The following is a 497,980-nucleotide window of genomic DNA, read 5'->3' as shown; positions in this document are numbered from 1 at the left end:
AAAAAAAATAATTAAGGAGAATGGGAGATGATAATGAAAAACTTGCTAAACCAAAAAAAATTCTAAATTGAGACCAGATCCTTAAACTTTGCTTAACAAATATGTTATCTGTTGTCTTATTTGCTGAAAAAGAGTATGATCCAAGAAGAGAGATAATAGAGGAATTTTTTTACAGAATTAACTTCTAAGGAGACCCATGATGGGCAATCTTTACGATAAATATAATAGGACCAAAAAGTAATATTCCTTATATTGGCAGTCCAATAGTAAAACCTAAAATTGGGTAAGGCTAATCCACCCATCTCTTTATTTCTTTGTAGGTAAACTTTACATAAATGAGCTTGCTTATTATTCCAAATATAAGATGTTAAAATTGAATCTAAAGAATCAAAGTAGGTCTTAGGAATAAAAATAGGTAAAGCCTGAAAAAGATATAAAAATTTAGGAAGAATCTTCATTTTAATCAAATTAATTCGGCCAATTAGGGATAAAGAAAGAGGAGACCATTTAGAAAGCGTCTTTTTCACATAATTCAATAAGGGGTTTAAGTTTTCTTTAAATAAATTCTTGAAGTTTTTAGTCATTGTTACAGCTACTTGGAATGGAAGTTTGGCATTTGATGACATTAGGTCATTTAAAGGAAATAGCTCACTTTTATGTAAGTTCAGTTTATATCCTGAAAAAAAAAACTAAACTGGGAAATTAAAGAAAGAACCGTCGGTAAAGAAGTTAGTGTTAGAGATAAAAAGTAAAATATCATCAGCGTATAATGAAATTTTATGAATCATATCTTCCCTTTGTATACCAGAAATGTCCTTAGATTCTCAAAATGCTATTGCTAAGGGTTCTACAGCTAAAGCAAAATGTAAAGGACTAAGAGGGCAACCTTGTCTAGTTCCCCACTGTAATTTAAAGGGCTTAGAAAATTGAGAGTTAGTAATAACCTGAGCAGTAGGAGACAAGTAAATTAATTTAACCCAAAGAATAAAATTAGGCCCAAAATTAAACTTTTCTAAGGTCTTAAAAAGATAATTCCACTCAATCCTATCGAAGGCTTTTTCTGCATCTAAAGATAATATACACTCTGATATTTTTTTGGATGGTGAATATATCACATTCAATAACCGACGTATATTAAAATGTGAGTAATGATTTTTAATAAATCCTGTCTGGTCATGTGATATAATAGATGGTAAAATATTTTCAAGTCTTCGAGCTAAGATTTTGGATAAAATTTTTGCATCAACATTTAATAAAGAAATCGGTCTGTATGAAGAACATTCAGCTGGATTTTTATTTTTTTTAATAAGAGAAATAAAAGCTTCATAAAAAGATTGAGGCAGTTTACCCGATTTAAAGGACTCCGATAAAACAGAGGATAAATAAGGTGTAAATAACGTAATGAAAGTTTTATAAAACTCCCCAGGAAAGCCATCAGGTCCTGGGATCTTAACAGAATGTAAAGCACGTATAGCCTCAGCCACTTCTTCATTGGAAATAGGCTGATCTAACTGTATTAGGCTATCAGCAGACAATGTAGGAATGTTGATATTACTGAAAAAAGCATTCATATAGGTATCATCTGAAGAAGAATCAGACTGATACAACTTAAAGTAAAAGTCTTTAAATACGTTGTTAATTTCAGAATGGTCAGATATCTTAGTACCATTAAAAACCATTAATATCTTTTAAAATTTCTGTGATTTAATGATTAACTGTAAAAGATTTTAAGCAATTGGCTAATAAACTACCTGTTCTATCCCCGTGAATGTAAAATTGAGTTTTATCTCTCAACAGCTGTCGTTCAATTGGGTAAGTCAGCAGAAGATTATACTTGGATTGGATTTCAATCCGCTTATTATATATACTTGGATCTGGAGATAGGGCATACTTTCGATCAAGATCTTTTAATATCGCTGCTAGGTCAGACCTTTCTTTGTCAGCTTTTTTCTTTATATAGGTAGAGTAAGAGATAATTTCTCCACGAATATATGCTTTAAAAGTATCCCACACTATAGTACCAGCAGTATCTCCTTTGAAATTTTCTTTAAAGAAAAAATATGGTTTTCCAAAAACTTTAGAAAATTTTATCAGATAACAATGATAAGTTAAAATGCCAACTTCTATTTGATACAGAATAAACAGGTAATCTTAAAGCCAGAAGCACAGGTGCATGATCAGACAAAGCAATATCCTTATAATCACAGGATCGTACCAGTGGAAGCAAGTTTCTATCTATAAAAAGTAGTCAATCAGAGAGTACATATGATGAACCTGAGAGAAATATGAATATTCCTTTTCTTGGGGGTGCAAAAAAGCCACACGTCGAGAATACCACATTGAAATAGAAAAGATTTAAAAAGTAGGACTGATTTATTAGTGACAGGGGTTTTACTTGAAGAGCGGTCTAATATAGGGTCAAGCCAAAAATTAAAATATTTCTGGTTCAAATTTTTGAACTATCATATAATCTCTCACTGAATAGTGGAAACCATTGTTCTTATCAGTTTTCTTAATATCTTGAAAACCAAAAACACTTTAAGCCGTTAGCTTTGTATGAAAATACTATTCTAGTTTGTGAAATTTAAATGATTGCTGTATTTTCCCAGTTCTGACAAAACACAAACAGCTTGGAATGTTAACTGCCTCTATGCACAGATATTGAAAATTTACAGCACTTTTTTTCCCCTAGTCAGCATTGTACAGCACGGAAACAAGCCCATTTGGCCCACCTTCTCAATGCTGACCACTCATCACATCGGCCAACCTTTGTCCTGTCCTCTTTTTGTCTTGCCATTTTAGGTGGATATTTTTCAAATATAGAGTACATGCCACCCAGGCCACATGTTCCAGATTCCAACCACCGAGTGGGAAAAAAATCTTCCTAAAAGATCATTCAGAAAGAAGAATTTTCCCCTTACCTTAAACCCATGTTCTCTAGTTATTTTTCCAAACACCTCCATTACAGGAAAACATTTCCTATTACTTGTTTGTCTGTACACCACTTGTCATTTTGGGTATCACTATGAGGTCGTTACTTGGTCAAAACCTAACTCCTGCAGGTGGCTTTCACATTGATGTGAGATTTGCATACCTGAATGTTGCTTCCGAGAGTACTGAAAAAGCTATCGTGCTCTGTAACAGTTCAATTGTTGTTACAAAATGGCAGTAGGTCGATATTTAGATACCTGTCAATATGTTTGTATACTCATTTTAATAATAAATCTTACTAAACTGGCTGCCAGAAGGTAGTCATCTAAAAATTGCAGTCTGATGTTACGTATTCGGGCAACAATAATATAGATGAGTTAGGCAAAGGGGTTTTATAACGAATAACACGTTTATTAAACACTGATAACAAACCCCCTTCAAATGTAAACAAACCCAAACAATGGTCCGAGCTCAGCTGCTGACAGCTGGTCAGACAGTTCTTAATAGCTTTGCAGTCTCAAACAGTCTTTAAAGTAGTATTGAAAAAACCAGTTCTCCAAAGCGAATTGCCGAATGAAAACAGTATTTTAAAACGATATGCCGACAGTTCAAAAGCTCACAGTACTTTTAAAAGGAGAGACTTTTTAAAGCGATTTAAATTCTCTTCCACGTCGATGTCCTTCGATTCCCAGCGTCGAACTCCCACGTCGAATTTTATTAAATATAACAACTTAAAGTGACTGACCTCTCTTCCACACTATTCTCAAACCCTTTCTGGTCATCCCAGGGGTCAACAGCGAGAATAGTCAACGAAATCCTTCCGAATGAGGATCACACAAGGTCGAAGTCAATCCATCGAAAATCGATTCTTCTTGATCTCCAAACTTCACTCTCCATTAGCAAAGAAACCGTTGGCTCTGACCTTTTAAACTTTAGGCATTATATAAAACTTCATCTTTAACTAAACTGCGTCATCACATTAAATCACACAGTAACATGAAGTCATCTTGGCAAATCCAGCCACGAACTGCCCCACCTGACAGGGTGGGTCTCCCTTTTATACCCTGTAGAAAAAACCTGTCACATGACCTCTACTGGCGGGAAAATGACATCACTCCACCATTACCTCATGTCCAGTATAACTTCAACCCCAGTCACGTGACAAGGGTACCACTGTCATGTGTCACGGGTACGTAACACCTCCCTCCAAAAAAAAACATTTTTGGTCTATCAAGAACAAAAATTTTTAACAATTACTTACAAAAAAAACAAATGTATAAATCATATAACATACACAATATACAATACAGTAGGAGTGTTACAATAAAAAAAAAACCACTCCAAAAAAAACCATTGTACATTCAACATCGAGATAGACAATCAGCAACCACATTATCTTTACCTTTAATATGAGTTATCACAATATTGTACTCTTGTAACATCAAACTCCAATTTAACAATCTTCTGTTTTTGTTTTTCATCTTACTCAGAAAAACTAACGGATTATGATCAGTGTAAACAATAAGTGGTTTTTGAGTTGTACCAACATATACCTCAAAATATTCCAAAGCTAAAACAAGAGATAACAATTCTTTTTCTATTGTGGAATAGTTTCTTTGATGCTTATTAAATTTCTTAGAAAAGTAAGCTACCGGATGATCAACCTCATCACCCTCATTCTTTTGCATCAATACTGCTCCCGCAGCTTCATCACTAGCATCCACAGCTAATGAAAAAGGTTTTTCAAAGTCAGGTGCCTTAAGCACAGGTTGTTCACATATCATTGTTTTCAATTTTTCAAATGCTTCCTGACAAAACGCTGTCCACACAAACTTTACATTCTTCTGCAGAAGATTAGTTAATGGAAGGGCAACATTAGCAAAATTCTTACAAAATTTTCGATAATATCCTACCATTCCCCAAAAACCTTCTGAGAGTTTTTTTCCCCGTCGGAGTGGAAATTTCTAAAATTGCCTGAACTTTTGCCTGAACAGGAGCTACCTTACCTTGACCTACAACATAACCAAGGTAAGTCACAGTAGCGTGTCCAAATTCACTCTTGGCTAAATTAATAGTCAAGTTAGCTTTTGAAAGCTTTTCAAACAATTTCTCCACCGCAATAATGTGTGCTTCCCAAGTATCATTTCCTGTCACTAAATCATCAATATAAGCATTAGTATCTTTCAATCCCTGAATCACAGAATTAATCATCCTCTGAAAAGTACCTGGCGCATTCTTCATCCCAAATGGAAGAACATTATACTCATATAACCCAGATGGAGTTACAAATGCAGAAATCTCTCTACCTCTGTCCGTTAGTGGAACACACCAATACCCTTTCAATAAATCAATCTTTGTAAGGAACTTTGCTTTTCCAACCTTATCTACACAATCATCTACTCTAGGAATTGGATATGCATCTATTTTCGTTACAGCATTCACCTTCCTATAGTCCGTACAAAACCTAATACTACCATCAGGTTTTGGCACCATAACACATGGCGAACTCCAATTCGAGTTAGAATGTCTAATAATATCATTCTCTAACATGTATTCAATTTCTTTCTCAGCAAGTTCACATTTTTCCATGTTCATCCTATATGGATGTTGTTTAATAGGTTTGGCATCTCCAACATCTACATCATGTGAAGCTATAGTAGTCCTTCTCGGAACATCTGGAAACAAATCCTTATACTTAAAAATCAATTCCTTCATCTGTTGTTTCTGCTCTAGCTGTAAATGTGCTAATTTCTCATCCATATTTTCCAAAAGGATCGAATTAGGTAACCTAACAGAAACAATGTTAGATTTAGAATGAAAGTCAGATGAATCATCTATCATGTTCCCAGTTAAATCCAACTCATTCTCACTAACCACAACAGTCACAGTATCAGATTGTTTCTCAAAATATGGTTTAATCATATTTATGTGGCAAAGTTGTGTTGACCTTCTACGATCTGGAGTTTTTATTACGTAATCCACATCATTAACTCTAGACACAATTTCATGAGGTCCATGAAATCTAGCTTGTAAAGGATTTGTCTGCACTGGGAAAAAAACCAACACCTTATCTCCAGGCTTAAACATCCTCATCCTAGCTTCCTTATCATACCAAGTTTTCATTTTCTCCTGAGCCAACTTCAAATTTTCCTTGGCTAAGCTACAAGCTCTATGTAACCTGTCCTTAAATTTCAAAACATAGTCCAACAAATTAGTATGCACTTCCTTACTAATCCACTGTTCCTTCAATAAAGCTAAAGGTCCTCTAACTCTATGTCCAAACACAAGTTCAAATGGACTAAACCCTAAAGATTCCTGTACCGATTCCCTTACTGCAAATAAAAGTAAGTTTATACTCTCATCCCAGTCACTTTCATTCTCCACACAATATGTCCTAATCATATTCTTGAGAGTAGAATGAAACCTCTCCAAGGCACCTTGCGATTCTGGATGGTACGCAGACGAAGTAATTTGCTTAGCTCCCAATTTATAAACTATCTGTTGAAACAATCCAGACATAAAATTACTACCTTGATCAGTTTGTATTTCCTTAGGCAATCCAAAATAAGTAAAGAATTTTATAAGAGCCTTCGTCACAGTTTTAGCCTTTATATTCCTAAGTGGTACTGCCTCTGGAAACCTAGACGAAGTACACATGATAGTCAACAAATACTGATAACCAGTTTTTGTCTTTGGTAATGGACCAACACAATCTACAATAACTTTAGAAAACGGTTCACCAAATGCTGGAATAGGTCGTAATGGAGCTACTGGTGTAACCTGATTTGGTTTACCCACAATTTGACAAGTATGGCACGTCTTACAAAACATCGCCACATCTTTTCTTAAACCAGGCCAGTAAAAATGTTTTAAAATCTTGTCCACAGTTTTCCTTACCCCTTGATGTCCACCTAAAGGCACACTATGAGCTAAAGTCAAAATCTCATTCCGATAAACTTTAGGAACAACCACCTGGTAAACAACATTCCATTCCTCACTTGCAGGAATTGTAGGCGACCTCCACTTCCTCATCAACACTCCTTTTTCCAAATAATATCCTACTGACACCTTCTCAATTTCACTACCTAGTAAAGCTTGTTCCCTTAATTTTATAATCTCAGGATCTCTATTCTGCTCTGCTATCATCTCCTTCCGAGACAAAGATAAATCTTCATAGTCAGACTTACTCCCAGAATCTTGTTCAAACAACGAAGGTAAGAAAGTTTCTGACACATCCTCAAAACTCGAATCCTGAGTTGAACAGTCATGAGTAACAACCTCATTCTGCACATCAATTTTTTTAGCCATAGCTCTAGTCACAACACAGGAAGAATCTGTGTTAGAATTCACCTCAGGTACCTCTGATTCCATTGTCAAATGCACTTCAGGAAAAACTTGTCCACCTGCCAAATCATTACCTAACAATAAAGAAATACCCTTCACAGGTAAGCTATGCTGTAGTCCTACCTTAACAAATCCTGTAACTAACCCTGACTTTAAATTTACTTCATGTAAACGTACAGGCATAAAATCACTTCCAACACCTCTTATGTAATTTACCTCACCAGTATCACTCTCTTCATTAAACTTCAACACACTATCTAACATCAGTGATTGAGAAGCTCCAGTATCCCTAAGAATTTTTATTGGCACCAGAGTAGATCCTTCTTTCAAGGATACAAACCCTTCAGTTATAAAATGATCATATCCCTTTCTAACTTTGTCAGACTCTAACAAATCCTCATTTGTATTTACCAAACCCTGTAACTTTACAGGTGCTTTAGTATGTTGCACACAAGCATCTGTAACTGCTTCCTTCTCTTTCTTTTTCAATTTGAAACAGTTAGCTATTACATGGCCAGGCTTCTTACAATAGTTACAAATAAGACCAAACTGTCTTTTCTTCACAGGTTTTCCTTCCTCCTTACCTCTCTCATTAACCTCTAATTTAATTTCTGATTTACCTTGAGTCTCCATATTATTTTTCCTCTTGAAAATTCTACCCTGAGGAAATTTATTCTTATGGATTAAAACATACTCATCAGCTAATCTAGCACAGTCCTGCAATTTATCAGTATCCCTCTCATTTAAGTAGGTCCTTACTTCAACAGGAATGCTTCTTTTAAATTCCTCCATTAAAATCAGCTCTCTCAATGTCTTATAGTCCCCATTTACATTTTTAGAAGAAACCCATCTCTCAAAACACATAGCTTTATCATAGGCAAATTCCACATAAGTCTTTTCCACAGACTTTTTCAAACTCCTGAATCTTTCCCTGTACGCTTCTGGGACCAACTCATACGATTTGAGAATATTTTCTTTCACAATATCATAATCTAATGCTTGCGCAGCAGTTAAAGCTGTGTAAACGTGTCTTGCCTTGCCTTTGATTACACTCTGTAATAACACTGACCATTTATCTTTCGGCCACTCTGACATCCGAGCAATAGTTTCAAAATGTTGAAAATATCTCTCCACTTCTGTTTCACTAAATGGAGGGACCAATTTAATTTCTTGGCTAGCAACAAACGGTTTTTTAGAATCAGCAGACTGTTCTACAGACCTTAATTTCTCCATTGCATATTCAAAATCTCTTTTCTTCTGCTCAGATTCCAATTTACACCTTTCTAACATCATTTGTTCAATTTGCAACTGCATCTCCAGACTACTAATTGGAAACGATTCTAAAATCGATTCTTCAAAATGACCCGAAGCCACAAAATGTGATGCGATCTTTCTCTGTATTACAGCTTTTGAAGTAGTTGGCAAGATCCCTTTAAGATGCAACCGATTAGCAAGTTCAGAGACTTCAGTTTTTTTCGCCTTCACTAACAAATCCGCGACTGGCGAATCCAGAAACTCATCAATATTCATCGTTGCCGAATACCACTCACAAGCCAATCAAACAAAAAAAACCGAGCAATCCCCGTTACCAAAACACCGATTCAAAAATCAAAAAACTTATTAAAACACAAACAATTCAATCCCGGACGAGCCCCCATAATTATGTTACGTATTCGGGCAACAATAATATAGATGAGTTAGGCAAAGGGGTTTTATAACGAATAACACGTTTATTAAACACTGATAACAAACCCCCTTCAAATGTAAACAAACCCAAACAATGGTCCGAGCTCAGCTGCTGACAGCTGGTCAGACAGTTCTTAATAGCTTTGCAGTCTCAAACAGTCTTTAAAGTAGTATTGAAAAAACCAGTTCTCCAAAGCGAATTGCCGAATGAAAACAGTATTTTAAAACGATATGCCGACAGTTCAAAAGCTCACAGTACTTTTAAAAGGAGAGACTTTTTAAAGCGATTTAAATTCTCTTCCACGTCGATGTCCTTCGATTCCCAGCGTCGAACTCCCACGTCGAATTTTATTAAATATAACAACTTAAAGTGACTGACCTCTCTTCCACACTATTCTCAAACCCTTTCTGGTCATCCCAGGGGTCAACAGCGAGAATAGTCAACGAAATCCTTCCGAATGAGGATCACACAAGGTCGAAGTCAATCCATCGAAAATCGATTCTTCTTGATCTCCAAACTTCACTCTCCATTAGCAAAGAAACCGTTGGCTCTGACCTTTTAAACTTTAGGCATTATATAAAACTTCATCTTTAACTAAACTGCGTCATCACATTAAATCACACAGTAACATGAAGTCATCTTGGCAAATCCAGCCACGAACTGCCCCACCTGACAGGGTGGGTCTCCCTTTTATACCCTGTAGAAAAAACCTGTCACATGACCTCTACTGGCGGGAAAATGACATCACTCCACCATTACCTCATGTCCAGTATAACTTCAACCCCAGTCACGTGACAAGGGTACCACTGTCATGTGTCACGGGTACGTAACACTGATAATTAAATCATCAGGCGACCCATGTCTGAATCTAGACAGCACAGCAGCAAGAACAGTTTGCCTTGATCAACAACACTCAATTATGCATTCACGCTGGGATAGCAAAACCATCCATTGTTGCATCCTGGAATTGCTAAGTACTAATTTGTGATCCATCAAAGAGGGTCGTCCCAGTAGACTTTCTTCACATAATTATTGCATATGCTTCCTCAAGTTGCACAAAGTTACACATTTTAAGAATATAAATACCAAATGCATTAGAGGTTCTTCTTGCCCATCACTAAAATTACAGAGCCAACACATAACTTGAAGCATTTCATGATAGCTCCAAGGTCTATTATAGTTTTTCAGCAGAAATTCACAACTCAACCCCTACGCACTTTGAGATTAAAAGGTTAACCATGAACTTACCGAATGGTGGAGTATACGGAGGAACAAATTGCCTCCACATTGAATTATTACGATACTATTTACAATCTTGGGGATTGATTAAAAAGTGCTGTAAATTCCAACATCTGCGGATTTTCTCTTGTTTGTGAAGCGCTATAAATATTCTTCATCCATCTGCAAAAAAAGCCATTATGGACATACTATTTCTCACAATTTCTTACAAAGTAAAACGGGGCATTCGAGCCCAAGCCAACTCTCAATGCAATTCCATCGATTCTATTCCCTTTCGCATGCCTTATCAACTGCACTCTGTATTTGTTACCAGAAAACTTCAGCAGGAAAAAAAAAGTGGCTAATTAACTTATCAACCATGATTTTCTTTCTAATAATCAGAAATGTGTCCGTATTGTTGCCAATTTTTAAGAGAATATGCTCTTACTTTAATCATTCATTTGCAGTGTTCACTGAAGCTTCCGCAACTTGAAACAGGGAGAGACTTGCTAAATGAGTGTATTTGTGTCTGCCCTGCCCATGTGATGTCCGGCGTGCTGGAGCTTACGGTGCCAGCTAACAGCGCCGAGCCCCGCTTGCGCTTTGCAGTGTGAAGCACGCGTCACGGTGCCGGGCCCGGCGCTCAGTCTCACGGAATCGGAGCGCACAGCGGACACCACCACCAAATTGGAGAGAAACTGCGCTCCCTCTTGCGAGAAGATGGCGCCGTCGCGGTCCCGCACCCTGAGGAGGTGCCAGCGAGTCTTGTACTGGGTGCCTGTCCTCTTCATTGGGCTCATCGCCTGCTGGTCCTACTACGCCTATGTCATCCAGCTGTGTGTAGGTAAGCTGTACCAGGCAGAGCGCGTCTTGTCTCACTGGTATACCGAGAGCAGCCTCGACCAGCCAGACAGCTGCGCCCGACCCATTCTCAGGTGTCGCCCACCCCTAATCCTAGTCTGTCCCCACACCTTGCACTCCCACCCGCTCTCCCCTTATCTCACCTCATCTAGCGCTCTCCTCGAATGCTCGAGATTCTCTTGCCCGCTCTCCCTATGTTTCCCAGCCTCACCTTCTGCTTTCCCCGACTCTCCTACTCTGCGCCACAGACGCCGCTCTGTTCGCGTTCCTACCACTCCCCCGTTCCGTTCTAATTCCCCCGAGCCTCTCTCACCCTCTGTGGTCTCCCCAGCCTCTCGTTTTCCACGATGTTTTGTTTGTAAACAGGCAATGGCCATTTTGGGTGGTTGTGACCAGAGATCCCATAACCGATCACAAACGTGTGCAATTTGCATTCGGTGTCTGTGCAGAGTAAAACAAAGTCCCAATTAATGATGCAAGAGCGAGACACAAAGAACATTCTTTTAACTGTGTCGCTGTTACTGACACATGAAAGAAATCAACGAACAAAATCGGTGTTTTTTTCTGATTTTCGTTAATCACGTTTTAATATAGCTATCATGACAGTTTGGGTGGGGTAACGATGGAATTCTGGATAATGTAAAATTCCATACAGACATTCGTTTCGAATTAAACTAAATTGAAGAAGATACCAACGCAATATGTGGAGCTTCAATCTAAAGAAAAGAATACGGTCACTTGAAAGAAAACTCGGTGATAGTTGAGTGTCTGCTAATGCCGCATATGTTTCTTAGACAAAGCATAAACATGATTTTTACTTGGAAAACTGCATCTTAAAATGGTCAGGTTGGAATGGTGAATAAAATCGGTGCCTGTCTCATGATCAATTAGACTACATTTAGAGTGTCTCAGATACCAAGTGTCTCATCTAGAGTTAGAACCAGATGCCAAACCAACAATCATGCATTCTGTGTCTGCCAAGTTATATACTAACACATCTTTGTAGCAAATGCCTATTTTGTGACATGCAAGTTACATACACACTCCATATTATTATAGAAAATATATATACCCATTGTAAAATAACTTCTGAAATTAAATAGTTAATTTGGTACTCTATTTATGGTAGATGTTGTTTCACAGTAATGGCTGAGGTACAATGTTCATTTAATGTATCATAAAATGAGATGCTTATTAACTAAGAGTACTGTTGTATGTGTTTTGCTCTAAGATGGAATTCTCAATGAAATTAAACAAACTGTTGCCAATCCATAAGGGGCTCAACAGCATTTAAGGAAGAGTTGTATTAGTTTAAAAATGGTGTGATATCATGAAGCTGGTGATTTTATTGTTTATTTTCAGCATTTACATTTTAAATTTTTGTTTCTGAAGTGGCATGCTTCGCAGTTTTATTTTGGTGAATAAAACTAGGCCAGTTTGCAGATTCAGATTTACTCTAGCCCAAGTACTCAATTTATGAATAAATAATGTATCAGAAAAAAATGATATTTATGTGTGTATATTGAGTTTTGAATAAGGATCCAGAAACTTTTGTTCTGGATGATTTAGTGTTGTATAAAGGCTGGCACCCAAGGAGGTGTTGGTAGAATTGCACTGTTGCATTACATTGTTCCTGACATGCAGTTGTAGCAGCATCTTGTGGCTGAATCTATCACTGCAGAAATGCAGTACTAGGCAAAGTAGTAAATGCAGCTAGCCACTGCAGTCGGGTAATCTTTGAGCTTAATCCAAAATACATTAGATTTGAAATTTAACAAATAGCTCTATAACACAGGGTTTTTTCATCAAAAAGCTACAAATAGCATATGTAGTCTGTGATTTTTATGACCTCAGGGCATCTCATAATGTTTCATGGTAATAGTCTAGTCATTGCTACTGTGTTGTAAACATTGCAACCAGTTTGTATACGGCAAGGTTTAATATTCAGCATGTGTTGCACAGCAGTGTTGGTTGTCAGGTAAACGTTGACCAGGAGCTCGGGAAGGCTCCTGAGCTCATCATTCATTACTACCAAAGGATATTAAACGTCTATCAGAGAGGGCATACGTAATCTGGAAAAAGTGGCACTTTTCCAAGGAGTGCTGTACTGAAATGTCAGCCTAGGTTTGGCAATAACCAAGCAATACATTAAACTTCTGTTTGAGGCACAATAATGTCATTTATGATTTTGAGGAGATGTTTTGTGCAAGGAGCACTGAAGATGAATATATTTTTTATTGTAGTGTCATAAACACTGAGAAAAATTGTGGTATTCAAAGCAGAAAAAGAATCAGTGAATTATGAATACAACTTTTATAAAGCCTAAAATGGTTTGTTACATGTATTAAAAGTCCTGGATGAAAATTAATAACCATTTAGGACATTGCATGCTTGACCTTTTCCTAATAGTTATAGTAGATCAGGTCCATTACTTTTGGGTCAGACCTGCAATTGATTTCTTGCAGATTACAGGCATATAGAATTTTTTGCCAAGAGTTTCATCAAAATCAGATGATTAAAAAAAACTTCACAAATTGCAATCTCCACTAACGACAGGAGACCCTAGAGAATAATTAGGATGCTGTTACTACCAGCTGGTATCAAAACATTACAAATTTACAAGCGTGTGTTACATCTTGGTAGTTTACAAGCAAATCTTTTAACTCATACTTTTGTCTCTAGTAGATCATCAGTGACACTACTTGGAAAATTTTGAGACTTGGTATTAGAGTCAGTATAACAGTACAGAAATGAGCTGAAGTTCAAGTACATTTATTATCAAAGAATGTATAAATTATACAACCTTGAGATTTGCTTGCTCACAGGTTGCCACAAAGCAGAAACCCAAAAGAACCTAATTAAAGAAAAAGAAAGACCAACACTTGATGTGCAAGAGAAAAAAAAACACAAATCAGGAAAATAATTGAGTGAACAGCAGCATTACGAACCAAAATTGAGATTTCAGATCTGAACCCCGGAGTAGGCCCAAAGTCTTGTTTATCAGTTGATCGAATTAGCAGGCACAGAGCACAGCAGCCGGGGCAGTCTCATGGAGATGACCATCATGGAGAAAGAGCGAAATCAGCTCTTGTCCCGACTGATACCTATCCTTTCTGTCTATCTGAGCCGGCATTTAAATTGTCCAAACAACATATTGTACCTCACACTAGGACCCAGGCACTGCTGCAGTGAAAGGCTCCGGGCCTAGACCACGCTGCCCAGTGACTCACTCTGGGCCAAGGTTTCATCGCCCAGTCCGAAGCCATTCTCAAGCTCTTCAAATCAGCTCAGCGCCCATGGCGATCCGACCTCGCTCTGGGGCCAGCTGTACAGGCATTGGAACTCCATTTGCAATGATTCTGCAACAAACCATCTCTCCCAAACTCGCCTCGCCCCCGTCACTGTTTGCGGCGATAATTTAACATAATTTACCTTAGCAAAGGTATTTTTAGTTGGATTTCTTAAGCTTTTTGACTAGCGGGAAGCTGTTGCACACGTTTGGCCATGCCATCTTAACTGGAACTCTTTGCCCAACAGACCACAGCATCCTCCCTGCTAGTCCTGCTTGCCTGCATTCAGCCCAGAACCATGTCTCCTCCATGTTCCTATGTAAATGCCTCTTAAATGTTGCAGTTCTACACATCTCAAACTCTTTCTCTGGCAGCTTATCTCAGGCACTCGCTATTCTCTGTAAAGAAGCTGATTTTAAGGTCTCTTTTATATTTCTCCCTTCCTCTCTTGTATCTGTGCCCTTTCATATTGGACTCGCTAACCCTGAGGGAATAAAATAATGCTGTCCACTCTATCCATACCACTTTTTATATTTATTGAGGGATTCATTTATATCTAGCTCCTTAAGTACAGTGTATTTTTCATTACTTTTCCTTACCAAAGCCTCAATATTTCTTGTCAGCCAAGGTATCCTGAACTTGGTATGTCTACTCTTCACTCTTACAGGAATATGCTCCCTCTAGACTCTTGATAATAACCCTTTTAAAATCTTTCCACTTGCCAACTGTTCCTTTGCTTTTAAATAGTCATCCAGTCAACCCCAGCTAGATCCTGTCTAACGCCAAAATGTTGGCCCTGCTCCAGTTCAGGACTTTAACCTCTGGACCTGTTCTATTTTTTTGTATAACTATTTAAAAACTAAAATAAACTGTTGTGATACATAGATGCTGCTTTATTTAAACACGTCCAAAAGACTGTACATACTTTAGAAGAAAAGGATCAGCCATGATGGAATAGCAGAGCAGACTCAATGGGCCGAATGGCTTAATTCTGCTCCTCTGCCTTATGGTGTAAAAACAGAAAACTGGAAGGGCTTGGGTCAATTAGCATTTGTGGTGGCAAATGGTAAAAGTCGACATTTCAGCTTGAGGTTCTGCATCACAAGTGAAAGGAAACAGGAAAGATTGCCAGAGTATAATAATATGGTGATGAAGGGAGGGGAGGGGAAGAAGGCCTGGTAGGTGAAAGGGAGACCGATGAGGTGGGAATGATTGTACTGTTCTATGTTCTATAGACAGGTATATGGAGGAATTTAAGGTGGGGGGATATACTGGAGGCAGGGTTTAAGGGTTGGCACTACATTGTGGGCTGAAGGGCCTGTACTGTGCTGTACTATTCTGTGATGGGCAGATAGAATTGGGAGGAGTGAACAGAGGAAAAATAAAAGTAGGTTGGCAGGGGGTGTGGGAGGAGAGCACTGGGTGTTGGTTACCTGAAATGGGAAAATTCGATATTCATACAATTAGATTGTAAGCTACCCAAACTGAATAGGAAGTGTAGTTCTATTTTTGTTTGTCCTCGCTACAGTGTCAGCATTATACTGGCAACCTTTTATTCCTTCTCAATTCTGATACAGGGCCTCTGCCCAAAGAGTTGATCTGCATCTTTTTCCTCCACAGTTGCTGATTGACCTGCCAAATTCTTTCAGCATTCTGTGTTTGTTACAGTTTTCAGCATCTGCCCTCTCTCTCTGTTGTCTTCAAGTGCATGCACTTCCAAGTTACTAAAGAACTTATTAGATTGGTGATTGTTTTACTTTTTTTGTAACAAGATGAATGTGTGACAAATAAAAACTGAAAATGCTGTAGACATTCAGTGGGTTGGGCAGCATCTCCATGAAGAGAGACAGTTACTGTTTTAGGGCTGATGAAGGGTTGTGGATCAAGAATGTTAACTGCTTTTCTTTCCACAGATACTGCCTGAGCAGCTGAGTGTTGCCAACATTTTCTGTTTACATTTAAGATTTTCAACTCGTGTATTTATTGATTTTTCATTATCTGCAGCGAACTATAATGTTTGCCATGCAGGAGATTTGCATGGTAAACATTGGATTTGGTGTACCATAAATATGCTGTGTACCAGGGCAGTTCCTCATTTCAGCTGCTTTATGGGGATGGGGGTGGAACTCAAAGGTGAATAGCTACTCAACTGCAGAGCAGTAAATGATTTAAAATACAAGCTTTCTGACCATCTTGACAGAAAAGTGAATAAACATTTCCTTTCACTCATATCATTAATTTTATTCCAAGTTTCTCCCAGTCCAGGACTTGCAGGTACATCCCATACATTGTTCAATGGCCTATGTGAAGACTTTACCTTTTACTGTAAACTTTTCTGATGATACCTCTTGGAATATCCTGGTTTCTTAATCTTGGAAGAAACTAATTTATCTGGACTGGCTCTACCAGTATTTTTTCCATCTGACTGCTCAGCTGTAAATCATTTGAAAAGTTATTTAATAATTTAAGTCTTAGTATCTGAATTTCTATTTTAATTTCAAGATGAATCATCATGCACAGGAAACTTATTTGTTAGCATAAGAGAATACAATCTGTTGTTTTGCTGGACATTGTCAATGTTTGTTCCTTTTTATTTTCTCAATTAAGCTTGCTTTACAGTAATGGAGATTTGATCTGGCATGGACCTTGCCATCATTCATTGCTGTGAAATGGAGCATTTACTTGTTGCCATGGTTACAACTAATTCTGAATTCAGCTGTATTGCAGAGATTTTTTAAACCAGCTTGATCAGTGGGGAAGCAATGCTCATTAGTTTTGCATGAAATAAACTCTTATATCATATTCTTACCTTTATCTTTGCTTCGGTAAATCCTCATTCTCGTTGTCAGAAAAAAACAAAAGAGCTGTTTATTGACTTAAGGAAGTGGGTGATGATGCACATGTTCCTGCCTACATCAGTGGTGTGGAGATTGAGAAGGTTGATTACTCTAGCTGCCTCAGTAAATTATCAGAGACCCCACCCAAACCAGACAGTCTCTCTTTTCCCCTCTTCCATTGGTCAGAAGATACAAAAGCTTGAAAGCTTGCCCCACTAGAGTCACGGACAGCTTCTATCCCACTGTCTACCTTGTTATAATCTTTTACTGCACTGCACTTTCTCAGCAGCTGTAACAATTTATTCTGCATTGTTACTGTTTTACAATGCCTCAATGCACTGAGTAATGATTTGATCTTTATGGACAGTATGCACGGCAAGCTTTTCACTGTATCTCGTGCGTAGCAGACAATAGTAATAAACCAGAAAGCAAATGTACACTTCTAATGAGCTAATTTTAGTCCAGTATAGACCTCACCTTCAGCCTCTAAATTATAATTTGAAGTGTATGTATTACAACAAATATAATCATTCATTTCTAGAGATGGCTGAATCGTATTTAGCGCTCACAAGAGTCAGAATGTTTACTATTCTGTGAACATTGTAGAATGCAATGAGTTTTGCCTTTCCCCATCATCAGGCTTCAAATTGAATTCATGTTCATGGAAGACCAACTTGTGAAGAACTTTTGATTTCATTTTCACTGGGATCTAGACTCTCATCCTTGATTCTGTATGTCTATCTGTCCTTAGCTGCTCTTCTCAATCCCTTTTTGGCAAAGCTCTGTAATATGCACACATCAATTTCTGCTACTTAACTACTGTATATGCCATTTAGTTTCTGTTTGATTCTGTTTCTTTGAGGTGCCTTGGAAAATAATACATTCAATTTGCATAAAAATAAAACTCTTATGATTTATGCAAAAAGTGTTTTGCTATTTTGGATTACTGTGGAATAGTTTGAAGTATATCAGTACTTTTAATCCACCTGATTATCAGTTTAGATTTAAGTAAATCAGTTTGTTCCTTTACACAGCAATTTAGTTACACTAAACTAGTCCAAAGAGCAGCAAATGAATAGAATTAAAGTAAAAAGCTATTATTTTTGTTTGGTTGTAGAGATTCAATAATGATATGGTCTTAAAGTAGCTGTAGCCTAAATTTTCATTTCCAACACCACTTTGTGCTTGACTAATTTTGATTATTATATAAAACAACAATCTTTAGTCAATAATATTCAATTGCTTGGACTGGATTTTAAGCACAACTTAAGTCGAGCTGTTTATTGATTACAGTTCCGTTTTTAATATGATCATTCCCTCAGTGTTAATCACCAAGCTTCTGGGCATCTGTACTTCCCTCTGCAACTGGATCCTTGACTTCCTCATTGAAAGACCACAGTCCGTACAGATTGATAATAACATTTTCTCCTGTCAATGTAGGCACACCTGAAGGATACGTGCTTAACCTACTGCCCTACCATGACAGTGGATAAACACAGCTTAATGCCATCTATAAATTTGCAAATGAAACCAAAGTAGCAATCTCAGAGGGTGATGAGGAGATATGGAGGAGAGAGATAGACCAGGTGGCTGAATGGTATTGCACTTAACATCAGCAAGACCAGGGAATTGATTGTGAACTTCAGGAAAACACACCAGTCTTCAGAGTTGGAAAGGGTGAACAGCTTTAATTTCCTGGGTTCCAACGTCTTGAAGGATCTAACCTGGACCCAGGACATTGACGCAATCCTAAAGAAGGCTGCCAGCAGCTCCACTTTGTTAGAAATTTGAGGAGATTTGATACGTTACTAGAGACTTCCAAATTCCACACAGATGTACAGTAGGGTGTATTTTGATGTTTTGCATCATATTCTGGTACGGACACTTGAATGTACAGGATCGCAAGAGACTACATAGGTTGTAGACTCAACCACTCCATGAGTACAACCCTTCCCACCATAGAGGACATCTTCAAGAGGCGAAAGTTCAAGAAAGTGGCATCCATTGTTAAGAACTCTTACCATCTGGGACATGCTCTCTTCTTATTACTACCATCAGTGAGGTGGCACAGGAGCCTGAAGACCCTCACACAATGATCCTGAAACAGCTTCTTCCCCTCTACCTTCAGATTTCTGAATGATCCATGAATTCCATCTCATTGCTTGTGTTTTTTAGATTTATTTTATAATTAATAGTAACATTGTGTCTGCACTGTACTGCTGCCATAAAGCAACTAATTTCACATTATATAAGACTGTAATAATAAACCTGGTCTGATTCAGATTTGGAAAATTTCTGGCAAATAAGCAAATCCTAAAGTGTTTTTCTTTAAGTGTTGTATGTGCTTAACATTGGCAGTTGCCATGGAGATCCAGGTCATGTTATTCCAGCTAATGGGAGCGTAAAGAGATGAGTTGCATAGAAACTGAAGGGTTCAGTCACATGTCTATAAATCATTGTCAACTTTGTATTTAAAAGAAATGTCTGAAACTGAAGTAAATATACATGTGATTAACAGTAAAGCTTTGTAAGAAATTTGGAACAGTAATTACTTAAAATGTGCAGTTTGAAACATAGTTTTCTCAGGTATTTACAACTTGTAGTAAATGCCTCTATTACTCTGTGTGTGTATGTGTCATCATGCGTGACAAATGACATATACTGCTCTTTTATCGCATGGAGCTGAGTTTAGAAGTAGGGAAGGATTTTCACAATGGTGCTGTTTCTGAGGCCACACCTGGGGTATTCTGTACAGTACTAACCTCCTGATCTAGGAAAGGATATACTAACATTGGAGGCAGTCTTGAAAAGATTCACTAAGCTCATTGCTTGGATGAGAAGCTTTTTTAAAAAAAAAGATCTTTATTCTTCACTCACAGAGTGCTGAAAGTATGGAATGAGCTTCCAGCAGAAGTTGTGAATACGGGTTCGATTGCAAGGTTTAAGAGAAGTTTAGGTAAGTACATGGATGTGAGGGTATGAGGGTTATGGTCCGGTTGCAGGTCGATGGGACTAGGCAGAATAGCAACTTGGCATAGACTAGATGGGATGAAGGGCCTGTTTCTATGCTGCAGTGCTGTATGATTCCACAACTCTTTGGAATTCAGGAAGACGAGGAGTGATCTTACTGAACCACATAAGATCCTAAGGGGGCATGACAAGGTAGATGCAATGGGAGAGTTTTGAACAAGTGGACGTAGTTACAAGATGAGGGGGCAGTTGCCTAACACTGAGGTGCATAGGTATTTCCTCTTGCATATGTTCGTGGATCTCTGCATTTCTCCCTCCAGAGGGTTTTGAACATGGAAGAGACTTAAAGAGGTGTTAGGTAAGATACTGAATTGAGAACCATGGAGAGAAGAGAAGTTAAGCCCTGGGGCAGATCGTCGTTGATCATTTCAAGCAATGGGTAGGTTAGAGCGACCAAGTGGTTGACTTCTCTTATTTTCTGGTGTTCATACCATCCCGTGGTATGTACTGAACCAGGAGGTGAGGCTAGATTGAAAGAATCTTACCATAAAATGTAATTGTTACATCTAATGACATCTAATTTTGGGCACAATATTCATGCACCTCATTGTACATTATTATGATCCCTGTGGCACTTGATAAAGTGAATCACTTGGTTGAATGTATAGAGAAAGACAGATGGCATGCAATAAGCAGGTGAGAATAATGAAATGCTAATGTAACACCAGACCTCCCAATGTGCAAATCACACGGTACAAGTCACACACAGGAAATCCCCAAGTTTGATCAGTAGGTCAGACACTTCCCTGCACCCTCCGCCTCCCCCTATGTTATATAATGGACTCTACAAATATGTGTGGAGAGGAGTGGGTTATATTTTGTGTGACTCAGGAATGGAGTCACATGGTCTCCTGTAAGATGACAGTGACAAAGGTTTCCTTTTTCCAAATATTGGTTCTGTGTAGTGGCCCCACTAAACCTCTAGCACAACTTGGAGTAGAGCATTTGAATGCAAAGCCTCTGTCTCCATGGAGCAGGGTGTACAGTGCAGGTTTGGAAGACCCATCTCCAAGACTTTACGTGATGCAATGATTCTGTAGCTGTTGAAGGTGTAACGTAACCAGCTGCTAGGAATTTGGAAATTTAAAAAAAATCACTGTAGTTATATTACACCAGCCACAAGCCTGTGTGCAGGCTCCTGTGACTATGCGTGTGATGGTCACAGTGCCCTTCAATAGGGCCTCCAAATTATTGTGCATGGCATCTTAGATGGTTTGCAGCTTTCTTTCTTGATTTGATGGAGCCCTTCTTCTCAAAAATGAGGAAATTTCAGATCTGCCCCAGGTGTAAAAATAAAATATTGGGTGATGTGGATTTGCTGTGACACAGCCAGTGACCCAGCTGCAACCATGGCCTCCAGGATTTTGACATTCTCCATGTGATCACCGGCTGTGCCAGCCTCACGCGCCTAAACCATGGCTTGATTAGTTATTATCCTCTGTACATTTCAATTGTTGGAGAGAGAGAGAGAATTTTGAACTTGCCAGCTTTTCCTTTTTATGATGTCGATCCTTCGAAATTTTGTTGGTGGCCTCTTCTTTAGCTAAGCCGTTCCTCCGTGGTAAGGCCCACCAATTCCTAGGCAAATGGAAAAGGACGCACACGGGTCCCCCACCGGCTGTCGCTATTAAACGCTGTCACAGGATTTCTAGTGTTTCTCCTGGTGCATCTAAAGGGGTTGTTCCCCAGACCCTCTTTTATCCTTACTCACGGGGTCTCAGATGTCAATCAGGTTGGGATGATGCAATCCCTCAACCAGCCCACTCTGGTCATTCCCTGAGGGCTTCAATGAATAGTACAGTACTCAATACACAATTCTGTCTCCAAGAGACAATAGTCGTTATCAATGGTTCCGCCTTTCTGGGGGCCAGGACACATTCCAAACCCTTGTGGATTCTGCGTGTCTCTCTCTCATTTCCTGGGTCCCAGACCTGAATTAATAGTGATCTTGCGATTCTCAAAAAGGAGGGGGCTACTTTGTACCCTTCGGCCCCTCAGAATTGTGGCACATTCGTAACACCCCCTTTCTTTAAAGTGTTTTTATCATCGGTAAAAACAAAGTAATACAGAGTCTTACAGGATTTTAGAATCTAACACAATACGGAAGTTTTTTTTTCACTACAGAGTAATACAGTTATACATTCAATTCAGCATCTAAACAGTTAACGATTACATTGTCACTTCCTTTAGTATCTTAACATCTTGTACCTTACTAAAATCTTGTAGCATCAGACTCCAATTTAATAACCACCTATTTTTATTTCTTTCCTTCAGCAAACAAAAACTAAAGAGTTGTGATCTTAGCTTACGTGTATACTACAAAAGTTCATGCAAATACTAATCTTTATGTTACTTTCAAACTTAACAGTCAGTCTTCCATGGGGGTTGTCTTTATTATTCACATGCTTTGTCGAAATCCCTTAAAACCGGATCCTGCTATATAAAATGGCAGCCTGTCAACCCTCGCCCCTTTTCCAGTTAATTCCTACGTGGTGAGCTTGTACACCATGGCGAAATAGGCTTTCGCCCGCTCCTTTCATAGGAGTTATTTTATCAACAATATGATCCAACCTTAGACCATTTTCTGAATTTCCGCACAATTCTTTAAGTTTAAGCAAGTTGCTAGTTTTCTCTTCAGGACCCTTCATGCTATTAGTTCTCAATTTAAGATCTGAAAGCGATCCCTCTTTGTTCAGACAGCATTTCGAATTCTGCTTTTTCACACCACACTCTTGAATAACAATAGCGTGTGGGGCACCTTTACATTCCAAATCAACCTGTAATTGATTCGCAGGCACCGTGTTACCAAGCCATTGTCTCTGTAGCCTGGTTGCTGCTTCTGACATCAATCCAGACTTTAAAATTTCTTCATTCAACTTAGGAACTACACTTTTCCCTTTTTCTTCAATAATAAGATTCACATCACCACCCTTTATCTCCTCACTAACTTTTAACACACCTTCGAACACAAACAACTGGGAATTCTCACTTCCCACTATTACCAAGGTTAACCCTTTCTTCACTGAACCAAGTCCATCTGACCCACAAGGACTGCATTCCTTTTCAGCTGAATCAAATACCTCAGACTTTTTCTGAGCTCCATTACTAGGCTCAGTACCACGTGCATCCACATCTTGGACACACTCAAACAGGACATTTGCCTCTTCCAGGCTTTCAATACCCGTACCCTTTTCAAATTCTAAATTCCCCTGATCCTCCCAGCTACTCTCTGGGCAACTCACTTCCGGAGTAAACTCAACCCCGCGGGCTGAAACAACCTCATCTGCCAACCCAGCAGACTTCTTCAAGGTAATGGCATCCTTTTCATCTAGGACTGCCCTCATTTCATTATCGGGAACACCTTTAGAATTTTCCACTTCTTCAAACAGTTCTGCCAACCAGACAGATCATCCATGTCCAACTCTGGACCTTTTAACAGCCTTATCTGTTTCTCATCTTTACATTGTGCCTCTATAAATTTTCTCCTTGCTAAGGGCAGGACTACCTCCTCTCCCTTACTCTCTTTCACTTTACTACTCTCCGTTTTACCACCCTCTAAACCCTCGTGGTACAGGGTCGGTAAAAACGTCTCAGCCAAATCGATACTGGCCGGATTAAAACTGCTCTCGTTCTCAGCTGCCTTTCTCGACATGCTGCGAGTGATCGCGCATGCGGGATAGATCTTGGAATCTAGGGGCGGGACCTCAACACTTACAGGCTGGCTCGTCAGCTTCATTGCTGACCAAACCTTACCACCGGCTAAGTCGTTACCAAGAAGGACGTCCGCGTCAGTTCTCGGGAATTCTGTTCGCACCCCTATTTCAACTGGTCCAGAGACTAGCTCACAATTCATAATGACCCTATGCAAGGGCAACGTTTCCGTCCCCTTTCCTATTCCTTTCACAGCTACCATTCCCATCTGGCGACCAAAATCCAGTACCTTACTGCTAATTAATGACAGTTCAGCTCCCGTGTCTCTCCAGATCCACACTGGAACTGGTGTGTCTCCCTCTCTCACAGACACGGTTCCTTTTGACATACATTTCTCAGACCCTTCTCGTACTCTGTCTACCTGGGGCTCTCTCGTCGATTTACTGATTACCACAGCACATCCTATAGGGACTACTGCTTTCCATTTTCCTGTCTCCTTCCTCGGAGCAAGGCACCTAGATGCAATATGTCCCCCCTTTCCACAATTAAAACAGGTCAAGCCAGGAACTCTCCTGCTGTCTTGCCTCTCCTCCTCAATCTTACCACTAGCTCCCGGTGGGACCTCTGCCTCAGCCGGCGGGCTTTCTCTACCGATCCCACGGTCTCTCTGGTAACTTTTATTCGAGGAAAATTTTGTCTTGTGGGTTAGGGCATATTCATCTGCGAACCTAGCAAATTTGGAGATGGACTTTTTCGGCTTCTCATTCAAATACATCCGGATATCTTCCGAAACACAACCTTTAAATTCCTCAATCAGAATTAACTCACTGAGACGCAAAAAATCCTCTTCCACTATTTCTGCTGCACACCAACGATCCAAGAGCACACCCTTCTCATAGGCAAACTCGGTATACGTCTGATTCCACCCTTTCTTTAAATTTCTGAACTTTTGTCTATACGCTTCAGGTACCAATTCGTATGTCCGAAGAATGACCTCCTTTACTTTTTCATAATTCTCAGACTCTTCCTTGTCCATGGACAACGCCGCATATGCCCGTTGTGCCTTCCCTTTTAACACACTTTGTAACAACGCCACCCACTGCTCTTTGGGCCACTTCTGATTCACTGCCACCTTTTCAAAAAGCAAGAAATAACTATCAACATCCATCTCCTCGAACGGAGGTACTACCCTCAACTCCCGACTAACATTAAACCGCTCCTCTCGGTCTGACCCTTGAACTCCTCGCTCTTGCCTTAACTTCTCCATATCCAAGTCATGTTGCCTCTGTTTCTCCGCCTCCCTCTCCTTCTCGGCTCTTTCCTTTTCTTTCTCAGCTCTCTCCCTCTCTTTTTCAGCTGCTTTCAGCTGTTTTAACTGCACTTCATGCTCCCTTTGTTTTTCAGCTCTTTCCTGCTCCCTTTTCACCTCCAACTCCTTCAGCTGGAGCTTATGCTCCCTTTGCTCTCTCTCAGCTCTTTCTTTCTCTCTCTCAGCCCTTTCTTTTTCCTTCTCAGCTGCTTCAATTTAATTTCATGTTCCAACCTTAATTTCTCCAACTCTAACTGAGCCGTCCCACTAGCTGGTACCTTTTCAGGGATGTTTTCCAATACCTCAGCTGAAAACACATTCTTCACAATATAATACTGAGTTATGGCCCTCCGCACCTCCTGCTTTTTCATCGACAACCTCACCTCTGCGAGGTTTAGTCCTTTCGCAATATTTATCAATTCTGACTTTGTGGCCGCCTCTAGCACCTCCAGAGTCGGGTTTTCTCTAAATTCATCCACGTCCATCTTTGCTGGTTTCCCGTCTGGCTACCCGCGCAACCAGATCCAAGTTTGGACTTACAAGCCCAATTCATTGGCCCCCCAATTTGGTATCAAATCTCGAGACGCGAACCCCAAGTTGTTACGAACCCTGTAACTGGGTCACTTACCAGCAAAGATAGAGAGGTCCGTTGAAGTCTGATGGTACTATTTTTAACAGTATTTATTGGTAAAAATACACAAAAATAATATCAATGCAAACATACAGATAACATACGTCGTCAATACTAGATCTAAAAGTGCGGGTATAATAATAATCAATAAGAAATAAGCTCTATCATTGTCTAGGGGATAATAAATTGTCCGATGGAAATATAAAAGTCATTCAGTTCAGGCAGGCTTCCGCCTTTGGGGACCGCTGGGTTTTCAATTGTTGGAGAGAGAGAGAGAATTTTGAACTTGCCAGCTTTTCCTTTTTATGATGTCAATCCTTCAAAATTTCGTTGGTGGCCTCTTCTTTAGCTAAGCCGTTCTTCCGTGGTAAGGCCCGCCAATTCCTAGGCAAATGGAAAAGGACGCACGTGGGTCCCCCACCGGCTGTCGCTATTAAACGCTGTCACGGGATTTCTAGCATTTCTCCTGGTGCGTCTAAAGGGGTTGTTCCCCAGACCCTCTTTTATCCTTACTCACGGGGTCTCAGATGTCAATCAGGTTGGGATGATGCAATCCCTTAACCAGCCCACTCTGGTCATTCCCTGAGGGGTTCAATGAATAGTACAGTACTCAATACACAATTCTGTCTCCAAGAGACAATAGTCGTTATCAATGGTTCCGCCTTCCTGGGGGCCAGGACACATTCCAAACCCTTGTGGATTCTGCGTGTCTCTCTCTCATTTCCTGGGTCCCAGACCTGAATTAATAGTGATCTTGCGATTCTCAAAAAGGAGGGGGCTACTTTGTACCCTTCGGCCCCTCAGAGTTGTGGCACATTCGTAACAGTTAAATGGATCACTTTGAAGATTGCTTTACTATGCATTGAAACATCAATTAGAGGCTTATCATGTTACATTGTGATTGTTCAAGTAGCAACTGGTCAGTCAAATTCCGGTTATTTGGGCCATCGGTTAATCAGTGCAGCCATTAGTTGGGACAACTCTTAAAGAACAAAAAATAATTGTGAAAATTGCCGGTTCGCTTTGTTTATTTGGGACACTATGCTGCTTAATTGGGAAACCATAAAGCTGAACAAGTCTGAACTAGCATCACTTGTGGGAACTTGTGTAGCTGTTAAACTCTACTCCATGCTTAGAGCAACAGTTTTTAAATAGCGTCAGTTGCGTGTACTTGTGTTCAAAAGGCAGTGATATTTGTCACTGATAGTTGGCAAGGAATAAGCAGTAAGACAACTCAGAACTGTTTTGCTCACTGCGGTTTCAAGTAATGCAGCCAGGGGTGAAAATGAAACTATTTCACTATATCTGCCCATTATATACACTAGGTGTCTATGCCGATTTTCTTCATTGCATATCCTGGATGAATTCTTCTGTCGATAACTGTTAGGAGCTAATATACAGTTTTATAGTACCGTAGTACTGTTGGTTCTTTTCATTTAAATACGTAATTTGTTATTCAGTTTGTCTTTTTATACTTTTTTAACTATTTCCATAAAACTAGTCCCAATTAACCGAATCCACTGTGTGAGATGTGTGAAATTGATTAAACATCATTGATTCATCTAACATTACATTCAACAACATAAACCGGTATTGTTCAGATTTGTTTGAAGTTGGTTGTTCAGTGACGGAAAGGCTGCGTTGCAAGAGGTTATTTGGCAATGCATATTGGAAATTTGGGTCTAGGCTGTGCAGGACTTTCAAACTGGCTTGGCATCTTGGTTCCAATCTAATGATGAACCACAAATACATTTTCAACCATGTAATTCTCTCATGTGTCAGATAGTTAAACTGCTCCCATTTTCAAATGGAAGAGTAGTAGTACCCTGGAAGAGGGAGACACTAAAAGTGAATAGCAAAGCAGAAGACGGCAGTTTCCTTTGCACTGACTCTTTTGCGTTGTAACTGAGTGAAAGAAAATTCTGGTAGGATGTAATGGATAGTTGATCCAATGTTGCCTTTCTTTTACATCCTCCTAAACATTACTAGCTTGCTAGCTTTTGGTCGCATCTGGAAATTCCAGTTGGCAGACAGTTTTCCTCCACGGCACTGACTTATTGGGAAATTGTGTACTCGGCAGGTTACAGCAGTGGTTTGCCTTTGCCTTCTGCCAGCTGAGTTTGAAGAGATCACCACCTCTTGCAGTGGATGACCAGGATGTCTAAGTGCCTTGTCGTGCTCTTAGTGCTCCACCAACATCTGCTGGCCTGCCTCCTTGACCGTTGGACCATTAATCAGTCTCCTCCACTCAATCTGCCAGGGCCAGACTTCACACGCCGGAATAGGCAGATCCCCTACCTCACCGAGAGTCAAAGACCCATCGGCTACCCTCATCTGGTTTGGCCCGTCTTCCGAGACAGTTTACCGGGGTGTGGCCGCTGCACGTGTTAGCCACAGGTGAGAGCTGAGCGGCAGCTGGGGACCAAAGGTGGATGAGCTGCCCTGAAAAAGGGCAGGCAGGCCACTCCACCAGAGGTGCTACCCCTCCCTAGACACCCCATACACCCCATAAACATTACAGTAACCTTAAAATATGAATCTGAATATTTATTATGTTGAAATCAATAAAATGGATAAGGCCTTAGAAATATAAGACCCTAGAAATTGAATAGTGCCAGGAAAATCTCTGCCTTTTATCCAAATTTTGAGGTGCAGAGTTCTCATTATTAAAACTTAGACATTTAACAAAACTAAAATAATTATTTTCAGATCTCTGCTAGTTATTATACAAAGTAAAACTGATAAAGAAGATCTCTGTAACATAAGTTGCTTTTAGCTATAAGTGGAAGCTATCAGCAATATCTGGCATCTTCATGTCCTTCAAGCTTCTGGCATGAATGGTTGAACGGCCCTGGTCAAAGGACCTTGTGCGTGTGTTAAAGCAGTTGTGTTCCAAATAAAATGTGTGGGAAATAAAAAGCAGCAGATGCTCTAAGTCTTAAATAAAGCAGAACATTCCGAAAATATACAGGGTTATTTGTGTTTATTATGTTATTAGGGTAAAGACAGCCGTAGAATCATTAAGATCTGTCGCCTGATTGAGATCATGCAGAGCTGTACAGTCATCTGCCTGTAGTCTACAGAAATTACTCACCTAGGCGACTCAGGCAGCACCTTCCAAACAAATGACCTCTGACAATAAGGAGGACAAGGTTAGGTGGTGCAGAGTTTGGTTCCATTTGCAACTCAGCAAATGAAATTCGTCCATGCTCATCAGCAAGACCTCAAAAACATTCAGGCATGGGCTGGGAAGTGGCAAATACCATACATGCCACAAATGTATCAGACAGTGATTATCTCTGAATGAAATTCTATCTACCTGACGTACCGTCACTGAATGGCTGCAGGATGTCATATTTACAAAGAGGACAATTCAAACTGTGGAATAGAAGTTGGAAGTCGGGCAGCAGCTATCAAAAGAGAACAAGTCAATATTTTAGTTCAATGACCTTTCTTCAGAATTGTTGTGTATTCCTAACACTTACTGTTTTCTTGTTAGGTTCCTAGTATGCCCTACCTTGCCTTCAGATGGTTTTTATATTTTTCGTTTTAAATTTTAATATTATTCTCTCTTCACAGTTTCATAATCCATTATTACTTTCTGTGTTTAACTTGACTGTTCTTGTCATTTCTTCTCTGCGTTTTCTTTGATTCGTCCTGGGTCCAAAATTCTCCTCTGTTAGAATTTTGTCCCTTGACACTCCGTGTGTTGTCAGCAGTTTGTCCTTCCACAACTTGCATCATAAATAATCTTTGAGGTAAAGGAAAAGCTTCAAATGATGGGAGATCCATTGTTCCAGCAAACTCAAGATCAAATGTACAAGAACTAGGTTATGGTACATACATTTCATGCTGTTTTGACTTTTCCTAATTTATCTCTTTTATTTTTCTTTTTAGTATCGATGAAAAATATTGGAGAAAAGGGTAAGAAATTCATACACAATTGTTCATCAAAAAGGATTCAATGACTATCATAAAGTAATTCCAGAATTTACATAAAACCCTCAATGGAATGGGACAAGTTCAAGTCACAAACTTATTAAGCATTTATTGATTATACAGTCCTTTTAAGAAAAAGGAAGGTACATTGAAATCCCATGCAAACTCATTCCAGTTCCACAAGGCCGTGTTTAAGTTCAACTCAATTGCTCCCCTCCGCCTTTGTCACAACATTCACCTTCACCCCACCACCCTCTCCCCTGCCCCCTCCTCTGCTTTTTTTCCTCAAGATTTATATAGGTAATTATATCCATGAATTAATAAATGCATTTTCATGCATAGATAAACCTCGCTACAAAATAGGAAAGCCTTACTCGTATTATTCTACAGGCACATTTCCAGTTTCTTGGCATTTATATTTGGTTTTACTTTAACTATTGAACCAGTTGCAGGCCCAACAGCTCACACCTTTAATCAACTGTACAGGATTTCAGTAGATATTCTGTAGCTCTCAAAACAATCTTCTAATGGATTTAACATAAGTTTCCTAATAAAATTAAGGTCCATCTAGCTTAATGTGCTTGACGTGTGAGTAAGTACTATGGGGATTACATATAGTGAAGAATGTTCCTGCTATAACACAGAACAGAACAACAGGTTAGAAGGATGGGGCAGTCAGCCCTCAAGCCTGCTTCAGTGTTCAGTGAGGTCATGGCTGATCCACTCTTGCCCTGAGCACCACTCCTTTACCATTTCTTTTGGTTTCCTTGTGCTATAAATGCCTATCTGCCTGAATCTATTTATTGATTAGAGAGAGGGCATGTAAATAGAGGAAATGTGGATGAAATAAGTCCTAATATTGCTAAGAAATCTCCTAATTATTGGAAGATTTAACAGGTTTCCATAACTGTTAGTAATGTTGACTAATCAAGAAAATTTGGAGGCGAGTACCATTAATTCATAAGCTTGTGAGCATCAGGTAATACTTAATGGTTTGTAGCACAATTAAAGTTTGCCTAGAATGTAAAGATGTATTTATTTAATCTATAGTTGAAAAGATTTTATTTTATCTGGTATTATGGGAAAAAACTATTACTTGTGCATCACAATGGATTTAAACTTCATCTCCAGCTCATGTCATAATAGTACAGAAATAAAGTGCAATGTTTAACATCAGATGGATAATACAGCTTTTTTTGTGATCTCTTTTCTAGTTGTCTGTTTGGTATTTTACCATTTACTTTTCATCATGTTTGTTTGGTCGTACTGGAAAACCATCTTTACAAAGCCAATGAATCCGACAAAAGAGGTAAGCATGAATAGGGAATGTTGTTCATGTGACGCATTTTATGCATTGGTTCTGCAAATCTATCATCCCATTGTTGTACTTGTAGAACACACAGTATAACATAATAGGGGACCTTTGGCCCACAATGTTTTACCGTCTTTTTAACCTACTCCTCAATCAATCTAAACCTTTCCTTCGACTCAGCTCATAACCCTCTATTTTTCTTTTATCCATGTGCCTATCTTAGAGTCTTTTAAATGTTCCTAATGAATCAGCCTCCACCATCAGCCCTGGCAGTGCATTAAAGGGACTTTCAACTCTGAGTATAAAACAAAACCTACATCTGACATCTCCCGTACACTTTCCTCCACTCACCTTAAAAGGAAATCATCTGCTATGAACCAGTGCTGCCCAGGGGAAAAGGCACTAGCTGTCTACTCTATCTGTGCCTTTTATAATTTTATGCATCTTATCAAGTCACCTTTCATCCTTATTTGCTCCAAAGGGAAATGCTCTAGCTTACTCAACTGTTCATTATAAGACGTGCTCTCTAATCCATGCGGCATCCAGGTAAATTTCCTCTGCACCCTTCCTGTTATGAGGCCACCAGAACTGAACTCGATACTCCATGTGTGGTCTAAGCAGAGATTTATTGACTGCAACATTACCTAGAAACTCTTTAACTCAATCCCCAACTAATGAAAGCCAACACACCATATCCCTTCTTAACCACCTAATCTTTGAACTCCCTCTGTTCTTCTACGCTGCCAAGAATTCTAGCATTAACCATGTATTCTGCCTTCAAGATCAACCTTCCAAAGTGCTTCACTTCGCACTTCTTCAGATTGAACTCCATCTGGCGTTTCTCAGCCCAGTTCTGCATCTGGTCTGTTGTAACCTTTGATAATCCTCTACACTGTTCACAAAGCCACCAACATTTGTGTCATTTGCAAACATACTAATACATCCTTCCAGTTCCTCTTCCAAATCATTTATAAAAATCACAAAGAGCAGGGGTCCCAGAACAGATCCCTGTGGAACACTACTGGTCACTGATCTCCAGGTTGAATATCCCCCTCTGCCTTCTATAGGCAAGCTAGTTCTGAATCCACACTGCGAAGTTTTCATGGATCCCATGTCTCTTGATTTCTTGAAAGATCCTACCAAGGATCTCCTTTGCAACTGCCTTAGTAAAATCCATTTACACCACATTCACTGCTCTTCCTACATTATTTTTGTTACTTCAAATAATTCAATCAGGCTGATAAGGCATGGACGATCACGAGGAAATCTGCAGATGCTGGAAATTCAAACAACAACACACACAAAATGCTGGTGGAACACAGCAGGCCAGGCAGCATCTATAGGGAGAAGCGCTGTCGACGTTTCAGGCCGAGACCCTTCGTCAGGACTAACCGAAAGGAAAGATAGTAAGAGATTTGAAAGTAGTGGGGGGAGGGGGAAATGCGAAATGATAGGAGAAGACCGGAGGGGGTGGGATGAAGCTAAGAGCTGGAAAGGTGATTGGCGAAAGTGATACAGAGCTGGAGAAGGGAAAGGATCATGGGACGGGAGGCCTCAGGAGAAAGAAAGGGGGGGGAAGCACCAGAGGGAGATGGAGAACAGGCAAACAACTAAATATGTCAGGGATGGGGTAAGAAGGGAAGGAGGGGCATTAATGGAAATTAGAGAAGTCAATGTTCATGCCATCAGGTTGGAGGCTACCCAGCGGTATATATGGTGTTGTTCCTTCAACCTGAGTTTGGATTCATTTTGACAATAGAGGAGGCCATGGATAGACATATCAGAATGGGAATGGGACGTGGAATTAAAATGTGTGGCCACTGGAAGATCCTGCTTTTTCTGGCGGACCGAGCATAGGTGTTCAGCGAAACGGTCTCCCAGTCTGCGTCGGGTCTCACCAATATATAAAAGGCCACACCGGGAGCACCGAACGCAGTATACCACACCAGCCGACTCACAGGTGAAGTGTCGCCTCACCTGGAAGGACTGTCTGGGGCCCTGAATGGTGGTGAGGGAGGAATTGTAAGGGCAGGTGTAGCACTTGTTCTGTTTACAAGGATAAGTGCCAGGAGGGAGATCGGTGGGAAGAGATTGAGGGGGGGGGGGACAAATGGACAAGGGAGTCGTGTAGTGAGCGATCCCTGCGAAAAGCAGAAAGGGGGGGGGAGGGAAAAGAGATTTGAAAGTAGTGGGGGGAGGGGGAAATGCGAAATGATAGGAGAAGACCGGAGGGGGTGGGATGAAGCTAAGAGCTGGAAAGGTGATTGGCGAAAGTGATACAGAGCTGGAGAAGGGAAAGGATCATGGGACGGGAGGCCTCAGGAGAAAGAAAGGGGGGGGAAGCACCAGAGGGAGATGGAGAACAGGCAAACAACTAAATATGTCAGGACTAAACTAAATATAACTAAATATGTAAATACGTCCCCCCCCCCCCCCATCCCTTCACACCAATCTCCCTCCTGGCACTTATCCTTGTAAATTTCTGACACCTCCCTCCCCTTTCTTGATCTTTCTGTCTCCATCTCTGGAGACGGCTTATCTACTGATATCTACTATAAGCCTACAGACTCTCACAGCTACCTGGACTATTCCTCTTCCCACCCTGTCTCTTGAAAAATTGCTATCCCCTTCTCACAATTCCTCCGTCTCCGCCGCATCTGCTCTCAGGATGAGGCTTTTCTTTCCAGGACGAAGGAGATGTCTTCCTTTTTTAAACAAAGGGGCTTCCCTTCGTCCACCATCAACTCTGCTCTCAAACGCATCTCTCCCATTTCCCGCACATCTGCCCTCACCCCATCCACCCACCACCCCACTCGGGATAGGGTTCCCCTTGTCCTTACCTACCACCCCACCAGCCTCCAGGTCCAACATATAATTCTCCGTAACTTCCGCCACCTCCAACGGGATCCCACTACCGAACACATTTTTCCCTCCCCCCCTTTCTGCTTTTCGCAGGGATCGCTCCCTACGCGACTCCCTTGTCCACTCGTCCCCCCCATCCCTTCCCACTAATCTCCCTCCTGGCACTTATCCTTGTAAATGGAACAAGTGCTACACCTGCCCTTACATTTCCTCCCTCATCACCATTCAGGGCCCCAGACAGTCCTTCCAGGTGAGGCGACACTTCACCTGTGAGTCGGCTGGTGTGGTATACTGCGTCCGGTGCTCCCAGTGTGGCCTTTTATATATGGGTGAGACCCGACGCAGACTGGGAGACCGTTTCGCTGAACACCTATGCTCGGTCCGCCAGAAAAAGCAGGATCTCCCAGTGGCCACACATTTTAATTCCACGTCCCTTTCCCATTCTGATATGTCTATCCATGGCCTCCTCTATTGTCAAAATGAATCCAAACTCAGGTTGGAGGAACACCTTATATACCGGCTGGGTAGCCTCCAACCTGATGGCATGAACATTGACTTCTCTAACTTCTGTTAATGCCCCTCCTCCCCTTCTTAACCCATCCCTGACATATTTAGTTGTTTGCCTGCTCTTCATCTCCCTCTGGTGCTCCCCCCCCCCCCCCTCCTTTCTCCTGAGGCCTCCCGTCCCATGATCCTTTCCCTTCTCCAGCTCTGTATCACTTTCGCCAATCACCTTTCCAGCTCTTAGCTTCACCCCACCCCCTCCGGTCATCTCCTATCATTTCGCATTTCCCCCTTCCCCCACTACTTTCAAATCTCTTACTATCTTTCCTTTCGGTTAGTCCTGATGAAGGGTCTCGGCCCGAAACGTCGACAGCGCTTCTCCCTACAGATGTTGCCTGGCCTGCTGTGTTCTACCAGCATTTTGTGTGTGTTGTTGATAAGGCATGGCCTGCCTTTCACAAAGCCATGCTGACCATCCCATATCAGACAATGCTTCTCTAAATGTTTGTAAAATGTTCTCCAAATGTCCCTAAAATTCTTCTCCATTAGTTTGCCCACTACTCTCTAACTCCCAGAATGATCTCTGTTTGCCTTCTTGAAGAAAGAGACAACATTTTCCATCCTCCTGTGGCCAGTGATGACACTAAGATTATCTTTAATGCTCCAGCAATCACTTCACTCGCTTTTGTTGTAACCTGGGGTATATTGCATTCAGCCCCAGGGACTTACCTACCTTAATATTCTTCAAAAGCTACAACATTGCCTCTTTCTTAACCTTGCCATGTTCCAATCTATTCTACACTGCCCTCACATTTGTCAAGATCCCTCTCACTGGTGTACACTGAAACAAAGTATTCATTAAGGATCTCCCCTACCACTTACAACTACAGACCTTCTCATTTCCCCCTTTATTCCTCAGTGGGTCCTGCCCTCACCCTAGTCATCCTTTGTTTTTCATGTACTTGTAAAACCCTATGAGGTTTTTCTTAATCCTCCTCGCCAGTACCTTCTCATGTCCCCTCCTAGCTCTCCTAAGTCACATCTGAAGCTCCTGCCTGGCTACCTCATAACTCTCAAGAGCCCTATTTTTTTCTTTGCTTCATAAACATTAAGGTCTTGACTTTCTTGTCAATTGTAGTTCCTTCACCCTGCCATCATTTCCCAGTATCAATTGGACAAATCTGTCCAGAACCCTATGCAAGTGTTCCCCAAACACACCCCACATTTTACTGTGCATTTCCCTGAAAACAGCGGCTCCCAATTTATGCTCTGTAGTTCCTGCCTTTTACCCTCACAATTAGCCTACCCCTTTCCCATACCACCTGCTCCTTGTCCATTAGAGACAATGTTCCTTGGAGTTATGTTGTCCAAACAGCTGACATGGATCACCAACACCTTGCTGCTTGTAAAAAAAAAAGGCACAACAAAGACTCTTCTTCCTCAGAAAGCTGAAACAGGCCAAACTCCCACAAAAGCTGTTGCTTAACTTCTACAGAAGCACAATTGAAACCATCCTGACCAACAGCGTCACAGTGTGGTATGCCAGCTGCACAGCCGCTGAGCGACAAGACCTGCATCGCGTGGTGAAGACGGCCCAGCGAATTGTCAGGATGGAGCTCCCAGGACTGGACATCATCTATTCCAGCAGACTCTGGAGGAAAGCAATCAGCATAACCAGAGTCACCACACACCCCCGCCACTCCCTGTTTGACCTGCTGCTGTCCAGCAAAAGGTTCAGGACACTAAAAGCCAGAACAAATAGACTGAGGAACAGCTTCTACTCCAGAGCTGTGGCCTCCATCACACCACTCCCACAGAACAATGACTGAAACTGTGAGCACACATTTGCACACACAAGGATTCAAATACTTGCACTAACAGCACTTTGTGCATTACTGTGAAATTGTGGTGCTGCTGCAACTTATTTTCTGCTACTTATCTATTTAATACTGTTTTTTTATTGCTGTCTTGTTTTTATCTACTGCTTTATTTAATTGTCTGAGAGAAAGCTAAACAGAGTTTCATTGTACCATGTATAATGACAATAAAGATCATTCAATTCAATTGCTAAAAATCAGGGAGTTCACAGGCTTATGGTCACTATACTGTTTACATAATGAAAAGATACATATTTTGGTCTTTTGTGCATAATCTTTTTGCTGGATCCATTCTCTAATTCCAACCATATTATACCCATCGTTGCAATTTTTTCCATGAATCAACTCTAATCTATTAGTTTACTGTACAGCTAATTAGCATACACCAGGAATTGGTCTGGTACATTCCAAGGAGAACAATAGTGGAAGATTTCTGTCTGATGATGTCAGGGATTCTGTGAGTCTGGTGAAGGGTGGAATCTCACATTTCATTTGCACAGAACATGGCTCAGCCAATGAGGGAAAATCCCAAACCTGGAGATTCACACCCAATGGACATTATCAGCAGATAAAATTAAATGACAAAAGCTCTTCCTTACAAAGGGTTAGAAGAAGGAAGGGTCTGGATGACAATAGGATACTTAGTTTTAGGACTGAAAACCTGGTGACTCACGTGGCCATGTAATAATTTAGACTAGTCTCAGGTTACTGAAACTAACTCTCAGGTTAGTGGTGGTACTCAAGTTAAAGGATCTATTTCTGATATCTCAAACATAAGTAGCAGAGGTCTTCAGGGAAGGTCCAAACACCATGATGTAGCCCTCTAGATTTCTACTTCTGTATTTAAAGGCAACAAGAGATACCATAACATAAAATGTAGCCTTGCTCAGTGTGCACTCTGCCGATGAGGCAGCAAATGCTTTAAGATAGTGGTCGCCAACCCGTCGATCGCGATCGACTGGTCAATCTTTGAGACTTTCCCAGTAGATCCTGAAAAAAAAAAGAAAATTAAATACACACATACTGTTGAGAGATTGTTTCCGGGTTGCGGGGATTTAGTTCCGTTCTTTCTGCCCAGTGCGCATGCGTGTAGCTCCCCCGCACTACACAGTGTAATTCAATGGTCCCCAACCACTGGGCCACAAGGAAACGATACAAGTCAGCCACACCTTTCCTTATTCCCTGTCACGCCCACTGTTGAACTTGAATGCACGCGAGGTCATCAGTCGCCTAAACGCAGTGATACCCTTGCGCCAGGGATCACTGGTTGGCCTCGCGCGGCCAGCGGGAAGTGTTGTTGCTACTGGCCTGGAGCGCCAACAGATGGGAGCCACCTCTGAACCTGTTTACCACACTGAATGTTCGTGGGGAACCCAGTGCTAAAATATTCACAGATGACCTAATTCAGGCTCAGGGTTTCGTAAGTAGCAGAGCTGCTGTGATCTACTGAAACAAACTTTAGTCGGCCGATAGATCCTACATGGGGGTGAGGTGGGCGCGCGTCCTAACGCACTCCTCACTCGGTCGGTCGCTCTCTCCGGACTGCGACCACCGCGGCCCCAGCACGGGGACCTTTGGCCCTGACCTTGTCCTCTCACCCACTCACGACCAGCCGCACCTGGCCAAGGTGTCTGGGGGCGGGTGGGCGGGAGGCTGGGGTTCGGGCCCAGAGGCTGTCCAATGAGGCAATGAAGCCCTCAAAACTGCTTCGGTACCTTGAGTCCAAGCACCCTGAACTTAAAGACAAATCCGTTGAGTTTTGTGAGCGGAAAAACATGAGAAAGCGGGACAGAAGCTAGGTGCTGAGAGCCGCGAAAACTAAATTGCGGAATAGACTGGACATAAGGAATCTGCTTCGAGTATTGCTGTATTCCAGTCATGTTTAACACCCCCCCCCCACTCACCCCGTTGGCCGGTCCCACTGTATTTCCATTGTGTTTGACACCCCCCACCCCGTCGGCCGGTCCACAGTGCAAAAAAGGGTGGGTACCCCTGGTGTTTATACATTATTTCTACTACTGGGTTGCGGGGTTTCACTTCCAGTCTTTTCTGCCTCGGTGCGCATGTGTGTAACTAATCAATCTGGGATCGATCTCGCTTTTCACTAAGTCCGAGGTAAGGGATCTTGGGTTTAAAAAGGTTGGTGACCACTACTTTAAGACTTCAGATAATAATAAGTAGGTGTACAGAGAGAAATAGAAAGCTTCATGACACGATGCCATGCCAAAAACCAAAACAAAATAGCTGGTCATGGACTTCAGGAAGAGGGGGAGTGTAAATGCTCCTGTTTACACCAACAGTGCTGAGGTCAAGAGAGTTCTGAGCTATAAGTTCTACAGAGTGAACATCACCATTAGTGTGTCCTGGTCCAACTATGTTGACGCCACAGCCAAGAAAGCCTGCCAATGCCTCAATTTCCTTCGAAGGCTGAAGAAATTTATCATGTTTGCTTTCATCATTATCAATTTTTATTGACGTACCATAGAAAATATCATGTCCAGATACATCATAGCTTAGTGTGGCACCTGCTCTGCTCATGACTGCAAGAAACTTCAGGGAGGGTGGACACTACTCAGCAAATCAGGGGAAGTAGCCTCCCCTCCATGGGCTCTGTCTACGCTTCTCACTGCGACAGTAAATCTGCCAGCATAATCTTCTCTCTTCTCCCTCCTCCAGTTGAGAAGAAGATACAGTACTCTGAAAGCACGTACCACCAGGATCAAGGGCAGCTTCTTTCCCATTGTTATAAGACTATTGAATGCTTCCCTGGTATGATAAGGTGGATTCTTGATCTCACAGTCAATCTCATTGTGACCTGGTACCTTACTGTCTTTACTTTCTCTGTACCTTGAACTTTAATCTGCACTCCTGTTACTGTTCTACCTCCTTGCACTATTGTAATTAATTTATCTGTATGGACGATGAGAATGATAAGTTTTCACTGTACTTCGGTACATGTGACAGTAAAAAAAACAACTTACTGAAAAAATTCAGGGCCAGATTTAGTTTATTTGACAGAAAAAAAATGTAAAAAAATTTTCAAGTTGTCTATTGAGAATGCTTTTCTTAAATGTTGCGGGAGATCTTAATTTGTTTTTCATGTTTATAGGTTTAAAGCTCTTCTACAGCAAAAGAGGAGAATTGGACCATTGACCTTTAGAAACCTTTAGAAAAATATGCAACTTATTTCACTAAAGGATGACCATAAGCTTGATCAACCATGTTGGTTTTAGGACAGTCTTAAAAGGGAACAGAGAGGAAATGAGATTTCCAAAACTTCAGAATAGCATCTGAAATCACAACTATAAATGGAGGAGCAATTTCAGTCATTTAATTTTCACTCAATTAACTGCATTCCATCTCACTTTTTAATTAATTCTATACAACTCTTGTCAGTATTTAAACAATTATTTTTCCCTTTTTTGGTTGGGCTGGGCTAGCATTTGTGTTAGACATAGTGATGGTTGTACTTTGTTAATGTGGAACTTGTACTGTAGCTTTTACTCACCAACCATGCAATTCAGTGAATAAGTCAGCAGATTTTGTGTTGAATTCCCACAGAACATGTGAATTATAGGAATTAATCTTAGTTTTTCCATTGCTTTGCTTAAAATCATGATTCCTAACATTTTTAACTTTCATTTCGTGTATAAATGTATTATTATTTTAATATTTTCCTATTTTCATAACTTATATATTTTAGTTTAATGTACTTTGTATACTTCTTATGTTTAGTATGCTCTGTTTTTAATTTTATCCCTAGATTAATTGATACACAGAACAATACGGCACAAAGTTGCCCTTCAGCCCACAATGTCTGCGCCAAACAATGATGTCAATTTTAACTTACTCACTTGCCTGCATATTGTACATACCCCTTCATTCCATACCTGTTTATTTGTCCATCTGATTGCCTCTTAAACATTGTTGTTATATCTGCTTGCACCACCTCTCCTAAAAACACATTCCAGGTACCTACACTCTCTGTGTAGGGGTAAAGAAAATCTTGCCTTGTAAATTTTCTTTAAGCTTTCCCCTTCTCTTCTTAAAGCAATGCTTCCTAATTCTATTTTTTATAAAATGTTGTCCCTATTTTAGGATAATATTCCACATTTTACACTCTTTACTAAATCTCCTCTCTGGTGCACCTCAAGGATGCGTGCTTAGCTCTCTGCTCTACTTGTTCTATACCCACAGCTGTGTGGCTTGGCACAGCTCAAACAGCATCTATAAATTTGCCAATGACACTACTGTTGGCAGAATTTCAGACGGTGACGAGTTGATGTACAGGAGTGAGATAGATCAGCTGGTTGAGTGGTGTCAAAACAATAAACTTTCATTCAGCATCAGTAAGACCAAGGAATTGATTGTGGATTTCAGGAAGGAGAAGTCGAGGGAACACACATCAGTCCTCATCGAGGGATCAGCAGTGGAAAAGGTGAGCAGTTTCGAGATCCTGGGTATCAACATCTCCCCTGGCCCAACATACTGCAATTACAAAGAAGGCACAACAGTGGCTATATTTCATTAGGACTTGAGGAGACTTGTTTTATTACCAAAGACTCTTGCAAATTTCTACATATGTACTGTGGAGAGCATTCTAACTGCCTACATCACTATCTTGTCTGGAGGGGCCACTGCACAGGATCAGAAAAAGCTGCAGAAAAGTTGCAACTCAACCAGCTCCAGTATGATTACTAGCATCAACGACATCTTCAAAAAGCAATGACTCAAAAAGGCAGCATCCGTCATTAAGGATCCCTTTTACCCAGGACATGTTCTCTTCTCTTTGCTATCATCAAGGAGCAGGTACAGGAGCCTAAAGGCACACACTCAATGTTTGTGGAAGAGCTGCCTCCCCACTGCCATCAGATTTCTGAATGGACAATCAACCCGTGTATACTACCTCACTATTTCCTTCCCTCTTTTTCTGCACTACTTATTTATAAATTTAATTAGTTATTGTAATTTTTAGTTTCTTAATTATGTATTGCAATGTACTGCTGCCACAAAACAACACATTTCACAACATATGCTAGTGATATTAAGCCTGATTCTGAATATCCACTCACACTAAATACCCGGAGACACTTCCTGTACAGTTTTATCCACTGTGCTTCTGATCAAATCCTGACCCATTAGTGCCATTAAGTTGCATTTCCATTTGTTGCAGTCAATGACTCAGCTGCAGAATTTTTCTGTTCTCAACCATCTTTGAGCTGAAGAAAATATTTTTATATACTTTAAAACACTTTGATTTCTCTTGGCCATGATCAAATTAGCTTGTAATGCTTGAATTGAATCCAGCCCAAATGCTTTGCATTGTTTATAGTTGAATGCCCTGTCCCATTCCAATTTCTACTAGACTTTGTAATAATCTGAGGTACTTTGTTTTTCCTCAGAGGATTTATTGCCTATCCTTAAATATCCTCTGGACGTAATGGTGAGGTGCCTAGTAAAGCTACCCCTGATGTAAATAATATCGGAAGCAGCAATATTGAAGGATCTATAGACATAGCCAAACTTAGAATGAAGTCTGCAAATGATGGTGTACCCATGTGTTCATAGCTTTGAGAGGCAGTATTCTAGAATTCTTTGCATTTGTCCATGTGATCTCCAAATGCATATATTTTATTATTCTTAAATGCATATTATTTTATTATTATCCACAGTTCCACCTTTCGTACACAGATAGGGAACAAATAGAACGTGGGGATCGGGGTGAAGGTCAGCAGGAAGTCCTCAGACGAATGGCCAAGGAATTGCCCATCTATACAAGAACCTTATCTGGAGGTAAATAATAAATCTAGATGAACAGCTTTACTAAACATACTTGGGTCTTACGCACATTGTTATCTGAAATGCTGTCTGCTTATGGCCGGAAAGTATTTGGCTTTAAATAAATAAAGCCAGAAAAGGCTGGAAATTCTGCAGATCAAGCAGACTCGAGGAGTGCTTCAAGTCATTAATCTTTCATCAGAACTGGAAAAAGATGGATGTGAAAATTAAAAACAGACGCTGGAAATCTGAAATATAACAGATGCGTTAAGTACATAGCGGGTCTGGCAGTATCTTTGTAGAGCGACAGTTAACATTTCAGGTCTGTGATCTTTCAAAGGTAAGAGATATACTGATGTACAGTAGAGCAAGAGATGACCCTGCAGGATAGGGCGACATGGAGAAACAATAAAATGAAAAGACCGAACAAAGGAGTTAACTGCTTAAGCAGTAGTTCATGGTAATCAATAGGTCTAGATGCTGGGTAAATGACAATAGCAGATCATCCCTTACCTTTGTTTTCTAAAAAGTGGGATCAGTGGTTATGATTTGTTCAATGCACTATTGTGTCCCATAGGTTATAAAGTGAAATGTTTATCAGCTTCTGTGTATAATTGATGGAATAGTCTTGATGCTGAGAAGAGAGGTTTAGTGTTGGAGTAGGGAAAAAATGAAAATGGATTGCAGCCTTTAGTTCAGCGGTTACACTTGTCGCCTCCACATTCAAACTACGTCAAATGCAGTAAACTGAAATAGTACCATAAATCACTGTTTCATTATAATTATTTAGCCATAAGATAGTAAGAACACAAACAAAGTACAGGATTCGCAATCGCATTCCTTCCCTCACCCCACCTCCCCAAGACCTTCAACCAGATTATGGTTGATCCAGCCCTGACCTGAACATCGCTCTCCTGTTGTCTCGCCATACCCCTTGACTCCCTCGTAATCTAAATATCTGTCAATCACAACCTTTAATGTATTCGGTGACTCTGCCCCACGGTATCTGGAGGAGAAAATTCCAGAATGCATTCCTCTCCCCCCCTCATAAATGGGCAACTCGTTATTGTGAACACATGCCCCCCAATTCCCTATGCCCTCTGAAGGAGAAACAGCCCTAGAGTGTCCATCTCGTCAGTTCACCTGAGAATCCTACGTGTTTCGGTATTTAATCATACCCTGGGTGAGCCTTATACACACTGCTTCCAGTGTAAGTCTATAATTATTGAACTATGGAGGCCAAAATTGTACACTGTTCTGCAGGTGTGCACTCAAAGATCTCCTGCCCATATGGGAGGTGGGATAATGAGGGTGGAAAGGGGCTGGGAGAATGGGATAATAAGAGTTAGTTATGGTAGAAATTATGATTTTTATGTTTAATTTGATTGACATTAAATGCTAGATTTAAAATCTTACCAGCTGTAAAGAAATACAAAATACAATTATTTTGAATATTATGATGTTACTTTACTGGCTGGATATTCGAGGGATGGTGGAGGGAGTGGAAGAAATGAGCCATTATACAAGTGTAAAGATAATTATTAACTCAAGATATATTCACACTTGACATAAATCCTACTGCATAGATCACAACAACTTTTTGTTTTGTAGCCACCATGTGTTTCTGTATGCACTCATGAAATTCCTTCATCTATTTTAATGGAGACTAATGTATTTTAGTGAAGTTTTAATCCAGTTGATCAACTCAAAAAATTATTTTCTTAAGAAGTGAAAAATAAAATTAGTTTAATAAGTATTCACATGCTTTTATCAAGCAGTGTAATTTCAATGCCTTTTTCATAAGGATGATATTAAGGAAATGGAATAATATGACTGAACGTACCTACAGTATTGTCTTTGCCCAGATATTTGTTCCATATTTTTATATATAGCATTGTTTTCAAAGCAATTCGATACTGTGACAGATGTCAACTTGTGAAGCCAGATCGCTGTCACCACTGCTCAGTCTGTGACAAGTAAGCATTTATTCATTCGCCATAACACTATTGAAGGTTCAGTACTATGCAAAAGTCTTAGGCACATTTATATAGCCAGGGTGCCTAATACTTTTGCACAGTACTGTTGTAACTTCATGTATTGCATTGTACTGCTGCAAAAAAAAACCAAATTTCATGACATATGTAAATGATGATAAACCTGACTGGTTTATCATTTGTGGACTGAGTGGGTGGGGGGTAGTGAGAGGGAAATCCTGGTTATGCAAATTGGACAAATGGGCAAAGAAGTGGCAGATGTAATACAGTGTGGGAAATGTATGATAATGCATTTGGTAAAAGGAACAATAGTGCAGACTATTATCTAAATTGGGAGAAGGTTCAAATATCAGATGTGCAAGACTCCCAGAAAGTTAATTTAGAGGCAAATGCAATGTTGGCATTTATTTCAAGGGGAATAGAATATAAAAGCAAGGAAATAATGCTGAAAAACACAAAATGCTGGCAGAACTCAGCAGGCCAGATAGCATCTATGGGAGGAGGTAGTGAAATAATGCTGAGCCTTTTTTTATTTTTTTTTTAAATTAGTTTTTCAAAACATTTTACAAATTAAAAACCCCAAATCCCAATGAGGAGCATCAATACAGTGCAAAATGAAGCATACAATAACAATATGCTGCTTAGTGTCCTTCCCAAGCCCCACAACACAAGAAAAAAAACAACAACTCCAGACCGACCACAACACAATATAAAGAGTATAGGTCAGGACAGTCAAACTCCCAGACTGTGAATACACTTAGCAACAGAGGATAATAATGCCTACTACCAGAAAAAAAAGGGAGCTGAAAGCAAGGGACCGAAAAGAAGAGAAAAAAAAAAGAAAAAAAAACCCTAGTCAAGAGGAAGGTTATGAAAGTACTCGATAAAAGGTCCCCAGACCTTATGGAACTTTAGATCCGAATTAAGAACTGAATAATGAATCTTTTCGAGGTCCAAGCAGGCCATAATATCATTAAGCCATTGCACATGAGTGGGCGGGGCAACATCTCTCCATCTAAGGAGGATCAAGCGTCTAGCCAGGAGAGAGGCAAAGGATAGTATTCGGCATTTGGTTGGACCCAGACATAAATCTGTCTCGCCCCAAAAACCAAACAGAGCAATTAAGGGGTTTGGTTCTAGGTGCTGATTCAGAATACCCGATAATGTAGTGAAGACATCTTTCCAGAATTTCTCCAAGCTAGGACAGAGCCAGTACATATGGATGAGAGAGGCCACACCCCTCTTGCATTTATCACAGAGCGGACTAATGCCAGGGTAGAATCGAGATAGTTTAGATTTAGACATATGGGCTGTATGAACAATCTTAAACTGTAAAAGGCAATGGCGAGGACAAAGAGAGGTTGAGTTAACCGATTTGAGAACTGAGTCCCAGCTCTCCTCGGATAAGGAGATATTTAAATCCTGCTCCCAGGCCATTTAAATTTTATCCACAGGGGCCCGTCGTAAGGCTGCTAGTTTATCTCGGATAATTGATATTAAACCTTTACCTAGTGGATTAATGGAAAGAAATAGGTCCATAGCATTTTTCGCAGGCATTTCAGGAAAGTTAGGAATTAAAGGAGCAATAAAGTGTCGGATTTGGAGATATCTGAAAAAGTGAGCGTTAGGCAGGTTGAACTTAACAGAGAGCTGCTGAAAAGAAGCGAAGCGATTATCAATGAAGAGATCTTCAAAATGTCTAATGCCCTTCCTATACCAAACATGGAATGCTGAATCGTATGTAGTAGGTAAAAAAAAAGGTGATTATGTGCGACAGGGCTAGAAACGGAAAACCCCTGGAAACCATAGCATTTCCTGAACTGAGCCCATATACGCAAAGTGTGTCTAACCAGAGGATTAGCTATTGATCTGGGCAGACTGCTAGGGAGTGCAGAGCCAAGAAGTGCAGATATAGATAATTCTTTAGTGGAGCTCAACTCCATTGCCACCCAGTTAGGGCACTTGGGTTGACCGTGGAAGAAAGACCAGAAGGCAGCACAACGTATATTAGCTGCCCAGTAATATAAGCGAAAGTTAGGTAAAGCCATGCCACCCTCTTTTTTAGATTTTTGGAGGTGGATTTTATTAATTCTAGAGCGCTTATTCTGCCACAGATATGACAAAATAATAGAGTCTAAGGAATCAAAAAAAGATTTAGGAATAAAAATTGGGATAGATTGAAATAAGTATAAAAATTTGGGGAGAACATACATTTTAACAACATTAATACAACCTACCAAAGACATAGATAGAGGTGACCATTGTACCAGACTCTGTTTTATAGCATATGAAAGATTGACAAAGTTTTCACGAAAGAGATCTTTAAACTTCCTTGTGACTGTAATTCCAAGATAAGTAAATTGATTATGGACTACTTTAAAAGGGAGATCACGAAATATTAGTTCTTGTGCTTCTTTATTAATTGGGAAAAGTTCACTCTTATGTAAATTGAGTTTATAGCCAGAGATCTGGCTAAACTGGTCAAGAAGTGAAAACATTAGAGGTAAGGATGTAGACGGATTATGCTGAGCCTTTATAAGACACTGATCAGGCCACACGTAGAGTATTGTCAACAGTTTTGGGCCCCATATCTCAGAAAGGGTGTGTTGTCATTGGAGAGAGTCCAGAGGAGGTTCATGAGGATGATCATGGGAATGAAGGGGTTAACCTGTGAGGAGCATTTAGCAGCTTTCTGCTGGTACTCACTGGAATTTAGAAAAATGCGGGGGGAGGAGGGGAGAGGGGATCTCATTGAAACCTAACAAACTTTGAAAGGACTAGATAGGGTGGATGTGGAGAGGATGTTTCCTGTGGTGGGTGGATCCAGCGACCCTCTAGAACAGAGGTAAGGAGGAATTTTTTAACCAAACAGTAGTAAATTTGGGGAATGCTGGGCCACAGACTGCGGTGGAGGCCAAGTCCATACGTATATTTAAAGCAGAAGTTGATCGTTTTCTGATCGGGCATCAAAGGATATGGTGAGAAGACGTGTGTATGGGGTTGAATGGGATCCGGGATTAGTCATGAGGGAATGGCAGAGAATAATCGATAGGCTGAATGACCTAATTTTGCTCGTTTGTCTTATGGTCTTACGGTCTTATAGTTGGGAAAAGGAGAAGAGCAAGGGGAGGGAATAGGAAGCACCAGGGAGATATGCATTCTGTGATGATCAATAAATGAATTGTTTGGAATCAAATGACCTTGCCTGGTGTCTCGGGGCTGGGTGTGTCTACACCCGTGCCAACTGCCAGCCCTGGCACTCCTTCTCTGCCATTTGTCCCACATCCTCCTGCAGTCCAGATTTACAAACTCGCTCTCCACACCACATTGACAAATACTGTGCAGAAGTCTTGAGCAACCTAGCTATATACTCTATATGTGCCTATGATGCATAAGACCAAAATGACACAGGCCAGTGTAGTTATATTTTAATGTTTAGAGCCTTTTCCACTCATCACTGTTCAAGTTGGCTGATTTCTTTTTGGGAGAGGTTTGCCCACGTTAACCATTCTGGACTTTGGGTGACTCCAGTCATAGCAATATGTTAGCTCCTAATTATCCTCTGCAGAAATGTAGTGTACTAATCCCTGATTTTAATGGGGTTTTATCAAATCTTGCATTTCATTATATTCTGTATTTACAGGTGCATTTTGAAGATGGATCATCATTGTCCTTGGTATGTAAACTCTTACTATTTTTGTCAACTCATACTTGTTGCTTCATCAGATATCAAAGACTTTAGTGTGAATTATTATAAATGATTCCGAGTGGTCTCCCTCCCTTTCTACACTGCCATCAGAGCGTTCCACAATAAACCCTTGAATTCTTGCAAACCACCTTCCAATCTACAGTGTCAAAACTCCTTGATCATGTTGCTCCTTTCTTAATCTAGGCCTACTTTTCTGAATGAATCTATCCATTCAGCTTTATGAGCTTGCTGTGGCACAGAATTGGCTCGAATCAAGGTTATATTCTCTCATTCCACTCTAGTGTTTGTGTACAATGCCTGTCTCCATTGTTACAGCAGATAAGGCTGCACTTGCCTATTTCCTGACTCAAATACCCAGTTGTAAACAGAAATTGGACTTAAAAGATTTCATCATGACTGGATAGTGATTTCTGTAGTTCCCCTGGTTGTTCACCTACTTTTTATGCTTTATCTGAATGTCATCATTGAGACATAATACTAAATTACACATGTTCACAGATTAAACTCAGATTTATAACGTTGTTACCTTTCTCTATCCTTCTTGCTCTGTGTCTAATCCTGAGAAATTCTACGCACTTGTTAAATTCCATTCACCTGTACTGATTCTTACTCCCTGGAGACTCTTGACTCTTTTATGACTGAACAAGGTTGCTCAAACGTGTCAACCTATTTATACACTATGCTGAGCCTAGGATTTTGCAAGTGCAACAACCATACCAATTGGTAATGTGTCAGCGATTTATTGTGGTTTGCTTTGCAGATGCATTTAGTTCCCTGTTAAGGATTTCAGTGATGGTGGGCTTGAAACTTGTGGGCAAATGTTGCAGTGACATTTGAGTTTGCAATGTGGTTTAATGAATCTATGGTAGAGTCAACCATAGATTCCTTAGAGTGGAGGTCAGGGACGGGGATTGAAGGATCTGCATTCGAGAGAATTGCTGGTACTGCAAGATTGCGGGGGAAGTGGCAATGGCCAATTATTACTGTGCAGGAGGATTGCAGTGCAGGTGGTCAAGATTGGGAGGTTGATGGGAGGGCTTACCATCTCATTGCAGCAGGGAAGACTGGTCAATGTCAGCAAAAGGCTTGCTTGAAGGACCAGCAATATATTCCTGATCATCCTAGCTTATGTTTGTTAATCTAAATGTCTCTTATTGCAGGTTGACAAGTTTCCATTTCATTATCAGGTTTCCCATTACCATTAAATCATTTTCAGTAGCACTTCAGGAATCTGGATTAAATATTGTCATGAATTTCTCACTCTCTCACTACCAGAATAATCTCAAACAAGAGAAAACCTATAGATGCTGGAATTTCAAGCAAAACACACAAAATATTGGAGGAACTCAGCAGGCCAGGCAGCATCTCTGGAAAAGAGTACAGATTTCCTGCATTCGCAGATTTTCTCTTGTTTGTGAGTCATGATGAAGGGTTTTGGCTCGAAACAGTGACTGTTTACTCCTTTCCCTAAATATTGCCTGGCCTGCTGAGTTCCTCCAGCATTTTCTGTGTGTTACCAGAATAATCTCACAAGTTCAAAGTAATATTATTATTATTAAAGTACATAGATGTTACCATTTATTACCTTGGGATTCATTTTCTCTTAGGTATTTGCAGCAAAATAAAGAAATATAATAGAATTTATGAAAAACTATGCATAAAGATCAACAAACAACCAATGTGCTAAAGAAGACAAATTGTGCAAAAAACATTGAGAACATGAGTTGTAAAGTGTCTTTGAAAGTGAGTCTCTAGGTTGTAAAACTAGTTCAGAGTTGTGGTGCGGTCCACACCAGTTCAGGAGACTGATGGTTGAAGGGTAATAATTGTTCTTGAACTTTGTGGTGTGGGACTTGAGGCTTCTGTACTTCTGGCCCCATGGTAGCAGTGAGAAGAGAGCATGACCTAGGCGATGGGGTCCGTGATGATGCACGCTGCTTTCTTATGGCAGTGCTCCTTCTAGATGTGTTCGATTGTGGGGAGGGCTTTACCCGTGATGGACTGGCATTGTCTCTACCATTTTCTGTAGTCTATTCCATTCCGCTTCAGGCCATGATGCAGCCAGTTCGGATACTGTCTATAGCAGTTTGTCACATTTTCCTACACGGCAGCTGAGGTTGCCTTCTACAGTTTTTAATTTTTAACCTAACCTTAGCCTTTGTCTATATGTTATGAAGAAATTTGATATCCGCCTTCTCTCCTCCTGAGATACTGACATATCAGAGTTCCATATGCAAATATTTATCTTTGGGTACATATCACCTGTCCAGTAAAAGATATGTTGGTATTGTAACTAGAGCATACTGCTGAAATTTTACTTTGATGTCCTTGAACTATTATGCTACTTCATTGGAAAATAGGAAAAACTGATGCTTTACAAATGTCTAATGAATCCTTGCTTCATTAGTATATCCTAAATATGATGTTTTCAGTAATTCTAAGACAAAGGTGATAATAAGGATTGGTTTAGGGTTATTCAATGTGGTTGAGGACTTTCCAAAGTCTTTACTGAAGTTGCCATGACCACAAAGATAGGAATAATAGACTTATGATGAGATGAAACGCATGTTAGCCAATCATTAATCTGCCTCTCGCCTGTTTGTTTCTTTTGCATTTCAGTCAGTAACTCAATCTTAAGTAACTTCAGCATTCTGATTTTTTAAAATCAAAAATGATGCCATTTTTCTTGTTTCCAGGGTGAACAATTGCGTTGGTTTCTCCAACTACAAGTTTTTCTTCCTTTTCTTGGCTTACTCACTTCTTTATTGTGTATTTATCGCTGCTACTGATCTTCAATACTTTATCAAGTTTTGGCTGGTAAGTTTAACATACCTGTCTGTGTAGTTGTTGTAGTTCTTGAGTTAATGAAGAAATTTTTATGAGAATTAGCTGCCAGTACCATCTAAATGATCATCCAATTAAGTTTCAAGAGATAAAACTCAGGACATTTTGAAAGTCATTTATTTGTCAAAGCTAATGATGAATTGAATGTAACAACCAATGACTGAACCATGTTTAATTTTGAATAGAAATGTGTGTCTATCTATGTAAATTAAAACTAAGAGATTAAAGTTCTATTGAAATGTTGTGAGAATTTAGAGCTATATAGAAATCTGCTAATAATTTGCAAAATAATTATGGGTATAATTAGATTCCAAAAGCAAAGTTTTTTAACAGCACTAAAATAGCATCAGATAAAATCAGCAGTATTTTGTAACATTTGATTGGTTATTTTGCTATGCAGTAAATTGAAAATTCTTACACAGCCAACTTCCAGAAATAGCAATGAAAATGAAGGTCACTTTTATTTGATGACCTTCTGGGAGTTTTTAAATCACTTTTATTTGTATATAACAAATAAATGTGTGTGTGTGTGTGTATATATATATACACAGATGCACACACGCACATTAATTGAGGTATTCAATCAGATATGTCCTATGAGACTATAGTTTGCAGATAAATGATCCATAAAGGCAAAAATATTTAAGACTCCTATTCTAAAGCTGTGCCACTTTCCTTTCAGTGGATAAGTGGTAGGACAGGATTCAGTGCTGCAGGCCTTGCACTGTTTTAGTCCAACCTCTCTTCTTAAATTGGTCATCAGTTGGCATGCAGTTCAACTCACATTGGGATTTCTACTGTCAGAAAGAGTCATTCCCATAAAGGGTAAGATGATGGTACTACAGAACCCGGAAAGAGGAAGGGTCGTGCAATATTAATGAGTGTTATGTAAAACCGAGGCCTGGGATTTTGCTACCAGTTGTGCCTTTATGCAATTTTTGGTTGTAATGTTCTTCACTTCCCTGACAGCCCCTTATGCCTTACAGAATGAACACCTCCTACCACAATCACCATCAACTTTAAGTTTCAAGAATCAAATATCTTCCTCATTGTAATAATATGTAGTATTGAATATACTATGGACCTCAGGTCTACAACAGAGTTATCCATGCATCTAAAACTGGAAAAATTTAATTGCCTCCTCTTGAAATCCCATACTCTAGGAACAGCCTCTGTTATCCCCACCGTGTACCATCGCAGATGATCAGTTCAATTTCAGGGCTGCTTTCTGAATATCTGGCACTGATGAGCAAGATAAGATTAGAAATGTTTTTCAATGGCTTTTGAAAGAATGAAAATTTTCCAGTTGATAAATCTGAAGGAGTTCTCTTATGCTACTTTCAGTACAGCAAACTCCTTTAACTAATGGTGTCTCTGCCAATAGACAGAACTAGATATTTAGTACTCTTTTTTTTAAACTCTTTCTTTTGCCTGTTTGCATTGGAAATGACAAACCTTGTTACTGCCCATTTAATTAGAATTGAAAATAGAACAGTACAGCACAGTAAAGGCAGCTTCAGCCCATGATGGTGACCTTTTAATCTAATCCAACCCTTCCCTTCCATATAGCCCTCCATTTTTCTTTCATCTATGTGCCTATCTCTCTAAAATGGCCCACTACCCTGGCAGCATGTTTACACACCCACCAGATTCTGTGCAATGAAAGTCTACCTCTGACATCCCCCCTTGCACTTTCCTCCAATCATTTTAAACTTATGCACTTTTCTATTAGGCATTTCCTCCCTGCGGAAGATGTCTCTGACTGCCTATTCTATCAAGACCTCTTATCATCTTGTATACCTTTATCAAGTCACTTCTCGTCCTCTTTCGCTCCAAAGAGAAAAACTCCAGCAACTCAACCTATCCTCATAACACCTGCTCATTATACTCCATGACCCAGGCAGCATCTTGGTAAATCTTTGCACCCTCTCTAAAACCTCCACATTCTTCCTATAATAAGGCAAACAGAACTGATCACAATACCTCAAGTGTGGTCTAACCAGAGTTTTATAGAGTTGCAATATTACCTTGGGCTCTTCAACTCAATCCCCTGACTAATGAACAGCAGCATCACATTCACCTTCCTAACCACCCTATCAATTTGCAAGGTAACTCTGAGGGATCTATGGATGTGGACCCCAAAGCCCACCTGTTCCTCCACACTGCTAAAAATCCTACCATTAACTCTGGGCTCTGCCTTCAAGTTCAAGGTTTCAAAGTACATCACTCCACACTTTTTGGGATTGAACTCCATCTGCCAATTCTCAGCCCAGCTCTGCATCCTATCTGATTATTTCTTAATTTGCTTATTTAATTAATTCTACCTTTTTCTATTTTTATTGCTTTCTTCCATCTATTTTCACCACTTTTGATGCCATCCTACTGGATTATGCTTTTCGGCTTTCGCCTAAAGTTCATACTTGCTGATTCTTTCTAGAGAAATGCATAACATTGATGCAATAATAGAAATCATTAAGTAACACCATTTTAGCCAATGTACAGAATATTAAGGAAACTTGACTAGGAGGATTCAAAGTGGTGAAACATAAAACTCTGATTTTCTGAAATAAGTCAACTTGTTTCCTTCATGCAGTCTAATATTTCATTATCCCCATTTAGGTCATGTGAAAAGAAATTGAACTAGTCATGAATATATTAGGTGGTTCAGTTTGTATTTGTAGCTTATTGTATTGAGCTTTTTGGGGCCACATACAAATATAATTGTGCATTGGTATTGGCAGAGCACCTCACAAGAAAATTGATATATGATTTAACAAATAAAATTATATTCCTTTTAATATCTTGTTTCATAAAGGAGAGACATTAGACCAAAATAAACTTCATGTACTTTAAACTATATGAAAACTATTAAATATGATTTTTATGATTTCAGTTATATACTTTCTGTATGCATCACTGTGTAGAAAACAACAGTGAATGCAATTATTCTATCCCATCTCAGTTCAATACATTCTAAAATCAATATATGATAAGTAACTTTTGTTTATCATCTGTATAATTCATATGGAATTCTGTTCTTTTTAACAATACAACTCAAATTGGCTTATGTTCTGAATCATAATATGGCACATGGTTTAAAATGCCTTTATGGCTACAAAACAGATTTCCTATTCGTGACTTTGCCTTGATCTATTTCCAGCTGTCCTCCTACCTCTCACCTTCCACCTTACCCCTTTTAGACAGAAAAGAGCCAATGACATTATTTTAAAGATTAGGTATTTCTTTCCAGTGCCCTGTCCAATGGTTTTGCAGTCAACCAACAACTACGAATAAGTCATTGTAGATCATTGTCACATTGCTGTTGTGGAAGCTTGCTGTGCACAAATTGGCTGCTAATTTTCCTGCAGTATGACAATAATCACACTTCAAACACTATTTCTGTGACTGAAAAGCAGCCTGAGGTTGCAAAATGTGCTCTATAAACACAAGATTTTAAAAATATCAACATAAGACACTTTCTTTGGTTATTTCTTGATTTGTTTATTTCATTAATTCTAACTTGTTCTATTTTTATTGATTTCCTCCATCCACTTTCACCTCTTTTGACGACGTCCCACTTTTCAAGGATGGAGTTCTAATTAAGCGCCTGAAGGAATATTGGGTAGGAATCCAAACTCTTGATCGGCCCATTTCCCTGATGAAAGTTGATTAGTCATTTTACAACATTTTAATACCCTCCTCTTTTGATTTATAATGCTGCAGCATTCTTATTAGGGAGAAAATTCTTCTGCTTCTTTAGTAATGTTTAATTACTGTGATGTGGTAGTCATATTGTCACAGTGTCTTTAACTGTAAGCTGTTCTAACCCAAAACTATTTTTGTTTCTGCTGGCTTTAGTGTCACCTGCATGTGGTACTGTCATTTCCAAACACTTCACAGCTGGAGAACATGTGGGACTTATTAAAGAAGGTTATGCCACCTAGTGCTTCAGTTATCCTGAGGACCTCATTAACAATCTAAGCAAGCAATAAATCAGGTTGATTTGCAGTCTAAACATAACTACACAACAACCTATATTTGTAGTGCCTTTAGTATATACTAAGCATAACACAGTTCAAATCCTGACACCATATACAGTACTTTTTACAATTTCTACGCTTCAACGACAACAATCTGAAATTGAACAAAACTACTCAGAAACTTGATGTCATTGTAATTCTGTACTGAGCTTTACATCACCCATCCTTACTATTATTAGGAACTGGATATTTCTACTTTGGTAATACTGTCTTATTGACCGACTCTGCCTTTGCCTTAGTTCAACGTGAAACCATGCCTCTACAACCTCTGTACTCCAGGCCCTCAATAAATATGAGGCCGTCTACATCTAATTTCCATCTCCACTGTGCTTGGGGACTTAAACAACACTTCGATTGAAATTCTCCCCCTTGTTTTCAGATCTTTTCATAGCCTTTACCTTTCCTACTTCTGTACCTTCTAACAGAGCTACAACCTTTGGAAATAGCTTTACTCCTCCAATTTTGGTACTGAGCATCCGTGAATTGAAATGTTCCAATATAAACTTGCACAGAGTATTAAAAGAAAAGAGCAGGTTTAGGGCCTGAAGACCCTTTAAGAACATAAGAAACAGGAGCAGGAGTAGGCCATCTGGATTGTTGAATCTGCTCCCACCATTCAATAAGACCATGGCTGGTCCAGCCATGACTCATCTCCATTTACCTGCCTTTAATTCATAGCCCCTAATTCCCCTACTATGTAAAAATCTAAATGTGTCATAAATATATTTGATGAGATAGCCTCTGCTGCTTCTTTGTCAGAGAATTCCTCAGATTCACTACTGTCTAGGTAAACCATCTCTATCCTAAACCTACTCCTCTGAATCTAGTTTCTTAGTTTTAGTCTCACTTACCAGTGGAAACAAAATTCCTGCTTGAATCTTATCTATCCCCTTCATAATTTTATATCTTTCTATAAGATCCCTTCTCGTTCTTCTGAATTTTGATGAGTATAGTCCCAAGCAACTCAATCTCTCCATATAGCTAATCTCTCTTCTCTGGAATCAACCCAATAAACCTTCCACATATGGTCTCTAAAGCCAGTGTAACATCCCTGCTCATAAATTGAAACACTCTATCAGTGAAGGCCTTCTTGATAACCTCCTGCACCTGCAAACCAACTTTTTGTGATTCATGCACAAGTATTCCCAGTTCCCTCTGCACAACAGCATGCTACAATCTTTAACCATTTAAATAATAATCTGATCTTGTATTTTTTTTCTTTCCAAGTGGATAGTCATGTATATACCAATATTGTATTCCCTCTGCCAGACCCCTGCCCATTAACTGAACCAATCCATATCTCTTTGCAGACTCTCCGCAACCACTGCTCAGTTGGCTTTTCCACTCAATTTAGTGTCATCAGCAAACTTACATATGCTATACACAGTTTCCCCTTCCAAATCTTTAATGCTTATCATGAACAGTTGTGGCCCAGCACTGATTGCTGCAATACTCCGCTCCCCACTGATCGCCAACCAGAGCAACATCCACTAATTGCAGCTTTCTGCCTTCTAATGGTTAATCAATCCATGCCAGTACATTACCCGCAACTCCATGGCTCCTTGTGGATAAATCTTTTATGTGACACCTTATTGAACAACACCTGGAAATCCAAGTATACATCATCCACCCTTTGAGTATATTCCCCTGTTCAATCAGCTTATTTTATATTAGCCATTTTCCTACCCCACCTACAAGTTGCCTTAATAATTCTAGATTCCAGAAATCTATCCATCTGTCAGACTTGAATATACTCATCAACCAAACCATCACAGGCATCTGGGGTAGGGAATTCTAAAGATTGTAACACTATGAAGAGGCCTCTTCTCAACCCAGAACACACTGACTGAACCCTTGTCCTGAGATCTTGATCAGGATGCTCTAGCCAAGAGAAACTCTAGCTAAGGATCCTACTGTGCAATCCTCGGGAATTTTCAGTGGTTTGATGTCATCCCCTCTCCTTCTGAACTACTAACAATATGAATCTGTACCACTTCCTCTCTTCATAGGAGAGCCCTCGCATCTCAGCATTCAGTCTGGTCAACCTGCACAGAAGCCCATAAACAAGTATGCATTGTGGTGTCATAATCATAGTTTCCTGGGATAACATTACCAAAGCAATACATGTATGGTCTCATGAAGCCAAAGAGGTCTGATTTAGGGTTCCACGTTCAATCTGTACCATATTAGAACATAGAAAAGTACAGCACAGGGAATGGCCTTTTGGACCACCATGTCTGGGCCATTTGTAATTCCAATCTAAGCTAATCCAATCTATGTGCATATGATCCATATCCCCCTCTTCCATGCCTGTTCATGTATGTGACTGAATGTTCTTTAAACATTGCTTTTGTATCTGCTTCTACCACCTCTCATCAGCACTCTCTAGGCATGCACCATTCTCTATATTTTAAAAAAAACTTGCCCCGCTAGTCTTCTACATAGTCAAAAACATTTCCCGTCTCACCTTAAACCTATGCTTTGTCATATTTGGTATCCCCATTCTGGGGAAAAAGGCTTACTATCTATGACCTTCATAATGTTATGTAAGTCTACCACCTTGGCCTCTGACTCTCCATAAAGAACATTCCAAGTTTGTCTAACCTCATAGCTGATGCAGTCCAATCAAGACAGCATCCTGGTGAAACTCTTCTGCAACCTCTACAAAGTCTGCCCATCCTTCTTGTAGTTAGCCAACCAGAACTCAAATAACAGTCCAAATGGAGCCAAATCTAGAGCTGAAACATGACTTTCCAGTTTTAACACTCAATTCCCTGACCAATGAAGACATGCTTGCCATGTCTTCCTAACACACCACCGATTTGCGTTGTACTTCTTGCACCCCAAGGTTCCACCAAATATCAATGTACCTTAAAGTCTTGCCTTGTATACTTTTCCCTTGCATTTGATCTTCCAAAATGCCCCACACTTGTCTGGATTAAGCTCCCATCTGCCATTTCTCCACCCATATTTCCAGCTAATCTATATCCTGCTGTATCCTTTGACAACCTTGCTCACTATCCACAGCTTCACCAAATGTCATTTCACCTGCAAACTTACTAATCACCTACATTATAATTCAAATCATTAAAATATATTACAAGCAACTGAGGCCCCAACATAGATCCGTGAGGAACACCATTGATCATAGACCTCCAGTCAGAAAAACATCCCTCAACTACTACTGTCTGTCTTCATTGATGAAGCCAATTTTGTATCCACTTTATCAACTCACCATGAATTCCAGGTGACTTAATCTTCTGGACCTTGTAAAATGCCTTAGTAAAGTCCACATCGACATTCATAGCCCTACCCTCTTGTCACTTCCTCAATGAACTCAATTCACATCTGTGAGACAACCTCCCTCTAACATCCATGCTTTGATTCACAAGAGTCACAGCTGTCATTCTCTTGAATAAGAGACCCAATTCCTATTGAAGGTCCTTGATGTAAAGTGTAAAGATAGACTTGATTCTAGATTACAGATGCAGATTGACTGATTGCATTGCTCAAATATTGATACTAATTCCTTCTCCCTCAATAATTCTTCCCAACTGCTGCCCTTTCCTCAGGAGGCTAGGATATCTCCAGAAGGCAAATTTTTCTAAAACCATATGATTAAGTACATGGACAGGAGGGTTGGGAAGGGGCTATGTGCTAAGTGCAGGGAAATGGAACTAACTTAGTGGGAACCATGGTTGACACAGACATGTTGCGTGAAGAGCTATTTCTATGACTTTATAAGACATACGGCCCATTTTGGTCAAGCTGTGAATATAGTAGTTATTAACAGTTATAAATCATATTTGGTATAAACAACTGATTGGCCATATTTACTGTGAGTTTCCCTACATTAGACCTAACAGAATGTGAATTTAATGCATACATTCTCCTAGACCAGGGGATCCCATCTGGTTTTTTTTGCCATGGACCCCTACCATTAACCAACGGTTCCATGGACCCTAGGTTGTGAACCCCTATCTTAGACCAAGGTCTGTTATATTTGCATATATTTCCTTGACCTTTGTTTCTGAGTAGATAGAAAATTCAACACTGGTGGATGTAGCTCATCTGTGCCTGGCCCTGTAGCAAGACAACAAAAATATAATGCCTTAAAAATAATAAAACACTCTCTTCCAAAACAAATTGGCATTAATCCAGATAAAATTATACTGGGATTACAAAACTTTAGCATAATAATTTATGTCTGGAAATTTAGAAATTTAGCACTGGTATTTTTCAGCAACACATTTCTGTAAATCATTTTTTTTTAACATTTGAAACCATTTCTTGATCAAATAGTGCCAATCCAGAAATTTGACCTAGCATATCTGGTCATGGATCATCCAAACATATCTGGCACAATTTCTGTAACTCACTTCAGATGATACCATTTACCATACAATGCCTGTTGGGATGCCAGGAACGTCATCATTCATCAATATTTTGGAGATGTATCAAATTCCACTAAAGAATACTGAGGCAATTCTCACATAATATGACAAAAAAAGCTTCGGAGAAGTTGTTCCATCTGCCTTTGTTATATTTATATTAGCACAGTGACAGTCTTAGGTGAGTCACTGAACCCAATGATGTGGGAAGAGAAAGTAATGGAAATGGATGCATTAAGATTCCTTCAAAAGTGAATAATTTCAGTGCTGTATAGTCATTAACTAATTCAACACAACTATATAACCGTATAACGATTACAGCATGGAAACAGGCCATCTTGGCCATTCTAGTCCCTGCCGAATGCTTACTCTCACCTAGTCCCACTGGCCCGCACTGAGCCTATAACCCTCTATTCCTTTCCTGTCCATATACCTATCCAATTTTACTTTAAATGACAATACCAAACCTGCCTCTACCACTTCAAATGGAAGCTCGTTCCACACAGCTACAACTCTCTGAGTAAAGAAATTCCCCCTCGTGTTACCCTGAAACTTTTGCCCCCTAACTCTCAACTCATGTCCTCTTGTTTGAATCTCCCCTACTCTCAATGGAAAAATCCTATCTACGTCAACTCTATCTATCCCCCTCATAATTTTAAATACCTCGATCAAGTCCCCCCTCAACCTTCTACGCTCCAAAGAATAAAGACCTAACTTGTTCAACCTTTCACTGTAACTTAGGTGATGAAACCCAGGTAACATTCTAATAAAACTTCTCTCTATTTTGTTGACATCTTTCCTATAATTCGGTGACCAGAACTGTACACAATACTCCAAATTCGGCCTTACAAATGCCTTGTACAATTTTAACATTCCATCCCAACTCCTATACTCAATGCTCTGATTTATAAAGGCCAGCATACCAAAAGCTTTCTTCGCCAGCCTATCCACATGAGATTCCACCTTCAGTGAACTACGCACCATTATTCCTTGATCACTCTGTTCTACTGCATTCTGCAATGCCCTACTATTTACCATGTATGTCCTATTTGGATTATTCCTACCAAAATGTAGCACCTCACACTTATCAGTATTAAACTTCATCTGCCATCATTCAGCCCACTCTTCTAACTGGCCTAAATCTCTCTGCAAGCTTTGAAAACCTACTTCATTATCCACAACACCACCTACCTTAGTATCATCTGCATACTTACTAATCCAATTTACCACCCCATCATCCAGATCATTAATGTAAATGACAAACAACATTGGACTCAATACATTGGATACTCAATGTACCCTGAGGTACATCACTATTCACTGGCCTCCAACCTGACAAACAGTTATCCACCACTACTCTCTGGCATCTCCCATCCAGCCAGTGTTGAATCCATTTTATTACTTCAATATTAATACCTAATGATTGAACCATCCTAACTAACCTTCCGTGTGGAACCTTGTCAAAGGCCTTACTGAAGTCCATATAGACAACATCCACTGCTTTACCCTCGTCAACTTTCCTCATAACCTCTTCAAAAAATTCAATAAGATATGTCAAACATGACCTTCCATGCACAAATCCATGCTGACTGTTCCTATTCAGACCCCTCTCTATCCAGATAATTATGTTACTTTCCATTAATTTACCCACCAGTGACGTCAAACTGACAGGCCTATAATTGCTAGGTTTACTCTTAGAACCCTTTTTAAACAATGGAACCACATGAGCAATACGCCAATTTTCTGGCACCATCCCCGTTTCTAATGACATTTGAAATATTTCTGTCAGAGCCCCTGCTATTTCTACACTAACTTCCCTCAAGGTCCTAGGGAACATCCTGTCAGGACCTAGAGATTTATCCACTTTTATATTCCTTAAAAGCACCAGTACTTCCTCCTCTTTAATCAGCATAGTTTCCATAACTTCCCTACTTGTTTCCCTTACCTTACACAATTCAATATCCTTCTCCTTAGTGAATACCAAAGAAAAGAAATTGTTCAAAATCTCCCCCATCTCTTTCGGCTCCACACATAGCTGTGATTCTCTAAGGGACCAATTTTATCCCTCACTAACCTTTTGCTATTAATATAACTGTAGAAACTCTTTGGATTTATTTTCACCTTACTTGCCAAAACAACCTTGTATCTTTTAGCTTTTCTAATTTCTTTCTTAAGATTCTTCTTACATTCTTTATATTCCTCGAGCACCTCATTTACTCCATGATGCCTATATTTATTGTAGATATCTCTCTTTTTCTTAACCAAGTTTCCAATATCCCTTGAAAACCATGGCTCTCTCAAACTTTTAACCTTTCCTTTCAACCTAGCAGGAACATAAAGATTCTGTACCCTCAAAATTTTACCTTTAAATGACCTCCATTTCTCTATTACAGGGGTGTCAAACTCATTTTAGGTCACGGGCCAGATTGAGCAAAATGCAGCTTCATGCGGGCCGGATCAGTTGGACGCGTGCGAACTCAGCTTTCGTTGCCTCCATTTTTTCAGCCTGCTCTCATGTGTCTCAGTCTCTGCTATAACTACAAAGTGTTTCACTTTACAAATTCCGTTTCTTATGAAGAAGACTGCCGAGCAAGACTGCCGAATAAACACTAAAAACCCTGAAAACCTGGTACCTGAATAAACTCAGCATTAGCCATATCATACGCCATAGGCGCTTCGATTACTGGAGCCAGCTTTAATAGTAATTAGATATTATCTCGCGGGCCAAAGATAATTCCACCGCGGGCCGGATTTGGCCCGCGGGCCTTGAGTTTGACATATATGCTCTATTACATCCTTCCCATAAAATAAATTGTCCCAATCCACTCCTTCTAAATCCTTGTGTATCTCCTCAAGGTTAGCCTTTCTCCAATCAAAAATCTCAACCCTGGGTCCAGTCCTATCCTTCTCCATAATTATATTGAAACTAATGGTATTGTGATCACTGGACCCGAAGTGCTCCCCAACACATACCTCCGTCACCTGACCTATTTCATTCCCTAACAGAAGATCCAACACTGCCCTTTCTCTAGTCGGTACCTCTATGTATTGCTGCAAAAAACTATCCTGCACACATTTTACAAACTCCAAACCATTCATCCCTTTTACAGTATGGGCTTCCCAGTCTATGTGTGGAAAATTAAAATCTCCCAAAATCACAAAACTGTGCTTACTACAAATATCCACTATCTCCTTGCAAATTTGCTGCTCCAATTCTCGCTCCCCATTAGGTGGTCTATAATACACCCCTATAAGTGTTACTACACCTTTCCCATTCCTCAATTCCACCCAAATAGTCTCCCTAGATGAACCCTCTAATCTATCCTGCTAGAGCACCGCTGTAATATTTTCTCTGACAAGCAACGCAACGCCTCCCCCTCTTGTCCCTCCGATTCTATCACACCTGAAGCAACGAAATCCAGGAATATTTAGTTGCAAATCACACCCCTTCTGCAACCATGTTTCACTACTAGCTACAACATCATATTTCCAGGTATCAATCCACGCTCTAAGCTCATCCACCTTTCTTACAATGCTCCTAGCATTAAAATAAATGCATTTAAGAAATTCTCCACCTCCTCCTCTCTGTTTATCTCTAACAGTACAAAGAACTTTACTGTCTTCTTTTTCTTCCTTCTCCCATACATCTGTTCCTATACTCTGGTTCCCCTCCCCCCCATATCTAGTTTAAATCCACTGGAGCTTCTCTAGCAAACCTACCTGCAAGAATATTTGTCCCCCTCCAGTTCAGATGTAAACCGTCCTGCCGGAACAGGTCCCACCTTCCCTGGAAAACTGCCCAATTATCTATAAATCTGAAGCCCTCCCTCCAGCACCATGTCTTCAGCCACGTGTTGATCTGCACTATCTTACTATTTCTAAACCCACCTGCACGTGGCACTGGTAGCAATCCGGAGATTGCTATCCTGGAGGTCCTGTCCTTTAACTTGGCACCTAGCTCCCTAAACTCACCTTTCAGGACCTCCCCACTCTTCCTACCCACGTCATTGGTCCCTACATGGACCACGACATCCGGCTGCTCACCCTCCCTCTTGAGAATACTGAGAACTCGATCTGAGATATCGCGGACCCTGGCACCATGGAGGCAACAGACCATCCGGGATTCTCGATCTCTTCCATAGAACCTCCTATCTGTCCCCCTAACTTTCGAATCCCCTATCACTACTGCTCTCCTCTTTCCCCTCCTTCCCTTCTGAGCTGAGGGTCCAGTCTCGGTGCCAGAGATGCAACCACTGCAACTTGTCCCTGGTAGGTCGTCCCCACCAATAGTATCCAAAACGGTATACTTATTGTTGATGGGAACAGCCACAGGGGTGCTCTGCTCTTCCTGTCTATTCCCCTTCCCTATCCTGACAGTCACCCAACTACCTGTCTCCTGACTCCTAGGGGTGACTATCTCCCTGAAACTCCTGTCTATTTCTGCCTCTGCCTCCCGAATGATCTGAAGTTCATCCAGCTCCAGCTCCATTTCCCTAACACGGTTTGTCAGGAGCTGCAGCTGGATGCACCTTTTGCAGGTGTAGTCATCAGGGACAGCTGTGCTCGCCCTGACTTCCCACATACTGCAAACGGAGCACTGGACTGCCCTAGCTGCTGCCTCCATTACCTACTCCTAAGCTAATTAGATTAATTAAAGGAGCTTACCCGGCCTTACCTCACCTGGATTGAAGCTCGTACTCAGCCTATGCTCACTAAATTCTCCCACTGATCTCAGAGGCCGACCTTCACGCGCTTGCGCAGTCATGCCCCGTTCAACCTCGCCGAAGCCTGTTCTTGCCGAAGCCTGATTGAGCCAAAGCCATCCCACTCTGCCTCAGTCCGCTACGACGATGGCCACTGTATATGGCGGTCTTTCTTTTAAACCTTTGGCGCGCTGCGTCACACGCCTGCGCAGTCTAATCCCTTTGCTCCGATCAGTTAAAAAAAACAGCTTCTCTCTGAGCTTCTTTTACCTCTTCCCTCTTTGCCTCTTGCTTCGATTTAATAAACCAACTTACTAATTTCATTAACTCTGAAAAGAAAGAAGTTAAATCAAACTAAATTGTAACTTCTTAAAAGAACATTGGCAATAGTATGTTTCATCTCAGAGTTGTGGAAAGACAAACATGCTGTAATCATAGCAGTAGTGAGAATTAGGTTTGACCCCACGAGTTGCAGAGCTTCTGATTTTAGGCTTTTAAAAATGCAATTCCCCATATAGAGGGTGCCAGGAATGGACAGCCTAGGGCTGCTTGAAGGTTTACAACATTAGTCATGAACAAGACAATGTTGGGGAATAATCTAATTAAGCTGTCCCATTTTTGAAGGTTATTTGCATGTGATTATTGATGGAGAAATCGGAATTAGATTATAAGTTATTCATGAATGAAGGGAAGAGGCAGTTTTTAGAAACATACAAAACCTACAGCACAGTACAGGCCCTTCAGTCTGCAGTGCTGTGTCAAACATGTACTTTTTCTATGGGGAATAATAAAGGAAATTTGGAACCTTTTCATACTCGTCTTAAGAATACATCTGCTTGGTTAATTGAAATTTTCAAGAGCTTCAGTAGGTTTATTTTAAGTGTAGGTAATGTATGCTAATGGATGAAAGGCTAGGTGATTGTGGTTGAGGTACAGATAATCATAATACAGTAAAATGGCCAACTCCTCCTCCTGTATTCCCGTGGCGTAGAAAAGATATGCAAAGCAGATCAGTTTCTGCAATGTATAGTTGCAAAATTACATATAGAAAGTACAACCTTGTTTTCTGTGTTTCCGGCATATTGTTACCCTTTTCTTTCTTTCTCCCCTTCCCCAGAATGGCCTACCAGACACCCAAGCTAAGTTCCACATCATGTTCCTGTTCTTTGCAGCTGCCATGTTCTCCGTCAGCCTGTCCTCTCTGTTTGGCTACCATTGCTGGTTAGTCAGTAAGAACAGGTCTACATTAGGTAAGATGGAATTTCTCTACTAAATATTTGTTGATGTTGAATTTTTAAATAATTAGGTTGGAGCAAGATTGGACAATCTACAACAAAGAAAAATAAAATCTCTGTTTTTGGTGGTATTTTTGGACTTAAAATTTAATGGGTTGCAGAAATATTCTGCACAATAACGTATATCAGAGGTTTAGGGTGAGTGTGTCAAAGTCCACAGAGAAGACTAAATACATCAAAACTCCAGTTCCTAACCTGGTGTTTATCTCCTATTCTCTCCAGCCAGATTGCTAGTTCAACAAGCTCCTGTAGGTATCTGCAGTGAAATTAAAACAGGTCAATAAGGATGGGACATCATGAAGACCAGACATTCTCTATGCTACTGCACCTGCAAAATTCAAACAGGTACAGCACAGAGCCCAATAGAATTATCTCCACTCCCGTCCTTAGATTGGCCGTTATCCCAATATTCAGGCACTGTGAGAATAATAAAGTGAAAAACAAAAATAGTACTGAAGAAAATGTGAGATGGTACATGTACCTGGGCAGGTGTAGTTCAGGCAGCGTCCTGGTAAATGTCTTCTGCACCCTCTCTAAAGCCTTGAAATCCTTTCTGTTATGGGGTGACCAGAACTGAATGGAATACTCCAGATGCAGTCTAATAAATATCAACTAAGAAAGGCAAACGTACCATATGCCACCTTCACCACTCTATCAATTTGTACAAAGCCATTTGGCTAGATTAAACTCCATCTGCTATTTTCCACCCTTTATCTGAAACTGATCTATATCCCACTTTATTCTTTGCCGGTCAGTCATCTATGTTATCCACAACACCACCTATCTTCATATCATCCTCAAACTTACTAACCTATCTAGCTACATTTTCATCCAGGTCATTTATATCACAAACAGCAGAGGTCCCAGTACAGATCCCTGTGGAATACCACTAATTAAGACGCATTCGGTCTTCCAGCAAAACCTTCAGCAAGAATAAGCCCCTTCACCTACCACCCTCTGTTGGCTATGGACAAGCCATTTCTGAATCCAAATTGCCAAATCACCATTGACCAAATACATCTTCATTTTCTGGATGATCCTCCTATGAGGGACCTTGTCAAACACCTGAATAAAGTCCATGTAGACAACATCTACAACTCTACCTTCATCAATCATCCACATCACCTTGTCAAAAAAACTCAGTTAAGTTAGCAGACACGACTTGCCTCACACAAAGCTATGCCAGCTCTCCCTAATTAGGCCATGGTTTTCCAAATGCTCATAAATCTTATCTCAAAAAATTTCCTCCAGTAACTTCCTCACTGACGTGAGACTCACTGGTCTGTTGTTTCCAGGATTATCCCTGGTTCCTCTCTTGAACAATGGAACAGTATTAGCATCTTAACAGTCCTCTGGGACCTTGTCTGTGTCTAGAGAGGACATGAGGATGGTGGTGAAGGCCCCAGCAATCTCTTCACTTGCCTCTTTTATAACCTAAGGTATATCCCATCAGACCCTGGGGACTTAATCACCTATAAAGCTCTTTAAGAGACCCAACACAACTTGCTCCTTTACATCAAAATGCCCTAGCATATTAAGACTCTTGACACTGATCTGCCTATCTTCCACTTTCTTCTACTTGATTAATACATACATAGAGTACTCAACCACATCCAAGCAAGTGGTCCCACTCTTTCCCTAGTTGTCCTCTTGCTGCTGATGTATGCATAGAAAACCTTTGGACTGTCTTAAATCCTATTTGCCAAGGACTTTTCATGCCCCCTCCTGGCTTTCCTAATCTCCTTCTTGAGTTCTTTTCTGGCTTCTTTATAATCCCCAGGACTCTGTTTGATCCTAGCTTCCTAAGTTTTACATGCTTTTCCTTTCTCTTCTTGACTAAATTCATCACCTCCCTCAACATCCAGGTTCTCTTACGTTGCCTTCCTTGTCCTTCCTTCTGAGTAGAATCTACCTGTTTGCAGTTCGTCTTTAAACACCTTCCACATGTCGAGTGTGGACTTGCCCAAAAACAACAGTTCCCAATTAACTCTCCCGAGTTCTACCCTAATACTCCTGTAATTTGCCCTGCTTCAATTTAATACTCTCTCGCTAGGTCCATCCATACTTATCTATAGCTATCTTGAAAGTTAAGCATTTGTGCTCACTGTTCCCTAACTGCTCATCCACTGAAAGGTTGGACACCTGGCCAGGTTCATAACCCAACACCAGACTCAGTAGAACCCCTCCTCTTGTTGGACTCTCTATATATTGATTTAAGAAGCCCTCTTGGATGCACCTAGCAAATTCTGCCCCATCTAAACCACTTGCACTAAGAAGGTCCCAGTTTATATAAGGGAAGTTGAAGCCCCTCACGTCAACAACCCTGTTGTTTTTACACCTTTTCTTCATTTGTCTGCATATCTGTGCTTCAGTGTCCCAGTGGCTACTGGGGCTGAGGTCTGTAGTACAATACCATCAGACTGATTACACCCTTATAATTTTAGAGTTCTACCCATATAGGATTAGTGGATGAGCCTTCCATTCTGTCCCCTCTGAGTGCAGTTGTGATATTGTCCCTGATTAGTAATGCAACTCTCCCTCCCCCCTTTACCTCCCTCTCAATTTTTCCTAAAACATGAAAAACCCTGGGACATTAAGCACACATTCCTGTCCATCTCTCAACAAAGTCTCTGTAAGGGCCACAACATCAGAGTTCCATGTACTGATCCATGCTCCAAGTTCATCACATTTACCCATAACGCTCCTAGCATTAAAATACACTATCCTTCCTATGGTATCCCTTACTTTGCTCCTGCCTGATCTTACTGGCCCTGACATCTTCCATCCTTTGTGTCCCTCCACTTTATAACCTGTTGTTCTGGTTCCCATCCTCTGCTAAACTAGTTCAAACTCTCCTGAGTAGCACTAGTGAAGCTTCCAGCTAGGATATTGATTTCCCTCCAGTTTAGGTGCAACCTGTCCATCTTGTTCAGGTCACCCCTGCCCCAGAAGAGGTTCCAATGATGCAAGAACCTGAAACCCTGACCCCTGAACCAATTCCTCACCACTCATTCATCTGTACTATCAACCTATTCCTGCCCTGACTAGCATGTGACATGGAGAGTAATCCAGAGATTACAACTTTGGAGGCCCTGATTTTCAGCTTCCTTCCCAACTTCTATACTCTGCACAGGACCTCCTCCACCTTTCTACATATGTCATTAGTGCCAGTGTGCACCATGACCTCTGGCTGCTCAGACTCTCCCTTGACAATATCTGCAGCCGCTCTGAGATGTCCTGGACCCTAGCACCTGGGAGGGACAATCATCCTGGTATTTCTTTCTTGGCCACAGAATTTGCTGTCTGTCTCCTTAACCATTGAGTCTCCTATCACTATCACTACTACTCTGCCTGACTTTACCCTTCCCTGTTGAGCCTTAGAGCTGGACACAGTGCCACTGGCCCTGCTGTCGTGCTGTGCCCCAATAGGCCAACCTGTCCCCCACCCACAACAGTATCTGAAGGATACTTGTTCCACAGAGGAACCCTCCACTGACTGCTTACTCCCCATACTTCTGGTGGTCACCCATCTACTATCTGAAACCTGCACTCCGGGTGTGACCACCTCAGTAAAAGCTACCAAATCATAATGAATCTATCCTTGTGCAATCCTTAGCTGAACTTTCGGCAGATGCCTCCTACTCACGTGGAAAGGTCTCCTTATTCCTTCTTGGTGAAGTTGGCTGATTCAACCCAGTAATGTAGACCTGTTAGATGAAAATAAAAAAATAAACAATTTTTTTGCAGCACTATTTGATGTACACCTTTAAGACAACCATTTTTAAAAAGCATATGCTGTCATCCATACTCTTGTCATCAAAATCGGATGGATTTTTTTTTTCCAATTCATCTGAAACTTTGTTGCCTACATCCTGTTACACATTCCCACTCTCACTGTTCTTACCAATATTTCCAATAAAATTTACCAGTTTGTGATTTTAAATCCTTTCTTATCTCATCAATCATTAACTATAATTTTCTCCAACTATAAAGTTAATCTTCAGACTCTCTTTTCTTCTGTCTCTAATCTTTTGCACTTCTGCCTTTACTTGGCGAGTTACATTAATGAAAATTTCCCTCTTTTTCCCTTCTTAAAATTCCTTTGATCAGGTTTCCAATCTTTCACATAATACATTCCTGGGTACAATGTCTAATTTCTGATTGCCCTTCTAAAAAATGTTCTACATTAAAGCCGCTGTATAAATGCCAGCTTTTGTTATGTGAAAAATGAGAAATATTCTAATCTTTTGATACATTAGTGTTATTTTTAGTGTATTTCACAACACTGATCACACTGGTGTTGCATCTTCAGTGGTTTCAGCATTTACATATTTTCCAAATTCTCTTCCTTTTCCTGTTATTTTTTAAATGTCAGTGAATGAAAGGTTCTGGATTAAATACACATTTTCACATTTGAAATGTAAGTGTATCTTTTTTGTCACATTGAAACAGAACTTCCAACGTTGAATTCTGATGGAACACCCAAATCTAAGACAATTAGATAGTGTAATGCTTCATTTATTGACCTTGGCCGGAGTTGGCAGAGTTACTCTGTCAGTTGAAAATAGACATTGTAGCAATAATTGCATTTTGCTATGAAACATCGGTTGTCACGGACACCTCACAGGCTAATGATCATCTTGCATATATTTCATTCCAGAAACATTTGAGTAAAATAAGAATAGTATGATGTGCAAATGATCCGTGTTCAGAGTATGCTCACAGAATGTGCAGAGAACAACAAAAGATCTGCTATTTTCTAACTCAGGGAAAAAATGCAATGTCTTTGATTTTAATCTGTGGAGTGACTGCAGCCAAAATAGTAAGCTGTAAGAGACAACAGTAACATAGTGTGTCATAACATTGCAGTTCAAATACAGAGACCCAAGTTATTGATCTGGAGACACCAGTACAAACCTCATCATGGCAGCGGACAGTTTAAAATTGAGTAATTGAATAGATCTGGAATTAAAAGTGTAGTATCAGTAATCAGATTGCTGTAAAAACTCCAGTTCCTAAATACTAGAGAAAGACATCTGCCAACTTTACTTAAAATAGTAGCAGAAAATGCAAGCAGCACCAGTCAACAGTCATGGAATGAGAAATTGTAGTTAATATTTCTTGTCCAGTACCTTTCATCATCTCCTCCAGGTCTGATCTAAATGTTCCTCCAGGCCCACTGTAATGTGGCTGAATCAGAGGGTGGTTATGAAATCGCCGAACAAGCTGGTCAGTGTAGGATCAGATAAGTGCTGACACAGTCACTAACAATTATGATTTAGTGACAACCTTTAAATACCCTGGAGTTCTCTCCTCATCCCTCCCCCTTTGTTTTACCTGAAATACCCAAAGCCATTTAAAATCTACCTTGCCACCTGTGCATTCATTTTTCTTTCATTCTCCTTCGACAGCTACTCAGGTCTAACATGGAACATGGAACTATAAAATTAAAACAAAGTAAAACTGTGACTGGAAGACTAGATAATAAACTCTGTACTGCTTTACGCATCATTGATGATATAGCGATGAATTAAAATTTCACCACTCACCAGTGAGAGTAAGATAAGAATGATATGGCAGATGATTGTGTGGCTGAAGAATGGTGCAGGGGACAAGGTTTCAGATTTATGGATATTGGGATCTCTCCTGGGGTAGATGTGACCTGTACAAAAGGGATGGGTTACACATGATTTTGACAGGACCAATACCCTTGTGGGCTGGTTTGCTAGAGCTGATGGGAAGGGTTAAAACTAGGTTGGTCGGGGAATTCTAACCAGAGCGATAGGTCAGAGGATGGAGCATTTGGTGTAAAGTAGGTACATGGTGTGTGTAGAGATACTGTGAGGAAGAATATGCAGTGGATACAGCATGGATGGATTGAAACCTGTCTAATTTAATTCAAGAAGTATCAGGAACCAGGAGATGAACTTAGAGCACTCATCAGTATGTTGTTACGTACCCTGTAACTGGGTCACTTACCAGCAAAGATAGAGAGGTCCGTTGAAGTCTGATGATACTATTTTTAACAGTATTTATTGATAAAAATACACAAGAATAGCATTGATGTAAACATACAGATAATATACGTCGTCAATACTAAATCTAAAAGCGCGGGTATAATAATAATCAATAAGAAATAGCTCTATCGTTGTCTAGGGGATAATGTATTGTCCGATGGAAATATAAAAGTCACTCAAGTTCATTCAAGCTGCAGGCTGCAGCCTTTGGTTGGAGTCAAGAGAGAGAGTGTAAAACTTGCCCATTCCTTTTATGATGTCAATCCTTCGAGAGTCGTTGGGGCTGATTTCTCCTTTGTGTTAGCTAAAGCCGTTCTTCCGTGGCAAGGCCCACCAATTCCGAGGCAAATGGAAAGGACGCACGTGGACTTTCCACCGGCTTTCGCTATTACGCTGTTACAGGATTTCTAGTGTGTCTTCTGGTGCGTCTGAAGGGGCTGTTCCCCCAGACCCTCTTTTATCCTGACTCACAGGGTCTCAGATGTCAATCAGGGTGGAGGGATGCCTCCCCTCAACCAGCCCACTTTTGGTCATTCCCTGAGGGCTTCAAATAAATAGCTCTGTACTCAATACACAATTCCGTCTCCAAGAGACAATGGCCGTTTCCCGTAGCTTTGTATCGCCGAGGGGCCAAGACATTCCAAACGTCTCTCTCTCATTTCCTGGGTCTCCTGACCTGAATTAATAGCGATCTTGCGATTCTCAAAAAGGAGGGGGCACAGGCGTAACAATGTAAATCTATGACATTGTGGCTATTATAGAGACTTGGTTGTCACAAGGGCAAGAATTATTGTTGGATTTAGATGTTTAAAGAGGAAGGTAAAAGAGGTGGAGGAGTGGCAATGCTGATCAAGGATGGTATCATAGCTGCCAAAGGGAGAATGTCGTGGAGGGATCATCCACTGAGTCAGTGTGGGTAGAAGTCAGAAACCGGAAGGAAGCAATCTTTCTATTGGGAGTATTCTATATACCCCCCCCCCCCCCATAGCATCAGAAACATTGACGAACAGACCAAGAGGCAGATTTTGGAATGGTGTAAAACTAACAGTTGTTGTTATAGTGACTTCAACTTCCCTAATATTGATTGGTATTTCAATAGTGCAAGAGATTTAAACGGGGCCATATTTGTTAGATGTGTCCAGGAAGGATTCCTGACACAATATGTAGATAGGGCGACTAGAGGAGAGGCCATTCTGGATCCAGTACTAGGCAATAAACCTGATCAGCTGATAGATCTCTGGGTGGGTGAGCATTTTGGAGACAATGACCACAACTCACCGACCTTTACTATAGTTTTGCACAGGGATAGGTACAGAAGGTATTGAGAAATATTTACTTGGAGGAGATTGTATTATGTTATGAGGCAGGAGGTTGGGAGCATAAATTGGGAACAATTGGACTCTGGAAATGCACAATGGAAATTTGGAAGTTGTTAAGGACATGCTTGTATGGAGTTCTGGATAGGTTTCTCTCATTGAGGCAGGGAAAGGATGGTAGGATTAATAGAAACATAGTTGATAGGAGATGCGGAACACCTAGTCAAGAGGAAAGAGGAAACATACTTAAGGTTTAGTAAGCAAGGATCAGACAGGACTCTAGAGAGTTGTAAGATAACCAGGGAGGAGCTTAAGAAGGGACTTAAGAGAGGCATGAGAAGGCCTTGGTGAGTCAGATTAGGGAAAGCCCCAAAACATTCTACATGTACGTGAAGAACAGGGGGATGACTAGAGTGAGGGTAACACAATCAGGAATAAGAGGAAACATGCCTGGAGTCAGAGGAGGTAGAGGAGGTCCTTAATGAATACTTTGCTTCACTATTCACCAGCGAGAGGGATCTTGACAAATGTGAGGACAGGGTAATATGCTGAAACTTTGAGAGAGGGATATACCCCAGGTTACTTTGGGAACTGAGGGAAAAGATTACTGCACCTTTGGCAATGATTTCTGCATCTTCACTGGCCACAGGAGTAGTGCCAGAAGATTGGAGAGTGGCAAATGTTATTCCTTTGTTCAAGGAAGGTAACGGGTAATACTGGGAAATGAAGACCAGCGAATCTTGCATCAGTAATGAACAAACTATTGGAGAGGATTCTTAGAGACAGGATTTACAAGCATTTGAAGAAGAATAGTCTGATTAGGGATAGTCAACATGGTTTGTGAGGGGCAGGCTGTGCTTCACACTCCTGAATGAATTATTTGAGGAAGTGACAAAAATTGGTGAAGTTAGACCAGTGGATGTGATGTATATAGATTTTAGTAAGATGTTCATCATTGTTCCCTATGGTAGGCTCATTCATAAAGTGAGGTGGCACAGAGTCCAGTGAAATGTGGCTACGCGGGATTCAGTATGGGTTGGTGTATAGAAAGCAGAGTGTGGTAGCGGCTAGAGTATATTCCACATGGAGTTCAATGGTAAGTGGTGTTCCACAGTGATCTGTTCTAGGAACTCTGTTCTTTGTGATTTTTATAAATGACTTGGGTTAGGAAGTGAAAGGTCACATGAAGGGGTAAACATTTGAATGTCGAACTTGAAAGCAGGGTATGGGGTGAATGGCAGGTTTCCTAGCAGTGTGGAGAAACAGAAGGATCTTAAGGTCCACCTTTATAATTGCCACACAGTTGAAAGGGTAGTTCTGGTGCCTTGGCCTTCAGTAGTCGGGAGATTGAGTTCAAGGACTGCAAGGTGATGTTGCAGCTCTATAAAACTCTGGTTAGACCACACTTGGAATATTATGTTCATTTCTTGTCTCCTAATTATAGGAAGGATGAGACAGCTTTAGTGAGAGAGTGCAGAGGAGATTTACTAGTACGCTGCCTGAATTAGAGAGCATGTCTTGTGAGGATAAGTTGAGTGAGCCACGGCTTTCCTCTTTGGAGCGAAGGAGGATGAGAAGTGACTTGATAGAAGCATATAAGGTGATAAGTGGACAGTCATCTCCTTTTTCCAAGTGCATAAATGACTAATATGAGGGGGCATTATTTTAAAGTGATAGGACAAATGTATAGGGGTGATGTTAAAGGTAGTTTTTTTTATACAGAGAGTGGTGGGTGCATGGAACATGCTACCAGGGATGGTGGTAGAGGCAGATACAGTAAGGATATTTAAGAATCTCGTAGGCACAGATGAAAGGGCTATGTGGGAAGGAAGCATTAGACTGACTTCAGAGTAGGTTAAAAAATTAGCACAACACTTGTCGTCTGAAGGGCTGTACTGTGCTGTATTATCCTTAGTAAAATGGATAATAGACCCCTTCCTAACTACATTTCACTCATGATTTTCTTCAGTTTACTGACTCATTCTGCAGTTAAATATTCAGATGTACGTTTGCAAATATTCAGGTGTGAATTTCAAGTGATAAAGTTAAAATAATGGCTTACTTGTTTCAGAGGCGTTCAGAGCACCTGTATTCCGACATGGACCAGACAAGAATGGGTTTAGCTTGGGCTGCAGCAAGAATATGAAGCAGGTATTTGGTGATGAGAAGAAGTACTGGTTGCTGCCTGTCTTTACAAGGTAACTACTCATTATCCTGACTTCTCAAATCCTTAATACAATCTTGATTGTATAAAATTGAGTCTAGAATACTATACCAATAGCACTGGTATTTGTATATTATTGTCATGTGTACGAAGATACAGTGAAAAGTTTATCTTGCATACTATTTATACAGATTAAGTCATTACACAGTGCACTGAGCAAGAATAAGGTAAAATAATAACAACATAGAATAAAGTATAATAGCTACCAATAAGAGTGCAGGTTAAAGATTAAGTACAAAGATCATAATGAGGTAGATTGTGAGGCTAAGAAGCCATCATATCATACAAAAGGTCTGTTCAGGTGTCTGATAAGAGTGGAATAGAAGCTGCCTTTGTGCCAGGTGGTATGTGCTTTCAAGCTTTTGTATCTTCTGCCCAATGGGACAGAGAAGAGAGAATGTCTGCAGAGGGTGGAGTCTTTTCTTGTGCTGGCTGCTTTACTGGGGCAGTGAGAAGCATAGACAGTCCATAGAGGGGAGGGTGGTTCTTGTATTTTGTTCACAACTTCCTGCAGTTTCTTGTGGTCATGAGCAGAGCAGTTGCCACACCAAGCATCCAGACAAAATGCTTTCTATGGTGCAACAATAAAAATTTGATAGAGACAACAGATCTTACAAAAAACAGCAAGAAGGCATGGTCTCTCATACGCAAACTTGGAGGCGATCCCAAGAAAGCTGCCCAACATCCCAATGTGTCTGCTAACCAAGTTGCACACCAGTTGTTTCTAAATGGAAAAACCAACAAGAAACAATCAGGAGCACAACTAGATAGGAAGAAGTACAGTGATGACCCTGGCTTTACTGGACCATTCACCGTGAAGAGCTGGAAATTGGTATATCTAGTCTAAAACATGGGAAAGCAATTGGTCTTGACAACATAGCATCGGAGCAGATAAAGCATTTTGGACAGCAAGCAAAGAAATGGCTCCTACAATTGTTCAACCACTGTCTGGCAACACACAAGCTACCTAATATTTGGTGGAAGTCACATGTAATAGCACTATTAAAGCCCGGAAAAGATCCCTCAGATCCTAAGAGTTTTCGGCTAATCTCACTGCTTTGCCACATCAATAAGCTGTTTGAATGCCTGATACTCAATAGGATAACACCAGCTCTAGATGAGAAGATCATCCCAGAGTAAGCAGGTTTCCGCCCCGGCAAATCAACAACAAGCCAACTGGTCAACCTCACACAATATATCGAAGATAGTTTTGAGCAAGGGATGGTAACAGCTGCTGTTCTTGTAGACTTGTCAGCAGCTTACGATACAGTGAACCATAGGCGCCTCCTCAGCAAGATTCTGGAGATGACAAAAGATATTTACTGAACAGAGCTGTTAGAAAGCACGCTTCAGAATCGCCGGTTCTGTGTTGAACTAGGTAGAAGCACAGCAGGTGGCGAATTCAGAAGAATGGCCTTCCTCAGGGAAGTGGGCTTGCTCCGCTGCTGAACAACATCTAGGTGTAGTCACAGCTAGGCTGCCGGAAGCAAGTCGTTGGGTGACAGTCCGAGGGGGGAAAGCGAAGGAGAGTAGACAGGTAGTGCAGAGCACCCCTGTAGCCATTCCCATGAATAATAAGTTTACCATCCTGGATGCTGTTGGTGAGGACGACCGACCAGGTGTGAGCCACGGTGGCAGGGCCTCTGACACTGAGTCTGACCCTGTGGTGCAGAAGGGTGGGATGGAGAAGAGGAGAGCTGTCGTCATTGGAGTCTATAGTCAGGGGAGCAGATAGAAGATTTTGTGGACATGAGAAGGAAACCTTCATGGTTTGTTGCCTCCCGGGTGCCAGGGTCCGGGGATGTCTCTGACCGGGTGCATGACATCCTGGTACGAGAGGGAAAGCAACCAGAAGTCGTGATACATGTTGGTACCAACAACATAGGCAGGAAGAGGGATGAGGTCCTGAAGTATGAGTTTCGGGAACTAGGCAGAAGGGTGAGGAACAGGACCTCAAGGGTGGCGTTCTCAGGATTGCTGCCAGTACTATGTGATAGTGATGGTAAGAATTGGAGGAGATGGCAGCTGAATGTATGGCTGAGGAGTTGGTGCAAGGGGCAGGGTTTTAGATTTTTGGGCCATTGGGATCTCTTCTAGGGAAGGTGGGACCTGTACAGATTGGATGGGTTGCACCTGAACTCGAGGGGGAGCAATATCCTTGCTGATAGGTTTGCTAGCATGGTTCGGGAGGGTTTAAACTAATTTGCAAGGGGGATGGGACCCAGAGCAATAGAACAGTGAAAGAAGTGCATGGAGTAAAGCCAGATCTAACATATAGAGAGGCTTTGAGGAAAGAGAAGCAGAATAAAGGGTGTAAAGGTAGTAAGGTAGAAGGGTTAAAGTGTGTGTACTTCAATGCAAGAAGCATCAGGAACAAAGGTGATGAACTGAGAGCTTGGATACATACGTGGAATTACGATGTAGTGGCCATTACGTAGACTTGGCTGGCACCAGGTCAGGAATGAATTCTCAATATTCCTGGATTTCAGTGCTTTAAAAGGGATAGAGAGGGGGGAAAGGGGAGGAGGGGTGGCATTACTAGTCAGGGATACTATTAACAGCTGCAGAAAGGGTGAGTAATGTAGCAGGATCCTCTTTTGAGTCAGTATGGGTGGAAATCAGGAACAGGAAGGGAGCAGTTAACTCTACGGGGGGTATTCTATAGGCCCCCTGGTAGCAGCAGAGATACCGAGGAGCAGATTGGGGGGCAGATTTTGGAAAGGTGTAAAAATAACAGGGTTGTTATCATGGATGACTTTAACTTCCCTAATATTGATTGGCACTTGATTAGTTCCAAGGGTTTAGATGGGGCAGAGTTTGTTAAGTGTGTCCAGGATGGATTCCTGTCACAGTATGTTGACAGGCCGACTAGGGGGAAAGCCATACTAGATCTAGTATTCAGTAACGAACCGGGTCAGGTCACAGATCTGTCAGTGGGTGAGCATCTGGGGGACAGTGATCACTGCTCCCTGACCTTTAGCATTATCATGGAAAAGGATAGAATCAGAGAGGACAGGAAGAATTTTAATTGGGGGAAGGGCAAATTATGAGGCTATAAGGCTAGAACTTGCGGGTGTGAATTGGGATGATGTTTTTGCAGGGAAATGTACAATGGACATGTGGTTGATGTTTAAGGATCTCTCGCAGGATGTTAGGAATAAATTTGTCCCGGTGAGGAAGATAAAGAATGGTAGGGTGAAGGAACCATGGGTGACAAGTGAAGTAGAAAATCTAGTCAGGTGGAAAAAGGCAGCATACATGAGGTTTAGGAAGCAAGGATCAGATGGGTCTATTGAGGAATATAGGGTAGCAAGAAAGGAGCTTAAGAAGGGGCTGAGAAGAGCAAGAAGGGGGCATGAAAAGACCTTGTTGAGTAGGGTAAAGGAAAACCACAAGGCATTCTTCAATTATGTGAAGAACAAAAGGATGACAGGAATGAAGGTAGGACCGATTAGAGATAAAAGTGGGAAGATGTGCCTGGAGCCTGTGGAAGTGAGCGAGGTCCTCAGTGAATATTTCTCTTTGGTATTCACCACTGAGAGGGAACTTGATGACGGTGAGGACAATATGAGTGAGGTTGATGTTCCGGAGCATGTTGTTATTAAGGGAGAGGAGGTGTTGGAGTTGTTAAAATACATTAGGACGGATAAGTCCCCGGGGCCTGACGGAATATTCCCCAGGCTGCTCCATGAGGCCAGGGAAGAGATTGCTGAACCTCTGGCTAGGGTCTTTATGTCCTTGTTGTCCACGGGAATGGTACCGGAGGATTGGAGGGAGGCGAATGTTGTCCCCTTGTTCAAAAAAGGTAGTAGGGCTAGTCCAGGTAATTATAGACTAGTGAGCCTTGCGTCTGTGGTGGGAAAGCTGTTGGAAAAGATTCTTAGAGATGGGATCTATGGACATTTAGAGAATCATGGTCTGATCAGGGACAGTCAGCATGGCTTTGTGAAGGGGAGATTGTGTCTAACAAGCCTGATAGAGTTCTTTGAGGAGGTGACCAGGCATATAGATGAGGGTCGTGCTGTGGATGTGATCTACATGGATTTTAGTAAGGCATTTGACAAGGTTCCACACGGTAGGCTTATTCAGAAAGTCAGAAGGCATGGGATCCAGGGAAGTTTGGCCAAGTGGATTCAGAATTGGCTTGCCTGCAGAAAGCAGAGGGTTGTGGTGGAGGGAGTACATTCAAATTGGAGGGTTGTGACTAGTGGTGTCCCACAAGGATCTGTTCTGGGACCTCTACTTTTTGTGATTTTTATTAACGACCTGGATGTGGGGGTAGAAGGGTGGGTTGGCAAGTTTACAGATGACACAAAGGTTGGTGGTGTTGTAGATAGTGTAGAGGATTGTCAAAGATTGCAGAGAGACATTGATAGGATGCAGAAGTAGGCTGAGAAGTGGCAGATGGAGTTCAACCCGGAGAAGTGTGAGGTGGTACACTTTGGAAGGACAAACTCCAAGGCAGAGTACAAAGTAAATGGCAGGATACTTGGTAGTGTGGAGGAGCAGAGAGATTTGGGGGTACATGTCCACAGATCCCTGAAAGTTTCCTCACAGGTAGATAGGGTAGTTAAGAAAGCTTATGGGGTGTTAGCTTTCAGAAGTCGAGGGATAGAGTTTAAGAGTCGTGATGTAATGATGCAGCTCTATAAAACTCTAGTTAGGCCACACTTGGAGTACTGTGTCCAGTTCTGGTCATCTCACTATAGGAAGGATGTGGAAGCATTGGAAAGGGTACAGAGGAGATTTACCAGAATGCTGCCTGGTTTAGAGAGTATGGATTATGATCAGAGATTAAGAGAGCTAGGACTTTACTCTTTGGAGAGGAAGAGGATGAGAGGAGACATGATAGAGGTGTACAAGATATTAAGAGGAATAGACAGAGTGGACAGCCAGCACCTCTTCCCCAGGGCACCACTGCTCAGTACAAGAGGACATGGCTTTAAGGTAAGGGGAGAGAAGTTCAAGGGGTATATTAGAGGAAGGTTTTTCACAGAAAGTGGTTGGTGCGTGGAATGCACTACCTGAGTCAGTGGTGGAGGCAGATACACTAGTGAAGTTTAAGAGACTACTAGACAAGTATATGGAGGAATTTAAGGTGGGGGGTTATATGGGAGGCAGGGTTTGAGGGTTGGCACAACATTGTGGGCCAAAGGGCCTGTACTGTGCTGTACTATTTTATGTTCTATGTTCTATCTACACGAATGACCAACCTATAGATGATGTCACACACCGTTTTATATATGCTGATGACTTATGCATCACTGCCCAAAGCACTGATTTTAACCATGGAGAAAACACTTTCTGAGGCCTCGGAGGAACTAACATCCTACTATGAAGAAAACCACCTCCATGCAAACCCATCAAAGACACAAGTTTGTGCATTCCACCTCAGGAACCGTGAAGCCAAATGGCAGCTTAAAGTAACCTGGTGTGGAGCCACACTGACGCATTGCGAGCACCCTATCTACTTAGGAGTCACCCTTGACGGATGCCTCACTTTCAAGCACCACATCAATAAGACAAAGGCAAAGTGAGCGCACGAAACAACATCCTGAATAAGCTCACTAACACAAAATGGGGAGCAAGCTGGAAAACATTGCGAGCCAGTGCGCTTGCTCTTTGTTATTCCACTGCTGAATACGCCTGTCCTACATGGGAAAGATCTACTCATGCTAAGGAGATGGATGCCGTTCTGAATTCAAGCTGCCGACTTATCACAGGTTGTTTAAAACCAACAAACACCAACAGCTTATATATCCTGGTGCGTATTGCTACCCCTGATATAAGAAGAACGGTAGCCAGCAAGAAAGAATGACTCCGTCAAACATCAGATGAGAGGTACCCTCTACGTGGTCAAACACCCACACCCAGCCTCCTAAAGTCAAGGAAGAGCTTCATGAACAGTGTTGTTCCATTACAATCAACCCCATCTGAAGCCCACATCGCCTTGTGGAAAGACCAGCTCGCCAGTCTCAAACAACCCCCAACGATGGAAATTCCACCGGATGAAAGTCTTCCCCCAGGAGCTAATGGCAGCTGGGCAACCAGGAAGTGTCTTAACAGACTCAGGACTGATGTAGGTCGTTCAAAGGTGTCACTAAGCACATGGGGATATGCAACCAGCCCGACAACTTGTGAATGTGGAACTGAGCCACAAACTATGCAACATCTCCTGCGATGCCCATCGCTAGAGGAACCCTGTACTGTTGCAGGTCTTGCTGAATTCAACAACAAGGCGCAAAAATGTGTCCGGTTCTGGCTGGGCCATGTATGGACTGTCCGTGGACATGATGATGATAATAAGAAGAAGAAAAATTGGAGTAACGGGGACATGCTGAATTTTTTTAGCCTCCAAAGGAAGGTGAGGTGTTGGTGAGCTTTCTTAGCCATGACATCATCAAGGTTGAATCAGAACAGGCTGTTGGTGATGTTCACACCTAGGAACTTGAAGCTGTCAGCTCTCTCCACCTCAACACTGTTGATACAGACAGGAGAATTTGCATCGCCTGCTTTTCTGAAGTCATTGACCTGCTCTTTTTTTTTGTCATGACACCATGTCACTAAGCTCTCTATCTCCTTCCTTACTATTTGTAATGCAGCGTGCTAGTGTTCTCATCTGCAAACTTGTATACCAGAATCTGGCCATACCCTCATGAGTGTATGGGGAGTAGAGTAGGGGGCTGAGGATGCAATCTTGTGGAACACTAGATTTTAGAATAATTATGGCAGAAGTGTTGTTGCCTGTCCTTACTGATTGCAGACATGGTCAGGAAGTCAAGGATCCCATTGCATGTAGAGGCATTAACTGCCAGGGTCTGATGTATGTGACTTTATTGTCCAGATGTTCCAGATCTGAGTGTAGGGCCAGGGTGGTGGCACCAGCTGTAGACCTGTTGCAGAGTAGGCAAATTGTAGTGGGTCGAACTTGTCTGGAAAGATGGAGTTGAATCATGCCATGACTCACTTCTTGAAGCACTTCATGATAGTAGATGTTAGAGCACTGGACAGTTGTTATTAAAACACATTATGTTGTTATTTTTGGGTTCTGGGATGATAGTGGTCTTCTCAAAGTTGAGGGAACCACAGCTTGATGCACTGAAACTGATAATAATGATTAGAAACACAAAGAAATTCTGCAGAAACCCTATTATGATTTTGGTCCTGATGAAGGATCTGTCTGAAACATCAACTGTTTATTTCCCTTCATAGATGCTACCTGACTTACTGAGTTCCTCCAGCATTTTGTATGATCATAAGCTTTGTTTAATGGAAAACAAAGCTGATACAAGCTGGTGAGAATAGGAATACTGGGTGATTGAATTTGTTGTAGTAATTTGTCACATTGCGTTGTATTTGAACCAGCTGATATTTGTAGAAGGAAAGACCACTTTGTATTTCTGCATTTGGAAATGTCTTAGTCCTGAAGGTGGTCACAAATGCAAGGTCTCTGAGCTCCCCTGGAATATCTTCTTTTTCACAAATGTAGGAGATGGGGTCATTGCCTTAGTCCTCCACTACCATCACCTCCCAGAGAACTGCTTCCTGAATTACAGTGTAGATTCCGTTCATCTGTAGATAGAATGGACATGATTTCATCTTGTGTTATAGATCAAGCAAGTGGAGAATACTGTGGGAAGATGTGAAACTGTCAGTGTTTTTAGGAAAAATAACATATTATCTGATCTAAATAATACACAGCTGATTCACTGTTTTCAAGATGTCTTATTTAAGGAAGGGTTTTAAATGAGCCGATTGGCTATGAGAAAAGCTCGAATAGGCTAGGCTTGTGTCAACTGAGGCTTAGAATAGAGGTGCTGGATTTGATTGAATCTGAGTGGTCTTTTGACTGATTGAATGTGAGGAGAATCCAAAACCAGGGGTCACTGTTTAAGAATAAGTGGTCACCCATTTAAGATAGAAATTAGGCTGTTTTGTTCCTTTGTTGTGTTGAGTCTTTGGAACTCAAAGTGCGGTGGAAACAGAGTCTCTGAATGCTTTAAAGGTACAGGTACGTGGATTGTTATTAAGCAAATGGTTGAAAATTTCCCGTGGATAGATGAGAATTGGGGAATTAAGGTCTGATCAGCAGCTGTGCATTTATTAAGTGGCAGAACACACTTTGGGAGCTGGGTGACTAGCTGCTGCTCCTAATTTGTATGTTCTTATGTTTGTACGTTCAAGAGAAATGCAGGGTGCAGAATCAACCGCAGTACATGGCCCTTTGAAATTTCATCAAAACGTTAGACCCCCACACTGGAGGTCAAGTTCCAAGCGCTCTTCTCAAACTTGCCTGCATAAAGAAATCACCATCTTGTGTGTGTGATATGACCATAGCCCAAACTCTGTGTAGGCTAGTGTTGTTGAAGGGTTCTAAGTACATTTATCAGCAAAGTATGTAGATCCACTCTTGACAACCAGAGGCATGAGCCAGTGACCATTCCAAATGACATGCCACCAATCCACCAACCTGAGCATCAGATGGACGGAAGGCCCCCTACATGGAGGGAGGTGGAAAGTAAAGATAAACGAGCAAGATCAGCATCAGCATCAACACAATGGTGTTCCATATAAGCTCTATAAGAACACCCCCGGCGTCCTGAAATACCTCTGGAATCTAATGAAGGTGGCATGGGGAATGGAATTATACCCAAGGCATGGCAAAGGGCGGGAGGGATATTAATTCCCAAAGAGAAGAATTCCTCAACAATCAGTCAGTTCTGCCAGATCAGTCTCCTGAATGTGGAAGGAAAGATCTTCTTTGGTGTCGTGGCTCGAAGACTCTCAGCCTTTTTGCAGAGCAACAACTTTGTCGACACATCAGTGCAGAAAGCCAGAATATGTGGTTTCCCAGGATGTCTGGAACACTCAAATGTCATCTGGCACCAGATACAAACTGCCAAGAAAGACCTGCATGTGGTCTTCCTAGATCTTGCCAATGCTTTTGGGTCAGTACCTCACAAGACTCTGGGCAGCTTTCAACTTTTTCCAGGTTCCAGAGGGCATCACAAAGCTGGTCAAAGCGTACATCTAGGATCTGCAGTTCTGTGTCACAACACACAGTAACACCACCACATGGCAGCACCTTGAGATAGGCATAATGGTGGGTTGTACCATCTCTCCTCTGGCATTTATCATGGCAATGGAGCTCATTATCTGAGCATCAAAATGGGTGGTTGGAGGGAAACGCTTGAAGAATGGGCTGCATCATCCGCCAATCAGGGCGTATATGGATGACATGACCACAATAACAACAACAAAAGCATGCATCAAACGCCAGCTGGATAAACTCCAAGGGAACATCAAATGGGCATGAATGGAGATCAAACCCAGAAAATCTTGCAGTATCTCAATTGTCAAAGGTTGGCTAACCGACATAAGTTTTTGTATCAACGCTGAGCCAATACCAACTGTCCTGGAGAAACCAATCAAAAGCCTCGGACGTTGGTACAACACAGACCTCAGAGACACCGAGCAGGTGGAACAACTAAGGCAGGATACAATCAGTGGCCTCAAGCTAATCAACAACTCGGCTCTCCCAGGGAAGTTGCAGCTTTGGTGCTTTCAGCTTGGACTGCTGCCCCGACTTATGTGGCCAGTTACCGTCTATGAGGTCACTATGTCTCATGCAAATCGGCTGGAGAGGCTGGTGAACTCATAAGTGAGGAAGTGGCTTGGGTTACTGAGATGCCTTAGCAGCATAGGACTTTACGGGAACGGAGCCCTTTTGGTGGAGGAATACAAATGTGCCAAAGCAAGGCTGGAAATGACACTCAAAAAAATCTCGGGACCCAATCGTAAGAGGCGTTGCTCCTGCTCTAGCAACAGGGAGGAAGTGGACCCCAGCTGCAGCAGTACTGGACGCAGAAGCTGCCCTCCAACACATAGTTGGACATAGTGGGCGATGTCCAACAGGGCAGAGGAGGCTTTGGCCTTGGAGTAATGAAACCTACCTGGCAAACGGCTACAACTGAACACCGACACCTGGTGGTGGAAGAGGTGCGCCACCAAGAAGCAGCAGCCAGATGTGCCAAAGCAATATCCCAAACCAAGCGAGGCTACTGGATGAGGTGGGAGGGTGTTGAGCAGAGGAAAATCACTTGGAGTGAGCTGTGAAGCATGGAGTCAAATAGATTGAGCTTCATTATCAGAGCAACATATGATGTCCTGCCCTCTCCTACAAACCTAGATCTTTGACTGGGAGAGGGCCCAGCCTGTCCTCTGTGCACAGTTCTGGCATCCCTCAAGCACATCTCGGTTAGTTGCAAGCCCAGCCTAACACAAGGCAGATACACCTGGTGACACAACCAAGTGCTGAGGCGTTTGGCAGCTGAACTTGAGTAAGAGAGTAACCACCAACACCAGGCCTCTCAATGCCCAGACAACAATCCCACAATTATCATCCTTCATCCAGGAAGGAGAGAAACCGGGGGCTAACCCCTTGCCTCATGACTCATGCCCACTGAGTGCAGCTAGGGACTGGGAAATGCGTGTCGATTTAGGCCAGAAACTTACCTTCCCATCTGAAATTGCAACGACCAACCTGCGGCCTGACCTGTTCCTTTGGTTCAACTCCTGTCTTTGTCACTGAGTTGACGATCCCCTGAGAGGATGCTGTTGATGAGGTTTACGAACGGAAAAGGCTGCGATATGCCAACCTCGCACTTGAAGCAGAGGAGCGAGGCTGGAATGTAAAAGTGCGCCCAGTTGAGGTGGGGTGGGGTAGCCAGTTCCTCCGTAAGGCTGCTGAGGGAAGGAGGAGGGCAGGCCTATAGGAAGGCAATCAAAGCACTTGTTAATGCCACCGAAATGAGCAGTCACTGGCTGTGGCTGAAAAGAAGGGATGCTGTCTGGGCTGCCAAGTGACCATCTAGAGACTAACCATGTGACACACACCCAGGCCTGATCAGCCTGTCGTGGGCCTGCCTCGGCTGAGGGTGTCTTGTGATAAAAGGCCGAAACACCCAGTGATGTCGAGGTACACAACTGAAGATGTGTCGTAATGGTAGTAACATCATCGAGTGGTCATCTTTAAGAGCTACTTCTACTCAAGTCAAGTGCAGTGCAGAAATTTTAGGGATTGTAACATCCAGTCCTATTAATCAAACTGAATATCTGGAATAAAGCAGTGACCGCTGCAAAAGGGCAGCTGACAACCAGGGGAAGATCTGGTAACGGCCTGGGGAGACTTCTGACAAGAGGGAACAGACCCCATCGGGGCTGGCATGGGCCTGCTACTCATGCCAGCAGGATCCATCGCTGGACAGAGTATTAGATCCACCCATTTATTGCTACGAAAACTTCAGGACGAAGAATACCCCTTGAGTCTGCGAGAGCAGGGGGGAGCGGGGCAAGATGACTCACTGACAAACTACACGGCAACAGACCTGGGAATGGAAACAGACAACTAGCACGGCATTTGACAGAGCAGCAGCGCCGGTGGGACACAAACTACAATGCTGCATCTGTGGCTGGACAAAGATAACATCAGAGAAGGGGCTTAAGATCCACCAGGGCAGGAAAAGGTGCCTGAGGGAGCTCGGCGAGGGGCCTCGCTTTGACCCTGTTAGTGTCAAGGTTAATCAAGTACAACCTTGAGATTCAAATCCTTGGACAGCCACAGAACAAAGAAACCCAAAGTAACCCATTAAAACAAAAGAAGACTGCCGAACACCCAATGTGCAGAGAGAAAAATCTCAATGCAAGCAATGAATTGAAGTTCACGAAATTTAGGCCACAGAAGCCTGTTAATTGCAGACCACAGCCTCAATTCAGTGCAGAAACGAGTAACCTGCAGAGCAGTGAGCTGAACCAGCCTGTGGGCCAAATGCCCTGACCTAAATCATCCAAACCTCACTCTCAGACTTCGGCCCTGCCACCCTCTCTTCAGATTTTGCTAGTCATTCATTAAACAATAACTAATAATGCATCTGAGGTTATAAAGTAATACAACATGAAAACAGGCCTTTCAGCCCAACTGGTCCATACCATCCACAGCATCCTCCCAGTTGCCTACGTTCAGCTCAAAACCCTCCAAGCTCCTTCCCTTCATGTACCTATCCAAATGCTTCTTAAATGGTACTCACTTCCTCTGGCAGCTCATACTAAATACTCACTACTCTGTTTAAAGAGGTTTCCTCTCCGGTATCTTTGGAATCACTCCCCTTTTGTATCTATGCCCTCCAGTTTTGGACACCCTGGCCCTAGAGAAAAGACTATATACATACTCTTCATGACTGTATAAACTTCTACAAGATCACCTCTCATTCTTCTATGCACCAAGGAATAAAGATCCAGTGTGGCCAATCTCTTCCTGGAACTCTGGCCCAGCCAGCATCCTCATAAATCTCTTCTGCACTCTCTCCAGCTTGACAGTGTCCTTCCAATAACAAGGTGACCAAAACTGTATGCAACTATGTACAGATACATAAATGCAGATGAAAAGTACTATATCTCATTTACATTCAAGGTAAGGTTTGTCTCGTTACAACACTAAAGAGTTGCATTTTAGCAAAGAACTTTGTATCTCAAGTAGAAGTGATGCACATCGGATCCTGCCAAAGGGTCTCAGCCTGAAACGTCAACAGTACTTTTTTCTATAGATGCTGCCTGGCTTGCTGAGTTCTCCAGCATAACACCAATCTGTTAAGCTAGAGTGCCTACCAAGAGACATTGAAATTGTCCATTTCTAAAATAGTCCCTTTGTAAATTTTAGACACAAATTCCCATGTGCAAAAGTTCACACCTATTGTGCAAATTCTAATAATTCAGCCCAATAAGTTTTAAACTCACAATTTAAATCCAGTTTGGAAACCTTGTACCTTTGGAAACCAAGGGAAAGAGCAAGATGATTTCAAGCAGATAAATGATTTCCAGCATGCACATTCACAGTGTAAGATGTATTTGGAAACTAAAGGAGTGTAGCCTGTGATATTCTGCAAATTAATTTAAATGTTGCCGAAAACTGCGCTTACCATTTCACATGTGTGGTCTGAAGCTTGAAGCTCCACACTGGGTGTGTTAAAGCAGAAAAACATGTAGGTTTTGTTCATTGAAATGAAACACCAATCAGCATCAACTTGAAGAGAAAATCTGAGCTAACTGTTTCAGAGTTCAAAGTAAATTTATTATCAAAGTATATATATGTCACCATATACTACCCTGAGATTCATTTTCTTGCAGGCATTCACAGTAGGACAGAAATACAAAAAAAATCAATGAAAAACTGCGCAAAAAGACTGATAAACAACCAATGTGCAAAGAACACAAACTGTACAAATACAGATAAAACAATAATAATAATGATAAACAAATAGTAAATGAATTCTACTGAGAAAATGAGTTATAGAATCCTTGAAAGTGAGTTCGTAGGTTATTTAAGCATGCTGGTTCAGGAGCCTGATGGTTGAAGGGTAATTGATAACTGTTCCTGAACTTCGTGGTGTGGCACCTAAGACTCTTTTTCCTGCTCCCCCATAGCAGCAGTGAGCTGAGAGCATGGCCTTGGATGGTGGGTTTCCTTGACGATGGATGTTGCTTTCCTGCTATGGCGTTCCTTGTAAATGTGCTTATTGTGGGGGTGGGGGGGGGGTGGCTTTACCTGTACTGTACTGGTCTGTATCCATTATTTGTTGGTTTTTCTATTCTTGGACATTGGTGTTCCCATACCAGGTTGTGATGTAACCAGTCAGGATACTCGTGTATCTGTAGAAGTTTGTCATAGTTTTAAATAACATACCAACTCTGCAAAACTTCTAAGGGAATAGAGGCGCTGCCATGCCTTCTTTGTAAAAGCACTTATGTGCTGGTCCCAGGACAGATCGTGTTAACACTGAGGAATTTTAAGTTACTGACTCTCTCCTCCTCTGATTTTCTAATGAGGACTGCCTCATGGACCCCTGGTTTCCTCCTCTTGTAGTTTCTTTGGTTTTGCTAATGTTGAGTGAGAGCTGGTTGTTGTGACACCATTTAACCAGATTTTTAATATCATCCTAATTGCTAATTTGTCGCCACCTTTGATTCGGCCAACAGTGTTGTCAGCAAACTTAAATGTTGCATTAGAGCTGTATTAGTCAAACAGTAGTAAGTATAAAGCGGGTAGAGCAGGGGCTTAGCACACAGCCTTGTGGTACACCTATGCTGATGACGATCGTGGAGATGTCGTTGGCAATCCATGACTGAAGTCTGTAGATGAGAAAATCAAGGATTGTTGCTTGAGGTGTTGAGGCCCAGGTCTTGGAGCTTATTTATTAGCTTTTTGGGGATAATTATGTTGAATGCTGAGCTGTAGTCAATGAAGAGCATCTTGATATATACATCTTCACTGTCCAGATGTTCCAGGGCTGAGTGAAGAGCCAAAAAAAATGACATTGGCTGTTGACCTATTGTGATGGTAGACATATTGGAGCAGATCCAATTCACTCCTCAGATAGGAGTTGTTCTGTTTCATGACCAACCTCTCCAAGCCCTTCATTACAATGGATATAAATACTATTAGACGATAGTCTTTGAGACAGGCTGCCTGACTTGCTTGGGCACCAGTATGATTAAAGCTTGTTTGAAGCAGATGGGTACCTCAGACTGTCAAAACAAAAGGTTAAAGATGTCTGCGAACACTCCAGCCAGTTGATTAGCACTTATCTTCAGTACTCAGCTGGGTATATCATCTGGGACAGATGCATTCTGTGGGTACAATCTCCTGAACGGTACTCTCGTGTCTGCCCCCAAGCCTGAATTCATAGGGTCATCAGAGGCTGTTGGAGTTCTTGAAGGTACGTCCATGGTTCTCTAGAACTCTGCAGCAGAGCAATTATATCAGAAGCAAGAGATTCTGCAGATGCTGGAAATCTTGAGCAACACACTCAAAACACTGGAGCAGCTCAGCCAGGATCTTTTGAGGGAAATAAACGGTTGGCATTTCAAGCAGATTCCTGATATCCCAGTGAAAGGTCTTGGCCCAAAATGTTGACTGTTTATTCCCCTCAATAGATGCTTCCTGACTTGCTGAGTTCCTCCACCATTTTGTGTGTTGGAGCAATTATTTACTGTATGACAGTGCTCCCAGTAAAGTGCCTCACATACCAAACCATTGAAAAATTATATGCAGAAATTGGCTTTCCCATCTTCACTGCTTTTCTGGTTGAACAAGATCAAGCAACTTATCACATAGTGTTTAAACATAAGATGCTTTTTGTTGGTTGCAATTGGTGACAGGTAGGCTAACCTGCATTAGATATACTTGTTTACTAAAGGAAAAGCAAATGCTTATTTATATATTAAAGGATCAGTTAATTACATCAAAATATCAAGTTATTGTAGTTTAGCCAATCCTAAAACTAATTTAAATTACTGCAGGTCCTTTGTGAATAAATTATAATTTATTTTGAAGTATGTAATTTTTAAATGTAATTCCAGTTTAGGTGATGGCTGTTCCTTCCCAACATGTTTAGTGAATCAGGACCCAGAGCAACCCTCTACTCCATCTGGGCATAACTCAAATACTAAAAGGTATTTACTTAATTATTATTTGATTGTATGCATGAAGTTTTCCAAAATTGAATTTTTTTGCCAACTAGATGACTTCATTTGTAAGCATAAATAATTGTTGATCATTGCAGTTTTCAATTTTGATTGTAAGAACTGTTATTAAATATTTTATGTAGTTGCACTTTGATTGAAGCAGACGGGAATGTGTATTCTCTGTAAGATACAGTTCATGGCATGGTAATTGCAGTAGTGAGTGAGGTTTGCTGAGTGGTTGGAGTGAGATCGATTCGAGTTACCCACACAATGAACTAATCACTTAATCACTCATTTTGACAGTGTCGCTGAAGGCCATCCATTTCCTGCCAAACCTTTACGAGAGTCCCAGAATCACCTATTGGGTAGCAGCCAAACATGGTCAGAAGGAACTTCTGATGATGAGAAAGGCAAGCATGGTGAGTACTTAAAACCTTAAAATTTAGATAACTTGACAGTGTAACTGAATGACATATTAATTTAAATGAGACAATTGCAACCATTGTTAGTAGGAATTCAAATGATTTAATATGCACAGTCAGATACTTTTGTAATAGAGTGGATTTTGATTAATTGGGATACATCAGGACCAGTCATTTTGGCCCAATTAAGCAGCTGTCCAATAAGCTGAAGTTTCTTGGAATTAGTCAAAGTATAAAAAAAGACACTGAGTAACAAATTATGTATTTAAATGAAATGGAGAACAAATTAGAACACTATCGGGGAGACTATAAAACTGAGTATTAGTTCCTAATAGTTATCGAAGGAGGTATTCAACACTGCCATGTTCTTTTGATTGATTGTAAATGAACAAGTAAGCACAGACACCTAATGCAAATAATGGACTGCCTTCATACAATTCTATCGATGATTGCATCCTCCAAATCTTCATTTTCATTGTAACTTTCAAGATGATTGTCAATATCTTCAAATTCTTCATAGTTCCTAACTTGTTTCATTTTCACTGCTGGCTGTTTCTGACATCTCCAAGCTTGAATACTTGAAGCCACAGTGAACAAACAGTTCTGAATTGATTTACTGCTTATTTCTCACCAATTATCAGTGACAAAAATCACTGCTTTTTGAAGACAATCACACACAACTGACGCTAATTAAAAACTGTTCACTCTCAGCACAGTGTAGCATCCAGCAGCCACACAAGTACACACAACTGACACTTGTTAGAACCTGTTCGGCAACAATCTCCTGCCCCAATTAAATGGAACACTGAGTTCCAAATAAACAAAGGGAATCCCAGCTATTTTCTTGATTAGTTTTTGTTCTTTAAGTGTTGCCCCAATTAACTGATTGCCCAAATATCCAGAATCCACTGTACAAATTAAAATTATGACAGTTTATATCAGTACAAGGTCCCGCATGTGAGGTTAGTTAGGAAGATTCAGTCAAGGTTTACAAGGATGTTGCCGGGACTTGAGAAACTGAGTTACAGAGAAAATTTGAATAGGTTAGGACTTTATTCCCTGGAGTGTAGAAGAATGAGGGGAGATTTGATAGAGGTATATAAAATTATGATGGGTATAGATAGAGTGAATGCATGCAGGCGTTTTCCACCGAGGCTAGGGAGAAAAAAAACAGAGGTCATGGGTTAAGGGTGAAGGGGGAAAAGTTTAAAGGGAACATTAGGGGGAGGGCTTCTTCACACAGAGAGTGGTGTGAGTGTGGAATGAGCTGCCAGATGAAGTGGTAAATGCGGACTCACTTTTAACATTTAAGAAAAACTTGGACAGGTACATGGATGAGAGGTGTATGGAGGGATATGGGCCAGGTGCAGGTCAGTGGGACTAGGCAGAAAAATGGTTTGGCACAGCCAAGAAGGGCCAAAAGGCCTGTTTCTGTGCTGTAATGTTCTATGGTTCTATAGGACAGTAACTTTTGCAACTATAGGAATATAAAAATTACATATTAACACATTTATATTTTAAATTTTAGATAGGGTGTCTTTTAACATTGGAAGCTTTGAGAGAATGTTGCCTTAGTGAACTTACTAGTGAGTTATGATAGTATGTTGTAAACATTTTGTTTCAGATATAAACACAAAGAAACTTACATTGAGAAAAATCTACTTGCTACATGAAGTCTACAATTCTAAATTTGCAAAATGTTACTCTTGCCATTTGTGATCTTGAGCTGCCTGAAACACCGGAGAGAAATAAAATTAAGTAATGTAAAGTATCTCACTTCCTGGCTAACATCAGTTCAGCTCTATATTAATGGTCTGGATTGATGTTGCATCAATTATAATCCAAAGCAGTTTATTTTAAAAATCCATTATGGAGAGAAAAAGAGATTTTTTTCCCTAATGCCATCATACTAGACTTATGACTTGTGTAATGTATCCTTGTGTTTGCAACCTGAATTAAATTGATTGCATTTTCCCCATTTCCCTTCTACTTTCCATTGATTTAAAAACCTTCAGAGGAACCCGATTAAACTGTCCTTCCCTGAATTTTTCTCCTCTCCAGAATAACTAAGTTTATTTGTTGAATATTCCTTTCTAACTTTCCAAGGTCAGAAATCATCTTTGTCAAGTTTGCTTTCTAAAGCCCCTCCATCAGCCTAACGAATTTATCCTGCAGTGTTGACTTAGTTACAAACTTCAGACACCTGTCTCCACCAAGTACACCTTCTGAATTCTGAGGAAGAGACTACCAGATAGGCAGACAAGGAATGAGCTCAGAACTTTCTATGAAACATCCACAGTGATTTCAGAATCCCTGGCCCTTGATTGTTCAACATGAACAAAGAATATTTGGAATGGCATTAAGAGCATGAGACCCTTTGTTGGATACCTGTCTTAAAAGGCATGAACAGCATCCAAAAGGCTTCACCTGCTGAACCTATGTAAGAGTCTACAATCTGACATGGGCCTCATCATCCTACAGAGATGATATAGTATGCATTTCTGGGAAACACGTAAGAATAATGTTGAGTACCAGACAACTGACAAATGAGGGATAAAGGCTCACCAAGCTGATCTGTGCAAAAACCACTGTATAATTTTGAGACCAAAGTTGAGTTCATTATTTAATAATTTCCTTGGACTTCAGACTGCTTCACATATTTGTATTACAGGCTAAGGAATCACAGAAAATAATCTCTATCTGTAAATACAAATTGCATGACTAGCACGAAGATAACTGTTAATGTCAGTAACATTTTAGTTGTTTGTTAATTCATAGGTATGAGCAATCCTGTCATGGTCATGGAAAATGAGACCTAGCTATGTGTCAAGCAGCCTTTAACAGCTGGCAGTTGTAAGTAGACAAACATCTCATTCAAGATTCAGTATCATTTTTGTTATTCTTTAGTGCATGTGTTTAAAGGAGAATGAATTGATTGTTACTCTGAATCCACAAAAAAAACACAAGCTTAAAAAACAAAAAAATCTACAAAGAATATAAATATAAAATCAATCCTATAAAACAATATACAGGTGACTGTTACATATATAGACTGATTGTATATATGTGTGTGTATGTATGTATGTGTGTATGTATATATAAAATGCGACACTAGGTAATATGAGTGGTGGTGAGATGTGTTAATGGGTGGAGGTGTTGATCAGTCTGACAGCCAGTAACTTTTTTTTTTAAAGTCTAGTGGCCCTGGCGTGAATGCTATGTAGCCTCTTCTCCAATGGGTGTGGGACAAACAGTCCACAAGCATTTCCAATTTATGGTCTATATCTGTTGTAATATGAGGGATATCAGCATTTTAAGCTTCATATTACTATATCAGTTCCATTGAATTGTGAAGTTCTAGTCCAACGTAACTGAAAACTCTGAGTCTGCATATTGCAGGATCTGGAATTTAAATAGCTGACTGAAATTTTGTTTACTTAAAGTGCCTTCTCACAGAATCATCTTCCATTATAATTTATTTAGCTTGTAGGCCTTAATTTTGTCATAAACAAGAACCATTTAAAAATGCTTTATTAATCTGAGGGTAAATCCATTAAAATATTCTCCCAATTGCTTGCATCACTTTTGTCATAAGCAAGAGTCAGTTAAAAATTATTTATTAATCTATTAAAATATAGTGACCTATTTTTCATTAATGAATGGTCTGGGACTAGGAATATTGTATACGTTCTTTGGTTCTGGGACCAGAAAAATTATCTCTAACCCAACACAGCAAAATCTTCATTTTCATTCCTTCCCTCAGTTTCAATTCAGAGTAATATTTTTGGAGTTTAGAATATTGATTTCAATTTCATGTTAGAGTAGGGTAAGAAATGAATTGTTTCTTTTGTATTTAACATTATGGATTTTACACAATAGACAATAGGTGCAGAAATAGACCATTCGGCCCTTCGAGCCTGCACCGCCATTTTGAGATCATGGCTGATCAATTACTATCAATACCCAGTTCCTGCCTTGTCCCCATATCCCTTGATTCCCCTATCCATAAGATACCTATCTAGCTCCTTCTTGAAAGCATCCAGAGAATTGGCCCCCACTACCTTCCGAGGCAGTGCATTCCAGACCCCGACAACTCTCTGGGAGAAGAAGTTTTTCCTTAACTCTGTCCTAAATGACCTACCCCTTATTCTCAAACCATGCCCTCTGGTACTGGACTCTCCCAGCATCTGGAACATATTTCCTGCCTCTATCTTGTCCAATCCCTTAATAATCTTATATGTTTCAATCAGATCCCCTCTCAATCTCCTTAATTCCAGCGTGTACAAGCCCAGTCTCTCTAACCTCTCTGCGTAAGACAGTGCAGACATCCCAGGAAAGAGGGGCAGGAAAGAGCGAGTTCGAAAGGCAGGCAAGTAGCGTGGGCCAGGAGTTCACAAGTAAGTCTCACAATCCATGAAAAATCTGTTTCTGGACAAGGTAGAGTGTAACAGGCTTACCTGGTCTGTTGCTATGCCATGGATGTTGACATTTGGAGGATCCTCCAGGTCGCGAATCCATTTAGTTCTCACTGCAAGTCTGGATCAGGTCCTTCCATCTGTGGTTCCTTATTGCATCCAACCCAAACCTTTTGTATCTTAATGCAAGATTAGTGTCCCCAAGAGCAAAACATATTGGTGCACAACATGAGGCCACAAGTGCGAATTAGAACTTCCTGTATTTCCCTACTTCAGCAATCACTGCTCCTGAAATTAACAAATATACCAGAACTATTTAACAGAGAGTTGCCATAGCACTTTCACTAATGTGTAATGACAATCATCAGGTGTAACATCCCTTTTTTCGATAAGCTTGAATCGGGTAAGAACAAGAAATCAACAGATGTCCCAAATTTCTGTTTGACATTTATAAATTCCTAATAGTATAATCATTTACATGGACTGATTTCTCAGTTTACATATACTGTACAAGGTTTGCATCTGTTCGATGGGCTGGATTTTGAGAGAGAGAGAATTAAAAATGCAGCCACTTACCATCTTCAAAGGATTATTGAAGATTAGTACTAGACTTGATTTGCAAAGTTATCACATGAGGGTTATTAATGGGAAAATACTGTGGTCAAAACACTAAGCTCTTCCTGTCACTTGTTAATAAACAGCACTTTAATGAAACGTCCTTGGCTTGGGTGAAAATAGTTACAAGATCATGGTGCATTCCTTGATTTAGAAGAAGAAGCTGAGCACAACAGATTCAGCTACTATTTTTCTGTAATTTCACTACTTAAACTGGGTGATCTGTCTGAGAAAGCATTGAATTCACAATAAGCAGCAGATCCACTCTGCTAAATTATTGCTGAGCAATAAAGACAAGAAATTAACTCACTGTGATTATATGGAAATTTTAAGTCCATTTTATCTTTTTTATTTAGTTCTAGATGCAGCTGCTTATGGATGAAATCTAGGAAGAAATAGTTTCCAAGATCCCAACCTTCACCTGCCCGTCCATCCCTGTTTGATGTCTGTGCCTCTGTGGGATGTCCAAAGGAAATCTTCCTATGATTGACTGGATTTCCTGTTATCACAGCTTAACAAACAACTTAGTGATTCAGCCACCCGTAAATGTACACTGGGGAAATATAATTCTATTCTGAATGCATTTGCTTAACACGCTAAATCTTAATAGCAGCTTGGCATTGCAGTTATTATGAGATTAAGGAAAACGGTCTCTTGCCCTTTGAAACAATGCTAAAGTAATTCTGGTTTGACCACTGTTCATGCTATGGTACTGCCTGGATTTCCATATCAGATCATATGATATGTGCAAGGGCTCACTTGTCCCTTGGTGAATGGTCCCTTGGTACATGTGAAGGCATTTTGTGTTTAATGGGAATGACCTGTTTCCTTTAACTGTTAGTGTTAAAGGAGTTCATAAGAAGTATAGACCTCTAACAAAATTTTAGCAGGTGTCATACAAGGCAAAAATAGATGAGACATCATGAATATGCCTTTCATTAATGCACGTGGATTTCATTGTGGTTTTTTTTTGCTAAGGGGTGAAGAAAGTATATAATATTGTTCCCGAAATATCTGAGTCAGGTATTTTACTATCTTATTGAAAATAACTTACAGGAGTTATGGATTATCTGGCTAAGAAAGTGCTGAAGGAATATATTTTAATAGTAATTTAGACCTGCAGTATTCTGTACTGTGATCTGTTTCCAGTGATAAATTCTGCATGCCCCAACTGTGGCATTTAACCCATCGAACTTTGTTTATTTGGTAGGCAGAAGAAATTATCATGTGGCCTTTTTTGTGGTGCAGTTTCCCCTTACAAATGTTGAGTCAGCATGACTTCAGTGTGTATTGTTTTCAAATGGAATGCGTGCACCAAATAGAATTTCTGAATATTCACACATCATATTAGATAACAAAGTGCCATGAGCACAATCAATACAAAGGGACGCAAAGTACAGAAAATGCTTTGGTAAAGACCAATGAGAGAAAGCACAAACTGGTCCCCTTGTAGTGTGCAGTGCCTTTGATGAAAATCTGATCCATTGTTGTAATGTATTTGGAATCTAATTTTCAAGACACCCCCTTTTTAAACCAAATTTCAGTATGATTTCAGCTGGTGAAATTAAACATTTTTATTCCTGTTATTAAATCATACAGGAAAAAATATTCTAATAATTGGAGTGAGAAGTTTTCCCTGTGCAGTGAAAAGAGAAGAAAACTTAGTAAATTGCTTATTAAAAGTGAATGTTTTTCTGGGGCTGCTTTTAAACATGAGTAAATCAACTTGTACTGTTTAAATAATGAATATTTAGTTAGTCAACTATCCTAATGCAACATATTGTTTAATTTTTAAAAAATAGGAACAATTTTAAGGCCAGTAAGGTTTCAGAGTTGCAACTTCTCAAAATTCAAATTAATATATCTGTTGAAAAGGGGAGTGTTGTTGACACATTGTCCCTAGAATAAATACAGTAGCCAAATTAGTTTTCTAGCTGTAATTTATACCAAGGCATTTTAAAGAATATAGTTATTTCTGTGGAATATGTTTTGGGGTACTTTGATTAAATTTCTGGCACTAAAGCTCAAAAACAATTGGGAAGGTTAAGCAGAGAATGAAATTTCCATTAAGAAAGCCAGTGGCTTAAATAGACATAAAACACTACAGTATAGTACATGTTCTTCAGCCCATAATGTTTTGCCAATCTTATAAGCTATTCTAAGATCAATCTAACCCTTCTCTCTTACATAGCCCTCTATTTTCCTATCACCCATGTGCCATGATGTAAAGCAAAATCAAACTAGTAGATTTGGAAATCTGAAATAAAAGCAGAAAACAAGGGAAAAAGCTGCAGGTCAGACCTTTGTTCTATGGTTGTATGGTGCCTTTTATAAGGCATTTAAAAATATTCAAATTAATTCTTCTTTCAACATTTGGTTTGTCAATCTTGTTATATTCTTTGATGATTTATGCAGTAGAGGAATGCACAAATCAAAAGAAAATCCAGTATTAGTAACCAGATGATAGAAACGAGTGAAATAAAGTAACTTGAAGTTTAAACAAAGTTGAGGAAAATCCCAGTTTCTAAAGGTTTGCCTGCTTCTGTAAACATGCAAATCAAAACCCTAATGTCTATTTCACGCTGTTCTCCAAATTATTTACAAACTGGATGCAAATATATAGTGACATAACTATTAAAAAGAATTTCCTACAAAATGAGGCAAGAAATTTTGTATTTTTGTTTCCATGGAATCAAAAACAATTATCACTGGCCCGTTCTCTAAATGTGCAGTTTACCTCTTCCTAGTAATTTATTACAGGTAAGGTGGGTAACAAAAATAAGTGAGTTGTCCTTAACTGCTGAGCTGTAATGAAACTGTGACTACCAGTCATACTTTGCATCTGTTTATGGTCTGCATTATGCTTATCTTAACTACTGTAGAATTGCACAATCCCAAACACTCCACAACATGGAAATATCTAAGACAGGAGGAGATGATTCATCAATTTCCAAATGTAAATACAGCCAGATCCTACATATGGCAATGAAAAAGAACCCAAAATTCTGGTTTTGTTTTAGTGATGTTGTTTCAGGGAGAAATATTGGCCAAGATACAAAGAAAAACTTCACCTCCTTAATTTAGTGCCACATTGTTTTATAACTGCCTTATTCTGTCCCATCCAAGGACTACTGTACATCTGCTAGTATGGAAATCCGTCAACCGTATTGATGTGATCAAATCACTGGAGTAGGCCCTCTATGTAGGTCAGGGGTTTCCTTTATTTTTATGCCATGACAATTCATTGCTACTAAATTAGTAATTATAATCCCTACAAATTCAAAAATAATTGAGGCAACTATCTAATGGTAGGATTAAGACAAATCCATATGTCTTTAGATCCCCAGAGAACATGTTGGTATAAACCAATGCCATTAAGCAAAGAGGCTGTGGACCCCAGGTTAGGAACCCCTGATGTGGGTGAATGTCTTCCTAAGGGCTGCATTTTAACCTGGATCTCTTTAAAGAATAAATAATAATTTGATTGTCTTAAGTTGTTTGAATTTGCTACTATGCTGAGGTTTTTGATTTTATGGATCAACAAATAAAGCAGCAGGAGGGATAATTGTACAAATTTATTCATTATATTTGTGGCCACACCTGGAGTGTTGTATGCAGTACTATAGGAATGAGTGCACCGGAGAGGGTGCAGACGTGATTCAGCAGGATGTTGTTTGGGATGGAACAATTCAGTTTTGAGAGGGGAACTGCAGAAGATGTATTTGTTGGCCTTGGAGCAGAAGCTGAGTGAGAAAATGTGTCAAAAGTGTGCACAATTTTGAGGGGCATAGATAGGGTAAATAGTAGGAAACTTCTCCATTGCACAGGTTTTTAAAATTACAGGGCATAGGTTTAGTTAGGAGTAAGAGATTTAGAGGGGATCTAAGGAAGAGCATGCTGGATGGTGGTACTAAGGATTCTTACAATCAAATATCTAGATGAGCACACAAAACACCAAGGCCAGCAGTCTCAGACCAGGGCTGGTAATTGGAATAGTATAGATGGGTCCTTACAAGTCAGAGTGGGTGTGGTAGGTTGATGCACTTGTTTCTGGGCTGTACGACTCTGACACTTTTCTGCTTCCTTGTCACTAACCTCAGTTGAGGTGTGGCTGATACTGATGGTCCTTTGAAGGGCAACAATAAGAAAATAAATCTGTTTCTTGACTGGCTAAAAGTAGGAATTGAACAATATTTGTTTAACTACAATCATAAATAAAACTGCAAAACAGTGCATTTAAAATTTCCTAATTAAATTGGAGTTTGGCTTCCAAAATAATGGGTCTTAAAATGCAGTCATGTTAAAAATCAACTTGTATTAATAAAGTTATTTACTCGTGGTAGTTCTATTTTCTAAAACTTCTAGATGGATGGTATTACAAATATTTCATCCATGAAGTATGCATCAAATGGGTTGCAATAAGTTAGTCTGAGTAATGTCACAAGAAACTTACCAATAGCGAAGTAAGAACATTTCATCACAAATAGGCTTTGAGATTTTTACTTCAGTCAATAAAATGAGAAGCTGGTTTGTGCTTTAACCTGGCTTGGGATGAGTAGGACCCTGGTTATCCGTTTTAAAAATATAACAATTGCAAGTGAGGTCTTTGTACAAAAAGGACAAGAATAGAAAAAAAATACAAATATCTTACTTTGGTTTCTCATAGAACTAATGTATCTTATTTTGCAAAATATTGCTTAAAATAATTAAATATCAAATTACATTCTGTTTCATGGCGATCAGATAACTTTACACTATCCTGTCAGAGAATGCCATTCAAGATAACAATGATGGTAATGTAATAGTGATTATGATACAAAATTATTTTGTATGTATGATTTCAGGTCTTTTACATAGTTTCTGTTGAACAAATTCGTATCACTTAACATGAATTGCATTATTCCTTAACAAAGCTGTAATATTTTAAATGCCTTGGTTTCTCCAAAAGACAATTTGCAAGTTTGTAATGTTTTAATCGGTAAAAATGCAGACATTTTAACACATAACTTTGGGTGATAGATTCTAATGCATGAAATCAGGCATACATATACAAAATGTTCTTGCAAAAATCAATGTAATAATATATTCAGTAAAAAATTAAATCTTCTAAATAATCACCATTGGTCATATCCCACAGAGCCACTGAAATACAATGAATAGCACTACTTTGTACTCTTCACTGGAAACCTCTCATTACTAGGCCAGCCACAGTAGAATGAGATGCACAGCCCAATAGTACGAGCAACTCAGGCTTCACTATTTAAATACTATATAAGGTTTGCACTAAGTGCCCAAAGATAAATGTAGTTTGAATTCTGTGTCATGTTTCCTAACTGATGGATAGCATATTCTGCTGATTTGAAGAGCAATCAGTGATTAAATGTGATGTCATTACCCTCAGCGTCAAAACAGAAATACTATTAAGTAACCTATGTCCATTTATTTAAAGGTTTTCTATGGACAAGTTAAACCATTTATCCTGAACTCCTGCTACCTAATTGTTCTACTTAAAGATATCTTATTGAGCATTTTTTTCTTAAACAATATTTGATCAAATAATTAAAACAAAATTCCAAGACCATTAATATTCACCATATCATTGCCTTAATGTGATCCTCACACATACCAATGTTTTACTCCTATTTTAAGCTGTGTCTTAGTTAAGTAGAGTAACTATTAAACTATTTTAACACTTAAACCTATTGATTTGAAACAGTCACAAATTTATTTTGCTGGTTGAAATATATATATATTATTAAATAATTCGATAATAAAAGTGTTGCATTTTTACATGATGGTGATAGCCAAAGAGATTTTTTTTTTGGTACAAGCTAAAAGCAACATTTCAAAAAATAGAATATCTAAATTTCTGAAAATGGCTTATATTTTTAAATAAATGTTATCAAGTAAGGACAGCAATCACAGTAAATTGAACTGATCGATCCTAACTGCAAGAGCGATCTGCTTAAGTCTGAGAATAGGAAAATGGCCAGATTAGATAGATATTTGAATTTCCCTCCTTCAACTAGTATGGTAGTTACTGAAAAAACACAATTGATGTTAAAGAATTCTTATTTTAATACCTGCATTTTTCTGGTAATTTAATTTGTACAAGAGCTCTCTACTGGAAAGGGGAATAAAACAGAGTAGTAAAGACAAAATGAGCATGTTGGCATCCATTATTTTAGTCTCTTATTTAGGGGGATGCAAACAGCTTTGTTATTGTCAGGAATTTTGTACATAAATGAAGTGTTGCTCTGTTTTGATTGTTTTATGCAATCAGTGTAAGCTGTGGCATTTTGTTGTTAAAATGCATTTTAATGAAGTATTTTGTGTATGCATTTGTATTATTACAAAACGTATCATAGATGGGAGTTGATTTGCTGTCTGCCATGCTCTGTAATGCTGGAAACTACTCAACTAACATAAAGTTTGATTTGTTTGTGACCAAAGGGGTACATGTATTTATTTATGTACTTAAAAACAACGTAATATCCTTTCTTTAAAGCAAACTGCATTTTGCATTCTGTTAGAAATATCTTAATACTTTAGCTGCAAGATAAGGAATAATAAGAGACCCTAGTAATTATCACTTGTAGCAAATAACCTGAAAGTCGTTTCAAAATGATGCACCCCCTAAATTCTACCTGCTATTGTCCATTAAATACTGAATGTGATATTTCAGACTGCAAACCAAAGGTCTGAATCACCTCACAATCTTGACCCACTCTCTCGCCCCTTGCCTTCATGTCTTCAACACAAGAAATGTTAAGTTGACCACAGGGATTTATCTCCTAGATAAAAGTATCCACGAAATGCTACTCAAGTATATTGGTGTACAGAATGCCTCCTTGAAGGCATTTGTAATGAATGGCCTATTCAAATAAGCAATAATGCCACTGAATAAAAATTCAGTTCAGTTTAGATAATGCAGTTTGATTCATGAAACTTTGACTTATATCCTCACATTCAATTAGCTAATTCAGTATTGTGAAGATCATTGGGGTAGGTTAAATATGCATGCTGCACTTTTAAGAATACAAGCATCATGAGATAGTGATATTGAAACAACTACACATTAACAATATGTACAAGAGGCTCTCAGCAGAGGCCAGACTTCTCAGACGATGCAATGATTTCATAAAGCTACAAGAGAAACTTCCTTTGGGATGGCAAGTCTGCCCGCAGGATTTCCTAGTCAGCAGCACTGGGAAGCAAGTATCTATGATTATAACATAACCAAGAGTAGTGACTCATGAATGCACATCATTTACCAAGTCAACCACAACACCTAAGAATGCACTGTAATAAAATACTTTACCTTTGCAACCATCTTCCTTTAACTATACGGCATTACTGTTTTCCAATGGCATCCAAATAAATTAGGAGGAGGCTGCTCTTCTGAGACTATTCTGCCTTCTTTTTGGAACATTTGTAATTATTTTGTAGCACAGAGCAAGAAAGAAGCTATGAGAACTGATAAGTGCGGAGAAAATTACAGAATGGTTAGTATGCAGGATGAGGCCATTTACCTCGTATCTGCACTAATCACAATCAGAGCTATTTTTTTATTCCATCTGATACTTTATACATAACCCCAATTGTTCCAACCATGTATTTACCTAGTTCCCAGTGGAACCTCCCTCCACCACTACAGCAGGCAGTACATTCTAAATTCCAGCCACAGACCGCATGTTTCTTCTCATATCATTCTTCTCCCCTTTATATTGATCTGTGACCTCCAGTCCACAAGTCCTCAAAGGAAGCAATCCCGAACTATCCAAGGCCATTGTTAATTTAAATACGTGCATCAAATTTGCCCCTCAACACCTGGAACCATTACAGAGTGGCAATTTAAAACCAAATTGCATAGGAACAACTTCTTACAAGTGTGGAATTTTCTGGAATTCTCTTATCTACAGTTGTGGAGATAAAATCACTCTGGTCATTTAAAGAGGAAGTAGATGATGGAATTGAGAGATGAGGAATTGAGACAGATTAGCCATGATCATATTGAATGCAGGGCAGGATTGAGGGGCTGAATGGCTCCTGCTACTTTACATATTTTGTGACCATCGTTGAAACCTTAGCTGGACTCTTTCAAATCCTTCCTGAAAACAGTGATCAGAAAATTCAGCCTAACTTCCCTGCTTTTCACTCAATGCTTCTGTTGATAAAGTCCAGAATTATGTATGCTTAACTGTTAACAATACTATAGTTCGAACTGAAAGTAACATGCAACTTACCTATCAGATTAGGCGACAATGCAGCAGTTTCTCCAAGTATATAAAATTTTCTTGTGAATCACCCAAGTAGCAGCAACAATGACAGAAAGAATAAAATACCCCAAACAGAAATTTCATAAGGTTTATCAGAAGAATATTTTTAAAAATCTGTCCTACAGTAATCTCTTGATTGTTATACCTTAAACATCTGATACATTACATGTAGGGAGATTTGACCCAAAAAGTCAACTGTCCTTCTGCCATGCCATCAATTTATAAAAAATGTCTTAATTTATTCACTCCTCTACATTACTTTGGAAGCACCCTCTTCCTCAGTGAAGAGGCACGTGAAGTACTCAACTGTACTTCAACAACCCCCTTAGCCTTCTGTCCCTACTTCTCCAAGTACAAGTCTTTTACTACTACTAAGATGCATATTCATATTTGTTACCAGTTATATTTTCTCATACGGCTTTTACCCTTATTTATCAGTGCCCCTCATTTGAAATCAGCCTAATTCTACTGACTCTTGTCATATGCCTTTTTCTGCTTCATCTTCCTCCAGTTCTTACATCATCCATGGAGCTCAAAATAATCTTATTTTGACCCTCATAAAAGCAGAATGGTACACATCAAAACATTTTTCACCAAAGGTTGCTCACAGCTTTTTAAGAAAGCTTAAGAAAAAGGGGTTGAGATTTCATTGGAAGGTACACACAGTTTATAGAGACAACTATTCTTGGAAATACATTTTCAATTTTGAAGCAGACGTATATATCTGATGCAGAATGAGAGACAATACTATAGTTCAAACTGAAAGTAACATGCAACTTACCTATCAGATTAGGCGACAATGCAGCAGTTTCTCCAAGTATATAAAATTTTCTTGTGAATCACCCAAGTAGCAGTAACAATGACAGAAAGAATAAAATACCCCAAACAGAAATTTCATAATAAGGTTTATCAGAAGAATATTTTTAAAAATCTGTCCTACAGTAATCTCTTGATTGTTATACCTTAAACATCTGATACATTACATGTAGGGAGATTTGACCCAAAAAGTCGACTGTCCTTCTGCCTCCACAGATGCTGTTAAACTTCCAGCAGTTTTTTTTGTTTAAAGTATTACTTTTATTACTAGTTCCCATATAATTTCACTTTTGATTGCAGTTTACTGTGCTTTACACTCAAGCGGAAGAGAAAGTGGAAGATAAAGAACAAGCAACTGTTTTGCCAAACTTCTCGATACACGAAGTACATTTTGCTGGTTAAAATGGAAACAGCATTTTTAAAGTTCTAATTAACAATGTGAAAGGTAATCAAAATCTTGCACTATTAAAATCAAGCAACCATACCTTAAGTAAGAAACAAATCTGAAGCCTTTATTTACAAAAAGGTTTAAAAACAAATAATACCTTGTTTTTCCACATAATTGCTTTTAAAAAAGGTCCATTAAGTTACAGTTCTGTAACATAATGAAAGAACAGAACACAATTACATTGTAGTCACACTCGTCGGGAGATTTTGACCTTTTCCCAAGCTCTGAAATCTAATAATTGAATTTTGAAATATGCAATTGATGGTTCCAGACAAGTACCAACTATTCAGTAAAGGTCTTCCTCCACAGCTGCTCTAGAGGCATGCAGATACAATGCATAAGACTGAATAATATATTACATGGCATTTACAGCTCTTATATAATGTACTAAAGGTGTTGCATAGCAAGTCATGCTGCATCAAAACCAGCATCACTCTCAACTGATATACCTATGCAATGCTACTTATGGAATTGCAATACTGCAAAAAGACAGTATGCCTTTTCAAAGTTTTTCTTTTAAAAAAAACAGCTTTTTCATATAAAAGTAAAATGGTAAATAAAACAAATACTGAAGTGTTGAACTGTTATTAATTCTGGTTGAGTGGTAACATGCTTTGAAAGCCCTAACGTAGAATGACTATCAATGTTTTACAATTGTGTCTTTCCTTGCACCATACTGGTAGAGAAATAACTGTCTCTCTCTCTCTCCATTGAGGCTTGAACCCCTGTAGTCTAGCAACCCAAATTACAAAAAAGGTTTTTACCATTTCCCAACTACACCACTAGGTATGGTAATCATTCTGGGATAACCCCGTCTTCTTAATAATGTATGTTTCCTGCCACCAACTGATCCACAGAAATAATGCAACCATTAGCAAAATGAGGAGTTGAAGCCCAGTCCTCCATTTGGTTGGAAGAAAGGCCATCTGAACATAAAAACACTGGCTAAAATTGCTGTACTGTTACAAAATTGGAACTGGTCAGAGAAAACCTTGAAGTTAAAAATTTCATGCATGCTTGATAGTGCTTTTTTTCTGCAATAACTTTGGAGGAAGCCTAGCTTTGGTGTAACTGAAATGTTTCTGCACTGTTGTAATTATGGCTGCCACTGAGGAAGAAAATAGTTTTTGTAATAAAGTAGATCTTGAAAAAAATCTCAAAACATTCTTCTGTTGGAAAAAGGCAGTTCAGCCATAAACAACATCACATCATGTACATAATCTGACACAAATAACAGTGCCAAGTTGTGATACGTATAAATTTTGTTTTTTAGAAACTAAAATTAAACTGATTCAAGTTTTATTTTATTACAACAATGCAATTAGAATGTACAAACAGATGTAGTAGTTTTAGCACAATGGGTGTAAGATGCTGGTTTTGTTTCAGCTAGCTGCACTTCTGATATGCCAGACTGTGTATGGGTAACAGTCCCAGAAGAAAAAAAGATGATAAAAGGAAAAAATGTAAGGCAACACTTACAGATTTTGTTTTTGACTGCAGCAAATACAAGAGCTTCAGTAAAATTCTTTGTTACCACAAACCAGTAGTGGAGACGCTGTCACACTAAGCCAGCAGGCACAGAAAATCCACAAACAGTAACTTAATGGTGTGAATTAGTTCAAGTTTCTGAGCTTTATCTCATTTGTGAGAACAAGCAGCAAAATTCCCATAAAATAGAGGAACCAGTCACTCTCTAAAGTGCAAATTTGATGGTCCACAATCCTGAATAGCTAAAATTCCTGTTATCTTTTATTTTAAGTGCCACATATTAGATTGGAGCGACAAATAACCAGATGATACATTTTATATGCTTTCAGAAAGAAGAGAGGAAAATAACTGAAAATTCATTCAGGTGGTTATTTTCCCACTTTTTCAAGCAATTTGTGAAAAAAAATCCATACTATAAACAGCTGGGTGAATTATACTTACAATGAGTTTCTTTACCAAGGCCAAAATGCCCAAGATGTTGGCACAATACTAGTGAACTGAAAGAACAGGGAAAAGAAGAAAATCTGTAAGTCTGAGAAACTCAGACACAAGATAAAAAAAATCAGATCCAGTATATGTGGCCCAAAAAATTAATCTCCCCATTTCAGGTCAAGGCTGCTGTTTATTAGCTTCTTCTTCATATGCATTCCCTGTGCCATTCTGAACATATGATGAGCCGGAGCCAAGACCATACAGATGGCCACAATATTTGGCATCATCAATGTGATCCTCAAAGAACATCTGAAGGGAAAAGAGATAAGAAAGCTAATCAAAAATAGGAAAATTCTCTGCAGGAATAAAAGGTTCATCCAGACACAATACATCATTTAATATATTTTCATCTGGATGGTACTATGAATTAAAATTTGCTTTGAAAAATGCTTCTTCCAACATTAGAACATGCAGAATCTGTTCTTAAAAAAAAAACCTGCTGTGCAATTCCACCATGATTTAGGAATTTAAAATAGAATTGGTTTATTATTGTCACATGTACCAAGATACAGTGAAGAGCTTGTCTTGCACACTGTTCATTATACAATGCACAGAGGTAGAAAAAGGTAAAACAATAACAATGTAGAGTAAAGGGTAACATCTACAGAGAAAATGGCGTGCAGGTGAACACAAAGGTGCAAGGTCATAATGAAGGAGTTTAACTTAACTGTACTAGGAAACAATTTAATATAACATAGAATACTACAGCACATTACAGGCCCTTTGGCCCACAATGTTGTGCTGACCCTCAAACCCTGCCTCCCATATAACCCCCCACCTTAAATTCCTCCATATACCTGTCTAGTAGTCTCTTAAACTTCACTAGTGTATCTGCCTCCACCACTGACTCAGGCAGTGCATTCCACGCACCAACCACTCTCTGAGTAAAAAACCTTCCACTAATATCCCCCTTGAACTTTCCACCCCTTACCTTAAAGCAATGTCCTCTTGTACTGAGCAGTGGTGCCCTGGGGAAGAGGCGCTGGCTGTCCACTCTATCTATTCCTCTTAAAATCTTGTATACCTTTATCATGTCTCCTCTCATCCTCATCCTCTCCAAAGAGTAAAGCGCTAGCTCCCTTAATCTCTGATCATAATCCATACTCTCTAAACCAGGCAGCATCCTGGTAAATCTCCTCTGTACCCTTTCCAATGCTTCCACATCCTTCCTATAGTGAGACAACCAGAACTGGACACAGTACTCCAAGTGTGGCCTAACCAGAGTTTTATAGAGCTGCATCATTACATCACGACTCTTAAACTCTATCCCTCGACTTCTGAAAGCTAACACCCCATAAGCTTTCTTAACTACCCTATCTACCTGTGAGGAAACTTTCAGGGATCTATGGACAAGTACCCCCAGATCCCTCTGCTCCTCCACACTACCAAGTATCCTGCCATTTACTTTGTACTCTGCCTTGGAGTTTGTCCTTCCAAAGTGTACCACCTCACACTTCTCCGGGTTGAACTCCATCTGCCACTTCTCAGCCTACTTCTGCATCCTATCAATGTCTCTCTGCAATCTTTGACAATCCTCTACACTATCTACAACACCACCAACCTTTGTGTCATCTGTAAACTTGCCAACCCACCCTTCTACCCCCACATCCAGGTCATTAATAAAACTCACGAAAAGTAGATGTCCCAGAACAGATCCTTGTGGGACACCACTAGTCACAACCCTCCAATCTGAATGTATTCCCTCCACCACGACCCTCTGCCTTCTGCAGACAAGCCAATTCTGAATCCACCTGGCCAAACTTCCCTGGATTCCTTCTGACTTTCTGAATAAGCCTACCGTGTGGAACCTTGTCAAATGCCTTACTAAAATCCATGTAGATCACATCCACTGCATTACCTTCATCTATATGCCCGGTCACCTCCTTAAAGAACTCTATCAGGCTTGTTAGACACGATCTGCCCTTCACAAAGCCATGCTGACTGTCCCTGATCAGACCATGATTCTCTAAATGCCCATAGATCCTATCTCTAAGAATCTTTTCCAACAGCTTTCCCACCACAGAAGTAAAGCTCACTGGTCTATAATTACCCAGACTATCCCTACTACCTTTTTTGAACAAGGGGACAACATTCGCCTCCCTCCAATCCTCCGGTACCATTCCCGTGGACAATGAGGACATAAAGATCCTAGCCAGAGGCTCAGCAATCTCTTCCCTCGCCTCATGGAGCAGCCTGAGGAATATTACGTCAGGCCCCGGGGACTTAGCCGTCCTAATGTATTTTAACAACTCCAACACCTCCTTTCCCTTAATATTAACATGCTCCAGAACATCAACCTCACTCATATTGTCCTCACCGTCATCAAGTTCCCTCTCATTGGTGAATACCGAAGAGAAGTATTCATTGAGGACCTCACTCACTTCCACAACCTCCAGGCACATCTTACCACCTTTATCTCTAATCAGTCCTACCTTCACTCCTGTCATCCTTTTGTTCTTCACATAATTGAAGAATGCCTTGGGGTTTTCCCTTACCCTACTCGCCAAGGCCTTCTCATGCACCCTTCTTGCTCTTCTCAGCCCCTTCTTAAGATCCTCTCTTGCTACCCTATATTCCTCAGTAGACCCATCTGATCCTTGCTTCCTAAATCTCATGTATGCAGCCTTCTTCCACCTGACTAGATTTTCCACTTCACTTGTCACCCATGGTTCCTTCACCCTACCATTCTTCATCTTCCTCACCAGGACAAATTTATCCCTAACATCCTGCAAGAGATCCCTTAACATCGACCACATGTCCATAGTACATTTCCCTGCAAAAACATCATCCCAATTCACACCCGCAAGTTCTAGCCTTATGGCCTCATAATTTGCCCTTCCCCCAATTAAAAGTTTTCCTGTCCCCTCTGATTCTATCCTTTTCCATGACAATGCTAAAGGCCAGGGAGAGGTGATCACTGTCCCCCAGATGCTCACCCACAGAGATCTGTGACCTGACCCGGTTTGTTACCTAATACTAGATCTAGTCAGCCTGTCAACATACTGTGACAGGAATCCATCCTGGACACACTTAACAAACTCTGCCCCATCTAAACCCTTGGAACTAATCAGGTGCCAATCAATATTAGGGAAGTTAAAGTCACCCATGATAACAACCCTGTTATTTTTGCACCTTTCCAAAATCTGCCCCCCAATCTGCTCCTTGGTATCTCTGCTGCTACCAGGGGGCCTATAGAATTCCCCCAATAGAGTAACTGCTCCCTTCCTGTTCCTGACTTCCACCCATACTGACTCAAAAGAGGATCCTGCTACATTACCCACCCTTTCTGTAGCTGTAATAGTATCCCTAACCAGTAGTGCCACCCCTCCTCCCCTTTTCCTCCCTCTCTATCCCTTTTAAAGCACTGAAATCCAGGAATATTGAGAATCCATTCATGCCCTGGTGCCAGCCAAGTCTCCGTAATGGCCACTACATCATAATTCCACGTATGTATCCAAGCTCTCAGTTCATCACCTTTGTTCCTGATGCTTCTTGCATTGAAGTACACACACTTTAGCCCTTCTACCTTACTACCTTTACACCCTTTATTCTGTTTCTCTTTCCTCAAAGCCTCTCTATTTGTTAGATCTGGCTTTACTCCATGCACTTCTTTCACTGTTCTATTGCTCCGGGTCCCATCCCCCTTGCAAATTAGTTTAAATCCTCCCGAACCATGCTAGCAAACCTACCTGCAAGGATATTGCTCCCATCAGGTGCAACCCATCCAATCTGTACAGTCCCACCTTCCCCAGAAGAGATCCCAATGATCCAAAAATCTAAAACCCTGCCCCTTGCACCAACTCCTCAGCCACACATTCAACTGCCATCTCCTCCAATTCTTACCATCACTATCACGTAGCACTGGCAGCAATCCTGAGAACGCCACCCTTGAGGTCCTGTTCTTCAGCCTTCTGCCTAGTTCCCGAAACTCACACTTCAGGACCTCATCCCTCTTCCTGCCTATGTTGTTGGTCTCAACATGTATCACGACTTCTGGTTGCTTTCCCTCTCATACCAGGATGTCATGCACCCAGTCAGAGACATCCCGGACCCTGGCACCCGGGAGGCAACAAACTATGCGGGTTTCCTTCTCACGTCCACAAAATCTCCTGTCTGCTCCCCTGACTATAGTCTCCAATGACGACAGCTCTCCTCTTCTCCATCCCATCCTTCTGCACCACAGAGTCAGACTCAGTGCCAGAGGCCCTGCCACCGTGGCTCACTCCTGGTCAGTCGTCCCTGCCAACAGTATCCAGGATGGTATACTTATTATTCAGGGGAATGGCTACAGGGGTGCTCTGCACTACCTGTCTACTCTCTTTCACTTTCCCCCCTTGGACTGTCACCCAATGACCTGCTTCCTGCAGCCTAGGTGTGATTACCTCCCTGTAGCTCTCATCTAATGACTGCCTCATTCTCCCTTATGAGTCGAAGGTCATCCAGCTGCTGCTCCAGATTCCTCACACGGTCTTCAAGATCGCCCAACCGCATGCAATTCTGGCAGATGTGACTGTGGGAGAGGGGAGATCCCCCAAGACTGCCACATCTCACAGGAGAGGCACATGACTGTCTCAGGAGGCACTCTGAAGACCAACTGGGAACAGGCTCATCCTCCGCCTCTTCTCTTCGAAGCCTCTCGAGTCAAAGCCTCAAAGCTCCACTCCCTCACTGGCCACTTGTCATTTCATAACATCAGAGTAGAAGCTGTTCTTGAGCTTGGTGCAAGCGTTTCAGGTTTTTGTAATCTCTTCCCGATGAAAGAGATTAGAAGAGAGAATGTCCAGGGTGAGTGAAATCTTTGATTATGCTGGCTGATTTACTGAAGCAACAAGAAGTATACAGAGTTCATCATTGGGAGGCTGACTTCTATGACCTACTGAGCTGGGTCTACAACTCTGTGCAGTTTCTTGTGATCACGTGTAGAGTGAGCCAAACTATTATGTATTCAGTTAGGATAAATTCTACGGCATTGATAAAAATTGGTCATTGTTGACAAGGACATGACAAATTTTTTTAGCCTCCTGAAATAGATGGGTTGGTGAGCTTTCTTGGCTATGACACCTAAGTGATTGGACCTAGGCAGACTATTGGTGATGTTCCCTCCTAGGAACCTGAAGCTTTCAACCTCAGCACCGTTGATGTAACCCCTTTCTTAAGTCAAAGATCAGTCCTTTTGTTTAGCTGGCATTGAGGGAAACAATGTAGTCATAACACACTGCACTAATAAAACTACAATAATCCTAAAAACGAGTCACCAAGAACAGATTTTTGCTTAAGAAGCCCCAGAGGAGATATGGCAAATTTTAACTTCAAGACCGCAGAGCACTACAACGTTAACAAGATAAACATCTATCTCTCACACTCATCTAATTTAGAAATTTGTGGCAAGTTGTTGACATCTTTACTGAGGGCTCCTGCCACAAGGACTTGGTTGAAGATATGACAGGTACCTTACCTTAAAGATCATGATCATCATTGTCTTGAGGAAAAAACAAACTGCTGGAGGAACTTGGTGGGTCAAGCAGCATCTGTGGAAGCAAAGCGATGGTTGACTTTTCAGGTCAAGAGTTTCTCCAGCAGTTTGATTTTTGCTCCAGACTATAGCAACTACAGTATCATCTGTCAGCACAGTCTTGAGAACAACTACAGCTTATATTCTGTGGTGATAATCATGCTCACTTATTAAAGTAAAATTGGACCAGCTTACAATATAAGCAAAAGTGGTTAAATGTGTAAACTTTTCCATTGATTTCCACAAGTTTTGCTCCAAAGATAGTTTAGGGACTCAGCATTCACATAAGGGAGGCCATAAATTTCTAGAATGCACTAGTCATCTACTACAAATACTAGAATGTTTTCGATATGCATACCTCTCGCATTTTGAAGAAGGCCATTCCTGTTAAGAGTGAATCTGAACCTGCTTGATGCTGTGGCCCAATTCGCTCCAACTCCAATTGTTCAGCTACTTCCTGTAAACCACCCTGTACAAGCAAATCTCATTTAGACATACTATACAATGCATGCACTGTTTAAAATTACAAATGAGAACTGAAGTTATGGAGAGAAACAAATATAATGGTTTTAGCATGGAAATATTCTACCCAAAGCAAGATCAGTAATGGGCCACAAAGGATAACTCAGTAGCAACGAAGCCATCATCTACCTGAAACATTAACTCCTCATTTCTCTCCATCTGTGTTGCCTGGGCTGATGAGATTTTACTGAGCATTTTCAACTGCATATTAGTAAAATTCTTATAATTGCACCATGAATAGTTGACCTACTCCAAGCCATTTGAATCACATTGCATATTTTAAAAAAATTTATTAAGCAAATAAAGAATTTGAGGTCAAATTCACTACACAAAATGCATAAAAATTATTTTATAAAGTCTGATTGTCCTAAAAGTATCAGAATACAATTGATATTATTTGTATGATCTGTTGTACAACAAAATGCCCTGATATATTAGTGCTAACAATTTACTACAATAGCCACCATTATTGTTGCATTGGGTAACTGTGTTTCAGGAACACATTGTCTTCTAAAGTAGGAGACGTGCAGTTTCAATTTAATGATGCAGCTAAAACTTTGACATCAGCAGAATGCTAATTCCAAAATGTGCCAACTTTCCCTTGGTTGTAGGTTAATATTCCATTTGGAAGCACATTTTCTGATTGATAACAGTGCATTTATACTTTAGCTTTTCAGAACCAGCTCAATATTTATCAGCAAAGGTTTTGTGATTGAAAAAAAAAATTATTAAAGAATCATACAGGCGCTTCCAGCTAATCCATCCATGTCAACTAAGGTGTTTACCTGTGCAAACCATTTAAATGTTTGACCCATATTCTTCTTACACATTTTTATCCATGTAAATAAACAGTGCAAATAAACAAGGTTGTTAGCTTAAAAAAAAGATTAATATTGACTGCTGCCTACTTCCCTTCAAGATGTCATTAGATATGGTTATGTTTAGAATTTTTCTGGAATACATCAGCTTTCCAAAATCTGTTAATTTAAACTCATTTTATAATGCTCCCCAAGTGTTCAAACTTGTTAGAACATAGAACACAAGTCTTTAAGCATTGTGTTATGATTGCTGAAGCATTCTATGATGTGGCAAATCCAAACTTGCACTACTGTGATTAACCCTATCTTAATATGCACTGTAAGTGTTTAATAGCACTTAAATTCAGGGAAAAACACATTAACAGTCAAGGTCTTTGTGATGAATACAAACACAAAAGAACTTAACAAAGATTGGCCACGTATACTTCAAGGTATATATTTCTAAACATATTCTTCGTTAACCAGATTCTTCAAACACACTTCCCAACACACCAACTTTTCATAAACATGCAGGGACTATATTTTTTTATACCAAAAAAATCTTGACATGCAACAAAATTTTATGATTCACATTTTGGCTAAATTACAGAAATACCTTGAGATTTTTGCAGCTTTTCATGAGGTATTTCACATCATAAATTACAGGAAAGAACAACCTTAAGATCTCAAAGAAGTCTGGTTCTTCTTCAGGTAGGTTTGAATTGGTGAGTATTTTGATCAAGTAGCCAAAGTCATACCCACTGCAATGAAACCACATTTCAATTAGAAAACTTTGTCTTCAGTGTTAAAACATTTGACAATGTGTTAAGGGTACTGTACTCCACAAATATTCAGCTTCCTGATCTATGTCTAGGTATATTTCATGTATCACAAACAGCAATTATAAACATGGAAACTAACTGGATGTTTTCCTCTTAGAATGGCTCTTAAGTACCATCAAAATTTCAGAAGAGTCATCAGAAAACATTTCTTCACATCAGAGAGAAGTGTGGAATTCTCTTCCAGATAAAACATTAAATGCTATTTCAATTCAGTCTTTCAAATTAGTGATTGACATGTTACAAAATTAGATCAGTGGCATTGAATGTCGCAACAGATTTGAAGGACTGGATGACCCATTCCTATGCTTCTTAACACACCCAAAATAAACAACTAAGATATTTTAAACTTACATTCCCTCCAAGGAGGAAGACCCCCACCACAAAGAACACTAAGTATACTAAAGAATACTGGGAGTTTGGCTGCTTGGCCAATTTGATGGTGGACTATGACCACTGGACAAGCTGGATCCCTGAGTGTCTGTAACAAAGTGGTCAGGGTTCCTGTGCAAAAGTGGGAGCCAGAGAGGGGCGTTTTGGCTGTTAAGAGGCCATCATAAAACAGTACACAGGCAAATAAGGAATTTTAAACACAAGGTGGAGGCATTGAATCAGCTCTGCACAACCATGGCAGAGGCTGCCTCATTGCTGCAGTCCTGAGCTGAGGAGATGGAGGAACAGAATGTTGACATCACTTGCCACCTAGCAGGAAGCATCACAAAGAGCTTATTGGCAGCCAGACCCAGTGAAGTTCTGGGCTCCTATTTTACAAGGTGATGACCCGGATACCTGGGGTGTGGATATTTAGTTTAATGGTGGGAATCAGGAGGAGAGGGTAGAAAGTTGTCCTTTTCCCTATGCTGCCCCCGCCCCCAGCCCCCAAAAACATGGCCAGTTAGGGTTTCGACATCCACAGAAATATGGTCTGACCAATCTCCCTTTCCAAGCATCTTTCAGCCTGCAGAGTCTCCCAGCACCCTGGAATGTGTCATCCAGCTAGAGGAAGAAAGTGAGTGGAGGCCCAAAACAGTGACCACTTAACCCGTAACTAGGAATTACTCCAAAGAATTGGTGGAGTTGGGGGACTGGTACAGACAGAAATCAGGGGAAACATTAACGATGTGGTTGTTAAGGATGTAGGACATGGGGGAGGTGGAGTGATCTCATCCGACTGAGAAATGGGTGCCCTGGGAGGACAGTCATCAAACCATGGGGTAAACAATGCCCTACAATGGTTGCAGAGGAAGTCTTTGTTGGACAGAGTAATGGCCATGGTTAAGGTTAAGCATCCTACCCTGTTGGACTGGGATTTAAAATCTCAAAAAGAGTGGAACACAGTGGAGAAAGGGACTAAGGCTCTTCATTAGTTAGCCCTGATCACTGGGATTTATGAGGGTGGGGATGGCCCTCCAGAGGATCAGGAGTTTACCTCATCCATGGTACGGTACCTGGTAAAAATGGCAGCCCCACATCCGAAAAGAATAATACTGCCATCTATAGGGCCAGCAGAAGGAAGAACAGTAGGACTGGGTATTGGAACCTTGGAGAGGTTGGAACATGTAGGCAGGGCTTGGGTGAGGAAGATAGAAAAGCAGCATTGAGGTGGGTCCTGCCTGACCTGTACAGAGATGTATTTGGCCTTGCTTGAGACAGGCATTGTTAAGGAAAGGGTGGATGCGATGCCCACTGCTGCCTTGAATGCCTTATTGAAAGACTACTGCCAAAATAAAAAGGGAGAGCTGTAGGGGAGCAAGGAGACCCCTGCTGATTTTCCATCCAACATGAAGAAGGATCACTCCTTATAGCCCTCCCTTGAGGCACTGCAGGAAGCTCTCAGAGACCTGCAGAGTAGGACTCCAACAGCAGGTGGTGCCCTCTCACCTTGCTCCCATAGGAGCGTGGCCATGGCTCTCAGCACTGCTCAGTAACTCTTCGTCAGTTGGGAGACCAAAGGCCTTACATAACTATTGTGGTACACTGGGAAAAGGGAAATATACAGTGATGGACGGCACTAGTCCCAGGTGACCCCAACAGGGTTGAGAGCTCCCCAGGTGATGGTAGAAGGACTGCGGGGGTCACTCACTCCAGCCCAGGCAGTTACAGCAAGGGCAGCTGCCAGAACAAGCAGGATCTACTGTATGTCAGTGCTGGTCATGGGATTCCCTGAATGTGCTGAAAGGGAGGTCGCTGCACACCAATAGGGCCTTTTTGCTTTTGGGGTGGCTCAAGTGATGGTACTGACCTTCGTATTCCTGCCTTCCACCAAGGTGATGAGTAAAAAGCAGTACTGCATCCGGGCGGCACCAAAGAGATCAGGAATATAGTCCACGTACTGTTGAAGGAAGGGGGCTATTCAGCCAGCAAAATCCCCTACAATGGCCTGGTGTGGCTGGTGCAGAAAGGGGATGGAACATGGCAAATAACGAAGACTTTAGGCAATTGAATAAGCATGCCCCACGCCTCACAGCAGCTCTCCTGGATGTAGTGACATCTGTAGAGGCAATAGGGGGTAGGGATGGGAAGTACTGGTATGCTGTGTTGGATTTGACCAATGCTTTCTGTTCCATTCCCAAGTCTTGGATCCCAAAACCAGTTTGCCTTTATATGGGAAGGCAGAGTATACCTTTTAGAAACATAGAAAACCTACAGCACAATACAGGCCCTTCGGCCCACAAAGTTGTGCCGAACATGTCCCTACCTCAAAAATTGCTAGCCTATTACTAACCCTCCATTTTACTAAACTCCATGTACCTATCTAAAAGTCTTTTAAAAGACCCCATCGTATCCGCCTCCACCACAGTTGCCGGCAGCCCATTCCACGCACTCACCGCTCTCTGAGTAAAAAACTTACCCCTAACATTCTTCTGTACCAACTCCCCAGCACCTTAAACCTGTGTCCTCTTATGGCAACCATTTCAGCCTTGGGAAAAAGCCTCTGACTATCGACATGATCAATGCCTCTTCCACAGGGAAATGTGCACAATCAAACCTTGTGTCATGGCATTATATCTTAAGACCTACACAAGGGATCCAATCATTTCTGTGTCATAGATGATATCCTATTGCAGCAGACCTTGAAGAAGTGATGGGGAGCAACTAGACAAGGTGGCTACCTTCCTGAGAGAAAGGAAATAGCTGGTAAGCCCCTGGGGACGAATCCAGAGTGGTACGGGGGCAAGCCAGATTTGGCAAGTGGACTACACTGGACCTTTACCTATCCATAGTAAGAAGTGATATGTGTTGACTATGGTGGATACTTAATCCTGGGTATCGGTGGCAGTGCCCTACAGTCATGCTGATCAGAAACGTACAATTAAGGGTCTACATTATTTATACTCCACATATGGAATCCACTGGAAAATACAGTCAGACAATGGCTCGCATTTTGTGGGAACCAAGGTCCAAGAATAAGCTGCAGAGTCCAGGATAATGTGGATATTCCACAAACCTATTATCCACAGGCTGCAGGTCTGATCAAGCAGATAAATGAGCTGCCGAAACAGATTAAAGTTCAAAGTAAATTTACTGTCAAATTATCTATATATGTCACCATATACAACCTTGAGATCCATTTTCTTGCAGGCATACTCAATAAATCCATAATAGAATAACAAGGTCGTCAAGCCGAGGAGTGGTAGTGGGGACAAACTCCCACTACCTAAAAGTGCTCCTTGCAGCATGTGCCTCAAATAGCCTCTGACAACCAAGTCCAACTCCTGGCCTTCTCGTGTGGCTTAGTCTCTAAGTCCGACAGAACTGTTTCTACTGACAGTAGAAGGGGCAAAGGCGGGTCCTGGCACCTTAAAACCAGTGCTTCAGGTAGATGGAGCTCGTCAGCCTGGGAAGGCAGTCCATTTAAGAGAGGGAAAACTCTGATTTCAAACCTCCGCTGCCTTGTGGCCTTACCCACTTATGGGAAAGGCTTCGGAAGTAAACCATGAGGACAAATCCGGAGCTGGAGTCCCTAAGGCAGTCCGACATTGTCTTCAACCTCGCTCTGGCAACTCCTGCGATGACACTGGTGCCAAGTTGTATCGGTCCTTGCCCTTCCCTTGCACAACATCGGTGGCGTGGAGAGGGGAGACTTGCTGCTTGGGCAACTGCAGGTCTTCCATACAACCTTGCCCAGTCCTGCGTCCTGGAGAGGACAAGACTTTCCAGGCGCAGATCCATGGTCTCGCGATCAACGGATGCCAACATCATCATTGCAGAATAACAACCATAATAGAATGAAAGAAATTGTTAATACCAACATGCAGAGGTGGATGGGTTTCCTACAACAGGCAGTGGACAACTTGAACTCCAGACCTGCAAGTCAGGGAGGGGCCCTATCTCCCAATATTTGGCAGTGTCTGGCCTCCTAGAAGTAGAGCAGGTGGAATGGGAAGAGGAATCAGGGAAGGCACGGGTCCAACAACCAACTGGGCCGCCAGAGAGGGGAGAGATTGTGGCACAGGGGCCAGGCAACATGTGGTGGTTGGTGCTATCGGAAGTGGAATAGGGTGACTGAACACCTAACAATTAACCAGAAGGGAGTGATAGTACACTTCCCTACATTGCAGGAATGAGTACAACATTGTTGCTGCTCCTCACCACAACAGCAACAGTGATCTGAGCTAATACATTTTTCAGACTGTCTTACGAATATGCTTAGCATCTGAACAAAATCAAAATGCTGATGTGCTCCCAGATTCTAATTTAATCAGGCACGTGAGTGCTGTTCCCCATCCCTCTGAATAACACCAAGTACTAGGCAAGGAATTAATCCATCATGTAAGCTTGTCAGCTGAAACTGTTGATGAGACTGTAAAAGGGGAGATGCCCTTTCAGAGATAATTTCTGAAAAATAATTTCAGAGATGTTATGTACCAGCATATGACTGGAGTAAGACGAACGTATCAAAGCTGAGTGTAATACCGTGATCTGGGAATAGTTGCTATTGCCACTATGACAGCAGGTTCTGATGGGGAATAGTTCATGTACCTCTATGCACCTTAATAGTACAGAGCAGTCCAGCACAATGGTGAGGATATACTGTTTTAGGTCAGGTTTGTTCCCTTCATTGAATGGTACATTCTCAGTGTGCAGCTCCCAGGCTCTCACAGGCTGCTCTGGCTATGTTGTGACATATGTGTATCACATTGATGATCCGGCCAATCATCAACCCACAATATGAAACACCAGAAATGAGGTATCACACAGGCTGACTGGTTCTGGATGATAGTTTTTCCCCCATATGCTACTGATCAGTTATCAAGGACAGTCATCCTGATAGCATCAGACAGAACAGAATGCCATTGGATTATATCTGAGCAAAGGAAGAAAGCACCTGTGTAATAATAACTCAGTAGTGTTGTATGTACATCCCTGATTAGTCAGAGAATATAACAGATTTACTTCACTATATCCAATGGCCAGTAAATAAGATGCATAATGTAGGATATCTGTTCCATAACTATTATACCCCGGGAGTGAGATGATTGCTCTCTGGAGCGTCAGGAGCGCCAATTCAATAAGCAAACCAGTATCAGCAAACTCTCTTCAGACGACATCCCTAATCCCAAGGCTCTGATCAGTCTCAGACATCTCTGAATAATAACCACACCGACTGTGCATCTGATACAATATTCCTAGAACAGGAAATCTACTCCAAGCTACATCGTGGCAAGTGATTTCCAAGAGAAAAAAAATATTAAACTGCTTCACGCTTGCCTGTAGATTAAATCTGCTCTGGCTGAGAGTTTATTAAAGATGAAGCAAAGTATTGGAATAAGATTAAGAGGGATGCTGCAATGATACACCACTGTTCACACAAGGACTGAATGTCTTCAAGCCTTCTAGGAAAAAAATTCAACAGCCTCAGTAAATAGCAGATAAAGTACCAAGGATGGGAAGACCAAATCCAAGCAACAAGAGCTTAAAACAGTCCAACCTATCCATCTTATCAAGTTCATTCTACAGCAGATCTGAATTTACCACCTCAGAATGTAGTGAAAACAAATAACCTTCAATTCTCTAGTGTTTTCTGAATCATCTGCCCAATATTTAATCAAATTTATGCTTTTCTGAATAGAAATCTTTGTAAACCTAGATGAATTTGAACTCACCTGTGGAATGAAAGCCATTTGACACCTTCACATAATACTACACCAGATGTCATGAGAACTTCTGCAAAATACATTGTATCAATTCCTTCCTCCTCATGTTTTTTAAACTGGATACCAGAAGTTGTAAGAAGCTCTATTGAGTCTTGAGCATACATGTCCTCCCTAAAATAAACAGAAAACTTTTAAGCAGTGTCATATAATAAATACTATGTTGAATTATCAAAGTCATCCCATTTTTAAGCAAAGTTCCCAGTTAAAAATGTCACTATTTACAACCCCGAGATTCAGTTTCTTGCATGCATACTCAATTAAGTCCAAATTACCAAAATAGGATCAATGAAAGACCGCACCAGCAAGGCGGACAGCTAGTGTGCAAACAAAAACTACAAACCGCAAATACTAAAGAAAAAAAAAATAACAAATAAGTGATAAATATCGAGAACATGAGATGAAGAGTCCTTGAAAGTGAGTCCATAGGTTGTGTAAACAGTTCAATGACTGGGCAATTGAAGTTGAGTGAAGTTATCCCCTGTGGCTCAGGAGTTTTAGTTAAGAGGTAATATCTGTTCCGGAACCTAGTGGCGTGCACTCTGAGGCTCCTGTACTTTCTTCCTGATGGCAATAGTGAAAAGAGAGCATGTTCTGGGTGGTGGGAGTCCCTGCTGATGGTAGATGTGTTCAATGATGGGGAGAGCTTTACTCAAGATGGACTGGGCCATATTCACTATTTTTTTTTAGGATTTTCCGTTCAAGGGCATTGGTGTTTCCATACCAGGCAATGATGCAGCCAGTCAATATACGCTCCACCACACATCTATGGAAGTTTGTCAAAGTACTAGATGTAATGCCAAATCATCATAAACCTTGATAAAGATCCAAGGTACTTTAACATACTTAGTTTTAAATTAAGGTAATTACTTTTAATTTCTACCATAACTTTCATCTAATCATTTATTTTCTAGTAATTTAAGCAAATTTAACGTAACTTGACACTAGTCAAAATCTTGGCTTATGGTAGAATCTTGTCATACCCAAATAGCCGCAGGCACACTAACTATGGTCGATTATTTACTAATCTTAATGAAGTGAGACATGAGGCACTGGTTACCATATTTTTCACCACTGTCTAGTAAGATTCTCCATGATGCTCCATTCAGTAACATTTCCAACACAACTTTTAGCAGCAAACACTGAGAAAGCAAATCCTTCCCCAATTTTTATATATTCACTGAAAGACTTTACAAATGTAATGATCCTTAGAAATGGATTTTTGCATAAGGTCTTTAATGCATTTATCAAAGTAATTCACTTAATTCTTTATAAAATACAACAAAAGTGAATTTTTACACATTCACTTTTCCTCACTATAATGGCAGACGATTTGCATCCTTGATTAAACGAACATGCTGGTATGATTTATTTGTGTGCCTGAGAAGTGTAAACCAAAGAATTGCAATCTGCCTGCACTCATAGATGTATAATAACACATATATGAACGATTATATGCAAGCTCCCTTCAAGTGTGCACCAACAAGGTAACAGTGCATAACCATCATCTCCACAATGACCACAGTCCTACTTTTTTCCTCCAGTTTCTTCAATTCCTAATGCATAACATCTCAATTTCCATTTTTACAATAGTCACAAACTGATTCTATGATTTTTGCCCCATGATAAGTTTCCATCCAAGTTTGAGTCTCCCATCTATTTCTTGTTCATGACTTGACTATCAAATGTGGCAGTGGCAAGAACTAAACTAAACTTCATCCAAAATTGACATCTTTCTGCCTACCCCTAAACCTCCCTTCAGTCTTTGGTCAGTGAGTGACTAATGACGAATGTTTTGAAATCTATATTCTGTTATGTCATATTCTACTCAATGATATGTTAACCTTAAAAATGTTAATAACCATTCACAAGGACGAAACAATATTGTGCTTTCATCATAAGTAATTCTTTTTTTCTGTAAACTGGTCAACGTACAAAGTAATAGATCCTTCATTGTACTTACGTAAGATTAAACTTAAAGTTAAATTGCCATGTGGAGGTGCCTGGAGGGTACTCGCCCTGTTCATTTACAAATGTCAACCCCAACTGTATAATCTTCAGCAAATCCACATTACAGCGCAACAGCTGGTACTGATAGTCTGCATTGCTTCTGAATTCTCCAATCGGCCGTGCTACAACACCTGGGAATTCTGTGTCCTGGAAATAATTATTTAAAGTTAAAAATTAAATTTAAAGAGTCTAAATGGTTGTTAAAGTTTCAAAATCAATAAATAATCCTCCACCTAGAACCAGACACATATTTAAAAGTAGTCTACATTACACCTGAAGTTCTCTAAAGATACAAGTCAGTGCATTACATTTGACTGATCAAAAGAACAAATGTACAAGCTTCTTCTTTCCAACTTGGCTCCTTTTCAGCAACTTATCAGGAGATCCTGGCTTTAGCACATAAATATAGTATACATGGTTTAAAATTCTATAAATATATTCTGTATCGATTCATTTGTATATCTTTAGAAAGACTGCTTACTGAGATGAATGCCATAAAACATTACAAATCCAAAATAATTTTTCACTTGAGCAAAACTTTAATTTCATTCTTGACATCAACCAGAATTACTGGTTGGTAATTACAAACTGTCTCAGCAGCTGGACTTCTGGTAGTGAAAAATTGTTTCAGTTTTGATGAATTACCAATAGAACTAGCTGGTAAATACAGTTGAAAATTCATAAACATGAGAAATTCTGCAGATGCTGGAAATCCAAAGCAACACACACACAAAATGCTGGAGAAACTCAGCAGGTCAGGCAGCATCTATGCAAATGAATAAACAGTTAACATTTCAGGCCGAGATCTTTCTGCAGGACTGGAAAGGAAGAGAGAAGTCTCCAGGATAAAAAGATAGAGGGGGGGGTAGTAAGACTAAGTAGAAGATGACAGGTGAGGCCAGGTGGGAAGGAAAGGTAAAGAGCTAGAGAGGAAGGAATCTGATAGGAGAGAATAAACCATAGGAGAAACGGGAGGAGGGGACCCAGGGGGAAATGATAGGCAGGTGAGAAGAGGCAAGAGTACAGAACAGATGAGGAGGGAAGGCAGGTAGGAATTTATAAATGCAAAGTACACTGCAGATGCTGTGGTCAAATCAACACATACAAACAAGCTGGATGAACTCAGCAGATCAGGCAGCATCCATTAAAATGAGCAGTCAACGTTTCGGGCCGACACCCTTCGTCAGGACTGAAGACGGAGGGGGCAGGGGCCCCATAAAGAAGGTGGGGGGAGGGTGGAAAACCAATCAGAGGAAAGATCAAGGGGTGGGGGAGGGGAAGCAGGAAGGGGACAGGCAGGAGAGGTGAAGAAGGAATCTAAGGGGAAAGCACTATGGGTAGTAGAAGAGGGCAGAATCATAAGAGAGGTAATAGGCAGCTAGAAGAGAAGACAGAGTGAAAGTGGGATGGGGGAAGGGAGAGGGGGGGGGGGGAATTACCGGAAGTTGGAGAATTCGATGTTCATACCAAGGAGCTACCTAGACAGTATATGAGGCGTTGCTCCTCCAACCTGAGTTTGGCCTCATCATGGCAGTAGAGGAGGCCATGTATGGACATATCCGAATGGGAATGTGAAGCAGAGTTGAAGTGGGTGGCAACTGGGAGATCCTGTCTGTTGTGGCGGACAGAGCTCGACGAAGCAGTCCCCCAATCTGCATCGGGTCTCGCCAATGCAGAGGAGGCCACACCGGGAGCACCTGATGCAATAGATTACCCCAACAGACTCACAAGTGAACTGTTGCCTCACCCGGAAGGACTGTTTGGGGCCCTGAATGGTGGTAAGAGAGGAGGTGTGGGGACAGGTGTAGCACTTGCGCTTGCAGGGGTAAGTACCAGGTGGGAGATCTGTGGGGAGGGACGTGTGGACCAGGCAGTCACAGAGGGAACGATCCCTGTGAAAAGCAGAGAGGGGTAGAGAGGGAAAGATGTCCTTAGTGGTGGGGTCCTGTTGAAGGTGGCGGAAGTTGCGGAGGATAATATGCTGGATCCGGAGGCTGGTGGGGTGGTAGGAATTTATATATTTTTTTAAACAGAAAGAGAAGTCAAAATTCATCCCATCAGGTTGGAGGCTATCCAGATGGAATACAAGGTCTTGCACCTCCATCCTGAGGGTGGCCACATCTTGGCACAAGAGGAGGCCATGGACCGAGGTGCCAGAATGGGAATGGGAATTAAAATGTTTGGCCACTGGGAAGTTACGCGTTTGGTGGATGGAGCAGAGGTGCTCGACAAAGCAGTACCCCAATTTACGACAGGTGTCACCAATGTAGAGGAGGCTGCACTGGGAGCACTGGAATCAATTAGATGATCCTAGCAGATTTGCAGGTGAAGTGCTCCCTCACCTGGACTGTTTGGGGCTCTGAATGGAGGTGATGGAGGAGGTGAACGGGCAAGTGAATGGGCACTTCAGCTGCTTGCAGGAATAAGTGCTGAGGGAGGAATAGACAAGGGAATCATGGATGGATCGATCCCTGCAAAAAGCCAGGGTGGGGGAGAGATAAAGATATGTTTGGTGGTAGAATCCCTTTAGACATGGTGTAATGCAGAGTATGATGTGTTGGATGTGGAGGCTGATGGGGTGGTAAGGACAAGAGGCAACGGGAAAATGGGATGAGTGCAGAAGTTTAGGAAATGGAGAAGATGCGGGTGGAGGCAGCATCAATGATAAAGGGAGGGAAACCCCATTCTTTGAGAAAGGAGGATATCTTTCATGTCCTGGAAAGAAAAGCTGCATCCTGGGAACAGATGCAGTGGAGATGAAGGAACTGCATGAGATGAGAAAAGGGAATAGAATTTTTACAGATAACCGTGGGAATCAGTAGGTTTATCAAAGATTTTGGTCAACAGTTTGGCTCCAGAGATTGAGAAAGAGAAATGGATGAAGTGAACTTAAGGTTGGAAGTTGAAGCAAGGTTGATGATACAGTCGGCCCTCCTTATCCGCGGGGAATTGGTTCCGGGACCCCTCGCGGATGCTCAAGTCCCTTATTCAACCTGTCTTTATCCGGTGGACCTTAGGACCCAGTGGAACCCCAGACCTTATTTAACCTGTTTTAGAGCGGTGGACATTAGTACTGGGCGCTGGAGCTCTGAATGCGCAGTGTTTCTGCTCATGAAAATAATCACAACCATGATTGAAAATAAAGTGGAAATAATAAAGCGATTGGAAAGAGGTGAAACGCCATCGGTCATTGGAAAAGCGTTAGGCTAGGTCAGTCAACGATCAGAACAATTTTAAAGGATAAAGTGAGAAAGGCTCTGCCCCGATGGAAGCTACAATTATTACTAAGCAACGCACTGGTTTAATTATTAGGATTTGGGGTTTTGAGTTTTTGATCCTCCACATCAACCCGGCACGGTGGAGAGTGCACTAGGGAGTGATCTGTCCCGAATCCCAAGAACTTCCGTTCCTGAGCCCAGCGCTGAAACATACGTTTCTTAAGTGTTTTATATGCATAGAAAGGTAAAATACATACTATATACTAAGACAAACGTTTGACTAACTGACGCCAAATAATACCGGATGTACCAGTTCCGACTTACTTAGTAAGAGAACTTCCGATCTTTTTCGATTCCGATGCACGATAACCCACGCACATCCTCTGGTATACTACAAATCATCTCTAGATTAATTATAACACCTAATACAATGTAAATGCTATGTAAAATGGTTGTTAATACTGCATTGTTTAGGGAATAATGATAAGAAGAAAAAGTCTGTACATGCTCAAACAACAAGTGCTGGAAGAGCACTTCCAGGTTTTCGCGATTTGCGGTTGGTTGAATTCGCAGATGCGGAATCCACGGATAAGGAGGGCCGACTGTATTGACAAGTTCAGCATGGGTGCATGAATTAGCATGAATGTAGTTGTCAATGTAGTGGAGAAGGATTTGGGGAACACTACCAGGGGAGACTTGGAACATGGGTTGTTCTATGTAGAGAATGAAAAGTCAAGCATAGCTGGGACCCATGCAAGTACCAATGGCTGTCCCTCAAGTCTGGAGAAAGTGGGAAGAACCAAAGGAAAAATTGTTGAGGGCGAGGACCAATTCTACCATTCCGAGGAGAATAGTAGAGGAGGGGAACTGGTTGGTTCTTTTATTGAGAAGGAAACAGAGAGCTTTAAGGCCTACTTGATGGGGGATAATAGTATATAGGGACTGGAGATCAATGGTGAAAATGAGGCAGTCAGGGCCAGCGAATTGAAAGTTAGTGAGGAAATCAAGAGCAGAGAAGTGTTGTGGATGTAGGTAGAAAGGGACTGAATCACGGGGGATAGAAAAAAATGATTCATTTTCTGTCCTATTTATTCCTCTTAAGAATTGCTTTATAAAAAGGACATTTGACCACTACATCTATACTGCTCACCACTCACAACTTAAAAAATATAAAAGAGGAGAATTTTAAAGGGAGGATGATACAACAATGGCTAGTCAAAGGCAGCATAAAAGCAAAAGAGAGGACATAAGATAGCAACAATTAGTGTGAGGTTAGTAGATTGGGAAGCTTTTAAAACCAACAAAATGCAACTAAAAAAAGAGAAATTATGAAATATGAAGGTAAGTTAGCTAATAACATTAAAGAGGATACCTAAAGGATTTTTTTCAGATATATAAAGAGTAAAAGAGAAGCGAGAGTGGATATTGAACTGCTGGGAAATTAGACAGGAGAAGTAGCAATTAGGGATGAGGAAATGGCAGGCAAACTAAATAAGTATTTTGCTTCTGTCTTCACTGTAGAAGACAATTGCAGTATGACAGAAATACAACAGTGTAAAGGGATAGAAGTGAGTGGAGTTGTTATTACTTAGGAGAAGGTGCTTGAGAAGCTAAAAGGTCTGAAGGTAGATAAATCACTTGGACCAGATGGTGTATACCCCAGGGTTCTGAAAGTGGTGGCTAAAGAGATTGTGGAGGCATTAGTAATAATCATACAAGAATTACCGGATCCTGGAATGTTTCTGGAGGACTGGAAAACTGCAAATGTCACTCTCCACTTTAAGGGAGGGATGCAGAAGAAAGAACATTAGAGGCCAGTTAGCCTGACTTCAGTGGTTGGGAAGATGTTGGAGTCCATCCTTAAGGATGAGGTTTCAGGGTAGAGTTCTTGGAGGCACATAATAAAATAGGCCAAAGTCAGTATGGCTTCCTTTAGGGTAACCTTGCCTGACAAATTTGTTGGAATCGCTTGAGGAAATAACAAGCAACATAAACAGAGTCAGTGGATGATGTTTACTTGGATGTTCAAAAGGCCTTTGACAAGGTGCCACATGAGAATACCTAACAAGGTAAGTGCCCGCATATTACAGGAAAGTTATTAGCATGGATAGACTGGGCATACTTAAAGTGGAAGTTGATAAATTCTTGATTAGTCAGGGCATCAAAGGTTAAAAATAAAGGTTTGAGAGAGATAATAAATCAGACAAGAATGGTGGAGAACTTGATGGGCCAAATGGCCTAATTCTGCTTTATGTCTTATGGTCTTATAAATTACTTCGTATAACTAATACTTGAATCTACCAGTATAATAAGGCTAACCCAGAACACTCTTTTCAAAATCAGAGAAATAGACAATCAAACTTCCCTACCCTCACTTTCGGTGAACATGTGGAGCTGCCTATTTCCCTTTACATAATCCCACTCAAAAGTGAAATTCTCAAAAATAAATATACATGTTAAAATGACAAACAGCTGGTAAGCTACAATAATGTCATTTGGTGTTAATGAATTTTAAACTCTATGCAGCAAGAGTGGCAATTCTTGTTGCCCAACAGATTTTAAGCAGAACTTTTAAACTTTTGAAAGCCTCAAGAAACTGACTGGGATAAAATCAAGTTATAACAATAGGGAATAAGATGAGTCATGTGGCAATTACTACAAGGTCATGCACAAATGTGATTGCTTCAATCCAGTTTACACAATCTGCTTAACTATCAGCTGACAACTGCTCAAAAATGATTATCCAACAACTGTTGTCACAAGGCCATTCTTCATCCAATTTCACAGCAAACACCAGCTATTTTTAGATGTATCGTTAGCTGATGATCAAGTGGTGTTGGAGTTCTGATAAATAAATCTAATTAGCTTGTTGTCACCAGAGATAAAGGCTGACCTACTGTATTCAGTGACTTCACATTCCATTTTTCATTTCAGATTTACAAGTAATGGTAATTGTCTATTCTTTCTTAAAATCAGTCACTGACTGGGCAGAAAAAGATAACATTATTTATATTTAATTAAACAAAATCATAAATTAGAAAACTAAAACTGTATCAAAAGGACATGGGAAAATAAAACTATAAATGAGTTCTGATCAATAACAATCCTACCATTTAGATCACATCAGGCATTGTCAATCCCCTACCAAACTATTTCTTTTACTTGGGAAAATCAAAGTCACTCCCCAATCCCACAGGAGCCCCGAATGCCTACAAATTTTACTTGGTTCGTAACTACTCCCACCACCGGTTTCTCCAAGCTCAGTGAGATTCACTGTTTATTCCCTGATGTATTCATCACTGAACCATTTGTCACATCACTTTGTTTCCAGATCCCAAATGGCATTTTCCAGAATTATTTCCCCTAAGGTACCTTCTCCCTTCTTCAGTTAGCAATGGTCATCAACCTTCCTCAGAAACCAAATTGAAATGTTTCTATCTTTGCAAGCTATCCAAGCTTTGCAAGTTGTGGGCCCAGTTCTGGTCAGTGTCCATCTCTCTTTTAGCTCCCTACTAAAGTTACTATGATGTTGAGGTACATCCTTAGATGCGCTGGGATACACATCATCAGTGATTTAACCTGAGGTCATTGGGTGTTTTGGGTCTTTCAATATCAGACATGCTCGCCCAGGCGAGCCAACCAGGACTGATCAGGATCAGGCTTGTGTCGCAGTAACATTGGTCTGTGGGTCACAATTCTCAATCCACAGCCATCTGGAGGCCAGCTCAGCAGCCCCTGTGATGGTCCTGATGGCTCTTTTCTTTGCAGCCCCCATAATGCCAAGGAGAGAATAGGTTCTACACAGTGAGCAGCCAGCAAAACCTCTACAATCAGTTTTCTGCTCCTTTCAAACTGATGAGGTATCTCTAATCAAAATGAAAAGAACTCTTTGTTTGACAGCATCATGCTATGTTAAGCTAGTTATACTGCATAGTCTTCCACAAGATAGACCAAATGAGCATTTAAAAGGGCAGTAATAGAGAGACTTAAATAAACAAGCATATAATTCTATGTTAAACTGGAAAATACATTTAAAAAAACTTGGCTTTATTAATGGAGCAAAAGAGTGCAGAAGCAGGGATATTAAGCTGAACTTTTATAAAAGCACTGACTTGGCATCATAAAAATATTGTGTTCCTATCGTTGCACCAAAAATCAGCAGCATAACAAATTATGCATGATATTCTTGGAATTTTTTTTGGACAGACTATTGAAACAGAGCCACTTATACAAGTACTTTAGTCTTGAATTCCTTCATCTTTGCCATTCCAAATGCATTGATTTACACTGGGAAATTTAGTTGCTGAACCCATACCAGATTAGATCTGATCAATTGAGAGGAAATAAGTCCAGAACAGAAAGGCATGTTTCAGGTAATTTACATGTTTTGATTTGACGAGTTAACTTAAATATGTATAATTGATAACTTAAAAACAAATAATTTGAATACAATGGAGAATGTTAACTTTGATATATGACATTTAAAATGTATGCCTTTTTAGTGGTTTTTAATTTTTAAATATTTGTAAATACCATAAAGATTCAATGTCCTTTTTACAATTTTGTCAGCCACTAAGTGGGTGGTGTCGTTTAACAAGCTGCAAAGCATTTCTAGGTATGAGACAGCTGATTGACAGGAAGGTCATGTTCTGCATAGGGCTTCAGTGATCAAGAGTGGTTTTGTGGCCCAGTTGTTACAAATAACCTGGGAAGCAAAGGAAGATGAAAAATAACATGCAAGTATTCCTTGATTTATGAATTTTTCCTTTTACACCATCAAGATCTTGGGATGCGAGATGGCCTAGTTGATTGTTAGCACCAGGCTTTACAGTACCAGTGACCGGGGTTCAATTCCTGCCACTGCCTGTAATGAGTTTGGACATTCTCTCTGTGACCGCATGAGTTCTTCGGGGTGCTCTGGTTTCCTCCCACAGTCTAAAGATGTACCTGTTGATAGGTTAATTGGTCATTGTAAATTGTCCTGTGATTAGGCTACAATTAAACTGGGGATTGCCGGGCAGCACAGCTCGAGGGCCTGAAAGGGCCTACTGCACGCTGTATGTCAATAAATAAATAGATAGATAGATAAATAAATAGATTTGAGTTGATTTTTTAAAGATGCAAGTATTTAGATATTACAGTATGATCGATGCATGGACTTTAGTAAGGCATTTGACATGATATCACTTGAAAGACTGGTCCAAACTCATGGGATTCCTAGTAAATCTAGCTTGGTAATAAGAGATAGAAGGTGATGATAGAGAGTTGCTTTTGTGATAAGAACCCCTGACCAGTGGTGTACCACAAGGATTAGTGCTGGGACCCTTGCTGTTTGTTATATAGAGGGTCCAACTCAACAATAGAGCTCCTCTTAGGGAACAAGTAACTGAAGTGGCATTCAATGAGCACTTTGGCTCTAGTGACCATAATTTTATTAGCTTTAAGACAATGACAGAAAAGGATAGGTCAGGTCCACATGTTAGGGTCCTGCACTGGAGCAGGGTTGATTTTGGGGAAATTTGACAGGATCTAGCAAAGGTCAATTGGGTAAGCCTGTTTGAAGAGAAAGGAACAAATGACAAGCAGCAGAATTTTAAGATTGTGATACAAATGTCCAGGAGCAGCACATTCCTATTAAGAGTGAAAGATAAATCTGGCAAGCTTAGGGAACCTTGGCTGCCGAGAGATATTGAGCAATGACAAGATTAAGAATGCGCAAAAGAAGGAAATCTGGACGCAAAGCGAGAGTATGAGATGGATCTGGCAGGTAAAGTTGAAAGAAAATCCCAAGAGTTTCTATAGCCATATTAACAGAAGAAAGGTGGATAGAGAGGAGGTAGGTCTTTTGAGTGATCAGTAGGGCTATCTATCTCAGGCCTCAGGAGATGGTTGGAATTTTTAATAAATATTTCTACTCCATGTTTACTCAGTATTAAATCATGGAATACAAGTGGAAATGTTTTGGAGAAAGCTCCTATTACCAGGGAGAAGATATTTGCAGTCTTACACCAACCACATTAAGGTCGATAAATCCCCAGAGCCTGACAAAATGCCATGAACTTTGTGGGAGGCTACAAAGGAAACAACAGAGGCCCTCGCAAAGATATTTGATTCATCGTTGGAACTGGTGAAGTTCCCGAGGCTAGTAGATGGCTATTGTTATTTAAAAAGGACAGCAAGGACAAGCCAGGGAACTGTAGTTAACCTGACATCAGTGGTGGGGAAGTTACTGGAGGGGATTTTGGGGGACAGGATCTACCAGCATTTGGACAAACACAATCCAATTAGCAGGAGTCATCATGGCTTTCCACATGGAAAGTCATACTTGATTAACCTTTTAGCTTATTTGAAGAAGTAACCAAAAAGGTGAATGAGGATAGAACAGAGGATGGTGTCTATTTGGACTTTACCATAGCCTTCGTCAAAACCTCACAAAGGAAGGCTGGTCTGGAAGATTAGGACCCATGGAAATAAGGGAGCTAAGCTAGATTCAAAATTGGTTTGGAGGTAGGAAGAAGAGGGTGGCTGAAGGTTGTTTCTCAGAATGGAGGCTGGTGATTAGCACAGGGGTTAGTGTTGGAACCCTTGTTTTTCATTACTTACATGAATGATTTGGATGCAAATGCACAAGGCTTGATCAGTAACTTCACAGATGACACAAAATTAGAAATTATTATCAATAGTAAAGAAAGTTATCATATCCTGCTAATTGTTATATGGTTATATTATAGATTATAAGAGATCCTGATCAGTTAGGGAAGAGGGAGAGCAGTCCAAAATGTTTCAATAAACACGAGTGAGCTGATGCATTTTATGGTTTATAAAGTTAAACCAGTGTAGGAGTTACATAATGAATGGTAGTGCACTAGATCGTGTAATAGAACAGAGGGACTTAGTAGGACTAGGAGTACAATAGAGTACAAGGGCATGGTTCAGTGAAAGTAGTGTCACAGGTAAGAGAGGGTGGTGAACAAGATGTTTAGCATGCTGGCCTTTATCAGTTAGGGCACTGAGTTTTCGAACTGGGGCATTATACTGCAGCTGTTTAAGTCATTTGTGAGGCCACACTTGGGATAGAGTTAACTTATGATAGTAAAGATGTGGTTCATCTAGAAAGAGAGCAGAAAAGATCTAAGAGGTTGTTGTCAGAACTAAGATCCTGGCCGCACTGGTCTTTATTCCTTATAACACAAGAGAATGAGGAGCAACCTTATAGAAATGTTTAAAATGATGAGAGGCAAAGGCAAGGTGGATGGTTCAGTTCATCCCAGTTAATCCCAGGGTAGATGAGTCCAAAAACAATTTAGGGAAAGAGGGAAAGACTTGTAAAGGACCAAGAGGGCAACTTTTTTCTTTCAGAGGGTGGAGAGTTCAAGGAAAAAGCTGCCAGAAGAAGTGGTTCAGGCAGGTACAATACTATCACTTAAGAAGCACTTGGATAGATATATGAAGGGATATGGATGAAACAGATATGGGCCAAATGCAGGAAACTGGGTCTAGCGGAATGGGCACAGTGGTTGGCATGGATTCAATGAACCAAACCATATGCATCCATGTTGAATTGCCCAACATCTCTATATAAATTAACAGCTTTGATACATAAAGTATAGAGAGGCGAGAGTGGATATCAGACTGCTGGAAAGCAGTGCTGAAATGGTAGTAATGGAGGACAACAAAATGGCAGACGAACTGAATAAGTATTTTTATCTGTCTTCACTGTGGAAGACACTAGCCGTATGGTGAAAGTTCCAGGTGTCAGGGGCATGACATGTGTGAAGTTACCAAAACTAGAGAGAAGGCTCTTGGGAACCTAAAAGGTCAGAAGGTAGACACATCACCTGGACCAGATGGTGTACACCCCAGAGTTCTGAAAGAGGTGGCTAAAGAGATTGTGTATGTATTAGTAATGATCTTTCAAAAATCACTAGATTCTGGAATGGTTCCAGAAGACCAAAAAATTGCAAATGTCAGTACACTCTTCAAGAAGAGGGAGTGGAAAAAGAAACCATAGGCTCATTAGTCTGATCTCAGCGGTTAGGAAGATGTTGGGAGTCGATTATTAAGGATGAGGTCTCAGGGAACTTGGAGGCACATGATAAAATAGGCCATAGTCAGCATGGTTTACTCAAGAGAAAATCTTGCCTGAGATATCTGTAGGAATTCTTTGAAAAAGTAATAAGCAGGATAGATAAAGGAGAATTGCTCGAGGTTGTCTACTTGGATTTTCAGAAGGCCTCTGACAAGTTATCACACATGAGGCTGCTTTACAAGCTACAAGCCCATGGTATTACAGGAAAGATTCTGGCATGAATAAAGGAGTGGCTGATTGGCAGGAACAAAGTGTGCGCATAAAGGGAGCCTTTTCTGGCTGGCTGCTAGTGATGTTCCATGGGGGTCTGTGTTAGAACTGATTCCCGTCATATGATTTGGATGATGGAATTGATAGCTTTGTTGCAAAGTCTGCAGATGAAATGAAGATAGGTGGAGAGACAGGTACTTTTGAGGAAGTAGAGACGCTACAGAAGGACTTAGACAGATTAGGAGAATGGGCAAAGAAATGGAAGATGGAATACAGTGTTGTGAAGTGTATAGTCATGTACTTTGGTAGAAGAAATGAAAGGGGTGATTATTTTCTAAATGGAAGGAAAATACAAAACACTGAGGCACAAAGCAACTTGGAAGTCATTGTACAGGATTCCCTAAAGGTTAACTTGCAGGTTGAGTCTGTGGCGAGGAAAGCAAATGCAATGTTAGCATTCATTTCAAGAAGACTAGAATATAAATGTAAGGATGTAATGTTGAAACTTTATAAAGCACTGGTGAGACCTCACTTGGAGTACTGTGAGCAGGTTTGCCCCCCCCCCCCCCCCACTTATCTTAGAAAGGATGTACTGAAACTGGAGAAGGTTCCAAGGACGATCACAAAAATTATTCCAGGATTGAATGGCTTGTCATTGCAGAGCATCTGATGACAGTGGGCTTGTATTCACTAGAATTCAGATCAATGAGGGTGACCTCATTGAAACTTATTGAAATGGTGAAAGGCCTTCATGAGAGTGGACATGGAGAGGATGCTTCTTATGGTGGGAGAGTCTAAGATCAGAGGACACAGCCTCAGAATAGATGGGTGTCCTTTTAGAACAGAGATGAGGAGGAATTTCTTTAGCCAGAGTAGTGAATTTGTTGGAATTCTTTGCCACAGGCAGCTGTGGAGAGCAAGTCTTCATGTATATTTGATAGATTGATAGATTTTTGAAATGGCCAGGGCATGAAGGGACATGGGGAGAAGGTAGGAGACTGGGGCTGAGAGGAAAGTTGGATCAGCCATGATGAAATGGCAGAGCAGATGTTACAGGCCAAATAGCCTAATTCTGCTCCTATATCTGATGGTCTTATATATAGTGATGAAGAGGATATGCAGATGGCAGAAGCATCGGTAGGGCTGTTGATAGTGAAGTAGTCTCTGTCTACAGAGATATTATCAGCTGAAAAGGAGCAGAGCAATGGCACATGAAATTTACTGGTGCTGAATGTGAAGTGATGCATTTTGGGAGATCAAATAACACAGTAAATTGCTGGGCATTAGTGAGTATTGAGGAACATAAGGACTTGATACAACAGTCCCTGAGGTTTGTAGCACAGTGGAATGGTAAAGACATATGGGATGTCAGCCCTCTTTAGCTGCAGCATAGAATATAGTAACAGGAAATTCGTGGAAAGCTTGATAAAACAGTGGTGAACCTGTTTTACCATCTGGAATATTATGTGCATCTTTGGTCACCATGTTATAAAAAGGATGTGATTGCTCTGGAAATGGTATGTAGAGCAGATTCATCATGATAGTGACTGGAATGGAGTGCCATAATTATGATGAAAAATTGGATAGATTCAGTATGTTTTCCTTGGAGCAGAGAAGACTAAGGGAAGACCAAAGAGAGGCACGCAAAACTGCGAGAAACTTAGACAGAGTAAACAGAAGTAAACTTTTTCCTATCGCAAAGGTGTTTATAATCAGACATAGGTTTAGAATAAAGGACAAAAAATACAGAGGGAAATTTTTTCCCCCACTCAGGTGGATGGAGTTTTGAATGCATTCATGAGAGAATTGGAGATTAAAATTTCACAACTTTCAACAAGCATCTAAATGAGCACTTGAAGCACCAAGACACAGATGATTAATTACCACATGCTGGCAAAAGGGATCAGTATAGAAAGAACACTGAACAGAACAGCACAAAAACAGGCACTTCAGCTCACCATGTCTGTGTTAAGCATGACAGCAATATAACCTATGCTGCATATGGTCCATATCCCTTTGTTTTATGGCTGTTTATATGTCTAGCTAAATGCATCTTAAACTTTACTATCATACCTGCTTCTACCACCTCAACTGTGTAATTCATTTTAGGCTGCAAATCGACAGAGAAACTCTTCACAATTATAGATTGTCTAATGCTGCAGTTAATTTATGGTTGGTTAGTTTTTATTTAGTGATTCCATTCTAGATTTATCTATGTGCTTAGATTAAATTACAACTTGTCAGTCCTCACTCACCAGTCCTTACAGTCAAATCAATGTAGAAATAGAAATTATCACACCAGGGAGTTTAAATACCTTTGGTTTAGACAAAAGCTCACATAAATACGTCCTAAAATTACATTTACAAGGTACACAATCTGATTTAGCCAAATTCACATTGATAGTACAAAGCATTTTGAAACCACACTGAAAAAAATTAAAGCAGACTGACTTTCTTCGAAAGAACCAACCCCAAATGTAAGTTGCAATTCAACAAAACTTCAAATCAAAGATTTTTTTAGAATGCACCAGAAAATTACCTAAGGCTATTAATTCCATGATTTACTATAATGATAGCCTGAATTGTGTGGTAGTAAGACCTTAAGACCTGTACAGGAGCAGATTTAAGCCATTTTGTCCATCGTGTCTGCTCTGCCATTCCATCATGGCTGATTTATTATCCTTCTCAACCCCATCCTCCGGACTTCTCCCCATAATCTTTGATGCCCCAACCAATCAAGAGCCTATCAACCCCTTCCTTAAACATACCTAATGAACTGGCCTTCACAGCTATCGGTGGCAATTAATTCCACTGATTCACCACATTCTGGCTAAAGAAATTCCTTATCTTATTCTAATCTGAGGCTGTGCCCGCTGGTCCTCAACAACTCTACAGTAGGAAACATCCTCTCCATATCCACTCTATCGAGGACTTTCAATTTAGGCCTAATAGTAATAAAATTATTCATGTTTGCAGCACTACTCCAAGAAATTAACAATAATTTCAATATTTCTGCATAAAGTTTTATATATAAAAATCCAGAAATAACTTAATAATTCAATCCTCCAGCATAAACTTTATTTTTACATCCACAACAAAAATCAAGGAAAAAATCAACTGAACTAATGGTAATTCTAAATAATTATAAACTTTAGAAGTGATATTTTTTCTTGCTGCACAAGGTGCATGGTTAAAAATCAGCATCTTCCCAAGCTATAATAACTGCTTAGAGTGCCACGAGGCCTTAAAATAACTACACAAGTTATAGGAGGGTTCCATTCCTATGAACTGCTCATAACCCAAACAGTCTGCATGTTAGAAATGCTGCCCTGTACTGAGTTCCAACAAGACAAACAAGTCCCACAGACATGCAGCAGCTAGCAAATACAGTCTGTTGGTTTCCTAAACACTCACTCTGCACAGGATTCACATACATCCAGCATTCATAAACTGGGGAAAATCCTGTACTAAAATTCCCTCAGGTGACATACATCAAACAGAAATATGCCAATATTTAGGAAATATTAAGAACTGCATTTTTTTGCTACCTGGCATGTTTGTGAAACATCGATGTGAACAAACTCTCAATTAACTCTACAGACCAATAGATACTATGGATTCTTTTGAACTGACTGCAAAAGGCGACAGGTGCAGAAAAGAGGAAATTCTTGTTACAAAGTTGCTTAAGGTATATGAGAGTGATCTATAATAGTCTTCAGCTTTGCAGGAAATTCTGGATCTAAATACTACATAATCTAAATGTAAACCTTAAAAACTGAAACAAAACCAAGTATCTGATTTACCATTGCAACATAGTTGAATTTCCGAATTACTTGACGTATTCTCTTCATCTCTTCATCCAGGTTACAAGCCCAGACCTCACAGATTCTTTGGCTGTGATCCACTGTTGCTGCTGGCATGTTGCCAAGTTCAACTAGCCTTCATTAAAGCACTATTCTTTCAGGTCAGATAGTTGTATGTCAGGATGCCCAAATTTATTCTGTAACCTCCAGTTGCAAAAAACGCCTATGAAACAAAAAGGAAACAAATCTGAATGCATTAAAATGAAATAGGACTTCAGTAGTAGCACAAAATTTAAGTAATAACTTTAAATTTCTGTAATTCTTTGATCAGCATCGGGAAATAAATGTTGCTAAACATTTTCTAACTCGCGTCAGTCACATGCATGTCGTATGGCCATTAGACATTACATTGTGATTAGAGCGAACAGTTTTTAAATAGTGTGACTTGCATGTTTGCATTCAAAATGCAGTGATTTTTGTCACTGATAGCTGGCAAGTAAAAACCATTAAGACAATTCAGAACTGTTTTGCTCACTGGTTTCAAGCTTTCAGACTCGGAGATGTCAGAAACAGCTGGGAGTGAAAATGAGACAATTTCACTACTTCAACAAGTTAGGAATTATTAAAAATTTGAAGGTATCAACAACCATCTTAAATATTACAATGAAAAGGAAGAACTGGAAGATGCAATCATAGAAAACACTTTGAAGGACATCCATGATCTGCACTAGATGTCTGTGTTGACTTTGTTCATTTACAGTCAATTAAAATAATACATCAGCATACACTGAATGCATTCCTCCATCAATAACTATTCAGAACTAATACACAGTTTTTATAGTACTGTAGCAGTATTGGTAGTATTCTAATTTATTTGGTATTTCACTTAAATACATAATTTGTTACTCAGTTTATCTATTTTATAAAAAACACAAAATGCTGGCAGAACTCAGCAGGCCAGACAGCATCTATGGGAGGAGGTAGTGACGACGTTTCGGCCCGAAACCCTTCATCAGGAGTGTTTGATGAAGGGTTTCGGCCCGAAACGTCGTTATTACCTCCTCCCATAGATGCTGTCTGGCCTGCTGAGTTCTGCCAGCATTTTGTGTTTTTTATTCATTTCCAGCATCTGCAGGTTCAGTCGTGTTATCTATTTTATACATTTTTAACTATTTCCATGAAACTTTGCCTAATTGGGGCTGCTTAATTGGGCCAAAAGGTATTGTGCCAATTGACAGAATCCACAGTATTACAATGTAACCAGCATTATAAAAGTGGCTTAAAATGCTTATAGTGCAGTTCAGAGACAGGGGTAACAGATGGGTGGGGTGGGGTGGCTAACTAACTACTTGGAAGAAGAAAATTGTAAGATAGTGCAAAGTTTAGCACTTCAATAAGGAAGATTTTGGAAAAGGCGAATTGCAGGGTAGGTGATGACTGCAAATAAAACGGAGGAGCAACTTTCTGAAGACTTCCCTGGTATGGAAACAACAATGCCCTTGAAAGGAAAGTCCTACAAAAAATAGTGGATATGACACAGTCCATCACAGGTAAAGCCCTCCCCATCATTGAACACATCCACATGGAGTGCTGGTGCAGAAAAGCAGCATCAACACCCAGGCCATGCTCTCTTCTAGCTGCTGCCATCAGGAAGGTGGTACAAGAGCCTCAGGACCCACATCACTAGGTTTAGCAACCCTTCAGCCATCAGGCTCTTGAACCAGAGGGAATAACTTCACTCAACTTCACACACCGCATCACTGAGCTTTCCCACAACCCAAGGACTCATCTTCAAGGAATCTCCAGCTCATATTTTCAATATCTGTTGCTTATTTATTATTATTTCTTTTTTTCTCTTTTGTATTTTGCACCTCTGTTATTTGTCATATTCTGTCATACAGAATATCAATAACTGTAGCGCTTCTCTTCCTGATGAACTTAACATATTCTACGCAAGATTCGAACAGAAGAGGAGCGTCCCACCCCCTCTGGATGAACCGGACCTGGTGGCATCAAGATTCATCGTCACCGAGGAAGATGTTAGAAGAGCCTTTCTGAAGATAAATCCAAGGAAGGCGACAGGCCCAGATGGCATCCCGGGACGGGTTCTCCAGTCACTGTTCACCGTGCAAGTGAGCTAGCTGGAGTGTTTGCTGACATCTTAAACTGCTCCCTGCTTCAATCTAAGATCCCCTCGTGTTTTAAGAAGGCAATGATAATCCCAGTGCCGAAGAAAAGCAAGGTGGCATGCCTGAATGACCACTGACCTGCGGCTCTAACATCAATTGCTATGAAGTGCTTCGAGCAATTGGTTATGGCACACATCAACAATAACCTACTGGTCAACCTTGACGCTTTGCAATTCGCCTACTGGAGCAACAGGTCAACGGCAGATGCCATCTCTCTGGCACTACATACCTCCTTAGAACACCTGGAGAATAAAGACGCATATGTAAGGCTCCTTTTCATTGACTACAGCTCTGCCTTTAATACCATCATTCCAAATAAACTGATTCCTAAGCTCTGGAACCTGGGTCTCAACACTCAGATCTGCAGCTGGATCTTCAACTTCCTCACGGACAGGACCCAGGCTGTAAAAATAGGGGACAAGCTCTCCTCTACAATCACTCTGAGCACCGGTGCCCCACAAGGCTGTGTACTCAGCCCCCTACTGCACTCACTGTACACCCATAATTGTGCAGCCAAGTTTCCAACAAACTCAATATATAAGTTTGGTGATGACACCACAATTGTAGGCCCCATCTTGGGTAATGATGAGTCTGAGTACAGAGAGGAAATTAAGAACCTGGCGCATGGTGCAAAGACAATAACTTCAGCAAGATGAGGGAATTGGTTGTTGACTTCAGAAAGAGTAGCGGACTGCACGACCCCATCTACATCGGTGGTGTGCAGGTGGAACAGCTTTAAGTTCCTCGGGGTGAATAACCAAGCAGAGTCCACTGCCAAGAAGGCCCAACACCTTTTTTAACCAAGCTGATATTTGGCCTGTCCCCTAAAACCCTCAATAATTTTTATAGGTGCACCGTAGAAAGCATTCTTCCAGGGTGCATCACAACCTGGTATGGACGTTGTCCCGTCCAAAACCGAAAGAAGCTGCAGAAGCTCGTGAACCTAGCCCAGCACATCGCACAAACCAATCTTCCATCCATGGACTCACTTTACACCACATGCTGTCGGAGCAGTGCTGCCAAGATAATCAAGGACAAGACGTAGCCCGCCAACACACTTTTTGTCCCACTTCCCTCTGGGAGAAGGTTCAGGAGCTTGAAGATTCGTATGGCCAGATTTGGGAACACCTTCTTTCCAACTGTGATAAGACTGCTGAACAGATCCTGACCCGGATCTGGGCCGTACCTTCCAAATATCCCAACCTGACTTGCACTACCATACATTCCCTTTTCTATTTTCTAATTATGATTTATAATTTAAATTTTTATTATATTTACTTCGATTTGTACCTCAGGGAGCACGAAGCGCACAAACAAGTATCACTGTGATGATTGTACGCTCTAGTATCAATTGTTTGGTGACAATAAAGTATTTGTATTTGTAAACCTGTACCCTCTTGTGGTAGTCATTTCAGCCCAGGGAAAAAGCCTCTGACTATCCACACAACCAATGCCTCTCATCATCTTATACACCTCTATCAGGTCACCTCTCACCCTCCGTCACTCCAAGGAGAAAAGGCTGAGTTCACTCAACCTATTCTCATAAGGCATGCTCCCCAATCCAGGCAACATCCTTGTAAATCCCCTCTCCACCCTCTCTATGGCTTCCACATCCTTCCTGTAGTGAGGTGACCAGAACTGAGCACAGTATTCCAAGTGGGGTCTGACCAGGGTCCTATGCAGCTGCAACATTACCTCTCAGCTCCTAAATTCAATTCCACGATTAATGAAGGCCAATACACCGTATGCCTTCTTAACCACAGAGTCAACCTGCGCAGCTGCTTTGAGCTTCCTATGGACTCGGACCCCAAGATCCCTCTGATCCTCCACACTGCCAAGAGTCTTACCATTAATACTATATTCTGCCATCATATTTGACCTACCAAAATGAACCACTTCATACTTATCTGGGTTGAACTCCATCTGCCACTTCTCAGCCCAGTTTTGCATCCTATGTAACCCGCTGTAACCTCTGACAGTCCTCCAAACTATCCACAACACCTCCAACCTTTGTGTCATCAGCAAACTTTCTAACCCATCCCTCCACTTCCTCATCCAAGTCATTTATAAAAATCACGAAGAGTAAGGGTCACAGAACAGATCCCTGAGGCACACCACTGGTCACCAACCTCCATGCAAAATATGACCTGTCAACAACCACTCTTTGCCTTCTGTGGGCAAGCCAATTCTGGATCCACAAAGCAATGTCCCCTTGGATCCCATGCCTCCTTACTTCCTCAATAAGCTTTGCATGGGGTACCTTATCAAATGCCTTGCTGAAATCCATATACATCTACTGCTCTTCCTTCATCAATGTGTTTAGTCACATCCTCAAAAAATTCAATCAGGTTTGTAAGGCATGACTTGCCCTTGACAAAGCCATGCTAACTATTCCTAGTCATACATACCCCCCCAAATATTCATAAATCCTGCCTCTCAGGATCTTATCCATCAACTTACCAACCACTAAAGTAAGACCCACTGGTCTATAATTTCCTGGGCTACCTCTACTCCCTTTCTTGAATAAAGGAACAACATCCGCAACCCTCCAATCCTCCGGAACCTCTCCCGTCCCCATTGATGATGCAAGGATCCATCGCCAGAGGCTCAGCAATCTCCTCCCTCAACTCCCACAGTAGCCTGGAGTACATCTTATCCTGTCCCAGTGACTTATCCAACTTGATGCTTTCCAAAAGCTCCAGCACATCGCTCTTTCTTAATATCTACATGCTGAAGCTTTTCAGTCTGCTGCAAGTCATCACTAAGATCTTTTTCCATAGTGAATACTGAAGGAAAGTATTCATTAAGTACCTCTGCTATTTCCTCCGGTTCCAAACACACTTTCCCACTGTCACACTCGTTAAGTCCTATTCTTTCACGTATTATCATTTTGCTCTTCACATACTTGTAGAATGCCTTGGGGTTTTCCTTAATCCTGCCCACCAAGGCCTTCTCATGGCCCCTTCTGGCTCTCCTAATTTCCTTCTTAAGCTCCTTCCTGTTAGCCTTATAATCTTCTATATCTCTAACATTACCTTGCTCTCTCAACCTTTTGTAAGCTTTTCGTTTCTTCTTGACTAGATTTACTACAGCCTTTGTACACCATGGTTCCTGTACCCTACCATAACTTCCCTGTCTCATTGGAATGTACCTATGCAGAATTCCACATAAATATCCCCTGAACATTCGCCACATTTCTTCCGTACCTTTCCCTGAGAACATCTGTTCCCAATTTAAGCTTCCAAGTTCCTGCCTGAAAGCTTCATAATTCCCCTTACTCCAATTAAACACTTTCCTAACTTGTCTGTTCCTATCTCTCTCCAATGCTATTGTAAAGAAGATAGAATTATGATCACTATCTCCAAAATGCTCTTCAACTGAGAGATCTGACACCTGACCAGGTTAATTTCCCAATACCAAATCAAGTACAGTCTCTCCTCTTCTAGGCTTATCTACATATTGTGTCAAGAAACCTTCCTGAACACACCTAATATGCCTTTTATTCAGACAGAAACGTACAAAGTCCGTACTCTCCAAATTTCACTTTTGAAGGCCTCCCACTTACCAGGTACACTTTTGCTAGAAAACAACCAGTCTCAATCTACACTTGCCAGATCGTTTCTGTTACCATAAAAGTTGGCCCTTCTCCAATTTAGAACCTTAATCTGAATACCAGACCTATCCTTTTCCATAATTACCTTGAAACTAATGGCACTATAATCACTAGATGCCATGTGTTCCCCTTCTGTCAGCTGCCCTGTCTCATTCCCTGATAGGATATCTAGTATCACAGTCCCTTTGGGACTTCTGTGTCCTCATGTATGCCCTCTTCTCATTGCTACCATCAGGGAGGAAGTACAGGAGCCTGAAGACACACTCAATGATTCAGGAATAGTTTCTTTCCCTATGTCATCAGATTTCTGAATGGACATTGAACCCATGAACACTACCTCACTATTTTATGTTTTCTCTTTCTGCACTACTTAACACATAATTCTTTATGTAACTGACAGTTTTTATTATGGATTGCAATGTATTGCTAGTGCAAAACAACAAATTTCACAGCATATTGCCAGTGATATTAAACCTGATTCTGATTCTGGAAACTTCCTGAACACAAACTCTTTCCCATCCAGCCCTCTTGAAATATGGGAGTCCCAGATAATGTGGAAAGTTAAAATCATCTACTCTCACAAGCTCATGTTAAAAATATTTAAAAAGTTGGTGCCATGGATTTTTGTAGACCCAGACAACTTCTTCTACATCATCCACAAAACAGCTTATTCTTCCATTCTATGCCTTTCTTTTCAAGGTTGCTAGGATTCTGTCAGAGCCTATGATCTACAGTTCAAACTACGGTTCTCCACAAATTCCGTCTAGCGGAATTAGTTCTTACTCTCAATCATTTCTCCTTTGGCTCCTCCCACTTCCTGCAAACCAAGGGTGTAGCCATGGGCACCCATATGGGTCCCAGTTATGCCTGCCTTTTTGTTGGCTTTGTGGAACAGTCCATGTTCCAAGTCTATACCGGTATCCATCCCCCTCTTTTCCTTCGCTACATCGAAGACTGCATTAGCGCTGCCAATTGCACGCATGCTGAGCTCGTCGACTTCATTAACTTTACCTCCAACTTTCACCCTGCCCTCAAATTTACCTGGTTCATTTCCGACACCTCCCTCCCCTTTCTTGATCTTTCTGTCTCCATCTCTGGAGACGGCCTATCTACTGATATCTACTATAAGCCTACAGACTCTCACAGCTACCTGGACTATTCCTCTTCCCATCCGTCCCTTGCAAAAAGGCTATCCCCTTCTCACAATTCCTCCGTCTCCGCCGCATCTGCTCTCAGGATGAGGCTTTTCATTCCAGGACGAAGGAGGTGTCTTCCTTTTTTAAACAAAGGGGCTTCCCTTCGTCCACCATCAACTCTGCTCTCAAACGCATCTCTCCCATTTCCTGCACATCTGCCCTCACCCCATCCACCCGCCACCCCACTCGGGATAGGGTTCCCCTTGTCCTTACCTACCACCCCACCAGCCTCCAGGTCCAATGTATAATTCTCCATAACTTCCGCCACCTCCAATGTGATCCCACCACCAAACACATTTTTCCCTCCCCCCCTTTCTGCTTTTCGCAGGGATCGCTCCCTACATGACTCCCTAGTCCACTCGTCCCCCCCCATCCCTTCCCACCGATCTCCCTCCTGGCACTTATCCTTGTAAACAGAACAAGTGCTACACCTGCCCTTACACTTCCTCCCTCACCACCATTCAGGGCCCCAGACAGTCCTTCCAGGTGAGGCGACACTTCACCTGTGAGTCGGCTGGTGTGGTATACTGCGTCCAGTGCTCCCGGTGTGGCCTTTTATATATATTGATGAGACCCAACGCAGACTGGGAGACCGTTTCGCTGAACACCTATGCTCGGTCCGCCAGAAAAAGCAGGATCTCCCAGTGGCCACACATTTTAATTCCACATCCCATTCCCATTCTGATATGTCTATCCATGGTTTCCTCTATTGTCAAAATGAATCCAAACTCAGGTTGGAGGAACAACACCTTATATACTGGCTGGGTAGCCCCCAACCTGATGGCATGAACATTGACTTCCCTAACTTCTGTTAATGCCCCTCCTCCCCTTCTTACCCCATCCCTGACATATTTAGTTGTTTGCCTGTTCTCCATCTCCCTCTGGTGCTTCCCCCCCTTTCTTTCTCCTGAGGCCTCCTGTCCCATGATCCTTTCCCTTCTCCAGCTCTGTATCACTTTCGCCAATCACCTTTCCAGCTCTTAGCTTCATCCCACCCCCTCCCGTCTTCTCCTATCATTTTGCATTTCCCCCTCCCCCCACTACTTTCAAATCTCTTACTATCTTTCCTTTCAGTTAGTCCTGACGAAGGGTCTCGGCCCGAAATGTCGACAGCGCTTCTCCCTATAGATACTGCCTGGCCTGCTGTGTTCCACCAGCATTTTGTGTATGTTGTTGTTTGAATTTCCAGCATCTGCAGATTTCCTCGTGTGTGTTCTCCACAAATGGTGGTTCCTGGCACCGGCCGTGTGGCCTGGCAGTTCGATATTTCCTGCAGCAGCCTGGAAGACGTGTCTTCAGGGGCGGCACTGTGGGCAACCCAAATCCTCACCAATTTTGAAAGCTGGAACATCATGGGAGCCTGAAATATCGGGGGGGGTTTGTGTGTGTGTGTGTGTGCGTGTGCGTGTGTGCGTGCGCGTGCATGTCCTCTTTAACATCAGGAGGCTTCACGCAACCACAAAACTCCACAGAGAACGGGTCCTGGAGCTGCAGTATGCAGATGACTGTGCTCTTGTGGCCCATACACCGGAGGATCTTCAGACTGTCTTTATTGTGGCGGTGAGAGCGTACAGCAGGATGGGGTTGACCGTCAATACCACCAAGACAGAAGTGATTTGCCAATGGAGTATCTGTGTCCCACACACCCTACCTGCCTTCACTGTTGGTGATGAAAAGCTGTCAATAGTGCCATCTTTCAAATATCTGGGGAGCATTCTCTCTGAGGATAGCGGCATTGACAATGACATCCAGAGCTGCATTAAACAGGCATCAGCTGCCTTCGGGAGACTTCGACGCAGAGTCTTTCAGAACAGGAGCCTTCATCCCTCCACAAAGGTCGCCATATACCAAGCAGTCTGTGTCACCACCCTCCTTTATGGCTGTGAAGCTTGGGTAACCTACAGCCGTCACATCAAGTCCTTGGAGCATTTCTACATAAGCTGCCTTCAGCGCATCCTGGGAATTACCTGGCGTGAGCGGGTGCCTCACACTGAAATACTAGTAAAGACCAACTGCAGAAGTATAGAGGCCATGATCATCCAGCGTCAGTTGCAGTGGCTGGGGCATGTGATAAGGATGCCCGCATGTTGGCTCCCCTACAGAATGTTATACGGCCAGCTACATCACTGCTGCTGACTGTAACACTTGGTGACAGCTGTGTAGGGATGGGGTTCGTATTCTGGAGATGGAAAGAACAACCAGAAGACAGCAGAAGAGAGCCAGGAGAAATGCAGCCATGGTTGTCATCACTACCACATATACATGTCCCACCTGCAATAGAGCTTGTGGGTCCAGGATAGGACCGTGTAGTCATCAAAGATCTCACCGTTAAAGGAGTGGATGTCATCATCGGATTCTGATGGACAACTGAAGTATATACACACACACACACACACACAAACAAACACTATATACATATACACAGACACACACGCGCTCCCACTCTATCACATCTATAACAATGGAACCCAGAAAGTGAGCTGCCTGTCCTGCCCTTCCTGCAAGCAAGTCTCACTAATGGCTATAATGTCATAATTCCATATGCTGATCCATGCCCCAAGCTCACCTGCCTTTCCTACAATACTCCATGCACTGAAAGATACACAGCTCAAATCATTCGTCCCACCATTCTCATCCTTTCAATTCTTGACTTTGTATATGTAGGCTTAACAACATCTTTCTCCACAGCCACTCCACTATCCATTCTGGCATTCTGGCTCCCATCCTCCCCTGCAACTCTATTTTAAACTACTCCAGCCACCCCCCCCCCCACCCAGTACAGCAATAGCAAACCTTCCTGCGAGGCTATTAGCCCCCCTCCAGTTCTGGTGCAAACCATCCCTTCTGTATAGTTCCCACTTACCCTGCAAGCAGAGGTTCCCAAGCTGGGGAACACAGGCCCCTTGGCATAAAAAAGGTTGGGAACCCCTGCCTACAAGAGAGCCCAATGATCCAAAAGTCTGAAGCCTTCCATCCTGCACCATCTCCTTAGCCACGTGTTAAACTGTACGACCTTCCTATTTCTAGCCTCTCTAGCACATGACATGGGTAGCAATCCTGAGACCACAACCCTGGAGTTTGCCCTTTAACTTAGCACCTAACTTCCTGAACTCACTTTGTTGTACTTCATCACCCCTCCTACCCACATAATTGGCAATGGCAAAAAACATGACCTCTGGCTACACACCCTCCCACAAGAATACTGTGGACTTGATCTGAGATGTCCCTGACCCCAGCACCTGGAAGGTAATATACCATCTGGGGATCTCATTCTCATCCATAGAAACTCCTGTCTCCTAACCAATGAATCCCCTATGACTACAGCTCACCTCTTCTCCCCTCCCTCCCCTTTCTGAGTCACCTGACCACTGTAGCTTTCCTCTGCTACGTCATTTCTTCCCCCCCCCCCAAACAGTATCCAATGCTGTATACCTGTTTTTGAGAAGAATGGCCACAGGAGTATTCTGTACAGGCGGCCTATCCCCTTTTCACCTTCCTGACAGTCATTCATTTACCTGTGTCCTGCACCTTGGGTGTAACTACCTCCCCAGAATGTCCTGTCTAATAACCCCTCAGCTTCTCGAGTGTCCGGAATTCATCCAGCTCCAACTCCTTAACCACTGACCACAGCTGGAGCAACACAGTGGATTGTAGAAAGTAAAAAGGTCAGGAGTAGCAAAGTTTCCCAGTGGAAGATTTACGCAAGAGAAGAATTTTATATCAATAAACACAGTTTTGGATGGGATGAATTAATGAAGAGTGAACATTCCGAGGACAAGCAACAGTACAACATACAAATCAAACATGGTAAAGGATTGAGATCGGATCAGCTGCAAGTGGGCTTAAAAAAGATGAATGCAATCATTTTGTAGAGATTGAAGCAAGTCATCTTTGCAATGGATCCCCAACAACACTGAAAGCCCCTTCTTCACACTGACTAAAAGTATCACAGAATTCTCAAACCATCAAAGCAGGCATCCAGCAAGTCACTCTCCATAAAGCCCTGCAAATTGTTTCCCTTCATTCCATCAAATCCAAGCAAGAACAATTAGAGCTGTTCAATAAACGATGAGCTAGCAGGCATTATCAATAGCTTAGGAACAAAACCGCAGAAAAAAAATTTTTAGAAGTGATATCAAGTTCACCCAGAACAAATGTCTGAAGAAAAATATTTTTTAAAATATGTGCAATTCAGTGAGTAACCCTATCCACAAACTATCCAAATGGAATGGTAAAGTGTTAGCATTAAGTTCATTTGCAACTTGATTTAATATTCAGGTGTTGCAAACCAACCATGCTTGAAACAAAAACTTTGTATTTTAAGCATGGATGAATGAAATATATAATAAAGCTTTAAAATATAATCAACTTTCTAAGGGCACAATTGAGAGCATCCTGACTGGCTGTGTCACTGCCTGGTATGGGAACTGTACTTCACTCAGTCGCAGGACTCTGCAGAGAGTGGTGTAGACAACCCAGCGCATCTGTAGTTGTGAACTTCCCAGTATTCAGGACGTTTACAAAGACAGGTGTGTAAAAAGAGCTGGCAGGATCATTGGGGACCTAAATCACACCAACCCCAAACTGTTCCAGCTGCAACAATCCAGGAAATGGTACTGCAGCATAAAAGCCAGGACCAACAGGCTCTGGGACAGCTTCTGCCACTAGGCCATCAGACTGATTAATTCATGCTGATACAATTATATTTCTATATTATATTGACTGTCCTCTTGTACATACTATTTATTAAAACTACTATAAATTGCGCATTGCATATTTAGCGGAGACATAACGTAAAGATTTTCACTCATGTATATGACGGATCTAAGTAATAAAGTAAATTCAATTCAATTCAAAACAAAAATGTTTTTCTTGTACGGACACATCCCCAGAAATGTATTGGAGATGAGTACATACAAGAAAAACATTTCAGAAAACAATTATTACATATAGATTGCTGATTACTTTGTTACAGCAACAAAAACTGTAAAAAAGTTTCTATCATTTCAGTTTGAAATCATTTCTATATAATTAGTTTGCAGTTTACAAAGTGCCTGGAAGTACCAATAGGATATAAACAAGTTTAACCTCTTGATACAATAGTCAAAGAGCCAAACAACTTCCAAATTAGGTGAGAAATCAATAAATAATACAAACAAGTTGCAACAGTTATACGTGCACTTTACTTAATGCTACTCAATGGCGCAAGGAAAGCATTGCCATACACTACTGGACATGTTGCACACAAAATCTTCATTACAGGGCATTCTTCATTACAGAGCTGAATTTTATCCTTATCGTCATCAAACTGACTCGTGTAAATGAACTTTATTTAGATAACTGATCAACCCTCATTCACGCAAATTGTTTTTTTTTTTTGCTTTAGGTGTTGACAGTGGGTGCGTGATGTTTGAAAACTCAATCGGTGTAGCTTATTTTAAAAAGTACCTAGCACCCATTCTGCCTCGCTAAGTAAACTATTAACTTTGTTGTAAATTCGTGCCTAGTATACAGGAGTCATGTGTGTACCGGCGGAAACACACAGCACTTTTGATCTACTTGACTATATTTAATAACAGATTAGGGTTAAAAAAAATCAAGCTTTTAAAAGAGAAAATGCTTGTTATAAATTCAGAGATCCACTGTCTGGTGAAGGGGAAATTCGGTGTTTCTACTGGAACTGAGCACCACAAACAAAAAAACATACCAGAAACTCTACTGGTTGTGAACGCAAATTTATAATTTTTATAAAAGTTGTCATCCGTAGGACGTTGGCTTTACCTGCGTCAGACGGGAGCGGGCTCTAAGACCTCTTGAACCATTAAAATACGAGCCCGTCTCCTCACTGTCTCAGTACCTCGCTCGCATCCTCCATTACAGCCGCCGCGCACCCCTGACGTCACCGAATCGTGCGTACTAACCTTTCAACTCAGCAGGCTATTTTATTCAAAAACACGCAATTTCAAAAAGTTACCGTCCAAACGAGTATGAATTAGGTTTTTAAAATGCTGGTAAATCTGGAGGGATGTGGTGTGGTTCGGACGGGAGAGGGGTTGCGACGTAATGCCGGTCGGGGTGACGTAGTGCACATCTCTGCCCGTGTGGCGACGGCCGTTGGATCGCTCTCGCCCTCACAGCTGGCAAATGATCGGCCGTCTGGATTAATGCCCCCGACTCGGCTGCCCTGAACTCTCGGCAGCAATGAGCTGGATTTTCCCGGTGTCAAAGGGCGGCGGCGGCCACCTGCCGCCTCTCACTAACTTACAGCAACAGCGCCAGCGGCAGATCGAGTCGGTGAAGAGCTCGCACAGTGGGTGAGTGTGCAGAGCTGTTCGTCCACCTTGTCATAAAGTTGACATCGAGAATATCTCTGCAAACCTGCGTGTTGCGTCTTAATATTTCAAATGCTACAGGATGGTAATATACGGATGTGTTAATAAAGCGATCGAGCCGGGTCTGTCGCATCCCTGTAGATTATTTGGCTATGTATGATAAGAAAGGAATTCACCCTGGCTCTGCCGGCCTATTTATTTTTTTATCGGGGTAGAGTATTAATTCTAGGAAAGGTATCTTGTGTGTGTTTTGTAAGTATTGCTTCCATATTGATATTAGTTTATGAATGTCAATATGTTCCAAGATACATTGAAAAGCTTGTCTCGCATACTGGTTATGCAGATTAAATTATTACACGGGGCATTGAGCTAGGAATAGGTAAAACGATAATGCAGGAGAAAGTGTAAGCGCTACCAATAAAAAGTGCAGTGTAGGTAAACGGCAAAATGCAAGATCATAACAAGGTGGATTGTGAGACCAAGTGTCTCTTATCGTACGAGAGAGAGAGTGAGAAGTTTCAATTTCCTGGATGGCAAGATCTCTGGGGACCTAACCTGGGTCCAGCATTCTGACAAGCTGCATCACTGTCTGGTATGTGGGGGGAGGGGGACTACTGCACAGGACCGAAAGAAGCTGCAGAGGATCGTAGATTTAGTCAGCTCCATCTTGGGTACTAGCCTACAAAGTACACAGGACATCTTCAAGGAGCGGTGTCTCAGAAAGGCAGCGTCCATTAATAAAGACCCCCAACATGCCCTTTTCTCACTGTTGTCATCGGGTACGAGGTACAGAAGCCTGGGGGCACACACTCAGCGATTCAGGAACAGCTTCTTTCCCTCTGCCATCTGATTCCTAATTTGACATTGAACCCGTGACCACTACTTCACTTTTTAAATATATATTGTTTCTGTTTTTGCACGATTTTTAATGTATTCAATATACATTAAAATTGATTTACGTATTATTATTATTATTTTTCTTCTTCTATATTATGTATTGCATTGGACTGCTGCTGCTGCTAAGTTAACAAATTCACAACACATGCCGTGATAATAAACCTGATTCTGATTCTGAAGAGGTCCATTCAAGAGACTAATAACAGTGGAAAAGAAGTTGCACTTGAGCCTGGTGGGATGTGCTTTCATGTTTTTGTGTCTTCTGTTGGATGGGAGAGGGAAGAAGATACTGAAAACATCATCGGGGTCTCTCCATCTCTCCCCCCCCCCCCCCACCCTGCCCCCATTCAGGACATCTATCGGAAGCACTGCATATGCAGTCTCCCCAATATTGTCAAGACCCCTCCCATTATTCCCATAATCTCATTAACCTCCTGCGCCTGGCAGAAAATACTGCAGCATAAGAACCAGAACTGTCAGACTGGGTAACAGATTCTATCCACTACTCCTCCCCAGCTATTAGACTACTGCCTCCACTCCCGAATTCATAGACACACTCTCATTCCTACACTGGTTACTTTTCATCTTTTATTGCCGCTGTCACATATTTAAGCTATTTCTTGTTTTATTATAATAATGCCTGTAACCATATAACAATTACAGCACGGAAACAGGCCATCTCGGCCCTTCTAGTCCATGCCGAACGCTTACTCTCACCTAGTCCCACTGGCCTGCACTCAGCCCATAACCCTCCATTCCTTTCCTGTCCGTATACCTATCCAATGTTACTCTAAATGACAATACTGAACCTGCCTCTACCACTTCTACTGGAAGCTCATTCCACACGGCTACCACTCTCTGAGTAAAGACATTCCCCCTCGTGTTACCCTTAAACTTTTGCCCCCTAACTCTCAACTCATGTCTTCTTGTTTGAATCTCCCCTACTCTCAATGGAAAAAGCCTATCCACGTCAACTCTATCTATCCTCCTCATAAATTTAAATACCTCTATCAAGTCCCTCCTCAACCTTCTACGCTCCAAAGAATAAAGACCTAACTTGTTCAACCTTTCCCTGTAACTTAAGTGCTGAAACCCAGGTAAATCTTCTCTGTACTCTGTCTATTTTGTTGACATCTTTCCTGTAATTCGGTGACCAAAACTGTACACAATACTCCAAATTCGGCCTTACCAATGCCTTGTATAATTTTAACATTACATCCCAACTCCTATACTCAATGCTCTGATTTATAAAGGCCAGCATACCAAAAACTTTCTTCACCACCCTATCCACATGAGATTCCACCTTCAGGGAACTATGCACCATTATTCCTCGATCACTCTGTTCCACTGCATTCTTCAATGCCCTACCATTTACCATGTATGTCCTATTTGGATTATTCCTACCAAAATGTAGCACCTCACACTTATCAGCATTAAACTACATCTGCCATCGTTCAGCCCACTCTTCTAACTGGCCTAAATCTCTCTGCAAGCGTTGAAAACCTACTTCATTATCCCCAATGCCACCTACCTTAGTATCATCTGCATACTTACTAATCCAATTTACCACCCCATCATCCAGATCATGTAATATTTAATATATATTATAATATATAATATATCCCCCGTGCCATGCAGGGACTTGTGCTAATATTATTTTGTGACTATTTGTTGGATCGTAACTATATTATCGGTGGGTACCTTGGTCACGTAGGAATGATGTTTTGTTTAGCTGTATACATGTGTATGGCTAAATGGCAATAAACCTGAACGGGAAGTGAGATTGTCTGGAATGGGTAGGATCGTTGATTATGCTGGCTGCTTTACTGAGGCAACGAGAGGTATAGACAGATTCCTTAGACTGGTTTCAGTGATGTGCTGAGTTGTGTCCCCAATTCTCTGCAGTTTCTTATGGTAATGTGCAGAGCAGTTGCCATAGCTGTCAGTTATACAAAATGTACAGTACAACTTGTACCAATATAGAACAGAGTGTATCAGTAAAACACAAATTATGATAGCACATTGGCACAGTCACTAGAATTCATGTCCAGAGATCTGGATTCAGTCCTGACCTCCTGTGCTACTTAGAATTGGGGGAAGGAGAATATCATGAAGGGAATAGAGATAAAAATAGTGCTGATGGGTTAAAGGTCTGTTTCCATGCTGTATTTGGCAAACTTTCTTGTTAATTACATCAAGAAATCTAACATAAAAGAAGTAATTGCTCAATAATGTCAGATCAGCAGAATAGTTAGAGTATAATAATGAACAGCGATATGACGCTATCTTGTTATTCATAGTAATTTTTATTCTTTTTGGTGTACTGCTGCCACTAAACAAATTTCACTTCAAAAAAGTCAGCGAGAATAAACCTGATTCTGATAAGGACTTTACATAACAGCAATCCAGCTCCCTTCTCCGTTTAGATACAGGGTCTTGACCCAAAACATCTACTGTAATGTCCATCTGCAGATGCTGCCTGACCCACTGAGTTCTTCCAACATTTTATTTTCTGTTGCCTTCTTCCTGTGGTTCTTTTCTGTTACACTGCAAGTTCTTCCTTCAGCTTCTTATCCAGTTCCAATTTAAATGTTACAGTTGAATATGGCACTTCTGCAAGTTGAATCAGAGGCTCTGCTGTCCTTTGATACTGACAACACAGGAGCGGAGTTAGGCCATTGGGTCTGCTCCACCATTCCATTGTGGCTGATTCATTATTCCTCTCATACTCATTCTCCTGCCTTCTCCCTGTAACTTTTGATGCCCTTACAAATCAAGAACCTATCAACTTTCACTTTAAATGTACCCAATGATTTCGCCTCCATAGCCATCTGTGGTAATGAATTCCACAAATTCCCCCTCATCCCTATTCTAAAGGTACACCCTTCTATTCAGAGACTATCCCTTCTGGTCCTAGACTCCCTCAGTAATGTGTCTGTAATTTATTTTTTAAAAATGTGAGTGCCCTAATTATTCAATTTATTGGTTAATGAAACACAAGGGTGATTGGCCACAAGAACATAGTTTTTTCTGAGTTGAAGGAATGGATTATGCTTGTTGGCAGGAATGGGAGACTTTAAGTTTGGTAGTGGTGAACTATCTTAGCCCAGAAAATTCAAAATAAGAAAAATCATGGAGGACTGTGCTGAACAATGTCATTTTTTTTTAGAAAACTTGTCCATATTTACATAGCAAACACGAGGAAATCTGCAGATGCTGGAAATTCAAACAACAACACACACAAAATGCTGGTAGAACACAGCAGGCCAGGCAGCATATATAGGGAGAATCTCTTACTATCTTTCCTTTCGGTTAGTCCTGACGAAGGGTCTCGGCCCGAAACGTCGACAGCGCTTCTCCCTATAGATGCTGCCTAGCCTGCTGTGTTCTACCAGCATTTTGTGTGTGTGTTGTTGTCCATATTTACATAATTATTTGAAATAAAGGATTGTTGCCCTGTAATTAAGATAGTTAATTTTTTGTTCATATGAAATATGGCTGACGAGCATTTCCCATTCCACTTTCTACCTCTCTTGCTAATTCTTGCTTGATCCCTTCTCCTCACCTCTCTTTACTGCCCATTTAATTCTCAATATTAAATTTCAATGACCCACTATTGACATCATTTGCACTGATAGTATGACAATGATTCAGATGCATTAATTCAAAATTCATACATTCCACTTAAAATTTGTTTTTGTAGATTGTTTTTCTTTATAGTTCCAAATTATATATATTGTTATATTATTTATTAAGATACAGTGTGAAATAGGCCCTTCCAGCCCTTTAAGCCACACTGCCTAGCAGCTCCCAGTTTAACCCTAGCCTAAACACAGAGCAATTTTCAATAACCAATTATCGTACCAACCGCTACATCTTTCGACTGTGGGAAGAAACCGGAGCACCCGACAGAAACCCATGCAGTCACGGGCAGAACATACAAACTCCTTGCGTACAGCAGCAGGAATTGAACCTGGGTCACCGGTACTGTAAAGCATTGTGCTAACAACTACGCTACTGCACTGCTCTTAACTTGGGTCAGAAACGTTGTAAATTTTATTGTTGGCAAGGTGTGGACAGTTATTTTGTTTTTCAGTGATTTTTCTTAGAATGGAAAAACAAACACCAATTGTATTTAAACCCAGTCAAATAGACCACTTATTAAAAGTTAAAAACAATGAAGCGGAAGGTTGTACAGTCGGCCCTCCTTATCCGCGGGGTATTGGTTCCTGGACCCCTCGCAGATACCAAAATACGTGGATGCTCAAGTCCTTTATGCAACCTGTCTCAATCCATTGGACCTTAGGACCCAGCGGAACCCCAGACCTTATTTAATCTGTCTCATCCCACTGGACATTAGGACCCGGTGCCAGAGCTCTGAATGCGCAGTGTTTTTGTTCATGAAAATAATCATGATCACAATCGAAAATAAGGTGGAAGTAATAAAGCAATCGGAAAGAGTTGAAATGCCATCGGTCATTGGAAAAGTGTTAGGCTACAGTCGGTCAACAATCGGAACAATTTTAAAGGATAAAGTGAGAAAGGCTCTGCCCCAATGAAAGCTACAATTATTACTAAGCAATGCAGTGGTTTAATTATTGGGTTTTGGGTTTTTGATCCTCACATCAACCCAGCATGGTGGAAAGCGCACTCGGGAGCGATCTGTCCCGAGTCCCGAGAACTTCCGTTCCCAAGCCCGCCACTGAAACATACGTTCTTAAGTGTTTTATATGCATAGAAAGGTAAAATATATACTATATACTAAGAAAAATGTTTGACTAACTGACGCTAAATAATACCGGATGTACCTGTTCCGACCTACAGAGTAAGAGAACTTCCAATTTTTTTCGATCCCAATGCAAGATAATCCACTCACATGCTCCCATATACTTTAAATCATCTCTAGATTACTTATAATACCTAATACAATGTAAATGCTATGTAAAATGGTTGTTAATACTGCATTGTTTAGGGAATAATGACAAGCAAAAAAAGTCTGTACATGCTCGAACAACAAGTGCTGGAAGAGCACTTCCGGGTTTTCGCGATTCGCGTTTGGTTGAATTAGCGCATGCGGAATCCGCGGATAAGGAGGGCCGACTGTACTAAAATTTGATGTTAAGATTGGAATAAAAATGGCAGCAATAACAAGTGTAATAAATCATTATTAATTGTCTTCATTATTTTGTGCAGTGTAGTGGAAATACAGAAGGATGTGGAATACAGGCTGCCTTTTACAGTAAATAATAAAACCATCAATTTAAACATGTAAGTATGAAATGCTGAGATATTTTACATGGATTGTATTTGTACACAATTTTTTCCATTTAGCTGAGTATGGTAAAGGGAAATTTTACAAGAATTTAGAGTTTTTTGTTTTTCTACCATATCACCAGCCTGCTATTATTTTAAATGTCCATAAATACCACAGCTTTGGGCCATGTATTGGATTCCAGCAATCTGGCTTTTTCCTGACACAGCAGGACAGAATGTAGATTGCTCAGTTACAAAATAATATTTTTTTGTTTTAATCACATCTAACGTGCAATAAAATTGACTAGGTCCTTCAGGCCATTTTCCACCCTTTAGCTGATCACATGAATGGCATGTTTAAAGGACGTATGAAGTGTTATATGGGAAATTGAATTGTTTTGTTCAGTAATGATATTAATTAGATGGTCAGTAGTTAATTTTGGAACAACTATATCCTGGTAATGCAACACTGGAAGAGATTGCTGTGTAAGGCATATTCCTCTACTCGCCTTTATATCCAGGCTGGCCTTGCACAGAATATGTCACTCATTCCATTCCTGATTATCCTATCCCCTCACAACTCTGGTTCCCAGAGTGGAATCCCCAGCTCCCAATTATCCTCCTTTCTCCTCAACTGATGTCAAGATCCATCTCACACTCTTTTCCCCATTAATTACCTGCTCCACTTGCTTCTTAGGCTCCTGTCTCAACATCACTTGCCCCCTCCCTTCCACCAACTTACCAAGACTCATCAGAAACCACCCCAAACCATCGGTATCAGCACTTGTATTCATGCTGATGCTCTTCAATCCTGGTTGATCCTATGAAGCAGGCACTCCCCAACAGTTTGGTGGGTGCTATCCTTTTCACTGGTTATGTACGATGCCTTTTGTGTCATACCACCAATGTAAGCTTCTCAGCACTACTTAGTATTGTGATGATAGATCCACAACCTAAATGGTTGTAGATACATCCTATCACTCAGTTTGCTTTTATAATAGCATTCTCCAAAATCAAGGACTTTAAAAATTATCTTTTCATTTGTTTTCTTGTTGAGTTCAGATCTTAGAACTGTTTTGGATTCTGATTTTCATCATGAATATATATTGATGCTAGTGGACTAAATTGATACATTTCATTGATTAAATAAAACAGTAAAAGTTAAATATATGCTAGAGTGAATAAGAATCTGAGGAAGGTTTCAGGCAGGGTGTTATTGCAAACTGGGGAAAATGAACATTTGTTTTTGAGGGATTAAAATGGAAGCAGGAAGCATCATATAGAAACTCAAAATACAGAAGTAAAAGTTAAAAGCCTTCTATAATTTTTAAATTAGTATTATATTTGCAGTGCAGTTCAAGATGAAGAAAACAAATTAAAGTAGATGAACAAAAGCAGTACTGGAATAACTCAACAGATCAAGCAGCATCTGTGGAGGGAAGGGGTTGATCAATGTTTCAGGTCGAGACTCTGAATCAGGATTAAGAATGTAAAGGGAAAACAGCCAGTATGTAAGAGACAGAGAGAGGTTAGTAGGTGATAGCTAGAATCAGATAAGGGAGAGATGATGGGCAAGCAGAATCAGGTTGATGGAGGAGATAGGAAAGTGAGTGGGTGATGGTCAAATGAAACCACTTGGGGAGGGTAATGAGTCTGGGTAACAAGTGGGGGGAAGGGATGTAGAAAGTGAACAAAGAGAGAACCCAAATGGACCAGTTGGAGTGGGTTGCCAAAAGTTAAAAAATTCAGTGTTCATATCATTGGGTTGAAGGCTTCCCAAGTTGGCCTTATCCTAGCAGTGGAGAAGGCTGAAAACTGCCAGTAGGGAACAGGAAGGGAAGTTAAAATAACATCTAATCAGAAACACAAGATGACATTACATGCAGAGTTTAGGTGCTCTGCAACAGTCACCTACTCTTGCTGTGTGGAGGAGTCTGCATCTTGAGCATGGAATACAATTGACCAAGTTAGATGAAGTGTACATTCATCTCTGCCTCACTTTTAAGGGCTATTTAGGTCGCTGGTAGTGGTGAAGGAGGAGTTGTTGGACTCCATGCTATTGCAGGGGTGGGAAGTGTCAAGAGAGGGGTGGGTGGAAGGGAATGAATGGACAGAGTCATTGAGAGAGTGGTCCCTGCAGACAGTGGAAAGTTGGGAAGAGGGAAAGTTGTGGCTAGTGTGGAATATTGTTGAAACTGGCAGATATTTTGAAAAATTGTGTGCTGGATATGGAGGCTAATAGGGTGAAAGGTGAGAATCAGTGGATCTCTACTTCTGTATTATCTGTGGAGAGGAGTGGCGAGAGCAGACATACAGGAAATGGAGGAAGTACATGTGAAGGCTCTATCGACTGCAGAGAGTGGAGGTCACATTTCCTGAAGAAAGAGGACATTTCAGAAACTCAGAGTAGAAAGGCTGGTATTAAGAACAGATGTGGCAGTGATTGAAAAACAGAAAAGAAAGAGAGGGTACCCTACCAGGAGACTGGGTGGCAAGAGATATATTTGTGGTAGCTGTGGGGATCTGTAGGTTTAAAGAAGATATACATGGATAGTTTCCTTTGTTAAGAGGAGGCAGAAAAGGAAGAGAAATATCAGAAAAACTCTGGGTGAATTTAACAGCAAAGTTGGTGCTGGAGGTGATAAATTTGGCGGTTTCTGCATGAGTGCTGGAAGAGACAACAATACTGTGAACAGTGTAGTGAAGAAAGAGTTTGAGATGGTTGCCAGAGTAGGTTTGGAACACGAACTGTTCCACATAACAAACAGAAAGAAGAGCATCACCTTGTATTCTGATTGGGTAGTCTACTGCCCAATCATGTAAACATTGAATGCTCCAATTTCAGATAACACACAACCCCTGTGTACCTTTCCTGCATTATTGCTTCCCTTCTGGTTCCAGCTATCACCTACCAACTTCCATCTCAAAACTTCCCCTGACCCTCCACTTCCCTCTCCCACCTGGTCCTTAAGCCATTTCATCTAGTTTCACCAGTCACCTACCAGTTTCTGCCTCATTCCTCCCTCACACTTCCATATAAGGGTTGTCATTCCACTGTACTCTCAGTCCTGATGCAGGGTCTCAACCGGAAACATCGACTATACCCTTGTCTCCACAGATGTTGCTTGACTCACTGAGTTCTTCCAGCTCTGCAATCTCTTTTGTCTCTTTCAGATAAAAATGAATACTAAGGATGTGAGAGATCTCCCAAGGAAATACGAAAAGCAGTAGTACAAAAGAACTATTTAGATCAAAGATGCATTGTACATTTTTCATGAAAGTAGAAAAAGAAGCTGTTTGTGAACATACTTCTGAGGAGCGACAAGTATAAATGAAATGCAAGGAAGGTCATACGTCATTGTTTTTGGAAGTTATAGATCATGTGCCCTATCAATTTTTCTTTCAACAATATTTTTGGCACTTTTTAAAATGCCTGCTTATTTTTTAATATTTGATTCTGAGAAAGCCATTGAGTTCACTTCCCTCCACAAATACTGAATAGCTTTGGTGTGTTTAATAACTTTAGAGTTTCAGTTTTGTCAAAAACCTTTTAAAGTACTCATATTTAATTAGAAAATAAACAACTGAGTTGCAGAAGGATAATGTGACCCTTGTAAAAATCAGTTTGGTTCAACTGGACTTCCTTTTTAAAAAAAAGAGTATCTACTCTTCAGTATTACATTTGTTTAAAGCACTGAGGTGCATAAATCGAACCATGTTATTTGCTTAAGTGAATAAAGATCAAGAAAAAAATTATCCTGTTTTACGTTTCTTTTTTCTTCTGCAAAATAGCTTGCTTCCTCCTCAGTTTCCACAAGAAAAGCCTGTGATTTCTGTCTTCCCTCCAGTGCGGCATCATTTAGTGGACAAGCAAATGGGCACAATGGTGACAAGCCCAATGATCACAAATGTATGTGGCAAACTTCACTCTTTTACAGCTTGTATTTTTCTTAAGTATGTAATCATAGTATTGTACATTTGATTCTTTAATATAAATTCAAAAGACTTATGACCATCAGATAAAGAATGTCACATCATAAATGGTCCTATCATGGCATTGCATGTTAGATTCTGAGGTTATTTTGCATTGGAGCTTTTACCATTTGGCATGAAAATGTAATATATAACAGAAATGCAGTTGTACACTGGAAAGGGGAAGATTACAAGGAGCTGAGTAACTTCCAGACAATTTTTTTTTCTTTCCTATAACTGTTACATTTAAAAATTGAGATAGAAACTGTAAGAATGGAGCAGACTGAAAAAGAGTAGATCAAAGCAAACTGCAAGGGGATAGAAATAATGAATAATTCATACACATGATTACAATTAGTGCTTCATTAACTTTTTTAAGTGGTTGAACTGAGTCGACTGACAGTCAGTGGTTTCCAAAAGGAATTGCTAGAGGTCAGCCATTTCCAGCTCAACCTGTCTTGGACATTCACACATACTCTGTCAATACAGAAGTCAGGCGCAAGCTGCAGGTCAGCAACTGGTGTGTTTAATCTTCCACCCCACCAATGGACTTGGGTTTGTGAGAGGAGCAGGGGCACTTTTATATCTAGTCCATCAAATTTACCACAGGGCTGGCTGCATTCATTTGAATACAGTTGATAGTTCTGTAGAAAAAGACAGGTATTTTGGTTAAATTATTTTAAATTTAAATGCTGTTTCATCTGCCATTTCTTTTCCAATATTTCCACCTCAATTCATCCTCCTTTTGTTCCAACAAAATTGTTTTGGCTTCTAGAAATACATCATTACCTTGCCTAATGCATTTTATTTCATGGTGTAGATCACTTGTCCTATTAATAAAAATATGTATTATTCAGTTATAATAACATGGATCTTTTTATTCAATATTGAAGTTCACAATGCATTCAGACCTTGGAAAAATTATTCAGACAATCCTTGATGAATTTTGGAAGAACCCTCCAGTGTTGGCCTCCAGTTCATCATCCTTTCCCTAGTAAGTATGATCATCTGTCTCATTTAGAATGTGTAGACTGGACAAAGGAGAGGCAGTGGATGTCATTTACTTGGATTTTCAGAAGGCATTTGATAAGGTTACACATGTGAGGCTGCTTAACTAGATAAAATCCCATGGCCTCACAGGAATGATACTGGCATGGGTAGAGGAATAACTGACAGGCAGGAGGCAGTGAATGTTAATAAAGGGGGTCTTTTCTGGTTGGCTGCTAGTCACTAGTGGTTTTCCTCGGATTGAGACAGGTATTGGGACTGCTACTTTTCACATTTTTTGTCAGTTATTTGAAAAAATGGAATTGATGGCTTTGTAGCAAAGTTTAGAGGTAATATGAGGATAAGTGGAGGAGTAGGTAGTGTTAAAGAAGCAATGTGATTGCAAAAGGACTTAGATAAATTAGAAGAAAAGGCAAAAAGGTGGCAGATGGAATACAGTGTTGGGAAATGTATGATAATGCATTTTGGTAAAAGGAAAATAGTGCAGCAGTTATCCAAATGGAGAGAAAATTCAAACATCAGAGGTGCAAAGGGACTTAGGATTCTTCATGCAAGACTCCCAGAAGGTTAATTTACAGGTTGTGTCTGTGGTAAAGAAGGCAAATGCAATGTTGGCATTTATTTCAAAAGGAATACCATACAGAAGCAAGGAGATAATGCTGAGGCTTTATAGGACATTGGCCAGGCCACACTTGAAGTATTGCCAATAGTTTTGGGCCCATATCTCAGAAAGGAGGTGTTGTCATTGGAGAGAGTCCAGAGGAGGTTCACAAGGATGATTCTGGGAATGAAGGGGTTAACATGCATTTGGCAGCTTTGGGCCTGTACTCACTGGAATTTAGAAAAATAGAGGGGATCTCATTGTAACCTAATGAATGTTGAAAGGACTAGATAGGGTGGATGTGGAGAGGCTGTTTCCTATGGTGGGGGCATCCAGAACTAGATAGCACAGCCTCAAAGTTAAGGGGTAACCTTTCAGAACAGAGGTAAAGAGGATTTTTTTTTAGCCGGAGAGCAGTGAATCAATCTGTTCAATCTCTGCCACAGACTGGTGGAGGCCAAGTCCATGGGTACATTTAAGGTGAAAGTTGATAGTCTCCTGATCAGTCAAGGCGTCAAAGGATGTGGCAAGAAGGCAGGTGTATGGGAGTGGGATCTGGGATCAGCCTTGATGGAATGGCAGAGCAGACTCAATGGGCCAAATGGCCTAATTCTGCTCCTATGTTTTATGGTCTAAAGATTTCTGCTTCAATGTTTTGGTTTGTGTCCAAAAAACATTTCTGTTACTATTTTGATACAATGAGTGGCTTGGATAGTTACAAACCAAGCATCTCCCTGTAGGAGGGAAATTGGAATTTTGGTTAAATGGTATCACAATAAAAATGTATTACTCAATGTCAGTAAAACCAAAGTGCTGATTATTGACTACATGAGGCAGTCCTCATTAGGGGATCACTGGTGGATAGGGTCAGTAAATTTAAATTCATTGGCATTATCATACCAGGATATTTCTTGGTACTGACTCATAAGTGCCTAATCAATATCCATTTGGACCCTGGAGGAGTATATAAGCCGGTATTCTGAGGAGACAACATCCTCAACTGTGCACTGATGATGGCTTCTTGATTGAAGCTGAAATGTCTGCAAACATTTTGCCAAGCTCGGTGATCAACAAAACTTGCACTAAGGGCCATTTCAAAGAAGGCACAGCAACATCTCTACTTTCTTAGAACTTTGCGCAAAATCTGCATGTCATCTAAAACCTTGACACACCTCTATAGAAGCACAGTAGAAAGTATTCTAACAGGTTGCATCGTGGCCTGTTATGGAAATACCAATGCCCAAGAATGGAAAATGCTACTAAAAGTGCTGGAGACTGCCCAGTACATCACAGGAAAAGCCTTGACACCACTGAGTACATCTACAAGGAATGCTGACACAAGAAAACAGCATCCATCAAGGACCCCATCCATCCAGGATGTGCTCTTTTCTCACTAGTACCATTGAGAAGAAGGTACAGGAGCCTTAGATCCCGCACTATCAGGTTTAAGAACAGTTATTACCCATAAGCTATCAAGCCCCTGAACGAGCATGGTTAATTTCACTCACTTCGTCACTGAACTGATTCCACAACCTATGGACTCACTTTCAAGGACTCTATAATTCATGTTCTCAGTATTATTTGTCTCTCTGTCCATCTTTTTGTATTTGCACAGTTTGACTCTTTCTCTTTTTTGCACATTGATAGTTTGTTAGTCTTTCTGTGTAGTTTTTCATTGATTCTATTGTATTTCTTTGTTCTAATGTGAACAAAGAAATGAATCTCAGTAGTATATCGTAACATATATGTAATTTGATAATAAATTTGTTTTGAACTTGAAGCTTGAGTGACTTGTCCCTGTTTATTACACTGCTATCATTTATCTTTGTTTTTAGTTAAAATTGGAAGTAAATGTAGAATTTACCATTGTGTTCATTTGTCCTATTATGTCTTGTAATTTTTTGTATATTTAATTTAGCTGTTTCAGTAGCCCTCCTGGAATGACTCCTTACCCTCCCCAAGGATTTTCATATATTAGTCCCTATCCTACTCAGGAGTCGACTGTGCCTTGTATTGCGGATTCAGGCCCTGGCTTTAATAGTCCCAAACCTGCTGCTCCTGCATATGGATTGATTACAGATCTGCCTTTACCTGTACCTACTACTGACACATCAGAACAGGTATGTTTGAAAACCAGCATGATATTTAGAACACTAAACTGTATCACGTGCTTTCGCAATTTTTAGTTTCACATTCAGTGGAAAATGGTTCATTACTGTTTTATTTTACTGCCATGGAAAATGTTATAGCATTCATTTTAAAATGTTTACTTTTTCCTGCTAAATCTGAAAATGTCATAATTGTAAGATGTAGTAGGTAAAACAGATCTATTTAAAATCTGAGACAGTCATTCTCTCTGCACCTCTGGATGCTCTGCTTCCATCCAGATTACACTGCTGACACCCAGGATACTCTTGGTTAACAAGATAGGCCTTCTGCATCCAAAGCAGTTAACTACAAGCAGAAGCTATTAAGCTTGAGGTACTGGAGCAGCCAGTCCTGGCCCATTTTTGTTAAGTTGTCACACAAGGCAGTATCCTCTGGTCAGACATTTTAATGCACTAATGGTGCTAAGATAGAGGTTGTTGAGAGTTAAAGTTCCAAAGTGTAAATATCACCAATAACTTGTCCTGGTCCAACCATGTAGACATTATGGTCGAGAACACACACTTAACGTTTCAAGCTACCTTTGGCTAAGGGACTTTGATATGGCAAGTGCTCTGCCCAAGACAGCAAGAAAGTGCAGAAAGTTATGAATGAGCTCAGTCTATCATTAAAACCAGTCTGTCTTCCATTGATTCATTCCACACTACCTACTGCCTCAAGAAAGCAGACAACTTAATGAAAAATCCCTGGTCATTCTCTTATCTCACTTGCATCAGACAGAGCACATACTTCTGTCTCACTGCTGTAAGACTCTTGAAACAACTTGTATGATCACTCCTGATCTCTCAGCATTCCTTGTCACAGCCCTTGCAGCTCATTTGATTCTCTGCCGTGCACCTTCTCATAACTGTAACACTATGTTTTACAACATAAGCACAAGAGATCCTGCAGATGCTGGAAATCCAGAGCAATACACACAAAATGCTGGAGGGTCTCGGTTTGAAATATCAACTGTTTATTCATTTCCATGGATGCTGTCAGACCTTCAGAGTTCCTCCAGCACTTTGTGTGTGTTACTATGCTCTACATCTGTTACTGGTTTTTCTTCCATGTAGTACCTCAATATTCTTTGATATGGAATGATCTGTCTGGATGACATACATACAATTTCTTGATGAAGGGTCTTGCCCAAAACATCAACTCTTTATTCAGTTCCATCAGTGCTGCCTGACTTGCCAAGTTCCTCCATCATTTTGTGAATGTTGCTCTAGATTTCCAACGTCTGCAGAATTTCTTGTGGTTATACAAGAAAAGTTTTTCACTGTGTCTCAGTACGTGTGACAATAATAAATTATCCATTAATGCAGTAAAACATTGAGGAAAATAACACATTAAACAATTTAAACTTTTAAGTGCATGCTATAGTATTAATTATCAATTATTTCCTTTTCCTTCTCCCTAATGGGTTATTTGATCTACCAGTAAAGAAAACAAATTCTCACTTGAGAACCACACACAAAATGCTGGAGGGATTCAGCAGGTCAAGCAATATCTATGGAGAGGAATCAAAAGTTGATGTTTCGGGCCGAGACCCTTCATCAGGACTGGAAAGGAAGGGGGTAGAAGCCAGAATAATCACATGAAAATGAGAAAGAAGCCAATCAAGGATTTTAGTCCATTTGCAGGAAAATAGTTGCTTGGTTTGCACTGTTCAAATTGCCAAAGCACAATGCATGCAGTTAAGATGTTAAAATGGTTTTGTTGCAAAACTTTTTTTTGTTTCTATTTCAGTTAGGTTTGAATGGTCATAGTTACAAGATGCCAGATCTACCTGACCACTTCTCAGAGCTCCATGAACTTAGGTACAGTAAATACTACTTAAATTCCTAGAGTTGTACTACACAGAAACCACTTCTTTGGCTCACCTCATCCATGGCAATCAAAGTGCCTGGTCCAAACAGTCCCACTTGCCTATATCCTTTCAAAGCTTTCCTATCCACATACTTCTTCAAATATTTTAAAAGATGTAATTGTACCTGCCTCTAACACTACTCTAGCAGCTTGCTCCATATACCCACCACTCTCTGTGTGGTACAGCTTAAGTCTCACTTCTCTCGTTAAACCTGTTCCCTATAGTTTTAGACTTGCCTAAGCCAAGAAAATGGATGTGGCTGTCTACCCTCTTTCATCCTTAATCGTTCTACAGACCTCAATTAGGCCATATGACATAGGTGCAGAATTAGGCCATTTTGCCCATTGAGTCTGCTCTGTCATTCCATCATGGCTGATTTATTATCCTTTTCAGCCCCATTCTACTGCCTTCTCCCCATAACATTTGATGCCCTTACTAATCAAGAATCTATCAACCTCTGTTTTAAATATATAAAATGACTTGGCTTCCACAGCCATCTGTCCAATGAATTCCACTGATTAACAATCCACTAGCGAAAGAAATTCTTCCTCACCTCTATTCTGAGGTTGTGCCCTCTGGTCCTAGTCTCCCCCCGCTATATGAAACATCCTCTCATATCCACTCTACCTAGGCCTTTTAATATTCGATAGATTTCATTAGATTCCCCCCCCCCCCCCCCATTCTTCTAAATTCCAGTGACCACAATTCCAGGGTCATGAAATACTTCTCAAACATTAACCACTTCATTCCCAGGATCATTCTCGTGAACCGGCTCTAGACCTTCTCCAATGCTAGCACATGTTTTCTTAGATTAGGGATGCTAAACTGCTGGCCACTGCCTTGTAAAGCTTCAGCATTGCATCTTTCTAGTCCTCTCAAGATGAATGCTAACATTGAACTTGACCTCCTTACCACTGACTCAACCTGTAAGTTAACCTTTGGGGAATCCTGCATGAGGACTTCCAAGTCCTTTTGCATCTCTGATTTCTGAATTTTCTCCCTGTTTAAAAAATAGCCTGTGTCTTTATTCCTTTTACCAAGATGCATAACCTTACACTTCCTTACTCTATATTCTATCTGGCACTTTACCCATTCTCCCACTATGTCTGAATCCTTTCTGTGGACTCCCTGCTTCCTCAACACTAACTGCCCCTTCACCAGTCTTCATATTGTATGTAAACTTAGCCACAAAGCCATGAATTACGTCATCCAAATCATTGATGTGTAACGTGAAAGAGGCAGTTCCAAAACCAAACCTTGCAGAATACCACTAGTTATCATCAGCCAATCAGAAAAGGCCCTCTTTATTCCCACTCTTTGCTTCCTGTCAGTCAGCCGCTCTTTTATCCACATTAGTATCTTTCCTGTAACCACACAGGCTCTTACCTTGTTTAGCAGCCTCATGTTCGGCACCTTGTCGAAGGTCTTCTGAAAATCCAAGTAAACAACATCCACTGACTTCTCATTTGTCTATCCTGCTTGTTATTTCCTCAAAGAATTCCAACAGATTTGTCAGGCAAGATTTCCTCTTAAGGAAACTATGCTGACTTGATGACTCTGCTTTTTTTAAGGAATCCACTCCATTCTCCCAGTTTTTCTGGCTCAGTTTAGATAATTTTCTGTGACTGCTGCTTTTAGCAATTTTTTACAGTTGTGGTCACAAGATTGACAAGAGAGAATAACAGCAAAACTTTCTTAAGTTTATGCTGTAGCCATTGTGAAGAGAAACAATGTTTAAGGAGGTTTTTTGTGTACCATTCAAGTAAGCTGTTGTATCCTGGATGGTATTTGGCTTTTTGACAGTTCTGACAAATGAAAAATTTCCACCACAGTCCTGTCTGGTGCCTTCTAGAAGTGTTGTGCAATGTCAGACGATGGGTCACTTGCTGCAGTCACCAAGCTCTTACTGCTGTTATTGTCATGGAATTTGTGTGGCTGATTCAGTGAAGATTTTGGCCATTGGTGACTCTCCAGGGTACTGATGGTGAGGGACTTGGTAAGTATTAGATTCTCTTGTTAAATTTGATCATTACCTGGCAATGTCACAGAGCTGTAGAATAATACAGCATGGAAACAAGCCTTTTGGCCCAACTCTTCCACGCCCACCAAACTAGTTCAGTTTGACCCTGAACCCCATTTGTCCAAGTACTTATCTAAATGTCTTTTGAATGTTCTAATTGAACCTGCCTCAGCTACCTCTTCTAGCAGCTCATTCCATATGTGCATCACTCTGAGTAAAGAAGGTGCCCCTCAGTTCTTTTTTAAATCTTTCACCTTCTCGCCTTGAACCGATACTCTTCAGTTTTTAATTCCCTTTTCCCTGGGGAAATAGACTGTGTGTTCATGCTCTCTTTGTCTCTCAATCTCATGTCCTCCGAGGAATAAAGTCCTAGCACGGTAGCAGGCCCCAGTGGAGGACCTGGTAAGGCTCTGAAAACCTCTGCCAACCAGCTGGCAGGAGTATTCAATGACATTTTCAAACTCTCACTGCTATGGTCAGAAGTTCCCACCTGCTTCAAAAGCGCAACAATTATACCAGTGCCCAAGAAGAGTGGTGTGAGCTGCCTTAATGAATATCATCCAGTAGCACTCGCACCTATGGTGATGAAATGCTTTGAGATGTTGGTCATAGCCAGAGTCATTTCCTGCCTCAGCAAGGCCCACTGCAATTTGCCTTTATTGCTACAATAGGTCTATGACAGATGCAATCTCAATGGCTCTCCACACGGCTTTAGACCATGTGGACAACACAAACACACATGTCATGATGCTGTTCAACAATAGCTCAGCATTTAATACCATTATTCCCACGATCCTGATTGAGAAGTTGTAGAACATGGGCCTCTGTACCTGCCTCTGCAATTGGATCCTCAACTTCCTAACCAGAAAACCACAATCCGTGCAGATTGGTAACAATACCTCCTCCTCGCTGACAATCAACACTGGTGCACCTCAGGGATGTGTGCTTAACCCACTGCTCTACTCTCTCTGTACCCATGACTGTGTAGTTCAAATGCCATCTTTCATATGTCTGAACGATTGGCATCCTGTTGACTCACCTCAATCATAAGCAAATGCTTTGAGAGGCAGCTCAAGGATTACATCTGCAGCTTGCTACCGCCCACACTGGACCCCCTATAATTCACCTACTGATACAACTGATCAACAGACAATGCCATAGCCACAGCACTACACAGCGTCCTCACTCATCTGGAGAAGAGGAATGGTTATGTGAGAATGCTGTTCTTGGACCACTGTTCAGCATTCAACACCATAATTCCTCCGAGGCTTGACAAGAAGCTCAGAGACCTCGGCCTACACCCCGCCTTGTGCAGCTGGATCCCGGACTTCCTGTCGGATCGCTGGCAGGTGGTAAGGATGGGCTCCCTCACTTCTGCCCCTCTGACCCTCAACACAGGAGACCCCCAGGGCTGTTTCCTAAGCCCCCTCCTGCACTCACTGTACACCCATGACTGTGTTACCATGCATGGCTCGAATCTGCTGATGAAATTTGCAGATGACATGACATTGATAGGCCATATTTCCAACAATGATGAGACAGCTTACAGAGGAAAAGTCAACACCCTGACACAGTGGTGCTAAGGAAACAACCTTTCCCTCAATGTCGAAAAATGAAGGAGTTGATCGTGGATTACAGGAGAAATGGAGACAGGCTAGCCTGTATTGACATCAATGAGAGGGTGAGACAGTTCGAGTTCCTCGGTTATCACATCACCGAGGATATCACGTGGACTGTACGTTCTGGCTGTGTGGTGACAAAAGTACAACAGTGCCTCTTTCACCTCAGAAGTTTCAGTCTTCAGCAGCTGAAGAAGCTTGGCATGAGTCCCCAAATCCTCAGGACTTTCTACAAGGGCACCATCAAGAGCATCGTGACTGACTGTGTCATCGCCGGTATGGAAACTGAATTACCCGCAGTCACAGGGTACTGCAGAGAATGGTGCGATCAGCCCAACACATCTGTGGATGTTAAATTCCCCCTATTCAGGACATTTACAGCAGCAGGTGGATAAAAAGGGCCCAGAGCATCATCAGGGACTCCCCCAAGCAAAAACTATTTAAGCTGCTACTGACTGACAAATGGTACCACAGCATTAAGGTCAGAACCAACAGGATCTGGGACAGCTTTTTCCACCAGCCCATCAAGTTTATCAACACACATTGATCTGTTTGGATGTCTGACTGTACATATATGTATACAAAACAATTATCTATACAAATTGCTGCTTGGACAATATCCTCCCACATTTCCCCTCTTTATTGCTTGTACATTGTGACAGAGACACAACAGAAAGATTCATACACCCTTGGATGTAAGAAATAAAGTAAATACAAATAAATACAAATTTGCTGATGATATGAGAGGGCGGACTGGAGCAAGATTACCAGCTGGTTGAGTGATGTTGCAGCAACAATCTTGCACTCAATGTCAGTATGACTAAAGAGCTGATTGTGGACCTCGGAAAGGGTCCAAACACAAACCAATCCTCACAGAGAGATCAGACGTGGAGAGAGTGAGCAATTTCAAGTTCCTGGGTCTCAGTATCTCTGAGGACCTAATCTGGATGCAACATATTGATGCAGCTGTAAAGAAGGCAAAACAGCGGCTATATTTCATTAGGAGTTTGAGGAGATTTGGTTTGTCACCTAAAACACTTGAAAACTTCTACAGATGTACCATGGGGAGCATTCTGAAGGCTGCATCACTGTCTGGTATGGGGGTGGGAGGTTACTGCACAAGATCAAAAGAAGCTACGGAATCTTGTAAAACTAGTCAATTCCATTTTGGGTACTAACCTCCACAATATCCCAAGATATCTTCAAGGAGCAGTGCCTCAGAAAGGCAGCATCCATTATTAAGGACCCCGATCTTCTCACTGTTACCATCAGGAAAGAGGTACAGAAGCCTGAAGGCACACACTCAGCAATACAGGAACAGCTTCTTCCCCTCTGCTATCCAATTCCTAAATGGACATTGAACACACTAACACTACCTCACTTTTTCATTATTTTTGTTTTTGTACCATTTTAAATTTATTTATTATACATGTATATACTTTTACTTTTTTCTATATCATCATGTATTGTATTGTACTGCTGCCACTAAGTTAACAAATTTCATGACGTGTTGGTGATATTAAAACTGGTTCTGATTCTAAATGTTATCTAGGTTTTGCTGCATACCAACATGGAATGCTTCATTTTGTGAGCAGTTGCAAATGGAACTGAATGTTATGCAGTCATCAGCAAACAATCTAATTTCTGACCTGATGATAGAATGAAGGTCATTGAAGAATCACCTGGCATTAATTAAGCCTAAGACACTCCTTTGAAAAGCTCCAGCAGTGATGATTGACCTCTGACAATTGGTGCACTATTGATCCATGGCTATGATGAGATCTGATGTTAAAGCCCAAACTGGACATGGGTTAATAGGTTATTGATGATAATGTCTCATCTGATAGCACTGTGGAAACACCTTCTATAACTTGCCTGATGATTGAAAGCACTCTGATTGGGCAGTCATTAGCTGGACTGGATTTGCCCTGATATTTGTGAATATTTTTCTCCTGGAGTAGATTGGCTAGAGGGACAGCTGGTAGTGGAGCACTGATCTTCAGCAGTGTTGCTGCAATGTTGTCACTTTCCTTGGCTTTTGCTGTACCAAACTGTCAACCATTTCATGATATCTGCTCATGGATTAGGAGAATGGGCAAAGAAGTGGAGGGAAGTATATGGTTGTGCACTTTGGTAGAAGGAATAAAAATATTAGACTATTTGCTGATTGGGGAGGAATTCAGAAATCAGTGGTGCAAGGGGACTTGGAAGTCCTCATGCAGGATTCCTTAAAGGTTAACTCGTAGGTTGAGTTGGTGGTAAGGAAGGCAAATGCAATGTTGGCATTCATTTCAAGAGGATTAGTATATAAAAGCAAGGATATAATGTTGAGTCTTTATGATGCATTGGTCTGACGGCACTTGGTGTACTGCAAGCAGTTTTGGGCCCTTATCTGAGAAAGCATGTGCTGGCATTGGCAGTACCTGGGGAAAAAAGCTGGCATCCATCATTAAGGACCTCCACCACCCAGGGAATGCCTTCTTCACATTAGAGGTACAGGAGCCTAAAGACACACACTCAACATTTTAAGAATAGCTTCTTCTCCTCTGACATTATGTACACTACCTCACTTTTTTTTGTTCTTTTTGCACAACTTACTTAATTAGGGGTGTGTGTGTGTGAGATTACAATTTATAGCTTCTTGTTATGTATTGCAAGTGCTGCTGCCACAAAACAATATAGTTCATGGCATATGCCAATGATATTAAACCTGATTCTGATTGTGAGGAAGTTCATGAAAATTATTCCAGGAATGAAGGAGATTACATATGAGGAGTATTTGATGGCTCAGAGAATGGAAGGTGATCTCATTGAAACATATTGAATATTGAAAGGCGTAGATGGAGTGGATATGGAGAGAACACTTCCTATAATGAGGGAGTCTAGGACCGGAGAGTGCAGCCTCAGAAGAGGCAGATACAGTATAGTGGGAAATGCATGGTCATGCACTTTAGCAGAAGGAGTAACGATGAGACTATTTTCTGAACAGAGAGAAAATTTAGAAATCAGAGGTACCAAAGAAGGCAAGTGCAATATTAGCACTAATTTCAAGAGGGCTAGTATATAAAAGCAAGGACGTGATGCTGTGGCCTCATAAAGCATTGGCAGACCACACTTGGAGTATTATGAGCAGTTTTGGGTGCCTTATCTAAGACAAGATGTACTGGCACTGGAGAGGGTCCAGAGGACATTCAGGAGAATGATTCCAGGAGTAAAAGAGTTAATGAATGAGGAGTGTTTGATGGCCTGTACTCACTGGAGTTTAGAAGAATGAAGGTGGGATCTCATTGAAACCTATTGAATAGTGAAAGGGTTAGATAGAGTGGATGTGGAGAGGATGTTTACTGTAGTGGGAGAAACCTAGGATTAGAGTGTGCAGCTTCAAAATAGAGGGATATTCATCTAGAACAGAGATGAGGAGGAATTTCATTAGCCAGATGGTGGTGAATCTGTGGAATTCATTGCCAGAGACAGCGGTGGAGGCCAAGTCATTAGGTATATTTAAAGCGGAGGTTGATAGGTTCTTGATTAGCAAGGGTATCAAAGGTTACGGGGAGAAGGCAGGATGACTGACATGCTGAACTCTGCTGTTGGATCTGGTTTCTGCTATTGTCTATGACTGTTCAGTGCAGTGCTTTGATCTGGCCCTTTGGTGGTGTGAATACTTAGCTCTATCGCATGCTGTAATGCAAGTAGTTCTAGGGAGTTCTGTATTGCAGCTTTACTAGGTTGGTACCTCAGCACTTCCATCTGTACTTTATACAGCTCCCACCTTGCTCTTCTGCATTTCTCATTTAGCCAGGAGTGTATTCCCTGGTTTGATCCTAATCGTAGTGTGGGGGATTTGTTGGGCCATAAGGGTTATAGATTGTGATGGTCCTCAGTACCTCGTGGCTGCCCAGATTATTCTATTCATTAAATTCTTTAGTTGCCACTTTGTGATGCTGGGACCTCATTTCCATGAAGACTGTGTGGTTATCACACTGTGTGTGTTATTGTACATTGGTGAGAACATTGTGTTATCCCTTATGTTTACTCATCATATGCCGAACACCCAATCTGGCAGCTACACTATGTCCTACAGGACATGACTAGCTCAGTCTCTGGAGATGATTCCAAGCCATTCGTCATGATATATATCACGCCAGCATCTGTTGTGTGCCTTTGCTTCTTTTCTTCTTCCAAGATTTGCTCCAGGTAATGTGGAGGAGCACTTTTTTGAACAACAGAGGAACGAGGGGTGTTAATAAGGAAGAGGTTTTCTTGCCCATACTTGACATGGTACTGTATAATGGCAATTTATTACCACTCTGCTGTCGCTTTTTGCCTGTTAGTGGGACAAAACATACCAAAGGGCTAAGATGAAGAAGCTTAGCACATTGTCTTGTTCTGTGAGTTTGACTCTACCAGGCAGTTACTTGATTCCTCTGCTGTTTGATTTATATTTTCTAGTTCTGAGGAAAGGAAGAAACTTTTGACAAAGTAATAACTGCAAAAACCTTGCTGTCCATTAACATAGAGCACAACAGCATAAGGTCGGAACAACATCATGGGACGAAGAGTGTTACTCACAAGGATTACTCTCAGATCAATCTAACCCTTCCTTCCTACATAGCTCTCCATTTTACTATCATCCATGTGCCTATCTAAGTTTCTTAAAAGTCTCTAATGTATCTGCCTCCACCACTACCCCTGGCAAGGCGTTTCATGCTCCCAACACTGCCTGTGTAAAACAATAACTTATCGCTGACATTGCCCCCCCCCCCCCCCACCATACTTTCCTTCAGTCACCTTAAAATTATGCCCCTGGGTATTAGCCATTTCCACCCTGAGGAAAAGTCTCAGGCTACCTTCATATCACCTCGTATACCTCAAGAGACCTGTCATCTTCCTTCACTCCAAAGAGAAGCCCTATAGCTTTTATTTTTTTTCAGGATTTCAACATTTGCAGTTTTTTTTCAATAGATGCCTATATTAATCTTGTTGAAATGCCTGGAATCCATGTATCCATCAAAAATATACTTAATCTGACAATTCTCTCTCTCCACTCAGTAACCAAAAAGGAAATGTTCATTATTATTAAAATAATTAATGTGCTTTTCATCTACTTTTCATTTTTATCAACAAGCACACAAGGTTTAAATATTCATATAGTACAAATACCATAAAAAAGTAAATATTAGGATTTATTTTAAAAGTAATTTAGTATGTCTGGATTCTCTATTAATTTCTTTCAAAAGATTGGATTAACCAAATATTTAATGAATCAAATACAATACATGCTTTCCATCTTGGATATTTATATCCTTAAACACCTGAGTTTGATGAGGTCACTGTTTGTTACAAAGTTAACAAACCGAATAATAGATTTTTTGCTTCATTTTATATTTACAAGTAAATAGTATTACAAATAATATTTAAAAACAACATTGGGTACCAAATGCTCCACTACTGGCAATATCATTTCCTATAATTGAAATTTATATGTAATCCAAATATTGCTCAGATGGTGGTCTGGACTCTATTTTTGATCAGATTAAATCAATTAATGCCTGTCTATGTTGCTCAGAGAATTAAGAATGTGGGATTAATTGAAAGGCCAAATGTATACACTAATTCCTCAACAGTGAAATTAAGAAAAGAAAATGATATTTGTTGTACAATGCTGAAAATTTATCTAAACTTGTGTTCCAGTGAACACCTTGAGAACAGAATTGTTAAAATGCTTGTAATTCTTTGCATAATGTATCTCTGTATCTGGGGAAACATACTTATTTTTATAAAATCAGTTTTACTTTTATTCATTAATATTTGTCAACTGATTTTGTTTTGTAGTAATTCACAGTTGACTGATTTAAATGAAAATGAGGACCTGCTCCTAGGGCATTTCATGGGTTTGCCACAACTGAAGCAGATATGCACTGACAAAGATGATCTGGTTAGCTACATTGAAGAGCTGGCAAGTATGTATGTTCAGTTCTGATTGTCCATTTCAATCTCTTTTTGGTTTTTTTTCCAAGTAGACTAATCCTTTTTTGTGGTTCTCTGAAAGAAAGAAATCTTCAACTTGAACCTCATTTGGAAACGGAAAGACAAGATCTATTAATCAAAGTAAGGCACTTGTATTTTTTTTACTTTTACAGTTTAAAATTTTTAAATGCTTGTAACTTTTAAAATTTATTTTCAGAATGATCAACTAACTCAACTCAAAAGCACCTTTGAAAAAAAGATGCAAAGACAGCATGAACTGAGTGAGGTCAGTAATATAAGTTTTGTAACTTGATTTATACAGTACATCAGCTTTTTTAAAATTTCCTCTAGGCTAAATTAACACTATAGCAATTTATTTGGATGAAAGAATTCAATTTCAATTCTGATGTTGAGATATTTGTTGCACAGTTTTTTGTTTTGCTAGATATTTATTGTTATTAAATGTTTATGCACAGATATATAATTAAAGTTTATATGCTTGCAGCAGATATATTGGATAGTGTTATAATTTTGACTAGTCTTTAGAACAATCATATACCGTGCTCATGTTTCACAATGTGAGAGAAATAACCAGCCCTTTACTGTTATGCATGCCCTGGTGAAACAGTTAAAGCAGTCGACAAAGGGTTGACCCAGCTGTTCAGATTCTCCATTGGCCTTCAGCAACATCAGTCTGAACTTTTCCCCACCCCGCTCCCAATCTCCTCTTGTAACGATGTCAGATAACCAAACTATTACCGTTCTGCAACTAATTGTATTGAAGTTACAAGTCTAGTATTTTCAATATCAAAATAAGGGTGTTGAACAGGTCTAGTGTTTTATATCAGTCTTCTGAATTTGGTACTTAGAGACAATATAAGTGAGTAATCAGTGATTTTAGGAGAAGGTGGAAGATGGAGAAACAGGGTGGTTTAATGAGGTGGTGGAGGAGTTGAACTGCTGGCCAAACAACAGCTGATAAAGGCAACACCTACAGCTCCAACATCTCATTGACTGTTTCCTCAGACTTTAATAAGGTGTCTCACCTGTGAGCAAAGAGAACATGCAATTGGAGCTGTGTTTACTGCAGTAAAAATGTTGTGAGCATGTGTGTGCAGTGAATAGGACATATAGGCTAAATTAATACTATGGAAATTTATTTGGATGAAATAATTCATTTGTCATTTATTCCCTCCTCCCACCCCATTGGCTGAGGACTGATTTTTACCAAGGGCATTCAGTTATAGTACTAGCCCCAGAATTGAACTATCAAAGAATTTTATAAAGGTCATACTGATCAACCAGCAGCTTTGGAGTAAAGGTATGTTTTTAATTGCCATTTTATATTGCTCTAGAGTTGCAGCTTAAGTGCCCTGCAAGCCAGGTTGAAAGTTGCAGCTCATCAGGCAGAAGAGGAATCGGAAGTGATTGCTGAGGAATTCCTTGAGGGCAAGGTTGAAATAGATGATTTTCTCAGCAGCTTCATGGAAAAAAGAACAGTATGTAGCAAAATATGTTCTCTATGATTTTCTTGATCAGATTTTAGCAACTCTTTGATTTGAAAAGTATTTTTTTCAGTGTTTGGTAAATGTGTTTATCTCCTGTGTTCTCCCATTTCATAAGGAAATAAATGACAAACTCTTTGGAATTGCATACTTTTACTGCCCCTCACTTCTGATGCCATTAATGCGAAATGAGATTTCTAACACAGTCATGTATGCAAATTTGTATTAAAGCTGTTAAGGTTCACACAATTTTGGAAAGCCTTGCTCATCGCAGCTTAGTAATATGGAGAAGCTTCTAAACATAGCAATGAAATACTTCTGTCAAGAGTAGCATGCATGTACTAGTAATGTATGTACAGAATCAAATCACAACTAAATAGTGTTTTATAAAGTAGACACAAGTGGAAAGAACACTAGTCATTTATTGCGAAGATTCCAACAGCAAGAGTGGAGCCAAAACAGATGGGGGAAGATCTTAAATACATTTTCTTGCATCTGTATTTACTGGGGAGATGGACACGAGTATAGAAGTGAGGCAAAGCGGCATCAACTTAATGGACCCTGTACAGATTACAAAGGAGGAGTTTGCTATGCTGATGCAAATCAGGGGAGATAAATCCCCAGGCCTAACAAGGTGTTCCCTTGGACCCTACGGAAGCAAATGCAGAAATTACCAGGGCCCTAGCAAAGATTTGAAAAGGTCCTACACAGGAGATTGGTCAAGAAGCTTCAGTCGTTCGGCATTCAAGATGAGGTAGTAAATTGAACTAGACGCCAGCTTTGTGGAAGAAGCCAGAAAGTGGTAGTAGATGGTTTGTTTCTCTGACTGGAGGCTTGTGACTGGTGGTGTGCCGCAGGGATCAGTGCTAGGTCCATTGTTGTTGGTCATCTGTATCGATGATCTGGAGGATAATGTGGTTAACCAGATCGGCATATTTGTGGATGACACCGAGATTGGAGGTGTTGTGGACTGCAAGGAAGGCTATCATGGCTTCCAGACCGATTTGGATCAGCTGGGGAAATGGGCTGAAAAATGGCAGAAGGAACTTAATGCAGACAAGTGTAGAATCAACCAGGGTAGGTCTTACATAGTGAACGGTAAGGTGCTGAGGAGTGTGATAGAACAGGGGGATCTGGGCACACAGGTCCATAATTCATTGAAAGTAGTGTCTCAGGTAGATAGGGTTGGAAAGAAAGCTTTTTGCACGTTGACCTTCATATATGATGTTATGTTGAAGTTGTATAAGACATTGGTGAGGCCTAATTTGGAGTGTTATGTGCAGTTTTGGTCACCTACCTACAGGAAAGATGTAAACAAGGTTGAAGGAGTGCAGAGAAAATGTACAAGAATGTTGCTGGGTCTGAGTGATAAGGAAAGATTGAATAGGTTTGGATTTTATTCCTTAGAACATAGAACATTGAGAGGAGGTTTGATAGAGGCATGCAAAATTATGAGGGATTATAGATAGGGTAAATGCAAGCAGGCTCTTTTCACTGAGGTTGGGTGGGACTACAACCACAGGTCATGGGGTAAGGGTAAAAAGTGAAAAGTTTAAGGAGAACATGAGGGGAAACTTCTTTACTCAAAGGGTCATGAGAAGTTTGGATCATTGCATGGATGGTAGGGGTACGGAGGGCTGTGGTCCTGCTGCAGGTCAATGGGAGTATGCAGTTTAAATGTTTTTGGCATGGACTAGATGGACCAAAGGGCCCATTTCATTGCTATACTTCTCGATGACTCTATAAGAGTAACTAGTTTGTGTTTGAGCCCGAGAATTACCTATTTAGATTACTTTCCAACAGTAATCTTAAATTAATGTTTGCAGCAATTATTACATCTGTAATTCAAATCACAAGCTTCAAATAGAAAAATGACTAGTTGCCATTAAAATACGAAACTGTTTTGAATATGAAGTACTCATCCCAGATCATTCTTTAAGTGTTTGCACAAGATCAGCCAGTAGCACTCACACCTACTGTGATGAAGTGCTTTGAGAGGTTGTTCATGGCTAGAATTAACTGCTGCTGCCTGAAAAAGAAGCTGGACCTATGCAGTTTGCCTCTGACCACAATAGGATTGCAACAGTTGAAATCTCCCTGGCTGTCCATTCAGCCTTGGACCACCTGGAAAACGGTAATACTTCAGGTTGTTGTTTATTGATTACGGTTCAGCATTCCACTCCATCACCCCACCCCCTCAATAATAATCGACAAGCTTTCAAAGTCAGGCCTCTGTACCTCCCTCTGTGACTGGATCCATGACTTCCTAATCAGGAGACCACAGTCAGAGTGGATCAGAGATAACATCTCTTTATTGACAGTCAACACAAGCACACCTCGAGGATGCATACTTAGCCCACTGCTCTAATCTCTCTACACTCCTGGTTGTGGGTAAGCACAACTCAAATAGCATCTATAAATGCGCTGATAACATGACTGCTGTTGGCAAAATCTCAGATAGTGACGAGGTGGCATACAGGGGTGAGATAGATCAACTGGTTAAGTGGTGTTGCAATAAAGCAACATCAGTATGATTGTGTACTTTAGGAAGGAGAAATTGGGAAATCACACAGTTCTCATCGAGAGGTCAGCAGTGAAAACGGTGAACAGCTTCAAGTTTCTGTGTGTCAACATCTCTGAGGATCTACCCTGGGCCAAACATATTGAGATTACAAAGGCATGGCAGAGGCTATATTTCATTAGGAGTTTGAGGAGATTTGGTTTGTCACCAAAGATTAGCAAGTTTCTACAGATGTAGTGTGGACAGCATTCTGGCTGGTGGTGTCACTTGTCTGGTATGGAGGCACCAATACACAGGATCAGAAAAAGCTGAAAAGGTTTGAAAACTCAGCCAGCTCCATCATGAAGGACCTTCACCATCCAGGATGTGCCCTTTTCTCCTTGCTGCCATCAGTGCAGAGGTACGTGAGCCTGAAGATGCACAATCAATGTTTTAGAAACAGCTCTTCCTCCTGGGTCATCCAGATTTCTAAATGGTCCATAAACCCACGAACATTACCTCACTATCTTGCTTTCTTTTAACTGTTTAATTCTATTATTTACATTATATTCTTATTGTAATTATAGTATTTTTTATGTATTGCTCTGTGCTGTGATGTTCCAAAGTGGAGGAGCAGGAAAGACAGATCCTGTGAGATTATTCATTTTACACTTAAACAAGTAAGGTTTTGAATTGGAACCAGTAACACGTACTAGGTATTGGAAGTGGGTGTGGAATGAGAAAGACAACGTGACAACTGTGAGAAGTTTTAAACATTTTACAAAGTGTGATTATTTAACACAGAGATCATCAATCAAGTTTCTTATAAGAAAGAATCATAGAATTTTCCTTGTACCCACAATCTGCTTTTAGGGTCATGGAAACTAGAGGCACAGGCGGAGTCCTGAAAATGGGCATAGGTTTAGTTCTGAAATCCAGTTTGCAGACCCTGTGGATTCCAGCCTTTCAGTTCATATTTTGAATATGCTGAAGGATTCTGCCATCACCACCCTGTCTACCGTGTGTTTCAGACTCCATCGGTCTGTTGAATGAAATAACTTTCCTCCAGAAATTTCTTCTCATCTATTTTCTGATTAATTTAAATATCTGCATACTAGTTATTTATTTCTCTGCTATGTGAAGTGGGTACTTCATGTTTTTCATTTCATATGCCCCAATTAAATCAAACTGAAGCAACCCCAACCTGGCTCATCTGTCCTTTTAATGAACTCTTCACCCTGAACACCTTTGTGTTTCTTGTGCTCTTTCAGAAAAACCTAGTACAATGTTTTCTCTAAAGTAGTGTTCCCTATTGTTTCTTTCATTATAATGAAAGCATGTTAAATTGTTTTACAGTGTATATAGATTGCTTTATTACTTGGATATGTTGTTTTTGAAATGCAAATTAATTCACATGAAAATTGAAAATCCTGTGGGTTTTCATCCTAGCATTTTTCTGATCAACTTATTATTTTGCTAGCCAAACTTTTTCTATCAGAATGATCAGTTCTTCAGCAGCTGATTTAATTAAATAGTGCTGTCCTAAGACTTTTGTTTTATTTAAAAAATTTAAAAGCACTTGTGTTATATAGTGCGACTTAACAGGAAACATTCCAAGATGTTTCACAGGAGTTTTATTCAACACAATTTGATACTCAGCCACATAAGGATGGTTTAAAAGAAGCGAGAGAAGTTTGAGAATAAAATTCCCAGGATCAAGGCCTACAGAGCTGAAGTGGTAGAGGCATGGGGAGTTCTCCAGGATTTTCAGACATGGAGGACTGAAGACAGATGTGCAAAACCATGGTAGATTTGGTGAAAGTATCCCACCGTATCCATTAGTATCAACCTTCTGCCCATACTTGGCCACAGTTTTGTATAAATTGTGTCTCAAAAGGCATCAGGAAATTAGCTGCATTGGAAGTGGCTGGAGAGAAAGAATATTTTATATTTTAAACTGGCAGAAAGGACATTAGATAGCAGTTTAGTAGGGTGGGTGTGGAAAGACATCGATAGAAGGTCTGACATATAGGGTGAAGGGACGCCATCTAATGTAATAATCCAGCACAATTAAGACTTTAAGAAGGGAGTGTGGAAACCGGGGCCTCACTGAGTGTAAGATAACAGAGAAACATTAATGGTAGGCCAAATGCCAAACTATTGGGATTTGCATTTTTACAGTATTTGAATATTGCAATGTAGAATTGCATTCTGGTCCCCGTTTAATATACCAATTCTTGCATAAGATTAGTTTATTCTGAGAATGCCTTGCATGAATGTGGATGCTTTTATAAATTAACCACTTTCACATATTATAAAATTGTTTTTGTTGCTTCAGCTTTGTCATTGCCGGCGAGCTAAAGAAGAGAAGCTTCAGCATTTGATGACACAACGTGGGCAATTTCACACACTATAGGTGAGGATTTTAAAGGAGAAAAACTGTTTTACAAGTTCATTAAGGTAATTCAGACTGTTTCTGAATGGAGAACTGTTGCTGTATTTGATCATATCACATGCTACTTGATGTATTCAAACTATAAATTAATATAAATCAATATACAGCATAAAGGAAAAACAACAGTAAATGATGCTTCTACTAAAATACCTATAAAAACCAAAGATTAGCCTAAAGTTATTCTGTATATTAAACATCATAGTATGGCACTACATAGTGCCTCACTAGTCTGTATTGTACAGAATTGAGTTAAATGGATATAGCCCATAAGACTTCAAATTATTTAATTCCCTGCCCCCTGCAGTAGCATTTATCTGCCTGTGCAGCCCTCAGCCTTCAAGACTGGACACCTGTGAAACTCTGCCCTGAGTTTATCAGTTGCCAAAGCTGTTATGAATGCTTGTGAATAGCTTGGATATTCATAAGCATTCAGAGAATAATCACAACCTGTCTAACATTTTTTAAAACAAAATTATTAATACTATGACATACAAACTCTTTAGTTAACTCACTAAAATCTTCAGTTGCCCAAGTACCCCTCTGAACTTGTACTGGATGGTCTAACGTGGGTTTAGCAGTTTTAGCCAAACTGAAAATGCAGACTTTCCCATTTATTAGGCTTTGTGAAGAGTTCACCAGCACAGGTATCTGGCATCCAGCACTCACATTTATCACGTCATCGAAACATACAGTGAAATGCGTTGTTTGCATTAATAATCAACACAACCCAAGGATGTGCTAGGGACAGGCCACACATTGCAATGCCAATACAGCATGCATACAACATTCAACAAAACAAACCCCTTCTGACTTCAACCTCTTGACCTCACTGACCACTGGGTTATCAAACACCGGACTTGCACAGACCTCTGCTACCAGCATTTGCGAACCTGGGCCATCATCAGCCCTCGTGCATCCTTTCTGCACAGCATATCGGTATAACACTGATTGCTGCTTTGAACTGCAGAATATACTCATATTCCTGAATTGCTCCAGCAAAATCTCATTAGGCCAAATACATACTAATCTAGATCGGCAAGAGGAACGTGCCACACGGAGTCATCCACTTCTGTGAAGGTTGGTCTCTAGAGCACTCTGAAAGGTTGTAGTATGCCCTCTTTTTAGGAAGAGCACATTTGCAGATACCTGCTGGTAAATTTCAGCAAGGGATTATTCCAAATATATTTTGGCACATCCTCCTATGACATTTAAAAGCATTTATTCAGTTTTTTTTGTTCCACTTGGATAATAAAAGCCCTGGGGTTTTTTTTTAAATATCTAGACCTCTTTGTAGGACAAAGAATAAAAATGAGGGAAGAGTACAAGGGAGTACACAACTACACCTTCCAACTAGTCTCTTCAAGCATCGTCCAGTATCCTGCATACATCCTTGGGTTATGTGATTGTTAAAGCAAACAAGGCATTTTACTGTATATCTGCACTTCAATTAAGTTTCACTCACCATAAACTGTTGACTGTTCTGAAGATAATATGAAATGAGATGCATAAAATAATGAATCTACTAATTTGTTTACAATTAAATAATTAAACTATTAGATTGCTACATTATGTAGCTTCTGGTCCGGTGTCCTTTACATATTTTCTCCCTTACCTATTAGGAACAATAGTTAAGTTAGTTAAAGTTTGTCCCGAGCCTTATAGGCTCATCAGGCCAGGACTCTTTCTCCCCCCCCCCCCCCCCCCCCCCAGATAGGACGCCACTCTATCGCGAGGTTAACCCCAGCATTTTGCCAATACCCATTTTCAGCTGGGTGGACTGGAGCAATGTGTGGTTAAGCGCCTAGGACACAACACGCTGCCTCGACTGGGGCTCAAACCCACGACCTTCAGATCTCTAGTCCAATGCCTTAACCACTTGGCCACACGCCACATTAGGAACAATAACTTTAAAATTATGTATGTTTGTGATCATTGAAGAATTAAATTTGTACCTCTTGGACAGTGCTGCCATTGCCAATGGGTTTTATTCCTCTCTCTACAGCTTTATAATTGACACACTGCGATTCCTGCGCTGGGCAAGATGGCACATGTTGAACCTACCAAGTTAAAATTAATTGCATGAAAATGTATTTAACAATCTTTTGAAATTATTTGTAAATTTACAATTTCCAGTATTAAATTGTGCTTCTAAATTACCTAAATTTGTTCATATTTTCAGTTTCAATATTCTATTTCTGTTAAATTTGTATATGTAGATTGAGTTTTTGAATTAAATATTTAATATTGTATATAATAACCATATGGCTGCTTTACTAATGAAATATTTGCACAGTTTTCACTGGTGAAGTTTATTAAGGTGAAGTTTTCAATTTGGAAATTCAGTATTGATGTGGCATTCCATACCTACACATGAATTCAGTCATATCCTTCAAACAGTTGTAATCTATACAATTTAGTTCAGAATTTCTAAAGAGGAATCTCTCATTGTTTCAATTCTGTTACAAAGTAAGACTGCCTACATAAGGATTTATTTTTACATTAAGGATGGAAATGCCATAATTTATTATATACTTCACTTTTGTATTACTCAGTACATTAAGCATATCATAGTATTTTACAATAACATTAAACATTTTATTTACAGAAAGCAAATGCAGCAGGATTGTCTGAAATCATAAATATTTGATATTATTTTAAGGAATAAGATCCCAACACTAGAACAAATCTTAATTCATGCTGAGATTTCTGTGTGGGTTCATGGTGCGTGATTCAAAAGTAGCAGATAGAAAAAGTAGACAAACGGCTTGACACTGAAAGTGAGTGTACTGGTATGTTCTGCACTTTTGGAAAAAAATCTGCTGTGAGCAATACTAAAATACTAATGTCTATTGATTCAATAAGTTAATAATGTTTTAATTTGATCGTGAAACTTGGCTGGAAAGTAACTTTATTCATGAAAAAAGTGGTGGCTATCTTGCATCCATAATGGGTTAGTCTTTTAAAGCCTATCTTTTGTCCAAAGAGAGTAAGAGGTTGGAGATGGTAAGGTCAAAATGACCGACATCAACTAAATATTGAAACAGCGAAAGAAAATACCAGACTTTCTTTACTAGACTATGCCTTTCAATTGTGACTCATCTACTAAATCAACTAGGTAATGACCTGGTTATCCTGGAAAGGAGGACTTCAATATTTTGGGTCATTTAGCACTGACTACATTTTGTAAATTTACCTAAATCTTTAAAATGTTACTTTGCAATTTCTAATAAATCCAGTTTTGTGGAAAATAAAATAAAATGTGCAATAAAGAAACAAAGATTTTAATTGTACACAAACATAATAGCTAAAAAATTATAGCTCTGATTACAATAAATTAATTCTTTCATTTGATTCCTTCTGTGACTATAGTTACACAAAATCTAGAAAAATATTCAATTGATTTTGTTGGTTCTGTTATAATTGGAGAATTTCTACCTAATTAAAGTAAAAACATAAGTTATTTGGTTTTAAGTTTTTATTTCCTTGCCAGCAAGGAGACCATTCAATAAAATTTGTCAGCTACCAATTCTCTTTAGTGATTTCATTTACAGCTTTAGAACTGTTGAGATCCAAAACAAATTAGTCATATGCTGGACAAGTTCTATGGTTTATAGATTTAGTTGAGCAGGTAGGCCATGCCTTCTGCTGCTTAACTGATCTCAAAGAAAATGCTTTGGCTTCCGTTATTGACCTTACCAGAACAACTTGGCAAAAGAAATACATAGAATCATAACATATTACTGGATTAACTCTGTGAATAGAGCAGTATAGGTGATGGGGAGGGATTATTGACATTTCGGGTTGAAACCCTGCATCACAATACATTCCTTCCCCTCACCCCAGCCACAGATGCCACTTCACCCACTGAGTTCCTCCAGCACGTTATTTTGTGCTCCATATTCCAGCATCTGCAGACTCGTGTCTCCACTGAGAATCTTAGTCATGGCAGAAGTTTTTTTTTAAATGATCATACCTTTACGGCTTGCGTAGACCTTGGCCATGAAGTAAATGTAACAATTTCCCCTCTTTATAAAATAGAAGCTGGAAGAATAAATAAATTTGGAGAGAGAAAAATAAAATCAGCCTGGGCTCTCTGTTCCTTCCAACCAAAAATAACTGGTTCACGACTTGCTTTGAGACAAGATGGGATTAGAAGCTATAAATGACCCCTAAAAATCTACAAGTGCCTTATACTATGTAGTGGCACATGATATATTACACCTTCTCTTTGCAAACTGTCTTTTTTTTAAATCAAATTGTACTAGGATCTCAGGCAACAGCAAAGGCAACATCCTCAGGGTACTCTGACAGGTTTTTGCTGCTCTCTTCACTAGAGAGTAAGTCTCCTCCACTTGGTGATCTGCAGTTCAAGTCAGCGACACCCGACTCCTGGTCACTGTTAGCAGAAAGATCAGTGTCTGAATGCTTCATGCTATGTGTTAGGATCATAGATTCTGAATCTTCATGTCCTTGTGAAGGGCTACAAGAAGTGAATGGTCTGCCATTGTCAATATAATCCTGAGGGGTGTTGGCTATATGTTGATCAGAGACCGAAATTTCCATCTTCTGTGATTGCTTGGTTTCCTCACTTCTGTTCTTCAGATGGGATTTATCTTGAAGTTGTAATTTCTGTTAAAATAATCAAAGTTGCATGTCAAAAAAGATGGTACTTAATACTAAGCTGCTATTCAAATTGAAGCACAGGAATTATAATCGTACTAAGAACAATTTTACAGCATCTTAAGTAAATCTTGTAGGAGCATACCCCATTTTTCCATTGGTTTTATGAGTAATTGCCAAATAATTGTACTGATATTTACCAAATGTTTTTTTAAAACTTTCTCTACTTTTACCCATGAACCAATCCCCATTAAGATGTTTACCCTAATTTTCAATATAAAAAGCATTATCTGTACTGTGTCAAGATTGAGCACATTTATCCTATTATCCTATTCTACTGAGCAGCTGTGGGACATCCTTCCTGGTTCCATGGTACCTTCTGTCATTCACTTTCTACTTGTGCTTTAGTTTGGGAGTCTTAACTACATTAAAAGTACTAAACCGTTGCTCCCTTGATATTGTTCAATAGAAGTAAATCTTTCAAAGATGTTACAGTTAGATGGTACAGCCAATTGCAAGCTGTACTTGGGAAGGGAAGGCCAATGACTATTCCCATTCAGGGATTTGAAAGTACACCGATATGGCATTGTATTTCCCCTTCAGAAGAGGAAGGCAGTGGAATTTGGAAAAGGTACAGTGGGACATAAACACAAGTCAGTCTGGAAATCCAAAGCAATGCTCACAAAATGCTGGAGGAACTCAGTAGGTCAGGCAGCATCTCTGGAAATGAATAAACAGTCGATGTTTTGGAATGAGACCCTTCAGGGCTGAAAGAGGGGAAGATGCCAGAATAAATAAGTGAGGGGAGGAGAAGGAGGCTAGTTAGAAGGTGACAGGTGAAGCCATGTCAGTGGGAAAAGTAATGGCTAGAGAAGGAGGATTCTGATAGGAGAGGAGAGTGAACCATGTAAGAAGGGGAAGGAGGAGGGGACCAAGGGAGAAGTGATAATAGGCAGGTAAGAAGAGGCAAAAGGCCAGAGTGGGGAATAGAAGAGGGGAGGGAATTTTTTTTAACTAGAAGGCGAAATCTAAATTCATGCGATCCGGTTGGAAGCGACCCAGGGGGAATATAAGGTGTTGTTCCTTCACCCTGAGAGTGGCCTCATCTTAGCACAAGAGAAGGCCATGTCAGAATGGGAATCGGATTTAAAATATTTGGCCACTGGATCGTTCCACTTTCGGCAGATGGTGTGGAGGTGCTTGACGAAGCAGTCCCCCAATTTATGGCAAGTCTCACCAATGTAGAGGAGGCCGTGTCGGGAGCACCGGACACAATAAACAACCCCAGCAAATTTGCAGATGAAATATTGCTACACCTGGAAGGATTGTTTGGGGCCCTGAGGGAGAAAGTGAATGGGCAGCTTGCAGGGATAAGTGCTGGGAGGGAGATTAGTGAGGAGGGACAAATAGAGAAGTGAATCATGGAGGGAACGATCCCTGCGAAGAGTGAAGGGGATGGGGGGGGGGGGGGGGGGGGAGAGACTAAAGATGAGTTTAGTGGTACGATCCCTTTGGAGATGGGGGAAGCCGTGGAGGATGATACCATAGAACACTACAGCACAGTACAAGCCCTTCAGCCCTCCATGTTGTGCCAACCCATATAATCCTTAAAGTACTAAACCCACACTACTCCATAACCCTCCATTTTTCTTTCATCCATGTGCCTGTCTAAGAGGTTCTTAAATACCCCTAACGTTTTAGCCTCCACTACCATCCCTGGCAAGTCATTCCAGGTACTCACAACCCTCTGTGTAAAAAACTTACCCCTGATGTCTCCCCTAAACTTCACTCACTTAATTTTGTACATATGCCCTCTTGTGTTTGCTATTGGTGCCCTGGGAAACAGGTACTGACTATCCACCCTATCTATGCCTCTCATAATCTTGTAGACCTCTATCAAGTCCCCTCTCATTCTTCTACGCTCCAAAGAGAAAAGTCCCAGCTCTGCTAATCTTGCTTCATATGACTTGTTCTCCAAACCAGGCAACATCCTGGTAAATCTCCTCTGCACCCTCCCCATAGCTTCCACATCCTTCCAATAATGAGGTGACCAGAATTGAACACAATACTCTCTAAGTGCGGTCTCACCAGAGATTTGTAGAGTTGCAACATGACCCCTCTATTCTTGAACTCAATCCCCCTGTTAATGAAGCCCAGCATCCCATAGGTCTTCTTAACTACCCTATCAACCTGTGCAGCGACCTTGAGGGATGTATGGATTTGAACCCCAAGGTCCCTTTGTTCATCTACACTCTTAAGTAACTGACCATTAATCCTGTACTCAGTCTTCTGGTTTGTCCTTCCAAAATGCATTACCTCACACTTGTCCAGATTGAACTCCATCTGCCATTTTTCTGCCCAACTCTACAGCCTGTCTATATCCTTTTATAACCTTCGACAACCTACAGCTCCATCCACAACTCCTCCAATCTTTGTGTCATCCGCAAACTTACTCACCCATCCTTCCACCTCTACATCCAGGTCATTTATAAAAATCACAAATAGTAGGTAGGGGTCCCAGGACAGATCCCTGCGGCACTCCACTAGTCACCGACCTCCAGGCAGAATACTCTCCTTCTACAACTACCCTCTGCCTTCTTCCTTTAAGGGACCTTGTCAAATGCTTTGCTAAAGTCCATGTAGACCACATCCACTGCCCTACCCTCATCAATTTCTTTTGTTACCTTTTCAAAAAACTCAATCAGGCTCGTGAGGCACGATCTTCCCTTCACAAAGCCATGTTGACTATCCATGAGTAGGCTGTACTTCTCCAAATGCTCGTAGATCCTATCTTTAAGAATCCTTTCCAATAGTTTGCAGACCACCAACGTAAGACTCACCGGTCTATAGTTCCCAGGTTTCTCCCTATTACCTTTTTTAAACAAGGGAACTATATTTGCCATTCTCCAGTCCTCCAGCACTTCCCCTTTAGCCAAAGAGGATTCAAAGATCATAGCTAATCTCCTGCAATCTCTTCTCTCAATTCCCACAACAACCTGGAGTGTGTCATATCCGGCCAGAGGGGATTTATCAATCTTAATGTTTTTAAGAAGATCCAGCACTTCTTCTTCCTTAATCTCCACATTGTCCAGCACACAGGCCTGCTCTATTTCAACCTCAACCTGATCAAGATCCTTTTCACTTGTGAATACTGAGGTAAAGTATTCATTTAGGACCTCCCCAACCTCCTCCGCTTCCAGGCACATGTTGCCCTCTTTATCCTTTAGCGGTCCCACCTTTGTTCTCGTCATCCTCCTATTGTTCACATATGCATAGAATGCCTTGGGGTTCTCCTTAATCCTACATACCAAGGCCTTCTCATGCCCCCTTCGAGCTCTCCTAAGTCCTTTCTTTAGCTCCTTCCTGGCTACCCTATATTTCTCTTAAGCCCCTCCTACTTCCTGCTTCTTATATCTAACATATGCTTCCTTTTTCCTCTTGACGAGTTGCCTCACATGTTTCGTCAGTCACAGTTCCTTTTTTCTACCATTTTTTCCTTGCCTCAGTGGGACAAACCTATCCTGAACCCAGCTCAAATGGTTCCTAAACTTCTCCCACATTACTTCTGTGCTTTCCCCTTTGAACATGTTTCCAATTTACTCTCACTAGTTCCTGCCTCATCCCTTCCCCAGTTAAGCACTTTACTATTTCGTCTGATTTTATCCCTTTCCATAGCTATGCTGAAGCTAAGGGAGTTGTGGTCACTCTCACCAAAATGCTCCCTCACCAAGAGGTCTGTCACCTGACCAGGTTCATTACCCAGAATTAGATCCAGTATGGCCTCTCCTCTCATTGGCCGGTCCACATACTGTGTCAGGAATCCTTCTTGAACACACCTGACAAATTCAGCCCCATCTATCCCCCTTGCACTCAGGAGGTGCCAGTCAATATGAGGGAAGTTGAAATCACCCATAACTACTACCCTGTATTTCCTGCACCATTCTAAAATCTGCCTGTTTATCTGCTCCTCGGTGTCCCGAGGGCTATTTGGGGGCCTTTAGACTACTCCCAGCACAGTGATTGATCCCTTCCTATTTCTGACTTCCACCCAGACCGACTCCGTGGACACTCCCTCTGCAGCGTCCTCCCTTTCTATAGCCGTGATACTATCCCTGACCAGCAATGCCACTCCCCCCCCCTTTTCTACCTCCCATCCTATTCCTTTTAAAACACCTGAACCCTGGGACCTGCATCATCCAATCCTGCCCTTCCTCCAACCAAGTTTCAGTAACAGCCACAACATCGTAGTTCCACGTACTAATTCATGCCCTAAGTTCATCCTCCTTGTTCCTAATACTCCTAGCATTGAAATAGACACATTTCAACCCCTTTAACTGGCTACAATTATGTTCTGTCCCCTGCCTGTCCTTCCTCATCAACTCAGAACTCTTAGCATCATGCCCTTGTCCTTCTACCTTAATCCCTGCACTCACATTCTGATTCCCACCCCCCTGCCAAACTAGTTTAAACCCTCCCCAACAGCTCTATCAAACCTGCCTGCCAGGATATTGGTCCCCCTGGGATTCAAGTGCAACCCGACCTTTTTGTACAGGTCACACCCGCCCCAAAAGAGGTCCCAATGATCCAGAAATCTGAATCCCTGCCCCCTGCTCCAATCCCTCAGCCACGCATTTATCCTCCACCTCATTTTATTCCTATTCTCACTGTCATATGGCACAGGCAGTAATCCCGAGATTACTACCTTTGAGGTCCTGCTTCTCAGCTTCCTTCTTAACTCCCTGTAGTTTTCTTTCAGGACCTCCTCCCTTTTCCTACCTGTCATTGGTACCAATATGTACCACAACCTCTGGCTGTTCTCCCTCCCACCGCAGGATATCTTGGATGTGACCAGAAACATCCCGGACCCTGGCACCTGGGAGGCAAGCTACCATCGGAGTTTCTTTCCTGCGTCCACAGAATCGCCTGTCTGACCCCCTAACTATAGAGTCCCCTATTACTACTGCCTTCCTCTTCTTTTCCCTACCCTTCTGAGCCACAGGGCCAGACTCTGTGCCAGAGGCACGGCCACTGTCACTTCCCCCAGGTAGGCTGTCCTCCCCCCCCCAACAGTACTCAAACAGGAGTACTTATTGTCAAGGGGTACAGCCACAGGGGTACTCTCTAGTACCTGACTCTTCCCCTTCCCCCTCCTGACTGTGACCCATTTCTCTGTCCCCCGTGGCCCAGGAGTGACCACCTGCCTGTAATTCCTCTCTATCACCTCCTCACTCTCCCTGACCAGATGAAGTTCATTGAGTTGCATCTCCAGTTCCCTAACACGGTCCCGTAGGAGTTGCGTCTCGATGCACCGGGTGCAGATGTGGCCATCCGGGACGCCGGGAGACTCCAGGACCTCCCACATCTGACACCGACCACAGAAAACTGGCCTCACACACATACTACTTCCTTTTGCAATCAACCACTGCCTCGCCTCGTCCCGTTGAGCCAAAGCCACTCTGCTGCCTCTCACTCCACTGCCCACTGGATATGGCTGCCTTCCTTTTAAACTGTTTGCGCTCAACAGGCGGATGTCACGCGCCTGCGCAGTCTGGCCTCTCTCTTCCCCCGAGAACTCAAAATGTCTTCCCGCTGGAAATCCTTAGGTGCTCTCCCACTGCCTTCTTGTTCTGATGTGTTACATGCAGAGCCTCATGGGATGGTAGGTAAGAACAAGAAGAATTATCACTGTTAATGAAGTAGAAAGATGGGGTTAGCACAAATGTTTGAGAAATGGAGGAGATGTGGGTGATGGCAGCATCAATAGTGAAGGAAAGGAAACTGTTCTTTAAAAAAGGAAGGCATCTCTGATGCCCTAGAAAGAAAAGCCACATCCTGGGATCAGGTGCTGCAGTGACGAAGAAACTAAGTAAAAGGAATAGCATTTTTACTGGAATAGTGGGATATGTTTGGTAAAGGATAAAAGAACTAGCATGTGTTTTAAACTCACATTCTAGGATGTGGGCCTTGCAGGGGATGGTTCATCCCCAGCTGTCATAAAGCTGGAGTTAGTGAGCCATCTTGTACTTCTTTAGTCCTGCTGGTGTCATTATTCCCACAATGCTTTTGTAAGAAAGGAATGGTGATATTACAGCATGGCAGGTTGGCATCTAGCTTTGAAGAAAAACCTGCAAATGGTGATCTCCCATCCCTGCTTCTCTTGTCACTGAGGATGGCCAATATTTGACCTTCCCTTGTTGCCACTGTGTGAATGTGTCCAGTTGAGATACTGACTAATAGTGGCCTCCTAGGATGGAACAAAATAGCACAGCACAGAAACAGCTTATTCAGCCCACTATGTTCTGTCTATCCAATTAGTAATGAAATGGGCAACCTAACTAATCCCCTATGCCTACACAATGTCATGTCCTTAAATATCCTTCACATTCATTTACAGATCTAAATTAATTTTAAAAGTCTCTAATATTTTTGTGTCTACCACCACTCCAGGAAGTGTATTCCAGGCAACCACCATTCCCTGTTTTTAACTTGTCCTTCACATCTTTGAAATTACCCTTCTCACCATAAAGCCATGCTGTCTGATATTAGACATTTTAACCCCAAGAGAAAAAAAGATACTGCCTACTCTATGCCTCTCAGAATCTTATAAATCTCTATCAGATCTCCCCTCTGCCATTCCAGAGAAAACATCTGAAGTTTGTCCAACAACACATGGCCTCAAATCCACGCAGCATCCTGATAAACCTCATCTGCATCCTCTCCGATGCCTCAATATCCTTCCTATTATGGGGCAACCACAACTGTATACAATCATCCAGATGCGGCCTAACTAGAGTATTATAAAACTAATTTTTATAACTTACTAACTTTTGAATTTAATGCCTCAACTAATAAAGGCTAGCATGCCATGCACCCTCTTAAACACCCAACAATCTGTGTAGCCACTTTCAGGGAGCTATGAACTTGGTTTTGGACTCCACAATCCCTCTGCTCATCAATACTGTTAAGGGTCTTACCTTTACACTGTCTCCTTACATTTGACCTACCAAGGTGCATCACTATTGTGTGCTGCACCTACAGCTGACCTTCAGTACCTTGTGTAAAACTACTGTCTAAATGAAATACAGAACAAATTGGAACACTACCAATACTGTAAAATAGTGTAGTACTGTAGTTCCTAATGGTTATCAACAGAGGAACTCATCTGCCATATTCTTCTGTTTGACTGTAAATGAACAAAATCAGTGCAGATAATGGACTGCCTTCATACAATGCTTTAGACTATTGCATCTTCCAAACCTTCATTTTCATTGTAACATTGAAGATAATTGTCAATTCCTTTGTAATTTCTAACTTGTTAAAGTAGTGAAATTATTTCATTTTCTCTCTTGGCCATTTCTGGCATCTCCAAGCCTGAATGCTTGAAACGACAATGAACAAATTCAGTACCAAATTCCCTTACTGCTTATTTCTTGTCAGCTATCAGTGGGAAAAATCACACTGCTTTGTGAACACATGCACACACAACTAATGCCATTTAAAACAGATCACTCTAAGCATGTCTAATGGTCACACAAACGCACATGACTGATGCTAATTAGAAACTGTTCTAATTAGAAACTAATTAAGCTACATAGTGTCCCAAATAAATGAAGGGAATCCTGGCTACTTTCTTGATCTAGTTTTTGTTCTTTAAGAGTTGTCCCAAATAAGTGGCTGCCCCGATTAACCGATAGCACAATTAACCGGAATCCACCGTACACGTACGTGGTTCTGGAGTGATGGTGTGTTTCATTATCAGCACAATGGTTAAAAGGGTTCAGCCAGGGGTTCCCAACCTTTTTTATGCGGTTATCCAAGAGGTCCATGCACCCTGGGTTAAACTATCAGTAAATACTTCTCTTATGGCTAGGAGGGTGGTCTTGCTTAAATGGAAGGAGGATGCCCCCCCCTACACATGCTCAATGGTTATCTGATGTTATGTCATGTTTAAATCTAGAGAAGAGTCGTTACTCGATTTTTGATTCTAACCAAGATTTTCAAATGTTATGGGGACCCTTTCTGAACTATTTAAAAAATCTTTGAATTGTTACTAAAATGCAGATCTGGGCTATTATTATAAAACACTATATGGTAAACAGCAACACACACAAAATGCTGGTGGAACACAGCAGGCCAGGCAGCATCTATAGGGAGAAGCACTGTCAACGTTTCGGGCCGAGACCCTGCGTCAGGACTAACCGAAAGGAAAGATAGTAAGAGATTTGAAAGTAGTGGGGGGAGGGGGAAATGTGAAATGATAGGAGAAGACCGGAAGGGGTGGGATGAAGCTAAGAGAGTCCTGGACTATTCCTCTTCCCACCCTGTCTCTTGCAAAAAGGCTATCCCCTTCTCACAATTCCTCCGTCTCCGCCGCATCTGCTCTCAGGATGAGGCTTTTCATTCCAGGACGAAGGAGATGTCTTCCTTTTTTAAACAAAGGGGCTTCCCTTTGTCCACCATCAACTCTGCTCTCAAACGCATCTCTCCCATTTCCCGCACATCTGCCCTCACCCCATCCACCCGCCACCCCACTCGGGATAGGGTTCCCCTTGTCCTTACCTACCACCCCACCAGCCTCCAGGTCCAACGTATAATTCTCCGTAACTTCTGCCACCTCCAACGGGATCCCACTACCAAGCACATTTTTCCCTCCCCCCCCCTTTCTGCTTTTCGCAGGGATCGCTCCCTACGCGACTCCCTTGTCCACTCGTCCCCCCCATCCCTTCCCACCGATCTTCCTCCTGGCACTTATCCTTGTAAACGGAACAAGTGCTACACCTGCCCTTACACTTCCTCCCTTACCACCATTCAGGGCCCCAGACAGTCCTTCCAGGTGAGGCGACACTTCACCTGTGAATCGGCTGGTGTGGTATACTGCGTTCGGTGCTCTCGGTGTGGCCTTTTATATATTGGTGAGACCCGACGCAGACTGGGAGACCGTTTCGCTGAACACCTATGCTTGGTCCACCAGAAAAAGCAGGATCTCCCAGTGGCCACACATTTTAATTCCACGTCCCATTCCCATTCTGATATGTCTATCCATGGCCTCCTCTATTGTCAAAATGAATCCAAACTCAGGTTGGAGGAACAACACCATATATACCGCTGGGTAGCCTCCAACCTGATGGCATGAACATTGACTTCTCTAACTTCCATTAATGCCCCTCCTTCCCTTCTTACCCCATCCCTGACATATTTAGTTGTTTGCCTGTTCTCCATCTCCCTCTGGTGCTCCCTCCCCCTTTCTTTCTCCTGAGGCCTCCCGTCCCATGATCCTTTCCCTTCTCCAGCTCTGTATCACTTTCGCCAATCACCTTTCCAGCTCTTAGCTTCATCCCACCCCCTCCGGTCTTCTCCCATCATTTCGCATTTCCCCCTCCCCCCACTACTTTCAAATCTCTAACTATCTTTCCTTTCGGTTAGTCCTGACGAAGGGTCTCAGCCCGCAACGTCGACAGTGCTTCTCCCTATAGATGCTGCCTGGCCTGCTGTGTTCCACCAGCATTTTGTGTGTGTTGCTGTTTGAATCTCCAGCATCTGCAGATTTCCTCGTGTTTGCACTATATGGTAAAGTACTCTTTTCTTTTTCCTCTTGTTTTTTTCCAACCAGCTTTGTCTTGGTAGGGGGTGTAGATTTTTTTAAATAATAAAATTAACCATACTAGTGTATTTCATTACTCAATTTATTTTATTTGATTGATTATCAATATGGGATACTGTGATTGTATGCATTTTGTGCTATCTTATTTTGATTTATAATTAGTATCCTTATAAATTCTGTATTTGTGTATATGAAGTTTGATAAAAATATTGGAAAAAGAAAAATAAACTATCAGTAAAGGCTGCCTAGGTTTTAACTGCATTCCTGGGAGTATATAACATTATAATCCAATCAAACTCTTTTAACAATGAATAGAATAAACCTGAGCAAAAAGGTGTTACAAAGTTAGGGCCAGGTTGTTCATGGGCACTTCCAGAATGCAAAGGATATCAGAAGTTAAGATTGGCTCACCCTAAGACTAATGAGGCTTGACCAATGGAAAATTTCAGTGCTGTCATTGGTAGATTTTTATTGGTCAAGATCATTTAGGGTTAAATAATCAAGTTAAGCAGAGTGTGTTAAGTTATTGACCAGCAGCTACCTAAATGACTCCTGGAAAGTTTGAGGGACTGGGTGACTTGCTCCATTTTTACACCATCATTTAAGGTATATTTCTAATTATTTTTTTTAAAGCTCCAGCAATTGCTTAGGTATGGAGATTTACACACAAATAATATCTATTTAATTGAATTCCCAAAGAGTGACCAGCTCTTGTTAACCAGCAAGAACTGTATTTATATTAAAAAGGGCAAACATAAATACTGACATTGCCTTTTTTAAGATTAAATACCTTCTGGGTTACATTGAAAAACTTCTGCTCATCTATCACAATCCCCCAGCAATATCAAGCACTTATCAGCAATATTAGCAATATCAGCAGTATCATTGGCACTTACATGGTGCCATCAGTAATTTCCACTATTGCTCACTTCATAACTGCTGATCATACATTTACTTAAAATAAGAACAAATCCAACCCTGACTTTCATGGAACATCTCTGATCTGTTGACTAACTCCATAGTTACATTCTCCTTTTTTTTTTAAATTTCTCTATCTTAACCATAAACTCCTGTGGTCATTTATCAATTTTTTAGAAAGTACCTCCTCCAACATTACAAGTTCCTCCTCCAGCTGTTGGGTTTCCTCTTTCACGGCCATCAAAAACTCTGTAACGGACTGTCGAGGATGCATCCCCTTTTCAAACCGGTTGTACATACTCCTCCAAAATCTGAGTGAAACAGTGCTTGTAATTAGTATTTCCAAATGCAAAAAATTAATTGAGACAAAGTCTTCCATTCGACTTAGAAAATGATGAAGAAAATGTTCTAAAATGAGATTTTTTTAAAAATCCCAGCAAATGCTGAAATTTTGAAGTAAAAACAGATAATTTTGGAAGCATCCAGTGGGGTCACACAGCCTCTGTGAAAAGAGAAGAGTTACATTCCAGTGCTGGTGAAGGGTCTCAGAGCTGAAATGTTAATCTTGGTTCCTTCTTTCCACAGATGCTACTTGACCTCCTGAGAGTTTCCAGTATTTTCAGTTTTTTATAGGATTCTGAAGTAACGTTTTGCAAAAGTCTGTAGATAAGAAATTGAGTTGGAGCAATAATTTGTAAGATTGTACTAAATCTTCCATACATATGTAGTATCTATAGGAAGTGCAGCTTCAGGGAAGCAACATATATCATCCAAGTTCTCCACCATTCAGGCCATGCCAGCCTTTCACAGTCGTCACTGAGCAGGAGGTACAGAAGCCTGAATTCCCACACTACCAGATTCAAGAACAGCCACTTCCCTTCAGCTATCTGGTTCTTGAACCAACCCTCACAGCCAAACAAAAGTGTGGAATGAGCTGCCAGCACATGTGGTGCATGCAAGCTCAATTTCAACGTTTAAGAGAAGATTGGATAGGCCCATGGATGGTACGGCTATGGAGGGTTATAGTCCCAGTGCGGGTCGATAGGAGTAGGCAGTTTAAATGGTTCGGCACAGATTAGATGGGCTGAAGGGCCTATTTCTATGCTGTATTTTTCTATGTCTCTGTAACTCTAACAACCATCTCAGTGTAGCAGCACCATGACCACTTTGCATTATAAGTGGCTCTTTTTTGTTTTAATGTTCTTTCTTGCATATGGTTTATTTATGCTTTTGTTGTGAATGCTATGTATCTGATGCAATGTGCCTGTGCTGCTACTGAAAGTAAGTTTTTCATTGCACCCATCCACGCACTTGTGCATAATAAACTCAACTTTGACATATTTCCTATCCGTACTTCATATTCTGACTTCCATACTTAATGCTTGCCTTCTCCAATATTCCATTAATGCCTGTTTTATCCAGGATAGCTCACTGATGAATCCAAATATAATCATGTTCGGTTTTCCTAAATTCAATGATAACATTAGGACAAAATGGGAAAATTTGTGAAACCATTTAGAAACATCAAACTTGGTCTCAGTACCAAGAATACCAGGATAAATTCCTTACAAGGCTGTTCTATGTGTGAATGAAAAGATGTATGGTGACTTTTTATTTTGTATTTGTATTTTTTGGATTATATTGACAATGAAATATTCAGTTGTGAAACTATCAGTTCATTGAGGAATGAATGAAAATTGTCTCTAAAGTCCTACAATTTCACATTTATTGACAAAATCAAGAGGAGTCACTCAGTAAAAAGGGCTAAGAAATGACATTAATAATGTGCTCATCGATGTCTCATTACTAATGAGCAATTTGGGCAGAATCTCCCAGGAGCAAAAAAAAATTAGAAAATGAAGTAAGTTAGAATATGTACCCAGTTACCAAAAAAAGTGTTAGTGTTACCGAAACTACGATAGAGATGACTAAGCACTATTAACCATACCATGTGAAAAACTTGACTCACAGTTCAGAATTTAAACAAGGAATCTAGACTGCAACTTTAGTTTGGTGCTTTTTAGGTGGCTGTTCTAATTAGAAATGAAACACAAGACACATCTGAATGGATACAATAAATCTCATTACAACATATGAATACTTGCAAATGGTTTCTCACTTCAGCTATGTCCACACTACACCAGATAAATCCGTAACTGGAGCTTTTTCTCTTTGTTTTTTTCCCTCCATCCACACTAAAACGGCGTTTTCGTCCCCCGAAACTGGAGCTTTTCAGAAACGCTTTCCAGAGTGTGTATTTTTGAAAACGCCGGATTGGCTGGAGCAGTGTGGATGGGGTAACCACAGAAATCTGAAAACGCTGACAGATGGCAGCGCGCTATTTCATTGTTTTCTTGAACGCAACCTAACAATTTCAGAACAGACGGCAACGAGACTGATGCCAGAAGTGTTAGAAATGTACTCACTAAATACTTTGACCCATAACTTACTGAATAAATAAGTATACTCACATTGCCCTGTTTTCTGTCCTTGCTCGTATGAAGGTGGTTTTACCTATTTATGCAAGTACTTCTCTGACAATAGATGTGTAACAGCCTAATGTAACATTGTATGGAAATACGAGATAACACTGATGCAGACATGTTTTATACATTTAACAAGGTGCTTTATTAATGCAACAGAGTTAGTCAGTTTTTCAATGTCGTCGTCAGCCAGGTCAATCTGTCCGTGAACTCCCTGTCGGTTGCCTCCGTACACGCCAGTATTTGTTTTTTTTACTTTTAAGTTCTCCTGCACGAGAGTCAACAGCTGCCCATCAAATTTAAGTTTTTCTAGTCTGTAACTACACAAACGTACACTTTTACGGCGAGATTCGACACGAAACATGTCGCTTGTTTTCGGTAGATGTGTCCTGCGCATGCGCAGTAGGAGGAGATTCGCTGAAATCTCCGTTTCAATGTGGACGGAGATATTTTTAAAAATGCATAGTGTGGACGCCTATTGTTTTATGCAAAACTGGCGTTTTCAGAGTTATCCAGTCTAGTGTGGATGTAGCCTTCAAGGCTGGCCAGAAGGTGTGGAGTCTCCACTCCTCACCATCATAACTGCTCATCGTAAACAGCTCATCAAACTGCTCTTTCTAGATCATTGTTGTGCATATATCATCTAGAGCATTTTCTTTCAGAACACAAGTAATTCAACAACAATTCATTAACTATCAAGTGTTTTGAGGCAGTTTGATATTACAACACAATATTAATGCAAGGGTTCCCCTTTGTAATTTGTCCTCAAAGATGCTGAGGCAAGGTAATAATGAAATGTAAAACCAATGCACCAACCTGAAGTTAGACGGAGCTGTATGTGGCCTCAGGACTCCTTGAGTTTGACTGTGATTTTGTCTATACAGGGGATTTTTGTAATCCGCACAACTCTTCCAAAGATGAGCCCAGAGTGAATGAGTTTTCTCCTGAATCCTGTTGAAAAAGCAAACAATTACAACACAACTAAATACATGTCCCTTCAGTAAGAGCAAGTTGTTACAGTGAACCTACCAGTAAATACAAATTTTATTAAATTACCTCTGATATTGATCTGCAGCACGTTTGTTTTAGGGACGTCTTCAAAAATTCATTGGTAAAAATTAAAATATCCATAGAGCTCGGTTTACCATCTCAGCTGTGGTCATCATAGGCAAAAAAAAAATTCTAGTCCAAGTCAAAAATTTGAGATGAAGACCAACCAAAGGTAAACTAGAAGGGGTTCTTATTATTCTTTCACCCCCTCAGGTTTTACCCCAAAATAATGAAAGGTTAAATTTTATCTTCATCTCATGAATTCTTCCGTGTACTAGAAACTACTGCCACTAGAGGGAGCTAGGATTTTTTGAAAAAGCATAATTTGGTTGATAAACTATTGGTAGGCATAATTTCTCTCAATGCAGATGAGAGAAGAATTAGCTGGAACCAAACGTAGATTTATTCCACAGTTTTAAAAAAATATACAGAGTATGTTAAAAGCCATTTGATACAAACAGCTCAACCTCTGTCACCTTACCATTACAAAATTAAAAAGGCGGAGTTAGCTCATTTGTACAGTTTGCCAAACTCAGGGATAAAGTTTCCAATTTTGCACATTCTATGAAGTGGACCAACATGCATTTGCAATTGCACTGATTAGGTTAGGCTTTAGATTTCACATAATTTCAATTGCCTAATCACAAATCTGCAAATGAAGAGCAAAAATGTGACAAAGCTGCTGAACTGTAGGGTAACATAGCACAGCCTTATTATTACAGTTGAAAGTAAGCTTTTTAACAACATTTTGTATTTTCTATATGTTCCATTCTTTATTTTAAAGCAACCAAACTTTTTTTTTAATGTATTTGGTCACAGGATGTAACATAACTAATGAGGCTGACAATTAATACTGCCAGGTATGTCTAATTCCCTCTTAACGAGAGTGGCTTAGTAGACCATTTCAGTGGAGTTAATTGCATTGGTCTGTATGAAGTCATGTACAGGTCACACTGGGTAATGATGGTAGATTTCTTCCCTTTCCAGACTTCAGTGAAAACAACAAAATAATCTATAGCAAACCACATTTGTTTTATTAATGCACATTAATCAATCTCTTAGTAACTTAACTGATGGTACAACTTTATATATCCATGTTAGATTAGTGAAGTGCACAAAGAGTGTACTCCAAAAATCTTCACAAATGTTTGAACATAAAAAATCTGCAGAACTTAAATTTAAAAGTTTATGATTAATTTCATCCTAGATCAGCCAACAGAATGAAGAACAAGTGGGAATCTGACTTCTGTTTCTGCAGTCCTCATTGCCCAGAAAAGCAACTTAATTTGTTTGCCAGTCTCTAGCAGCCCAACTCCCTTAAATAATCTCTCTATTCTAATTTTTAAATTAAAATCCTTCACCAACTACCAGAGAGAGATGATAACATTTTCCAACTACAAAATTATCAATTGCCTATCTAAAATTCCAATCACCATTATTTAAATATCAAAGAAAAAAGTTCAATTTCACACCATCTGCCTACCAATGCAAAATTCATTATAGGACTATGCTGGTTTTAATAATTCCTTTTAATGTAATTGATTGTTTTATGGAAATTTTTGGATTATTTCTATGGAAAAATAATATCCAACTATTTTCTGCATTTGTTTTGCTGATTTGGTAAAATGATTGTTTTTACATCAGGAGTTTAAACCATAATGTCAGAGTTAAACACATAATTTAAACTGGAATTTAATGTTGTATCCATAAACATTGCATTGAAAGAGGATGAGACCTTTCAAAAACTGTCAGTCTCTTCAACATTTTGTATTGCAAGTCAACATCATGGGCAGCTGGAATGCAGTGTTGGGAAATGTATGGCCATGCACATTGATAGAAGGAATAAAAGCACTGACACATTTCTAAATAGGGAATGAATTCAGAAATAGGAGGTGCAAGTGATTTGGGAGTCCTTGTGCAGGATTTCCTAAAGGGTAACTTGCAGGTGAGTCAGTAGTAAGGAAGTCAAATGCATTTCATTTCCAGAGGACTGGAATATAAGAGCCAAGGTTGAGGCTTAATAAGGCAATAGTCAGGCCATATTTGGAGTATTGTGAGCAGTTTTCAGTCCCATACTGTGAAAGGTGGTGCTGGCATTGGAGAGTGTCCAAAGGAGGTTTATGAGAATGATCCTAAGAGTAAATGGATCTGGGCCTGTACTCACTGGAGTTTAGAGGAATTGGGGGGGGGGGGGGTGCCTTATTGAAATCAACTGAATATTGATAGTGCTAGATCGAGTGGACATGGAGAGGATGTTTCCAATAGTGATACAGTCCAGGACTGAAGAGCACAGCTCTTTAGTACACAGATGAGGAGGAATTTCTTTAGCCAGAGAGTGGTGAACCTGTGAACTTCATTGCTACAGAAAGCTGTGGAGGCCATGTCACTGGGTAAATTTAAAACAGAGGTTGATAGGTTCTTGGTCAATCGTACGTCAAAGTATCAGGCACATGCCAAAACCTACTGAGAAAAGTACACAGGTATACTTCACACTATGCTCCCACAGTTAATTGGCTACATTGCTGTACTTTTGTGAATTCAGATTGGAGAATTCAATTACAAGCCCCACTCACCTAATTCATATTAGCATCGAAAATGGAGAATCGCCCTTAGTATCTCAACAATCATACATTTGTTCTACACAACTATAGTGACCATAGTGTTATAGTGCTATTATACATAAGCCCTCTCCATCTGAAGATCAGCAGGACAAGTGCATGGCATAATAAAGAATGTTTAAGTTGCATGCTTTCTCGTTTTTTCCTGATCTGACAATGGGTCATTGACCTGAAACATTGTCTTTCTCTCTCCACAGATGAAGCCTGGCCCAAATCCTGTTGAGTATTCCCAGCAGTTTCTGTTTTTTTTTTAAAAAACTATCAGATATCTAACATATGCAAGCTTTCTTTTGCTCTTCAAGTTTTAAAATTCATCTTACCTCTGCTCTTTGCTCTCTTTACTGTTGTTGCAAATAAAGTTGCCAAATTGGCAGGAATAGACGTGATGATGAATGTGCACCAGAAATCTCTCATTGAACTCAAAGGCACACGGAAATTGTTCCATCAGCTGCCATACACAGTCAAAAAACTGATCAATTACTGGTGAAACCTCCCTGGGATCACCATCCAAGTGGCTGCATCTGGAAAGGGCAAGGTGAAGTCAGATTATTGGAAAACAAAATATTTAAAAAATTAGAAACATAGAAAACCTACAGCACAATACAGGCCCTTCAGTCCACAATGCTGTGGTGAACATGTACTTACTTTAGAAATTACCTAGGCTTACCCATAGCCCTCTATTTTTCTAAGCTCCATGTACCTATCCAGGAGTCTCTTAAAAGACCCAATCGTATCCGCCTCTACCACCACCACCGGCAGCCCATTCCACGCACTCACCACTCTGTGAAAAAAACATTTACCCCTGATATCTCCTCTGTACCTACTTCCAAGCACCTTAAAACTAAGCCCTCGCGTGCTAGCCATTTCAGCCCTGGGGGAAAGCCTCTGACTATCCACACGATCAATGCCTCTCATCATCTTATACACCTCTATCAGGTCACCTCTCTGATGCACCATCAATAACTCTCGGAGACAGGAAGTGAATGATAGGCTTTTATTAGCTGCAAACGTGACCACGACATCTTGGAGACTGAGGGAGGAGCAGTGCCTCCAATCACCTTTATCCAGGGGTCTGTGGGAGGAGCCACAGGAGCAGTCAGCAGAGGGGCGTGTCCAGACAGGTATACACATAGTTTACCACACTCTCATCCTCCGTCGCTCCAAGGAGAAAAGGCCGAGTTCTCTCAACCTATTCTCATAAGACGTGCTCCCCAATCCAGGCAAATTGCTCCATTACGATAGCTTATACCTGAATTCTCCATCAGGATTTGCTAGTTAGCCACTTCCTGTATGTTCAAAGTAAATTTATTATCAAAGTACATTTATGTCTTGATATACAATACTGTGATTCATTTTCTTGCATGCATACTCAATAAATCCAACAAACCTAATAGGGTCAATGAAAGACAGCACCCTAAAGGGCAGACAAACAACCAATGTGCAAAAGAAAACAAACTATGCAAATACAAAAGAAAAAAAAAAGAAAAGATAGATAGATAGATATATGCAATGAATATCAAAAACATGAGATGAAGAGCCCTTGGTAAATGAGTCCATAGGTTGTAGGAATAGTTCAGTGATGGGGCAAGTGAAGTTGAGTAAAGTTACCCCTCTGGTTCAGAAGCCTGATGGTTGAGAGGAAATAACTTCCTGAACCTGGTGATGTGGGTCCTGAAGCTCCTGTACTACCTGATGGCAGCAGCGAGAAGAGAGCATGGCCTGGGTGGTGGGTCCGTGATGATGGATGGTGCTTTCCTGTGACAATACTCCGTGCGGCTATGCTCAATGGTGGGGAGGGCTTTAGCCATATCCACTACTTTTTGTAGGATTTTCTCTTCAAGTGCCTTGATGTTTCTAGACCACGCTATGATGCAACCAGTCAATACACTCTACACCATACTTCTACAGAAGTTTATCAAGGTTTTAGACGTCATGCCAAATCCTTGCAAACTTCTAAGGAAGTAGAGGCACTGCCGTGCTTTCCAAATAATTGCACTTACGCACTGGGCCTAGGACAGCTCCTCTGAAATGATAACACCAAGGGATTTAAAGTTTCTGACCCTCTCCATCCTGATGCCCCAATGAGAAACTCATGGACCTCTGGTTACTTCCTCCGGAAGACAATAATCAGCTTCTTGGACGTGCTGACATTGAGCGAGACGTTGTTGTTGTGACACCACTCTGCCAGATTTTTAATCACTCTCCTATGTGTTGATTCATCACCACCTTCGATTCGGCCAACGACAGGGGTGGTGTCATCAGCAAAGTTAAGAATGGCATTGGAGCGGTGCTTAGCCACACAGTCGTAAGTATAAAGCGAGTAGAGCAGGGGGCTGAGCACATGGCCTTGTGGTGCACCTGTACCATGGAGATGTTGCTGCCAATCTGAACTGACACTTGCAGATCTTGATGAAGTTGAAGGAAGTCACCCGTTGAGGAGACTGACAGGTGGTATCAAGTCTTTGTAATCAATGCTCAGAGAAGTAGAGCCAGTCTAGTCTACAAGCAAAAGGCAAGGAATAAGTGACAAACAGCAAGAGAACAGAAATCATGGAAACCAGATGAATCATGAAGCAAATAGTTCAGGACACCAAGTTTTACACCATGAGCAGTATGCAAAGTTCAAAGTCAGTCTATTATCAACATACGACTCCAGGATTCAATTTCTTACAGGAGAGGAATTTCCTCTCCGATTCTATCCTTTTCCATGATAATGCTAAAGGTCAGGGAGCGGTGATCACTGTCCCCCAGATGCTCACCCACAGAGATCTGTGACCTGACCCGGTTCGTTACCTAATACTAGATCTAGTATGGCATTCCCCCTAGTCGGCCTGTCAACATACTGTGACAGGAATCCATCCTGGACACACTTAACAAACTCTGCCCCATCTAAACCCTTGGAACTAATCAAGTGCCAATCAATATTAGGGAAGTTAAAGTTACCCATGATAACAACACTGTTATTTCTGCACCTTTCCAAAATCTGCCTCCCAATCTGCTCCTCAGTATCTCTGCTGTTACCAGGGGGCCTAATTCCCCCAATAGAGTAACTGCTCCCTTCCTGCTCCTGACTTCCACCCATACTGACTCAAAAGAGGATCCTGCTACATTAACCACCCTTTCTGTAGCTGTAATAGTATCCCTGACCATTAATGCCACCCCTCCTCCCCCTTCCCCCTCCATCCCTTTTAAAGCACTGAAATCCAGGAATATTGAGAATCCATTCCTGCCCTGGTGCCAGCCAAGTCTCTGTAATGGCCACTACATCATAATTCCATGTATGTATCCAAGCTCTCAGTTCATCACCTTTGTTCCTGATGCTTCTTGCATTGAAGTACACACACTTTAGCCCTTCTACCTTACTACCTTTATACCCTTTATTCTGCTTCTCTTTCCTCAAAGCCTCTCTATATGTTAGATCTGGCTTTACTCCATGCACTTCTTTCACTGATAGAGTTCTTTGAGGAGGTGACCAGGCATATAGATGAGGGTAGTGCAGTGGATGTGATCTACATGGATTTTAGTAAGGCATTTGACAAGGTTCCACACGGTAGGCTTATTCAGAAAGTCAGAAGGCATGGGATCCAGGGAAGTTTGGCCAGGTGGATTCAGAATTGGCTTGCCTGCAGAAAGCGGAGGGTCATGGTGGAGGGAGTACATTCAGATTGGAGGGTTGTGACTAGTGGTGTCCCACAAGGATCTGTTCTGGGACCTCTACTTTTCGTGATTTTTATTAACAACCTGGATGTGGGGGTAGAAGGGTGGGTTGGCAAGTTTGCAGATGACACAAAGGTTGGTGGTGTTGTAGATAGTGTAGAGGATTGTCGAAGATTGCAGAGAGACATTGATAGGATGCAGAAGTGGGCTGAGCAGTGGCAGATGGAGTTCAACCCAGAGAAGTGTGAGGTAGTACACTTTGGAAGGGCAAACTCCAAGTTAGAGTACAAAGTAAATGGCAGGATACTTGGTAGTGTGGAGGAGCAGAGGGATCTGGGGGTACATGTCCACGGATCCCTGAAAGTTGACTCACAGGTAGATAGGGTAGATAAGAAAGCTTATGGGGTGTTAGCTTTCATAAGTCAAGGGATAGAGTTTAAGAGACGTGATGTAATGATGCAGCTCTATAAAACTCTAGTTAGGCCACACTTGGAGTACTGTGTCCAGTTCTGGTCGCCTCACTATAGGAAGGATGTGGAAGCATTGGAAAGGGTACAGAGGAGATTTACCAGGATGCTGCCTGGTTTAAAGAGTATGGAATATAATCAGAGATTAAGGGAGCTAGGGCTTTACTCTTTGGAGAGAAGAAGGATAAGAGGAGACATGATAGAGGTGTACAAGATATTAAGAGGAATAGACAGAGTGGACAGCCAGCGCCTCTTCCCCAGGGCACCACTGCTCAGTACAAGATGACATGGCTTTAAGTTAAGGGGAGGGAAGTTCAAGGGGGATATTAGAGGAAGGTTTTTCACTCAGAGAGTGGTTGGTGCGTGGAATGCACTGCCTGAGACAGTGGTGGAGGCAGACACACTGGTGAAGTTTAAGAGACTACTAGACAAGTATATGGAGGAATTTTAGGTGGGGGGTTATATGTGAGGCAGAGTTTGAGGGTCAGCACAACATTGTGGGCTGAAGGGCCTGTAATGGGCTGTACTATTCTATGTTCTATGAATTCACAGTAGAACAAAGAATTACAAAAGAATCAAAGCTTCAGCAAGGATCTGGACCCATTGCAATTTGCCTATCACCACAATAGATCAATGGCAGACACCATCTCAATGGCTCTCCGCATGGCTTTAGACCACTGGACAACACAAACACCTATGTCAGGATGCTGTTCATTGACTGTAGCTCAGCATTTAATACCATCATTCCCACAACCCTGATTGAGAAGTTTCAGACCCTGGGCCTCTGTACCTCCCTCTGCAATTGGATCCTTGACTTCCTAACTGGAAGACCAGTCTGTGCAGATTGGTGATAACATATCCTCCTCACTGACAATCAACACTGGCGCACCTCAGGGGTATGTGCTTAGCCCATTGCTCTACTCTCTGTATACACATGACTGTGTGGTCAGGCATAGCTCAAATACCATCTATAAATTTGCTGACAATACAACCATTGTTGGTAGAATCTCAGGTGGTGACGAGAGGGTGTACAGGAGTGAGATATGCCAACTAGTAGATTGGTGCTGCAGCAACAACCTGGCACTCAACGTCAGTAAGATGAAAGAGCTGATTGTGGGCTTCAGGAAGGGTAAGATGAAGGAACACATACCAATCCTCACAGAGGGATCAGAAGTGGAGAGAGTGAACAGTTTCAAGTTCCTGGGTGTCAAGATTTCTGAGGATCTAACCTGGTCCCAACATATCGATGTAGTTATAAAGAAGGAAAGACAGCAGCTATACTTCATTAGGAGTTTGAAGAGATTTGGCATGACAACAAACACACTCAAAAATTTCCATAGTTGTACCGTGGAGAGCATTCTGACAGGCTGCATCACTGTCTGGTATGGAGGGTCTACTGCACAAGACCAAAAGAAGCTGCAGAAGGTTGTAAATCTAATCAGCTCCATCTTGGGTGGTGGTGGCTGTCTCTCGGGTTCCGAGGAAGACTAAACATTGTGCAGTCATCTGTGGATACACATGTGGCCTAAGGTCGAAGCACACGTGCGGCTGCAGGTTGGACATGGAATGGCGGTTGTTGGAACAGGTGCATACACAGCTTTGTAGCGTCGTGCTGCTGCAAGGCGCTGATTTCCTTGGGGTGCATGGGAGGAGTAGCACCTGTAGATGGGGAGCTTTGTCACACTCCTTGGAGTGGCTCATCATCTATTGGTCCCCACCAATGCCCAGCTCTCACCTGTGGCTCCTCGTAGCTGTTTGCATGCGACAGCGGCCACATCCCGGGCAACGGCTTCGACAGGCCGGCTAAACCAGGTGAGGGTGGCCAACGGGTCTCATACCCTTGGTGAGATGGGAATTTGCTCATCCCAGCATGTGAGGACTGCTTCAGTGGATCAGGTGGAGGAAACCCCGGGGGTTCAATGGCTGAGAACTCATTGCAGCAGCACATTGTGGAGTGCGTAGGGCATGGCAGAGCACTTAAGAAGACGTGGCCATCCAATGCGGCCAAGGACGTTGCCAGATATAATGATTCTTCGTGCCACTGGATCCTGACTTCTGAGGCCGAGAGAGTGGGATCGTCTCTGTGCAAGGCTTTTCCACTTTAATATCTTTCACACATTGTTACATTGTGCAACATTCATCTCCCAACTTTCAATTCCATCTGGGTACTAACTTACAAAGAACCCAGGACATCTTCAGGGAGCGGTGTCTCAGAAAGGCAGCATCCAATATTAAGGACCTCCAGCATCCAGGGCATGTCCTTTTCTCACTGTTGCCATCAGATAGGAGGTACAGAAGCCTGAAGGCACACACTCAGCGATTCAGGAACAGCTTCTTCCCCTCTGCCATCCGATTCCTAAATGGACATTGAACCCTTGGACACTATCTCACTTTTTTAGATATATAGTATTTCTGTTTTTGCACATTTTTAAATCTATTCAATATACATATACTGTAATTGATTTACTTTATTTATTATTTTTTTCTCTCTGCTAGATTATGTATTGCATTGAACTGTTGCTGCTAAGTTAACAAATTTCACATCACATGCCAGTGATAATAAACCTGATTCTGAAAAACTACGCACAAAGACTGACCAACAACCAGTGTGAAAAAGAAAAACTGCAAATACAAAAAAAAACAACAAATAATAATAAATAAATACTCAGAACACGAGTTGTCAATTCCTTGAAAGTGAGTCCATAGGTTGTGGAATCACTTCAGTGTTAAGGTGAGTGAAGTTATTCACACTGTTCAAAAGCCTGATCGTTGAAGGGTAATAACTGTTCTTCAACCTGGTAGTGCAGGATCTAAGGCTCCTGTACCTCCTTCCCAATGGCGGAAGTGAGAAGAGAGCATGCCCTGGAAGGTGGGTGTCCTTGATGACGGATGCAAAGCACATCAAGCAGGAGGAAAGCTTTATAAAAGCAGACAAGGGCACTATTTCATTAACATGGCAAGTGAAGCATGGGATGGAGCTGCCTGTGACAAACAAGGAAACATCTCTAAAATAATATAGCTTACCAATGTCAAATTGTGAATTTCAACAAATATGCTCAAAAGCACGCAGTGCCACCTGCTGACACCAGTAAATGAACAGGAAATGCTTAAAAACTGCTCAGGGAAAAAAAAACATCTGAGAGGCAGACAGAGATGTTGATTTCATTGCAGCTGTTCCATCAATGGAAGAGAGCAACCAAATTATTATAAAATTGGAAAGCTCCTGGAAAAATCAACTTGAATGCAGTCAAAAACAATCCTGAGTTTGCAGCACCCGTCCTGGACCCACTAATTCACATTAGTCTAGGAAAATAAAATAGTACCAGAGATGGGAGTCAATAGGGTTATAGTAAAGGTAACCCCAAAAACACACACACACAATGAATGTAATGACTGGAATGGTACCACAGTTTTATCTGTGCCACGTAAGGCAAAGTGCAAGTTCACAGTCCAGTATATATCAAAGACAATTGATACCATTCGTAGAAATAATCTAGTCCAGTTTTGGAAATAGAGGATGCAGTTACCAGATAAACAACAGAACAAAGTGCTTTTTGGCAATGGTAAATCTACATAGACCTACAGGCTCTAAGAAAGCTTTAGACTATATTCATAAATTCAGAGCAACACACACAAAATGCTGGAGGAACTCATCAGGTCAGGCAGCATATATGGAAATGAATAAACAGTTGATGTTTTGGGCCAAGACCCTTCATCAGGACTGGAAAGAAAAGGGGGAAAGATGGCAGAATAAGAACAGGAGGCAGGAGGAATTGACAACAAGCTAGAAGGGGACTGGTGAAGCCAGTTTGGGGGGGTGGGGGGGGGAATGAAGTAAGAAGCTGGAAATTGATAGATGGAAAAGGTAAAGGGCTGCAGAAGAAGGAATGTGACAGGAGAAGAGAGTGAACTATGGGAGAAAGGGAGGGAGGAGGTGCACCAAAACAAGGGGATAAGTAGGTGAGGAGAAGTAGTAAGAGGCAAGAGTGGGGAATTGAAGAAGGCGGAAGAGGGAGGGGGGAAAATTAATGAAGTTGGAGAAAACGATGTTCATGCCATCAGGTTGGAGGCTACCCAGACAACTATGACGTGTTGTTGAACCTGAGAGAGGCCTCATCTGGCAAAAGAGGAGGCATGGACCAACGTGTTGGAATGGGAATGGGGATAGGCATTAAGATGGTTGACCACTGGGAAATCCTGTTTTTTGCAACAAAGCAGTCCCCCAATCTACCTCGAGTGTCAGCAATATAGAAGAGGCTCCATTCAGAGCACTGGATACAATGGATGACCTCAACAGATTCACAAGTGAAGTGTTGCCTCACCTGGAAGGACTGTTTGGACCCTGAATGGAGGTGAGGGATGAGGTGAATCGGCAGGTGTAGTATTGCTGACACTTACAGGGATACGTGCCAATAGGGAGATGAATAGAGAGGGATGAATGGATAAGGGAATCGCAGAAGGAGTGATCCCTGCAGAAAGTGGAGAGCGAGGTGGGGGTGGGGTTAAGTCATGTTTGGTGCTGGGTCCCTTTGAAGATGCAGAGGTTGTGGAGAATGACGTTTTGGATGTGGAAGTTCATGAAGTAGCAGGTGAGGACAAGAGGAATTCTGCCTCTATTAAGCCAGTGAGAAGATGGAGTGAGGTTGAATGAACAGAAAATGGAGGAGGTGTGGGTAGCATAAGTGGAGGAGGAAGGGAAACCCCATTCTTTGAAAAATGAGGACATCTCTGATGACTCATTTTTACAGGAGACATTGTGAGATGTACATAGTCAAGATAGCCATGGAAATCAGTAGTTTATAAAAGATATCAGTTGACTGGTTGACTCCAGAGATGGAGACTGCAAGATCAAGACAGGGGAGAGAGGTATCAGAAATGGACCAACTGAATTTAACAGCAAGGCTGAACTTGGAGGCGAAGTTGATCAAATTGTCGAGCTCACCAATGCAGTCGTAAATGTAGAGCAGAAACAGTTGGGAGCATTACCAGGGAAGGCTTGGAACATGGACTGTTCCGCGTAGCCAATGAAAAGGCAGGCACAGCTGGGGCCCATGCAGGTACCGATGGCCACACCTCGAGTTTCAGGAAAATTGGCAGAGCTGAAAGAGAAATTGTTGAGGGTGAGGCGTGGGGACCATTCTGCCAAGTTGGGCAGAGTGGTCATGGAGGAGAATGTTATATTTTGCAACTCCAGAACATAAAACTAATCAAAAGAAAGACACAGGGAGACAGGGACAAACATGTACTCCTTGTTTTCACTGTTGGTGAAGCGTGCACGTATGACATGGTGGCATAATGACATATGACATTCTTTTACATAAAACCCAGTGAATTATGTAAACAACAAAGAATGCTTAATCAAACAATACATCTACAACGTTACTCAAATATTACTGAAACATTAAATTCACAACACTCCTCCCTGTTCAGCTATAAATTATATCGATTTGTATATCTATTCAGCATACTTTAGTTACTATGTAGACATCCACAGCAGAGTAAATTTTAAATTGTCCTATTCAGACCTAAAGATTTAATCACTGTGGAGGATTTCTTACTCTTGTGGGATAATGTTTTCCAGACATGGGGGTCACTCTACTAGGCAGGGAAGACTAATGGCTAGGAAACAATCTCAGTCTTGGGCTTCTTCCGTGGTGGTTGTAGGAGTTGACTCTGGGACTGCAGGAAGTGGTTCTGACAGCTCTGATCACCTTTCTTCTCCAACAATTGACTCTACTCTCCTCAAATGATCAACGTGTTGTCTCCAGATAATATCAGATGCAATCTCCATTGTGCAATGGCGTGGTCCAGTTCTGTCCTTAATCTTTCCAAGTACCCATTTTTGATCACCTCTGTAGTCCCTCGCCAGGATTGTTTCACTCCTCGATGAGCATCAAACCTCCTTGTCTGAGGAGCCCTCAAACTGTCTCAGCTGTTCGTCCTGTATAGTCCTTCTGAGATTGTTTGAGGAGATTCAAGCACGAGTAAGAGATGATACAGGAACAGCACTGCTGGTGAGTTGTTGGGTGTGGCGTGTGCTGCACTGCAATATGCAAGGAGGAAATTGCTGAGCTTCTGATTCAGTGTCAGTGTGGTGTGTTCTGCTGACGTTGTTCTTTAGGCTCATTTGTAGCTGTGTGGCGTGGGGCAGATGTAATGTGTCTTAGTCCATTCATTTGCAGGGCTGACCAAAATAGTTCCACAGCAAACTGTGGTCCATTGTCACTGAGTGTTCTGGAACACCAGCCCTTGAGAAGAGGCTTCAACAGTGTGCAAGGCTGCAGTGGAGGCCACTGGGAACTCTTCTGGCCACTTTGTAGCAGCATCCATTACCACCAAGATATTTGTGCCCATGAATGGTCTGGAAAAATCCACATGAATCCTCTGCCAGCAATGCAGTCTATTCTCAGGGAATTCTTGACATCTTCTGGGTGTATTGGCATCCCAAGCAGTGCATAGCAAGCTGTTCAATCTACATCAGGGAGTATACATCAAGAGGAGAGTCCTCTGTCATATATTTTACAAGTATTTCCTTTTCCAGGGTAAACGGGACAATCCATCAGCATTTTCATGATTGGCTGTCCTCTTGAATTCAATCATGTAATTGTGTCCTCCTAGAAACAGATCCCATCTCTGAATTCATGCTGCTGCTGTTAATGGAACACCCTTCTCCGGAATGAAAATGAACACCAGTGTTTGATGTATTGGGTAAAACATTTTACACCCCAAGCCAGACTCTAGGCTTCATTGTCAATCTGTGCGTAATTTTTCTCTGCAGCATTAAGGGAACATGATGCAAAGGCAATGGGGCGCTCACTTCCACCACTCAAAACACGTGACATGACTGAACCTGTACCTTAATCTGAGGCATCGCAGATGAGGCATCATCACTGGATGATGTGGATCACAATGTGTCAATACAGTGTCTGATGTCACCATTTCCCTTATCATTTGAAAACTATCTACACTGCTTTGTCCATTGGCATTTCTTCTCAAACTGCAGTATAAATTCAAGGGCTGGAGCACATTAGCCCGTCTTGGCAGGAACCTGTTACTGTAGTTGACAAATCCAGGGCTTCTGACCAGGGAAAAACCTGAACAATTTTGTGGGGGGTACACTCATCCACGGCTGTTTTAATGAAGTCTGTAATGACCTTGGTGTAGTCACTCAGGACCCCAGATGAGTTCTTGAACATGCCCCAGTCCACTGACTCAAGGCAATCTCGTCACTGTTCCTCAACCTACCACAACCATCGTCTTGATTGTCTTGATCTCTGGAGCCGTGCTCTTTAGGCTCTGTCTGTATGCAGGTAGCAGGAGTACAGACAAATGGTCCGACTTGCCAAAATGTGGTCTCGGAAAGGAACGATAGGCATTCCTTATCGTAGTGTAGCAGTGGCCTAGTGTTTTGGGACTGCTAGTGCAATAGGTTATGTGCTTGTCATAATAGGGCAGGGCTTTCTTCAAACAAGTCTGATCAAAGTTGCAAACTATAATTTGAAATGCCTTGGGACAAGCTGTTTCTTGAGATCCACCTCACGTGCCTCTGATACAGCAGCCAATATTACTCAGATATTACTGAAATATCATATATACAACAGGGAAGCGGTCAGGTCTGTTGTTGAGAAGCAAGTGGAGAGATTTAATGCTGTTTTGATGGTGAATAGAAGTATATAGGAACAAGACATCCACGGTGAAAATGAGGTGATCAGGGCCAGGGAATTGAAGGTTGTTAAGGAGATCAAGAGTATGTGAAGTATTGCAGATGTAGGTGGGAAGGGACTGAACGACGAGGGATAAAATGGAGTCAATGTATTCATAGCTTCATGAGCATTCTGTGGTCAGTGGAATTCCTCTCCACATAATGGGCACCATCAAAAGCTCTGATCCTAACCTTACATGCAGTGTTGCTCAAAGTGGAGTCAGTTTTGAAGAAAAAAGTAGGGATACATCAGACGTGGTATCTGCATTTCTCTTTGATGTCACCATGAATCAGATCATAAATAGGACACCATAAGACCACAAGAATTAGGCCATTTGGCCCAACGAGACTGCTCCACCATTCCATCATGGTTGATTTATTGACTCTCTCATTCAGCTGCCTTCTTCCCGTGACCTTTGACACTTCTTATCTATTGCAGATCTTGATTTTGCATGTGACCTTTCACACCAATATTGAGCAATTCCATTAAATATACCCCACAGAAAACCAGTACTGATAAAGAATAACATTCTTGTATACATGAAAATATTCATATAATTGGGCAGCATCACCAGTCAGGACGATTAGAACAGGTGGGACATCAAGAATAGAAATAATAAAACGAGGAACATCCTCAGGACATTAAACATATGTTGATATAATAAAATGTTAAAACCGAGTAGTAGCGAATGCTAAAGATGCACTGGGAAAGCTGTACAGTATCATCAGCTCCTGACAAAATAAACATCCACACACTCTCTCCCTAATCACAGGAGATTTCAATCATGTTAACCTGCAGAATATTTTACACAAACTCCACCAATATGTCAGCATGACCACTAGGTGGCAGGAACAAACAGACTGGATCACGATTATACAGACAGATACAGTACTTACAAAGCCACCCCATACCCTCAATTTGGCTTCTTTGATCACTTTCTCATAATGTTAATCCCAGTATACTGACTACCACTGAAAATGGAGAAACCAGTCAAGAGGACCATCACTGTATGGCCTAATGAGGCAATCTCTATGCTTCAGGACTGTATTGAACCAGATGTTCAAGAAGGCTGCCACAAATAAAGACATGGACCTCGAGGAATATGCCTCATCTGTTACTGGCTACATCTGTAAGTGTGTTGACAATGATGGTACCCCAAGACAGCCAACTCACGGTCCAACCAAGATCCCTGGCAGAATGAGAGGTTTGCTCCCTACCAAAAGCCCAGAACAATGCCTTCAAGTCTAGTGACAGAACAGCTCTCAGAGCAGTCGCCTCACCTTGGGCATCAAGAGGGAAAAGACTGCCTACGCACAAAAATTTCAGGAACACCTGTCCAATATGCATGCTTCAAGGAATGCAACTCACATACTAGCCCTTTCAAGTGAAAACCCACTGTTTTAAACAGCAGCAGATGTGAGAAGGACTCTGTAGAGAGTCAACCACCATAAGGCCACTGGGTTAGATAACTTCCCAGGTGCAGTACTCAGGGAGTGTGCACACCAGCTCACTGATGTCTTCACCGACATCTTCGAGACATCATTCCTCCAGGCTGCTGTCCCCACATGCTTCAAATCAGCCACCATCATCCCAGTACCAAAGAACCCTACACCTTCAGAACTGAACGACTACTGCCCAGTGGCACTGATGCCAATCATGAAGTGCTTTGAATGGCTGGCAATAGCACACATCAAAACTCCATTCCTATCACACTGGACACTCACCAATATGCTTACCAGCAGAACCACCCTACGATAGATGCCATAGTATCTGTCATGCACCTGGCCCAGACACACCTAGAAAACAAGGACACTCAAGCTGTTTCTGGATTTCAGTTCAGCATTCAACACCATTGCCCCACAGACTTTGGAGAACAAATTCCAACTCCTTGGTCTGAATATACCACTGTGCAACTAGGTGTTGGACTTCTTAACCAACAGACTTCAGATAGTCAGAATGCACAACCGCTCCTCCCTCCCCATCATCTTCAGCATGGGTGCCTCCAACATTTTTGTGCTGAGCCCATTGCTGTACGCTGTGCTCACACATGCCTGCATGGCCAAACACCCAAGAAATCACGTTGTCAAGTTCGCCAATGACATGACCGTGGTGGGCCTCATCACCAACAACTGGCTAGAGAGAGGAGGTGGAAGAGCTTACGGACTAGTAGCAGGGAATCTCTTCGTCAGTGTCAACAAGACAAATAAGATGGTTATCAGCTTCGGGAGAACTCACAACTCTCCTAACATCGGCGGCACAGCATTGGAAGCTGCACGTAGTTTCAGAGTCCTGGGAGTGCACATCTTACACACGGCCCTAGAACACAGAAGGCTCACCAATGCCTGTACTTTCTGATGAGGCTTAAGCAAGCTGGACCATGAGCATCAAATGATCTTCTATAGATGCAGTGTAGAGAGCATGCTGCATCACTGCATGGTACGGATAGTGCACTCCAGCGGAGCGGAAAGCTTTACAACTAGTAGTCAGATCTGCCCAACACAACACTGGCACCAGCCTATGCACCATCAAGGACACATATACAGAAAGGTCCCGGAAAATGGCCAGCAATATCATGGAGTATCCCACTACCCAGTTTGTGCACTTTGTCCTCAATTCCATCAGGGAGGTAGCTATGTAGCATCACACTAGAACCACTAGACTCAAAAAGTTACTTTCCCCAAGCAGTAAGGCTGAATAACACTTCCACCTACTAACCCACCACTCTACATCTTCCACCATCACTACTTTATGATTTCCTGTCAGTTCCTTTATGTACAGACAACTCCTGTACTTAGTGCCACTTTATGTAAGTACATATAATCAATATATGTGCAAGTTATTTTAATAATTTATATTTATTGTGTTTTTTTAATTATTTTGTTCTGCTTTATACTTGTGCACTGGAAATGACATTAAGCAATCTTGAATCAGAACTGCTTACTTCCAACAGTCCCCTGCAGTGCAAAATACTGGTGAATCAATGTGTTGCATTACCTTTAGGCCTTGATAATAATCACAAACATTTTTTTAAAAGCTGTACATGCTGGAAATCTGATATAGACTCAGGGCCCACTTTATCAGTTACACATGTGTGGCGAACTACATATACCTGTCTGGACACCCCCCCCCCCCCCCACTGACTGCTCCTGTGGCTCCTCCCACTGACCCCGGTATAAAGGCAATTGGAGGCACAGCCCTGGCCTCAGTCTCCAGGATGTAGTATGGTGGTCACTTGCTGCTTGTTCTTTCTTCCAGCCAATAAAAGCCTATATCTCGCCTCACGTCTCTGAGAGTTATTGATGGTGCATCAACATGTACACCTACTCGTTAATGCAAATATTCAATCAGCCAATCATGTAGCAGCAACTCAATGTACAAAAGCATGTAGACATGGTCAAGAGGTTCAGTTGGTTTTCAAAATGGGGAAGAAATGTGATCTAAGTAGCTTTGTCCGTGGGATGTTTATTGGTGCCAGACAGGGCGATTTGAGTATTTCAGAAAATCTTGGGATTTTCATGCACAACAGTCATGAGTATACAGAGCACGGTGTAAAAAAACAAAAAGAAAAAAATCCACTGAGCAGTACGAGGTCGAAAATGCCACATTAATGAGAGAAGTCAGAGGAGAATGCCCAGACTGGTTCAAGCTGACAGGAAGGCAACAGTACCTCAAATAACCAACCATTACCAAAATGGCATGCAGAAGAGCATCTCTGAATACACAACACATTGAATCTTGAAGTGAATGGGCTACACTGGCAGAAAACCACAGGAATACACTCAGTGGCCATTCTATTAGATACAGGTGGTACCTAAAGTTGCAACTGACTGTAGTTTGCAGAAAATTAATTGAACATCTTTAGAACTATTCTTTAAGGTAGTGAAATCTTGTTTTAAAATATGATGTATTAATGAAACGTGTTTTCCTGTCTTTCTAGATTTCCTTTTCCCTGGCAAAAAAAATTGAAAATTGTTTATGATGCAATAGTACAAGGTCAGTCAAAACTAGAATCAAAGGTAAACATGGTATGCACTGTTTGCTCAGCGAACAAGGTTGACCTGAGGAGTGACACAGAGCATTTAACTAATAATACAAACCTTGTAACCAATAATAATGCTCCAGGAATTTTCCATTTCTCCATAGGAAAAATACGTTAAACCTTTTTAACTATTTCTATAAACCATTCAGTGCATTAGCCCAATAATGGTGCAACAATAGGAAGTCTCGATGAAAAAAGCCACTCAACTATCAGTAAACTGCAATCTGTTCTCAATTGCAAGGTTTAATTTCAGAAATTTCCCATTAATATTCCTCAAAATATGCTAGCTATATCAGGTTAATAAGCATACATAAACCATGCTTTATCAAATCTAGGAAACATTTAACAGGATTTTATGTCAACAAACACATATACAGAGCAAAATATTTAACCTCAGTCTGTAAACACCAAAATGTTTACATCATCACATCCTAACACGTTTTACCTAAATACCTAAATACCTTTTTTTTATATTTACCAAGATTGTAAAAGTTGCTGGGCATGTTTATATTTTGACTTTACGAATCTATGTTTACATCTCTGCTCCCAGACTGCTATTGTACTGCTTGACTTTTTATATGCCTGCTGCCTTTTATGCATTAGTAATTGATAATGGCTAGTGCACTTAAATTCGTGAGCTGGAATGTAAAGGGATTGAATCACCCTGTTAAAAGGAGGAAGGTATTCTCACATATCAAACAACTCAAAGCTGACATTGCTTTCCTTCAAGAAACTCATATTCGTTGTTTTGATAACTCCCGGCTTCTGTCAAAGTGGGCGGGTCAGCATTTTCATTCATCCTTTGCCGCTAAAGCTAGGGGAGTCTCCATTCTTATTAACTCAAATATTCCTTTTGAACTCCATAATAAAATATCTGATACAAATGGCCATTTTATTATTGTTTCTGGTAAACTATATAACACTAAAGTTGCACTAGCAAACCTGTATGCCCCCAACTTTGATGATGTTAACTTTTTTGAGCGGTTTTTTTCCTCACTACCAGACTTAAACTCATACTCTCTTATACTGGGTGGTGACTTCAACTGTTGGTTGGATCCTAAACTGGATCGATCATCCTCTGTTACCAGATCACCTACTAAATCTGCCTTAGCTATTCAATCGTTTCTCTCTAATTTTGGTATCTCTGATATATGGCGTTTCCTCCATCCTACGGAGAGAGATTATTCTTTTTTCTCACATGTTCACCATACCTTCACTAGAATTGACTATTTCTTACTCGATAACCAACTTATCCCATTTGCCCACTCTTGTGACTGTCAGAGTATACTGATTTCTGACCATGCCCCAATTACCCTCTCTCTGAACTTTCCTGGTCTCCCTCAGAGGAATAAACACTGGCGGTTTGATTCAACTTTATTATCGGATGATGATTTTGTAAAATTTATTAAGGATCAGATAACCTTTTATTTTAACACTAATACATCACCTGAAGTGCCATCCCAGATTGTCTGGGATGCCATGAAAGCATATCTGAGGGGTCAAATAATCTCTTACACAGCAAATCTCAATAGAAGATCCCGTGCAGATCGAGCAGACCTCATTAACCAGATTAAAGATTTGGATCAAATATATGCCCAAACTAAGAACCCTGAATTATACAAGAAGCGCGTTGAACTCCAAACTAAATTTAACCTTCTGTCCACTCAACCTGTCGAACGCCAACTTCTCGAAAGCAAGAGTCGCTTTTACATTCATGGGGATAAGTCTGGTAAATTCCTAGCCAATCAGCTGAGGCATTCCAAAGCCAAACAACATATTACAAAGATCCGGAAGGAGAACGGAGACTTTACATCGGATCATTTAGAAATTAATGACGCATTTAAAAATTTTTATTCTCGGCTTTATTCCTCTGAATCCCTGAATGACAATATCTCTGTGGATCAATTTTTACAGAATCTGAATATTCCTTCACTTTCATCTGATTTCAAAGCCAAACTCAATGCGCCTATATCACTAGAAGAAATATCTTTTGCAATTTCTGCACTGTCCTCAGGGAAATCTCCTGGACCAGATGGGTTCCCTGTAGAATTTTATAAATCATTCTCTTCACTTCTTTCTCCTCAGTTACTTTCAGTATTATCTGACTCGTTTAATTACGGCAAATTGCCACCCTCTTTCAATGAGGCATCTATTATTCTTCTTTTAAAAAAGGGCAAAGACCCAACAGAGTGTTCCTCGTACAGGCCGATCTCTCTGCTCAATGTTGATGTAAAGATCTTAGCTAAAGTATTGGCTCATAGATTAGAAACCGTTATTCCCTCCATTATCTCTGATGACCAAACAGGCTTTATTAAAAACCGTCTCCCTTTTTTTAACATTCGGCGTCTATTTAATATTTTATACTCAGCTCCAACTGGGACTCCTGAATGTGTTATCTCCCTTGATGCGGAGAAAGCATTTGATTGTATAGAGTGGAACTACCTTTTTGCAGTCTTGGAAAAATTTGACCTCGGCCAAAGTTTCATCTCGTGGATCCAATTGCTGTACCTGTGTCCTACTGCTTCTGTTTTAACTAATTTTCAGAAATCCCAAGTATTTAATCTCAAATGTGGCACCCGTCAGGGATGCCCCTTAAGTCCCTTTCTCTTTGATTTGGCTATAGAACCTCTGGCGATAGCATTTCGAAATTGTCCTGAATTGACCGGGATTTGGAGAGGGGGTGTTGAGCATAAAGTTTCTCTCTATGCTGATGACTTATTACTCTTTCTCTCAAATCCGTCTACATCCTTACCTCTAATGTTTTCACTTCTTGACCAGTTTAGCCAGATCTTTGGCTATAAACTCAATTTACATAAGAGTGAACTTTTCCCAATTAATAAAGAAGCACAAGAACTAATATTTCGTGATCTCCCTTTTAAAGTAGTCCATAATCAATTTACTTATCTTGGAATTACAGTCACAAGGAAGTTTAAAGATCTCTTTCGTGAAAACTTTGTCAATCTTTCATATGCTATAAAACAGAGTCTGGTACAATGGGCACCTCTATCTATGTCCTTGGTAGGTCGTATTAATGTTGTTAAAATGTATGTTCTCCCCAAATTTTTATACTTATTTCAATCTATCCCAATTTTTATTCCTAAATCCTTTTTTGATTCCTTAGACTCTATTATTTTGTCATATCTGTGGCAGAATAAGCGCTCTAGAATTAATAAAATCCACCTCCAAAAATCTAAAAAAGAGGGTGGCATGGCTTTACCTAACTTTCGCTTATATTACTGGGCAGCTAATATACGTTGTGCTGCCTTCTGGTCTTTCTTCCACGGTCAACCCGAGTGCCCTAACTGGGTGGCAATGGAGTTGAGCTCCACTAAAGAATTATCTATATCTGCACTTCTTGGCTCTGCACTCCCTAGCAGTCTGCCCAGATCAATAGCTAATCCTCTTGTTAGACACACTTTGCGTATATGGGCTCAGTTCAGGAAATGCTATGGTTTCCAGGGGTTCTCCGTTTCCAGCCCTGTCGCACATAATCACCTTTTTTTACCTACCACGTTCGATTCAGCATTCCATGTTTGGTATAGGAAGGGCATTAGACATTTTGAAGATCTCTTCATTGATAATCGCTTCGCTTCTTTTCAGCAGCTCTCTGTTAAGTTCAACCTGCCTAACGCTCACTTTTTCAGATATCTCCAAATCCGACACTTTATTGCGCCTTTAATTCCTAACTTTCCTGAAATGCCTGCGAAAAATGCTATGGACCTATTTCTTTCCATTAATCCACTAGGTAAAGGTTTAATATCAATTATCCGAGATAAACTAGCAGCCTTACCCTGTGGATAAAATTAAAATGGCCTGGGAGCAGGATTTAAATATCTCCTTGTCCGAGGAGAGCTGGGACTCAGTTCTCAAGTCGGTTAACTCAACCTCTCTTTGTGCTCACCATTGCCTTTTACAATTTAAGATTGTTCATAGAGCCCATATGTCTAAATCTAAACTATCTCGATTCTACCCTGGCATTAGTCCACTCTGTGATAAATGCAAGAGGGGCGTGGCCTCTCTCATCCATATGTACTGGCTCTGTCCTAGCTTGGAGAAATTCTGGAAAGATGTCTTCACTACATTATCGGGTATTCTGAATCAGCACCTAGAACCAAACCCCTTAATTGCTCTGTTCGGTTTTTGGGGCGAGACAGATTTATGTCTGGGTCCGACCAAATGCCGAATACTATCCTTTGCCTCTCTCCTGGCTAGACGCTTGATCCTCCTTAGATGGAGAGATGTTGCCCCGCCCACTCATGCGCAATGGCTTAACGACATTATGGCCTGCTTGGACCTCAAAAAAATTCATTATTCAGTTCTTAATTCGGATCTAAAGTTCCATAAGGTCTGGGGACCTTTTATCGAGTACTTTCATAACCTTCCTCTTGACTAGGGTTTTTTTTTTCTTCTTTTCGGTCCCTTGCTTTCAGCTCCCTTTTTTTTTCTGGTAGTAGGCATTATTATCCTCTGTTGCTAAGTGTATTCACAGTCTGGGAGTTTGACTGTCCTGACCTATACTCTTTATATTGTGTTGTGGTGGGTCTGGAGTTGTTTTTTTTCTTGTGTCGTGGGGCTTGGGGAGGACACTAAGCTTACTTGTCTTTAATTTAGGTGCTTTTTTGTGAAATTCCCTTCCTTTGTAGCATATTGTTATTGTATGCCTCATTTTGCACTGTATTAATGCTCCTCATTGGGATTTGGGGTTATTAATTTGTAAAATGTTTTGAAAAACTAATAAAAAAAAATTTTTTTTAAAGTTGCTGGGAACTGAATATTGACTGCTGGTAGATGTTTTACAGATAAACCTCAGAATAGATAATGGCAATTGATTGCATTTTAAGAAATACTTTTCTTTCAAGGATTGTTTTATTGTTTTTCATGATTTACCATCTTTCCCCCTCCACTGTAAGCTTAAGCTTTTTCTAAATGGCTCACTGGTCAACAACTCTAGCGATGAGTCGCCCCAGTGAAGGAAATGAAAACTGACAAGCCTTTTCTTGCTTAACATTTTAAGATTCTCTAAAAATATCCATACTTCATTAGTGATTAGCCCTGACTATAACCAAATAGTTTAATTGTCTTTCTCACTCACAAGGTTTTAAAAAACATCCCCTCAGTTTGCTGAAGTTCAGAATCTTCGACTAAGCTTCCAGACCAACAATTCTGTCTGACTACATTGTAGTTGCTTCAGTTTCAAAATCTGCTTCAGTGCATCCTTTTGCTGGCACACAATGATGACACAGAATGCCAGCAGTAGAGATATGCCTTTTCAGTTCAGTAGTAGGGGGTCAACTGGCTTTGTCCTAAACTCTATTAACGCGATCCACTCATTTCAATTGACTGAGTTTCTTTCCTGCACTGGCAGCCACAATAATGATTTAGCTGTTCTGTTAATGTTCTACTTAAACATACCCCCTTCCCCAACACCCCACCAACCCCCAGACATTGATGATGGCAAGCAGGTTGACGGTGTCTGGAAGATAACTAGGTGTTTAGACTTTGAAAGTGGTCATCAATGATACTTTAGTGGTACAAATATTACATGCCGCTTGCTAAGATTTCACTGATGTTGTCCTGTTAACAAAAGTGAGCATTCAGTTGAAAGGACGTGAATAAAGCAGAAAGATTCAAGGACTGAACTAAATAATTACTTGGAAGTGTGAGCAGGTTTAATGAAGGTATAAAATTAATTGCTCTTTTCAATCATGCTTTATAGATGTACTGGGAATATTTGAATGAACAAACTCAGTTCCCAGTCGAGAATCATTCACCTAAAGCTTTTTCTTAAGATAGATTTTCAAAAGGCATGTAACAAAATTCTTCATGTGAGGTCAGACTGTAAGCTCATGAAATAGTTGGCAAGTTTCCTCAAAGGTTTGACAACAGCTTTGGCAAAAGAGGACTGAGTGTTGCAATAATTGAATGAGATTTCCCTGGGAAAATCAATTTCATGATGTTCCACTGGGAATGGTTCTGATATCCCAATAAGTTACAATATTGGCAAACCGATTGTTCATAACAATATCTATTTTTTCTTCAAGGATCGACTTTATTCACCATATACAGTGAAGATGCAAAGCACCATAGACACGTAATGAGCAAATAGGACATTGTTTATTTTCAAGCTTAGACTAACAGAGTAGGTATATACTAATATGAATAAATTTAGGAACAAGTAGCAGCCGAATTATTAAGATGTTTTGAGCAGAGAAACAAGATGCAGGAATAAATCCATCCCAGTTGTGATTTAATAATGAGTGTGGAATGCAGTGAATAGAAACAATAACAGATATCTAATGGCCACCTGTATATAAGTACCAGTACAACAAATATTTCTATACAGAACATACATCAGTTTCTATTTCATTTGCTAATACACTGGATGTTTCCCAATCTAAGATATAGAATATAAATATGTGAAATGTAAAATTCTTACCTGTGGTTAAACTTGTGTCCAAAAGAAACCCAGTCTTTTTCAATCAAAATCTACATAAAATAAATTTTAATATCTGGTAGCACAACTGCAGAAACAGATAATCAGTCTAATTACATCAAGACAAAACTTGCATGTGTATACTTATTCATGAATACCACACCTCTTATAGGACTTTCTGTTGGTAACACTATCAAATGGTGCAATGGAATCTATCTTGACAAGATGAAGTATTTGTTGGTCACAATATTTCTCTTTGGGGCCATTCTGATGGGCAGAGTGACATCGTCAGAAACACAGCACGTCCAAAACAAACTACCTCCCTTTGCACCGCATCCTTTCGGGCTGAAACATTGACAGTACTTTTTTTCCCCCCATTGATGCTGCCTGCCCTGCTGAGTTCCTCAGGCATTTTGTGCGTCAACCTGCAGATCTCTGTTTTGGAGTCACAGAAAACTACCGCACAGAAACAGGTCCTTTGGCCCATCTAGTCCATGGCAAACCATTTAAACTGCAGAGTCCCATTGACCTGCACCGACCATAGCCCTCCATACCCCTACCATCCATGTACCGATACAAATTTTTCTTAAATAGTAAAATCAAAATCACATGACCCACTTGGGCTGGCAGCTCATTCTACACTCTAACCAATCTCTGAATAAAGAAGCTACCTCTTAAACATTTCACTTTTGATGGTCTTCCTCACCCCCAATATGTTGATGTCATCTGCAAATTTGCTGATGCAGTTAAACACATTATCATCCAGATCTTGATATAGATGACAAACAACGAACCCAGCACTGATCCCTGCAGCACATCACTAATTACATGCCTCCAGTCAGAGAGGCAACCATCTACTACCATTCCGTGGCTTCTCCCACAGAGCCAACGACAAATCCAATTTACCAACTCACCTTCAATGCCGAGCAACTGACCAACCTCCCCTTTGGGACCTCGTCAAATTCCTTACTAAAGTCCATGTGGCCTTCATCATCTTTCCTGGTAATATCTTCGAAAATCTGTACAAGACTGGTGAGACACAACCTATCATGCACAAAGCCATGCTGACTATCCCTAATCAGACCACATCTATCCAAATACTCATATCCAGTCTCTTGGAAATCCTTCTAATAACATTCCCACTACTGATGTCAGCTTACTGGCCTATAATTTCCTGGCATATTCCTAGAACCTTTCTTAAACAGCAGAACATTAGTTATCCTCCAGTACTCTGGTACCTCACCTGCTGTGAAGGGCGATTTAAATATCTCTGCTAGGGCCCTGCAATTTCTGCATTTCCCCCCACCCCCGGGCTCAAGTAAACATCTTGTCATGTCCTGGGAATTTGTCCACTAATTTGCTTCAAGACAGCAAAGGCCTCTTCATCTGTGGTCTATGTAGAGTCCATGACCTCCCCGCTACTTTGCTTCACTTCTGTAGACTCCTGTGTCCATCTCCCAAGTAAAGATAGATGCAAAAAATCTATTTAAGGTCGCCTCCATCTCTTTCATCTTCACACACAAATTACCATTCTGATCTCCCAAAGGACCAATTTTGTCCCTTGCAACCTTTTTGCTCTTAACAGATCTGTGAGACAGATATCGAAAAATGATGCTGGAGAGGTAGCAATGGGGGATAATGAAATGGTGGATGAACTGAATAAGTATATTGCATCAGTCTTCACCATGGAAGACACTAGCAGTATGGTGGATGTTCCAAGTGTCAGGGGTTATGAAGTGTGTGAAGTTACCATAACTAGAGAGAAGGTTCTTGGGAAATTGAAAGGTCTGAAAGTAGAAAAGTCACCTGGATCAGTTGGTTCTGATACAGGGGACTGAGGAGATTGTGGAGGCATTAGTAATGATAGCTCAAGAATCACCAGGTTTCCTCACACATTTATTTAACTCTTGAAAAAACTTCTGCGGTAATTGTATTGGTAGTGTTTGGAATAAATCTTGTAATCTAGGGAATATATTCATTTTTACAGCATTGAATCTACCTATGAATGTTATTGGTAACATCATCCATTTATCAAGATCCTCTTGAATTTTTTTCAATAATGGCAAATAATTTAATTTATATAAATTCTTTATATCATTATCAACTCTTATACCTAAATACTTTATACCATTTATCGGCCATCTAAGTTGAGTTATTAATCAACATTGACTATAATCTCCTTTAGTAAGGGGTAGAATTTCACTTTCATCCCAATTTATTTTGTACCCTTTGGAAAGGTAAGATGTCAAGAATATCGTTGGAAAATTTGACATGGAAATTTGACTTAGGAGGGTTACAATTACCACATTTTAAGAATTATTACAAAGCAAATCAACTTAGATTTATTGCATCTTTTTTTGATGAAGATAAACCAGCATGGATTAGAATAGAATTAGGTAAAATAGGAGAAAATATACCAGAAGATTTTATATATAAATGGGAATCTAAATGGATACAGGAAAAGAAAGAATCTCCTATACTAAAACATTTGATTGATTTATGGAATAAGATAAATGTTGATGATGAGATAAAGAAATCTTTATTAGCAAAGAGACCTTTAATTCAAAATAAACTTATCCCTTTTACAATGGATAATCAACTTTTATATAACTGGTTTCACAAAGGGATTAGATATATAGGAGACTGTTTTGAAGGAGGTATATTAACGTCACTTGACCAATTAAAAAATAAATATAAAATATCAAATAACACTCTTTTCTGTTATTTCCAATTAAGGGCTTATTTAAGAGATAAACTGGGTCAAACAATGTTATTGCAGAAACCTAATGAAATAGAAACTTTAATTCATAAAGGAAAAATTAAAAAATTTATTTCTGGTATGTATAATTTGATTCAAAAACAGGCAATTAAACAAGGAATTCATGTCAAGACAAAAATGGGAAACTGATTTGAATATTAAAATTGATGAAACAAGTTGGTCAAGATTATGTCTTGACAGTATGACAAATACAATAAATGTTCGACTAAGATTAGTACAATATAACTTTTTACATCAAATATATATTACACCACAAAAAATAAATAGATTAAACTCAAATTTATCTGATCAATGTTTTCGATGTAATCAAGAAATTGGTACTTTTTTACACTCTACTTGGTCTTGTTTTAAAATTCAACCTTTTTGGACAAATTTAAGAGTTTTACTGGAACAAATTATTGGAATACAACTTCCACATAATCCAACATTATTTTTATTAGGCGATATTGAAGGGATAAAATCTAAATCCAAATAGAATAAATATCAGAAAGAATTCATAAAAATTGCATTGGCAGTAGCCAAAAAGGCTATTGCAGTTACTTGGAAATTGGATTCATACTTAAGTATAGATCGTTGGAAGAATGAAATTTTTAGCTGCATTCCACTTGAAAAAATTACTTATAATTTAAGAGATAAATATGAAATATTTCTGAAAATTTGGCACCCTTACTTACAAAAAATAGGATTAAGTATATAGGTGCTCCAAAGATAAAATTATTGGTTATCTGGGGAAAGAAATAAATATACATATTAAAGCTATTATGAACTCCATGGAGCATGTGGGGATCTTCCGATATCCAGGCACTCTTTCTCTTTCTTTCTTTTTTCTTTCTTTCTTTTTTCTTCTCTTTTTTTTTTATAGGGATATGTTAGAGGGGAGGGGTTAAGGGGAGGGGGGGAAGGGTTGATAATTTTTTTTCTTTCTGTAACCTATTTGAAAATTCAATAAAAAAAAAATTTTTTTAAAGGATCACCAGATTCTGGAAGGATTCCAGAAGACTGGAAAATTGCAAATGTCACTCCACTCTTCAAAAAGGTAGATAGGCAGAAGAAAGAAAACTATTGGCCTGCTAGTCTGACCTTAGTGGTTGGGAAGATGTTGGAGTCGATTATTAAGGATGAAGTTTCAGGGTACCTGGGAGGCACACGATAAAATAGGCCGTAGTCAGCATGGTTAAAGGAAAATCTTGCCTGATAAAACTGCTGGAATTCTTTGAAGAAATTACAAGCAGGAAAGAAAGAAGGAGAATTGGTGGATGTTGTGTACTTGGATTTTCAGAAGGCCTTTGACAAGGTGCCACAACCAAGAATGCTTAACAAGCTATGAAATACAAAGGGACTTGGGAGTCCTTTTGCAGGATTCCCTAAAGGTTAACTTGCAGGTTGAGTAAAAAAAGCAACTGCAATGTTAGTATTTATTTTAAGAGGACTAGAATATAAAAGCAAGGATGTAATGTTGAAACTTTATAAAGCACTGGTGAGGTTGCACTTGGGAGTATTGAGAGTCGTTTGGGCCCCTTAGAAAGGATGTGTTGAAACTGGAGAGGGTTCAAAGGAGGTTCATGTAAATGATTCCAGGATCAAATGGCTTGTCATATGAAGAGCGTTTGATGGCTCTTGGCCTGTATTCGCTAGAATTCAGAAGAATGAGGGGTGACCTCATTGAAATCTATCGAATGGTGAAAGGCCTTGATAGAGTGGATGCGGAGAGGATGTTTCCTATGGTGAATATAGGATACAGCCTCAGAATAGATGGGTGTCCTTCTAGAATGGAGATGGGGAGGGATTTTTTTAGCCAAAGTGTAGTAAATCTGGTGAATTAAGTGTTTATGTATATCTAAGGCAAAAATTGTCAGATCCTTGAATGGTCAGGGCATGAAGGGATACGGGGAGAAGACAGAAGATTGAGGCTGAAGTATACATTTTACTCTGCTCTTCCTACAAAACATTGCTTATTGATCCAATTTTGCACACAACTAAACTGTACCACAGAGCCCGAAGGGAAGACCATCAGGAAAAGTCAAAAGAGAGAATCCGAAAACCAGAAAAGAAAATTTTGGATATTAATACAATTGATCAAACTGGTGATACAATTGCTAAGAATTAAGTATCTAATGATTTAACCATGCAACTACCACAACAAAATTGCTGCTCTTACTGAATACATCCCATAAATGTTTACAAAGGTTAAATAAGCTTCCCAAAGTGGGAGAGGGGTGAATTTTGGTGTTGTTATAGAGCTCTTCAGCGAATAGTAGGGACTCCATTGTTGATCTCATTGTGTTTGGAACAGGAAAGGAAACTGAGTCAAGCTTCCCATTCCTGAACAATCCCGAGAAATATCAATGTTAGATAAATGTGCAGGCTCGAATATTGAATCAATCTTGTATAACCAACAGCAAAATTTACAGCCAATTATCACAAATTAAAAATGGTCATTAACCAAAGTACCAGATAGCTATCAGCGACAGTAGAATCACACCTCCACAAATTCAGGGCATTTGATGTTTGGCATCATAAACAGAGAATATATTAGCAAGAACATCAACATAAGTAACTATTTCTGAATACTCAACATGCTTGTGTTAGCTTTGTCTTTTTTAATACTATATTCTTACCATGAATCCCTTTAAGGTTCGGTAAAATGGATCAAGCAGTACGCTTGCTACAGAGCAGACTTGGGCAGTTCTGTCCCAACCATCCGAACAGTGGACCAATACACTGGCAGCCTCCTCTGCAACAGCCTGAAACAACAGTATTTCTGTTTTATTTAAGCCAAATAATCTGCTTGGTCATATACCTCTGTAAAGCTGCCAAAGCCACCGCAACATACCGAAGCTAAAGATGAGAATAAAGTGAGATCATCTTTTCATGTCATCTGCCTGCCTTTCATTGTTAATGCAAACTGACAGCAGGGCTTCACAAAAAGAAGCAAACTACAAGTCCCAAGAAAACTTGTTTGGACTGTTAATTAATGCATTGCATTAATAGTTGCCCAAATAACTATCAATCTTATGTATTTTAATGGACTTCACAGACTTAATGGGACAAAATTGTAATGCCTGGCATTAAATGGATGCTGAAGTTTGTTATATTGTCTCCTAACAGTCAAGTCAATGGTGTTGTATATTTACTATTTCAGTAATATTTGAGTAATATTGTAAAGTAAAAACAAGTATTGTTCGATAAGGCATTTTTGTTCATTTAAATAAATTAAATAAGGGCTCTACGTAAAAGTACATGAATGGCACACATCATCATGCCATCATGTTATACTTACATGTGTTGCTTAAAGTAAAAACAAAACTAAGACAAGTTCTACTGGTTTCCTATCCCTTTCTTGCAATTAGTTTTATGCTTTGGAGTTAAAAACCATAACAGTGTGATGTAGAAGTTTTAAACGAACCTGAGATGACTACATACCTGTCGAAGCACAGTGAGATGTCAGAGTTTAAGAAAAAGAGCTGCAAGAAGCAGGTGAGTTAAAAAAAAAAGCAGTGCAGCACTTTTTTTTCCTTCACAAGGAGAGAAAGTCGGACAAATTAAAACAAAAGGCAGGAAACAGACAAATTCATAGGTTCATAAACAGTGAGTACTGGGTGATCATAAGCATTATTTTTTTTTAAAAAAAGCAGAATTGCTGGCTACATCGGAACAATAGAGGTGTTCAATTTCAGGAGAGATAACTGGAATATGTATATTGAGCAAATATGTATATTAAAGCAAATGAAATAGCCAATGAAAGTGAGTGCATTGGATTTAAAGGCAGACAGTTTGCATAAAAGTTTGACTGCTTCAATTAAACCAGCCAAAATGAACTTTGCTAATATCATGAAAGTAATGTAAGAACATTTAGAACTGAAGCCATTATGGATTGCAGAATGCTTCAGCTTTCATAAGCGGAATCTTAAGAAAAGGGGAGTCCATTTCAGCATATGTAGCTAAACTGAAGAGATTGTCTGAGCATTGTCAGTTCAATGATGGCCTGAATCATGCCCCAAGAGATCATTTACGTTTGTTGAATCTTACAAGAAAGCATTCATAAATGGCTCCTAACTGATGCTCAACTTACATTTAGAGGAGCAGTTGAAATAGCTGTATCAATAGAAACAGCAGAGTCTCAATTGAGTTTCAGTCAGGAATGAAGGTAAGCGTGAACAAAATTGCAGCATCTAGACAGAGGCCTGCCTGGGTTAACAAATTGTGTTACCATTGTGGCAGGGGCTCACATACACCAGGCCAATGCAGATCTAAAGGCAAAACCTGCAGAAAATGCAACAAACTATGACACATACAAAGAACATGTCAGACAGACAAAAATAAATAGAAGAGAAAAAGATTAAAAAGTCAAGCTGCAGTTTCAAAATGACCACTAATCTGCATACTGTTAATGAAAAATCTGATAACGACAATGATAGAGGACTGAATAGCCTTAAGATCTACAATGTGAAAACTAACAAGTAATGGGTAATATTGCTTCACCAGAAGTGAATGGCAAATTAATTTAAATGGAACTGGACATTGGCTTGGCTGTTTCAATCACTCCACAAAATGAGTTTGAACAGAATTTCAAAGATACTGAACTGAAGCCTGCAGATATCCAACTAAGAACTTAAACTTGAGAAAAGTTAATTCCTGTGGGAATAACAACAAAAGTGAAATACAACAACCAACAAGTCACATTGGGTTTGGATGTGGTAAGAAGAGGCGGAGTGGAGTAATGATGGTGCTTAACGGCGACTTCTTTGCTTGCATCCTCAGAAACAGCTCTATTTCCATCTTTAATATCTTTATTTTTCCCTTTCAGAGTTCTTTGGAAGACCCTGACCTGGAGTTACACACTGACTTTGGTTCTTTGCGGGAATTGGACCTGCTCTCAGGGTCTCGTAACCGACCGTTGTTGTTCAGCACACCAAGGGCTCGGCCTAAGAGTCCAGCTTGGATTTGGAAGCCTAGGATCTCAGGGATCTGGAGGCGGGCAGATCGAGGGTCGGTGTCACAGCAGAAGACTTGTGTGCCATCGGGGGAGTTGGAATATCTGCTGTGTGTCTGAAGACCCAAGATCTTTGAGATCTTCTGGGACAGAGCTCGATAAAAGTGACATAAAGGACTTTTAACATTGTAAACAGTGAGTTGTTTGTTATGTCTCCCCACTTGCTGTGAAAATGGAGATACCTCCTTCTCCCTTATTAGGGAGAGAGAGAGCCTGTGGTATGCTGTATACCAGGTGAAACGCGAAGACTTTGGAGTACTGCAAGTCTGTGTCTTTGCTATTGCTTTGCTCATGCTTGAGTGCTCAGTGAGGGGTGCTATTGCTTTTTTTGCCAGTGGGGTGAGGGGAGATTGTTGCCTGCTGCCGCTTACGCGCGGGAGGGAGGGGAGCTGGGGGGGGAGGTACTTTGGGGTTCTAACATTTAACTGTCATTCATTCTTTGGGGCACTTCTCTGTTTTCGTGGATGCTTGTGAAGAAAAAGCATTTCAGGATATATATTGTATACATTTCTCTGACATTAAATTGGACCTTTAAACCTTTGGGGGGGAAAAAAAACAGGACAGCCAGCATTATGGGGATGTGATTGCCTAAGACAACTACAACTTGATTGGAGATCCATCCAGTATTTGCATGTCACATCCCCTGAAATAGAGTTAAATGAAAGTGCATTAAGAAATGTACTGGATAATGCGACATCAGTGTTCAGGGATGGCCTTGGAAAACTCAAATACATCAAAGGAAAAATAATGTTAAATGAAAATACCACACCCACATTTTACAACGTTCCTTATACCATCCACGATAAAGTAGCCAGTGAACTAGGTCACAAGGAGGTTGAAGGAATTCTTTCCAATGTAGAGTGGAGCCTATGGGCAATATCCATGGTCCCAATAGTTAGGAATAACAGGTCTGTCAGGATCTGTGGTGAGTTTAAGGTCACCATCAACCCAGTACTGAAAGTAGATCAATACCCTCTGCCCAGGAAAGAGGATATCTTTTCAAACCTTCCTGGAGGAAAACACTTCGGCGAAGTGGACCTGGTTGAGGTCAACCTACAGATGGAGATGGAAGGAGAGTCCGGTGTTCCTCACCAGAAAGACCCACAGTGGCTTTATCACTATAATTGGCTTATTTTTGAAGTAGCTTCTGCAGCTACACTCTGGCAGAAGGCTATGGACCAGCTGCTGCAAGGTTGCCCAGGCACTCAGTGTTACTTGGATGACATAACTGTGACCAGTGAGGATGACAGGGAACATCTCCAACACCTCAAGACAGTGTCAAAAAGATTAGAAGATTATGAGCTCAGAGCTTGATGCAACAAATACGAATTCTTTATACCAAGCATCACTTACTGTGGTCACACCACTGACGTGCAAGCATTACACAAGTGTGCTGAGAAAATTCAAGCAGAAGTGGATCCCCCAAGGCCAAAGGGTGTGTCACAGTCGTGGTCTTTTTTAGGATTTGTCAATGACTATAACAGGTTCCTGCCAAACCTGGCTACTGTGCTCCACCCCTTGAACTCAATACTACAGCTTGGGAAGAAGTGGCAATGGACAAAGCAGTGTGAAGTGGCTTTTCAAAAGGGAAAGGAAATGGTGACATCACACATTATAATCTATATTGTCCAGTGAAGCTTGCTATGTGCTGTTGAGGATGCCAACACATCAAGAGGTATCCAGAGCTGGCAGAACCACTTCCTGCAGTCCCAGAGTCAATTCCTCCAACCACAATGGGGGAGGTTCCAGACCTGAAACTGATCCACTGCCTCAAGCAGAGCAGAGTGAACCCTTTGTCAAGAAAGATGTTGCCCCACGAGTAAGAAATCCTCCATAGCGATTAAAACCTTAGGCCTGAGTGGGAGAATTTAAGATTTACTATGCTGTGGATGTCTGTATATAGTATTTGGATTATAAAGTATACTGTATAGATATGATGTATACAAGGTGAGATGCATCCTATATTGAGTTAGAGTTCATAGCTAAGCAGAAAGGGTTTTATGTATTTACTATTTCAGTAATATTTGAATGCTGTATTTATATTGTTTAAGCATTCCAGTTCATTAAAATAATTATGGGTTATACTGAAAAGTGAATGGCATATGTTCTCATACGTACTTGCATCACTTACAGTAAAAACAAAACTGAGACATACTCTCCTGGGTTCCCAAGTTTTTCTAGCAATTAGTTTTATGCTTTGAAGTTCCAAAAACATAACAAATGGCTCTGTCTGGGCTAATCTTGTTTCGTGCCAGGCATCAAGGTCAAATTTCAACCTTAATTCACTTGGCACTCTACATCAGTAAGACGAAAGACCTGACTGTAGCCTTCAGGAAGGGTAAGACGAAGGAACACATACCAACCCTCATAGAGGGATTAGAAGTGGAGAGAGTGAGCAGCTTCAAGTTCCTGGGTGTCAAGATCTCTGAGGATCTAACCTCCCAACATATCAAAGTTGTTATAAAGAAGGCGAGATAGCAGCTATACTTCATTAGGAGTTTAAAGAGATTTGGCATGTCAACAAATACACTCAAGAACTTCTGTAGATGTACCGTAGAGAGCATTCTGACAGGCTGCATCACTGTCTGGTATGGAGGGGCTACTGCACAGGACCAAAAGCTGCAGCAGAAGGTTGTAAATCTAGTCAGATCCATCTTGGGTACTAGCCTACAAAGTATCCAGGACATCTTCAGGTAGCGGTGTCTCAGAAAGTCAGCGTCCATTATTAAGGACCTCCAGCACCCAGGGCATGACCTTTTCTCACTGTTACCATCAGGTAGGAGGTACAGAAGCTTGAAGGCACACACTCAGCGATTCAGGAACAGTTTCTTCCCCTCTGCCATCCGATTCCTAAATAGATGTTGAATCTTTGGACATTATCTCACTTTTTTAATACACAGTCTTTCTGTTTTTGCACATTTTAAAAATCTATTCAATATACATATACTGTAATTGATTTACTTATTTATGTATTATTATTATTTTTTCCTCTCTCTGCTAGATTATGTATTGCATTGAACTGCTGTTGCTAAGTTAACAAATTTCACATCACATGCTGGTGATAATAAACCTGATTCTGCAAAACTAAGGTTAAATTGATAGACTTTATGTAAAACAAAATATTATAGTCTAATAATTATAAATTATTGTTATTGTCATTTAAATAAAATAGGAATGTGGCCCATTTCAAACAGCACCTTTCTCATCTTTTTTGCCACAATGAGACCACTATCAGGGTGGAACAGCAACACCTCATATTGTCTCAGTAGCCTCCAGCCTGATGGCATGAACATCAATTTCTCTTACCAGTATTTGCCCCTCCCCCTTTCCTGTTCTTCTATTCCCAAACACTGTCCTCTTACCTCTTCTCCTCACCTCCCTTTGGTGTCCCTCCTCCATCCTTTCTCCCATGGTCCACTCTCATCTCGTCTCAGATTCCTTCTTCTCCAGCTCTTTACCTTTCCCACCTATCACCTGCAAGCTTCTTAATTCATTTCCCTTCCTCTGCCTACCTGGCTTTACCTATCACCTTCTAACTTGTCCTCCTTCCCCTCCCCTCAGCTCTTAATTCTGACATTGTCCTCCTTCCTTTCTAGTGTTAATGAAGGGTCACAGCCCAAAATATTGACTGTTTATTCATTTCCTGACTGACCTGCTGAGTTCCCCCAGCATTGCGTGTGTGTGTGTGTGTGTGATACCATTGCTTTCATCTGCATTCCTCAGAGTGAACAAATAGCTTGTGCTCAAAAACAATCTGGAGGAATGCGGGGTAGCAATGTAACTAAAAAAGCCTTCTGTGTCCCAACAGATCACACTCCTAATCCCACGCTATCTCCACAAGAGAATGAGTATCCGAGCACAGACAGCAAATTCCAGAGCTCTGCATTTGTGAATATATAAGTGAAATGCAGAGGCTACTGATGATAATCTCACAGACAGGTTCGCCAACATTTCCCGTAGGTTGGGTCAGCGCTCCGGCAGTCATATGGCTGCTTTCTTAGCTTCAGCATTTCAGAGTAAAAGAGTTCCAAAAATCAAAACGTAGTGAAATGTTCATTTTGTTTGTATCTCCAGCAATCAAAGAGTCTTTGCTGGTCACAACTTTCTGGATAATTTTTGTCATTAAAACTTCATTTGACTTTCAAACTGAAAAAAAATTTGAGTATTCTTTGGGCTCTTTAAAGTATGAACATTTGCTGTGTTTCTAAAAGCACTGAAGTTTAGGAATTTCAGCTTTGTGAAGCATTCCAGTTCTTTGTGAGACATTTGACAGGCTAACCTCAAGACTGATGATAATGCCAACGTAACATGAAGTAATACCAGCTTGGAACAGTGGTATTGAATTAATTTACTTACTTTTGCAATAAATATACCCGCATCCATGATGGCTTTAATGTGCTTCAACCAACCAGAATTCTCTAAACCCCATAGGAAATCATTCATTGAAGGAGATCGAAGTTCACAGACTGAAAGAGATTTCAGAAATGTTACATAATATTTAATTGTAAGGTAATGCACATCAGCAAATCACTATGTTGCACATTAGAATTATTCTGCAATACAAGCAACCCAGAAACATCATGAATGCTAGCCTGCCTCCATTTAAAAAGTCTTCCTTAGGTGAACATCATGATTATCACCTCCCTTATTACAACCAATCAAGTGTGATAATACAGAATGAGTTAACGTTCTCAAACTACGTAAATAGGGGAAGGTGAAGACATCAGAGTAGAATTCCATAGACTGGCTAAGCATGAGAAACCGACGTCTGTCACTAATATCTTAAAACTAATTTCAACTATTTGAAGGTAGAACTGGCATTGAGGACTGAAGAAAATAGATCAAAATTATACAAGAGTTAAGCAGTGGCAGATATTTTAAAACATATTTCATAATTTTCAAGATATACCCATAGACTATAAGAAGCATGTCTAGGCAAGAGTGTTAGGGTGATATCAAATTAAAAGAAAAACCTATTCTGTTGTGAAGATTAATGGTTGGCTTGAAGACGGGATAAATTTTAGAAATACATAGAATGACCAGAAAAGAGAGAAAATATATTAGGAAAGCAGTCATATAAAATAAAAAAGGTAAGAATCAAAAATACAGAGAGGAAGAAATCAGCTAAAGTCGATGTTGGTCCCTTAAGGGACAAGATACAAGAATTAATAATTGCCTATAATCAGAGTTTAGAAGGAGGTTTTGAAGATTTCAAAGAAGCTTGACAAGGTAGATACTGAGAGGTGGTTTTAATTTGTACTGGAATCTCGAACAAGAGAACATACTTTCAGAATATAGTGTTGTCCATTTAAAAAGAAGTAATTTCTTCCCTCAGAAGATCTTGAATTATTGGAACTATCTGCTTATTTTACTTCTAAAAGGTACATTGTGGAACAGGCCCTTCAGGCCCAGTGAGGTACACTCCCCAGCAACCCACCGATCTAATTCTATCATAATCAAGGGATAATTTGCAATGTTCAATTAACCAGACAACCAGTAAGTTTTTGAACTGTGAGAGGAAACCAACACATCTGAAGAAACCCACGCTATCATGGGGAGAACACAGAAGCTCCTTACAAACGGCGACAGAATTGAACTCCAAACTCCAGAATGCCCGGAGTTGTAATAGCGTCACACTAACTACCACGCTATCATAGCGCCCCAGTATATCTTAAGGTGTCATGGAGAGAAGGCCAGGGAAGATGGATTTGCGTGCTACATACAAGTCAAGATAATGTAAAACAGACAGGAAAATGAAGTTGCAGTCATGATCAGATGGGCCACAACCATTTGAGAGGATCAGGATCAAGGGGCTGAATGGCCTACTCATGATCCTTTCACTTACATCCTCATTGACACTCTTTTGCAATTTTCTTTTCCTTATTGGTTCAACATGATTTTGTCAGTAGGAAGCTGTTCTAGAATTTTTTCTGCAAACATGGTGCACTACAAATACCCTTTTTATCACATTTCAACAAAATTTACAGGCAAGATTTTATATTAAGAGAAATCCATATACAGGCTTTTGCACATCCCCTTTCACACAGAAATACAGGTAAAAAGGATGGAACTTTTTAAAGAGAGTCTTATCAGTTGTACATGATCATGAAATCAAGTAAACACAATACTTTGATCATTAAAATGAAGGAACGGAATCAAATGGGAAGTGCACCAACAGTTGAAATTATAAGAATTTTGCAAAGTGCTGTTCTACACATTGATACAAAGTGAAAAAATATATCTTAAGAGTCTAACATGACATCTGTAATTCATACATTATCCCTCATTTCACAAGTTGCATGTAAATGATCTACACATTGCCCATATTAATACCATGATGCTCTGTCAAATGAGCAAGTGGTGGTCTGATGTCTTCTCCCACTTGGTGAATAGGTTAGAGCCCAGTCACAATGTTCATTTCACCATTCTCAAGCATCGTTAAATCAGCTGTACTACCAAGGGGCGCTTCACAAAATCTTCTCTCCAAGCACTATTGTGAATAACTCTACAGCTCACACGACTTCCACGTAAAATGAGGCAAAATAAATTTTTTTGTTAAATATTACTATTTGGAAGACCCTCCATCTCATTTCTTCTCTGCTATCCACTTCCTCCTTCTTCCTTCCCAAATGCCACTACATTTATTCAAGTTGACTTTAGGCTAGAATGACATACAACCGAAAATTCTGGACCACCGAATCATTTACTCATAACTTTGTTAAAAAAAAAGCAATAGCTTTCTCTCTTTTACAAAAACTTCATTTACTCAGCCAGGTCCTTTTTTCCAAATGAATTAAATAAAATTGGACTTTACCTCAATTTTCATGGTCTGCTTTCTTTGAAATTAAATAACTGAAAATGTATCAGCAGAAAGCACACCTAATGCACTCTGTAAGGTCTTGCAGTCTGCTGCCTTGCAGCTTCCGATGATGCAGCCAGACAAGACATTCTCCATGGTGCTCCTGTAGAAAGTTGTTAGAATGGGGGAGGGGAGTCTTACACACCTCAGTCTCCCCAGAAACTCTAGATGTAGCTGTGCTTTCTGGGCTAATGAGGTGGTGTTGCAAGCCCAGGTTAGACCATCTGTTATGAGCACCAAGGAACTTTGTACTCTTCACTCTCTCCACAGCAGAGCCATTGTTGTGCAATGGAGAGTGGTGGACTTGTGTCTTGCTGAAGTCCACAATCATCTCTTTTGTCTTGTCCATGCTGAGACTCACATTCTTGCTCTCACACCATTTGAAGAGCTTCTCTATCTGCTCTCTGTATGACAACTTACCAATGTTGCTGATGAGGCCTACCACTGTTGTATCATCAGCGAACTTGACAATATTGTTCGAGCTGAATCTAGCAGTGCAGTCATGAGTCAACAGCATGAATAGAAGTGGGCTGAGCACACAGGCCTGGGGGCCGGGGGGGGGGGGGGAGGCACCAGTGCTCAGCAGAATGGAGCTTGAGATGTTACTGCCAACTCAAGACTGACTGGGGTCTTTCTGACAAGAAGTCCAAGATCCAGTTATAGAGAGAGGTATTGAATCCCAGCAAGACAGTTTACCCACCACCTCTGAAGGATGATCACCATACAAGCCTAGGGCACCATGTCTAGATTCCTTCTCACCTATCCTCTCTGATGAGCTTAACTGCACTGTACATAGACCATTTGGGACAGTCTCAAGAAAGGTGGCTAAATTCATAGGAATTAAACCATTTACTCATTAAAAATTAGATCCAACATTAAGACAGAAAATGTCACAATCACATCATCAGAACTTTATAAATCAAATGGGCATTCGTGCCTAGAACAACAACTTACCATCCAGTAGTTTTTGTAGACTGCTTCTCATCACATGAATGTTTTCTATTCCTATGAAATGGAACTTGATGTTGGAGTAGTTGTCTTCATTTTCATACCCTTTTCCTGCTGCTCGGTTTGCCATTGCATTTAACTGGGGGGAAATGAGAGAGAATGTTAAGACAGCTTCAAGATAAATCACTGAGAATCGTATTTTGCGCTTGCTACTTGTTAATCCTCACATCAAAAGTAGCATCCTACAATTTTTTTTCTCAATAGTCATATTGCTCTCACAATTCTTTCTGTTATTTGAGTTCAATTGCATTCCTAATTACAAACCCCATTTCCAGAAAAGTTGGGATATTTTCCAAAATGCAAAAAAAAACAAAAATCTGTGTTATGTTAATTCACGTGAACCTTTATTTAACTGACAAAAGTACAAAGAAAAGATTTTCAATAGTTTTACTGACCAACTTAATTGTATTTTGTAAATATACACAAATTTAGAATTTGATGGCTGCAACACACTCAACAAAAGTTGGGACAGAGGCATGTTTACCATTGTGTTACATCACCTTTCCTTTTAATAACACTTTTTAATCATTTTGGAACTGAGGATACTAATTGTAGTAGATTTGCAATTGGAAATTTTGTCCATTCTTGCTTGATATGAGACTTCAGCTGCTCAACAGTCTGTGGTCTCCGTCGTCTGATTCTCCTCTTCATGATGCGCCATACATTTTCAATAGGAGATAGATCTGGACTGGCAGCAGGCCAGTCAAGCACATGCACTCTGTGTCTACAAAGCCACACTGTTGTAGCCTGTGCAGAATGTGGTCTGGCATTGTCCTGCTGAAATAAGCATGGACGTCCCGGGAAGTGACGTCGCCTTGATGGCAACATATGTCTCTCTAAAATCCTAATATACGCCTCAGAGTCAATGGTACCTTCACATACATGCAACTCACCCATGCCGTGGGCACTGATGCACCCCCATACCATCACAGATGCTGGCTTTTGCACCTTTCACTGATAACAATCAGGATGGTCATTTTCATCTTTGGCACGGAGAATTCAACGCCCGTTTTTTCTGAAAACTAGCTGAAATGTGGACTCATCTGACCACAGCACATGGTTCCACAGTCTTTCAGTCTATCTGAGATGAGCTCGGGCCCAGAGAACTCGCCGGCATTTCTGCATAGAGTTGATGTATGGCTTCCTCCTTGCGTAATACAGTTTCAAGTTGCATTTCTGGATGCAGCGATGGACTGTGTTAAGTGACAATGGTTTTCCGAAGTACTCCCGAGCCCAGGTGGCTATAATTGTCACAGTAGCATGACGGTTTCTTAGGCAGTGCCGCCTGAGGGCTCGAAGATCACGCGCATTCAATAGTGGTTTCCGACCTTGCCCTTTACGCACTGAGATGTCTCTGAATTTTCTGAATCTTTTCACAATATTATGTACTGTAGATGTTGAAAGACCTAAATTCTCTGCAATCTTGCATTGGGAAATGTTCCTTTTGAACTGACTAACAATTCTCTCATGAAATTTGGCACAAAGGGGTGAGCCATGACCCATCCTTGCTTGCAAAGACTGAGCCTTTGATGGACGCAACTTTTATACCCAGTCATGATACCTCACCTGCTACCAATTAGCCTGCTTAATGTGGAGTCTTCCAAACCCGTGTTACTTGAATATTCTGTGCACTTTTCAATCTTATTTTAATTCTGTTCCAACTTTTGTTGAGTGGGTTGCAGCCATCAAATTCTAAATTTGTGTATATTTACAAAATACAATTAAGTTGGTCAGTAAAACTATTGAAAATCTTTTTTGTACTGTACTTTTGTCAGTAAATAAAGGTTCATGTGAATTAACATATCACAGATTTTTGTTTTTATTGCATTTTGGAAAATATCCCAACTTTTCTGGAAATGGGGTTTGTACATTCAAGTAATCAAATTAACTCAAATGCAAGCAGATACATTTTTATTAATTTTTTTATACATTTCTACAGAACGGCTAGACAAAAAAACTACAAAGTGAAAATTAATACAGTGCAAAATACATATATTGGATATAAAGTTCATACAATAAGGAATCAGCACCCAAAGTAAGATCATATAGAGATAGTAACCTCCCCATCCTCCCACAACAAAACTCCAGGCCAACCATTACAATATGTAAAAAAAAATTTAATCAGAACATTCAATCCCACAGAGCTGTAATATATAAGAAAAAAAATATTATTAATGTCTACTACCAAAACTATAATATAAATCCCATCAAAGAAACGATAAAAGTTTTAAAAAACTGAAAGTAAGGGATTGAAAAAAAAGACTTCATCTAAAAGGGAGTTATGAAAGTATTCAAGAAAAGGTCCCCACACCTTTTGAAACCTTATGTCTGAATTGATGAGTGAATAATGAATTTTTTCAAGGACTAAACAGGACATAATATCATTAAGCCATTGGGCGTGGGTGGGTGGGTGAGGCAACATCTCTCCACCTGAGGAGGACTAAGCGTCTAGCCAAAAAAGCAAAAGATAGTGTTCGACATTTAGTCGGACTCTAAACATCTATCTGCCTCACCCAAGGTACCAAAAAGGGCAATCAGAGGATTAGGTTCTAAGTTGCACTTAAGAATATGAGATAGAGATGAAAAGACTTCTCTCCAGAATTTCTCTAGACTAGGACAAGCCCAGTACATATGAATAAGAGAAGCTTTGGTTCTAAATGTTCCTGCATTACTTTGACAATATCAGCAAAGCTCATTCCTGTTGGTTTGGTTGAAACAGTCAAATTTCAAAGCAAACTGTATGCATTTCAATGAATGCACTCAGCAAAATTAGTAGTTGTTTCTCATTGGTATTTCAGTGATACTACACTGAAGCCTACAGATATCCAACTAAGAACTTATACTGGAGAAAAGGTAACACTTGTGGGAATGACATTAATAAGAGTGAAATACAACAACCAACAAGCCACATTGAGCTTGTATGTGGTTTAAACAGAAGACCAGCATTGTGGGCTCATGATTGGCTGAGACAACTTCAACTTGATTGGCTGAGATCCATCCAAAACTGGCATGCCACATCCCTTCAATGAAGCCATCTGAAAGTGAATCAAAAAGGTAATGGATGTTGCCAAAACTGTTTCCATCCTATACACCATAAACCATGGCAAAACAGAGGGCAAACAGGTGTTAGTGCCAACCTCTGTGCCTCTGGTTGGAAAGCATATTGGACCAAGGAAGGACCATGCTGTGCAGAGGAAACGTGAAAGTAACAAAAACTGTGGTCTGACTACAACAGTTTTTGTAAGCAACATACTCTATCTGAGAAAGCTTTTGATAATGTTAATCAGAAAGTTATTTGCAAAATGTGGCTGGAAGAGAGTTCAAGAAACTTCAGAAAAGTTGCTAGCATTTGGCTTTGTGAGTATAAAGAACCAGAATCTGCTCTGCGTACAATATTGATTACTGCATGAAATTCAAGTGGGAGGCAGAAAGCCACTTATAAAAGTAGATACAAAGACCAAAGCCTGGCTGGATGAAAGGAGTCAACGAAGGTATGAAAACAGAGGATTCAGCAGATGATGCTGTGGATGAGGAAACCAAGAGGAGAGATTGTAAAGGGAGCAATAGAAGGGTTAATAAGCAAATAATCCAGTGAACTAATTGCACCTTCCTAAGATCAAGATGCACAAACTGGAAGAAGGAAGAAGAAAGATGGCTACCGCTATCAGAACCACTTCCTACAGTCTCTGAATCAACTCCTACGATCATCATGGAGGAAGCCCCAGAACCTGAGATTGTTTCACAGCCACAAGTCTCACCCGCAGTTCTGTCAGGAAATACGTTAACCTACAAGAGTAAGAAATCCTCCATAGTGATTAAATCTTTAGGATTGAATGAGGCCATTTACTATGCTGTAGATGTCTGTATAGTAGTTGTATTATATAATATCCAATGTATATAGTGGAGATATATTCTGTACAGAGTTGGAGTTTACAGCTAAGTAGGGAGGAGTGTTGTGTATTTATTATTTCAGTAATATTTAAGTAATCTTGCAAATGTGTTGTTGATTAAGCATTCTTGTTTGTTTAAACACTTCACTCTGTAAAAACACATGAATTGCAGTCATCATCACACTACCACATGATATATGCACACCTCTCTTATAGAAAACACAAACAGACTCACATTTCAGACTTCCATGTTTTCCTTTAAATTAGCTTAACGGTTTGAAGTTAGAAAACATAACGCCATTCGTCATCTTCTGCAGATGAGGTCATTGTTCAACCTGAGTTAACAGCCAATATCCAAGTAAATCAGTTGTCTCAATTGCACCAAGTAGGAAAAGCATCTGTGAGAGCAGCTGGGACAATGCCAGACTTACATACCAAGGCTTGGGGCAATTTTGTGAAGGAAATAGATCTTGGATGTGAGCTATTGAACTGGTTTCCTGCTACATTCCCCACTTAGCAATCAGTTCCAGTGCATTCAGTTGGACAGAATTTGCAGAAGGCATATAATATAGAGGTTTGACAGCGCCCAATCTGGACATCGGAAGTCTGCAGAGTAGGGGATTTCAATCAGGTCCACTGCCTGAGGATAAAAGGCAGCAGCAAGTCACAGCAACATAATGGAGCTTTCATCAGTGATCAATAAGCATTTGAGATTGATTAGTAACAGCAAATTAAAGAAAGGCAGGGGCAAAGACAGTGGCTGTCATCTGAGTGGGCAGAGTCAGAGTGGTGATCTTAAGGCTTTAGCTCTTCGAGGCTTCAGAGAAGAGAGGCTTCACTCGGAGAAAACAAAGGAATGAAAAGTTCAAGAGTTTTCCTTTTCTTTTTAATATCTGCTCAGTTAGGATAGGAAGGTTCTACTGCAGTTGTACAAGGCCTTGGTGAGGCCGCACCTGGAATGTTGTGTGCAGTTTTGGTCCCCTAATCTGAGGAAAGACATTCTTGCCATAGAGAGAGTACAGAGAATGTTCACCAGATTGATTCCTGGGATGGCAGGACTTTCATATGAAGAAAGACTGGATCGACTAGGCTAATACTCACTGGAATTTAGAAGATTGAGGGGGGATCTTATTGAAACTTATAAAATTCTAAAGGGATTGGACAGGCTAGATGCAGGAAGATTGTTTCCGATGTTGGGGAAGTCCAGAACGAGGTGTCACAGTTTAAGGATAAAGGGGAAGCCTTTTAGGACCGAGATGAGGAAAAACTTCTTCACACAGAGAGTGGTGAATCTGTGGAATTCTCTGCCACAGGAAACAGTTGAGGCTGGTTCATTGGCTATATTTAAGAGCAAGTTAGATATGGCCCTTGTGGCTAAAGGGATCAGGGGGTATGGAGAGAAAGTAGGTACAGGGTTCTGAGTTGGATGATCGGCCATGATCATACTGAATGGTGGTGTGGGCTCGAAGGGCCGAATGGCCTACTCCTGCACCTATTTTCTATGTTTCTATGATAGTAGAGATTCCAGGCAGGATAGTGAAATACTCCTTTTGTGGGATGTGGGAAGGCAGAGAGACCTCCAGTATCCCAGACGACTACAACTGTAATGTGCATCCAGCTGCAGCTTCTAACAAATCATATTAAGAAGTCGGAGCTAGAACTGGATGAACTCCGGATCATTCAATAAGCTGAGGGGTGACAGATAGGACATACAGTTACACCCCAGGGGTAGGACACAGGGAACTGGGTGACTGTTAGGAAAGGAAAAGGGGTAAAGATCCAGTGCAGAGTACTCCTGTGGTCATCCTCCACAACAGGTATTATCACTTTGGATCTTAGGATACTGTTGGGGTGGGGTTGACCCAACAGAGGAAAGGCACTATGGTCGGGTGTCTGGCACTGGGTCTGTCTCTGTGACTCAGAAGAGAAGGGGCGGAGGGAGAGAAGAGACATGCTGTGATGATAGGGGATTCATTAGTTAAGGGAACGAACAGGAGGCTCTGAGGGCAAGAACAAGATTCCCAGATGATATGTTGCCTCCTGAGTGCCAGAATCTGGATTCAAGTTGATTCTGGAATGGTTCCAGAAGACTGGAAAATTGCAAATGTCAGTCCATTCTTCAAGGAGGGAGAGAGGCAGAAGAAAGGAAACTATAGGCCAGTTAGTCTGACCTCAGTGGTTGGGAAGATGTTGGAGTCGATTATTAAGGATGAGGTCTCAGGGTATTTGGAGACACTTGATAAAATCAGGCCGTAGTCAGAATGGTTTCCTCAAGGGAATCTGTTGAAATTCTTTGAAGAAATAACAAGCAGGCTAGACAAAGGAGAATTGGTTGACATTGTGGACTTGGATTTTCAGAAGGCCTTCAACAAGGTGTCACACATGAGGCTGCTTCACAAGCTATGAGCCCATGGTATAACAGGAAAGATTCCAGCATGGATAAAGCAATGGCTGATTGGCAGGAGGCAAAGAGTGGGAATAAAAGGAGTCTTTTCTGGCTGACTGCCAGTAACTAGTGGTGTCCCACAGGGGTCTGTGTTGGACCGATTCCTTTTACATTATACTTCCTCATTCAGAGGGTTATGAGACTGCTTAACAAGCTGCCAGCACAAGTGGTGCATGCGAGTTCGATTTCAAAGTTTACGAGAAATTTGGAAAGGAACATGGATGGTTGGGGTATGGAGGGCTGTGGTCCCAATGCAGTTCAGCGGGAGTAGGTGGTTTAAATGGTTTGGCACAGACTAGATAGGCCAAAGGGCCTATTCTATTCTGTTCTGTATTTGGACTCTTGCGTGAACCTGGCTGAAATCAATGTATATCTGTTGGGCAAGACCAAGAACTATCTAAAACTGCAGTCAGGGACATTTAATAACAACAGCATTTGAAAAGTTCCAAAGGAATGTTTAAAAATACTTACTCAAAATTTATCTGGTGCAAATAAGCACACAGTTAATCCCAAAGCAACTATTGACTTTCTGCTTCAACTAACAACAAAAACATCTCTATTTCCATTGCTATCTGAACTACTTATCACATTGTGCATTATTCTGAACGTGTCAGCATTAGTTCATTCGTAGCACCTCTTAGGTCATAAAATTGTTAGTTCAAGCCCTATTACAAGCTCAAAAATATTACGGTATTTCAATACATTAATAGAAAAATAGTGGCCACCATGTCAAAGGTGCAGTATTTCAGATATAAACCAAACTTAGTGTACAGTCATCTTCTCACATGGACATGAAGGGTCCTGCTGATATCTTCACAGCGCCATCAGATCATTCATTTCTTCATGCTTTGCAAGAATTTTAATCATTTTAATTTCCTACATAAAAACAGTAACCACTTTCAAGTGTATTTTATTGTCTGTGAAGTGCTTAGCTAAAGCACCAGAGTGTCAAGCAAGCCACATGAATGCAGGTTGTTTAGTTGCAACAATGCACTAACATGCAGTTAGTCACAAATTATTTCTGCCAACACACTTACATTGGCATAAATAATTCACTATCAATAGATCATATATGGGAATATGGATTCAATCCAAGTATTCAGTGTGGCAACAGCTAACCAGCTGAATAAATTTCCTCAACTTTATATCGGGGTTAGAAAGATATGCCAGATATCCGAAGGGTAAGTTTCAGACAGAAGTTGACTTAGATGTGAGCTGTTGCACTGGCTAATAAATTCCAAATTATAATTTAGTTATCAGTGAATATGGGCCATTGTTTCCCATTCACATGCAGATTAATTAAATAATAATACTTAGAGCCCTGCTGTCTAATGATGGATGCCTTTATATTTCTTTTTAAACTTTCAAATTCTCAAAAGCAGCTTGAAAATATATACCTCCGTGTGCATATGCTGAAACAATTTAGCAGAACAAAAGCAATCTTAGTTTTGAAACAAAAAATTTCAATCTAGCATGTTCTTAATTGACAAATATTGACATGTGGAAGGTTTAAATTAACTCAGGTGGTTAGAAATCTGTCAGCTGCTTCAGCAGGGAGAAAAGCAAAATTAGATGAAGGTGCTCATTAGTCAATTAATCCGCAAGACAGAGAGAAAATGAAGGCTGGGGAATGTTTGTCAGTGCTTAATTTTGACACCTTTAATGAAGTATTAAAAATAAAGGCAATGAACTGAGGACACAGAGGCAAATGGGAGCACAATACTGAATCTATTAAATGGCATATTATAAAGGGTGGAGGGAATAGAAACTGAATATTCTAGGTTATGGAAGGAGCTTTAAAAAGCCAGGTGTATAACCATATTGGTTAAGAGAATAATTATAGCTCCAAGGAGGCATGATATGTTGGAAATGTCCACAAATCCACAGAGCAGGAGGAGCTAGGAATGATGGCACCCGCGGTTTTTGCAGACCCAGGCAACCTCTTCCAGTTTGTCCACAAAACAGCTTATTTTTCTTCTTTTATGTCTTTTCTTTCTTTTCAAGGAGGCTAGGTTTCTGTCTGAGTCTGTGATCTACATATCAGAATCACATTTCTTTGCAAGCGGTGGATTTTCAGACTAGCTGTTTGGCCTAGCACTTTGCTACTTTCAGGAACAGCCGCGAAGACACTTGCCTTCAGGAAGCAGCCCCATGGATGACCTTCCTTATCAATTTTAACGACTGAAACATCGGGACAGCAGGCGTTTCATGCTGCTGTCAGAAGAAGACCCCTGTACTCAAGTGATCCCTCCCTCTGTCTCTTTTGATAGTGAGTGAGAGCCTGTCAGCCCTCGAAGCGATATGGAGGACTGTAACATCAGAACAGCAAGTTGCTGGTCTCCCCTCTCGTTATTGCAGGAGCTACATCTCTCTCCCTCGGTGGAACGTGTAATTATATGAGTTACTGTCATCATCCTGTCAGTTTGAGCCAACCATTCTGTGACTTCGCTCATTTACACTCACAGTTTTCACTCACAGAACTGCCACTCACTGGATATTTTTTGCTTTTTTGTACTAATCTCTAAATTCTGAAGAATGTGGTGCATGAAAATGACACAAAGGTGGGGGTGTTGTGGATAGTGTGGAGGGCTGTCAGAGGTTACAGCGGGACATTGATAGGATGCAAAACTAGGCTGAGAAGTGGCAAATGGTTCAACCCAGATAAGTGTGAGGTGGTTCATTTTGGTAGGTCAAATATGATGGCAGAATATAGTATTAATGGTAAGACTCTTGGCAGTGTGGAGAATCAGAGGGATCTTGGGGTCCGAATCCATAGGACGCTCAAGGCTGCTGTGCAGGTTGACTCTGTGGTTAAGAAAGCATACAATGCATTGGGCTTCATCAACCATGGGATTGAGTCCAAGAGCTGAGAGGTAATGTTACAACTATATAGGATCCTGGTCAGACCCCACTTGGAGTACTGTGCTCAGTTCTGTTCACCACACTACAGGAAGGATGTGGAAGCCATAGAAAGGGTGCAGAGGAGATTTACAAGGATGTTGCCTTGATTGGGAAGCATGCCTTATGAGAATAGGTTGAGTGAACTTGGCCTTTTCTCCTTGGAGCAATGAAGGATGAGATGTGACCTGATAGAGGTGTATAAGATGATGAGAGGCATTGATCGTGTGGATAGTCAGAGGCTTTTTCCCAGGGCTGAAATAGCTAACACGAGAGGAGACAATTTTAAGGTGCTTGAAAGAAGGTACAAAGGAGACGTCAGGGGCAAGTTTTATTTTACGCAGAGAGTGGTGAGTGCGTGGAATGGGCTGCCGACAATAGTGGTAGAGGCGGATACAACAGAGTCTTTTAAGAGACTCCTGGATAGGTACATGAAGTTTAGAAAAATAGAGGGCTATGGGTAACCTTAGGGAATTTCTAAAGTAAGTACATGTTCGGCACAGTGTTGTGGGCCAAAGGGCCTGTATTATGCTGTAGGTTTCCTATGTTATTAAAATCCCAGGAGATCAGCAATTTATGAGATACTCAAATCACCCTGTCTGGCACAAACAGTCATTCCACAGTCAAAGTCATTCAGATCACATTTTCCCCTCATTCTGATGCTTGGCTTGAATAACAACTGAACCTCCTGACCACATCTGTGTGCTTTTATGCATTGAGCTTCTGCCACATGATTGGTTTAGATATTTGCATTAACAAGCAGCTGTACAGGTCAGCCTAATAAAGTGGCCACTGAGGGTGTATCTTAACTCATTCTAAAGATGTTCAATATCATTTTTAGCAAATGGTCTCTCCTAGCTTCCCACAGACTTAGTGAATCTGAATCACATTTTCTTAGACACCTGTGGAAAGGACCATGTAACAGTGATCCATGTCTCCCCCACCAACAATCCCCCCACCCCCCGCCCCCCGGCCATTTGACCTTTATCCCTCACTTAGAAAACTCAAGGCTGGCTGCAATCATCAATTAATTTTCAGTCAGAACTTCATATGGGCCAAGGATTACACTTAAGTCTTCTGTGATTCACAACCTCCTTACTCCACTAACCAGAATAATAACTGGAAAATACTGCACTGAACAGTTTACCTGAGTTTGCCGCTTACCTTTGGCCGGGTATCAACAACATACAAGAAATCACTCCCTGGGTTTGACTTTCTGATGGCCTGGAGCAGCTGTTCATCCTCAAGGCACCGAGCACTAAAACCTGATAAAGGCTGGCTGCTTCTACAAATAGCAGCCTAGACAAAGAAAAAAGCAGGAGCTTAAAGAAAGTAGTTCATAAAATTCAAGATCCTTTAGCTTCTCCCAAGTTTCTAAACAAATTTCTTTTTCTATACAAATCATCTGGACTGGCCAATTTAATTTTACTCTCCTGTTCTATCCCAGTACATATTTAGCACACAATAAATGATTAACTAATATTCCTTCTCAGAAAACAAATACCACAGCAGTGACCACTACAAGTTTTTTTGTGGGGTCCACCACATCGATGGCTGAAGACCTGTTTCTATGCTCTGTCCCTCCGTGTCTCTGATTTACTGTTAAATCGCAAAATGAAGACATTTCTCCCATTATCTCCTGGTATCTCATGCGTAACAATAACTAAGTTGATAACTCATTCCCTATCTTCCCAATTTGGGAAATAATTTTAATTATTGAAACTACAAAATTCAATATCATTCTAAAAATGCCTATACCTACAGCTTTCCATCCTCTAAGTGAAGTAATGCTAAGCAGCTCCTTATATCTGGACTGAATAGCTTCCTTCTATGCTATGTCAATATAGAAACTGAAGTTTTGTGCCTATCATATTTGATCTTAACTATATAGCTTATGAGTCTTTAATCTCCTTTCTGTAATGATATACCCAAAGTTTTCACTGTGGCCTTAACATTACCTTAAGAGCCTTGAAAGGCTCTTTGTCTCTGCACTCTGCATCAATTTATAATATTCATAACTAAAGTATTAGTTTTCTTTGTTGAAACCCTGAATGTTTATGTTCAGCAATCACTTTAGCAGCCTGCGCCGAATCTTATCAACGCCCATAACCCCCAAAAGTATTACTTTAAAACTATACTTATTCAAGCTATGTTTTACAGCACAATTCAGAAATTCATTCTAATGTTGAATACGTTATTATTTGGACAATTTTTTTAGTTAGACGTTAAGAAACTATACATACATTGTTATCCTGGCAGAAGTAACAGAGAACAGGGAAGCGCCCTCTACTCCTGAATTTAGAGCTACCAACTATGACTGGTGCAGAGGCCGATTTTGGCACATACAATTCAGCAGGATATGTATCACAAACCTGCAATGAGAAAACAGTTTCACAATGACCAGAAATAAAGTAGATGCCAGAAATATTATGACCTTTATATAAATGTATGAGAATTTAAAAAGACTGCTGAAGAATAAATAACTACCAGCTGTGCTCAATATTCTATTTTTAAAAATTAAGCAAAATCCAATAAATAAGTTGCATTAACATTGAAATCATATCACCATATAAAATGCAAAACCCTCAGATTATAGTACATAGTTCACATTCAGAATATGGAAATACCTCTTGCACTTGAATCCTAGAAGCAATTTATACAATATTCTGGAATCAATAGTTGGCAATTCATTTATTTTTTTGAACATTTATATAGCATAAAACTTTGAACATGTATTCCCAGTACCACTGACAGAATCATTAACATTGTTCTTCAGGCAGAAATATTTCTTTCAACATAAATTAATGATTCTTCTGTTGCACGTATTAGCTGCCTCAGTCCACCGAGACTAAGGCTAAAAACTGGAGTCCAACTCACAGACCTCCGTTGATACCCCTGCCCCCCCCCTTACCCCCATCCCTATCTATTATTTTAGTCTGGTTCTCTTTCTCTCTCTTTTTTCTCCCCTCACTATAATCTCCCCCCAGCCCTACCTTTCTTTCTCTTTTATTTCCCATAATTCTCCACCTTCCCCCTAGCCCATTTCCCTCCAGCCTATCACTTCCCAGCTCTCTACTTCATCCCTCCCCCCACTTCTTATCCCCTCTCCACCATCCCATGTTACTTCACTCCTGATGAAGGGTTTCGGCCTGAAACGTTGTCACTACCTCCTCCCATAGGTGCTGTCTGGCCTGCTGAGTTCTGCCAGCATTTTGTGTTTTTATTTATTTCCAGCATCTGCAGATTCACTCATGTGCCTAAAAACTGGAGTTATCATTTCTCACCCAGTCCCTCCATTTTTACTCCCCAAGGAACTTTATCTTAAAAAAAACTCCTACCAGGACACCAATTCAAATATACTTACACAGGTTCAAATACCAATGAACAAGAATTTTAAAACCGCTGGTGAAAAGCACCGAACAGCCAGTTGGTAAATGATAATCCCCCCCAGAAAGGTACACTTTTGTGTGGCTTGTTTCATGGAAAGTTTTTGTGAGGTAGGAACATTTTTGTCCTCTTCTCCAAAAATTCTAACCTATTACTAGTTCACTTGATATCAAATTCCAGGTTCAATGCCATACTGGAAGCCCCAGAAATTGGTTCTTCACCTCTGCCAAGCTTCCTCATGTGATATGACTGGAAATGAGACAGTGACTGCTTTCTAGCAATATTGAAATCAGGGTGGATCTTTTGAGTAGACTGGATTTCTCAGCAAGGAGTTCAATTGATCCCTTCATCTCTATCATCTCCATGAATTTTTTGTTTCCATGGAAATGAAACTGTTGATCTTCTACTGAACCTGCTAACAGGATCAATGCTGTAATAGTTATTAAAATCCAACTTGTGAAGAATCAACAAATTTCCTTATAAATTCAGGCATATAACTCTTCGATTGGTAACTTACCCCATAATCTCTGTTAACATGAGAAACTTGCCATAAGCTGTTAGGAAGTCCCATGCGATTATATTCAGCTTTGAGATCTGCCAGTTTCCACCCTCTCGCTCTCTCATCTTTTTCTTGCTTTGGATTAAATGAGAAGCAATATAGTTCTTCATACTTCACTGAAAATTGTACAAAACAAAAAAAGATTTTTTTTTAAAACTTATCTAGACTCCTTCACTTGTACTTTTCCAATTCAATCACAAGCAATAATAAAACTTTAAGACTATAGCTAAAAATGTAAGCACACCCAAACATAATTGCAACAAATGGTGAACAAGTAGACAATATTTCTTCTCTTACCCAAAAGATCATCATATTTATGACAAACTGCTTTTGTAAAAACTTATAAATTAACGGGGAAAATCTATCAAACTGCAATTTATATTCTGGATTTCTTATTTTCTTACAATGTAGACGACAATCCTTTAGCCCATCAATTCAATGCTGACTCTCAAAGTGATAACATTAGTCCCATTTTTCCACCCAAGTTCTATTCCTTCACAAATATCGACAGCTGATCAAAACAAAAATGTAAAGACTCGCAAACGAATTTTGTGATTCAGTTATATAAACCACAATAAAAGATATGCAGAACCAACAAGTCACATTCAATGCTTTTGTTATGCCACTTCATGATATAATCACATGAAATATTTTCAGTTTAAAGTAATTTTGTTTTTAAAATAAAAAATCCTCTGGGCAAAATGATACAATACACTACACTGTGCAGCATTAAATTAACTTACTATAACAAAAATGTTAAAAGAAAAACAAGAATCCTTGATATCAGTCAGAATATAGATTAAGAACTGTGATAAACCATTGCAGAAAATGACTTGTTTTTGAGAGCACATTTAGATAACAATTACAGACATATAATCAAAACAACTGATAAGTAAACATGTAGCAATACTTCACATTTACTGTGAATTTTGTTCTATATTCACTGCTCCTCCAGTAACAGTGCAGTTTTTCCTATCATTATACAAATAAACCCTTTGATACTAAATTTAGTGCAAGGAGGATTTCAATACAAACAAATAAGTTACAAATAGCGAATTCGTGGTATGGGGATGTGAAGATATCCAATATTTTAGACATTGGAATTGTTGTGTAATAGCCAATTTATCTATTGAGATAAAAATAAAGGCCACATTCTGGGGCAATAATAACAAAGGTTTCAACTGCATCGTTAGCTTTTTCGTGGAATTACCTTTGGATTGTTCCCCAGCAATACAAAACATCACTTGCTCCCAAAGCATTGACAACAATTTAGAGCAAGCACAAGATGCTTCTGGAACACACAGGAGTACCTCACAGTGGTTACAGCAATATTCCATTACTTCAACGCCGATTGGTCAATTAAAGGTTATATATGAATAAGCTGTAATGCTAAATCTGGATGTACATGGGAGATCACAAAGAAGAAAATGGATCTTAACATTTCCAGTGGACCATGAATTGAACTGAATTGAATTGACTTTATTTCTTACATCCTTCACATACACAAGGAGTAAAAATCTTTATCTTACATCTCCATCTGAATGTGCAATGTGCAATTTATAACAATTTGTAATAAATAGTATGTACAACAGGACAGTCAACATAACATAGAAATACAATTGTATCAGCGTAAATTAATCGGTCTGATGATCTGGTGGAAGAAGCTGTCCCGGAGCCTGTTGGTCCTGGCTTTTATGCTGTGGTACCATTTCCTGGATGGTAGCAGCTGGAATAGATTGTGGTTGGGGTGACTTAGGTCCCCAATGATCTTACAGGCCCTTTTTTCTCACCTGTCATTGTAAATGTCTTGAATCATGAGAAGTTCACAACTACAGAAGCGCTGGGCTGTCCACACCACTCTCTGCAGGGTCCTGCAATTAAGGGAGGTACAGTTCCCATACCAGGCAATGATACAGCCAGTAAGGATGCTCTCAGTTGTACCCCTGTAGAAAGTTCTTAGGATTTGGGAGACCATACCAAACTTCCTCAACCTTCTGAGGTGAAAGAGGTGCTGTTGTGCCTTTCACCACACAGCTGGTGTGTACAGACCACGAGGTCCTCGGTGATGTGGATGCCGAGGAACTTAAAGTTGTTCACCCTCTCAACCCCAGGTCAATTGATGTCAATAGGGGTTAGCCTGTCTCCATTCCTCCTCCACAACCAGATCTTTTGTTTTTGCAACATTGAGGGAGAGGTTGTTCTTTTTGACATCACTGTGTCAGAGAGATAACTTCATCCCTGTAGGCCAGCTCGTTATACACCATTCGAGAGAAAGGTCCTGACTTCTTTTTAGCTCAAATTAACTCGCATTTTCCAATTTTCAAATGCCTGTCAACCGTGGACCAGAAAGACCAAGAAATCTATCCATTTCTGCAAGCTCTCAAAGTATTCCACATTGAGCACACATCCTTCTGTTGAAATCTGCAGATGCGGTGGGATTCCTGGACAATGATGTCATCCTCCCAGCCCCATCTACTGTATTCCTAGTGACCGATCATCAGTGGGGACATGCAAAATGAAAGCATACAATTTGAACACCGGAATTTCATCAGAAACCAATAAAGCATCTGATTGCAGCGGAATGAGTACTACATAATTTACCCCTCCGCCAAATCAGTTCATTTTAATTTTATACATTCGCCTGTAATTTTCACTCAGTAAAGTCCTAGATAATTTTTGTGAATATATCCCAAACTATGCTCAGTCCCATATCCTTGATAACAACACCAAATTATGCTCAAATTGGTCAAATGGAAAGCAGAACACAAGTGAACAGAACAAACAGGAGACAAAAGTGTTGAAAACATGCCAGATATTCCTTCATCAGATATTAAAGCCAAAATTAAAACTCATTTAATCACCATCTCTTTACATTATTCAAAACCTCTAATGGGGAAGCTCTTCAGTTTTTAAATAAAGTATTTACTCATGCATTCAAAGACATCCAAAAACCTTTCAGTGAAAATAGGTTCTATTAAAAATATTCAAATATTGCTCCTGAAAAAACCAGTTTCACACTGGTTCACTTTCAATTTAAAGAGAACCATCATGTAAATTGAGGTTAAGATCAATTTATGAGTGCAGAAGCATTCAGTAATATGATCCATGATCCGATTAAGAGATCAAAGTGTACAGTAAAGCTTAATTACTATCATGTGTTTTTTTTTGCAAACTGTGCATTAGATTTTCACCTTAATTACATCTCTGCTTACAAGCATGCAGAACATTCCAGGTTAAAGTTTTATTTCCTTCACAGATGTTTTTCTAAGGTTTTAAGTTCCCTAGAATAAGTTCATTCACTATCTAAATTCAGATCTTGATTAAATGCAACAAAGCTTTGTTTTCATTATCACTGGTCTTACTCAAAATATACTAATCAAGTAGAAAAATTACCTGGACGTGATAAACGAATTAATGAAATGTAAATATCATGACAGTCTCTTTCTTGTGAAATGATAAACTGGATGACCTGGAAATTCTTGCAGCGAATAAGGAGTGGACACCCAGTTGCCGTTGTTGCTTGCTTTTCCACTGCACATATCTGACTATGAAGTACCTGGTGGAAAATTCAAGAAGGAACACATACGAGTTAAGTACAGCTTGAGTTTGCCATGACAAAAATAAAGTTACACTTTCATGTAATTTTATTACTGAATGACTATTCCTTCCAACTTGGTGCAATGCAAAAACTTGAATTATGCTTGGTTCCATCATACATGTAGTGAACTCTAAAGAACAGGCTGTTACACATCAATATTCTCATCAATAAAAGAATGCCGGCAAATGGGATTAGCTAGGATGGGGCTTCTTGTTTGTCATGGACCAGTTAAGCTGCCCGTTTCCATACTCTATGACTCTGAATAATTTGAGCCTTCTACCTCTGAACAGTTGCATGAATTATACCAGAGCTTTTGATAAAGTGAGACACATAGAGCTTATAAAAATCCTTCAGCACTTGTACATTGATGGGAAAGATAACAGAATCATCAGAAATTTGTCTTGGGAACAAAGAGCAGGAATAAGAGTTGAAAATGAGCGAAGTGATTTTGTCCAGATTAAGTGGGGGGCGGGGGGCAGTCAGAGTTTTGTTGTCTCGCACGACCTATTCAACCTTTATAGTGAAAGGTTCAAAGAGAAATTAGAAGCATTCCAGGCATGGTGAGTGGTGGATGCAATTTGAACAACCTACAATGCGCAGACGACACTGTGCTGATAGCTACCTCTACAGAGAAGCTCCAGGAAATACTACATAAAGTGTTGAAGCACAGAGAGGATTGGCCATCAACTGCAAGAAGGCCAAATGTACAGTTGACACAAAGAAGAAAGAAATACAGAAATACAAACCGAAAGTGGGCAACAAAACAATTAAACAAACATGGAAGTTCAATTACTTAGGGAGCATGATAATATTGAAATTAGGAGGAGGACAATAACCCTGATTCTATATGATGAGCAGTGGAGGGTAAAACAGTCATCTTTCTGCAGAATGTCATTTTGAGTGAACTGAGATTTGCCTGCTCCGATACAAGTGAAGAAGTTGAGAAATGCAGCTACCTTGAAGAACTAAAGGGATGCAAGAGATTACAGAGTAAAGAGGTCAACAATGGAAGGATTTGAAAGCAAGCATAATTTTTAAATCAAGGCAATGATTAACCAGGAATCAATAATCATTAAGCTTTAGGGAGAGGGGCGAATTGAACTGGCACGTTAACGCACTGGTAGCTGAAAGGCAGAAGATACTGTTTCCAAGAGTAAAATGAGGAAGGATGGCCAGATTTGTATTTGAACAATTCAGGTCTTGTGATAACAAAGGCATAGAAAAGAGTCTTAACAACAGATAATCTAAGACAAAGGTTTAGCTAAATAACATCGTTATGGTATAAATCAGTAATCTGAATCATTGCCTGGATGTAGATGAAAGCAGTTTTGCATCAAATACCATATTAACACTGGAAAATGTATAGCCATTTTCAGTGTGTACATTTTGCTGTGTTTAGACTGCTGTTACCAGAAAGCAACGTGCAAAGTTAGCACAAAGCTTTACAGCAACCAGCTGCAAGATTTGAACTCAAATCTCCCTGCTGTATGTAGGATCGGGATTGGATTCCCACTGCTTTCTGTGAGAAGGCTCTACATCCTTCCCCCACCCCCACCCACGTGGGTTTCCCTTGGGTGCTCTGGTTTCCTCCACACTCCAAAAACATATAGTTGGGTTAGTGAATTGTGGCATGCTTGTTGGCACAGGAAACATGGTAACAACTGCAGGCTGCCCCATACAATCTTCGCTGATTTGATTTGACACAAAACCGTTTGATGTACCTGTAAAAAATAAAGTTAACAGTTTAAACAAAACTAGAAGGAAGTCAATGATGGGTCCTCAAGGGACAAAGTAAGGAAAGAAAAGCCAATACTGTTGATTCTTTACCAATGACTTGATATACCAACATGAAAGTAGATGAATACAACTTTATCCAGTTGGTGACAAATATCCAAATAAGTATAATACAGAAAACATTAAATAGCTGAACATAACCTACCCAGGTTTCCTTATGAGATTCAGACACACTTTCCACAAAAATTAAGTGTGTTGCTGTTAAATACAGGGAACCAACTGATGCCTTCTTCAATAAGACTCCATCCAGCAAACGGACATTTTCAACCTGCAAGCATGAACAGTTCAGTGTGTGAAAATACAAATTAAATTCTATAAAAGTGTAAAGTCATAACTGAATGGTTTAATGACATAACAAGATGTGTCTTTCAGCAGGACGACACAATACAGCAGTAAAAGGAATATTCTGCAAACTTAAATCTCAGTTTTACAACATCAGTTTGCATCAGTCATCTTTATCTGTAGAACACAAAGACACCAAGAATTATTTACTTACACAGAATAGTAATTAATGCTGTCTATCTACCTAAGGGAAAGAAATTATAACATGCAGAGGTAGCTCTTCCCAGTAATTAACTATAAATTATTTGTCAGTAGACTACTCCTACTGTGTGAACAATCTGTTACATGACGAGCACAACAAGACCTTAAAAATCTGTAAAGGTAAGCAATGTCGGGACAAAAATGCAAAACTAAGCAATTTGACACACCAAAATAAGAATATACTACTACATCGATTCAGGCCTAGGGGGCCGGCATTGGGCACGATGACAGACTCTCCATTCCTCCCTCTCCCTCATCAATGTGTTCAGTTCATCTACATTAGCCATGCCGCTATCTTCTAGGAGTGTGTTGACCATAGTCTTGGGCAGGTGCCCAGGGTTCATCTCCCATGCTTGGGCTCCCATGTGATGACTAGGCTGATAAGTAGTTCAGGGTGGTGTAGACAGTGCCCCGCTAGTGAGCATCTGTAGATCGTCATAGAGCTCAACGTTCGTCATGTGCTGTTGCCAACTCACGTCAAGAGCCATCTGGAGCATTCATGTATAGCAACCATCTAGTGACTTTCTCATGGTCTTGGTGAGTGTCCACGTCTCGCATCCGTACATGAGAATGGACTCTGACTGCTATGAAGATCCTCTTTTTGAGCCCTCTGTTCAGGTTCGACCTCCAGATTTCCTTCATTTCATTCATAGCCCTCCACTCCAGCGCCTTCCGTATCTTTATGTCCTTCTCCGAACTCATCATTCTTGACCTGAGGTACTTTAAGTCTAAGACTTTCTTAATGGTATCATTCTTTACGATCTTGAGAGTACCTTTGTCGCAGTTGAATGCCATGTACTCTGTCTTTCTAGCGTTTAGGTGAAGTCCAACCTTATTGCACTCAATTTCCACTTTTGTCAGTAGCTGCTGTGCTTCCTCATTCTGGTCAGAGAGCAGGACTATGTCATCTGCAAAATCGAGATCTGTGAGCATAACTGGTCTGATCCTTTTGGTTTGTCCTAGTTTTGTGGTAAAACCAAGCTTGTTGAATATACATTCGATATAAAACACCAATGTTCACATCATTCTAACTTAAAATGCATGACTCTGCTTCTGCTTCACTTGGATACACAAGAGACTGGACAGACAAAATTTTAAAAAACACAAATTGCTGGAGGAACTCGCTAAGTCAAATGGCAGCAATGGAGGGAAAGGGACAATAACTTAACAACCATAAGGTTATACAGTATTTTATTTTGAATTTAACAATTTAGCTGATAATAGTTCAGAGTGACAATAAAATAAAAGCATCTATGTAGAATTAATGACAAACGACCAGAAAAATCAGATCATTAAGTATCTCATCTTTGTGTTCATTTGGTTTCCCAAAGCTGTGGAAAGCCACAAATTAATTTAATTTGAAACTATAATCTAGGGCACAATGTAACTTTTACAAACATAGTCAACAATCTAGCAATGATCTTACTTCCACAAAAAGTGCCAAGCAAATTTCTACATGGAGGGTTAATGAAAAATAGTGATAAAACATAATAATGAGCAAATTCAGGGCCAACTATCCCACAATAGAACTCCTGGCAGCAGATCACTCACCAACTATACATGGTTGTCCAGGGAAACTATAGAGTAAAAATAAGCTAGATCCAAGAAATGTTGCCTTCCTGAGTTGCTACAATTCTTGAGGCGACTTTTGCCCCACAGTGGTGTAAGAATAGGAGATGGAAAACTGGAAAACACTTTGCTTTAAAAATAAAAATCAGGACATAAGTTTTGAAAATACCTCAAATCCACAGAGCCAACTATAAAAATGGGTACATTCTAAATAACTTGGCACAAGCTCAGAGTTGCAGAGTCAGGGGATAGTATCCTTGGTGACTCAACACGAGATAGACTCTCAACCTGTAGAATAACAAAGTGGTTTACTCATAAAAGTGTTAAATCAATCCCATATAACATCCACAGCGGAAGAAAAGATTTTTTTAAGGAACAGAGCCTCTAAAATCAATGTCATTTTTGTTGAAAAACTGAACTTCTCAGTTGGTGCATCTTCAAATGTAAATATTAAAATATAAATACATGCCATTATTATACAATATTTCAATAAGTAAATCATTTTATATGACTAAATGAAAACATGTTTTTCATACAAACACCTAATGGTTCTCTAGTATTAAACAAAAAGGTACTTAATAGCTTGCAGAAACAGGGGGGAAAATATAACTAGAAACTATGGAACTGACTGGGGGTTAATGCTGCACTTTGCTGTGCTAATCATTTTGACATATAAAAGCACTAGAGAGAATAACCTACCAACCACCCTTTTTGAACAAGAATCAGAGGTATTTGAGGTCCAATTCAGCTTTTCATTGTGAGGGTAATTCAGGATAAAGCTCTTCTTGTACTGTTCCAACAGAACGTCAAGCCAACAGCCCCTTCCTGCATCAGTGTAACTGTTTTGTTTCCCAGACCAACCACTGTTGTGCTATATCAGGATCAGACTTCCAATTCCGTGCTATGAATTTATGCCCTTTAGAAACTGGGTCAAACTGCATTCGTATTTCACTTTGGTCCTTTACAACCATAAGCTCATAGTTGCAGAATAAGGTGACACAAACATAAGCTTTATTCAAGCTCTTTTGTTCAGTATATAATTGAGCCATATTTACAGTGCCTATCGAAAGTATTCACCTGCACCTCTCCCCCCCCCCCCCCCCCAAGAAGTTTTTATGTTTTCTTGTTTTACAATACTGAATCACAGTGGAGTTAATTTAGCTTTTTTTAGACACTGGTCAGCAGTGATCACTGAACAATAGAAAAATGCTACACCTGCCCATTCACCTCCTCCTTCACCTCAAAGTCAGTGCCCCAAAAAGTCCTTCCAGGCGAGGCACACTTCACCCGCGGATCTATTGCAATTGTCTGCTCTATGCGTTGCTCTCAATGTGGCCTCCTCTACACCGACAGAAACTGGGAGACTGCTTCGTTGAGCACCTCTGCTCCATCAGCAAAAAGTGGTATTTCCAGGCAGTCAATCACTAAATTCTTATCCCCATTCCCAGTTGGGCCATGGCCTCCTCTTCTGTCACAATGAGGCCACCCTCAGGGTGGAAGAGCAACACCTCATATTCCGTCTGGGTGGCTTCCAGCCTGATGGCATGAACTTCAATTTCTTCTTCCGGTATTCCTCCCCCCCACCCCCCACCCACCGACTCCCCATCCTGGCCTCACCTCATCTCCTCACCTGCTATTACCTCCTGCTAGTGCCCCTCCTTCTTCCCTTTTGTTCATGGTCTATTCTCCTCTCCTACCAGATTCCTTCTTCTCCAGCCTTTTGCCTTTTCCACATCACTTCCCAGTTTCTTACTTCATCCCTCCTCCCCCACCCACCTGGCTTCACGTATCAGCTCATAGCTTGTCCTTCCTCCCCAGTTTTCATTTGTATTCTGGCTTCTTCCACCTTTCTTTCCCATCCTGGTGCAGGTTTTCAGCCCAAAACATTGACTGTTTATTCATGTTCAAGATGCTGCCTGACCTGCTGAGTTCTTCCTGCATTTTGTGTGTGTTCTACTTTTTAATGTTCAGCAGGAACTAGAGGAAATCTGGCAAAGTCCAGAATTTAGCATTTAGCCCAATGCCATTAGGCTTTACAATTCTACCGCCAGGACTTAAGAACTTTTTAAAGCTATTATTAATGCTTTTTGAGATGGTGATTTAGATGCATATCATATTTTTTTTTTACTGAGTTAAGTATTGTATGTAATTAGTTTTGCTACAACAAGTGTATGGGACATTGGAAAAAAGTTGAATTTCCCCATGGGGATGAATAAAGTATCTATCTATCTATCTATCTATCAGATTTAGCATTTCTGAAAGGAATTAACAATAACACACCTTGAGGCACATCAGGCAGCAACCTTGCCATTTCTTTAGCATTTTATCTGTTTTTTTTTTTATGAAGCCATTTGCTAGCTCGATGCTCATGGATGGCAAGTGTGCAAGGAGCCGGCTAGATTTGAACCCTCAAAGTCCGGTTTGGATACCACCATGCCACCGGCCAGCTAGCAATAACATATACCCCAAAACAAATCCGTTGATTTTGGCAAAACTGTATAGCAGATATAGACAAAATAATGCAAGTCAGTACACTGTGCACATATTGTACAGTCAATGCCTATAAAAAGTATTATCTCCTCCCCCCCCCCGCAAGTTTTTGTATTTTATTGTTTTACAACATTGAATCACTTTAATTTGGATTTTTTTTTTACTCTGATCAACAGAAAAAGTCTAGTTTGTGTCAATGTGAAAACAGATCTCGACAAAGTGATTGAAATTAATTACAAATATAAAACTCAAAATAATTGATTGCATAAGTGTTCACCCCCTTTAACATGACACACCAAATCATCGCTGTTGCAGCCAATTGGTTTTAGAAGTCACATAATTAGTTAATGCAGATCACCTATGTGCAGTCAAGATGTTTCCATTAACTGTAGAAAAAGAACACCTGTATCTGGAAGGTCCAACTGTGACCATGGTTCTTCCAATACCATAACTTGAGTTGATTTTAGGTGGCATGATTCAATGAAGTCCAAGGATTCTGATGTGCCTGAGAGTCTGTTGGTTCATCAATATGTTAAGGAAAATTATTGTGATATGTACAAGTACAATAAAGAAATGTCCTATTAACCATCAGTATATACAGCAGAATTGGTTGCCATCATTTTGGGCTTAAAGTGGGTGGAGGAAATCTGTCATCACAAATTTGTAATCTGTTCAGATTCTTTTTCAGTTTTGATTAATCTTAAAACAGGTCAGATTTACTGCTGGAACCTCTTCAAACTTTATTTCATAGTCAAAGTATTGGTTTGCATATCCTCTTATTAAGGGTCCCTACACAGCGGTGTTGAGGGGTATGAGCGGGTTAATTGTTTAGCCAAAGAAGCTGTTCATCTGTGGGTATAGACCTTCACATAGTAAATCAGAAGCTCAGGTGGTTGGTGGGGCTAAGAATTAGGGGATTATGGTGAGACCTGTGGGATAATGGGCATAAGGGGAGAGACCTTTACAGAATACATAGAACTGTTGGATTGATGGGAGAAAGGGTAAAACAAGAATTATATTGACTCAACTTAGAGTTGGGCATACTATGCTTAATTATTCCTTTTATCTTGTTGGAAAACATCACTTTGGGGTTTGTAGGTTTTGTCATCATTATGAAACAGTTGAACACATTATTTTACAATGTGAAGCATATAAAGTTGAAAGAAAACAAATGCAGGTTGCACTACTACCATTAAAGGTTGGTAGTTTTCATTTAAACACTAAGTTATGGAAGTAACAAATTTAATTCATAAGGTCGTCTTTCATTATTTACTATCTATAGGGCTTTTGGGGTAATTTAGTTTTCATTTGCTAAAGAAGTAGTAGGGGTTTTATTTTCCCAACTCTACACCACACTCCAGTCCACTTGGTGATGGCAATGCACCTGATGGTGATGGACTGCCAACCGCCATTAAAAGGCAGAAGAAGGTGGTCCATCTGTCGGTGAGTCAGTATCCCAGCAAAAACTACACCACGAAGAGCAAAGAACATACCAAGTAAGTCAGCGAAAAGGTTATAGAAAAGCACAAGTCAGGAGATGGTTGAGGAAAATTTCACTGAATATCCCTTGGAGTACAGTTAAGTCAGTCATCAAGAAATTGAAAGAATATGACACAGCTGTAAATCTACTTAGAGCAGGCTGTCTTCAAAAACTGAGTGACCGTGCAAGAAGGGGACCAGTGAGGGAGGCTACCAAGAGACCTATGACAACTCTGGAGGAGTTACAAGCTTCAATGGCTGAAATGGGAGAGACTGCACATACAACAAATGTTGCCCGGGTACTTCAACGGTCACAGTTTTATGGGAGAGTGGCAAAGAGAAAGCCACTGCTGAAAAAACAAAATTACATGAAATCTTGGCTAGAGTTTGCCAGAAGGCATGTGGGAGAGTCTGAAATCAGCTGGAAGAAGGTTCTATGGCCTCTTTCACCTCAGACAGTTGAGGAAATTTGGCATGGGCCCCCAAATCCTAAGAACTTTCTACAGGGGCACAATTGAGAGCATCCTGACTAGCTGCATCACTGCCTGGTATGGGAACTGTACCTCCCTTAATCGCAGGATTCTGCAGAGAGTGGTATGGACAGCCCAGTACATCTGTAGTTGTCAATTTCCCATGATTAAGGACATTTACAAAGACAGGTGTGTAAAAAGGGCCCATAGGATCATTGGAGACCTCAGTCATTCCAACCACAAACTGTTCTAGCTGCTACCATCTAGGAAATGGTACCACAGCATAAAAGCCAGGACCAACAGGCTCCGGGACAGCTTCTTCCACCAGGCTACCAGACTGATTAACTCACGCTGATTTGAGTGCATTGACTGTTCTATTTATTATGATTGCACAGTGCACATTCAGACGGAGACATAATGTAAAGATTTTTACTCTTCATGTATGTGAAGGATGCAAGAAATAAAGTCAATTCAATTCAATTCTTGATGAAACAAAAATTGAGCTTTTTGACCATCAGGCCAAACCCCATGTTTGGCTTAAGTCAAACGCCACTTATCATCGAAAACACACCATGGTGGTGGCTGCATCATGCTGTGAGTATGCTTCACTGCAGCAGGCCCTGGAAGGCTTGTGAAGGTACAGGGTAAAATGAATGCAGCAAAATCCTAGATGAAACCATGATGCGGTCTACAAAAGAACTGTGACTTGTGAGAAGATTTGTTTTCCAGCAAGACAATGACACCAAGCACAAAGCCAAAGCTACACAGCAATGGCTTAAAAACAATAAAGTTAATGTCCTCGAGTGGCCAAGTCAGAGTCCAGACCTCAAACCAATTGAGAATTTGTGGCTGAACTTGAAAAAGGCTGTTCACTCACGATCCCCATGCAATCTGACAGAGCTTGAGCAGTTCTGTAAAAAAGAATGAGGAAAAATTGCAGTGTCCAGATATGCAAAGCTGATAGAGACCTATCCACACAGACTCAAGGTGGTATGTAACTGCTACCAAAGGTGTATCTGCTAAATACTGACTTGAAGGGAGTGAGGAATTATGTCTTTAATAACTATAATTAATTTATAAAAAATTGTTTTAAATTGTCACATGTCCTTTCTGTTGATCAGTGTCCAAAAAGCCAAATTAAACCCACTTTGATTCAATGTTGTAAAACAATAAAACATGAGCACTTCCAAGGAGGCGGCAGGGGAGGGGAGGGGTTCAATACTTCTTAGGCACTGTTATCTCTTTTAAATAATTACAAATGAGACAGATTTGTGCTGTCATAATAAAATAGAATGGGAAGGATGTCTGAAAAAAATTGTGAAGAATGGAAAACCATTTAAACAGTGAATGGTGAAAATTAATTAAAGAGACACTGATATTATAGAAAATGACCTAGACTGGTTATAATCTTACTCAGTCCTGTAGTCCACCCACAAGTGACACTGTGTAAAATAAAATCCTGACTTCTAACTCCCATCTCAACCTGCCTAAACTTTCCACTTAGATTTATTTATGGCAATGCATCACCGCACAGCCTGTGTGCTCACCACACAACTGTTTCAATTTGAATAATTTGAATGCCAATAGATTCTGAATTATGATACAAATAGGAACCAATACTTGATCTCCAAATGTACAAGTATGAATCCTCCAATAAATAATGTAGTCATGGAGAAATAAGAATGTTGTGACAGGAAGATGAAGGTTCAATACTTGTCACAACCTTTGAACAGCCAAATCAGTAGTAATTTCGTAGCCATACATGTGCTGTGGGTTCCATTTGTTAAATAAATCCAAGCATTCTAATGTATTGCTCAGTATAAATCTAAAATTAAATGGCTGATGCAAGTGAAACAGCATTGCATAATACCCTTCACTGTCATCAATATTTTGGAATATTATTAATAATACAAGCAGTGGAGAAATTCATCTTTCCAATCATGTGTATTTTAGTGCTAGGAGCATTATAAATAAGGGTGATGAAATTAGAGCATGGAGCAGTACATGGAACTATGATGTTGTGGCCATAACAGAGACTTGGTTGAGAGAAGGAGAGAGGGACAGGAATGGATGCTTAATGTCCTAGGGTTGCAATGTTTTAGAAAAGATAGAGAAGGAGATAAAACGTTGGAGAAGTGATCAGGGGTGATATCTCAGGTGCCCTCAGAGAAGACATATGGAGGGCTCATTCACTGAGTCTATTTGGATAGAACTCAAAGTTAAGAAAAATGCAACCACTTATGAGATGATACAACAAACTCCCAATAGACACTGGAAAATTGAGGAATAGATATGAAGGCCAATTACAGAAAGGTGCATAAAAAAGGACTGTGATCATCTGTGACTTCAACTTTCCTAATATTTATGGGATCTTCTTAGTGCAAGAAGTTTAGACACAGCAGAATTTGTATGTACAGCCAAGAGGATTTCTTAAATTAATATGTAGATAGTCCAACAATGGGAAGAGGCATACTGGACCTGATTTTGAGTAATGAGCCAGATGACTGACACTTCCATAAGAGAACAGTTAAGGAACAATGATCAGAACTCTTTCAATTTTAAGATAGCTATTGATAAGAATAAGTATGGACCTTGCTGTAGAGCATTAAATTGGAGCAGGGTAAATTATGAGAGTATTAGATAGGAACTAGGGAGGGCAATGGGGAACAGTTGTTTGTGGACAATTCCATATCTCACATGTGGAGAGGATTTAATGACCAACTGCACAGAGCACAGTCAGGTATGTTCCAGGAAAGAGGGACAAGGGTGGTAAGATCAAGGAACTTTGAATGTCAAGAGAGAGATGGTGAATTTAGTCAAGGAAATGTATGCAAAGTTTAGGAAACTAAAATAAAAGAGCCCTTAATGACCATAAAGAAGCCAGATAAAGTAGGGAACATGTGCTTGGATGTGGAGTACATGGGTGAGGTCCTAAATGGGTACTTTGTATCCAGGGAGGAGGACATGGAGGATAAAGCGATCAGCTGGAGTATGCTAATATGCAGCACATTTTTCAGAAAAAGAACAAAGCAGTGTTAGGTCTCTTAAAGAAGACCTCAGGGATAGGATTTATGTGCATTTGGAAAGCTATGGCCTTATTAGGAACACTCTGCATGTCTTTACGTGGGGCAAGGCATGCCTCTCTAACTTAATTGATATTTTTGTGGAGGTAATGAAGGTGATAGATGAAGTAGACCTGTGCTTTGGTGTCTGTGTGGATTTTAGCAAGACATTTGACGAGGTTCATCAGGAGAATCTCATGCAGAAGATTAAGATGCATGGAATACATGATGAATTGGCTGATCGGATTCAGAATTGGTTTACCCATAGAAAAGAAAGAGTAGCAGTCAATGGGACTTATTCTAGGTATGACTAGTGATGTTCTGCAGGGATCCACACTGGGACTTCTGCTGCTTGTAATATATGAAAATGACACAGATGTAAACATAGATGACTGGGTTCTAAGTTTGGTTGCCTTCATTAGTCATAGTTATAGAGTACTGCACAGAAACAGTCCCTTTGGCCCATCTAGTCCATGCCAAAACCATTTAATCTGCCTACTCCCAACAACCTGCTCCATATCCCTACTATCTATGTATCTATCCAAACTTCTCTTAAATGATGAAATTAAGCTCGGCTGCACCACTTCCGCTGGCAGCTCGTTCCACACTCACACAACCCTCTGGGTGAAGAGGTTTCCTTTCATGTTCCCCTTAAACCCTTCAGTTTTCACCCTTAACCCATGACCTCTGGTTGTAGTCCAACCCAACCTCAGTGGAAAAAGCCTGCTTACACTTACACTATCTATACTCCTCAATTTTGCATACCTCTACCAAATCTCCTCTCAATCTTCTAGGTTCTAAAGAACAGAGTCCTCACCCATTCAACCTTTCCCTCTAACTTAGGTCCTCCAGACCCAGCAACATCTTTGTAAATTTTCTTTGCTCTCTTTCAACCTTGTTTACATCTCTCCTGTAAGTAGATGACCAAAACTGTACACAATACTCCAAATTAGGCCGCAAAGTCTTCAACACAATATCCCATCTTCTGTACTCAATACATTGATTTATGAAGGCCAATGTGCCAAAAGCTTTCTTTACAACCCTATCTACTGTGACACCATGTGACAGTGAATTATGGAACTGTGTTCCCCGATCCCTTTGTTCTAACACATTCCTCAGTCCCCTACTGTTTGCTGTGTAAGACCAACCCTGGTTGGTCCTACTGAAGTACAAAACCTCGCATTAAATTCCATCGGCCATTTTTCCAGCTGATCCAGATTCCTCTGCAAGCCATGACAGCCTTCCTCAGGTCCACAACACCCTCAATCTTGATGCCATCTGCAAATTTGCTTATCCAGTTAACCACATTATTATCTAGATCATTGATTACAGATAATAAACAAAGGACCCAACACTGATCCCTATGACACACCACTAGTCACAGGCCCCCAGTCAGAGAGGTAACTCTCTTCTACCTCTCTCTGGCTTCTCCCACAAAGGCAATGTCTAATCCAAGTTACTACCTCATCCTAAATGCCAAGAGGCTGAACCTACTTCACCAGCCTCACATGCGGGACCTTGTCAAACACCTTGCTAAATTCCATGTAGGCAACATCCACTTTCCTGGTAACTTCCTCGTAAAACTCTATAAATTTGGTTAAACATGACCTACAATGCATGAAGCCATGCTGACGGTACTTAAGCAGTCTATGTCTATCCAAATATTTATACATCTGGTTTCTTAGAATACCTTCCAATAACTTTCCCACTGATGTCAGACTCACTGGCCTATAATTTCCTGGTTTCTGTTTAGAGCATTTTTTAAACAGCAGAACAACATTGGCTATCCTCCAGTCATCCAGTACCTTTCCTGCGCTAAGGATGTTTCAAATATCTCTGCTGGGCCCCCAGCAATTTCTGCACTTGCCTCCTGTAGAGTCCAAGGGAAAATCATCAGTCAATGAAAGCAAGCATGCAGGTACAGCAGGCAGTGAAGAAAGCTAATGGCATGCTGGCCTTTATAACAAGAGGAATTGAGTATAGGAGTAAAGAGGTCCTTCTGCAGCTGTACAGGGCCCTGGTGAGACCCCACCTGGAGTACTGTGTGCAGTTTTGGTCTCCAAATTTGAGGAAGGACATTCTTGCTATTGAGGGAGTGCAACGTAGGTTCACAAGGTTAATTCCCGGAATGGTGGGACTGTCATATGTTGAAAGATTGGAGCGACAGGGCTTGTATACACTGGAATTTAGAAGGATGAGAGGGGATCTGATTGAAACATATAAGGTTATTAAGGGATTGGACACACTGGAGGCAGGAAGCATGTTCCCGCTGATGGGTGAATCCAGAACTAGAGGCCACAGTTTAAGAATAAGGGGTAGGCCATTTAGAACAGAGATGCGGAAAAACTTTTTCACCCAGAGAGTGGTGGATATGTGGAATGCTCTGCCCCAGAAGGCAGTGGAGGCCAAGTCTCTGGATGCATTCAAGAGAGAGTTAGATAGAGCTCTTATAGATAGCGGGGTCAAGGGATATGGGGAGAGGACAGGAACGGGGTACTGATTGTGTATGATCAGCTATGATCACAGTGAATGGCGGTGCTGGCTAGAAGGGCTGAATGGCCTACTCCTGCACCTACTGTCTATAGTCTATGAAACCTTGTCAGGCCCTGGGGATTTATCCGACCTCATTTGCCTCAGGATAGCAAACATCTCCTCCTCTGTAATCTGTGCAGGGTCCATGAAGTTGATGCCACTTTGTCTTGCTTCTATAGACTTTGTGTCTGTCTCTTGAGTAAATACAGATCCAAAGAATGCATTGAAGATCTCCCCCATCTGTTTTGCGTCCACACATGGATTACCATTCTGGTTTTGCAGAGGACCAATATTGTCCCTAGCAATCCTTTTGTTATTAACATACCTGTAGAATCCCTTAGGATTCTCCTTCATCTTATCTGCTAGAGCAACATCATGCCTCCTTTTAGTCTTCCTGATTTCTTTCTCAAGTGTTCTCTTGTATTTCTCGTACTCCATAAGCACCTCATTTGTTCCTACTTGCCTATACCTGCTACGCATTTGTTTCTTTTTTTCGTAACCAGGGCCTCAATATCTCTTGAAAACCGAAGTTCCCTACACTTGTTATCTTTACCTTTTATTCTGACAGGCACATACATGGTTTGTACTCTTAAAATTTCACTTTTGAAGGCCTCCCACTTTGCAAGTACACCATTGCAAGGAACCAGCCTGTCCCAATCCACACTTGCTAGATCTTTTCTGATACCATCAAAATTGGTCTTTCTCCAATTTAGAATCTCAACCCATGGACCAGACCTATCTCTTTGCATATTTCCTTTAGAAAAAACAGAACTCCAGAATATTGAGCTGCCAGTCCTGTCCCTCCTGCAACTAAATGGTTACAATGTCATAATTCCAGGTATTGATGCTTACCCTGAGCTCATCTGCCTTTCCTATGATACTTCTTGTGTTGAAATATACGCACTAGTTCACTATGCTCAACCTTTCAATTCCAATCTTTATCTGAGGTCTTACCAACATCAACCTCTACAACCTCTCCACTAACTGTTCTGGCACTCTGGTTCCCATCCCCCTGCAATTCTAGTTTAAAGCCCACCATGCAGCATTAATAAACCTTCCCACTTGGATATTAGTCCCCCTCCAGTTCAGGTGCAAACCGACCCTTCTGTGTAGGTCCCACCCTTTTAGTCGATAAATTTTGTTCAGGAGTCGGGAAGTTATGTTGCAGTTCGTTATTCATTTTTTGTGCTTTTTTTTTGTAACTTATAGTTGTACTATACTGCCACTGCAGAGCAACAAATTTCATGACATATGCAAGTGATAATAAGCTCTATTAAGGAGGCATATGGACTATCACATTCAATTCCGTTCACCCCATAACATTGAAGGACATTGAAACTTAGAGAGTGTACAGCAAAGTTTACTAGGATGTCGCCTGGATTAGAGGTCATGTACAATCTTGGGTTCTTTTCTCCAGAACAGTAGAGGCTAGTGGAGCGGTGGGGGTGGGTGGAGATCTGGTAGAACTTTGTAAGATTATGCAAGGCTGAGAAACAGTATCTTTTTCCCAGACGGCATTTAAGGAGAGTGGTAAAGACAAATACAATCGAAAATTTAAGAGGCTCTTAGACAGGTACGTAGGTGTGCAGGAAATAAAAGTATATCGACATAGGGTAGGCAGAAGGTATTAATTTAGTTGATGTTTGATTGCTAATTAATTAGTTTGGCACAACATTGAGAGCAGAAATGCCTATTCCGGTAATCTATTGAGCAATGTTTAATGTTCTATGTTAATGCAACAATCTGTCATCTTAAAATAAAGTTTAAAGATGAAAATGTGTTTCAATGGTTCAACATTTCGTCATCTTTTAAAGAAGAATTTTGATTCACATCAAGCCATTTTACGACTGGAGGAGAACTCAAAACGGTCTATAACCAAGTGTTTCTGAAAGATAGAAATTCTTGTATTAGCAAGTAATTTTTCAGCCACTGATATAGAAATAAATATTGGCCAAGACTTCTGGATAAACACCTGGTTCTTCAAATAGTGCCATATAATTTTATTTTGTCCTACTGGTCCCTGTTTGAATAACTGTTTGCCCTTTTCATCAGTGAGATTTTGCACTTAGGATCTTGAATGGAACCCTAAAACACTTCCAAATCCAATGTAACTTCCTACGACCAAACCACAACTCAAAAAAGAATCTTAGTGAGACATACCAGAGTATCTGGTCAAAAGTAGACATCAAGAGTTCTTTGGAGAACAGCAACTAGAAAAAAGATTAATCCTTTTTCAACTTTCAAGGACTATTTCTGATGAAACGCACAGAGGACTATTGCCCCTGGAACATTCCTAAAAATCAATGCCAAAAAAAACTTTATACTAGACTCAAAACAACAGACTCAAATACGTTTGAGTTCTTTTTAAAGCTTTGCTTCATCAGCTCTTGATTAATACTTCAAATAATATCCATGTACAGGAAAGATGTAATCTACAGGAAAGCTGTAAACAAGGTTGAAAGAGTATAGAGAAAACTTACAAGGATGTTGCCAGGTCTGGAGGACCTGAGTTATAAGGGAAGACTGAATAAGTTAGGACTGTAGAAGATTAAGAGGAGATTTGATAGAGGTATACAAAATTGAGGAGTATAGATAGGGTAAATGAAACAGGCTTTTTCCACTGAGGGTGGGTGGGACTATAGCCAGAGGTCATGGGTTAAGGGTGAAAGGTGAAAAGTTTAAGGGGAAACTTCTTCACTCAGAGGGCTGTGAGAGTGTGGTATGAGCTGCCAGCACAACGGTGCATTCAAGCTCAATTTCAATGTTCGAGAAGCTTGGACAGGTACCTGGATAGTAGGGATATGGAGGGTTGTGATCTCGGTGCAGCTCGATGGAAGTAGTCAGTCTAAATGGTTTTGCATGAACAAGATGGGCTGAAGGGTCTGTTTCTATGCAGTACTTCCCGATGTCTCTATGACTGTAATGTAAACATCTTTTTGTCAAATAATCCTAATGCTGTCTCCAATAAAACAATATTGTGCAACACCTTTTTTAAAAAGCAGCATTGCAAATTCATTGCAGAAAATTACATGTAAATCAACAGCAAATTATATAGCAATTATAGCTCATAATTAATACTTCACTTTAGTTGATCTATGCACATAATGCATTTATGAAGCATAGTCATTAGTGCTACGCTATTACAGCTCGGGGCGTTGGAATTTGGAGTACAATTCTGGCGTCCTCTGTAAGAAATTGTGTATGTTCTTCTAGTGAGCCTATGGGTTTCCCGCAGGTGCTCCAGTTTCCTCCCACAGTCCAAAGATGATCCGCTTAGTAGATAAACTGCCCCGTGATTTGGCTAGACACACGTATCTATATACAAAATATACATTTATGCAGGAAATGAGACCTCAATTTCCCATTTATTTGTTGGTTCACCTGAAATACTGCATTGTAGACATACATTCATTGTGGGTTGGAGACAGGAACGCACAGATATGTTATGTTTGCACAACTTCAACACCCAAAACACTGAGTCTTATATCAGTGCTTGGTAAGTTGATGGAGAAGATCCTGAGAGGCAGGATTTATGAACATTTGGAGAAGCATAATATGATTAGGAACAGTCAGCATAGCTTTGTCAAAGGCAGGTTGTGCCTTACAAGCCTAGTTGAATTTTTTGAGGATGTGACTAAACACATTGATGAAGGTAAAACTGTAGATGTAGTGTTAGTGGATTTCAGCAAGGCATTTGATTAGGTACCCCATGCAAGGCTTATTCAGAAAGTAAGGAGGTATGGGATCCAAGGGGACCTTGGTTTGTGGATCCAGAATTGGCTTGTCCACAGAAGGCAAAGAGTGGTTATAGACAGGTCATATTCTGCATGGAGGCTAGAGACCAATGGTGTGCCTCGGGGATCTGTTCTGGGACCCCTACTCCTTGTAATTTTTATAAATGACCTAGACAAGGAAGTGGAGTGATAGGTTAGCAAATTTGCTGATGACATAAAGGTTGGGGGTGTTGTGGATAGTGTGGGGTGCTGTCAGAGGTTATAGCGGGACATTGATAGGGTGCAAAACTGGGCTGAGAAGTGGCAGATGGAGTTCAACCCAGATAAGTGTGAGGTGGTTCATTTTGGTAGGTCAAATATGTTGGCAGAATATAGCATTAATGGCAAGACTCTTGGCAGTGTGGAGGATCAGAGGGATCTTGGGGTCTGAGTCCATAGGACACTCAAAGCTGCTACACAGGTTGACTCTGTGGTTAAGAAGGCATACAGTGCATTTGTCTTTATCAATTATGGGATTGAGGTTAAGAGCCGAGAGGTAATGTTGCAGCTATATAGGACTCTGGTCAGACCCCACCTGGAGTACTGTGCTCAATTCTGGTCGCCTCCATACAGGAAGGAAATAGAAACCATAGAAAGAGTGCAGAGGAGATTTACAAGCATGTTGCCTGGATTGGGGAGCATGCCTTATGAGAATAGGTTGAATGAACTCGGCCTTTTCTCCATGCAGCAATGGAGGATGAGAGGTGACCTGATAGAGGTGTATAAGAGGCATTGATCGTGTGGATAGTCAGAGGGTTTTTCCCAGGGCTGAAATGGCTAGCATGAGAAGGCACAGTTTTAAGGTGTTTGTAAGTAGGTACAGAGGAGATGTCAGGGGTAAGTTGTTCTTCTTGTTGTTGTTTTTAAACACAGAGAGTGGTGAGTGTGTGGAATGGTCTGCCGACGGTGGTGGTGGAGGCAGAACGATAGGGACTTTTAAGAGACTCTTGGATGGATACATGGAGCTTAGAAAAATAGAGGGCTATGGGTAAGCCTAGGTAGTTCTAAGGTAAGGACATGTATGGCAGAACTTTGTGGGCCGAAGGGCCTGTATTGTGCTGTAGGTTTTCTATGTTTCTAACACATGCATTCATTTGCATTATTGCTCATCAGTCAAGCAATTGGGACAAGTGTCAAGATCAAGTGCCAAAACTTAAAAATAGGAAAATGATTGTTCTAGCGTTGTGCTAGTGTGCTTACTGCATTACCAGAAAGAAACAAGAGAAGCTGAAAAGAAGTGCTGTGGCTGGGAGATTCTATTGACGAGGACATGTTGCACTGAGGTAAGCATGGACAGAGGGCTGGCTGACCAACAGGAAGAAGGAATGGGATTAATTGGTCATTTCAAAACTGACAGATTAACTAGTAGAATGCGATACAAATCTGTTCTGGAGCCTTAACTACTTACAATCTAGGTTACTGATTTAGCCAAAAGAACCAAGAGTACTATGGATGTAAAAAATAATAGGAAAGCAAATTCTGAGGTTGCAAACAGGCTTCTAAAGGGACCTAGAGTGGTTATGTGAGTGGGTGAAGATTTTAGCTTGGGGAATTGTAAGTTATCCACTTTGGTAGGAATAATAAAAAGGAGAATTTTTTTTCTGTTGGGAGAGACTAGAGAATGCTGCCATAGAAAAGAATCCGGTTGTTCCCACACATTAAAAATTGGAACTCATTGGGGAAGGCTAATTGCTATTTTTCTTTTTTGTAAGGAGGATGTTGTACATACATAGAATTCACTTCTAACAGTTGTAAGGGGCTTTGCTGAGCCCACCCTGGGAACAGTGTGTGTAGGTTTAGATACTTACCTATTTTAAGAACTGCTTTCTTACACTGGAGGCAGTTTAGAGAAGGTTCACTTGGAAGAACGTTGGGATGAAAGGGTGCTCTAAAGAGGAACAATAGAGAGGTTTGAGCCCCTACCCATTCAGTTCGGAAGAAGTACTGAGGAAGCTTGACAAGGTAGATTCTAAAGGGTAGTTTCTGTTTGTGACAAAATCTAGTACCAAGGGGATATAGTTTAAAAACTGAATGCTTACAAGTCTAAAACATTCTCTAGAGGAACCCCCTGATATACTAAAGCATTGTAATCTCACCCCAAGAACCACAATATCATTTTCAATCACCTCCTAATGGTCATGCAACTTTTTCTAACATTCTCATACAACATCACCAGGACTGCAAACTGGGGTGAAGGAAGAAGGAAGGGACAGTCTCTACTTTCTAAAAGTTAGACATCACTTAAGTTGTGTCATATGTAGACATTCCTGATACAAATGATTTCCCTCTATAGTTCTTTGCTAGAAATCACACAACATCTGAACTTATTTAATCATAGGTTAGTCACCACTTCAATGTCAACAAGAATGGACTCAAAGTCCTCTCCAATATATTTTAGGGCTTGATTCTCCAAATATCTTAGACAAGTCAAACAAAATTTGTCAGGCCAAACAATACATCATGGTTGCATTTATACATTGGCATCAGCTATCTATGACCTGTTTCATCTTCTAGACCAGAACTGACACAGGGTCTCCCTTTGAAGAAGAGGAATGACCGTGACCACCTCCCCAGCTAGTGTACAATCCATGCATGCTAGGTGTATCACCATGCAGAGATTCTCCGTGTAAATCACCCTCTGCATTCCACACGGTGCCGGGATCCAAGCTGCTGGAGGAGAACACAAGATGCACTGACAGTATGTCATTTTCTTCTTCCATTGTGTTGTCTTGTAGCTCACTTGCGATTGGTGGAGGCAGGAACCGGGCAGCGTAAAGGAAAATGAATGGAATCTAGGGGTCATGCACAGGCGCCTATCCTTGGAGTCTTTAATCAGAAAGGCATACCCTTAACAGGTTACAGAGGGAAGGGAACAGCTAAGCAGGGTGCATTAGAAACACCTGGACTGTCATAGGCATACTGGATTAGAGGGCAAGGAAAAGTGGACCATAAGAACATTGTAAAATAGGAGCAGGAGTAGGCCATCTGGCCTGTCGAGCCTGCTCTGCCATTCAATAAGATCATGGCTGATCTGGCCAAGGACTCATCTCCACCTACCTGCCTTTTCCCCAGAACCTTTAATTCCCCTATGTAAAAATCTATCCAACCTTGTCTTACATATACTTACTGAGGTAGCCTCCACTGCTTCAGTGGGTAGAGAATTCCACAGTTCACCACCCTCTGGGAAAAGAAGCTCCTCTTCATCTCCATCCTAAATCTAATCTCCCGAATCTTGAGGCTCTGTCCCCTAGTTCTTGTGGAAACAACTTTCCTGCCTCTATCTTTTCTATCCCTTTCATAATTTTATTTGTTTCTATAAGATCTCCTCTCATTCCGCTGAAGTCCAGCAAGTACAGTCCCAGGCAACTCAATCTCTCCTCATAGTCTAACCCCATCATCTCTGGAATCACCCTGCAGCGCCTCCAAAGGCAGTATATCCTTCCACAAGTAAGGAGACCAGAACTGCACACAGTAGTCCCTGTACAGTTGCAGCATAACCTTCCTCCTCTTAAATTCAGTCCCTCTAGCAATGAAGGCCAATGAATTTGCCTTCTTGATAGCCGGCTGTACCTGCAAACCAACTTTTTGTGGGACGCGAGGGGATTAACTGTACATAAGCTAAAGTCACTTGCAATTACTTCCAGTCTTTCTGTGGGAGTAATTACATTGCATACAGGCCTATGGCTCGCTATTCCAGATGACTGAGCCATGGAACTTAGAGCAAATTCGTTCTATTGTTGTTGCCACCTACACCAAATAATCTTCTCCACCAGTGCGATGAAAGAGCTATTGGTGAATAAATGGCTGCCAAAACCAATCACAAACAAGAGAAAATATGCCAATACTGGAAATCCAAGCCACACACACGAAACGCTGGAGGAACTCAGCAGGCCAGGCAGCATCTATGGGAAAGAGTACAGCTGACGCTTCAGGCCAAGATCCTGCAGCAGGACTGGAAGAAAAAAAGATGAGGAGTTGGAGTTAGAAAGGTGGGTGGAGAGGAGGAAGAAACACAAGGTGATAGGTGAAACCGGGAGAGGGAGGGGTGAAGTAAAGAGCTCAGCTCCTCCAGTTGCTGCTGCTTCTTGTTCTAAGGGACAGGGCTTCGTATGGCCTCGTTGTTCAGGACTTCAAGGCTGGCAAGCACTCAGACATTGTGGTGAACTACATATACCTGTCTGGACACGCCCCCCCCCCCCCGCCCCGCTGACTGCTCCTGTGGCTCCTCCCACAGACCCCGGTATAAAGGCGATTGGGGCCTGAGCCTTGCCTCTCAGTCTCCAGGATGTAGCATGGTGGTCAATTGCTGCTTGTTCTTTCTTCCAGTCAATAAAAGCCGATATCTCGCCTCACGTCTCAGAGAGTTATTGATGGTGCATCAATTTTATTGACTGGAAGTTTTAAAACATGGAAAGTATTTTACATCTGGAAAAATTAGACTTGGACCCTCAAAACTCAGAAGCAGCTCTTGCCTTTGAACTCTGGCTTGCATGCTTCCAATCATACTTGGAGGAGGTTCGTGCGACTGAGCCCGCTATTATGCACAGAATTCTCCTCTCGAGGGTCACCCCAAAAGTTCACTCACTTATCAGGGACCTGCCGACCTACGAAGGGGCACTGGACGCCCTCAAAAGACAGTACCTGCGGCCGGTGAACACCGTCTATGCAAGACATTGTTTAGTGACGCGGCGGCAGCGACCCGACGAGTCGAGCGCTGCGTTTCTCCGAGTCCTACAGACACTCGTGCGAACTTGCGACTGCAAAGGTCTGACGGCGGAACAACATGTGGAGCTGCTTGTACGAGACGCCTTTGTTACAGGGATCAGGTCAGTGTAGGTGCACCAGCGGCTGCTGGAAAATGCCGATCTTACCTTATGCTCGGCGATCGAGACGGCCGACACGCTGGAGGCTGCTCTGCACAACGTTGACGCTGTCCAGCCCAGCGATCCCCCGCCGGTCCCGTGGACACCTCAGACCCCGCCACCCGCGAGCGAATTCACCGCCGCCGCTGCCAGTCGTGAGTCCACGAACTCCCTGAAACCGACCACAGCTGCTGCCAGTCGCAAGTCTGCGCAGTGTTACTTCTGCGGACTCGAAAAGCACCCCCGAAAATGCTGCCCGGCCCGAGAAGCGACCTGCTCCAGCTGCGGGAAGAAGGGCCATTTCACCAAGGTCTGTAAGTCTAAACCACGAGCGGGGTCGGGCAGCGCTGCGTGTGAGGCATGGGGGCCGCCATCTTGCCTGCCCGCCTCGTGCGAGGCATGGGGGCTACCATCTTGCCTGCCCGGATGGGGGCGGCCATCTTTGTCGGCGTCAACTCGCCCCGCCCCCGACCCACGGATGCTTACCGGGCACCAAGACGGCAGTTCAACTCTGGCCACCATAACCCTCGACCAGAGCGCCCCACACTAGCTTGCAAGGTCAATGATGGACATCCTGATGGAGGGGCACAGGACTAGCTGCCTGTTTGACACAGGCAGCACTGAGAGTTTTATTCACCCTGACACGGTGCAACGCTGCGGACTCGTGACATGGCCGGTAAGCCAGAGGGTCACCTTGGCTTCTGGGTTGCATTCCACAGACATCCGGGGGGCTTGTGTAGCGACATTGGTGGTGCAGGGCACAGAATATCGGAACTTTGCGCTACTGGTCATGCCTCAACTGTGCGCGCCTGTGCTATTGGGGCTGGGCTTCCAGAGCCACCTCGAAAGTGTGACTATGGCATATGACGGGTCCCTCCCACCACTCACTGTCAGGAATCCTCAGTTTTGTGGGACTTCGTCATATACCCCGCTCATGACCACACACACACACCGACCCACACATCCCACCCAGCACCATGCCGACAGCTGTGCTACTGACACCACTCGCAGCCTCTCCACCCTCAAGATCCCTCCCCCACCGCTGTTCGCCAACCTGACCCCCGACTGTAAACCTGTGGCAACTAAAAGCAGGAGGTACAGCGCGGGGGACAGGGCCTTCATTCAGTCAGAGGTGCAGCGGCTGCTCAGGGAGGGGATCATTGAGCCAAGCACAAGCCCTTGGAGGGCCCAGGTGGTTGTTGTTCGGACCGGGCAGAAAAATAGGATGGTCGTGGACTATAGCCAGACCACCAATAGGTTCACGCAGCTTGACGCGTACCCCCTACCCCGCATCGCGGATATGGTCAACCAGATAGCTCAGTACAAGGTGTACTCGACAATAGATCTGAAATCCGCTTATCACCAGCTCCCCATCCACCCAGAGGACCGCCCCTACACCGCCTTCGAGGCGGGCGGCAGGCTCTATCACTTCCTGCGCATCCCCTTCGGTGTCACAAATGGTGTCTCTGTCTTCCAGAGGGAAATGGACTGGATGGTGGACCAGTGCCAACTGAAGGCCACATTTCCCTATCTGGATAATATCACCATCTGTGGTCACGACTGGTCGGATCACAACGCCAACCTCCAACTATTTTTCCAAGTGGCCAAAGCCCTGAACCTTACTTATAACAGGGACAAGTGTGTGTTCGGAACCACTCGACTCGCTATCCTTGGGTGTGTCGTGGAGAACGGGGTCATTGGCCCTGATCCCGACTGTATGCACCCCTTGTCTTCCCACCACCCTCAAAGCCCTCAGACGGTGCCTGGGCTTCTTTTCCTATTACACCCAATGGGTTCCCCATTACGCAGACAAGGCCCGCCCCCTGGTTAAGTCTACCACTTTTCCCCTCTCTGCTGAGGCCTGCACGGCCTTCAGCTGCATTAAAGGGGACATTGCCAAAGCAAAAATGCATGCGGTGGACGAGACCATTCCCTTCCAAGTAGAGAGTGACGACTCCGATTTCGTGCTGGCTGCTACCCTCAATCAGGCAGGCAGGTGTGGTGAACTAGATATACCTGTCTGACTGCTCCTGTGGCTCCTCCCAAGACCCTGCTGACTACCCCTGTGGCTCCTCCCACAGACCCTTGTATAAAGGCGACTGTGGCCTGCTGCTCTCCCTCATTTTCCCCAGGATGTAGTGTTGTTCTTCAGTCAATAAAAGCCGATATCTCACTACCTAAGTCTCGGCGTGAGTTATTGATGGTGCATCAGCAGGCCAGTAGCATTCTTTTCTCGTACCCTTCAAGGCCCTGAAATTCGGCACTCCGCCGTGGAGAAAGAAGCCCAGGCCATAGTGGAAGCTATTAGGCACTGGAGGCACTATCTCGCTGGCAAAAGGTTCACCTTGCTGACTGACCAGCGCTCAGTTGCGTTCATGTTCAGCAACCAACAGCGGGGCAAAATCAAAAATGATAAAATTTTGCGGTGGAGAATAGAACTCTCCACCTACAACTATGATATCCTGTACCGGCCTGGAAGGCTCAATGAGCCCCCTGATGCCCTATCCCGGGGAGCGTGTGCCAGCGCACAGCTCGACCAGCTATACGCCCTCCATGCACATCTTTGCCACCCGGGGGTCACCCGATTTTACCATTTCGTGAAAGCCCGGAACCTGCCGTACTCCCTTGAGGACATCAGGACGATGACCAGGGACTGCCAAGTCTGCGCTGAGTGCAAACCGCACTTCTACCGTCCTGAAAAGGCGCAACATATCAAGGCCACCCGCCCCTTTGAGCGACTGAGTGTTGACTTTAAGGGCCCCCTTCCCTCCACCGACCGCAATGTCTACTTTCTCAACATTATCGACGAATACTCGCGGTTCCCCTTTGCCATCCCCTGCCCCGACACCACTGCCACATCCGTCATAAAAGCCCTTCGCCAGCTCTTCACTCTGTTTGGATATCCCTGCTATATCCACAGTGATAGAGGGTCCTCCTTTGAGTGATGAGCTGCGCCAGTACCAGCTGGCTAGGGGCATTGCTACTAGTAGGACCACAAGTTATAATCCCCGGGGAAATGGACAGGTGGAGAGGGAGAATGCCACAGTGTGGAAGGCCACACTGTTAGCCCTTAAGTCAAAAGGGTTGCCGGTCTCTAGATGGCAGGAGGTCCTCCCCGAGGCACTCCACTCTGTCCGCTCCCTGTTATGTACGTCCACCAATGCCACCCCTCACGAGCACCTATTCTCTTTTCCCAGGAAGTCTGCCACTGGGACCACTCTACCAGCTTGGCTGACATCCCCAGGGCCAGTGCTGCTCCGGAAACATGTGAGGAGCAATAAATACTCCCCGCTGGTCGAGAGGGTTCACCTTCTACATGCGAACCCCCAGTATGCCTACGTGGTCTTACCTGATGGGCGGGAGGACACGGTCTCCGTCCGTGACCTGGCGCCCGCAGGAGCAGCAGACCACTACCCCGAACCCTCCACGGTAACTAAGAACCCTGTACCCGAGGTGACACCGCGCACACCGAGCCCTACACTGACTCCTCACGACACTCCTATACCGGGCATCTCGCACGTGCATATACCAGGTGCCTCGCACACGCATGAGGGATCACTGATGCCTAGTGGGCTGACACCTCCAGTTAGGCCGGAACCAGCACAACCACCGTCTCTGGTGCAATCACCACCACCGGCACCTGTGCAATCACAGCCGGAGCTACGTAGATCGCAGCGACAGATTCGACCACCTGATAAACTTAACCTGTAAATATACTTGTCAGAAACTTTGCCCCATGGGGACTCTCTTTTAAAACAAAGGGGGTGTGAACATGGTGAACTACATATACCTGTCTGGACATGCCCCCCCGCTGACTGCTCCTGTGGCTCCTCCCATTGACCATGGCTCCTCCCACAGACCCCAGTATAAAGGCGATTGGGGCCTGAGCCTTGCCTCTCAGTCTCCAGGATGTAGCATGGTGGTCAATTGCTGCTTGTTCTTTCTTCCAGTCAATAAAAGCCGATATCTCACCTCACGTCTCAGAGAGTTATTGATGGTGCATCAGACATGCATGTAAAAGTTAGAATCTGGGGGCCGACTCCCACCCTCACACTAGTTATTTGCAGTCAAATATGCACTGTGCCATCCATTTGCTCTGCACTGACTTCCAACAATGAAGTGAAACATTGCTCAACGATCAGATGAGAGCGCTAAACACCAAATATTAGTTTGGCCTGAATGATGTCAACAGGCATGCTGCAGTCATGAAATTAATAGGATACACATGCATTAATAAGGAATTCAACAAGGATTGTTATTCAAAACCTCTTGCATAAAAGTAAACCATGCACCAACAGCAGCAGACAGAAAAGCTGGGTGAAACCCCACAAAGAATCATTTTAATGAGTGCTTTTATGGGAAGCATAATGTCTAATCAATACCGTACTAATCATCTATTATTCATAACCAATGGACTTACTTTCAAGGACTCTTCATCTCATGTCTTGATATTTATTGCTTATTTATTTTATTATTATTTCTTTCCTTTTGTATTTGCACAGCTTGTTGTCTTCAGCACTCTGGCTGCACCGCCAAGTTGGGCGATCTTTCATTGATTCTGTTATGGTTATTATTCTATAGAGTTATTGAGTATGCCCAGAAGAAATTTAAACTCAGCATTATATATGGTGACATACAGTACATGTACTTGAATAATAAATTTACTTTGAACTTTAATCACCTGAGATTCTTACACTAAGTACAATAAATAAAATACACAGGTATGCGATGTGATTGACAAGTATAAGAAGGAAATCTGTACTATCGGTAGAGAGGGAGGACATCACTGACAATTTCCAAGAAACTGAAACTGATAAGGAGTGGAGGGGGAGGATCCAATTGAGCACAGTAAAACTACTTAAAATGACAAATTAAACTGGGTACACAGGAGCAACCAAGGGGAAGTGCAAGGATTTATTACGTGGATCGGGGAAGTTACAATGCTAGAAAGGAGATCAGGATGAGAAAGAGAAAATAACAAATAGAAATGAATCAAAACCCATTCTCAATGGTTCCTAGTAACTCCAATCCCATGATCTAAATGAATCCTTGCGTCACATCATCTTAGGTATTGCAGATAGATTCACAAGAATGTGACTGGTCTTTTAAAATCAAATTAGATTCATACAATTCCTCAAGATGAACCTTGAATGCTTGGGTTCACCCGAATGTTTTCCCTATTCAAATTGGGTTTAAGAAAACTCAAGTATTCATATGCAAGATAAAAGAACCCAAAAAAATAGGAACAGGTTTGGCCACCAGCCCCATCAAACCTGTACCACCATTCAAACTGATCATGGCTGAACTATGCTAAACTTAACTCCTATTCTGTACCTTTTCCCACAACACTAAACTCCATATTCAAAATACTCATCCATCACCTTAAGTAAATCTATTGGCCTGACCTTCATCACCCTCAGACAGAAATGTAGAGATTCATTATCCTCTCAGAGAAGACATTTCTCCACACCTCAGTTATAAATGGCCTGCTCTTATTTTCCCTTTGTTCATACCTCTCCTATTAGTGAAAATAATAGTGTCATTTCAAAACTTGTTCTTAAAAAAAAATGCTAATGGAAAATAAAATGTTTTTCCAAAAAATAAAGAATAGATTTTAGTTCAGGAGGGCATCGGGTATATTAAAACAGAAAAAGTATCGACATTAGGTGTTGAGGATAGTGTGGGGGGCTGTCAGAGGTTACAGCGGGACATTGATAAGATGCAAAACTGGGCTGAGAAGTGGCAGATGGAGTTTAACACAGTGTGAAGTGGTTCATTTTGGTAGGTCAATTGTGATGGCAGAATATAGTAGTAATGGCAAGACTCTTGGCAGTGTGGAGGATCAGAGGGATCTTGGGGTCCGAGTCCATAGGATGCTCAAAGCAGCTGCGCAGGTTGACTCTGCGGTCAAGAAGGCATACGGTGTTTTGACCATCAATTGTGGAATTGAATTTAGGGACCAAAAGGTAATGTTGCAGCTGTATAGGACCCTGGTCAGACCTCACTTGGAGTACTGTGCTCAGTTCTGGTCGCCTCACTATAGGAAGGACGTGGAAGCCATAGAAAGGGTTCAGAGGAGATTTACAAACATGTTGCCTGGATTGGGTAGCATGCCTTATGAGAATAGGTTGAGTGAACTCAGCCTTTTCTACTTGGAGTGACGGAGGATGAGAGGTGACCTGATAGAGGTGTATAAGATGATGAGAGGCACTGATCGTGTAGATAATCAGAGGCTTTTTCCCACGGCTGAAATGGTTGCCACAAGAGGATACAGGTTTAAGGTGTTGGAGAGTAGGTACAGAGGAGATGTCAGGGGTAAGTTTTTTTACTCAGAGAGTGGTGAGTGGTCAGCACATGGAATGTGCTGCTGGCAACAGTGGTGGAGGCAGATACGATAGGGTCTTTTAAGAGGCTTTTAGATAGGTACAAGGAGCTTAGAAAAATAGAGGACTATAGGTAAGCCTGGTAATTTCTAAGGTAGGGACATGATTGGCTCAACTTTGTGGGCTGAAGGGCCTGTATTGTGCTGTAGGTTTTCTATGTTTCTATTAATGGAAGTCAAATGTGAATTCAGTAGTCATACAGGACAATTTGGTTAAATTTAAATACTCTAATTTTGAACTAAATTAATGAAAGAAGGATTTGCATTTGTTAAGTGGCTTATCACATCATCATTGGCACCCTGAAACATTTCACATACAAGGAATCACATTACGTAGTTAATCTTGTCACTTTGGTAAACAAGGCAGTCATGTTACCTATGAATCAAAATTAGATAAATGGCAAGTTAATCTATTTTTGATAGGAATAATTGAACAAGGAACATGCACTATGACCCACACCTCGTGACTCAGAAAGCTATGGGCTCACATTCCATCAAGAAACTTGACCACAAATCTTGGCTGACACTCCAGTACGATCCTGGGGCATGCTCCCTGTTGGAATTGTCCTGCATCAAATACTAAACTGATGGCCAGTCACTCAAGAATTTAACATAGCGTCTCACTGAACGGACAGCATGGCAAAATGCATTTGATCAATGCTGTGGTGAATCATTAACACTTATCATGCTTCTAATTACTGGAATAGGTCTTGGACCATGTTAGACACCAGAATTGAATCAAATGAAGTGGGCACATTTGATAGACACCCACCCAAAAATAAATGCCTCTGATGATTGAAGAGGAAATGCCTCCAAGTAAAGTACAGCTGTAAGCTTGTGGAGTTGCTGCCTCAAGTGTCCAACAACCAGGGTCAAACCCTGACCACGGTTGGCTGTGTGGAACTTCCACACTCCCCCACGTGTCAGTTTCCCTCCCAATCCCAACAAGGATTGCTTGGTAATTTACTCGGCTATTGTAAAGTAAACCTGACCTAAAGATGAGTGGTGGAATCTATGAGGGGTACAAGAACAAAGATTTTGTGTAAGTAAATGGGTGTTAGATGGTCAGCACATACAAGAAATTTCACAACACGAGTGATAATTAAACCTGATTCTGTTCCTTAGTATACAAAGAATCTGATTTCATGCTGCATGACTTGTGATTTGCAAAGCAAGACAAGACATTAGCCACAACAGCCAGCAAAGTGGCAATTTCAGTATCTACCATGCACTATATTTCTAACCAAATGTCAAAGGCCGAAAACGTTTCCAGAGATATTGCCTGAACTGCTGAGATTTTCCAGCATTCCTGACAGAGTGTATAAAATGATGAGGGGCATTGATCATGTGGATAGCCAGAGGCTTTTACCCAGGGCTGAAATGGCTAACACAAGGGGGCACAATTTTAAGGTGCTTGGAAGTAGGTACAAAGGGGATGTCAGAGGTAAGTTTTTCCACACAGAATGTTGAGTGTGTGAAATGCACTGCCGGCAGATACATAGGCTCTGTTAAGAGACTCTTAGATAGGTACATGGAGCCTAGAAAAACAGAGGGCCACGTGGTAGGGGAATTCTAGGCAGTTTCTAGAGTAGGTTACATGGTCGGCACAACACTGTGGGTCAGAGGGCCTGTAATGTGCTGTAGATTTCTATGTTCCTTGTTTCAGATTTTCAGTATCTGAAGCATTATTTTGATTTTCATGCATGACATTAAATTGGAGCCAACAATAACAAAATGTAACAGAGATTATATCCACACTAATGCAGTCATGGCCACACTAACTGACCATGAAAGACAGATAGCCAAGAAGGATTATAAATTTTCTTTAGTCAAGTTCATAATCTATCGACTGAAATTGATCCATTTGTGCAGATTCTGTTTACTCAGTAGACAAGTAAATAACTGTAGTGCAAGGAATAATTTGTAGCATTTTCAGCAGAGACAGATAACTGACATCACCACATGGATTCTACTGTTACAATTCCAAAGAAAAGTTGGACGAAATCCAGGGAAACTTGGCTGCATGGATTCAGAACTGGCTGCCTAGAGAAGGCAGAGGATGGTAGTAGGTGGAGAGGATTCTGCTTGCAGGTTGGTGACCTGCAAAGATCTGTTCTGGAATCCCTGATCTTTGTGATTTTTTATAAATGACAGGGAAGAGGAAGTGGAAGGATGGCAAGTTAGTGAGATTGCAGATGGCACCAAAATAGGTGGCGTTGTGGACAATGTAGAAGGTTGTCATAGGTACATTGACAGGATGCAGAGCTGGGCTAAGTGGTGGTAGATGGAGTTGAACACAAAAAAATGTGAAGTGCTTCATTTTGGAAGATTAAATTTGAAGGCAGAGTACAAGGTTAATGGTATGAACATTAGCAGTAATGAGGAACAGTAAAATCTTGGGGTTCGCATCCATTGATACCTCAAAGTTGGTGCACAAGTTGATAGAGTTGTTAAGAAGTCATGTGGAGTGTTGGTCTTCATTAATCAGGTGGTTGATTTCAAGAGGCATAAAATAATATTGCAGCTCTTTCAAACTCGAGTTACACCACACTTTAAGTATTGTGTTCATTTCTGGTCATCTCATTGTCGGTAGGATGTGTAAGCTTTAGAGAAGTGTAGAGATCATCTTTCAAGATGCTACTCAGATTAGAGAGCATATTTTATGAAGATAGGTTGACCAACCTAGGACTTTTCTCTTCAGAGCAAAAGAGGATGAAAGGTGACTTGATAGAGGGGTACAAGATAATAGGAGGCACACACACACACACACACACACACACACACACACACACACACACACACACACACACACACACACACACACACACACACACACACACACACACACACACACACACACACACACACACACAGTGATGGGTGCATGGAACATGCTGCCAGAGATGGCGATAGAGGTAGATACTTTAACGGCATTTAAGAGACTCTTGTATAGGCACATCGATGAAAGGAAATGGAGGGCTGTGGGGCAGGGAAAAGTAAGATTGATCTTAGAGTAGGTTAAAAGGTTGGCACAACGTTGTCTTCTTAAATGCAAAATGGACAGTTAATCATGAATTTCCTTATTTCTAACCCCACCAAAACTGAAAGATGCCTTTACTTTGTTGAAATGAGCAGGAAGATCACCAGTCTCCTTGGAATAAGTTTATGGCTTCTGGTGTCGCGAAACATGGAAACAGATTTACACAGAGTATGCCGCATAACTGGGGCAGGAGACTGTTACTGTACAGCCTCTAACTAGCGTCAGTCACATGCACTTGCGTGGCCATGAGACATAGCGCTGCGCTTAGGGCAATCAGTTTTTAAATAATGTCAGTTGTGTGTGTTTATGTTCACTGATAAGTTGGCAAGAAATAAACAGTAGGACAATTTGGAAATGATTTGCTCACTATAGTTTCAAGCATTGAGGCCTAAAGATGCTGGAAAAAGCTGTGAGTGAAAATGAAACAATTTCACTACTTCGACAATCATGTTGCAATGAAACAAAAATTGGAGGATGCAGTCATTAAAGCATTGTATGAAGTAAGTCCATTATCTGCACTAGGTGTCCACACTGATTTTGTCAATTCACATTCAATCAAAAGAACACAGCAGATGTAGAGGTATTGGTAGTGTTGTAATTTGTTCTGCATTTTATTTAAATACGCAATTTCTTACACAGTTAAATGGTAGTCTGTCTTTTTTTAAAAAATACTTTTTAACTATTTCCATAAAATTACACATACTTGGGGCAGCCACTTAATTGGGACAAAATATACTGGACCCTACGTGACATAATTAACCAGAATCCTCTGAATCGTGAAATGTTGCAAGATTATTCAAACCTGTCTTAATTTGCCACAAATAGTCAATAGTAACAAACCAATACTTTGAAAGCTTTAATTATCCATTGCCCCATCTAAATACTCTGCCAAGCAAAACAGGTTCAGCTGGCTAATTTTACCGCAGAACAAAGCAGAGGCTCTTCACTCCTTTCAAGTGTACATGCCAGCATCACATTCATTAATAATGCACTCCACAGACATCATTTGATGATGGACCCAAAAATGAAGAATAGAAACAAAGCTGTTCGTCTATATTTGTTCACCAAAATGAATCATCTTTTCTCTCAAAGTCAGAGGATATTCTGGCATCACTTATGAATCTAGAATTTTTCTGAAAATGATATTCATAAAAGAACACTATTACATTTCATATATAAAAAATAAAATTTTAATACCCACAAGGCCAGGCTACATGAGTTACAAATCTATGATTCAAAACCAGTACAAAATAAACTGAGTATTTTTATCTCAATATTGTTATCAAGGCATTCAGGTTATTGTAATTGTTATTCTAGGCTATTTTGTGATAAAATTTGGTACTTTTGCTACAATCAGAAGCAAAAGAAAATTATTAATCCAAATAAGTTGTGGTACATGCAAAATATTTGCACAAAGATGAACAAAATAATTACAAATTTTTAATGGCTCAAACAACTATTTTAAATATTTTTTCATTATCTCTCTCCTTTTTTTTACTTGTGTCACTGCCATGGTAAAGACAAATATCCTATATCTGGTCCACAACAAAGTAACTTTAATTGTTGGTTGTATTCAGGGAGAATAATAGCAACTATTGTTATACTTACGTAGATCCAGTAAGATAACAACATATTTTAAGCCACATTAGCCCAAGAGCAGCAGACCCTCCCATTTTTATCTATTGCTGAAGTCCCTCGGTTTCTCTTTAGCTCAGCCACATAGTGGCATTCAGAGATTTTAAGAAATTTTCTCTGTGTAAAATGATTCTTACTCACAATTAACCAGCTGCCATTTATGCCTGAGTGGGTCAATGCAATAATCCTCGGCTGGGGAAGATAACTATCAAGAAGTTCATTCCATATTGACAGCACTAAGTATTCTGTTGGGTAGAACAGCATGTTAACAGTTTCCATAATTCAACATCTGCAATATACTGTACTCTATGGCTGTACCATTACAGTATACCAGATTTGGGAAGCTAGCAGAAGAAGTTGCCTCTCAGTTGTTCAAATCTTTCTCCTCACCTTATATCTATGTCCTCTGGTTTTTAAGTTCCCTTTTTCTGGAAAGAAAAAAGACAATTATATATCCTTCATGATTTTATACCCCTCTGCAAGATCACTCCTTTATTTCCTACATTTAAGGAATAAAGTCCTAGCCTGCCCAACCTCTCCCAATAACTCAAGTCCTGGCAGCATCCTGTTACCTGAAGTCTGCAATACTCCCAGTGGATTGTCCAAGATAGGCCAGCATACCCAACACCAGCTGCATCACTGCCTGGTTCAGAAATTGCACCATCTCGGATCGCAAGACCCTGCAGCAAATAGTGAGGTCAGCTGAGAAGATCATCAAGGTCTCTCTTCCCACCATTACAGACATTTACACTACACGCCGCATCCACAAAGCAAACAACATTATGAAGGACCCCACGCACCCCTCATACAAACTCTTCTCCCTCCTGCTGTCTGGGAAAAGGCACCAAAGCATTCGGGCTCTCATGACCAGACTATGTAACGGTTTCTTCCCCCAAGCTATCAGACTCCTCAATACCCAGAGCCTGGACTGACTCCTTACTGCCCTATTGTCCTGTTTATTATTTATTGCAATGCCTGCACTGTTTTGTGCACTTTATGCAGTCCTGGGTAGGTCTGTAGTCTAGTATAGTTTTTTTCTGTGTTGTTTTTTTACGTAGTTCAGTCTAGTTTTTGTACTGTGTCATGTAACACCATGGTCCTGGAAAAACATTGTCTCATTTTTACTATGTACTGTACCAGCAGTTATGGTCGAAATGACAATAAAAGTGACGTGACTTGACTACCATCTACATGAGACGCTGCTCCAGAGAACCATATACCTGTACTCCTATGTCACTGTTCCACAACACTCCGCAGGGCCTAACCTCTCATTCTACAATTTTTCTGCAAACTTATGAACCTACTTTCTCATTCAAGCACAACCTAGCATTTCCAGAGCAAAAGAGAAGTATAATTTCCAATTGCCTAGTAACTTGTTTTAAACAATTTTACTTCAAATAGTGCATACTGTAGAGAGTTTTGGAATAAGGCATTTGAATGTGCAACTTAAGACTTGGAAGTTACATGCAGGTGTAACTTCAACTAATTGGGGCACTCACTTAATTAAAAATGTACTGGTCCCAATGTGCCCCAATTAAACAGAACCCACTGTATTACAAACAAAAACCTCCATACCAATCCTTCTTATAATATACACATAAAAGGTTTAGAAATCTCCTTAATTCTGCTTGCTAAGGTCACTTCATGACCCTTTTTGCCCTCCTAATTTCTTTCTTATGTCTGTTCCTATATCTTCTATAAATCTCAAAGGACTCATTCAATATCAGTTCCCTATTCTTAACATAAGCAATTTATGTCAATGTAATGTAAACACGCACTAATCAGTAGACCAAGAGCTTTGTCTTTATGGCCAGCATGGATTCAACAGTCAGATTAACAATGCAGTTACAAGGGTTCCTTTCTCGCTTCAGCATTTTTTTTTACAAATGGTGCAGCTATATAGGACCCTGGTCAGACCCCACTTGGAGTACTGTGCTCAGTTCTGGTCACCTCACCACAGAAAGAATGTGGAAGCCATAGAAAGGGTGCAGAGGAGATTTACAAGGATATTGCCTGGATTGGGGAGCATGCCTTACGAGAATAGGTTGTCTGAACTCGGCCTTTTCTCCTTGCAGCAATGGAGGATGAGAGGTGACCTGATAGAGGTGTACAAGATGATGAGAGGCTATTGTGACTATTGTGTGGATAGTCAGAGGCTTTTTCCCAGGGCTGAAATGGTTGCCACAAGAGGACACAGGTTTAGCATGCTGGGGAGCGGGTACAGAGGAGATGCCAGGGGTAAGTCTTTTTTACTCAGAGAATGGTGAGTGCGTGGAATGGGCTGCCGGCAACGGTGGTGGAGGTGGATATGATAGGGTCTTTTAAGAGACTTTTGGATAGGTACATAGAGCTTAGAAAAATAGAGGGCTATGGGTAAGCCTAGTAATTTCTAAGGTTGGGACATGTACGGCACAACTTTGTGGGCCGAAGGACCTGTATTGTGCTGTAGGCTTTCTGTGTTTCTGAATTGCTTCATATCACCGGCTGGACATAGATAACTTACAGATTTGGAAAAAAATTCATGCAATACAAAGGCCACACAGGTTAACAACCATTTTCAACATATATTTACCCACTTTCCCTTGAAACTTAAATGCTACTACAATCACTCTTTGAGACTTGATATGAAATACGATTAGACCAGCCACAAAAGGAATGTCCCAGCCTCTACACCTGATCAGAGGTGGGGTTATCTGCACTGAATAGTTCACTTCCTGACTCTCTCCGAGTTTCACCGTCTCCTACAAGTACAGGTCAAGAGGAACAAAAAAGTCAGAAATATGACTTAAAGGCAACCTCCCAGAAAAGTAAAGTAATTTATTGATCAACAGGCTACCAACCAATTCCACTCCCTCCCTCACTAGAACATACTTGGTTGTGTCACAGAATGCACTGCAACAACACTTTGAATAACCCCTCTGTAACTTTCACATCCTTGGACAAGTGTGCAGGTTTGGATTAACACCATCATTTGCAAGTTCTATCCAACTCACAGATGAATGTCCACATTAGAGTTAAAATTCTGGAACAGTCCATCTTCGAGCATTGTAGGCCCAATTTCTGCATGTGCCACAGCTGCTGAAGAACGCAATTCACCACCACCTCCTCCAGGACTTAAAAAAAACCAAAACCTATATTTTGAGATTTTTTTTGCTTACGTATCTTCCTAATTAAAATTGTTACGAAGTTATTACCATTATAATCAAATAACTCCTTTGGCCCAAAAAGGTACTTTAAGCTTAATTTTTATATCAACTATAAAGTTTTGAGAATATTTGGTGCTGTATTTATTTAATACTACAACTTTCTAGCATCCAGTTTAGGCATGTGATGACTAAGTGTTTAATGATTTCACACCATTAATCAATTATGTTGAAATGCCATAATGAAATAACATTTATCAAGCCTGTACCTTAGGTTAATGGCCATAAACTTGATACCTACCCCTCTATCTGGGAGAAGTAAGGATGGTATTAGAAGAGAGAGTTCTAGGAATTTTTTCTTCGGTACCCTTCATCTCCCCTCTGTAGCTACGGCAATGTAAACCAGTTCAAGGAAATCACATGGACTATTAAGTGCATAACACGATATAATTTCTACCCTTTGTATACATACAAAGCCTCAGCAGAAATTCACTCAGTTCCTTTTTGAATATTCATGGACTATTTTCTTTCACTGTCTAAGCCAGAAACATCTTAGAGATCAGTGATCATCAACATCTAATGCACTTCCATTTCCTAGTCTATTGAATTTAACTAGTCACATGGACAGCAATTAACTGTTTATTTTGAACACAATCAAATTTCCCAAATGTATATTTTATGAAGCAAGGGAGAGAAAACAAATACAAGCTAAATATGAATAGTATTGTCTTTACTTGGGAAAATTTTACAATGGATTATTTCACAAAAATGATTAAACTAGCCATGCCATATAGCCATGCAAAACAAAAACAGCTGAAAAGGCATTATGTAATGGTACTATGAAGTGACTTAAAATTAAAGTACTGTCTTCCTTGAGAACATTACAAAATAGTGCTGAGAATGATGGGACATGTACTGTATACTAACATACTCAAAACGACAGGCAAGGGGTTATTCTTTAGCAACTGCACTCTAGTACCAGTGGGAGCAGTAATGGCTGTTGATATGTTTACGTGACATCAAAGCAGCAAATTAAGATGGCCCATATAAAATTCACCTGATTATGCACGGATTTGACTAGCTATAGGACATGATTTCTTTTTTAATTTATCAGTATCACTTGAAACTCCAAGCGTCATTCTAATACATTAATCAGGACGGTGGTATTCGAAATTTAAATTATGATATTAAGATTGTTTATTTCAAGCAATAAAAATGAATGCGAAAAGGCTTCAAATTGCCTGTGTCTTTTGGCAGGCTTTAATCAAATGGATCTGAAATGACTAATGAATAATAATTTGTTCTTTCAAATCGATGGAGCAGATTATCATTTAGTAGTCTGTGAGAGACGACGATACTGGAACAGGCATACACCTGCGATTTTATTTGGAACTGTACAGTCATCTTTTTTCTTAGGGCCCATTAATCCTTCAAAGCTCCTCGATACATCACAAAATGTATGTGGAATGGATTTTTTTAATTATCCTTCAGAGAACAGTTTTTAATACAATTTTAATCTAGGCATGCATCTAAATGGATAAAATTGCAGATGTTTAAAAAAACACAATTGCATATATTAAAATCCAAATTTTAACAGTCTGCAAGGTCAAAATAATACACGTCAAAGTCATCCGTAATAACAGGATAAGTGATGCGAGCGGCATCTTGATCATCTGCCTTTACCTTCGGGGTTCTGATGTACTCCATCCCTTCCCAAGGAAAAAAAACGCAAGATGTGCGCGATACAATTACTGTTCCTATTTATCCACAGCAAAACAAAAAGGGAACGAGTTTCACTGCAAAAATGATGCTTATTTTCCTAGACCTACACCAGATAAACACCGTGGCTTCCATCGATGAATGGATGCTCCTTGAGGTGGTGCTCACCCAGTAAGCTCCGCGCATTTGTTTCCTCCAGGTCCTAACGCCCCGATGCCTACCTTGAAGTCTTAATTCGGCGTGTACGCTGATAAAATGGAACCACGGAACAAATCACCTGCAATTTATTCATTTTAAGTTCACGCAGTTTCATTCCGAATATTAAGTTATTGCGACTGTTTTCCTTTAGGAGAATGTAACTGAAAAGCAAGTAAAAAAAGCAACTGGGAATAGATTGAGCAACACACACAAAATGCTGGAGGAACTCTGCAAGTCAGACCGCACCTATGGAGGGGAACAAGCTCGATGTTTCAGAGTGAGACCCTTCATCAGGAGTGGAAAGGAAGGGGCTAGAAGCCAGAATGAGAAGATAGAGGAGGGGTGGAGTACAAGCTGGTGTTATTCAATCTTTAAACATAAATTATGGCTGCTCATTTTAATTGCCATTTTCTCCACTCCCTTTGATGCTTACGATGTCTGAAAATTTATCACTCTCTTTAAAAACATCGGACACCAGACTTTTACAGATTGGGTTAGATTAGATTTATTTATCACATGTACATCGAAAAATATTTTGTAGTAACAAATTCTGTAGATTCTTCATCAATGAATAAAAACATTTTTCCTCACAAATAGTACATTTCTTGCCCTTTAGACTGTGACTACTCATTCTAGACGGCTCACAAAGGGGAAACACTTTCTCAAAATCCAGGTATGTAATCCTATCAGAATTATGTAAATTTTGATCGGATCTCCTCTTCCTCTTCTAAACTTTAGTAAACACACAAAATAATGGACAATTTATGCTCATGTGGCATTCTTAGGAATCATCTGGCAACCTTTATCACATTCCCACTTATGCAGTATACCCTTCCTTAGATAAGGACATCAAATCTGCAAGAATGCTTCATCTGGTCTGACCCTTCCCCTGTACTCAAATCTTCTCACTACGAAGACCAATGAACAACTTGCTTTCCTACCTGCTTGCTTTGTCTGCCTGTTTATTTCAATGACTTTCAAGGACATCTAAGACTCTACATAACAAGTCTTCACAATCTATTGCTATTTGAATAATATTGGATTGGGTCTGCTGAAGTGGATAACTTTACAGCTCAAGCATAGAACCCTGTGGTACCCTAGCTGTTAATATCTGCCATACCAACAAAGCCACATTGATTCCTGCAATCTTCATTCCATCTAACATTACACTTGACACCAGGTGCTTTAATTTTGTACGCTACACAATTTACTTAGGACTTTGTCAAAAGTTTTCCAAAAATCCAAGTATATAATACCTACAAGCTCTCTCACATTTATTCTATAAATTAGATCCTCAAGGAACTTCATTAAGATTTTTCTAACATGATTTCCTCTTCAGAAATCCAGATTGTTTTTGGCTAAACATGTTGATTTTTTTTAACTTTCTTGTTTATTTTCTCCAATCTTCATAATAGTCTCCAGCATTTCCCCCTGTATAAATGTTAGGCTAAAGAGACTGTAGTTTCCTGTTTCATCTCCCTTGTTTGTAAATTGCTCACCACCTATCAGTCATGTGTGACTAGGGATACAAATAAAATTGCAGATGCTGGAAGAACATAGACAATCAAACTACATCAATGAAAAGAGAAACCGGTCAATGTTTCAGTTCAAGCACCCTTCCTTAAAACTGGGGGAGGATTGGAGGGTTTTCAGAACAGGGCAAGGAGGAAGAATGCAGCCTTATGTATTTTGCAGAATTTTCTATTAGGTGAGACATTGATGCAACTTTCAGTTGGAGATTTGGTTCCATTCATTCCTATAGCACTCCCATCCATTAAAAGACTAGACCATGCAACACAGATGCTTCTGGGAAACACCCCTTTGCAGACACTTTCTCTATATTCAGCTTTATTACAGCACTAATCTTCTGAGTAATATTGATCATCACAGTAACAAATTGTTGTCGATCTCAAGATTCTAGTGATAATATGTGCAGAGATTTTTAGCTCCTACTCATTAGAAATGACTAATAGCAGTCCAGGAAAGATCTATGTACAGCCAAGTTACAAAGAATTATCACAACGTCACCCCTGATTATTCTTGTGACTTTTCACACTATTTACACCTGAATCCAGATTTTTCAATCCAGGTGTTGCTGGCAAAGCCAGCATTTATTGTCCTTGGAAAGATGATGCTGAACGACCTTCTTGGACCGTGGCAGTCCTAGAGAAGGGATTCCCACTGCAAAGTTGTCTAAGGAGTTCCAGGATTTATTCCAGTGACAATGAATGAGTGACCCTATACTTCCAAATCAGAATGCCTTGGAGGGTAATCTGCAGGTCTTGTGTCCCTATGCAATTGCTGTTTTTGTCATAGTCCCATTTGGGTTTCTCCCATCTTGCTCCTATCTCCTTGATTATGCCTTAATTCCAGTCATTAAATTCCCATTTGCTGCTAGTTCACTTAATTACAGCACATCTGGTTTCCATCAGAGACTACAGGGTAAGAACCCTGGCATCACAACTACTGGTTGCCAGTTCATTGGTCTATTCCCGTGTGATAATGGCATTCCCTGACTGCTTAGAACTGTTAGTTCTAAGTTCAGCTCTAGTTTCAAGTTATTCCATGAAAACCCTGTATCAGTGTCCAGACTCCATATCAGAGCTCTGTGTCAAGATTTCTCCTGGTTATTTGTTCCAGGTTTGTGACTGTGCAAGTACCTCTTAACCCTGTCTCCTTGTCTGTGTCCAGCACTTGGGTTTTCCCCCAGTTGCTCCGTGTAACAGCTTTTGGTCTTCTTGTGGTAGAAGTTGTGGTTTTGGGAAGTGCTATTAGGATGGTCAAGTGTGTGGATGTGTTTTATAGATGATGTGCTCTCAGCCCTAGTGCATTAGTGGTGGAGGGAAAGAATGCTTAGAGAGTTTGATAGAATGCCATTCAAGCATGTTGCTTTGTGCTGGATCATGTTCAGCTCTCTGAACTGCAGATGCTATATTCAGACACAAGAGATTGTGCAGATGACCATGTGTTAATGCTAGACGAATTCAGCAGGTCAGGCAGCATCCATGGAAGGAAATGAACAGCTGATGTTTCCGACCAAGCCCCTTCATCAAGACTGGAAAGGAAGAGGGCAGAAGCCAGAATAAAAAGTTCTGTCGAGGGGGAGGAACAAGCGACGGCAGGTAATAATTAAGTCCAAGTGAGGGGGGAGGAAGGTAGGTGTTGGGGAGAGAGAATGAAATTTGGAAAGGGAAACCAGAATAACCTGGTGGCCACCCATTTTAATATCACTTCCCAATGCCACACTGGTGTATCAGTCTATGGCCTCCTTTATTGCCAGACACAGATTGGAGGAGCAATACCACATATACAAATGCTAGTCTCTAACCAGGTAGCATCAATGTTCATTAATCTCTTTTGTTTTCCCTCTTTCATTCCGCATCATCACAACTTGCCCATCAACTCCCTCTGGTTCTCTACCTCCTTCTCTTTATTCCGTGGTCCACTGTCTTCTATCACATTCCTTCTTCAGCAATTTGCCTTCTCACATCATTCCTTTTCATTCCCTCCACCTTCATTGATGCTGTCTGACCTGCTGAGCTCTTCCAGCATTTTGTGTGTTAGTGCTATACTCATTCAGGCAAATGTCACTGTATGTATGGAATATGCACATATCTTCCTGCGTGTGCATGGGTTTCTGTCAGGTGCTCCAGTTTTGGCCCATATCCCAAAGTTACACAGGTCAGTGCTAATTGGCTGCTATAAATTATTCACCGAAAATGTGAGGAGAATTTAAAAAAGGAAGGATTAGCCTAAAATGGTGGACATTGACTGGGTGAACTAAAGGGGAAGCTTTCATGCTTGTTGGCTATGACTTTTGATTACGATGCTTTTAAAATTTAGGTTATAGTCAGACACCTGCATTGTACATATCAAATCAGAAAATTTGTTTTCTTCTCTAGTCATTTGTGTGGCTGTTAAGTTTTGCTCTCCTCTGATTCACGTTATTTTCCTTTACTACTCCACTGCTCTTCATTCTGTTTTTTTCCTACTTGGCTTTCATTTTATTGGGAGACGACAGAGAGTGAGTTCTGGCTGAGAAAGCAGTCTGCAGTGCAGCAGCTTGCATTTGAAGAGTTTGCAGGGAAAACATAGCACTCAGTGGCTTTCTTTGTGTCCCTTCCCCAAGCATTTTAATTGCTTCCTCGTATATTCATCTTAAGATGGACACAGCTTCTTCCCCTCCACCAGCTGATTTCTGGAACAATCCATTAACCCATGATCATTACCTCAATATTCCACTTTTGTATTATTTATTTATTTTATTTTGTATTGTTCTTTATAATTTTTTTCATTCTTGCACTGTACTACTTTCACATAATAACAAATTTCACAACACATTCTGTGATAATAAACCTCATTCAGATTCTGATTTGAATTACAAAGCAAATGGGGAATACAGTCCAGCCCATCCTCCTAGAACCAGTAATGTCTGCTTTTACAAATTTTCACAATCTAAAAATTATATGCCAACAAAAATAATACCCCATTTTATTTGCAAATCATGACAAAATAATGTTGCCTTCATGTTTATCTCATAAGTATCAGAGGTAACATTTTCTATTATGCAGTGTATTTTTTTTCCCAAATACTGATCTCGTTTTGGATGCGGTTGAGGGAGATGACCTGACATAGGATGACCACGGCCATCAGGTCTCTGGCACTGAGCCTGGTTCCGTGGTGCAGAAGTGAAAGGGGAAAATGAGGAATGCGGTAGTCATAGGGGATTCCATAGTGATGGGAACAGAAAGGAGGTTCTGTCAGCATGATAGAGATACCCACATGGTGTGTTGCCTCCCAGGTGCAAGTGTATGGAATCTCTCGGACTGGGTGCAGAGTATTCTGAAGGGAGATGGTGAACAGCCAGAAGTCTTGATATATGTTGGTATCAATGACATAGGTAGAAAAAGGGAGAAGGTCCTGAAAAGAGAATTCAGGGAGTTGGGTAGAAAGCTGAAAAGCAGGACTCCAGGGTAGTAATCTCAGGATTGCTGCCTGTGCCACGTGCTATCGAGTGCAAGAATAGCATGATCAGGCATAATAATGTGTGTCTGAGAGACTGGTGCAGGTGGCAGGGATTCAGATTCCTGGATCATTGGGGCCTCTTCTGGGGGAGGTACGACATGTACAAAAAGGACGGGTTACACCTGAACCCAAAGGGGTCCAATATCCCAGCGTGCACATTTAATGGAGCTGTTAGGGAGGGTTTAAACTAATTTGGCAGGGGGATAGGAACCGGAGTGATAGGGTTGAGGAAGGGGAAAACAGAAATAAATCAAAGATAGCGTACAACAGAGATGATAGAAAGGACAGGTAGGAGATGAGGCTTAATCAGAACCAGTGGTATGAGTTACAGGGCAATAGAGGCAAGGTACAGTTAAAACAGAAAGCAACAAAATGGACTGAGAGTGTTGTATTGTAATGCACGCAGCATAAGGAATAAAATAGACAATCTTGAGATTCAGCTACAGACTGGCAAATATGACATTGTGCCAACTCTGAAACTTGGCTGAAGGATGGCTGCCATTGGGAGCTGAACATCCAAGGATATTCGGTGTATTGGAAAGATAGGTTAGTAGGCAGAGGAGGTGGCGTGGCTCTGTGTATAAGAAATAATACTAAATCATTGGAAAGAGATGACATAGGATTGGAAGGTGTAGGGTCTCTATGGGCTGAGTTAAGAAATGGCAAGGGTAAAAGGACCCTAATGGCAGTTGTATACAGGCCTCCAAACAGCAGCCGGGATGTGGATTACAAATTACAGCAGGAGATAGAAAAGGCATGTCAGAGAGGCAATGTCATGATAATCATTGGGAATTTTAACATGAAAGTGGATTGGGAAAACCAGATCGGTACTGGACCTCAATAGAGAGAATTTGTAGAATGTTTAAGGAATGGTTTTTTAGAACAGCTTGTTGTTAAGCCCCCTGGGGGATCAGCTGCGCTGGATTGGATATTGTGCAATGATCCGGAGGTGATAAGAGAGCTTAAGGTTAAGGAACCCTTAGGGAACAGTGATCACAATATGATCGAGTTCACATTGGAATTTGTGAGGGAAAAAAATAAAATCCAATGTGTTGGTATTTCAGTGGAATAAAGGAAATTACAATGGCATGAGAGGGGAAGTGGCCGAAGTTGACTGCAAAGGGACATTTTCAAGAAAGACAGCAGAGCAGCAATGGCTGGAGTTTCTGTGAAAAAATGAGAGAAGTGCAAGACATATATTCCATATAAGAAGGTTTCAAAGGGAAGAAGGACACTACTGTGGCTGACAAGTGAAGTCCGAGCCAAAGTAAAAGCAAAAGAGAGGGCTTATAAGGAAGCCAGAGCTGGTGGGAAGATAGAAGATTGGGAAGCTTTTAAAAACTTGCAGAAGGATACTAAGAAGGTCATTAGGAAGGAAAAGATGAATGAGAGGAAGCTGGTGACTAATATCGAAGGAGATACTAAAAGCTTTTTTAAGTATATAAAGAGTGAAAGAGAGTTGAGTAGATATAGGACCAATACAAAATGACACTGGAGATATTGTAATGAGAGGTACAGAGGTGACAAAGGAACGGAATGCATATTTTACATCAGTCTTCACAGTGGAAGACATCTGCAGTATATCAGACATTCAAGAGTGTCAGGGAAGTGAAGTTTATACAGTGAAAATTACGACTGAGAAAGTGTTCAAGAAACTTAATGGTCTGATGGTGGATAAATCTCCCGGACGTGATGGATTACACCCTTAGATTCTGAAGGAAGTAGTTGGAGAGATTGCAGAAGCATTAATGATGATCTTTTAAGAATCGATAGATTCTGGCATTGTACCTGATGACAGGAAAATTGCAAATGTTCCTCCACTATTTAAGAAGGGTGGGAGGCAGCAGAAAGGAAACTATAGATCTGTTAGCCTGATATCAGTGGTTGGGAAGTTGTTGGAATTGATTGTTAGGGATGAGATTATGGAGTACCTAGAAGCACATGACAAAATAGGCCAAAGCTAGCATGGTTTTTTGAAAGGAAAATCCTGCTTGACTAACCTACTGCAATTCTTTGAGGAAGTTACAAGCAGGGTAGATAAAGGAGATGTAGTAGACGTGGTGTACTTGGATTTTTGAAGGCTTTTGACAAGGTGCTGCATATGAAGCTGCTTAGCAAGTTAAGAGCCCATGGAATTACAGGGAAGTTACTAGCATGGGTGGAGCATTGGCTGGTCAGCAGAAAACAGAGAGTGGGAATAAAGCGATCCTATTCTGGATGGCTGCCGGTTACCAGTGGAGTTCCACAGGAGTCAGTGTTGGGACCACTGCTTTTTACAATGTATGTCAATGATTTGGACTACAGTATTAATGGATTTGTGGATAAATTTGCCAATGATACAAAGATAGGTGGAGGAGCAGGTAGTGTTGAGGAAACAGCCTGCAAAGAGACTTAGATAGTTTAGGGAATAGGCAAAGAAATGGCAAATGACATACAATGTTGGAAAGTGTATGGTCATGCACTTTGGTGGAAGAAATAAACGGGCAGACTATTATTTAGATGGGGAGAGAATTGAAAATGCTGAGATGCAAAGGGACTTGGGAGTCCTTGTGCAAGTTACCCTAAATGTTAACCACCAGGTTCAGTCGTTTGTGAAGAAGGCAAGTGCAATGTTGGCATTCGTTTCTAGAGGTACAGAATATAAGAGCAGGGATGTGATGCTAAGGCTCTGTAAGGCAGTTGTGAGACCACACTTGGAGTATTGTGTGCAGTTTTGGACTCCTTATTTTAGAAAGGATGTACTGACATTGGAGAGGGTTCAGAGAAGACTCAGGAGAATAATTCCAGGAATGAAAGGGTTACCATATGAGGAATGTCTGGCAGCTCTTGGGCTGTATTCCCTGGAGTTCAGGAGAATGAGGAGGGATCTCATAGAAACATTCCGAATGTTAAAAGGCCTGAATACATTAGATATGACAAAGTTATTTCCCATGGTAGGGGATTCTAGGACAAGAGGGCACGACTTCAGTATTGAAGGACGTCCTTTTAGAACTGAGATACGGAGAAATTACTTTAGTCAGAGGGTGGTAAGTCTGTGGAATTTGTTGCCATGAGTGGCTGGAGGCCAAGTCATTGGGTGCATTTAAGGCAGAGATAGATAGGTTCTTGATTAGCCAGGGCATCAAAGAGTATGGGGAGAAGGCAGGGGAGTGGGGATGACTGGAAGAATTGTATCAGCCCATGATTGAATGGCAGAGCAGACTCGATGGGCCGAATAGCCTACTTCTGCTCCTATGTCTTATGGTCTTGTATAATATTTGTGGATGAAATGAAGTGAGCTTGCCAAGAAATTTAGGTAATAATGTGGTCATAGGTTTAACGACTGTACGTACAAAGGATGATTTTGTCCATGTTTCTTCCTCTCCAAACTGATTTCCATCTCAGGCTCAAGTTCTCTGAGCCAATTGATATTGCACACTTTCACTAATAATAATCTGTCACTCAGTTATTGTTGAAGTGGGGTGGGGAGGAGTAGGGTATTGACTGAAGTTACAATCAGAGCCAGGGTTTGGGTTGCTGATCGTTCAAGGAGTCGAAGGAGAAGGTGGAGATGGCGTTTGAGCCCCAGAGGATTAAGAGAGAAAGTAGTGAGTTGAGGTGGGCATCAGTATGGAAATTGATTGGAGGGGTAATTTAGAAATCGGACTGTTCATTTTTTTTTACTTAAGTCCAATGGTGGTACATTTTGGGTAGTGGTTGGCAACTAATTGATCAGTTGGGGAGGTGTGAGCGTGCGTTGGGTCTTGGATCACTAGATGAGAGGTGGGATTAGGATTTGGAATGATAGTAGTGGGAGTACCTAGAGCATGGGTGGCCAACCTTTTACATTCCATGAGTCAATTTTTTCACGCACGAGTTCAGATGCGCCATACAACTCTTGTACCCCCATTCAATTCTTGTAAAAATATGTTAATATAGATATATTTAGCATTTTTACATGATATATTGATTTAATATAAAAACAAGATAAACGTTACTTACCTTAATGAGACTTTTACCAAATCTATTTTGTCCTCTTTTAATTTCTTCCTTTTTCTTAATCACATATTCTTTTTGTAACTCAAACCCAAGCATTAGCTTCAGTTTTCCATCTATTTCAGTCTGATGTTGTGTATTATAGTGTCTATTAAGATCATGTCTTCTTTCCTGACAGACGCGCTATAAATAAGAACTCATTTTCCCACTGTTCATTGAATTCACACTTACTATCACTTTCTGCTTTTCTTTTGCTCATTTTCTTTTGCACTGTGATGGGTAACTGAACGTAAAATTAAGAATGTAAAAAGTACAAAACTGCAAATGTTCACAAAGGACAAACAAAGCTCAACTCTGTAGTGCACGAGTGTCAACTGTAATCTGACTGGCAAAAACCTGCGACGCACGGACATTCCTGTTATAGATTTTTTTTCTACAGATCGGTTTTTGGTTAATACTTTTTGCATGAGTAAGCTTACTTTTTTTATTATTATCACTGGGGTGCAATGCGCCACTTTTAGAGTGGAGGGAAGATTGGTTGAGTGAATCAAAACTGCCCTGGATGGTCCTCAAAGGTTATAGAGCAAATCTGGGATGTATCTTTATGAGGATCCTGTTCAGTGCTGTACAATAGAGACCTGGATTTCCTGGATGTGCCCAATCTGGGACAATACGGTCTAATTTTCTTTGTAATTTTCCGAATATTATTTCTAGTGCAAATCTCCAAGAATCATTGGACAGGGAACGACAGAATGATATGAATCTGACGCAGTTATCACTCATGTCTGAAAATGGCTAGTTGAACTTCTGGAATCCATCATTAAGGACTCCCATCATCCAGGCCATGCCCTCTTCTCACTGTTACCATCAGGTAGGAGGTACAGAAGCCTGAAAGCACACACTCAGCGATTCAGGAACAACTTCTTGCCTGCTGCCATCCAATTTCTAAATGGACATTGAGCCTATAAACATTACCTCACTACTTTTTTATTTGTTTTTACACTATGTATTCAATTTAAATATTTAATATACATATATGCTTGCTGTGATTTAGTGTTTTTTCCTCTATAGTATCATGTATTGGATTGCTGCCGCAAAGGTAACAGATCTCACGACATATGCCAGTGATATTAAACCTGATTCTGATTCTGATGACACAAACCAACACAGGGATGGTCACTGTTACATTTCATTGCATGGTAAGTTTAGTTTCAGTCATATTGTGTCAAAGTTAAAATCATTGTCCGATATAATTCCTAGGTCTTTGTCTTTCTCAGGTTGCAGTGTATTTAGTTATAGTGCAAGCTCAGATGTAATTTCCTTCATTAAATGGTTTAATTCATCAACAGTGGGCTAGAGATGTTTCTGTTCAATGTGTAGATGCTGTTAAAAAAGCAAGGAAGTTGTGACAATGACAGAACAAAATGAAAGAATATTTACATCTGGACAGCTACAACACTTAAAATAAAAGTAAACATTTTAATTGAAACATGAAAATCTATGGAATATAGTCATTAAATGCAATAAAGTTAATATAAACTCTTCTAAGTTATATAATTTCAGAACCGATCAAGCAGCTTTAATCGCAAGCAATTTATTTTGCTGAACATGTTGCAGCATGTCGTAATTAGTGTTTTTCCTGTTTGGCTCAAAGGCCCACTATATTGAATTGTATTAATTAATTATTCCTAGGTTGTAGGCCAATAGAACAGGATGTGTACAAGAAAGGTGGCAAAGATTCATGATTGGGCTGAATTTCAATAGCAGGATAAAAATAAAACATTTGAAACTCATGTGGAAGAGAAAGAAACAGTAAAAACAAACAAGGTAACAAAATGTTTGCAGGAAAATACACGATACATGTACATTAGATTAAAATCAGAGCAGATCCCTTTTAGATGAAATTTGCAGATCTTATTTTCCCTTACAAAACTTTCAAAATTGACCTCCGTAAAATTTCCACCTTTGTATACCAGGGGTTTTTCTCTCTCCTTAGGTTGGAATATTGTTGAGGCATTCTGAATTGTATGATTCATAATAAGTTTATAGTCTCCTGTGCTGCCACAATGTTTTCTTTCATCAGTAATCCCTCAATTTGAGGATGATCAAGGGGTTCCAGAATTGACTGTTCAGTCCAGTCCTGGATTTATAAACTCATTAACAGATCCAGACAATTTGTTATAGGTTATTTTGTTGTTGAAGCTTTGTTGGAGCATGTTCCTACATTGTCATTCCTCTTGTTTCTTTTTTCAACCTTAAGACATTTCTTCTGAAGCTGGCCGCAGCTCTATGGCTTGCTCCTGCAAGCTTGTGGCAACTATATCTCAAACAAGAGAAAATCTACAGATGCTGGAAATCTGAACACACACAAAATGCTAGAGGAACTCAGCAGGCCAGGGAGTCCTGCCAAAGGGTTTTGGTTCAAAATGTCTGCTGTACTTTTTTTCCATAGATATTGCCTGGCCTGCTGAGTTCCTTCAGCATTTTATGTGACTATATCTATTTTTTATGTATGTTGGTTATTTGACTTAGGGGAATGATGACTTTAGTGTGGTGATCATTTGGTGGGAAGATTTTTCTGGAAGTATTGTTATCAGTACCTCTCCAGACTCTTGAGACATTATCTATATGGCCACTCAGGTATCATGCTTTAGAAGAGTGTAAGAATTATGATAGCACTATAAACCTGAATCTTAATTTTCTTCTTCTCTGTGAAACCATGCTGCAGCAGTTTTACTCTTGCACATTGGCTTCATATAACCATATAACAATTACAGCACAGAAACAGGCCATCTCAGCCCTTCTAGTCCGTGCTGAACGCTTTGTCATAAGGGGACAGGAGGCTGGACCCAATTGCAGGTCACAGGCACTGAAGTACTAGGGGCAGGATGGGAACAACTAAACAATAGACAAGAGGTGGTGACCGTGGTGTGCATGAGGCACGTGATGTTCAAGGTGATGCTGGGGTTCTGAGAGAGTCTTAGAGTTCAGGCAGGCAGGGTCTAGGAGTTCACTGGGTGGGCTGCATAACTCCTGGGCAGGGCCCAGACCTCCCAGGCAGAAACACGGGCCTGAGCAGGTCACAGGGCACCTGGGTAGGTTGCAGGGCACAACCCATTGGCAGCGAGGGATGGAAAGGGGCAGAGTCCCCCACCAGACAACAGCAGTCCAGCTAGGCTTGCCCAATGGAGGCAAGGGATAAGAAGGGAACTAGGTCCAGGGTAACTACCAGACTTAATCAAAGAACTCATCTTTAACAAGGGGAAATCCATGCCAGGGCAACCAGAGAAACAGGATAAGCATAACAACAACCCAACTCCACTCAGTCCCAGAGCCCCCTATATACACTGCCAGCCAATGGGCTTCAGGTGCGCCTCCTTGAGTCCAAACAAGCCACGATGATCCACAGGTGTGACTACTTGGGCTCAAGGGTGAAAGGAGGGACGGCTACAAAACCCGGAGTCTGAAGTCCACGGACCGGATCAAGACCCAGAATGCGGGCTCTGGACCGGACCATAACACGCTTACTCTCACCTAGTCCCACTGACCCACACTCAGCCCATAACCCTCCATTCCTTTCCTGTCCATATACCTATCCAATTTTACTTTAAATTACAATACCGAACCTGCCTCTACCACTTCTACTGGAAGCTCATTCCACACGGCTACCACTCTCTGAGTAAAGAAATTCTCTCTCATGTTACCCTTAAACTTTTGCCCCCTAACTCTCAACTCATGTCCTCCTGTTTGAATCTCCCCTACTCTCAATGGAAAAAGCCTATCCACGTCAACTCTATCTATCCCCCTCATAATTTTAAATACCTCTATCAAGTCCCTCCTCAATCTTCTACGCTCCAAAGAATAAAGACCTAACTTGTTCAACCTTTCCCTGTAACTTAAGTGCTGAAACCCAGGTAACATTCTAGTAAATCTTCTCTGTACTCTCTCTATTTTGTTGATATCTTTCCTGTAATTCGGTGACCAAAACTGTACACAATACTCCAAATTCGGCCTTACCAATGCCTCGTACAATTTTAACATTACATCCCAACTCCTATACTCAATGCTCTGATTTATAAAGGTCAGCATACCAAAAGCTTTCTTCACCACCCTATCCACATGAGACTCCACCTTCAGGGAACTATGCACCATTATTCCTAGATCACTCTGTTCTACTGCATTCTTCAATGCCCTACCATTTACCATGTATGTCCTATTTAGATGATTCCTACCAAAATGTAGTACCTCACACTTATCAGCATTAAACTCCATCTGCCATCGTTCAGCCCACTCTTCTAACTGGCCTAAATCTCTCTGCAAGCTTTGAAAACCTACTTCATTATCCACAACGCCACCTACCTTAGTATCATCTGCATACTTACTAATCCCATTTACCACCTCATCATCCAGATCATTAATGTACATGACAAACAACATTGGATTCAGTATAGATCCCTGAGGCACACCACTAGTCACCGGCCTCCAACCTGACAACCAGTTATCCACCACTACTCTCTGGCATCTCCCATCCAGCCACTGTTGAATCCATTTTACTACTTCAATATTAATACCTAACGATTGAACCTTCCTAACTAACCTTCCATGCAGAACCTTGTCAAAGGCCTTACTGAAGTCCATATAGACAACATCCACTGCTTTACCCTCGTCAACTTTCCTCATAACCTCTTCAAAAAATTCAATACGATTTGTCAAACTTGACCTTCCACGCACAAATCCATGTTGACTGTTCCTAATCAGACCCTGTCTATCCAGATAATTATATATACCATCTCCAAGAATACTTTCTATTAATATTACCCACCACTGATGTCAAACTGATAGGCCTATAATTGCTAGGTTTACTCTTAGAACCCTTTTTAAACAATGGAACCACATGAGCAATACACCAATCCTCCAGCACCATCCCTGTTTCTAATGACATTTGAAATATTTCTGTCAGAGTCCCTGCTATTTCTACACTAACCTCCCTCAAGGTCCTAGGGAATATCCTGTCAGGACCCAGAGATTTAGCCACTTTTATATTCCTTAAAAGCGCAAGTACTTCCTCCCCTTTAATCATTATAGTTTTCATAACTTTCCTGCTTGTTTCCCTTATCTTACACAATTCAATATCCTTCTCCTTAGTGAATACCAAAGAAAAGAAATTGTTCAAAATCTCCCCCATCTCTTTCGGCTCCACACATAGCTGTCCACTCTGATTCTCTAAGGGACCAATTTTATCCCTCACTATCCTTTTGCTATTAATATAACTGTAGAAACCCTTTGGATTTATTTTCACCTTACTTGCCAAAGCAACCTCGTATCTTCTTTTAGCTTTGCTAATTTCTTAAGATTCTTCTTACATTCTTTATATTCCTTGAGCACCTCATTTACTCCATGCTGCCTATATTTATTGGAGATATCTCTCTTTTTCCTAACCAAGTTTCCAATATCCCTTGAAAACTATGGCTCTCTCAAACTTTTAACCTTTCCCTTCAACCTAACAGGAACATAAAGATTCTGTACCCTCAAAATTTCACCTTTAAATGACCGCCATTTCTCTATTACATCCTTCCCATAAAACAAATTGTCCCAATCCACTTCTTCTAAAACCTTTTGCACTCCTTCTAATCCTCAAACTTAGCCTTTCTCCAATCAAAAATCTCAACCCTGGGTCCAGTCCTATCCTTCTCCATAATTATATTGGAACTAATGGCATTGTGATCACTGGACCCGAAGTGCTCCCCAACACGTACCTCCATCACCTGACCTATTTCATTCCCTAACAGAAGATCCAACACTGCCCCTTCCCTAGTTGGTACCTTTATGTATTGCTGCAAAAAACTATCCTGCACACATTTTACAAACTCCAAACCATCCATCCCTTTTACAGTATGGGCTTCCCAGTCTATGTGTGGAAAATTAAAATCTCCCACAATCACAACCCTGTGCTTACTAAAAGTATCTGCTATCTCCTTGCAAATTTGCTCCTTCAATTCTCGCTCCCCAGTAGGTAGTCTATAATACACCCCTATAAGTGTTACTACACCTTTCCCATTCCTCAATTCCACCCAAATAGCCTCCCTAGACATGTTGAATCAGACAGTTGATGTGAGCACTCTCATTTAGGTAACAGAGGAGCTCAATTGTCTCCAGTGTTTGTTCCGCAACATTAAGTTTTTCCAAAAGCAAAGGCTGAGGTAGTCTGATTGAGAAGACTAGGATGCTCCATGTCAAGTGTGAATCAAGGACTGAAGATCATTTGTCCGATGTACAATGAAAGCAGATCTCATGTAGAAATTACAAAGATGGAAGAATTGTTTATCTATCTCGTTTCAGGAGGGATGGTGCTGCACTATGCAAGAAACCTGTAACACCATCATACCAAGAGAGAAGACCACAGCAAGCTGGAGGTTCAATTCTATCAGGCAAATACCAGGCAACTGTAACAGGGCTTGAATACAATCACCGGCTATAAGCAAAATCAAGGGTGACCTCTGGCAACAAATCATCTCTTCCAGATGAGCTTAATGTCTTTAATGTCTCTAGACTTTCTGAATGGCATACTTTCATTAGAATTGGCCATAACATTTCATCTACCCTGGCCTTCAATATTGATGCTTTGTCTACTGCTCTATTCACCTTATATTTATGACTGTGATACTAAGTACAGCTCCAACACCATACTTAAATTCATCTATGCTGCCGCTGTTGTTGGCCGAATCACAAGTGGTGACAAATCAGTGTATAGGAGGAGGTACAAGAGCCTTAGGTCCTACTCCATGAAATTCAGCAACAGTTATAAGTGAGGTTATCGATGCTGATCCTGAGCCTGCATGGATAACTTCACTCACCTCAACACTTAACTGATTCCTCAATTTATGGACTCATCTTCAAGGATTTTACAACTAATTCTCAATAGTATTTATTAGTTTATCTATTTATTTATTATTATTATTATTGTATTTGTATAGTTTGTCTTCTTTTTCACATTGGTTGTCTGTCAGTCTTTGTGTGTAGTTTTTCATTGTTTCTATTGTATTTCTTTGTTCTATTGTGAATGTCCAGAAGAAAATGTATCTCAAGGTTACATATGGTGACATATATCTACTTTGATAATCAATTTACTTTCAAGTTTGCTCTTCTCCCTTTATAACCATGCCTATGTGGCCAAATACATCACCAATTCAATATTCAAGTTAGCTGATGTCACCCTGGTTATCAGCTGGATCAACAATGAAGAGATGGAGTACAGGAAAGAGACTGCAAACTTTGTGTCATGGTGTCAGGGAACCAGCTAGCCTATCAAGCAGGGTTTCCAACCTTTTTTATGCCATGGTCCAATATCATTAAATAAAGGTTCCATGGACCCCAGGTTGGGAACCCCTGCCTTAAAGTCAGTAAGATGAAAGACCTGGTTGTTGGCTTAAGGAAGCTGGGGAGACAGGGAAGAGGGAGATTGTAAACATTTCCTCGTCACTAGAGCTGCTATTGAGATGGCCAACAGCTTCAAGTTCTCAAGCATCTATATCAACTGCAACCTTTCCTAGTGTCTCTATAAAGATGCAATCAGGAACTCACATCAGCAGATATACTTAAGCATCTGAGAAGATTTGTCCTGTCCATGAGGATTCTCTCAAGCTAGATGTCCTTTAGAAACTACCCTGATGGGTTTCATTTCAACCTGGTATCGTGACTGCTCGGCATCAGAATATTGGAAACTGCAGAGTGGTAATGACTGTCTAGTGCACCATAGGCTCATCTCTTTCTTCCATCCAGTCTATTTTCATGGTGTGCTATATTATCAAGGATGCCTGCCTCCCTGGCCATTCACTTCTCTTCTCTTCTCTTGCTGGGATAAGATGCAGGAGCTTGAAGTCTAAACATCCAGACTCAAGAACAGTTTCTTCCCCATTCCTATAAGACTTTGAACCAATTACCCCTTTTAGGTGAAGTTGACACACTCTCAAACCCTTTATTCTACCGCTCTTAATTATTCTGTCACTTTAGCATTTGCTTTTGCACTGCTTCACCATTGCCACCATTGCTTTGCACCGATTGTTATAGTTATTGTAGTATTTAATATTGCCATTTATCTTGTTTACTGTCAGCTCCAAGCGAGCAGAGAGTTTCATTGTATATGACAATCCATCCATCCAACATTGGATCTTAATTGCAGTAGAAATTGTCATTTAGGTGGGCAAGAATGACTGGTTAGGTACTGTAATGGTGAGTTGTGCCTCTCCGCTCTCGCCACCCTCCCCACACGAGACTGTAAATATTTCTTGCGCGTAGTCTATAGTGCCTATGGGTTTGCGTTTTTGTTTTTACAGAAACGCTGCACGGTGAAATATCATTTCTAAAAACCTTGATCTCCTTTTGTAGTATAAAGGGATCTAACTTCATTCAGTCATCGTGAAGGACCGACTTTGCAGATCTTCACACATATTGTCTCGCAGTTGTAACTTGTTTTTCCTGAGTGACCGGATTAGTTCGTACTATGAAAATCACATTTTTAAAAGACACACCACACAAAAGAAGTGGGCAGCAGGGCCAGTGGTAGGTGAGTCGGACACATAATTGCCGCCCTGGAAAGGTGAAGTTGTTGTTTTGGCGTGGCAAGGTCGTACTGGGCTGAGGGGAGGCTCGCGGCCATCGCCGCTGGGCGCGCACGGCACTGGCGTTGCGTGGAGGGTGTGCACGTGGCCGCGCTGCCCGCTTTATATGTGACCGCAGCCGCCCCGCCGCGCCGCGCCGCCTTTTCCGTCGTCTCCACAGATTCGCCCGGCGCAACGGCAAGCAGTTCGCTGCACGCTTGGAACCGTTTCCTACTCGCAGGTGACCCTTTTTATTGAAACAAAAGTTACTCGTGGATGTTTGGAAATGCTGTACAAAAGGGGCAGTCTGAGGTCTTTTTTCTCTCCCCCCGTTTACGAACACAACGATCGGCTTGTGCTCTTGCTTGTGTGACACTGTGTACCCCAGCCGATGGTTAGTGCTGAACTCTCCTGAAGTTTTGTTGGTGTCTTTACGTCTATTAAGTATGGCATGCTGTCCAAAAGCAATCTGTTTCACAGTGAATTATTGCAGTATCCGGGAAGCATTGACGAGTGCATTTAGGACAGTTTAGTTGACAGTTATTACACAGGTAATAACGCAGGATAAAAGTTCGTACTTTTCATTAGGACTGTCAGGCTAAAACTTAAAAACATAGAGGTCGCGTGCTTGGATTCAGTACGTATATAATAATTCAATTGTTTATTACTGAATCGGTCAATGTGCGCCTCGAGAAGTTCGCCCCAAATTTCACTTTCAAGTGTGTCTTTGTTTTAGTTGTTTTAAAGTTATTTCATTCTTTTCTCCTCCCTCATTATTCTCCTTTGAATACTGGTTTATGATTGGCTGCGTGGTTGGAAGAGGAATAACTTTCTGAGCATAGAATTGTGGTAGGATAGTTCACACTCTGAAAACTTAGAACAGGATTTACACAAGGAATACGCGTTTCTTCCTGGAGCACAAAACTTCTGTAAAGGCAACAGGTAAAGGGACGGGAGGGAAAGGGGGCTAATGGGGAATGTGTGTCTCATCATGCACATTCTTCTGACCAGCCAGTGGGATATGTCTGCACACTGGCCATTATTTCTGCTATGATAGCTCATCGGGATTTAAAGCCCCGGCTTCACTTTGGCAAGTCAGCACTTCGCCTAACAGTCTGTTGTCTCCAGTTTAGCTGTGGTGGGAAGGTGCTGAGGACGAATTCAGTTTGAGCAGAAGCCATCGCAGTTCTTTGGCTGCATCACTTTTGTAGCCGTGTGGGAATAAATGACAATATTTGTCAACGCTTAGCCAGAATGTTAAGTAAGCTTTAGAAAAGTGATCTAAAGTTCTAAAAATGAACATGAATACAGAACAAAGATTGTATAGTAATACTGTATACATTTGGGAAATCAGATAAGTCATATATAGCAAATAATTAGTGATGTATCATTAATGGTTATTTATTTTATTTTTCCAAGACTATCTGTTTTGTTGTGTTGTCCGTTTTTTGTGATTGGTCGTAGTCGTTTCTCAGTGGTATAAGAATCAGATTTATTATCAATGACATATGTTGTGACATTTGTTGTTTTGAGGCTGCAGTACAATGCAAGACAAAAAATATTCAAATGTGCAAAAATGAATCCATATACAAAAGATGAATAATTATATCATCTTTGAAACAGGGATTTATGGAAAACATTGTTATCATTTAATTTCTACATTGATTTACAAAAGTGTTGAAGAGCTTATTGTATGGTCTCTGAGAAATGCAGTGAAACCTGTGCCTCGTGCATAAAATAATATAATTTTATTTCAGTTTATTCTCTTAATTGCATTACCATTTGCAAATGTAGAGTGTTGTTGATTGTTACTAATGTCAGGACAATTTGAGAGAGAAAACTAAATCAGAAACATAAAGAGAAAATGCAGGAAACACTCAACAGATCAGGCAGCATATATGAGAAGAGTGAGTTAATATTTTGATGTACTGACAAGAAAATTTGTTCTGAAACATTAATTCTGTTTTAATTTACACAGGTATATTTTTGTCTGCTAAATATTTTCAACATTTTTTGGTTTAAGGGAGTCCCATTTCTTCAAATGGGAAGCATATTTACTGAAGTAAATCTGGTTTGCACATCTCAGTAGGCTCAATGCAGCTTCCATATTAAATTGGCATTGTTTGTGACCAGTCTGAAAGGAGTGGTGGTACTTGCACTAAATCTAGACAATGTATAGTGATTGTTCTTTACTTCCTTCCCCCTCCCCCACATAAGCTCAAAATGCCCATTTAGCTTATCTAGTCCAACCTGGTGCTCAGCCGGCCACTTGAGGTGTCTCTTTTGTTTACAGACTTGATCACTTTTTACCAACATGGTATGCATTGAGGATTTTCATCTTTTACTTTTTCTCTACAAATCTTGGAATGTGATTTATTTTTGTGATCAGTTGGGTAAGTGAAGCTAGGACATCAATATTGATGTCCAGTTCTCAGTATACATTCAGATGTGAAAACTTTCTGACTAAGGTTACTGTACTGGATTAAAATTCCTCATTGCTCACTTTCTAACAGAAGGATATCGAAGCCAGCACTATTACCTACAGAAAATGTAGCAATTTATACTCCCCTCTAGGCTGGCATGAATGCTGCAAATAGTGTCTTAATCTTGGCTTCAGCAGTGCAGATTTTATTCTGGCTTCGGGTGCTGTCTGGAGTTTGCATGTTCTCCCTGTGAATGCATGGGTTTTGTCTGGTTGTACCAGATTCCTCCCACAACACTTGTTAGGCAAGTTGGCTGCTGTAAATCATGCCAAGTATAGTTAGGCAAGAGAGAACCGGGCATGTGCTAACTAGTGTGTTGGAGAGTGTAGGTAACAGGGAAATAAGTGGCTGAATGTGATTGGAGTTGTTCTGAGAACCAGCATAGATTCAGTAGGCTGAATAGTCTTGTATGTTGTAAGGAAAATGAAGTACAGAGTAATGCAGATTTCTACCACTCTACTGGTTCCTATTTGCTAGCAAATTGTTAAATTTTCTTTTTGTATTTGGATCCTTATGGGGATGTAACTCCTTGAAGTAAAGAATTTTAAGTCCTATTTCTTGAATCCCAGCTTCTATAAGGTTTATTGATTCTTTTTCACTCCTTTCATTGAACTCATTAGACATTGTAACTGTTGTGAATCACTTCACCTTGCCACTTATCTCCGTGGTTTTTGTAAACTGCTGATTATGCTTTTGACCTCTTCATCTTTGTAAATGTTTCCTCAATCTCCTCAACAGTTCCTTCTTCCCCAGTAAATTGCTTAGCACCAATATTTCTGTATTAGTACTATATAAGCATAAAGTTAGCTGTATCTGAACACTGCCTAGGAGCCAATTCTTTCTGTTCTGCATGACTACTTTGGGGCTACATTTATTCAATAAGCTATTAAGGAGCTCTTGTAAACATTTGTTTTAAAAACAGATTTATTGTACTTTTGTCTTTGATATCAACAACTCACAAATGGCAATGGCTGTTCAATATAAAGTACCCATTTTTCACACCTAGTGCTTTTGATCATTGAAGAAATTTAGGGTTCTTCTCTTGCTCAAGATTTGCCCAATGTCATGTCATTAAGTGAGCCAAAGGTAACGAATGTAAGGAAGAGTTTTTACTGCTGCTTAGGCTTGTGATTTTGCTACTGCATCAGAATTTTGTCTGCACAATATTGCACAATATATCGGTACTTTCAATATATATATCGGGACAGGAAGTAACTGTTGATCTGTACGGCATGCATTGATAAGACAGCTTGCTTATTCTAATGATGTTGGCTAGTTAGATGAACTAGCGTATGTTGGTGTTTATGCTTCACTTCAATTCTCCCTGCCGATTTCATCTAATTCCATCAGCATTTTGTTCCTTTTTATCATTCATGTACCTGTAGAGATTCACTTTAACCGCACAAACATGAGTGCATTAGAAATGAAAGAGGAGCAGATTGGTGTACCTGCATTACCATTTGGTTAGAAAATGGTGTATCATTCATCTCAGAATGATCTTTTTATAGGCCTATCTAATGATCTCTCTTGTGCATATACAGTTGCAAGAAAAAGTTTGTGAACCCTTTGCAATGATGTGGTTTTCTGCATTAATTGCTTATGAAATATGTTCTGGTCTTCATCCAAGTCACAATAGTAGACAAACAATCTATCTAAGCTAATAACACACAAATAATTGTATTACTTCTCATTAATACTGAGTACATTATTTGAACAATTACAGTCTAGGTTCAAAAAAAATGTGAACCTCTGGGCTAATGCCTTCCACAAAAGCTATTTGGAGTTGGGTGTTCCAGTCAATGAGATGAGATTGGAGGTGTGAGTTGTAGAGGTGCCCTGCCCTATTTTTTTTTAAAAAAAGACACACAAAATCAGATTTCTGACTGAACTTGCTCTTATCAATAAAGATCTGTTTATGTGCACTGTGGCTCGATCAAAATACTTTCAGAGGATCTTAGAGGAAGAATTGTAGAGGTGCATGAAGCTGGAAAAGGCTACAAAAGCATTTCTAAAGACCTGTGTGTTCATCAGACCACAGTAAGAGAAATTTTCTACAAATTGAGGGAATTCAGTACTGTTGCTACTCACCCCAGGAGTGGATATTCTGCAAAGATGACATGAAGAGCACAACGTGTGATGCTGAAGGAGGTTTTAAAAAAAAAAACCCAAGGGTAACAGCAAAAGACCAGCAGAAATCTCTAGAACTTGCTAAAGTCTGTGTTCACGTGTCCACTATAAGAAAAACACTGAACAAGAATGGTGTTCATGGAAGGACACAACGAAGCAATCCACTGCTCTTTCAGAAACAAAACATTGCTGCACATCAAGTTTGCAAAAGACCACCTGGATGTTCTACAGCACTTCTAGGACAATGTTCTGGGGACAGTTGAGACAAAAATTGAACTTTTTGACAGAAATGGACGCATCTATGTTTGGAGGAAAAAAGGCACTGCACAGCAAGACCAACCGCTCATCCCAACTGTGAAGCATGGTGGAAGGAGCATCGTGGTTTGGGGCTACTTTGCTGCCACAGGGCCTGGACAGCTTGCAATTATTGAGGGACATTTTGCAGGAGAATGTCAGTGTAGTGGGCCATCACCTGAATTGGATGATACAACAAGACAATGATCCGAAACATAAGAGTAACAAGACAACAACAGAATGGCTTAAGAAGAAGAAAACTTGTGTTTTGGAATGGCCAAGTCAGAGTCCAGACCTTAACCCAATTGAGATGCTGTGGCATGACTTGAAGATGGTTGTTCATGCAAGATATCCCAGAAATATTGATGAACTGAAACAGTTTTGCATGGAGGAACGGTCTAAAATTCCTCCTCGCCATTGTGTAAGTCTGATCAGCAGCTGCAGGAAACATTTGGTGGAGGTTATTGCTGCTAAAGGAGGTTCTACCAGTTTTTAAATAAAAGGATTTGTGTACTTTTTCCAGCCTGGACTGTGAATAATTAAATGATGTGTTCAATAAAGACTTGAAATGTACAATTGTTTGTGTTATTATTTGAGGCAGATTGTGTTTATTATTATGACTTGGATGACAGACCACATTTTGAGTAATTAATGGAGAAAACCAGGTAGTTGCAAAGGCTTCACAAACCTTTTCTTTCAACTGTACTAAGTGATTTCCTCTCCAAGCCTCCTTGAGAAGAGACTCCAAAGATTCACAGCTCTCTGGATAAAGCTACTGTAGCGATGTGCTACACACAGCACTGAAATAACGACACGCAGTCGGTAAGTCGTTTCGAGACTAGTTTATTCAAACTTTGCGGTGCTGGCATTTAATCCCTAGTGCCCACCCTCTCCGGGCAGAAATGATGTCAGAGGTGCATTACCAAAGTCTCCCCCCGTGCGCTGTCTATTTGTGAGCCGGTTCGCCTGTGCAGAAAGTGGGTCGCCACATAACCCATCCCCAGAACCGGTGATATACCCCCCAATGTCCACAGTCTGGATCAGCCTCTGTTTGGGAGGTCTGCCTCTGCGCCGCGGTGCCTGAACCTCGACCGGCTGCGCCAAGTCCACATGGGCCGGTTTGAGTCAGTCCACCGTGAAATCCTCCTCTCTCCCCCCAATGTCCGGAACGTACGTTGTCCCGTTGTTGTTGATCACCTTGAATGGCCCCTCGTACGGCCGCTGTAGCGGTGCCCGGTGTCCGCCCCTTCATACAAATACAAACTTACAGTTCTGCAGGTCTTTGGGTACATGGGTCGGGGTCCGTCCGTGCTGTGAAGTTGGTACGGGGGCCAGGTTGCCGAGCCTTTGGCGTAGTCTGTCCAGGACTGCTGCGGGTTCTTCCTCTTGCCCCCTTGGGGCTGGTATGAACTCTCTCGGGACGGCCAAGGGCGCGCCGTACACCAACTCGGCCGACGAGGCGTCCAGATCCTCTTTGGGCGCTGTACGAATTCCAAACAGGACCCAGGGAAGCTCGTCCACCCAGTTAGGTCCTTTCAGGCGGGCCATGAGAGTCGACTTCAAGTGACGGTGGAAGCGTTCCACCAGTCTGTTGGACTGTGGGTGGTAGGCAGTTGTGTGGTGTAGCTGCATTCCCAACAGGCTGGCCACAGCTGACCACAGGCTGGAGGTGAACTGGGCACCTCTGTCGGAGGTAATGTGGGCCGGTACCCCGAAGCATGCTACCCAGGTTGCGATCAGTGCTCGAGCGCAGGAATCGGCAGATGTGTCGGTGAGCGGGACCGCCTCTGGCCACATCGTGAACCGGTCTACCATCATTAGGAGATACCGCGCTCCTCGGGACACTGGTAGGGAGCCCACGATATCCACATGAACGTGGTCGAACCTCCGGTGGGTGGGTTTGAACTGCTGCGGCGGGGCTTTAGTGTGCCGCTGCACCTTGACTGTTTGGCACTGCGCGCACGTTTTGGCCCATTCACTGACCTGCTTGCGAAGTCCGTGCCACGCGAACTTGCTGGAGACCAGCCAGACGGTTGTCCTGATAGATGGGTGCGCCAAACAGTGTATGGAGTTGTAAACTCGCTGCCTCCAGGCTGCCGGGATGATGGGGCGAGGTTGGCCGGTAGCCACGTCGCACAGGAGGGTCCTCTCACCTGGGCCTACGAGAAAGTCCTGCAGTTGCAAACCCGAGACTGCGGTCCTGTAGCTGGGCATCTTGTCGTCTGCCTGCTGCGCCTCTGCCAGTGCTGCATAGTCCACCCCCAGGGACAGGGTCTGGACAGCTGGTCTGGAGAATGTGTCCGCCACGACGTTGTCCTTTCCCAAGACATGCTGGATGTCCGTCGTGTACTCGGAGATGTAGGACAGATGTCGCTGCTGGCGAGCTGACCAGGGATCGGACACCTTCGTGAACACGAAGGTCAACAGTTTGTGGTCCGTGAACGCGGTGAATGGCCTGCCTTCTAAGAAGTACCTGAAATGCCAGATTGCCAGATACAGTGCCAACAGCTCCCGGTCGAAAGCACTGTACTTGAGTTCGGGTGGTCGTAGATGCTTGCTGAAGAACGCCAGGGGTTGCCAGCGCTCCTCGATGAGTTGCTCCAGCACCCCACCGACTGCTGTGTCAGATGCATCCACTGTGAGGGCGGTCGGAACGTCCGTTCTGGGGCGCACCAGCATTGCGGCATCTACCAAGGCTTCCTTGGCTTTAACGAAAGCGGCCGCGGCCTCCTTGTCCCAAGTAATGTCCTTGCCTTTACCCGACATCAGGGTGTACAAAGGGCGCATGATATGGGCTGCTGAGGGGAGGAAACGGTGGTAGAAGTTCACCATACCAACAAACTCCTGCAGGCCTTTGACCGTGTTGGGCTGGGCAAAGTGGCGGATCGCATCTACCTTGGCGGGCAGAGGTGTTGCCCCGTCTTTGGTAATCCTGTGGCCCAGGAAGTCGATGGTATCGAGACCGAACTGGCATTTGGCCGGGTTGATCGTGAGGCCGAAATCACTCAGGCGGGAGTAGAGCTGGCGGAGGTGGGACAGATGCTCCTGACGACAACTGCTGGCTATAAGGATGTCGTCCAAATAGATGAACGCAAAGTCCAGGTCGCGTCCCACCATGTCCATTAGCTGCTGGAACGTCTGTGCGACATTCTTCAGGCCGAACGGCATTCGGAGGAACTCGAACAGGCCGAACGGGGTGATGAGTGCTGTTTTGGGGATGTCTTCAGGATGTACTGGGATTTGATGGTATCCCCGGACGAGGTCTACTTTGGAAAAGATTCTTGCCCCGTGCAGGTTTGCTGCAAAGTCCTGTATGTGTGGCACGGGGTAGCGGTCTGGAGTTGTAGCCTCATTCAGTCTGCGGTAGTCGCCGCATGGTCTCCAACCCCTGGCTGCTTTGGGCACCATGTGCAGGGGGGAGGCCCATGGGCTGTCGGACCTCCGTACGATCCCCAATTCTTCCATCCTCTTGAACTCCTCCTTCACTAGGTGGAGCTTTTCTGGGGGGAGCCTTCGTGTGCGGGAGGGGTGGCCCCTTGGTCAGGATGTGGTGCTGAACCCCGTGTCTGAGCATGGCTGCCGTGAACTGCGGTGCCAGAATCGATGGAAAGTCCGCCAGGATTCTGGTGAATCCGTTGTCCGACAGCGTGATGGAGTCCAGGTGTGGGGCCGGCAACTTGGCTTCACCCAGGGAGAATGTCTGGAAAGTCTCGGCATGTTCCAGTCTTTTCCCTTGCAAGTCGACCAGCAGGCTGTGAGCTCGCAAGAAGTCCGACCCCAGGAGTGGTTGGGCCACGGCGGCCAGTGTGAAGTCCTACGTGAACTGGCTGGCACTGAACTGCAGCTGCACTGTGCGGGTGCCGTAGGTCCGTATCATGCTGCCGTTTGCAGCCCTCAGGGTGGGTCCTGGCTTCCTGTTGCGGGTGTCGTACCCTGTCAGGGGCAAGACGCTGATCTCCGCTCCGGTGTCGACCAAGAAGCGACGTCCCGACTGTTTGTCCCAGACGTACAAGAGGCTGTCCTGGTGGCCAGCCGCCTTAGTCATTACCAGCAGCTGGCCCTGGCCCTTGCAGGGCGGGTGACAATGGTGGGCTTTTGTGCCCCACTGCTGGTGATAGAAACACCACTGTTCACTGGCCTCCTCACTCCTGCCTGTGTGTTGTTTGCACTTCCCTGCCAGGCCTGGTCTGGTCTGCTGTTGGGCGCGTGGCCTGGTAATCTGACCAACGGACACCACGCTCTCCCTCGGCTTTCCACAGCACGTCTGCCCGGGCTGCCACCTTCCGGGGGTCGCTGAAATCTGCGTCGGCCAGCAGCAGATGTATGTCCTCGGGCAGTCGCTCTAGGAACACTTGCTCGAACATGAGGCAGGGCTTGTGTCCATCAGCCAGGGACAGCATCTCATTCATCAATGTTGACGGCAGTCTGTCTCCCAAACCATCCAGGTGAAGCAGGCGGGCACCCCGCTCACGCCGTGAGAGGCCAAAGGTCCCAACGAGCAGCGCTTTGAATGCTTCATATTTGCCTTCTTCCAGGGGCGACTGTATGAAATCCGCAACCTGGGCGGCCATCTCCTGGTCAAGGGCGCTCACCACGTGGTAGTAACGCATGGAATCAGAGGATATCTGCTGAATCTGGAACTGGGCTTCTGCTTGGCTAAACCACACGCGTGGTCGCAGCGTCCAGAAAGTCGGCAGTTTTAGCGAAACTGCGTGAACAGATGAAGAGTCGGTCATCTTTGGTCCAAATCCCGTTTGGACTGTCGGGGTCACCAATTTAGTGATGTGCTATACACAGCGCTGAAATAACGACACGCAGTCGGTAAGTTGTTTCGAGACTAGTTTATTCAAACTTCGCGGCGCTGGCATTTAATCCCTAGTGCCCGCCCTCTCCGGGCGGAAATGACATCAGAGGTGCATTACCAAAGTCTCCCCCCGCGCGCTGGCTATTTATGAGCCGGTTCGCCTGCACAGAAAGTGGGTCGCCACACTATTTTTCTCTCACTCAACACAAAGAGCTTGCTCTACTATTCAAAAGATCCAGCTGTAATCCTAATTCTGTACCACTCTGTCTAATTAGAATTCATCCCCCAGCTCTTTTAAACAGCTGATGTCTTAACCTCAAGTCTTAGCTTGCACCACCCTATGAAAAAGAATATTTTAAAAGGCTTGGAACCCTCTGAGACAAAATGATACATGTCACCTTAGAAAGTAACCTTTATCCTTGAACAGTAACCTCCTAGTTTTAGGCTGTCCAGTTGGAGGAAAGAACTGCTTCATAACCAGCATGGACTTGTCAGGATCGTGTAGGTTTCAAGTGCCAAGGAACAATTATGCCAGCTGACACAAACATAGATACAGTCTTTCCTCAAGACTACCCACTTGTCCCATAATCAGTTAAGTAAAGCTCTTGCCAATCTTTCAATGTATTTATACACTTCAGTTATGGAAACTAATAATGCACATAGTATTCCAGATGTGGTCTCATAATTCCTCTATGTAACTGAGCCACGAAGTTCCCGCTTTTGTATTGAATTTCAGTAAGCTTTATCTTATCGCATATTAAGCTTCTGCAAAACAAGTTCTGGAATGTCTGGACCATTCTGTATCTCAGAATTCTTCAGTCCCTCACAATTTTTAAAAAGAATTAAATATTTTATAAAATCTTATTGGAATTCTTAGTAATTATTCTAATCTGAAAAGGATATTGGCCAGATTTGCTTAATTTCTACTTGAATGATAAATATGCCAACCTAGGTAACAATCTGATGAAACTTCACTGTTCTCCCTCTTATCACAAGTATATTCTTCCTTGGGTAGAGGGACCAGTCCTGTACCAAATAATCTGAATGAATTTCACAAGAGCATTATCTTTGTTCATGTACTAAAATTTTCTTTCAACGAAAGTTAACATACCAGTTACGTTCCCAATTGCTTGTTCTATCTGCATATTAACTTTCAGCAATTCACATATATGAATACTTTGGCCAACTCAACAGCAATCAATACCTTTCAGTCACTTGCCATTTAAACATACTTTCCTATCCACATTTGCTGATGGCCACAGCAGTCTTCCTGTGTACTGAAATCAACATTTTGGATGATTTAGTTATTGTTTTGAACAACTTTCAGTAAAGCTATTTAAAATGTTCAATAGCAAGTCAAAGGACTTGGGTGTAGTCATTTTGATTCAATTACTTGTGAATTCCACAAGTCAATCTTTCCCTATTCACTTTTGAAATGTGGTACTCAGGAAATATAGGTGGTGTAGAGTCAAAATGGGCACCATTCCAATTTTTGATGCTGAATATGTGCCATATGTTCTAACCAATTCAATTGGCTTTCCTACATAAAAGCAAAAAAATCATATGGACAGTCAATAGATTAGGCAGCCTCTGGCAAAAGATAGAGTTCAGTTTTCAGTCCAATGCCCTTTCATCAAAACTCAGAGGGCTTTCTGGTTTCTGCAACTGATGGCATCTGAATTGTGTACTGCAACATAGACTTAAGAAAATGAACATCAATGGCTATTAATGGTGCTAAGTGCAATTTGAGGGTAATCTGTCTCAGTTAAGAATAAATCTGATGCTACAGTTGTCAGTGCTGTCCAAAGTGTTGACAAATTGAATTATTTTGTTATGAAAGTATTTTTTTATTCTTGCCATTAAATCATTAATGACCTTACTGTTCATGAATGTGATTATTAATTCAAGTTTATTAACAAAATCTTTGTATAATAACGTGGCACGACAGTCCTGCCTTCACCCCAGTAGGTTGCCTAATGTTGTAGGTTCTCTCAAATAAAACAGCAGAAGCATTTTATGTTAAGAAAAATCATAACTCATTTATTGAACACCAAAAAAAACAGAACAAGGTACGGTAAAAGTCCCTTACCTAATTACCTCATCATGTCAGACCAGCCTCCTAAAGTGAACCCCAACCCAATGTCAGTGGTTATGAATTCTGTACATTTCCACCAATTACGTTATCTGCAATGTCTTATTCAGCAGAAAACTGGGGAAAGCAGTCTCAGTGGTATCCACTGTTACCAAAGTTGTTTGCCAGAACATCTTGTAAAGCTGAACAGAAAGATAAACCCCAATTCTGCATCACATTCTCCATCCCCATCTGTCCAATCTTCCCAATTTGCTTTCCTTATTCCTTAAGATTAGCATTATAATAGTTTGCCTAAATGTTCCTAAGAAGGAAAACTTTGTTGGTATATTTCAAACATTCAGTCGGAGCTTTACCCACTGTTGTGTCTCAAGAGTTTTCAGTTTTTATTCCTGATTTCCATCATTTGCAATTGATTTTTGATTTGCTGTTTGTTATTGTGGGCATACTGTAGCATGCATGTTAATTGTCCATGCATCTCCAACATTCCATATTGGAGATTCTGAAAACTGTAGAGATTTTGAAAACAGATGCCAAATTATGGGCTCTAATCTTTTATATGTCCAAGCAACAGATAGATTTACAGAATTTTGAATGTTTTGCAAATTGACAATAGGATGAAGAGGTCATTTGCAACTGAGGATTTTCTGGTAGAAGGCAATGTTATTTCTGGCATTCCTGGTTTGCTATTACTGCCAATACTTCTGTTTCACTGGATTTATTGTTAAATGCTTTGCACTTCAAAGCTACCACTAACTAGTGAGCAACCATGTGAAACTTTCTCATTCAGTCAAACACCAGATTAGGAATGCCACCAGCACGGTTGATTTTATTTAATCTGTTTCAGATTTAATTAAATCTATTTAGTTTGAACATTTCACTCACCAGCCTAGTTTGTGTCTTTGGCTTCTGTTGCTGGGTGGCTGGAGACCACAAGCTTCTCCTGATCTTTGAACCAGTTCCTGCCCTACAGTGCCTTTTTGCTTAACTCTATTAATCAGCTGAGACAGTGTTTTAGCTAAAAAGTGCACATTTTCAGAGCTAACTTTTAACAATATGCTATTGATTGTATTGAAGCCATTTTTTAAAAAAAATCCTTGCCTTGGAATAGAAAATTGAATGAATTGTTCCTGTTTTCCACCCTTTCCTATGTGCACTTGTTACATTTCTATTTCTCTCTCTGGAACTTGCTCAACTCTTGTAAGTCCTGCTGATTCCTGTAGCTCCATCAACTTGCTCCCATGCTGATTTCTGTGAGGACTCGATTTCCCCCCCCCCCCCACTTACTCCATCGTGCTCATTCTGATGAATGAATTCTCAGTACTCAGCTTCCAGTAGGTCTTCCTTTTTCCTCAGCCAAGGATTCCACTACAATGAGGCATGATCCAGTCTTGATTCCTGGTTGTACTTGCACCCATGCTTTTGTCTTTCAGTCAACCTCTGCTTTAACTGTACTCAAATGACTTGGCCGCATCGCCGTCTGTGGGAATGAATTCCACTGATTCATCGTCCTTTGGCTATTAAAATTCCTCCTCATTTCTGTTTGAAATGGATGTCCCTCTATTCTGAGGCTGTGCCCTCTGGTCCTAGACTCACCTGCTATAGGAAACATCCTCTCCACATTCACTCTATCCAACTTGTGGTTTCTTCCTGATTACACTTCTGATCTCATGTCAACACTCTGTCCTTGTCTTCCTAAATGTTACTGAAGATCAGCATAATTGGATCGGTACAACATTGTGGGCTGTAGGGTCTGTTCCAGGCTGTACTATTCTATGTTAATTCAAGCTTTTTTGGGGAAAAAAAAAGCATTTGAGCTGATATAGTTGACTGGACTCAACATTTGACTTCAATGGTCCAAAACCATTGTTCCTTCATGGTAGATGCAGATAACTTTTTTTGCCTTTTCCAGCTTTTCTGGAGGTGCTTTCTTTACCTCATTATTGCAGTTAAACTTTCGGTTTACCATCAGTATTTTGTTGTTTTCTTGCTTCTGTTGCATGTAGTTTTGTCTTACTTGGCCATTTCCCATCCCCCTTCCCCCCCCCCCCCCCCCCATTCCACCCTCTCTGCGTTGCCTTCGTGGCAGTTTACCGCAGCTGTACCCTGGCTACTGAGGGAAAAGTTATTTTCTCTCTGATTTGGCAGTGAGTACAGCAATGACATGCAGCTGTGAGTTTTGCGTCCATTTCTTGATGGAAGCCACAAATCTCCTGGAGTATGACACTCTATGAAGAGTGCAATTTTAATCCAATTTCATAATCTGTTTTGGAAGATCAATTCACAGCGCTTAGAGCAGCAAAAGGCAGTAATTACAATTTCTAGAGATCAATCTCTTTTTTTTCCCACTGCCAAACATGTAATGGTGCAACTTTTACTTTCTGATTATTAGAAAATCTGAGATGTACTTTTTAAACTAATTAAAATTAAGTGGCATTGTTTTTCAGAGCAAACAGCTTCCATTTCTTTCTCCTAGATTGCAGTGTCATTTACACAGGGAACATGTTTATAGGAATTTGGAGTCCTAGAGTCATAGAACACTACAGCACAGAAACAGGCCATTTGGCCCATCTAGTCCATGGCAAACTATTAATCTGTCTAGTCCCATCGACCTGCTGGATCATAACCCCTGGAGCCTTCCATTCATGTACCCATCTAAATTTCTTAAATGTTGACATCAGACCTGCATCCCCTACTTCTGTCAGCTCATTCCACACACTTGCCACTGAAGGAAGTAATTCCCCCTCATGTTCCTCTTAAATATTTCACCTTTCATCTTTAACCTTTGTACTGTACGCTGGCAATCTGAACATGTACAGTGTTATGTTATAAGACCAGAAGATATAGGAGCAGAATTAGGCCATTTCATTATGACTGATCCAATTTTCCTCTCAGCCCCAATCTATTACCTTTTTCCCCATATCCCTTTATAACCTGATCAAATATACATTGTCTACATTATGCCTTAAATATACATAGAGTTGGCCTCCACAGCTGCCTGTGGCAAAGAAATCCCCAGATTCACCACTCTCTGGCTAAAGAAATTCCTCCTCAACTCTGTTCTAAACGGCCACCCCACTATTCTGAGGCAGTGTCCTCTGATCTTAGACTCTCCCACCAGAAGAAATATTTTCCCTTTTTCACTTTCTCCCTTTAATCGTGGATCTCTTTGGACTTGCCAGTCAACTCACTTAATCCATTTCCTGCCTTTTGCAATCATGCGAGTAGTTCTGTTTCCCACACCACGTATAGGAGGACATAGTAATATGACTAAAATTGTAACACTGCCCTCTGATGGTGCTCATAGGATGTGCACTGAAGAGTCAATTGTGAGCAACATTTGGACCTGACGTGGATGATTTTAATGTGGAGTCTATCCAAGTACCATTGTTTATGGCATTTGTTAACAGATTTCTTAAAATTGAGGTCTTCAGTCCCAGAAGTATTTTCACAAACATCATACAGCACCTGTAGCAATTGTACATGACCTTGTTGTGATCATGGCAAAGCTCTACAAACTATTTTAAATGCAATAAAATTCTGGAAACTTTCACAAGGGTATAATTCCCAGAGTGCTTCCAAACACTATGACTTGGCCTCATGCAGCTGAATCCATCCTTGTGAAATTAGAAATACTTGTGGAAAAATTAGGGTCCTTTTTTCTGGGATGCATGTCTATTGCTGATGCCCTAAAAATAGGAGGGGTTGATGGCTGCTTCTTAATTTTCCAGCTTCATCTTTCTGCCACACTTGCAGTCAAAAATATTTTTCCTGTGTTGTTCTGACTTCGTTCCCCAGTTAGGCAGTATATGCTTCATTGCAGTTTAGAAGGACATTGCTTGAAGCACTAGAGATATTGAAGTTATTCAAATTCTTTGAATAACTTCTTGGCTATTAAGTGGAATTTGGCCAGAGTTATCGTGAAGAAATAGCAGAACTTTCACCCTCAATAATGCATTTCTAACTACAGGTAAAGGGTCTGCATTACATCTTGTATTCTCCTGATTGTCTTAACTAAGCAATACAACTTTATAAAATCTGAGACGAGCTGGATTGAATTTTTGGCTACATACTCTTTTTAGTGTCATTTTTGATACTTGCAATTGTTTTGGTTTGTGGTAATAAGAAACCTTGATTCAGGAGGGAATCTCTCTTTCTGTATTGCCCTAATAAGAATAACTTTTTGTTGGTCTCAGTCAAGGCTGTAAAAATATTGAAGCTTTATTTGGAGGTAAGTCTGTCAGATTCAGTAGCCCAATTGAGAAAGCCTGCAGATTCTGGAAAACCAAGCAACCCAAACAATGCTGGAGGAACACAGCAGGCTAGGCAGCATCTAAGGAAATGAGTACAGTCGACAACTTGGGCCAAGACCCTTCAGCAGGAATGGTGGATAAAAAAAGATGAGTGGAGTTAAAAGGTGGGAGGAGGGGAGGGAGAAACACAAGATGATAGGTAAAACTGGGAAGAGGACAGGTGAAGTAAAGGGCTGGGAAGTCAATTGGTGAAAGAGATACAGGGTAGAAAGGGGGACTGTATTAGGCAAGGGCAAAAGGCTATGGAAGACAAAAGGAGAGAAGAGCACCAGAGTGAGGCAATGGGCAGCCAAGTAGGTAAGCTGGGAGAGGGAAAAGGGGACGGGGAATGGTGGGGGGGGCGGGCATTACTGGAGGTTCGAGAAATCAATGTTCATGCCAGACAGAATACAAGGTGTTGTTCCTCTAACCTGAATGTGGCCTCCTCATGACAGTGGAGGAGGACATGGACAGACATATTGGAATGAGAAGTGGAGTTAAAATAGATGGGCACTGGGAGATCCCACTTTTTCTGAAGGACGGAGCATGGGTGCTTGGCGAAGCGGTCTCACCGATATACAGGAGGCCGCACCAGGAGCGCCAGACACAGTATATAACCCCAAGGAGACTCATAAGTGTTGCCTCACCTGGAAGGACTGTTTGGGGCCCTGAATGGTAGTGAGGGAGGAGGTGTAGGGGCAGATGTAGCACTTGTTCTGCTTGCAAGGATAAGTGCCAGGAAGGAGATTAGTGTGGAGGGGCAAATGGACAAGGGAATGAAAAGCCTCATCCTGAGAGCAGATGTGGCAGAGATGGAAGAATTGAGAGAAGGGGAATGATATTTTTATAAGTAACTGTGTGGTAAGAGGTATAGTCAAGGTAACTGAGAGTCTGGGTTTATAATGGATATCAGTAGATAAGCTGCCTCCAGAACTTGAGAGATCAAGAAAGGGGAGGGAGGTATCAGAAATGGACCAGGTAAATTTGAGGGCAGGGTGAAAGTTGGAGCCAAAGTGGGTGAAGTGGACGAGTTCCGCATGGGTGCAGGAAGCAGCACCAGTACAGTCGTACAGTAGCATAGAAGAAGTGGGGGATGACCTCTAGTGTAGTCCTACTGAAAGTCCAGTCTGCAGGCAGGCGATTCGCAACCAAGAAAATGGAAAATATGGCACGATCAAAGTAGCCAGTGGAAGCTGCAAGATGGTAGCAAGCTGTGTTTACATTTTGCTTGTTTGCATGTGTGTCTCTCCCGTGTTAGTTCAAATTGTATATGACCAGAAGGGCAAGATGGTTGATAATTAGAATTTGAGTTTACTTATAAAATTAAATGTTTTGCAAATATTTTTTGTTTGTTACTCTTAGTCTTTTAGATTACAAAACTCTGACAAACTTGATTACCAGCTGGTATTGGCGTGAATCTTGTGCATTGTTATTTCATCAAAAAAATTACACAAACACTCCCAACTTTCTTTTTTTTTTAAAAAAAACTTGCAAAGGAAACGGTAAACAAATTTCACATCATTTGACAGTAATAATAAATTGCTGTTTGTGATTCTGAAAATACTGATCCTTTGGAAATTCTAGCGATTTGGAATTTGGTTCACTTGGTGCTGATTACATTCTCCTAACACAAACCAGAACCTTGACTTCTCATATTCCCATGAAACATATGGTTTTACTGGAAAATTCATATGTATCTGTACTGTGTAAAATCTTAAATGAATTAGAACAGGGGTGTCAAACTCATTTTAGGTCACGGGCCGGATTGAGCAAAATGCAGCTTCATGCGGGCCGGATCAGTCGGACGCGTGCAAACGCAGCTTTCGTTGCCTCCGTTTTTTCAGCCTGCTCTCATGTGTCTCAGTCTCTGCTATAACTACAAAGTGTTTCACTTTACAAATTCCGTTTCTTATGAAGAAGACTGCTGAGCAAGACTGCCGAATAAACACTAAAAACCCTGAAAACCTGGTACCTGAATAAACTCAGCATTAGCCATATCATACGCCATAGGTGCTTCGATTACTGGGGCCAGCTTTAATAGTAATTAGATATTATCTCGCGGGCCAAAGATAATTCCACCGTGGGCCTTGAGTTTGACATATATGAATTAGAAGTTTGTTTAAAATATTAATTTTAATAATATCCATCCAACAGGAAAATCTGCCAGTCCATCCCCATCAAAATCTTGAGCCTGCCAGATTAATGGAATGCTACTGTGGTTTGGCTGTATCCATAAAGTTAGTGCCAGGATTCTTTATTTGAAGAAGATTGCATACTTTTGTAACTAGCTTATCAATAATTGTTCAGATCTCCATTATTTGATTAATGTTCCAAACAAGTTAACTACTTATCCTATGTGTAGCTGCAATCCAGCCCATTAAGACAAACCATATTGGCCAAGGATTGGGTTCAAAAGGCCAAGTTGTGAAATGCAAATTAACAGGTTGCAGACTGATTAATTAGTGCCACTCTGCTGCTTTTGTTTTAATGTTTAACATTAGAGATCCAGTTTTAACTCAACTTTTCTGCATACTTTCCGTTATGCATTTTCTATGTGTTTCACACCACAGTTAGCTTGATCACACTACACCTGCGTACTTTAGTCTAAAACAGGGGTTCCCTTTGTTAATGGTAAGGGTCCATGACATTTTAAAAAGTTTAGGAACCCCTGGTCTAAATGGACTTTTGGCTACTACTTTAGATCTGAGTCTATTTCATCTATTTCAAGTCAAGTCAAGTCACTTTTATTGTCATTTCGACCATAACTGCTGGTACAGTGCATGGTAAAAAAAAATGAGACAACATTTTTCAGGACCATGGTGTTACATGACACATTAACAAAAACTAGACTGAACTACGTTTAAAAGAAAAAACAAGGTGAAAAAAAACACACAACTATACTAGACTACAGACTTACCCAGGACCGCATAAACTGCACAAAAGAGTGCAGGCATTACAATAAATAATAAACAGGACAATAGAGCAGTAAGGTGTCAGTCCAGGCTTTGGGTATTGAGGAGTCTGATAGCTTGGGGGAAGAAACTGTTACATAGTCTAGTCGTGAGAGCCCGAATGCTTCGGTGCCTTTTCCCAGATGGCAGGAGGGAGAAGAGATTGTATGAGGGGTGCATGGGGTCCTTCACAATGCTGTTTGCTTTGCAGATGCAGCGTGTAGTGTAAATGTCCGTGATGGCGGGAAGAGAGACCCCGATTATCTTCCCTCTTCTCAGCTGACCTCACTATCCGCTGCAGGGTCTCGCGAACCGAGATGGTGCAATTTCCAAACCAGGCAGTGATGCAGCTGCTCAGGATGCTCTCAATACAACCCCTGTAGAATGTGATGAGGATGGGGAGTGGGAGATGGGCTTTCCTCAGCCTTCGCAGAAAGTAGAGACGCTGCTGGGCTTTCTTTGCTATGGAGCTGGTGCTGAGGGACCAGGTGAGATTCTCCGCCAGGTGAACACCAAGAAATTTGGTGCTCTTAATTATCTCTACCGAGGAGTCATCGATGTTCAGTGGGGAGTGGTCGCTCATTGCCTTCCTGAAGTCAACAACCATCTCTTTTGTTTACATTCAGTGACAGGTTGTTGGCTCTGCACCTCCTTTCTGTAAGCTGACTCATCATTCTTGCTGATGAGACCCACCACGGTCGTGTCATCGGCGAACTTGATGATGTGGTTTGAGCTGTGTGTTGCAGCACAGTCGTGGGTCAGCAGAGTGAACAGCAGTGGACTGAGCACGCAGCCCTGGGGAGCCCCCGTGCTCAGTGTGATGGTGTTGGAGATGCTGCTCCCGATCTGGACTGACTGTGGTCTCCCAGTCAGGAAGTCTAGGATCCAGTTGCAGGGGGAGGTGTTCAGGCCCAGTAGGCTCAGCTTTCCAATCAGTTTCTGAGGGATGATTGTGTTGAATGCTGAACTGAAGTCTATGAACAGCATCCGAACGTATGTGTCTTTTTTGTCCAGGTGGGTCAGGGCCAGGTGGAGGGTGATGGCAATGGCGTCATCTGTTGAGCGGTTGGGACGGTACGCAAACTGCAGGGGGTCCATTGAGGGGGGCAGCAGGATCTTGATATGCCTCATGACGAGTCTCTCAAAGCAATTCATGATGGTGGATGTGAGTGCAATGGGACAGTAGTCATTTAGGCAGGACACTGAAGACTTGTTCGGCATGGGGACGATGGTGGCGGCCTTGAAGCACGTTGGAATGGTGGCACTGCTCAGGGAGATGTTGAAAATGGCAGTGCGAACATCTGCTAACTGGTCTGCACATCCTCTGAGTACTCTACCAGGAATGTTGTCTGGTCCGGCAGCCTTCTGTGGGTTGACCCTGCACAGGGTTCTTCTCACATCGGCCACAGTGAGACACAGCACCTGGTCATTTGTAGGAGGGGTGGACTTCCTCTCCGCCACATTATTTTCCGCCTCAAAATGGGCGTAGAAGTTATTCAGCGCATCTGGGAGGGAGGCATCACCTGCACAGTCAGGTGATGTTGTTCTGTAATTGGTGATGTCCTGGATGCCCTTCCACATGCGCCGCGTGTCGCCGCTGTCCTGGAAGTGGCTGTCGATTCGCCGGGCGTATGCATGCTTTTCTTCTCTGATGGCCTGGGACAGTTTGGCTCTTGCAGTTGTTAGGGCTGCCTTGTCGCCTGCTCTGAAGGCGGATTCGTGGGTTCTCAGCAGCGCACGCACCTCTGCAGTCATTCATGGCTTCTGGTTAGAGCGTATAGTGATGGTCTTGGACAGAGTTACATCATCAATGCACTTGCTGATGTAGCTGGTCACTGATGCTGTGTATTCCTCTAAGCTAGTAGAGTCGCCATTGGTTGCAGCCTCCCTGAACATGTGCTAGTCTCATTTACCCTATTTGTCTTTTTTCTCTTTGTTAATGCTGCCACGTTTCCATTCATTACTGCTCTTTCATCAGCCTTAAACTTCCAGCACTCGCTGTATTTCCTACTCTTTTGCTGCGATCCTAAACTTAATAATCCTTTAAATATTTCCATAGCTCCTCTCCTCAATTGGTTTTCTTTTCTGAACATACTAAGACACTGCCTGCTTACCGCATAATAAGTCATCTCCCATACCACATCCCTCGCGTCTCATTGGTTGTCCTATCCTTGCATCCAATGCTAAGTCTTTCTCGCTTTACTCCTTGAGCCTCTGAAACAGAGTGGCTCTCATTTCTTGTCTTCAACTTCCACCCTTCTTTAGTTTTCTTTTATTTCCTGCTTAGTGTCCTGTCACTTGTTGCCCTGTGGCTTCATCGTGCCCATCAGAAGTGAAGATTTTGAATTTTTAGTTACCCTCCCATCAAATCTCTTTATTCCAACTCCACTTCTGCTGTCCCTCAAAATTCAAATTTCAACTAAATTGTCTTTGACCTCCATTCATTGTCTTATTTCTGTAGCTTCTGATTTGCTAATTTGTACCCTCTTGATTTTGTAATGTCCTTGTCCCTCATGTAAACCATTTAGCCTCTCGCTTTGGTTAGGAGATATTAACAGATGTGGTAGGTTGCAATTGCATCTCTTGCACTTTTGGAGTCCAGGGGTCACACATTTGAACATCTAATGAGGTAACAGGTTTAATCACTGGTCTCTGGATTTTGGTAATACTTTTCTTCAACCAGATCTACTCCTGCACTCTCAAGTTAATAGTTCGTCATTTATAGCAGTCTGATGTGTGATTGGACAGAATGGTTGTAGTAGTTTGCTGCATACAAGACACTAGACTTGGGGTGTGGAGAAATGCAATTGTGTGGCGTTACTTGCGATCTCTTGGTGTAAGTTGTGTGCTTTCATAATATGTACAGTACTCTGTAAAAGTCTTGGGCACATATATAGCTATGGTGCCTAAGACTTTTGCACACTTCTAAAAGTAATTTTATGTATTGCACTTTACTGCAAAAAATGAATTTCATGATGTGAGTGATAAAGCTAATTCTGATATGGGTTTCTATTGTGGACTGAGTGGAAAGGGGTAGGGAGAGGGAAATGGATGGAGAGGGAGAGAGAAATGACAATAGACAGTAGGTGCAGGGGTAGGCCATTTGGCCCTTCTAGCCAACACCGCCATTCACTGTGATCATGGCTGATCATACACAATCAGTACCCCATTCCTGCCCTCTCTCCATATCCCTTGACCCCGCTATCTATAAGAGCTCTATCTAACTCTCTCTTGAATGCATCCAGAGACTTGGCCTCCACTGCCTTCTGGGGCAGAGCATTCCACATATCCACCATTCTCTGGGTGAAAAAGTTTTTCCACATTTCTGTTCTAAATGGCCTACCCCTTATTCTTAAACGGTGGCCTCTAGTTCTGGACTCACCCATCAGCGGGAACATGCTTCCTGCCTCCAGTGTGTCCAATCCCTTAATAATCTTATATGTTTCAATCAGATCCCCTCTCATCCTTCTAAATTCCAGTGTATACAAGCCCAGTCGCTCCAATCTTTCAACATATGACAGTCCCGCCATTCCGGAAATTAACCTTGTGAACCTACGCTGCACTCCCTCAATAGCAAGAATGTCCTTCCTCAAATTTGGAGACCAAAACTGCACACAGTACTCCAGGTGTGGTCTCACCAGGGCCCTGTACAGCTGCAGAAGGACCTCTTTACTCCTATACTCAATTCCTCTTGTTATAAAGGCCAGCATGCCATTAGCTTTCTTCACTGCCTGCTGTACCTGCATGCTTGCTTTCATTGACTGATGTACAAGAACACCTAGATCTCATTGTAAATGGATGGAAAGGGAGAGGGAAGCACCAGAGAGGCATTCTGTAATGATCAATAAACCAACTGTTTTGAATCAAGTAACCTTGGCTGGTGTCTCAGTGCTGGGTGTGTCTCCACCTGCATCACCCCCTGCCCCAGGCACTCCTTATCTGACACCTGTGCCATACTCCTACCATCGTTGCCAGACCAATGATCCATTGCTCCCACGGATTTATAAACGCTCTCTGTTCCATGTTGCGAAAAACTGTACTGTGCAGAAGTGTGAGTATCTGTGGACCTTGATTTGTTCCCTTTACACGAGGAAAAGGCAGGATGGTAGCAATTTTCCGATGCCTTGCCACTGCTGGCATTTCAACTGCTCACAGTCAGAGGTATCTCAAACTAGATTGCGCAGCTTTAAGTTGAGGGGCAAGAGATTTGCAGGGAATCTGAAGGAAATCATTGTCACAGAGGGTGGTTGGTGTCTGGAGCACACTGCTTGAAGTTATGGAGACATGTACTCTCACAGTGTTTAACATGTACCTGCTGTGAAGACACTTAAATTGATAGCTCTTGAATCACCAACACATAGGTTATGGACCAAGTGCTGGTAAAATAGTATTGGTGTCGATGAGTACTTGGTGGTTGCCATGGAAGCCTGTTTTTATTTATTTATATATATATATATAATATCTCAGTTATGACTGATACTTCTAGTAGGCAGTGTCTTGATTAGTAGATGGTCAGGGTGGTATGATACATTTAGCAAAATTATGCAGATAGCTGCACTTTTGACATGGTGAAATTTGTTAACTTATTGAACTGAGATCAGAATCAGGTTTATTATTACCAGCATATGTCATGCAATTTGTCAACTTAGCAGCAGTACAATTCAATACATGATAATATATATTAAAAAAGATAAAATGGAAAATTATTTAATATATAAGCATTTTTTTCTGATTCTGGAATTCTTCTCAAATAAGGCATTGGTGGTCCCTATTTTGAGTTTTCCTTCATCTACTGAAGCTCAATTACCTGCTGACCCTCTTGTAAATTATTTCTCTAGGAAATTTTATCTTAATTAGTTGAAAATTTGTAGAGACCTAACCAAGGCCCTGATATGCAGAACATAAATGTAATAATTGCTATTGAAATGTCATCTGCATGTGTTCTGTTAGGAGCAAAACTGTTAAATACTTGGTGCTTTTTAATCAATCCTTTTGGACTACAGCCAGGGAGTCATGACAGACACTGTTGACGTACTCTTCCTGGTGAGATATCCCCATCCCATAACAAAACTGAGCCCTTCCCTTAAATATGGAATGTGGTTGTATGGGTTCATGGACAGCTGCTGGAGATTACTCTTCACTGAGCTTGTGTTTTCATCAAACTTTAGGCCATATGGTCTTTTTGTTGAAATATTTTTTTTGCTAAGAGGTGAAGTTCAGGGCTTAAGATAGTATACTTGGGCATATGACTCAGATGTATTGGGAGTTACCTCAATACTAAAACAGTATTAAATTCCAGAATAGGTTATTCATATTTGTAAGGAATGGGAGAGTGCAGAACCTGACATGTTAAATAGTCAAAAAACACTAAGCTACTTGTCAAATCACGTGGTTGAGTTCAGAATTCTTTGAATGTTTACAAAATACTACTGTTCTTTAAGAAAGAATTCTTCAAGTTCTTTTAGTTGCTTAAACCAGAGAAATGTTTTACTTCTGACCTTTCAGCAATTTTATGAGCCAAGGAACTGAGATCTACAGAATTATTCTCACCTGAGTTGCAGATATGTTAACCAAATGTAGTAATCTTTGTGGAATTGCATAAAATCTATTCTTTTGCTACCATATAATGTTTATGCAGAGGGAAATGCTGAGCAGAATAAATGGGTTCTAAATTACGGTTTATATTGTAGCCAGCGCAGAAAGTGCATTTTCTAAAATTTAAGGTTTCAAAATTATGTCGCTTACAAATTTTCACATTTATTTGTGTATACGCATGCATACATATGTTCAAGTAAGAAGACAAACATTCAAACAGCTTTAGGCACTGTCAGATATAAGTGGAAGGGAAAGGGAATATCTATTTTGATTTCAAATTCATTACTAGTTTATATAGTGACCAGTGTAAGTATCTGATGAATGATGTCAATCAAGCTGTTCTTAAGTAATTCTGCTTCCAAGAAAATGTTTTGGATAGTTGCTGAAACCAATTATAGGAAAAAAGGTATGGAGAAAATTTGTTCCATGAGGGCTAATTCTGAGTTCATGATGAGCCTCTTGAGGAGACTAATTATGAACCCATATTGGAAGGGATTCCATTAGGGCTCATTATGTCCATGTTATTGGCAAGAGCTATACTATCTACAGTAACTATCAGAAAACAATTTCTATAATGTGAAAATAATGACTGGATGCTGGGTTACAAACGAGAAAATCTGCAGATGCCGGAAATCCAAGCAACACACATACAATGCTGGAAGAACGTGGCAGGCAGGCAGCATCTATGTTAAATGGTGCAGGTGATGTTTCGGGTCAAGATCCTTCATCAGGACAGGACTTTTTTTTTCCCAGTCCTGGTGAAGCATCTCAGCCCGAAATGTCGATTGTACTTTTCTCATAGCCGCTACCTGGCCTGTTGAGTTCCTCCAGCATTTTGCTTGGGTTACAACCTTTGTTTTACTCTGTATACTTTTCTTTTGTATTATTTTGTTGAATTTTAGGTGAATGATTTTCTTTTCTAATTTCAGCATAAAGTGACCAGGGCATCAGGCTTAAAGTTACAGATAGTAAAGGGATTGGGAATAATTAGGAACAGAGTTAGTCCTATTAAAGAAACAATCAAGGAGATCAAATGGGCTCTTGTTGTTCTGTGATATCTATGACCAAACAAAATTAGTATTATTTAGTAGTCTGAAAAATTCAGCATGCACAATGTGACTTATTTTTCCCCCCTTTGAAATAGATTTGGGTAGTTGGCTGCTTTGGAAATGATTCTGATATCACAAAGCAATGTAACAATATAATAACTTCTTCAAAGTGGAGCTGGATTTGGAAAGATTTTAAAATGGGGGTCAAGTTGACCTCCACTCTTTCACTAACATTTAGTTTGTTATTGATTTAAGATTTGGTACAAAGTTGTGTGTAATCAGAAAATCACAAATATCATTTGTTCCATATTTTGCATGCTGTAACATGTGTTGTATAAATGAATAAATTTAGCATTGGTGAAATCTGATGGCTTTGGAAAAGCTCCAAAAACCTATGAACACATGGTAAATGAGTAAAATCAACTAAACAAAGTTGCATTTCCAACTGTTTCAGTCAGTATAAGTAGGGAGAAGAAAGTTTAAGTTTTGTTACATGATGACTAAGGTGCATTGCAGTTTCTTGCAGAGGGTGGTGAATCTCTAATTCTCCGCCGTACAGGCCAGTTTATTGGAGGTATTTAAAGAGGAGGTACATAAACTTCTAAAAGCTCATAGAATTGAGGGCCATTGGGGACTGACACAGAAATGGAGTTGAGTCCTGTGTAGTTCAGCTATTTGGATTGAATGGTAAGGCTGAGTTGAGGGGCTGGATGGATTACACTTGCTCTTATTTTCTTGTGTTCTTACATCTTTCACTTGTGTCAATGGCAACGTTCCCTCTAAGGTGAGCATGCGCACACATCTTTTGCTACTAATGCCAAAAAGGGTGTCACCCTCTACCTCGTTGGCATGTTAAGTATATTTCAAAGTTGGATACAGTCACATTTCCTTTTCTGGTTTCTGATGTGGACGGTATTCACATCATGGAGTTTGCGATGATGTGTCTAGAGATTTTAGAACTGGCTTATTTATACTGTTTTTATTGAAGAAATTGTTGATTCACTCTGAATTCCAAAGAAGCAAAGGGCATTAAGCTAAAAAAAAACTGGTTCATTAAAGCGGAATGGCTTAATGAAACGGTAGAAACTGCTACACCGAGAGCTCATGAGGTCAGGAACCTGCAGCTACGAGAAATATTTGTGTACAATACTGAAACTGGTGGTACCCTCGTGTATTGTCATGATGCAACAGTTGCTGGAGAATTTGCAAGTAGGAAGAAGTGGAGTGATTTTTGGAAACTTGAGTTTTTGAAGTGTCATTTAGCAAGCGAATCACATGGATGGTGTGCAGAAACTTTCAAGAAAATCCTACATTATCTGCTACAGGCCTGCTACGTATGTTCTGTGAAAGTGCAGATCAACGAGAGCAAAAACAATCAAACCCAAAGGAGATCAAAGCTCTTATTGACAGTGTTTTGCTAGCTGTTAAAATGAATACCTTTCTGTATAAAATTCAGCGTGCACATGTTGTCACTAGGCCAAAAATTGCACAGCCCAAGATATTTGCGCACACTGATCATTATAAATTAGAGGGAACATTGATCCTAAGTACTATGCTTAAAAGTTTGTTTTTATCAAATGTTGCAGAATTTTTAACTGAGTCAAAAATTCCAATTTGCAACTCTGGGCTAGTTACTTATTCAGTTTAGCAGAGACTTACCACTATATTTAATTGACAACATAGCCCTTTGAAAATTTACTTTATCTGTCTAATCAGAGTAAACTTAAAATGAAGACATCTAACTTTATGGAGGCTCTTTATGTGGAAGTGTCAGTTGCATTACAACTGCTGTTATTAGCTGCATAATTGATCCTAGGAAAATGTGAGATGCACAAACATGAATTGCAAAAAGATGTGTCCAGCACACTTTCACTCAGTAGTGATCACTAATGCAATTTATTCTGGGTGAATTCAGTCGTATCATATATTGCTGAAAAGGCAATGGTACACAAGATCAAAAATATATGCACATTCTTCATCCAGTCAACATTTAAATTGTTTTCACCGTTGTAGTAAGCCTTATTTAAAATTTGCGCAGAGTGCCTTTTGAGCAGCCCACCCAAATAAAATTAATGATGATGTGTTGGCTCATTTTAATTTTGTATGGTTTTAGTGTTATTAATTATTCTGTACCAGCCAATTTCACTCAGTCTGGAGAATGGAAATGTGTGACAGTGGTAACAAAATTGATATCTGCTGTTAAAATACAGCAAGCTGATATCTTCTGTAATATGAACATAGAGAATTGATATCTGAACATGTTTTTAATATGCAGTGACAGATGGCAGACACTTTGTTCACTCAACTGTATTTTAAAGGACGGAGACTTCAATGTGTTCCTGCTGATGGTACTGTTTCATAACATCTGACAATATTGATATGGCACTCTGCACACCTGGTAACACATTAAATTGTTTGAAAATACACTGTGGTCAGCTGTATTCCTGCTCATTACAGTGTTGTTGACAAGCATTTGATCATTTAGATGTGTCGAGAAACTCAGGAAGGTGGAAGGTAACTTTTGCCTTGGATTTGGAGTAAGAAATTTTGAACTTAAATTTACAAGAAACGTGCACTAATTTGGACAATAGGAATGAAGTGGGACTGGGCAAGTGGAATTCATTTTTTACTTTTTATATTTGTGACCTTTCACATCACTGAACTATGTTATTGCATGAAGAACAACCTACAAACGAATTAAACGATAAACACAAGATTCTGTAGATGCTGGAAATCTTGAGCAGCAAACAATATGCTTGGCAGTTTCAGTAAGTCGGGCAGCATCCATGGGGCGGAATAAACAGTTGACATTTCAGCTGAGACCCTTCATCAGGACTGGAAAGGAAGGAGACAGAAGCCAGAATGAGAAAGTGGTTGTGGGCGAGGTGGGGGTGGAATGAGTACACTGGCAGGTTGTAGGTGAGACCAGGTGAGCAGGATGAACTAAGTAAAAAGCCGGGAGGTAATAGGTGGAAATGGGAAAGGGCTGAAGAAGGACTCTGTTAGTAGAAGACATTGGACCATAGAAGAAAGGGATTTGTCAGGGGAGCCAAAGAGAGGTGATGGGCAGGTGAAGAGAAGAGGAGTGAGAGGGGAACCAGAATGGAGAATGGAGTGGGGGGGGGGGGGCAAAGAAATTACCAGATTAGAGAAATTGATGCTCATGCCATCAGGTTGGAGCAACATTTCACAATCCAGATACATTATGAGATGTTGCTCCTCCACCCTAAGTTTAACCTCATCAAGACAGTAGAGGAGGTCATGGACCAACAAGTTAAATGAAATGGATGACCTTTCCTAAGAATAGGAAGCTTGCTTTGACAATAAGCAAGCTGGTCTGATTTGAGTGTGTGCCTTTACCAGATTCCACTCAGACCAGCTTGCTTATTGTCAAAGGAAGCTTCGTACTCTAAGGAAAGGCCATCCATTTCATTTGTGATGATTCTGGTTCCTACTCACTATATTCAATTTTGCTGTCCTCCTTCCTTTGCTATTTTGATTTGAAATGCCTTGTTCTCTTTACAGACCCCCTCCATGCCATTTGAGATTCGTTCAGTTTCTTCCGATTTACTGAGATATAGCATACAGCAGCACCAGAGCGCTGGGAAGTAGAGTAAACAACTGTTAGAGGAGAAGAAATAGCAGGGAAGGAATTTTTTAAAGAAAGCAAGAGACATATGAATGGGTTAAAACACTGTGTAAAACATAGTTTTAGTTATGAAGAAAGGGTTTGAAAACAAAATTGTGGAGGAGAAAGTGATAGAAAAAGGAATTATATTTTTGTCCACACTTAGCCAAAGGTTTTTTAAAAAATGAAGAATTTGGAGATGCCTTTTCTGGAGATAGAGATTTACTGAAATTATTTTATTTCTTGGTATGACAAGAGCCTTGAGACTGTTGAACATGCACCTATGTGGGACTAGCTTGTGGATGAATATTCAGTGATCATACCATAATCACATTGGTGCTGCAATTTACAGAATAAATTAACCCAGTCATTTAGCTTTGTGATGTTAAAGCACCAGTATTGCAGAAGATTATAATGCTGCCTAATCAGTCATTTAACAAGCAAGTTTATACTCCTTGTATGTCACTAAATATTTTGATTTTCCTCACTTGTGTATTTATCTCCATCTGATAGTCTGAATTTGTTTCTTTGTAGGTTTTGTTCAAAGTCAAGTTTATTGCCCAATGCACAAACATATATGCAATGGAAAAACTTATTTACAGCAGCAGTCACAGAGCATCATATAAGCAGCGTTTATAAACATAAATTAATCATCAATTATACTTTTTTTTACAAGAAACACACAGTTAGAATAAAGAATAAGGTTGTCAAGGTGGCCATGGCATTCCTAAACTGTAGTGATTAGGGTTTTTCCTGTAGATTTCTACCAACGTTAAGAGAGGTACAGGATTCTCTGTGGCTTTGTCTTTAGAAATAAGAAACTATTGGTTGTAAGTAGACCATTTTGACCTAATTTGGCTTCCTCAGTCCTTAGATCACTTGATTCAACAGCTATGGTGATAACTAATGGTAGGTGTGGTAAAATCTCTGCACTGTGGTTTTATTTGCCTTTGATTGTATTTGCTATGAAGGAGATCATTCCTGCCTGAAAAGCAACTTGGTTCTGCTCTCATTTGCCTACCGGAGCAACAGGTCCACAGCAGATGCCATCTCATTGGCTCTTCTCAAATTCAGAATATCTGGACAGCAAGATATCAGGATGCTCTTTATTGGCTACAGCTCAGCATTAATACCATCATTCCCTCAAAACTAACCAATACACACCAAGACCTTGGCCTCAGTACCTCCCAGCCAGTTCAGATAAACAACATCTCCTTCATGATCTCCATCAACACAGATGCACCACAAGGCTGTGTGCTGAGTCCCCCTGCTATACTCACTTTATACTTAATCACTGTGTGGCTAAGCAGAGCTCTGATGCCATATTCAAGTTTGCTGATGACACCACTGTCATGGCAGAATCAAAGGTGGTGATGAATCGGCACACAAGAGGGAGATTGAAAATCTGGCAATGTTGTTTCTTAACAACAGCCTTGTACACCATGTCAGCAAGACCAAGGAGCTGATTATAGACTTCAGGAAAATGAAACCAGAGGTCCATGAGCCAGTTCTCTTTGGAGGATTGGAGGTGGGAGGGTTAGCAACTTTAAATTCCTAGGTGTTAGTATTCCAGAGGACCTTTCTTGGCAACACCTCTATTTCCTTAGGAGTTTGTTAAGATTCAACATGACATCTAAAACTTTTACAGACTTCTATAGATGTGTAGTTGAAAGTCGATTGACTGGCTACATCATAGCTTGGTATGGAAACATCTATGCCTGTGAACAGAAACTCCTATAAAGTATAGTGGATATGGCCCAGACCATCATGGTTAAAGCCATTGAGCACATCTACATGAATGCGGCTTGACTGCTAGTGTTTCATCATCAGGGACCCCCACCACCCAGGACATGTTCTGTTCTCACTACTGCCATCAGGAAGAAGGTACGGGAGACTTGACACATTGCCAGATTCAGGAACAGTTACTACCCCTCAACCAGCAGGCCCTTGAACCAGAAGGGACAACTTTTTGCAACTTCACTTGCCCAATATCTGAACTGTCCCATTGAACTTTCAAGGACTCTTCATCTCATGTCCTGAATATTTATTGCTTATTTATTTTTATTCCTATTCCTTGTTTTTGTACTTTGTTGTCCTCTGTACTCTGAAGGCCCTAGTTGGGTAGTCTTTCACTGATTTTGTTATGGTTATTCTATAGATTTACTGAGTATGTCAACAAGAAAATGAACCTGTGTTTTATATGGTTACATATGTGTACTTTGAGCCTGTAAACCTCATTAATGGAAATGTCTAATGAATCAATCATTTGGCAGCAACTCAGTGCAAAAGAAGGAAGCATGCAGACTTGATCATTAGGTTCAGTTGTTGTTTAGACCAAACATCAGAATGGGGAAGAAATGTGATCTTATTGACTTTGACCATGAGATGATTGTTGGTGCCAGGTGGAGTGGTTTGAGTATCTCAAACTGTGAATCTCGGATTTTCAAAGTTTGTGAAGAATGGTCTGGAAATACAAACACCATCCAGTGTACAGCAGTTCTGTGGGGTGGGGGGAGCCTTGTTAACGGGAGTGGTCAATGGAGAATGGCCAGGCTGATTCAAGCTGACAGCAAGGTGATAGTAACTCATAACCGTTGCAACAGTGGTCTGCAGAGGAACCTGTAATGCTGTGCAAAAATCTTTGGCACATGTCAAAGAAAGCTCAGTAAAGTGAAGATGCTTTCAAAAATATGAAGTTTCCAAATATCAAAAAACATTATGATGAGCAGTAAAAAAAAACCTAAATCAAATCAATATTTGGTGTGACCATCTTTTGCTTTTAAAACTGCATGCATCAATTTTCTTAGATGCACTGTCTTACAAGAAAATCGGCTGGTATGTTGTTCCAAGCATCTTGGAGAACTTGCCACAGTTCTTCTGCAGGCTTTGGCTGTCTTGCTTGCTTCTATCTCTCCAGGTAATCACAGATGTTGAGATCAGGGCTCTGTGGAGACCATACCATCTGTGCAGAACTCCTTGTTCTTCTTTTTGCTGAAGATAGTTCTTTATGACCCTGGCCATGTGTTTGAGGTATTGTCCTGCCACAGAATGAAGTTGGGGCCGATCAGACATCTCCCTGATGGTATTACATAATGGATGAGAATCTGCTTGTACTTCTCAGCATTGAGGATTACATTCTTGCTGACCAGATCACCCATTCCATTTGCAGAAATGCAGCCCCAAACCTGCAGGGAACCTCCACCATGCTTTGCTGTCGGCTGCAAACACTCCTCCATGTAGCACTCTTCAGCTCTCATAGAAACATAGAAAATAGGTGCAGGAGTAGGCCATTCAGCCCTTCGAGCCTGCACCGCCATTCAGTATGATCATGGCTGATCATCCAACTCAGAACCCTGTACCTGCTTTCTCTCCATACCCCCTGATCCCTTTAGCCACAAGGGCCATATCTAACTTGCTCTTAAATATAGCCAATGAACCGGCCTCAACTGTTTTCTGTGGCAGAGAATTCCACAGATTCACCACTCTGTGTGAAGAAGCTTCTCCTCATCTTGGTCCTAAAAGGCTTCCCCTTTATCCTTAAACTGTGACCCCTCGTTCTGGACTTCCTCAACATCGGAAACAATCTTCCTGCATTTAGCCTGTCCAATCCCTTTAGAATGTTATAAGTTTCAATAAGATCCCCCCTCAATCTTCTAAATTCCAGTGAGTATAAGCCTAGTCGATCCAGTCTTTCTTCATATGAAAGTCCTGCCATCCCAGGAATCAATCTGGTGAACCTTCTCGGTACTCCCTCTATGGCAAGAATGTCTTTCCTCAGATTAGGGGACCAAAACTGCACACAATACTCTAGGTGCAGTCTCACCAAGGCCTTGTACAACTGCAGTAGAATCTCCCTGCTCCTGTACTCAAATCCTTTTGCTATGAATGCCAATATACCATTTGCCTTTTTCACTGCCTGCTGTACCTGCATATCCACCTTCAATGACTGGTGTACAATGACACCCAGGTCTCGTTGCATCTCCCCCTTTCCTAATCGGCCACCGTTCAGATAATAATCTGTTTTCCTGTTCTTGCAACCAAAGTGGATAACCTCACATTTATCCACATTAAATTGCATCTGCCATGAATTTGCCCACTCACCTTACCTATCCAAGTCACCCTGCATCCTCTTAGCATCCTCCTCACAGCTAACACCGCCGCCCAGCTTCGTGTCATCTGCAAACTTGGAGATGCTGCATTTAATTCCCTCGTCTAAATCATGAATATATATTGTAAACAACTGGGGTCCCAGTACTGAGCCTTGCGGTACCCCACTAGTCACTGCCTGCCATTCTGAAAAGGTCCCGTTTACTCCCACTCTTTGCTTCCTGTCTGCCAACCAATTCTCTATCCAAGGACAATCCTAAGGACAAACTGCCTTTCAGATTTTGATTGAGTCCAAAACACTTGCTGCCATTGATCAGCACACCAGTCCTTTTGTTTTTTGGGCAGGTGAGTCTCTTGGCTTTGTTTCCACTTCAGAGGAATGGCTTTTTGGCAGCACAAAGACTACTTGTGACAAGTCTTCTCCAGACTGTAGAGAGATGTATTTGGGTTCTGGTGGTTTCTGTAAGTTCAGAGCTGATAGCAGTGCTGGAATTTTGATTTAGAAGGGAGGTCATTTTGTTGAATCTCATCTGCTGCGCTCAGTTTCCATCACCAACCACTGCATTTCTAGTTTTTAACCTTGCCTGATTCTTTGTGCTGCTTCAGAAGAGCTTGGACAGTACATTTGAGACTCCGGTCTGCTGTTAACTTTCTGCTTGGGAACAACCTTGCTGATGTAGGATGACCATCTTGTGTCTTGTTGCTGTGCTCACTTTTGAGATTGTGTAAGAATTGTTGACTTAAAGGTTAAACTGTCACATCTGCCACACCCTCACCTTTTAGTTTTGTTGTCCTTCACCCAGCTTGATTCCTTCTACACCCATTTCTGTTTCAGTTAATCTTCGTTCATTCAATTCATTGTCATTGATAATTAGCACCTGTTGATTATCTTTGTTTAATCGTGCACTGGGCTATATACTTACAAAGTAATTGAGTTTTTATTTGAAAAGTGGTCTATTACTTAATATGTTACTTTCTCTAATGAAATACATAAATTTTTCTCACATTTAACATTTTAGAAAATTGATGTTTGGAAATCTAAAATTTGCTTTCTTCCACTGACACACTAATGCAGAAGACGAAAAATAAACATCTTAAAAACAAAATTTGTATTTTAAAAAAATTCTAGAGTGCCTTAAGGCTGATTTATACTTGTGCATCGCATCTACGCCATAGGTACCACGTACCCTACGCCATAGGGTGATGTGCACCTCCCCAAAAAAGTAACTCGTGCGACGCAGACTGCAACAACTGTGACTGGTCTGCTTGGTAGCATCGCATTTCCTCCTACGCATTTCGGGTTGCTTCTCCTCCACCATGTCTGTACACCGACGTGAAATCGATGAACCAAATCGTTGAATCTACCTGCCAACATGTGAAAATGTTTGAAATGCATTTCCTCGTCCATGTCTGTCATGAAGAAATTCAACACAGTGGCATAGAAACCACCACCACCACCACCACCATCGTGAGGACACGATAGGCCGAAAGGCCCATTTCCGTAGCAACAAATCAATTGCTGGAAGAACTTTATGGATCAAGTAATATCTGTGTAGGCAGAAGGAATGTGTCAGCATTTCAGGCTAAGAGCCTGCATCAGAACCAGCATTGTGTGGTCGGTAGTTGTAATGGCCAGTATACAGAAGTGTGGAAGAAGGGTGAGGCCAGATTTGTGAGGTAATTGGTGGAGCCAGATGAAAGGGAGGGGGGGCGTCGTGGGTGTGTGCAGTAGTGGTGGAATGATTCGTCAAATGATTCTGGGTGGGCAGGGAGAGATAGTTAAAGTGTACTCAAGGAGAGTTAAACTGGAAGGACTAGTGGAAGTAGGAATGGAACAGAGAAATGGGTGTGTTATCTGAAAATGGAACATTTAACGTGCAGTTAGTTTTTGTTCCATGCAAATAATTGTACTGAACTATATTTTTGCTACAGATGAAATGACTCCTTGATTTTTATCATGAATCTGCTATTGGTTTGCCTAGTTCTAAATCATTTTTTTTAAAGTGGAATCTATGTGTAGCTTTTAATGTAATTGTATATCTAACTGTCTCATAAGAATATTATCAAGAGAATGGACGGGAGAATCATGGAGAGAGCGATCCTTGCAAAGAACGGGGGGTGGGGTGCGGGGGTTGCAGGAAATGTGTGTTTGGTAGGATTCTGTTGAAGGTGGCTCATGGGGTGATAGGACTAGAAAGAGAAACCTTCCCTGTAAAGACAGCAGGAAGATGGGGTGAGGATGGATGTTTAGGAAATGGAGATGTGCATGAGGGCAGTATCAATGGTAGAGGAAAAGATACAGCTATTAAGGGGGAATAGAGTTAGGCCTAGGAAGAGAATTCAAGGTTTAATGTACAGGTTGGGAGTGGTAGAATGAATTTAAAATATGGTATACAGGAGAGAGGGCGGAGGTTTTTAATGTTTGGTTACATGGATAGGGAAGAATGCAATTATGGTGGGAAAAGAGACCATGGAAGAATTTGAGGAAAAGCTGAGATTTTTTAAAAAATTATAATGCTCCAGACCAGGAGTGAATGTGGATCAAAAAGCTCAGGAGTTGCTGGTAAACAGGACTCTTTAAGATTGGAAGAGGATTGCAGTTATTGATATGCTTATGCATGTAAAGCAGAAAATAAAGATGGGGACTGCCTCAGAGGAGCTCAGCATTGTCTGAAGGTAATACACACAAGGATTACAGTGACCTGAAAATAGTGTTGTCCAGATAGAAATTGTTGGTTTTGATGGAGTCAAGTGCAGCACCAAAATTGGAAATCGTCTGGCTTGACTTCTGAAGTTAGCAAGGAGCAGGATGGAAACGGTGTCAGAGAAACAGTTTCAGGTGATTACAGGTACTTCAGATTTACAAATATTTAATTGAAATTATTCAAGTATGGAATTTTTCATGTTCACTTTTGAAGCATGTACCCCTAAATTTGTTTCATGTATGGATCATAGATATAGATCACTTAACTATTCAGCAAATATTTTGACCCCTTGCTTTCTGTCACTCTCACTTTCAGAATTCGCTGGATGCCGGCTCAGTGGAAATTCTCACAACCAACGCTGAAAGATATTTTCATAAGGGGATTGAGGAAGTCGGAGCAATAAAAGGTGTGCCTGCACTGATGGAATGGGTTTAAGAGTGATTAGCTTGTCCTTTTTCTATGGACTGAAACCACTAAGGGAGAGGAATGTCTGAAACAAAACTGTAACCAATTCAGACAAATATTGTAATGAGTTAATTCAGTAGCTTCTGGGTAGCTTCAAATAGTCATAAATTGTCCCTTAACAAATTGATCTCTCTCTTCCTTCGAGTATTTGCAGAAGTTAAAAAACATACAATTAAAGGGTGGATGGGCATATTAGAATCATTGCTGACATCAGCACATTTCTAAATAGCTTGGTGATTTTAATGGCTAATTTACTTAAGCCCACAATAGAGCAAGTTTTCTCAGTGTATGTATGTGCACAAAGAACATTTCTTCAGCTTGATTAATGCTTGAATTCCCACTATATTTATTTACATATGAATCTTTTTGGCAAATTATTGTGGGGAAATGCACAACAGTCCAGACAATGCAGGATCTGTTTGAACAAAGTCTCATTGTGATCAATTTTTTTGAAATTTAAGAGTACATTGACAAGAATGTGGAGAGATTACACTGCATCAGGAAATGTTCAGCAAAATCTACAAAAATGACAGCACCTCATGTTTCCTTTGTTCAGAGCGGTCCCAGCATCAAAAAATTGTCAGCTATTACATGTTGATATGTATTTAATTTTAAATGTGTTCAAATATTTAAAGTTAGTATATCTTAATTTCACTTAATATGGTCAGTGCATTTTTTTGGGATATTCTATTGACTATGTTTTGGCATCTGGTAGATTCATGGAAAATTTACAATAAGAGGTTGTTCAGCCCATTGTAGCCTTTCTGGTTGAAAAATTGCCACCCTACAAAACATCACCTTCAAGCACATGGTGCAGAGTTCTGCTGCCTTATAAGTCGCCAAGCACTTCTTTTCAAATCAAATAGACAGAATTAATTAAAAGTGAACAATTTCCACTTCCTCAGAATTCCTCAAAGTTTTGTTTTATATTCAATTAAAGACCTCTGAAAGAAACCAGTAAGTAATTTCTGTGCAGCAAAACTTCAAAAGGAATGTAACAATGCTCAGGTAATACCTGTTTATAGGCAGTAAATGAGTGATAACTGTTGGTCAAGATATTGGATATAACTCTTTTGTAAAATAATGAGCCTTTTACATCTAACATTTTGAATCAGCTTTTGACATTTTTGTTTCTAGGCAAAAGGTGGCCTGGTCAGTGGAGTAGCTTGCCTTCTCCTTGCCAATGAAGGCCAGATCCTTGTTCTGCCACTCAGAAGCAAGATTAGTTTTTGATGCATCTAGTAAACTGACTTTTGGAGATCACTGGCTGAATAAGGCACTTGGAGGAAGGTATCCTCGGCTCGGATTGGGTCCTAGTGGTTTGGGGTGGGGTTTCGAATGGTAGATGGGGACTGAATTTCATTTTAGGATTTTATCAATGTGATAGAGATTGGCAGCATCCTATACATACGGTAGTTTACTGTGTTCCACAGAAAGCTAAGAGTCTTACTCTGAATGTTTATCCAACATTGACTGTTATGCCCTTCATTCCCTCCCCTTTTGTATGTAAAGGGGGTTTCTTCTTTTTCCTTTGTTACTGTGTATGTAATCAAAATAGCTTCTTTGTTTTGTTAAAAGTAGGAATGCTTCTTTGTTGCGAGAGAGTGCTGGAAGCTTGTTTGGGTTAAAATTTACTGATAACGAGAATTGTATTCCTTTGTAAACCAATTGGGATTAATGTTGTTCTTCTGAGTCTGTAAGCTATTGTTGGCGGGCTTTTGGGGAGATCGGCGCGAGGGGTTGAGAGAGAGAGGACGCGATGCTGTAAACTGGGTGAGGAATGGACCCCGGGGGGGGGGGGGTCCAAGGCCAGGAGGTACTCCGAGGAGAGGAGATGAAGCTAGATGTGCTTGGTTGACCACTTCGGATGGTCCTAAGCTGCGAGTCGAGGAGTTCGGAGGGGATCGAATGGTGGCCAGAAGACTTCAGTAATTGAGCTCCAATGGTTGTGCATGAAGTGGTTTGGACTTTGATAAGTTTGGCGCCTTTTCTTTATTTTTTTCTTCATATATAATGTATCGTTATTAATCACTTAGTTATAGTAACCTTTATAAATTGTACTCATTTAATCGCATATGGTGTCCTGTCTGTTTTTGGGCGAGGCGGGGACATCACACAGCATCCACACCAGCTGATTACCTAGATTGGCGGGGTCGAAGGCTGCTCCCCCTAGACAAGAATGAGCTGAGCGAGCCTGAGGTGACCCAGGGGATTACATTGTGGGGGCTCATCTGGGATTGATTTCTGTGGAAGCTGTGTGATCACCCTCTTTAAATTATGTCTGCAAAGAGCTGGTGTGCCTTTGTGGGTGTGCGATTGCTGGTTATCACTGTGTGTGTGTTGGGTGGGGTGGCTGTTGGTGCCCCAGAGGGCGTTGTTCGAGTTCCGACTAGCGCTGACGAAATGGTGGTGGGACCATGGGTTGTCCGTACTGTTTGGAGAGTGAGAAGTGACAGGTTGGGATGTTTCAGCAGTGGTAGGCTCCGCCCGGTTGTTGGGATAATGTCCAGCCCTAAAGGGGCGGAGGCGTGGGCAGAGCGGACCTCTCAGTTGTTGGGTGAGTGGCAGTGCTTGGCTGAGGGAAAGCGACAGGGACTGGTTGAAAGTTTGAGTAGGCGGGCTGGTGACGTTGTTAGAACTGTCGGGTACAATTACCTCGGGGTGACAGCTGTCAGTTATGTGAAAGTGTGGGAAAATGCATGTGGTTCGACTGGAAGTCAAATGCCGCAGCTGGGGGGCTTATCATATCCGTGGCGGGAGATTGGTGGAAAGTTTTTAGGGTATCCCTTTTGGCTAGGGGGGCAGATAAATTGCTTGCGGTGCCAAGGGGATCTGTCAAGGGGATCAGTTGTCCCGTTGATCCAAGAGGTGTCGGGAAACTTAGAGGAGACCCAGTGGGGGAACGGCTTGGGGTCTCTGGGGGAGCACGTTCCCAGCAATATACCAAGGAACTCCCGAAAGGAACGGACCCTATTCCTGAAGGCTTAGAGGGACCATGCGCACAGGTATTGTTACGGATGGATGGAAGTCACGTTAAAGCCATCCTCGGCACCGGGGCGCCAGTTAAGTTGCTGTACAGTTTGTTTTATAACCGTTATTGGAAGCATTTACCCTTGACGACATTGAGGACACTGGAGATTTGGGGTACCAGTGCCGGTGATTATCCAGACGACGGTTGTTGGTCAGTGAAAATGGAGTTCTTAGAGGCAAATGTGGAGGTGACTGAGGTTCGTGAATCGTTAATGCTGATGTGTCTGGACGCTGTTGAGACGGGCAGCGTTTCGGTTCTGGAGAGAACCAGTATCCTGCTGGTGCGCTTGGGGGCCTGCCCGGAGGAGGCGGGTGAGAGCTGTTTGGAGGCATTGTCGATGCACCCAGAGTTTCGAGCTGCTTGTGCGGACGTGTGTAGCAGCATTGGGCCGATACCAAATTCAAACGAGCCGTTGGTGGTACGGCCTGGGGGAAGTATCTGAGGGTGAGACTCTCTTCGTGGACGCTGCGAAATACCACAAGGAAGGGGAGTTGACTGCTGAAGACACCTCGGGAGAGAGAGGTTGCGGCGACTGGCCCCTACAGCCGTGGAAGACGTAGGCAGCGTGTGTGTGGATTATATTGCGCTGAAGAGGCGCACTGTCAGTGACCAGAATACGGCCCTGAGGGCCGAAGAGGCGATGGCCTGTCTGAGTGGTGCGAAGTGGTTTAAGGTGCTGGATCTGAGGAGTGGATGTTGCCAGATCCCGATGAGTGAGGCCGACAAGGAGAAGACGGCCGTTATAGATTCCCTAGGAGTCTTCCGGTCCGAAAAGATGCCACAGGGCATATCTGGAGCCCTTGCAACCTTCCCGCGGGGCATGTGGAAGACCATGGGGGATGTGGAGGCGTTTGGAGTTTTGGCGTATGTGGATGATCTCTTGGTATTTGGATTTGCCTCGGGAGAATATGAAGTGAGGTCGTCGCAGGAGCGGCTGAGAACTACAGAGTTAAAGTGTTTTCTGGACACGTGCCAGGGCTGGCAAAGGTCGCAGCTCGTGAGTGACTGTCTCTACGGAATCAAGTTTGAAATGAAGACAGAGAGACTGGAGAAAGTTGATCTGGAAGAAGTCATGAGGAAGAAAAAGCTGGAGAGAAGTGCAGTGAATACTGAACTGGAGGCTGACCAATCTTTAACTGCTGCTTTTCAGGTCGGGGTGGAAGAAGCTGTTGGAGTGACTGGGTCCCAGATTGAGATGGCCGGGATGCTGAACTGCTGAGCCTGTGGCGAGAGTTGCAGGGGCCAGAGAAGAAGCTGATATCTCAATTGCAGAAGGCTGAAGAGACTGCAGGAGCAGTGCAGGCCACGTGTTTCCGGTTGGAGATCAAACAGCAGCTACCGATCGCAGAAATGAGGAAGAATACAGATTTGATGCTGGATGTGTGGTACATGCTGCCTTTTGCTGACTTTCCCTCAATTGAGGAAGAGACCTTTGGTCCTTCTCCCACTGAGTCAGGTGTAATGGGGAGGGTTAGCTGTGTGTAGTGGGGGACATGAGTGAGAGGTTGAGAGAGGAGTTGGTAGCGGGCCCGAGGTATCCCTAGTTGTGTCCGAGCCTGACGGGTTTCGGTGAGGGGGTACAGGGGTCTCAGAAGGGTTAGGGAACTCCCAGATAGTTGGCCTATGTAGCACCTAAGGAACAGGGCGTGAGGTTTACTGTGCGGGGAGGAGATGTCACTGTTTGTGCTTGGGTTACGGTGTGTTGGCAGAAAAGGTGGCGAGTTATTTAATAGTCATGAGGACATGACTTTTATTTGGTGGGGGGAGAGTGTAAAGGGGGTTTCTTTTTTCTTTGTTACTGTGTATGTAATCAAAATGGCTTTATTTTGTTAAAAGCAGGAATGCTTCTTTGTTGCGAGAGAGTGCTGAAAGCTTGTTTGGGTTAAAATTTACTGATAACGAGAATTGTATTCCTTTGTAAACCAATTGGGATTAATGTTGTTCTTTCTTCTGAGTCTGTAAGCTATTGTTGGCGGGCTTTTGGGGAGATTGGCGCGAGGGGGTGAGAGAGAGAGGACGCGATGCTGTAAACTGGGTGAGGAATGGACCCCGGGGGGGGGGGGGGGGGGGTCCAAGGCCAGGAGGTACTCCGAGGAGAGGAGATGAAGCTAGATGTGCTTGGTTGACCACTTCGGATGGTCCTAAGCTGCGAGTTGAGGAGTTCGGAGGGGATCGAATGGTGGCCAGAAGACTTCAGTAATTGAGCTCCAACGGTTGTGCACGAAGTGGTTTGGACTTTGATAAGTTTGGCGCCTTTTCTTTATTTTTTTCTTCATATATAATGTATCGTTATTAATCACTTAGTTATAGTAACCTTTATAAATTGTACTCATTTAATCGCATATGGTGTCCTGTCTGTTTTTGGGCGAGGCGGGGACATCACACAGCATCCACACCAGCTGATTACCCAGTTTGGCGGGGCCGAAGGCTGCTCCCCCTAGACGAGAATGAGCTGAGCGAGCCTGAGGCGACCCAGAGGGTTACATGCATGTATCCTACTTGCCTTGACCAAGAGCAGCAGCCCAGAATGAAATAAGTTGATACTAACAAAAATCAGACCTCCTTTCCTTTCCTACCTTGAATCCAATCTGATCTGTAGATATTATTTTGTATAATTCCACAAGAGGCTGTCTCCACCTAAGCTCTAGGGCCCAATTCTGTGTTGGGTTTGTTTGGGCCAATAGAACATCCTCTACTCACAACATCTATCACTAAGGAGGACATGTGCATGGGAATTATCTTCAAACATTTATACCACTCTGATTTGGAAATGTATCTTTGATCATTCATTGTTACGGTTTCTAAATCCTAGAACACACCATCCAGCAGTAGTGGGTGAATACCTACGTAACTCAAGATACCCATTCTGAATGGTATTTAAGAATGGGGATAAACCTGGCCTCGCCAGTAATGCCAAATCCCTAGAAAGTTTAAATAGAAGGCAAAAGGTTTACTGTCCTGCCTTATTATTTTATTCGGTGTATATATTTTAAGATTACTGCATGTATCTTAATTAGCATCAGGTGTTCTGGTGTTTCATAATGGAGTTGGGCAGGATTGTTAATGAGCAACACAAAATGCTGCAGGAACTTGGCAGTTCAGGCAGCATCTATAGAGGAAAATGAGCATTTGATGCTTATTTGCCTCATAGATGCTACTTGTTGAGTTCCTCCACCATTTTGAGTGTGTGTGTTGCTCAACATTTCCAGCATGTGCAGATTCTCTTGTGTCAATGGATAGTTTCATGCCTTCCTACATTACATTCCACTTCCCAGATCTCTGTCCGCTCTTAAATATGGAACTATACAACTTTCCCATCCGTCTTGAGCGATCAACAGATTTAGCAACCCTGTGACTTCATCCAAATCATTTATACAAATTCTAAAACATTAGGGTACCAGTAAATGATCCCCATGGTACATATGTACATCCAACTATGCCTACTGTTACCTTTTTGAGCTATTCAATCTTCTTTCCATGTGAATATATTGCCTCCTAGACCATGAGTTTTTATTTACCACCAGAACTTCTGATGCCTTAACAATGTCATTAAATGTCTTGTGCAACAAAGAACAGTATACTGCACAGGATCAGATGTTTGGCTTACAACACCTGTGCTAACTACAATGTCATTTTAAAATTGTGCACATGGTCCATGTCCCTCCATTTCTTAAGTAAGTAGAAGGATAGTAAATTCACCAGCTCCCCTTAATCTACAGTATTTGTTCTTAAAAGTTCTTTCAAGGATGGAGTGGGGTGACTTTAATGCACACACATTTAGTGCAGAGAAAGGCTGATAATATGACTTCCCACAAACCAGTGAGACCTGAATGGTACGGTATTCACTAGCAGAAGAGATTACCAAACAATGTAGGGAGTTCAGTAATGTCGGCAGGGTTCTCAAGGTTTGCCAGCTGTTGTGAAGCACAGCCTTTATTGCCAATTTAGTGGGCAAATACTGAGTAGGACTTGCTGGCCAAATAAGCTTCAATAATACATAAAACAATGAACTAAACTCTCCAGGTAGTTCTTGTCATTGGTCATAAAGCACTTGGGTTGGCTTCGCCATCTTGGGTATTTTTAGTAGGTGCAGTCTAGACAAGGCTTCAATCCAGAACCTCTCCCAGACACACAACTGAAAAGATCTTTAGCAATGAAGTTATCTCAGAGGTGGAATTTCATGCTGCTGCATTTTTTTGACAACCTGCTGCAAAGAGGAGACAAGCCAGTTTGTATTTTTGGATTGTACTTGCAGGACAGTGTAGTTTAAGATGGTTTCCGGATGGAAGAAGAGCTGCCTTGGCACCATTTATCCAAAGGTTGTTTTTCCTATCATGCTGAAGTATAGAGAGTATGAAGGATCTGTCTGATTATAAAATCAATTATAAAGACAATCTTTCTTCACTTAGGGATTTTCTTGAGTAATATGTACTCTGCTCCTTTTAGCCAGATGGCATTATGTTGAACTGTTAGACCAATTAGCACACAGCTGGCTTTTTCCATTCATTAAAAACAATCTTCCCTTTCTTGAATAAGCCTTACAGCCTGCTCAGCGGTGTATCAGGATCCTGCCAGCTCTAGTGGTAACTGCAGATCAATTATATTAATTGTACTGTTTAGGATCAGTCTTTTCAGCAGATGGTAAGCCATTGTAAACATTGTGTTCTTTTCAATGTTCAAAGCAAATTTATTGTCGAAGTACAGTACATAAATGTCACCATATACAACCCTGAGATTCATTTTCTTTCATGCATTCACAGTAGGTACATTGAAACTCAGTAGACTCAATGGAAAAACTGCACACCATAAGATGGACAAACAACCAGTGTGCGAAAGACAACACTGCAAATACAACAAAAAAAAATAAGGAATAAATATCGAGAACATGAGATAAAGAGTTCTTGGGTTGTGGGAATAGTTCAGTGATGGGGTAGGTGAAGTTATCCCCTTTGGTCCAAGAGCCTGATGGTTGAGGGGTAATGACTATTCCTGAACCTGGTGGTGAGAGTCCTGAGGCTCCTGTACTTCCTTCCTGATGGCAGCAATGAGTATGAGCATGACCTGGGTGGTGGGGGTCCTTGATGCTGGATGCTGCTTTCCGCAACAGTGCTCCTTGTAGATGTGTTCATTAGTGGGGAGGGCTTTACCTGTGATGATCCATTAATATTTTAGGCTTTTCAGTTCAAGGATATAGGTGTTTCTATTCCTGGCTGTGAGGTAGCCAGTCGATACACTCTCCATCGTGCGTCTATAGAAGTTGGTCACAGTTTTTAGGTGTCCTGTCAAATCTTCAGACTTCTAAAAGTAGAGGTGCTGTTGTGCTTTCTTTATAATGGCATTTGTATGCTGGACACAGGACTAATCTTGTGAAATTATAACGTTCAGGAATTTAAAGTTACTGATCCACTCCTCCTCTGATCCCCATATGAGGACTGGTTCATGGATTTCCAGTTTCCTCCTCAGTCAATAATCTCCTTGCTGACATTGAATAAGAGGTTATTATGGCACCCCTCAGCCAGATTTTCAATCTCCCTGCTATATGCTGGCTTGTCACCACCTTTGATTCAGCCAATGACAGTTATCAACAAACTTAAATCTGGCATTGGAGCTGTGCTTGGCCTCGGTCATAAGTGTAAAGTGAGTAGAACAGGGGACTAAGTACACAGCCTTGTGATGCACCTGTACTGGTGGTTGTGGAGGAGATGTAGCCAATCCAAACTGATTGGTCTACAGGTGAGGAAATCGAGATTCCAGTTGCACAAGGAGGTATTGAGGCCTAGAATTTGAAGCTGCTTAATTAATTTTGAGGGGTTGATAGTTTTGACTGCAGAGCTCTGTTGTCAGTGAAGAGCATCCTAATGTATGCTTCTTCAATGTCCAAATGTTCCAGAGTTGGGTGAAGTGCCAATAAAATGGCATCTGCTTTTGACTTGTTGTGATGGTGGGCAAATTGGAGTGATTCCAAGTCACTCCCCAGGTAGGAGTTGATGTATCTCATCACCAAACTCTCAAAGCACTTCATCACAGTAGATACAAGTACTATAGGTTGATAGTCATTGATGCAAGTTACCTTTTTCTTTTTGGCACCGGTATAATTGAAGCCTGTCTGAAGCAGGTGGGTACCTCACACTGCTGAAGCAAGTGGTTAAAGTTGTCAGTTAACACACAAACCAGTTAATCAATATGGTCATGAGTACTTGGCCAGATGCTTTCAGCCTCAGAAACTGAAATCAGTGTTGTCAGAGGCCGTGGGAATTTGTGAAGATGCCTCCAAGTGTTGGTCAAAGAGGGCATAAGGTATTGAGCTCATCTGGGAGCATATTACTTGGATTTACTTTGTAGGAAGTGATGGCACTCAAGCCCTACAACAGCTGTTGAGCATCCTTCTGTGATTCAAGTTTGGTCTGGAATTGCCAATTTGCATGTGCGATGGCTTTCTGGAGGTCATACCTAGATCTTTGGCACATGGTTGCCAGACCTGAATACCACTGATCTGGTCCTTAGCAGATTGTGGATCACTTGGTTCATCCAGGGCTTTGGGTTGGGGAAGACTAAATGATTTTGTGGGGACGCACCTGTCCATGACTGACTTTATAAAGTCTATGATAACCGTGGTGTATTTGTTCAGATCCTGGGTCCCTGAACATGGCCCAGTCCACTAACTTGAAATTGTTTTGTAGCTGCTCCTCCATATATCCCAACCACCTCTTCATTGTCCTTGCTTCTGGAGCCGCGCTCTTTAGCCTTTGCCTGTATGCAGGTAGAGGAACAGCCAGATGGTCTGATTTCCTGAGATGCGGTTTAAGGATGGAATGATAGGCATTCTTGTTGGTAGTATAATAGTGGCAGAGTGTGTTGGGACCCCTTGAGCCCATATAGTCGATGTATAATTTAATAGTCAATGAGCAAGTTTCTAGCAATTGGGTATGTTATTTGATTATCTTCTAATGGCACAAATGACAATAGAAGGTATCTTTGTGAGTAGTCAGTTTTGATCAGAATGTACTGTAATCCACCTGCTTTGTGGAATTTTATATTAGCTGTAGCTGTTCTCATTTTGAGTTGTATGAGGCAACGATCTACATTTGAGCTCACATTTAGTGGTATTTGGTTGATACCTCATCTCTTTGGAGAAGTTTGAATCAGGTTTGCGAATGTGCTGTGCAGCATTTCTGTTAGGTTTGCTTTCAAGGCCATTGCAGTTGCACTTGCTTTCTCATGTGAGCATTTTGCTTACGTGCCAGGCTTTCCAGCAAGAGTATTTGAAGTCAATATTTAAAAAATTGATTGTTAACTCAGCTGTTTTTTAAACTCTGTGCTGCATAGCTTAAAATGATCTGTTTCTCTGATCACAGGAACGTGAATGAAATTCATCTGCAGTCTGGTGTAGCTGAAAGTACTCAGTTGTTCAGCTACAACTTGTGACTACAAACTGTACATTCTGTTTGGATCATTAAACTTTTCTACCCACATTGATTTAGAAAGAATGTGTAAGTAATTCCAACATTTTTTGCCTTCTATTAAACACACAGGACAATGAAAGTGCTCATTGGTCCTTTCTTCTCAAATTAATTGGTAGTTGCTGACTACATGCTTCTTTTTTGCTTGGTATAATCTAACTTTTGACAAATTGCAAACATTCTTTGGGTATTTATTCCCACAGACCTTGAAGGCATCAAAACAAATTGTAATCAGTACCATGTTTCATGTATTGTGGGAAATTTCAATGAAAGCACTACATATTTGCTTCAAAGAGAAATTTGAGGAATATTGCAAGCATCTTAGTACTGCTCGTTGTTTACCACTTTTCTGTCTTCAGTTTTAGAAAGGGTGAGGACAGATGGAATAAAATTTCTTGTACGCAGCAGAAACTCTTAACCTGGCAGCGTGCAAGTTATCTTATGTTTTACGGGGTTATATTTTTTAAATATAAATCAGCATATGGAAATTGAAATGTCTCAGATGATTTAGTGAAATTAATACAAAAAATTGCTGTAGATCTTAATTTGAGAAGTTGCAGACCCTGGACCTCTGTACCTCCCTCTGCAATTGGATCCTCAACTTCCTAACTGGAAGACCACAATCTGTGCAGTTGGTGATAACATATTCTCCTCGCTGACAATCAACACTGGTGCACCTAGGGGTGTATGCTTGGCCCACTGCTCTACTCTCTATATACCCATGACTGTGTGGCTAGGCATAGCTCAAATATCATCTATAAATTTGCTGATGATACAACCATTGTTGGTAGAATCTCAGGTGGTGATGAGAGGGTGTACAGGAGTGAGATATGCCAACTAGTGGAGTGGTGCCACAGCAACAACCTGGCACTCTTCTTCATTAAGACAAAAGAGCTGACTGTGGACTTCAGGAAGGGTAAGTTGAAGGAACACATACCAATCCTCATAGAGGGATCAGAAGTGGAGAAAGTGAGCAGTTTCAAATTCCTGGGTGTCAAGATCTCTGAGGATCTGATCTGGTCCCAACATATCAATGTAGTTACAAAGAAGGCAAGACAGCGGCTATACTTCATTAAGGAGCTTGAAGAGATTTGGTATGTCAACAAATACACTCAAACTCCTATAGTTGTACCATGGAGAGCATTCTAACAGGCTGCATCACTGTCTGATATGGAGGGGCTACTGCACAGGACCAAAAGAAGCTGCAGAAGTTTGTAAATCTAGTCGGCTCCATCTTGGATACTAGCCTACAAAGTACCCAGGACATCTGTAGGGAGCAGTGTCCCAGAAAGGCAGCGTCCATTAATAAGGACCTCCAATACCCAGAGCATGCCCTTTTCTCACTGTTACCATCAGGTAGGAGGTACAAAAGCCTGAAGGCACACACTCAGTGATTCAGGAACAGCTTCTTCCCCTCTGCCATCCGATTCCTAAATGGACATTGAAGCTTTGGCACTACCTCACTTTTTAAAAAAATATATTATTTCTGCTTTTGCACATTTTTTTAAAAATCTTTTCAATATATGTATACTGTAATTGATTTATCTTTTTTTCTCTGCTAGATTATGTATTGCATTGAACTGCTGCTGCTAAATTAACAAATCTCACGTCACATGCCGGTGATAAATCTTTTTCTGATTCTTGTAAATCGAAATTTACTTTTCATTAATGTTTCTTTGAATAAGAAGCCAGGGCCACCTTTTATTGTGAGCCAATACTTCAGTTATGCACTGAAGTATATGTTTGTCTTTGTGTTAAACATTGTGGTTTTAATCAGGCAAGTTAAAATGTTATTCCTTAATGGTAGTGTAACATTTAATGGAAACCTTCATTACACATGTTCTAGTTTTATCCTTCCACCTTCCATTCCCCTTACTTGATTGCCAAAATTCCACCTGTAGGTTTTACTGCTGCTAAGTAAACACTCAAATTAGATTTTATTTTGTTAATTGTTTACTTGGGTGAGGGTGCAGCGTTAAGCACAAAAACACTCTGGCACTTTGGTGCTGTACTGAGGAATGTTACATTGTCGGAAGTAGAACATAATAAGAGAGATTGATAGGATAGATGCTATCTGGAGCTGGATGGGGGGGGGGTGGATGAGAGGGTGTGGAATTCTCCTCAGAATAAGTTGACAAAATAGAGCAAAAATGGAAATGTCTTCACCTTGAGGCTTGTAAATCTTTGAAAGTCATTTCCCTAAAGTTAGAAATGCTCAGTCACAAAAGATTGATGTCATTTGATACTCTAAGAGTATCTAGGAATATGAGGATTGGTCAGATGGGTGAAGGTACAATGTTTAAGTTAACAACAAGCTTGAGGTGCCACATAGCCCACATTTCCTGTATCTGTATTTTACACAGTGTATCTTTTGTCACATTTTGTAGTTTGCAGAACTTTCCCCAATCTCTTCTGCACTTTCTCCAGCTTGACAATGCCTTTCCTATAACAAGGTGACCAAAACTGTACAAAATACATCAAGTATAATCTCACCAACAACTTGTATAACTGCAACATGATATCTCTACTTCTAAAGTTGATGTTCTGAAGCTGAACAGCTACTGATCTACTTGTGTGACCGCTTTCACCCAATTGTGCACTTGTACTCATAGAACCATAGAACACTACGGCACGGTATAGGCCCTTCGGCCCCCCGTGTTGTGCTGACCCATATAATCCTTTTTTTAAAAAGTACTAAACCCACACTACCCCATAACCCTCCATTTTTCTTTCATTCATGTGCCTGTCCAAGAGGCTCTTAAATACCCCTAATGTTTTAGCCTCCACCACCATCCCTGGCAAGTCATTCCAGGCACTCACAACCCTCTGTGTATAAAAAAAACTTACCCCTGATGTCTCCCCTAAACTTCCCTCCCTTAATGTTATACATATGCCCTCTGGTGTTTGCTGTTGGTGCCCTGGGAAACAGGTACTGACTATCCACCCTATCTATGCCTCTCATAATCTTGTAGACCTCTATCAAGTCCTCTCTCATTCTTCTACACTCCAAATTGTCCCTCTGTTCCACAACACTTGTCAGAGCCCTGCCATTCACTGGCTAACTTCAAAAATTCATCACCTTACACTTTTCTAAGATGAGATCCATTTAATGTTCTTCAGACCATCTCTTTAACTGACCAGGATATATATTTTTTGAATTCATTGTGGTTTATCTACCAGACCACCTAATGTAAACAAAAGTGGCAAACTTGCTAATCATGTCATGTACATTCATGCCCAAGTCATGTACATAAAGAATTATAACCCAACACTGACCACTGAAGCAACCCACTAGTGACAGGCCTGCAGTCAGAGAATCAGCTTTCACCATTACACTTTGCTTCTTATCACCTCAGGCCATCCTGAATTCAGCTTACAAGCTCTACCTGAATCCCAGATCAGCAGTCTATATGAACTTGAGATGAAGGCCTACCTTCATCCGAGTTATATGCCTCTTTGAAAAAACTCCAAAAAATTCATTGGACAAAACCTAGCTGACTATAAATGATTATCAGACTTTGACATTCCAAATGATAGAAGATCTTGTTCCTCAGAATTCTCTCCAGTAACAGCTGAAGTCAGACCCAGTGGCCTGTAATTCTCTGGCCTGTTCTTGCTCCCCTTGAACAGTGGAACAAGATCTGCACCCTGCAGTATTCTCAGATGTCACTGGTGTCTAGCGACAAAGCAAATATCTCTACAGAAGGATCAGTGAATTGATCCCTAGACTCCCACAAGATCTGGGATGCACTTGATCAGGCCCTGGCGTTTTGCCCACCCTAATCTCAATAGACCAAATGACCTAATTCTACTTCTATGCCTTATGGTCTTCATGTGACTCAAGGCTGCAAATTATCCATCCCTGTAATATGCAAATGATCCAAGACCTCATGACTTATTACTCTAATTTCTTTGGCATTCATGATATTCTTGGGCTACGTCCACACTAGACTAGATAAATCCGTAACTGAAGCTTTTTCCTCTTCGTTTTGACCCTCTGTCCACACTGTAACAGCGTTTTCCTCCCCCAAAAACTGAGCTTTTCTAAAATGCCCTCCAGAGTGTGTAAATTTGAAAATGCCGCTTGGGCAAGAGTAGTGTGGACGGGGTAACTGGAGATTTCTAGAAATGCTGTCATGACGTGCCGAACAGATGGCAGCATTTCATTGTTTTATTCTGAACGCAACCTAACAATTTCAGAACAGAGGGCAACGAGACTGAAGCTAGAAGAGTTAGAAATGTACTCACCAAATACTTTGACCCATAACTTACTGAATAAATAAGTATACTCACTTTGCCCTGTTTTCTGTCCGTACTTGTATGAAGGTGGTTTACCTATTTATGTCAGTACTTCTCTGACAACAGCCTAATATAACATTGTATGGAAATACAAGATAACACTGATGTGGACACGTTTTGTACATTTAACAAAGTGCTTTATTAATGCAACAGTTAGTCAGTTTTTCAATGTTCGTTGTCAGCCGGGTCATACTGTCCGTGAACTCCCTGTCGGTTGCCTCCATATGCTCCAGTATTTGTTTTTTTTTAGTTTTAAGTCCTCCTGCGCGAGAGCAAAAAATTGTCTGTTGTTTGGCAATTTCCTTAAGTTTTTCTAGTCTGTAACTGCACAAACACGTACTTTCACTGCGAGATTCAACACCAAGCATGTCACTTGTTTTCTGTAGATGTGCCCTGCATGTGCCCAGTAGGAGGAGATTTGCCCAAATACCCGTTTTAATGTGGACGGAGGTATTTTCAAAAATGCTTGGTGTGGACGCCTATTGTTTTTACATGAAACCAGCATTTTCAAAATTATCTGGTCTAGTGTGGATGTAGCCTTAGTAAACATGTAGAGGTAGTCATTAAAAATCTCAGCCACCTCCTGCAGCTCCAGCATAGGCACCTCTGGTCTTTAAGAGGACCTAGTCTCTTCTTGGTCACCCATTTACTGTCGATATAACTGATGAACCTATTTGTGATATCATTAACCCTGCCTGCCAAATCTCGTTCCCTCTTGTTGCCATTCTATTTTCTCTTAATTAAAAACATAGTAAGTGCCTCACGGTCTTAAACTTGTATTGTTGAGGGATTTATTTGTATCCAGATGCCTAAATGTAACTAGTCTGAGGTCTCTCCATATCTCTGAACTATTCCATCCCAGGCACCAGGCTGGAGAATCTCCTGTAAACCCTCTCCAGAGCAGTCATGTCCTTTCAATGCTAAGGCAACAAAAACTGCATGCAATATTGTAGCCTTTAACTTTATTCCCTGAGATTTTTTATGTTAATGACTTTTCTTGCTGTGGGGTAATTAAGTTTCTACATAGTTGACATTAAATAGTCTGGTATCCTTCCTTTCTCTCAACTTCTCTTAATTTTAAAAGTTTAAAATTTGAAGGAATTTCTAAGCTTTAGGATCACTGCTTAATTTACTTGTTGGTTGAAACATTGAGAGATCAATTGATACTTGGACCAGTTTTTATTTTTAATTATAGCTCTCATAACTATGCCAATTACTTCACAAAGCATTCCATTTTTTAAAAATTACATATTGTAATTTGTATTCTCATATTAGCATTAATGCATTAGCCAAGTATTTTCATGTAGTAGTAATAATTTTTAAAAGTGAAATTTTAATTGGTATAACTTTTAAATTTTAAAAAACTGCATCTTTCTCTTATGTTTTGCGTAGGACTATTCTGAAATCTTTAAAGAAAATCTATTCTTTTTTCATGTAATTCATTGAGGCTGTATGTAGGCCTGTGAAAATTTGCTTGCTGCTCTATTTTTTTTAGTTTCTAAAGCGATCATATCAGTCTAGACAGTTTTAACCCTGCTGGGGAAATGTGAATTAGACTGATGAACGTGTAAGAAGGTTAAGTAAGAATGTCAGCAGCTTCATTTCACTTCATGTTCTTCATTGCCAAAGTGCAGTGATAATAGCATCACCATTAAATTTGTTTACTTTGCAGAAAGATTGTCTCAAATTGGACAATAGGCCAAAGATTTAAATATCTCTTACCAGTGCTGAGGTGGCGCCTGTTCAGTAACCATGAACTGAACAAATCTGACAATGTGGGTAAACATTGCAACCCATGGACACTATTCATACAAACTTAACATAATCTTCCAATTCAAAATGCTTTAAATTGGATGAAGTTCAGCTGATTACTTCCACATGGTATAGAAGTATTTTAAGATGTTACTCTAATGCATTGTTGTGAAATACCTTGTTGTAGTGAACAATTTGATTATTTTTCTTTGTATTAATCATTTGAAGTATTATTACTTTTAAAGTTGATTTTTAAGAGAAAATTTTCCATTATTCCTGAATGTTGGTTGAACTTTTTTTTGAAGTAACTGACATTTGCAATTGGTTAAAACACTGACTAAAATTTTAATTTGTGGGAAGGAAGTGAATAGAGACGTAATCCATGAGCATAGAATAACAGTGGTAATTATTGTAACGTACAGTGGTACACAACAGGATCTTGATCCAGATACATCTTGCAGATTCTGTTTGATCTGATAATAAGAAATAGTGTTTCCATCATAAAGGCATTTCTTTGTTTAAAATGAGTTGTGACTGCTATCTCATGTATTTCAAAACGTACTCCAAATTCAAGAGGAGATTATAACTTGAAGACGTTGCCGAATCCGCTCATCCAATGAGTCTGGCTGTTTTGGCATTTTGCAGTAAAAGTGTAGGCTGTTGTCATAGAGTGGCCCTATCAAAAATAAGCTGGCTGCTATTTGTCTAACAGTTTTGGACGAAGTACTAATAAGGTTTATTTTAATGTACAATAGTACAGAATTGAGAAAGTGAAAAATAAGTGGAGGTGCTTCCGTTTTCATTATACAGAAAATATTTTCCTTTTTGTTTTATTTACTTGAATGGTTGCTACATTTTGATGGTCTTTCCATACCTTTCAGTGTTTCAGGCCACTGATGTCATGAGGAAATCTGTACAATTCAATGGGCTAATTGTAAGTTACAGCAGAGTAATCAACCACCATTGTTACTAAAGTGCCTGGAGAGGAATTTACCCTTAATGCATTCACATTGTATGAATCTGCATTCACACAATGATGATTTTTTGCACAGAATGAGCACAAAATAAAACAGAAGTTTTAGTGTGCTCATACATGGTTTGAAGAATAAAAACAATTTTCCCAAGTATTTGGATAAAACCCAAAGTTCAATTTAAGGTGATTCTCATCTCTCCTGTTGTGGAGAGTTACTCTTCCTTGGTTTGCTTGGGACTTTTCTCTGTAAAATTAGCACAGACTTGTGGAAAATCATCTACCTTAAACACAGTTCCGCTGTATTTAACTGTTTAGCTGCTGCTACTGCCAATGCACAATGAATGCAGCTTTCTCATGTAGTTGTTGCAACACTCATTCTCAGCTCCTAAACCTCCATGGCAGTACACATTTTCCTTCAAGTACAGTATATATCCTTTCAGTACACAAATGATGGTGAAAATCAGATAAGCCAGTGCACCAAACTGTTATGAAACAACATTTGCAGAATCTAACAACTTCTTCAACAATGTATTACATTCGTTTAATGATCCCTAATCTCAATTGCTAATTTTTCATTTAATTGTATAGCCATAGTTTTGCATTTTGGGCTGTTTAGTAAATATGCATCATAGCTTATCTTTCATCTCTATTCCTTTAAAAATCAGTAATCCTAATTTTTTTTAAAGTGTTGAATTACTATTTGAAACTCTAATCATTCTATCTTGTCATATTCTACATACAATGTACCTCTGTATTAAATAAAGGTATTACTTGCTCCCAAATCCATCACTGAAAGACATATAACTCTGCAGTTGTTAGTTTAAATTTTAAAATTTCCTTGCACCATCTTTTTCTACCTGTCCGTAAGTGATAAAGGATCTTTAATATTATTAATTTATTATCAGAGTCATAATTACATTCTACAATATCTGAAAAGACCACTAAGTAAAAATGCCAGTCAATTTGCCACTGTGAATGCAGCTACACCTGCATAAACTAATACAGCACTGAAATGGGCCCTTCAGTGCAATTGGTTTGTGCTGACGACAGCATCTTCCCAGCTAGTCCCAGTCACCTGTGTTTGGTCCATAACCCTCCAAGCCCTGCCCCTCCATGTATCTATTCAGATGGACACCTCTTCAATATTACCCACCTTGACCACTCCCTCTGGCAGCTCATTCCAGGTACACTCTACCCTGTATGTAAAGAAGATGTAAACAGCTACCAGTTATGAATTAGGAGTGTGGCAGGAAACAACATAAAGTGGTGGAAAATCATAAGCACTAATTTTTGGATGCAAGTAAACAACGTGGGCACAACATGCTTTGGAAAATGAAAGCAAGGAGCAGGAATACACCACTCAGTCCCAAGAACCCGCTATGTTTAATAAGAATCATGGCTGACTCGACTTTAATTTCATATCTGCTTTCTTGCGTGGCCCCAGTAAACCTTCACCTCTCACTTATCAAGAATCCATTTACCTCTCCCTTTGAAATATTTAAAGATTCTGCTCACTAGAAGTGGGCATAGTCACTTATTAGACAATGTTGAATCGGTATTTAATTGCTTAAAAATCTAATGTATTAAATCAAAAAGTTGAAGCCTTTATTTTCAAATTTGACAATGTTTAAACAGCTACTACTGAAGGGAATGTCAGTGTAATTATCTGGTTGCAATTTGTTCCACCTTTCCATTTTTGCTGTTTGGTTCTCATTTTCTTAAACACAGGAGTGTGTTTGACTCAAGTCAGTAGAGCCAAGACATTTCGCAGTTTCCTTGTAACTTAATCTCTCACCTGCCCATCAAGTCTACCACCATCCACCTACACCAGGAGTAATTTTTACTTCAGCGAGTTAACAACTTCACGGCATGTCTTTTGGGGAGAAAACTGGAGAAACCCATGGGGGTAAAGGGAAATCATACAAACTTCACACAAAGTGAGTCCTGGGTTGTTTGAGTCTTGAGGTACCTAATGTGCCACTATGCCTGAATACATCGTGTTGCCCTACTTGCCTTCCTTGCTAAAATCTGTCCTGATTTTTGTCAGTTTCTTTACTATCAGAAGCTAAAGATTGTAACACAGCATGTGAAACGCGCATGCTCCAATACAAAGCTCATTAACTCCTTGGCTTTTGTTTAAAATTAAGGGAACTCTCTTCATTATAAGTGGTGTGGCAGGTGCTTTTTAAATGGGTGTTTACTTCTGCAGGCCTTTGACTAGTCAGTCTGGCAGAAAACAAACAGTTTAAAATAATGCATTTATGTGAGCGAATTGCAAAGTCAAGCAAAATAAACAGAAATTCATTTACAAAGGGGTATTTCAGTTTCAGAACCTCAGCAGCCATAAAGGACAGACTTAAATGTGACACTGACATGACAAATTGGTGTGCATCCAGACAGCTTAAGTGCTCTGAAAATGTTGATTCATCAATTAATCACCAAAAAAAATTAAGCAAACTTTTCAAAACATGACTCATGATTTTTTTTAAATGAATCAATTTCAGTCATGAGTATTAAACTGCTTTCATTCAGATGTAGGAGAGAGTTTTTCATCACTTTGCTAAATGTCCCTCATTAAACTTTTAAAGTAACCCTAATGTGTTGTTCTGTTTTATTTGAAGTGACTTTTAAACAATAAGACCTGCGTGCAGATAAGGGGGTAAGAGTTTTCGCTTGGATCATTGGGCTGAGTGAGTTCACCAGAATCGGTTGCATTTGATTCAGCATTTGCATTTGCTTCCTTGTCATTGAGTGAAATATCTGAAAACATTCAGAATCTGATAGTTGTGCTGCCATTAAAAATAATTTTTCTTCCCCCCCCCACAAGTAATGTAGATGCATGTCTTGTGTTGCAGCTAGAGAAGGGACCAATGAATGAACCAAAACTTGCATGAGGAAAAATCTTTTTACATTGAGTGTTTATTGTCTGTAATTCACTTACAGGAGTAACAGAGACAAATTTAATCGTAGCATTCGAAATAGAGGTGGATAAACATATAAAGGGAAAGAATACTTAGGGATACGGGGTGAGGTTGGGGAAGTGGGACTAATTGGATTGCTTGTACATGGTGGTGCAGAATTAATGGGCTACATGATGTCCTTCCACTGTTCTACAACTGAGACTGTCTAAGCGTTGCTGTTGTATCGACTGCCACTAGCAGTGCATTCCAAGCACTCACCACTGCTTTAAAGGAACTGCCGTATAAATCCCTATTGCCCTTTTTTTTTTAAAAAAAATCAGCTATTCCTCAGTCCTCTGGGATCTCCCTGTGGCACAAGGGAATACAGAGATACCTGTCAAAAAGTCCCAGCAATCTCCTCTCGATCTCATCAGACCCTGGGGATATTCATCTTAATATTATTCAAAATAACAGCGTCACTATGCTCCATCTCTCTCTTCCTGGTGAAAAGTTTGAATCCCACTAGTTAGTGGTCTTAGCAAATGCCTCTCAAATTGTGGTGAGTACTGTCCCTTTTAGGGGAATGAGGTTGCTACTGTCCAACATGCTTAACTACTGCTGTTTGATGTTACGTGTCCTTGTTTTGCATTTGTTGGGTAATATCGTGCACAGGCGAGAATCCAAAGAAGGGCCACGAGAGTCACTGCAGGTCTGCAGGGTATGAGCTAAGAAAGGTTGAAAGAATTACGGTAAATCCTTTTGGTCTACGTAGACATAGAATGAGAGGAGACATGATAGAAGTGTTCAAAATCATTAAGGGTATAATAAAGTGGATGCCTACTTCAAAATTAATCCATCATCGAGGACACGGGACCATAGGTTGCAACTGCTTAAGGGGAGATTTCAGATGAACATCGGGAAGCATTTATTTACACAGTTGTGGACACATGGAACAAACTTTCAAATCTAAACTCTATAGTTATTTCAACACATCATATAAATAGGAATCTAGCAAGCTTTGTTGGGCTGAACGGCCTGTTTGTGTCAAAAGCTGCTTAATGTAATGTGCTTTTGGATGTGCTCAATTTAGCTTCATGGCAGTTGTACAAATTAATACACTGAAATTAAGAGCAGAACACTATAGTAATTGCAGATGCTTTATTGCATTCAAAAAGTATTCAGAGTGATCCGTGTAATTCTGGCCGTGATTATAAAGTGGCTAGTATTGTTTTAACTGCAGCAACTGCTGTTTGAATCTGGTCATGGCAAACTGTGGTTTATACATTGGACCTTTGGTTCCAGACTTCCCACAACTGGGGGAGATGGGGTGGAGCAGCTGATAGATTCCCTGCCTCTCTGTTCCAGGGGTTCTGGTTCAATTGCGACTGTAGGCACTATCTGCATGGAGTTTTCACTTCAGCCTCTTGACCACATGGGTGTCTTCTCATTTCCTCTCACATCCCAAAGTTTGATGGGCTAATTAGCCTAAACAAATTGACCCTATTATGTAGGTGAATGGTAGAATCTGGGGAGAATTGATGGCAATGTGGGGATTAGTATAGGATTGGAAAATAGATGCCAGATGGTCTGTGTGGATTTGATGGGATGTAGGGTCTGTTTTCCTAATGTATGCCCCTTATGACCTTCAGTGATAGCCAGGGTTTAAAGTTTTTTTTGTTGGGATGGTTTTGTTTTAGATAGTGTTTGGTAATAGCAGTTTATTTCAGTTCATTAAATGGGCAAGTTTTTGATCATGTACACTTCAATACAAAAACAATCTGAGATGTCAAACTGCTGAAAATTAGGTTCAGCATTGAAGATCATCTGGTCAGTCAAAATGGGCCATTGATTTTCATTTAGCAAAGCTGTTAGCTGGTTTGTTAGAGACGATCTACAACACTTTAAGTTTCACCAAGGAGGAAAAAAAATTTATTTATTTTTGCCATTTTATCACATTCTTCTGCACTTTCATACCTTGGCAAGTGCTCATCACAAAAAAAAAAGGATTGTTAGTAGTTTCAATGTAAATTTTATGAAATCCACATTCAACATTTCTGAAAGCAAACTGTAGGTTCTGTAGTTGCCAGTTATTTTTGGCACAGTGGTCAGTTAGTGAAGTTAATGTAAAATGCTTTTTCCACAAGGCTTTTGAGACAGGTGTTTTTTTTCCCCCAAGCAAGGCAAAAATACTCAAACACTGATGATTGACGAGAGAGTAGTTTAGCTCATGGTGGAGTGGTGGAGCAGACTCGATGGGCCAAATGGCCTGCTTCTGCTCCTTTGTCTTGTGATTGATCAGATATGTAAGTTTTCTACTCTCCTTGTACATTGGCAAAGTTTCACACATAAATTTAGGCTAAAATGGGAGTATGCTGGTTCCTTTGGCAACAGATTCCTTAACCAAGCCACCGCCTGTGTGATATTTCATGTGAGGTAATCAAACTCCAGTATGATTAATACTGGGATTTCTAAATGGGGCATTTTTACTTCACTTCTGTGGTAGAAGTTTGGGTATTTGGCTTCATTAGCAAGGTATGAGATGGGAATGGACATGATACCAGTACTTTGTGTCATAGAAAATACATCTAGGGACAAAAATCAGGGACACTGGGACTTCTCTGCAAAAACCGACAACATTAGAGCCATTACAGAAGATGAAACAAGCAGCTTTGGATTTCCCCCAACCCATACTGAGCACAGGTAAGGACGAAGATGAACCACCGACTCGCACTTCTGGAGGCTATCTTTCTGCTGATAAATCCCACTCTTACATTTATGGGCTATGCAGAACCTGAAGTCTATGAACACTACAAAAAAAATGTTGGGAACACTGAAGGCCCAGCAGCATCTGTGGAAGGAGAAAACTAGCTTTAATTTGCAGAAATGTGGGAGAGGGATCAATGGGGAAAAAGGGAAAATTTTGGATAAGCTGAGGCGATGGTTGCTTTGGGAATAAGATATCAATGAATTTGTCATGTTGAAAGGTTAATGGGGTCAGTTGGAGACTGGGATATAAATGAAGGAATAAAATCTGTAATATGCAGAGCTGGTAGAATTTCCCTTCACGTCAGGCCATTTTTGAAGGGAAAATGAATGTGGCATCTTTGTTGGCATGGACAGTTGGGTTGAAAGATCAGTTTCCATGTTGTATAGCTCTGACTTGGCCAATGTTACTACAAATAGAGAAGGCAAGGTACCTGAAAGTGTTGATTTCAATTGTGGAATCCAGAATGTTGTAAACAGCCTTCAGCACTCTTGTTATTGTGACAGAGAATTGTATCTATTCCCTGACTCTGCTTTCCCCAATTATAACTCATTTCAAATTTCATTTGGCATCCTCATGGAGACATGGTAACCAGCCTCCCCTTTGTGGACTCTATCCATTCTTGCTATTTTGGTAAAGCTTCCAGCATTGACAAAGACCCCAGACGTTTCTCATGTCTCCTCTTCCCTCAGGCAGAAGATGCAAAAGTCTGAAAACATGTACAACCAGGTTCAAGGACAGCTTCTACCCTGCTGTTACAGTGTGGTATGGGCTTTTGTTGGTCAGGGGTTGACAATGAATGTGGCATCCTAGCTGGCTAGATAAAAGTCTGGACAGTACTCTGCAGAGAGCAAGCTGTTGCCCATGTAGCAAACTCCCCCCTCTCCACACAGCTCATGAACCCAAAGGAATGGCAGAGACGATACAGTTTAGTACCAGCAGCATTGCAGGAGTTGCCAGTTCGGGTTGAAATCGACGGAGAACTGCTTTGGGGACTCCAGCTCTAGATTTTTTCCTCTGGGTTTATTCCTGAAGCCTTCCCCACGAGTAGGTTTAGCTGCAAGGTTCACGTGCAGGTTCGAGATCGACATTTTCCTTCTGGATGAGCTGCTTCTAACCATGGCTGTCTGAAGCAACTTGTTTTATGGTGTTAGTAACCCACCTTTGTGTCTCCTGTCAGTAGAAATGGCTCTGCTGGGCTTGGGAGTTGAGTCACAAGTGAAGGCCAGGAGCTGGACTTGATTGTCAGAGGCTATTTGAGACGTATGCCTTTCAATAGTTAGTGGAAGCTTATCCCAGCTGTGACAACCTGAAGGAACCGTGGGTAGTAGTGGCAGTGAACGTAGTGTGCGATGATTTGATCTGTAAGAACTGTATACAAGCTTCTCACTTTATCTCTGTGCATGTGACAATAATAAACCAATTCAAAATGTTCTTTAGAACCAGTCATTTAAAGATGCAAGTGTGGTTTGGTAGGTCATTTAAAAATTCAGTTGTTCATCTTTCAGTAAGATGCAATGTCTTCAGTGTATTTTGTCAGTTCATCAGTGCTAGCCACTCAAGTATACCTCCTACACAGCAGTTGATATGACTGGTCTATCCATCTGAGTCTCCAACACAGTCCACCTCCCTGTGTAAACAATTTCTATGGAAGGGGGAACACTGAAAAACAATTAACCATGTAACTAGATCCATTGAATGTACATTACTGGAAGGGAACTCTCTACACAATGAAATCAGTAGTGCAAGTCAGAGACGCATGGCAAGGCAGCTATCACGGAGTACATTTAAAGTGGAGGTTGATAGGTTCTTGATTTCCTCGGGTGTCAAAAGTTATGGGGAGAAGGCAGGAGAATGGGGTTGAGAGGGATAATAAATCAGCCATGATGGAACGGCAGAGCAAACTTCGTGGACTGAATGGCCTAATTCTGCTCCTATGTCTTATGGTCCATCATTTAAAAGTTACTCTAGCTACGTTGATCAATTCTAGGAGCTCTTTAGGATCTATGGTGTAGTTTAGTTACTGTATGATCCCATGATCTTATTTCATTAGTTTTGCTTCACACTGATCAGATGGTGATATCATTGTTTCCTCCACTCCCCCCCCCCCCCCCCCCCCCGGGAGGAGCTTAACAATTCAGGCAGCATCTATGGACAGGGATAAATAGTGGACGTTTTGGACTGAGACAGTTCATCAGGACTTTTCCTGAGGTCCTCCAGCATTTTGTGTGTGTTACTCAAGATTTCCAGCATCTGCAGAATCTTCTGTTTATAAATTTTTAATGAATATTTCCCATTTTCTGAGACTCTGCCACTTCCTTATTTTGCTCATTTGTCTTGGGTCATTTGCGATTATTACATACAGTGATGTAAACATATGTATTTGAGTGGCAGTGTGCCATCACAGAATGACCAAATAAGCAATGTTTTTGGCAGCCTGCCTGAACTGTCAGCTATATATGTATATTTGTCTACTGTTCCTAATGATATTTACCATGACCTTCAAGTTTCAAGTATTACATGCTGCTAATTCTCTTAAACTAAGACTAGAACATTAATTTACATTTTGACGTAGGAAAACTGTGTGCAGAGTTGGAGGATTTAAAAACAGTGGTTAAATTAGATCAGTAAAAACCAGGGTGTGATTGGGTGTGGGCTAGAATTCTGATAAACTGAAAATTGAGAATCTGGGAGATAGATGCATGTTTAAATGTTCAGCACTTGATGTCACTACCATGCAGTCAGAGGCTTGCATATGCAAGCATATCATACAGATGGAGAAGCACCAATATAATTTTTTGCACACATATGTATTGGCAGTACCTTAAGCAGCAGTTTGAGTTTTCTGTCTGTAGCATTACACAAGTATGTCTCAAGTGAATAAATTTCTAGCTGGTTACTTCAGCTTAAAGCTCAATGGATACAGCTTAAATGTTATCAGTCAAGGGTAGGAAATTGTTTTTGTTAATGGAGGTTATGTCGAACTGGGGGAGAATCTAAGTGGGAGGCACATGATTCATTCCAGGAGAGAAGAGAACATCAAAGCCTTTTAATTTCCCTCCTTCCTGCTTGGAAAGTGTCATACATCTGCTTCTGTCATTCATCAACAATCAGGTGAAGACTGTAAGTCTGCTTGTAAGTTCTGTGCTTAAATGTGTGTGAATAAAATTAACACATTGTATTTATTTTTTAAACTTGGCCTGAATGCCAGTATCTTTGCTCAAAATATGATACAGGTATTCAGCGTAAATTTTGCCTGTGTGGTGTTCGAGGTTTTAAAAACAATGGTTACAGTCGATCAACAAAAACTAGGTTGTGATTGGGTGTGGGTTAGAATTTTGATAAACTAAAGGTTGAGAATCTGGGAGATTAAGAGACTAGCCAGATGACTATTGTAATAGTCAAATCCGGAGGAGATAAAAAAAAAATTGGATTTATTGCCAGCGAAAATGGAAAGGTGTAAAAATGGATGGGGCTACAGATGGGGCCTTTCTGGTAAAAGGCATTTGAATTATCACTGGTTCAAAGCTGAGTTAGGTCAGCAAGGTGGCAAGGCATCCATTTCAGCCTTGGAGAATGTTGGCAAGGGGGTGAACTGCATGGCCTTGGCCAAAAATGATGGTTCTGGTATTTGTGTTTAACTGGAAAATAACTGCGCCTCGTGTAAGACTGGATGGATGCATGCTGCAAATTCATAGAACGTGCTCCTTTAGAAGTGCTTGTTCATTTAATGTATAGGCATATTCCTGGAAGAACAATTTTATTTTTCAAGATAAAGTACAGAACAGGCCCTACCAGACCAATGAGCCACACCGCCCAGCAACCTACCTATTAACAGTAGCTTAAATCATAGGACGACTTACAATGACCAGTTGACCTACCAACTGGTACGCCTTTGTGTGGGAGGAAACCAGAGCACCCAGAGGAAACCCATGTAGTCACTGGGAGAACATACAAACTCCTCACAGACAGTGCTGGAATTGGACAATGCACAGAGCTGAAATGGCATCACTATGCTACTGGGGCACCCCATTAATAATTTTATCTAATAAGGGGAGCATTTATGTGGTGGTTAAGTTTACTTGAATGATGGGCCAGAAGCCTGGATGAAAGGCATGGATATGTACAGTAGTTCCAATTCCGTAGCTGCCATTGGGCAAATTAAATAATTTAGAGATGGCACAGTAACAGTGACCATGAAATTTTAGATGGTTGTCAAATATTATCTGCCACACTCATGCCTTTCAGAGAAGGAAGTTGTCATTTTTATTCAAATCTGCCTTTTCGCAAATGCATTGATATCAAGCCTACGCACCATCAAGGACACACAGTGCCTATAAAAATTATTCACCCCATCTTGGAAATTTTCATGTTTTATTGTTTTACAACATTAAGTTACTGGATTTAATTTGGCTTTTTTGACACTGATCAACAGAAAAGACTCTTTTGTGTCAAAGTGGAAACAAATTTCTACAAATTAGTCTAAATTTATTACAATTATTAAAGACAAAATGATTGCATAATTACTCACCCCTTTCCAATCAGTATTTGGTAGATGTGCTTTTGGCAGCAATTACAGCCATGACTCTGTGTGGATAGGTCACTATCAGCTTTGCACACGTGGACACTGCAATTTTCCCTTTTCTCTTAAAACAAAACTGCTCAAGCTCTGTCAGATTGCATGGTGATCGTGAGTGAACAGCTTTTTTCAAGTTCAGCCACAAATTCTGAATTGGATTGAGGTCCAGACTCCAACTTGGTCATTCCAGGGTATTAACTTGTTTTTAAGTCATTCCTGTGTAACTTTAGCTTTATGCTTGGGGGTTATTGTCTTGCTGGAAAGCAAATCTCTCAAGTTGCAGTTCTCTTGCCACCCTGTACCCTGTCTTTCTCCAGGATTTGTGTTTTGCTGTATTCATTTACAGTCTGTCTTCATTAGCCTTCTAGGGCCTGCTGTAGTGTAGCATCCCCACAGCATGATGCAGTCACCAACATTCTTCACAGTAGGGATGGTGTGTTTTCAATGTGTAGTGTGTGGCTTATACCAAAGATAGCATTTAGGCTGATGACCAAAAAGCTCAATTTTGGTTTCCTCAAACCATAGAACCTTCTTCCAGCTGATTTCAGAGTCTCCCACATATCTTCTGGGAAAACTCCTCTAGCCAAGATTTCATGTGATTTTTGTTTTTTCAACAGTGGCTTTCTCTTTGATGCTGTCCCATAAAACTGCAACTGGTGAAGCACGCAGACAACGGTTGTATGTGCAGTCTCTCCCATCTCAGCCGCTGAAGCTTGTAACTCCTCCAAAGTTGTCATAGCTCTCTTGGTGGCATCCCTCACTAGTCCCCTTCTTGAATGATCACTTAGCTCTTCAAGACTGCCTGCTCTAGACAGATTTACAGCTGTGCCATATTCTTTCCATTTCTTGATGACTGACTTGACTGTACTCCAAGGCATATTCAGTGACTTGGAAATTGTATCCATCTCCTGACTTGTGCTTTTCAATAACCTTTTCCTGGAGTTCCTTGGAGTGTTCTTTTGTCTTCATGGTGTGGTTCTTGCCAGGATACTGACTCACCAGCAGTTGGACCTTCCAGATACAGGTGTATTTTTACCACAATCAATTGAAACAGCTTGACTGCACACAGGTGATCTACATTTAACTAATTATGTGACTTCTGAAACCAATTGGCTGCACCAGTGATGATTTGGTGTGTCATTTTAAAGGGGGTCAATACTTGTACAATCAATTATTTTGTTTTATATTTCTAATTAATTTAGATCACTTTGTAGAGATCAGTGCCAAAAAAGCCAAATTAATTCCACTATTAATCACTGTTGTAAAACAAGAAAACATGAAAACTTCCAAAGTGGGAGGGTGTGTGGTGAATACTTTTTATAGGCACTGTATTTACAGAAGGGAGCTGAAAAAGGGCCAGTAACAACATGAAGGATCCCACTCACCCTGCTCATGGGCTGTTCGTCCAGTCAGGGAGGAGGCATCCATGCCAGGACCACCAGACTTAAGCAGTTACTTTCCCCAAGCGGTAAGGCTGATCAACATCTCCACCCACTAGCTTATCCCTCCATACCTCCAACCACCAGTACTTTACCATTTCCTCTCAGTCACTTCATGTACAGGCACACCTGTGCCTAGCATTACTTTATGAACATATGATCAATGCACTTGTGTATTAGCTATTTTATGAATTTGTATTTATTTTATTATTATTATGTACTTTATCTGGTTAAGTTCTTCAGTGCTGCATTGGATCCGGAGTAACAATTTTCAGATTCAGATTCCGTTTATTGTCATTTAGCAACCACAAATGCAATGCAGTTTAAAAAATGAGACCACGTTCCTCTAGAATGATATCACAAAAGCATATGACAAAACAGACTACACTAGAAAATCCACATAACATTTGGCAATCCCCAATCCAGAGTCTGGAGAGGCTGCTGCATATTAATATCGCGCTACCGTCTTAGCGCGTTCCCCGGAAAGGGTTTGAATGTTTGAATGTAAAGTTTTATTATACTTTACATTTGTCTACTGGAAATGACATTAAACATTCTTGAAAAATGGTGTGGCAAACCATTCAGTCATACTACATTGTTACAATAACTTAAGAACAAAATAAGGCATTGACTTAGGCCAGAATTAGGAATGAAAAGGGCATAGCTAAACAAATTTGCCATGCCAAGTCCTTCTTGTAAAAGATGTTTGAGGACATTTAAGAGATAGCACTTCTGAGCGAAGGACAAAGTAAGCAACAGGCTAAATAGTCATATCCACTAAAAATCAAACTAGTCAAACATTGTCCTCACTCACCCATCACAAATTCATGACATCTCACAAGCTGTGGTGGCACAGTGTTGCCCTGTTGAGGAGTGTCTCAAAACAGTTCCTCGTTAGCTTTGTATCCCTGAAGTCTTATGGCCTCAGGATGAATAAGGGCAAAGAATTCAAAATCTGAATAATTCCCATGAGCAACCTCCTGTTGGTGAATTGGTACACCTTCATATTCAATAGCAAATGGGGGAAAATAATGAAAATGTGAGGTATTTCAGGTGGAGACTACAGCATCTAAACATGAGAGGGTTTCTGTTGCACCACTAATTAGAAGGTAGAAAGTTGTGAAGAATGTAGTAGTGAGACTGAGAGATTTCATTTTATATAGGCCCAGTCACCTCCCTTTTAAGACCTGAAATATTGTACAGTAAACAAAGTACAACAGCAAGTGACTTATCTCTGGATTTCCCCAAAGCCTTTCAATCATCTGCAGCACATAAATGATAATAATAAGATGAATTCAGTGATTACAAGGATCAGTGCAGCTGAACTCCATTTTAGATGTTTGATTGGCAGCTCATGCACTTTCATATATTCATTCCTTTCACTACCAGCACTTTGGTTTGCAGTATTCTCCATCTGCCGCAATGTGTCAAGGCTTTGATGATAATTCTTAAACCTCTGCTTCCTACATATAGAAGGAAAAGAGCAGCAAAACACGGGATTGCCATCAGTTGTGCATTCTCCTCCAAGTCACCAACCAACCTGATCTGGAAGTGCATCAACTCCCACTTTCATCAGTGGGTCAGTGTTCAGAACCTAACAAAAGCAGCAATGGTTCAAGCACTTAACTCACCACCTTCTCCTCAAACAAAATTAAGTATGGAAATCAAATATTGACTGTAATAGTGATTATCTAGAGTCCTGAAGAAAACAAATTTTAAAAAAGTGCTTGTGATGGATATGCACTTTTTGATAGTCAAGGTCAAAATGAGCAATTTAAAAAATCAACTCAATAAAACTACTATATTTAAATCATCAGGCTCATTGATGATGAAGACAGTTCTTTAGACATTTGCTATAATGTTAACCAGATATAAACATTAGACAATCCATTAACACCAAGTTCAAAGTATTAGTACCTTAACTGATATGCAACATATATTTTTCATTAGTATATTAAAATATATTTCTATTCATGTACAGGCAATAGGTATCTCAGGAGTAATTTTACAAAATCTTATTACTTGAACAAAGCCTTTTAATGTGAAATAATTCCCACAAATAGCCTAAAATCTTTTGGAACAGAAAATTAATGGTCCTGATGAAGTGTCTCAGCCCAAAATGTCGACTGTTTACTCTTTTCCATAGATGCTGCCTGGCCTGCTGAGTATCTCAAGCATTTTGTGTGTGTTACCCAAAATTAATGTTATCAGGGCTGTCTCTTGAGTACACAAATATCATAAGAATTCAAAATGAGTTATTGCCTATACCTGTGACCATGTCTGATATGCTACATGATAACATCCAACTGGTCAGCCAGCTTGAACTTGATCTCAGTGGTGCAGATAACTTAAGCCCATCTTGCCTAGTTCGATGCAGGCTAGTTAACACAACCCCGTTGTCTTGATGTTTGGCTCATCTGTATGCAAGTGTCTCATGGTCACCATATTGCAAAGCATATCTCTTGGTCCGTGTTCTTTTAACTTCAGATTACAATTTACAGTAAAAACTGAAGCCTGGTTCTTGTTTGAATTAATACTTGCTGTATTCGCATAGCTCCACGATACTTCTAACAATGTGTTCTTGGCTATACTGATACTGTTCCTTGGTGATGTCCAGATTCTGTCAGTTCAGGTGCCAATGGATGCTACATGAATAATGTTTAACAACCTTTAGCTATTCCTAGCATCAGGCACACAACTGTATTGTGTGGTAGAAGAGCCTTGTCCAATGTGTCATTCATGTAAATCTACTTGGATAAGAGTATTTTGTGTGATTAGAGCCTAAAATCAAGTGGAATGTTATCCAATGTTTGAGTATTTGGATTTTATACACATCAACTATTTCCTGCTCCTTCATTGCCTTATTGTTCTTTCTCAGTTATGATTTATTTCTCCTTTATTGAAGTAACTATACAAACGCTTTATGATCTTCTCATGTGCATTGTGAAACCATCCTGAAGTTCGCAAGGTCATACTCTCCTTGGATCTGTTACAGCTTCACATTTGAGATTATCAGCAACTGAAAATAAAATTGTGGTTGGGTGCAAAATATATATAAATGACTTAGACTATCATAAGTTAGTAAGTTTGCAGAGGACATAAATATTGGTAGTGTTGCAGAGAGTGGACAAAGGCCATCAAAGAATACAGCTGAATTACTTGCGTTTATGGGTAGAAAAGTGGCAAATGAAGTTTAATCTGGGCAACTGAACTTTTATATTTGGGAGGTCAAATTTAAGGGGGGAAAGTATAGAGATTATGGCAGAAGACTTAACATCGTTGATGTACAGCAAGATTTTTGTGTCCAAGCCCATAGCTCCCTGAAAGTGACAGAACCTGTAGATAGAATGGTAAAGGAGGTATATGGCACTTGACTTCATCATAAGTGACGCAATGTGTGTTGGGATGTAATGATGCAGGTGTGTAAAATTTTGGTTAGGCTGTACTTGGAGTACTGTGTGCAGTTTTGGCTGTCCCATTACAGGAAGAACATGAAGGCTCTGCAGAGGATGTAGAAGAAAGTTTGCTGCCTGGATTAGAGGGCATCAGTAATAAGGAGAGATCGGATGAAATTGGGCTGTTTCCCCTGAGATGTTGGAGGTTGATGGGAGACCCAATAGGTGTTTATACAAAGTCTTGAGAAGTGTTGTTAAGATAGAACACTAGAAATTCCCCACCCCCAGGTCCCAAATGTTGAATACTAGAGTGCATCAGTTTAAGGTGAGTGGGGGAAAGTTTTAAAAAAGGATTGTTGTTGCATACACAGTGCATAGTAAGTGCCTGGAATGAGCTGCCAGGGGTGATGGTGGAGGCAGTTACAATGGTGGTGTTCAAGAACCTTTTAAATAGTTGTATTAATATGCAGGGAGTGGAAGGATTAGGATCATGGGGTGGCAGAAGGGATTAGTTTAATTTTGCATCATGCTTGCACAAACATCATGCCCTGAAGGGCTGTTCTTATGCTGTACTGTTCTGTGTTTTATGTTTAATCATAGAGCAGTAAAGAGCTTAAAATGAAGAATGAGTCTATTAAATCTCTTCCAGTTCATTGAAATTGTAACCCATTTAATCAATTTTCGTATATTCTTTCTTTCATCAAGCATATTTGCAATTCTCTCCACCACAAAAAATACATTGAAAATCCAAACCACTGATGCAAAGATTTTTATTTACATTGCCTCTTTGTCACTTGCCTTAAAATGGTTCTCCAGTTATCAAATATTCGACTATTTGAAATATTTACTTATTTATTGAAACTAAACCATTCAGGATTGTAAATGTATTTACCAAAAGACCTCTTAGCCTTGCCACCTTAACAAAAACAGATTTTTCAGTCCTTTTACATCAATGAACAGGGTGCTGTTCATTGATTATAGCTCAGTATTTAACACCATCATTTCTGCAGTCCTGATCGAAAAGCTACAGAACCTGGGTCTCTGTACTTCCCTCCAATTGGATCTTTGGCATCCTAATCGGAAATCCACAATCTGTGCAGATGGGTAATAATACCTCCTCCTTGCTGACAGTCAATACTAGCGCACCTCAGGGGTGTGTGCTTAGCCCACTGCTCTACTCTCTCTATGCTCAGGACAGCGTGACTAGGCATTGCTCAAATACCATCTGTAAATTTGCTGATGATACAACTATTGGTAGAATCTCAGATGGAGATGAGAGCGCAAGATATACCAGCTAGTTGAGTGGTGTCGCAGCAACAACCCTGCGCTTGACATCAGTAAGGGCAGAGGGCTGACTATGGACCAGGAGGGGTAAGACGAGGAAACATGAACCAGTCCTCATAGAGGGATCAAAAGTGGAGAGAGTGAGCATTTTCACGTTCTTGGGTATCAATATATGAGGATCTAACCTGGCCCCAACATATCAAATGCAGCTATGAGGAAGGCAAGACAGCAGCTATATTTCATTAGAAGTTTGAGGAGATTTGATTTGTCTCCTAAAACACTCAAAACCTCTACAAATGTACTGTGGAGAACATTCTGACAGGCTGCATCACTGTCTGTTATGGGGGGTGGAGGGGCTACTGTACAGGATTCAAAGAAGCTACAGGAAGCTGTAAAATTAGTCAGCTCCATTAGTACTAATCTCTGTAGTATCAAAGACATCAAGGAGCAGTGCCTCAGAAAGGTGGCATCCATTATTAAGGAGACCCATCACCCAGGACATGCCCTCTTCTCACTGTTACCATCAGGAAGGAGGTAGAGAAGCCTGAAGGCACACACTCAGCGATTCTTTCCCTGTGCCATACTATTCCTAAATGGACATTGAACCCTTAAACACTAACTCACTTATTTTTTATTATTTCTGTTTTTGCACTATTTTTAATTTAACCATTTTGATATCCATATAATACATTTATTTACCTATTTATACTTTCTGTATTAATTTGTACTGCTACCACAAAGTTCACAAATTTAACGACATATGCTGCTGATATTAATTCTCTTTCTGATTCAGGTCCCAGTCTTGGAAATGCATTAGCTCCATGTGGCCCCAGAAATATATCAGGTCGTCAATGTTTTATTGTGTTTGTGACCCAACATTTTATTTACTTGCAAGTCCTCTAAGGGCCAGTTGCAAACCTGTTGCAACCAGTTGGCTGGAATGGATAAAAATATCCAGTCTTGGTATGAGATGGCTAAAAATGGTATAGCATAATCATAAGGATCTTGCTCAGTCCCGGTGATTGCTGATAAAGTTACTTGTATTTGTGTACACTGTTTTTCTGTTGAACTACGTGCTGAGTGTTGGAATTCTGTGGCACTAGTTGAAACCATTGGGGGGGGGAAGAAAGCTTAGTTTATTTGTGTTCTTCAAGTCCTGGCCTCAATAATCTACACTGAGCAGGTCAGTTCAATTTATTTGGTAAGTAATAGTCGATACTTTGTCCTTCTGATTTTCACCTTCCCAGTAATCAATGACTTCTATTTTGTGAGTTTATAATCAAGATGAGCCTGCAAAAATCTTGCTTCAGAACAATCTCCATGGATCATTCAGATATCCAGTACTGTACAATGCATTTATAGAAAGTATGTGCTTAATTAAATCTCTATTTTGTATAGAATGCTTCATTAAAATGAAAGTGGGACTTCAAGACCCTGAAATCCTGCTCAGGAGTCATATTTTCTTTTGCTGTTGCTTTGAGGCCCCTGTGTTTTTCTTGTCAAAGAACTTGTAGTTGTTTGAAGTAAAATTGATTGCGGAGTGACCAATTGCAGACAGGTGCTGTTGGTTATTTAATCCTTAAAACAAGCCCATAACAGGATATTTTGACCAGTATAAATAGTTTGCATGGAAATATTGAATTGGATATGATGGAAGAAGAGTCAAGACCCTACGTGTTTCAGAAACAGTTCACGGCTGCCATTAATTGGTGGGGGTGAAGGGGGCTGGGGAGTTGTTGGTAAACATAATAAGCATTGTAGTGATCAGGCGATGGTGCTGTGTAGAAGAAATGTCATGAAACCAGAGTGCCAAGAAAACACACATTACAGCAGTTATTGAGGGAATTAAGAGGTGTTTCCAGAATCAGTAGCTCGCGGGGAGGGGGAGGGGAATCGCTACTTTTAAACCTCAATCAAAAAACAAAGGTAATGAACAACATTAACCATCTGCATTGGGGGAGCCCCTGCCTCAGTTGCACTCAGTGGGAATGATGTAAATATATTAGTGAAGCAAATGCACAAACCTGAGTCAAAGCAAACCCATCTGATTTCTGTCTTCATTACTTGAATATTTTTCAAATGAAAATGCTCTTTGCATACATTTAAAATATAATTTCTGTTGATGGTAAATGTATTTAAGCATATGTGCACTTTCTTTCAGAAGTGGTTTCTATAATACCCAAATTGACTCGCTTTTGAATGGGCACATTATCTGCAAAATGCTTCGCCCCACTCAGAAATCTTGGGTGAGCTTGTGAGAATAGGAGATGTACCTTCTCTCTTATAGCTACCTTTTTAAGTGTTAACTGCATTGTAGAGTGAGCAGGGAAGGCAAGGAGGCCCATTCCAATTCTTACTGTCCATTTGGAATTAAGATATTCTCAAAGTAACTGAGAAATTTAACAAAAATTGGAAGCAGAAGTCATTGAAGGTTTCTTGGTGGCGATTAGACTTACTTCTGTTTCAAAAACCTGGCTTTGTGTGGTGCCATATTCTGGTGAGTGAAGTGTGTATAATCATTTCAAAATAAACAGGCCATTTCTCTGTGACCCTTTACCTCTGCCTAGAGATGACTAATCTAATTTCTAATCACTTGTCTATTGTTAAAATAAACTAATTTGCACATAAACTATCCATTCGATAGCAAAGGTTGGACTGAGTCATCAGTGTATTAAAAACATCATGGGCTTTAGTACATTGGTAACTCAGTTGATTGGGTTAAGTCATAGTCTTGGACTAGTTGGGCCATCCTTGCACACTGGAGGCGAGAACAATAGTCGGGTGAGCATCAGAATAAGAACTTGCCGATCCTTTATTAAAATCTTGTCCTGAGAGTGACCAGCTTGATTTAACAGAAATGATACAACTTGGTCTGGTATCTTTTGCTGTGTTTCAAACGGGGTGATGCATTTAAAATGACATCATGTCATGTATACCTGTCAGACCTGTATACATTGTTTAAGGAAGATCTCTTTAATTTCCAGATTGGCATCAATTGATACAGAAATGGTTATTCCTCATTTTACTCTCCGTGAAGTTGATCTTCAATTATATAATGGAAAACCAGTTATGCAGTTTATCTTTAAGCTGATATTTTTTTGGAGTGGGTACTGCTTATTGGAGTATGGCACTTTCTCACCAGATCCTTTAATAACATGATAAGGTTTGAAGATGACACCAAAATTGGTTGTAGAACTGCCAGTGAAGAAGGTTGTCTAAGGTCACAGCAAGATCTAGACCAACTGCAAAATAGAGCAAAAGAATGGCAGGTGGAATTTAACTGGGACAAGTGTGACGTGAACGACAAGTCCCTAGGGTGTGTTGTATCTAGTGAGAATGAGAAGTGCAAGTGCATAGTTAGTTGAAAATGGTGACACAATTACAGGGTGGTGAAGAAGGCATACATGTTTGCTTTCAGCCATGAGGGCTTTCAGTACAGGACCACCATGTTATGGGTGCACAAGACTTTGGTCAGACAACGCTTGGAGTATTGTGTGCAGTTCCTAGTTGTTGTGCTGCAAGAAGGATATGATTAAGCTCAAGAAAGTGCAGAAAAGATCCATAAGGATGTCACCAGGACTGGATGCTTGAGATACGAGGAGAGGATACTGGGACTGATTAACCTGGAGCAAAGGAGACTGAGAAGTGGCATTGTTGTAACGTGAGCTAAGTCACCAGAGGGATATTGAAGCCAGTGGATACAGAGGTGTTTTATTTGACAAAATGAGACACTCTTGAAGGAAGAGGCCTGTTTGACCAAATATTACATATGCTAAAGATCAATGGTAACAGCAGGACAATCCTGTAGTTACAATGCTTCCTTTGAGTTACATGTTTTCCACACACCACCTTCCTTGCACCCTCACTCCAGGCACCCAAAATCAGCATTGCCTCGTTTTCAGTCAACTGGTGTCCACAGCTCCAGGAAAGCTATTGTTCAGGGCTGCATTTTACATTTAATCTACAATCCATGTTCACGTCTGGAGAATGGTTGCTACTGAACTTAATGTTTGTTATGTACCCTAACTGTATTTTAAAAGATTACTTTTTTAGTAATGAGAAATATAGGTTAGTCGGCCTATTCCCAGGGTAGGGGAGTCTAAAACTAGAGGGCATAGTGGGAGGGGAAATTTTTTTTTAAAAGACCTGCGGGACAAGTTCTTCATATGGACTGTGGGTAAGTGGAAAGAGCTGCCAGTAGAAGTGGTAGAAGTAGACACAGTTGGTTCAGGTATATGGATAAATGTAATTAGTTTATTATTGTCATGTTCACTGAAGAAAAGAATTGTCTTGCACACTTTTTATAAAGATCAAATCATTATACAGTGCATTGAGGTAGGACAAAGTAAAACAATAACAATGCAGAATATAGTTTAACACCTACAATGAATGTAAACAATAAACTGCAAGATCATTGAGGTAGATTTGAGGTCAAGCATCCATCTTATTGTGCTAGGTTTTTGGTATCTATTGCACATTTAACAGCAGGATAGAAGCTCCGTTTCTCTCCACGTGGCTCCTGCTGAACGTGCTTTTTCCAGCGGACGGAGTGTAGGTGCTCGGTGAAGTGGTCTCCCGATCTACTTCGGATCTCACTGATGTACAGGAGCCCATACCGGGAGCACCAGATGCAGTATACAACCCCAGCAGACTCTCAGGTGAAGTGTTGCCTCGCCTGGAAGGACTGTTTGGGGCCCTGAATGGTAGTGAGGATGAGGGTGTAGGGGCAGGTGTAGCACTTGTTCCACTTGCAAGGGTAAGTGTCAGGAGGGACGAATGGACAAGTGAGTCATTTTGGGATTGATCCCTGCAGAAAGTGGGCGGGGGGGGTTTGAAGGGAGGAAAGATGTGTTTGGTGGTGGGATCCTGTTGGAGAGGGTGGAAGTTTCGGAGAATTTTGTGCTGGATGCGGAGGCTGGTGGGTTGGTAGGTGAGGACAAGAGGAACCCTATCCCTGGTAGGTTGGTGGGAGGATGGGATGAGAGCAGAGATGCATGAAATGGAAATGCAATTGAGAGCAGGAAGGAAAACCCCTTTCTTTGAAGAAGGAGGACATCTCCTTTGAATGAAAAGCCTCATCCTGAGAGCAGATGCAATGGAAACATAGGAATTGAGAGAAGGGGGTGGCATTTTTACAAGTAACAGGGTGGGAGGAGGTATTGTCCAGGTATCTGTGGGTTTGTAATAGGTATCAGTAGCTGACCTGTCTCCAGAGATAGAGACATCAAGAAAGGGGAGCAAAGTGTCATAGACGGACTAAGTAAATTTGAGGGCAGGGTGGAAGTTGGAGCCAAAGTTGATTAAGTCAATGAATTCCAGTTGGGTGCAGGAAGCAGCACTGATGTAACGTAGGAAAAGTGCAGGATGGTCACCAGTGTAGCCTTGGAACATGCACTGTTCCACATAGCTGACAAACGGGCAGGCATGGCTGGGACCCAAGTGAATGCCCATGGTTACTCCTTTTGTTTGAAGGAAGTGGGAGGTGCCAAAGGAGAAATTATTAAGCATGAGGACAAGTTCTGCTAGGTGAAGGAGAGTGGTAGTGGAGGGGAACTGTTGGGTTTGGTGCCCAGAAAGAAACACAGCGTTGAGGCCTTCCTGGTAAGGGGTGGAGGTGTGTGGGTACTGGACATCCATAGTAAAAATAAGATGATGTGGGCCAGGGAACTTGTAATCCTTAAGGATCAAGAACTGAGGTGTCACAGATGTAGGTAAGAAGGGACTGAATTAGGGGGGTTAAAATAGTTCAGGTATGCAGATAGGGGTTCAGTGGGTCTACCCAGACAAGGGGGTTTGTGGATCTTGGGTAGAAGTAGAGACATGGCTTGCGGAAACAATGAGGTTGGTGGCAGTGGATGCGAGATCCCCAGAGTCAGTAAGGTTGGTGATACTGTGGGAGACAATGGCCTGGTGTTTCTTAGTGGGGTTCTGTTCGAGGGGTAAGTAAGAGGAGGTTTCTGAGAGTTGGTGCTGTGCCTCAGCAAGGTAGAGGTCAGTACGCCAGACTACTACAGCATCCCATTATCTGTGGGTTTGATGGTGAGGTTAGGACTGGTGCAGAGGGAGAGGAGAGCTGAGCATTCAGGAGTGAGGTTAGAATTGGAGAGAGGAGTGTTAATCTCTAGACGGTCAATGTCACATTGGCATTTGGCAATGAAAAGGTCTAGACCAGGCAGAAGACCAAGGCAGGGTGTCCAGGAAGAGGAGAAGGGTTGAAGATGGGGGAAGGGGTCATTGGTGTGAGGTGGAGAGTCCTTGCCAAAGAAATGGGCTCGGAGACAGATAGTGGAAGAAGAGCTTAGTGTCTTGGTGGGCACAGAACTCATTGGGGTGTGGGTGCAGGGAGACAAAGGTGAGGCTAAGGACAGAACGTTCTGCCTCAGAGATGGGAAGGTCGGAGGGGATGGTGAAAACCTGGGATCGGAGGGGGGAAGAGGGTTGGTAGTGTCAGAGAAGGTAGTTTGAGGTTTTCAGGGATCGCGGGGTGGGAAGGGGATGAAGTCTCTCCAAGGGTACAAGAATTGGTGGTGGGACCTGAGAGAGACAGGATTTGAGTGTTGGTGGGGGAAGGGGAGATGGGGGTTCCAGCAGCAGTGCTTGAAGACCCAGCCTGGAGATCAAGGCTGGAGTCAGAGTTAGAGGTTGCGTAATCGCCACTTTGGAGGTGTCTGAGGACGTTGAAACCCTCATTGATGGCTCTTCCCTCATTATCATTCAGGGCCCCAAACAGTCCTTCCAGGTGAGACGACACTTCACCTGTGAGTCTCTCGGGGTCATACACCATGTCAGGTCCTCCCAGTGTGGCCTCCTGTATATCAGTGAGACCTGACTTAGATTGGGAGATCACTTCACTGAGCACCTACACTCCATCTGCCAGAAAAGGTGGGATCTCCTAGTGGTCATCCATTTTAACTCCACTTCCCTCTCCCATTAAGATATGTCTATCCATGGCCGCATCCACTATCGTGTTGAGGCCACACACAGGGTGGAGGAACAATACCTTGTATTCCATCTGGGTAGCCTCCAACCAGATGGCATGAACATTGATTTCTCAGACTTCTGATAATGCTGTTTTTCTTCCCTGCCCCCCACCACTTCACCATTCCCCATCCTGCTTTTCTCCCTCTCAACTTGTCTCCTTACCTGCCCATCGCCTCCCTCTGGTGCTCCTCCCCCTTCTCCAGTCCTGTATCTCTTTCCCCAATCAACTTCCCAGCTCTTTACTTCACCCATCCCCCTCCAGGTTTTGCCTATCATCTTTTATGGCATGACAGGTTAGCATAATGCTTTACAGCATCAGTGATTTGGGGTTGAATTCCACTGCTGTCTGTAAGGAGTTTGTATGTTCTCCCTGTGATCAGGTACGTGGGATTTCCTCCCACATACCTTCCAAAGATGATATGATGTAAGCATGCTGTGTTGGCACTAGAAACGTCCCTGGAACATTCCCAGATGGTGTTGGTCATTGATGTAAATGATGCATTTCATTGTACATGTGACAAGGCTAATCTCTCAATCTGTCTCTGTACAAACAGGATTTTGGTTTAACTTCTCCACAACCATGCAGCACTTCTTCATTTTTCCTCTGGAGCATTGGCCCGCTTTCGTCAGTTGAAGACACCAGTGTGGGACTCAAACCCACGATCTTATATCCAGATATCAGATTTGAAAAAGTTTGCAGGAACATAATCGCTTTATTTTTACAGATTTATTTATTTTTTGGCAGCCCAGCACATTGCACAGACAGCAACCTACGTACTTCCAAAGCTAAATATTTAACTTGCTTTCGAGCATGCCAGATAACATTTTGGTTCTGTAATATGCCAGCTGAAATAAATTGTTTGGGCTCATACTGCTATTGACTGGTGATATTTTTTCCAGTGACTTGGAACAATTAGCTTTCACAGTTGACTTGGGTGCTACAATGTACTTGTAATGAGGTGTGCTAACTATTCCAGTTTGATGCCAGCATTAGATTTTTATTGCTTTGTTTTTTTTCTTAGCGTAGTCACTTGATGACAATGATCTTTTAACAGAATATGACTTCTTGGATATCTGCACTATTTTGCCCACACATAACTTGATGTGTACATGGAGAGAGTCCGCAACAAGGTTGCGTGCAAATGCTTTTTTGTTCTTGTTGATAGTCTTTTAGCTTGCATTACATCCATTTAAGTAGACTCATGCATGCTGGTGGCTTTGCAGGAATATCTGGTGAATAGTTGGTCTAGATGTGTCAGCCATAGAACCATAGAACACCACAGAACAGAGAACAGTCCATTTGGCCCTTCTAGTCAGTGCTGACACTTTATTTCACTAGTTCCATTGACCTGAACCCAGTCCATAACCCTCCAGACCTCTCCCATCCATGTATCTATCCAATTTATTCTTAAAACATAAGAATGAGCCCGTATTTACCACGTCAGATAGCAGCTTGTTCCACACTCCCACCACTGAGTGAAGAAAATCCCTCTAATGTTCCCCCATAAACCTTTCCCCTTTCACCCTAAAGCCATGTCCTCTGGTATTTATCTCTCCTAATCTAAGTGGAAAGAGCCTACTCGCATTTACTCTTGTCTATACCCTTCATAATTTTGTAAACTCTATCAAATCCCCCCCCCCATTCTTCTACGCTCCAAGGAATAAAGTCCTAACCTGTTTCCCTGTAACTCAACTCCTGAAGACCCAGCAACATCCTAGTAAATCTTCTCTGCACTCTTTCAATCTTACTGATATCCTTCCTATAGTTAGGTGACCAGAACTGCGCACAATACTCCAAATTTGGCCTCACCAATGTCTTATACAACATCACCATAACATCCCAACTCCTGTACTCCATACATTGACTTATGAATGCCAGGATGCCAAAAGCCTTCTGTACAACCCTGTCTACCTGTGACGCCACTTTCAGTGAACTGTGTATCTGAACTCCCAGATCCTTTTGTTCCTCCACACTCCTCAGTGCCCTACCATTTACTGTGTATGTCCTATCTTGATTTGTCCTTCCAAAATGCAACACCTCACACTAGTCTGCATTAAATTCCATCTGCTATTTTCTGGCCCATTTTTCCAGTTGGTCCAGAGCCCTCTGCAAGCTTTGAAAGCCTTCCTCGCTGTCCACAACTCCTCCAATCTTAGTGTCATCAGCAAACCTGCTGATCCAATTTACCAGATTATCATCTAGATCACTGATATAGACAACAAACAACAATGGTCCCAGCACAGATCCCTGAGGCACATCACTAGTCACAGGCCTCCAGTCTGAGAAGTAATCATCCACTACCACTCTCTGTCTTCTCCCACACAGCCAATTTCAAATCCAATTTACAGCCTCTCCATGGATACCTAGTGTCTGAACCTTCTGAACTAACATCCCATGTGGGATCTTATCAAATTTCTTACTAAAGTCTATGTATACAACATCCACAACCTTTCCTTCATCTATTTTTGTGGTAACCTCCTTGAGAAACTCTACAAGATTCGTTAAGTACAATCTACCACGCACAAAGCCATGCTGACTATCCTTAATCAGCCCTTGGCTGTCCAAATACTTATATATCTGATCTCTCAGAACACCTTCCAATAATTTACCCACTTCTGATGTCAGGCTCACTGGCCTGTAATTACCTGGTTTACTTTTGGAACCTTTTTTAAACAACGGAACATTTGCATGTAGTTGGTTGAAATGGTTCGGCTATTTTGGATAAACTTGATGAGCTATCAGGGCCCAGATTTTAGCCACTAGACTATACTGAGTTAAAGAGCAGATTGCCAAACAGTATAATGGGCCTCTGTGTACACTGTTGTGGTTGTTTGGAAAAGAAAAGATCATTTGGGATTTCTGCCTCATTTCTTTTTTTTGGTAACTTCTGTTGAGTATGTAAAGACAGTGCAGGGCACAGAATTGATTTATTGAAGTTAATGAATAGTTTGTTGGCATTGATTGACCAAATTTTGTGTGGATTGTAGAGAAATGTTCTGCCAGTCAAGAGGTGTATTGCCATTGCTTTCTCAGAGCCTGGTTAAGAATTGTCTTGTTAGTCACGCCCGCATGCTACAAATAAAATTAGCATACCTCGTATCACCTTAAAACAAACCTGTTCAAAAATATTTTGTGTAACTTACGTCAGGTCTACAGCCCATTTAGTCCAACTGGTTTCAGCAGGCAATTGTTTCACATGAGCCTCCTTAATCCCATGCATTTCTACTTGAGAGAAAGATTAAACATAAATAGAACACATTTGATGAATTAGCTGTAATATGTAGTGTTTAACATCACAATAAAGAGAAGTGCACAGTGTGATGATAGCATGTTCTGCAATCTCATCACTGGCCAAAAATTTTCCTTTTGGAAAGGCTTACTGGATTTACTTGTAACTGTATTTTTCCCATAGTCCTGTTTCAATGGTAGGCAAACTGTAGGTCAGGATTATCTGGGAGGGTGGAGTTAAAGCGTAGCATGACCAGTCTCTCAACAAATCTTAAAAATTGAAATAGTGAAAAGTGTTAAAGTATTGTTAGTAATATTAAATTTAAAATAACAAACAATTAAATATTTAAATATTGTACAAAAACATCAAAACACATGTTAATCAACTAGTGCTATTTCTGTATCAGGTAAATCCTGACACAACACACACAAATGCTGGAGAAGTTTAGCAGGTCAGGCAGCAACTATGGAGGGAAATAAATAGTTGTCATTAAGGGCCAAGACTAGTCCTAATGTAGAGACTCAGCCCAAAAACATTTTTTCCCCCCATGGATATTGCCTGGCCTGCTGAGTTACCACACAAAGGCTGGAGATTGCTCAATATTTCCAGCATTTGCAGAAGTCTCTGCCACTGAAATCCTGGCGCAAGAAGCTTTGAACAGGTTCCTATGTAGATAATGGGATCTGATGTAATTTTGCTGGCAGTGTTTTATCAATGTTTGTTGAGCAAGGTTGTTGAAATTAGTTGTGTTTAACAATAACTAAGTTTGAAATATAGTGGTGTGATCATTCATAAAATGTGAATTAAGTTCTTGAGCAGTATTTATGATGACTAATTAATGAAACCTTATTTCATGTAAAAGGAATTAAAGAACCAGAAATGTTTGCCTATCTATCAGTTCTAAAATATTTTTCTTTGTTTCAGCTATCCTCTTCAAAGATGATACGTTGTGGCTCAGTCCTGTCCTTCACTCGATGTTTGGTTCGTAGAAAGATTATAAGCCAGAGTGGCCTTGAAGAATCCAAGCTATGCCGTTGTTTGACCACTGTAGACTTGATTGCACTGGGAGTTGGCAGCACTCTTGGTGCAGGTGTTTATGTTTTAGCTGGTGAGGTCGCGAAATGGGATTCTGGGCCCAGCATTATCATCTCTTTCCTAATTGCTGCATTGGCTTCGGTGATGGCAGGGCTCTGCTATGCAGAGTTTGGAGCTCGTGTTCCAAAGACTGGTTCTGCATATTTATACAGTTATGTGACTGTTGGTGAACTCTGTGCATTCATCACAGGCTGGAATTTGATTCTTTCTTATGTCATTGGTAAGTGTTTTTACATATTATAAATTAGATTCTATTTTTCATTTCTAAAACTTGGATTTTTTTGTTTTGCTGAAAAGTGCAGTAGAAGTATATGCTTTAAAAAAAACACAACTGTTTTGGACCAGGGAAGATGAACCATTCATTTTTTTTATATAGACTAGTTGGCAAAGCTTTGTTGTAATCATTGCTTGTGTTCCTCTGTTGGTTATGTTGATTGTCTGACAATCCATAGTTCATAATTCCACTGTTGTAAGATCTGTAGAATCCCTGCTTCCTCAACACTACCTACCCATCCAGCAATCTTTGTATTATCTCCAAATGTGGCCACAAAGCCATCAGTTCTGTCATCCAAATAGTTGTAAAAAGAAGCTGACCCAATACTGACCCCTATAGAACACCAGTCATCACCAGCAGCCAACCAGAATAGGCCTTTATTCTGACTGTTTGTCTTCTGCGAGTCAATCTTCTATTCATACCAGTGTTTTCCTTTTGCATTTGTTAGCAATATATTCTTTATTATTAAGGCAATGTTCCTATCTGGAACAGATTACAATGAATTTCTGAATTCAGTGGATTCCAGTTAATTAGGCCATTGGTTAATTGGGACAGCCACTTATTCAGGACAACTCTTTTTTTTAAAATATGGAACGCTTCATGAATTTGCGTGTCATCCTTGCGCAGGGCCATGCTAATCTTCTCTGTATCGTTCCAATTTTAGTATATGTGCTGCCGAAGCGAGCACAGGACAACTCTTAAAGAACAAAAGCTAGTTGAGAAAATAGCTGGGATTCCCGTTGTTTATTAGGGACATTATCCTGCTTAATTAGGACAGGAGAATTTTGCTAAATGGTTTCTAAATAGTGCCAGTCTTGTGCGTTTGCATGGCCATTAGACACTGCACTGTGCTTACAGTGAACAGCTTTTAAATAGTGCCAGTCTTGTGTGTGCGTGTTTTCAAAAAGCAGTGATTTTTGTCACTGATTAAGGTTAGGAACTACCAAGAATACGGCAGTATTGACAACCATCTTGAATGTTACAATGAAGACTTGGAGGATGCATTCATTGAAAGCACTGTAAAAAGGCAGTCCATTGTCTGCACTAGGTGTCTGTGCTAATTTTCTTCATTTAGAAGAACAATCAGAAGAACACAGCAGTGTACACAGGATGAATTCCTCTGGTAGCTATTGGGAACTAACAGCTTTATAGTACTGTAGTAGTATTGGTAGTGTTCTGATTTGTTATGTATTTCATTTAAATACATAATTTGTTACTCAGTTAAATGGTAGTTTCTTTTTTATACCTTTTTAACTATTCCCTTGAAAATTCGCTAATTGGGACAGTCTCTTAATTGTGCCAAAATGTACTGGTCCCAATGTGTCTCAATTAACTGGAATCCATTGTATTTGGTATTTTCATAATGATTATGAAAGGTAAACTTTTACAATACATTTAACTGGAAATCTAACTGGACAGTCATACAGATGCAAGAGCATGTCAGAACTCAGACATTCTGTGGCAAATAATTTGCCTTTTGACATCCCAAATATTTTCACTGTCTACAAGACACGGGAACTTGATGGCATAATCTTTATGTACCTGATCGAATGCACCTTCAATAACACTTAAGAATCTTAAGGTATCCAACTGGTTTGACTGACATGTCTTCATTGTTTTGTCCGTCATTGCCAATGTCATGACGTCACTGTATACCATCCACGAAAAGTGCTTTTGAATCTCTGTCCTACTTTAAAACCTGCAAACTCAAAGTCAAGGTCAGCAGGTGCTTAGAAGTACCACCACTTGCTGGATCCCCTCAAACTGCACACTAACCTAATTAGAAAATGTATTACTAATTGTTCTATTGGCATTAGTCAAAATTTTACCATCCTTGTACAATAGTGGTTTGGGAATACTTTCTCACAGGCTGGTAAAAGGAGATGGCTCACCATCACCTGCTTGAGAACAGTTTGGCACTGGCTTTATCTTTTTGATCTGCCTGGAATGCTTAATCCTTAACACTTAAAAGGAATATTTAATAAATCTTGACTTTGAAATCTGATTTTTCCAGTATATTATTTGCTAGTTCATTTGAAATCATTTAACACTATTACTGAGCTAGAATTTTCAATGCAAAAAATTGAACACATTGAATAATAATGGAAATTATAGTAGTATACAATTGTACAAATCCTTAGTTTATATTATATTTCTTTTTGATGTGTGAGCGGTCAGATTAATGATTGATTATAATGATTATGGAACTGTTGAAATATTAATATTTCCTTAAAAATGAAAGCATTTATACTATGTTACTATTTTGCATTTTGATCTTTGTTTAAATTCACATGTTTGTAGAAGATGTGGCAGGTTTACAGGAGCATATTTGAGCATTAACCTCTTTAGTGCAATGATTATAGTGTGTGTAAAATAATAATAGTTCCAGAAATCAAATATAACCCTCACATGGAATTTAAATAGAAGCAATATGGATGTTTGGAATTGTATCAAGATCTGTGCAGTAATTATTCATCTGATAATTACCTTACATGTTTGATCATCCACAGTTTGATTTAATTACTTTTTCACATTGTCTTTGTATTGAGGTACGTCAAGTGTTGCCAGGGCTTGGAGTGGTACCTTTGATGAACTTCTTGGCAAACAAATTGGAGTATTTTTTGGCACATACTTCAGGATGCATTCACCAGGATTGGCAGAATACCCTGACTTCTTTGCTGTGTGTCTGATATTAATATTATCAGGTATAATTACATTAAGGTTGTACAATAAGCTGCCTTTATCCAGTAGACTGAAACATATATCATAATGAATTGTGTATTTATTTCCAGACAAAACAATTAAAATATATCTAAGATGTAAATTTCTAGCTTAAGATATTGACATGCAACCTAAAATAATTTGCTGTATGGAAACAACTTGAATTGTTTTTAGTCAGGTGTCAGATATTCAGTGCCAACCTGATAGAATACCAGATGACCAGATATTAGGTAGGTAGTCGTGGTGGATATGTCAAATATTGGAGAACATGGCTGTGGATGAGAGGGGGAATTTTGAAGGAGATTTATGAGGCAAGCTTTTTTAAAACAGAGTAATAGATGCCAGATATGATAGCGATGTTTAAGATACAGGAACAGGCAGGGAATAAAGTGATGTAGAACATGTGCAGTAGGCCATACGGCCTGTCCCTATGGTTTGGGTTCCATGTATCAAAAGATTGTTGTTCAGATAGTTTTCATGCAGGCATAATTTTTTATATGATAGTACATGAAAAGCCATCTCAGGATATCAGGAATAAGCTTTGCTGTGTAGCCGCACTTGGGCAAGTTGTTATCAGCAGTTTTGCAAGCGAGCTATTCTGGCAAGGAATGAATGAGTTCATTCACTCTAGTGACAGATTCAGTGAAGAGGCCCAACATCTTTCCACCAGCAGCTGCTCTATGTAACTGAGCTGGGACATAAGCGGAAACAATATTGGCCAGCACTGATTGCAAAGTGAGGGGTGAGTTTGAACCGTGCTGGATGCAAAAGGATCACAGATTTAAGTTCACTTGTAAATGAAGGAAGTATGATATAATGAAAATCATTTTTACGTGAGGAGATTTGGAATGCTGTGCATGAATGGATAAGTCATTTGTGTTTTCTTTAAAATGAGAGTTTGGCATGGAAATAGCAAGGCAAAGAGGATAAAGGGAGAACCTGTGGTCTTTTATTTTGGACAGAAAACAATGAAATAGTTACCCTTTTTACAGTCTAATAGGTGAAGCATATCCTTGGGGAAGCAGTATTGACTTTATTTTCCAACTTTAAAATGATCTTGGAACAGTTTCAGATGATTCTTGATACATGAAAACTGCTGTCATCTGCTTGTTTATTATGTCTATCAAGTCAAGTTTATTGTCATGTGCTAAGTACGGTGAGGTATGGTACGATGAAAATCTTGTAGCAATATCACAGGCAATAGATGCAAATGATAGTATAAATAGTAAATAAATCTATACGTACCTTTTATAAGACAATGGAGAGAGAACAAAACTGTTTAAAAACAGGGCCTTCATGGGGGGAAAAAAGAAGAGAATATATAGGAGATACTCGAGATTTTTTCATGAGGTGTGATTAGAAATTCAATCATGTGATATTTTATTTTTCAATTTTGAGCACTGAAAATTGAATATTTTTCCCCAAAGTGTGTTGAAGTGCAATACCAAGCACTTAAGATCATTTTATCTCCTTAAATGTGACCAATCACTTCCAGCTGGGAGTATCTTCCGATTATTTCGCATTGTGTGCACTTGTGATAGTATTAACCTTGTGTGCGTCACTCCTATAGGAACATCACAGGGGAGTTTCAACAACATTGTCCTTGGAACAACCTTTGCTTGTATTGTCAAGGCAGCTTGTTTCTTTGCCAAAAGAACTGTAGATTGGGAACCCTGTTTGGCAAGTCCCTTTTCTCTTGTCATCTGGTTCCTTCACTAAAACTGTAGCAATCCCATCAGCAGTAATTCCCAAAGTCCCTGCCAAGTCACTCCAGTGCCTTCAGATCCTTAATAATTTGAACTTTTAAACCCTCTGTTTTCCTCAATAGTCCTGACTATCTGACTTGTGATCCCCTAAGAATCCCAAGCTCTCCACTGTAACCCTGCATTCAATCCAATGTGCTCCGTTGATGCACCAGAATTTTGAGGCCAATATTTTGTTGCTTAAAAATTCTTGAGTAATAAATGATTTTTTTTAATTGATTATTTCCTTAAACTAATATTAATAGTGTTTTTGCTCAACCTATTGTGGGATTTGGATTTATTCAACATTTTATTTGAAATCCAGCTTTCAAATTAAGTTTGGAAGGTTATGTAAGTAAAATTTCACAACCATGATATTGATTTCTTCACTGTTACAACAGAAAGGCCTTAGGTTGTTTATACGAGGACAGATGGATTGCAGATTTTGTATTTTAATCTCCATTGTACAAGAGAAACATTGCTATTTTTTTAACAATCAATTTAAGGGCTCCTGGCCATGTAGAAAGGCAGTATTTTCAGGCCGTTAGGATGGCGCCTGTACCTATGTGTTGCAGTTGTTAAGTCTGCCAGGGATGGATCAGACAGATTTGAGTAACCCTGGAAGTTCCCTAAACATTGACTCCAACTTTTTTGCGGATGTGTGTTGAGGGTGGTGAAAATGCATTGGGTAGAATTTTCTGTATACATTGGCAAGGAACAGAAATGAGACGTACCCAGCTCCTCTGTCATTTTATTAGTTCTGCTAATAAACATTGACCAACATTGTGGTTGAACCGTTTTGTATTTGCTGTGGATTTACATTAGTGGCTAAAAGACCTGACTGATGATGCTTTTTAACATTTTATCCATCTTAGGTCTTCTGTCATTTGGTGTAAAGGAGTCTGCTTGGGTCACCAAAGTATTTACTGCTATCAATATAGTGGTCCTTGTATTTGTTATGATTACGGGGTTTGTGAAGGGAGACCCGGAGAACTGGAAAATCAGTAAGGAGTTTCTCATCAATGTTACAGCAACCATAAGGTAAGTTTGTTAAGTGGAAATTTAATGGCTGTTTTAAATGACCAGAAGTTTTGTTGAGTGTATGGGAAAAGAATCTATCATTAGCAAGATGAGGGATTTTCAGGTCCCAATTACCAGGAGGGAGGTTAGGAGAAATTTCTTATACAGATGGTTGCTATGCTTGCTATAGGGTTTTGGTGTGGAAATCCTTTAAGGCATATATGTCAAACTCAAGGCCCGCGGTGGAATTATCTTTGGCCCGCGAGATAATATCTAATTACTATTAAAGCTGGCCCCAGTAAACGAAGCGCCTATGGCGTATGATATGGCTAATGCTGAGTTTATTCAGGTACCAGGTTTTCAGGGTTTTTAGTGTTTATTCGGCAGTCTTCTTCATAAGAAACGGAATTTGTAAAGTGAAACACTTTGTAGTTATAGCAGAGACTGAGACACATGAGAGCAGCCTGAAAAAACGGAGGCAACGAAAGCTGCGTTCGCACGCGTCCGACTGATCCGGCCCGCATGAAGCTGCATTTTGCTCAATCCGGCCCGTGACCTAAAATGAGTTTGACACCCCTGCTTTAAGGGAAAATTTTGTCGATATTTGGAAAGGGATCTGGGGCAGTGGAGCAGACCTACAGGAATACTATTGAGTTGGTGGACCAAAAATGGCACAGATACTGCACCACACTTCTTTAGACTCAGAATTGTAGTAGAGCACAGAAATGGTCCCTTTGACTTACCCAATCATTGCCAATCATTTTGCTCAAGTACACGAATCATATTTGTCTACATTAGGTCCATGTCCTTAGAGCAGGTATATGGGAACCTGAGTGATCGAGTTGAGGATGGGGCAGTTGGAATACAAATAGATGCAGTGTGTAGTGAGGCTGTAAGGAAGGAGAGACAGATGATAGGGCAAAGTTGCAGTCAGCGGGATGAGTGGGAGTGCAATGTGGGGGCAAGATTGAAAAGGTGAGAAATATAGGACTGAAGGTTTTGTATTTAAATGCACGTAGTATATGGGAAAAGGTAATAATGTAGCACAGTTGGAGATTGGCAGGTATGACTTCATGGGCATCACTGAGTTGTGAAGATCATAGTTGGGAACTTAATATGCAAGAATACACTTTGTATCAAAAAAGACAAGCTGGTAAGCAGAGGGGGTGGAGTGCTCTGTTGGTTTAAAAAAAATTCTTAGAAAGAGGTGACATAGAACATAAGAAATAGGAGCAGGAGTAGGCCTGTTATGCCATTCAATAAGATCATGGCTGATCTGGCCATGGACTTGTTTCCACCAACCAGCCTTTTCCCCATAACCTTTAATTCCCCTACTATGCAAAAATCTATCCAACCTTGCCTTAAATATATTTACTAAGGTAACCTCCACTGCTTCATTGGGTAAGGAATTGATCAGATTCAGCACTTTCTGGGAAAGGCAGTTCCTCCTCATCTCCATCCTAAATCTACTCCCCCAAATCTTGAGGCTGTGTCCTGGGCCTAGTTGTAGGATTGGAAGATGTAGGATCCTTGTGGGTAAAGTTTTTTTTAAAAAAAACAACTGCATGGGTAAAATGGCTCTGGGAGTTATTTACAGGCCTCTGAACTGTAGCCAGGATGTGGGGTACAAATTACAGCAGGGATTTAAAAAGGGCAATGTTACAATAGTCATGGGGGATTTCAATATGCAGGTAGATTGTGGGAAAATCAAGTTGGTGTTGGATCCCAAGAGATGGAATTTGTACATGCTGACCTTTTAGAGCAGCTTGTGATTGAGCCCTCTAGGGGAAAGGCAACTCTGGATTGGCTGTTGTGTAATGAATCAGATTTGATTAGGGAGCTTAAGGTGAAGAAACTCTTAGGAGGCAAGGATCATAATATGATAGAATTCATCCTGCAGTTTGAGAGGGAGAAGATAGTCAGATGTATCAGTATTGCAGTGGAGTAAAGGGAATTACAGAGGCATGAGAGAGGAGCTGGCCAAAGTGGATTGGAAGGAGACATGAGTGGGGATGATGGCAGAACAGCAATGGCTGGTGTTTCTGGGGTTAACTTTGGAAGGCGCTGGTTGGAATTATCCCAAAGACAGAGGTACTCTAAAGGGAGGATGGGGCAACAGTGGCTGACAAGGGAAGTCCAAGACAGCATAAAAGTAAAAGAAAGAGCATATAGTATAGCAAACATTAGTAGGAAGTTAGAGGATTGGGAAGCTTTTAAAAACCAACGGGAGGCAATTCAGAATCAGAATCGTGTTTATTATCACTGGCATGTGATGTGAAATTTGTTAACTTAGCAGCAACAGTTCAATGCAATACATAATCCAGCAGAGAGGAAAGAAATAATAATGAACAAGTAAATCAATTGTGTATATTGAATAGATTAAAATAATGTGCAAAAACAGAAATACATTATTTTGTTTTAAAAAGTGAGGTGGTGTCCAAAGATTCAATGACCATTTAGGAATCGGATAGGAGAGAGGAAGAAGTTGTTCCTGAATCACTGAGTGTGTGCCTTCAGGCTTTTGTACCTCCTTCCTGATGGTAACAGTGAGGAAAGGTCACGCCCTGGGTGCTAGAGGTCATTAATAATGGACACTGCCTTTCTGAGTAAAAGAGAGGTGAAGTGGATATCAGACTGCTTGGAAAATGACACTGCAGAGGTAGTAATGGGGGGCAAAGAAATAGCAGACAAACTTGAGTATTTTGCATCAGTCTTCACTGGAAGACACTAGCAGTATGCCAGAAATTTGAGTGTTGGGGGCAGAAGATAGGTGGACAGGCATGTAGTGTTGAATAAGCAGAGAGGCTACAGAAAATCTTAAACAGATTGGGAGACTGGGCAAAAAAAGTGGCAGATGGAATACAGTGTTTGGAAGTGTATGGTTTTGCACTTTGGTAGAAGAAATGAAAGGGTAGGCTCTTTTCTAAATGAAAGAAAATTCAAAACTCCCGAGGTGCAAAGGGACTTGGGAGTCCTTGTACAGTATTCCCTAAAGGTTGATTTACAGATCTAGTCAGTGGTCAAGAGAGCAAATGTAGTGTTAGCATTCATTTCAAGATGACTAGCATGTAATGTTTACGCTTTATAAGGCAGTGGTAAGGCCTCATTTAGAGTATTCTGGGCAGTTTTTGTCCCCTTATCAAAGAAAGAACGTGCTGACAGTGGAGTAGGTTCAGAGGAGGTTCATGAGAATAATACCATGAATGAAAGGGTCATTAGATGAGATCCAGTGGAATTCACAAGAATGAGGGGTGACCTCACTAAAACCTACCAAATGTTAAAAGACCTCGATAGAGTGAATGTGGAGAGGATGTTTTCTATTGTGTGTGAATCTACGACCAGAAGCCACAGGCTCAGAATAGAGAGATATCCACTTAGAATGGAGATGAAGGGAATTTCTTTAGTCAGAGGGTGGTGAATCTGTGGAATTCATTGCCACAGACGGCAGTGGGGACCAAGTCCTTGGGTATATTTTAAGCAGAGGTTGAAAGGTTCTGGATTATATCTTTAATTTAGATGTACAGTGCTGAATGGGTCTTTCCAACCCATTAGCCACACTAACCAGCAATCATTCCCCCTCCCCCCCCCCCACCCCTGGCAATCCCAATTTAACACTAACCCAATCGCAGGGCAATTTACAATGACCAGTTAACCTACACAGTACTACTTTGGACTTTGTGAGGAAACAGGAACACCCAGGGAAAACCTACACGCTCCACAGGCAGGATGTATAAACTCTTAGAAGACACCAGGATTGAGCTCCAAACTCAATTCCCAAGCTGTAAAAGGGTCGCGATAACCTCTACATCGCTGTGGTGCCCAAGGAATGGTGTCAAAAGTGATGGGGAGAAGGGGTTGAGAGGGATGATGATGAAATGGAGGAGCAGACTTGATGGGCTGAATGGCCTAATTCTGCTCCTATGTCTTATGGTTTTAATACAAAAACAACATTGACCCAGACATATTTTTGTATTGTATACTTTAACTTCAAAGGACTAAAATTTTTAGAAATTGTTGGATTTTTTAAAAACATAAAGCACAGAGTTAGTGATGGCAAACCTGTGGCATCTGTGCCCAAAATGGCATGCACAAACATTTGTTGGCATGTGGCGTGCATTGCTGGACTCGACTTCTTAAACCCATATTGATTATCATTCCTTTCAAATAAAGGAGCGGATTGTTTTTTCTACAACCTGAGGGCAGTGAGATGTCTCACACCAGCTTGGTGCCAGCTAGAGAATTGTTAGAACAAAATCAACAGTTCCAAAATAAGTAACAAAATCAGTGATTATATCATGCTAAAAGTATTAACTATTTAAACTATGTAATTGTGTCATTCTATATTGGTTTCAAACAAGCTGACATAAAGTGGAAATGTTTCATCATACAGACACGAATTTAATTAAATCCCATGCAAGTGAAATATCTTGTGTTTGATATTTTTATCTGAGTAAGGTTGAGTTTATAGGGCAAACAAAATGTATATTCTGTCTCTATTTCATAGCAATTCATCTGCAGAGAATGTCACCAGCATTTATGGTGTGGGTGGCTTTACACCATATGGATTAAGTGGAACATTAGCTGGTGCTGCTACCTGTTTCTATGCTTTCGTTGGGTTTGACTGTATTGCCACTACAGGTAAGAGCCAGCTTTTTATTTATCACATCATTATTGAATTTATTTCTTTATGTAACAATAACCTACTATATGCAGTGGAAGTTTTTGGACATTTCCAGAGGCAAATCCAGTGATTTCACACTCTACTAGAGCAGCATAGACAAAGAGTGCATGAATTTGGGCATTAATACCCTAATCATTATTCACTCTAGTTGCTCTCTTTGTATATGACTTCCTACTTGTTGAGAGAACTCAAATATAACTGAACTCCACTAATGATGTGCACTTAAGGGCTATGACTGTTATTTGAGGAGGATCTTGTATGCATAATTACTTTTCTGAACTTAAAAATCATTGTTGTTTCTTGTCACGTGCTTTTGAGTAAGATGACTGCTTAACAGGTGAAGTAAAACATGGATATTTTAAAAGTAAGGTTTCCAATTGCCCATACAATGTTTTGTTCCAGTAACTTCACAATACAAGTATGATTGCCTTTTTCCTGCTCAGCCGGCACAAGAACACATCTCCAAAATGATGTTTCCCTTTTGTCAAATGAAACTTGTGTACCAAAAAGAATTGTACTTGATTCCTAAATTTAGAAAGAAAAGGATGGACTTTTATTATCAAATTCACAGGGAACTACCAGGTTATTGAATGTAAATGTATCCTTTTTGCTTCTGTGTGCATGTATGCCCCATAAATTTAAATTTTATGCTATCCTTGAAATTCTGCTTCTTTTGGATAGAAGTTAATTTCATTACAAAATTGATTAACTGTTCATTTATGTTATAAACATGGCATTACTTGCCATCTCTCCCATCTTGTCATTGCTACAGAAAAAGTCAGATGTTCGGCTCCCTCATCCAGTGTTACTGTTTTTCCTCATTTGCATCGCTGCTCGTTTGATCCAAGTGAAAGTATCTAACCTCTATTTATTATCGAAAGGGCAGTGCAATCACCATCAAAAATTCATTGCTTGTAACATAAACATCCATTATTGCACTTCTGCCAAAATAACATGATGGAGGGCAGCTCTGTGAAATATCTTGCTCTTTACTGACCTTTAACCAATCAACAAGGTTCACTGTTCAGTAGTAATTATTTGTACACAAGCCACAAAATGTTCTGTGTTACCATTTTAGGTGAAGAGGTGAAAAATCCTCAAAAGGCTATTCCCATTGGAATTGTGACTTCCCTTTTGGTGTGCTTCCTGGCTTACTTTGGAGTTTCTGCTGCACTGACCCTCATGATGCCATACTACTTGCTGGATGCTCGGAGTCCACTTCCTGTTGCCTTTGAGTATGTCGGCTGGGGCCCTGCAAAATACCTGGTTGCTGTGGGATCACTCTGTGCTTTGTCAACAAGGTATGAAAATAAAAGTCCAACTTGTGATTACATCATTGGAATAACTTTTGATAGAGCATTCCTATATAATGCAGAATCTCTGCTCCTTTCCCCACTCTCAGTTGGAATATTTCATGTACAAAATAATTTTGTAATCAAGTTGAACTTATTTCATCTGATCATGTGTAAAATTGTGTAATGGCTGTGAGGAAGTGGCTTATCCATAAAATATGTTTAACAGTATGTGCAGCGCCTGTTTACGGAATTCGCAATTTCTTTTATTTCCTAAATTATACTAATTTAAATTCTTTTTCTATTTAAACTTCTATGCATGACCATTATTTTGAGGCTTCTCTGTTGTAATTTGAAAACAAGGCCATCTTTAGCCAATTGACTGAATCTGCCACTGTCAAATTCCTGGACTTTTTTCTAACCAGTTCACCTCCACCAGCACCCTGCTCCTGGCAGAACTGCTCCTCACTCTCAACAATTTTTCCTTCAGTTCCTCCCACTTTCTCCAGTCTCGTGGGGTGGCCATGGGCTGACCTTGCATTGGCTACGTAGAACAGTCCATGTTCTAATTCTTTCCCGGTAAGGCTCCAACTCTTCTTCCACTACATTGACAGCTTATATTTTTACTTGCCTGTTTACTAAAGAGATACAGAAATTCTCCAATGAGAAGGACATGGCAGATAGCTAGATCAGGGATGTTGAAATTCTAATGGCCCTAGAGACTTGTTTACTTTGATACTCTTCAGGAGCTATTAAGTGAGGAAGGAAGGGAGATTGATATGGTCTAAAACCTTTTCAGCCACAGATGATTTGGTCACCGAATTACAGGAAGGATATTAATAAGGTTGAAAGAATGCAGAGAAGGTTTACAAGGATGTTGCCGGGACTTGAGAAACTGAGTTACAGAGAAAGATTGAATAGGTTAGGACTTTATTCCCTGGAGTGTAGAAGAATGAGGGGAGATTTGATAGAGGTATATAAAATTATTATGGGTATAGATAGAGTGAATGCAAGCAGGCTTTTTCCACTGAGGCTAGGGGAGAAAAAAAAACAAAGGATGTGGATTAAGGGTGAAGGGGGAATAGTTTAAAGGGAACATTGGGGGGGGGGCTTCTTCACACAGAGAGTGGTGGGAGTGTGGAATGAACTGCCAGATGAAGTGGTAAATGCGGGCTCACTTTTAACATTTAAGAAAAACTTGGACAGGTACATGGATGAGAGGTGTATGGAGGGATATGGGCCAGTTGCAGATCATTGGGACTAGGCAGAAAAATGGTTCGGCACAGACAAGAAGGGTCAAAAAGCCTGTTTCTGTGCTGTGATGTTCTATGGTTCTATGAGGCCTCAAGGGTATCTGAGAATAGCTAATATTTAAGAAGGACATTAGAAACCAACCAGGAAATTATAGGCTGGTAAGCCTTACGTTAGCATTAGGGAAATTATTGTAGAAGTTTCTTTTTTTTTTTTTTTTTTTTTAAATATTTTTTTTATTGTTTTCAAATAGTTACAGAATAAATGTGTATAAAAAAAATGTTACCCAGCCCCCCTCCCCTTAACCCCTCCCCCCTAACATCCCTATTAAAGAAATAAGAAAGAAAATAAAAGGGAATGCCTGGATGTTGGAAGATCCCCACATGCTCCATGGAGTTCTCATTTTTTTTAAATATATGTTAAAATCCTTTTTCTTTTTACTGGCCCATTAAGCCCATTAACATTAAAACTTAAAAAATTTAGTAGATTAGTCATTATTTTTTATTATTATATTACTCCAATCTATAATAATACCTAATCTTTCCACTTTTGTGGTATCCTGGGAAATCTTTATAAAAATCTCCATGTTGCTATGTGTGTCCTCACCAATCATCCAGGCAAAAAGATAGAAAAAAATTAAAATATAAAGAAAAAAAAACAAAATACCCCCCTACTAATGTTGTGGAGAAAAATCACAACATTACCCCCCTCTGCTGTACGGGTCATGGCAACCGCCATGATTACACACGTGAATCCCGCAGTAACCGATCCACAGCCTCCCAGCCCCCCCGCAACATAGAAAAGTATATGTATAAGAGAAAAAAAAATACTATTCTCATTTAGTATTTCTAAAATTTTGCTTTTCTCTTCTATAATATCCATAAATGTCCATTCCTTCTGTTCCTTGGGTCAATCTTCATCTTTAATCCATTACGTTTGGAAGCCTCTATGTGTAATTAGCGAATAGATGGAAGTTCTTGTACAAACTCCTCCGCTTTTCGATAATCGGAAAAAGAAAAATTTCCCTCCTCCAAAAAAATTATCAGTGTTGCTGGATGACGCATTGTAAATTTATAACCCTTTTCCCATAAGGCTTTTTTCACTGGGTTAAATTCCTTCTTTCTCTTCAACAGGTTGTAACTTATATCAGGATAAAATAGAACTGGTTTCCCTGCTATCATCAGTGGCCCGTTTCTATTTTTGGCACATTGGGCAGCGGCCTTCAGGATCTTTTCTTTGTCTTGGTATCGTAAGCATTTTATCAAAATTGATCGTGGGTTTTGATCAGCTCGAGGTCTTGACCTTAAAGATCTATGCGCCCTTTCAATCTCAATTGGAGTTTCTCTTTCCATTTTCAATTTTTTAGGGATCCAGTTTTGAAAAAAATTTATTGGATCTTCTCCTTCTATATCTTCTTTAAGTCCAACAATTTTAATATTATTTCGTCTACTGAGATTTTCAAGCTTATCAATTTTTTCCATAAATTGTTTTCTTTCTGATGTCCAAGCAGTATTTTCCTTTTCTATTTTGTCCATTCTTTCAACCATGTCTTCCGTTATAGTTTCCAAGTCCTTAATTCTTTTTCCCATCTTTTTCTGTCTCTTTGTCGTTTTATCAAGCATAATCTCCATTTTGGTCATTTTTTTTTCGAGTCTTTTTTGATTATTTTTAATTACTTTTAATGTGTCTAATTTACGCATTATTTGCCTCAAAGTCTTTTCTATATTTCTAGAAGGACTTCTACCACCTTCAGCTGATCCTTCCGAGAGATTTAACTCTCCCTCCGATTCGCTATCACTTTCAGTTGCAGTGGTAGCTGGGCTTTGTAGTTCTTGTTGCTCCCGTTTGCGCATGCTCCATCCTTCGCATTTGCGGAGCTCACGGTGGTCTTTTCCTGTGGCCAATGTTGCCACAGTCTCCTGTTCCGTATCGCCGGTGATATAATGTACCTGAGACCGCGGTTCCTCGGTAGACGTGGGCCTTGTTCTTGTTCCAACTTGCGTAGTCTTCCCGGTATTAGTTTTCTTCATCTTCCTTCCTTGAGGCATAGCTTGACACAGTCCGGAGTCGTTTATAAGTAACTTTTAGAAAGTATTGCCTAACTTTTCTTCATTTAAACATTAATTTATTAACTTTTTACGGGAGGGCTGGGTCCCTGCGTCTCGATCCTACGTCATCACGTGATGTCCCCCATTGTAGAAGTTTCTTGTGGAGAAGATCTACTTGCATCTGGAAGAGCATGGATTTATTGAGGATAGCGTAGCTTTGTGTAGGTGATAGGGAGATCATGTCTCACAAACATGATAGAATTTTTATTTTTGAGGAGGTGACATAGGTCATTAAGGATAGGGTAGTGGATGGTGTATAATGGATTTTAGTAAAATTTTTGACAAAGCCCTACATGGCAAATTACTCCAAGAGATTATGGGATATATACAACCTTAGTAGATTGGATTCAAATTTAGTTTAGCCATAGATGATGGGTCATGGTGGAAAAGTATTATTCTGACTGGAGATCTGTGACCAGTCGTATTTCAGAAGGACATTGACTTTTTTTTATTATAAATGATTTGGATGAAAATGTAGCCTGATCAGTACATTTGCAGATAACACAAAAAATGGCAGTTGTGGACAATGAAGAATGTTGTCAAAGGATTCAGTAGCATATGGACCATTTGGAAATGTGGTCAGAGAAATAGCAGATGGAATTTAACCTGGACAAATGTGGGGCATTGCACTTTGGGAGATCAAAGTTAAGGGGAAAGAATTCAGCAACTGGCAGGACCCCTGGGAACATTGAAATATAGAGGGATGTTGGCGTGCATGTCCACTGCTCGCTAAAAGTGCCAACACAAATACAGTAGATAGGAAGGTAAAGAAGGCATACAGCATACTTCAATCTCTCCACCAAGCTAAAATGCTCCATCTCAGGCATCATCTTGGTGAATCTTGTCCACACTCCATCCAGTGCAATCACATCTTTCCTAGAGTGTTGTAACCAGAACTATGCCCTAACAAATAGCTATGATTTGTCACTCTTATATTCTGTGCCCTGGCCAGCGAATGCAATGATCCCATATCCCTCCTTAACTACCTTGTCTATCTGTGCTGCTGCTTTTGGGGATCTTTTGGATATTTATGCCAAGATTTCACCCCCCCCCCCACCATCTGCTAGTGCTTCCAAGACCTCTACCATTTATTGTGTATATCCTAGCCATATTAGTCCACCCTAAATGCGTCACCTCATGTTTGAAGATTCAGAACTGTATGCTATCGTTCTGTCTATTTAACCAACTGATTATCTTCTACAAAAAATGCACCTACCAACCATCTAAGCTGCCTGCTCAAAGTTACAAACGAGAAAATCTGCAGTTGCGGGAAAACCAAGCAACACACACAAAATGCTGGAGGAACTCAGCAGGCCAGGCAGTGTCTTTGGTCTCGGCCCAAAACATTGACTGTTTACTCTCTCCCATAGATCCTGCCTGGCCCGCTGAGCTCCTCCAGCATTTTATGTGTATTAATATTTTCAAAGTTACAGATGTCTGGTCTTTAACCAATGACCAATTAATCAGCTTTACAACCATTCCCTTTTTTCATAAGAAAGTCAATCGCCTGCCTGTGTACACCTAAACTTTATTTTGTGTTAGAATTTTTTTTTTAGAAAGGAAAGAGGCTGAAATAAGTCACATGGCTCTTAGACTCTGATATTCTACTTTGTGCAGTGGCGTGCACTTTTATCAGACATGCTTTGAGCCAAGCTGTGTTGTTGGTGAGGATTACTGTTGTAATTTTCCAGTTTCACTTCTGGGTTCAGTTCCCGCTACTGTCTGTAAGAAGTTTGTACATTCTCCCTTTACTACACGGGTTTCCTCAGGGTGCTCTGGTTTCCTCCCACATTCCAAAGATGTACGGGTTAATAGGTTAATTGGTCACATGGGTGTCATTGGGCATTACTGTCTCGTTGGGCTGAAAGGGCCTCTTAACATACTGTATCTCTGAATAAATAAATGTCCTGGTATTTCTTTGCATTTATTTACACGGCATAATCTATAACAGTTTTGTTTTGCTTAGTGTTGTGCCGTACAGATTTGATTCAGGTATCATCTCTGGATTAATCAGCAAATTTCTTTGTCTACTTGTGTATGCCGAAGCTTTGCTTTGTGGCATTAATGTGTATATTATAATCAAACTTAGTTTTGTCAATTGTCCAAGTTGTTTGAAACTGGTGACGAACAATTTCTTTTTAGTTTAACTGTAAATCCTGTTTTTTTTTATAGTAGACTGAATATTTAATCAGAAAGATTCCACCATTCGAAAAATGGCTTCCAGTAATCTGTACTTCCAAAAGTGTCGCCAATTTACTTTATTTATGAATAGCAGTAAATTCGGCCATATTATTGAGCTTAGATAAAAATGAATTCAATAATCAGTATTCTAAAATGGTGTGATGAATCTGCCAACTTCAGCAAGGTGTACATGAGTCAGCCAGTCTTCCAGTCCCATTACTAAGAGGGTTCAGGTTTTCAATATGAAGCTCTAGTGGAGAGGATTTCCCACGCTACTGATTCTCTTCTCACCGTGAACTGAAGCCCTTGAGGTGGATCCCAGCTGCTTCACACATTAAGCAGGCTGACAGGAACACATCTTTCTTTCTAGTTTCTAGTATATAAGGAATACCTCTGGGTCGTTCTATGCAGTTTATCATATAGTATGTAAGGTTGAGAATATGTAGCAGAATACATTGAAAGTTCTGCTGAGTTGGTAGTTTAGATTTGTAACAGTCATTGCTGGCCAGATAAATTGTAATAAGTTTTAAAAAAACACAAACAATAAGATAATTTTCTCTACCAGGTAATCAATAGGGGATTATGATCGCCAGTTATATATCCCACCTGATTTTATTTAATTATCAATGGAAGAGTAAATTATGAAGAGTATGTAATTGGTAGCTTCTCATCCAAATCAAATTTGCAATTCAATAGTAGTAGTAGGTTAAATTCACCCCATGTTACCTGTATGCAATTCAAGTTACATTTTTTCTGATGTTAAGGAGAAACATTTTCTAAAACTTTTGGATATGACTAACATAATTTCTCTTTCCACACTTGAATGAAATCAAATCAAACTAATTTTTATTAAGTGATTACACTGCAGGGCTCTACATAAGTGTTGTTTTAACAAGAATGCCTATAAATCTCATTTGATCAATGTTGTTGTATTGGTATAGTATGCCCAGTATTTTCGATATTTTATCTATTAATACAAACAAAGAACTTTGAAACCTCCATCTTAAATAAAATTATAAAGCTTTCATTGCTAACTGATTGCATTAACACAGATGGAGTTCCTTTGAACAACTCCTGTATAACTATTTGCAATCATCAATGTTGTAGCTATTGTTGTTGGTACACACAGATTAGAGAACTGGGAGTTAATGCCTTTTTAAAAAAAATAAGAGTGAATGTAGTCTAAGCAGCACTGAATATCTGATCCTCTGACCTGTACTCTGAATAGCATTGTAAGCCTGTTTATCCTGATTTACCCTAACCTACCCCTCCTATAATTTTGCTACAACTGCCAAAGATATTGCCTAAGACGGTGAAAGTGATTATGATGGGATTGGGCCTAGGTTAGGATGGGAGAACATCCTGACTACTATGTGTATTTTATAAACAGCTTCTATAATTTTAATTTGGCTTTTCCCCTGAAGGCATAAATTGCCGGAAGAAAGTGGGGTGAGAGTACTGATTGCATTTGCACCCTTTTTGCCGCAGCTTGCTTCAGCAGCCATTCAATGAGTGAGTGTATGATGTAGATGAATTCAGGGTGTGAAATTATTCTGTAGGAGCAGCCACAATCATTGTAACCTAATACCTATATTTACTGTCAGAGCCCTTTTCTTTAATCACTTCCATTGGCCAAATACTGAGTCTAGATTGCAACATCCTGGTTACAGTCAATGAGATGGTGGTTGGCAGTGAATTCAATGTCGTAATGTTACACTAAGCAGTACCATTTCCACTAGGCACTGAGAGAGTTCAATATATCATATTTTGATGTAAAAATATGTTCCTTTTATTGAAATAAAATGACCTTTTATTGTGAAGAACAAATTTATGTGAATTATGCAACACATTTTCCACTTAATGAGGAGAAATTAGGAACTTGTGTAGAGCCCTAAAGTGAGGTTAATTTTCATTGGTTTACTGCATACCTGGTGTGACTCTGACTTGCAGCATTGTGCATGTCTTTCCTCTTCATTCAGTCTGCTTGGTTCCATTTTCCCCATGCCTCGCGTAATCTATGCTATGGCTGAAGATGGGTTGCTTTTCAAAGTTTTAGCCCACGTCAGTTCTAAGACGAAGACTCCAGTTATTGCTACAATGTCATCAGGTTTGGTTGCAGGTGAGATTTTGTAGCTGGATGGATGAGCAAATAGAAAGTAAAAATGGGGTCTCAGTTAATGGGCAAATATAGAACAAAAATGTCAAATGGTCAAAGCATTATTATTTTGCTAAATCAAACCTAAACTTCCATGTACACTTCATGCTTTGCTTGCTTTAAGACCAACTTTTTTTATTTGCCAGTGCAGACAGATTATCATTGAAAGGATAACTTTATAAAGGAGTGATATTCTTTGATGTGCTTTGATTGAATTGCCATTATCATCATTAATTTTATTATTGAGTTGCAGAAGAACTTGCACGTGCTTCCCAGTTTGGGTTTTTTTTCCTCATGGGCTTTGAAAACACCATTTCACAATAGACGCTCTTGGAGCAGCCAAGGAAGATAGCAGTTACATTTCTTTCCCTCTGTTGAGACTCCCACAGGATTAAGGATGACTTTTGTTTTTCAGTCTGGTTGTGTGGGTTATGAAATGGCTGATGAGGCCTAGTTAGAGACCGTGGACTCTTCCACAGATAGGTGGAAAATGGGTGGTTAGTTTGTGATGTGGTGCACTCCTGCCGTTTAAGCAAGGCTTTTTGTGTTCTTGATCCTGCAACTTGAGGTTCTCTGTATCATGCTGAATGTACCTTCTCTATCTTGAGCAGTGAGGGATTCCCAGAAGTTGATGAGAACACATCATTTCTAAAGAGGATTTGAGCACGTCCTTAAATATTTTGGAATGGCATGGTAGTGTAGTGATTATCACAACGTTTTACAGTACCAGCAACCCGAGTTCAGTTCCCGCCACTGTCTGTAAGAAGTTTGTACTTTCTCCCCGTGACCGTGTGGGTTTTCTCTCACGGTCCAAAGATGTACTAGTTGGTAGGTTAATTGTAAATTGTCCTGTATGTTAATAAATAAAATAAATACTTTAATTTGTCCACATGTAATCTCCTGGCATGACAGAATTCATAGTTCTGTGGGGTCAGGTGAAGCATGCGAACATCATACCCTGACCACTGGATCTGGCTGAGTGTACTTGGGGCCTTGATGTTAAGTTGTTTCTGGGAGAGAAAACTGATGCTGGTTACACTTATCCATAGAATAGTACAGCACACGGGCGGGCACTTCAGCCCACAATATCTGTGCCAACTACAATGTCAACTTAAACTGATCACATCTGTCTTTTAGGTCAGAGTTTCCTGCTGTATCTGTGCTTGTAAGGTCTTTCTCTTCCCTCAAGGAATAGTGAAAGAATGTCTAAAATTTTATCCTTTAGCAGACACACTTGACTAAATTATAAGACCTGGCTAATTTTCCCGGGAACCTAATTCTACTGCTTTTCTGAAGGGAGATTAAAGGCTTTTGTCTAAAGATTATGTCACGTGTCTATAAGACATAAGACATAGGAACAGAATTAGGCTATTCGGCCCATCGAGTCTGCTCTGCCATTCCATTATGGCTAATTTATTATCTTTCTGAACCCCATTCTCTTGCCTTCTCCCTGTAATCTGACTAACCAAGAGCCTATCAACCTCTACTCAATAACTTGACCTCCCCAGCCAGCTGTGGAATTGTATTCCACAGGTACTGGACTCACTTGCTTAAGGAATTCCTTCCCATCTCCATTCTAAATCCCTCTATTCTGAGATAATGCCCTAGACTCATTCACCATAGGAAATATCCTCTCCACATCCACTCTTAGGCGTTTCAATGAGATGACCTCCTCCCTCCCCATTCTTCTAAACTCCAGTGAGTACAGGCCCAGAGCCATCAAGCACTCCTCGAATTTCTGACATACTGCAAATGTCTTCCACAGTGAAGGATTATGCAATATATGTACTTATTCAATTCATCCACCATTTTTGTTCCCCATTACTACCTCTTGAGCGTTATTTTCCAGTGGTCCAATATCTACTCCCACCTCACTTTTACTCTTCTGGTATCCTTTTTTTAGCTAGCTTACTTTCATAATTCATTTTTTCTTTGTTTTTTTTTTTAGTTTCCATTCTCTTTGTTAAAAGCTTCCCAATCCTCTAACTTCCTACTACATTTTGCTATATTATGTGCCCTCATCCTCCCTTTGGAATACTTAAGTAATGTTGATGTTGGTATTGGTACCAGATGAGGGGATGAAGACCTATAAATTCAGTGACTGACCAGAGGTTTCCATTGCTAAATCTGTAAGTCAACCACAAATAACCTGTCAATTAATGTTCCGTATACTCCTGGGCAGTGTCTTTACAAGACTGGTGACTCCAGCCATTATCAGTATTCTTCTCAGATTGTCTGCTTGGTGTCAGTGGTTGTGTAACCAGGACGTGTGATATGCACCAGCTGTTCATATGACCGTCCGCCATCTGCTCCCATGGCTTCACGCGACCCTGATTGGGGGACTAAGCAGGTGCTACACCTAGCCCAAGGGTGACCTGCTGGCTTGCAGAGGGAGCGAGTACCTGCGCCCCTTTGCTAAGGATGTAACTCCACCCTGCCACCCCAGCATAAGTGGTTTCGTATTTGAATGAGTTGCTAAAGGTAGTTAATGTGATAAAGGAATCATCTTGGATTTTGCCGGATAATCTTGAGTTGGGGATTTGGCAAACGATTCAGGAAGTCTTGCTTTCCAAGTCAGTGCATGTCAGTACATGGAAGTGCCAAGCTCTGCACCTAAAGTGAAAATATACTGCTTTGACATGAACACACCTACTTGACGGTTGAAAAGACAATGCATCCAAAACACAAAACTGACCAGACCATTGACACTAGCTGTTCTATATTTGATAATTGTATCCATTACTAGTATGTAGTACCAAATGTGATTTATTTTGAACTTTCACCTTTTTTCTTTTTAGCCTGTTGGGGTCTATGTTCCCTTTACCCAGAATTATGTTTGCAATGGCTCAAGATGGTTTACTGTTCAATTTTTTGGCAAAAGTGAGTAAGAGGCAGACACCAGTTGCTGCAACACTGGCATCAGGGGTCATCTCTGGTAAGCTGATGCACCTCATCCCTTCCCCAAAGGGACCTCGTCTCTCAAAATCATGCCTGGGCTTGACGTGCTATTCCCTGAAGCATGCAAAATCCTGGTGCCTCTATTAATCAGGTGGTGAGGATTGTATTTGAAGCAGGTATGCCAGGTTCAGAGAAGCAACAATTATAATTCTATGGGATGAATTGACATTGTAATCTCCTTTACACTTTAAAAGTGACTTTTTAAAAAATAATCTGGGAAATGTCTAAGATTAATGAGAACACTTGAATTCAAAAAATAAAAATCCTTTTGGGAAAAAAAGGTATCCTCATTCAACAATGTTTTAAATAACCTAGCATACCTAGCTAATGGCATTTATTCACATGGAGATCAAACAGTAACGAAGAGATGAAAATGTGCTTTTTATAATAAACAGCCAGACTACACATCTATGTACTTCTCAATTCAAGTCTACTATTTACTGGCCCCATTGAAGCAAACTGTTATTAGTATCAAAGAGTCTTTCAGCTCATTAAGTTACTGCTGATCTGTGAAAAGTCTGGAAAATGATTATTTCTATTGAACAATAATTCCAGCAATTTAAAGGCACTTGCTTTGTTTTAATTTTTACCTTGCAGTGATAAATTTTGTGATATGAAGCAAATAATTTGATTTCCTAAGAATGCAGTGTGGTATTTACTTAAATCATTGTCAGCTTTATCTTATAGGTTTAAAATATTCTTGGCATATAATGGGCAAATTAGCAGAGTTGGGATATTGAAGGTCAAGAGCATGCTGGCCCCAGAACGAGAAGTAAGATCTTGCAGGTTTTACAGAAAGGAAAGGCCTCCAAGATTATTCAAATAAAATATTACCCAAGAAGAAAATGATGAAAAGAGTTTATAAGAGGGTGCTTTTGTGTGGTGTTCCAAGGAGAGTGTTGTGGAGAACTGGAGAGGTTTCTGGAGGGAACTGTAAAGTCTCCTGGTCCAGGTTGCTGATCTGTAGCCTTCATGGAGTCAGACAACATAAGTGGAAGGCGTACAAAAAAATAAAGTTGGAGAAATGCAGAGATCTTGGAAGGCTGTGTGAAGTTATAATGACAGGAAGGAATGAAACTGAAAGAGTTGCAGATGTGAGGAGGAGAATATTTGTGATGGTGGGCTGATCACAAAAGGTGATGGGCAAAGGTTTGAAATAACTCTGCACCTCAGTAACACTCTGATAGATTTTTTTTTAAAAATAAGTTCATATGTAAACCTTGAACAAATCTGTTCTCAGCAAGTTTAGTTCCAGACAGGCCACTTGATTCTAATTGGTTTAAAATGTTAATCTTGCATTTGGCGAGTTTAATGCAGTGATGCTAAATAAATCCTTGCAAACGAAGTAAAATAGGACCAGACACGTTGAATAAGCCCTGTCTGCATAATCATTTCTCACAGTACACTTAGATAAAAATCTTTAGTGTTCTTACTTTAATTGTAAAGTTTAGTGTTTTCTCATGGTTACTTGGAGAGGAAGGATGAAGGGAAAATGTTGCCACACAGACTGTTCTGATTCTGTGCTGATCAGTTATTTGTGCAAAGGAAGAAATGTGTTACATGCCCACTATTAAAGATGGATGTAGAAAATTAGTGGATTATAATGTTGATTAGCTTGTGTGAGTGATGTTGTAAAGTATTTTGAACTTGTAATTCAAAGTACTGACTCATAACTTCCAATGACTCAATTAGAAATTTGCAACAAACCTCTAAATTAAAATTTCTCCTTTCCCATTTATTGTAACACAATTTGTTTTGGCATTCCACCTGAAATTGTATTGATTTATTGTCATGGCTAAATATAATTTTTTTTAATCATGTTTTTTTTTTCTCCTGGCTGAAACAATAGCATAGCTTTTGATCTCCTTATCTGTTTATGTTACTGTGAATAAATGCATGCCATTCCAGAAAATGTGAGCATGATTGAGGAATTTTATTTTGAGTTTAAATGTTTCTTATTATTTGTTAATTGTTGCTTGAAGAAGGGTTACCTTCAACCACCAGCAGCTCTTAAGTATTACCCTGTCAATCAATTTTATTTTCATCAAAAAATATTTTAACTACATTCAATAATAAACATTTTGTTATTCAGTTAACATACTGGATATCTTATTATAGAGCATGTAGTTTCACTAATCTAAAACAGAATCTACTCCTGCGTCAGTCTTAAAGGTCCAATTTGGAATGTTGTGCTGGATCTTTATTAATTATCTAAAACAGGCTCAAAGATTAGCTTTATGTAACCATTTAGAACAGACAATACAGGATTAATTTTTTTCCAGCATCTGTTCTCAAACAATATTAATGATACTGTTATTTACAATTGCATCTTGTAGAGATTTACATAACATTTGTGCAAGGCTAAAATGACTACACAAAAATTGTTGGCGAGTACTTGTAGTCATTTCACTTTGGCAGGGGTGTAAATTGTCAACAATGAGGCTGCAGGTGGTAGAGTTAACAGTGGATAGAAATGTTTCTTGTGTCTTTTAGGCAGCCAATCATTAATATCAGCAGGAATCATTTCTAGATCATGTATTTCTCTTTCCTCATTTAACATTAACTACTCGTATCTTGATGAATTTTTGGCAGCTATCATGGCATTTCTCTTTGACTTGAAAGCCTTGGTGGATATGATGTCTATTGGGACCCTCCTAGCATACACTCTGGTAGCAGCATGTGTACTCCTCCTCAGGTAAATACTTGTGCATGATGAAGGGTCTTTGACCAGATAACTCATATTTCCTGTCTACTGAGTTTCCAATATGCTCTGCTTTTATTTCAGATTTCCAGCATTTGTTTTTAACGTTCATAACACCAAGGCTATTCAACGCATCGCGTACACCTCTTGTAAAAGATTAGTGTAATCGGGAACTTGTTCCCTGCAGACTCAGAAAACAGTACCAAAACATTTCATCATTTTAATTACCTATCAAATCCTTTAATCTGGCCTGCTGAAAAGAGAATGCCTAACATGGGACATGGGGCAGTTCCTAACAAGGGGAAATTCCAAGGGTATGGAAGCAGCTTGGCCAGTGATGCAATTCATTCTGCAGCTCAGATCTTCAGCAGAAAGGCCCTGCACATCATGGTGACGCATAGCTTTGTTGAATTTATGCCCTCTGAGGACTTTGTTCTCTATAAATCACCATTTTGCTTTTCACCGCTGTGATCGGAAAAGGTTTCAAGTGAATGCCCCATGGGTTGTATCCAGCTGGTGCAGTTGTATTTGTGAACAAGTTTTGCTCTTGGCAGAAGGCGTATTTTTTGTTTGTTTGATCCTCTAGTGGGCCTGTTGGGCAAAACAGTGGCATGTGGTGTGCAATGCATTCTGGGATGTCAAAAATTAATAGGATATATACAGTAATTGAGATTTCAGAAATGATGTACAGTATCGTGATGCCTTGAGTTGCTAGTTCTTAGCAGCCTGACAATAGCAACAATGATGGATAGGGTAGTGTAAATTACATTCAACATGCTTGCTTTCAATGGCCAAAGCACTGAGTACAAGATGTAGGATATAATATATAAAACATTAGTATTGTGTACAGTTCTGTTTGCTACGTTACAGGGGATATGTGGTAGTATTAAAAGGAGTGCAGAAGAGATGTTGCCTAGTGAAAAGAAGAAATATTAACAGCTTTAAAAAAGCACAATGTGAGAAAATGAGACATGAGAGAGTCTTTGATTTTTTGTAAAAATACATTCAATATGTATCCAGCATCTTTCAAAAAGTGGAAAGAGCTGGAACTGGGAGATATTTTGTTCATCGTTTTTTAGATAAATGGTATTTGAAAGTTCAATTAAAGAACCATTACCTCCCATCAGTTTTCAAAAGGACTAGTCCAAAATTCTTCTAAGCAAAATCATTGGAATGTCAATGATAAAGTCAATTCTGTTCACCTGAATACAGATGATTGTGGAATAAGTAATCAGAAATGTTGTTTATGTTGGGTTTGCAAAATCTGATTGTATACTTAATGTATTTTGAAATTTGATTTTGTTTTAAACTTGCTAGGTATCAGCCAACATCATTCTACAAACAAAATCTTTCTCCAGAAAGAGAGAACCTCACAGCCAATGAAGATGGTGAATTAGACAGAAATGCGTCAGATTCCCACTTGACTATGCTCGAAAACCAAGATCTGAGCTGCTCATTGCTACTCAGTCCTTCACCGGTTCCAACAGAACAGACTTCATCAGTGGTATACGGATGTGTTGGGTTAATCAGTAAGTATTAAAACTGACCTTCCTTGTTTTATATTGTGAATCCATGAAATGGCACTGCTTTTATGTTGTTGCTTCATTAAAATAAACTCTAAAATTACTTGGAGATCATAAACCACTTGAATTAATGCAAACTTAAAGGTCTCGGGGGTTTGTAGAATCTCTGTACTTAAGATGTTTGGCCATGGGTGAATTGCCAGTGCATAGAATTTCAAGGGTAAATTGAGTTCTACTGGAGATTTGTGGTGAGGGAGCATGGTGGCAGAATGCAAGCTACTTTCAATCTCACCACTTTCCTTTACAAAATATTTGCTGTTTGAGAAAAGCCAGAATAACTAAACTGAATTTGTAGTGCAAAGTGATTATAGTGTTGCTAGACATAGTGATGACAGTTGTACCAGTTGGTACAAGAACTGAAAAGTTGAAAGGAGATGGCTGTTCTTGAACCAGGTGGTGTGGGATTTCTGTATCTCCTGCCTGATGTAGCCGTGAGAAGATGGAGTGACCTGGATGCAATCCAACTTGTCCTACTCCACTATTCTTTCTCCTTACCCACCTGCACTGGCTGAGAGAAAGAGAATAGCCCTGCCAATTTCTTATTGAATTCCTTTTTGAATGATAGTTAAATCATGGACACTGTATATTTCAGAGTCTAATCACTTGATGTCCATGCTTTGGTTCTTTTCTCTTTCACTTTTGTTCTGTCCCAACATGTGTGCGGTGACCCATTTGGAGAAGTCATACAGAGTTAGCAAATGCAGGGGAATCAGTTAACTGGGACACCTTTTGGCCCAATTAAGTAGCTGCCACAATTAGTTGAAGTTCCATGGAAATAGTTAAAAAGTATAAAACTGTCAAACTACCATTTTTAGTAACAAATTGTGTATTTAAGGGAAATACAGAACAAGTTAGAACACTACCAATACTATCACAGCGCAATAAAATGATTTAGTTACTAATACTTGTCAACGGGGGAATTCATCCAGTGTATGCTGCTGTGTTCTTCTGATTGACTGAAAATCAGCACTGACACCTGATGTAGATAATGGACTATCTTCCTGCAACCCTTTCAACCATTGCATCCTCCAGATCTTCATTTTCATTGTAATGAATCTTCATCAATGACAGGATTCCACTGTGGGGTTATCACTTTCTTGGGTGGGGTGGGAGGGAGGGAAGCTGTACCTAACACTTTCCATTCACTGTGTAATTCACAAACAAATTTTGGCACAAAAAGTGTAAGTGATCAGCTGCACAAATCATTTAAATACTGTTATCACAGCCGTAAATAAAACCAAGTCCCCTGCTCTCAATTCTCACTGTGATAAAATTCTTTGAAGACTCAAAAGATTCATTCAGTAATCAACTCCAGAATATTAGCCATGGCATTGCTTATTTGTCAAATTATTCACAAAGTTTAATGAAAGCAATCTTCAATTGGAAATGATATGAATCTTTTCAGTCAAATTAGTCATCCACACATTTTGTTCCAAATTAACCCCATTTAAATTTAATTTTGGCCATCACTTTCCCAATTTCTGAGCCTGAGTTGGAAGAGGGAAAAAAAGAATACCAGATGATGATCTTCAAATATACTGTGCCCACCTGGGTGAGCTGCATAAAGGCAAGTCAGGGAGATATCAGGATATTCTCTCGATCCAAATTCCAGATTGGATAATAAGTCCATTCCTGAGCACTTGTAATGAGGCATTAACAGGAAGGATTGGGGAAAAAACTGATCTCACTGCAAAATCACTTTGAGCTGAAGCTGAGGTTCAAAAAATCATATCAATGCTTCAGTGCAGAAAGAGATCTCTGAATGCTATCCTGCACTGGGGGAAAGTATCGAGATATCCTTTATTGCCTTCCAACATCATATTTAGTGGAGCACAGTTTCAGTGCAGTCACCCAACTTCTTTCAAAGAAACAAAACTGACTGCAAATTACTGAATGTGGGAATCTGAAATTCTGAGCTCGTATGAGCTGTAATTTTTTACTATTTTGGCTGTATAAATCAGAATTTTATTAGTTTTATGGTTTGATATTTTGGAGACATTGAATGTCAAATCTATAAACTTTATTCAATTTCCTCATTTTCTTAAGCTGTTTGAGTGCAGTAATCTTGTCATTACTTTATTATTGCTCTCTCTACTTGACACAACCTGCTTGAAAACAGGTAAGTACTTCAAATCAAAATGGGATGCATATGTCCTGAAACCATTACTCTCAATTGTAAGTGGGCACCTTCCACTAAATATTACTAAGTTTTATTACTTTGTATCATTGGGTTTGCTGCCAAAACAAAGCCAAAATTGTGTTAGCATCTTAAGTTAACTGCAGATTATATGGCCAGTTAAATTACATGTAGCAGTTTAATATGCTTTGGATTAGCTGTGCCTTGAAATTCTCACATTTGGAGTTTGTGTTATAGATTAAGTAAAAAACTAAAGTCTTATGATCTGCACTGAGCTTTATCCAGCTTCATGATTGTCACCAAAACAATTATCAAAGAACCTAGAATGTGTAGAGAGAAAATGATGATTTCTTTGATAACATCAGAGAGTCAAGTCATGAGGAAAGATTACAAAATCTTCGAACCATCCCCTTGAAGCAGATGAGCTCATTATGGAGGTGATTGATACTAAATGAATGAGAAAAGGCTGGAGAATTTGTATTATCCAACTTAAATTAGTAGTATAGTGGTGCAAGACATTAAAAGGAAGTTACTCCCTGGTTTTATTGTAGAAAGTGCCAAATGTATTTAGCTTCTTCTGCAAACACTGGTGTTATTAAATAATAAACTTTTATTAATATTGAGGAAAGTTGTTCATTTTTAATCACTAGAATTGATATATATGATTCCCTTGAGAATTTCTATATCCAAATCTGAAATCTTGCATTATTTTAATAACACCAGTGTAATACTTGTAAATAACTTTTAGTGCATTTGGAATACAGTTGTGATAGCAAAGTTAAAATTAACATGTACAAATAAGCTGGATGAACTCAGCAGGTTGGGCAGCATCCGTTGAAACAAGCAGTCAACATTTCGGGCCGAGACGTTGACTGCTCGTTTCAATGGATGCTGTCCGACCTGCTGAGCTCATCCAGCTTGTTTGTACGTGTTGATTTGACCACAGCATCTGCAGTGTACTTTGTACTTAAAGTTAAAATTATGATGCTGGAAATGCTCAAAGGGTCAAGAGGCTTTATAAAGCCAAAGAAGGACACAGTAATTATTTCAGAACAAGGACTTTGTTAGAACTTGGATTGCTAGTGAATTGGTGTGGGGTTATTAATTACTCCTTCCACATTGTTTTTGTTGACTGTGAGAGGTTATCATGGTAGTAGCTGGCTGTCATATTTTTGCTCAAATAGACCAACTGTAATAAATTGCAAACCTTCGTCAAATAAATGTGAGGATCAGTTAGAGTAAACTGCCAACGAGAAGGGATAGATTTAATGCACAAGCCCTTTGCGTTGCATTGCGCCATTTCTTAAAGTCAAGTGCAATGAATTGAGATGAGAAGTTGGCTTCTAAACTGCTGGGGAATAGAAATGAGATTGTTTCCCGTGATCTTTGGCTTGATATGACAGGAAGCATTTCAGCTTTTTCTTGCATGGACTTTGAGCTCCCAAACAGTGTCTGTGGTGAGATCATGCCATTTTCCTTTATCTGCTTGAATTTCACTTTTATTCTGTTGGAATCTGTCAATTCTTCTAGTCAGCCATCAGCGAAATGGAGTAAGAATAGCTACAGATAGGTGAGTGATACTTCATCAGGAGAATAATGCAAAAATACCTGGATTAACCACTGGTGCTTTGAAAATTGTAAAGGAGGGAACAATATGATGAATAGAGAGAATGATATGGATCCCTCTGGAAAAAGAAATTCACAGAAAAATGGAAGGATAATAGCCAAGAAGGATAAAAACAAAAGTCTGCAAAATCAGGATGCATTATTTTGTTTTCATCTTTCTGTTCTGGATCCATGATTCTACAACGTGAGGAGGGGAGGGGGTGTAATTTCCAACAGTGAATTGGCACAGGGACCTTGTCTTGTTGAATAGCATACCAGGAAATCAAGACCAGCAGATCTACAGGTTTGGGTTATCTACAACTCTCAGATGAGTTCAGCATGCTTTTCTAATGCATGCACTGAGATACAATGTATGTTAAATTATTGATCATATTTACTTCATTTCTTTTCAGCTGTTGTCATCTGTGCAGTGAGTGTGCTGATCACTTATGGCAATGAAACAATACTTTCCCTGGAGCCCTGGAGCATTGGCCTTCTTACAGTATTCCTGCTCATGTTTGGCATCACAGTTTTCATCATCTCAAAGCAACCTCAAAGTCAGGCCAGAGTGGCTTTCATGGTAATTGATAAGCACTCGTTAAAAGTAGCTGTTTGGATTAATGTCATTTCAAATGAGATCAAAGCACTGAGACTTGTTCCGTGCAAGGAGACTTGGGAAGCAGAGAAGTTCCATTAATTTTGTCTAGAACAATGGTTAGACTGGATTTACAGTTCTTCATGCTGCCCTCACTCCACATTATAGAATAAATGTTATGGCAGCAGAGAGGGTGTGGGAAAAAGACTTAAACAGAGTGATTTTTTAAAAAAAAAATTAGGAAAGAGCAGATGGAGGGAAATCTTGTTGAAGGACCTTGAAGATTGTGAAAGTATTCTGAACAGGTGGTTCTTCAGTAGATGCTTCTGTTTGATGAGAAGACCAAAACTTCTAGCCATAAAAACAAGATAAATCCACAAGGAAAGTGGTGCAACTGGTAAGAGTCTTGGAGCAAAACAGTATAAAGGACAAAATAGGAAGTTTGCACATTCTCCCTATGAGCACATGAATTTCCTCCAGGTGCTCTGGATTCCTCCCACATCCCAAAGCTCTGTGAGTAGATTGGCTGCTGTGACTTGCCCCAACTGTGTGAGAATATGGGGAGAATAAAACATGGGATTAGGGTGGGATAAATGTAAATGAGGATGCTACAGACTTGGTGGACTAGAGGGTCTGTTTCTGTGCTGAACATCTCTGGCTCAATAAGGTCAGGAGAAATTTTACTCATAATGTGTTTAGGATGTGGCCATGTTTACCATACTGATATAAAGTGAAATGACCAGAGTGAACAAGTAAATGAAAAGTTTTAAAATGCTACTGCTGAAATAAAAACATAAAATAGGGGAAAGCTCATAGGTCAGCAAGTATCTGTGGAAAAGCGAACAGTTAATATTTCAACATTCGCTGTTGAAACTTCAGTTGGTTGCTTGCTTACATTCTGTTTTGTAGATGAGAGGAAAAAGAAATAGAAGGCTATGTTGATTCAGAAGGATGGGAGGATCACTTGGAATACAGGGACACTTCCAGTTGCTGTAATAACCATGCCTGAAGGAAATGTGTCCGGTTGCAGCTACAGTTTAACTGCTAGATCTAGGGATAGAGTCACTGTGGAGAATCTATTTAGCCAAGATCTGCATGGATAGCACACTTACTCAGAAGAACCCATCAGAGATAAAGGCTGCACAGGCTGGAAGGCAGAGTAGAAAAAGGCAGGACATGCAAGAACCCCCTGAAACCATCCCACTCTGATAGATATCTCTCTGGCTCTGGGAGAGGTGGCTTCTCAGGGGAAGGCAGCACTAGCAGCCGGGTTCATAGCACTCAAGGGAGGAAAACATGGAAAGGATGTAATGATAGAGAATTCAACTGTAAGGGCTGTAGTTGAGCATTTCTGCCCCTCAAAAGAGATAACAGGATAGTATAATTACCTCTCTGATGCTAGGATCAAAGATGGCTTCTGACAATTCGAAGGGACTTTGGAGGAGACGCTGAACATTTATTTTTCATGGTATATATGATGATCTCCAATATGGGCGACACAAGGATGAAGTCTTATTAGCCAATATAGGCAGTTAGGAGGTAATTTTTTAAAAAGTAGGATTTCAGGATTACTCCCAGTGCCATACAGGAGCAAGAATAGAATTAGAAAGGGGGAATTCCTTGAAATGTAGGCGAGTACAGTAGCATAGCAGTTAGTGTAAATAACACTTTGCAGTTCCAACAACTAGGGAACTCTGTTGCTCTCTGTAAGGAGTTTGTACAATCTGTGACTGTGTGGGTTCCTCCGGGTACTCTGGTTTCCCCAGTGTCCCAAAGATGTACAAATTAGTTGGTTAAGCAGTCACATGGATTTAATTGGGCATCATTGGCTCACTGGGCCAGAAGGGTGTGTTATTGTGCTGTATCTCTAAATAAAATAAAGGAATCACAGTGGTTAATGAAAAAAGTCAAGTAGGACATACAAAGTGAAAAGGGCTGGTGGTTAGCCAGGGGACTGGGAAATCTTTAGAAAGACTGAAAAGAGGAGAACGGAGACTTTACATCGGATCATTTAGAAATTAATGACGCATTTAAAAATTTTTATTCTCGGCTTTATTCCTCTGAATCCCTGAATGACAATATCTCTGTGGATCAATTTTTACAGAATCTGAATATCCCCTCACTTTCATCTGATTGCAAAGCCAAACTCAATGCGCCTATATCACCAGAAGAAATATCTTTTGCAATTTCTGCACTGTCCTCAGGGAAATCTCCTGGACCTGATGGGTTCCCTGTGGAATTTTATAAATCATTCTCCTCACTTCTTTCTCCTCAGTTACTTTCAGTATTATCTGACTCATTTAATTACGGCAAATTGCCACCCTCTTTCAATGAGGCATCTATTATTATTCTTCTAAAAAAGGGCAAAGACCCAACAGAGTGTTCCTCGTACAGGCCGATCTCTCTGCTCAATGTTGATGTAAAGATCTTAGCTAAAGTGTTGGCTCATAGATTAGAAACCGTTATTCCCTCCATTATCTCTGATGACCAGACAGGCTTTATTAAAAACCGTCTCCCTTTTTTTAACATTCGGCGTCTATTTAATATTTTATACCCAGTTCCAACTGGGACTCCTGAATGTGTTATCTCCCTTGATGCGGAGAAAGCATTTGACCGTATAGAGTGGAACTACCTTTTTGCAGTCTTAGAAAAATTTGACCTCGGCCAAAGTTTCATCTCGTGGATCCAATTGCTGTACCTGTGTCCTACTGCTTCTGTTCTAACTAATTTTCAGAAATCCCAAGTATTTAATCTCAAACGTGGCACCCGTCAGGGATGCCCCTTAAGTCCCTTTCTCTTTGATTTGGCTATAGAACCTCTGGCGATAGCATTTCGAAATTGTCCTGAATTGACCGGGATTTGGAGAGGGGGTGTTGAGCATAAAGTTTCTCTCTATGCTGATGACTTATTACTCTTTCTCTCAAATCCGTCTACATCCTTACCTCTAATGTTTTCACTTCTTGACCAGTTTAGCCAGATCTCTAGCTATAAACTCAACTTACATAAGAGTGAACTTTTCCCAATTAATAAAGAAGCACAAGAACTAATATTTCGTGATCTCCCTTTTAAAGTAGTCCATAATCAATTTACTTATCTTGGAATTACAGTCACAAGGAAGTTTAAAGATCTCTTTCGTGAAAACTTTGTCAATCTTTCATATGCTATAAAACAGAGTCTGGTACAATGGTCACCTCTATCTATGTCCTTGGTAGGTCGTATTAATGTTGTTAAAATGTATGTTCTTCCCAAATTTTTATACTTATTTCAATCTATCCCAATTTTTATTCCTAAATCTTTTTTTGATTCCTTAGACTCTATTATTTTGTCATATCTGTGGCAGAATAAGCGCTCTAGAATTAATAAAATCCACCTCCAAAAATCTAAAAAAAGAGGGTGGCATGGCTTTACCTAACTTTCGCTTATATTACTGGGCAGCTAATATACGTTGTGCTGCCTTCTGGTCTTTCTTCCACGGTCAACCCGAGTGCCCTAACTGGGTGGCAATGGAGTTGAGCTCCACTAAAGAATTATCTATATCTGCACTTCTTGGCTCTGCACTCCCTAGCAGTCTGTCCAGATCAATAGCTAATCCTCTGGTCAGACACACTTTGCGTATATGGGCTCAGTTCAGGAAATTCTATGGTTTCCAGGGGTTTTCCGTTTCTAGCCCTGTCGCACACAATCACCTTTTTTTACCTACTACGTACGATTCAGCATTCCATGTTTGGTACAGGAAGGGCATTAGACATTTTGAAGATCTCTTCATTGATAACCGCTTCGCTTCTTTTCAGCAGCACTCCGTTAAGTTCAACCTGCCTAACGCTCACTTTTTCAGATATCTCCAAATCCGACACTTTACTGCTCCTTTAATTCCTAACTTTCCTGAAATGCCTGCGAAAAATGCTATGGACCTATTTCTTTCCATTAATCCACTAGGTAAAGGTTTAATTTCAATTATCCGAGATAAACTAGCAGCCTTACGGCGGGCCCCTGTGGATAAAATTAAAATGGCCTGGGAGCAGGATTTAAATATCTCCTTATCCGAGGAGAGCTGGGACTCAGTTCTCAAATCGGTCAACTCAACCTCCCTTTGTGCTCGCCATTGCCTCTTACAGTTTAAGATTGTTCATAGAGCCCATATGTCTAAATCTAAACTATCTCGATTCTACCCTGGCATTAGTCCACTTTGTGATAAATGCAAGAGGGGCGTGGCCTCTCTCATCCACATGTACTGGTTCTGTCCTAGCTTGGAGAAATTCTGGAAAGATGTCTTCACTACATTATCGGGTATTCTGAATCAGCACCTAGAACCTAACCCCTTAATTGCTCTGTTCGGTTTTTGGGGCGAGACAGATTTATGTCTGGGCCCGACCAAATGCCGAATACTATCCTTTGCCTCTCTCCTGGCGAGACGCTTGATCCTCCTCAGATGGAGAGATGTTGCCCCGCCCACTCATGCGCAATGGCTTAACGACATTATGGCCTGCTTGGACCTCGAAAAAATTCATTATTCAGTTCTTAACTCGGATCTAAAGTTCCATAAGGTCTGGGGACCTTTTATCGAGTACTTTCATAACCTTCCTCTTGACTAGGGTTTTTTTTTTAATTTTTTTTCTCTTCTTTTCGGTCCCTTGCTTTCAGCTCCCTTTTTCTTTTTTTTCTGGTAGTAGGCATTATTATCCTCTGTTACTAAGTGTATTCACAGTCTGGGAGTTTGACTGTCCTGACTTATACTCTCTATATTGTGTGGTGGTTGGTCTGGAGTTGTTGTTGTTTTTTTCTTGTGTTGTGGGGATTGGGGAGGACACTAAGCTCACTTGTCTTTAATTTACCGGTAGGTGCTTTTTTGTTAAATTCTCTTCGTTTGTAGCATATTGTTATTGTATGCTTAATCTTGCACTGTACTAATGCTCCCCACTGGGATTTGGGGTTTTTAATTTTGTAAACTGTTTTGAAAAACTAATTTAAAAAATTTAAAAAAAAAAAGAAAGACTGAAAAGCTCTGAAAGAAAAAAATAGATCTATAGAGAAAATGTGCATATAATATCAACGCAAACAATAAGAGTTAATATGGATTTGTAAATAGGAAGAAGGTTGCTAAAGTAAGTGTGGGACCTTGAGAGAACAAAGCTGGTGAATTAATAACAACAATCAAAGATATTGCAGATAAGTTAAACCATTATTCTTGTATCAGCCTTCACCGTGGAGGATACTTCAAATGTCTCCAAAATAACAGACAGGCTAATTTCGGCAGACATTCAGGAACTTTACAAAAATTGCAATCACAAGCGATTGACATTGAAAAACTCATGAGATTAAAGGCAGTCAAATTGCCAGGAACTGATGGCCTGAAGCCAAGGGCTTTAAAGAAAGTTGATCCTTAGGCTGATTTTTTTTAAAGTTTCTATATTCTGAGTGGGAAAACAGTAATGTGGTTCCTTTATTCAAAATGGAGGGATGTTAAAGGCAAAGAGCTCTCAGGCGGTTTAACTTTTATTGTTGGTAAAATGCTAAAGTCAATAATCAAATATAGCTAATATGGACTTATAAAAGTAATTTCACTAGCTAAACACAGTTCCAGTGCCATATTTACGTTTGCTGACGACATCACTGTCGTTGGGCAAATCAAAGGTGGTGACAAATCAGCATGTAGGAGGGAGATTAAGAATGTGGCTGAGTGGTGTCATAACAACAACCCCTCATTCAGTGTCAGCAAGGCCAAGGAGCTGGTTTATCGAGGGATCAGAAGTGGAGAGGGTCAGCAACTTCAAATTCCTCAGTTATTATTTCAAAGGATCTGTCCTGAGCCCAGCACACAAGTGCAATTGCAAAGAAAGCACTGCAGTGCTTCTACTTCCTTAGGAGTTTATGAAGATTTGGCATGACGTCTATGACTTTGACTAACTTCTATAGCTGTGTAGTGGAAAGCATGGTCTGACTGCATCACTGCCTGGTATAGAAACAGCAATGCCCTTGAATGGAAAATACTACAAAATGTAGTGAATGTGGCCCAGTCCATCACAGGTAAAGCCCTCCCCACCATTGAGCACATCTGCAAGGAGTGCTGTTACAGGAAAGCAGTATCCATCAAGGCCCCACCACCCAGGTCATGTTTTGTTCCCTCTACTGCCATCAGGAAATTGTTACAGGAGCCTCGGGACTCTCACCACCAAATTTTGGAACAGTTATTACCCCTCACCTATCAGACTTCTGAACCAGAGGGGATAACTTCATTCAACTTCACTTGCCCCATCACTGAACTGTTCCCACAACCTATGGACTCACTTTCAAGGGCTCTTTATCTCATGCTCTTGATAGTTATTGTTTATTTACTTATTTTTCTTGTGTTTTCAGTTTGTTATCGTGCACACTAGTTGCAGAGTCTTATCATTGATTTTATTATGATTGTCAGATTTGAGTATGCCTGCAAGGAAATGAATCTCAGGATTGTATATGGTGACATTATATGTACTTTGATAATAAATTTACTTAGAACTTTGAAATCAGGTTTGTCAAATTCACATGAATTCTTTGAGCACATGACAGGGAAATTTGATAGAGGGGATCCTGCATATGTAGTGTATTTGGGTATCCAAAAGCCATTTGACATGGTGTCTTATAAAAGGCTGGGGCACAAACTGAGAGCCCAAGGTATTGAAGGAAGTTTATAAACATGGATTCAAAATAGCTGTCACATTTAAAACAAATATGAAATAAATGAACTCTTTTTATGGTGGAAGGATGTAACCAGTTAAGTACTCCAGCAATCAGTTCTAGTACTCAGTTTACATTAATAACTTGGGATGTATGGCAAAATCCACACCAGTGAGTCTAATGTCACCAGTGGGCAACATGCAGAATTTGCAATTAAAAGATGTGATAGCAGATTGGACAAAATCTGGTATAGGTTTATATTATATATTTTTGTAAAAATAGCTCATGCTAATGAATCAAACTGGTGTCTTTCTTTGAGGTCGTTAGTACTATAGAAAAAGGAGATCTGACTGATGTGCTATATTTAGACTTTAAGGTCCTATATAAGAGGCTAATGTGCATGAGGTTGGGTTACTCTGCTAATTTTAGGTACTGTCACTGACATTTCCTGAACTTTTTTCCCCAATTAAAAATAAAAGGTTCTTAGATTGCATAATTTCTGTTCATTGTATGTAATATGCCAATAATGGCCTCAGGTACTGGGAAATTGAAAAGGTGCTTTGTCATGCAAGTATTTGTGCTAATCCTTATTCATAGAGATTGTGAATGCTTAGTATCTATTGAAATGGCAAGTGTTCAATAGTCAATTAATGGTTTAATTTACCAGACTGCATGATAACAATAGACTGGGCTTGTACATGCTGGAATTAAGGAGATTGAGAGGTGATCTGATTGCAACATATAAGATTATTAAGGGATTGGACAAGATAGAGGCAGGAAATATGTTCCAGATGCTGGGAGAGTCCAGTACCAGAGGGCATGGTTTAAAAATAAGGGGTAGGTCATTTAGGACAAAGTTAATGAAAAACTTCTTCTCCCAGAGAGTTGTGGGGGTGTGGAATGCACTGCCTCAGAAGGCAGTGGAGGCCAATTCTCTGGATGCTTTCAAGAAGGAGCTAGATAGGTATCTTATGGATAGGGGAATCAAGGGATATGGGGACAAGGCAGGAACTGGGTATTGATAGTAGATGATCAGCCATGATCTCAGAATGGCGGTGCAGGCTCGAAGGGCCGAATGGTCTACTTCTGCACCTATTGTGTATTGTTACTGCATAGGCATGCATTGTGGACAGCTTGACAGGCAGTGGGAATGAAATGACCTTTTTCTCACTGACAGGGAGTGTCTAGTGGGGTGTCACAGGAATCAATACTGACAGTGGGGGAGGGGTTGTCTGCCTCTGTTCCTTTCTTTCCAACGTTGACTGATTTCTAATTGTAGAATCTGCACAACCATATCTCTGATACTGCATAATCTCTACAGATCTTTTTGTGAATTGCCATTTATGGGAAAACTAAGTGTAGGATTACAAGACCATTGTATACTTGATAATTTATTTATGTTAATCGTATTATTTATGTTTTAGGTGCCACTCTTGCCATACTTGCCTGTACTCAGCATCTTTGTCAATATCTACTTAATGATGCAATTGAGTGGGGGCACTTGGATCCGATTTTCTATTTGGATGATTTTCGGTAAGTATCCTTGGTATTAGTTTTCATATCTGCATCTTTCTATTTATCTCTTTAAATTTTTAATATATAGAAACAAGAATGTATTGTAATTTCAAATGTACAGTTTGAGCAGTAAACTGTAGTTAACTTTTTTTTTGGTTATAAACATTGTTCATTTAGCTGGTATTTGTGATATTTTAAGATTCTGGAGGGTATATGATTCAATTTTAATAGAATCTTTATATTTAGAACAATTTATTATCTCATTTGTATTTGATGAAAAATGCTTGTCCCTATGGAATAATTTTAAAATTAAATTAAACTTTAAGATTAAGAATGGAAGTGACAGGATGAAGATGAAAATTGATTTTGGGTGAAGGGGTCTTTGGGGGAGTGGACGGAGGATTGAGAGAACAATGCAATGTTGAGTCAGGGTAATTTTAAAAAAACACAAATGTGGTGGATTGAAATAGGAATGGATATTGGAAATGAAATTGGAACTGCAGGGTGTCACAAATTTCCTCATTAACCACCTCATTAATAGTGTCACTCATAGTCTTTCAGCTGTAAGAATAAGACAAAACATTGTAAGGAAAGATGTTGCAAAGAGGGGCGAAAACTAGAAGAGACACAAAAATGGGGTAATCAGAAATCGGATTTGGGTTTATTATCACTGTTGTTTTGTGGCAGAATTCCAATTCAAGACATATAATACTGTAAATTAAAATAAATAATGCAAATGCGGTGCTTTAATGGGTTCATGTTCCATACAGAAATTTGTTGGCACAGGTGAAGCTGTTCCTAAAATACTGGAGTCCTGTACCTCCTTCCTGATGGTAGTAATGGTCCCGATGGAGCAGCTTCCTTTCCCTTCAAATGTTTCCTGTTTCACAAAGACTGTAACTAATAACAGTTTCATTTCACAGCGCCCACTCCCAAACCCCTGTCAACACACCAGCAGGCATTAATATTCAAAATTTGTCTTGGCATTGCCTATTGTGGGTAACACAAATCCTCCATCACCAAAACTAAGCCATCTTTAAAAGATTCCAAACCAAAATGGTGAAAAGTGAAAAACAGCATGTGCTGAAAATCTGGCAGTCCAGGCTTTTATCAATTGCTGTTTCTCTGGTAGGTCATGCACTGGCTTGGGGAGCCCAAAGGCAGAGGGCACAGGCTTAAGTAAAGGCTTGCTTGTGTTATCGAGAAGCACAGAGAGAGCAATTTTATCAGCCTGAGGGGAGGCAGCAAAGCTGATGGAAATCTGCCACTTGAAGATACATCAGTCCCTGAGCAGGGCCAGTGGGAGACATTCAGGGAAACTATTTCATGGATGGTGGGAAAATACAGACCTACAAAGCACCAGCGCCAAATCACAACGATCCCTGCTGCTGCGCTACAGAACCAGCTCTGGTGTCGGGAGATCTTGAGCTGGTCCTCTGCTCGCCTGCGTCCTGCACAATCAGGTCACACCACTGATATCCTACTGTGATGCCCTTCTATTTCCGCACCCTCTGCATAATCAGCTCTGCAGCGAGCAGAGGAACAAGGTGAAGGGTCTTGGCCTGAAACATCAACTCTTTATTGCTCTCCATACATTCTGCTTGAGCTCATGAAATCCTCCAGCATTTTGTGTGTATTATTCTGCCATTGCTTAAACCATTTGGTGTGTATCAAAGTCAAGACAAGGTGACAAAATTGAACTGTTCAAAGGTTGGGAAAATCTGTCTGATCACCTGTAGAGACACAAAGGCTACGGCTCAGACAGTCTCCGTAAGGGAAGCACGGCCACTTAACAATTGTAATTGCACATCAAAAAAAAGATGGTGTGAATGACTGCAGCTCAGCCTTCAGCTGGAGAGCACGCCCATTGATGCTTCTCACTGATGCCTGTAGATCAGATTCGCTTATTCCCTTAGTTACCAATCAAGCTTTGAGCAAAATGTGAGCTAATATTTGTAACAGAAGAGATCATGAAGGGCAGAGGAGCTGCAACCAGACTACCAAATGCTCATCTTTCTCGTTCCCCTCTAGGCCCCGTGCTGCACTCTCCACTCACTATGTTAAAGTGATCCTTACAAGGAGGCTGTGTTGAGTGACAGACGTACAACTCAGAAATGGGCCTTTTGGCCCATTTAGTCTATGACAAAGCCATTTAAACTGCCTGCTCCCATCGACCTGTACCAGGACCATAGCCCTTTTTATCCCTACCATCCATGTACCTATCCAAACTTAGCTTAAACATTGAAATTAAGCTCACGTGCACTACTTGTGCTAGCAGGTTATTCCATACTCTCACGACCCTCTGAATGAAGGAGTTTCCCCTCTTGATCTGCTTAAACTTTTCACTCACCCTTAACTCATGAGCTTCTGTTGTAGTCCCACCCAACCTCAATGGGGAAAGCTTGTTTGCATTAACCCTATACCCCTCATAATTTTGTATACCTCCATCAAATCTCTCATTCAAAGGAATAAATCTTTCCTAATAACACTGCAACATTCTTACAAGTTTTCTCTGTACCCGTTACAATTTTATTTACATCTTTCCTGTAGTTATGTGACCAAAACTGGACACAATACTCCAAATTAAGCCTCACTAATGTCTTGTACAATTTCAACATAACATCCCATCTCCCGTACTCAATACTTTGATTTATTAAGGCCAATGTGTCTAAAGCCTTCTTTATGACCCTATCTACCTGTGACACTACTTTCAACGAATTATGGACCTGCATTCCCAGATCTGTCTATTCTATCACATCCCTCAGTGCCCTGCCATTCACTTTGTAAGACCTACCCTGGTGGTCCTGACAAAGTACAACACCTTGCACTTGTCTGCATTAAATTCCATCTACCATTTTCAGCCTATATTTCCAGCTGATGCTGATCCCTCTGCAAGCCATGATGGCCTTCCTCGTTATCCATAACACCCCCAATCTAGGTGTCATCCACAAATTTGCCGATCCAGTTAACCACATTATCATCCAGATCATTGATATAGCTGACAAATAACAATGGACTCAACACCAATCCCTGTGATACACCACTAGTCACAAGCTCCAGTCAGAGGGGCAACCATCTACTACTCTCACAAACCTAATGTCTAATCCAGTTTACTACCTCATTGAACGCCAAGCAACTAAACATTCTTAACCAACCTCCTATGTGGACCTTGTCAAATGACTTGCTAAAATCCATGTAGACAACATCCACTTTCCTGATAACTTCCTTGTAAAATTCTTAAGATTGGTTAGACATGAACTGCCACACACGAAGACATGTTGACTATCCTTAATCAAACCACTTGTATCTGGTCCCTTAGTATAGCTTCCAATAACTTTCTCACAACTGATGTCAGACTCACTGGCCTTTAATTTCCTGGTTTATGTTTAGAGCCTTTCTTAAACCGTGGAACAGCATTGGCTATCATCCAATCCTCTGTTTGACTGTGGACTTTGGTCATGTCCCCAACTGTTGCGCAAGTCTTAAAGTGGCACAAACTGTCCCATGGTTCCGTGCCACTTCTGCCTTTGTCACCAGCCCCATTTTGTCTGACTTCCGCTCAGAGAGTAGAGTAGTTGTACAAATACAGGTGAAACTCTCCAATCCAGCCACTTCAGACCTGATTGGTGTCAAACCACAGAAACTGCCACACCTCCCACCCACCCACCCCGCACCCGATGATTATATTCCAAGCAGGTTGACTGCTCTGTATTGGCACTCCTGGGTTTTGAGAACAGTCCTGTAACTGTTGACTGAGGTGACAAAAGTTGCAATGGTAGATCTATAGATCTTAATTAAGTTTAGATCTTGGCTAAATTAGTGTAAATCTGTACTATTCACAACCTGTCAGACTACAGCTTACTAGACCATAGAGCTTAAACCTGTACATCCCTAAACCTGTTTCCCACATGTGGCATCTTCTAGATTCACTGAACTTTTGTTCTCAGGACATTGGAATGTAGATCACATTCCAACATCTTGAAAGCCATAACCCACAATTTCACTTTTTCCTCTATTTAATTATTCATTTTTTTCTGTTCAAAGGATTTGCAATCTACTTTGGCTATGGCATCAGGCACAGCGAGGAAGGTCACCGCGATAGTGAATCAGTGCAGAGTGAAACTGAGAACGCAAAGAGTGTAGAAGGAATGGATGATAATGAGATGCCAACTGAACTTGACCAATTTATTCTGCATGAAAAGACAAGTGAATGTTAGCTATAAAATGCAATATGTAATGCTGTTTGTCACATCAGACATATTTGTGTTTTCATGAGCAGTGAAGTTTTATCAACTTTTAGCCTCAGAGTTTGTCAAAGCTCTGTACAGGGTCATTTTATACCAACAAAAGAATGTTCTTTGCAACAAATCATCTGAGCTTGCTTATGCAGGAACTGAGTGTATTAACTGATTATCTGCATGTACCTCTATCCTGTTCAGTATCAACATATTTGATTATATCTTACCAAAATGTTGAGTGAAAAATATTGTTACCCATAACAAAAGGAGTTGGGCTATGATAAAAGATTATTTACTGGGATTAGAGCTACTATGTATGATTTTCATTTCCAATTTGGGATACATTGTTTTTATAATAAACCATTTGACAATTCAATGAACATTTGGCATATGATAATGTTATAGTTCTGTCCTTTAGATTCACAATTATTTATAGTTATTTCATTTTGCATGATTATTCCATGATTGAAGCATTCGTTTGTAATGTAGTTTACAGGAATAGTCCAGTTACAGGACCTTACTACTTTTCAACATTTTTTGAGTCAAATCAAAGAGAGGCTCCTTACAAAGTAGTTAGGGATGAGAGAGTGGAAAGTGTAAGATTTTTTTCCATTTACTAAATTCAGGAAATTGCTATTCTAAGTTTATTAAATATTAAAATATTTAATCTTCCAATTTAATTGCAAATACTTTGTAGATACTAAATAATATTTGAACTTTCTAGGACAAAATGGTTTATATTTTAACAAAAAATGTAACTGCTATATCTGAAAATGAAAACCATACATACCTCCAAACAAAACAAGCTATCAAGCTATAAAAATGTTTACTGTGTAAAATCTTTAAGTGTTGATAAATCCTTACAAGGGATATTTCTTTCAATTCTTAGGTGCTGTGTTTTTGTTTGTAAAACACCTGATGAGTCATCTTCATATAATGAAACAAAAATACTGTGAAATGCCTAACTCTTGGCTTATGTGCTGATCAGTTTAAATAATTTCCAGTCTTAAGACCAAGAAATAAGTACAAGAGTAATCTGTCATTCAGCTTTGTCCACCTCACTTAAAATCATTTTTAACAATTCTGGCATAACTAGTGATGTGAAATAATAACAAGGTTCAGGAAAAGTTCACTGATTTGACTCCTGATATCTACAAGCACAACTCTTACCAATAAATGATTGGTGAGAGAGATTTCTGCTGGATTGAAGCTGAGAAATTAATCATTTTTACATGTAACATATTCATCAGTCAAGTAGCAAGTATTCATATTTAGTGTCTTAAAATGTGCAAAGAATGTTTACCTTTGACATAGATAGTTAACTACTGCTTGCTGCATATTATTAACCATCTCTAATTTTCACCAAGCTTTTGTGGTGCATTGCTGATCCACCATGCCTTTATATCAAAAGTGAAAGTTACTCTAAGGTGTTATTGCCTAAAAATTCATCAACTGACAATAGTGCAAAGTGTAACATCACTGTGTTTTACTCTTCCTCTGAAATGTATTCCACTGACTTCAATCAAATAGGAGGAAACCACAAATAGTGCATTTAATGGGATTAATCATGGGTGAATTTCTAGACGGATGTCTTCCAGCTTACATTGACTTATTACGTTCAAGGATCCTAGATGTATTTCAAGTGGCCTTGTGTACTGGAGGGATGCTCCAGCATCCCAGCAAAAAGCTATCGCTTATTAATCAAATCTTGTGTTCTACATGGCTCTTACACTATTAGGTTGATTAATCACGCATACAATGAAGGATTTTTAAAGGATCCTAACCAAATTCAAAACTTTCTGGAATTCTTCTTCACTTTTTTCACAATGTGATTAAACTGTTCTCCTTTGCAATTGTTGTAGTTAGTATTGGCAGCACTTTCAAGAGATGGTCCTATTACATTAGTATCAACATTTCACATGAAAAGTACTGTTTTCACTGCTCATTATGCTAAACACAAATACGCTGGAGGGTGGGGGGGAGGCTTGAATTCATTTTATTTTCCCAAATTAATCTTGACTAGTTTGCTTCATTAGAAAAAAGAAGGAAAATGAAATATAAATAATTGTTTAATTACTACTTGTATAATGGAATATTATTTTTGTGTATTTTGATGATTTAGTTTATGAAGCCATTTCAAGAAGACAGACAATGTTATTTTATGCCAGACTTCATTGGGTGGAAGATTTAGATTAGACAAAAATTGGCTAAAGCAGTTTTTAAAGAATCCTTTAACTTATAGAAGCTTTAGTAAGTGTGCTGTATATATGATGTAGATTTATTTCAGTTTAACTGTGTACCTGTCTACTCTTTCCTGTTTTTCAAAGGAATACAGTTGGTATATTCCAATAATTCTCCCTATGGATATGTTCCTGTTTGCAATCAAGTCACTAGAAAAGTAGAAGGAAAAGGCCACTGTAAATGATACAAAGAGAGAAAGGTGTGTTTTAAAAAAAAATAATAAATACTGTCAAACTTCCCTGTTTGACATTGAAGAATACTAGAACAACCTGTGAGCAGTTTGAGTATCTGCTCTGTTTGCTGGACTTAGCAAATCACGTTATTTTAGGTTAACAAGACATTTGGAAATATCTGAAATACATCTTAACTGACATTTTAATTAATTTAGGAGGCCAGTATTTGATAAGCAGAAGAGATTTTGCAGACATTTGAAGTTTTAGGCTGAGACTCTTCATCAGGATTGGAAGGGGGAAGAAGTCAGAATGAGAATGTTTATGGTGAATTGACTTCATAAACCAGGCGTGAACTCTGGTGAGACCCAGGATTTAGACCCAAAACAGCTGACGATATATTTCCAAGTCAGCATGATGAAAGACTTAAAGAAACTTTGTAGATGGTGGTGTTTTCATACACTTCTTGACCTTGTTCCTCTTAGTGCCAGAGATTGTGGGCGTAAGAAATGCTATTGGCTAGATAAGTAACTGCAGTGCATTCTGTAAACTCTGCTTGCTGCAATATGATCTGATAGTGATGATGAAAATGGAGGTAGTGGCTGGGCTGCCATTCAGGTGAGCAAAATTGTCTCAGTGATGCTAAGCATTTTGGGTGTTGGACTTGCAGTTATCCAAGTAGAGAGTGTTCCATTTCATTTCTGATGTGCTTTGCAGAGGATGTAAAGATTTCAAGAAGATAAGTGAGCCATCTATTGTGAGAGCCCATCTTCTGCTTTACCATATTGTCACCAAGTATCTGTGGGCCGCTCCAGAGAAGTTTCTAGCCTATGGTATATTGATAGTGAGGCATTGAACAATGGTAATGTCATCATTTCAATAAGTGTTGTTGTATATGTCCATTGCTTGGCATCGATGTGGCACAGAAATTACTTGCCTGAATGTTTTCCATGGGTTGCTGCATGCAGGTGTGGGCTGCTTCATTAACTGAAGACTTGTGATTAGAATTGAACGTATTGCAGTTGTCAGTGAACATCCACTTTTGACATTATGACAGAAGGAAGGTCACTGATGTAAAAGAACTACTGAATTAGTTATTTTCTATTTCATCCAAAACATTCACACTGAATAGAGCCAAGTATGAACTAAAATTAAATATCACTTCCTACCCAAAAGACAATGTATATCTTGCATAAATTTGAAACAATATTACTCTTAATAATTACTAAATTAAAATATATTTATCCCATTCTCTCAGTATTAGAGTGATATACTGTTCTGTGATTTAATATAATCTAGCTAATCTATGATTTCCATAGTAACCAGCTATAGGTGTTAGCCCTCCAGTATACAAATATTGAATGAGTTGTCCAACAGCCAGGTAATTTGTTCTGGAACATTGCTGCCTTGGCACTTTAAAACATGTACCCATTGAAGTAGAACACCATGCTATTCCCCCTCTCCACCCCCCAAACCGTACACACACCCTTACCCTGCCTTTCCTCCAGTAAATTGCCAGGATAAAACGGTAAAAAGCACGTCAGAATTTTTTTGTTTGTTGAGTTCTTAAACCATAAGACCATTCAGCCCATCGAGTCTGCTCCGTCATTCCATCATGGCTGATCCCGGATCCTACTCAACCCCATAAACCTGCCTTCTCCCATATTCTTTGATGCCCTGACCGATCAGGAAACAATCAACGTCCGTCTTAAAAATACCCATAGACTTTGCCTCCACCTCAGTCTGTGGCAGAGCATTCCACAGATGCACTACTCCATGGCTAAAAATATTCCTCCTTGCCTCCATTCTAAAAGATCTTCCCTCAGTTTTGAGGCCTTCGGTAAGTCCTTTAAAATCCTAAAAAGAAATCAATATTTTTGTGAAGACAGGTCTAAACTGTGAAATTTAAGGCTGTTTCGACTCACCATTTTTCCTGTAGACCATGTTGATTCTGCCAAGCCAGACACTACGTTTCTCTTAACTCTTCAGCGAAGGGTTTGTATAACTCCAATCAATTTGTTAGTCATTTGGAAGTATTTTAAAATTTTACTAAAATTATATTTTCATGGTGCTGAAGGATACACAACTGCACAAATATTTTGTGTTAGTTCCAAATTTATTTCAGATGATTTTTTTAAATTGAAGAACAGCTTGTTTGTTTGGATATATTAGCCAGTATTTTATATCTTTTAATTTTTCTTATTCCTTCCACTCTCATGTCCGGAACTAAGTGGCAGGTATTTATTCATCACCATCTCCAGAGAGGTTTTGTCAGTGTCAGGACAAACATCTCAGCTTAATTTTTTAGAACTGCATCAAACCCTCTATTTTTCCTTCTACTAACTAAATCTCAATTCTGGAAAGTTCCGTTTTAGGTGTCAGAAATTGACAAGATGGCAACATGAGGAGAAGAATTCAGAACCAAGGTTTTAGTTTTTTTTAAACTGCTTTCCCACCACATGGTTCAAACCATTTCTAAATTAGGATATTGAATTTCCCTGATTAGTTATGTTCATTAGAAAACTATTATGAAGTGATAGATTCTAACTGGATGAGGCCTCTACGATCTATTGTTGAAAATAATTTCCAGAGGGCAATCAATCATTAAAGGTGTCCTGAGTAAAGGGAAAATGCATGTAAATGGAAAGTACAAAAAAATGTTAACTGGCAATAAGGAAAATAGAAAAGTATTTGTGTGTTTTTTAGATTTTATTATGTCCCAAACAATTTGAAGCCAGTGAATTACCTCTTGTGTTAGAAAAAGTGTCAAGCAATTTGATCAAGTCTGCTAATAGGAGAACAAACTCGTTCTTTGCATAGTGCCATGAAATTCTTTCCCAAAGACAGCATCCCTTCCTACCCCCAAGCCTATCCCAAATTTCAGCCTTGATATAGTTGCTCAGGTTGCTGAAATGTAGCCTGAGCCTATAAACTTCAGATCCACTGACCTAACAGTGAACCATTTTGCCACATGTAATTATTAATCAAATAGAGGTTGCAGGTTCCATCCTACACTGTGTTATAACAATGAAGGAGAAAAACAAATGCTACAGTTGGTTTCAGTATCTAAAGTTTGGTAAGAAATTTGATCCAGCTTTCCATTTAATGACCTTTACTAGAAGCACTTGCACTACCATCTGAGAAGGTTTCACAAAGACTTGTCTGTGCTCAAATAGTTGCCACTACTGTGACACCTGATATTCTTATCTGTCTTAAAATCTAGAACATTTCTGGAAATAGTAAAAACAAAATGCTGGTAATGTACCAGCCAAGGAAAAATAGTTATTTGGGTTTCTTTCCTGCCTTAGAACAGTACCTTATAGAATTACTATATTCAGAACTGACTGAGCGTAGTATCTGAGAGTGATACATCGCTCAGGAGATTCAATGCCTTCAGCATACAGGAACTGTACATAATCTCGCAATAATCAAAATAGCTTCATTTGCTGGCTAACTTGGAAAGCTTTCTTTTAAAAATTAATTGAATATTTAAACTATTTACATCTATCCATAGAGACAAACTGTTGAGATAATTTATTTTTATAATTTATAAAGCTTAGCTGTAATATTGACAGAAATGATAAAATTACCTCCCTAATAAGAATATTTAAAGATGGTATATCCATGTTGGAGATAATGAAAAATTAATATGCAAAATCAATGTACTTTGAATTTGTATGTAGAGTATATTCTTATTCTACTTACCAAATGTATACACTTTGTAATAAAATTAGCACATGTATTTCTAATATAGTTATAACATTTGAAGTTTTTGTTTTATTTTTTGAACTCCTCTTGCAGCCATCCTACACACTCAAATATTGAACAATACTAGTAAATGTAAATATAATTGATGTTTGTATAACTTCATGTACAGAACCTTCAAATATACAAGTTGTATTTAAGGAAATATTACAATGTACTTGCAAACTTATGGTAAAAATGTTTTACATATCGTTACTAAACTGATGATCATCTCAACAGTATCAGTGGCATTTTAAAAGGTAATCTTAAGTCCTAATTCTTAGATCACTTAAAAAGCTTTGGAGAAAGAAAAAAATAGGAACAAGGTAGGCCATTCAGCCCCTTTAATGACCTGTGCTTGACTTCTACATCAGAAATAATTCGCTGCCATTTCACTAATGACCTTAATTTCTCTATTACTCGGACATTAATCAATCTCTATTTTGAATGACATCATTCAGTCCAGGGTTCTCTCTCCTCACTTTACTGGCCTAACACTTATTTTTAAGAGTTTAATACTCCTCAGCTAAGGCAAACATTCTCCCATGATCCACACTGTTGAAACCTCTACAATTATTTTACAATCTTTATTCTTCTAAAGTACAAAGTAAAATTTATTATCAGAGTGCAAATCTATTGAACAATAACTGTAAACAGGATCAATGAACACAAGCTCTGCAAATGCAAATTTAAATAATGAGAGCATGAAGTAAGAGTCCTTAAAGTGAGACTGCAAACACAAGGAAATCTGCAGATGCTGGAAATTCAAGCAACACACACAAAATGCTGGTAGAACGCAGCAGGCCAGGCAGCATATATAGGAAGAAGTACAGTCGCTGTTTCGGGCTGGGACCCTTCGTCAGGACTAACTGAAAGAAGAGATAGTACTCTTCTTCTCTCCCCCCCCCCCCCATTTTCATGAGGGAAAAATAACAAAATCCACACACTCCCAACAGCAAAAAGCAGTCACAAAAATAATCAACGATCTTCCACACATAGCAATCCCAGAACCCCTCACAGAAAAGAACAGTGACAGTCACCAAATCCCCTTGCACACAAAAAATTAACAGATCATCCAATTGCCCACAGTAAAGAAAATGCTGAAAAACTGAAGGAAACCAATATAGAGTACAGTCCAATAATCACATAAATCTCAAAATATGGAAACGTATTTTCATCTGAACACAGTCCTTCTATAAAGAGTGCCCGCTGACCAGGGCCCTAACGACGGTGATCCAGAGCCAAACCTGCCAATCTGGCTACTGATTGTCTCGCACTGAGCTATCACTGACCCCTCCACATTCACCTTGATGCTTCAATCTTCCTTGCCACTTTGAATCCCTGCAGACTCCTGAGGAAATAGAGGCTGTTGTGCTTTCTCTGCAATTATTGAGATATATATATATTTAAAAAATGTGTCCAGGACAGGTCCTCTGAGATAGTGACATCCAGAAATTAAAAGTTACTAACCCTCTCCACCTCTGATCCTCCGATGTGTACTGGCTCATGGACCCCTGGTTTCCCTCTCCTGAAGTCTACAATCAGCTCCTTGGTCTTAGTGACATTGAGTGAGAGGTTGTTATTCCACCACTCAGCCAAATTTTCAATCTCCCTTCTGTATGCAAATTCATCACCGTGCTTGATATGGCCCAGAACAGTGGGGTCATCAGCAAACTTGTGGTGTTGGAACTGTGCTTAGCCACGTGGGCATAGATCTAATGTGAGTAGAGGACGGGGCTAAGTACACATCCCTATGGTGCTCCTGTATTGACGGAGATAATGGAGGAGATTTTTTTGCCAATCCAAACTGACTGGGGTCTGTAAGTGAGGAAATCCAGGATCCAATTGCACAAGGGGATATTAAAGCTCAGGTCTTGGAGTTTACTGATTAGTTTTGAGGGAATAATGGTATTAAATGCTGAGCTGTAGCCAATAAAGAGCATCTTGATATATGCATCTTTGCTGTCCAGGTGTTCCAGGGTTGTGTGAAGAGTCAAGGAGATGGCTTCTGCTGTAGATCTGTTGCTTCAGTAGGCAAATTGGAGCAGATCAAAGTCACCACTCAGGAGCTGATATGCTTCAACACCAGCCTCTCAAAACACGTCATCACTATGGACGTTAGTGCCACTGGGTGAGTCATTGAGGCAGGTTACCACGCTCTTCTTGGACACCGGTATGATCGAAGCCCGCTTGAAGCAGGTGGATACCACACACGGCCGGAGCGAGGGATTGAAGATATCTGTGAACACACCAGCCAGTTGGCTAGCACAGGTCTTAAGTACTCATCCAGACTAGATGCTTTCCTTGGATTCACTCTTTAGAAGGTAGTCTGCATGTCATCTTCAGATACCGAGATCAAAGGATCATCGGTAGACATGAGGGTGCACAATGGTTCTACTCTGTTCTGGAGGTCAAAGCGAGCATTGAAGGCATTGAGCTTATCTGGAAGTGAAGTTCTGCTATCCCCTGTGTCACAAGATTTAACTTTGTAGGAGTTTATGGCATTCAAACCCTTCCAAACCTGTTGAGCATCCCTTGTTGATTCCAGTCTAGTCCGGAATCTCCATTTCACCCGTGAGATGGCTTTCTGGAGATCATACCTGCACCTCTTGTAGCATTCCTAATCTCCAGACTTGAATGCATCTGATATAGCCCTCAGCAGTTTCTGGATTTCATGGTTCATTCAGGGCTTCTGATTGGGTAAACTCTGAACGATCTTTTTTTTAAAAAATATTATAAACCAAAAATATATAATCTCTCCCTGTACGACAGTCTGTCCTGCCTTTGCAGTAAATAGTCTTACTGCTCTTCTTCTATAGCAAGCATATCCTCTTAAGATCAAAAACCAAAATGATACACAATACAGAAGGACTTAGGTTTAGGGTAAAGGGGTTAGAGACACAGAGGGAATATGAGGAGGAAATTTTTCAGCCAGAAACTCTTTAGTATCTGGATCATATTACCTATGGAGGTGAAGGTAGGTCCCCTCACAAAATTTAAAAGCTTCCATTTAAGTTGCCAAAGCATGGAAGGTTATAGGCCAAGTGCTGGTGAATGGGATTAGTATTAATGGGTAATTGATGGTCAAGCAATCACATGGTGGGCCTGCTTCTGTACTCTATAATTACAAGCTGAGTAATATATATAATCATAATAAAATACTCTTACTCTTATTCTCTAATCATTTACAATAAAGACCAGCATACAATTTGCCGTCGCAAATGTTTGGTGCGCCTGCTTGTTAGCTTTCAGTGGCTTATGTGCAGTGATGACAAGGTCCCAGTCAACATCAATACTTTGTAATTTCTCTATTTAAATAAAGCTCAGAATTTCTGTATTTTCTATCAAAGTCACTAACTTCATGTTTTTCCCATCTGCCTTGTTGTTGCCCATATTGCTCTTGTCACCTCTGTGTGTCCTCATCACCACTCACATCCTCATGTGTTATCAGCAAACTTGGAAATGTCACATTTTTGTGACCACAGCCAAACAAGGGTAGAAGCTTTAAGTAATAGGTCATTAACACCACTTAGGATCTGTCTTGGGCTCAACACATTGATGCAATCATGAAGAAGGCGTGCCAGCAGCTCTACTTCATAAGGAGTTTGCGTTGATTTGGTAAGTTACCAAAATTTCTACAGATGTTCTGTGGAGAGCATCCTGACTGGTTGCATCACGACAACACACAAAACATGCTGGAGGAACACAGTAGGCCAGGCAAGATATATGGAAAAGGGTAAACAGTCGAACTTTCATCAGGACCGCACAGCCTGGTATGGAGTCGCCAGTGCACAGGATCACAAGAAACTGCAGGGAATTGTAGATTCAGTCAACACCATGGGTAGAATGCACCCTACCATCCAGGACATCTTCAAGAAGCAGTCCTCAAGAAGGCAGTATAAACCATTAAGGACCCTCGCCATCTGGGTCACACCCTCTTCTCCTTAGTACCATCGGGGAGGAGGTACATTGGCCTGAAAACCCACACTCAGTGATTCAAAAATATCTTCTTCCCCTCTACAATCAGATTTCTTAAATCCTGAACCCATATAAACTACCTCATTATTCCTTTCCTTTCACTATTGGTTTATTTCATATTTTAGGGTACTTTTATGTCTTTGAACTGTACTGCTGCCACAGAACAACATACTTCGCTTCATATAAGATAGTAATAATTCAGACTTTATGATTAATTAGAATCCAAGCACCGATACCTGTAAGTTGCTAAAGTCAGATTGTTCACTTGAAGGGCCCGTTTATTCCTATTTTTTTTAGATATGTTAACTAACTCTTAATCTACTCTTGTACCTTACCCCAATTCCATGTGCTTTTTTTTTTGTAACATTATTGAAATACCACATTCAATTGTTTCCCCGCGCTTGCTCCAAGCTTCAACTCTTCACAAAAATTGCAATTGTTGGCGAGTAGCCCATCTTGAAGCGTTTCATTTTATTCAACCTGTTTGCGATTTGCATTTTTACACAACATCTAATAAATTTCTGTGTCTCCCGTAAGAAGAATCCCGCTGCAGATCTAGATTTGTTTTGTGAATATATCACTAAACATTCAGTAACACAGTCGTTATCGGTGATAGTAATGGAGGGGTGTTTGTTTTCAGATCAGATTTCCAACCTCTACCTTTTCTGTATTTATTTTTCACTTGCCACAAAAAGTAAACCAACATACAGAACAATTAATGGGCAGGGCGACGATGGGGGAAAAAATGAAGAGCGGGCCTGATAAAAGGTGTGTCAGAAGTGGGATTCGAACCCACGCCTCCAGTCGGAGACCAGAACACCCGCCCGCACTGGGAAGGAACCGCGTCCTTGAGTCTGGCGCCTTAGACCACTCGGCCATCCTGACAGCTGGCAGGAGGGCCGGCGGCGCGCTAGAAAGCCCTGAACACACCCCTCTGTCATGATTTTGCTTTGTTTTCCCAGTCGTTTGACACCGATGCTCGGGGAATTTTGTATTTTCTTTCTCATCTCGTAATTAATTTCTGGAAATTTCTGCTCCGTCTTTGGACGCGACTTGCAACCAGAACAGCCGCTCACAAAGTGCAGTGCAACGCGCATGCTCGACGACGGAGGCGCCGCCATGTTTAAGCAAAACGAGAAGAGCAGCCACGCAAACACGCCACGCGCCAGGCTGCATACGTCCAATTGTTGCAGGAGTTACGCGCATGCTCATTGAGGTTACTGGGATTTGCAACAGAGAAACGATTTCAGAATTTTAAAATTAGGCAGCGACTCTGGAAAGAGAAATTGCTTATGCTTCAGGTCAAATATCCTTCATTGGACTTCTAGCTGCAATTTTTTGTGTTGGACCAAATCCTTACAATTTAAAACAGTTCACGGCCACATATTTTTCATAAATTGATCTCATTATAGTCTAGTTAAGTTAAAAGGTAGCCCACTGGAATTATATAAACTCCGCCTCTGTAACCACAGTGTATGAAATGTTTTAGCAACACACACAAAATGCTGGAGGTATTCAGCAGTCAGGCAACGTTTCGGACCAAGACCACTGATCAGGACTGAGAGGGAAGGGGAAGATGGCGGTGAGGTGAGGGGAAAGAGACTAGCTGGAAGGTGATTGAAGACAAGTGGGTGGCAAGTGTCGAGCTGGAGAAGAACGAATCTGATAGGGGAGGAGAATCGGAATCAGGTTTATTATCACAGGCATGTGTCGTGTAATTTGTTAATCTAGCAGCAGCAGTTCAATGCAATAATAATATAGAAATAAATTACATTACGTATGTATATTCAATAGATTAAAATAGTGGAAAAACAAATAATACATATTTTTAATAAGAAAACAGGTATTGTTTATGGGTTCAATGTCCATTTAGGAATCGGATGACAGAAAGAAAAAGCTGTTCCTGAATCACTGAGGGTGTGTGCCTTCAGGCTTCTGTACCTCCTCCCTGATGATAAAAATGAGACGAGGGCATGCCCTGGGTGATGGGGGTCTTTAGGAATGGACATCGCCTTTCTGAGGCACCGCTCCTTAAAGATGCCTTGGATACTACAGAGACTGGTACCCAAGATGGAGTTGACTAATTTTACAACTTTCTATAACTTCTTTTAGTCCTGCGCAGTAGCCCCCCACACCCATACCAGACAGTGATGCAGCCTGTTAGAATTCTCACCACAGTACATCTATATAAGTTTTCAAGTGGTTTAATTGACAAAACAAATCTCTTCAAACGCCTAATGAAATGTAGTCGCTATATTGCCTTCTTTATAGCTGTATTGATATGTTGGAAACTGGTCAGATCGTCAGATATCTTGACAGCCAGGAACTTGAAATTGCTCAAGTTCAAGAAGGAGGAGAGGACCCGGGGGAAGTAATAGGTAGGTGAGAAGAAGTAAAGGGTCAGAGTGAGGAATGGGGGGGGGGGTGACATTTTGTTAATTGGAAAGAGAAATCGATATTCATACCGTCAGGTTGGAGGACGCCTAGACAGAATATAAGGTGTTCCTCCTCTTCTTGGCACAAGGAGAGGTCATGGATCAAAACGGGAATGGGTGCTCCTCCACCCTGAATAGGAGTCTCATTCTGAAACGTTCTGAAACTCTTTTCCATAGATGTTGCCTGACCCACTGAGTTCCTCCAGTATTTTGTGTGTATGGCTTTGGATTTCCAGCATCTGCACTTTTTTTCTGTTTTAAATGGTTTAAGTTGTATATCTCTCAGCGCTATGACTCCAGTTATTCGAGAAACCTAAATTGGTGTTAAAAATGAAATAAGCACCAGTCAAATTAATTTAAAAAAACAGCAACACACTACCATGATGTTATGGTCAACATATAAAACAAAGCAAAACTCTGTATTGGAAATATAAATTAGAAACTGGAAATTCTCAATAGTTGAAGCATGATCTTTGAGGAAAGAAACATTTTAGCCATTAAATTGTAAATTAGAATTAGATCTATTTCATGACAATGAATTTTAAAAAAAGATTTCTCCTTTGTCCTCCTGGTCCTATTTTGGGTCATATGGGTGTAATTTATATGGAGAAATTAGACAAATGTTTGAAACTGAAAACAGTATCAATGGGTGCAAGTAGGAGATGAAATGGGTAAAAGGCAGAGGAACTAATTTTGGAATGATGATGCCAAAGAGTCAGAACAAAATATTCTACCACAGGTCTTGTCTGCAGAAATTTTTTCTATTTATATAATTTTAAAATGTTTATTAACTGTTATATTTACTTAATCATCTGAAAATGTACAGATTCGATTGACATTTATAAAAATAAATTTTTTGGGCGCTGAATCATGTAACAATAAATGGAAGATTTATAGAGACTTGCTAGTGCGTATATTAAAATTATACAGAATTTGGAGGCTACATTGATAAAAGCTGTTTTTTATAATATAAAGTTGCATAATAAACGCTATTATTCCTTTATAAACTCTGTATATTTCCAAGGAAGCTGTGCAATAATAAAGACTTGCGTAAAATGTCGAATTTATTGTGACTTCACATTATAGCAGAGCACCTTCTTGTAGTAGCATATGTCCGCCAGGGGTCAGTCTTCCTGGAGGAAATACTTCACCCAATTCTTGGAAACCTATATATTTTGACACATTTGAAAATTCCAGACAAGTTTTTAACAATAGCTTGCTACACTTTTACAATAAAGTTAGCAGCTCAGAAAGAAAGACACTTTCAAAGAATTATCTATTTCTGAAAGGCTTTACGTTGCTTAGAAAAGTTGTAAAATGAAGTTTCATGCCGTCTTGCTGTTTGTCTTTTTCACCGAATTACTTTTACAGATGGGTAAGTGACACGGAATTCCAAATGCAGAACGCTGCCGACAAGCTTAATGTTGACTCGGGTTATTTTGAAATGCATTTTGTCTGAATTTCTCCGCAACTGATTGCTCCGGTGAAATGAGCGGTCTGCATGTAAAATGTTACTTTTTCATATGTATTTGTGAAGAAGTTAGTCTATATGGACTGTCATTGAAAGTAGGAGACCATTCAGCTCTATATATTCTATACCTGTGTTAACTTATATCCAATTATGAAATACGGGTTTAAATCTGGCAGTAGATAAATAAAGTCGACGCCTTGCCTTTAATTTCATAGGTTTCCCGGCAGGAGTCTAACTAGGCAAAATGCTGTATAGACACAATGTAAGGTCGTTGAGGTTTCATAAAACACCACAAGTCAAGATGCAAATCTACACTCTGGCTTTCAAGAGAATCATCTTTTGGGAAAAGTGATTTTGTCCATGACTTAGAATGTTGTCGAAAACTTGTGGTCATTAATGTGGAGTAGAAAGTGTATGAAACTTCGGTGCAGAGTTTCCTTGGAATCTACCCCGCCCACTCTCTGCTGGCCTCAAACATATTCATAGTTACTTCAGATGTTATGTACTGAGGAGAATAAAGGGAATTGTATCTATTGTATCAATTGTGTCTTATGCATGTAGGGCACAGCCTCAGAATAGATGGACTTCACTTAGAACAGAGATTAGGAAGAATTTCTTTAGCCAGAGGTTGGCGAATCTGTGGAATTTGTTTCCACAGGCAGCTGTGGTGGCCTGATCATTGGGTACATTCACCGGAGCGGCTGATAGGTTCTTGATTAGTCAGGGAGTTAAAGGTTATGGGGAAATTGCAGGAGAATGAGGTTGACAGGGAAATAGATCAGCCATGATGAAACGGTGGAGCAGATTTAATAGGCCAAATGGCCTAATTCTGCTCCTATGTCTTATGGTCAATGGTCTCAACGACAGCTCATAAATACAAAAATCAATAGCACTCCCTAGCACTGGATAGTCTGGAACAAGACTGCTTAAGTGGAGAGAAAGAAGTAACACTTTGACAGCACCTGTTAAAGCCTCAAGTTGCTGCTTCAACATCAGTTTTTGTAAATGCATTCTTAAGTGTACTGTAGGCTAGGGCAATGGCTGATTTACAAACAGCCAAATACCACAAAGTAATTGACTAGTTCATCTGATTTTGCTGGATGAGTTAGCAACTTGAAATTTCACCCGTCCCAATTTGGTGGGAGCAGCAGCAAATAGAGATACTGTTGTGCTTCAAGATGAAAATCACTTCCTAGTAAAGGGGAAACAGCAATAGATGTAGTGCTGCATCACTTGCTCCTGGACACCACTTATTTTAAAATCACTCTAAAGCTGCACAAGCAAGCAAAATGCATGTAAGTCCCCCCGATGCAGGGTCTCGGCCTGAAACGTTGTCTCTTCATTCCCATCCATTGATGCATCCTGACCTAGTGAGTGCCTCCAGAATTTTGTGTCTTATACATATTAAGAGTGGCCTCAAAATTCACCATTAGGCTGGAACAAGACTACCTTTATCAAAGGGGAGGAGCAGAAGGCTAGTTAATCTGGCAGGGCATTTGTTGTGCACCATGCTCTGCTGATTCTAGAGCTTGGCTCAGAGGTACTTGGAAGTCAATGCCCTTTACTGGCCTAATGATATGGAGAGAGCAGAAGGATTGTGTGACAGACTGCTACTTCTGTCTGAGCAGTGTGCCTGGTTTCTCTGCTAAACCGGAAATCCATGGAATACCCTGAGCCCTGTGCTGCATGACGATAGTCTTCCAGTACCAAAGCCACCAGTGAATTGGAGACCAGAAGAGACACAAAGATGCCATGATACACGAGCCAGGAATGGAAAATAACACTGATACTGATACAGATTTTGAACCCTTTATGTTGAGAGAGCTTCATCTGAGTTAAATGACCTGGTCAGAGGCTTGGGTTTGTCAAAGGTAAAAATAGAACTACTGGGTTTAAGACTGCAAAGATAGAATCTGCTGTCACCAGACACAAAAAGTTCCTTGAAGGATTTTGATATTTGATACAGATGTTTCCCAAAATAACTGATGCCAAGATTAAGGAAGGCATTTTTGTTAGTCCACAAATCAAACAGCTGGCCAGTGGTGTAGTGGCATCTGCACTGGACTTTGAGGTGAGTGTTCCTGCATTCCCAGCCAGCTCCTTGCATCTGTGCTGGGTTGAACATTGAGCTAGCGACTCAGTGCTAAAGAATTGGCAAGGTTTCCATCCGATATGCTACATGGCGTGGAAAATAACAACAACAAATCAAACAGGTCATCAATAACAAGCAATTCAAAGATCTTCTAGTGGGACTGGAGAAAATCACATGGAAGACATTCAAGGATTTTGTTGAAATTTTTCAAAGCAACTACGGAATAGCAAACTACATGCAGCAGGTTGAAAACATGCTTCAAGCAGACAAATCCATGAAGTGTAACATGTCACTAGAGTCATAGAAAGTACAGCACAGAAACAGGCCTTTTGGCCCATCTATTCCATCACCATCCAGGACATGCCCTGATGTCATTAGTGCCATCTGGAGCCTGGAGATGCACGCTTAACATTTTAGGGACAACTTCTTCCCTCTACTCCCTGCTTCCTGAACAGTCCATGAACTCTACCTCACTACTCTGCTCTCTCTTTGAACTATTTATTTAATTTTTATATATTATTTGTTGTAACTTGTAATAATTTATGTAATGCACTGTACTGCTGCTGCAAAACAACAAATTGTAATAATGTCAGTGATAGTAAGCGTGATTCTGATTGTGAAAGGAGCACACATACAGTATAGGGAGACAATATTCATGGAACAGCCAGTGTCTGTTTTGAGCTGTTTATCCCACCATTGTTGGCAAAGGCAATGTTGTGGAGGGAGCAACTTTTTTTTCCATGAAATAGGAGCTTATACCACAGATAGTGAGAAAAACAATCACTTATTATTTTGATAATTGTGCTTCATTAGTCTGGAACATATGTTGTGTTATAATTAAACAATTAGCATTACCACATTTTGATCAGCTATAGTTACTACTAAAGCCTCCATCTCTATTCACTGATTTCTGAAGCACTATGATTAATCTAAGTGTCAACTTTTATTGATCTTTCTTCCTTCTGAACATAATTTTTTCAGGTGATTGTCAAAAGAAGGATAAAAGGACCCCAGAGCGGATTGCAAAAAACAAGCAAAAAACAGCTGGACAGAATAAAATTAAAGTAATGGATAAAAAAAATAAGGCAAGAAGTCAAAAGGTGCGAAAGCAGAAAGTGTTCATCGATAAAGACCTAAAGCCCACTTTCATCATGACCCAAGTTTTGGATAAGGGCCGTTTCCAGAAACCCTCAGAAACACTGAATCTATCCATTGGACAGGCTCTCGAACTGCGCTGCAAAGGCGATAACATTGGCTGGGGTTACCCATCCAGTCTAAACAACTCCAGGTTAAGGTAAAAGGGGAAAGTAGCAGGTGCTGTAAATCTGAAATGTGTACAGAAACGGCTGACAATGCTCAGCAGGTCAGGCTGTAGAGCAAGAAATAGAGTTAACTGTTCAGATCATTGCAGATTGAACTGCACCAGGCTTGAATGTGCATTTTCTTTACATCCTCTGTTATTCAAAGGAACAGCTCAACTTCTGCCTTTACAAATTACTCTTCTATTTTAAGCCTTCCATTTGTTTCAAGTCCTTGAATGTATTGAACCTTGCCAAATTTGCATCCTGTCTTGGAAGTCGCTGTTTGAATTTCTACACTCAGGTTTTTGTCATTCCCACTAGTGGCTCATCACATTTGTTATCATGGTAAAAGTAATGAATTCATCTTTGTTCAGGTTGACCGCCCTATCCTTATCCCAGTGCCCCTCTACCAGCATTCAGGTTTCCTTACATTCTTGACTATGCAGTTATAACTCAAGAGACTCCTGCTCTACCTCTAAGATTCCTGCACTCTTCCATTTCTGATTTCATGATCAGTCCTACAATTAAATGGTTCACTATAGCCACAGTGCTGTCAACTACCAAGGCATGGAGCCTGGAATTCCCTCCTTAACACTTCCTCCTCTTTTTTTTTGTCTTTTAAGATGCTGTATCTTTTGTCTTTTAAAATCCTCTAACACATATTTGGTTATTTTCTCTGATATGTAACTCATCTTAAAGCTTTGCTTAATATGTTTTATACTGTAGTTCTTTTAATTTACTCATAGCTATTTTGAGAAAGAGAGAGGTTTATTGTTATTGGAATTTGAATGTTTTCTGGCTTTATTTTATTCTTTTGGGAGATAAAAAGCAAGAAAGTTCAATTTTTCAAATAATTTAACAATTTGACTTTTCAAAATTAAATCAAATCAAGTTTAATTATCGTTCAAACCATACAGCTGAATGAGACAGCGTTCCTCCAGGGCCAAGGTGCAAAGCATTCAAAAGAGCAACCAGACAGCCAACATAGTGAGTAACATAATTCAAAATATTGAGCAAAGAAACATAATCACTTGAAAATAAAACATAGTCCAAGACCCTGAGCAACAATGTCCAGCAATCAATGGTACAGACTCCCTCCCGGCAGTGCACAGACATCCTGTATACAATCTAGCCTGTCATTCCACCACGCGAACAGAGGAGGGCAGCACTGACAGGAGAGGCCAGGCCCCAGCTGAGCTCAACCACGCAGTAGGGCTTCCATATCTCTCACCTGGTCTGAAGCAGCTGGCAAGCCCAAGGCTTGAGGCCTAGTTCTCACCAGATCAGAGTCTGCTCAGCTCCCATGTCGATTATCCCTCCACCAGACAAGGGCAACAGGCCTGTGGCAACTTACATTATCACTGTCCAACAGAGTCTTGTGATCACAAGTGAAATGTCTGAGACAATCTCAGTTATACTGCACCAACTCCGATGTTTCTGAGTAGCGGGCAGCAACATGGTCTGAAGCCAGGACAGCTCCAGCGGACCCAAACCAGCTTCTCCGACACACTGAGGGGCTCTTCCGATATTGTGACAGGTTCCTCCGAACCCAAATCGGCTCCTCTGACATCCCGACAGGCCCCTCTGACACCTCTGACCCCTTCGACATCTCAACTGGCTCTGCCACCAGCACCAGTCCAGCTACTCCACTCAATGAGCTGCCCACTGATGGAGTAGCCTTGCAGTACCTAATGTTCTTGGAGTAGAATTGTCTTTGGATTGTAAAAAAACAAATTTTACAAAAAAAAAGCACTCGAGAGGCTGCTGCATTTGCATGTGCTGCCTTCCCACTGAAAATGTGATTTTCTATAAGAGGAAGTGGTCGTCTTAGCTTTTCCAGGGTAACTGTAAAAAAAGAGAGGCAACAAAGCCTAAAAGGGCAAATTGGCCCTCAAACACCAGCATGTTGACTGAAGTTTGGTCATGGAGCAAATTAAGGAATTATGTTACCGCTGAGGAAAGGCAGACAAAACTGAGAGGCTTCAAATGAAATCTGTGCATCAAAAAGTATTCCTCCTCCCACCTTGTATACTAATTATCTGCTATGTGTGAAGGAATTGGTTCAAAAACTGTTAACAGCATGTTGATCAAACAAATCAAAGGATATAAGAGAAAATATTGATATTATTTATTAAATACTTCAGATGCTGTCACTGCTAAAGTACTAGAGTATCACATACTTGAAGTTCTGTGTTTAGGTTTAAATCAGTGTTCTGGTATTTCATAAGATTATATCTGGGAGATCAAACCCAGGTTTTCTCAAATTCCATTTTTTTGGGAACATTACCTACAGGAGTTTTATTAGTTGGCAAAATGTAATGAGACAGGAATGTTCAATAAAATTTGTGCAGAGCCTTTTCTTTCATATAATAACCAAAAAAGTAATGTTTTTTTTTAAAAATCAACATAATGTTAAAATTGGATTCTTTTCCTCAGTATAATTCAGCACCGTAAATACAGTCAGCTCATACTTAACAATGCGAGGACTATGGACACTGGAGAATACAGCTGCTGGGTAATCCTCTGCGATGGGCTGGAGTGTAGCAAAGATGACCTGAAAACGGGCAAAACATATATCTACTTCACAGGTAGTTAGTCTCTGTTAAAGCATTTACTTTAGGAGTTAAATCTACACATTTTAAACTTTACCGAGACACTTTTTATCTATTTATATTTTCCAGTTCCTTTTTAGGATAAAGATAAATAAATGACAGTGTCCAACTTTTTAATCATTTGTGATGATTAAGAGAATTGTAAAAGATATTGGAAAGTTTTTTTTTTGTTTATTTCATTTTCCCAGATCCAGCTGAACTATTTGTGCCATCTATCAATTATTTTGATATAATCTACCTTCGACCTGATCAGCCTGCTGTAATCCCTTGTCGGGTGAGCACGCCTTTGGCCAATGTCACATTGCACCGAGAATTCCCTCCTCAAGAAATTCCTGCCGATGGATCCCTCATTAGCTATGATGCAAAGAAAGGATTTATTATTCATCATCCTAAACTAGAGCAGAAGGGGGTTGTACACTGCACAGCAAGTCTGGAAGGAGCTCTACAGACATCTAGCAATTACCTACTTCTTTATGCTGAAGGTAACATCAGATACTTTACTGAAACAAATTCATAGCATCATGGCAAGGAACACATTTGCTATCTTAAATACCTTGATGTTTTTAAATACCTTCACATTTTGTTTAAATATTTTTAATTTTATAAAAGCAAGTTAATATTAATACAGATATTGAGTTTAGGATTCATGTAAATATTCCTTTTTAACCAGGTTAAATTGAAAGTGCAGAACAATTTTTTATTCTCCATACTACACCTACATAAAATAATAAGATTTAGATTAGCTTTGAGACAGAAGGAGCTTTCCAAAGCAAAGTCAATTAATAGGGAGAAGGGCATGAGAGTGAATATGGCCCAAGCAAATTGGAGCCATATTGACAGGCAAACCCATAACAGAATGACGTGCTGACTTTAATGAAGAGATATTCGGATACCATTGAGGCACATTCCTATAATGACCAAAGAAAGAACAAGCAAATCCAGAACTCCACAATTGATGAAGGAAATACAGAGGAAAGTAAAGCAAAAGAAAAATCTGTGTAACAAGTCTTGGGCTGTAAATACCAGCAAAAATCAGGTCAATTACAGAGGGGAACTGAAAATTAAAATAAGACAGGCCTAGAGCATGAATGAAAAAAGATTAGCTGCCAATGCAAATGGGAATCCAAAAGTATACTACAGGCATTTGGGATGGTACTGTACATGGAGGGGCAGGACTCACTAATACAACAATGGGAACTTGCACATGAATGTTGAGGGCTCTTTAAAGTACAAGATGAATACTTTGCATACGTCTTTACCAGAGGAAATTTGTGTTTCCAAAATAATGGCAAGGAGGTGGTAGTGGAGGCATTGGATATGTTAAAAATTGGAAAGATGCCAGCAGTAAGAGGTTGGCTAGAATAAAATACATTGTTCACCAGGACTGAATAGGAGCATTCCAGGAATTTAGGTGAGGATATTGTGATCATAGGGGAACTGATTATAAGCTTCTAATGCTCTTTGGATAGCAGGGTGGTACCAGAGGACCACAGACTGATCATAAAGATATCACAGCAGAATGAGGCATTTCAACCCATTAAGTCTGCTCCACAATTAACCCATTGTTGTCTATTTTAACCCATTGCTTTTCTTGATCTATATCAACGGCCTTGAATTGAGAGTGGAAGCCACATCATCTAAATTTGGGGATGGCACAAACTTGGCAATATTTTGAATTGTGAAGAGGATAGATTGCCTGAAGATATAAGCAGGCTAGTGGAATAGGCAAATGCATGGAAGATAAAGGTTAATATTGAGAAAAGTGAGGAAAAATAAGCAGAAGCAATACTTTTCCAAGAGGATTGTGGCTGGAGAAGTATATAGGGGTATGCATGTACAAATAACTGCAAGTAGCGGGACATCTTGAGAAGGTGATTGATAAGGCAACAATTCAATAATCAAAGCATGGAGAATAAAGCAAGCAAATTGAAGTGTTGTGTTCAATTCTGGTTGCCCCATTTTATGACAAAGCCAAGAGGATTAGAAATAATCCAAAAATAGTTTACGAGACTAATTCCAAAGAAGTAGGCATGCAGTTCAAGGGTAGATTATGGAGAATCAGTTTGTTTTAACGTTGGAATGTGAATGGGTTGTCAAACTGAAATGGGTGGCCACCAAAAATCCCAACTTTAGTGGAAAACGGTGTGAAGGTGCTCAATGATGCGGTCCCCCAATCTTTGTCGGGTATCCCCAATATAGGGGAAGTCACACTAGGAGCATAGGACACAAGAGATAACCCCAACATATTCGCAGGTGAAAGTTTGCCTCACCTGAAAACACACAAGATGGAGAAGCAACCAATGTGAAAAAGACAACAAACTGCAAATACAAAAAGAGAAAAAAATAATAATTAATAAACAATAACTATCGAGAACACCCTTGAAAGTGAGTCTATAGGTTGTGGGAACAGTTTGGTGTTGGAGTGAGTGAAGTTGAGTTAAGTACCCCTTCTGGTTCAAGAACCTGATGGTTGAGGGTAATAACTGTTCCTGAACTTGGTGCTACGGGTCCTGAGGCTCCTTGTACCCCTTCCTGATGGCAGCAGCCTGGATGGTGGTGGTCCTTGATAATGGACGCTGCTTTCTTGCAACTTCTTGCAATCTTCTTGTAGATATTGCTTAATGTTGGGAAGGGGTTTACCAAGATAGACTGGGCTGTATCCATTACTTTTTATAGGCCTTTATTTTCAATGGTATTGATGTTTCCATACCAGGCTATGATGCAACCAGTCAGTATACTCTCCACTACACATCTATACAAGTTTGTCAAAGTTTTAGGTGCCATGTGGAATCATTGCCAATTTCTAAAAAAGTAGAGGCACTGCTGTGCTTTCTTTGTAACAGCACTTATGTGCTGGCCCAGGACAGATCCACTGAAATGATAATGCCAAGGAATTTAAAGTCCTGACCCTCTCCACCTCTGATGCCCTGCTGAGAACTGGCTCATGGACCCCTGATTTCCTCCTCCTGATGTCAATATTCAGCTCATTGTTCTCGCTGACATTGAGGGAGGGGTTGTTGTTGTGTCACCACTCTGCCAGTGTTTCCATCTCCTAAATGCTGATTCGAAGTATTCAAAGTACATTTATTATCAAAGAATGTATAAATTATACAACCATGAGATTTGCTTGCTAACAGGCAGTCACAAAAGCAAGGAACTCAAAATGGCCCAGTTAAAAAAAAAGACCAACCCCAATGTGCACAGAGAAAGAGAGAGAAAAAAACAAATCATGGCAACAATAGAAACGAGCAACAGTAGTCACCACCTTTGCCTTGCCAATGACAGTCAGCAAACTTAAATATGGCTTCGGAGCTGTGCGTAGCCTCACAGTTATAAGTATAAAGGGGGTAGAGCAGAGAGCGAAGCACACAGCCTTGTAGTACACTTGGGTTGATGGTGATTGTGGAGATATTGCCAATGCAAACTGACTGGTGAATGAGTTCTGTCAGGCAAAGAAGTCACCAGATAGAGTAAAAAAATTCAACGATATGTTCAAAGGTTCTTTGAGGAAATACAGACTCTCATTAGTTTGACCCCATCATCCAGCACTTGACCTGTAGTCTTCTATGCCTAAGCAATTTGGGTGCATATCCAGCGACTTCTTAAATGCTATTGGTGACTCCACTTCCATCACTGTGTCTGGCAGTGTATTCCCGGTACTCACCACCCTTGCTGTAAAGGATCCAACTGAGAGCCTCTCTAAGTACAGTATCTTACCTACTACTCTAAATCTATGTCTTCTGGTTTTATTCACCTCTGATAAGGAAGAAGTCTCCTACAGTCTACCCTTTCTATATACCACAATTTTTTCATACCTCACTCATTTCCCCTCAACCTCCTTTCTAGAAGACTTGACCTGGCCTCTCCAGTGTCTCCTCATAACTGGACTGGCCCATCCCAGTCACACTCCGGTTTTCATTAGTGTGGTGACCAGAACTGCACACAGTATTCCAGCTGACCAGCGTTTTATAAAACAAGTATAACTTCTCTGTTCTCGTGGTCAATGCCTCAACTAGTGAAAGCTAGTATTCCATAAACACACCAAAGTTCCAGCGTTTCACAGTATTTCCTCTGATCTTACTATTTATGATGCAAGTCCTAGCCTCATTAGTGCACCCAAAATGAATGAGCCTCCTCGCGTTTTCAGGTTGAACCCCATATGTGCCATTTGTCAGCCCATTTTGGCAAAAGATCAAAATTACCCACCATATTGTCAATAACTCCATCATTCTCCACATCATCTGCAAACATATTAATTATGTCTCTTATAGCCACATCATTTACTTATATTACAAACTGCAAGGCCCCAGCACAGATCCCTGTGAAACACCAGCAGCTAAAGGCATCCAATCATAAAAATTGACCCCCTACCATCAGCCTCTGTTTCCTATTTCCATTGCAGTTTTTCATCCAAATTACCAATGTCTTAGATCCCAGAATCCTCATTTTGGACTTACCTCCCACGTAGATCTTGTCAAAATCCATACGCAAACCTACCGCACACTCGTCATATATTTAGTTACCTCCTAAAAATTTCAGATTGGTCAGACAAAACCTGCCCTTGACAAAACCACAGTGGCTATGTTTAATCAGTTCCTTCCTTTCTAATGTATCATTAATCCTGTCCCAAAGATTTTTTAAAAATCTTATCAATTACAGACATGTAAATCTAATATCACTAGTAGGGAATAACCTCACTACTACTGATGTTAGTAGTATGTCTGTAGTAGTATTCACATGTCTGTAATTGCTGGACTTTTCCTTGTTGCCCATTTTGAAGAGGGGTCACATTTTCTGTGGCCAACAGAGATTTAATAATGCTAGCCGGAGCTGTAGCAACCTCGTTCCTTGCCTTCCACAGCAGCTTGGGCATAAATCTTATTGAGTCATGAGGATTTATCCAACTTTAAGCCTGGTAAGGCATTAAGTGAGGGAGGCCTCTGTCGGTTGGGGTCAACCATGGATATTGTGCCCTATAGCTGTCTAGATACGCAAGCCGGGGCAGTACAATATGGAGAGCAAGCTGTTGCCCTTGTAACAAACTCACCCTCTCCACACATCTGATGAACCCAAAGGAACACAGAGATTGATACGGTTTGGCACCAGCAGCATATAGCTAGATTTGCCAGCCAGTACTGAACACAATGTAGGACTGCCTGAGTCGTGGCATTGAGTACCGTACCTCCTCTTCATTTATGAAAACTTGCTGTATCATTTCATCTTGTCCATTGCTGAGTTTTCAAAGTATGTTTCATGTCATTTCAATTTGAAGTGAAAACTCAATATTATTCCTGTCACTGATCTTTTAATGTAAGCTGTAATAATTCAAGACACGCAGGAAGGAAATTTTAGTGTTCACTGCTCCAAAACTGAAGCTGACGCTGGCTAAAATCATGCCACTGGAATTTGTACAGGCTGAGGGAAGCACTCCATCTAAGGAACTTTGTTTTGCTAGAGATTAAAACTTTGGGTCCTCATCATTCCATAGCTGGATAAGGACAGATTATTATTTTCACAGTGAGTAATGTGTTTACTCCTTGAATGTTTCAATTATTTATTCTTTTTAAAGAGGACCTTCAGTTTATCTACAGAAAATACAAGGCTAAATTAGTTATTTGACATGAACAACTGTGACACACCCTTAGTTGAAACTTAAACTTATTTTTTCATTTCTATTTATTTATCAACAAAATCACCACAGGCAAAATAGAAACTTTGAGAATGTTTTCTAAATCACAACATAAATTGTGAGTGCATTCAACTAAGCAGAGATACCATTTTTAATGGAAAGCATGCAAAGATTTATATCTTGACACTGCACTGTCATCAGAAAGAAATATGCTTTATCTGAACTGGAGTGTAACAACTGTCTTGTTTGACATGTGATCTAGTACACCAGCCTGAATGGTTGTAACCTCAGGGTCAACAAATAGACACTGAAGTAACTCACTGGGTTGAGGGAGAAAATGAACTGTCAATGTTTCACGTTAAAACACTGTATTAGGACTGGGATTGGAGAGGTGCGATGGCCAGCATAAAGAAGAGTGGTGAGACAGGAGTCTGAAGTAATTAGTGGACTGAGAAGAGGTGTAAGATAAGTCAGGTTGTGCTGAGTAAGGAAGGTGAACAGGGTGGATTTGGGAGACAGTGACAAACAACAAGGGAGAGTCAGTTCCAGTGCTTACATAAAACTGGTTCTGAGAGACCTTTTAGCTAATAAGTCACAAACTTCATTTGCTTTGGGTATTGCCTTCTTCTGTTACATGCTGTGTAATGATGAGAAAAGTCCATTACAATGTGTTGAGATTGTACCTAGATTATCTGATTACAATGGTATTGTGTCTATTTAATATATAAATGGTTATGGTGTTGGATTTAGTAAAATATGCTACAAATCTTGCAATGTAACTTGGCTGCAAAACTGATTTGTATCTCTGGGTCTAGGATTGATTATAAAAAACAATTACCTAAGGGCCTTTACTTTGATGTTTATGTAAGCAGTCACAATACCAGGTGGATTTCAGATCCCTGACAGTTAGATAATGCCTATCCATGTTATATCAGAATAGTACACCCGCAGTCAGAATACCAGGTGGATTTCAGATCCCTGACAGTTGGATAATGCCTATCCATGTTATATAAGAATAGTACACCCGCGGTCAGAATGCCAAGTGGATTTCAGATCCCTGACAGTTAGATAATGCCTATCCATGTTATATCAGAATAGTACACCCGCAGTCAGAATACCAGGTGGATTTCAGATCCCTGACAGTTAGATAATGCCTATCCATGTTATATCAGAATAGTACACCCGCAGTCAGAATACCAGCTCAGGAACAAACAATGGTTTAGAACAGGGGCAGGCAACCTTAAGCACAAATGATTTTCTGGTATGTGTTATTCATTAATTTGAGGCAAAACATAACTAGATGTATTTAAATGGATAATTCCCATATTTCAAGTTTTTTATGGCATTTATCTGGCCCACCGTCCGCTCATGAACACACGATCCGGCCCACAGAGGCAAAAAGGTTGCCGGCCCCTGGTTTAGAACTTCCATTAGAGCTGAAACCTGAACTATATTACGCATCTCTCTTCAGGCAAAGAGTTGTGAAGAAAAATCATACAAAATCATTTCTAATAGAGTTCTGTGGAATGACAAGATTTCCATCTTTAAAAAAAACAGATGAGTTTTGCACTATGAATGACAAGGAAAAAGTTCCCCACATTTTGTACAGTAAAATTTGATAACATTTTCTGAAACTGGAAATTTGATACTCTCTTTGAAACTAATCATATTTCAGCTCACAGTCAAGCTCCAACTGCAACTATAGAGGCTTCTTCAAACACAGTAAATAGTGGGGAGCAAGTTAATGTGACCTGCACTGTTCTGGGAGACCCAGATCTACAGGTGGACTTTACCTGGAAATATCCAGGACAGCAGGTAATGGTTTTTATTCCTCAGCTTCTCAACAGTCATGGGAGATTTCAATATGCAGGTAGATTGGGAAAATCTGGTTGGTACTGCATCCCAATAGAGGGGATTTCTAGATTGCTTTTAAGATAGCTTTTTAGAGCAGCTTGTGGTTGAATCCACTAGGAGAAAGGCAATTCTGGATTGGGTGTTTTTTAATGAACCAGATTTGGTTAAGATAAAATAACCCTGAGGAGGCAGTGATCATAATATGATGGAATTCACCCTGCAGTTTGAAAGGGAGAAGATAGTCAGATGTTATCAGTGTTACAGTGGAGTAAAGAGAATTTTAGAGGCACGAGAGAGGTGAGCTGTCTAAAGTTGATTGGAAGTGGACACGATCAGGGATGGCGGTAGAACAGCATTGGAGGAGTTTCTGGGGGCAGTTCGGAAGGCACAGAATAGATAAGTCCTGATGATGAATAAGTATTCTAAAGGGGTAATGAGACAACTGTGGCTGATAAGGGAAGTCTGACAGCACGAAAGCAAAAGAGAGGGCATATAATATAGCAAAAGTTATTGGGAAGTAAGAGGATCAGGAAGCTTTTAAAAACCAACAGAAGGCAACTAAAAAGAAACATATGGAGAGAAAAGATGAACTTTGAAGATAAGCTAGTCAATAATTTCAAACAGGATACCAAAAGTATTTTCAGATATTTAAAGAGTAAAAGAGAGACGAGTGTGGATATCGGACCAGTGGAAAATGTCACTGGAGAGATAGTAATGGGGACAAAGAAATGGCAGATGAACTGTACAAGCATCAGTCTTCACAGTGGAAGACTCTAGCAGCATACCAGATATTCAAGAGTGTCAGGGGAAGAAGTGACTGTAGTTGCTATTGCAAAGGAGAAGGTGCTTGGGGAGCTGAAAGGTTGGAAGGTAGATAAGTCAACCTGGACAAATTGGACTACATCCCAGGGTTCTGAAAGAGGTGAATGATGAGATTGTGGAGGCATTAGTAATGATCTTTCAAGGATCAACAGATTCTGGAACGATTCTGCAGGACTGGAAAATTGCAAATGTCACTCCACTCTTTGAGAATGGAGGGAGGCGGAAGAAAAGAAATTATAGGCCAGTTAGCTCAACTACAGTGGTTGGGAAGATGTTGGAGTCCATCATTAACAATGAGGTTTCAGCATACTTGGAGGCACTTGATAAAGTAGGCCAAAGTCAGCATGGTGTCCTTAAGGGAAAACCTTGCCTGACAAATCTGTTAGAATTCTTTAAAGAACTAATAGGCAGTATAGAAAAGGAAAGTCAATGGATATTGTTTACTTGGATTTTCAGAAGGCCTTTGACAAGGTGCTGCTCATGAGGCAGCTTAACAAGATAAAAGCCCAGGGTATTACAGGAAACATGCTAGCGTAGATAAAGATTGGCTGGCTGGCAGGATGCAGAGTGGGAATAAAGGGGGCCTAATCTGGTTGGCTGCCAGTGACAAATGGGGAGAGTATTGGGACCACTTCTTTTCATGTTATACATCAATGATTTGGATGACAAAATTGATGGCTTTGTGTCTGTGTTTGCTGTTGATTTGAAGATAGGTGGAGGGGCAGGTATTGTGGGGAAGCAGGGAGGCTGTAGAAGAACTTAGATTGGGAGAATGGACAAAGAAGTGGCAGGTGGCATATAGTGTAGTTAAGTGTATGGTTGTGCACTTTAGTAGAAGGAATAAATGTTTAGACTATTTTCTAAATGGGGAGAAAATTCAAAAAGCAGAGGTGCAAAGAGATTGGGAATCCTTGTGCAGAATTCCCTAAAGGTGAGCTTGCAGGTTGAGTCAATGGTAAGGAAGGCATATGTAAAGTTAGCATTCATTTCGAGAGGACTAGAATACAAGAGCAAGGATGAAATGCTGAAGTGTTATAAGACATTGGTAAGATCGTACTTGAGTACTGTGAGCAGTCTTGTGTCTCTCACTGAAGAAAAGATGTGCTGGCATTGGAGAGGGTCCAGAGGAGGTTCACGAGAATGATTCCAGGAATGAAAAGGTTAATATATGAGGACTGTTTGATGCCTCTGGGCCTGTACTCACTGGAGTTCAGAAGAATTAAATAGAGAAGATATTTCCTTTTGTGGGTGAGTCTAGGACCAGAGGGCACAGCCTCTGAATAGAGGAACATCCATTTAGGACAGAAATGAGGATGAATTTCTTTAGCCAGAGGGTGGTGAATTGGTAGAATTCATTGCCATGGATGGCTGTGGAGTCCAAGTCTTTGAGTATATTTAAAGCAGAATTTGATAGATTCTTAATTAGTCAGGGCATTAAAGGTTACGGGGATAAGTCAGAAGAATGAGGTTGAGAGGGATAATAAATCAGCTTTGATGGAATGATGGAGCAGACTTGATGGGCCATGTGCCCTAATCCTGCTCCTATGTCTTATGGTCTAACTTCTTTTCTCTGAAGTAAACATTTTTTCTTTAATTAGACTGGGATTCAGTGTCCTCATATATTTCTGCAAACTATGTCATAAATAACCATCTAGTATTATGTGAACAGTCAGACTAGTATGAAATTGCTTTTGATCTGAACTTTATGTTTGTTTTTACACTGACAAGATGCTATTTATTAAGTGTTTGGGGGTCATTTTTGTGATGCAGCAAGTCAGTCTCACAGAAATTAAATGTTTTAACTGGCAATTATTGATAAATGCAGAATTCAGTTTTGGATGTGTCCAAATTTTACCATAGCCTGCAGAAATCCATTGATATTTTAAAAGAGGGTAATATATTCAAGCTGAATTTGCTTGATATCTCCTTGTCAATTTCTTAGTTCCATATTAAATAAAGATTTTAAAATGACAAACAAAGCTGATATTCCATGAAGGGAGTAACCCATCATGTTGATCAACAGGAGACATTATGATAGACTTGATAGTTATAATTTGATTGTGTAATCTTGATATTAAAATTCTGATTTTCTCACTTAATGAGCTTAAACATCTGGTGGTTACGTGTAGTTTACCTGTTGAAGCCTCAAGTGTGGTATTCCAACAAGACAAATTGATTCCATGATCTGTCTGTTGTTTTGAGTTCAATAGCATAGCTTTAATTATTTTTAAATGATCTAATTATAACAGCTTGTAGATTATTACTTCAATATGATGCAGTCTATATTTCCTGTTTCTGGTAGGTCTGCAGCATGCAACTTTTAATTTGCAGAAATAATTCTAATAGTGAAGAAGGAAGCTGCTATGGAAAAGGTTGTCCCACATTTTAGCTCCATCTAGGTTCATGCACATGACAAGAGAGGCCCACATATGCGAGAATTCCAGAATGTGAGCTCTGGTACGTAGGCCTCTCTCATATTGTAGCAAATACTTTAATGAGTTCCTGCTGGCCCATGAAAGGGATCATTAGCTGAATCCCGTTCGACTTAGCTTAAAATGCCTGGGAAATGGAAGGAAAGAAGGAAAGAGATCATTGTGATCATTGTCAAAGATCCTGTTATGTGCTAAGATAAAAGAATGTCAGATTTGTTTAACAAGTAAACCAATCTGGTGTTATTTTTAGATAATGAAATCAAATAATCTGATACTATTTTTGCTTTAATAGGATGAAAGGCCAGTGATCATCACGGAAAGCTGGAGATTAATAGATCAACAAAGTGGACATACTGTCAGGTTATCGAAGAGTATGCTATATATTGATGATGTTGAAACTATTGATGTAGGTAATTATATATGTACTGCTCAAAATGTGCTAGGAAAAACAACAGTTGCCACAGAAGTGTTATTTCCCTGATAATGGTGATGATTTGCTCAGTGGAAGATTCAAGCCAAGTTCACCTGGGCACTGTGTGGAGAAACATTGGGTGCTAGGCAGTACTGTATCCTATTTCTTCAATGAATTTTTAAGTCAAATGTTTGTTTCTTCTCTCACTGCAAGATTATCAAATATTCCAGGTATAGTATTCCAATGTTTTTAATGGCATAATTTTAGCATCAGCTGTATCAAACTAGAGTTTTCATTTAAACTTCTTTACCTTATTACAAGAATTTCAGCATCAAAGATATGTTAGGCCCAGTAATTCCTCAGGAGGGACCTTCAGTAACACATCAGAACCAGTAAGTTTCACTCTGGTGAAAAGCCCATCCAGCTGGAAGGAAACAAAATATTCACTTTCTCCATCTGCTGGTTTCAAATCAATCAGCCAATTAGCTGCAATGGCTTCTTTTTGCCCTCTCCCACTGTGATCCTTGACTGCCTCCTATTTACTTGCTTCTCCTGGTGAATCATAAGAGACAGAAAAATTAATTTACACATGTAAGCTGAGAACACCCAGCACCATCTTCCAAAGATCTTCCCACTGTTTCAGTTGATAGGCTGTTTGTTAAAACTGTGCCGAATGAAAGATGGGTCCACTTTTTAAATACTTGGTTTATCCAAGGAATGAGTTTTCAGTTCACACCACAAATTCCTGCACTCTCCCTGACAGTTCTCCAAGGCAGAACCAAACACTCTGCATGCTTGATGCCATATTCGACCCCAAATTACCCACATATCCACACCCTCAATGGAATCAACCATTTCACCTGTTTTTTACTTTCAGATTTTGTGTACTTGTTGCTGAAACTCTTATCCATGCCCCAGTTGAGTCTAGACTTGATCATGTCAACTTGCACATGACTAGCCCTCTACATTCTACCCTTTGTAAACTGTGGCCAACCAAAACTTGGGTGCCTTTTATGTAGCTTTCACCATTCCATTTAGTCATGGCATATTTAGATTCAGTTTATTGTCATTTAGAAACCACAAATGCAATGCAGTTAAAAAATGAGACAACGTTCCTCCAGAATGATAGCACAAAAGCATATAACAAAACAGACTACACTAGAAAATCCACATAATGTTTGGCAATCCCCAATCCAGAGAGGCTGCTGCGTATTAATAGCGCGCTACCGTCTTAGCGCGTTCCCGGGAAAGGAGCTCCAAATCCACCAGACAAACAAGACCAAAAGCTAAAGCTACAAGACCTGCACAAAACCACATAGTTACAACATATAGTTACAACAGTGCAAACAATAGCATAATTGATAAAAAAACAGACTATGGGCACAGTAAAAATAGTCTAAAGATGTTAAAGAACTGTAAGTTCAAAAGAAATCACCACACAGTTTCCACAAGTCCCCACGGTCCCGACAGACGGTGGCAGAAGGGAATACCCCCTCTATGGACTTCCAAGGCGCCGCCCAACTCAGCCTCGCAGACGCAGCACACAACGAAAGCAACCTGACCGCAGCGGACTCCGAGTCTGTCAAACCTCCGAGCCGATGACCATCCCCTCCGGCACAGCTTCTCCGAGCCGATGACCATCCCCTCCGGCACAGCTTCTCCGAGCACCATCCTCTGCTGAGCGTATTAAGATGGCCCCACCAATGGCCATCAGCAATGCAACCCCGAGGACTGGGGGCCTGTTCTTCCCAGCAGAGACCCGGACCTCACAGCAGCAGCAGCAACGAAGAAGGTCTTCCTGGAGATTTCCCGATGTTCCTCCGTGCTCCCATGTCCATTTTCAATCGATTATGATTGCGCACGGCACCCCACCTCATGAATAACAGATAATCAGCTCCGGAGTGGCCGCTGCAAGCTGCGTTGCGCCGCCATCTTGGAATGGCATATGCTTGTTGGCCTACTGTTGCTGTCAGTTAAGCAATGCAAAGATTTTAAATTTTGCATCCTTTCTTTCCACGATCTTACCATACACCACCCCCACCCCTTCTCATAACTCCAACAACCCTGCATGATGTCTATACTCCTTAACATCAGACCTCTTAATCTCCTGTAAGTTTACTTGCTCCATCATTGGTAGCTAAGCCTTTCATTGCCAAGAACAAAAGTCCGGCAATTCTGTTTTTGATTCCCTTGACCAAACTTTTCAATCTCTACCCTCATGTGTCGTTTGTGGTTTCATGACAGATCTCCAGTCATTCATTGTTCTCATTTTGGACCTTTGGATGACTTTACATCAATAAAGTTACTGGGAAATACCAATAGTAGTTCTTGAAATTTAATTGGGATATTTTTATGATGGGTACACATTATGAAGCTAGATCTAATTACCAAAAATAATCAGAACACAGTTTGTGGAAAGCATAGGATTTTGCTTTGAGGTTGTGTGTAAGGTTACACTTGATCCCAGAATGTTTGTTGATGAGTGAAATGAGTATGTTCTGTTCATGAGCATTCTAAAATTAAGAAAATGAGAAGAAACCAGTCTATATTTTAGTTACTATTAAATCCTTCCTTTACTTACTTACCATCTAATCAGAAGCTGATGGGAATGCACGTTATAGTACAGGTGACTTAATGTAAACTCAGTGACTCATCTCTGTTCTGGAAAAGATCACAGTTGAATTGAAGATAATTATGCAATTGAACAACTTAAGTAGTAGGTTTGAACACTTATGAAGCTGAGGATATAACCAAACTACAAATTAATACATGATTCTTTTTGACAGAACATCTACACAGTTGTTGCACTTATCATTGTGTTGCAAAATAAGATGGCCAAAAAGAATCTGCTCCCCAGACCCACCCTTCCAGCAGTATTTGTTTCTAATACTTATTCCTTCTGCATGAATTGCTTTATATCAATGTAGCAGAACGTTTTTATATTTAACAAGTACAGCTTGAAGAAAATCAATATTTAGCAAACAAAAGAATGTTAAACTCTGCAAATCTGAGCTAACAATTGTTTGACTGTTCACTTTGGTTATGTCTGTGATTTCCTGGGCAAGATGGTTCCACTCATAAATAATCCCCAGTCAGCTGAATAACTGAAAGTTCTGGTTTGCAGAGATCTTAGTTATTAAATGCCAGTGACAAAGTTTACTGGCATCTTGTTAGTAAACTAGTAAACAAGTTAGTAACTTGTTAGATAACTAACAGTTATCTTGTTAGTATTTCTGTTCCATGTAACAAATATTCATTATTTCATTGTGGAAAATATATTAAAACATTCTGACTGATTTTCAGCAATTTGCATTACTTTTTGGTGTTGCAATTGTAATTGTTTTTTGTTATTGAGATAATTACATATGTAAGAAATTAATAAGCTGTTATAAAAGTTGTTCAGCTATTTCCTCGTGGATAATAAAACAAGTAGAAATATTCAGCATATAATTATATTGTGATGTTATTCAATTCAATGATAAAAATACTGAATTTTCTTTATGGTATTTTTCTTCTTTGATGATATGACATGCAGAGGAAAAGGAGATAAGTTTCTGGAGGCACTACACCTACTTCCACTAATTTCTGATGTGGGAGCCCATCAATTCAGTTATTGTGGTAAGAATCACCCAGCATAATCTGTTCCCCATTAAATATCTTTTGGTGATAACCTGGAGATTATAAGTAGATCTAGAATGCTAACTGATTAACATTGATTTAAAAATCTGTGCTTTTTGTGACTAAATTCAGTTTCATGAACAAGCTTGTAGTAGATATACACTTATCAATATTGACAATATCCCTACTGACATTTTGGACCACAATATTATTGATTCTCTGCAGAAAGCACATTTAATTCTTTGATATCCTTTCTATTAGATCAGTTCATCTGCCCTTATGTAGCTCATTTACACCATGGCACAAATTTGACTTGCAAAGTATCATCAATCAGATTCTCTGTTAGAAATATGGCAAGGTTTGACCTGAAACCTTTGGGTTGTAATGCCATAATATCATAATTCAAATAACATGAGGTTATGGCAATGCCGTTGTTAATACCAAAGGGACAATTGTTAGCATATAAAGATTTTCAGAACATCCCGCCATTTATTTTCTCCAAATCAAACAGTTGTATCTTCAGCATACAAAATCTTCTCTGGGATACCCACGGTTAAATCCTCAATCCTCTCATCTAGGTTGCTTCTTAAAACCTACTTCTCTGATCAGAGTCAACTGCGGAGAAGGATTCACCGTCCATTAAAATCAACCTGTCTGCAGTGGGTATATAATGCCTGCAACTTGACGAGCTTGTGGGAATGGTTTCATGTGCCAGCTGCCGTTGAATTTGCAGCCATCACCAGGATATTGGCAGTTTGACAATGGAGAGATCTGCTGATGATCCTTTCTGACATTTTGCTTTACTAAAGGGTTAGATAATTGGTGGTAGCAGTTGTTGGTAGTTCAACATTTGAACGTCCACATGAACTTAAGGCTCTGACCCATTACTATGAACAGCATAGACTGATTTGTAGTACTAACACAAAATCATTATTATAAGAATGACAGAGGATCAGTCTCTAAACGTTTTACTATTTGTGTGGTGACAGTCAGTTTAAATACTGCCAAGATTTGGCGATTTCTGTCAAAAGAATGGTGATTTTATTGCGATTTTTTAAAAAAATCTGCCTTTAAAGTTCTCAAATCTCTAATGTGAAATCAATGATAGAAAGATTTCACAGGATAGCCAGAAAAAATAAACAAACAGAATCTCAAAACCTTACTTTCTGTCAACAAACACGAAATGCTGGAAGAACTCAGCAGGCCAGGCAGCATCTATGGAAAAGAATAAACAGTCAACGTTTTGGGCCGAGACTCATCAAGACTCACACCGTAGTTTCTGTCATTTTAATTTGGTTCATCCTTAATGGAACCTGGGCTGTTTACCATTTAATACTTAGCACCTGACAACCGTAGTGGAATGACCACACATGGCTATAGCAGTTGAGTTTACGGCATGCACCAGGATATTGATGTTGGATGATTCTAATGATCGTCATAATCTTATTGAACAACAAGTTGGGATAATTAACTTAACATGGAAAATGACCTTTGCATGACATTGATATGATGCAAATGCCATATACTAGATATCAGCCTGAATCTGACGCAATCCAGCTCCCACTGCATGTGGCTTAGAATACATTTCTTGATGAATTGCCAGTGTAAGCAGCAACAAGGCTACAGTTAAATGCTTAATCCTCCCATTCCTGCAGCTAGATATTGTCCATCCACAGGACTACGAGTTGTTGTTTAGTTCAGTCCTTAGCCAGCCATATCTCCTGTTTAACATAAACATTATCCAGAGTTTGTGCTGCTCTAGTTTGGTATTTCAGCCAAATCTGATGCAAATGCATCTCTTATACTTATGAGTGAATCACATTTAATCATTTTGGTCTGACCACATTGGCAAAAGGATGCATAACCAAAGTTTTAAATTAGATGGCAACTAAATACGAGTTTTGAGTCACATGCCAAGATAATGTTTTTGTTTTAAGTAATTGTTAATTGAATCTACATCCTTGTAATTTCAAAAGTAGTATTGCAATGCATGAAAAACTAGGCCAATCATAATGGGTCTGGTTTGCAGTTTGAATTCCTGACACTAATCTGAACCAGATGCAGAGGGCAGGCTGGGCGGATCCTGTGTACTGGAAGCAGAAACAGTCATGAGCCACTATGAGGCGGGTCCTGACAACCTCTGCTCCCCTGCATAACCTGCTGCTCTGCTTCTGGCAAAGCTCATTGCACTATTCTTTTAAAATATTACAGCCGGTGACTTTTTAAAATCATCTTAATAAGCTTAAATTATTAAAAATATAAATTTAAAAGCCTGGAAATTATTTAAATTTTTCTTGAAGTTTAAGTGAAAACAAAACCACGAAACTGCACTTACCTTTCCATGAGGGGTATGTGAATGGTATTTCTATTTAAATACATGAGATCAGATGACTCCTGGCATAATGGTAATTCTCGACGTGAAGTCCGTCCAGTTGCTCTGCCTGGTTAGTCGACATGAACTCCATTACTGTGGAAAGTCCATTGGTGGAGCTGGAAGTCAGAATGAGTGGTACTCTCTTTTCAATATATAGGCCTATAAGTCAAAGATTATCTGAACAGCAAGTAAGAGTGTGGTGAACTACATATACCTGTCTGGACACGCCCCCCCCCCCCCCCCCGCTGACTGCTCCTGTGGCCCCTCCCACAGACCCCGGTATAAAGGTGATTGAGGCCTGAGCCCTGCCCCTCAGTCTCCAGGATGTAGCATGGTGGTCAATTACTGCTTGTTCAAGCCGATATCTCGCCTCACGTCTCAGAGGGTTATTGATGGTGCATCAAAGAGTTAGACAGATGATCAGAAATAAGCATAATTCCACAGGGCAATTTCATGTACCGCATTGGTTACTAATAATTTTCAAAACAAATTTATGTTTAACATTTACTGTCTAAATATATAATATTTACCACGCAGACTGGAGAGGTAGGTAGGTAGAGTTAGTTATCTTTATGTATGAGCACACAACCTATTGAACTCATCAACTCACCGCCAGCCAGCATCTGTTAACATAGAATTTAACATGATGAAGGCCAAGAAAATAAGTCATTCCTAATAGTTATTAATCTGCCACAATAATCAGTGTGGAATCAGCTGCTTGACACCTGCTTTTTGAAGTATTAAATTTCCAACTCACAGATCATGAATATTAAATCTCAGTGCTGCACACATCTGAAAAATAATATCAATCCAACAGCTTACTAAATAAATTGTGTAGTTTTTAAACGTGGTAGAGTCACAATTACAAAGACGTTGGTATCCCTGCTAAATAGCCATCAGCATCTATGGAGCAGGGCTGTGCTGTTTATATCTCCAAAAGTAAGCAGGGTGTTTGGATGTATATTTTCCATCAGTTTTTGTTGCGTAATCTTTGGAGGGGGCACCTTAAATGTGTTTGCTTTTCATGAGTTCAGCTGCATTTCAGAATCAGAATGATAAACACGAGATTCTGCAGATCCTGGAAATCTTGAGCACAACACACAAAATGCTGGATGAACTCGGCAAGTCAGGCAGCATTTATGGAGGCAAATAAGCAGTCGATATCAGGACCGGACAGCAAGGTACTGAAACCAGGTTTGTGTCACTGACATTAGTCATGAAGTTTGTTGTTTTGTGGTAGCAGTACTGTACAGACAGAATAAATAACTACCAGTTACAATAAAAATAAAGAAATGAAATAGTGCAGAAGAGGAATAGTGTGGTTGTGTTCATCAGTTCAGCACTGCCCAGAAGTCTTAAGGACAAAGGGAAGAAGTTGTTCCTGAAACATTGTGTGTGGCTCTTCAGGTTCCTGTACCTCCTCCATGATGGTAGTAATGAGAAGAGGGCATGTCCTTAATGGTGAGGGTCCTTAATGATGGATGCCCCCCTTCTTGAGGCACTACCTTTTGAAGATGTCTTCAATGGTGGGGGGGATGCTTGTGCCTGTGACAGAGTTGGTTGAGTCTACAATCTTCAGATTGCTCTTATGATCCTACACATTGGTGCCTCTATACCAGATAATGAAGCTACCAACGCATTCCAAGCACCCACCATTCTCTGTAAAGAAACACCTTGCCCACACATCTTTTTTGTGCTTACCTCTTATCATAAATGCATGCCCTCTGATATTAAACATTTCAACACTGAGCAAAAAGAAAAGATACTGGCTGTTTATCTGTGCCTCTCATAATCTTATAAGCTTCTGTCAGATCTTCCCTCAGCCTCCATCACTCCAGAGAAAACAACCTAAGTTTGTCCAAACTCTCATCAACTCATGCCCTCTAATCCAGGATGCATCCTGGTAACACTCTTCTGTATCCTTTCCAAAGCCTCCATATTCTTCCTATAATGGAGTAACCACAACTGAAAGCAGTACTCCAGATGTGGCCTAACTAGAGTTTGATAAAGCTGCATCATAACTTCCTGATCTAAACTTAATTCCTGGATGAATAAAGGCAAGGATGCCTTATGCCTTCTTTACCATCAAGGAGCTATGAACTTGGACCCCAAGATCCCACTCTACACCAGTGTTAGGGGTCTTGACATTAACAGTGTACTGGCCATTTGTATTTGATCTCCCAAAGTGCAACACTTCACATTTAGCCAGATTAAACTTCATCTGCACCTTTATCTGCAACTGATCTATATCCCACTGTATTCTTTGCCAGTCTTCTATACCATCCACAATACCACCATTCTTCATATTGTCTCTAAGCCTATTAACACCCATCTACATTTTCATCCAGATCATTTACATACTGTATAAATATTTGGATATACAGGAACTGGGTAGGGATAATCAGCATGGTTTTGTGCATGGTAAATCATCTCTAACCAACCTTAGAGAGTTTTTCAAGGAAGTTACCAGGAAAGCTGATGAAGGCAAGACAGTGGATGTTAGCAAGGCCTTTGACAAGGTCCTGCGTGGGAGGTTGGTCAAGAACATTCAGTCAGTTTTAGTAAATGGGATTAGACATTGGCTTCGCAGGAGAAGCTAGAGGGTGGTGGTCAATGGTTGCCTCTCTGACTGGAGGTCTGTGTTTAGTGGTGTGCCGTAGGGATTGGTGCTGGCTCTGTTGTTTGTCATCCACATCAACAATCTTGATGATAATGTGGTCAACTACATTGGGGGCATAGTGGACAGCAAGGAGGACTACCAAAGCTTGCAGTGGAATCTGGACCAGATGTAAAAATGGGCTGGAAAATGGGAGATGGAGTTTAATGTAGACAAGAGTGAGATATTGCACTTTGGAAGGACAATCCAGGTAGGACTTACCTAGTGAGCAGTAAGGCATTGAGGAGTGTGGTAGAACAGAGGGATCTGAGAATACATTGAAACATAGAAAATCTACAACACAATACAGGCCCTTCAGCCCACAAAGTTGTGCCGAACATGTATTTACTTTAGAAATTACCTAGGGTTACCCATAGCCCTTTATTTTTCTAAGCTCCATGTACCAACCCAGGAGTCTCTTAAAAGACCCCATCACGTCCGCCTCCACCACCGTCACTGGCAGCCCATTCCACGCACTCACCACTCTCTGCATAAAAAACTTACCCCTGACATCTCCTCTGTACCTACTTCCAAGCACCTTAAAACTGTGCCCTCTCATGCTAGCCATTTCAGCCCCGGGAAAACGCCTCTGACTATCCACACGATCAATGCCTTTCACTTTTTCTAAGGGATTTAAACTGACAACGTTTTTTGACAAGTAGCACGATTTTGGCTTTTGATAGTTGCTGGGCTGGCAAATTTTCCATACATTTGGACATTATTCCAGTTAATACCCAACACTTCTTTATTTCACTCAATTTAATCACTAGTTATAAGATTACTGAACGGACCTCTTGTATGATAAAACTGACTCTTGACCTCACAGTCTACTTTGCACCTCAACTCCCTGCACTCACTGTCCTTGCAACTATAACATCATTGTTGCTTGTCCCTCGTACTACACTGATAACATGGATGGCCCGCAAAACTAAGTTTTTCCCTGTTCCTCAGTGCACAGAACAGTGATAAAATTACTAATTGAATAAATTTCCCAGTGAACCCTTGAAGCTTAATGAGACCTTATGAAATGGGGCCTGATGACTTCAAGGGGTGTGCAGGAACAGAGGTCCCAGTCAGCAGAAGGGGATTGCACAAACATTCCCCGATACCCTGGATGCCAAATATTAGAGCATCAGTACTTGTTGGAAAGAAAAGCATATAACTGGAAAACTAATTACAGGTAACACTTTGTATCTTTACTTTAAAAATGTTCTGTAATAAGCTTATCGATTGGCTTTAAGTGAAAGCAAATTAATGCAAATAAACAAACCAATCACATCTTTTACATTTCTGTCACTGGCCACCTTTTTTGTACCAACTGTACCAGTATTTTTCAAAATATTCATCATGCCTAATATATTTCCTTTGCATATTTTTGAAAATTTCCAGTAATATGTCATTATGATCACTCAGTAACCCATAGCATTATGAAGTTATAAATACACGCTATTCACATAATTGTCAGTAGAATTGCCTAATGCCTCAGCCTGTATTCCCACAAACAAGATCTATAACAGGTTGTTTTATCTGATCATGGTAATAAGATAAAATGCAGCTCATTTCTTAAGTACATCATTGACTTCCATTGTTTAATACTTAATGGGAAAATGTGCTTTATGTCTGCAGATTTAAGTCTTAATATTTTAAATGCTGGTACACATTGACTTACAAGACAGGAATTTTGTGCTTAGAGTAATTTTGTTCTTAGCTGTGTCCAATGTATTTGGAATCTTACTATGGTAAAATGGTGACTAATGAACTTCTCAATAGATTCTAAACAAGCTTTTCAAAGTTCAAAAATTCAAAGTAAAGGTATTATCAAAGTACATATATGTCTCCATATACACCCTGAGATTCGTTTTCTAGTGGGGATGCTCAGTAAATCCATAAAATAATAACCATAACAGAATCAGTGAAAGACTGCACCAATTTGGCCTTTTGACCAGTGTGCAAATGACACCAAACTGTGCAAATACAAAAAGAAATAAATAATGATATATAAATAAGAAATAATTATTGAAAACATGAGATGAAAAGTTCTTGAAAGTGAGTCCATTGGTTGTGGGAACATATCGATGATGGGGCAAATGAAGTTGAGTAAAGTTATTTTCTTTGGTTAAACAGCCTGATGGTTGAGGGGATAGTAACTGTTCCAGAACCTGGTGGTGTGAACCCTAAATCTTCTGTACCTTCTTCCTGATGGCAACAATGCTATTGCCTGAACAACCCACTAATAGTAATTGCAGAATACTTCGAATTCTTCACTTAAATATCCAATAAAGATTCCAGATTTGAATTTGTGTGCATTGAAAACAATTATATGCAATTATATAAGATTCAAAATTGTTTATAATCATTTCCAATACAGAAGTGTAAAGGAGAACGAAATAGTTGTTACCCCAGATATGATACAGGACAAAAAAACATAAAGAACAGAACAATGGTAATAACAAACACAATGATTATAAATGCATAAGATAGCCAATATATGTAGATTGATTGCATGTTGATAAAGTGATGCTAGGGCACAGGAGTCTCTGTATATAGGGTGACTGACATGAAATGATAAAGTAGTGGTGGTTGGGGTGGGGAGGGGTGGGTTTGTGGGTGGGGGTGTTGATCAGCCTTACATTTTGGGGCAAATAACTGTTTTTGAGTCTAGTGGTCCTAGTGTGGATGCTACGTAGCCTCCTCACTGATGGGAGTGGGACGAACAGTTCATGAGCTGGGTGGGATCCTTCATGATGTTACTGGCCCTTTTTCAGCACCTTTCTAAATATATAAGACTATAAGATATAGGAGCAGAATCAGGCCATTTGGCTCCTCAAGTCTGCTCCACAATATCATCATGGCTGATCCATTTTCCCTTTCAGCCCCAATCTACTGCCTTCTCCGCATATCCCTTCATGCCTTGACTAAGCAAGAATCTATCAACCTTGAATATACCCAATGCCTTGGCCTCCACAGCTGCTTGTGGCATTGAATACCAGAGACTCGTCACTTTCTGACTAAGAAATTCCTCCTCATCCCCATTCTAAAAGGATGCCTGTCTTTTCCCGAGGAGGCACATTTCAGAAAAGGCAAGCCTTTTTCTTTTTGATAAAGAATATCCAGGTTGGAATGCTCCTTCTGTCAAATGTGAGAACTCGGGAACCCTGATGTTTTCTCTGATGACTACTTCTGTGGGAAGTGGACCCAACTTCTGACAGACTGGGTTAGAGCTGGAGCTGGATGTGCTCAACATCATTCGGGAGGCTGAAAATATTATAGATGAGGTAGTCACACCCAGAGTACGGGTTTCCAACAGTAGATGGGTGACCACCAGGAGAGGCAAGGGGTTTGAGAAGTCAGTGCAGGGATCCCTTGTGGACATTCCCCTCAGCAACAAGCATACTCCTTTGGATACTGCTGGGGAGGGTGAGCCATCAGCTCACGGCAGCCGCTGCCAGGCTGGTGGCACAGTGGCTGGCTCTGAGGGTCAACAGGGAAGGGTAGTGTTAGCCAGTGCAGTAGTCATAGGGAACCCAATAGTTAAGGGGACAGAAAGGAGACTCTGTTGCTGCAAAAGAGACATCAGGATGGTGTGTTGCCTCCCAAATGCTAGGGTCCATGATGTATCGGAGCGGCTGCAGGGTATTTTCAAGGCGGAGGGGGAGCAGCCAGAGGTCGTGGTGCATATTGGCACCAATGACATAGGTAGAAAAGGGAAAGAGGTCCTGTGCAGTGAGTATATAGTGTTAGGAAAGAGGCTGAAGAGAAGAACCTCCAAGGTTGTAATCTCTGGATTACTCCCTGTGCTAGTGGAGGCAGGAATGGGGTGATAGCACAGATGAATGAGTGGCTTCAGAGATGGTGCAGGGGACAGGGCTTTGAGCTCCTGATCACTGGAACCTTCTGGGGAAGGTGTGAACTGTGCAAGAGGGACGGGTTACACCTGAACCTGAACCTCCTGACCAGGAGGTTTGGAGACACTACTTGGGAGAGTTTAAAGTAGTTTTGCAGGGGGCTGGCAAATGGAGCCCAGCTCAGTGAGGGAAAGATCGGACCAGAAGGTAGATGTCAGGAAAAGCATTGAAAGGCAAAATTGAAATAAGAGGTATGATGTGTTGGATAGTTTGAAGTGTGTATATTTTCAAGCTAGGACTATTATGGGTGAGGGTGATGAATTTAAGAGCATAGATCAGTACATGGGACGATGATGCTGTAGCCATTACTGACACTTGGTTGACAGAGGGACAGGAATGGATGATTTAATGTACCAGGTTTTCAAAATTTTAGAAAAGATACAAGTGGAAGTAACAGAGGGGATGGAGTTGCACTACTAATCAGTGACAATATCACAGTTGCACTCAGAGGAGATATAATGGAGGAGTCAGACACTGAGTCCATTTGGGTGGAACTCAGGAATCTGAGGAGTGCAATCACACTGCTGGGGTTGTACTACAGACCACCAATAGCCACTGGGATGTTGAGGAACAGATATGTAATCAGATTAACGAAATAGGGCTGTTGTCATCAGGGATTTCAACTTCTCTAATATAAACTGGGACCTTCTTCCTGTAGGGGGTTTAGATGGAGTTAAATATGTATCCAGAAGGGTTTCTTAAATCAATACGTGGATGGTCCAACGAGAGGAGGGGCTGTACAGGACCTGGTGCTGGGTAATGAGCCTGACCTGGTGGATGAACAGTTAGGGAGCAGAGCCCACAACTCCTCATCTTTCAGGATAACTATCGATAAGGATAAATATGGTCCTTGCGGGAGAGCTTCAAATTGGAGTAGGGCAAATTATGAGGGCATGAGACAAAGACTAAGCGGCAGTAATTGGGAACACCATTTCTCTGGCAAATCCACATCAGAACTCCTGCCTCAGCAAGGACCTGGACCCATTGCAATTTGCCTATGGCCACAATAGGTCAATAGTAGAAGCAATCTCAGTGGCTCTTCACATGGCCTTAGACCACCTGGACACACAGACACCTATGTCAGGATGCTGTTCATCGACTTTAGCTCAGCATTTAATACCCTCATTCCCACAATCCTGATTGAGAAGTTGCAGAACCTGGGCCTCTGTACCTCCCTCTGTAACTGGATCCTCGACTTCCTAACCAGAAGACCACAATCTGTGCGGATTGGTGATAACATATCCCCCTCACTGATGATCAACACTGGCTCACCTCAGGGGTGTGTGCTTAGCCCACTGCTCTACTCTCTGTATATACATGACTGTGTGGCTAGGCATAGCACAAATATCATCTACAAATTTGCTGACGATACAACCATTGGTGGTAGAATCTCAGGTGGTGATGAGAGGGTGTACAGGAGTGATATACACCAACAAGTGGAGTGGTGTCGCAGCAACAGCCTGGCACTCAACATCAGTAAGACGAAAGAGCTGATTGTAGACTTCAGGAAGGGTAAGACAAAGGAATATATACCAATTCTCATAGAGGGATCAGAAGTGGAGAGAGTGAGCAGTTTCAAATTCCTGGGTGTCAAGATCTATGAATATCTAACCTGGGCCCATGGAGAGCATTCTGACAGGCTGCATCACTGTTTGGTATGGAGGGGCTACTGCACAGGACCAAAAGAAGCTGCAGAAGGTTGTAAATCTAGTCAGCTCCATCTTGGGTACTAGCCTACAAAGTACCCAGGACATCTTCAAGGAGTGGTGTCTCAGAAAGGCAGCATCCATTATTAGGGACCTCCAGCATGCAGGGGGCATGCCTTTTCTCAGTGTTACCATCAGGTTTGAGGTACAGAAGCCTGAAGCCACACACTCAGTGATTCAGGAACAGCTTCTTCCCCTTTGCCACCTGATTCCTTCACTACCTCACTTTTTAAAAAATATACAGTATTTCTGTTTTTGCACTTTTTAAAAATCTATTCAACATACGTAACTGATTTACTTGTTTATTATTATTTTTTAATTTTTTAAAAATTGTTTTTCCTCTTCTATATTATGCATTGCATTGAACTGCTGCTGCTAAGTTAACAAATTTCATGTCACATGCTGGTGATAATAAACCTGATTCTGATCTTCTGACATGTGGAGGGTGTTTAAAGGTCAGTTGCACAAGAGTACAGAAGTATGTAAAGCTTCAGAAGTTAGGATCAAACAAAGCAAGAGGACTATAGAGAAGCCAAAATAGAACTCAAGAAGATAATTAAGAAAGCCAGGAGGGACCATGAAGAGTCCTTGGCAAGTAGGATTAAGGTGAATCCCAACACATTCTGTACATACATCAAGAGTAAAGTGATAACTACGGAGAGGGTAGGGCCATTCAAGGATAAGGGGGTAACATTTATCTGGATACCGAGAACGTGAGTGAGGTACTTAATGAGAACTTTGCTTCAGTATCACCAAGGAAAAGGATATGGAGGACCAGGAGATCAGTGCTGAGTGTATAAATACATACATTAGGGCATTTAGAGGTCAAGGAGAAGAAGTGTGAAGCCTCCTAAGGAGTATTATGGTGGATAAGACCCCAGGGCCTGATGGGATTTACCCCAGGTTATTGAAGGAAGTAAGAAACAAGATTGCTGGGCCTTTGACCAGTTTATTGCTGTCCTCTTTGGCCGTAGGCGAGGTCCTGGAGGACTGGTGAGTGGCTAATATTCTACCTCTATTTTGTAAGTAAATCCTGGGAACTACATACCGGTGAGTCTCACATCTGTTATAGGGAAACTGCTGGAGAAAATTCAGAGGGATCGCATATATGGACATTTGGAAACCCATGGCCTAATTAGTGAGAGCCAACATGGCTTTGTATGTGTCAGGCTGTGCCTTACCAACATGATTGTGTATTTTGATGAGAGAGATTGATAAGAGTAGGACAGTGCATGTTGTCTACATGGATTTCAGGAAAGTGTTTTACAAAGCCCCTCATGGGAAGATTAAGATGCATGGGATCTACAGAGAGTTGGCTGTTTGGATTCAGAACTGGCTTGCACACGGAAGACAGAAGGTAGTGGTTGCAGGGACTTACTCAAGCTGGTGGTCTAATTAGTGGAGTTCTGCAGGTATCTTCAGTGGGACCTCTGCTGTTTGATGGGTGGGTTAGTAAATTCAAAGATTCAAAGTACATTTACAATATTATCAAAGACTGAAAAACATTGAGATTTGCTTGGTTACAAGCCATCTTTGTATCATCTACTTCCAGTTTAAGATGGCACTACCAAATGCATGAGACAGCTTACTGGTAATTCAAAAGGCAAGAAATTCGACTAAAAGCATTACTAATAACACATTTTCTGAAGTAAATTGCAATAAATTATCACCACAGACAATGAAGAGGTGAGCAAAATACCAAGATCGATGGAGTTGTGGATAGTGTAGAAGTCTGGCAAAGAATAGAGCGCGATATAGATCAGTTGCAGATATGGGCTGAAAAATAGCAGATGGAGTTTAATCCTAATAAATCTGAGGTGTTGCACCTTGGTAAGGCAAATGCAAGGAGACCAATAAACTGTTTAAGTGTTGCTGAGCAGAGAAACATTGGGATCCAAGTTCATACCTCCTTGAAAGTGGCTACACAGGTTGATAAGGTGGTGAAGAAGGCTTACGGAATGATTGCTTTTATTAGTCAAGGCATTAAGTTTGAAAGCCAGGAGGTTATATTGCAACTTTATAAAACTCTGGTTAGGCCACATCTGGATAAACAGGTGCAGTTCTGGTTGCCCCACTATAGGAAGGATATTGAGGCTTTGGAGAGGTTGCAGAAGAGATTCACCAGGATGCTGCCTGGTTTAGAGGGCATGTGCTATCACATAGAGGCTGGATAAACTTGGCTTGTTCTCTCGGGAGCTTCGGAGGCTGAGGGGAGATCTAATGGAGAGTTACAAGACAGAGAAGCAGAGATAGAGTGGACAGAGAGTATCTGTCCCCTAGTGTTGAAATGTCTAATACCAGAGAACATGCATTGAAGGTGAGAGGGGTAGGTTCAAGGGGAATGTGAGAGGCAAGTTTTTTTTTACTCAGAGTCGTGGATATCTGGAAAGTGCTGCCTGGTATCGTGATAGGGGCAAATGTATTAGAGGCTTTTAAGAGATATTTGGATAGGCACATGGTGTAGGTAGGAGGGATGTGTGATGGGGTGTTTTTGCTTTGCTTTTTAGCTGGTTCAGCACAACACTGTGGGCCAAATGGCCTGCCCTGTGCTGTACTCTTCTATGTTCTAACGTAAAAAGAAAAGGACCCAACGCAGACCCCTTTGGAACATCACTGGTCACTGGCAGCCAATCAGAAATGGCTCCCTTTATTCCCATTCTTTGCCTTCTGCCAATCAGCCAATGCTCTATCTATGCTAGTATCTTTCTTGTAATACCATGGGCTCTTAACTTGTTAACCAGCCTCACGTGTGGCACCTTATCAAAGGTCTTCTGAAAATCCAAGCATGCAACATCCACTAGTTCTCTTTTGTCTATCCTGCTTTTTATTTCTTCAAAGAATTCCAACAAATTTGTCAGGCAAAATTTTCCTTTGAGACCATGGTCTATTTATCATGTGCCTCCAAGTGCCCTGCTATCACATCCTTAACAATCGACTACAACCACTAAGGTCTGACTAACTGGCCTCTAATTTCCTTTCTTCTGACTCTCTCCCTTCATGAAGAGTGGAGTGACATTTGCAATTTTCCAGTCTTCCGGAACCCTTCCAGAATCAATTGATTACTAATGCCTCCACAATCTCTTCAGCCATCTCTTTCAGAACCCTGGGGTGTACACCATCTAGTCCAGTTGACCTATCAGACCTTTCAGTTTCCCAAGAACCTTCTCCCTTGCAATGGCAACTTCACACCTTTCTGTCCCGACACACTAACTTCCATAATGAAGATTAATGCAAAACACTTATTCAGATCATCTGCCATTTCCTTGTACCCATTGCTACCTCTCCAGCATCATTTTCCAGCAGTCCGATATCTACTCTCACCTCTCTTTTACATTTTATATATCTGAAGAAACTTTTGGTATCCTCTTCAATATTATTGGCCAGGAGGCTGGAGGTTTCCCAGAATTCCCACATCTCACATGCAGAACAAAACACTGTCCCAGCAGCCATTCTCACTGCACTAATTGTGCCCGAACAGACAAGGAATGAAGAATAAAATTGGCCTGATTGCGCCCAAGTCAGATGAGCCAAAGCCACTCCAACTCTGGACCACTCACAACAACAGCCGTACACTTCCGCCTGCCTTATTTTTTTATCTGCCCCCTCACCAATGAAATCCACTCAGTGATTGGTCACAGTCCAACTCTGAAAAACTTGTGCAAAGCGCTGCCTTTTTAATCTTGTGTGCAAAGCCAAGTGAAAAGGTAGTTCTATGTATGTCCTTGACGGTGGATAGGTGGGTGCCAGCGATGTATTGGGCAGTTTTGACTAGTTGTTGAGCTACTGCAAAAGGCTCTAATTTCCTTTAGCAGTTCTGGGGTTATAAGTTTTTAACTCTGATCAAGAGCCAAGCTAGAGGAAGATAGAATGCAGGCCTCCTTATCAGTCATGTGAAGCGGTTATTTAGAAGCTACTCTAATAATCTGCGCAATACATTTTTTCCTCTTGGGAAAACAAACTTTAAAATTGTGATATTAGGATAAAATATTAAATCTTTTCAAAGGGGAATGAATGAAACAGTATATTATTGCATCAAAACATACAGCATTTAAATTCACTTTTCTGATAGTGGAGCCATTCTCAAGAGCAGCATTTATAATTTACCTTTATTACCAAGGTGATGGTGACAAGCAATTGCTCTGACTTGTTACCATTTCATTATTTTATGTAAACATTACATACTGATTAATTCAACTGCTGCTTGCAACTATGCTGGTTTTGGACTTCAGTCACAGTTAAAAGATGAAAGATAAACTTGTTTAGGGAATTTAATGTATTGGGGAGAATTCAGAGTTTGACAGTTTCATCATGCTAGCATCTACCCAATGTGGAAAACTGACATGATACACCTTGCCAACAGGAATCTATCACTTTAGTCAATTAATAACCCAACAATTAATCTAAGGTAATACAAAGACATGGTAATAATTCTACACAGCAGGTTTACTCACCGAATAATCTGTTAACATTACTCTATTTAGGCTCTGCAAGAACCACTTAGCTCCTACCATTATAGTCTAATTGAAACAAGCAAAGTTCCCAAGATGAGGCAGATTCTTGACCACAAGGCAGTATTTGATCCCAGTTGCTAAAGATTAAAATATTAGGAATAGAGGAAAATTCCTATATTGTTTGTGCTAAAAACTAGCACAAAGCTGTCTGTGTTTAGAGGCTAGTTATCTAAGCTTCATAACTTAATATGAATTACTCAATGCACTGTACCAAACTCAAACTCCTGGTTGCAAACTTGCATCATATTATTTGCTGATTTCAGTGGCAAGGCCCAATTTTGACATCTCAGATAATGAAAACACCCCTGCATCAAGGGCTAGGTAAAATTAAGTTTTAGGATGAAAAAGTACAAAGTAATGAGCCAATGATCCAACCTGCCACTTCTATTCACTCCAAATATTCCACAGCCACGCATAATGTGCAGCACAGTAGGACTAGTCAATACAAGGTTTCGCTGTCATTGAACATTTCGCAATGCGGAGCCATTGGCAATCCACTGCTGGGGCTCAGGTGGTGATCTTAAGGAATGAGGTTCCTGCAAGGGCACGAATGGTACAATTCTAAACTCTCTTAAGCTCTACAGTATACCAAATAGTTCAAAATTCCGCCTTGTTTTCTCATTTTGCCTTGCATTTATGTAGCTCTCAAAAATCCCCTCATTAACAAAGGTTTTATTCATTTTCCAAAATCCAATTTATTTTTGCTAAATACACTCAGAAATTTAAAGGACATTGAAAAAGAATGCAGAAAGCCATGAACCCCAGCTATTAATCAGAATACTTACGGTAGCCAGATCAATGTGCTTATCAATGAATGCAAACAAACAGCATGAACAGCTGCTCCCTCAACAAGGGACTTACGACAACAAACTTCAGGGAAATGTTGGCAAAAACATTACAAAGATAAGTACGGTAAGTGCTTTGCTATGAAATGGATTAATATCAGTAATTCCAGTTGGCTCAGCTTCGACAAGGTGACCATTCTGAACTGTGGTAGTAGGAACAGAAAATGGTGCTTTAAGCTCTACAATTCATTTTTTCAAGAAAATGCGTCATGCTTAATATTCAGTGTTCAGGAAGCAAAACGTGAAATGCTGGTCATTTCAGAAGGTTTTAAACTGCTGGAAATTAAGGAATTAAGGTAGTAGGTAGATAAACAGTTTGTTTCTCCAAGGTCAGTTTGTTGCAGGCATATATTTGGGAGGATAAAGACTTAAAAACAGAATAGGGAAATAAAAATAAATTAAAATACACCCAGCTTTGGGCAAGTAGAATGCTGAGTATCCAAAAATTGCATTGGATATTCACAGATGCAGGACTTGACTTTTTGATGACAAAGAAAGAAGTGATTTGAGAACCCTTAAGTGAAAAAGGTGTACAATCTCAAATCTGAGACAAGCTGAAAACACTGTCTCTGCTCTGGGTGTCTCTACAGGCAAATTAGTCTTTACATTTGAAAGCAACTGGCTATCATCTCAAGCTGATCCAGGCATCTCGCACTCACCTCTCCTTATTTTTGGGATCACTCTATTCTACATACACCCGCAAGAGGGACAACTATTACAGTTTTAATTACAATTACCTCTACCTGAAGACCAAGATGACTGATTTCCCTTTCTTCATGTGCTTTACTTGAACAGACACACACACCATTGACAACACACCTTTTCAACTTTTAACTTCTCCAAATCGCACCATTGTGATAAAAATGCTAGAAGTCCAAATTGATGTGACATTCTTCTGTGCTTTTAGGTAAATGCTAGAATTAGAATTAAATATTTCAAAGTAGAACAAGTAGAACTGGGTTAAAATAGTCTTTTATTGATCAACCCATAGCACTGCTGCTCAAAGTAAACACGACTTAGCCAAGTAATTAAAATATATCAAATACCAAGTATTTACACTCTTGCATCAATGCTTTCAATTTTCTAACATTTATATTGTAATTGTTGATTCTCAATAATATACATATTCCTAAACCCTTCACATGATGTCTGCTCCTTGTGTACATTTGTTTCACTTAAGGCACAGTGTGTGGTGATTGAATGGATACGCTGCCTAATATACAAGCTGTCCAATTTTCATTGAAATTAAAAGAACTGGGCAGGTACCACCACCATGACTGGATAATCATCTTCAAATCGAAATAACCCCCAAATCTTCATGCAAGAGAATGCCATAGAAAATAGATCTTCCAAGATAATATCTGTGGGAATCATGTCATCTGCTGCTGTAACATAAGAAATAGGAGCAGGTGTGGGCCGTCTTGCCCGTTGAGCCATTCAGTAAGATCATGGCTGATCTGGCCATGGACTCATCTCTACCTACCTGCCTCTATCTTATTTATCCCTTATATAATTTTATGTTTCTATAAGATCTCGTCTCATTCTTTTGAATTCCAGTGAGAACAGTTCCAGGCAACTCAATCTCTTATCATTATCCAACCCCCTCTGCACCACCTCCAAAGCCAATATATCCTTCCTCAAGTAAGGAGACCAGAACTGCATGCAGTACTCCTGTACAGTTGCAGCATAACCTCCCTGCTCTTGAATTCAATCCCTCTAGTAATGAAGGCCAACATACTATTTGCCTTCATGATAGCCTGCTGCACCTGCAAACCAACCTTCTGCGATTCATGCACAAGTATTCCCGTCCCTCTGCACAGCAGCATGCTGCAATATTTTACCATTTAAATGATAATCTACTTTCATTTTTCCTTCCAAAGTGGATGACATCACATATACGAACATTGTACTCCATCTACCAGACCCTTGCATTTTATCTATAACTCTCTACAGACTCTCCGTATTTTCTGCGCAATTTGCTTTTCCACTCAATTTAGTATCATCAGCAAAATTAGACACACTACACTTGGTCCTCTCTTCCAGATCATTAATGTATATCATGAACAGTTGTGGGTCCAACACCGACCCCTGAGGCACACTGCTCACCACTAATTGTGAACCAGAGTAACACCCATATATTCCAACTGTGTTAACCAATCCTCTACTCATGCTAATACATCACCCCCAACTCTACGCATCTTTCTATTATGGGTAAGTCTTTTATGTGGCACCTTCTCAAACATCTTCTGGAAATCTAAGTAAATAACATTCATGTTCCCCTCTATCTACTGCACTCATTATATCCACAAAGAACTCCAGTAATTTTGTCAAACAGGACCTGCCTTTGCTGAATCCATGCTATGTGTGCCTGATGAATCCATTTCTTTCCGGATGCCTCGCTATTTCTTCTTTTGTGATAGCTTCAAGCATTTTCCCAGCCACAGATGTTAAACTATAGTTATCTGCCTTTTGCCTACATCCTTTTTTGAACAGTGGTGTGACATTCACCATCTTCCAATCTGCAGGGAAGAGTCAGAGAATTTTGGCAAATTATCACCAAAACCTCTGCTATAACTTCTGCCATTTCTTTCCACACCCTGGGATGCATTCCATCAGGACCAGGGGACTTGTCAATATCCAATATCAATTCAGCCGCCTTGTCCTCCAGGGGACCTACATTCACTTTAGCCACCCTTTTCCGATTTATACAATTATAAAAACTTCTACTATCCGTTTTTATATTTTGTGCTAGTTTATTTCCATAATCTGGCTTCCCTTTCTTTATTCCTCACTTAGTGGTTCTTTGTTGCTTTTACAGATTTCCCAGTCTTCCAGTTTCCCACTACTCTTGGTTACTTTGTATGCATGAGCTTTTAGTTTGATGCCTTCTTTTATTTCCTTAGTTATCCAAGGCTGTCTCTCCCCACCCTTCCTGTCCTTGCTTATTACTAGAATATACTTTTGTAGAGCACTGAAAAATCTTTGAAAGTCTTCCACTGTTCCTCAACTGTCCCACCATAAAGCTTGTGTTCCCAGTCTACACGAGCCTCATCTCACTGTAGTCTCCATTGTTTCAGCATAATACACTGGTTTTAGATTGAACTATTGCACCCTCGACTCGTATGAGAAACTCAATCGTACTGTGATCACTCATTCTAAGCGGATCCCTAATTTCAAAATCACCAATTTTACCTGACTCATTGCACAGGACCAGATCTAAGATAGCATGTTCCCCTGTATGTTCAATAACATACGATCATGAATGCATTCTATGAAGACCTCATCAAAACTGCCTCATCCAACTTAATTCACTAGGATCCAGGTCCCATCACAGTTCAGGTGGAGCATCCCACCGGTACAGTTCACTCCTTCCCCAACACTGGTGCAAACCCACTTCCTCCAAACCTTGAGCCACGCATTTAACTCTCTAACGTTAACTCTATGCCAATTTGCACATGGCTCAGGTAGTAATCCAGAGATGACCATGTTTTTGGTTCTGCTTTTTAATTTAGTCCCTAACTACTCAAATTCCCTTAGCAGAACCTCTTTCCTTGTTCTGCCTATGTCGCTGATACTCACATGAACCACAACAACTGTATCTTACTCCTCCCACTGCAGGTCAGATAAGATGTCCTGAACTCGGGCACCAGGCAGGCAACACAGCCTTTGAGATGCTCTATCCTCACAACAGAGAACTCTGTCTATTCCCTGATGATACTATCCCCAATTACCACTACATTTCTCTTTTCCCCCCTATTGAATGGCTCCCTGAGCTGTGATGCCACAGTTAGGTTGCTCATCTTTCCTACAGCCCCCACTCTCACTCACCAGGGAAAAAGAATCTGAGACCTGTTGGAGAAGCTCAAAGGCGGAGGCTCCTCCAGCACTGTCTCTTGAATCCCACTACCCACCTCATTCACAGTTACACTGTCTTACCCCTGACCATGGATTGAATTTGAGGCAACTAATCTAATGGGTGTGAGCACCTCCTGAAACAGAGGATCCAGGTAATTCTCCCCCTCCCTGAAGTGCTGCAATGTTTGAAGATCAGATTCCAGGTCATCAGCTTTGAACCCGAGTTCTCTGAGCAGCCAATGTTTGCTGCAGTTGAGGTCACCAGGAACCACAATGGGGTCCACCAGCTCCCATATCATGCAGCTACAGTACATCACCTGATCCTGTATCATCCCTTTATTTAATTAGCTGTAATTTAGTGGCGTTTTATTCAACCACCACAAAATCCTTACCTGCGCCTCTTCGCCAAAGCCTCAAGTTCCCACTACTACTCTGGTCCCCTCACACAATGGCCACTCTGCCTTACCTTGCTTTGCTTTTATTTGCTCCTGCTCATGATTCGCAAATTGATTGGTCCGCTGCTAATGTGCCAAGCCCTGCAAAACACTCCTTTGTTAAAATTCTTATCCCTGACCCGTGCAAGGTTCTCTCTCTATTGATTGGAGAGGTTTTGTCACCAATAGAAATGAGAGTATTTAAGCAAGCTGTTTCTAAGATTAAATACATACCCATCATAAAACTCCAGTATAGGCAATTTCAGTTTAAATAGGGAAAAATGTCCACAAAACCATGAAACGTAGGAGCAAAATCATGCCATTCGGTCCACCGAGTCTGCTCCACCATTCCATCAGGGCCGATTTATTATCCCTCTCAACCCCATTCTCCTACTTTCTGCCCACAACCTTTGATTCCCTGACTAATCAAGAACCTATCAACCTCTGCTTTAAATATACCCACTGACTTGGGCTCCACAGCTGTCTGTGGCAATGAATTCTGCAGATTCACCACACACTGGCTGAAGTAATTCCTTATCTGTTCTAAAGACATGTCCTTCTTTTCTGAGGCTGTACCCTCTGGTTCTAGACTCTACTATTGGAAACATCTTCCCCACATCTACTTTATCTAAACCTTTCAATATTCAATACATTTCAATGAGACTCCCCCCTGCCCCCAATACTTCTAAACTCCAGTGAATACAGGCCCAGAGCCAGCAAACACTCCTCATACGTTAATTGTCATTCCTGGGATAATTCTTGTGAACATCATTCTGGACCCTCTCCAATGACGGCACACCTTTTCTTACATAAGGTGCCCAAAACTGCTCCAAGGTCCATCTGACCAATGCCTTAGCATTACATCATTGCTTTTATAATCTAGTTTGCTTGAAATGAACGTTAACTTGCCTTCACTACCACCAATTCAACCTGCAAGTGAACTGTTACAGCATCCTGCATGAGGACTCCCAAATCCCCTTGCACCTCAAGACTTCTGAATTTTCTCACCATTCAGAAAATAGTCTGCATTTTTAATCTTTCTACTAAAGTGTATGACCATACACTTCCCTACAGTATATTCCATTTGCCAATTCTTTGCCCATTCTCCTAATCTGACTGTCCAGCTCAGATTCTCTGCTTTCCCCTTCACCCATCTTTGTATCATTCGTAAACTTGACTACAAAACCATCAATTGTCATCCAAAGCATTGACATGTAACATGTAAAGAAGCTGTCTCAACACTGACCCCTGCGGAATACCCTTAGTTACTGGAAGACAGCTAGAAAATTCCACCTTTTGCCTCCTACTGGTCAGCCAATCTCTATCTGCACACACAAAAAGCTGGAGGAATGCCGTAGGCCAGGCAGCATCTATGGAGAAGAGTAAACAGTTGATGTTTCAGGCCAGGACCTTTTATCGGATGCTGGTGAAGGGTCTCGGCCCAACACTGACCGTACTCTTTTCTGTAAATGCTGCCTGACCTGCTGAGATCCTCCAAGCATTTTGTGTGTGTTTCTATCCATGCTATTATCTTCCCTGTAATACCACAGGTTCTGATCTTGTTTAGCAGCCTCATGCGCAGCACCTTAAGCAAAGGACTTCTGGAAAATCCAAATAAACACCCATTGAATCTCCTTTGTCTATCCGGTGTTATTTTCTCCAATAATTCCAACAAATTTTCCAGGCAAGATTGCCCCCTAATGAAACCAAGCAGACTGTGGCCTTTTTTATCACCATGCACCTCTATAGCGGTTACAATAGAGTATTACAAGACTCTTGGATACGTACATGGAGCTTAGAAAAACAGAGGGCTAATTGGTAACCCCAGGTAATTTCTAAAGTACGTACATATTCGGCACACCATTTGGGCCAAAGGTCCTGTATTGTGCTGTAGGTTTTCTATGTTTCTAAGTACCCTGAAACCTCATCCTTAATAATGGACTCCAACATCTTACCAGCTACTGGTCAGGCTAACTGGTCTATAATTTTCTTTCTTTTGCCTTCTTCCCTTTTTAA

At 40.6% G+C, this 497,980-nt stretch overlaps 6 protein-coding genes and 2 non-coding genes across 20 annotated transcripts; 4 read left to right on the top strand and 4 right to left on the bottom strand.

Moving 5' to 3' along the window:
• Positions 1–10,726: 10,726 nt before the first annotated feature.
• On the top strand, positions 10,727–102,017 carry LOC140737860 (palmitoyltransferase ZDHHC2-like). 2 transcript variants are annotated; one of them, XM_073064593.1, is made up of 14 exons: positions 10,727–11,024; positions 29,687–29,713; positions 30,943–31,037; positions 41,956–42,076; positions 43,968–44,037; positions 47,699–47,731; positions 50,461–50,581; positions 54,195–54,230; positions 64,860–64,992; positions 74,442–74,568; positions 90,009–90,101; positions 90,417–90,532; positions 93,314–93,388; positions 95,922–102,017. In XM_073064593.1, exons 1-13 carry the CDS (start codon positions 10,901–10,903, stop codon positions 93,352–93,354), a joined length of 1,137 nt encoding a protein of 378 aa, XP_072920694.1. In that variant the 5' UTR covers positions 10,727–10,900; the 3' UTR covers positions 93,355–93,388; positions 95,922–102,017. The 2 variants fall into 2 exon arrangements, with proteins under 2 accessions (XP_072920694.1, XP_072920695.1); XM_073064594.1 differs by lacking the exon at positions 54,195–54,230 and having other exon boundaries at positions 10,729–11,024.
• A 2,719-nt stretch (positions 102,018–104,736) lies between these two features.
• On the bottom strand, positions 104,737–151,150 carry LOC140737859 (CCR4-NOT transcription complex subunit 7). Of its 2 annotated transcripts, XM_073064592.1 has the most exons (8): positions 151,023–151,150; positions 138,244–138,466; positions 122,877–123,070; positions 120,866–121,027; positions 114,536–114,680; positions 112,959–113,069; positions 112,544–112,616; positions 107,204–107,337 (listed from the first exon to the last, which is right to left on the bottom strand). In XM_073064592.1, exons 2-7 carry the CDS (start codon positions 138,358–138,360, stop codon positions 112,545–112,547), a joined length of 801 nt encoding a protein of 266 aa, XP_072920693.1. In that variant the 5' UTR covers positions 138,361–138,466; positions 151,023–151,150; the 3' UTR covers positions 107,204–107,337; position 112,544. The 2 variants fall into 2 exon arrangements, with proteins under 2 accessions (XP_072920692.1, XP_072920693.1); XM_073064591.1 differs by lacking the exon at positions 112,544–112,616 and having other exon boundaries at positions 104,737–107,337.
• Positions 151,151–151,326: 176 nt separating this feature from the next.
• vps37a (VPS37A subunit of ESCRT-I) lies at positions 151,327–185,648 on the top strand. Of its 2 annotated transcripts, none has more exons than XM_073064589.1 (12): positions 151,327–151,555; positions 157,664–157,738; positions 161,516–161,633; positions 162,589–162,689; positions 165,223–165,424; positions 167,202–167,272; positions 176,797–176,924; positions 177,014–177,072; positions 177,149–177,217; positions 178,287–178,430; positions 183,275–183,352; positions 185,394–185,648. In XM_073064589.1, the coding sequence occupies exons 1-11, from the start codon at positions 151,443–151,445 to the stop codon at positions 183,350–183,352; spliced, it is 1,158 nt and encodes a 385-aa protein (XP_072920690.1). In that variant the 5' UTR covers positions 151,327–151,442; the 3' UTR covers positions 185,394–185,648. The 2 variants fall into 2 exon arrangements, with proteins under 2 accessions (XP_072920690.1, XP_072920691.1); XM_073064590.1 differs by having other exon boundaries at positions 183,275–183,396.
• Positions 185,649–185,673: 25 nt separating this feature from the next.
• On the bottom strand, positions 185,674–298,067 carry mtmr7b (myotubularin related protein 7b). Of its 2 annotated transcripts, XM_073064588.1 has the most exons (15): positions 297,855–297,946; positions 293,419–293,456; positions 261,337–261,459; positions 259,193–259,355; positions 255,758–255,915; positions 254,097–254,225; positions 253,018–253,152; positions 242,566–242,698; positions 239,109–239,218; positions 232,378–232,503; positions 226,984–227,033; positions 205,002–205,202; positions 201,830–201,964; positions 198,715–198,841; positions 185,674–188,020 (listed from the first exon to the last, which is right to left on the bottom strand). In XM_073064588.1, exons 5-15 carry the CDS (start codon positions 255,809–255,811, stop codon positions 187,661–187,663), a joined length of 1,560 nt encoding a protein of 519 aa, XP_072920689.1. In that variant the 5' UTR covers positions 255,812–255,915; positions 259,193–259,355; positions 261,337–261,459; positions 293,419–293,456; positions 297,855–297,946; the 3' UTR covers positions 185,674–187,660. The 2 variants fall into 2 exon arrangements, with proteins under 2 accessions (XP_072920689.1, XP_072920687.1); XM_073064586.1 differs by lacking the exon at positions 293,419–293,456 and having other exon boundaries at positions 297,855–298,067.
• Positions 298,068–315,817: 17,750 nt separating this feature from the next.
• On the top strand, positions 315,818–447,046 carry slc7a2 (solute carrier family 7 member 2). 9 transcript variants are annotated; one of them, XM_073064579.1, is made up of 13 exons: positions 315,818–315,926; positions 352,125–352,215; positions 397,286–397,676; positions 400,280–400,435; positions 403,069–403,234; positions 407,718–407,851; positions 408,973–409,195; positions 416,706–416,845; positions 422,432–422,534; positions 423,858–424,069; positions 428,279–428,445; positions 436,539–436,647; positions 440,674–447,046. In XM_073064579.1, exons 3-13 carry the CDS (start codon positions 397,301–397,303, stop codon positions 440,844–440,846), a joined length of 1,959 nt encoding a protein of 652 aa, XP_072920680.1. In that variant the 5' UTR covers positions 315,818–315,926; positions 352,125–352,215; positions 397,286–397,300; the 3' UTR covers positions 440,847–447,046. The 9 variants fall into 9 exon arrangements, with proteins under 9 accessions (XP_072920680.1, XP_072920678.1, XP_072920683.1 ...); XM_073064582.1 differs by lacking the exon at positions 315,818–315,926 and adding an exon at positions 316,061–316,079; XM_073064580.1 differs by lacking the exon at positions 315,818–315,926 and adding an exon at positions 316,542–316,627.
• Positions 398,313–398,418, bottom strand: LOC140738155 (U6 spliceosomal RNA). The gene has a single exon (XR_012101320.1). It is a non-coding gene; the product is annotated as a U6 spliceosomal RNA (small nuclear RNA).
• Positions 447,047–451,771: 4,725 nt separating the features above from the next.
• Positions 451,772–451,885, bottom strand: trnal-caa (transfer RNA leucine (anticodon CAA)). The gene is made up of 2 exons: positions 451,848–451,885; positions 451,772–451,817 (listed from the first exon to the last, which is right to left on the bottom strand). It is a non-coding gene; the product is annotated as a tRNA-Leu (tRNA).
• A 2,713-nt stretch (positions 451,886–454,598) lies between these two features.
• On the top strand, positions 454,599–475,513 carry pdgfrl (platelet-derived growth factor receptor-like). Its single transcript, XM_073064575.1, has 6 exons — positions 454,599–454,810; positions 457,980–458,292; positions 460,736–460,887; positions 461,100–461,393; positions 468,216–468,355; positions 471,941–475,513. The coding sequence occupies exons 1-6, from the start codon at positions 454,753–454,755 to the stop codon at positions 472,127–472,129; spliced, it is 1,146 nt and encodes a 381-aa protein (XP_072920676.1). The 5' UTR covers positions 454,599–454,752; the 3' UTR covers positions 472,130–475,513.
• The last annotated feature ends 22,467 nt before the right edge of the window (positions 475,514–497,980 follow it).

Source organism: Hemitrygon akajei, chromosome 13 (genome assembly GCF_048418815.1).
Source record: "Hemitrygon akajei chromosome 13, sHemAka1.3, whole genome shotgun sequence".
Classification (NCBI taxonomy): domain Eukaryota; kingdom Metazoa; phylum Chordata; class Chondrichthyes; order Myliobatiformes; family Dasyatidae; genus Hemitrygon; species Hemitrygon akajei.
This window is presented reverse-complemented; position numbering and strand designations above follow the sequence as displayed.

Coding starts and splice junctions, on each gene's coding strand:
- LOC140737859 (XM_073064591.1), bottom strand. CDS start 138,360: ATGCCAGCAGCAACAGTGGATCACAGCCAAAGAATCTGTGAGGTCTGG. Junction 123,071..138,243: donor AATTCAACTATGTTGCAATG/GTAAATCAGATA, acceptor AATTATTTCCAG/GACACAGAATTCCCAGGTGT. Junction 107,338..112,958: donor CCTTCTTCAAAATGCGAGAG/GTATGCATATCG, acceptor TTTTCCCTTCAG/ATGTTCTTTGAGGATCACAT.
- mtmr7b (XM_073064586.1), bottom strand. CDS start 297,878: ATGGAGTACATCAGAACCCCGAAG. Junction 242,699..253,017: donor TTGTTGATACCCGGCCAAAG/GTAAGCGGCAAA, acceptor ATTTCCCCCCAG/TTAAATGCAATGGCAAACCG. Junction 205,203..226,983: donor GGACACAAGTTTAACCACAG/GTAAGAATTTTA, acceptor TGCCCTTTCCAG/ATGCAGCCACTTGGATGGTG.
- LOC140737860 (XM_073064593.1), top strand. CDS start 10,901: ATGGCGCCGTCGCGGTCCCGCACCCTGAGGAGGTGCCAGCGAGTCTTG. Junction 44,038..47,698: donor CACTGCTCAGTCTGTGACAA/GTAAGCATTTAT, acceptor CTGTATTTACAG/GTGCATTTTGAAGATGGATC. Junction 54,231..64,859: donor AGCGCCTGAAGGAATATTGG/GTAGGAATCCAA, acceptor CCCCTTCCCCAG/AATGGCCTACCAGACACCCA.
- pdgfrl (XM_073064575.1), top strand. CDS start 454,753: ATGAAGTTTCATGCCGTCTTGCTGTTTGTCTTTTTCACCGAATTACTT. Junction 454,811..457,979: donor CGAATTACTTTTACAGATGG/GTAAGTGACACG, acceptor TAATTTTTTCAG/GTGATTGTCAAAAGAAGGAT. Junction 468,356..471,940: donor GGAAATATCCAGGACAGCAG/GTAATGGTTTTT, acceptor TTGCTTTAATAG/GATGAAAGGCCAGTGATCAT.
- slc7a2 (XM_073064577.1), top strand. Junction 407,852..408,972: donor TGACTGTATTGCCACTACAG/GTAAGAGCCAGC, acceptor TTACCATTTTAG/GTGAAGAGGTGAAAAATCCT. Junction 436,648..440,673: donor TTCTATTTGGATGATTTTCG/GTAAGTATCCTT, acceptor TTCTGTTCAAAG/GATTTGCAATCTACTTTGGC.
- vps37a (XM_073064589.1), top strand. CDS start 151,443: ATGAGCTGGATTTTCCCGGTGTCAAAGGGCGGCGGCGGCCACCTGCCG. Junction 151,556..157,663: donor GTGAAGAGCTCGCACAGTGG/GTGAGTGTGCAG, acceptor TATTTTGTGCAG/TGTAGTGGAAATACAGAAGG. Junction 167,273..176,796: donor TCAGAGCTCCATGAACTTAG/GTACAGTAAATA, acceptor TTTGTTTTGTAG/TAATTCACAGTTGACTGATT.